Source organism: Lepidochelys kempii, chromosome 3 (assembly GCF_965140285.1).
Source record: "Lepidochelys kempii isolate rLepKem1 chromosome 3, rLepKem1.hap1, whole genome shotgun sequence".
NCBI classification, from domain to species: Eukaryota; Metazoa; Chordata; order Testudines; family Cheloniidae; genus Lepidochelys; species Lepidochelys kempii.
This window is the reverse complement of record NC_136382.1, coordinates 185,083,095-185,659,810: the sequence shown is the minus strand read 5'-3', so window position 1 is coordinate 185,659,810 and position 576,716 is coordinate 185,083,095. Positions and strand designations below refer to the sequence as shown.

The 576,716-nt window shown below is 45.6% G+C and overlaps 3 protein-coding genes across 15 annotated transcripts; 2 read left to right on the top strand and 1 right to left on the bottom strand.

Moving 5' to 3' along the window:
• Positions 1-315,988: 315,988 nt before the first annotated feature.
• On the top strand, positions 315,989-343,793 carry MSH6 (mutS homolog 6). Of its 2 annotated transcripts, XM_073339261.1 has the most exons (10): positions 315,990-316,273; positions 318,502-318,704; positions 322,319-322,488; positions 329,990-332,525; positions 335,184-335,455; positions 336,264-336,381; positions 338,655-338,744; positions 342,490-342,644; positions 342,851-343,050; positions 343,625-343,793. In XM_073339261.1, the coding sequence occupies exons 1-10, from the start codon at positions 316,059-316,061 to the stop codon at positions 343,701-343,703; spliced, it is 4,038 nt and encodes a 1,345-aa protein (XP_073195362.1). In that variant the 5' UTR covers positions 315,990-316,058; the 3' UTR covers positions 343,704-343,793. The 2 variants fall into 2 exon arrangements, with proteins under 2 accessions (XP_073195363.1, XP_073195362.1); XM_073339262.2 differs by lacking the exon at positions 342,851-343,050 and having other exon boundaries at positions 315,989-316,273.
• Positions 343,760-541,521, bottom strand: FBXO11 (F-box protein 11). 7 transcript variants are annotated; one of them, XM_073339263.2, is made up of 23 exons: positions 541,079-541,520; positions 461,489-461,616; positions 461,298-461,379; positions 438,984-439,128; positions 430,214-430,343; positions 428,404-428,487; positions 428,175-428,307; positions 423,927-424,033; positions 423,730-423,841; positions 422,661-422,767; positions 422,438-422,575; positions 353,088-353,305; positions 352,683-352,768; positions 352,502-352,596; positions 351,317-351,439; positions 351,148-351,233; positions 350,625-350,701; positions 350,391-350,534; positions 348,907-349,017; positions 347,686-347,793; positions 345,586-345,694; positions 345,196-345,294; positions 343,760-345,098 (listed from the first exon to the last, which is right to left on the bottom strand). In XM_073339263.2, exons 1-23 carry the CDS (start codon positions 541,182-541,184, stop codon positions 344,969-344,971), a joined length of 2,658 nt encoding a protein of 885 aa, XP_073195364.1. In that variant the 5' UTR covers positions 541,185-541,520; the 3' UTR covers positions 343,760-344,968. The 7 variants fall into 7 exon arrangements, with proteins under 7 accessions (XP_073195364.1, XP_073195365.1, XP_073195366.1 ...); XM_073339264.2 differs by having other exon boundaries at positions 438,984-439,125; XM_073339265.2 differs by lacking the exon at positions 541,079-541,520 and adding an exon at positions 540,718-540,825.
• A 313-nt stretch (positions 541,522-541,834) lies between these two features.
• On the top strand, positions 541,835-567,996 carry LOC140909598 (uncharacterized). Of its 6 annotated transcripts, none has more exons than XM_073339256.2 (5): positions 541,835-542,369; positions 555,932-556,006; positions 556,529-556,661; positions 566,189-566,785; positions 567,367-567,996. In XM_073339256.2, the coding sequence occupies exons 4-5, from the start codon at positions 566,227-566,229 to the stop codon at positions 567,876-567,878; spliced, it is 1,071 nt and encodes a 356-aa protein (XP_073195357.1). In that variant the 5' UTR covers positions 541,835-542,369; positions 555,932-556,006; positions 556,529-556,661; positions 566,189-566,226; the 3' UTR covers positions 567,879-567,996. The 6 variants fall into 6 exon arrangements, with proteins under 6 accessions (XP_073195357.1, XP_073195358.1, XP_078708445.1 ...); XM_078852319.1 differs by having other exon boundaries at positions 541,838-542,369; positions 566,401-566,785; XM_073339257.2 differs by lacking the exon at positions 556,529-556,661.
• Positions 567,997-576,716: the final 8,720 nt, after the last annotated feature.

Sequence of the window (576,716 nt, the reverse complement as noted above, 5' to 3'; positions counted from 1 at the left end):
CAGGAAGGGTCTCTGCCAGATACCAGCAATGCCTCCGATTTGCACTTGGAGGTCGATTGTAGGACAAAGCCGTCCCTAGCAGGGACATGGACTGCTTTTCTACATGAATAATATTGTTCAGGAATGGATAGCTGCCAAATGCCCAGCAGCGTATCCGACTGGCTCTTGGAGGACGATGCCAGGGCATATTCGTGTCTAGCTGTGACCTGGACTGAATATTTCATTTTTAGGAATTGTCCTGGCTGGATCTCTGGAAATGGTAAGCAGTGCATCGTAACGACATTTGGAGGACGATTCCATGAGAAATTCCTGCCAAGCAGTGATCTGGACTGAATAGCTCATGTTTAGCAACGTTCATGAAGGGTTCGCTGCCAACTTCCCAGCACTGCATCCGAACGGCATTTGGAGGACGATTCCAGGAGAAATTAGTCCTAGCTGAGATCCAGAACGATTGTCTCATCTTTAGCTATTTTCACGAACGGATCTCTGCCAAATGGCCCGTGGTGCACCCGAAAGCCATTTGGAGTACGATTCCAGAAGAAATATGTGCCAAGTAGGGATCTGGCGCGAATGGCTCATGTTTAGCAATTGTCATGAATGGATCTCTCCCAAATGCGCAGCAAGGCGTCCGAGTTGCCTTGGGCAAAGTCATCCCTAGCCAGGGACATGGAATGCTTTTCGACATGATATTTTCACGAACGGATCGCTGCCAAATGACCTGCAGGGCTTCCGAATGACGTTTGGGGGACGATTCCTGGAGACATTGGTGCCAAGCTTTGATCTGGAATGTTTCATCTTGAGCTATTTTCACGAACGGATCTCTGCCAAATGACCAGCAGAGCCTCCGAATGACATTTGGAGGATGATTGCAGGAGAAATTTGCACCTAGCTGTGATCTGGAATGCATTTTTCATTTGTAGCAATTTTCTAAAAAGGGCTCTCTGCCAGGTAGCCGGCAGTGCATCCCGATGACTTCTTGAGGAAGATTCCCGAGAATTTCGTCCCTAGCAGTAAGCTGGAAGGAATGTCAAATGAACAGCCTTTCTCAATAACGGTAATGCCAGGGGCTTTCATCCGAATGCATTTTGAAAGATGATTTGAGGAGCAATGAGTAGCTAGCTGTGGTCTGGAGTGAATGTCTCAAGCCTAGGACTTGTCATGAACGGATCTCTGCCAAATCACCAGCGGTGCATCGTGATAGCATTTAGAGAACGATCCCTGGAGACATTCGTGCCTTGCTGTTATCTGGAACTAATGTCTCATGGAGAGCATTTTTCAAGCAGGGATCTCTCCCAAATGGCCAGCAGTGCATCGGAATTACATTTGGAGGATGATTGCAGGAGAAATTTGCTAATTTTGGGGAGAGTTAGGCTTGCAAAAGGTAGGGCTCCCCGCCAATTGGGTTAAAGTTCCTCTGAGTAGGTCAGTTGGAGTTAGGGATAGGCGTTAGGGCTCCTTAGCCCACTTGGCGTCAGCGTTAGGGTTTCCCTAGCTAGGCCCTTTGGACTAAGGGGTAGGGTTCCCATTGCTAGACCAAGGGGAGTTGGGTTATGGTTCCTATGGGTTAGCCACGCTGAAATAGGCTTGCTCTGGGAAGGGATTCCCACCCTAGCATTGGGATTCTTACGGGTAGGCCACTTGGCGTTAGGGTTAGGGTTCTATGCATAGGCCAGTTGAAGTAAGGGTTCCAATGGTTAGGCCAGCTCAGTTTAGGCATAGAGGTCCTGCAGATGGGTGGATTGCCTTAGGGTGGCTATGGGTAAGGCCCGAACCCTAGGATTAGGGTTCCCACGGGAAGGCCACTTGCACGGAGGCTTACGTTTCCTGTGGTCGAGGAAACACTAGGATCGGGATTCCTACCCGTATGAACCCTAACCCTAGCGCTGAGCACACTAACCTAGGGCTGGGAGCTCTGCCCTTCCCTAACTCTAACTGCATGTGGCCTGCACACAGGAACCACACTTGGTCAGGAATAACCCTGAGGACGTGGCGTCCTACCCACAGCTTAACTCCAACTGTCTTGTGCCACTAGACGACGTGGGCTCGTAAAAAGTACAAAGAAAGGACAACTCAGCCCTAATCAAGGCTGGGCACAAACTTCTCATGGAATCTTCATTTTCAAGCTGTTCGGATCCTGTCCTGAGCTTTTGGGCTTGATCGGTTGGAGAAAATTAGAAACAAAGGGAAGGGAATTATTAATGAATGCTTATGACACATTTCTCATGGAATCGTCATCTTACGGCCCTTGTGAGTCTGTCCTCATCGTTAAGAAGAGATCGGCTGGTGAGAATTACAAAGAAAGCAAAACTCTTTTCTCATGCTCAAATGTGTCATGCAGCCTTCATCTTAAAGCCATCATACTACTATCCTGATTCTTCGGCATAGAAAGCTGCAAAGAAAGAGAACCTGATTACTCATCATTGCTGGAGGAAAAGTTATCTGTGACTATTCATTTAAAAGGCGTTACGAGAGGGTCCTGAAGAGATGGGCTTTATCGGGCAGTGAAAGTGCTAAAGCAAGAGAAAGCCAGTAGTGATCAGTGCTTTGTGAAATTTCTCACGGAATCCAAGTCTTCAAGCCATTATGAGTCTATCCAGATCATCTGGAAGGGAGCGCACGGTGACATTGAAAAGAAAGCGAAACTCATTACTGATCGGTGCTTGTGACACATTTCTTATGGAATCGTCCATTTCAGACAGTTTGGAGTCTGGCCTCATTTGGAAGGCTCGCTCCGTGCAGATGAATAACAAAGCAAAACGCTTCGCTCACCATAGCGGGGGATAAATTTGTCGCGGAATGTTGCGGTTCAGTGATGAGACAGAACACAGCTTTATGCAAGCAAACAGGCTGGTCAGCGGAGATGGGCTGTTCTGCCCCCCCTGCCTTCCACCTTCTCCTTTTATTATATTTCTCCCCCTAAGCATTACACACTGCTACACAAAGGAATGTATGACGTTGATTCATATGCTTAGTTACCATCCTCTATCTACTACAATCCTGGTTCTCAGGCCTTGAGCCCAGGCTAAAGAAACCTCCCACAGTTGCTGTCCAAACAATCAAGTTCTCAGGGTTCATATCTAGCCCTTGTCCTTGGATAGAGCAATGTGTGCATTGCTCCTAGGAAACAGTCAGGGTGTGCCCCGCCTGCTTCCAGGTGGAATAGCTAGACATTAACCCTTCAGCGGAATCTTCACATTACAGCTTTTAGGATCCTGTCCTAAAGAAAGGTTAAACTCATTCTTGACCACTAGGGGTTTGGCAAATACTTCTGAAAGCCTCCCTTTTTAAAGCATTTAGGAGTCTGTCCTTACTGTCATTTGCAGTAGAGCGGTTAGGGAAAATTAGAACTAGAGAGAAAGTCATTAACGAACAGCACTTGAGACAAACGTTGTCACGGACTCGTCATCTAAAAGCCACTAGGTTTCCCTTGGTCATTTGGAAGAGAGGGCATCATGAACGTTACAAACAAAACAAAACTCGTTAGTGATCCCCGCGGGTGACTCGTTTCTCGGAGCATTTTCATTTTAAAAGAGTTAGGATACGGTCCTGAGCATTAGGGAAAGATCGGTTCCGTGGAACTTACACAGAAAGAGAAAATCATTAGTGACCCGTGCTTGTGACAAATTGTCATGGACTCTTCCTATGAGCGCCATTGGGCTACTAGCCTGATTATTTAGAAGTGGTCGGTCCTCGAACTAGATGAAGCAAGCAAAACTCTTTACTGCTCTGCCAATTGGCAAGCAGTGCATCCGAACGGCATTTGGAGAATGATTCCAGGAGAAATTGGTGGCTAGCAGTGATGTGAAGTGAATGTCTCATGTTTAGCAATTTTCAGGAAGGGTCTCTGCCAGATACCAGCAATGCCTCCGATTTGCACTTGGAGGTCGATTGTAGGACAAAGCCGTCCCTAGCAGGGACATGGACTGCTTTTCTACATGAATAATATTGTTCAGGAATGGATAGCTGCCAAATGCCCAGCAGCGTATCCGACTGGCTCTTGGAGGACGATGCCAGGGCATATTCGTGTCTAGCTGTGACCTGGACTGAATATTTCATTTTTAGGAATTGTCCTGGCTGGATCTCTGGAAATGGTAAGCAGTGCATCGTAACGACATTTGGAGGACGATTCCATGAGAAATTCCTGCCAAGCAGTGATCTGGACTGAATAGCTCATGTTTAGCAACGTTCATGAAGGGTTCGCTGCCAACTTCCCAGCACTGCATCCGAACGGCATTTGGAGGACGATTCCAGGAGAAATTAGTCCTAGCTGAGATCCAGAACGATTGTCTCATCTTTAGCTATTTTCACGAACGGATCTCTGCCAAATGGCCCGTGGTGCACCCGAAAGCCATTTGGAGTACGATTCCAGAAGAAATATGTGCCAAGTAGGGATCTGGCGCGAATGGCTCATGTTTAGCAATTGTCATGAATGGATCTCTCCCAAATGCGCAGCAAGGCGTCCGAGTTGCCTTGGGCAAAGTCATCCCTAGCCAGGGACATGGAATGCTTTTCGACATGATATTTTCACGAACGGATCGCTGCCAAATGACCTGCAGGGCTTCCGAATGACGTTTGGGGGACGATTCCTGGAGACATTGGTGCCAAGCTTTGATCTGGAATGTTTCATCTTGAGCTATTTTCACGAACGGATCTCTGCCAAATGACCAGCAGAGCCTCCGAATGACATTTGGAGGATGATTGCAGGAGAAATTTGCACCTAGCTGTGATCTGGAATGCATTTTTCATTTGTAGCAATTTTCTAAAAAGGGCTCTCTGCCAGGTAGCCGGCAGTGCATCCCGATGACTTCTTGAGGAAGATTCCCGAGAATTTCGTCCCTAGCAGTAAGCTGGAAGGAATGTCAAATGAACAGCCTTTCTCAATAACGGTAATGCCAGGGGCTTTCATCCGAATGCATTTTGAAAGATGATTTGAGGAGCAATGAGTAGCTAGCTGTGGTCTGGAGTGAATGTCTCAAGCCTAGGACTTGTCATGAACGGATCTCTGCCAAATCACCAGCGGTGCATCGTGATAGCATTTAGAGAACGATCCCTGGAGACATTCGTGCCTTGCTGTTATCTGGAACTAATGTCTCATGGAGAGCATTTTTCAAGCAGGGATCTCTCCCAAATGGCCAGCAGTGCATCGGAATTACATTTGGAGGCTGATTGCAGGAGAAATTTGCTAATTTTGGGGAGAGTTAGGCTTGCAAAAGGTAGGGCTCCCCGCCAATTGGGTTAAAGTTCCTCTGAGTAGGTCAGTTGGAGTTAGGGATAGGCGTTAGGGCTCCTTAGCCCACTTGGCGTCAGCGTTAGGGTTTCCCTAGCTAGGCCCTTTGGACTAAGGGGTAGGGTTCCCATTGCTAGACCAAGGGGAGTTGGGTTATGGTTCCTATGGGTTAGCCACGCTGAAATAGGCTTGCTCTGGGAAGGGATTCCCACCCTAGCATTGGGATTCTTACGGGTAGGCCACTTGGCGTTAGGGTTAGGGTTCTATGCATAGGCCAGTTGAAGTAAGGGTTCCAATGGTTAGGCCAGCTCAGTTTAGGCATAGAGGTCCTGCAGATGGGTGGATTGCCTTAGGGTGGCTATGGGTAAGGCCCGAACCCTAGGATTAGGGTTCCCACGGGAAGGCCACTTGCACGGAGGCTTACGTTTCCTGTGGTCGAGGAAACACTAGGATCGGGATTCCTACCCGTATGAACCCTAACCCTAGCGCTGAGCACACTAACCTAGGGCTGGGAGCTCTGCCCTTCCCTAACTCTAACTGCATGTGGCCTGCACACAGGAACCACACTTGGTCAGGAATAACCCTGAGGACGTGGCGTCCTACCCACAGCTTAACTCCAACTGTCTTGTGCCACTAGACGACGTGGGCTCGTAAAAAGTACAAAGAAAGGACAACTCAGCCCTAATCAAGGCTGGGCACAAACTTCTCATGGAATCTTCATTTTCAAGCTGTTCGGATCCTGTCCTGAGCTTTTGGGCTTGATCGGTTGGAGAAAATTAGAAACAAAGGGAAGGGAATTATTAATGAATGCTTATGACACATTTCTCATGGAATCGTCATCTTACGGCCCTTGTGAGTCTGTCCTCATCGTTAAGAAGAGATCGGCTGGTGAGAATTACAAAGAAAGCAAAACTCTTTTCTCATGCTCAAATGTGTCATGCAGCCTTCATCTTAAAGCCATCATACTACTATCCTGATTCTTCGGCATAGAAAGCTGCAAAGAAAGAGAACCTGATTACTCATCATTGCTGGAGGAAAAGTTATCTGTGACTATTCATTTAAAAGGCGTTACGAGAGGGTCCTGAAGAGATGGGCTTTATCGGGCAGTGAAAGTGCTAAAGCAAGAGAAAGCCAGTAGTGATCAGTGCTTTGTGAAATTTCTCACGGAATCCAAGTCTTCAAGCCATTATGAGTCTATCCAGATCATCTGGAAGGGAGCGCACGGTGACATTGAAAAGAAAGCGAAACTCATTACTGATCGGTGCTTGTGACACATTTCTTATGGAATCTTCCACTTCAGACAGTTTGGAGTCTGGCCTCATTTGGAAGGCTCGCTCCGTGCAGATGAATAACAAAGCAAAACGCTTCGCTCACCATAGCGGGGGATAAATTTGTCGCGGAATCTTCACATTACAGCTTTTAGGATCCTGTCCTAAAGAAAGGTTAAACTCATTCTTGACCACTAGGGGTTTGGCAAATACTTCTGAAAGCCTCCCTTTTTAAAGCATTTAGGAGTCTGTCCTTACTGTCATTTGCAGTAGAGCGGTTAGGGAAAATTAGAACTAGAGAGAAAGTCATTAACGAACAGCACTTGAGACAAACGTTGTCACGGACTCGTCATCTAAAAGCCACTAGGTTTCCCTTGGTCATTTGGAAGAGAGGGCATCATGAACGTTACAAACAAAACAAAACTCGTTAGTGATCCCCGCGGGTGACTCGTTTCTCGGAGCATTTTCATTTTAAAAGAGTTAGGATACGGTCCTGAGCATTAGGGAAAGATCGGTTCCGTGGAACTTACACAGAAAGAGAAAATCATTAGTGACCCGTGCTTGTGACAAATTGTCATGGACTCTTCCTATGAGCGCCATTGGGCTACTAGCCTGATTATTTAGAAGTGGTCGGTCCTCGAACTAGATGAAGCAAGCAAAACTCTTTACTGCTCTGCCAATTGGCAAGCAGTGCATCCGAACGGCATTTGGAGAATGATTCCAGGAGAAATTGGTGGCTAGCAGTGATGTGAAGTGAATGTCTCATGTTTAGCAATTTTCAGGAAGGGTCTCTGCCAGATACCAGCAATGCCTCCGATTTGCACTTGGAGGTCGATTGTAGGACAAAGCCGTCCCTAGCAGGGACATGGACTGCTTTTCTACATGAATAATATTGTTCAGGAATGGATAGCTGCCAAATGCCCAGCAGCGTATCCGACTGGCTCTTGGAGGACGATGCCAGGGCATATTCGTGTCTAGCTGTGACCTGGACTGAATATTTCATTTTTAGGAATTGTCCTGGCTGGATCTCTGGAAATGGTAAGCAGTGCATCGTAACGACATTTGGAGGACGATTCCATGAGAAATTAGTCCTAGCTGAGATCCAGAACGATTGTCTCATCTTTAGCTATTTTCACGAACGGATCTCTGCCAAATGGCCCGTGGTGCACCCGAAAGCCATTTGGAGTACGATTCCAGAAGAAATATGTGCCAAGTAGGGATCTGGCGCGAATGGCTCATGTTTAGCAATTGTCATGAATGGATCTCTCCCAAATGCGCAGCAAGGCGTCCGAGTTGCCTTGGGCAAAGTCATCCCTAGCCAGGGACATGGAATGCTTTTCGACATGATATTTTCACGAACGGATCGCTGCCAAATGACCTGCAGGGCTTCCGAATGACGTTTGGGGGACGATTCCTGGAGACATTGGTGCCAAGCTTTGATCTGGAATGTTTCATCTTGAGCTATTTTCACGAACGGATCTCTGCCAAATGACCAGCAGAGCCTCCGAATGACATTTGGAGGATGATTGCAGGAGAAATTTGCACCTAGCTGTGATCTGGAATGCATTTTTCATTTGTAGCAATTTTCTAAAAAGGGCTCTCTGCCAGGTAGCCGGCAGTGCATCCCGATGACTTCTTGAGGAAGATTCCCGAGAATTTCGTCCCTAGCAGTAAGCTGGAAGGAATGTCAAATGAACAGCCTTTCTCAATAACGGTAATGCCAGGGGCTTTCATCCGAATGCATTTTGAAAGATGATTTGAGGAGCAATGAGTAGCTAGCTGTGGTCTGGAGTGAATGTCTCAAGCCTAGGACTTGTCATGAACGGATCTCTGCCAAATCACCAGCGGTGCATCGTGATAGCATTTAGAGAACGATCCCTGGAGACATTCGTGCCTTGCTGTTATCTGGAACTAATGTCTCATGGAGAGCATTTTTCAAGCAGGGATCTCTCCCAAATGGCCAGCAGTGCATCGGAATTACATTTGGAGGATGATTGCAGGAGAAATTTGCTAATTTTGGGGAGAGTTAGGCTTGCAAAAGGTAGGGCTCCCCGCCAATTGGGTTAAAGTTCCTCTGAGTAGGTCAGTTGGAGTTAGGGATAGGCGTTAGGGCTCCTTAGCCCACTTGGCGTCAGCGTTAGGGTTTCCCTAGCTAGGCCCTTTGGACTAAGGGGTAGGGTTCCCATTGCTAGACCAAGGGGAGTTGGGTTATGGTTCCTATGGGTTAGCCACGCTGAAATAGGCTTGCTCTGGGAAGGGATTCCCACCCTAGCATTGGGATTCTTACGGGTAGGCCACTTGGCGTTAGGGTTAGGGTTCTATGCATAGGCCAGTTGAAGTAAGGGTTCCAATGGTTAGGCCAGCTCAGTTTAGGCATAGAGGTCCTGCAGATGGGTGGATTGCCTTAGGGTGGCTATGGGTAAGGCCCGAACCCTAGGATTAGGGTTCCCACGGGAAGGCCACTTGCACGGAGGCTTACGTTTCCTGTGGTCGAGGAAACACTAGGATCGGGATTCCTACCCGTATGAACCCTAACCCTAGCGCTGAGCACACTAACCTAGGGCTGGGAGCTCTGCCCTTCCCTAACTCTAACTGCATGTGGCCTGCACACAGGAACCACACTTGGTCAGGAATAACCCTGAGGACGTGGCGTCCTACCCACAGCTTAACTCCAACTGTCTTGTGCCACTAGACGACGTGGGCTCGTAAAAAGTACAAAGAAAGGACAACTCAGCCCTAATCAAGGCTGGGCACAAACTTCTCATGGAATCTTCATTTTCAAGCTGTTCGGATCCTGTCCTGAGCTTTTGGGCTTGATCGGTTGGAGAAAATTAGAAACAAAGGGAAGGGAATTATTAATGAATGCTTATGACACATTTCTCATGGAATCGTCATCTTACGGCCCTTGTGAGTCTGTCCTCATCGTTAAGAAGAGATCGGCTGGTGAGAATTACAAAGAAAGCAAAACTCTTTTCTCATGCTCAAATGTGTCATGCAGCCTTCATCTTAAAGCCATCATACTACTATCCTGATTCTTCGGCATAGAAAGCTGCAAAGAAAGAGAACCTGATTACTCATCATTGCTGGAGGAAAAGTTATCTGTGACTATTCATTTAAAAGGCGTTACGAGAGGGTCCTGAAGAGATGGGCTTTATCGGGCAGTGAAAGTGCTAAAGCAAGAGAAAGCCAGTAGTGATCAGTGCTTTGTGAAATTTCTCACGGAATCCAAGTCTTCAAGCCATTATGAGTCTATCCAGATCATCTGGAAGGGAGCGCACGGTGACATTGAAAAGAAAGCGAAACTCATTACTGATCGGTGCTTGTGACACATTTCTTATGGAATCTTCCACTTCAGACAGTTTGGAGTCTGGCCTCATTTGGAAGGCTCGCTCCGTGCAGATGAATAACAAAGCAAAACGCTTCGCTCACCATAGCGGGGGATAAATTTGTCGCGGAATCTTCACATTACAGCTTTTAGGATCCTGTCCTAAAGAAAGGTTAAACTCATTCTTGACCACTAGGGGTTTGGCAAATACTTCTGAAAGCCTCCCTTTTTAAAGCATTTAGGAGTCTGTCCTTACTGTCATTTGCAGTAGAGCGGTTAGGGAAAATTAGAACTAGAGAGAAAGTCATTAACGAACAGCACTTGAGACAAACGTTGTCACGGACTCGTCATCTAAAAGCCACTAGGTTTCCCTTGGTCATTTGGAAGAGAGGGCATCATGAACGTTACAAACAAAACAAAACTCGTTAGTGATCCCCGCGGGTGACTCGTTTCTCGGAGCATTTTCATTTTAAAAGAGTTAGGATACGGTCCTGAGCATTAGGGAAAGATCGGTTCCGTGGAACTTACACAGAAAGAGAAAATCATTAGTGACCCGTGCTTGTGACAAATTGTCATGGACTCTTCCTATGAGCGCCATTGGGCTACTAGCCTGATTATTTAGAAGTGGTCGGTCCTCGAACTAGATGAAGCAAGCAAAACTCTTTACTGCTCTGCCAATTGGCAAGCAGTGCATCCGAACGGCATTTGGAGAATGATTCCAGGAGAAATTGGTGGCTAGCAGTGATGTGAAGTGAATGTCTCATGTTTAGCAATTTTCAGGAAGGGTCTCTGCCAGATACCAGCAATGCCTCCGATTTGCACTTGGAGGTCGATTGTAGGACAAAGCCGTCCCTAGCAGGGACATGGACTGCTTTTCTACATGAATAATATTGTTCAGGAATGGATAGCTGCCAAATGCCCAGCAGCGTATCCGACTGGCTCTTGGAGGACGATGCCAGGGCATATTCGTGTCTAGCTGTGACCTGGACTGAATATTTCATTTTTAGGAATTGTCCTGGCTGGATCTCTGGAAATGGTAAGCAGTGCATCGTAACGACATTTGGAGGACGATTCCATGAGAAATTCCTGCCAAGCAGTGATCTGGACTGAATAGCTCATGTTTAGCAACGTTCATGAAGGGTTCGCTGCCAACTTCCCAGCACTGCATCCGAACGGCATTTGGAGGACGATTCCAGGAGAAATTAGTCCTAGCTGAGATCCAGAACGATTGTCTCATCTTTAGCTATTTTCACGAACGGATCTCTGCCAAATGGCCCGTGGTGCACCCGAAAGCCATTTGGAGTACGATTCCAGAAGAAATATGTGCCAAGTAGGGATCTGGCGCGAATGGCTCATGTTTAGCAATTGTCATGAATGGATCTCTCCCAAATGCGCAGCAAGGCGTCCGAGTTGCCTTGGGCAAAGTCATCCCTAGCCAGGGACATGGAATGCTTTTCGACATGATATTTTCACGAACGGATCGCTGCCAAATGACCTGCAGGGCTTCCGAATGACGTTTGGGGGACGATTCCTGGAGACATTGGTGCCAAGCTTTGATCTGGAATGTTTCATCTTGAGCTATTTTCACGAACGGATCTCTGCCAAATGACCAGCAGAGCCTCCGAATGACATTTGGAGGATGATTGCAGGAGAAATTTGCACCTAGCTGTGATCTGGAATGCATTTTTCATTTGTAGCAATTTTCTAAAAAGGGCTCTCTGCCAGGTAGCCGGCAGTGCATCCCGATGACTTCTTGAGGAAGATTCCCGAGAATTTCGTCCCTAGCAGTAAGCTGGAAGGAATGTCAAATGAACAGCCTTTCTCAATAACGGTAATGCCAGGGGCTTTCATCCGAATGCATTTTGAAAGATGATTTGAGGAGCAATGAGTAGCTAGCTGTGGTCTGGAGTGAATGTCTCAAGCCTAGGACTTGTCATGAACGGATCTCTGCCAAATCACCAGCGGTGCATCGTGATAGCATTTAGAGAACGATCCCTGGAGACATTCGTGCCTTGCTGTTATCTGGAACTAATGTCTCATGGAGAGCATTTTTCAAGCAGGGATCTCTCCCAAATGGCCAGCAGTGCATCGGAATTACATTTGGAGGATGATTGCAGGAGAAATTTGCTAATTTTGGGGAGAGTTAGGCTTGCAAAAGGTAGGGCTCCCCGCCAATTGGGTTAAAGTTCCTCTGAGTAGGTCAGTTGGAGTTAGGGATAGGCGTTAGGGCTCCTTAGCCCACTTGGCGTCAGCGTTAGGGTTTCCCTAGCTAGGCCCTTTGGACTAAGGGGTAGGGTTCCCATTGCTAGACCAAGGGGAGTTGGGTTATGGTTCCTATGGGTTAGCCACGCTGAAATAGGCTTGCTCTGGGAAGGGATTCCCACCCTAGCATTGGGATTCTTACGGGTAGGCCACTTGGCGTTAGGGTTAGGGTTCTATGCATAGGCCAGTTGAAGTAAGGGTTCCAATGGTTAGGCCAGCTCAGTTTAGGCATAGAGGTCCTGCAGATGGGTGGATTGCCTTAGGGTGGCTATGGGTAAGGCCCGAACCCTAGGATTAGGGTTCCCACGGGAAGGCCACTTGCACGGAGGCTTACGTTTCCTGTGGTCGAGGAAACACTAGGATCGGGATTCCTACCCGTATGAACCCTAACCCTAGCGCTGAGCACACTAACCTAGGGCTGGGAGCTCTGCCCTTCCCTAACTCTAACTGCATGTGGCCTGCACACAGGAACCACACTTGGTCAGGAATAACCCTGAGGACGTGGCGTCCTACCCACAGCTTAACTCCAACTGTCTTGTGCCACTAGACGACGTGGGCTCGTAAAAAGTACAAAGAAAGGACAACTCAGCCCTAATCAAGGCTGGGCACAAACTTCTCATGGAATCTTCATTTTCAAGCTGTTCGGATCCTGTCCTGAGCTTTTGGGCTTGATCGGTTGGAGAAAATTAGAAACAAAGGGAAGGGAATTATTAATGAATGCTTATGACACATTTCTCATGGAATCGTCATCTTACGGCCCTTGTGAGTCTGTCCTCATCGTTAAGAAGAGATCGGCTGGTGAGAATTACAAAGAAAGCAAAACTCTTTTCTCATGCTCAAATGTGTCATGCAGCCTTCATCTTAAAGCCATCATACTACTATCCTGATTCTTCGGCATAGAAAGCTGCAAAGAAAGAGAACCTGATTACTCATCATTGCTGGAGGAAAAGTTATCTGTGACTATTCATTTAAAAGGCGTTACGAGAGGGTCCTGAAGAGATGGGCTTTATCGGGCAGTGAAAGTGCTAAAGCAAGAGAAAGCCAGTAGTGATCAGTGCTTTGTGAAATTTCTCACGGAATCCAAGTCTTCAAGCCATTATGAGTCTATCCAGATCATCTGGAAGGGAGCGCACGGTGACATTGAAAAGAAAGCGAAACTCATTACTGATCGGTGCTTGTGACACATTTCTTATGGAATCTTCCACTTCAGACAGTTTGGAGTCTGGCCTCATTTGGAAGGCTCGCTCCGTGCAGATGAATAACAAAGCAAAACGCTTCGCTCACCATAGCGGGGGATAAATTTGTCGCGGAATCTTCACATTACAGCTTTTAGGATCCTGTCCTAAAGAAAGGTTAAACTCATTCTTGACCACTAGGGGTTTGGCAAATACTTCTGAAAGCCTCCCTTTTTAAAGCATTTAGGAGTCTGTCCTTACTGTCATTTGCAGTAGAGCGGTTAGGGAAAATTAGAACTAGAGAGAAAGTCATTAACGAACAGCACTTGAGACAAACGTTGTCACGGACTCGTCATCTAAAAGCCACTAGGTTTCCCTTGGTCATTTGGAAGAGAGGGCATCATGAACGTTACAAACAAAACAAAACTCGTTAGTGATCCCCGCGGGTGACTCGTTTCTCGGAGCATTTTCATTTTAAAAGAGTTAGGATACGGTCCTGAGCATTAGGGAAAGATCGGTTCCGTGGAACTTACACAGAAAGAGAAAATCATTAGTGACCCGTGCTTGTGACAAATTGTCATGGACTCTTCCTATGAGCGCCATTGGGCTACTAGCCTGATTATTTAGAAGTGGTCGGTCCTCGAACTAGATGAAGCAAGCAAAACTCTTTACTGCTCTGCCAATTGGCAAGCAGTGCATCCGAACGGCATTTGGAGAATGATTCCAGGAGAAATTGGTGGCTAGCAGTGATGTGAAGTGAATGTCTCATGTTTAGCAATTTTCAGGAAGGGTCTCTGCCAGATACCAGCAATGCCTCCGATTTGCACTTGGAGGTCGATTGTAGGACAAAGCCGTCCCTAGCAGGGACATGGACTGCTTTTCTACATGAATAATATTGTTCAGGAATGGATAGCTGCCAAATGCCCAGCAGCGTATCCGACTGGCTCTTGGAGGACGATGCCAGGGCATATTCGTGTCTAGCTGTGACCTGGACTGAATATTTCATTTTTAGGAATTGTCCTGGCTGGATCTCTGGAAATGGTAAGCAGTGCATCGTAACGACATTTGGAGGACGATTCCATGGGAAATTAGTCCTAGCTGAGATCCAGAACGATTGTCTCATCTTTAGCTATTTTCACGAACGGATCTCTGCCAAATGGCCCGTGGTGCACCCGAAAGCCATTTGGAGTACGATTCCAGAAGAAATATGTGCCAAGTAGGGATCTGGCGCGAATGGCTCATGTTTAGCAATTGTCATGAATGGATCTCTCCCAAATGCGCAGCAAGGCGTCCGAGTTGCCTTGGGCAAAGTCATCCCTAGCCAGGGACATGGAATGCTTTTCGACATGATATTTTCACGAACGGATCGCTGCCAAATGACCTGCAGGGCTTCCGAATGACGTTTGGGGGACGATTCCTGGAGACATTGGTGCCAAGCTTTGATCTGGAATGTTTCATCTTGAGCTATTTTCACGAACGGATCTCTGCCAAATGACCAGCAGAGCCTCCGAATGACATTTGGAGGATGATTGCAGGAGAAATTTGCACCTAGCTGTGATCTGGAATGCATTTTTCATTTGTAGCAATTTTCTAAAAAGGGCTCTCTGCCAGGTAGCCGGCAGTGCATCCCGATGACTTCTTGAGGAAGATTCCCGAGAATTTCGTCCCTAGCAGTAAGCTGGAAGGAATGTCAAATGAACAGCCTTTCTCAATAACGGTAATGCCAGGGGCTTTCATCCGAATGCATTTTGAAAGATGATTTGAGGAGCAATGAGTAGCTAGCTGTGGTCTGGAGTGAATGTCTCAAGCCTAGGACTTGTCATGAACGGATCTCTGCCAAATCACCAGCGGTGCATCGTGATAGCATTTAGAGAACGATCCCTGGAGACATTCGTGCCTTGCTGTTATCTGGAACTAATGTCTCATGGAGAGCATTTTTCAAGCAGGGATCTCTCCCAAATGGCCAGCAGTGCATCGGAATTACATTTGGAGGATGATTGCAGGAGAAATTTGCTAATTTTGGGGAGAGTTAGGCTTGCAAAAGGTAGGGCTCCCCGCCAATTGGGTTAAAGTTCCTCTGAGTAGGTCAGTTGGAGTTAGGGATAGGCGTTAGGGCTCCTTAGCCCACTTGGCGTCAGCGTTAGGGTTTCCCTAGCTAGGCCCTTTGGACTAAGGGGTAGGGTTCCCATTGCTAGACCAAGGGGAGTTGGGTTATGGTTCCTATGGGTTAGCCACGCTGAAATAGGCTTGCTCTGGGAAGGGATTCCCACCCTAGCATTGGGATTCTTACGGGTAGGCCACTTGGCGTTAGGGTTAGGGTTCTATGCATAGGCCAGTTGAAGTAAGGGTTCCAATGGTTAGGCCAGCTCAGTTTAGGCATAGAGGTCCTGCAGATGGGTGGATTGCCTTAGGGTGGCTATGGGTAAGGCCCGAACCCTAGGATTAGGGTTCCCACGGGAAGGCCACTTGCACGGAGGCTTACGTTTCCTGTGGTCGAGGAAACACTAGGATCGGGATTCCTACCCGTATGAACCCTAACCCTAGCGCTGAGCACACTAACCTAGGGCTGGGAGCTCTGCCCTTCCCTAACTCTAACTGCATGTGGCCTGCACACAGGAACCACACTTGGTCAGGAATAACCCTGAGGACGTGGCGTCCTACCCACAGCTTAACTCCAACTGTCTTGTGCCACTAGACGACGTGGGCTCGTAAAAAGTACAAAGAAAGGACAACTCAGCCCTAATCAAGGCTGGGCACAAACTTCTCATGGAATCTTCATTTTCAAGCTGTTCGGATCCTGTCCTGAGCTTTTGGGCTTGATCGGTTGGAGAAAATTAGAAACAAAGGGAAGGGAATTATTAATGAATGCTTATGACACATTTCTCATGGAATCGTCATCTTACGGCCCTTGTGAGTCTGTCCTCATCGTTAAGAAGAGATCGGCTGGTGAGAATTACAAAGAAAGCAAAACTCTTTTCTCATGCTCAAATGTGTCATGCAGCCTTCATCTTAAAGCCATCATACTACTATCCTGATTCTTCGGCATAGAAAGCTGCAAAGAAAGAGAACCTGATTACTCATCATTGCTGGAGGAAAAGTTATCTGTGACTATTCATTTAAAAGGCGTTACGAGAGGGTCCTGAAGAGATGGGCTTTATCGGGCAGTGAAAGTGCTAAAGCAAGAGAAAGCCAGTAGTGATCAGTGCTTTGTGAAATTTCTCACGGAATCCAAGTCTTCAAGCCATTATGAGTCTATCCAGATCATCTGGAAGGGAGCGCACGGTGACATTGAAAAGAAAGCGAAACTCATTACTGATCGGTGCTTGTGACACATTTCTTATGGAATCTTCCACTTCAGACAGTTTGGAGTCTGGCCTCATTTGGAAGGCTCGCTCCGTGCAGATGAATAACAAAGCAAAACGCTTCGCTCACCATAGCGGGGGATAAATTTGTCGCGGAATCTTCACATTACAGCTTTTAGGATCCTGTCCTAAAGAAAGGTTAAACTCATTCTTGACCACTAGGGGTTTGGCAAATACTTCTGAAAGCCTCCCTTTTTAAAGCATTTAGGAGTCTGTCCTTACTGTCATTTGCAGTAGAGCGGTTAGGGAAAATTAGAACTAGAGAGAAAGTCATTAACGAACAGCACTTGAGACAAACGTTGTCACGGACTCGTCATCTAAAAGCCACTAGGTTTCCCTTGGTCATTTGGAAGAGAGGGCATCATGAACGTTACAAACAAAACAAAACTCGTTAGTGATCCCCGCGGGTGACTCGTTTCTCGGAGCATTTTCATTTTAAAAGAGTTAGGATACGGTCCTGAGCATTAGGGAAAGATCGGTTCCGTGGAACTTACACAGAAAGAGAAAATCATTAGTGACCCGTGCTTGTGACAAATTGTCATGGACTCTTCCTATGAGCGCCATTGGGCTACTAGCCTGATTATTTAGAAGTGGTCGGTCCTCGAACTAGATGAAGCAAGCAAAACTCTTTACTGCTCTGCCAATTGGCAAGCAGTGCATCCGAACGGCATTTGGAGAATGATTCCAGGAGAAATTGGTGGCTAGCAGTGATGTGAAGTGAATGTCTCATGTTTAGCAATTTTCAGGAAGGGTCTCTGCCAGATACCAGCAATGCCTCCGATTTGCACTTGGAGGTCGATTGTAGGACAAAGCCGTCCCTAGCAGGGACATGGACTGCTTTTCTACATGAATAATATTGTTCAGGAATGGATAGCTGCCAAATGCCCAGCAGCGTATCCGACTGGCTCTTGGAGGACGATGCCAGGGCATATTCGTGTCTAGCTGTGACCTGGACTGAATATTTCATTTTTAGGAATTGTCCTGGCTGGATCTCTGGAAATGGTAAGCAGTGCATCGTAACGACATTTGGAGGACGATTCCATGAGAAATTCCTGCCAAGCAGTGATCTGGACTGAATAGCTCATGTTTAGCAACGTTCATGAAGGGTTCGCTGCCAACTTCCCAGCACTGCATCCGAACGGCATTTGGAGGACGATTCCAGGAGAAATTAGTCCTAGCTGAGATCCAGAACGATTGTCTCATCTTTAGCTATTTTCACGAACGGATCCATGCCAAATGGCCCGTGGTGCACCCGAAAGCCATTTGGAGTACGATTCCAGAAGAAATATGTGCCAAGTAGGGATCTGGCGCGAATGGCTCATGTTTAGCAATTGTCATGAATGGATCTCTCCCAAATGCGCAGCAAGGCGTCCGAGTTGCCTTGGGCAAAGTCATCCCTAGCCAGGGACATGGAATGCTTTTCGACATGATATTTTCACGAACGGATCGCTGCCAAATGACCTGCAGGGCTTCCGAATGACGTTTGGGGGACGATTCCTGGAGACATTGGTGCCAAGCTTTGATCTGGAATGTTTCATCTTGAGCTATTTTCACGAACGGATCTCTGCCAAATGACCAGCAGAGCCTCCGAATGACATTTGGAGGATGATTGCAGGAGAAATTTGCACCTAGCTGTGATCTGGAATGCATTTTTCATTTGTAGCAATTTTCTAAAAAGGGCTCTCTGCCAGGTAGCCGGCAGTGCATCCCGATGACTTCTTGAGGAAGATTCCCGAGAATTTCGTCCCTAGCAGTAAGCTGGAAGGAATGTCAAATGAACAGCCTTTCTCAATAACGGTAATGCCAGGGGCTTTCATCCGAATGCATTTTGAAAGATGATTTGAGGAGCAATGAGTAGCTAGCTGTGGTCTGGAGTGAATGTCTCAAGCCTAGGACTTGTCATGAACGGATCTCTGCCAAATCACCAGCGGTGCATCGTGATAGCATTTAGAGAACGATCCCTGGAGACATTCGTGCCTTGCTGTTATCTGGAACTAATGTCTCATGGAGAGCATTTTTCAAGCAGGGATCTCTCCCAAATGGCCAGCAGTGCATCGGAATTACATTTGGAGGATGATTGCAGGAGAAATTTGCTAATTTTGGGGAGAGTTAGGCTTGCAAAAGGTAGGGCTCCCCGCCAATTGGGTTAAAGTTCCTCTGAGTAGGTCAGTTGGAGTTAGGGATAGGCGTTAGGGCTCCTTAGCCCACTTGGCGTCAGCGTTAGGGTTTCCCTAGCTAGGCCCTTTGGACTAAGGGGTAGGGTTCCCATTGCTAGACCAAGGGGAGTTGGGTTATGGTTCCTATGGGTTAGCCACGCTGAAATAGGCTTGCTCTGGGAAGGGATTCCCACCCTAGCATTGGGATTCTTACGGGTAGGCCACTTGGCGTTAGGGTTAGGGTTCTATGCATAGGCCAGTTGAAGTAAGGGTTCCAATGGTTAGGCCAGCTCAGTTTAGGCATAGAGGTCCTGCAGATGGGTGGATTGCCTTAGGGTGGCTATGGGTAAGGCCCGAACCCTAGGATTAGGGTTCCCACGGGAAGGCCACTTGCACGGAGGCTTACGTTTCCTGTGGTCGAGGAAACACTAGGATCGGGATTCCTACCCGTATGAACCCTAACCCTAGCGCTGAGCACACTAACCTAGGGCTGGGAGCTCTGCCCTTCCCTAACTCTAACTGCATGTGGCCTGCACACAGGAACCACACTTGGTCAGGAATAACCCTGAGGACGTGGCGTCCTACCCACAGCTTAACTCCAACTGTCTTGTGCCACTAGACGACGTGGGCTCGTAAAAAGTACAAAGAAAGGACAACTCAGCCCTAATCAAGGCTGGGCACAAACTTCTCATGGAATCTTCATTTTCAAGCTGTTCGGATCCTGTCCTGAGCTTTTGGGCTTGATCGGTTGGAGAAAATTAGAAACAAAGGGAAGGGAATTATTAATGAATGCTTATGACACATTTCTCATGGAATCGTCATCTTACGGCCCTTGTGAGTCTGTCCTCATCGTTAAGAAGAGATCGGCTGGTGAGAATTACAAAGAAAGCAAAACTCTTTTCTCATGCTCAAATGTGTCATGCAGCCTTCATCTTAAAGCCATCATACTACTATCCTGATTCTTCGGCATAGAAAGCTGCAAAGAAAGAGAACCTGATTACTCATCATTGCTGGAGGAAAAGTTATCTGTGACTATTCATTTAAAAGGCGTTACGAGAGGGTCCTGAAGAGATGGGCTTTATCGGGCAGTGAAAGTGCTAAAGCAAGAGAAAGCCAGTAGTGATCAGTGCTTTGTGAAATTTCTCACGGAATCCAAGTCTTCAAGCCATTATGAGTCTATCCAGATCATCTGGAAGGGAGCGCACGGTGACATTGAAAAGAAAGCGAAACTCATTACTGATCGGTGCTTGTGACACATTTCTTATGGAATCTTCCACTTCAGACAGTTTGGAGTCTGGCCTCATTTGGAAGGCTCGCTCCGTGCAGATGAATAACAAAGCAAAACGCTTCGCTCACCATAGCGGGGGATAAATTTGTCGCGGAATCTTCACATTACAGCTTTTAGGATCCTGTCCTAAAGAAAGGTTAAACTCATTCTTGACCACTAGGGGTTTGGCAAATACTTCTGAAAGCCTCCCTTTTTAAAGCATTTAGGAGTCTGTCCTTACTGTCATTTGCAGTAGAGCGGTTAGGGAAAATTAGAACTAGAGAGAAAGTCATTAACGAACAGCACTTGAGACAAACGTTGTCACGGACTCGTCATCTAAAAGCCACTAGGTTTCCCTTGGTCATTTGGAAGAGAGGGCATCATGAACGTTACAAACAAAACAAAACTCGTTAGTGATCCCCGCGGGTGACTCGTTTCTCGGAGCATTTTCATTTTAAAAGAGTTAGGATACGGTCCTGAGCATTAGGGAAAGATCGGTTCCGTGGAACTTACACAGAAAGAGAAAATCATTAGTGACCCGTGCTTGTGACAAATTGTCATGGACTCTTCCTATGAGCGCCATTGGGCTACTAGCCTGATTATTTAGAAGTGGTCGGTCCTCGAACTAGATGAAGCAAGCAAAACTCTTTACTGCTCTGCCAATTGGCAAGCAGTGCATCCGAACGGCATTTGGAGAATGATTCCAGGAGAAATTGGTGGCTAGCAGTGATGTGAAGTGAATGTCTCATGTTTAGCAATTTTCAGGAAGGGTCTCTGCCAGATACCAGCAATGCCTCCGATTTGCACTTGGAGGTCGATTGTAGGACAAAGCCGTCCCTAGCAGGGACATGGACTGCTTTTCTACATGAATAATATTGTTCAGGAATGGATAGCTGCCAAATGCCCAGCAGCGTATCCGACTGGCTCTTGGAGGACGATGCCAGGGCATATTCGTGTCTAGCTGTGACCTGGACTGAATATTTCATTTTTAGGAATTGTCCTGGCTGGATCTCTGGAAATGGTAAGCAGTGCATCGTAACGACATTTGGAGGACGATTCCATGAGAAATTCCTGCCAAGCAGTGATCTGGACTGAATAGCTCATGTTTAGCAACGTTCATGAAGGGTTCGCTGCCAACTTCCCAGCACTGCATCCGAACGGCATTTGGAGGACGATTCCAGGAGAAATTAGTCCTAGCTGAGATCCAGAACGATTGTCTCATCTTTAGCTATTTTCACGAACGGATCCATGCCAAATGGCCCGTGGTGCACCCGAAAGCCATTTGGAGTACGATTCCAGAAGAAATATGTGCCAAGTAGGGATCTGGCGCGAATGGCTCATGTTTAGCAATTGTCATGAATGGATCTCTCCCAAATGCGCAGCAAGGCGTCCGAGTTGCCTTGGGCAAAGTCATCCCTAGCCAGGGACATGGAATGCTTTTCGACATGATATTTTCACGAACGGATCGCTGCCAAATGACCTGCAGGGCTTCCGAATGACGTTTGGGGGACGATTCCTGGAGACATTGGTGCCAAGCTTTGATCTGGAATGTTTCATCTTGAGCTATTTTCACGAACGGATCTCTGCCAAATGACCAGCAGAGCCTCCGAATGACATTTGGAGGATGATTGCAGGAGAAATTTGCACCTAGCTGTGATCTGGAATGCATTTTTCATTTGTAGCAATTTTCTAAAAAGGGCTCTCTGCCAGGTAGCCGGCAGTGCATCCCGATGACTTCTTGAGGAAGATTCCCGAGAATTTCGTCCCTAGCAGTAAGCTGGAAGGAATGTCAAATGAACAGCCTTTCTCAATAACGGTAATGCCAGGGGCTTTCATCCGAATGCATTTTGAAAGATGATTTGAGGAGCAATGAGTAGCTAGCTGTGGTCTGGAGTGAATGTCTCAAGCCTAGGACTTGTCATGAACGGATCTCTGCCAAATCACCAGCGGTGCATCGTGATAGCATTTAGAGAACGATCCCTGGAGACATTCGTGCCTTGCTGTTATCTGGAACTAATGTCTCATGGAGAGCATTTTTCAAGCAGGGATCTCTCCCAAATGGCCAGCAGTGCATCGGAATTACATTTGGAGGATGATTGCAGGAGAAATTTGCTAATTTTGGGGAGAGTTAGGCTTGCAAAAGGTAGGGCTCCCCGCCAATTGGGTTAAAGTTCCTCTGAGTAGGTCAGTTGGAGTTAGGGATAGGCGTTAGGGCTCCTTAGCCCACTTGGCGTCAGCGTTAGGGTTTCCCTAGCTAGGCCCTTTGGACTAAGGGGTAGGGTTCCCATTGCTAGACCAAGGGGAGTTGGGTTATGGTTCCTATGGGTTAGCCACGCTGAAATAGGCTTGCTCTGGGAAGGGATTCCCACCCTAGCATTGGGATTCTTACGGGTAGGCCACTTGGCGTTAGGGTTAGGGTTCTATGCATAGGCCAGTTGAAGTAAGGGTTCCAATGGTTAGGCCAGCTCAGTTTAGGCATAGAGGTCCTGCAGATGGGTGGATTGCCTTAGGGTGGCTATGGGTAAGGCCCGAACCCTAGGATTAGGGTTCCCACGGGAAGGCCACTTGCACGGAGGCTTACGTTTCCTGTGGTCGAGGAAACACTAGGATCGGGATTCCTACCCGTATGAACCCTAACCCTAGCGCTGAGCACACTAACCTAGGGCTGGGAGCTCTGCCCTTCCCTAACTCTAACTGCATGTGGCCTGCACACAGGAACCACACTTGGTCAGGAATAACCCTGAGGACGTGGCGTCCTACCCACAGCTTAACTCCAACTGTCTTGTGCCACTAGACGACGTGGGCTCGTAAAAAGTACAAAGAAAGGACAACTCAGCCCTAATCAAGGCTGGGCACAAACTTCTCATGGAATCTTCATTTTCAAGCTGTTCGGATCCTGTCCTGAGCTTTTGGGCTTGATCGGTTGGAGAAAATTAGAAACAAAGGGAAGGGAATTATTAATGAATGCTTATGACACATTTCTCATGGAATCGTCATCTTACGGCCCTTGTGAGTCTGTCCTCATCGTTAAGAAGAGATCGGCTGGTGAGAATTACAAAGAAAGCAAAACTCTTTTCTCATGCTCAAATGTGTCATGCAGCCTTCATCTTAAAGCCATCATACTACTATCCTGATTCTTCGGCATAGAAAGCTGCAAAGAAAGAGAACCTGATTACTCATCATTGCTGGAGGAAAAGTTATCTGTGACTATTCATTTAAAAGGCGTTACGAGAGGGTCCTGAAGAGATGGGCTTTATCGGGCAGTGAAAGTGCTAAAGCAAGAGAAAGCCAGTAGTGATCAGTGCTTTGTGAAATTTCTCACGGAATCCAAGTCTTCAAGCCATTATGAGTCTATCCAGATCATCTGGAAGGGAGCGCACGGTGACATTGAAAAGAAAGCGAAACTCATTACTGATCGGTGCTTGTGACACATTTCTTATGGAATCTTCCACTTCAGACAGTTTGGAGTCTGGCCTCATTTGGAAGGCTCGCTCCGTGCAGATGAATAACAAAGCAAAACGCTTCGCTCACCATAGCGGGGGATAAATTTGTCGCGGAATCTTCACATTACAGCTTTTAGGATCCTGTCCTAAAGAAAGGTTAAACTCATTCTTGACCACTAGGGGTTTGGCAAATACTTCTGAAAGCCTCCCTTTTTAAAGCATTTAGGAGTCTGTCCTTACTGTCATTTGCAGTAGAGCGGTTAGGGAAAATTAGAACTAGAGAGAAAGTCATTAACGAACAGCACTTGAGACAAACGTTGTCACGGACTCGTCATCTAAAAGCCACTAGGTTTCCCTTGGTCATTTGGAAGAGAGGGCATCATGAACGTTACAAACAAAACAAAACTCGTTAGTGATCCCCGCGGGTGACTCGTTTCTCGGAGCATTTTCATTTTAAAAGAGTTAGGATACGGTCCTGAGCATTAGGGAAAGATCGGTTCCGTGGAACTTACACAGAAAGAGAAAATCATTAGTGACCCGTGCTTGTGACAAATTGTCATGGACTCTTCCTATGAGCGCCATTGGGCTACTAGCCTGATTATTTAGAAGTGGTCGGTCCTCGAACTAGATGAAGCAAGCAAAACTCTTTACTGCTCTGCCAATTGGCAAGCAGTGCATCCGAACGGCATTTGGAGAATGATTCCAGGAGAAATTGGTGGCTAGCAGTGATGTGAAGTGAATGTCTCATGTTTAGCAATTTTCAGGAAGGGTCTCTGCCAGATACCAGCAATGCCTCCGATTTGCACTTGGAGGTCGATTGTAGGACAAAGCCGTCCCTAGCAGGGACATGGACTGCTTTTCTACATGAATAATATTGTTCAGGAATGGATAGCTGCCAAATGCCCAGCAGCGTATCCGACTGGCTCTTGGAGGACGATGCCAGGGCATATTCGTGTCTAGCTGTGACCTGGACTGAATATTTCATTTTTAGGAATTGTCCTGGCTGGATCTCTGGAAATGGTAAGCAGTGCATCGTAACGACATTTGGAGGACGATTCCATGAGAAATTCCTGCCAAGCAGTGATCTGGACTGAATAGCTCATGTTTAGCAACGTTCATGAAGGGTTCGCTGCCAACTTCCCAGCACTGCATCCGAACGGCATTTGGAGGACGATTCCAGGAGAAATTAGTCCTAGCTGAGATCCAGAACGATTGTCTCATCTTTAGCTATTTTCACGAACGGATCTCTGCCAAATGGCCCGTGGTGCACCCGAAAGCCATTTGGAGTACGATTCCAGAAGAAATATGTGCCAAGTAGGGATCTGGCGCGAATGGCTCATGTTTAGCAATTGTCATGAATGGATCTCTCCCAAATGCGCAGCAAGGCGTCCGAGTTGCCTTGGGCAAAGTCATCCCTAGCCAGGGACATGGAATGCTTTTCGACATGATATTTTCACGAACGGATCGCTGCCAAATGACCTGCAGGGCTTCCGAATGACGTTTGGGGGACGATTCCTGGAGACATTGGTGCCAAGCTTTGATCTGGAATGTTTCATCTTGAGCTATTTTCACGAACGGATCTCTGCCAAATGACCAGCAGAGCCTCCGAATGACATTTGGAGGATGATTGCAGGAGAAATTTGCACCTAGCTGTGATCTGGAATGCATTTTTCATTTGTAGCAATTTTCTAAAAAGGGCTCTCTGCCAGGTAGCCGGCAGTGCATCCCGATGACTTCTTGAGGAAGATTCCCGAGAATTTCGTCCCTAGCAGTAAGCTGGAAGGAATGTCAAATGAACAGCCTTTCTCAATAACGGTAATGCCAGGGGCTTTCATCCGAATGCATTTTGAAAGATGATTTGAGGAGCAATGAGTAGCTAGCTGTGGTCTGGAGTGAATGTCTCAAGCCTAGGACTTGTCATGAACGGATCTCTGCCAAATCACCAGCGGTGCATCGTGATAGCATTTAGAGAACGATCCCTGGAGACATTCGTGCCTTGCTGTTATCTGGAACTAATGTCTCATGGAGAGCATTTTTCAAGCAGGGATCTCTCCCAAATGGCCAGCAGTGCATCGGAATTACATTTGGAGGATGATTGCAGGAGAAATTTGCTAATTTTGGGGAGAGTTAGGCTTGCAAAAGGTAGGGCTCCCCGCCAATTGGGTTAAAGTTCCTCTGAGTAGGTCAGTTGGAGTTAGGGATAGGCGTTAGGGCTCCTTAGCCCACTTGGCGTCAGCGTTAGGGTTTCCCTAGCTAGGCCCTTTGGACTAAGGGGTAGGGTTCCCATTGCTAGACCAAGGGGAGTTGGGTTATGGTTCCTATGGGTTAGCCACGCTGAAATAGGCTTGCTCTGGGAAGGGATTCCCACCCTAGCATTGGGATTCTTACGGGTAGGCCACTTGGCGTTAGGGTTAGGGTTCTATGCATAGGCCAGTTGAAGTAAGGGTTCCAATGGTTAGGCCAGCTCAGTTTAGGCATAGAGGTCCTGCAGATGGGTGGATTGCCTTAGGGTGGCTATGGGTAAGGCCCGAACCCTAGGATTAGGGTTCCCACGGGAAGGCCACTTGCACGGAGGCTTACGTTTCCTGTGGTCGAGGAAACACTAGGATCGGGATTCCTACCCGTATGAACCCTAACCCTAGCGCTGAGCACACTAACCTAGGGCTGGGAGCTCTGCCCTTCCCTAACTCTAACTGCATGTGGCCTGCACACAGGAACCACACTTGGTCAGGAATAACCCTGAGGACGTGGCGTCCTACCCACAGCTTAACTCCAACTGTCTTGTGCCACTAGACGACGTGGGCTCGTAAAAAGTACAAAGAAAGGACAACTCAGCCCTAATCAAGGCTGGGCACAAACTTCTCATGGAATCTTCATTTTCAAGCTGTTCGGATCCTGTCCTGAGCTTTTGGGCTTGATCGGTTGGAGAAAATTAGAAACAAAGGGAAGGGAATTATTAATGAATGCTTATGACACATTTCTCATGGAATCGTCATCTTACGGCCCTTGTGAGTCTGTCCTCATCGTTAAGAAGAGATCGGCTGGTGAGAATTACAAAGAAAGCAAAACTCTTTTCTCATGCTCAAATGTGTCATGCAGCCTTCATCTTAAAGCCATCATACTACTATCCTGATTCTTCGGCATAGAAAGCTGCAAAGAAAGAGAACCTGATTACTCATCATTGCTGGAGGAAAAGTTATCTGTGACTATTCATTTAAAAGGCGTTACGAGAGGGTCCTGAAGAGATGGGCTTTATCGGGCAGTGAAAGTGCTAAAGCAAGAGAAAGCCAGTAGTGATCAGTGCTTTGTGAAATTTCTCACGGAATCCAAGTCTTCAAGCCATTATGAGTCTATCCAGATCATCTGGAAGGGAGCGCACGGTGACATTGAAAAGAAAGCGAAACTCATTACTGATCGGTGCTTGTGACACATTTCTTATGGAATCGTCCATTTCAGACAGTTTGGAGTCTGGCCTCATTTGGAAGGCTCGCTCCGTGCAGATGAATAACAAAGCAAAACGCTTCGCTCACCATAGCGGGGGATAAATTTGTCGCGGAATGTTGCGGTTCAGTGATGAGACAGAACACAGCTTTATGCAAGCAAACAGGCTGGTCAGCGGAGATGGGCTGTTCTGCCCCCCCTGCCTTCCACCTTCTCCTTTTATTATATTTCTCCCCCTAAGCATTACACACTGCTACACAAAGGAATGTATGACGTTGATTCATATGCTTAGTTACCATCCTCTATCTACTACAATCCTGGTTCTCAGGCCTTGAGCCCAGGCTAAAGAAACCTCCCACAGTTGCTGTCCAAACAATCAAGTTCTCAGGGTTCATATCTAGCCCTTGTCCTTGGATAGAGCAATGTGTGCATTGCTCCTAGGAAACAGTCAGGGTGTGCCCCGCCTGCTTCCAGGTGGAATAGCTAGACATTAACCCTTCAGCGGAATCTTCACATTACAGCTTTTAGGATCCTGTCCTAAAGAAAGGTTAAACTCATTCTTGACCACTAGGGGTTTGGCAAATACTTCTGAAAGCCTCCCTTTTTAAAGCATTTAGGAGTCTGTCCTTACTGTCATTTGCAGTAGAGCGGTTAGGGAAAATTAGAACTAGAGAGAAAGTCATTAACGAACAGCACTTGAGACAAACGTTGTCACGGACTCGTCATCTAAAAGCCACTAGGTTTCCCTTGGTCATTTGGAAGAGAGGGCATCATGAACGTTACAAACAAAACAAAACTCGTTAGTGATCCCCGCGGGTGACTCGTTTCTCGGAGCATTTTCATTTTAAAAGAGTTAGGATACGGTCCTGAGCATTAGGGAAAGATCGGTTCCGTGGAACTTACAAAGAAAGAGAAAATCATTAGTGACCCGTGCTTGTGACAAATTGTCATGGACTCTTCCTATGAGCGCTATTGGGCTACTAGCCTGATTATTTAGAAGTGGTCGGTCCTCGAACTAGATGAAGCAAGCAAAACTCTTTACTGCTCTGCCAATTGGCAAGCAGTGCATCCGAACGGCATTTGGAGAATGATTCCAGGAGAAATTGGTGGCTAGCAGTGATGTGAAGTGAATGTCTCATGTTTAGCAATTTTCAGGAAGGGTCTCTGCCAGATACCAGCAATGCCTCCGATTTGCACTTGGAGGTCGATTGTAGGACAAAGCCGTCCCTAGCAGGGACATGGACTGCTTTTCTACATGAATAATATTGTTCAGGAATGGATAGCTGCCAAATGCCCAGCAGCGTATCCGACTGGCTCTTGGAGGACGATGCCAGGGCATATTCGTGTCTAGCTGTGACCTGGACTGAATATTTCATTTTTAGGAATTGTCCTGGCTGGATCTCTGGAAATGGTAAGCAGTGCATCGTAACGACATTTGGAGGACGATTCCATGAGAAATTCCTGCCAAGCAGTGATCTGGACTGAATAGCTCATGTTTAGCAACGTTCATGAAGGGTTCGCTGCCAACTTCCCAGCACTGCATCCGAACGGCATTTGGAGGACGATTCCAGGAGAAATTAGTCCTAGCTGAGATCCAGAACGATTGTCTCATCTTTAGCTATTTTCACGAACGGATCTCTGCCAAATGGCCCGTGGTGCACCCGAAAGCCATTTGGAGTACGATTCCAGAAGAAATATGTGCCAAGTAGGGATCTGGCGCGAATGGCTCATGTTTAGCAATTGTCATGAATGGATCTCTCCCAAATGCGCAGCAAGGCGTCCGAGTTGCCTTGGGCAAAGTCATCCCTAGCCAGGGACATGGAATGCTTTTCGACATGATATTTTCACGAACGGATCGCTGCCAAATGACCTGCAGGGCTTCCGAATGACGTTTGGGGGACGATTCCTGGAGACATTGGTGCCAAGCTTTGATCTGGAATGTTTCATCTTGAGCTATTTTCACGAACGGATCTCTGCCAAATGACCAGCAGAGCCTCCGAATGACATTTGGAGGATGATTGCAGGAGAAATTTGCACCTAGCTGTGATCTGGAATGCATTTTTCATTTGTAGCAATTTTCTAAAAAGGGCTCTCTGCCAGGTAGCCGGCAGTGCATCCCGATGACTTCTTGAGGAAGATTCCCGAGAATTTCGTCCCTAGCAGTAAGCTGGAAGGAATGTCAAATGAACAGCCTTTCTCAATAACGGTAATGCCAGGGGCTTTCATCCGAATGCATTTTGAAAGATGATTTGAGGAGCAATGAGTAGCTAGCTGTGGTCTGGAGTGAATGTCTCAAGCCTAGGACTTGTCATGAACGGATCTCTGCCAAATCACCAGCGGTGCATCGTGATAGCATTTAGAGAACGATCCCTGGAGACATTCGTGCCTTGCTGTTATCTGGAACTAATGTCTCATGGAGAGCATTTTTCAAGCAGGGATCTCTCCCAAATGGCCAGCAGTGCATCGGAATTACATTTGGAGGATGATTGCAGGAGAAATTTGCTAATTTTGGGGAGAGTTAGGCTTGCAAAAGGTAGGGCTCCCCGCCAATTGGGTTAAAGTTCCTCTGAGTAGGTCAGTTGGAGTTAGGGATAGGCGTTAGGGCTCCTTAGCCCACTTGGCGTCAGCGTTAGGGTTTCCCTAGCTAGGCCCTTTGGACTAAGGGGTAGGGTTCCCATTGCTAGACCAAGGGGAGTTGGGTTATGGTTCCTATGGGTTAGCCACGCTGAAATAGGCTTGCTCTGGGAAGGGATTCCCACCCTAGCGTTGGGATTCTTACGGGTAGGCCACTTGGCGTTAGGGTTAGGGTTCTATGCATAGGCCAGTTGAAGTAAGGGTTCCAATGGTTAGGCCAGCTCAGTTTAGGCATAGAGGTCCTGCAGATGGGTGGATTGCCTTAGGGTGGCTATGGGTAAGGCCCGAACCCTAGGATTAGGGTTCCCACGGGAAGGCCACTTGCACGGAGGCTTACGTTTCCTGTGGTCGAGGAAACACTAGGATCGGGATTCCTACCCGTATGAACCCTAACCCTAGCGCTGAGCACACTAACCTAGGGCTGGGAGCTCTGCCCTTCCCTAACTCTAACTGCATGTGGCCTGCACACAGGAACCACACTTGGTCAGGAATAACCCTGAGGACGTGGCGTCCTACCCACAGCTTAACTCCAACTGTCTTGTGCCACTAGACGACGTGGGCTCGTAAAAAGTACAAAGAAAGGACAACTCAGCCCTAATCAAGGCTGGGCACAAACTTCTCATGGAATCTTCATTTTCAAGCTGTTCGGATCCTGTCCTGAGCTTTTGGGCTTGATCGGTTGGAGAAAATTAGAAACAAAGGGAAGGGAATTATTAATGAATGCTTATGACACATTTCTCATGGAATCGTCATCTTACGGCCCTTGTGAGTCTGTCCTCATCGTTAAGAAGAGATCGGCTGGTGAGAATTACAAAGAAAGCAAAACTCTTTTCTCATGCTCAAATGTGTCATGCAGCCTTCATCTTAAAGCCATCATACTACTATCCTGATTCTTCGGCATAGAAAGCTGCAAAGAAAGAGAACCTGATTACTCATCATTGCTGGAGGAAAAGTTATCTGTGACTATTCATTTAAAAGGCGTTACGAGAGGGTCCTGAAGAGATGGGCTTTATCGGGCAGTGAAAGTGCTAAAGCAAGAGAAAGCCAGTAGTGATCAGTGCTTTGTGAAATTTCTCACGGAATCCAAGTCTTCAAGCCATTATGAGTCTATCCAGATCATCTGGAAGGGAGCGCACGGTGACATTGAAAAGAAAGCGAAACTCATTACTGATCGGTGCTTGTGACACATTTCTTATGGAATCTTCCACTTCAGACAGTTTGGAGTCTGGCCTCATTTGGAAGGCTCGCTCCGTGCAGATGAATAACAAAGCAAAACGCTTCGCTCACCATAGCGGGGGATAAATTTGTCGCGGAATCTTCACATTACAGCTTTTAGGATCCTGTCCTAAAGAAAGGTTAAACTCATTCTTGACCACTAGGGGTTTGGCAAATACTTCTGAAAGCCTCCCTTTTTAAAGCATTTAGGAGTCTGTCCTTACTGTCATTTGCAGTAGAGCGGTTAGGGAAAATTAGAACTAGAGAGAAAGTCATTAACGAACAGCACTTGAGACAAACGTTGTCACGGACTCGTCATCTAAAAGCCACTAGGTTTCCCTTGGTCATTTGGAAGAGAGGGCATCATGAACGTTACAAACAAAACAAAACTCGTTAGTGATCCCCGCGGGTGACTCGTTTCTCGGAGCATTTTCATTTTAAAAGAGTTAGGATACGGTCCTGAGCATTAGGGAAAGATCGGTTCCGTGGAACTTACACAGAAAGAGAAAATCATTAGTGACCCGTGCTTGTGACAAATTGTCATGGACTCTTCCTATGAGCGCCATTGGGCTACTAGCCTGATTATTTAGAAGTGGTCGGTCCTCGAACTAGATGAAGCAAGCAAAACTCTTTACTGCTCTGCCAATTGGCAAGCAGTGCATCCGAACGGCATTTGGAGAATGATTCCAGGAGAAATTGGTGGCTAGCAGTGATGTGAAGTGAATGTCTCATGTTTAGCAATTTTCAGGAAGGGTCTCTGCCAGATACCAGCAATGCCTCCGATTTGCACTTGGAGGTCGATTGTAGGACAAAGCCGTCCCTAGCAGGGACATGGACTGCTTTTCTACATGAATAATATTGTTCAGGAATGGATAGCTGCCAAATGCCCAGCAGCGTATCCGACTGGCTCTTGGAGGACGATGCCAGGGCATATTCGTGTCTAGCTGTGACCTGGACTGAATATTTCATTTTTAGGAATTGTCCTGGCTGGATCTCTGGAAATGGTAAGCAGTGCATCGTAACGACATTTGGAGGACGATTCCATGAGAAATTAGTCCTAGCTGAGATCCAGAACGATTGTCTCATCTTTAGCTATTTTCACGAACGGATCTCTGCCAAATGGCCCGTGGTGCACCCGAAAGCCATTTGGAGTACGATTCCAGAAGAAATATGTGCCAAGTAGGGATCTGGCGCGAATGGCTCATGTTTAGCAATTGTCATGAATGGATCTCTCCCAAATGCGCAGCAAGGCGTCCGAGTTGCCTTGGGCAAAGTCATCCCTAGCCAGGGACATGGAATGCTTTTCGACATGATATTTTCACGAACGGATCGCTGCCAAATGACCTGCAGGGCTTCCGAATGACGTTTGGGGGACGATTCCTGGAGACATTGGTGCCAAGCTTTGATCTGGAATGTTTCATCTTGAGCTATTTTCACGAACGGATCTCTGCCAAATGACCAGCAGAGCCTCCGAATGACATTTGGAGGATGATTGCAGGAGAAATTTGCACCTAGCTGTGATCTGGAATGCATTTTTCATTTGTAGCAATTTTCTAAAAAGGGCTCTCTGCCAGGTAGCCGGCAGTGCATCCCGATGACTTCTTGAGGAAGATTCCCGAGAATTTCGTCCCTAGCAGTAAGCTGGAAGGAATGTCAAATGAACAGCCTTTCTCAATAACGGTAATGCCAGGGGCTTTCATCCGAATGCATTTTGAAAGATGATTTGAGGAGCAATGAGTAGCTAGCTGTGGTCTGGAGTGAATGTCTCAAGCCTAGGACTTGTCATGAACGGATCTCTGCCAAATCACCAGCGGTGCATCGTGATAGCATTTAGAGAACGATCCCTGGAGACATTCGTGCCTTGCTGTTATCTGGAACTAATGTCTCATGGAGAGCATTTTTCAAGCAGGGATCTCTCCCAAATGGCCAGCAGTGCATCGGAATTACATTTGGAGGATGATTGCAGGAGAAATTTGCTAATTTTGGGGAGAGTTAGGCTTGCAAAAGGTAGGGCTCCCCGCCAATTGGGTTAAAGTTCCTCTGAGTAGGTCAGTTGGAGTTAGGGATAGGCGTTAGGGCTCCTTAGCCCACTTGGCGTCAGCGTTAGGGTTTCCCTAGCTAGGCCCTTTGGACTAAGGGGTAGGGTTCCCATTGCTAGACCAAGGGGAGTTGGGTTATGGTTCCTATGGGTTAGCCACGCTGAAATAGGCTTGCTCTGGGAAGGGATTCCCACCCTAGCATTGGGATTCTTACGGGTAGGCCACTTGGCGTTAGGGTTAGGGTTCTATGCATAGGCCAGTTGAAGTAAGGGTTCCAATGGTTAGGCCAGCTCAGTTTAGGCATAGAGGTCCTGCAGATGGGTGGATTGCCTTAGGGTGGCTATGGGTAAGGCCCGAACCCTAGGATTAGGGTTCCCACGGGAAGGCCACTTGCACGGAGGCTTACGTTTCCTGTGGTCGAGGAAACACTAGGATCGGGATTCCTACCCGTATGAACCCTAACCCTAGCGCTGAGCACACTAACCTAGGGCTGGGAGCTCTGCCCTTCCCTAACTCTAACTGCATGTGGCCTGCACACAGGAACCACACTTGGTCAGGAATAACCCTGAGGACGTGGCGTCCTACCCACAGCTTAACTCCAACTGTCTTGTGCCACTAGACGACGTGGGCTCGTAAAAAGTACAAAGAAAGGACAACTCAGCCCTAATCAAGGCTGGGCACAAACTTCTCATGGAATCTTCATTTTCAAGCTGTTCGGATCCTGTCCTGAGCTTTTGGGCTTGATCGGTTGGAGAAAATTAGAAACAAAGGGAAGGGAATTATTAATGAATGCTTATGACACATTTCTCATGGAATCGTCATCTTACGGCCCTTGTGAGTCTGTCCTCATCGTTAAGAAGAGATCGGCTGGTGAGAATTACAAAGAAAGCAAAACTCTTTTCTCATGCTCAAATGTGTCATGCAGCCTTCATCTTAAAGCCATCATACTACTATCCTGATTCTTCGGCATAGAAAGCTGCAAAGAAAGAGAACCTGATTACTCATCATTGCTGGAGGAAAAGTTATCTGTGACTATTCATTTAAAAGGCGTTACGAGAGGGTCCTGAAGAGATGGGCTTTATCGGGCAGTGAAAGTGCTAAAGCAAGAGAAAGCCAGTAGTGATCAGTGCTTTGTGAAATTTCTCACGGAATCCAAGTCTTCAAGCCATTATGAGTCTATCCAGATCATCTGGAAGGGAGCGCACGGTGACATTGAAAAGAAAGCGAAACTCATTACTGATCGGTGCTTGTGACACATTTCTTATGGAATCGTCCATTTCAGACAGTTTGGAGTCTGGCCTCATTTGGAAGGCTCGCTCCGTGCAGATGAATAACAAAGCAAAACGCTTCGCTCACCATAGCGGGGGATAAATTTGTCGCGGAATGTTGCGGTTCAGTGATGAGACAGAACACAGCTTTATGCAAGCAAACAGGCTGGTCAGCGGAGATGGGCTGTTCTGCCCCCCCTGCCTTCCACCTTCTCCTTTTATTATATTTCTCCCCCTAAGCATTACACACTGCTACACAAAGGAATGTATGACGTTGATTCATATGCTTAGTTACCATCCTCTATCTACTACAATCCTGGTTCTCAGGCCTTGAGCCCAGGCTAAAGAAACCTCCCACAGTTGCTGTCCAAACAATCAAGTTCTCAGGGTTCATATCTAGCCCTTGTCCTTGGATAGAGCAATGTGTGCATTGCTCCTAGGAAACAGTCAGGGTGTGCCCCGCCTGCTTCCAGGTGGAATAGCTAGACATTAACCCTTCAGCGGAATCTTCACATTACAGCTTTTAGGATCCTGTCCTAAAGAAAGGTTAAACTCATTCTTGACCACTAGGGGTTTGGCAAATACTTCTGAAAGCCTCCCTTTTTAAAGCATTTAGGAGTCTGTCCTTACTGTCATTTGCAGTAGAGCGGTTAGGGAAAATTAGAACTAGAGAGAAAGTCATTAACGAACAGCACTTGAGACAAACGTTGTCACGGACTCGTCATCTAAAAGCCACTAGGTTTCCCTTGGTCATTTGGAAGAGAGGGCATCATGAACGTTACAAACAAAACAAAACTCGTTAGTGATCCCCGCGGGTGACTCGTTTCTCGGAGCATTTTCATTTTAAAAGAGTTAGGATACGGTCCTGAGCATTAGGGAAAGATCGGTTCCGTGGAACTTACAAAGAAAGAGAAAATCATTAGTGACCCGTGCTTGTGACAAATTGTCATGGACTCTTCCTATGAGCGCTATTGGGCTACTAGCCTGATTATTTAGAAGTGGTCGGTCCTCGAACTAGATGAAGCAAGCAAAACTCTTTACTGCTCTGCCAATTGGCAAGCAGTGCATCCGAACGGCATTTGGAGAATGATTCCAGGAGAAATTGGTGGCTAGCAGTGATGTGAAGTGAATGTCTCATGTTTAGCAATTTTCAGGAAGGGTCTCTGCCAGATACCAGCAATGCCTCCGATTTGCACTTGGAGGTCGATTGTAGGACAAAGCCGTCCCTAGCAGGGACATGGACTGCTTTTCTACATGAATAATATTGTTCAGGAATGGATAGCTGCCAAATGCCCAGCAGCGTATCCGACTGGCTCTTGGAGGACGATGCCAGGGCATATTCGTGTCTAGCTGTGACCTGGACTGAATATTTCATTTTTAGGAATTGTCCTGGCTGGATCTCTGGAAATGGTAAGCAGTGCATCGTAACGACATTTGGAGGACGATTCCATGAGAAATTCCTGCCAAGCAGTGATCTGGACTGAATAGCTCATGTTTAGCAACGTTCATGAAGGGTTCGCTGCCAACTTCCCAGCACTGCATCCGAACGGCATTTGGAGGACGATTCCAGGAGAAATTAGTCCTAGCTGAGATCCAGAACGATTGTCTCATCTTTAGCTATTTTCACGAACGGATCTCTGCCAAATGGCCCGTGGTGCACCCGAAAGCCATTTGGAGTACGATTCCAGAAGAAATATGTGCCAAGTAGGGATCTGGCGCGAATGGCTCATGTTTAGCAATTGTCATGAATGGATCTCTCCCAAATGCGCAGCAAGGCGTCCGAGTTGCCTTGGGCAAAGTCATCCCTAGCCAGGGACATGGAATGCTTTTCGACATGATATTTTCACGAACGGATCGCTGCCAAATGACCTGCAGGGCTTCCGAATGACGTTTGGGGGACGATTCCTGGAGACATTGGTGCCAAGCTTTGATCTGGAATGTTTCATCTTGAGCTATTTTCACGAACGGATCTCTGCCAAATGACCAGCAGAGCCTCCGAATGACATTTGGAGGATGATTGCAGGAGAAATTTGCACCTAGCTGTGATCTGGAATGCATTTTTCATTTGTAGCAATTTTCTAAAAAGGGCTCTCTGCCAGGTAGCCGGCAGTGCATCCCGATGACTTCTTGAGGAAGATTCCCGAGAATTTCGTCCCTAGCAGTAAGCTGGAAGGAATGTCAAATGAACAGCCTTTCTCAATAACGGTAATGCCAGGGGCTTTCATCCGAATGCATTTTGAAAGATGATTTGAGGAGCAATGAGTAGCTAGCTGTGGTCTGGAGTGAATGTCTCAAGCCTAGGACTTGTCATGAACGGATCTCTGCCAAATCACCAGCGGTGCATCGTGATAGCATTTAGAGAACGATCCCTGGAGACATTCGTGCCTTGCTGTTATCTGGAACTAATGTCTCATGGAGAGCATTTTTCAAGCAGGGATCTCTCCCAAATGGCCAGCAGTGCATCGGAATTACATTTGGAGGATGATTGCAGGAGAAATTTGCTAATTTTGGGGAGAGTTAGGCTTGCAAAAGGTAGGGCTCCCCGCCAATTGGGTTAAAGTTCCTCTGAGTAGGTCAGTTGGAGTTAGGGATAGGCGTTAGGGCTCCTTAGCCCACTTGGCGTCAGCGTTAGGGTTTCCCTAGCTAGGCCCTTTGGACTAAGGGGTAGGGTTCCCATTGCTAGACCAAGGGGAGTTGGGTTATGGTTCCTATGGGTTAGCCACGCTGAAATAGGCTTGCTCTGGGAAGGGATTCCCACCCTAGCATTGGGATTCTTACGGGTAGGCCACTTGGCGTTAGGGTTAGGGTTCTATGCATAGGCCAGTTGAAGTAAGGGTTCCAATGGTTAGGCCAGCTCAGTTTAGGCATAGAGGTCCTGCAGATGGGTGGATTGCCTTAGGGTGGCTATGGGTAAGGCCCGAACCCTAGGATTAGGGTTCCCACGGGAAGGCCACTTGCACGGAGGCTTACGTTTCCTGTGGTCGAGGAAACACTAGGATCGGGATTCCTACCCGTATGAACCCTAACCCTAGCGCTGAGCACACTAACCTAGGGCTGGGAGCTCTGCCCTTCCCTAACTCTAACTGCATGTGGCCTGCACACAGGAACCACACTTGGTCAGGAATAACCCTGAGGACGTGGCGTCCTACCCACAGCTTAACTCCAACTGTCTTGTGCCACTAGACGACGTGGGCTCGTAAAAAGTACAAAGAAAGGACAACTCAGCCCTAATCAAGGCTGGGCACAAACTTCTCATGGAATCTTCATTTTCAAGCTGTTCGGATCCTGTCCTGAGCTTTTGGGCTTGATCGGTTGGAGAAAATTAGAAACAAAGGGAAGGGAATTATTAATGAATGCTTATGACACATTTCTCATGGAATCGTCATCTTACGGCCCTTGTGAGTCTGTCCTCATCGTTAAGAAGAGATCGGCTGGTGAGAATTACAAAGAAAGCAAAACTCTTTTCTCATGCTCAAATGTGTCATGCAGCCTTCATCTTAAAGCCATCATACTACTATCCTGATTCTTCGGCATAGAAAGCTGCAAAGAAAGAGAACCTGATTACTCATCATTGCTGGAGGAAAAGTTATCTGTGACTATTCATTTAAAAGGCGTTACGAGAGGGTCCTGAAGAGATGGGCTTTATCGGGCAGTGAAAGTGCTAAAGCAAGAGAAAGCCAGTAGTGATCAGTGCTTTGTGAAATTTCTCACGGAATCCAAGTCTTCAAGCCATTATGAGTCTATCCAGATCATCTGGAAGGGAGCGCACGGTGACATTGAAAAGAAAGCGAAACTCATTACTGATCGGTGCTTGTGACACATTTCTTATGGAATCTTCCACTTCAGACAGTTTGGAGTCTGGCCTCATTTGGAAGGCTCGCTCCGTGCAGATGAATAACAAAGCAAAACGCTTCGCTCACCATAGCGGGGGATAAATTTGTCGCGGAATCTTCACATTACAGCTTTTAGGATCCTGTCCTAAAGAAAGGTTAAACTCATTCTTGACCACTAGGGGTTTGGCAAATACTTCTGAAAGCCTCCCTTTTTAAAGCATTTAGGAGTCTGTCCTTACTGTCATTTGCAGTAGAGCGGTTAGGGAAAATTAGAACTAGAGAGAAAGTCATTAACGAACAGCACTTGAGACAAACGTTGTCACGGACTCGTCATCTAAAAGCCACTAGGTTTCCCTTGGTCATTTGGAAGAGAGGGCATCATGAACGTTACAAACAAAACAAAACTCGTTAGTGATCCCCGCGGGTGACTCGTTTCTCGGAGCATTTTCATTTTAAAAGAGTTAGGATACGGTCCTGAGCATTAGGGAAAGATCGGTTCCGTGGAACTTACACAGAAAGAGAAAATCATTAGTGACCCGTGCTTGTGACAAATTGTCATGGACTCTTCCTATGAGCGCCATTGGGCTACTAGCCTGATTATTTAGAAGTGGTCGGTCCTCGAACTAGATGAAGCAAGCAAAACTCTTTACTGCTCTGCCAATTGGCAAGCAGTGCATCCGAACGGCATTTGGAGAATGATTCCAGGAGAAATTGGTGGCTAGCAGTGATGTGAAGTGAATGTCTCATGTTTAGCAATTTTCAGGAAGGGTCTCTGCCAGATACCAGCAATGCCTCCGATTTGCACTTGGAGGTCGATTGTAGGACAAAGCCGTCCCTAGCAGGGACATGGACTGCTTTTCTACATGAATAATATTGTTCAGGAATGGATAGCTGCCAAATGCCCAGCAGCGTATCCGACTGGCTCTTGGAGGACGATGCCAGGGCATATTCGTGTCTAGCTGTGACCTGGACTGAATATTTCATTTTTAGGAATTGTCCTGGCTGGATCTCTGGAAATGGTAAGCAGTGCATCGTAACGACATTTGGAGGACGATTCCATGAGAAATTCCTGCCAAGCAGTGATCTGGACTGAATAGCTCATGTTTAGCAACGTTCATGAAGGGTTCGCTGCCAACTTCCCAGCACTGCATCCGAACGGCATTTGGAGGACGATTCCAGGAGAAATTAGTCCTAGCTGAGATCCAGAACGATTGTCTCATCTTTAGCTATTTTCACGAACGGATCTCTGCCAAATGGCCCGTGGTGCACCCGAAAGCCATTTGGAGTACGATTCCAGAAGAAATATGTGCCAAGTAGGGATCTGGCGCGAATGGCTCATGTTTAGCAATTGTCATGAATGGATCTCTCCCAAATGCGCAGCAAGGCGTCCGAGTTGCCTTGGGCAAAGTCATCCCTAGCCAGGGACATGGAATGCTTTTCGACATGATATTTTCACGAACGGATCGCTGCCAAATGACCTGCAGGGCTTCCGAATGACGTTTGGGGGACGATTCCTGGAGACATTGGTGCCAAGCTTTGATCTGGAATGTTTCATCTTGAGCTATTTTCACGAACGGATCTCTGCCAAATGACCAGCAGAGCCTCCGAATGACATTTGGAGGATGATTGCAGGAGAAATTTGCACCTAGCTGTGATCTGGAATGCATTTTTCATTTGTAGCAATTTTCTAAAAAGGGCTCTCTGCCAGGTAGCCGGCAGTGCATCCCGATGACTTCTTGAGGAAGATTCCCGAGAATTTCGTCCCTAGCAGTAAGCTGGAAGGAATGTCAAATGAACAGCCTTTCTCAATAACGGTAATGCCAGGGGCTTTCATCCGAATGCATTTTGAAAGATGATTTGAGGAGCAATGAGTAGCTAGCTGTGGTCTGGAGTGAATGTCTCAAGCCTAGGACTTGTCATGAACGGATCTCTGCCAAATCACCAGCGGTGCATCGTGATAGCATTTAGAGAACGATCCCTGGAGACATTCGTGCCTTGCTGTTATCTGGAACTAATGTCTCATGGAGAGCATTTTTCAAGCAGGGATCTCTCCCAAATGGCCAGCAGTGCATCGGAATTACATTTGGAGGATGATTGCAGGAGAAATTTGCTAATTTTGGGGAGAGTTAGGCTTGCAAAAGGTAGGGCTCCCCGCCAATTGGGTTAAAGTTCCTCTGAGTAGGTCAGTTGGAGTTAGGGATAGGCGTTAGGGCTCCTTAGCCCACTTGGCGTCAGCGTTAGGGTTTCCCTAGCTAGGCCCTTTGGACTAAGGGGTAGGGTTCCCATTGCTAGACCAAGGGGAGTTGGGTTATGGTTCCTATGGGTTAGCCACGCTGAAATAGGCTTGCTCTGGGAAGGGATTCCCACCCTAGCATTGGGATTCTTACGGGTAGGCCACTTGGCGTTAGGGTTAGGGTTCTATGCATAGGCCAGTTGAAGTAAGGGTTCCAATGGTTAGGCCAGCTCAGTTTAGGCATAGAGGTCCTGCAGATGGGTGGATTGCCTTAGGGTGGCTATGGGTAAGGCCCGAACCCTAGGATTAGGGTTCCCACGGGAAGGCCACTTGCACGGAGGCTTACGTTTCCTGTGGTCGAGGAAACACTAGGATCGGGATTCCTACCCGTATGAACCCTAACCCTAGCGCTGAGCACACTAACCTAGGGCTGGGAGCTCTGCCCTTCCCTAACTCTAACTGCATGTGGCCTGCACACAGGAACCACACTTGGTCAGGAATAACCCTGAGGACGTGGCGTCCTACCCACAGCTTAACTCCAACTGTCTTGTGCCACTAGACGACGTGGGCTCGTAAAAAGTACAAAGAAAGGACAACTCAGCCCTAATCAAGGCTGGGCACAAACTTCTCATGGAATCTTCATTTTCAAGCTGTTCGGATCCTGTCCTGAGCTTTTGGGCTTGATCGGTTGGAGAAAATTAGAAACAAAGGGAAGGGAATTATTAATGAATGCTTATGACACATTTCTCATGGAATCGTCATCTTACGGCCCTTGTGAGTCTGTCCTCATCGTTAAGAAGAGATCGGCTGGTGAGAATTACAAAGAAAGCAAAACTCTTTTCTCATGCTCAAATGTGTCATGCAGCCTTCATCTTAAAGCCATCATACTACTATCCTGATTCTTCGGCATAGAAAGCTGCAAAGAAAGAGAACCTGATTACTCATCATTGCTGGAGGAAAAGTTATCTGTGACTATTCATTTAAAAGGCGTTACGAGAGGGTCCTGAAGAGATGGGCTTTATCGGGCAGTGAAAGTGCTAAAGCAAGAGAAAGCCAGTAGTGATCAGTGCTTTGTGAAATTTCTCACGGAATCCAAGTCTTCAAGCCATTATGAGTCTATCCAGATCATCTGGAAGGGAGCGCACGGTGACATTGAAAAGAAAGCGAAACTCATTACTGATCGGTGCTTGTGACACATTTCTTATGGAATCTTCCACTTCAGACAGTTTGGAGTCTGGCCTCATTTGGAAGGCTCGCTCCGTGCAGATGAATAACAAAGCAAAACGCTTCGCTCACCATAGCGGGGGATAAATTTGTCGCGGAATCTTCACATTACAGCTTTTAGGATCCTGTCCTAAAGAAAGGTTAAACTCATTCTTGACCACTAGGGGTTTGGCAAATACTTCTGAAAGCCTCCCTTTTTAAAGCATTTAGGAGTCTGTCCTTACTGTCATTTGCAGTAGAGCGGTTAGGGAAAATTAGAACTAGAGAGAAAGTCATTAACGAACAGCACTTGAGACAAACGTTGTCACGGACTCGTCATCTAAAAGCCACTAGGTTTCCCTTGGTCATTTGGAAGAGAGGGCATCATGAACGTTACAAACAAAACAAAACTCGTTAGTGATCCCCGCGGGTGACTCGTTTCTCGGAGCATTTTCATTTTAAAAGAGTTAGGATACGGTCCTGAGCATTAGGGAAAGATCGGTTCCGTGGAACTTACACAGAAAGAGAAAATCATTAGTGACCCGTGCTTGTGACAAATTGTCATGGACTCTTCCTATGAGCGCCATTGGGCTACTAGCCTGATTATTTAGAAGTGGTCGGTCCTCGAACTAGATGAAGCAAGCAAAACTCTTTACTGCTCTGCCAATTGGCAAGCAGTGCATCCGAACGGCATTTGGAGAATGATTCCAGGAGAAATTGGTGGCTAGCAGTGATGTGAAGTGAATGTCTCATGTTTAGCAATTTTCAGGAAGGGTCTCTGCCAGATACCAGCAATGCCTCCGATTTGCACTTGGAGGTCGATTGTAGGACAAAGCCGTCCCTAGCAGGGACATGGACTGCTTTTCTACATGAATAATATTGTTCAGGAATGGATAGCTGCCAAATGCCCAGCAGCGTATCCGACTGGCTCTTGGAGGACGATGCCAGGGCATATTCGTGTCTAGCTGTGACCTGGACTGAATATTTCATTTTTAGGAATTGTCCTGGCTGGATCTCTGGAAATGGTAAGCAGTGCATCGTAACGACATTTGGAGGACGATTCCATGAGAAATTCCTGCCAAGCAGTGATCTGGACTGAATAGCTCATGTTTAGCAACGTTCATGAAGGGTTCGCTGCCAACTTCCCAGCACTGCATCCGAACGGCATTTGGAGGACGATTCCAGGAGAAATTAGTCCTAGCTGAGATCCAGAACGATTGTCTCATCTTTAGCTATTTTCACGAACGGATCTCTGCCAAATGGCCCGTGGTGCACCCGAAAGCCATTTGGAGTACGATTCCAGAAGAAATATGTGCCAAGTAGGGATCTGGCGCGAATGGCTCATGTTTAGCAATTGTCATGAATGGATCTCTCCCAAATGCGCAGCAAGGCGTCCGAGTTGCCTTGGGCAAAGTCATCCCTAGCCAGGGACATGGAATGCTTTTCGACATGATATTTTCACGAACGGATCGCTGCCAAATGACCTGCAGGGCTTCCGAATGACGTTTGGGGGACGATTCCTGGAGACATTGGTGCCAAGCTTTGATCTGGAATGTTTCATCTTGAGCTATTTTCACGAACGGATCTCTGCCAAATGACCAGCAGAGCCTCCGAATGACATTTGGAGGATGATTGCAGGAGAAATTTGCACCTAGCTGTGATCTGGAATGCATTTTTCATTTGTAGCAATTTTCTAAAAAGGGCTCTCTGCCAGGTAGCCGGCAGTGCATCCCGATGACTTCTTGAGGAAGATTCCCGAGAATTTCGTCCCTAGCAGTAAGCTGGAAGGAATGTCAAATGAACAGCCTTTCTCAATAACGGTAATGCCAGGGGCTTTCATCCGAATGCATTTTGAAAGATGATTTGAGGAGCAATGAGTAGCTAGCTGTGGTCTGGAGTGAATGTCTCAAGCCTAGGACTTGTCATGAACGGATCTCTGCCAAATCACCAGCGGTGCATCGTGATAGCATTTAGAGAACGATCCCTGGAGACATTCGTGCCTTGCTGTTATCTGGAACTAATGTCTCATGGAGAGCATTTTTCAAGCAGGGATCTCTCCCAAATGGCCAGCAGTGCATCGGAATTACATTTGGAGGATGATTGCAGGAGAAATTTGCTAATTTTGGGGAGAGTTAGGCTTGCAAAAGGTAGGGCTCCCCGCCAATTGGGTTAAAGTTCCTCTGAGTAGGTCAGTTGGAGTTAGGGATAGGCGTTAGGGCTCCTTAGCCCACTTGGCGTCAGCGTTAGGGTTTCCCTAGCTAGGCCCTTTGGACTAAGGGGTAGGGTTCCCATTGCTAGACCAAGGGGAGTTGGGTTATGGTTCCTATGGGTTAGCCACGCTGAAATAGGCTTGCTCTGGGAAGGGATTCCCACCCTAGCATTGGGATTCTTACGGGTAGGCCACTTGGCGTTAGGGTTAGGGTTCTATGCATAGGCCAGTTGAAGTAAGGGTTCCAATGGTTAGGCCAGCTCAGTTTAGGCATAGAGGTCCTGCAGATGGGTGGATTGCCTTAGGGTGGCTATGGGTAAGGCCCGAACCCTAGGATTAGGGTTCCCACGGGAAGGCCACTTGCACGGAGGCTTACGTTTCCTGTGGTCGAGGAAACACTAGGATCGGGATTCCTACCCGTATGAACCCTAACCCTAGCGCTGAGCACACTAACCTAGGGCTGGGAGCTCTGCCCTTCCCTAACTCTAACTGCATGTGGCCTGCACACAGGAACCACACTTGGTCAGGAATAACCCTGAGGACGTGGCGTCCTACCCACAGCTTAACTCCAACTGTCTTGTGCCACTAGACGACGTGGGCTCGTAAAAAGTACAAAGAAAGGACAACTCAGCCCTAATCAAGGCTGGGCACAAACTTCTCATGGAATCTTCATTTTCAAGCTGTTCGGATCCTGTCCTGAGCTTTTGGGCTTGATCGGTTGGAGAAAATTAGAAACAAAGGGAAGGGAATTATTAATGAATGCTTATGACACATTTCTCATGGAATCGTCATCTTACGGCCCTTGTGAGTCTGTCCTCATCGTTAAGAAGAGATCGGCTGGTGAGAATTACAAAGAAAGCAAAACTCTTTTCTCATGCTCAAATGTGTCATGCAGCCTTCATCTTAAAGCCATCATACTACTATCCTGATTCTTCGGCATAGAAAGCTGCAAAGAAAGAGAACCTGATTACTCATCATTGCTGGAGGAAAAGTTATCTGTGACTATTCATTTAAAAGGCGTTACGAGAGGGTCCTGAAGAGATGGGCTTTATCGGGCAGTGAAAGTGCTAAAGCAAGAGAAAGCCAGTAGTGATCAGTGCTTTGTGAAATTTCTCACGGAATCCAAGTCTTCAAGCCATTATGAGTCTATCCAGATCATCTGGAAGGGAGCGCACGGTGACATTGAAAAGAAAGCGAAACTCATTACTGATCGGTGCTTGTGACACATTTCTTATGGAATCGTCCATTTCAGACAGTTTGGAGTCTGGCCTCATTTGGAAGGCTCGCTCCGTGCAGATGAATAACAAAGCAAAACGCTTCGCTCACCATAGCGGGGGATAAATTTGTCGCGGAATGTTGCGGTTCAGTGATGAGACAGAACACAGCTTTATGCAAGCAAACAGGCTGGTCAGCGGAGATGGGCTGTTCTGCCCCCCCTGCCTTCCACCTTCTCCTTTTATTATATTTCTCCCCCTAAGCATTACACACTGCTACACAAAGGAATGTATGACGTTGATTCATATGCTTAGTTACCATCCTCTATCTACTACAATCCTGGTTCTCAGGCCTTGAGCCCAGGCTAAAGAAACCTCCCACAGTTGCTGTCCAAACAATCAAGTTCTCAGGGTTCATATCTAGCCCTTGTCCTTGGATAGAGCAATGTGTGCATTGCTCCTAGGAAACAGTCAGGGTGTGCCCCGCCTGCTTCCAGGTGGAATAGCTAGACATTAACCCTTCAGCGGAATCTTCACATTACAGCTTTTAGGATCCTGTCCTAAAGAAAGGTTAAACTCATTCTTGACCACTAGGGGTTTGGCAAATACTTCTGAAAGCCTCCCTTTTTAAAGCATTTAGGAGTCTGTCCTTACTGTCATTTGCAGTAGAGCGGTTAGGGAAAATTAGAACTAGAGAGAAAGTCATTAACGAACAGCACTTGAGACAAACGTTGTCACGGACTCGTCATCTAAAAGCCACTAGGTTTCCCTTGGTCATTTGGAAGAGAGGGCATCATGAACGTTACAAACAAAACAAAACTCGTTAGTGATCCCCGCGGGTGACTCGTTTCTCGGAGCATTTTCATTTTAAAAGAGTTAGGATACGGTCCTGAGCATTAGGGAAAGATCGGTTCCGTGGAACTTACAAAGAAAGAGAAAATCATTAGTGACCCGTGCTTGTGACAAATTGTCATGGACTCTTCCTATGAGCGCTATTGGGCTACTAGCCTGATTATTTAGAAGTGGTCGGTCCTCGAACTAGATGAAGCAAGCAAAACTCTTTACTGCTCTGCCAATTGGCAAGCAGTGCATCCGAACGGCATTTGGAGAATGATTCCAGGAGAAATTGGTGGCTAGCAGTGATGTGAAGTGAATGTCTCATGTTTAGCAATTTTCAGGAAGGGTCTCTGCCAGATACCAGCAATGCCTCCGATTTGCACTTGGAGGTCGATTGTAGGACAAAGCCGTCCCTAGCAGGGACATGGACTGCTTTTCTACATGAATAATATTGTTCAGGAATGGATAGCTGCCAAATGCCCAGCAGCGTATCCGACTGGCTCTTGGAGGACGATGCCAGGGCATATTCGTGTCTAGCTGTGACCTGGACTGAATATTTCATTTTTAGGAATTGTCCTGGCTGGATCTCTGGAAATGGTAAGCAGTGCATCGTAACGACATTTGGAGGACGATTCCATGAGAAATTCCTGCCAAGCAGTGATCTGGACTGAATAGCTCATGTTTAGCAACGTTCATGAAGGGTTCGCTGCCAACTTCCCAGCACTGCATCCGAACGGCATTTGGAGGACGATTCCAGGAGAAATTAGTCCTAGCTGAGATCCAGAACGATTGTCTCATCTTTAGCTATTTTCACGAACGGATCTCTGCCAAATGGCCCGTGGTGCACCCGAAAGCCATTTGGAGTACGATTCCAGAAGAAATATGTGCCAAGTAGGGATCTGGCGCGAATGGCTCATGTTTAGCAATTGTCATGAATGGATCTCTCCCAAATGCGCAGCAAGGCGTCCGAGTTGCCTTGGGCAAAGTCATCCCTAGCCAGGGACATGGAATGCTTTTCGACATGATATTTTCACGAACGGATCGCTGCCAAATGACCTGCAGGGCTTCCGAATGACGTTTGGGGGACGATTCCTGGAGACATTGGTGCCAAGCTTTGATCTGGAATGTTTCATCTTGAGCTATTTTCACGAACGGATCTCTGCCAAATGACCAGCAGAGCCTCCGAATGACATTTGGAGGATGATTGCAGGAGAAATTTGCACCTAGCTGTGATCTGGAATGCATTTTTCATTTGTAGCAATTTTCTAAAAAGGGCTCTCTGCCAGGTAGCCGGCAGTGCATCCCGATGACTTCTTGAGGAAGATTCCCGAGAATTTCGTCCCTAGCAGTAAGCTGGAAGGAATGTCAAATGAACAGCCTTTCTCAATAACGGTAATGCCAGGGGCTTTCATCCGAATGCATTTTGAAAGATGATTTGAGGAGCAATGAGTAGCTAGCTGTGGTCTGGAGTGAATGTCTCAAGCCTAGGACTTGTCATGAACGGATCTCTGCCAAATCACCAGCGGTGCATCGTGATAGCATTTAGAGAACGATCCCTGGAGACATTCGTGCCTTGCTGTTATCTGGAACTAATGTCTCATGGAGAGCATTTTTCAAGCAGGGATCTCTCCCAAATGGCCAGCAGTGCATCGGAATTACATTTGGAGGATGATTGCAGGAGAAATTTGCTAATTTTGGGGAGAGTTAGGCTTGCAAAAGGTAGGGCTCCCCGCCAATTGGGTTAAAGTTCCTCTGAGTAGGTCAGTTGGAGTTAGGGATAGGCGTTAGGGCTCCTTAGCCCACTTGGCGTCAGCGTTAGGGTTTCCCTAGCTAGGCCCTTTGGACTAAGGGGTAGGGTTCCCATTGCTAGACCAAGGGGAGTTGGGTTATGGTTCCTATGGGTTAGCCACGCTGAAATAGGCTTGCTCTGGGAAGGGATTCCCACCCTAGCATTGGGATTCTTACGGGTAGGCCACTTGGCGTTAGGGTTAGGGTTCTATGCATAGGCCAGTTGAAGTAAGGGTTCCAATGGTTAGGCCAGCTCAGTTTAGGCATAGAGGTCCTGCAGATGGGTGGATTGCCTTAGGGTGGCTATGGGTAAGGCCCGAACCCTAGGATTAGGGTTCCCACGGGAAGGCCACTTGCACGGAGGCTTACGTTTCCTGTGGTCGAGGAAACACTAGGATCGGGATTCCTACCCGTATGAACCCTAACCCTAGCGCTGAGCACACTAACCTAGGGCTGGGAGCTCTGCCCTTCCCTAACTCTAACTGCATGTGGCCTGCACACAGGAACCACACTTGGTCAGGAATAACCCTGAGGACGTGGCGTCCTACCCACAGCTTAACTCCAACTGTCTTGTGCCACTAGACGACGTGGGCTCGTAAAAAGTACAAAGAAAGGACAACTCAGCCCTAATCAAGGCTGGGCACAAACTTCTCATGGAATCTTCATTTTCAAGCTGTTCGGATCCTGTCCTGAGCTTTTGGGCTTGATCGGTTGGAGAAAATTAGAAACAAAGGGAAGGGAATTATTAATGAATGCTTATGACACATTTCTCATGGAATCGTCATCTTACGGCCCTTGTGAGTCTGTCCTCATCGTTAAGAAGAGATCGGCTGGTGAGAATTACAAAGAAAGCAAAACTCTTTTCTCATGCTCAAATGTGTCATGCAGCCTTCATCTTAAAGCCATCATACTACTATCCTGATTCTTCGGCATAGAAAGCTGCAAAGAAAGAGAACCTGATTACTCATCATTGCTGGAGGAAAAGTTATCTGTGACTATTCATTTAAAAGGCGTTACGAGAGGGTCCTGAAGAGATGGGCTTTATCGGGCAGTGAAAGTGCTAAAGCAAGAGAAAGCCAGTAGTGATCAGTGCTTTGTGAAATTTCTCACGGAATCCAAGTCTTCAAGCCATTATGAGTCTATCCAGATCATCTGGAAGGGAGCGCACGGTGACATTGAAAAGAAAGCGAAACTCATTACTGATCGGTGCTTGTGACACATTTCTTATGGAATCGTCCATTTCAGACAGTTTGGAGTCTGGCCTCATTTGGAAGGCTCGCTCCGTGCAGATGAATAACAAAGCAAAACGCTTCGCTCACCATAGCGGGGGATAAATTTGTCGCGGAATGTTGCGGTTCAGTGATGAGACAGAACACAGCTTTATGCAAGCAAACAGGCTGGTCAGCGGAGATGGGCTGTTCTGCCCCCCCTGCCTTCCACCTTCTCCTTTTATTATATTTCTCCCCCTAAGCATTACACACTGCTACACAAAGGAATGTATGACGTTGATTCATATGCTTAGTTACCATCCTCTATCTACTACAATCCTGGTTCTCAGGCCTTGAGCCCAGGCTAAAGAAACCTCCCACAGTTGCTGTCCAAACAATCAAGTTCTCAGGGTTCATATCTAGCCCTTGTCCTTGGATAGAGCAATGTGTGCATTGCTCCTAGGAAACAGTCAGGGTGTGCCCCGCCTGCTTCCAGGTGGAATAGCTAGACATTAACCCTTCAGCGGAATCTTCACATTACAGCTTTTAGGATCCTGTCCTAAAGAAAGGTTAAACTCATTCTTGACCACTAGGGGTTTGGCAAATACTTCTGAAAGCCTCCCTTTTTAAAGCATTTAGGAGTCTGTCCTTACTGTCATTTGCAGTAGAGCGGTTAGGGAAAATTAGAACTAGAGAGAAAGTCATTAACGAACAGCACTTGAGACAAACGTTGTCACGGACTCGTCATCTAAAAGCCACTAGGTTTCCCTTGGTCATTTGGAAGAGAGGGCATCATGAACGTTACAAACAAAACAAAACTCGTTAGTGATCCCCGCGGGTGACTCGTTTCTCGGAGCATTTTCATTTTAAAAGAGTTAGGATACGGTCCTGAGCATTAGGGAAAGATCGGTTCCGTGGAACTTACACAGAAAGAGAAAATCATTAGTGACCCGTGCTTGTGACAAATTGTCATGGACTCTTCCTATGAGCGCCATTGGGCTACTAGCCTGATTATTTAGAAGTGGTCGGTCCTCGAACTAGATGAAGCAAGCAAAACTCTTTACTGCTCTGCCAATTGGCAAGCAGTGCATCCGAACGGCATTTGGAGAATGATTCCAGGAGAAATTGGTGGCTAGCAGTGATGTGAAGTGAATGTCTCATGTTTAGCAATTTTCAGGAAGGGTCTCTGCCAGATACCAGCAATGCCTCCGATTTGCACTTGGAGGTCGATTGTAGGACAAAGCCGTCCCTAGCAGGGACATGGACTGCTTTTCTACATGAATAATATTGTTCAGGAATGGATAGCTGCCAAATGCCCAGCAGCGTATCCGACTGGCTCTTGGAGGACGATGCCAGGGCATATTCGTGTCTAGCTGTGACCTGGACTGAATATTTCATTTTTAGGAATTGTCCTGGCTGGATCTCTGGAAATGGTAAGCAGTGCATCGTAACGACATTTGGAGGACGATTCCATGAGAAATTCCTGCCAAGCAGTGATCTGGACTGAATAGCTCATGTTTAGCAACGTTCATGAAGGGTTCGCTGCCAACTTCCCAGCACTGCATCCGAACGGCATTTGGAGGACGATTCCAGGAGAAATTAGTCCTAGCTGAGATCCAGAACGATTGTCTCATCTTTAGCTATTTTCACGAACGGATCTCTGCCAAATGGCCCGTGGTGCACCCGAAAGCCATTTGGAGTACGATTCCAGAAGAAATATGTGCCAAGTAGGGATCTGGCGCGAATGGCTCATGTTTAGCAATTGTCATGAATGGATCTCTCCCAAATGCGCAGCAAGGCGTCCGAGTTGCCTTGGGCAAAGTCATCCCTAGCCAGGGACATGGAATGCTTTTCGACATGATATTTTCACGAACGGATCGCTGCCAAATGACCTGCAGGGCTTCCGAATGACGTTTGGGGGACGATTCCTGGAGACATTGGTGCCAAGCTTTGATCTGGAATGTTTCATCTTGAGCTATTTTCACGAACGGATCTCTGCCAAATGACCAGCAGAGCCTCCGAATGACATTTGGAGGATGATTGCAGGAGAAATTTGCACCTAGCTGTGATCTGGAATGCATTTTTCATTTGTAGCAATTTTCTAAAAAGGGCTCTCTGCCAGGTAGCCGGCAGTGCATCCCGATGACTTCTTGAGGAAGATTCCCGAGAATTTCGTCCCTAGCAGTAAGCTGGAAGGAATGTCAAATGAACAGCCTTTCTCAATAACGGTAATGCCAGGGGCTTTCATCCGAATGCATTTTGAAAGATGATTTGAGGAGCAATGAGTAGCTAGCTGTGGTCTGGAGTGAATGTCTCAAGCCTAGGACTTGTCATGAACGGATCTCTGCCAAATCACCAGCGGTGCATCGTGATAGCATTTAGAGAACGATCCCTGGAGACATTCGTGCCTTGCTGTTATCTGGAACTAATGTCTCATGGAGAGCATTTTTCAAGCAGGGATCTCTCCCAAATGGCCAGCAGTGCATCGGAATTACATTTGGAGGATGATTGCAGGAGAAATTTGCTAATTTTGGGGAGAGTTAGGCTTGCAAAAGGTAGGGCTCCCCGCCAATTGGGTTAAAGTTCCTCTGAGTAGGTCAGTTGGAGTTAGGGATAGGCGTTAGGGCTCCTTAGCCCACTTGGCGTCAGCGTTAGGGTTTCCCTAGCTAGGCCCTTTGGACTAAGGGGTAGGGTTCCCATTGCTAGACCAAGGGGAGTTGGGTTATGGTTCCTATGGGTTAGCCACGCTGAAATAGGCTTGCTCTGGGAAGGGATTCCCACCCTAGCATTGGGATTCTTACGGGTAGGCCACTTGGCGTTAGGGTTAGGGTTCTATGCATAGGCCAGTTGAAGTAAGGGTTCCAATGGTTAGGCCAGCTCAGTTTAGGCATAGAGGTCCTGCAGATGGGTGGATTGCCTTAGGGTGGCTATGGGTAAGGCCCGAACCCTAGGATTAGGGTTCCCACGGGAAGGCCACTTGCACGGAGGCTTACGTTTCCTGTGGTCGAGGAAACACTAGGATCGGGATTCCTACCCGTATGAACCCTAACCCTAGCGCTGAGCACACTAACCTAGGGCTGGGAGCTCTGCCCTTCCCTAACTCTAACTGCATGTGGCCTGCACACAGGAACCACACTTGGTCAGGAATAACCCTGAGGACGTGGCGTCCTACCCACAGCTTAACTCCAACTGTCTTGTGCCACTAGACGACGTGGGCTCGTAAAAAGTACAAAGAAAGGACAACTCAGCCCTAATCAAGGCTGGGCACAAACTTCTCATGGAATCTTCATTTTCAAGCTGTTCGGATCCTGTCCTGAGCTTTTGGGCTTGATCGGTTGGAGAAAATTAGAAACAAAGGGAAGGGAATTATTAATGAATGCTTATGACACATTTCTCATGGAATCGTCATCTTACGGCCCTTGTGAGTCTGTCCTCATCGTTAAGAAGAGATCGGCTGGTGAGAATTACAAAGAAAGCAAAACTCTTTTCTCATGCTCAAATGTGTCATGCAGCCTTCATCTTAAAGCCATCATACTACTATCCTGATTCTTCGGCATAGAAAGCTGCAAAGAAAGAGAACCTGATTACTCATCATTGCTGGAGGAAAAGTTATCTGTGACTATTCATTTAAAAGGCGTTACGAGAGGGTCCTGAAGAGATGGGCTTTATCGGGCAGTGAAAGTGCTAAAGCAAGAGAAAGCCAGTAGTGATCAGTGCTTTGTGAAATTTCTCACGGAATCCAAGTCTTCAAGCCATTATGAGTCTATCCAGATCATCTGGAAGGGAGCGCACGGTGACATTGAAAAGAAAGCGAAACTCATTACTGATCGGTGCTTGTGACACATTTCTTATGGAATCTTCCACTTCAGACAGTTTGGAGTCTGGCCTCATTTGGAAGGCTCGCTCCGTGCAGATGAATAACAAAGCAAAACGCTTCGCTCACCATAGCGGGGGATAAATTTGTCGCGGAATCTTCACATTACAGCTTTTAGGATCCTGTCCTAAAGAAAGGTTAAACTCATTCTTGACCACTAGGGGTTTGGCAAATACTTCTGAAAGCCTCCCTTTTTAAAGCATTTAGGAGTCTGTCCTTACTGTCATTTGCAGTAGAGCGGTTAGGGAAAATTAGAACTAGAGAGAAAGTCATTAACGAACAGCACTTGAGACAAACGTTGTCACGGACTCGTCATCTAAAAGCCACTAGGTTTCCCTTGGTCATTTGGAAGAGAGGGCATCATGAACGTTACAAACAAAACAAAACTCGTTAGTGATCCCCGCGGGTGACTCGTTTCTCGGAGCATTTTCATTTTAAAAGAGTTAGGATACGGTCCTGAGCATTAGGGAAAGATCGGTTCCGTGGAACTTACACAGAAAGAGAAAATCATTAGTGACCCGTGCTTGTGACAAATTGTCATGGACTCTTCCTATGAGCGCCATTGGGCTACTAGCCTGATTATTTAGAAGTGGTCGGTCCTCGAACTAGATGAAGCAAGCAAAACTCTTTACTGCTCTGCCAATTGGCAAGCAGTGCATCCGAACGGCATTTGGAGAATGATTCCAGGAGAAATTGGTGGCTAGCAGTGATGTGAAGTGAATGTCTCATGTTTAGCAATTTTCAGGAAGGGTCTCTGCCAGATACCAGCAATGCCTCCGATTTGCACTTGGAGGTCGATTGTAGGACAAAGCCGTCCCTAGCAGGGACATGGACTGCTTTTCTACATGAATAATATTGTTCAGGAATGGATAGCTGCCAAATGCCCAGCAGCGTATCCGACTGGCTCTTGGAGGACGATGCCAGGGCATATTCGTGTCTAGCTGTGACCTGGACTGAATATTTCATTTTTAGGAATTGTCCTGGCTGGATCTCTGGAAATGGTAAGCAGTGCATCGTAACGACATTTGGAGGACGATTCCATGAGAAATTAGTCCTAGCTGAGATCCAGAACGATTGTCTCATCTTTAGCTATTTTCACGAACGGATCTCTGCCAAATGGCCCGTGGTGCACCCGAAAGCCATTTGGAGTACGATTCCAGAAGAAATATGTGCCAAGTAGGGATCTGGCGCGAATGGCTCATGTTTAGCAATTGTCATGAATGGATCTCTCCCAAATGCGCAGCAAGGCGTCCGAGTTGCCTTGGGCAAAGTCATCCCTAGCCAGGGACATGGAATGCTTTTCGACATGATATTTTCACGAACGGATCGCTGCCAAATGACCTGCAGGGCTTCCGAATGACGTTTGGGGGACGATTCCTGGAGACATTGGTGCCAAGCTTTGATCTGGAATGTTTCATCTTGAGCTATTTTCACGAACGGATCTCTGCCAAATGACCAGCAGAGCCTCCGAATGACATTTGGAGGATGATTGCAGGAGAAATTTGCACCTAGCTGTGATCTGGAATGCATTTTTCATTTGTAGCAATTTTCTAAAAAGGGCTCTCTGCCAGGTAGCCGGCAGTGCATCCCGATGACTTCTTGAGGAAGATTCCCGAGAATTTCGTCCCTAGCAGTAAGCTGGAAGGAATGTCAAATGAACAGCCTTTCTCAATAACGGTAATGCCAGGGGCTTTCATCCGAATGCATTTTGAAAGATGATTTGAGGAGCAATGAGTAGCTAGCTGTGGTCTGGAGTGAATGTCTCAAGCCTAGGACTTGTCATGAACGGATCTCTGCCAAATCACCAGCGGTGCATCGTGATAGCATTTAGAGAACGATCCCTGGAGACATTCGTGCCTTGCTGTTATCTGGAACTAATGTCTCATGGAGAGCATTTTTCAAGCAGGGATCTCTCCCAAATGGCCAGCAGTGCATCGGAATTACATTTGGAGGATGATTGCAGGAGAAATTTGCTAATTTTGGGGAGAGTTAGGCTTGCAAAAGGTAGGGCTCCCCGCCAATTGGGTTAAAGTTCCTCTGAGTAGGTCAGTTGGAGTTAGGGATAGGCGTTAGGGCTCCTTAGCCCACTTGGCGTCAGCGTTAGGGTTTCCCTAGCTAGGCCCTTTGGACTAAGGGGTAGGGTTCCCATTGCTAGACCAAGGGGAGTTGGGTTATGGTTCCTATGGGTTAGCCACGCTGAAATAGGCTTGCTCTGGGAAGGGATTCCCACCCTAGCATTGGGATTCTTACGGGTAGGCCACTTGGCGTTAGGGTTAGGGTTCTATGCATAGGCCAGTTGAAGTAAGGGTTCCAATGGTTAGGCCAGCTCAGTTTAGGCATAGAGGTCCTGCAGATGGGTGGATTGCCTTAGGGTGGCTATGGGTAAGGCCCGAACCCTAGGATTAGGGTTCCCACGGGAAGGCCACTTGCACGGAGGCTTACGTTTCCTGTGGTCGAGGAAACACTAGGATCGGGATTCCTACCCGTATGAACCCTAACCCTAGCGCTGAGCACACTAACCTAGGGCTGGGAGCTCTGCCCTTCCCTAACTCTAACTGCATGTGGCCTGCACACAGGAACCACACTTGGTCAGGAATAACCCTGAGGACGTGGCGTCCTACCCACAGCTTAACTCCAACTGTCTTGTGCCACTAGACGACGTGGGCTCGTAAAAAGTACAAAGAAAGGACAACTCAGCCCTAATCAAGGCTGGGCACAAACTTCTCATGGAATCTTCATTTTCAAGCTGTTCGGATCCTGTCCTGAGCTTTTGGGCTTGATCGGTTGGAGAAAATTAGAAACAAAGGGAAGGGAATTATTAATGAATGCTTATGACACATTTCTCATGGAATCGTCATCTTACGGCCCTTGTGAGTCTGTCCTCATCGTTAAGAAGAGATCGGCTGGTGAGAATTACAAAGAAAGCAAAACTCTTTTCTCATGCTCAAATGTGTCATGCAGCCTTCATCTTAAAGCCATCATACTACTATCCTGATTCTTCGGCATAGAAAGCTGCAAAGAAAGAGAACCTGATTACTCATCATTGCTGGAGGAAAAGTTATCTGTGACTATTCATTTAAAAGGCGTTACGAGAGGGTCCTGAAGAGATGGGCTTTATCGGGCAGTGAAAGTGCTAAAGCAAGAGAAAGCCAGTAGTGATCAGTGCTTTGTGAAATTTCTCACGGAATCCAAGTCTTCAAGCCATTATGAGTCTATCCAGATCATCTGGAAGGGAGCGCACGGTGACATTGAAAAGAAAGCGAAACTCATTACTGATCGGTGCTTGTGACACATTTCTTATGGAATCTTCCACTTCAGACAGTTTGGAGTCTGGCCTCATTTGGAAGGCTCGCTCCGTGCAGATGAATAACAAAGCAAAACGCTTCGCTCACCATAGCGGGGGATAAATTTGTCGCGGAATCTTCACATTACAGCTTTTAGGATCCTGTCCTAAAGAAAGGTTAAACTCATTCTTGACCACTAGGGGTTTGGCAAATACTTCTGAAAGCCTCCCTTTTTAAAGCATTTAGGAGTCTGTCCTTACTGTCATTTGCAGTAGAGCGGTTAGGGAAAATTAGAACTAGAGAGAAAGTCATTAACGAACAGCACTTGAGACAAACGTTGTCACGGACTCGTCATCTAAAAGCCACTAGGTTTCCCTTGGTCATTTGGAAGAGAGGGCATCATGAACGTTACAAACAAAACAAAACTCGTTAGTGATCCCCGCGGGTGACTCGTTTCTCGGAGCATTTTCATTTTAAAAGAGTTAGGATACGGTCCTGAGCATTAGGGAAAGATCGGTTCCGTGGAACTTACACAGAAAGAGAAAATCATTAGTGACCCGTGCTTGTGACAAATTGTCATGGACTCTTCCTATGAGCGCCATTGGGCTACTAGCCTGATTATTTAGAAGTGGTCGGTCCTCGAACTAGATGAAGCAAGCAAAACTCTTTACTGCTCTGCCAATTGGCAAGCAGTGCATCCGAACGGCATTTGGAGAATGATTCCAGGAGAAATTGGTGGCTAGCAGTGATGTGAAGTGAATGTCTCATGTTTAGCAATTTTCAGGAAGGGTCTCTGCCAGATACCAGCAATGCCTCCGATTTGCACTTGGAGGTCGATTGTAGGACAAAGCCGTCCCTAGCAGGGACATGGACTGCTTTTCTACATGAATAATATTGTTCAGGAATGGATAGCTGCCAAATGCCCAGCAGCGTATCCGACTGGCTCTTGGAGGACGATGCCAGGGCATATTCGTGTCTAGCTGTGACCTGGACTGAATATTTCATTTTTAGGAATTGTCCTGGCTGGATCTCTGGAAATGGTAAGCAGTGCATCGTAACGACATTTGGAGGACGATTCCATGAGAAATTCCTGCCAAGCAGTGATCTGGACTGAATAGCTCATGTTTAGCAACGTTCATGAAGGGTTCGCTGCCAACTTCCCAGCACTGCATCCGAACGGCATTTGGAGGACGATTCCAGGAGAAATTAGTCCTAGCTGAGATCCAGAACGATTGTCTCATCTTTAGCTATTTTCACGAACGGATCTCTGCCAAATGGCCCGTGGTGCACCCGAAAGCCATTTGGAGTACGATTCCAGAAGAAATATGTGCCAAGTAGGGATCTGGCGCGAATGGCTCATGTTTAGCAATTGTCATGAATGGATCTCTCCCAAATGCGCAGCAAGGCGTCCGAGTTGCCTTGGGCAAAGTCATCCCTAGCCAGGGACATGGAATGCTTTTCGACATGATATTTTCACGAACGGATCGCTGCCAAATGACCTGCAGGGCTTCCGAATGACGTTTGGGGGACGATTCCTGGAGACATTGGTGCCAAGCTTTGATCTGGAATGTTTCATCTTGAGCTATTTTCACGAACGGATCTCTGCCAAATGACCAGCAGAGCCTCCGAATGACATTTGGAGGATGATTGCAGGAGAAATTTGCACCTAGCTGTGATCTGGAATGCATTTTTCATTTGTAGCAATTTTCTAAAAAGGGCTCTCTGCCAGGTAGCCGGCAGTGCATCCCGATGACTTCTTGAGGAAGATTCCCGAGAATTTCGTCCCTAGCAGTAAGCTGGAAGGAATGTCAAATGAACAGCCTTTCTCAATAACGGTAATGCCAGGGGCTTTCATCCGAATGCATTTTGAAAGATGATTTGAGGAGCAATGAGTAGCTAGCTGTGGTCTGGAGTGAATGTCTCAAGCCTAGGACTTGTCATGAACGGATCTCTGCCAAATCACCAGCGGTGCATCGTGATAGCATTTAGAGAACGATCCCTGGAGACATTCGTGCCTTGCTGTTATCTGGAACTAATGTCTCATGGAGAGCATTTTTCAAGCAGGGATCTCTCCCAAATGGCCAGCAGTGCATCGGAATTACATTTGGAGGATGATTGCAGGAGAAATTTGCTAATTTTGGGGAGAGTTAGGCTTGCAAAAGGTAGGGCTCCCCGCCAATTGGGTTAAAGTTCCTCTGAGTAGGTCAGTTGGAGTTAGGGATAGGCGTTAGGGCTCCTTAGCCCACTTGGCGTCAGCGTTAGGGTTTCCCTAGCTAGGCCCTTTGGACTAAGGGGTAGGGTTCCCATTGCTAGACCAAGGGGAGTTGGGTTATGGTTCCTATGGGTTAGCCACGCTGAAATAGGCTTGCTCTGGGAAGGGATTCCCACCCTAGCATTGGGATTCTTACGGGTAGGCCACTTGGCGTTAGGGTTAGGGTTCTATGCATAGGCCAGTTGAAGTAAGGGTTCCAATGGTTAGGCCAGCTCAGTTTAGGCATAGAGGTCCTGCAGATGGGTGGATTGCCTTAGGGTGGCTATGGGTAAGGCCCGAACCCTAGGATTAGGGTTCCCACGGGAAGGCCACTTGCACGGAGGCTTACGTTTCCTGTGGTCGAGGAAACACTAGGATCGGGATTCCTACCCGTATGAACCCTAACCCTAGCGCTGAGCACACTAACCTAGGGCTGGGAGCTCTGCCCTTCCCTAACTCTAACTGCATGTGGCCTGCACACAGGAACCACACTTGGTCAGGAATAACCCTGAGGACGTGGCGTCCTACCCACAGCTTAACTCCAACTGTCTTGTGCCACTAGACGACGTGGGCTCGTAAAAAGTACAAAGAAAGGACAACTCAGCCCTAATCAAGGCTGGGCACAAACTTCTCATGGAATCTTCATTTTCAAGCTGTTCGGATCCTGTCCTGAGCTTTTGGGCTTGATCGGTTGGAGAAAATTAGAAACAAAGGGAAGGGAATTATTAATGAATGCTTATGACACATTTCTCATGGAATCGTCATCTTACGGCCCTTGTGAGTCTGTCCTCATCGTTAAGAAGAGATCGGCTGGTGAGAATTACAAAGAAAGCAAAACTCTTTTCTCATGCTCAAATGTGTCATGCAGCCTTCATCTTAAAGCCATCATACTACTATCCTGATTCTTCGGCATAGAAAGCTGCAAAGAAAGAGAACCTGATTACTCATCATTGCTGGAGGAAAAGTTATCTGTGACTATTCATTTAAAAGGCGTTACGAGAGGGTCCTGAAGAGATGGGCTTTATCGGGCAGTGAAAGTGCTAAAGCAAGAGAAAGCCAGTAGTGATCAGTGCTTTGTGAAATTTCTCACGGAATCCAAGTCTTCAAGCCATTATGAGTCTATCCAGATCATCTGGAAGGGAGCGCACGGTGACATTGAAAAGAAAGCGAAACTCATTACTGATCGGTGCTTGTGACACATTTCTTATGGAATCTTCCACTTCAGACAGTTTGGAGTCTGGCCTCATTTGGAAGGCTCGCTCCGTGCAGATGAATAACAAAGCAAAACGCTTCGCTCACCATAGCGGGGGATAAATTTGTCGCGGAATCTTCACATTACAGCTTTTAGGATCCTGTCCTAAAGAAAGGTTAAACTCATTCTTGACCACTAGGGGTTTGGCAAATACTTCTGAAAGCCTCCCTTTTTAAAGCATTTAGGAGTCTGTCCTTACTGTCATTTGCAGTAGAGCGGTTAGGGAAAATTAGAACTAGAGAGAAAGTCATTAACGAACAGCACTTGAGACAAACGTTGTCACGGACTCGTCATCTAAAAGCCACTAGGTTTCCCTTGGTCATTTGGAAGAGAGGGCATCATGAACGTTACAAACAAAACAAAACTCGTTAGTGATCCCCGCGGGTGACTCGTTTCTCGGAGCATTTTCATTTTAAAAGAGTTAGGATACGGTCCTGAGCATTAGGGAAAGATCGGTTCCGTGGAACTTACACAGAAAGAGAAAATCATTAGTGACCCGTGCTTGTGACAAATTGTCATGGACTCTTCCTATGAGCGCCATTGGGCTACTAGCCTGATTATTTAGAAGTGGTCGGTCCTCGAACTAGATGAAGCAAGCAAAACTCTTTACTGCTCTGCCAATTGGCAAGCAGTGCATCCGAACGGCATTTGGAGAATGATTCCAGGAGAAATTGGTGGCTAGCAGTGATGTGAAGTGAATGTCTCATGTTTAGCAATTTTCAGGAAGGGTCTCTGCCAGATACCAGCAATGCCTCCGATTTGCACTTGGAGGTCGATTGTAGGACAAAGCCGTCCCTAGCAGGGACATGGACTGCTTTTCTACATGAATAATATTGTTCAGGAATGGATAGCTGCCAAATGCCCAGCAGCGTATCCGACTGGCTCTTGGAGGACGATGCCAGGGCATATTCGTGTCTAGCTGTGACCTGGACTGAATATTTCATTTTTAGGAATTGTCCTGGCTGGATCTCTGGAAATGGTAAGCAGTGCATCGTAACGACATTTGGAGGACGATTCCATGGGAAATTAGTCCTAGCTGAGATCCAGAACGATTGTCTCATCTTTAGCTATTTTCACGAACGGATCTCTGCCAAATGGCCCGTGGTGCACCCGAAAGCCATTTGGAGTACGATTCCAGAAGAAATATGTGCCAAGTAGGGATCTGGCGCGAATGGCTCATGTTTAGCAATTGTCATGAATGGATCTCTCCCAAATGCGCAGCAAGGCGTCCGAGTTGCCTTGGGCAAAGTCATCCCTAGCCAGGGACATGGAATGCTTTTCGACATGATATTTTCACGAACGGATCGCTGCCAAATGACCTGCAGGGCTTCCGAATGACGTTTGGGGGACGATTCCTGGAGACATTGGTGCCAAGCTTTGATCTGGAATGTTTCATCTTGAGCTATTTTCACGAACGGATCTCTGCCAAATGACCAGCAGAGCCTCCGAATGACATTTGGAGGATGATTGCAGGAGAAATTTGCACCTAGCTGTGATCTGGAATGCATTTTTCATTTGTAGCAATTTTCTAAAAAGGGCTCTCTGCCAGGTAGCCGGCAGTGCATCCCGATGACTTCTTGAGGAAGATTCCCGAGAATTTCGTCCCTAGCAGTAAGCTGGAAGGAATGTCAAATGAACAGCCTTTCTCAATAACGGTAATGCCAGGGGCTTTCATCCGAATGCATTTTGAAAGATGATTTGAGGAGCAATGAGTAGCTAGCTGTGGTCTGGAGTGAATGTCTCAAGCCTAGGACTTGTCATGAACGGATCTCTGCCAAATCACCAGCGGTGCATCGTGATAGCATTTAGAGAACGATCCCTGGAGACATTCGTGCCTTGCTGTTATCTGGAACTAATGTCTCATGGAGAGCATTTTTCAAGCAGGGATCTCTCCCAAATGGCCAGCAGTGCATCGGAATTACATTTGGAGGATGATTGCAGGAGAAATTTGCTAATTTTGGGGAGAGTTAGGCTTGCAAAAGGTAGGGCTCCCCGCCAATTGGGTTAAAGTTCCTCTGAGTAGGTCAGTTGGAGTTAGGGATAGGCGTTAGGGCTCCTTAGCCCACTTGGCGTCAGCGTTAGGGTTTCCCTAGCTAGGCCCTTTGGACTAAGGGGTAGGGTTCCCATTGCTAGACCAAGGGGAGTTGGGTTATGGTTCCTATGGGTTAGCCACGCTGAAATAGGCTTGCTCTGGGAAGGGATTCCCACCCTAGCATTGGGATTCTTACGGGTAGGCCACTTGGCGTTAGGGTTAGGGTTCTATGCATAGGCCAGTTGAAGTAAGGGTTCCAATGGTTAGGCCAGCTCAGTTTAGGCATAGAGGTCCTGCAGATGGGTGGATTGCCTTAGGGTGGCTATGGGTAAGGCCCGAACCCTAGGATTAGGGTTCCCACGGGAAGGCCACTTGCACGGAGGCTTACGTTTCCTGTGGTCGAGGAAACACTAGGATCGGGATTCCTACCCGTATGAACCCTAACCCTAGCGCTGAGCACACTAACCTAGGGCTGGGAGCTCTGCCCTTCCCTAACTCTAACTGCATGTGGCCTGCACACAGGAACCACACTTGGTCAGGAATAACCCTGAGGACGTGGCGTCCTACCCACAGCTTAACTCCAACTGTCTTGTGCCACTAGACGACGTGGGCTCGTAAAAAGTACAAAGAAAGGACAACTCAGCCCTAATCAAGGCTGGGCACAAACTTCTCATGGAATCTTCATTTTCAAGCTGTTCGGATCCTGTCCTGAGCTTTTGGGCTTGATCGGTTGGAGAAAATTAGAAACAAAGGGAAGGGAATTATTAATGAATGCTTATGACACATTTCTCATGGAATCGTCATCTTACGGCCCTTGTGAGTCTGTCCTCATCGTTAAGAAGAGATCGGCTGGTGAGAATTACAAAGAAAGCAAAACTCTTTTCTCATGCTCAAATGTGTCATGCAGCCTTCATCTTAAAGCCATCATACTACTATCCTGATTCTTCGGCATAGAAAGCTGCAAAGAAAGAGAACCTGATTACTCATCATTGCTGGAGGAAAAGTTATCTGTGACTATTCATTTAAAAGGCGTTACGAGAGGGTCCTGAAGAGATGGGCTTTATCGGGCAGTGAAAGTGCTAAAGCAAGAGAAAGCCAGTAGTGATCAGTGCTTTGTGAAATTTCTCACGGAATCCAAGTCTTCAAGCCATTATGAGTCTATCCAGATCATCTGGAAGGGAGCGCACGGTGACATTGAAAAGAAAGCGAAACTCATTACTGATCGGTGCTTGTGACACATTTCTTATGGAATCTTCCACTTCAGACAGTTTGGAGTCTGGCCTCATTTGGAAGGCTCGCTCCGTGCAGATGAATAACAAAGCAAAACGCTTCGCTCACCATAGCGGGGGATAAATTTGTCGCGGAATCTTCACATTACAGCTTTTAGGATCCTGTCCTAAAGAAAGGTTAAACTCATTCTTGACCACTAGGGGTTTGGCAAATACTTCTGAAAGCCTCCCTTTTTAAAGCATTTAGGAGTCTGTCCTTACTGTCATTTGCAGTAGAGCGGTTAGGGAAAATTAGAACTAGAGAGAAAGTCATTAACAAACAGCACTTGAGACAAACGTTGTCACGGACTCGTCATCTAAAAGCCACTAGGTTTCCCTTGGTCATTTGGAAGAGAGGGCATCATGAACGTTACAAACAAAACAAAACTCGTTAGTGATCCCCGCGGGTGACTCGTTTCTCGGAGCATTTTCATTTTAAAAGAGTTAGGATACGGTCCTGAGCATTAGGGAAAGATCGGTTCCGTGGAACTTACACAGAAAGAGAAAATCATTAGTGACCCGTGCTTGTGACAAATTGTCATGGACTCTTCCTATGAGCGCCATTGGGCTACTAGCCTGATTATTTAGAAGTGGTCGGTCCTCGAACTAGATGAAGCAAGCAAAACTCTTTACTGCTCTGCCAATTGGCAAGCAGTGCATCCGAACGGCATTTGGAGAATGATTCCAGGAGAAATTGGTGGCTAGCAGTGATGTGAAGTGAATGTCTCATGTTTAGCAATTTTCAGGAAGGGTCTCTGCCAGATACCAGCAATGCCTCCGATTTGCACTTGGAGGTCGATTGTAGGACAAAGCCGTCCCTAGCAGGGACATGGACTGCTTTTCTACATGAATAATATTGTTCAGGAATGGATAGCTGCCAAATGCCCAGCAGCGTATCCGACTGGCTCTTGGAGGACGATGCCAGGGCATATTCGTGTCTAGCTGTGACCTGGACTGAATATTTCATTTTTAGGAATTGTCCTGGCTGGATCTCTGGAAATGGTAAGCAGTGCATCGTAACGACATTTGGAGGACGATTCCATGAGAAATTCCTGCCAAGCAGTGATCTGGACTGAATAGCTCATGTTTAGCAACGTTCATGAAGGGTTCGCTGCCAACTTCCCAGCACTGCATCCGAACGGCATTTGGAGGACGATTCCAGGAGAAATTAGTCCTAGCTGAGATCCAGAACGATTGTCTCATCTTTAGCTATTTTCACGAACGGATCCATGCCAAATGGCCCGTGGTGCACCCGAAAGCCATTTGGAGTACGATTCCAGAAGAAATATGTGCCAAGTAGGGATCTGGCGCGAATGGCTCATGTTTAGCAATTGTCATGAATGGATCTCTCCCAAATGCGCAGCAAGGCGTCCGAGTTGCCTTGGGCAAAGTCATCCCTAGCCAGGGACATGGAATGCTTTTCGACATGATATTTTCACGAACGGATCGCTGCCAAATGACCTGCAGGGCTTCCGAATGACGTTTGGGGGACGATTCCTGGAGACATTGGTGCCAAGCTTTGATCTGGAATGTTTCATCTTGAGCTATTTTCACGAACGGATCTCTGCCAAATGACCAGCAGAGCCTCCGAATGACATTTGGAGGATGATTGCAGGAGAAATTTGCACCTAGCTGTGATCTGGAATGCATTTTTCATTTGTAGCAATTTTCTAAAAAGGGCTCTCTGCCAGGTAGCCGGCAGTGCATCCCGATGACTTCTTGAGGAAGATTCCCGAGAATTTCGTCCCTAGCAGTAAGCTGGAAGGAATGTCAAATGAACAGCCTTTCTCAATAACGGTAATGCCAGGGGCTTTCATCCGAATGCATTTTGAAAGATGATTTGAGGAGCAATGAGTAGCTAGCTGTGGTCTGGAGTGAATGTCTCAAGCCTAGGACTTGTCATGAACGGATCTCTGCCAAATCACCAGCGGTGCATCGTGATAGCATTTAGAGAACGATCCCTGGAGACATTCGTGCCTTGCTGTTATCTGGAACTAATGTCTCATGGAGAGCATTTTTCAAGCAGGGATCTCTCCCAAATGGCCAGCAGTGCATCGGAATTACATTTGGAGGATGATTGCAGGAGAAATTTGCTAATTTTGGGGAGAGTTAGGCTTGCAAAAGGTAGGGCTCCCCGCCAATTGGGTTAAAGTTCCTCTGAGTAGGTCAGTTGGAGTTAGGGATAGGCGTTAGGGCTCCTTAGCCCACTTGGCGTCAGCGTTAGGGTTTCCCTAGCTAGGCCCTTTGGACTAAGGGGTAGGGTTCCCATTGCTAGACCAAGGGGAGTTGGGTTATGGTTCCTATGGGTTAGCCACGCTGAAATAGGCTTGCTCTGGGAAGGGATTCCCACCCTAGCATTGGGATTCTTACGGGTAGGCCACTTGGCGTTAGGGTTAGGGTTCTATGCATAGGCCAGTTGAAGTAAGGGTTCCAATGGTTAGGCCAGCTCAGTTTAGGCATAGAGGTCCTGCAGATGGGTGGATTGCCTTAGGGTGGCTATGGGTAAGGCCCGAACCCTAGGATTAGGGTTCCCACGGGAAGGCCACTTGCACGGAGGCTTACGTTTCCTGTGGTCGAGGAAACACTAGGATCGGGATTCCTACCCGTATGAACCCTAACCCTAGCGCTGAGCACACTAACCTAGGGCTGGGAGCTCTGCCCTTCCCTAACTCTAACTGCATGTGGCCTGCACACAGGAACCACACTTGGTCAGGAATAACCCTGAGGACGTGGCGTCCTACCCACAGCTTAACTCCAACTGTCTTGTGCCACTAGACGACGTGGGCTCGTAAAAAGTACAAAGAAAGGACAACTCAGCCCTAATCAAGGCTGGGCACAAACTTCTCATGGAATCTTCATTTTCAAGCTGTTCGGATCCTGTCCTGAGCTTTTGGGCTTGATCGGTTGGAGAAAATTAGAAACAAAGGGAAGGGAATTATTAATGAATGCTTATGACACATTTCTCATGGAATCGTCATCTTACGGCCCTTGTGAGTCTGTCCTCATCGTTAAGAAGAGATCGGCTGGTGAGAATTACAAAGAAAGCAAAACTCTTTTCTCATGCTCAAATGTGTCATGCAGCCTTCATCTTAAAGCCATCATACTACTATCCTGATTCTTCGGCATAGAAAGCTGCAAAGAAAGAGAACCTGATTACTCATCATTGCTGGAGGAAAAGTTATCTGTGACTATTCATTTAAAAGGCGTTACGAGAGGGTCCTGAAGAGATGGGCTTTATCGGGCAGTGAAAGTGCTAAAGCAAGAGAAAGCCAGTAGTGATCAGTGCTTTGTGAAATTTCTCACGGAATCCAAGTCTTCAAGCCATTATGAGTCTATCCAGATCATCTGGAAGGGAGCGCACGGTGACATTGAAAAGAAAGCGAAACTCATTACTGATCGGTGCTTGTGACACATTTCTTATGGAATCTTCCACTTCAGACAGTTTGGAGTCTGGCCTCATTTGGAAGGCTCGCTCCGTGCAGATGAATAACAAAGCAAAACGCTTCGCTCACCATAGCGGGGGATAAATTTGTCGCGGAATCTTCACATTACAGCTTTTAGGATCCTGTCCTAAAGAAAGGTTAAACTCATTCTTGACCACTAGGGGTTTGGCAAATACTTCTGAAAGCCTCCCTTTTTAAAGCATTTAGGAGTCTGTCCTTACTGTCATTTGCAGTAGAGCGGTTAGGGAAAATTAGAACTAGAGAGAAAGTCATTAACGAACAGCACTTGAGACAAACGTTGTCACGGACTCGTCATCTAAAAGCCACTAGGTTTCCCTTGGTCATTTGGAAGAGAGGGCATCATGAACGTTACAAACAAAACAAAACTCGTTAGTGATCCCCGCGGGTGACTCGTTTCTCGGAGCATTTTCATTTTAAAAGAGTTAGGATACGGTCCTGAGCATTAGGGAAAGATCGGTTCCGTGGAACTTACACAGAAAGAGAAAATCATTAGTGACCCGTGCTTGTGACAAATTGTCATGGACTCTTCCTATGAGCGCCATTGGGCTACTAGCCTGATTATTTAGAAGTGGTCGGTCCTCGAACTAGATGAAGCAAGCAAAACTCTTTACTGCTCTGCCAATTGGCAAGCAGTGCATCCGAACGGCATTTGGAGAATGATTCCAGGAGAAATTGGTGGCTAGCAGTGATGTGAAGTGAATGTCTCATGTTTAGCAATTTTCAGGAAGGGTCTCTGCCAGATACCAGCAATGCCTCCGATTTGCACTTGGAGGTCGATTGTAGGACAAAGCCGTCCCTAGCAGGGACATGGACTGCTTTTCTACATGAATAATATTGTTCAGGAATGGATAGCTGCCAAATGCCCAGCAGCGTATCCGACTGGCTCTTGGAGGACGATGCCAGGGCATATTCGTGTCTAGCTGTGACCTGGACTGAATATTTCATTTTTAGGAATTGTCCTGGCTGGATCTCTGGAAATGGTAAGCAGTGCATCGTAACGACATTTGGAGGACGATTCCATGAGAAATTCCTGCCAAGCAGTGATCTGGACTGAATAGCTCATGTTTAGCAACGTTCATGAAGGGTTCGCTGCCAACTTCCCAGCACTGCATCCGAACGGCATTTGGAGGACGATTCCAGGAGAAATTAGTCCTAGCTGAGATCCAGAACGATTGTCTCATCTTTAGCTATTTTCACGAACGGATCCATGCCAAATGGCCCGTGGTGCACCCGAAAGCCATTTGGAGTACGATTCCAGAAGAAATATGTGCCAAGTAGGGATCTGGCGCGAATGGCTCATGTTTAGCAATTGTCATGAATGGATCTCTCCCAAATGCGCAGCAAGGCGTCCGAGTTGCCTTGGGCAAAGTCATCCCTAGCCAGGGACATGGAATGCTTTTCGACATGATATTTTCACGAACGGATCGCTGCCAAATGACCTGCAGGGCTTCCGAATGACGTTTGGGGGACGATTCCTGGAGACATTGGTGCCAAGCTTTGATCTGGAATGTTTCATCTTGAGCTATTTTCACGAACGGATCTCTGCCAAATGACCAGCAGAGCCTCCGAATGACATTTGGAGGATGATTGCAGGAGAAATTTGCACCTAGCTGTGATCTGGAATGCATTTTTCATTTGTAGCAATTTTCTAAAAAGGGCTCTCTGCCAGGTAGCCGGCAGTGCATCCCGATGACTTCTTGAGGAAGATTCCCGAGAATTTCGTCCCTAGCAGTAAGCTGGAAGGAATGTCAAATGAACAGCCTTTCTCAATAACGGTAATGCCAGGGGCTTTCATCCGAATGCATTTTGAAAGATGATTTGAGGAGCAATGAGTAGCTAGCTGTGGTCTGGAGTGAATGTCTCAAGCCTAGGACTTGTCATGAACGGATCTCTGCCAAATCACCAGCGGTGCATCGTGATAGCATTTAGAGAACGATCCCTGGAGACATTCGTGCCTTGCTGTTATCTGGAACTAATGTCTCATGGAGAGCATTTTTCAAGCAGGGATCTCTCCCAAATGGCCAGCAGTGCATCGGAATTACATTTGGAGGATGATTGCAGGAGAAATTTGCTAATTTTGGGGAGAGTTAGGCTTGCAAAAGGTAGGGCTCCCCGCCAATTGGGTTAAAGTTCCTCTGAGTAGGTCAGTTGGAGTTAGGGATAGGCGTTAGGGCTCCTTAGCCCACTTGGCGTCAGCGTTAGGGTTTCCCTAGCTAGGCCCTTTGGACTAAGGGGTAGGGTTCCCATTGCTAGACCAAGGGGAGTTGGGTTATGGTTCCTATGGGTTAGCCACGCTGAAATAGGCTTGCTCTGGGAAGGGATTCCCACCCTAGCATTGGGATTCTTACGGGTAGGCCACTTGGCGTTAGGGTTAGGGTTCTATGCATAGGCCAGTTGAAGTAAGGGTTCCAATGGTTAGGCCAGCTCAGTTTAGGCATAGAGGTCCTGCAGATGGGTGGATTGCCTTAGGGTGGCTATGGGTAAGGCCCGAACCCTAGGATTAGGGTTCCCACGGGAAGGCCACTTGCACGGAGGCTTACGTTTCCTGTGGTCGAGGAAACACTAGGATCGGGATTCCTACCCGTATGAACCCTAACCCTAGCGCTGAGCACACTAACCTAGGGCTGGGAGCTCTGCCCTTCCCTAACTCTAACTGCATGTGGCCTGCACACAGGAACCACACTTGGTCAGGAATAACCCTGAGGACGTGGCGTCCTACCCACAGCTTAACTCCAACTGTCTTGTGCCACTAGACGACGTGGGCTCGTAAAAAGTACAAAGAAAGGACAACTCAGCCCTAATCAAGGCTGGGCACAAACTTCTCATGGAATCTTCATTTTCAAGCTGTTCGGATCCTGTCCTGAGCTTTTGGGCTTGATCGGTTGGAGAAAATTAGAAACAAAGGGAAGGGAATTATTAATGAATGCTTATGACACATTTCTCATGGAATCGTCATCTTACGGCCCTTGTGAGTCTGTCCTCATCGTTAAGAAGAGATCGGCTGGTGAGAATTACAAAGAAAGCAAAACTCTTTTCTCATGCTCAAATGTGTCATGCAGCCTTCATCTTAAAGCCATCATACTACTATCCTGATTCTTCGGCATAGAAAGCTGCAAAGAAAGAGAACCTGATTACTCATCATTGCTGGAGGAAAAGTTATCTGTGACTATTCATTTAAAAGGCGTTACGAGAGGGTCCTGAAGAGATGGGCTTTATCGGGCAGTGAAAGTGCTAAAGCAAGAGAAAGCCAGTAGTGATCAGTGCTTTGTGAAATTTCTCACGGAATCCAAGTCTTCAAGCCATTATGAGTCTATCCAGATCATCTGGAAGGGAGCGCACGGTGACATTGAAAAGAAAGCGAAACTCATTACTGATCGGTGCTTGTGACACATTTCTTATGGAATCTTCCACTTCAGACAGTTTGGAGTCTGGCCTCATTTGGAAGGCTCGCTCCGTGCAGATGAATAACAAAGCAAAACGCTTCGCTCACCATAGCGGGGGATAAATTTGTCGCGGAATCTTCACATTACAGCTTTTAGGATCCTGTCCTAAAGAAAGGTTAAACTCATTCTTGACCACTAGGGGTTTGGCAAATACTTCTGAAAGCCTCCCTTTTTAAAGCATTTAGGAGTCTGTCCTTACTGTCATTTGCAGTAGAGCGGTTAGGGAAAATTAGAACTAGAGAGAAAGTCATTAACGAACAGCACTTGAGACAAACGTTGTCACGGACTCGTCATCTAAAAGCCACTAGGTTTCCCTTGGTCATTTGGAAGAGAGGGCATCATGAACGTTACAAACAAAACAAAACTCGTTAGTGATCCCCGCGGGTGACTCGTTTCTCGGAGCATTTTCATTTTAAAAGAGTTAGGATACGGTCCTGAGCATTAGGGAAAGATCGGTTCCGTGGAACTTACACAGAAAGAGAAAATCATTAGTGACCCGTGCTTGTGACAAATTGTCATGGACTCTTCCTATGAGCGCCATTGGGCTACTAGCCTGATTATTTAGAAGTGGTCGGTCCTCGAACTAGATGAAGCAAGCAAAACTCTTTACTGCTCTGCCAATTGGCAAGCAGTGCATCCGAACGGCATTTGGAGAATGATTCCAGGAGAAATTGGTGGCTAGCAGTGATGTGAAGTGAATGTCTCATGTTTAGCAATTTTCAGGAAGGGTCTCTGCCAGATACCAGCAATGCCTCCGATTTGCACTTGGAGGTCGATTGTAGGACAAAGCCGTCCCTAGCAGGGACATGGACTGCTTTTCTACATGAATAATATTGTTCAGGAATGGATAGCTGCCAAATGCCCAGCAGCGTATCCGACTGGCTCTTGGAGGACGATGCCAGGGCATATTCGTGTCTAGCTGTGACCTGGACTGAATATTTCATTTTTAGGAATTGTCCTGGCTGGATCTCTGGAAATGGTAAGCAGTGCATCGTAACGACATTTGGAGGACGATTCCATGAGAAATTCCTGCCAAGCAGTGATCTGGACTGAATAGCTCATGTTTAGCAACGTTCATGAAGGGTTCGCTGCCAACTTCCCAGCACTGCATCCGAACGGCATTTGGAGGACGATTCCAGGAGAAATTAGTCCTAGCTGAGATCCAGAACGATTGTCTCATCTTTAGCTATTTTCACGAACGGATCCATGCCAAATGGCCCGTGGTGCACCCGAAAGCCATTTGGAGTACGATTCCAGAAGAAATATGTGCCAAGTAGGGATCTGGCGCGAATGGCTCATGTTTAGCAATTGTCATGAATGGATCTCTCCCAAATGCGCAGCAAGGCGTCCGAGTTGCCTTGGGCAAAGTCATCCCTAGCCAGGGACATGGAATGCTTTTCGACATGATATTTTCACGAACGGATCGCTGCCAAATGACCTGCAGGGCTTCCGAATGACGTTTGGGGGACGATTCCTGGAGACATTGGTGCCAAGCTTTGATCTGGAATGTTTCATCTTGAGCTATTTTCACGAACGGATCTCTGCCAAATGACCAGCAGAGCCTCCGAATGACATTTGGAGGATGATTGCAGGAGAAATTTGCACCTAGCTGTGATCTGGAATGCATTTTTCATTTGTAGCAATTTTCTAAAAAGGGCTCTCTGCCAGGTAGCCGGCAGTGCATCCCGATGACTTCTTGAGGAAGATTCCCGAGAATTTCGTCCCTAGCAGTAAGCTGGAAGGAATGTCAAATGAACAGCCTTTCTCAATAACGGTAATGCCAGGGGCTTTCATCCGAATGCATTTTGAAAGATGATTTGAGGAGCAATGAGTAGCTAGCTGTGGTCTGGAGTGAATGTCTCAAGCCTAGGACTTGTCATGAACGGATCTCTGCCAAATCACCAGCGGTGCATCGTGATAGCATTTAGAGAACGATCCCTGGAGACATTCGTGCCTTGCTGTTATCTGGAACTAATGTCTCATGGAGAGCATTTTTCAAGCAGGGATCTCTCCCAAATGGCCAGCAGTGCATCGGAATTACATTTGGAGGATGATTGCAGGAGAAATTTGCTAATTTTGGGGAGAGTTAGGCTTGCAAAAGGTAGGGCTCCCCGCCAATTGGGTTAAAGTTCCTCTGAGTAGGTCAGTTGGAGTTAGGGATAGGCGTTAGGGCTCCTTAGCCCACTTGGCGTCAGCGTTAGGGTTTCCCTAGCTAGGCCCTTTGGACTAAGGGGTAGGGTTCCCATTGCTAGACCAAGGGGAGTTGGGTTATGGTTCCTATGGGTTAGCCACGCTGAAATAGGCTTGCTCTGGGAAGGGATTCCCACCCTAGCATTGGGATTCTTACGGGTAGGCCACTTGGCGTTAGGGTTAGGGTTCTATGCATAGGCCAGTTGAAGTAAGGGTTCCAATGGTTAGGCCAGCTCAGTTTAGGCATAGAGGTCCTGCAGATGGGTGGATTGCCTTAGGGTGGCTATGGGTAAGGCCCGAACCCTAGGATTAGGGTTCCCACGGGAAGGCCACTTGCACGGAGGCTTACGTTTCCTGTGGTCGAGGAAACACTAGGATCGGGATTCCTACCCGTATGAACCCTAACCCTAGCGCTGAGCACACTAACCTAGGGCTGGGAGCTCTGCCCTTCCCTAACTCTAACTGCATGTGGCCTGCACACAGGAACCACACTTGGTCAGGAATAACCCTGAGGACGTGGCGTCCTACCCACAGCTTAACTCCAACTGTCTTGTGCCACTAGACGACGTGGGCTCGTAAAAAGTACAAAGAAAGGACAACTCAGCCCTAATCAAGGCTGGGCACAAACTTCTCATGGAATCTTCATTTTCAAGCTGTTCGGATCCTGTCCTGAGCTTTTGGGCTTGATCGGTTGGAGAAAATTAGAAACAAAGGGAAGGGAATTATTAATGAATGCTTATGACACATTTCTCATGGAATCGTCATCTTACGGCCCTTGTGAGTCTGTCCTCATCGTTAAGAAGAGATCGGCTGGTGAGAATTACAAAGAAAGCAAAACTCTTTTCTCATGCTCAAATGTGTCATGCAGCCTTCATCTTAAAGCCATCATACTACTATCCTGATTCTTCGGCATAGAAAGCTGCAAAGAAAGAGAACCTGATTACTCATCATTGCTGGAGGAAAAGTTATCTGTGACTATTCATTTAAAAGGCGTTACGAGAGGGTCCTGAAGAGATGGGCTTTATCGGGCAGTGAAAGTGCTAAAGCAAGAGAAAGCCAGTAGTGATCAGTGCTTTGTGAAATTTCTCACGGAATCCAAGTCTTCAAGCCATTATGAGTCTATCCAGATCATCTGGAAGGGAGCGCACGGTGACATTGAAAAGAAAGCGAAACTCATTACTGATCGGTGCTTGTGACACATTTCTTATGGAATCTTCCACTTCAGACAGTTTGGAGTCTGGCCTCATTTGGAAGGCTCGCTCCGTGCAGATGAATAACAAAGCAAAACGCTTCGCTCACCATAGCGGGGGATAAATTTGTCGCGGAATCTTCACATTACAGCTTTTAGGATCCTGTCCTAAAGAAAGGTTAAACTCATTCTTGACCACTAGGGGTTTGGCAAATACTTCTGAAAGCCTCCCTTTTTAAAGCATTTAGGAGTCTGTCCTTACTGTCATTTGCAGTAGAGCGGTTAGGGAAAATTAGAACTAGAGAGAAAGTCATTAACGAACAGCACTTGAGACAAACGTTGTCACGGACTCGTCATCTAAAAGCCACTAGGTTTCCCTTGGTCATTTGGAAGAGAGGGCATCATGAACGTTACAAACAAAACAAAACTCGTTAGTGATCCCCGCGGGTGACTCGTTTCTCGGAGCATTTTCATTTTAAAAGAGTTAGGATACGGTCCTGAGCATTAGGGAAAGATCGGTTCCGTGGAACTTACACAGAAAGAGAAAATCATTAGTGACCCGTGCTTGTGACAAATTGTCATGGACTCTTCCTATGAGCGCCATTGGGCTACTAGCCTGATTATTTAGAAGTGGTCGGTCCTCGAACTAGATGAAGCAAGCAAAACTCTTTACTGCTCTGCCAATTGGCAAGCAGTGCATCCGAACGGCATTTGGAGAATGATTCCAGGAGAAATTGGTGGCTAGCAGTGATGTGAAGTGAATGTCTCATGTTTAGCAATTTTCAGGAAGGGTCTCTGCCAGATACCAGCAATGCCTCCGATTTGCACTTGGAGGTCGATTGTAGGACAAAGCCGTCCCTAGCAGGGACATGGACTGCTTTTCTACATGAATAATATTGTTCAGGAATGGATAGCTGCCAAATGCCCAGCAGCGTATCCGACTGGCTCTTGGAGGACGATGCCAGGGCATATTCGTGTCTAGCTGTGACCTGGACTGAATATTTCATTTTTAGGAATTGTCCTGGCTGGATCTCTGGAAATGGTAAGCAGTGCATCGTAACGACATTTGGAGGACGATTCCATGAGAAATTCCTGCCAAGCAGTGATCTGGACTGAATAGCTCATGTTTAGCAACGTTCATGAAGGGTTCGCTGCCAACTTCCCAGCACTGCATCCGAACGGCATTTGGAGGACGATTCCAGGAGAAATTAGTCCTAGCTGAGATCCAGAACGATTGTCTCATCTTTAGCTATTTTCACGAACGGATCCATGCCAAATGGCCCGTGGTGCACCCGAAAGCCATTTGGAGTACGATTCCAGAAGAAATATGTGCCAAGTAGGGATCTGGCGCGAATGGCTCATGTTTAGCAATTGTCATGAATGGATCTCTCCCAAATGCGCAGCAAGGCGTCCGAGTTGCCTTGGGCAAAGTCATCCCTAGCCAGGGACATGGAATGCTTTTCGACATGATATTTTCACGAACGGATCGCTGCCAAATGACCTGCAGGGCTTCCGAATGACGTTTGGGGGACGATTCCTGGAGACATTGGTGCCAAGCTTTGATCTGGAATGTTTCATCTTGAGCTATTTTCACGAACGGATCTCTGCCAAATGACCAGCAGAGCCTCCGAATGACATTTGGAGGATGATTGCAGGAGAAATTTGCACCTAGCTGTGATCTGGAATGCATTTTTCATTTGTAGCAATTTTCTAAAAAGGGCTCTCTGCCAGGTAGCCGGCAGTGCATCCCGATGACTTCTTGAGGAAGATTCCCGAGAATTTCGTCCCTAGCAGTAAGCTGGAAGGAATGTCAAATGAACAGCCTTTCTCAATAACGGTAATGCCAGGGGCTTTCATCCGAATGCATTTTGAAAGATGATTTGAGGAGCAATGAGTAGCTAGCTGTGGTCTGGAGTGAATGTCTCAAGCCTAGGACTTGTCATGAACGGATCTCTGCCAAATCACCAGCGGTGCATCGTGATAGCATTTAGAGAACGATCCCTGGAGACATTCGTGCCTTGCTGTTATCTGGAACTAATGTCTCATGGAGAGCATTTTTCAAGCAGGGATCTCTCCCAAATGGCCAGCAGTGCATCGGAATTACATTTGGAGGATGATTGCAGGAGAAATTTGCTAATTTTGGGGAGAGTTAGGCTTGCAAAAGGTAGGGCTCCCCGCCAATTGGGTTAAAGTTCCTCTGAGTAGGTCAGTTGGAGTTAGGGATAGGCGTTAGGGCTCCTTAGCCCACTTGGCGTCAGCGTTAGGGTTTCCCTAGCTAGGCCCTTTGGACTAAGGGGTAGGGTTCCCATTGCTAGACCAAGGGGAGTTGGGTTATGGTTCCTATGGGTTAGCCACGCTGAAATAGGCTTGCTCTGGGAAGGGATTCCCACCCTAGCATTGGGATTCTTACGGGTAGGCCACTTGGCGTTAGGGTTAGGGTTCTATGCATAGGCCAGTTGAAGTAAGGGTTCCAATGGTTAGGCCAGCTCAGTTTAGGCATAGAGGTCCTGCAGATGGGTGGATTGCCTTAGGGTGGCTATGGGTAAGGCCCGAACCCTAGGATTAGGGTTCCCACGGGAAGGCCACTTGCACGGAGGCTTACGTTTCCTGTGGTCGAGGAAACACTAGGATCGGGATTCCTACCCGTATGAACCCTAACCCTAGCGCTGAGCACACTAACCTAGGGCTGGGAGCTCTGCCCTTCCCTAACTCTAACTGCATGTGGCCTGCACACAGGAACCACACTTGGTCAGGAATAACCCTGAGGACGTGGCGTCCTACCCACAGCTTAACTCCAACTGTCTTGTGCCACTAGACGACGTGGGCTCGTAAAAAGTACAAAGAAAGGACAACTCAGCCCTAATCAAGGCTGGGCACAAACTTCTCATGGAATCTTCATTTTCAAGCTGTTCGGATCCTGTCCTGAGCTTTTGGGCTTGATCGGTTGGAGAAAATTAGAAACAAAGGGAAGGGAATTATTAATGAATGCTTATGACACATTTCTCATGGAATCGTCATCTTACGGCCCTTGTGAGTCTGTCCTCATCGTTAAGAAGAGATCGGCTGGTGAGAATTACAAAGAAAGCAAAACTCTTTTCTCATGCTCAAATGTGTCATGCAGCCTTCATCTTAAAGCCATCATACTACTATCCTGATTCTTCGGCATAGAAAGCTGCAAAGAAAGAGAACCTGATTACTCATCATTGCTGGAGGAAAAGTTATCTGTGACTATTCATTTAAAAGGCGTTACGAGAGGGTCCTGAAGAGATGGGCTTTATCGGGCAGTGAAAGTGCTAAAGCAAGAGAAAGCCAGTAGTGATCAGTGCTTTGTGAAATTTCTCACGGAATCCAAGTCTTCAAGCCATTATGAGTCTATCCAGATCATCTGGAAGGGAGCGCACGGTGACATTGAAAAGAAAGCGAAACTCATTACTGATCGGTGCTTGTGACACATTTCTTATGGAATCTTCCACTTCAGACAGTTTGGAGTCTGGCCTCATTTGGAAGGCTCGCTCCGTGCAGATGAATAACAAAGCAAAACGCTTCGCTCACCATAGCGGGGGATAAATTTGTCGCGGAATCTTCACATTACAGCTTTTAGGATCCTGTCCTAAAGAAAGGTTAAACTCATTCTTGACCACTAGGGGTTTGGCAAATACTTCTGAAAGCCTCCCTTTTTAAAGCATTTAGGAGTCTGTCCTTACTGTCATTTGCAGTAGAGCGGTTAGGGAAAATTAGAACTAGAGAGAAAGTCATTAACGAACAGCACTTGAGACAAACGTTGTCACGGACTCGTCATCTAAAAGCCACTAGGTTTCCCTTGGTCATTTGGAAGAGAGGGCATCATGAACGTTACAAACAAAACAAAACTCGTTAGTGATCCCCGCGGGTGACTCGTTTCTCGGAGCATTTTCATTTTAAAAGAGTTAGGATACGGTCCTGAGCATTAGGGAAAGATCGGTTCCGTGGAACTTACACAGAAAGAGAAAATCATTAGTGACCCGTGCTTGTGACAAATTGTCATGGACTCTTCCTATGAGCGCCATTGGGCTACTAGCCTGATTATTTAGAAGTGGTCGGTCCTCGAACTAGATGAAGCAAGCAAAACTCTTTACTGCTCTGCCAATTGGCAAGCAGTGCATCCGAACGGCATTTGGAGAATGATTCCAGGAGAAATTGGTGGCTAGCAGTGATGTGAAGTGAATGTCTCATGTTTAGCAATTTTCAGGAAGGGTCTCTGCCAGATACCAGCAATGCCTCCGATTTGCACTTGGAGGTCGATTGTAGGACAAAGCCGTCCCTAGCAGGGACATGGACTGCTTTTCTACATGAATAATATTGTTCAGGAATGGATAGCTGCCAAATGCCCAGCAGCGTATCCGACTGGCTCTTGGAGGACGATGCCAGGGCATATTCGTGTCTAGCTGTGACCTGGACTGAATATTTCATTTTTAGGAATTGTCCTGGCTGGATCTCTGGAAATGGTAAGCAGTGCATCGTAACGACATTTGGAGGACGATTCCATGAGAAATTCCTGCCAAGCAGTGATCTGGACTGAATAGCTCATGTTTAGCAACGTTCATGAAGGGTTCGCTGCCAACTTCCCAGCACTGCATCCGAACGGCATTTGGAGGACGATTCCAGGAGAAATTAGTCCTAGCTGAGATCCAGAACGATTGTCTCATCTTTAGCTATTTTCACGAACGGATCTCTGCCAAATGGCCCGTGGTGCACCCGAAAGCCATTTGGAGTACGATTCCAGAAGAAATATGTGCCAAGTAGGGATCTGGCGCGAATGGCTCATGTTTAGCAATTGTCATGAATGGATCTCTCCCAAATGCGCAGCAAGGCGTCCGAGTTGCCTTGGGCAAAGTCATCCCTAGCCAGGGACATGGAATGCTTTTCGACATGATATTTTCACGAACGGATCGCTGCCAAATGACCTGCAGGGCTTCCGAATGACGTTTGGGGGACGATTCCTGGAGACATTGGTGCCAAGCTTTGATCTGGAATGTTTCATCTTGAGCTATTTTCACGAACGGATCTCTGCCAAATGACCAGCAGAGCCTCCGAATGACATTTGGAGGATGATTGCAGGAGAAATTTGCACCTAGCTGTGATCTGGAATGCATTTTTCATTTGTAGCAATTTTCTAAAAAGGGCTCTCTGCCAGGTAGCCGGCAGTGCATCCCGATGACTTCTTGAGGAAGATTCCCGAGAATTTCGTCCCTAGCAGTAAGCTGGAAGGAATGTCAAATGAACAGCCTTTCTCAATAACGGTAATGCCAGGGGCTTTCATCCGAATGCATTTTGAAAGATGATTTGAGGAGCAATGAGTAGCTAGCTGTGGTCTGGAGTGAATGTCTCAAGCCTAGGACTTGTCATGAACGGATCTCTGCCAAATCACCAGCGGTGCATCGTGATAGCATTTAGAGAACGATCCCTGGAGACATTCGTGCCTTGCTGTTATCTGGAACTAATGTCTCATGGAGAGCATTTTTCAAGCAGGGATCTCTCCCAAATGGCCAGCAGTGCATCGGAATTACATTTGGAGGATGATTGCAGGAGAAATTTGCTAATTTTGGGGAGAGTTAGGCTTGCAAAAGGTAGGGCTCCCCGCCAATTGGGTTAAAGTTCCTCTGAGTAGGTCAGTTGGAGTTAGGGATAGGCGTTAGGGCTCCTTAGCCCACTTGGCGTCAGCGTTAGGGTTTCCCTAGCTAGGCCCTTTGGACTAAGGGGTAGGGTTCCCATTGCTAGACCAAGGGGAGTTGGGTTATGGTTCCTATGGGTTAGCCACGCTGAAATAGGCTTGCTCTGGGAAGGGATTCCCACCCTAGCATTGGGATTCTTACGGGTAGGCCACTTGGCGTTAGGGTTAGGGTTCTATGCATAGGCCAGTTGAAGTAAGGGTTCCAATGGTTAGGCCAGCTCAGTTTAGGCATAGAGGTCCTGCAGATGGGTGGATTGCCTTAGGGTGGCTATGGGTAAGGCCCGAACCCTAGGATTAGGGTTCCCACGGGAAGGCCACTTGCACGGAGGCTTACGTTTCCTGTGGTCGAGGAAACACTAGGATCGGGATTCCTACCCGTATGAACCCTAACCCTAGCGCTGAGCACACTAACCTAGGGCTGGGAGCTCTGCCCTTCCCTAACTCTAACTGCATGTGGCCTGCACACAGGAACCACACTTGGTCAGGAATAACCCTGAGGACGTGGCGTCCTACCCACAGCTTAACTCCAACTGTCTTGTGCCACTAGACGACGTGGGCTCGTAAAAAGTACAAAGAAAGGACAACTCAGCCCTAATCAAGGCTGGGCACAAACTTCTCATGGAATCTTCATTTTCAAGCTGTTCGGATCCTGTCCTGAGCTTTTGGGCTTGATCGGTTGGAGAAAATTAGAAACAAAGGGAAGGGAATTATTAATGAATGCTTATGACACATTTCTCATGGAATCGTCATCTTACGGCCCTTGTGAGTCTGTCCTCATCGTTAAGAAGAGATCGGCTGGTGAGAATTACAAAGAAAGCAAAACTCTTTTCTCATGCTCAAATGTGTCATGCAGCCTTCATCTTAAAGCCATCATACTACTATCCTGATTCTTCGGCATAGAAAGCTGCAAAGAAAGAGAACCTGATTACTCATCATTGCTGGAGGAAAAGTTATCTGTGACTATTCATTTAAAAGGCGTTACGAGAGGGTCCTGAAGAGATGGGCTTTATCGGGCAGTGAAAGTGCTAAAGCAAGAGAAAGCCAGTAGTGATCAGTGCTTTGTGAAATTTCTCACGGAATCCAAGTCTTCAAGCCATTATGAGTCTATCCAGATCATCTGGAAGGGAGCGCACGGTGACATTGAAAAGAAAGCGAAACTCATTACTGATCGGTGCTTGTGACACATTTCTTATGGAATCTTCCACTTCAGACAGTTTGGAGTCTGGCCTCATTTGGAAGGCTCGCTCCGTGCAGATGAATAACAAAGCAAAACGCTTCGCTCACCATAGCGGGGGATAAATTTGTCGCGGAATCTTCACATTACAGCTTTTAGGATCCTGTCCTAAAGAAAGGTTAAACTCATTCTTGACCACTAGGGGTTTGGCAAATACTTCTGAAAGCCTCCCTTTTTAAAGCATTTAGGAGTCTGTCCTTACTGTCATTTGCAGTAGAGCGGTTAGGGAAAATTAGAACTAGAGAGAAAGTCATTAACGAACAGCACTTGAGACAAACGTTGTCACGGACTCGTCATCTAAAAGCCACTAGGTTTCCCTTGGTCATTTGGAAGAGAGGGCATCATGAACGTTACAAACAAAACAAAACTCGTTAGTGATCCCCGCGGGTGACTCGTTTCTCGGAGCATTTTCATTTTAAAAGAGTTAGGATACGGTCCTGAGCATTAGGGAAAGATCGGTTCCGTGGAACTTACACAGAAAGAGAAAATCATTAGTGACCCGTGCTTGTGACAAATTGTCATGGACTCTTCCTATGAGCGCCATTGGGCTACTAGCCTGATTATTTAGAAGTGGTCGGTCCTCGAACTAGATGAAGCAAGCAAAACTCTTTACTGCTCTGCCAATTGGCAAGCAGTGCATCCGAACGGCATTTGGAGAATGATTCCAGGAGAAATTGGTGGCTAGCAGTGATGTGAAGTGAATGTCTCATGTTTAGCAATTTTCAGGAAGGGTCTCTGCCAGATACCAGCAATGCCTCCGATTTGCACTTGGAGGTCGATTGTAGGACAAAGCCGTCCCTAGCAGGGACATGGACTGCTTTTCTACATGAATAATATTGTTCAGGAATGGATAGCTGCCAAATGCCCAGCAGCGTATCCGACTGGCTCTTGGAGGACGATGCCAGGGCATATTCGTGTCTAGCTGTGACCTGGACTGAATATTTCATTTTTAGGAATTGTCCTGGCTGGATCTCTGGAAATGGTAAGCAGTGCATCGTAACGACATTTGGAGGACGATTCCATGAGAAATTAGTCCTAGCTGAGATCCAGAACGATTGTCTCATCTTTAGCTATTTTCACGAACGGATCTCTGCCAAATGGCCCGTGGTGCACCCGAAAGCCATTTGGAGTACGATTCCAGAAGAAATATGTGCCAAGTAGGGATCTGGCGCGAATGGCTCATGTTTAGCAATTGTCATGAATGGATCTCTCCCAAATGCGCAGCAAGGCGTCCGAGTTGCCTTGGGCAAAGTCATCCCTAGCCAGGGACATGGAATGCTTTTCGACATGATATTTTCACGAACGGATCGCTGCCAAATGACCTGCAGGGCTTCCGAATGACGTTTGGGGGACGATTCCTGGAGACATTGGTGCCAAGCTTTGATCTGGAATGTTTCATCTTGAGCTATTTTCACGAACGGATCTCTGCCAAATGACCAGCAGAGCCTCCGAATGACATTTGGAGGATGATTGCAGGAGAAATTTGCACCTAGCTGTGATCTGGAATGCATTTTTCATTTGTAGCAATTTTCTAAAAAGGGCTCTCTGCCAGGTAGCCGGCAGTGCATCCCGATGACTTCTTGAGGAAGATTCCCGAGAATTTCGTCCCTAGCAGTAAGCTGGAAGGAATGTCAAATGAACAGCCTTTCTCAATAACGGTAATGCCAGGGGCTTTCATCCGAATGCATTTTGAAAGATGATTTGAGGAGCAATGAGTAGCTAGCTGTGGTCTGGAGTGAATGTCTCAAGCCTAGGACTTGTCATGAACGGATCTCTGCCAAATCACCAGCGGTGCATCGTGATAGCATTTAGAGAACGATCCCTGGAGACATTCGTGCCTTGCTGTTATCTGGAACTAATGTCTCATGGAGAGCATTTTTCAAGCAGGGATCTCTCCCAAATGGCCAGCAGTGCATCGGAATTACATTTGGAGGATGATTGCAGGAGAAATTTGCTAATTTTGGGGAGAGTTAGGCTTGCAAAAGGTAGGGCTCCCCGCCAATTGGGTTAAAGTTCCTCTGAGTAGGTCAGTTGGAGTTAGGGATAGGCGTTAGGGCTCCTTAGCCCACTTGGCGTCAGCGTTAGGGTTTCCCTAGCTAGGCCCTTTGGACTAAGGGGTAGGGTTCCCATTGCTAGACCAAGGGGAGTTGGGTTATGGTTCCTATGGGTTAGCCACGCTGAAATAGGCTTGCTCTGGGAAGGGATTCCCACCCTAGCATTGGGATTCTTACGGGTAGGCCACTTGGCGTTAGGGTTAGGGTTCTATGCATAGGCCAGTTGAAGTAAGGGTTCCAATGGTTAGGCCAGCTCAGTTTAGGCATAGAGGTCCTGCAGATGGGTGGATTGCCTTAGGGTGGCTATGGGTAAGGCCCGAACCCTAGGATTAGGGTTCCCACGGGAAGGCCACTTGCACGGAGGCTTACGTTTCCTGTGGTCGAGGAAACACTAGGATCGGGATTCCTACCCGTATGAACCCTAACCCTAGCGCTGAGCACACTAACCTAGGGCTGGGAGCTCTGCCCTTCCCTAACTCTAACTGCATGTGGCCTGCACACAGGAACCACACTTGGTCAGGAATAACCCTGAGGACGTGGCGTCCTACCCACAGCTTAACTCCAACTGTCTTGTGCCACTAGACGACGTGGGCTCGTAAAAAGTACAAAGAAAGGACAACTCAGCCCTAATCAAGGCTGGGCACAAACTTCTCATGGAATCTTCATTTTCAAGCTGTTCGGATCCTGTCCTGAGCTTTTGGGCTTGATCGGTTGGAGAAAATTAGAAACAAAGGGAAGGGAATTATTAATGAATGCTTATGACACATTTCTCATGGAATCGTCATCTTACGGCCCTTGTGAGTCTGTCCTCATCGTTAAGAAGAGATCGGCTGGTGAGAATTACAAAGAAAGCAAAACTCTTTTCTCATGCTCAAATGTGTCATGCAGCCTTCATCTTAAAGCCATCATACTACTATCCTGATTCTTCGGCATAGAAAGCTGCAAAGAAAGAGAACCTGATTACTCATCATTGCTGGAGGAAAAGTTATCTGTGACTATTCATTTAAAAGGCGTTACGAGAGGGTCCTGAAGAGATGGGCTTTATCGGGCAGTGAAAGTGCTAAAGCAAGAGAAAGCCAGTAGTGATCAGTGCTTTGTGAAATTTCTCACGGAATCCAAGTCTTCAAGCCATTATGAGTCTATCCAGATCATCTGGAAGGGAGCGCACGGTGACATTGAAAAGAAAGCGAAACTCATTACTGATCGGTGCTTGTGACACATTTCTTATGGAATCTTCCACTTCAGACAGTTTGGAGTCTGGCCTCATTTGGAAGGCTCGCTCCGTGCAGATGAATAACAAAGCAAAACGCTTCGCTCACCATAGCGGGGGATAAATTTGTCGCGGAATCTTCACATTACAGCTTTTAGGATCCTGTCCTAAAGAAAGGTTAAACTCATTCTTGACCACTAGGGGTTTGGCAAATACTTCTGAAAGCCTCCCTTTTTAAAGCATTTAGGAGTCTGTCCTTACTGTCATTTGCAGTAGAGCGGTTAGGGAAAATTAGAACTAGAGAGAAAGTCATTAACGAACAGCACTTGAGACAAACGTTGTCACGGACTCGTCATCTAAAAGCCACTAGGTTTCCCTTGGTCATTTGGAAGAGAGGGCATCATGAACGTTACAAACAAAACAAAACTCGTTAGTGATCCCCGCGGGTGACTCGTTTCTCGGAGCATTTTCATTTTAAAAGAGTTAGGATACGGTCCTGAGCATTAGGGAAAGATCGGTTCCGTGGAACTTACACAGAAAGAGAAAATCATTAGTGACCCGTGCTTGTGACAAATTGTCATGGACTCTTCCTATGAGCGCCATTGGGCTACTAGCCTGATTATTTAGAAGTGGTCGGTCCTCGAACTAGATGAAGCAAGCAAAACTCTTTACTGCTCTGCCAATTGGCAAGCAGTGCATCCGAACGGCATTTGGAGAATGATTCCAGGAGAAATTGGTGGCTAGCAGTGATGTGAAGTGAATGTCTCATGTTTAGCAATTTTCAGGAAGGGTCTCTGCCAGATACCAGCAATGCCTCCGATTTGCACTTGGAGGTCGATTGTAGGACAAAGCCGTCCCTAGCAGGGACATGGACTGCTTTTCTACATGAATAATATTGTTCAGGAATGGATAGCTGCCAAATGCCCAGCAGCGTATCCGACTGGCTCTTGGAGGACGATGCCAGGGCATATTCGTGTCTAGCTGTGACCTGGACTGAATATTTCATTTTTAGGAATTGTCCTGGCTGGATCTCTGGAAATGGTAAGCAGTGCATCGTAACGACATTTGGAGGACGATTCCATGAGAAATTCCTGCCAAGCAGTGATCTGGACTGAATAGCTCATGTTTAGCAACGTTCATGAAGGGTTCGCTGCCAACTTCCCAGCACTGCATCCGAACGGCATTTGGAGGACGATTCCAGGAGAAATTAGTCCTAGCTGAGATCCAGAACGATTGTCTCATCTTTAGCTATTTTCACGAACGGATCTCTGCCAAATGGCCCGTGGTGCACCCGAAAGCCATTTGGAGTACGATTCCAGAAGAAATATGTGCCAAGTAGGGATCTGGCGCGAATGGCTCATGTTTAGCAATTGTCATGAATGGATCTCTCCCAAATGCGCAGCAAGGCGTCCGAGTTGCCTTGGGCAAAGTCATCCCTAGCCAGGGACATGGAATGCTTTTCGACATGATATTTTCACGAACGGATCGCTGCCAAATGACCTGCAGGGCTTCCGAATGACGTTTGGGGGACGATTCCTGGAGACATTGGTGCCAAGCTTTGATCTGGAATGTTTCATCTTGAGCTATTTTCACGAACGGATCTCTGCCAAATGACCAGCAGAGCCTCCGAATGACATTTGGAGGATGATTGCAGGAGAAATTTGCACCTAGCTGTGATCTGGAATGCATTTTTCATTTGTAGCAATTTTCTAAAAAGGGCTCTCTGCCAGGTAGCCGGCAGTGCATCCCGATGACTTCTTGAGGAAGATTCCCGAGAATTTCGTCCCTAGCAGTAAGCTGGAAGGAATGTCAAATGAACAGCCTTTCTCAATAACGGTAATGCCAGGGGCTTTCATCCGAATGCATTTTGAAAGATGATTTGAGGAGCAATGAGTAGCTAGCTGTGGTCTGGAGTGAATGTCTCAAGCCTAGGACTTGTCATGAACGGATCTCTGCCAAATCACCAGCGGTGCATCGTGATAGCATTTAGAGAACGATCCCTGGAGACATTCGTGCCTTGCTGTTATCTGGAACTAATGTCTCATGGAGAGCATTTTTCAAGCAGGGATCTCTCCCAAATGGCCAGCAGTGCATCGGAATTACATTTGGAGGATGATTGCAGGAGAAATTTGCTAATTTTGGGGAGAGTTAGGCTTGCAAAAGGTAGGGCTCCCCGCCAATTGGGTTAAAGTTCCTCTGAGTAGGTCAGTTGGAGTTAGGGATAGGCGTTAGGGCTCCTTAGCCCACTTGGCGTCAGCGTTAGGGTTTCCCTAGCTAGGCCCTTTGGACTAAGGGGTAGGGTTCCCATTGCTAGACCAAGGGGAGTTGGGTTATGGTTCCTATGGGTTAGCCACGCTGAAATAGGCTTGCTCTGGGAAGGGATTCCCACCCTAGCATTGGGATTCTTACGGGTAGGCCACTTGGCGTTAGGGTTAGGGTTCTATGCATAGGCCAGTTGAAGTAAGGGTTCCAATGGTTAGGCCAGCTCAGTTTAGGCATAGAGGTCCTGCAGATGGGTGGATTGCCTTAGGGTGGCTATGGGTAAGGCCCGAACCCTAGGATTAGGGTTCCCACGGGAAGGCCACTTGCACGGAGGCTTACGTTTCCTGTGGTCGAGGAAACACTAGGATCGGGATTCCTACCCGTATGAACCCTAACCCTAGCGCTGAGCACACTAACCTAGGGCTGGGAGCTCTGCCCTTCCCTAACTCTAACTGCATGTGGCCTGCACACAGGAACCACACTTGGTCAGGAATAACCCTGAGGACGTGGCGTCCTACCCACAGCTTAACTCCAACTGTCTTGTGCCACTAGACGACGTGGGCTCGTAAAAAGTACAAAGAAAGGACAACTCAGCCCTAATCAAGGCTGGGCACAAACTTCTCATGGAATCTTCATTTTCAAGCTGTTCGGATCCTGTCCTGAGCTTTTGGGCTTGATCGGTTGGAGAAAATTAGAAACAAAGGGAAGGGAATTATTAATGAATGCTTATGACACATTTCTCATGGAATCGTCATCTTACGGCCCTTGTGAGTCTGTCCTCATCGTTAAGAAGAGATCGGCTGGTGAGAATTACAAAGAAAGCAAAACTCTTTTCTCATGCTCAAATGTGTCATGCAGCCTTCATCTTAAAGCCATCATACTACTATCCTGATTCTTCGGCATAGAAAGCTGCAAAGAAAGAGAACCTGATTACTCATCATTGCTGGAGGAAAAGTTATCTGTGACTATTCATTTAAAAGGCGTTACGAGAGGGTCCTGAAGAGATGGGCTTTATCGGGCAGTGAAAGTGCTAAAGCAAGAGAAAGCCAGTAGTGATCAGTGCTTTGTGAAATTTCTCACGGAATCCAAGTCTTCAAGCCATTATGAGTCTATCCAGATCATCTGGAAGGGAGCGCACGGTGACATTGAAAAGAAAGCGAAACTCATTACTGATCGGTGCTTGTGACACATTTCTTATGGAATCTTCCACTTCAGACAGTTTGGAGTCTGGCCTCATTTGGAAGGCTCGCTCCGTGCAGATGAATAACAAAGCAAAACGCTTCGCTCACCATAGCGGGGGATAAATTTGTCGCGGAATCTTCACATTACAGCTTTTAGGATCCTGTCCTAAAGAAAGGTTAAACTCATTCTTGACCACTAGGGGTTTGGCAAATACTTCTGAAAGCCTCCCTTTTTAAAGCATTTAGGAGTCTGTCCTTACTGTCATTTGCAGTAGAGCGGTTAGGGAAAATTAGAACTAGAGAGAAAGTCATTAACGAACAGCACTTGAGACAAACGTTGTCACGGACTCGTCATCTAAAAGCCACTAGGTTTCCCTTGGTCATTTGGAAGAGAGGGCATCATGAACGTTACAAACAAAACAAAACTCGTTAGTGATCCCCGCGGGTGACTCGTTTCTCGGAGCATTTTCATTTTAAAAGAGTTAGGATACGGTCCTGAGCATTAGGGAAAGATCGGTTCCGTGGAACTTACACAGAAAGAGAAAATCATTAGTGACCCGTGCTTGTGACAAATTGTCATGGACTCTTCCTATGAGCGCCATTGGGCTACTAGCCTGATTATTTAGAAGTGGTCGGTCCTCGAACTAGATGAAGCAAGCAAAACTCTTTACTGCTCTGCCAATTGGCAAGCAGTGCATCCGAACGGCATTTGGAGAATGATTCCAGGAGAAATTGGTGGCTAGCAGTGATGTGAAGTGAATGTCTCATGTTTAGCAATTTTCAGGAAGGGTCTCTGCCAGATACCAGCAATGCCTCCGATTTGCACTTGGAGGTCGATTGTAGGACAAAGCCGTCCCTAGCAGGGACATGGACTGCTTTTCTACATGAATAATATTGTTCAGGAATGGATAGCTGCCAAATGCCCAGCAGCGTATCCGACTGGCTCTTGGAGGACGATGCCAGGGCATATTCGTGTCTAGCTGTGACCTGGACTGAATATTTCATTTTTAGGAATTGTCCTGGCTGGATCTCTGGAAATGGTAAGCAGTGCATCGTAACGACATTTGGAGGACGATTCCATGGGAAATTAGTCCTAGCTGAGATCCAGAACGATTGTCTCATCTTTAGCTATTTTCACGAACGGATCTCTGCCAAATGGCCCGTGGTGCACCCGAAAGCCATTTGGAGTACGATTCCAGAAGAAATATGTGCCAAGTAGGGATCTGGCGCGAATGGCTCATGTTTAGCAATTGTCATGAATGGATCTCTCCCAAATGCGCAGCAAGGCGTCCGAGTTGCCTTGGGCAAAGTCATCCCTAGCCAGGGACATGGAATGCTTTTCGACATGATATTTTCACGAACGGATCGCTGCCAAATGACCTGCAGGGCTTCCGAATGACGTTTGGGGGACGATTCCTGGAGACATTGGTGCCAAGCTTTGATCTGGAATGTTTCATCTTGAGCTATTTTCACGAACGGATCTCTGCCAAATGACCAGCAGAGCCTCCGAATGACATTTGGAGGATGATTGCAGGAGAAATTTGCACCTAGCTGTGATCTGGAATGCATTTTTCATTTGTAGCAATTTTCTAAAAAGGGCTCTCTGCCAGGTAGCCGGCAGTGCATCCCGATGACTTCTTGAGGAAGATTCCCGAGAATTTCGTCCCTAGCAGTAAGCTGGAAGGAATGTCAAATGAACAGCCTTTCTCAATAACGGTAATGCCAGGGGCTTTCATCCGAATGCATTTTGAAAGATGATTTGAGGAGCAATGAGTAGCTAGCTGTGGTCTGGAGTGAATGTCTCAAGCCTAGGACTTGTCATGAACGGATCTCTGCCAAATCACCAGCGGTGCATCGTGATAGCATTTAGAGAACGATCCCTGGAGACATTCGTGCCTTGCTGTTATCTGGAACTAATGTCTCATGGAGAGCATTTTTCAAGCAGGGATCTCTCCCAAATGGCCAGCAGTGCATCGGAATTACATTTGGAGGATGATTGCAGGAGAAATTTGCTAATTTTGGGGAGAGTTAGGCTTGCAAAAGGTAGGGCTCCCCGCCAATTGGGTTAAAGTTCCTCTGAGTAGGTCAGTTGGAGTTAGGGATAGGCGTTAGGGCTCCTTAGCCCACTTGGCGTCAGCGTTAGGGTTTCCCTAGCTAGGCCCTTTGGACTAAGGGGTAGGGTTCCCATTGCTAGACCAAGGGGAGTTGGGTTATGGTTCCTATGGGTTAGCCACGCTGAAATAGGCTTGCTCTGGGAAGGGATTCCCACCCTAGCATTGGGATTCTTACGGGTAGGCCACTTGGCGTTAGGGTTAGGGTTCTATGCATAGGCCAGTTGAAGTAAGGGTTCCAATGGTTAGGCCAGCTCAGTTTAGGCATAGAGGTCCTGCAGATGGGTGGATTGCCTTAGGGTGGCTATGGGTAAGGCCCGAACCCTAGGATTAGGGTTCCCACGGGAAGGCCACTTGCACGGAGGCTTACGTTTCCTGTGGTCGAGGAAACACTAGGATCGGGATTCCTACCCGTATGAACCCTAACCCTAGCGCTGAGCACACTAACCTAGGGCTGGGAGCTCTGCCCTTCCCTAACTCTAACTGCATGTGGCCTGCACACAGGAACCACACTTGGTCAGGAATAACCCTGAGGACGTGGCGTCCTACCCACAGCTTAACTCCAACTGTCTTGTGCCACTAGACGACGTGGGCTCGTAAAAAGTACAAAGAAAGGACAACTCAGCCCTAATCAAGGCTGGGCACAAACTTCTCATGGAATCTTCATTTTCAAGCTGTTCGGATCCTGTCCTGAGCTTTTGGGCTTGATCGGTTGGAGAAAATTAGAAACAAAGGGAAGGGAATTATTAATGAATGCTTATGACACATTTCTCATGGAATCGTCATCTTACGGCCCTTGTGAGTCTGTCCTCATCGTTAAGAAGAGATCGGCTGGTGAGAATTACAAAGAAAGCAAAACTCTTTTCTCATGCTCAAATGTGTCATGCAGCCTTCATCTTAAAGCCATCATACTACTATCCTGATTCTTCGGCATAGAAAGCTGCAAAGAAAGAGAACCTGATTACTCATCATTGCTGGAGGAAAAGTTATCTGTGACTATTCATTTAAAAGGCGTTACGAGAGGGTCCTGAAGAGATGGGCTTTATCGGGCAGTGAAAGTGCTAAAGCAAGAGAAAGCCAGTAGTGATCAGTGCTTTGTGAAATTTCTCACGGAATCCAAGTCTTCAAGCCATTATGAGTCTATCCAGATCATCTGGAAGGGAGCGCACGGTGACATTGAAAAGAAAGCGAAACTCATTACTGATCGGTGCTTGTGACACATTTCTTATGGAATCTTCCACTTCAGACAGTTTGGAGTCTGGCCTCATTTGGAAGGCTCGCTCCGTGCAGATGAATAACAAAGCAAAACGCTTCGCTCACCATAGCGGGGGATAAATTTGTCGCGGAATCTTCACATTACAGCTTTTAGGATCCTGTCCTAAAGAAAGGTTAAACTCATTCTTGACCACTAGGGGTTTGGCAAATACTTCTGAAAGCCTCCCTTTTTAAAGCATTTAGGAGTCTGTCCTTACTGTCATTTGCAGTAGAGCGGTTAGGGAAAATTAGAACTAGAGAGAAAGTCATTAACGAACAGCACTTGAGACAAACGTTGTCACGGACTCGTCATCTAAAAGCCACTAGGTTTCCCTTGGTCATTTGGAAGAGAGGGCATCATGAACGTTACAAACAAAACAAAACTCGTTAGTGATCCCCGCGGGTGACTCGTTTCTCGGAGCATTTTCATTTTAAAAGAGTTAGGATACGGTCCTGAGCATTAGGGAAAGATCGGTTCCGTGGAACTTACACAGAAAGAGAAAATCATTAGTGACCCGTGCTTGTGACAAATTGTCATGGACTCTTCCTATGAGCGCCATTGGGCTACTAGCCTGATTATTTAGAAGTGGTCGGTCCTCGAACTAGATGAAGCAAGCAAAACTCTTTACTGCTCTGCCAATTGGCAAGCAGTGCATCCGAACGGCATTTGGAGAATGATTCCAGGAGAAATTGGTGGCTAGCAGTGATGTGAAGTGAATGTCTCATGTTTAGCAATTTTCAGGAAGGGTCTCTGCCAGATACCAGCAATGCCTCCGATTTGCACTTGGAGGTCGATTGTAGGACAAAGCCGTCCCTAGCAGGGACATGGACTGCTTTTCTACATGAATAATATTGTTCAGGAATGGATAGCTGCCAAATGCCCAGCAGCGTATCCGACTGGCTCTTGGAGGACGATGCCAGGGCATATTCGTGTCTAGCTGTGACCTGGACTGAATATTTCATTTTTAGGAATTGTCCTGGCTGGATCTCTGGAAATGGTAAGCAGTGCATCGTAACGACATTTGGAGGACGATTCCATGAGAAATTCCTGCCAAGCAGTGATCTGGACTGAATAGCTCATGTTTAGCAACGTTCATGAAGGGTTCGCTGCCAACTTCCCAGCACTGCATCCGAACGGCATTTGGAGGACGATTCCAGGAGAAATTAGTCCTAGCTGAGATCCAGAACGATTGTCTCATCTTTAGCTATTTTCACGAACGGATCCATGCCAAATGGCCCGTGGTGCACCCGAAAGCCATTTGGAGTACGATTCCAGAAGAAATATGTGCCAAGTAGGGATCTGGCGCGAATGGCTCATGTTTAGCAATTGTCATGAATGGATCTCTCCCAAATGCGCAGCAAGGCGTCCGAGTTGCCTTGGGCAAAGTCATCCCTAGCCAGGGACATGGAATGCTTTTCGACATGATATTTTCACGAACGGATCGCTGCCAAATGACCTGCAGGGCTTCCGAATGACGTTTGGGGGACGATTCCTGGAGACATTGGTGCCAAGCTTTGATCTGGAATGTTTCATCTTGAGCTATTTTCACGAACGGATCTCTGCCAAATGACCAGCAGAGCCTCCGAATGACATTTGGAGGATGATTGCAGGAGAAATTTGCACCTAGCTGTGATCTGGAATGCATTTTTCATTTGTAGCAATTTTCTAAAAAGGGCTCTCTGCCAGGTAGCCGGCAGTGCATCCCGATGACTTCTTGAGGAAGATTCCCGAGAATTTCGTCCCTAGCAGTAAGCTGGAAGGAATGTCAAATGAACAGCCTTTCTCAATAACGGTAATGCCAGGGGCTTTCATCCGAATGCATTTTGAAAGATGATTTGAGGAGCAATGAGTAGCTAGCTGTGGTCTGGAGTGAATGTCTCAAGCCTAGGACTTGTCATGAACGGATCTCTGCCAAATCACCAGCGGTGCATCGTGATAGCATTTAGAGAACGATCCCTGGAGACATTCGTGCCTTGCTGTTATCTGGAACTAATGTCTCATGGAGAGCATTTTTCAAGCAGGGATCTCTCCCAAATGGCCAGCAGTGCATCGGAATTACATTTGGAGGATGATTGCAGGAGAAATTTGCTAATTTTGGGGAGAGTTAGGCTTGCAAAAGGTAGGGCTCCCCGCCAATTGGGTTAAAGTTCCTCTGAGTAGGTCAGTTGGAGTTAGGGATAGGCGTTAGGGCTCCTTAGCCCACTTGGCGTCAGCGTTAGGGTTTCCCTAGCTAGGCCCTTTGGACTAAGGGGTAGGGTTCCCATTGCTAGACCAAGGGGAGTTGGGTTATGGTTCCTATGGGTTAGCCACGCTGAAATAGGCTTGCTCTGGGAAGGGATTCCCACCCTAGCATTGGGATTCTTACGGGTAGGCCACTTGGCGTTAGGGTTAGGGTTCTATGCATAGGCCAGTTGAAGTAAGGGTTCCAATGGTTAGGCCAGCTCAGTTTAGGCATAGAGGTCCTGCAGATGGGTGGATTGCCTTAGGGTGGCTATGGGTAAGGCCCGAACCCTAGGATTAGGGTTCCCACGGGAAGGCCACTTGCACGGAGGCTTACGTTTCCTGTGGTCGAGGAAACACTAGGATCGGGATTCCTACCCGTATGAACCCTAACCCTAGCGCTGAGCACACTAACCTAGGGCTGGGAGCTCTGCCCTTCCCTAACTCTAACTGCATGTGGCCTGCACACAGGAACCACACTTGGTCAGGAATAACCCTGAGGACGTGGCGTCCTACCCACAGCTTAACTCCAACTGTCTTGTGCCACTAGACGACGTGGGCTCGTAAAAAGTACAAAGAAAGGACAACTCAGCCCTAATCAAGGCTGGGCACAAACTTCTCATGGAATCTTCATTTTCAAGCTGTTCGGATCCTGTCCTGAGCTTTTGGGCTTGATCGGTTGGAGAAAATTAGAAACAAAGGGAAGGGAATTATTAATGAATGCTTATGACACATTTCTCATGGAATCGTCATCTTACGGCCCTTGTGAGTCTGTCCTCATCGTTAAGAAGAGATCGGCTGGTGAGAATTACAAAGAAAGCAAAACTCTTTTCTCATGCTCAAATGTGTCATGCAGCCTTCATCTTAAAGCCATCATACTACTATCCTGATTCTTCGGCATAGAAAGCTGCAAAGAAAGAGAACCTGATTACTCATCATTGCTGGAGGAAAAGTTATCTGTGACTATTCATTTAAAAGGCGTTACGAGAGGGTCCTGAAGAGATGGGCTTTATCGGGCAGTGAAAGTGCTAAAGCAAGAGAAAGCCAGTAGTGATCAGTGCTTTGTGAAATTTCTCACGGAATCCAAGTCTTCAAGCCATTATGAGTCTATCCAGATCATCTGGAAGGGAGCGCACGGTGACATTGAAAAGAAAGCGAAACTCATTACTGATCGGTGCTTGTGACACATTTCTTATGGAATCTTCCACTTCAGACAGTTTGGAGTCTGGCCTCATTTGGAAGGCTCGCTCCGTGCAGATGAATAACAAAGCAAAACGCTTCGCTCACCATAGCGGGGGATAAATTTGTCGCGGAATCTTCACATTACAGCTTTTAGGATCCTGTCCTAAAGAAAGGTTAAACTCATTCTTGACCACTAGGGGTTTGGCAAATACTTCTGAAAGCCTCCCTTTTTAAAGCATTTAGGAGTCTGTCCTTACTGTCATTTGCAGTAGAGCGGTTAGGGAAAATTAGAACTAGAGAGAAAGTCATTAACGAACAGCACTTGAGACAAACGTTGTCACGGACTCGTCATCTAAAAGCCACTAGGTTTCCCTTGGTCATTTGGAAGAGAGGGCATCATGAACGTTACAAACAAAACAAAACTCGTTAGTGATCCCCGCGGGTGACTCGTTTCTCGGAGCATTTTCATTTTAAAAGAGTTAGGATACGGTCCTGAGCATTAGGGAAAGATCGGTTCCGTGGAACTTACACAGAAAGAGAAAATCATTAGTGACCCGTGCTTGTGACAAATTGTCATGGACTCTTCCTATGAGCGCCATTGGGCTACTAGCCTGATTATTTAGAAGTGGTCGGTCCTCGAACTAGATGAAGCAAGCAAAACTCTTTACTGCTCTGCCAATTGGCAAGCAGTGCATCCGAACGGCATTTGGAGAATGATTCCAGGAGAAATTGGTGGCTAGCAGTGATGTGAAGTGAATGTCTCATGTTTAGCAATTTTCAGGAAGGGTCTCTGCCAGATACCAGCAATGCCTCCGATTTGCACTTGGAGGTCGATTGTAGGACAAAGCCGTCCCTAGCAGGGACATGGACTGCTTTTCTACATGAATAATATTGTTCAGGAATGGATAGCTGCCAAATGCCCAGCAGCGTATCCGACTGGCTCTTGGAGGACGATGCCAGGGCATATTCGTGTCTAGCTGTGACCTGGACTGAATATTTCATTTTTAGGAATTGTCCTGGCTGGATCTCTGGAAATGGTAAGCAGTGCATCGTAACGACATTTGGAGGACGATTCCATGAGAAATTCCTGCCAAGCAGTGATCTGGACTGAATAGCTCATGTTTAGCAACGTTCATGAAGGGTTCGCTGCCAACTTCCCAGCACTGCATCCGAACGGCATTTGGAGGACGATTCCAGGAGAAATTAGTCCTAGCTGAGATCCAGAACGATTGTCTCATCTTTAGCTATTTTCACGAACGGATCCATGCCAAATGGCCCGTGGTGCACCCGAAAGCCATTTGGAGTACGATTCCAGAAGAAATATGTGCCAAGTAGGGATCTGGCGCGAATGGCTCATGTTTAGCAATTGTCATGAATGGATCTCTCCCAAATGCGCAGCAAGGCGTCCGAGTTGCCTTGGGCAAAGTCATCCCTAGCCAGGGACATGGAATGCTTTTCGACATGATATTTTCACGAACGGATCGCTGCCAAATGACCTGCAGGGCTTCCGAATGACGTTTGGGGGACGATTCCTGGAGACATTGGTGCCAAGCTTTGATCTGGAATGTTTCATCTTGAGCTATTTTCACGAACGGATCTCTGCCAAATGACCAGCAGAGCCTCCGAATGACATTTGGAGGATGATTGCAGGAGAAATTTGCACCTAGCTGTGATCTGGAATGCATTTTTCATTTGTAGCAATTTTCTAAAAAGGGCTCTCTGCCAGGTAGCCGGCAGTGCATCCCGATGACTTCTTGAGGAAGATTCCCGAGAATTTCGTCCCTAGCAGTAAGCTGGAAGGAATGTCAAATGAACAGCCTTTCTCAATAACGGTAATGCCAGGGGCTTTCATCCGAATGCATTTTGAAAGATGATTTGAGGAGCAATGAGTAGCTAGCTGTGGTCTGGAGTGAATGTCTCAAGCCTAGGACTTGTCATGAACGGATCTCTGCCAAATCACCAGCGGTGCATCGTGATAGCATTTAGAGAACGATCCCTGGAGACATTCGTGCCTTGCTGTTATCTGGAACTAATGTCTCATGGAGAGCATTTTTCAAGCAGGGATCTCTCCCAAATGGCCAGCAGTGCATCGGAATTACATTTGGAGGATGATTGCAGGAGAAATTTGCTAATTTTGGGGAGAGTTAGGCTTGCAAAAGGTAGGGCTCCCCGCCAATTGGGTTAAAGTTCCTCTGAGTAGGTCAGTTGGAGTTAGGGATAGGCGTTAGGGCTCCTTAGCCCACTTGGCGTCAGCGTTAGGGTTTCCCTAGCTAGGCCCTTTGGACTAAGGGGTAGGGTTCCCATTGCTAGACCAAGGGGAGTTGGGTTATGGTTCCTATGGGTTAGCCACGCTGAAATAGGCTTGCTCTGGGAAGGGATTCCCACCCTAGCATTGGGATTCTTACGGGTAGGCCACTTGGCGTTAGGGTTAGGGTTCTATGCATAGGCCAGTTGAAGTAAGGGTTCCAATGGTTAGGCCAGCTCAGTTTAGGCATAGAGGTCCTGCAGATGGGTGGATTGCCTTAGGGTGGCTATGGGTAAGGCCCGAACCCTAGGATTAGGGTTCCCACGGGAAGGCCACTTGCACGGAGGCTTACGTTTCCTGTGGTCGAGGAAACACTAGGATCGGGATTCCTACCCGTATGAACCCTAACCCTAGCGCTGAGCACACTAACCTAGGGCTGGGAGCTCTGCCCTTCCCTAACTCTAACTGCATGTGGCCTGCACACAGGAACCACACTTGGTCAGGAATAACCCTGAGGACGTGGCGTCCTACCCACAGCTTAACTCCAACTGTCTTGTGCCACTAGACGACGTGGGCTCGTAAAAAGTACAAAGAAAGGACAACTCAGCCCTAATCAAGGCTGGGCACAAACTTCTCATGGAATCTTCATTTTCAAGCTGTTCGGATCCTGTCCTGAGCTTTTGGGCTTGATCGGTTGGAGAAAATTAGAAACAAAGGGAAGGGAATTATTAATGAATGCTTATGACACATTTCTCATGGAATCGTCATCTTACGGCCCTTGTGAGTCTGTCCTCATCGTTAAGAAGAGATCGGCTGGTGAGAATTACAAAGAAAGCAAAACTCTTTTCTCATGCTCAAATGTGTCATGCAGCCTTCATCTTAAAGCCATCATACTACTATCCTGATTCTTCGGCATAGAAAGCTGCAAAGAAAGAGAACCTGATTACTCATCATTGCTGGAGGAAAAGTTATCTGTGACTATTCATTTAAAAGGCGTTACGAGAGGGTCCTGAAGAGATGGGCTTTATCGGGCAGTGAAAGTGCTAAAGCAAGAGAAAGCCAGTAGTGATCAGTGCTTTGTGAAATTTCTCACGGAATCCAAGTCTTCAAGCCATTATGAGTCTATCCAGATCATCTGGAAGGGAGCGCACGGTGACATTGAAAAGAAAGCGAAACTCATTACTGATCGGTGCTTGTGACACATTTCTTATGGAATCTTCCACTTCAGACAGTTTGGAGTCTGGCCTCATTTGGAAGGCTCGCTCCGTGCAGATGAATAACAAAGCAAAACGCTTCGCTCACCATAGCGGGGGATAAATTTGTCGCGGAATCTTCACATTACAGCTTTTAGGATCCTGTCCTAAAGAAAGGTTAAACTCATTCTTGACCACTAGGGGTTTGGCAAATACTTCTGAAAGCCTCCCTTTTTAAAGCATTTAGGAGTCTGTCCTTACTGTCATTTGCAGTAGAGCGGTTAGGGAAAATTAGAACTAGAGAGAAAGTCATTAACGAACAGCACTTGAGACAAACGTTGTCACGGACTCGTCATCTAAAAGCCACTAGGTTTCCCTTGGTCATTTGGAAGAGAGGGCATCATGAACGTTACAAACAAAACAAAACTCGTTAGTGATCCCCGCGGGTGACTCGTTTCTCGGAGCATTTTCATTTTAAAAGAGTTAGGATACGGTCCTGAGCATTAGGGAAAGATCGGTTCCGTGGAACTTACACAGAAAGAGAAAATCATTAGTGACCCGTGCTTGTGACAAATTGTCATGGACTCTTCCTATGAGCGCCATTGGGCTACTAGCCTGATTATTTAGAAGTGGTCGGTCCTCGAACTAGATGAAGCAAGCAAAACTCTTTACTGCTCTGCCAATTGGCAAGCAGTGCATCCGAACGGCATTTGGAGAATGATTCCAGGAGAAATTGGTGGCTAGCAGTGATGTGAAGTGAATGTCTCATGTTTAGCAATTTTCAGGAAGGGTCTCTGCCAGATACCAGCAATGCCTCCGATTTGCACTTGGAGGTCGATTGTAGGACAAAGCCGTCCCTAGCAGGGACATGGACTGCTTTTCTACATGAATAATATTGTTCAGGAATGGATAGCTGCCAAATGCCCAGCAGCGTATCCGACTGGCTCTTGGAGGACGATGCCAGGGCATATTCGTGTCTAGCTGTGACCTGGACTGAATATTTCATTTTTAGGAATTGTCCTGGCTGGATCTCTGGAAATGGTAAGCAGTGCATCGTAACGACATTTGGAGGACGATTCCATGAGAAATTCCTGCCAAGCAGTGATCTGGACTGAATAGCTCATGTTTAGCAACGTTCATGAAGGGTTCGCTGCCAACTTCCCAGCACTGCATCCGAACGGCATTTGGAGGATGATTCCAGGAGAAATTAGTCCTAGCTGAGATCCAGAACGATTGTCTCATCTTTAGCTATTTTCACGAACGGATCCATGCCAAATGGCCCGTGGTGCACCCGAAAGCCATTTGGAGTACGATTCCAGAAGAAATATGTGCCAAGTAGGGATCTGGCGCGAATGGCTCATGTTTAGCAATTGTCATGAATGGATCTCTCCCAAATGCGCAGCAAGGCGTCCGAGTTGCCTTGGGCAAAGTCATCCCTAGCCAGGGACATGGAATGCTTTTCGACATGATATTTTCACGAACGGATCGCTGCCAAATGACCTGCAGGGCTTCCGAATGACGTTTGGGGGACGATTCCTGGAGACATTGGTGCCAAGCTTTGATCTGGAATGTTTCATCTTGAGCTATTTTCACGAACGGATCTCTGCCAAATGACCAGCAGAGCCTCCGAATGACATTTGGAGGATGATTGCAGGAGAAATTTGCACCTAGCTGTGATCTGGAATGCATTTTTCATTTGTAGCAATTTTCTAAAAAGGGCTCTCTGCCAGGTAGCCGGCAGTGCATCCCGATGACTTCTTGAGGAAGATTCCCGAGAATTTCGTCCCTAGCAGTAAGCTGGAAGGAATGTCAAATGAACAGCCTTTCTCAATAACGGTAATGCCAGGGGCTTTCATCCGAATGCATTTTGAAAGATGATTTGAGGAGCAATGAGTAGCTAGCTGTGGTCTGGAGTGAATGTCTCAAGCCTAGGACTTGTCATGAACGGATCTCTGCCAAATCACCAGCGGTGCATCGTGATAGCATTTAGAGAACGATCCCTGGAGACATTCGTGCCTTGCTGTTATCTGGAACTAATGTCTCATGGAGAGCATTTTTCAAGCAGGGATCTCTCCCAAATGGCCAGCAGTGCATCGGAATTACATTTGGAGGATGATTGCAGGAGAAATTTGCTAATTTTGGGGAGAGTTAGGCTTGCAAAAGGTAGGGCTCCCCGCCAATTGGGTTAAAGTTCCTCTGAGTAGGTCAGTTGGAGTTAGGGATAGGCGTTAGGGCTCCTTAGCCCACTTGGCGTCAGCGTTAGGGTTTCCCTAGCTAGGCCCTTTGGACTAAGGGGTAGGGTTCCCATTGCTAGACCAAGGGGAGTTGGGTTATGGTTCCTATGGGTTAGCCACGCTGAAATAGGCTTGCTCTGGGAAGGGATTCCCACCCTAGCATTGGGATTCTTACGGGTAGGCCACTTGGCGTTAGGGTTAGGGTTCTATGCATAGGCCAGTTGAAGTAAGGGTTCCAATGGTTAGGCCAGCTCAGTTTAGGCATAGAGGTCCTGCAGATGGGTGGATTGCCTTAGGGTGGCTATGGGTAAGGCCCGAACCCTAGGATTAGGGTTCCCACGGGAAGGCCACTTGCACGGAGGCTTACGTTTCCTGTGGTCGAGGAAACACTAGGATCGGGATTCCTACCCGTATGAACCCTAACCCTAGCGCTGAGCACACTAACCTAGGGCTGGGAGCTCTGCCCTTCCCTAACTCTAACTGCATGTGGCCTGCACACAGGAACCACGCTTGGTCAGGAATAACCCTGAGGACGTGGCGTCCTACCCACAGCTTAACTCCAACTGTCTTGTGCCACTAGACGACGTGGGCTCGTAAAAAGTACAAAGAAAGGACAACTCAGCCCTAATCAAGGCTGGGCACAAACTTCTCATGGAATCTTCATTTTCAAGCTGTTCGGATCCTGTCCTGAGCTTTTGGGCTTGATCGGTTGGAGAAAATTAGAAACAAAGGGAAGGGAATTATTAATGAATGCTTATGACACATTTCTCATGGAATCGTCATCTTACGGCCCTTGTGAGTCTGTCCTCATCGTTAAGAAGAGATCGGCTGGTGAGAATTACAAAGAAAGCAAAACTCTTTTCTCATGCTCAAATGTGTCATGCAGCCTTCATCTTAAAGCCATCATACTACTATCCTGATTCTTCGGCATAGAAAGCTGCAAAGAAAGAGAACCTGATTACTCATCATTGCTGGAGGAAAAGTTATCTGTGACTATTCATTTAAAAGGCGTTACGAGAGGGTCCTGAAGAGATGGGCTTTATCGGGCAGTGAAAGTGCTAAAGCAAGAGAAAGCCAGTAGTGATCAGTGCTTTGTGAAATTTCTCACGGAATCCAAGTCTTCAAGCCATTATGAGTCTATCCAGATCATCTGGAAGGGAGCGCACGGTGACATTGAAAAGAAAGCGAAACTCATTACTGATCGGTGCTTGTGACACATTTCTTATGGAATCTTCCACTTCAGACAGTTTGGAGTCTGGCCTCATTTGGAAGGCTCGCTCCGTGCAGATGAATAACAAAGCAAAACGCTTCGCTCACCATAGCGGGGGATAAATTTGTCGCGGAATCTTCACATTACAGCTTTTAGGATCCTGTCCTAAAGAAAGGTTAAACTCATTCTTGACCACTAGGGGTTTGGCAAATACTTCTGAAAGCCTCCCTTTTTAAAGCATTTAGGAGTCTGTCCTTACTGTCATTTGCAGTAGAGCGGTTAGGGAAAATTAGAACTAGAGAGAAAGTCATTAACGAACAGCACTTGAGACAAACGTTGTCACGGACTCGTCATCTAAAAGCCACTAGGTTTCCCTTGGTCATTTGGAAGAGAGGGCATCATGAACGTTACAAACAAAACAAAACTCGTTAGTGATCCCCGCGGGTGACTCGTTTCTCGGAGCATTTTCATTTTAAAAGAGTTAGGATACGGTCCTGAGCATTAGGGAAAGATCGGTTCCGTGGAACTTACACAGAAAGAGAAAATCATTAGTGACCCGTGCTTGTGACAAATTGTCATGGACTCTTCCTATGAGCGCCATTGGGCTACTAGCCTGATTATTTAGAAGTGGTCGGTCCTCGAACTAGATGAAGCAAGCAAAACTCTTTACTGCTCTGCCAATTGGCAAGCAGTGCATCCGAACGGCATTTGGAGAATGATTCCAGGAGAAATTGGTGGCTAGCAGTGATGTGAAGTGAATGTCTCATGTTTAGCAATTTTCAGGAAGGGTCTCTGCCAGATACCAGCAATGCCTCCGATTTGCACTTGGAGGTCGATTGTAGGACAAAGCCGTCCCTAGCAGGGACATGGACTGCTTTTCTACATGAATAATATTGTTCAGGAATGGATAGCTGCCAAATGCCCAGCAGCGTATCCGACTGGCTCTTGGAGGACGATGCCAGGGCATATTCGTGTCTAGCTGTGACCTGGACTGAATATTTCATTTTTAGGAATTGTCCTGGCTGGATCTCTGGAAATGGTAAGCAGTGCATCGTAACGACATTTGGAGGACGATTCCATGAGAAATTCCTGCCAAGCAGTGATCTGGACTGAATAGCTCATGTTTAGCAACGTTCATGAAGGGTTCGCTGCCAACTTCCCAGCACTGCATCCGAACGGCATTTGGAGGACGATTCCAGGAGAAATTAGTCCTAGCTGAGATCCAGAACGATTGTCTCATCTTTAGCTATTTTCACGAACGGATCCATGCCAAATGGCCCGTGGTGCACCCGAAAGCCATTTGGAGTACGATTCCAGAAGAAATATGTGCCAAGTAGGGATCTGGCGCGAATGGCTCATGTTTAGCAATTGTCATGAATGGATCTCTCCCAAATGCGCAGCAAGGCGTCCGAGTTGCCTTGGGCAAAGTCATCCCTAGCCAGGGACATGGAATGCTTTTCGACATGATATTTTCACGAACGGATCGCTGCCAAATGACCTGCAGGGCTTCCGAATGACGTTTGGGGGACGATTCCTGGAGACATTGGTGCCAAGCTTTGATCTGGAATGTTTCATCTTGAGCTATTTTCACGAACGGATCTCTGCCAAATGACCAGCAGAGCCTCCGAATGACATTTGGAGGATGATTGCAGGAGAAATTTGCACCTAGCTGTGATCTGGAATGCATTTTTCATTTGTAGCAATTTTCTAAAAAGGGCTCTCTGCCAGGTAGCCGGCAGTGCATCCCGATGACTTCTTGAGGAAGATTCCCGAGAATTTCGTCCCTAGCAGTAAGCTGGAAGGAATGTCAAATGAACAGCCTTTCTCAATAACGGTAATGCCAGGGGCTTTCATCCGAATGCATTTTGAAAGATGATTTGAGGAGCAATGAGTAGCTAGCTGTGGTCTGGAGTGAATGTCTCAAGCCTAGGACTTGTCATGAACGGATCTCTGCCAAATCACCAGCGGTGCATCGTGATAGCATTTAGAGAACGATCCCTGGAGACATTCGTGCCTTGCTGTTATCTGGAACTAATGTCTCATGGAGAGCATTTTTCAAGCAGGGATCTCTCCCAAATGGCCAGCAGTGCATCGGAATTACATTTGGAGGATGATTGCAGGAGAAATTTGCTAATTTTGGGGAGAGTTAGGCTTGCAAAAGGTAGGGCTCCCCGCCAATTGGGTTAAAGTTCCTCTGAGTAGGTCAGTTGGAGTTAGGGATAGGCGTTAGGGCTCCTTAGCCCACTTGGCGTCAGCGTTAGGGTTTCCCTAGCTAGGCCCTTTGGACTAAGGGGTAGGGTTCCCATTGCTAGACCAAGGGGAGTTGGGTTATGGTTCCTATGGGTTAGCCACGCTGAAATAGGCTTGCTCTGGGAAGGGATTCCCACCCTAGCATTGGGATTCTTACGGGTAGGCCACTTGGCGTTAGGGTTAGGGTTCTATGCATAGGCCAGTTGAAGTAAGGGTTCCAATGGTTAGGCCAGCTCAGTTTAGGCATAGAGGTCCTGCAGATGGGTGGATTGCCTTAGGGTGGCTATGGGTAAGGCCCGAACCCTAGGATTAGGGTTCCCACGGGAAGGCCACTTGCACGGAGGCTTACGTTTCCTGTGGTCGAGGAAACACTAGGATCGGGATTCCTACCCGTATGAACCCTAACCCTAGCGCTGAGCACACTAACCTAGGGCTGGGAGCTCTGCCCTTCCCTAACTCTAACTGCATGTGGCCTGCACACAGGAACCACACTTGGTCAGGAATAACCCTGAGGACGTGGCGTCCTACCCACAGCTTAACTCCAACTGTCTTGTGCCACTAGACGACGTGGGCTCGTAAAAAGTACAAAGAAAGGACAACTCAGCCCTAATCAAGGCTGGGCACAAACTTCTCATGGAATCTTCATTTTCAAGCTGTTCGGATCCTGTCCTGAGCTTTTGGGCTTGATCGGTTGGAGAAAATTAGAAACAAAGGGAAGGGAATTATTAATGAATGCTTATGACACATTTCTCATGGAATCGTCATCTTACGGCCCTTGTGAGTCTGTCCTCATCGTTAAGAAGAGATCGGCTGGTGAGAATTACAAAGAAAGCAAAACTCTTTTCTCATGCTCAAATGTGTCATGCAGCCTTCATCTTAAAGCCATCATACTACTATCCTGATTCTTCGGCATAGAAAGCTGCAAAGAAAGAGAACCTGATTACTCATCATTGCTGGAGGAAAAGTTATCTGTGACTATTCATTTAAAAGGCGTTACGAGAGGGTCCTGAAGAGATGGGCTTTATCGGGCAGTGAAAGTGCTAAAGCAAGAGAAAGCCAGTAGTGATCAGTGCTTTGTGAAATTTCTCACGGAATCCAAGTCTTCAAGCCATTATGAGTCTATCCAGATCATCTGGAAGGGAGCGCACGGTGACATTGAAAAGAAAGCGAAACTCATTACTGATCGGTGCTTGTGACACATTTCTTATGGAATCTTCCACTTCAGACAGTTTGGAGTCTGGCCTCATTTGGAAGGCTCGCTCCGTGCAGATGAATAACAAAGCAAAACGCTTCGCTCACCATAGCGGGGGATAAATTTGTCGCGGAATCTTCACATTACAGCTTTTAGGATCCTGTCCTAAAGAAAGGTTAAACTCATTCTTGACCACTAGGGGTTTGGCAAATACTTCTGAAAGCCTCCCTTTTTAAAGCATTTAGGAGTCTGTCCTTACTGTCATTTGCAGTAGAGCGGTTAGGGAAAATTAGAACTAGAGAGAAAGTCATTAACGAACAGCACTTGAGACAAACGTTGTCACGGACTCGTCATCTAAAAGCCACTAGGTTTCCCTTGGTCATTTGGAAGAGAGGGCATCATGAACGTTACAAACAAAACAAAACTCGTTAGTGATCCCCGCGGGTGACTCGTTTCTCGGAGCATTTTCATTTTAAAAGAGTTAGGATACGGTCCTGAGCATTAGGGAAAGATCGGTTCCGTGGAACTTACACAGAAAGAGAAAATCATTAGTGACCCGTGCTTGTGACAAATTGTCATGGACTCTTCCTATGAGCGCCATTGGGCTACTAGCCTGATTATTTAGAAGTGGTCGGTCCTCGAACTAGATGAAGCAAGCAAAACTCTTTACTGCTCTGCCAATTGGCAAGCAGTGCATCCGAACGGCATTTGGAGAATGATTCCAGGAGAAATTGGTGGCTAGCAGTGATGTGAAGTGAATGTCTCATGTTTAGCAATTTTCAGGAAGGGTCTCTGCCAGATACCAGCAATGCCTCCGATTTGCACTTGGAGGTCGATTGTAGGACAAAGCCGTCCCTAGCAGGGACATGGACTGCTTTTCTACATGAATAATATTGTTCAGGAATGGATAGCTGCCAAATGCCCAGCAGCGTATCCGACTGGCTCTTGGAGGACGATGCCAGGGCATATTCGTGTCTAGCTGTGACCTGGACTGAATATTTCATTTTTAGGAATTGTCCTGGCTGGATCTCTGGAAATGGTAAGCAGTGCATCGTAACGACATTTGGAGGACGATTCCATGAGAAATTCCTGCCAAGCAGTGATCTGGACTGAATAGCTCATGTTTAGCAACGTTCATGAAGGGTTCGCTGCCAACTTCCCAGCACTGCATCCGAACGGCATTTGGAGGACGATTCCAGGAGAAATTAGTCCTAGCTGAGATCCAGAACGATTGTCTCATCTTTAGCTATTTTCACGAACGGATCCATGCCAAATGGCCCGTGGTGCACCCGAAAGCCATTTGGAGTACGATTCCAGAAGAAATATGTGCCAAGTAGGGATCTGGCGCGAATGGCTCATGTTTAGCAATTGTCATGAATGGATCTCTCCCAAATGCGCAGCAAGGCGTCCGAGTTGCCTTGGGCAAAGTCATCCCTAGCCAGGGACATGGAATGCTTTTCGACATGATATTTTCACGAACGGATCGCTGCCAAATGACCTGCAGGGCTTCCGAATGACGTTTGGGGGACGATTCCTGGAGACATTGGTGCCAAGCTTTGATCTGGAATGTTTCATCTTGAGCTATTTTCACGAACGGATCTCTGCCAAATGACCAGCAGAGCCTCCGAATGACATTTGGAGGATGATTGCAGGAGAAATTTGCACCTAGCTGTGATCTGGAATGCATTTTTCATTTGTAGCAATTTTCTAAAAAGGGCTCTCTGCCAGGTAGCCGGCAGTGCATCCCGATGACTTCTTGAGGAAGATTCCCGAGAATTTCGTCCCTAGCAGTAAGCTGGAAGGAATGTCAAATGAACAGCCTTTCTCAATAACGGTAATGCCAGGGGCTTTCATCCGAATGCATTTTGAAAGATGATTTGAGGAGCAATGAGTAGCTAGCTGTGGTCTGGAGTGAATGTCTCAAGCCTAGGACTTGTCATGAACGGATCTCTGCCAAATCACCAGCGGTGCATCGTGATAGCATTTAGAGAACGATCCCTGGAGACATTCGTGCCTTGCTGTTATCTGGAACTAATGTCTCATGGAGAGCATTTTTCAAGCAGGGATCTCTCCCAAATGGCCAGCAGTGCATCGGAATTACATTTGGAGGATGATTGCAGGAGAAATTTGCTAATTTTGGGGAGAGTTAGGCTTGCAAAAGGTAGGGCTCCCCGCCAATTGGGTTAAAGTTCCTCTGAGTAGGTCAGTTGGAGTTAGGGATAGGCGTTAGGGCTCCTTAGCCCACTTGGCGTCAGCGTTAGGGTTTCCCTAGCTAGGCCCTTTGGACTAAGGGGTAGGGTTCCCATTGCTAGACCAAGGGGAGTTGGGTTATGGTTCCTATGGGTTAGCCACGCTGAAATAGGCTTGCTCTGGGAAGGGATTCCCACCCTAGCATTGGGATTCTTACGGGTAGGCCACTTGGCGTTAGGGTTAGGGTTCTATGCATAGGCCAGTTGAAGTAAGGGTTCCAATGGTTAGGCCAGCTCAGTTTAGGCATAGAGGTCCTGCAGATGGGTGGATTGCCTTAGGGTGGCTATGGGTAAGGCCCGAACCCTAGGATTAGGGTTCCCACGGGAAGGCCACTTGCACGGAGGCTTACGTTTCCTGTGGTCGAGGAAACACTAGGATCGGGATTCCTACCCGTATGAACCCTAACCCTAGCGCTGAGCACACTAACCTAGGGCTGGGAGCTCTGCCCTTCCCTAACTCTAACTGCATGTGGCCTGCACACAGGAACCACACTTGGTCAGGAATAACCCTGAGGACGTGGCGTCCTACCCACAGCTTAACTCCAACTGTCTTGTGCCACTAGACGACGTGGGCTCGTAAAAAGTACAAAGAAAGGACAACTCAGCCCTAATCAAGGCTGGGCACAAACTTCTCATGGAATCTTCATTTTCAAGCTGTTCGGATCCTGTCCTGAGCTTTTGGGCTTGATCGGTTGGAGAAAATTAGAAACAAAGGGAAGGGAATTATTAATGAATGCTTATGACACATTTCTCATGGAATCGTCATCTTACGGCCCTTGTGAGTCTGTCCTCATCGTTAAGAAGAGATCGGCTGGTGAGAATTACAAAGAAAGCAAAACTCTTTTCTCATGCTCAAATGTGTCATGCAGCCTTCATCTTAAAGCCATCATACTACTATCCTGATTCTTCGGCATAGAAAGCTGCAAAGAAAGAGAACCTGATTACTCATCATTGCTGGAGGAAAAGTTATCTGTGACTATTCATTTAAAAGGCGTTACGAGAGGGTCCTGAAGAGATGGGCTTTATCGGGCAGTGAAAGTGCTAAAGCAAGAGAAAGCCAGTAGTGATCAGTGCTTTGTGAAATTTCTCACGGAATCCAAGTCTTCAAGCCATTATGAGTCTATCCAGATCATCTGGAAGGGAGCGCACGGTGACATTGAAAAGAAAGCGAAACTCATTACTGATCGGTGCTTGTGACACATTTCTTATGGAATCTTCCACTTCAGACAGTTTGGAGTCTGGCCTCATTTGGAAGGCTCGCTCCGTGCAGATGAATAACAAAGCAAAACGCTTCGCTCACCATAGCGGGGGATAAATTTGTCGCGGAATCTTCACATTACAGCTTTTAGGATCCTGTCCTAAAGAAAGGTTAAACTCATTCTTGACCACTAGGGGTTTGGCAAATACTTCTGAAAGCCTCCCTTTTTAAAGCATTTAGGAGTCTGTCCTTACTGTCATTTGCAGTAGAGCGGTTAGGGAAAATTAGAACTAGAGAGAAAGTCATTAACGAACAGCACTTGAGACAAACGTTGTCACGGACTCGTCATCTAAAAGCCACTAGGTTTCCCTTGGTCATTTGGAAGAGAGGGCATCATGAACGTTACAAACAAAACAAAACTCGTTAGTGATCCCCGCGGGTGACTCGTTTCTCGGAGCATTTTCATTTTAAAAGAGTTAGGATACGGTCCTGAGCATTAGGGAAAGATCGGTTCCGTGGAACTTACACAGAAAGAGAAAATCATTAGTGACCCGTGCTTGTGACAAATTGTCATGGACTCTTCCTATGAGCGCCATTGGGCTACTAGCCTGATTATTTAGAAGTGGTCGGTCCTCGAACTAGATGAAGCAAGCAAAACTCTTTACTGCTCTGCCAATTGGCAAGCAGTGCATCCGAACGGCATTTGGAGAATGATTCCAGGAGAAATTGGTGGCTAGCAGTGATGTGAAGTGAATGTCTCATGTTTAGCAATTTTCAGGAAGGGTCTCTGCCAGATACCAGCAATGCCTCCGATTTGCACTTGGAGGTCGATTGTAGGACAAAGCCGTCCCTAGCAGGGACATGGACTGCTTTTCTACATGAATAATATTGTTCAGGAATGGATAGCTGCCAAATGCCCAGCAGCGTATCCGACTGGCTCTTGGAGGACGATGCCAGGGCATATTCGTGTCTAGCTGTGACCTGGACTGAATATTTCATTTTTAGGAATTGTCCTGGCTGGATCTCTGGAAATGGTAAGCAGTGCATCGTAACGACATTTGGAGGACGATTCCATGAGAAATTCCTGCCAAGCAGTGATCTGGACTGAATAGCTCATGTTTAGCAACGTTCATGAAGGGTTCGCTGCCAACTTCCCAGCACTGCATCCGAACGGCATTTGGAGGACGATTCCAGGAGAAATTAGTCCTAGCTGAGATCCAGAACGATTGTCTCATCTTTAGCTATTTTCACGAACGGATCCATGCCAAATGGCCCGTGGTGCACCCGAAAGCCATTTGGAGTACGATTCCAGAAGAAATATGTGCCAAGTAGGGATCTGGCGCGAATGGCTCATGTTTAGCAATTGTCATGAATGGATCTCTCCCAAATGCGCAGCAAGGCGTCCGAGTTGCCTTGGGCAAAGTCATCCCTAGCCAGGGACATGGAATGCTTTTCGACATGATATTTTCACGAACGGATCGCTGCCAAATGACCTGCAGGGCTTCCGAATGACGTTTGGGGGACGATTCCTGGAGACATTGGTGCCAAGCTTTGATCTGGAATGTTTCATCTTGAGCTATTTTCACGAACGGATCTCTGCCAAATGACCAGCAGAGCCTCCGAATGACATTTGGAGGATGATTGCAGGAGAAATTTGCACCTAGCTGTGATCTGGAATGCATTTTTCATTTGTAGCAATTTTCTAAAAAGGGCTCTCTGCCAGGTAGCCGGCAGTGCATCCCGATGACTTCTTGAGGAAGATTCCCGAGAATTTCGTCCCTAGCAGTAAGCTGGAAGGAATGTCAAATGAACAGCCTTTCTCAATAACGGTAATGCCAGGGGCTTTCATCCGAATGCATTTTGAAAGATGATTTGAGGAGCAATGAGTAGCTAGCTGTGGTCTGGAGTGAATGTCTCAAGCCTAGGACTTGTCATGAACGGATCTCTGCCAAATCACCAGCGGTGCATCGTGATAGCATTTAGAGAACGATCCCTGGAGACATTCGTGCCTTGCTGTTATCTGGAACTAATGTCTCATGGAGAGCATTTTTCAAGCAGGGATCTCTCCCAAATGGCCAGCAGTGCATCGGAATTACATTTGGAGGATGATTGCAGGAGAAATTTGCTAATTTTGGGGAGAGTTAGGCTTGCAAAAGGTAGGGCTCCCCGCCAATTGGGTTAAAGTTCCTCTGAGTAGGTCAGTTGGAGTTAGGGATAGGCGTTAGGGCTCCTTAGCCCACTTGGCGTCAGCGTTAGGGTTTCCCTAGCTAGGCCCTTTGGACTAAGGGGTAGGGTTCCCATTGCTAGACCAAGGGGAGTTGGGTTATGGTTCCTATGGGTTAGCCACGCTGAAATAGGCTTGCTCTGGGAAGGGATTCCCACCCTAGCATTGGGATTCTTACGGGTAGGCCACTTGGCGTTAGGGTTAGGGTTCTATGCATAGGCCAGTTGAAGTAAGGGTTCCAATGGTTAGGCCAGCTCAGTTTAGGCATAGAGGTCCTGCAGATGGGTGGATTGCCTTAGGGTGGCTATGGGTAAGGCCCGAACCCTAGGATTAGGGTTCCCACGGGAAGGCCACTTGCACGGAGGCTTACGTTTCCTGTGGTCGAGGAAACACTAGGATCGGGATTCCTACCCGTATGAACCCTAACCCTAGCGCTGAGCACACTAACCTAGGGCTGGGAGCTCTGCCCTTCCCTAACTCTAACTGCATGTGGCCTGCACACAGGAACCACACTTGGTCAGGAATAACCCTGAGGACGTGGCGTCCTACCCACAGCTTAACTCCAACTGTCTTGTGCCACTAGACGACGTGGGCTCGTAAAAAGTACAAAGAAAGGACAACTCAGCCCTAATCAAGGCTGGGCACAAACTTCTCATGGAATCTTCATTTTCAAGCTGTTCGGATCCTGTCCTGAGCTTTTGGGCTTGATCGGTTGGAGAAAATTAGAAACAAAGGGAAGGGAATTATTAATGAATGCTTATGACACATTTCTCATGGAATCGTCATCTTACGGCCCTTGTGAGTCTGTCCTCATCGTTAAGAAGAGATCGGCTGGTGAGAATTACAAAGAAAGCAAAACTCTTTTCTCATGCTCAAATGTGTCATGCAGCCTTCATCTTAAAGCCATCATACTACTATCCTGATTCTTCGGCATAGAAAGCTGCAAAGAAAGAGAACCTGATTACTCATCATTGCTGGAGGAAAAGTTATCTGTGACTATTCATTTAAAAGGCGTTACGAGAGGGTCCTGAAGAGATGGGCTTTATCGGGCAGTGAAAGTGCTAAAGCAAGAGAAAGCCAGTAGTGATCAGTGCTTTGTGAAATTTCTCACGGAATCCAAGTCTTCAAGCCATTATGAGTCTATCCAGATCATCTGGAAGGGAGCGCACGGTGACATTGAAAAGAAAGCGAAACTCATTACTGATCGGTGCTTGTGACACATTTCTTATGGAATCTTCCACTTCAGACAGTTTGGAGTCTGGCCTCATTTGGAAGGCTCGCTCCGTGCAGATGAATAACAAAGCAAAACGCTTCGCTCACCATAGCGGGGGATAAATTTGTCGCGGAATCTTCACATTACAGCTTTTAGGATCCTGTCCTAAAGAAAGGTTAAACTCATTCTTGACCACTAGGGGTTTGGCAAATACTTCTGAAAGCCTCCCTTTTTAAAGCATTTAGGAGTCTGTCCTTACTGTCATTTGCAGTAGAGCGGTTAGGGAAAATTAGAACTAGAGAGAAAGTCATTAACGAACAGCACTTGAGACAAACGTTGTCACGGACTCGTCATCTAAAAGCCACTAGGTTTCCCTTGGTCATTTGGAAGAGAGGGCATCATGAACGTTACAAACAAAACAAAACTCGTTAGTGATCCCCGCGGGTGACTCGTTTCTCGGAGCATTTTCATTTTAAAAGAGTTAGGATACGGTCCTGAGCATTAGGGAAAGATCGGTTCCGTGGAACTTACACAGAAAGAGAAAATCATTAGTGACCCGTGCTTGTGACAAATTGTCATGGACTCTTCCTATGAGCGCCATTGGGCTACTAGCCTGATTATTTAGAAGTGGTCGGTCCTCGAACTAGATGAAGCAAGCAAAACTCTTTACTGCTCTGCCAATTGGCAAGCAGTGCATCCGAACGGCATTTGGAGAATGATTCCAGGAGAAATTGGTGGCTAGCAGTGATGTGAAGTGAATGTCTCATGTTTAGCAATTTTCAGGAAGGGTCTCTGCCAGATACCAGCAATGCCTCCGATTTGCACTTGGAGGTCGATTGTAGGACAAAGCCGTCCCTAGCAGGGACATGGACTGCTTTTCTACATGAATAATATTGTTCAGGAATGGATAGCTGCCAAATGCCCAGCAGCGTATCCGACTGGCTCTTGGAGGACGATGCCAGGGCATATTCGTGTCTAGCTGTGACCTGGACTGAATATTTCATTTTTAGGAATTGTCCTGGCTGGATCTCTGGAAATGGTAAGCAGTGCATCGTAACGACATTTGGAGGACGATTCCATGAGAAATTCCTGCCAAGCAGTGATCTGGACTGAATAGCTCATGTTTAGCAACGTTCATGAAGGGTTCGCTGCCAACTTCCCAGCACTGCATCCGAACGGCATTTGGAGGACGATTCCAGGAGAAATTAGTCCTAGCTGAGATCCAGAACAATTGTCTCATCTTTAGCTATTTTCACGAACGGATCCATGCCAAATGGCCCGTGGTGCACCCGAAAGCCATTTGGAGTACGATTCCAGAAGAAATATGTGCCAAGTAGGGATCTGGCGCGAATGGCTCATGTTTAGCAATTGTCATGAATGGATCTCTCCCAAATGCGCAGCAAGGCGTCCGAGTTGCCTTGGGCAAAGTCATCCCTAGCCAGGGACATGGAATGCTTTTCGACATGATATTTTCACGAACGGATCGCTGCCAAATGACCTGCAGGGCTTCCGAATGACGTTTGGGGGACGATTCCTGGAGACATTGGTGCCAAGCTTTGATCTGGAATGTTTCATCTTGAGCTATTTTCACGAACGGATCTCTGCCAAATGACCAGCAGAGCCTCCGAATGACATTTGGAGGATGATTGCAGGAGAAATTTGCACCTAGCTGTGATCTGGAATGCATTTTTCATTTGTAGCAATTTTCTAAAAAGGGCTCTCTGCCAGGTAGCCGGCAGTGCATCCCGATGACTTCTTGAGGAAGATTCCCGAGAATTTCGTCCCTAGCAGTAAGCTGGAAGGAATGTCAAATGAACAGCCTTTCTCAATAACGGTAATGCCAGGGGCTTTCATCCGAATGCATTTTGAAAGATGATTTGAGGAGCAATGAGTAGCTAGCTGTGGTCTGGAGTGAATGTCTCAAGCCTAGGACTTGTCATGAACGGATCTCTGCCAAATCACCAGCGGTGCATCGTGATAGCATTTAGAGAACGATCCCTGGAGACATTCGTGCCTTGCTGTTATCTGGAACTAATGTCTCATGGAGAGCATTTTTCAAGCAGGGATCTCTCCCAAATGGCCAGCAGTGCATCGGAATTACATTTGGAGGATGATTGCAGGAGAAATTTGCTAATTTTGGGGAGAGTTAGGCTTGCAAAAGGTAGGGCTCCCCGCCAATTGGGTTAAAGTTCCTCTGAGTAGGTCAGTTGGAGTTAGGGATAGGCGTTAGGGCTCCTTAGCCCACTTGGCGTCAGCGTTAGGGTTTCCCTAGCTAGGCCCTTTGGACTAAGGGGTAGGGTTCCCATTGCTAGACCAAGGGGAGTTGGGTTATGGTTCCTATGGGTTAGCCACGCTGAAATAGGCTTGCTCTGGGAAGGGATTCCCACCCTAGCATTGGGATTCTTACGGGTAGGCCACTTGGCGTTAGGGTTAGGGTTCTATGCATAGGCCAGTTGAAGTAAGGGTTCCAATGGTTAGGCCAGCTCAGTTTAGGCATAGAGGTCCTGCAGATGGGTGGATTGCCTTAGGGTGGCTATGGGTAAGGCCCGAACCCTAGGATTAGGGTTCCCACGGGAAGGCCACTTGCACGGAGGCTTACGTTTCCTGTGGTCGAGGAAACACTAGGATCGGGATTCCTACCCGTATGAACCCTAACCCTAGCGCTGAGCACACTAACCTAGGGCTGGGAGCTCTGCCCTTCCCTAACTCTAACTGCATGTGGCCTGCACACAGGAACCACACTTGGTCAGGAATAACCCTGAGGACGTGGCGTCCTACCCACAGCTTAACTCCAACTGTCTTGTGCCACTAGACGACGTGGGCTCGTAAAAAGTACAAAGAAAGGACAACTCAGCCCTAATCAAGGCTGGGCACAAACTTCTCATGGAATCTTCATTTTCAAGCTGTTCGGATCCTGTCCTGAGCTTTTGGGCTTGATCGGTTGGAGAAAATTAGAAACAAAGGGAAGGGAATTATTAATGAATGCTTATGACACATTTCTCATGGAATCGTCATCTTACGGCCCTTGTGAGTCTGTCCTCATCGTTAAGAAGAGATCGGCTGGTGAGAATTACAAAGAAAGCAAAACTCTTTTCTCATGCTCAAATGTGTCATGCAGCCTTCATCTTAAAGCCATCATACTACTATCCTGATTCTTCGGCATAGAAAGCTGCAAAGAAAGAGAACCTGATTACTCATCATTGCTGGAGGAAAAGTTATCTGTGACTATTCATTTAAAAGGCGTTACGAGAGGGTCCTGAAGAGATGGGCTTTATCGGGCAGTGAAAGTGCTAAAGCAAGAGAAAGCCAGTAGTGATCAGTGCTTTGTGAAATTTCTCACGGAATCCAAGTCTTCAAGCCATTATGAGTCTATCCAGATCATCTGGAAGGGAGCGCACGGTGACATTGAAAAGAAAGCGAAACTCATTACTGATCGGTGCTTGTGACACATTTCTTATGGAATCTTCCACTTCAGACAGTTTGGAGTCTGGCCTCATTTGGAAGGCTCGCTCCGTGCAGATGAATAACAAAGCAAAACGCTTCGCTCACCATAGCGGGGGATAAATTTGTCGCGGAATCTTCACATTACAGCTTTTAGGATCCTGTCCTAAAGAAAGGTTAAACTCATTCTTGACCACTAGGGGTTTGGCAAATACTTCTGAAAGCCTCCCTTTTTAAAGCATTTAGGAGTCTGTCCTTACTGTCATTTGCAGTAGAGCGGTTAGGGAAAATTAGAACTAGAGAGAAAGTCATTAACGAACAGCACTTGAGACAAACGTTGTCACGGACTCGTCATCTAAAAGCCACTAGGTTTCCCTTGGTCATTTGGAAGAGAGGGCATCATGAACGTTACAAACAAAACAAAACTCGTTAGTGATCCCCGCGGGTGACTCGTTTCTCGGAGCATTTTCATTTTAAAAGAGTTAGGATACGGTCCTGAGCATTAGGGAAAGATCGGTTCCGTGGAACTTACACAGAAAGAGAAAATCATTAGTGACCCGTGCTTGTGACAAATTGTCATGGACTCTTCCTATGAGCGCCATTGGGCTACTAGCCTGATTATTTAGAAGTGGTCGGTCCTCGAACTAGATGAAGCAAGCAAAACTCTTTACTGCTCTGCCAATTGGCAAGCAGTGCATCCGAACGGCATTTGGAGAATGATTCCAGGAGAAATTGGTGGCTAGCAGTGATGTGAAGTGAATGTCTCATGTTTAGCAATTTTCAGGAAGGGTCTCTGCCAGATACCAGCAATGCCTCCGATTTGCACTTGGAGGTCGATTGTAGGACAAAGCCGTCCCTAGCAGGGACATGGACTGCTTTTCTACATGAATAATATTGTTCAGGAATGGATAGCTGCCAAATGCCCAGCAGCGTATCCGACTGGCTCTTGGAGGACGATGCCAGGGCATATTCGTGTCTAGCTGTGACCTGGACTGAATATTTCATTTTTAGGAATTGTCCTGGCTGGATCTCTGGAAATGGTAAGCAGTGCATCGTAACGACATTTGGAGGACGATTCCATGAGAAATTCCTGCCAAGCAGTGATCTGGACTGAATAGCTCATGTTTAGCAACGTTCATGAAGGGTTCGCTGCCAACTTCCCAGCACTGCATCCGAACGGCATTTGGAGGACGATTCCAGGAGAAATTAGTCCTAGCTGAGATCCAGAACGATTGTCTCATCTTTAGCTATTTTCACGAACGGATCCATGCCAAATGGCCCGTGGTGCACCCGAAAGCCATTTGGAGTACGATTCCAGAAGAAATATGTGCCAAGTAGGGATCTGGCGCGAATGGCTCATGTTTAGCAATTGTCATGAATGGATCTCTCCCAAATGCGCAGCAAGGCGTCCGAGTTGCCTTGGGCAAAGTCATCCCTAGCCAGGGACATGGAATGCTTTTCGACATGATATTTTCACGAACGGATCGCTGCCAAATGACCTGCAGGGCTTCCGAATGACGTTTGGGGGACGATTCCTGGAGACATTGGTGCCAAGCTTTGATCTGGAATGTTTCATCTTGAGCTATTTTCACGAACGGATCTCTGCCAAATGACCAGCAGAGCCTCCGAATGACATTTGGAGGATGATTGCAGGAGAAATTTGCACCTAGCTGTGATCTGGAATGCATTTTTCATTTGTAGCAATTTTCTAAAAAGGGCTCTCTGCCAGGTAGCCGGCAGTGCATCCCGATGACTTCTTGAGGAAGATTCCCGAGAATTTCGTCCCTAGCAGTAAGCTGGAAGGAATGTCAAATGAACAGCCTTTCTCAATAACGGTAATGCCAGGGGCTTTCATCCGAATGCATTTTGAAAGATGATTTGAGGAGCAATGAGTAGCTAGCTGTGGTCTGGAGTGAATGTCTCAAGCCTAGGACTTGTCATGAACGGATCTCTGCCAAATCACCAGCGGTGCATCGTGATAGCATTTAGAGAACGATCCCTGGAGACATTCGTGCCTTGCTGTTATCTGGAACTAATGTCTCATGGAGAGCATTTTTCAAGCAGGGATCTCTCCCAAATGGCCAGCAGTGCATCGGAATTACATTTGGAGGATGATTGCAGGAGAAATTTGCTAATTTTGGGGAGAGTTAGGCTTGCAAAAGGTAGGGCTCCCCGCCAATTGGGTTAAAGTTCCTCTGAGTAGGTCAGTTGGAGTTAGGGATAGGCGTTAGGGCTCCTTAGCCCACTTGGCGTCAGCGTTAGGGTTTCCCTAGCTAGGCCCTTTGGACTAAGGGGTAGGGTTCCCATTGCTAGACCAAGGGGAGTTGGGTTATGGTTCCTATGGGTTAGCCACGCTGAAATAGGCTTGCTCTGGGAAGGGATTCCCACCCTAGCATTGGGATTCTTACGGGTAGGCCACTTGGCGTTAGGGTTAGGGTTCTATGCATAGGCCAGTTGAAGTAAGGGTTCCAATGGTTAGGCCAGCTCAGTTTAGGCATAGAGGTCCTGCAGATGGGTGGATTGCCTTAGGGTGGCTATGGGTAAGGCCCGAACCCTAGGATTAGGGTTCCCACGGGAAGGCCACTTGCACGGAGGCTTACGTTTCCTGTGGTCGAGGAAACACTAGGATCGGGATTCCTACCCGTATGAACCCTAACCCTAGCGCTGAGCACACTAACCTAGGGCTGGGAGCTCTGCCCTTCCCTAACTCTAACTGCATGTGGCCTGCACACAGGAACCACACTTGGTCAGGAATAACCCTGAGGACGTGGCGTCCTACCCACAGCTTAACTCCAACTGTCTTGTGCCACTAGACGACGTGGGCTCGTAAAAAGTACAAAGAAAGGACAACTCAGCCCTAATCAAGGCTGGGCACAAACTTCTCATGGAATCTTCATTTTCAAGCTGTTCGGATCCTGTCCTGAGCTTTTGGGCTTGATCGGTTGGAGAAAATTAGAAACAAAGGGAAGGGAATTATTAATGAATGCTTATGACACATTTCTCATGGAATCGTCATCTTACGGCCCTTGTGAGTCTGTCCTCATCGTTAAGAAGAGATCGGCTGGTGAGAATTACAAAGAAAGCAAAACTCTTTTCTCATGCTCAAATGTGTCATGCAGCCTTCATCTTAAAGCCATCATACTACTATCCTGATTCTTCGGCATAGAAAGCTGCAAAGAAAGAGAACCTGATTACTCATCATTGCTGGAGGAAAAGTTATCTGTGACTATTCATTTAAAAGGCGTTACGAGAGGGTCCTGAAGAGATGGGCTTTATCGGGCAGTGAAAGTGCTAAAGCAAGAGAAAGCCAGTAGTGATCAGTGCTTTGTGAAATTTCTCACGGAATCCAAGTCTTCAAGCCATTATGAGTCTATCCAGATCATCTGGAAGGGAGCGCACGGTGACATTGAAAAGAAAGCGAAACTCATTACTGATCGGTGCTTGTGACACATTTCTTATGGAATCTTCCACTTCAGACAGTTTGGAGTCTGGCCTCATTTGGAAGGCTCGCTCCGTGCAGATGAATAACAAAGCAAAACGCTTCGCTCACCATAGCGGGGGATAAATTTGTCGCGGAATCTTCACATTACAGCTTTTAGGATCCTGTCCTAAAGAAAGGTTAAACTCATTCTTGACCACTAGGGGTTTGGCAAATACTTCTGAAAGCCTCCCTTTTTAAAGCATTTAGGAGTCTGTCCTTACTGTCATTTGCAGTAGAGCGGTTAGGGAAAATTAGAACTAGAGAGAAAGTCATTAACGAACAGCACTTGAGACAAACGTTGTCACGGACTCGTCATCTAAAAGCCACTAGGTTTCCCTTGGTCATTTGGAAGAGAGGGCATCATGAACGTTACAAACAAAACAAAACTCGTTAGTGATCCCCGCGGGTGACTCGTTTCTCGGAGCATTTTCATTTTAAAAGAGTTAGGATACGGTCCTGAGCATTAGGGAAAGATCGGTTCCGTGGAACTTACACAGAAAGAGAAAATCATTAGTGACCCGTGCTTGTGACAAATTGTCATGGACTCTTCCTATGAGCGCCATTGGGCTACTAGCCTGATTATTTAGAAGTGGTCGGTCCTCGAACTAGATGAAGCAAGCAAAACTCTTTACTGCTCTGCCAATTGGCAAGCAGTGCATCCGAACGGCATTTGGAGAATGATTCCAGGAGAAATTGGTGGCTAGCAGTGATGTGAAGTGAATGTCTCATGTTTAGCAATTTTCAGGAAGGGTCTCTGCCAGATACCAGCAATGCCTCCGATTTGCACTTGGAGGTCGATTGTAGGACAAAGCCGTCCCTAGCAGGGACATGGACTGCTTTTCTACATGAATAATATTGTTCAGGAATGGATAGCTGCCAAATGCCCAGCAGCGTATCCGACTGGCTCTTGGAGGACGATGCCAGGGCATATTCGTGTCTAGCTGTGACCTGGACTGAATATTTCATTTTTAGGAATTGTCCTGGCTGGATCTCTGGAAATGGTAAGCAGTGCATCGTAACGACATTTGGAGGACGATTCCATGAGAAATTCCTGCCAAGCAGTGATCTGGACTGAATAGCTCATGTTTAGCAACGTTCATGAAGGGTTCGCTGCCAACTTCCCAGCACTGCATCCGAACGGCATTTGGAGGACGATTCCAGGAGAAATTAGTCCTAGCTGAGATCCAGAACGATTGTCTCATCTTTAGCTATTTTCACGAACGGATCTCTGCCAAATGGCCCGTGGTGCACCCGAAAGCCATTTGGAGTACGATTCCAGAAGAAATATGTGCCAAGTAGGGATCTGGCGCGAATGGCTCATGTTTAGCAATTGTCATGAATGGATCTCTCCCAAATGCGCAGCAAGGCGTCCGAGTTGCCTTGGGCAAAGTCATCCCTAGCCAGGGACATGGAATGCTTTTCGACATGATATTTTCACGAACGGATCGCTGCCAAATGACCTGCAGGGCTTCCGAATGACGTTTGGGGGACGATTCCTGGAGACATTGGTGCCAAGCTTTGATCTGGAATGTTTCATCTTGAGCTATTTTCACGAACGGATCTCTGCCAAATGACCAGCAGAGCCTCCGAATGACATTTGGAGGATGATTGCAGGAGAAATTTGCACCTAGCTGTGATCTGGAATGCATTTTTCATTTGTAGCAATTTTCTAAAAAGGGCTCTCTGCCAGGTAGCCGGCAGTGCATCCCGATGACTTCTTGAGGAAGATTCCCGAGAATTTCGTCCCTAGCAGTAAGCTGGAAGGAATGTCAAATGAACAGCCTTTCTCAATAACGGTAATGCCAGGGGCTTTCATCCGAATGCATTTTGAAAGATGATTTGAGGAGCAATGAGTAGCTAGCTGTGGTCTGGAGTGAATGTCTCAAGCCTAGGACTTGTCATGAACGGATCTCTGCCAAATCACCAGCGGTGCATCGTGATAGCATTTAGAGAACGATCCCTGGAGACATTCGTGCCTTGCTGTTATCTGGAACTAATGTCTCATGGAGAGCATTTTTCAAGCAGGGATCTCTCCCAAATGGCCAGCAGTGCATCGGAATTACATTTGGAGGATGATTGCAGGAGAAATTTGCTAATTTTGGGGAGAGTTAGGCTTGCAAAAGGTAGGGCTCCCCGCCAATTGGGTTAAAGTTCCTCTGAGTAGGTCAGTTGGAGTTAGGGATAGGCGTTAGGGCTCCTTAGCCCACTTGGCGTCAGCGTTAGGGTTTCCCTAGCTAGGCCCTTTGGACTAAGGGGTAGGGTTCCCATTGCTAGACCAAGGGGAGTTGGGTTATGGTTCCTATGGGTTAGCCACGCTGAAATAGGCTTGCTCTGGGAAGGGATTCCCACCCTAGCATTGGGATTCTTACGGGTAGGCCACTTGGCGTTAGGGTTAGGGTTCTATGCATAGGCCAGTTGAAGTAAGGGTTCCAATGGTTAGGCCAGCTCAGTTTAGGCATAGAGGTCCTGCAGATGGGTGGATTGCCTTAGGGTGGCTATGGGTAAGGCCCGAACCCTAGGATTAGGGTTCCCACGGGAAGGCCACTTGCACGGAGGCTTACGTTTCCTGTGGTCGAGGAAACACTAGGATCGGGATTCCTACCCGTATGAACCCTAACCCTAGCGCTGAGCACACTAACCTAGGGCTGGGAGCTCTGCCCTTCCCTAACTCTAACTGCATGTGGCCTGCACACAGGAACCACACTTGGTCAGGAATAACCCTGAGGACGTGGCGTCCTACCCACAGCTTAACTCCAACTGTCTTGTGCCACTAGACGACGTGGGCTCGTAAAAAGTACAAAGAAAGGACAACTCAGCCCTAATCAAGGCTGGGCACAAACTTCTCATGGAATCTTCATTTTCAAGCTGTTCGGATCCTGTCCTGAGCTTTTGGGCTTGATCGGTTGGAGAAAATTAGAAACAAAGGGAAGGGAATTATTAATGAATGCTTATGACACATTTCTCATGGAATCGTCATCTTACGGCCCTTGTGAGTCTGTCCTCATCGTTAAGAAGAGATCGGCTGGTGAGAATTACAAAGAAAGCAAAACTCTTTTCTCATGCTCAAATGTGTCATGCAGCCTTCATCTTAAAGCCATCATACTACTATCCTGATTCTTCGGCATAGAAAGCTGCAAAGAAAGAGAACCTGATTACTCATCATTGCTGGAGGAAAAGTTATCTGTGACTATTCATTTAAAAGGCGTTACGAGAGGGTCCTGAAGAGATGGGCTTTATCGGGCAGTGAAAGTGCTAAAGCAAGAGAAAGCCAGTAGTGATCAGTGCTTTGTGAAATTTCTCACGGAATCCAAGTCTTCAAGCCATTATGAGTCTATCCAGATCATCTGGAAGGGAGCGCACGGTGACATTGAAAAGAAAGCGAAACTCATTACTGATCGGTGCTTGTGACACATTTCTTATGGAATCTTCCACTTCAGACAGTTTGGAGTCTGGCCTCATTTGGAAGGCTCGCTCCGTGCAGATGAATAACAAAGCAAAACGCTTCGCTCACCATAGCGGGGGATAAATTTGTCGCGGAATCTTCACATTACAGCTTTTAGGATCCTGTCCTAAAGAAAGGTTAAACTCATTCTTGACCACTAGGGGTTTGGCAAATACTTCTGAAAGCCTCCCTTTTTAAAGCATTTAGGAGTCTGTCCTTACTGTCATTTGCAGTAGAGCGGTTAGGGAAAATTAGAACTAGAGAGAAAGTCATTAACGAACAGCACTTGAGACAAACGTTGTCACGGACTCGTCATCTAAAAGCCACTAGGTTTCCCTTGGTCATTTGGAAGAGAGGGCATCATGAACGTTACAAACAAAACAAAACTCGTTAGTGATCCCCGCGGGTGACTCGTTTCTCGGAGCATTTTCATTTTAAAAGAGTTAGGATACGGTCCTGAGCATTAGGGAAAGATCGGTTCCGTGGAACTTACACAGAAAGAGAAAATCATTAGTGACCCGTGCTTGTGACAAATTGTCATGGACTCTTCCTATGAGCGCCATTGGGCTACTAGCCTGATTATTTAGAAGTGGTCGGTCCTCGAACTAGATGAAGCAAGCAAAACTCTTTACTGCTCTGCCAATTGGCAAGCAGTGCATCCGAACGGCATTTGGAGAATGATTCCAGGAGAAATTGGTGGCTAGCAGTGATGTGAAGTGAATGTCTCATGTTTAGCAATTTTCAGGAAGGGTCTCTGCCAGATACCAGCAATGCCTCCGATTTGCACTTGGAGGTCGATTGTAGGACAAAGCCGTCCCTAGCAGGGACATGGACTGCTTTTCTACATGAATAATATTGTTCAGGAATGGATAGCTGCCAAATGCCCAGCAGCGTATCCGACTGGCTCTTGGAGGACGATGCCAGGGCATATTCGTGTCTAGCTGTGACCTGGACTGAATATTTCATTTTTAGGAATTGTCCTGGCTGGATCTCTGGAAATGGTAAGCAGTGCATCGTAACGACATTTGGAGGACGATTCCATGAGAAATTCCTGCCAAGCAGTGATCTGGACTGAATAGCTCATGTTTAGCAACGTTCATGAAGGGTTCGCTGCCAACTTCCCAGCACTGCATCCGAACGGCATTTGGAGGACGATTCCAGGAGAAATTAGTCCTAGCTGAGATCCAGAACGATTGTCTCATCTTTAGCTATTTTCACGAACGGATCCATGCCAAATGGCCCGTGGTGCACCCGAAAGCCATTTGGAGTACGATTCCAGAAGAAATATGTGCCAAGTAGGGATCTGGCGCGAATGGCTCATGTTTAGCAATTGTCATGAATGGATCTCTCCCAAATGCGCAGCAAGGCGTCCGAGTTGCCTTGGGCAAAGTCATCCCTAGCCAGGGACATGGAATGCTTTTCGACATGATATTTTCACGAACGGATCGCTGCCAAATGACCTGCAGGGCTTCCGAATGACGTTTGGGGGACGATTCCTGGAGACATTGGTGCCAAGCTTTGATCTGGAATGTTTCATCTTGAGCTATTTTCACGAACGGATCTCTGCCAAATGACCAGCAGAGCCTCCGAATGACATTTGGAGGATGATTGCAGGAGAAATTTGCACCTAGCTGTGATCTGGAATGCATTTTTCATTTGTAGCAATTTTCTAAAAAGGGCTCTCTGCCAGGTAGCCGGCAGTGCATCCCGATGACTTCTTGAGGAAGATTCCCGAGAATTTCGTCCCTAGCAGTAAGCTGGAAGGAATGTCAAATGAACAGCCTTTCTCAATAACGGTAATGCCAGGGGCTTTCATCCGAATGCATTTTGAAAGATGATTTGAGGAGCAATGAGTAGCTAGCTGTGGTCTGGAGTGAATGTCTCAAGCCTAGGACTTGTCATGAACGGATCTCTGCCAAATCACCAGCGGTGCATCGTGATAGCATTTAGAGAACGATCCCTGGAGACATTCGTGCCTTGCTGTTATCTGGAACTAATGTCTCATGGAGAGCATTTTTCAAGCAGGGATCTCTCCCAAATGGCCAGCAGTGCATCGGAATTACATTTGGAGGATGATTGCAGGAGAAATTTGCTAATTTTGGGGAGAGTTAGGCTTGCAAAAGGTAGGGCTCCCCGCCAATTGGGTTAAAGTTCCTCTGAGTAGGTCAGTTGGAGTTAGGGATAGGCGTTAGGGCTCCTTAGCCCACTTGGCGTCAGCGTTAGGGTTTCCCTAGCTAGGCCCTTTGGACTAAGGGGTAGGGTTCCCATTGCTAGACCAAGGGGAGTTGGGTTATGGTTCCTATGGGTTAGCCACGCTGAAATAGGCTTGCTCTGGGAAGGGATTCCCACCCTAGCATTGGGATTCTTACGGGTAGGCCACTTGGCGTTAGGGTTAGGGTTCTATGCATAGGCCAGTTGAAGTAAGGGTTCCAATGGTTAGGCCAGCTCAGTTTAGGCATAGAGGTCCTGCAGATGGGTGGATTGCCTTAGGGTGGCTATGGGTAAGGCCCGAACCCTAGGATTAGGGTTCCCACGGGAAGGCCACTTGCACGGAGGCTTACGTTTCCTGTGGTCGAGGAAACACTAGGATCGGGATTCCTACCCGTATGAACCCTAACCCTAGCGCTGAGCACACTAACCTAGGGCTGGGAGCTCTGCCCTTCCCTAACTCTAACTGCATGTGGCCTGCACACAGGAACCACACTTGGTCAGGAATAACCCTGAGGACGTGGCGTCCTACCCACAGCTTAACTCCAACTGTCTTGTGCCACTAGACGACGTGGGCTCGTAAAAAGTACAAAGAAAGGACAACTCAGCCCTAATCAAGGCTGGGCACAAACTTCTCATGGAATCTTCATTTTCAAGCTGTTCGGATCCTGTCCTGAGCTTTTGGGCTTGATCGGTTGGAGAAAATTAGAAACAAAGGGAAGGGAATTATTAATGAATGCTTATGACACATTTCTCATGGAATCGTCATCTTACGGCCCTTGTGAGTCTGTCCTCATCGTTAAGAAGAGATCGGCTGGTGAGAATTACAAAGAAAGCAAAACTCTTTTCTCATGCTCAAATGTGTCATGCAGCCTTCATCTTAAAGCCATCATACTACTATCCTGATTCTTCGGCATAGAAAGCTGCAAAGAAAGAGAACCTGATTACTCATCATTGCTGGAGGAAAAGTTATCTGTGACTATTCATTTAAAAGGCGTTACGAGAGGGTCCTGAAGAGATGGGCTTTATCGGGCAGTGAAAGTGCTAAAGCAAGAGAAAGCCAGTAGTGATCAGTGCTTTGTGAAATTTCTCACGGAATCCAAGTCTTCAAGCCATTATGAGTCTATCCAGATCATCTGGAAGGGAGCGCACGGTGACATTGAAAAGAAAGCGAAACTCATTACTGATCGGTGCTTGTGACACATTTCTTATGGAATCTTCCACTTCAGACAGTTTGGAGTCTGGCCTCATTTGGAAGGCTCGCTCCGTGCAGATGAATAACAAAGCAAAACGCTTCGCTCACCATAGCGGGGGATAAATTTGTCGCGGAATCTTCACATTACAGCTTTTAGGATCCTGTCCTAAAGAAAGGTTAAACTCATTCTTGACCACTAGGGGTTTGGCAAATACTTCTGAAAGCCTCCCTTTTTAAAGCATTTAGGAGTCTGTCCTTACTGTCATTTGCAGTAGAGCGGTTAGGGAAAATTAGAACTAGAGAGAAAGTCATTAACGAACAGCACTTGAGACAAACGTTGTCACGGACTCGTCATCTAAAAGCCACTAGGTTTCCCTTGGTCATTTGGAAGAGAGGGCATCATGAACGTTACAAACAAAACAAAACTCGTTAGTGATCCCCGCGGGTGACTCGTTTCTCGGAGCATTTTCATTTTAAAAGAGTTAGGATACGGTCCTGAGCATTAGGGAAAGATCGGTTCCGTGGAACTTACACAGAAAGAGAAAATCATTAGTGACCCGTGCTTGTGACAAATTGTCATGGACTCTTCCTATGAGCGCCATTGGGCTACTAGCCTGATTATTTAGAAGTGGTCGGTCCTCGAACTAGATGAAGCAAGCAAAACTCTTTACTGCTCTGCCAATTGGCAAGCAGTGCATCCGAACGGCATTTGGAGAATGATTCCAGGAGAAATTGGTGGCTAGCAGTGATGTGAAGTGAATGTCTCATGTTTAGCAATTTTCAGGAAGGGTCTCTGCCAGATACCAGCAATGCCTCCGATTTGCACTTGGAGGTCGATTGTAGGACAAAGCCGTCCCTAGCAGGGACATGGACTGCTTTTCTACATGAATAATATTGTTCAGGAATGGATAGCTGCCAAATGCCCAGCAGCGTATCCGACTGGCTCTTGGAGGACGATGCCAGGGCATATTCGTGTCTAGCTGTGACCTGGACTGAATATTTCATTTTTAGGAATTGTCCTGGCTGGATCTCTGGAAATGGTAAGCAGTGCATCGTAACGACATTTGGAGGACGATTCCATGAGAAATTCCTGCCAAGCAGTGATCTGGACTGAATAGCTCATGTTTAGCAACGTTCATGAAGGGTTCGCTGCCAACTTCCCAGCACTGCATCCGAACGGCATTTGGAGGACGATTCCAGGAGAAATTAGTCCTAGCTGAGATCCAGAACGATTGTCTCATCTTTAGCTATTTTCACGAACGGATCTCTGCCAAATGGCCCGTGGTGCACCCGAAAGCCATTTGGAGTACGATTCCAGAAGAAATATGTGCCAAGTAGGGATCTGGCGCGAATGGCTCATGTTTAGCAATTGTCATGAATGGATCTCTCCCAAATGCGCAGCAAGGCGTCCGAGTTGCCTTGGGCAAAGTCATCCCTAGCCAGGGACATGGAATGCTTTTCGACATGATATTTTCACGAACGGATCGCTGCCAAATGACCTGCAGGGCTTCCGAATGACGTTTGGGGGACGATTCCTGGAGACATTGGTGCCAAGCTTTGATCTGGAATGTTTCATCTTGAGCTATTTTCACGAACGGATCTCTGCCAAATGACCAGCAGAGCCTCCGAATGACATTTGGAGGATGATTGCAGGAGAAATTTGCACCTAGCTGTGATCTGGAATGCATTTTTCATTTGTAGCAATTTTCTAAAAAGGGCTCTCTGCCAGGTAGCCGGCAGTGCATCCCGATGACTTCTTGAGGAAGATTCCCGAGAATTTCGTCCCTAGCAGTAAGCTGGAAGGAATGTCAAATGAACAGCCTTTCTCAATAACGGTAATGCCAGGGGCTTTCATCCGAATGCATTTTGAAAGATGATTTGAGGAGCAATGAGTAGCTAGCTGTGGTCTGGAGTGAATGTCTCAAGCCTAGGACTTGTCATGAACGGATCTCTGCCAAATCACCAGCGGTGCATCGTGATAGCATTTAGAGAACGATCCCTGGAGACATTCGTGCCTTGCTGTTATCTGGAACTAATGTCTCATGGAGAGCATTTTTCAAGCAGGGATCTCTCCCAAATGGCCAGCAGTGCATCGGAATTACATTTGGAGGATGATTGCAGGAGAAATTTGCTAATTTTGGGGAGAGTTAGGCTTGCAAAAGGTAGGGCTCCCCGCCAATTGGGTTAAAGTTCCTCTGAGTAGGTCAGTTGGAGTTAGGGATAGGCGTTAGGGCTCCTTAGCCCACTTGGCGTCAGCGTTAGGGTTTCCCTAGCTAGGCCCTTTGGACTAAGGGGTAGGGTTCCCATTGCTAGACCAAGGGGAGTTGGGTTATGGTTCCTATGGGTTAGCCACGCTGAAATAGGCTTGCTCTGGGAAGGGATTCCCACCCTAGCATTGGGATTCTTACGGGTAGGCCACTTGGCGTTAGGGTTAGGGTTCTATGCATAGGCCAGTTGAAGTAAGGGTTCCAATGGTTAGGCCAGCTCAGTTTAGGCATAGAGGTCCTGCAGATGGGTGGATTGCCTTAGGGTGGCTATGGGTAAGGCCCGAACCCTAGGATTAGGGTTCCCACGGGAAGGCCACTTGCACGGAGGCTTACGTTTCCTGTGGTCGAGGAAACACTAGGATCGGGATTCCTACCCGTATGAACCCTAACCCTAGCGCTGAGCACACTAACCTAGGGCTGGGAGCTCTGCCCTTCCCTAACTCTAACTGCATGTGGCCTGCACACAGGAACCACACTTGGTCAGGAATAACCCTGAGGACGTGGCGTCCTACCCACAGCTTAACTCCAACTGTCTTGTGCCACTAGACGACGTGGGCTCGTAAAAAGTACAAAGAAAGGACAACTCAGCCCTAATCAAGGCTGGGCACAAACTTCTCATGGAATCTTCATTTTCAAGCTGTTCGGATCCTGTCCTGAGCTTTTGGGCTTGATCGGTTGGAGAAAATTAGAAACAAAGGGAAGGGAATTATTAATGAATGCTTATGACACATTTCTCATGGAATCGTCATCTTACGGCCCTTGTGAGTCTGTCCTCATCGTTAAGAAGAGATCGGCTGGTGAGAATTACAAAGAAAGCAAAACTCTTTTCTCATGCTCAAATGTGTCATGCAGCCTTCATCTTAAAGCCATCATACTACTATCCTGATTCTTCGGCATAGAAAGCTGCAAAGAAAGAGAACCTGATTACTCATCATTGCTGGAGGAAAAGTTATCTGTGACTATTCATTTAAAAGGCGTTACGAGAGGGTCCTGAAGAGATGGGCTTTATCGGGCAGTGAAAGTGCTAAAGCAAGAGAAAGCCAGTAGTGATCAGTGCTTTGTGAAATTTCTCACGGAATCCAAGTCTTCAAGCCATTATGAGTCTATCCAGATCATCTGGAAGGGAGCGCACGGTGACATTGAAAAGAAAGCGAAACTCATTACTGATCGGTGCTTGTGACACATTTCTTATGGAATCTTCCACTTCAGACAGTTTGGAGTCTGGCCTCATTTGGAAGGCTCGCTCCGTGCAGATGAATAACAAAGCAAAACGCTTCGCTCACCATAGCGGGGGATAAATTTGTCGCGGAATCTTCACATTACAGCTTTTAGGATCCTGTCCTAAAGAAAGGTTAAACTCATTCTTGACCACTAGGGGTTTGGCAAATACTTCTGAAAGCCTCCCTTTTTAAAGCATTTAGGAGTCTGTCCTTACTGTCATTTGCAGTAGAGCGGTTAGGGAAAATTAGAACTAGAGAGAAAGTCATTAACGAACAGCACTTGAGACAAACGTTGTCACGGACTCGTCATCTAAAAGCCACTAGGTTTCCCTTGGTCATTTGGAAGAGAGGGCATCATGAACGTTACAAACAAAACAAAACTCGTTAGTGATCCCCGCGGGTGACTCGTTTCTCGGAGCATTTTCATTTTAAAAGAGTTAGGATACGGTCCTGAGCATTAGGGAAAGATCGGTTCCGTGGAACTTACACAGAAAGAGAAAATCATTAGTGACCCGTGCTTGTGACAAATTGTCATGGACTCTTCCTATGAGCGCCATTGGGCTACTAGCCTGATTATTTAGAAGTGGTCGGTCCTCGAACTAGATGAAGCAAGCAAAACTCTTTACTGCTCTGCCAATTGGCAAGCAGTGCATCCGAACGGCATTTGGAGAATGATTCCAGGAGAAATTGGTGGCTAGCAGTGATGTGAAGTGAATGTCTCATGTTTAGCAATTTTCAGGAAGGGTCTCTGCCAGATACCAGCAATGCCTCCGATTTGCACTTGGAGGTCGATTGTAGGACAAAGCCGTCCCTAGCAGGGACATGGACTGCTTTTCTACATGAATAATATTGTTCAGGAATGGATAGCTGCCAAATGCCCAGCAGCGTATCCGACTGGCTCTTGGAGGACGATGCCAGGGCATATTCGTGTCTAGCTGTGACCTGGACTGAATATTTCATTTTTAGGAATTGTCCTGGCTGGATCTCTGGAAATGGTAAGCAGTGCATCGTAACGACATTTGGAGGACGATTCCATGAGAAATTCCTGCCAAGCAGTGATCTGGACTGAATAGCTCATGTTTAGCAACGTTCATGAAGGGTTCGCTGCCAACTTCCCAGCACTGCATCCGAACGGCATTTGGAGGACGATTCCAGGAGAAATTAGTCCTAGCTGAGATCCAGAACGATTGTCTCATCTTTAGCTATTTTCACGAACGGATCCATGCCAAATGGCCCGTGGTGCACCCGAAAGCCATTTGGAGTACGATTCCAGAAGAAATATGTGCCAAGTAGGGATCTGGCGCGAATGGCTCATGTTTAGCAATTGTCATGAATGGATCTCTCCCAAATGCGCAGCAAGGCGTCCGAGTTGCCTTGGGCAAAGTCATCCCTAGCCAGGGACATGGAATGCTTTTCGACATGATATTTTCACGAACGGATCGCTGCCAAATGACCTGCAGGGCTTCCGAATGACGTTTGGGGGACGATTCCTGGAGACATTGGTGCCAAGCTTTGATCTGGAATGTTTCATCTTGAGCTATTTTCACGAACGGATCTCTGCCAAATGACCAGCAGAGCCTCCGAATGACATTTGGAGGATGATTGCAGGAGAAATTTGCACCTAGCTGTGATCTGGAATGCATTTTTCATTTGTAGCAATTTTCTAAAAAGGGCTCTCTGCCAGGTAGCCGGCAGTGCATCCCGATGACTTCTTGAGGAAGATTCCCGAGAATTTCGTCCCTAGCAGTAAGCTGGAAGGAATGTCAAATGAACAGCCTTTCTCAATAACGGTAATGCCAGGGGCTTTCATCCGAATGCATTTTGAAAGATGATTTGAGGAGCAATGAGTAGCTAGCTGTGGTCTGGAGTGAATGTCTCAAGCCTAGGACTTGTCATGAACGGATCTCTGCCAAATCACCAGCGGTGCATCGTGATAGCATTTAGAGAACGATCCCTGGAGACATTCGTGCCTTGCTGTTATCTGGAACTAATGTCTCATGGAGAGCATTTTTCAAGCAGGGATCTCTCCCAAATGGCCAGCAGTGCATCGGAATTACATTTGGAGGATGATTGCAGGAGAAATTTGCTAATTTTGGGGAGAGTTAGGCTTGCAAAAGGTAGGGCTCCCCGCCAATTGGGTTAAAGTTCCTCTGAGTAGGTCAGTTGGAGTTAGGGATAGGCGTTAGGGCTCCTTAGCCCACTTGGCGTCAGCGTTAGGGTTTCCCTAGCTAGGCCCTTTGGACTAAGGGGTAGGGTTCCCATTGCTAGACCAAGGGGAGTTGGGTTATGGTTCCTATGGGTTAGCCACGCTGAAATAGGCTTGCTCTGGGAAGGGATTCCCACCCTAGCATTGGGATTCTTACGGGTAGGCCACTTGGCGTTAGGGTTAGGGTTCTATGCATAGGCCAGTTGAAGTAAGGGTTCCAATGGTTAGGCCAGCTCAGTTTAGGCATAGAGGTCCTGCAGATGGGTGGATTGCCTTAGGGTGGCTATGGGTAAGGCCCGAACCCTAGGATTAGGGTTCCCACGGGAAGGCCACTTGCACGGAGGCTTACGTTTCCTGTGGTCGAGGAAACACTAGGATCGGGATTCCTACCCGTATGAACCCTAACCCTAGCGCTGAGCACACTAACCTAGGGCTGGGAGCTCTGCCCTTCCCTAACTCTAACTGCATGTGGCCTGCACACAGGAACCACACTTGGTCAGGAATAACCCTGAGGACGTGGCGTCCTACCCACAGCTTAACTCCAACTGTCTTGTGCCACTAGACGACGTGGGCTCGTAAAAAGTACAAAGAAAGGACAACTCAGCCCTAATCAAGGCTGGGCACAAACTTCTCATGGAATCTTCATTTTCAAGCTGTTCGGATCCTGTCCTGAGCTTTTGGGCTTGATCGGTTGGAGAAAATTAGAAACAAAGGGAAGGGAATTATTAATGAATGCTTATGACACATTTCTCATGGAATCGTCATCTTACGGCCCTTGTGAGTCTGTCCTCATCGTTAAGAAGAGATCGGCTGGTGAGAATTACAAAGAAAGCAAAACTCTTTTCTCATGCTCAAATGTGTCATGCAGCCTTCATCTTAAAGCCATCATACTACTATCCTGATTCTTCGGCATAGAAAGCTGCAAAGAAAGAGAACCTGATTACTCATCATTGCTGGAGGAAAAGTTATCTGTGACTATTCATTTAAAAGGCGTTACGAGAGGGTCCTGAAGAGATGGGCTTTATCGGGCAGTGAAAGTGCTAAAGCAAGAGAAAGCCAGTAGTGATCAGTGCTTTGTGAAATTTCTCACGGAATCCAAGTCTTCAAGCCATTATGAGTCTATCCAGATCATCTGGAAGGGAGCGCACGGTGACATTGAAAAGAAAGCGAAACTCATTACTGATCGGTGCTTGTGACACATTTCTTATGGAATCTTCCACTTCAGACAGTTTGGAGTCTGGCCTCATTTGGAAGGCTCGCTCCGTGCAGATGAATAACAAAGCAAAACGCTTCGCTCACCATAGCGGGGGATAAATTTGTCGCGGAATCTTCACATTACAGCTTTTAGGATCCTGTCCTAAAGAAAGGTTAAACTCATTCTTGACCACTAGGGGTTTGGCAAATACTTCTGAAAGCCTCCCTTTTTAAAGCATTTAGGAGTCTGTCCTTACTGTCATTTGCAGTAGAGCGGTTAGGGAAAATTAGAACTAGAGAGAAAGTCATTAACGAACAGCACTTGAGACAAACGTTGTCACGGACTCGTCATCTAAAAGCCACTAGGTTTCCCTTGGTCATTTGGAAGAGAGGGCATCATGAACGTTACAAACAAAACAAAACTCGTTAGTGATCCCCGCGGGTGACTCGTTTCTCGGAGCATTTTCATTTTAAAAGAGTTAGGATACGGTCCTGAGCATTAGGGAAAGATCGGTTCCGTGGAACTTACACAGAAAGAGAAAATCATTAGTGACCCGTGCTTGTGACAAATTGTCATGGACTCTTCCTATGAGCGCCATTGGGCTACTAGCCTGATTATTTAGAAGTGGTCGGTCCTCGAACTAGATGAAGCAAGCAAAACTCTTTACTGCTCTGCCAATTGGCAAGCAGTGCATCCGAACGGCATTTGGAGAATGATTCCAGGAGAAATTGGTGGCTAGCAGTGATGTGAAGTGAATGTCTCATGTTTAGCAATTTTCAGGAAGGGTCTCTGCCAGATACCAGCAATGCCTCCGATTTGCACTTGGAGGTCGATTGTAGGACAAAGCCGTCCCTAGCAGGGACATGGACTGCTTTTCTACATGAATAATATTGTTCAGGAATGGATAGCTGCCAAATGCCCAGCAGCGTATCCGACTGGCTCTTGGAGGACGATGCCAGGGCATATTCGTGTCTAGCTGTGACCTGGACTGAATATTTCATTTTTAGGAATTGTCCTGGCTGGATCTCTGGAAATGGTAAGCAGTGCATCGTAACGACATTTGGAGGACGATTCCATGAGAAATTAGTCCTAGCTGAGATCCAGAACGATTGTCTCATCTTTAGCTATTTTCACGAACGGATCTCTGCCAAATGGCCCGTGGTGCACCCGAAAGCCATTTGGAGTACGATTCCAGAAGAAATATGTGCCAAGTAGGGATCTGGCGCGAATGGCTCATGTTTAGCAATTGTCATGAATGGATCTCTCCCAAATGCGCAGCAAGGCGTCCGAGTTGCCTTGGGCAAAGTCATCCCTAGCCAGGGACATGGAATGCTTTTCGACATGATATTTTCACGAACGGATCGCTGCCAAATGACCTGCAGGGCTTCCGAATGACGTTTGGGGGACGATTCCTGGAGACATTGGTGCCAAGCTTTGATCTGGAATGTTTCATCTTGAGCTATTTTCACGAACGGATCTCTGCCAAATGACCAGCAGAGCCTCCGAATGACATTTGGAGGATGATTGCAGGAGAAATTTGCACCTAGCTGTGATCTGGAATGCATTTTTCATTTGTAGCAATTTTCTAAAAAGGGCTCTCTGCCAGGTAGCCGGCAGTGCATCCCGATGACTTCTTGAGGAAGATTCCCGAGAATTTCGTCCCTAGCAGTAAGCTGGAAGGAATGTCAAATGAACAGCCTTTCTCAATAACGGTAATGCCAGGGGCTTTCATCCGAATGCATTTTGAAAGATGATTTGAGGAGCAATGAGTAGCTAGCTGTGGTCTGGAGTGAATGTCTCAAGCCTAGGACTTGTCATGAACGGATCTCTGCCAAATCACCAGCGGTGCATCGTGATAGCATTTAGAGAACGATCCCTGGAGACATTCGTGCCTTGCTGTTATCTGGAACTAATGTCTCATGGAGAGCATTTTTCAAGCAGGGATCTCTCCCAAATGGCCAGCAGTGCATCGGAATTACATTTGGAGGATGATTGCAGGAGAAATTTGCTAATTTTGGGGAGAGTTAGGCTTGCAAAAGGTAGGGCTCCCCGCCAATTGGGTTAAAGTTCCTCTGAGTAGGTCAGTTGGAGTTAGGGATAGGCGTTAGGGCTCCTTAGCCCACTTGGCGTCAGCGTTAGGGTTTCCCTAGCTAGGCCCTTTGGACTAAGGGGTAGGGTTCCCATTGCTAGACCAAGGGGAGTTGGGTTATGGTTCCTATGGGTTAGCCACGCTGAAATAGGCTTGCTCTGGGAAGGGATTCCCACCCTAGCATTGGGATTCTTACGGGTAGGCCACTTGGCGTTAGGGTTAGGGTTCTATGCATAGGCCAGTTGAAGTAAGGGTTCCAATGGTTAGGCCAGCTCAGTTTAGGCATAGAGGTCCTGCAGATGGGTGGATTGCCTTAGGGTGGCTATGGGTAAGGCCCGAACCCTAGGATTAGGGTTCCCACGGGAAGGCCACTTGCACGGAGGCTTACGTTTCCTGTGGTCGAGGAAACACTAGGATCGGGATTCCTACCCGTATGAACCCTAACCCTAGCGCTGAGCACACTAACCTAGGGCTGGGAGCTCTGCCCTTCCCTAACTCTAACTGCATGTGGCCTGCACACAGGAACCACACTTGGTCAGGAATAACCCTGAGGACGTGGCGTCCTACCCACAGCTTAACTCCAACTGTCTTGTGCCACTAGACGACGTGGGCTCGTAAAAAGTACAAAGAAAGGACAACTCAGCCCTAATCAAGGCTGGGCACAAACTTCTCATGGAATCTTCATTTTCAAGCTGTTCGGATCCTGTCCTGAGCTTTTGGGCTTGATCGGTTGGAGAAAATTAGAAACAAAGGGAAGGGAATTATTAATGAATGCTTATGACACATTTCTCATGGAATCGTCATCTTACGGCCCTTGTGAGTCTGTCCTCATCGTTAAGAAGAGATCGGCTGGTGAGAATTACAAAGAAAGCAAAACTCTTTTCTCATGCTCAAATGTGTCATGCAGCCTTCATCTTAAAGCCATCATACTACTATCCTGATTCTTCGGCATAGAAAGCTGCAAAGAAAGAGAACCTGATTACTCATCATTGCTGGAGGAAAAGTTATCTGTGACTATTCATTTAAAAGGCGTTACGAGAGGGTCCTGAAGAGATGGGCTTTATCGGGCAGTGAAAGTGCTAAAGCAAGAGAAAGCCAGTAGTGATCAGTGCTTTGTGAAATTTCTCACGGAATCCAAGTCTTCAAGCCATTATGAGTCTATCCAGATCATCTGGAAGGGAGCGCACGGTGACATTGAAAAGAAAGCGAAACTCATTACTGATCGGTGCTTGTGACACATTTCTTATGGAATCGTCCACTTCAGACAGTTTGGAGTCTGGCCTCATTTGGAAGGCTCGCTCCGTGCAGATGAATAACAAAGCAAAACGCTTCGCTCACCATAGCGGGGGATAAATTTGTCGCGGAATGTTGCGGTTCAGTGATGAGACAGAACACAGCTTTATGCAAGCAAACAGGCTGGTCAGCGGAGATGGGCTGTTCTGCCCCCCCTGCCTTCCACCTTCTCCTTTTATTATATTTCTCCCCCTAAGCATTACACACTGCTACACAAAGGAATGTATGACGTTGATTCATATGCTTAGTTACCATCCTCTATCTACTACAATCCTGGTTCTCAGGCCTTGAGCCCAGGCTAAAGAAACCTCCCACAGTTGCTGTCCAAACAATCAAGTTCTCAGGGTTCATATCTAGCCCTTGTCCTTGGATAGAGCAATGTGTGCATTGCTCCTAGGAAACAGTCAGGGTGTGCCCCGCCTGCTTCCAGGTGGAATAGCTAGACATTAACCCTTCAGCGGAATCTTCACATTACAGCTTTTAGGATCCTGTCCTAAAGAAAGGTTAAACTCATTCTTGACCACTAGGGGTTTGGCAAATACTTCTGAAAGCCTCCCTTTTTAAAGCATTTAGGAGTCTGTCCTTACTGTCATTTGCAGTAGAGCGGTTAGGGAAAATTAGAACTAGAGAGAAAGTCATTAACGAACAGCACTTGAGACAAACGTTGTCACGGACTCGTCATCTAAAAGCCACTAGGTTTCCCTTGGTCATTTGGAAGAGAGGGCATCATGAACGTTACAAACAAAACAAAACTCGTTAGTGATCCCCGCGGGTGACTCGTTTCTCGGAGCATTTTCATTTTAAAAGAGTTAGGATACGGTCCTGAGCATTAGGGAAAGATCGGTTCCGTGGAACTTACACAGAAAGAGAAAATCATTAGTGACCCGTGCTTGTGACAAATTGTCATGGACTCTTCCTATGAGCGCCATTGGGCTACTAGCCTGATTATTTAGAAGTGGTCGGTCCTCGAACTAGATGAAGCAAGCAAAACTCTTTACTGCTCTGCCAATTGGCAAGCAGTGCATCCGAACGGCATTTGGAGAATGATTCCAGGAGAAATTGGTGGCTAGCAGTGATGTGAAGTGAATGTCTCATGTTTAGCAATTTTCAGGAAGGGTCTCTGCCAGATACCAGCAATGCCTCCGATTTGCACTTGGAGGTCGATTGTAGGACAAAGCCGTCCCTAGCAGGGACATGGACTGCTTTTCTACATGAATAATATTGTTCAGGAATGGATAGCTGCCAAATGCCCAGCAGCGTATCCGACTGGCTCTTGGAGGACGATGCCAGGGCATATTCGTGTCTAGCTGTGACCTGGACTGAATATTTCATTTTTAGGAATTGTCCTGGCTGGATCTCTGGAAATGGTAAGCAGTGCATCGTAACGACATTTGGAGGACGATTCCATGAGAAATTCCTGCCAAGCAGTGATCTGGACTGAATAGCTCATGTTTAGCAACGTTCATGAAGGGTTCGCTGCCAACTTCCCAGCACTGCATCCGAACGGCATTTGGAGGACGATTCCAGGAGAAATTAGTCCTAGCTGAGATCCAGAACGATTGTCTCATCTTTAGCTATTTTCACGAACGGATCTCTGCCAAATGGCCCGTGGTGCACCCGAAAGCCATTTGGAGTACGATTCCAGAAGAAATATGTGCCAAGTAGGGATCTGGCGCGAATGGCTCATGTTTAGCAATTGTCATGAATGGATCTCTCCCAAATGCGCAGCAAGGCGTCCGAGTTGCCTTGGGCAAAGTCATCCCTAGCCAGGGACATGGAATGCTTTTCGACATGATATTTTCACGAACGGATCGCTGCCAAATGACCTGCAGGGCTTCCGAATGACGTTTGGGGGACGATTCCTGGAGACATTGGTGCCAAGCTTTGATCTGGAATGTTTCATCTTGAGCTATTTTCACGAACGGATCTCTGCCAAATGACCAGCAGAGCCTCCGAATGACATTTGGAGGATGATTGCAGGAGAAATTTGCACCTAGCTGTGATCTGGAATGCATTTTTCATTTGTAGCAATTTTCTAAAAAGGGCTCTCTGCCAGGTAGCCGGCAGTGCATCCCGATGACTTCTTGAGGAAGATTCCCGAGAATTTCGTCCCTAGCAGTAAGCTGGAAGGAATGTCAAATGAACAGCCTTTCTCAATAACGGTAATGCCAGGGGCTTTCATCCGAATGCATTTTGAAAGATGATTTGAGGAGCAATGAGTAGCTAGCTGTGGTCTGGAGTGAATGTCTCAAGCCTAGGACTTGTCATGAACGGATCTCTGCCAAATCACCAGCGGTGCATCGTGATAGCATTTAGAGAACGATCCCTGGAGACATTCGTGCCTTGCTGTTATCTGGAACTAATGTCTCATGGAGAGCATTTTTCAAGCAGGGATCTCTCCCAAATGGCCAGCAGTGCATCGGAATTACATTTGGAGGATGATTGCAGGAGAAATTTGCTAATTTTGGGGAGAGTTAGGCTTGCAAAAGGTAGGGCTCCCCGCCAATTGGGTTAAAGTTCCTCTGAGTAGGTCAGTTGGAGTTAGGGATAGGCGTTAGGGCTCCTTAGCCCACTTGGCGTCAGCGTTAGGGTTTCCCTAGCTAGGCCCTTTGGACTAAGGGGTAGGGTTCCCATTGCTAGACCAAGGGGAGTTGGGTTATGGTTCCTATGGGTTAGCCACGCTGAAATAGGCTTGCTCTGGGAAGGGATTCCCACCCTAGCATTGGGATTCTTACGGGTAGGCCACTTGGCGTTAGGGTTAGGGTTCTATGCATAGGCCAGTTGAAGTAAGGGTTCCAATGGTTAGGCCAGCTCAGTTTAGGCATAGAGGTCCTGCAGATGGGTGGATTGCCTTAGGGTGGCTATGGGTAAGGCCCGAACCCTAGGATTAGGGTTCCCACGGGAAGGCCACTTGCACGGAGGCTTACGTTTCCTGTGGTCGAGGAAACACTAGGATCGGGATTCCTACCCGTATGAACCCTAACCCTAGCGCTGAGCACACTAACCTAGGGCTGGGAGCTCTGCCCTTCCCTAACTCTAACTGCATGTGGCCTGCACACAGGAACCACACTTGGTCAGGAATAACCCTGAGGACGTGGCGTCCTACCCACAGCTTAACTCCAACTGTCTTGTGCCACTAGACGACGTGGGCTCGTAAAAAGTACAAAGAAAGGACAACTCAGCCCTAATCAAGGCTGGGCACAAACTTCTCATGGAATCTTCATTTTCAAGCTGTTCGGATCCTGTCCTGAGCTTTTGGGCTTGATCGGTTGGAGAAAATTAGAAACAAAGGGAAGGGAATTATTAATGAATGCTTATGACACATTTCTCATGGAATCGTCATCTTACGGCCCTTGTGAGTCTGTCCTCATCGTTAAGAAGAGATCGGCTGGTGAGAATTACAAAGAAAGCAAAACTCTTTTCTCATGCTCAAATGTGTCATGCAGCCTTCATCTTAAAGCCATCATACTACTATCCTGATTCTTCGGCATAGAAAGCTGCAAAGAAAGAGAACCTGATTACTCATCATTGCTGGAGGAAAAGTTATCTGTGACTATTCATTTAAAAGGCGTTACGAGAGGGTCCTGAAGAGATGGGCTTTATCGGGCAGTGAAAGTGCTAAAGCAAGAGAAAGCCAGTAGTGATCAGTGCTTTGTGAAATTTCTCACGGAATCCAAGTCTTCAAGCCATTATGAGTCTATCCAGATCATCTGGAAGGGAGCGCACGGTGACATTGAAAAGAAAGCGAAACTCATTACTGATCGGTGCTTGTGACACATTTCTTATGGAATCTTCCACTTCAGACAGTTTGGAGTCTGGCCTCATTTGGAAGGCTCGCTCCGTGCAGATGAATAACAAAGCAAAACGCTTCGCTCACCATAGCGGGGGATAAATTTGTCGCGGAATCTTCACATTACAGCTTTTAGGATCCTGTCCTAAAGAAAGGTTAAACTCATTCTTGACCACTAGGGGTTTGGCAAATACTTCTGAAAGCCTCCCTTTTTAAAGCATTTAGGAGTCTGTCCTTACTGTCATTTGCAGTAGAGCGGTTAGGGAAAATTAGAACTAGAGAGAAAGTCATTAACGAACAGCACTTGAGACAAACGTTGTCACGGACTCGTCATCTAAAAGCCACTAGGTTTCCCTTGGTCATTTGGAAGAGAGGGCATCATGAACGTTACAAACAAAACAAAACTCGTTAGTGATCCCCGCGGGTGACTCGTTTCTCGGAGCATTTTCATTTTAAAAGAGTTAGGATACGGTCCTGAGCATTAGGGAAAGATCGGTTCCGTGGAACTTACACAGAAAGAGAAAATCATTAGTGACCCGTGCTTGTGACAAATTGTCATGGACTCTTCCTATGAGCGCCATTGGGCTACTAGCCTGATTATTTAGAAGTGGTCGGTCCTCGAACTAGATGAAGCAAGCAAAACTCTTTACTGCTCTGCCAATTGGCAAGCAGTGCATCCGAACGGCATTTGGAGAATGATTCCAGGAGAAATTGGTGGCTAGCAGTGATGTGAAGTGAATGTCTCATGTTTAGCAATTTTCAGGAAGGGTCTCTGCCAGATACCAGCAATGCCTCCGATTTGCACTTGGAGGTCGATTGTAGGACAAAGCCGTCCCTAGCAGGGACATGGACTGCTTTTCTACATGAATAATATTGTTCAGGAATGGATAGCTGCCAAATGCCCAGCAGCGTATCCGACTGGCTCTTGGAGGACGATGCCAGGGCATATTCGTGTCTAGCTGTGACCTGGACTGAATATTTCATTTTTAGGAATTGTCCTGGCTGGATCTCTGGAAATGGTAAGCAGTGCATCGTAACGACATTTGGAGGACGATTCCATGAGAAATTAGTCCTAGCTGAGATCCAGAACGATTGTCTCATCTTTAGCTATTTTCACGAACGGATCTCTGCCAAATGGCCCGTGGTGCACCCGAAAGCCATTTGGAGTACGATTCCAGAAGAAATATGTGCCAAGTAGGGATCTGGCGCGAATGGCTCATGTTTAGCAATTGTCATGAATGGATCTCTCCCAAATGCGCAGCAAGGCGTCCGAGTTGCCTTGGGCAAAGTCATCCCTAGCCAGGGACATGGAATGCTTTTCGACATGATATTTTCACGAACGGATCGCTGCCAAATGACCTGCAGGGCTTCCGAATGACGTTTGGGGGACGATTCCTGGAGACATTGGTGCCAAGCTTTGATCTGGAATGTTTCATCTTGAGCTATTTTCACGAACGGATCTCTGCCAAATGACCAGCAGAGCCTCCGAATGACATTTGGAGGATGATTGCAGGAGAAATTTGCACCTAGCTGTGATCTGGAATGCATTTTTCATTTGTAGCAATTTTCTAAAAAGGGCTCTCTGCCAGGTAGCCGGCAGTGCATCCCGATGACTTCTTGAGGAAGATTCCCGAGAATTTCGTCCCTAGCAGTAAGCTGGAAGGAATGTCAAATGAACAGCCTTTCTCAATAACGGTAATGCCAGGGGCTTTCATCCGAATGCATTTTGAAAGATGATTTGAGGAGCAATGAGTAGCTAGCTGTGGTCTGGAGTGAATGTCTCAAGCCTAGGACTTGTCATGAACGGATCTCTGCCAAATCACCAGCGGTGCATCGTGATAGCATTTAGAGAACGATCCCTGGAGACATTCGTGCCTTGCTGTTATCTGGAACTAATGTCTCATGGAGAGCATTTTTCAAGCAGGGATCTCTCCCAAATGGCCAGCAGTGCATCGGAATTACATTTGGAGGATGATTGCAGGAGAAATTTGCTAATTTTGGGGAGAGTTAGGCTTGCAAAAGGTAGGGCTCCCCGCCAATTGGGTTAAAGTTCCTCTGAGTAGGTCAGTTGGAGTTAGGGATAGGCGTTAGGGCTCCTTAGCCCACTTGGCGTCAGCGTTAGGGTTTCCCTAGCTAGGCCCTTTGGACTAAGGGGTAGGGTTCCCATTGCTAGACCAAGGGGAGTTGGGTTATGGTTCCTATGGGTTAGCCACGCTGAAATAGGCTTGCTCTGGGAAGGGATTCCCACCCTAGCATTGGGATTCTTACGGGTAGGCCACTTGGCGTTAGGGTTAGGGTTCTATGCATAGGCCAGTTGAAGTAAGGGTTCCAATGGTTAGGCCAGCTCAGTTTAGGCATAGAGGTCCTGCAGATGGGTGGATTGCCTTAGGGTGGCTATGGGTAAGGCCCGAACCCTAGGATTAGGGTTCCCACGGGAAGGCCACTTGCACGGAGGCTTACGTTTCCTGTGGTCGAGGAAACACTAGGATCGGGATTCCTACCCGTATGAACCCTAACCCTAGCGCTGAGCACACTAACCTAGGGCTGGGAGCTCTGCCCTTCCCTAACTCTAACTGCATGTGGCCTGCACACAGGAACCACACTTGGTCAGGAATAACCCTGAGGACGTGGCGTCCTACCCACAGCTTAACTCCAACTGTCTTGTGCCACTAGACGACGTGGGCTCGTAAAAAGTACAAAGAAAGGACAACTCAGCCCTAATCAAGGCTGGGCACAAACTTCTCATGGAATCTTCATTTTCAAGCTGTTCGGATCCTGTCCTGAGCTTTTGGGCTTGATCGGTTGGAGAAAATTAGAAACAAAGGGAAGGGAATTATTAATGAATGCTTATGACACATTTCTCATGGAATCGTCATCTTACGGCCCTTGTGAGTCTGTCCTCATCGTTAAGAAGAGATCGGCTGGTGAGAATTACAAAGAAAGCAAAACTCTTTTCTCATGCTCAAATGTGTCATGCAGCCTTCATCTTAAAGCCATCATACTACTATCCTGATTCTTCGGCATAGAAAGCTGCAAAGAAAGAGAACCTGATTACTCATCATTGCTGGAGGAAAAGTTATCTGTGACTATTCATTTAAAAGGCGTTACGAGAGGGTCCTGAAGAGATGGGCTTTATCGGGCAGTGAAAGTGCTAAAGCAAGAGAAAGCCAGTAGTGATCAGTGCTTTGTGAAATTTCTCACGGAATCCAAGTCTTCAAGCCATTATGAGTCTATCCAGATCATCTGGAAGGGAGCGCACGGTGACATTGAAAAGAAAGCGAAACTCATTACTGATCGGTGCTTGTGACACATTTCTTATGGAATCGTCCACTTCAGACAGTTTGGAGTCTGGCCTCATTTGGAAGGCTCGCTCCGTGCAGATGAATAACAAAGCAAAACGCTTCGCTCACCATAGCGGGGGATAAATTTGTCGCGGAATGTTGCGGTTCAGTGATGAGACAGAACACAGCTTTATGCAAGCAAACAGGCTGGTCAGCGGAGATGGGCTGTTCTGCCCCCCCTGCCTTCCACCTTCTCCTTTTATTATATTTCTCCCCCTAAGCATTACACACTGCTACACAAAGGAATGTATGACGTTGATTCATATGCTTAGTTACCATCCTCTATCTACTACAATCCTGGTTCTCAGGCCTTGAGCCCAGGCTAAAGAAACCTCCCACAGTTGCTGTCCAAACAATCAAGTTCTCAGGGTTCATATCTAGCCCTTGTCCTTGGATAGAGCAATGTGTGCATTGCTCCTAGGAAACAGTCAGGGTGTGCCCCGCCTGCTTCCAGGTGGAATAGCTAGACATTAACCCTTCAGCGGAATCTTCACATTACAGCTTTTAGGATCCTGTCCTAAAGAAAGGTTAAACTCATTCTTGACCACTAGGGGTTTGGCAAATACTTCTGAAAGCCTCCCTTTTTAAAGCATTTAGGAGTCTGTCCTTACTGTCATTTGCAGTAGAGCGGTTAGGGAAAATTAGAACTAGAGAGAAAGTCATTAACGAACAGCACTTGAGACAAACGTTGTCACGGACTCGTCATCTAAAAGCCACTAGGTTTCCCTTGGTCATTTGGAAGAGAGGGCATCATGAACGTTACAAACAAAACAAAACTCGTTAGTGATCCCCGCGGGTGACTCGTTTCTCGGAGCATTTTCATTTTAAAAGAGTTAGGATACGGTCCTGAGCATTAGGGAAAGATCGGTTCCGTGGAACTTACACAGAAAGAGAAAATCATTAGTGACCCGTGCTTGTGACAAATTGTCATGGACTCTTCCTATGAGCGCTATTGGGCTACTAGCCTGATTATTTAGAAGTGGTCGGTCCTCGAACTAGATGAAGCAAGCAAAACTCTTTACTGCTCTGCCAATTGGCAAGCAGTGCATCCGAACGGCATTTGGAGAATGATTCCAGGAGAAATTGGTGGCTAGCAGTGATGTGAAGTGAATGTCTCATGTTTAGCAATTTTCAGGAAGGGTCTCTGCCAGATACCAGCAATGCCTCCGATTTGCACTTGGAGGTCGATTGTAGGACAAAGCCGTCCCTAGCAGGGACATGGACTGCTTTTCTACATGAATAATATTGTTCAGGAATGGATAGCTGCCAAATGCCCAGCAGCGTATCCGACTGGCTCTTGGAGGACGATGCCAGGGCATATTCGTGTCTAGCTGTGACCTGGACTGAATATTTCATTTTTAGGAATTGTCCTGGCTGGATCTCTGGAAATGGTAAGCAGTGCATCGTAACGACATTTGGAGGACGATTCCATGAGAAATTAGTCCTAGCTGAGATCCAGAACGATTGTCTCATCTTTAGCTATTTTCACGAACGGATCTCTGCCAAATGGCCCGTGGTGCACCCGAAAGCCATTTGGAGTACGATTCCAGAAGAAATATGTGCCAAGTAGGGATCTGGCGCGAATGGCTCATGTTTAGCAATTGTCATGAATGGATCTCTCCCAAATGCGCAGCAAGGCGTCCGAGTTGCCTTGGGCAAAGTCATCCCTAGCCAGGGACATGGAATGCTTTTCGACATGATATTTTCACGAACGGATCGCTGCCAAATGACCTGCAGGGCTTCCGAATGACGTTTGGGGGACGATTCCTGGAGACATTGGTGCCAAGCTTTGATCTGGAATGTTTCATCTTGAGCTATTTTCACGAACGGATCTCTGCCAAATGACCAGCAGAGCCTCCGAATGACATTTGGAGGATGATTGCAGGAGAAATTTGCACCTAGCTGTGATCTGGAATGCATTTTTCATTTGTAGCAATTTTCTAAAAAGGGCTCTCTGCCAGGTAGCCGGCAGTGCATCCCGATGACTTCTTGAGGAAGATTCCCGAGAATTTCGTCCCTAGCAGTAAGCTGGAAGGAATGTCAAATGAACAGCCTTTCTCAATAACGGTAATGCCAGGGGCTTTCATCCGAATGCATTTTGAAAGATGATTTGAGGAGCAATGAGTAGCTAGCTGTGGTCTGGAGTGAATGTCTCAAGCCTAGGACTTGTCATGAACGGATCTCTGCCAAATCACCAGCGGTGCATCGTGATAGCATTTAGAGAACGATCCCTGGAGACATTCGTGCCTTGCTGTTATCTGGAACTAATGTCTCATGGAGAGCATTTTTCAAGCAGGGATCTCTCCCAAATGGCCAGCAGTGCATCGGAATTACATTTGGAGGATGATTGCAGGAGAAATTTGCTAATTTTGGGGAGAGTTAGGCTTGCAAAAGGTAGGGCTCCCCGCCAATTGGGTTAAAGTTCCTCTGAGTAGGTCAGTTGGAGTTAGGGATAGGCGTTAGGGCTCCTTAGCCCACTTGGCGTCAGCGTTAGGGTTTCCCTAGCTAGGCCCTTTGGACTAAGGGGTAGGGTTCCCATTGCTAGACCAAGGGGAGTTGGGTTATGGTTCCTATGGGTTAGCCACGCTGAAATAGGCTTGCTCTGGGAAGGGATTCCCACCCTAGCATTGGGATTCTTACGGGTAGGCCACTTGGCGTTAGGGTTAGGGTTCTATGCATAGGCCAGTTGAAGTAAGGGTTCCAATGGTTAGGCCAGCTCAGTTTAGGCATAGAGGTCCTGCAGATGGGTGGATTGCCTTAGGGTGGCTATGGGTAAGGCCCGAACCCTAGGATTAGGGTTCCCACGGGAAGGCCACTTGCACGGAGGCTTACGTTTCCTGTGGTCGAGGAAACACTAGGATCGGGATTCCTACCCGTATGAACCCTAACCCTAGCGCTGAGCACACTAACCTAGGGCTGGGAGCTCTGCCCTTCCCTAACTCTAACTGCATGTGGCCTGCACACAGGAACCACACTTGGTCAGGAATAACCCTGAGGACGTGGCGTCCTACCCACAGCTTAACTCCAACTGTCTTGTGCCACTAGACGACGTGGGCTCGTAAAAAGTACAAAGAAAGGACAACTCAGCCCTAATCAAGGCTGGGCACAAACTTCTCATGGAATCTTCATTTTCAAGCTGTTCGGATCCTGTCCTGAGCTTTTGGGCTTGATCGGTTGGAGAAAATTAGAAACAAAGGGAAGGGAATTATTAATGAATGCTTATGACACATTTCTCATGGAATCGTCATCTTACGGCCCTTGTGAGTCTGTCCTCATCGTTAAGAAGAGATCGGCTGGTGAGAATTACAAAGAAAGCAAAACTCTTTTCTCATGCTCAAATGTGTCATGCAGCCTTCATCTTAAAGCCATCATACTACTATCCTGATTCTTCGGCATAGAAAGCTGCAAAGAAAGAGAACCTGATTACTCATCATTGCTGGAGGAAAAGTTATCTGTGACTATTCATTTAAAAGGCGTTACGAGAGGGTCCTGAAGAGATGGGCTTTATCGGGCAGTGAAAGTGCTAAAGCAAGAGAAAGCCAGTAGTGATCAGTGCTTTGTGAAATTTCTCACGGAATCCAAGTCTTCAAGCCATTATGAGTCTATCCAGATCATCTGGAAGGGAGCGCACGGTGACATTGAAAAGAAAGCGAAACTCATTACTGATCGGTGCTTGTGACACATTTCTTATGGAATCGTCCACTTCAGACAGTTTGGAGTCTGGCCTCATTTGGAAGGCTCGCTCCGTGCAGATGAATAACAAAGCAAAACGCTTCGCTCACCATAGCGGGGGATAAATTTGTCGCGGAATGTTGCGGTTCAGTGATGAGACAGAACACAGCTTTATGCAAGCAAACAGGCTGGTCAGCGGAGATGGGCTGTTCTGCCCCCCCTGCCTTCCACCTTCTCCTTTTATTATATTTCTCCCCCTAAGCATTACACACTGCTACACAAAGGAATGTATGACGTTGATTCATATGCTTAGTTACCATCCTCTATCTACTACAATCCTGGTTCTCAGGCCTTGAGCCCAGGCTAAAGAAACCTCCCACAGTTGCTGTCCAAACAATCAAGTTCTCAGGGTTCATATCTAGCCCTTGTCCTTGGATAGAGCAATGTGTGCATTGCTCCTAGGAAACAGTCAGGGTGTGCCCCGCCTGCTTCCAGGTGGAATAGCTAGACATTAACCCTTCAGCGGAATCTTCACATTACAGCTTTTAGGATCCTGTCCTAAAGAAAGGTTAAACTCATTCTTGACCACTAGGGGTTTGGCAAATACTTCTGAAAGCCTCCCTTTTTAAAGCATTTAGGAGTCTGTCCTTACTGTCATTTGCAGTAGAGCGGTTAGGGAAAATTAGAACTAGAGAGAAAGTCATTAACGAACAGCACTTGAGACAAACGTTGTCACGGACTCGTCATCTAAAAGCCACTAGGTTTCCCTTGGTCATTTGGAAGAGAGGGCATCATGAACGTTACAAACAAAACAAAACTCGTTAGTGATCCCCGCGGGTGACTCGTTTCTCGGAGCATTTTCATTTTAAAAGAGTTAGGATACGGTCCTGAGCATTAGGGAAAGATCGGTTCCGTGGAACTTACACAGAAAGAGAAAATCATTAGTGACCCGTGCTTGTGACAAATTGTCATGGACTCTTCCTATGAGCGCCATTGGGCTACTAGCCTGATTATTTAGAAGTGGTCGGTCCTCGAACTAGATGAAGCAAGCAAAACTCTTTACTGCTCTGCCAATTGGCAAGCAGTGCATCCGAACGGCATTTGGAGAATGATTCCAGGAGAAATTGGTGGCTAGCAGTGATGTGAAGTGAATGTCTCATGTTTAGCAATTTTCAGGAAGGGTCTCTGCCAGATACCAGCAATGCCTCCGATTTGCACTTGGAGGTCGATTGTAGGACAAAGCCGTCCCTAGCAGGGACATGGACTGCTTTTCTACATGAATAATATTGTTCAGGAATGGATAGCTGCCAAATGCCCAGCAGCGTATCCGACTGGCTCTTGGAGGACGATGCCAGGGCATATTCGTGTCTAGCTGTGACCTGGACTGAATATTTCATTTTTAGGAATTGTCCTGGCTGGATCTCTGGAAATGGTAAGCAGTGCATCGTAACGACATTTGGAGGACGATTCCATGAGAAATTCCTGCCAAGCAGTGATCTGGACTGAATAGCTCATGTTTAGCAACGTTCATGAAGGGTTCGCTGCCAACTTCCCAGCACTGCATCCGAACGGCATTTGGAGGACGATTCCAGGAGAAATTAGTCCTAGCTGAGATCCAGAACGATTGTCTCATCTTTAGCTATTTTCACGAACGGATCTCTGCCAAATGGCCCGTGGTGCACCCGAAAGCCATTTGGAGTACGATTCCAGAAGAAATATGTGCCAAGTAGGGATCTGGCGCGAATGGCTCATGTTTAGCAATTGTCATGAATGGATCTCTCCCAAATGCGCAGCAAGGCGTCCGAGTTGCCTTGGGCAAAGTCATCCCTAGCCAGGGACATGGAATGCTTTTCGACATGATATTTTCACGAACGGATCGCTGCCAAATGACCTGCAGGGCTTCCGAATGACGTTTGGGGGACGATTCCTGGAGACATTGGTGCCAAGCTTTGATCTGGAATGTTTCATCTTGAGCTATTTTCACGAACGGATCTCTGCCAAATGACCAGCAGAGCCTCCGAATGACATTTGGAGGATGATTGCAGGAGAAATTTGCACCTAGCTGTGATCTGGAATGCATTTTTCATTTGTAGCAATTTTCTAAAAAGGGCTCTCTGCCAGGTAGCCGGCAGTGCATCCCGATGACTTCTTGAGGAAGATTCCCGAGAATTTCGTCCCTAGCAGTAAGCTGGAAGGAATGTCAAATGAACAGCCTTTCTCAATAACGGTAATGCCAGGGGCTTTCATCCGAATGCATTTTGAAAGATGATTTGAGGAGCAATGAGTAGCTAGCTGTGGTCTGGAGTGAATGTCTCAAGCCTAGGACTTGTCATGAACGGATCTCTGCCAAATCACCAGCGGTGCATCGTGATAGCATTTAGAGAACGATCCCTGGAGACATTCGTGCCTTGCTGTTATCTGGAACTAATGTCTCATGGAGAGCATTTTTCAAGCAGGGATCTCTCCCAAATGGCCAGCAGTGCATCGGAATTACATTTGGAGGATGATTGCAGGAGAAATTTGCTAATTTTGGGGAGAGTTAGGCTTGCAAAAGGTAGGGCTCCCCGCCAATTGGGTTAAAGTTCCTCTGAGTAGGTCAGTTGGAGTTAGGGATAGGCGTTAGGGCTCCTTAGCCCACTTGGCGTCAGCGTTAGGGTTTCCCTAGCTAGGCCCTTTGGACTAAGGGGTAGGGTTCCCATTGCTAGACCAAGGGGAGTTGGGTTATGGTTCCTATGGGTTAGCCACGCTGAAATAGGCTTGCTCTGGGAAGGGATTCCCACCCTAGCATTGGGATTCTTACGGGTAGGCCACTTGGCGTTAGGGTTAGGGTTCTATGCATAGGCCAGTTGAAGTAAGGGTTCCAATGGTTAGGCCAGCTCAGTTTAGGCATAGAGGTCCTGCAGATGGGTGGATTGCCTTAGGGTGGCTATGGGTAAGGCCCGAACCCTAGGATTAGGGTTCCCACGGGAAGGCCACTTGCACGGAGGCTTACGTTTCCTGTGGTCGAGGAAACACTAGGATCGGGATTCCTACCCGTATGAACCCTAACCCTAGCGCTGAGCACACTAACCTAGGGCTGGGAGCTCTGCCCTTCCCTAACTCTAACTGCATGTGGCCTGCACACAGGAACCACACTTGGTCAGGAATAACCCTGAGGACGTGGCGTCCTACCCACAGCTTAACTCCAACTGTCTTGTGCCACTAGACGACGTGGGCTCGTAAAAAGTACAAAGAAAGGACAACTCAGCCCTAATCAAGGCTGGGCACAAACTTCTCATGGAATCTTCATTTTCAAGCTGTTCGGATCCTGTCCTGAGCTTTTGGGCTTGATCGGTTGGAGAAAATTAGAAACAAAGGGAAGGGAATTATTAATGAATGCTTATGACACATTTCTCATGGAATCGTCATCTTACGGCCCTTGTGAGTCTGTCCTCATCGTTAAGAAGAGATCGGCTGGTGAGAATTACAAAGAAAGCAAAACTCTTTTCTCATGCTCAAATGTGTCATGCAGCCTTCATCTTAAAGCCATCATACTACTATCCTGATTCTTCGGCATAGAAAGCTGCAAAGAAAGAGAACCTGATTACTCATCATTGCTGGAGGAAAAGTTATCTGTGACTATTCATTTAAAAGGCGTTACGAGAGGGTCCTGAAGAGATGGGCTTTATCGGGCAGTGAAAGTGCTAAAGCAAGAGAAAGCCAGTAGTGATCAGTGCTTTGTGAAATTTCTCACGGAATCCAAGTCTTCAAGCCATTATGAGTCTATCCAGATCATCTGGAAGGGAGCGCACGGTGACATTGAAAAGAAAGCGAAACTCATTACTGATCGGTGCTTGTGACACATTTCTTATGGAATCTTCCACTTCAGACAGTTTGGAGTCTGGCCTCATTTGGAAGGCTCGCTCCGTGCAGATGAATAACAAAGCAAAACGCTTCGCTCACCATAGCGGGGGATAAATTTGTCGCGGAATCTTCACATTACAGCTTTTAGGATCCTGTCCTAAAGAAAGGTTAAACTCATTCTTGACCACTAGGGGTTTGGCAAATACTTCTGAAAGCCTCCCTTTTTAAAGCATTTAGGAGTCTGTCCTTACTGTCATTTGCAGTAGAGCGGTTAGGGAAAATTAGAACTAGAGAGAAAGTCATTAACGAACAGCACTTGAGACAAACGTTGTCACGGACTCGTCATCTAAAAGCCACTAGGTTTCCCTTGGTCATTTGGAAGAGAGGGCATCATGAACGTTACAAACAAAACAAAACTCGTTAGTGATCCCCGCGGGTGACTCGTTTCTCGGAGCATTTTCATTTTAAAAGAGTTAGGATACGGTCCTGAGCATTAGGGAAAGATCGGTTCCGTGGAACTTACACAGAAAGAGAAAATCATTAGTGACCCGTGCTTGTGACAAATTGTCATGGACTCTTCCTATGAGCGCCATTGGGCTACTAGCCTGATTATTTAGAAGTGGTCGGTCCTCGAACTAGATGAAGCAAGCAAAACTCTTTACTGCTCTGCCAATTGGCAAGCAGTGCATCCGAACGGCATTTGGAGAATGATTCCAGGAGAAATTGGTGGCTAGCAGTGATGTGAAGTGAATGTCTCATGTTTAGCAATTTTCAGGAAGGGTCTCTGCCAGATACCAGCAATGCCTCCGATTTGCACTTGGAGGTCGATTGTAGGACAAAGCCGTCCCTAGCAGGGACATGGACTGCTTTTCTACATGAATAATATTGTTCAGGAATGGATAGCTGCCAAATGCCCAGCAGCGTATCCGACTGGCTCTTGGAGGACGATGCCAGGGCATATTCGTGTCTAGCTGTGACCTGGACTGAATATTTCATTTTTAGGAATTGTCCTGGCTGGATCTCTGGAAATGGTAAGCAGTGCATCGTAACGACATTTGGAGGACGATTCCATGAGAAATTAGTCCTAGCTGAGATCCAGAACGATTGTCTCATCTTTAGCTATTTTCACGAACGGATCTCTGCCAAATGGCCCGTGGTGCACCCGAAAGCCATTTGGAGTACGATTCCAGAAGAAATATGTGCCAAGTAGGGATCTGGCGCGAATGGCTCATGTTTAGCAATTGTCATGAATGGATCTCTCCCAAATGCGCAGCAAGGCGTCCGAGTTGCCTTGGGCAAAGTCATCCCTAGCCAGGGACATGGAATGCTTTTCGACATGATATTTTCACGAACGGATCGCTGCCAAATGACCTGCAGGGCTTCCGAATGACGTTTGGGGGACGATTCCTGGAGACATTGGTGCCAAGCTTTGATCTGGAATGTTTCATCTTGAGCTATTTTCACGAACGGATCTCTGCCAAATGACCAGCAGAGCCTCCGAATGACATTTGGAGGATGATTGCAGGAGAAATTTGCACCTAGCTGTGATCTGGAATGCATTTTTCATTTGTAGCAATTTTCTAAAAAGGGCTCTCTGCCAGGTAGCCGGCAGTGCATCCCGATGACTTCTTGAGGAAGATTCCCGAGAATTTCGTCCCTAGCAGTAAGCTGGAAGGAATGTCAAATGAACAGCCTTTCTCAATAACGGTAATGCCAGGGGCTTTCATCCGAATGCATTTTGAAAGATGATTTGAGGAGCAATGAGTAGCTAGCTGTGGTCTGGAGTGAATGTCTCAAGCCTAGGACTTGTCATGAACGGATCTCTGCCAAATCACCAGCGGTGCATCGTGATAGCATTTAGAGAACGATCCCTGGAGACATTCGTGCCTTGCTGTTATCTGGAACTAATGTCTCATGGAGAGCATTTTTCAAGCAGGGATCTCTCCCAAATGGCCAGCAGTGCATCGGAATTACATTTGGAGGATGATTGCAGGAGAAATTTGCTAATTTTGGGGAGAGTTAGGCTTGCAAAAGGTAGGGCTCCCCGCCAATTGGGTTAAAGTTCCTCTGAGTAGGTCAGTTGGAGTTAGGGATAGGCGTTAGGGCTCCTTAGCCCACTTGGCGTCAGCGTTAGGGTTTCCCTAGCTAGGCCCTTTGGACTAAGGGGTAGGGTTCCCATTGCTAGACCAAGGGGAGTTGGGTTATGGTTCCTATGGGTTAGCCACGCTGAAATAGGCTTGCTCTGGGAAGGGATTCCCACCCTAGCATTGGGATTCTTACGGGTAGGCCACTTGGCGTTAGGGTTAGGGTTCTATGCATAGGCCAGTTGAAGTAAGGGTTCCAATGGTTAGGCCAGCTCAGTTTAGGCATAGAGGTCCTGCAGATGGGTGGATTGCCTTAGGGTGGCTATGGGTAAGGCCCGAACCCTAGGATTAGGGTTCCCACGGGAAGGCCACTTGCACGGAGGCTTACGTTTCCTGTGGTCGAGGAAACACTAGGATCGGGATTCCTACCCGTATGAACCCTAACCCTAGCGCTGAGCACACTAACCTAGGGCTGGGAGCTCTGCCCTTCCCTAACTCTAACTGCATGTGGCCTGCACACAGGAACCACACTTGGTCAGGAATAACCCTGAGGACGTGGCGTCCTACCCACAGCTTAACTCCAACTGTCTTGTGCCACTAGACGACGTGGGCTCGTAAAAAGTACAAAGAAAGGACAACTCAGCCCTAATCAAGGCTGGGCACAAACTTCTCATGGAATCTTCATTTTCAAGCTGTTCGGATCCTGTCCTGAGCTTTTGGGCTTGATCGGTTGGAGAAAATTAGAAACAAAGGGAAGGGAATTATTAATGAATGCTTATGACACATTTCTCATGGAATCGTCATCTTACGGCCCTTGTGAGTCTGTCCTCATCGTTAAGAAGAGATCGGCTGGTGAGAATTACAAAGAAAGCAAAACTCTTTTCTCATGCTCAAATGTGTCATGCAGCCTTCATCTTAAAGCCATCATACTACTATCCTGATTCTTCGGCATAGAAAGCTGCAAAGAAAGAGAACCTGATTACTCATCATTGCTGGAGGAAAAGTTATCTGTGACTATTCATTTAAAAGGCGTTACGAGAGGGTCCTGAAGAGATGGGCTTTATCGGGCAGTGAAAGTGCTAAAGCAAGAGAAAGCCAGTAGTGATCAGTGCTTTGTGAAATTTCTCACGGAATCCAAGTCTTCAAGCCATTATGAGTCTATCCAGATCATCTGGAAGGGAGCGCACGGTGACATTGAAAAGAAAGCGAAACTCATTACTGATCGGTGCTTGTGACACATTTCTTATGGAATCGTCCACTTCAGACAGTTTGGAGTCTGGCCTCATTTGGAAGGCTCGCTCCGTGCAGATGAATAACAAAGCAAAACGCTTCGCTCACCATAGCGGGGGATAAATTTGTCGCGGAATGTTGCGGTTCAGTGATGAGACAGAACACAGCTTTATGCAAGCAAACAGGCTGGTCAGCGGAGATGGGCTGTTCTGCCCCCCCTGCCTTCCACCTTCTCCTTTTATTATATTTCTCCCCCTAAGCATTACACACTGCTACACAAAGGAATGTATGACGTTGATTCATATGCTTAGTTACCATCCTCTATCTACTACAATCCTGGTTCTCAGGCCTTGAGCCCAGGCTAAAGAAACCTCCCACAGTTGCTGTCCAAACAATCAAGTTCTCAGGGTTCATATCTAGCCCTTGTCCTTGGATAGAGCAATGTGTGCATTGCTCCTAGGAAACAGTCAGGGTGTGCCCCGCCTGCTTCCAGGTGGAATAGCTAGACATTAACCCTTCAGCGGAATCTTCACATTACAGCTTTTAGGATCCTGTCCTAAAGAAAGGTTAAACTCATTCTTGACCACTAGGGGTTTGGCAAATACTTCTGAAAGCCTCCCTTTTTAAAGCATTTAGGAGTCTGTCCTTACTGTCATTTGCAGTAGAGCGGTTAGGGAAAATTAGAACTAGAGAGAAAGTCATTAACGAACAGCACTTGAGACAAACGTTGTCACGGACTCGTCATCTAAAAGCCACTAGGTTTCCCTTGGTCATTTGGAAGAGAGGGCATCATGAACGTTACAAACAAAACAAAACTCGTTAGTGATCCCCGCGGGTGACTCGTTTCTCGGAGCATTTTCATTTTAAAAGAGTTAGGATACGGTCCTGAGCATTAGGGAAAGATCGGTTCCGTGGAACTTACACAGAAAGAGAAAATCATTAGTGACCCGTGCTTGTGACAAATTGTCATGGACTCTTCCTATGAGCGCTATTGGGCTACTAGCCTGATTATTTAGAAGTGGTCGGTCCTCGAACTAGATGAAGCAAGCAAAACTCTTTACTGCTCTGCCAATTGGCAAGCAGTGCATCCGAACGGCATTTGGAGAATGATTCCAGGAGAAATTGGTGGCTAGCAGTGATGTGAAGTGAATGTCTCATGTTTAGCAATTTTCAGGAAGGGTCTCTGCCAGATACCAGCAATGCCTCCGATTTGCACTTGGAGGTCGATTGTAGGACAAAGCCGTCCCTAGCAGGGACATGGACTGCTTTTCTACATGAATAATATTGTTCAGGAATGGATAGCTGCCAAATGCCCAGCAGCGTATCCGACTGGCTCTTGGAGGACGATGCCAGGGCATATTCGTGTCTAGCTGTGACCTGGACTGAATATTTCATTTTTAGGAATTGTCCTGGCTGGATCTCTGGAAATGGTAAGCAGTGCATCGTAACGACATTTGGAGGACGATTCCATGAGAAATTAGTCCTAGCTGAGATCCAGAACGATTGTCTCATCTTTAGCTATTTTCACGAACGGATCTCTGCCAAATGGCCCGTGGTGCACCCGAAAGCCATTTGGAGTACGATTCCAGAAGAAATATGTGCCAAGTAGGGATCTGGCGCGAATGGCTCATGTTTAGCAATTGTCATGAATGGATCTCTCCCAAATGCGCAGCAAGGCGTCCGAGTTGCCTTGGGCAAAGTCATCCCTAGCCAGGGACATGGAATGCTTTTCGACATGATATTTTCACGAACGGATCGCTGCCAAATGACCTGCAGGGCTTCCGAATGACGTTTGGGGGACGATTCCTGGAGACATTGGTGCCAAGCTTTGATCTGGAATGTTTCATCTTGAGCTATTTTCACGAACGGATCTCTGCCAAATGACCAGCAGAGCCTCCGAATGACATTTGGAGGATGATTGCAGGAGAAATTTGCACCTAGCTGTGATCTGGAATGCATTTTTCATTTGTAGCAATTTTCTAAAAAGGGCTCTCTGCCAGGTAGCCGGCAGTGCATCCCGATGACTTCTTGAGGAAGATTCCCGAGAATTTCGTCCCTAGCAGTAAGCTGGAAGGAATGTCAAATGAACAGCCTTTCTCAATAACGGTAATGCCAGGGGCTTTCATCCGAATGCATTTTGAAAGATGATTTGAGGAGCAATGAGTAGCTAGCTGTGGTCTGGAGTGAATGTCTCAAGCCTAGGACTTGTCATGAACGGATCTCTGCCAAATCACCAGCGGTGCATCGTGATAGCATTTAGAGAACGATCCCTGGAGACATTCGTGCCTTGCTGTTATCTGGAACTAATGTCTCATGGAGAGCATTTTTCAAGCAGGGATCTCTCCCAAATGGCCAGCAGTGCATCGGAATTACATTTGGAGGATGATTGCAGGAGAAATTTGCTAATTTTGGGGAGAGTTAGGCTTGCAAAAGGTAGGGCTCCCCGCCAATTGGGTTAAAGTTCCTCTGAGTAGGTCAGTTGGAGTTAGGGATAGGCGTTAGGGCTCCTTAGCCCACTTGGCGTCAGCGTTAGGGTTTCCCTAGCTAGGCCCTTTGGACTAAGGGGTAGGGTTCCCATTGCTAGACGAAGGGGAGTTGGGTTATGGTTCCTATGGGTTAGCCACGCTGAAATAGGCTTGCTCTGGGAAGGGATTCCCACCCTAGCATTGGGATTCTTACGGGTAGGCCACTTGGCGTTAGGGTTAGGGTTCTATGCATAGGCCAGTTGAAGTAAGGGTTCCAATGGTTAGGCCAGCTCAGTTTAGGCATAGAGGTCCTGCAGATGGGTGGATTGCCTTAGGGTGGCTATGGGTAAGGCCCGAACCCTAGGATTAGGGTTCCCACGGGAAGGCCACTTGCACGGAGGCTTACGTTTCCTGTGGTCGAGGAAACACTAGGATCGGGATTCCTACCCGTATGAACCCTAACCCTAGCGCTGAGCACACTAACCTAGGGCTGGGAGCTCTGCCCTTCCCTAACTCTAACTGCATGTGGCCTGCACACAGGAACCACACTTGGTCAGGAATAACCCTGAGGACGTGGCGTCCTACCCACAGCTTAACTCCAACTGTCTTGTGCCACTAGACGACGTGGGCTCGTAAAAAGTACAAAGAAAGGACAACTCAGCCCTAATCAAGGCTGGGCACAAACTTCTCATGGAATCTTCATTTTCAAGCTGTTCGGATCCTGTCCTGAGCTTTTGGGCTTGATCGGTTGGAGAAAATTAGAAACAAAGGGAAGGGAATTATTAATGAATGCTTATGACACATTTCTCATGGAATCGTCATCTTACGGCCCTTGTGAGTCTGTCCTCATCGTTAAGAAGAGATCGGCTGGTGAGAATTACAAAGAAAGCAAAACTCTTTTCTCATGCTCAAATGTGTCATGCAGCCTTCATCTTAAAGCCATCATACTACTATCCTGATTCTTCGGCATAGAAAGCTGCAAAGAAAGAGAACCTGATTACTCATCATTGCTGGAGGAAAAGTTATCTGTGACTATTCATTTAAAAGGCGTTACGAGAGGGTCCTGAAGAGATGGGCTTTATCGGGCAGTGAAAGTGCTAAAGCAAGAGAAAGCCAGTAGTGATCAGTGCTTTGTGAAATTTCTCACGGAATCCAAGTCTTCAAGCCATTATGAGTCTATCCAGATCATCTGGAAGGGAGCGCACGGTGACATTGAAAAGAAAGCGAAACTCATTACTGATCGGTGCTTGTGACACATTTCTTATGGAATCGTCCACTTCAGACAGTTTGGAGTCTGGCCTCATTTGGAAGGCTCGCTCCGTGCAGATGAATAACAAAGCAAAACGCTTCGCTCACCATAGCGGGGGATAAATTTGTCGCGGAATGTTGCGGTTCAGTGATGAGACAGAACACAGCTTTATGCAAGCAAACAGGCTGGTCAGCGGAGATGGGCTGTTCTGCCCCCCCTGCCTTCCACCTTCTCCTTTTATTATATTTCTCCCCCTAAGCATTACACACTGCTACACAAAGGAATGTATGACGTTGATTCATATGCTTAGTTACCATCCTCTATCTACTACAATCCTGGTTCTCAGGCCTTGAGCCCAGGCTAAAGAAACCTCCCACAGTTGCTGTCCAAACAATCAAGTTCTCAGGGTTCATATCTAGCCCTTGTCCTTGGATAGAGCAATGTGTGCATTGCTCCTAGGAAACAGTCAGGGTGTGCCCCGCCTGCTTCCAGGTGGAATAGCTAGACATTAACCCTTCAGCGGAATCTTCACATTACAGCTTTTAGGATCCTGTCCTAAAGAAAGGTTAAACTCATTCTTGACCACTAGGGGTTTGGCAAATACTTCTGAAAGCCTCCCTTTTTAAAGCATTTAGGAGTCTGTCCTTACTGTCATTTGCAGTAGAGCGGTTAGGGAAAATTAGAACTAGAGAGAAAGTCATTAACGAACAGCACTTGAGACAAACGTTGTCACGGACTCGTCATCTAAAAGCCACTAGGTTTCCCTTGGTCATTTGGAAGAGAGGGCATCATGAACGTTACAAACAAAACAAAACTCGTTAGTGATCCCCGCGGGTGACTCGTTTCTCGGAGCATTTTCATTTTAAAAGAGTTAGGATACGGTCCTGAGCATTAGGGAAAGATCGGTTCCGTGGAACTTACAAAGAAAGAGAAAATCATTAGTGACCCGTGCTTGTGACAAATTGTCATGGACTCTTCCTATGAGCGCTATTGGGCTACTAGCCTGATTATTTAGAAGTGGTCGGTCCTCGAACTAGATGAAGCAAGCAAAACTCTTTACTGCTCTGCCAATTGGCAAGCAGTGCATCCGAACGGCATTTGGAGAATGATTCCAGGAGAAATTGGTGGCTAGCAGTGATGTGAAGTGAATGTCTCATGTTTAGCAATTTTCAGGAAGGGTCTCTGCCAGATACCAGCAATGCCTCCGATTTGCACTTGGAGGTCGATTGTAGGACAAAGCCGTCCCTAGCAGGGACATGGACTGCTTTTCTACATGAATAATATTGTTCAGGAATGGATAGCTGCCAAATGCCCAGCAGCGTATCCGACTGGCTCTTGGAGGACGATGCCAGGGCATATTCGTGTCTAGCTGTGACCTGGACTGAATATTTCATTTTTAGGAATTGTCCTGGCTGGATCTCTGGAAATGGTAAGCAGTGCATCGTAACGACATTTGGAGGACGATTCCATGAGAAATTCCTGCCAAGCAGTGATCTGGACTGAATAGCTCATGTTTAGCAACGTTCATGAAGGGTTCGCTGCCAACTTCCCAGCACTGCATCCGAACGGCATTTGGAGGACGATTCCAGGAGAAATTAGTCCTAGCTGAGATCCAGAACGATTGTCTCATCTTTAGCTATTTTCACGAACGGATCTCTGCCAAATGGCCCGTGGTGCACCCGAAAGCCATTTGGAGTACGATTCCAGAAGAAATATGTGCCAAGTAGGGATCTGGCGCGAATGGCTCATGTTTAGCAATTGTCATGAATGGATCTCTCCCAAATGCGCAGCAAGGCGTCCGAGTTGCCTTGGGCAAAGTCATCCCTAGCCAGGGACATGGAATGCTTTTCGACATGATATTTTCACGAACGGATCGCTGCCAAATGACCTGCAGGGCTTCCGAATGACGTTTGGGGGACGATTCCTGGAGACATTGGTGCCAAGCTTTGATCTGGAATGTTTCATCTTGAGCTATTTTCACGAACGGATCTCTGCCAAATGACCAGCAGAGCCTCCGAATGACATTTGGAGGATGATTGCAGGAGAAATTTGCACCTAGCTGTGATCTGGAATGCATTTTTCATTTGTAGCAATTTTCTAAAAAGGGCTCTCTGCCAGGTAGCCGGCAGTGCATCCCGATGACTTCTTGAGGAAGATTCCCGAGAATTTCGTCCCTAGCAGTAAGCTGGAAGGAATGTCAAATGAACAGCCTTTCTCAATAACGGTAATGCCAGGGGCTTTCATCCGAATGCATTTTGAAAGATGATTTGAGGAGCAATGAGTAGCTAGCTGTGGTCTGGAGTGAATGTCTCAAGCCTAGGACTTGTCATGAACGGATCTCTGCCAAATCACCAGCGGTGCATCGTGATAGCATTTAGAGAACGATCCCTGGAGACATTCGTGCCTTGCTGTTATCTGGAACTAATGTCTCATGGAGAGCATTTTTCAAGCAGGGATCTCTCCCAAATGGCCAGCAGTGCATCGGAATTACATTTGGAGGATGATTGCAGGAGAAATTTGCTAATTTTGGGGAGAGTTAGGCTTGCAAAAGGTAGGGCTCCCCGCCAATTGGGTTAAAGTTCCTCTGAGTAGGTCAGTTGGAGTTAGGGATAGGCGTTAGGGCTCCTTAGCCCACTTGGCGTCAGCGTTAGGGTTTCCCTAGCTAGGCCCTTTGGACTAAGGGGTAGGGTTCCCATTGCTAGACCAAGGGGAGTTGGGTTATGGTTCCTATGGGTTAGCCACGCTGAAATAGGCTTGCTCTGGGAAGGGATTCCCACCCTAGCATTGGGATTCTTACGGGTAGGCCACTTGGCGTTAGGGTTAGGGTTCTATGCATAGGCCAGTTGAAGTAAGGGTTCCAATGGTTAGGCCAGCTCAGTTTAGGCATAGAGGTCCTGCAGATGGGTGGATTGCCTTAGGGTGGCTATGGGTAAGGCCCGAACCCTAGGATTAGGGTTCCCACGGGAAGGCCACTTGCACGGAGGCTTACGTTTCCTGTGGTCGAGGAAACACTAGGATCGGGATTCCTACCCGTATGAACCCTAACCCTAGCGCTGAGCACACTAACCTAGGGCTGGGAGCTCTGCCCTTCCCTAACTCTAACTGCATGTGGCCTGCACACAGGAACCACACTTGGTCAGGAATAACCCTGAGGACGTGGCGTCCTACCCACAGCTTAACTCCAACTGTCTTGTGCCACTAGACGACGTGGGCTCGTAAAAAGTACAAAGAAAGGACAACTCAGCCCTAATCAAGGCTGGGCACAAACTTCTCATGGAATCTTCATTTTCAAGCTGTTCGGATCCTGTCCTGAGCTTTTGGGCTTGATCGGTTGGAGAAAATTAGAAACAAAGGGAAGGGAATTATTAATGAATGCTTATGACACATTTCTCATGGAATCGTCATCTTACGGCCCTTGTGAGTCTGTCCTCATCGTTAAGAAGAGATCGGCTGGTGAGAATTACAAAGAAAGCAAAACTCTTTTCTCATGCTCAAATGTGTCATGCAGCCTTCATCTTAAAGCCATCATACTACTATCCTGATTCTTCGGCATAGAAAGCTGCAAAGAAAGAGAACCTGATTACTCATCATTGCTGGAGGAAAAGTTATCTGTGACTATTCATTTAAAAGGCGTTACGAGAGGGTCCTGAAGAGATGGGCTTTATCGGGCAGTGAAAGTGCTAAAGCAAGAGAAAGCCAGTAGTGATCAGTGCTTTGTGAAATTTCTCACGGAATCCAAGTCTTCAAGCCATTATGAGTCTATCCAGATCATCTGGAAGGGAGCGCACGGTGACATTGAAAAGAAAGCGAAACTCATTACTGATCGGTGCTTGTGACACATTTCTTATGGAATCTTCCACTTCAGACAGTTTGGAGTCTGGCCTCATTTGGAAGGCTCGCTCCGTGCAGATGAATAACAAAGCAAAACGCTTCGCTCACCATAGCGGGGGATAAATTTGTCGCGGAATCTTCACATTACAGCTTTTAGGATCCTGTCCTAAAGAAAGGTTAAACTCATTCTTGACCACTAGGGGTTTGGCAAATACTTCTGAAAGCCTCCCTTTTTAAAGCATTTAGGAGTCTGTCCTTACTGTCATTTGCAGTAGAGCGGTTAGGGAAAATTAGAACTAGAGAGAAAGTCATTAACGAACAGCACTTGAGACAAACGTTGTCACGGACTCGTCATCTAAAAGCCACTAGGTTTCCCTTGGTCATTTGGAAGAGAGGGCATCATGAACGTTACAAACAAAACAAAACTCGTTAGTGATCCCCGCGGGTGACTCGTTTCTCGGAGCATTTTCATTTTAAAAGAGTTAGGATACGGTCCTGAGCATTAGGGAAAGATCGGTTCCGTGGAACTTACACAGAAAGAGAAAATCATTAGTGACCCGTGCTTGTGACAAATTGTCATGGACTCTTCCTATGAGCGCCATTGGGCTACTAGCCTGATTATTTAGAAGTGGTCGGTCCTCGAACTAGATGAAGCAAGCAAAACTCTTTACTGCTCTGCCAATTGGCAAGCAGTGCATCCGAACGGCATTTGGAGAATGATTCCAGGAGAAATTGGTGGCTAGCAGTGATGTGAAGTGAATGTCTCATGTTTAGCAATTTTCAGGAAGGGTCTCTGCCAGATACCAGCAATGCCTCCGATTTGCACTTGGAGGTCGATTGTAGGACAAAGCCGTCCCTAGCAGGGACATGGACTGCTTTTCTACATGAATAATATTGTTCAGGAATGGATAGCTGCCAAATGCCCAGCAGCGTATCCGACTGGCTCTTGGAGGACGATGCCAGGGCATATTCGTGTCTAGCTGTGACCTGGACTGAATATTTCATTTTTAGGAATTGTCCTGGCTGGATCTCTGGAAATGGTAAGCAGTGCATCGTAACGACATTTGGAGGACGATTCCATGAGAAATTAGTCCTAGCTGAGATCCAGAACGATTGTCTCATCTTTAGCTATTTTCACGAACGGATCTCTGCCAAATGGCCCGTGGTGCACCCGAAAGCCATTTGGAGTACGATTCCAGAAGAAATATGTGCCAAGTAGGGATCTGGCGCGAATGGCTCATGTTTAGCAATTGTCATGAATGGATCTCTCCCAAATGCGCAGCAAGGCGTCCGAGTTGCCTTGGGCAAAGTCATCCCTAGCCAGGGACATGGAATGCTTTTCGACATGATATTTTCACGAACGGATCGCTGCCAAATGACCTGCAGGGCTTCCGAATGACGTTTGGGGGACGATTCCTGGAGACATTGGTGCCAAGCTTTGATCTGGAATGTTTCATCTTGAGCTATTTTCACGAACGGATCTCTGCCAAATGACCAGCAGAGCCTCCGAATGACATTTGGAGGATGATTGCAGGAGAAATTTGCACCTAGCTGTGATCTGGAATGCATTTTTCATTTGTAGCAATTTTCTAAAAAGGGCTCTCTGCCAGGTAGCCGGCAGTGCATCCCGATGACTTCTTGAGGAAGATTCCCGAGAATTTCGTCCCTAGCAGTAAGCTGGAAGGAATGTCAAATGAACAGCCTTTCTCAATAACGGTAATGCCAGGGGCTTTCATCCGAATGCATTTTGAAAGATGATTTGAGGAGCAATGAGTAGCTAGCTGTGGTCTGGAGTGAATGTCTCAAGCCTAGGACTTGTCATGAACGGATCTCTGCCAAATCACCAGCGGTGCATCGTGATAGCATTTAGAGAACGATCCCTGGAGACATTCGTGCCTTGCTGTTATCTGGAACTAATGTCTCATGGAGAGCATTTTTCAAGCAGGGATCTCTCCCAAATGGCCAGCAGTGCATCGGAATTACATTTGGAGGATGATTGCAGGAGAAATTTGCTAATTTTGGGGAGAGTTAGGCTTGCAAAAGGTAGGGCTCCCCGCCAATTGGGTTAAAGTTCCTCTGAGTAGGTCAGTTGGAGTTAGGGATAGGCGTTAGGGCTCCTTAGCCCACTTGGCGTCAGCGTTAGGGTTTCCCTAGCTAGGCCCTTTGGACTAAGGGGTAGGGTTCCCATTGCTAGACCAAGGGGAGTTGGGTTATGGTTCCTATGGGTTAGCCACGCTGAAATAGGCTTGCTCTGGGAAGGGATTCCCACCCTAGCATTGGGATTCTTACGGGTAGGCCACTTGGCGTTAGGGTTAGGGTTCTATGCATAGGCCAGTTGAAGTAAGGGTTCCAATGGTTAGGCCAGCTCAGTTTAGGCATAGAGGTCCTGCAGATGGGTGGATTGCCTTAGGGTGGCTATGGGTAAGGCCCGAACCCTAGGATTAGGGTTCCCACGGGAAGGCCACTTGCACGGAGGCTTACGTTTCCTGTGGTCGAGGAAACACTAGGATCGGGATTCCTACCCGTATGAACCCTAACCCTAGCGCTGAGCACACTAACCTAGGGCTGGGAGCTCTGCCCTTCCCTAACTCTAACTGCATGTGGCCTGCACACAGGAACCACACTTGGTCAGGAATAACCCTGAGGACGTGGCGTCCTACCCACAGCTTAACTCCAACTGTCTTGTGCCACTAGACGACGTGGGCTCGTAAAAAGTACAAAGAAAGGACAACTCAGCCCTAATCAAGGCTGGGCACAAACTTCTCATGGAATCTTCATTTTCAAGCTGTTCGGATCCTGTCCTGAGCTTTTGGGCTTGATCGGTTGGAGAAAATTAGAAACAAAGGGAAGGGAATTATTAATGAATGCTTATGACACATTTCTCATGGAATCGTCATCTTACGGCCCTTGTGAGTCTGTCCTCATCGTTAAGAAGAGATCGGCTGGTGAGAATTACAAAGAAAGCAAAACTCTTTTCTCATGCTCAAATGTGTCATGCAGCCTTCATCTTAAAGCCATCATACTACTATCCTGATTCTTCGGCATAGAAAGCTGCAAAGAAAGAGAACCTGATTACTCATCATTGCTGGAGGAAAAGTTATCTGTGACTATTCATTTAAAAGGCGTTACGAGAGGGTCCTGAAGAGATGGGCTTTATCGGGCAGTGAAAGTGCTAAAGCAAGAGAAAGCCAGTAGTGATCAGTGCTTTGTGAAATTTCTCACGGAATCCAAGTCTTCAAGCCATTATGAGTCTATCCAGATCATCTGGAAGGGAGCGCACGGTGACATTGAAAAGAAAGCGAAACTCATTACTGATCGGTGCTTGTGACACATTTCTTATGGAATCGTCCACTTCAGACAGTTTGGAGTCTGGCCTCATTTGGAAGGCTCGCTCCGTGCAGATGAATAACAAAGCAAAACGCTTCGCTCACCATAGCGGGGGATAAATTTGTCGCGGAATGTTGCGGTTCAGTGATGAGACAGAACACAGCTTTATGCAAGCAAACAGGCTGGTCAGCGGAGATGGGCTGTTCTGCCCCCCCTGCCTTCCACCTTCTCCTTTTATTATATTTCTCCCCCTAAGCATTACACACTGCTACACAAAGGAATGTATGACGTTGATTCATATGCTTAGTTACCATCCTCTATCTACTACAATCCTGGTTCTCAGGCCTTGAGCCCAGGCTAAAGAAACCTCCCACAGTTGCTGTCCAAACAATCAAGTTCTCAGGGTTCATATCTAGCCCTTGTCCTTGGATAGAGCAATGTGTGCATTGCTCCTAGGAAACAGTCAGGGTGTGCCCCGCCTGCTTCCAGGTGGAATAGCTAGACATTAACCCTTCAGCGGAATCTTCACATTACAGCTTTTAGGATCCTGTCCTAAAGAAAGGTTAAACTCATTCTTGACCACTAGGGGTTTGGCAAATACTTCTGAAAGCCTCCCTTTTTAAAGCATTTAGGAGTCTGTCCTTACTGTCATTTGCAGTAGAGCGGTTAGGGAAAATTAGAACTAGAGAGAAAGTCATTAACGAACAGCACTTGAGACAAACGTTGTCACGGACTCGTCATCTAAAAGCCACTAGGTTTCCCTTGGTCATTTGGAAGAGAGGGCATCATGAACGTTACAAACAAAACAAAACTCGTTAGTGATCCCCGCGGGTGACTCGTTTCTCGGAGCATTTTCATTTTAAAAGAGTTAGGATACGGTCCTGAGCATTAGGGAAAGATCGGTTCCGTGGAACTTACAAAGAAAGAGAAAATCATTAGTGACCCGTGCTTGTGACAAATTGTCATGGACTCTTCCTATGAGCGCTATTGGGCTACTAGCCTGATTATTTAGAAGTGGTCGGTCCTCGAACTAGATGAAGCAAGCAAAACTCTTTACTGCTCTGCCAATTGGCAAGCAGTGCATCCGAACGGCATTTGGAGAATGATTCCAGGAGAAATTGGTGGCTAGCAGTGATGTGAAGTGAATGTCTCATGTTTAGCAATTTTCAGGAAGGGTCTCTGCCAGATACCAGCAATGCCTCCGATTTGCACTTGGAGGTCGATTGTAGGACAAAGCCGTCCCTAGCAGGGACATGGACTGCTTTTCTACATGAATAATATTGTTCAGGAATGGATAGCTGCCAAATGCCCAGCAGCGTATCCGACTGGCTCTTGGAGGACGATGCCAGGGCATATTCGTGTCTAGCTGTGACCTGGACTGAATATTTCATTTTTAGGAATTGTCCTGGCTGGATCTCTGGAAATGGTAAGCAGTGCATCGTAACGACATTTGGAGGACGATTCCATGAGAAATTCCTGCCAAGCAGTGATCTGGACTGAATAGCTCATGTTTAGCAACGTTCATGAAGGGTTCGCTGCCAACTTCCCAGCACTGCATCCGAACGGCATTTGGAGGACGATTCCAGGAGAAATTAGTCCTAGCTGAGATCCAGAACGATTGTCTCATCTTTAGCTATTTTCACGAACGGATCTCTGCCAAATGGCCCGTGGTGCACCCGAAAGCCATTTGGAGTACGATTCCAGAAGAAATATGTGCCAAGTAGGGATCTGGCGCGAATGGCTCATGTTTAGCAATTGTCATGAATGGATCTCTCCCAAATGCGCAGCAAGGCGTCCGAGTTGCCTTGGGCAAAGTCATCCCTAGCCAGGGACATGGAATGCTTTTCGACATGATATTTTCACGAACGGATCGCTGCCAAATGACCTGCAGGGCTTCCGAATGACGTTTGGGGGACGATTCCTGGAGACATTGGTGCCAAGCTTTGATCTGGAATGTTTCATCTTGAGCTATTTTCACGAACGGATCTCTGCCAAATGACCAGCAGAGCCTCCGAATGACATTTGGAGGATGATTGCAGGAGAAATTTGCACCTAGCTGTGATCTGGAATGCATTTTTCATTTGTAGCAATTTTCTAAAAAGGGCTCTCTGCCAGGTAGCCGGCAGTGCATCCCGATGACTTCTTGAGGAAGATTCCCGAGAATTTCGTCCCTAGCAGTAAGCTGGAAGGAATGTCAAATGAACAGCCTTTCTCAATAACGGTAATGCCAGGGGCTTTCATCCGAATGCATTTTGAAAGATGATTTGAGGAGCAATGAGTAGCTAGCTGTGGTCTGGAGTGAATGTCTCAAGCCTAGGACTTGTCATGAACGGATCTCTGCCAAATCACCAGCGGTGCATCGTGATAGCATTTAGAGAACGATCCCTGGAGACATTCGTGCCTTGCTGTTATCTGGAACTAATGTCTCATGGAGAGCATTTTTCAAGCAGGGATCTCTCCCAAATGGCCAGCAGTGCATCGGAATTACATTTGGAGGATGATTGCAGGAGAAATTTGCTAATTTTGGGGAGAGTTAGGCTTGCAAAAGGTAGGGCTCCCCGCCAATTGGGTTAAAGTTCCTCTGAGTAGGTCAGTTGGAGTTAGGGATAGGCGTTAGGGCTCCTTAGCCCACTTGGCGTCAGCGTTAGGGTTTCCCTAGCTAGGCCCTTTGGACTAAGGGGTAGGGTTCCCATTGCTAGACCAAGGGGAGTTGGGTTATGGTTCCTATGGGTTAGCCACGCTGAAATAGGCTTGCTCTGGGAAGGGATTCCCACCCTAGCATTGGGATTCTTACGGGTAGGCCACTTGGCGTTAGGGTTAGGGTTCTATGCATAGGCCAGTTGAAGTAAGGGTTCCAATGGTTAGGCCAGCTCAGTTTAGGCATAGAGGTCCTGCAGATGGGTGGATTGCCTTAGGGTGGCTATGGGTAAGGCCCGAACCCTAGGATTAGGGTTCCCACGGGAAGGCCACTTGCACGGAGGCTTACGTTTCCTGTGGTCGAGGAAACACTAGGATCGGGATTCCTACCCGTATGAACCCTAACCCTAGCGCTGAGCACACTAACCTAGGGCTGGGAGCTCTGCCCTTCCCTAACTCTAACTGCATGTGGCCTGCACACAGGAACCACACTTGGTCAGGAATAACCCTGAGGACGTGGCGTCCTACCCACAGCTTAACTCCAACTGTCTTGTGCCACTAGACGACGTGGGCTCGTAAAAAGTACAAAGAAAGGACAACTCAGCCCTAATCAAGGCTGGGCACAAACTTCTCATGGAATCTTCATTTTCAAGCTGTTCGGATCCTGTCCTGAGCTTTTGGGCTTGATCGGTTGGAGAAAATTAGAAACAAAGGGAAGGGAATTATTAATGAATGCTTATGACACATTTCTCATGGAATCGTCATCTTACGGCCCTTGTGAGTCTGTCCTCATCGTTAAGAAGAGATCGGCTGGTGAGAATTACAAAGAAAGCAAAACTCTTTTCTCATGCTCAAATGTGTCATGCAGCCTTCATCTTAAAGCCATCATACTACTATCCTGATTCTTCGGCATAGAAAGCTGCAAAGAAAGAGAACCTGATTACTCATCATTGCTGGAGGAAAAGTTATCTGTGACTATTCATTTAAAAGGCGTTACGAGAGGGTCCTGAAGAGATGGGCTTTATCGGGCAGTGAAAGTGCTAAAGCAAGAGAAAGCCAGTAGTGATCAGTGCTTTGTGAAATTTCTCACGGAATCCAAGTCTTCAAGCCATTATGAGTCTATCCAGATCATCTGGAAGGGAGCGCACGGTGACATTGAAAAGAAAGCGAAACTCATTACTGATCGGTGCTTGTGACACATTTCTTATGGAATCTTCCACTTCAGACAGTTTGGAGTCTGGCCTCATTTGGAAGGCTCGCTCCGTGCAGATGAATAACAAAGCAAAACGCTTCGCTCACCATAGCGGGGGATAAATTTGTCGCGGAATCTTCACATTACAGCTTTTAGGATCCTGTCCTAAAGAAAGGTTAAACTCATTCTTGACCACTAGGGGTTTGGCAAATACTTCTGAAAGCCTCCCTTTTTAAAGCATTTAGGAGTCTGTCCTTACTGTCATTTGCAGTAGAGCGGTTAGGGAAAATTAGAACTAGAGAGAAAGTCATTAACGAACAGCACTTGAGACAAACGTTGTCACGGACTCGTCATCTAAAAGCCACTAGGTTTCCCTTGGTCATTTGGAAGAGAGGGCATCATGAACGTTACAAACAAAACAAAACTCGTTAGTGATCCCCGCGGGTGACTCGTTTCTCGGAGCATTTTCATTTTAAAAGAGTTAGGATACGGTCCTGAGCATTAGGGAAAGATCGGTTCCGTGGAACTTACACAGAAAGAGAAAATCATTAGTGACCCGTGCTTGTGACAAATTGTCATGGACTCTTCCTATGAGCGCCATTGGGCTACTAGCCTGATTATTTAGAAGTGGTCGGTCCTCGAACTAGATGAAGCAAGCAAAACTCTTTACTGCTCTGCCAATTGGCAAGCAGTGCATCCGAACGGCATTTGGAGAATGATTCCAGGAGAAATTGGTGGCTAGCAGTGATGTGAAGTGAATGTCTCATGTTTAGCAATTTTCAGGAAGGGTCTCTGCCAGATACCAGCAATGCCTCCGATTTGCACTTGGAGGTCGATTGTAGGACAAAGCCGTCCCTAGCAGGGACATGGACTGCTTTTCTACATGAATAATATTGTTCAGGAATGGATAGCTGCCAAATGCCCAGCAGCGTATCCGACTGGCTCTTGGAGGACGATGCCAGGGCATATTCGTGTCTAGCTGTGACCTGGACTGAATATTTCATTTTTAGGAATTGTCCTGGCTGGATCTCTGGAAATGGTAAGCAGTGCATCGTAACGACATTTGGAGGACGATTCCATGAGAAATTCCTGCCAAGCAGTGATCTGGACTGAATAGCTCATGTTTAGCAACGTTCATGAAGGGTTCGCTGCCAACTTCCCAGCACTGCATCCGAACGGCATTTGGAGGACGATTCCAGGAGAAATTAGTCCTAGCTGAGATCCAGAACGATTGTCTCATCTTTAGCTATTTTCACGAACGGATCTCTGCCAAATGGCCCGTGGTGCACCCGAAAGCCATTTGGAGTACGATTCCAGAAGAAATATGTGCCAAGTAGGGATCTGGCGCGAATGGCTCATGTTTAGCAATTGTCATGAATGGATCTCTCCCAAATGCGCAGCAAGGCGTCCGAGTTGCCTTGGGCAAAGTCATCCCTAGCCAGGGACATGGAATGCTTTTCGACATGATATTTTCACGAACGGATCGCTGCCAAATGACCTGCAGGGCTTCCGAATGACGTTTGGGGGACGATTCCTGGAGACATTGGTGCCAAGCTTTGATCTGGAATGTTTCATCTTGAGCTATTTTCACGAACGGATCTCTGCCAAATGACCAGCAGAGCCTCCGAATGACATTTGGAGGATGATTGCAGGAGAAATTTGCACCTAGCTGTGATCTGGAATGCATTTTTCATTTGTAGCAATTTTCTAAAAAGGGCTCTCTGCCAGGTAGCCGGCAGTGCATCCCGATGACTTCTTGAGGAAGATTCCCGAGAATTTCGTCCCTAGCAGTAAGCTGGAAGGAATGTCAAATGAACAGCCTTTCTCAATAACGGTAATGCCAGGGGCTTTCATCCGAATGCATTTTGAAAGATGATTTGAGGAGCAATGAGTAGCTAGCTGTGGTCTGGAGTGAATGTCTCAAGCCTAGGACTTGTCATGAACGGATCTCTGCCAAATCACCAGCGGTGCATCGTGATAGCATTTAGAGAACGATCCCTGGAGACATTCGTGCCTTGCTGTTATCTGGAACTAATGTCTCATGGAGAGCATTTTTCAAGCAGGGATCTCTCCCAAATGGCCAGCAGTGCATCGGAATTACATTTGGAGGATGATTGCAGGAGAAATTTGCTAATTTTGGGGAGAGTTAGGCTTGCAAAAGGTAGGGCTCCCCGCCAATTGGGTTAAAGTTCCTCTGAGTAGGTCAGTTGGAGTTAGGGATAGGCGTTAGGGCTCCTTAGCCCACTTGGCGTCAGCGTTAGGGTTTCCCTAGCTAGGCCCTTTGGACTAAGGGGTAGGGTTCCCATTGCTAGACCAAGGGGAGTTGGGTTATGGTTCCTATGGGTTAGCCACGCTGAAATAGGCTTGCTCTGGGAAGGGATTCCCACCCTAGCATTGGGATTCTTACGGGTAGGCCACTTGGCGTTAGGGTTAGGGTTCTATGCATAGGCCAGTTGAAGTAAGGGTTCCAATGGTTAGGCCAGCTCAGTTTAGGCATAGAGGTCCTGCAGATGGGTGGATTGCCTTAGGGTGGCTATGGGTAAGGCCCGAACCCTAGGATTAGGGTTCCCACGGGAAGGCCACTTGCACGGAGGCTTACGTTTCCTGTGGTCGAGGAAACACTAGGATCGGGATTCCTACCCGTATGAACCCTAACCCTAGCGCTGAGCACACTAACCTAGGGCTGGGAGCTCTGCCCTTCCCTAACTCTAACTGCATGTGGCCTGCACACAGGAACCACACTTGGTCAGGAATAACCCTGAGGACGTGGCGTCCTACCCACAGCTTAACTCCAACTGTCTTGTGCCACTAGACGACGTGGGCTCGTAAAAAGTACAAAGAAAGGACAACTCAGCCCTAATCAAGGCTGGGCACAAACTTCTCATGGAATCTTCATTTTCAAGCTGTTCGGATCCTGTCCTGAGCTTTTGGGCTTGATCGGTTGGAGAAAATTAGAAACAAAGGGAAGGGAATTATTAATGAATGCTTATGACACATTTCTCATGGAATCGTCATCTTACGGCCCTTGTGAGTCTGTCCTCATCGTTAAGAAGAGATCGGCTGGTGAGAATTACAAAGAAAGCAAAACTCTTTTCTCATGCTCAAATGTGTCATGCAGCCTTCATCTTAAAGCCATCATACTACTATCCTGATTCTTCGGCATAGAAAGCTGCAAAGAAAGAGAACCTGATTACTCATCATTGCTGGAGGAAAAGTTATCTGTGACTATTCATTTAAAAGGCGTTACGAGAGGGTCCTGAAGAGATGGGCTTTATCGGGCAGTGAAAGTGCTAAAGCAAGAGAAAGCCAGTAGTGATCAGTGCTTTGTGAAATTTCTCACGGAATCCAAGTCTTCAAGCCATTATGAGTCTATCCAGATCATCTGGAAGGGAGCGCACGGTGACATTGAAAAGAAAGCGAAACTCATTACTGATCGGTGCTTGTGACACATTTCTTATGGAATCTTCCACTTCAGACAGTTTGGAGTCTGGCCTCATTTGGAAGGCTCGCTCCGTGCAGATGAATAACAAAGCAAAACGCTTCGCTCACCATAGCGGGGGATAAATTTGTCGCGGAATCTTCACATTACAGCTTTTAGGATCCTGTCCTAAAGAAAGGTTAAACTCATTCTTGACCACTAGGGGTTTGGCAAATACTTCTGAAAGCCTCCCTTTTTAAAGCATTTAGGAGTCTGTCCTTACTGTCATTTGCAGTAGAGCGGTTAGGGAAAATTAGAACTAGAGAGAAAGTCATTAACGAACAGCACTTGAGACAAACGTTGTCACGGACTCGTCATCTAAAAGCCACTAGGTTTCCCTTGGTCATTTGGAAGAGAGGGCATCATGAACGTTACAAACAAAACAAAACTCGTTAGTGATCCCCGCGGGTGACTCGTTTCTCGGAGCATTTTCATTTTAAAAGAGTTAGGATACGGTCCTGAGCATTAGGGAAAGATCGGTTCCGTGGAACTTACACAGAAAGAGAAAATCATTAGTGACCCGTGCTTGTGACAAATTGTCATGGACTCTTCCTATGAGCGCCATTGGGCTACTAGCCTGATTATTTAGAAGTGGTCGGTCCTCGAACTAGATGAAGCAAGCAAAACTCTTTACTGCTCTGCCAATTGGCAAGCAGTGCATCCGAACGGCATTTGGAGAATGATTCCAGGAGAAATTGGTGGCTAGCAGTGATGTGAAGTGAATGTCTCATGTTTAGCAATTTTCAGGAAGGGTCTCTGCCAGATACCAGCAATGCCTCCGATTTGCACTTGGAGGTCGATTGTAGGACAAAGCCGTCCCTAGCAGGGACATGGACTGCTTTTCTACATGAATAATATTGTTCAGGAATGGATAGCTGCCAAATGCCCAGCAGCGTATCCGACTGGCTCTTGGAGGACGATGCCAGGGCATATTCGTGTCTAGCTGTGACCTGGACTGAATATTTCATTTTTAGGAATTGTCCTGGCTGGATCTCTGGAAATGGTAAGCAGTGCATCGTAACGACATTTGGAGGACGATTCCATGAGAAATTCCTGCCAAGCAGTGATCTGGACTGAATAGCTCATGTTTAGCAACGTTCATGAAGGGTTCGCTGCCAACTTCCCAGCACTGCATCCGAACGGCATTTGGAGGACGATTCCAGGAGAAATTAGTCCTAGCTGAGATCCAGAACGATTGTCTCATCTTTAGCTATTTTCACGAACGGATCTCTGCCAAATGGCCCGTGGTGCACCCGAAAGCCATTTGGAGTACGATTCCAGAAGAAATATGTGCCAAGTAGGGATCTGGCGCGAATGGCTCATGTTTAGCAATTGTCATGAATGGATCTCTCCCAAATGCGCAGCAAGGCGTCCGAGTTGCCTTGGGCAAAGTCATCCCTAGCCAGGGACATGGAATGCTTTTCGACATGATATTTTCACGAACGGATCGCTGCCAAATGACCTGCAGGGCTTCCGAATGACGTTTGGGGGACGATTCCTGGAGACATTGGTGCCAAGCTTTGATCTGGAATGTTTCATCTTGAGCTATTTTCACGAACGGATCTCTGCCAAATGACCAGCAGAGCCTCCGAATGACATTTGGAGGATGATTGCAGGAGAAATTTGCACCTAGCTGTGATCTGGAATGCATTTTTCATTTGTAGCAATTTTCTAAAAAGGGCTCTCTGCCAGGTAGCCGGCAGTGCATCCCGATGACTTCTTGAGGAAGATTCCCGAGAATTTCGTCCCTAGCAGTAAGCTGGAAGGAATGTCAAATGAACAGCCTTTCTCAATAACGGTAATGCCAGGGGCTTTCATCCGAATGCATTTTGAAAGATGATTTGAGGAGCAATGAGTAGCTAGCTGTGGTCTGGAGTGAATGTCTCAAGCCTAGGACTTGTCATGAACGGATCTCTGCCAAATCACCAGCGGTGCATCGTGATAGCATTTAGAGAACGATCCCTGGAGACATTCGTGCCTTGCTGTTATCTGGAACTAATGTCTCATGGAGAGCATTTTTCAAGCAGGGATCTCTCCCAAATGGCCAGCAGTGCATCGGAATTACATTTGGAGGATGATTGCAGGAGAAATTTGCTAATTTTGGGGAGAGTTAGGCTTGCAAAAGGTAGGGCTCCCCGCCAATTGGGTTAAAGTTCCTCTGAGTAGGTCAGTTGGAGTTAGGGATAGGCGTTAGGGCTCCTTAGCCCACTTGGCGTCAGCGTTAGGGTTTCCCTAGCTAGGCCCTTTGGACTAAGGGGTAGGGTTCCCATTGCTAGACCAAGGGGAGTTGGGTTATGGTTCCTATGGGTTAGCCACGCTGAAATAGGCTTGCTCTGGGAAGGGATTCCCACCCTAGCATTGGGATTCTTACGGGTAGGCCACTTGGCGTTAGGGTTAGGGTTCTATGCATAGGCCAGTTGAAGTAAGGGTTCCAATGGTTAGGCCAGCTCAGTTTAGGCATAGAGGTCCTGCAGATGGGTGGATTGCCTTAGGGTGGCTATGGGTAAGGCCCGAACCCTAGGATTAGGGTTCCCACGGGAAGGCCACTTGCACGGAGGCTTACGTTTCCTGTGGTCGAGGAAACACTAGGATCGGGATTCCTACCCGTATGAACCCTAACCCTAGCGCTGAGCACACTAACCTAGGGCTGGGAGCTCTGCCCTTCCCTAACTCTAACTGCATGTGGCCTGCACACAGGAACCACACTTGGTCAGGAATAACCCTGAGGACGTGGCGTCCTACCCACAGCTTAACTCCAACTGTCTTGTGCCACTAGACGACGTGGGCTCGTAAAAAGTACAAAGAAAGGACAACTCAGCCCTAATCAAGGCTGGGCACAAACTTCTCATGGAATCTTCATTTTCAAGCTGTTCGGATCCTGTCCTGAGCTTTTGGGCTTGATCGGTTGGAGAAAATTAGAAACAAAGGGAAGGGAATTATTAATGAATGCTTATGACACATTTCTCATGGAATCGTCATCTTACGGCCCTTGTGAGTCTGTCCTCATCGTTAAGAAGAGATCGGCTGGTGAGAATTACAAAGAAAGCAAAACTCTTTTCTCATGCTCAAATGTGTCATGCAGCCTTCATCTTAAAGCCATCATACTACTATCCTGATTCTTCGGCATAGAAAGCTGCAAAGAAAGAGAACCTGATTACTCATCATTGCTGGAGGAAAAGTTATCTGTGACTATTCATTTAAAAGGCGTTACGAGAGGGTCCTGAAGAGATGGGCTTTATCGGGCAGTGAAAGTGCTAAAGCAAGAGAAAGCCAGTAGTGATCAGTGCTTTGTGAAATTTCTCACGGAATCCAAGTCTTCAAGCCATTATGAGTCTATCCAGATCATCTGGAAGGGAGCGCACGGTGACATTGAAAAGAAAGCGAAACTCATTACTGATCGGTGCTTGTGACACATTTCTTATGGAATCTTCCACTTCAGACAGTTTGGAGTCTGGCCTCATTTGGAAGGCTCGCTCCGTGCAGATGAATAACAAAGCAAAACGCTTCGCTCACCATAGCGGGGGATAAATTTGTCGCGGAATCTTCACATTACAGCTTTTAGGATCCTGTCCTAAAGAAAGGTTAAACTCATTCTTGACCACTAGGGGTTTGGCAAATACTTCTGAAAGCCTCCCTTTTTAAAGCATTTAGGAGTCTGTCCTTACTGTCATTTGCAGTAGAGCGGTTAGGGAAAATTAGAACTAGAGAGAAAGTCATTAACGAACAGCACTTGAGACAAACGTTGTCACGGACTCGTCATCTAAAAGCCACTAGGTTTCCCTTGGTCATTTGGAAGAGAGGGCATCATGAACGTTACAAACAAAACAAAACTCGTTAGTGATCCCCGCGGGTGACTCGTTTCTCGGAGCATTTTCATTTTAAAAGAGTTAGGATACGGTCCTGAGCATTAGGGAAAGATCGGTTCCGTGGAACTTACACAGAAAGAGAAAATCATTAGTGACCCGTGCTTGTGACAAATTGTCATGGACTCTTCCTATGAGCGCCATTGGGCTACTAGCCTGATTATTTAGAAGTGGTCGGTCCTCGAACTAGATGAAGCAAGCAAAACTCTTTACTGCTCTGCCAATTGGCAAGCAGTGCATCCGAACGGCATTTGGAGAATGATTCCAGGAGAAATTGGTGGCTAGCAGTGATGTGAAGTGAATGTCTCATGTTTAGCAATTTTCAGGAAGGGTCTCTGCCAGATACCAGCAATGCCTCCGATTTGCACTTGGAGGTCGATTGTAGGACAAAGCCGTCCCTAGCAGGGACATGGACTGCTTTTCTACATGAATAATATTGTTCAGGAATGGATAGCTGCCAAATGCCCAGCAGCGTATCCGACTGGCTCTTGGAGGACGATGCCAGGGCATATTCGTGTCTAGCTGTGACCTGGACTGAATATTTCATTTTTAGGAATTGTCCTGGCTGGATCTCTGGAAATGGTAAGCAGTGCATCGTAACGACATTTGGAGGACGATTCCATGAGAAATTCCTGCCAAGCAGTGATCTGGACTGAATAGCTCATGTTTAGCAACGTTCATGAAGGGTTCGCTGCCAACTTCCCAGCACTGCATCCGAACGGCATTTGGAGGACGATTCCAGGAGAAATTAGTCCTAGCTGAGATCCAGAACGATTGTCTCATCTTTAGCTATTTTCACGAACGGATCTCTGCCAAATGGCCCGTGGTGCACCCGAAAGCCATTTGGAGTACGATTCCAGAAGAAATATGTGCCAAGTAGGGATCTGGCGCGAATGGCTCATGTTTAGCAATTGTCATGAATGGATCTCTCCCAAATGCGCAGCAAGGCGTCCGAGTTGCCTTGGGCAAAGTCATCCCTAGCCAGGGACATGGAATGCTTTTCGACATGATATTTTCACGAACGGATCGCTGCCAAATGACCTGCAGGGCTTCCGAATGACGTTTGGGGGACGATTCCTGGAGACATTGGTGCCAAGCTTTGATCTGGAATGTTTCATCTTGAGCTATTTTCACGAACGGATCTCTGCCAAATGACCAGCAGAGCCTCCGAATGACATTTGGAGGATGATTGCAGGAGAAATTTGCACCTAGCTGTGATCTGGAATGCATTTTTCATTTGTAGCAATTTTCTAAAAAGGGCTCTCTGCCAGGTAGCCGGCAGTGCATCCCGATGACTTCTTGAGGAAGATTCCCGAGAATTTCGTCCCTAGCAGTAAGCTGGAAGGAATGTCAAATGAACAGCCTTTCTCAATAACGGTAATGCCAGGGGCTTTCATCCGAATGCATTTTGAAAGATGATTTGAGGAGCAATGAGTAGCTAGCTGTGGTCTGGAGTGAATGTCTCAAGCCTAGGACTTGTCATGAACGGATCTCTGCCAAATCACCAGCGGTGCATCGTGATAGCATTTAGAGAACGATCCCTGGAGACATTCGTGCCTTGCTGTTATCTGGAACTAATGTCTCATGGAGAGCATTTTTCAAGCAGGGATCTCTCCCAAATGGCCAGCAGTGCATCGGAATTACATTTGGAGGATGATTGCAGGAGAAATTTGCTAATTTTGGGGAGAGTTAGGCTTGCAAAAGGTAGGGCTCCCCGCCAATTGGGTTAAAGTTCCTCTGAGTAGGTCAGTTGGAGTTAGGGATAGGCGTTAGGGCTCCTTAGCCCACTTGGCGTCAGCGTTAGGGTTTCCCTAGCTAGGCCCTTTGGACTAAGGGGTAGGGTTCCCATTGCTAGACCAAGGGGAGTTGGGTTATGGTTCCTATGGGTTAGCCACGCTGAAATAGGCTTGCTCTGGGAAGGGATTCCCACCCTAGCATTGGGATTCTTACGGGTAGGCCACTTGGCGTTAGGGTTAGGGTTCTATGCATAGGCCAGTTGAAGTAAGGGTTCCAATGGTTAGGCCAGCTCAGTTTAGGCATAGAGGTCCTGCAGATGGGTGGATTGCCTTAGGGTGGCTATGGGTAAGGCCCGAACCCTAGGATTAGGGTTCCCACGGGAAGGCCACTTGCACGGAGGCTTACGTTTCCTGTGGTCGAGGAAACACTAGGATCGGGATTCCTACCCGTATGAACCCTAACCCTAGCGCTGAGCACACTAACCTAGGGCTGGGAGCTCTGCCCTTCCCTAACTCTAACTGCATGTGGCCTGCACACAGGAACCACACTTGGTCAGGAATAACCCTGAGGACGTGGCGTCCTACCCACAGCTTAACTCCAACTGTCTTGTGCCACTAGACGACGTGGGCTCGTAAAAAGTACAAAGAAAGGACAACTCAGCCCTAATCAAGGCTGGGCACAAACTTCTCATGGAATCTTCATTTTCAAGCTGTTCGGATCCTGTCCTGAGCTTTTGGGCTTGATCGGTTGGAGAAAATTAGAAACAAAGGGAAGGGAATTATTAATGAATGCTTATGACACATTTCTCATGGAATCGTCATCTTACGGCCCTTGTGAGTCTGTCCTCATCGTTAAGAAGAGATCGGCTGGTGAGAATTACAAAGAAAGCAAAACTCTTTTCTCATGCTCAAATGTGTCATGCAGCCTTCATCTTAAAGCCATCATACTACTATCCTGATTCTTCGGCATAGAAAGCTGCAAAGAAAGAGAACCTGATTACTCATCATTGCTGGAGGAAAAGTTATCTGTGACTATTCATTTAAAAGGCGTTACGAGAGGGTCCTGAAGAGATGGGCTTTATCGGGCAGTGAAAGTGCTAAAGCAAGAGAAAGCCAGTAGTGATCAGTGCTTTGTGAAATTTCTCACGGAATCCAAGTCTTCAAGCCATTATGAGTCTATCCAGATCATCTGGAAGGGAGCGCACGGTGACATTGAAAAGAAAGCGAAACTCATTACTGATCGGTGCTTGTGACACATTTCTTATGGAATCTTCCACTTCAGACAGTTTGGAGTCTGGCCTCATTTGGAAGGCTCGCTCCGTGCAGATGAATAACAAAGCAAAACGCTTCGCTCACCATAGCGGGGGATAAATTTGTCGCGGAATCTTCACATTACAGCTTTTAGGATCCTGTCCTAAAGAAAGGTTAAACTCATTCTTGACCACTAGGGGTTTGGCAAATACTTCTGAAAGCCTCCCTTTTTAAAGCATTTAGGAGTCTGTCCTTACTGTCATTTGCAGTAGAGCGGTTAGGGAAAATTAGAACTAGAGAGAAAGTCATTAACGAACAGCACTTGAGACAAACGTTGTCACGGACTCGTCATCTAAAAGCCACTAGGTTTCCCTTGGTCATTTGGAAGAGAGGGCATCATGAACGTTACAAACAAAACAAAACTCGTTAGTGATCCCCGCGGGTGACTCGTTTCTCGGAGCATTTTCATTTTAAAAGAGTTAGGATACGGTCCTGAGCATTAGGGAAAGATCGGTTCCGTGGAACTTACACAGAAAGAGAAAATCATTAGTGACCCGTGCTTGTGACAAATTGTCATGGACTCTTCCTATGAGCGCCATTGGGCTACTAGCCTGATTATTTAGAAGTGGTCGGTCCTCGAACTAGATGAAGCAAGCAAAACTCTTTACTGCTCTGCCAATTGGCAAGCAGTGCATCCGAACGGCATTTGGAGAATGATTCCAGGAGAAATTGGTGGCTAGCAGTGATGTGAAGTGAATGTCTCATGTTTAGCAATTTTCAGGAAGGGTCTCTGCCAGATACCAGCAATGCCTCCGATTTGCACTTGGAGGTCGATTGTAGGACAAAGCCGTCCCTAGCAGGGACATGGACTGCTTTTCTACATGAATAATATTGTTCAGGAATGGATAGCTGCCAAATGCCCAGCAGCGTATCCGACTGGCTCTTGGAGGACGATGCCAGGGCATATTCGTGTCTAGCTGTGACCTGGACTGAATATTTCATTTTTAGGAATTGTCCTGGCTGGATCTCTGGAAATGGTAAGCAGTGCATCGTAACGACATTTGGAGGACGATTCCATGAGAAATTCCTGCCAAGCAGTGATCTGGACTGAATAGCTCATGTTTAGCAACGTTCATGAAGGGTTCGCTGCCAACTTCCCAGCACTGCATCCGAACGGCATTTGGAGGACGATTCCAGGAGAAATTAGTCCTAGCTGAGATCCAGAACGATTGTCTCATCTTTAGCTATTTTCACGAACGGATCTCTGCCAAATGGCCCGTGGTGCACCCGAAAGCCATTTGGAGTACGATTCCAGAAGAAATATGTGCCAAGTAGGGATCTGGCGCGAATGGCTCATGTTTAGCAATTGTCATGAATGGATCTCTCCCAAATGCGCAGCAAGGCGTCCGAGTTGCCTTGGGCAAAGTCATCCCTAGCCAGGGACATGGAATGCTTTTCGACATGATATTTTCACGAACGGATCGCTGCCAAATGACCTGCAGGGCTTCCGAATGACGTTTGGGGGACGATTCCTGGAGACATTGGTGCCAAGCTTTGATCTGGAATGTTTCATCTTGAGCTATTTTCACGAACGGATCTCTGCCAAATGACCAGCAGAGCCTCCGAATGACATTTGGAGGATGATTGCAGGAGAAATTTGCACCTAGCTGTGATCTGGAATGCATTTTTCATTTGTAGCAATTTTCTAAAAAGGGCTCTCTGCCAGGTAGCCGGCAGTGCATCCCGATGACTTCTTGAGGAAGATTCCCGAGAATTTCGTCCCTAGCAGTAAGCTGGAAGGAATGTCAAATGAACAGCCTTTCTCAATAACGGTAATGCCAGGGGCTTTCATCCGAATGCATTTTGAAAGATGATTTGAGGAGCAATGAGTAGCTAGCTGTGGTCTGGAGTGAATGTCTCAAGCCTAGGACTTGTCATGAACGGATCTCTGCCAAATCACCAGCGGTGCATCGTGATAGCATTTAGAGAACGATCCCTGGAGACATTCGTGCCTTGCTGTTATCTGGAACTAATGTCTCATGGAGAGCATTTTTCAAGCAGGGATCTCTCCCAAATGGCCAGCAGTGCATCGGAATTACATTTGGAGGATGATTGCAGGAGAAATTTGCTAATTTTGGGGAGAGTTAGGCTTGCAAAAGGTAGGGCTCCCCGCCAATTGGGTTAAAGTTCCTCTGAGTAGGTCAGTTGGAGTTAGGGATAGGCGTTAGGGCTCCTTAGCCCACTTGGCGTCAGCGTTAGGGTTTCCCTAGCTAGGCCCTTTGGACTAAGGGGTAGGGTTCCCATTGCTAGACCAAGGGGAGTTGGGTTATGGTTCCTATGGGTTAGCCACGCTGAAATAGGCTTGCTCTGGGAAGGGATTCCCACCCTAGCATTGGGATTCTTACGGGTAGGCCACTTGGCGTTAGGGTTAGGGTTCTATGCATAGGCCAGTTGAAGTAAGGGTTCCAATGGTTAGGCCAGCTCAGTTTAGGCATAGAGGTCCTGCAGATGGGTGGATTGCCTTAGGGTGGCTATGGGTAAGGCCCGAACCCTAGGATTAGGGTTCCCACGGGAAGGCCACTTGCACGGAGGCTTACGTTTCCTGTGGTCGAGGAAACACTAGGATCGGGATTCCTACCCGTATGAACCCTAACCCTAGCGCTGAGCACACTAACCTAGGGCTGGGAGCTCTGCCCTTCCCTAACTCTAACTGCATGTGGCCTGCACACAGGAACCACACTTGGTCAGGAATAACCCTGAGGACGTGGCGTCCTACCCACAGCTTAACTCCAACTGTCTTGTGCCACTAGACGACGTGGGCTCGTAAAAAGTACAAAGAAAGGACAACTCAGCCCTAATCAAGGCTGGGCACAAACTTCTCATGGAATCTTCATTTTCAAGCTGTTCGGATCCTGTCCTGAGCTTTTGGGCTTGATCGGTTGGAGAAAATTAGAAACAAAGGGAAGGGAATTATTAATGAATGCTTATGACACATTTCTCATGGAATCGTCATCTTACGGCCCTTGTGAGTCTGTCCTCATCGTTAAGAAGAGATCGGCTGGTGAGAATTACAAAGAAAGCAAAACTCTTTTCTCATGCTCAAATGTGTCATGCAGCCTTCATCTTAAAGCCATCATACTACTATCCTGATTCTTCGGCATAGAAAGCTGCAAAGAAAGAGAACCTGATTACTCATCATTGCTGGAGGAAAAGTTATCTGTGACTATTCATTTAAAAGGCGTTACGAGAGGGTCCTGAAGAGATGGGCTTTATCGGGCAGTGAAAGTGCTAAAGCAAGAGAAAGCCAGTAGTGATCAGTGCTTTGTGAAATTTCTCACGGAATCCAAGTCTTCAAGCCATTATGAGTCTATCCAGATCATCTGGAAGGGAGCGCACGGTGACATTGAAAAGAAAGCGAAACTCATTACTGATCGGTGCTTGTGACACATTTCTTATGGAATCTTCCACTTCAGACAGTTTGGAGTCTGGCCTCATTTGGAAGGCTCGCTCCGTGCAGATGAATAACAAAGCAAAACGCTTCGCTCACCATAGCGGGGGATAAATTTGTCGCGGAATCTTCACATTACAGCTTTTAGGATCCTGTCCTAAAGAAAGGTTAAACTCATTCTTGACCACTAGGGGTTTGGCAAATACTTCTGAAAGCCTCCCTTTTTAAAGCATTTAGGAGTCTGTCCTTACTGTCATTTGCAGTAGAGCGGTTAGGGAAAATTAGAACTAGAGAGAAAGTCATTAACGAACAGCACTTGAGACAAACGTTGTCACGGACTCGTCATCTAAAAGCCACTAGGTTTCCCTTGGTCATTTGGAAGAGAGGGCATCATGAACGTTACAAACAAAACAAAACTCGTTAGTGATCCCCGCGGGTGACTCGTTTCTCGGAGCATTTTCATTTTAAAAGAGTTAGGATACGGTCCTGAGCATTAGGGAAAGATCGGTTCCGTGGAACTTACACAGAAAGAGAAAATCATTAGTGACCCGTGCTTGTGACAAATTGTCATGGACTCTTCCTATGAGCGCCATTGGGCTACTAGCCTGATTATTTAGAAGTGGTCGGTCCTCGAACTAAATGAAGCAAGCAAAACTCTTTACTGCTCTGCCAATTGGCAAGCAGTGCATCCGAACGGCATTTGGAGAATGATTCCAGGAGAAATTGGTGGCTAGCAGTGATGTGAAGTGAATGTCTCATGTTTAGCAATTTTCAGGAAGGGTCTCTGCCAGATACCAGCAATGCCTCCGATTTGCACTTGGAGGTCGATTGTAGGACAAAGCCGTCCCTAGCAGGGACATGGACTGCTTTTCTACATGAATAATATTGTTCAGGAATGGATAGCTGCCAAATGCCCAGCAGCGTATCCGACTGGCTCTTGGAGGACGATGCCAGGGCATATTCGTGTCTAGCTGTGACCTGGACTGAATATTTCATTTTTAGGAATTGTCCTGGCTGGATCTCTGGAAATGGTAAGCAGTGCATCGTAACGACATTTGGAGGACGATTCCATGAGAAATTCCTGCCAAGCAGTGATCTGGACTGAATAGCTCATGTTTAGCAACGTTCATGAAGGGTTCGCTGCCAACTTCCCAGCACTGCATCCGAACGGCATTTGGAGGACGATTCCAGGAGAAATTAGTCCTAGCTGAGATCCAGAACGATTGTCTCATCTTTAGCTATTTTCACGAACGGATCTCTGCCAAATGGCCCGTGGTGCACCCGAAAGCCATTTGGAGTACGATTCCAGAAGAAATATGTGCCAAGTAGGGATCTGGCGCGAATGGCTCATGTTTAGCAATTGTCATGAATGGATCTCTCCCAAATGCGCAGCAAGGCGTCCGAGTTGCCTTGGGCAAAGTCATCCCTAGCCAGGGACATGGAATGCTTTTCGACATGATATTTTCACGAACGGATCGCTGCCAAATGACCTGCAGGGCTTCCGAATGACGTTTGGGGGACGATTCCTGGAGACATTGGTGCCAAGCTTTGATCTGGAATGTTTCATCTTGAGCTATTTTCACGAACGGATCTCTGCCAAATGACCAGCAGAGCCTCCGAATGACATTTGGAGGATGATTGCAGGAGAAATTTGCACCTAGCTGTGATCTGGAATGCATTTTTCATTTGTAGCAATTTTCTAAAAAGGGCTCTCTGCCAGGTAGCCGGCAGTGCATCCCGATGACTTCTTGAGGAAGATTCCCGAGAATTTCGTCCCTAGCAGTAAGCTGGAAGGAATGTCAAATGAACAGCCTTTCTCAATAACGGTAATGCCAGGGGCTTTCATCCGAATGCATTTTGAAAGATGATTTGAGGAGCAATGAGTAGCTAGCTGTGGTCTGGAGTGAATGTCTCAAGCCTAGGACTTGTCATGAACGGATCTCTGCCAAATCACCAGCGGTGCATCGTGATAGCATTTAGAGAACGATCCCTGGAGACATTCGTGCCTTGCTGTTATCTGGAACTAATGTCTCATGGAGAGCATTTTTCAAGCAGGGATCTCTCCCAAATGGCCAGCAGTGCATCGGAATTACATTTGGAGGATGATTGCAGGAGAAATTTGCTAATTTTGGGGAGAGTTAGGCTTGCAAAAGGTAGGGCTCCCCGCCAATTGGGTTAAAGTTCCTCTGAGTAGGTCAGTTGGAGTTAGGGATAGGCGTTAGGGCTCCTTAGCCCACTTGGCGTCAGCGTTAGGGTTTCCCTAGCTAGGCCCTTTGGACTAAGGGGTAGGGTTCCCATTGCTAGACCAAGGGGAGTTGGGTTATGGTTCCTATGGGTTAGCCACGCTGAAATAGGCTTGCTCTGGGAAGGGATTCCCACCCTAGCATTGGGATTCTTACGGGTAGGCCACTTGGCGTTAGGGTTAGGGTTCTATGCATAGGCCAGTTGAAGTAAGGGTTCCAATGGTTAGGCCAGCTCAGTTTAGGCATAGAGGTCCTGCAGATGGGTGGATTGCCTTAGGGTGGCTATGGGTAAGGCCCGAACCCTAGGATTAGGGTTCCCACGGGAAGGCCACTTGCACGGAGGCTTACGTTTCCTGTGGTCGAGGAAACACTAGGATCGGGATTCCTACCCGTATGAACCCTAACCCTAGCGCTGAGCACACTAACCTAGGGCTGGGAGCTCTGCCCTTCCCTAACTCTAACTGCATGTGGCCTGCACACAGGAACCACACTTGGTCAGGAATAACCCTGAGGACGTGGCGTCCTACCCACAGCTTAACTCCAACTGTCTTGTGCCACTAGACGACGTGGGCTCGTAAAAAGTACAAAGAAAGGACAACTCAGCCCTAATCAAGGCTGGGCACAAACTTCTCATGGAATCTTCATTTTCAAGCTGTTCGGATCCTGTCCTGAGCTTTTGGGCTTGATCGGTTGGAGAAAATTAGAAACAAAGGGAAGGGAATTATTAATGAATGCTTATGACACATTTCTCATGGAATCGTCATCTTACGGCCCTTGTGAGTCTGTCCTCATCGTTAAGAAGAGATCGGCTGGTGAGAATTACAAAGAAAGCAAAACTCTTTTCTCATGCTCAAATGTGTCATGCAGCCTTCATCTTAAAGCCATCATACTACTATCCTGATTCTTCGGCATAGAAAGCTGCAAAGAAAGAGAACCTGATTACTCATCATTGCTGGAGGAAAAGTTATCTGTGACTATTCATTTAAAAGGCGTTACGAGAGGGTCCTGAAGAGATGGGCTTTATCGGGCAGTGAAAGTGCTAAAGCAAGAGAAAGCCAGTAGTGATCAGTGCTTTGTGAAATTTCTCACGGAATCCAAGTCTTCAAGCCATTATGAGTCTATCCAGATCATCTGGAAGGGAGCGCACGGTGACATTGAAAAGAAAGCGAAACTCATTACTGATCGGTGCTTGTGACACATTTCTTATGGAATCTTCCACTTCAGACAGTTTGGAGTCTGGCCTCATTTGGAAGGCTCGCTCCGTGCAGATGAATAACAAAGCAAAACGCTTCGCTCACCATAGCGGGGGATAAATTTGTCGCGGAATCTTCACATTACAGCTTTTAGGATCCTGTCCTAAAGAAAGGTTAAACTCATTCTTGACCACTAGGGGTTTGGCAAATACTTCTGAAAGCCTCCCTTTTTAAAGCATTTAGGAGTCTGTCCTTACTGTCATTTGCAGTAGAGCGGTTAGGGAAAATTAGAACTAGAGAGAAAGTCATTAACGAACAGCACTTGAGACAAACGTTGTCACGGACTCGTCATCTAAAAGCCACTAGGTTTCCCTTGGTCATTTGGAAGAGAGGGCATCATGAACGTTACAAACAAAACAAAACTCGTTAGTGATCCCCGCGGGTGACTCGTTTCTCGGAGCATTTTCATTTTAAAAGAGTTAGGATACGGTCCTGAGCATTAGGGAAAGATCGGTTCCGTGGAACTTACACAGAAAGAGAAAATCATTAGTGACCCGTGCTTGTGACAAATTGTCATGGACTCTTCCTATGAGCGCCATTGGGCTACTAGCCTGATTATTTAGAAGTGGTCGGTCCTCGAACTAGATGAAGCAAGCAAAACTCTTTACTGCTCTGCCAATTGGCAAGCAGTGCATCCGAACGGCATTTGGAGAATGATTCCAGGAGAAATTGGTGGCTAGCAGTGATGTGAAGTGAATGTCTCATGTTTAGCAATTTTCAGGAAGGGTCTCTGCCAGATACCAGCAATGCCTCCGATTTGCACTTGGAGGTCGATTGTAGGACAAAGCCGTCCCTAGCAGGGACATGGACTGCTTTTCTACATGAATAATATTGTTCAGGAATGGATAGCTGCCAAATGCCCAGCAGCGTATCCGACTGGCTCTTGGAGGACGATGCCAGGGCATATTCGTGTCTAGCTGTGACCTGGACTGAATATTTCATTTTTAGGAATTGTCCTGGCTGGATCTCTGGAAATGGTAAGCAGTGCATCGTAACGACATTTGGAGGACGATTCCATGAGAAATTCCTGCCAAGCAGTGATCTGGACTGAATAGCTCATGTTTAGCAACGTTCATGAAGGGTTCGCTGCCAACTTCCCAGCACTGCATCCGAACGGCATTTGGAGGACGATTCCAGGAGAAATTAGTCCTAGCTGAGATCCAGAACGATTGTCTCATCTTTAGCTATTTTCACGAACGGATCCATGCCAAATGGCCCGTGGTGCACCCGAAAGCCATTTGGAGTACGATTCCAGAAGAAATATGTGCCAAGTAGGGATCTGGCGCGAATGGCTCATGTTTAGCAATTGTCATGAATGGATCTCTCCCAAATGCGCAGCAAGGCGTCCGAGTTGCCTTGGGCAAAGTCATCCCTAGCCAGGGACATGGAATGCTTTTCGACATGATATTTTCACGAACGGATCGCTGCCAAATGACCTGCAGGGCTTCCGAATGACGTTTGGGGGACGATTCCTGGAGACATTGGTGCCAAGCTTTGATCTGGAATGTTTCATCTTGAGCTATTTTCACGAACGGATCTCTGCCAAATGACCAGCAGAGCCTCCGAATGACATTTGGAGGATGATTGCAGGAGAAATTTGCACCTAGCTGTGATCTGGAATGCATTTTTCATTTGTAGCAATTTTCTAAAAAGGGCTCTCTGCCAGGTAGCCGGCAGTGCATCCCGATGACTTCTTGAGGAAGATTCCCGAGAATTTCGTCCCTAGCAGTAAGCTGGAAGGAATGTCAAATGAACAGCCTTTCTCAATAACGGTAATGCCAGGGGCTTTCATCCGAATGCATTTTGAAAGATGATTTGAGGAGCAATGAGTAGCTAGCTGTGGTCTGGAGTGAATGTCTCAAGCCTAGGACTTGTCATGAACGGATCTCTGCCAAATCACCAGCGGTGCATCGTGATAGCATTTAGAGAACGATCCCTGGAGACATTCGTGCCTTGCTGTTAGCTGGAACTAATGTCTCATGGAGAGCATTTTTCAAGCAGGGATCTCTCCCAAATGGCCAGCAGTGCATCGGAATTACATTTGGAGGATGATTGCAGGAGAAATTTGCTAATTTTGGGGAGAGTTAGGCTTGCAAAAGGTAGGGCTCCCCGCCAATTGGGTTAAAGTTCCTCTGAGTAGGTCAGTTGGAGTTAGGGATAGGCGTTAGGGCTCCTTAGCCCACTTGGCGTCAGCGTTAGGGTTTCCCTAGCTAGGCCCTTTGGACTAAGGGGTAGGGTTCCCATTGCTAGACCAAGGGGAGTTGGGTTATGGTTCCTATGGGTTAGCCACGCTGAAATAGGCTTGCTCTGGGAAGGGATTCCCACCCTAGCATTGGGATTCTTACGGGTAGGCCACTTGGCGTTAGGGTTAGGGTTCTATGCATAGGCCAGTTGAAGTAAGGGTTCCAATGGTTAGGCCAGCTCAGTTTAGGCATAGAGGTCCTGCAGATGGGTGGATTGCCTTAGGGTGGCTATGGGTAAGGCCCGAACCCTAGGATTAGGGTTCCCACGGGAAGGCCACTTGCACGGAGGCTTACGTTTCCTGTGGTCGAGGAAACACTAGGATCGGGATTCCTACCCGTATGAACCCTAACCCTAGCGCTGAGCACACTAACCTAGGGCTGGGAGCTCTGCCCTTCCCTAACTCTAACTGCATGTGGCCTGCACACAGGAACCACACTTGGTCAGGAATAACCCTGAGGACGTGGCGTCCTACCCACAGCTTAACTCCAACTGTCTTGTGCCACTAGACGACGTGGGCTCGTAAAAAGTACAAAGAAAGGACAACTCAGCCCTAATCAAGGCTGGGCACAAACTTCTCATGGAATCTTCATTTTCAAGCTGTTCGGATCCTGTCCTGAGCTTTTGGGCTTGATCGGTTGGAGAAAATTAGAAACAAAGGGAAGGGAATTATTAATGAATGCTTATGACACATTTCTCATGGAATCGTCATCTTACGGCCCTTGTGAGTCTGTCCTCATCGTTAAGAAGAGATCGGCTGGTGAGAATTACAAAGAAAGCAAAACTCTTTTCTCATGCTCAAATGTGTCATGCAGCCTTCATCTTAAAGCCATCATACTACTATCCTGATTCTTCGGCATAGAAAGCTGCAAAGAAAGAGAACCTGATTACTCATCATTGCTGGAGGAAAAGTTATCTGTGACTATTCATTTAAAAGGCGTTACGAGAGGGTCCTGAAGAGATGGGCTTTATCGGGCAGTGAAAGTGCTAAAGCAAGAGAAAGCCAGTAGTGATCAGTGCTTTGTGAAATTTCTCACGGAATCCAAGTCTTCAAGCCATTATGAGTCTATCCAGATCATCTGGAAGGGAGCGCACGGTGACATTGAAAAGAAAGCGAAACTCATTACTGATCGGTGCTTGTGACACATTTCTTATGGAATCTTCCACTTCAGACAGTTTGGAGTCTGGCCTCATTTGGAAGGCTCGCTCCGTGCAGATGAATAACAAAGCAAAACGCTTCGCTCACCATAGCGGGGGATAAATTTGTCGCGGAATCTTCACATTACAGCTTTTAGGATCCTGTCCTAAAGAAAGGTTAAACTCATTCTTGACCACTAGGGGTTTGGCAAATACTTCTGAAAGCCTCCCTTTTTAAAGCATTTAGGAGTCTGTCCTTACTGTCATTTGCAGTAGAGCGGTTAGGGAAAATTAGAACTAGAGAGAAAGTCATTAACGAACAGCACTTGAGACAAACGTTGTCACGGACTCGTCATCTAAAAGCCACTAGGTTTCCCTTGGTCATTTGGAAGAGAGGGCATCATGAACGTTACAAACAAAACAAAACTCGTTAGTGATCCCCGCGGGTGACTCGTTTCTCGGAGCATTTTCATTTTAAAAGAGTTAGGATACGGTCCTGAGCATTAGGGAAAGATCGGTTCCGTGGAACTTACACAGAAAGAGAAAATCATTAGTGACCCGTGCTTGTGACAAATTGTCATGGACTCTTCCTATGAGCGCCATTGGGCTACTAGCCTGATTATTTAGAAGTGGTCGGTCCTCGAACTAGATGAAGCAAGCAAAACTCTTTACTGCTCTGCCAATTGGCAAGCAGTGCATCCGAACGGCATTTGGAGAATGATTCCAGGAGAAATTGGTGGCTAGCAGTGATGTGAAGTGAATGTCTCATGTTTAGCAATTTTCAGGAAGGGTCTCTGCCAGATACCAGCAATGCCTCCGATTTGCACTTGGAGGTCGATTGTAGGACAAAGCCGTCCCTAGCAGGGACATGGACTGCTTTTCTACATGAATAATATTGTTCAGGAATGGATAGCTGCCAAATGCCCAGCAGCGTATCCGACTGGCTCTTGGAGGACGATGCCAGGGCATATTCGTGTCTAGCTGTGACCTGGACTGAATATTTCATTTTTAGGAATTGTCCTGGCTGGATCTCTGGAAATGGTAAGCAGTGCATCGTAACGACATTTGGAGGACGATTCCATGAGAAATTCCTGCCAAGCAGTGATCTGGACTGAATAGCTCATGTTTAGCAACGTTCATGAAGGGTTCGCTGCCAACTTCCCAGCACTGCATCCGAACGGCATTTGGAGGACGATTCCAGGAGAAATTAGTCCTAGCTGAGATCCAGAACGATTGTCTCATCTTTAGCTATTTTCACGAACGGATCTCTGCCAAATGGCCCGTGGTGCACCCGAAAGCCATTTGGAGTACGATTCCAGAAGAAATATGTGCCAAGTAGGGATCTGGCGCGAATGGCTCATGTTTAGCAATTGTCATGAATGGATCTCTCCCAAATGCGCAGCAAGGCGTCCGAGTTGCCTTGGGCAAAGTCATCCCTAGCCAGGGACATGGAATGCTTTTCGACATGATATTTTCACGAACGGATCGCTGCCAAATGACCTGCAGGGCTTCCGAATGACGTTTGGGGGACGATTCCTGGAGACATTGGTGCCAAGCTTTGATCTGGAATGTTTCATCTTGAGCTATTTTCACGAACGGATCTCTGCCAAATGACCAGCAGAGCCTCCGAATGACATTTGGAGGATGATTGCAGGAGAAATTTGCACCTAGCTGTGATCTGGAATGCATTTTTCATTTGTAGCAATTTTCTAAAAAGGGCTCTCTGCCAGGTAGCCGGCAGTGCATCCCGATGACTTCTTGAGGAAGATTCCCGAGAATTTCGTCCCTAGCAGTAAGCTGGAAGGAATGTCAAATGAACAGCCTTTCTCAATAACGGTAATGCCAGGGGCTTTCATCCGAATGCATTTTGAAAGATGATTTGAGGAGCAATGAGTAGCTAGCTGTGGTCTGGAGTGAATGTCTCAAGCCTAGGACTTGTCATGAACGGATCTCTGCCAAATCACCAGCGGTGCATCGTGATAGCATTTAGAGAACGATCCCTGGAGACATTCGTGCCTTGCTGTTATCTGGAACTAATGTCTCATGGAGAGCATTTTTCAAGCAGGGATCTCTCCCAAATGGCCAGCAGTGCATCGGAATTACATTTGGAGGATGATTGCAGGAGAAATTTGCTAATTTTGGGGAGAGTTAGGCTTGCAAAAGGTAGGGCTCCCCGCCAATTGGGTTAAAGTTCCTCTGAGTAGGTCAGTTGGAGTTAGGGATAGGCGTTAGGGCTCCTTAGCCCACTTGGCGTCAGCGTTAGGGTTTCCCTAGCTAGGCCCTTTGGACTAAGGGGTAGGGTTCCCATTGCTAGACCAAGGGGAGTTGGGTTATGGTTCCTATGGGTTAGCCACGCTGAAATAGGCTTGCTCTGGGAAGGGATTCCCACCCTAGCATTGGGATTCTTACGGGTAGGCCACTTGGCGTTAGGGTTAGGGTTCTATGCATAGGCCAGTTGAAGTAAGGGTTCCAATGGTTAGGCCAGCTCAGTTTAGGCATAGAGGTCCTGCAGATGGGTGGATTGCCTTAGGGTGGCTATGGGTAAGGCCCGAACCCTAGGATTAGGGTTCCCACGGGAAGGCCACTTGCACGGAGGCTTACGTTTCCTGTGGTCGAGGAAACACTAGGATCGGGATTCCTACCCGTATGAACCCTAACCCTAGCGCTGAGCACACTAACCTAGGGCTGGGAGCTCTGCCCTTCCCTAACTCTAACTGCATGTGGCCTGCACACAGGAACCACACTTGGTCAGGAATAACCCTGAGGACGTGGCGTCCTACCCACAGCTTAACTCCAACTGTCTTGTGCCACTAGACGACGTGGGCTCGTAAAAAGTACAAAGAAAGGACAACTCAGCCCTAATCAAGGCTGGGCACAAACTTCTCATGGAATCTTCATTTTCAAGCTGTTCGGATCCTGTCCTGAGCTTTTGGGCTTGATCGGTTGGAGAAAATTAGAAACAAAGGGAAGGGAATTATTAATGAATGCTTATGACACATTTCTCATGGAATCGTCATCTTACGGCCCTTGTGAGTCTGTCCTCATCGTTAAGAAGAGATCGGCTGGTGAGAATTACAAAGAAAGCAAAACTCTTTTCTCATGCTCAAATGTGTCATGCAGCCTTCATCTTAAAGCCATCATACTACTATCCTGATTCTTCGGCATAGAAAGCTGCAAAGAAAGAGAACCTGATTACTCATCATTGCTGGAGGAAAAGTTATCTGTGACTATTCATTTAAAAGGCGTTACGAGAGGGTCCTGAAGAGATGGGCTTTATCGGGCAGTGAAAGTGCTAAAGCAAGAGAAAGCCAGTAGTGATCAGTGCTTTGTGAAATTTCTCACGGAATCCAAGTCTTCAAGCCATTATGAGTCTATCCAGATCATCTGGAAGGGAGCGCACGGTGACATTGAAAAGAAAGCGAAACTCATTACTGATCGGTGCTTGTGACACATTTCTTATGGAATCTTCCACTTCAGACAGTTTGGAGTCTGGCCTCATTTGGAAGGCTCGCTCCGTGCAGATGAATAACAAAGCAAAACGCTTCGCTCACCATAGCGGGGGATAAATTTGTCGCGGAATCTTCACATTACAGCTTTTAGGATCCTGTCCTAAAGAAAGGTTAAACTCATTCTTGACCACTAGGGGTTTGGCAAATACTTCTGAAAGCCTCCCTTTTTAAAGCATTTAGGAGTCTGTCCTTACTGTCATTTGCAGTAGAGCGGTTAGGGAAAATTAGAACTAGAGAGAAAGTCATTAACGAACAGCACTTGAGACAAACGTTGTCACGGACTCGTCATCTAAAAGCCACTAGGTTTCCCTTGGTCATTTGGAAGAGAGGGCATCATGAACGTTACAAACAAAACAAAACTCGTTAGTGATCCCCGCGGGTGACTCGTTTCTCGGAGCATTTTCATTTTAAAAGAGTTAGGATACGGTCCTGAGCATTAGGGAAAGATCGGTTCCGTGGAACTTACACAGAAAGAGAAAATCATTAGTGACCCGTGCTTGTGACAAATTGTCATGGACTCTTCCTATGAGCGCCATTGGGCTACTAGCCTGATTATTTAGAAGTGGTCGGTCCTCGAACTAGATGAAGCAAGCAAAACTCTTTACTGCTCTGCCAATTGGCAAGCAGTGCATCCGAACGGCATTTGGAGAATGATTCCAGGAGAAATTGGTGGCTAGCAGTGATGTGAAGTGAATGTCTCATGTTTAGCAATTTTCAGGAAGGGTCTCTGCCAGATACCAGCAATGCCTCCGATTTGCACTTGGAGGTCGATTGTAGGACAAAGCCGTCCCTAGCAGGGACATGGACTGCTTTTCTACATGAATAATATTGTTCAGGAATGGATAGCTGCCAAATGCCCAGCAGCGTATCCGACTGGCTCTTGGAGGACGATGCCAGGGCATATTCGTGTCTAGCTGTGACCTGGACTGAATATTTCATTTTTAGGAATTGTCCTGGCTGGATCTCTGGAAATGGTAAGCAGTGCATCGTAACGACATTTGGAGGACGATTCCATGAGAAATTCCTGCCAAGCAGTGATCTGGACTGAATAGCTCATGTTTAGCAACGTTCATGAAGGGTTCGCTGCCAACTTCCCAGCACTGCATCCGAACGGCATTTGGAGGACGATTCCAGGAGAAATTAGTCCTAGCTGAGATCCAGAACGATTGTCTCATCTTTAGCTATTTTCACGAACGGATCCATGCCAAATGGCCCGTGGTGCACCCGAAAGCCATTTGGAGTACGATTCCAGAAGAAATATGTGCCAAGTAGGGATCTGGCGCGAATGGCTCATGTTTAGCAATTGTCATGAATGGATCTCTCCCAAATGCGCAGCAAGGCGTCCGAGTTGCCTTGGGCAAAGTCATCCCTAGCCAGGGACATGGAATGCTTTTCGACATGATATTTTCACGAACGGATCGCTGCCAAATGACCTGCAGGGCTTCCGAATGACGTTTGGGGGACGATTCCTGGAGACATTGGTGCCAAGCTTTGATCTGGAATGTTTCATCTTGAGCTATTTTCACGAACGGATCTCTGCCAAATGACCAGCAGAGCCTCCGAATGACATTTGGAGGATGATTGCAGGAGAAATTTGCACCTAGCTGTGATCTGGAATGCATTTTTCATTTGTAGCAATTTTCTAAAAAGGGCTCTCTGCCAGGTAGCCGGCAGTGCATCCCGATGACTTCTTGAGGAAGATTCCCGAGAATTTCGTCCCTAGCAGTAAGCTGGAAGGAATGTCAAATGAACAGCCTTTCTCAATAACGGTAATGCCAGGGGCTTTCATCCGAATGCATTTTGAAAGATGATTTGAGGAGCAATGAGTAGCTAGCTGTGGTCTGGAGTGAATGTCTCAAGCCTAGGACTTGTCATGAACGGATCTCTGCCAAATCACCAGCGGTGCATCGTGATAGCATTTAGAGAACGATCCCTGGAGACATTCGTGCCTTGCTGTTATCTGGAACTAATGTCTCATGGAGAGCATTTTTCAAGCAGGGATCTCTCCCAAATGGCCAGCAGTGCATCGGAATTACATTTGGAGGATGATTGCAGGAGAAATTTGCTAATTTTGGGGAGAGTTAGGCTTGCAAAAGGTAGGGCTCCCCGCCAATTGGGTTAAAGTTCCTCTGAGTAGGTCAGTTGGAGTTAGGGATAGGCGTTAGGGCTCCTTAGCCCACTTGGCGTCAGCGTTAGGGTTTCCCTAGCTAGGCCCTTTGGACTAAGGGGTAGGGTTCCCATTGCTAGACCAAGGGGAGTTGGGTTATGGTTCCTATGGGTTAGCCACGCTGAAATAGGCTTGCTCTGGGAAGGGATTCCCACCCTAGCATTGGGATTCTTACGGGTAGGCCACTTGGCGTTAGGGTTAGGGTTCTATGCATAGGCCAGTTGAAGTAAGGGTTCCAATGGTTAGGCCAGCTCAGTTTAGGCATAGAGGTCCTGCAGATGGGTGGATTGCCTTAGGGTGGCTATGGGTAAGGCCCGAACCCTAGGATTAGGGTTCCCACGGGAAGGCCACTTGCACGGAGGCTTACGTTTCCTGTGGTCGAGGAAACACTAGGATCGGGATTCCTACCCGTATGAACCCTAACCCTAGCGCTGAGCACACTAACCTAGGGCTGGGAGCTCTGCCCTTCCCTAACTCTAACTGCATGTGGCCTGCACACAGGAACCACACTTGGTCAGGAATAACCCTGAGGACGTGGCGTCCTACCCACAGCTTAACTCCAACTGTCTTGTGCCACTAGACGACGTGGGCTCGTAAAAAGTACAAAGAAAGGACAACTCAGCCCTAATCAAGGCTGGGCACAAACTTCTCATGGAATCTTCATTTTCAAGCTGTTCGGATCCTGTCCTGAGCTTTTGGGCTTGATCGGTTGGAGAAAATTAGAAACAAAGGGAAGGGAATTATTAATGAATGCTTATGACACATTTCTCATGGAATCGTCATCTTACGGCCCTTGTGAGTCTGTCCTCATCGTTAAGAAGAGATCGGCTGGTGAGAATTACAAAGAAAGCAAAACTCTTTTCTCATGCTCAAATGTGTCATGCAGCCTTCATCTTAAAGCCATCATACTACTATCCTGATTCTTCGGCATAGAAAGCTGCAAAGAAAGAGAACCTGATTACTCATCATTGCTGGAGGAAAAGTTATCTGTGACTATTCATTTAAAAGGCGTTACGAGAGGGTCCTGAAGAGATGGGCTTTATCGGGCAGTGAAAGTGCTAAAGCAAGAGAAAGCCAGTAGTGATCAGTGCTTTGTGAAATTTCTCACGGAATCCAAGTCTTCAAGCCATTATGAGTCTATCCAGATCATCTGGAAGGGAGCGCACGGTGACATTGAAAAGAAAGCGAAACTCATTACTGATCGGTGCTTGTGACACATTTCTTATGGAATCTTCCACTTCAGACAGTTTGGAGTCTGGCCTCATTTGGAAGGCTCGCTCCGTGCAGATGAATAACAAAGCAAAACGCTTCGCTCACCATAGCGGGGGATAAATTTGTCGCGGAATCTTCACATTACAGCTTTTAGGATCCTGTCCTAAAGAAAGGTTAAACTCATTCTTGACCACTAGGGGTTTGGCAAATACTTCTGAAAGCCTCCCTTTTTAAAGCATTTAGGAGTCTGTCCTTACTGTCATTTGCAGTAGAGCGGTTAGGGAAAATTAGAACTAGAGAGAAAGTCATTAACGAACAGCACTTGAGACAAACGTTGTCACGGACTCGTCATCTAAAAGCCACTAGGTTTCCCTTGGTCATTTGGAAGAGAGGGCATCATGAACGTTACAAACAAAACAAAACTCGTTAGTGATCCCCGCGGGTGACTCGTTTCTCGGAGCATTTTCATTTTAAAAGAGTTAGGATACGGTCCTGAGCATTAGGGAAAGATCGGTTCCGTGGAACTTACACAGAAAGAGAAAATCATTAGTGACCCGTGCTTGTGACAAATTGTCATGGACTCTTCCTATGAGCGCCATTGGGCTACTAGCCTGATTATTTAGAAGTGGTCGGTCCTCGAACTAGATGAAGCAAGCAAAACTCTTTACTGCTCTGCCAATTGGCAAGCAGTGCATCCGAACGGCATTTGGAGAATGATTCCAGGAGAAATTGGTGGCTAGCAGTGATGTGAAGTGAATGTCTCATGTTTAGCAATTTTCAGGAAGGGTCTCTGCCAGATACCAGCAATGCCTCCGATTTGCACTTGGAGGTCGATTGTAGGACAAAGCCGTCCCTAGCAGGGACATGGACTGCTTTTCTACATGAATAATATTGTTCAGGAATGGATAGCTGCCAAATGCCCAGCAGCGTATCCGACTGGCTCTTGGAGGACGATGCCAGGGCATATTCGTGTCTAGCTGTGACCTGGACTGAATATTTCATTTTTAGGAATTGTCCTGGCTGGATCTCTGGAAATGGTAAGCAGTGCATCGTAACGACATTTGGAGGACGATTCCATGAGAAATTCCTGCCAAGCAGTGATCTGGACTGAATAGCTCATGTTTAGCAACGTTCATGAAGGGTTCGCTGCCAACTTCCCAGCACTGCATCCGAACGGCATTTGGAGGACGATTCCAGGAGAAATTAGTCCTAGCTGAGATCCAGAACGATTGTCTCATCTTTAGCTATTTTCACGAACGGATCTCTGCCAAATGGCCCGTGGTGCACCCGAAAGCCATTTGGAGTACGATTCCAGAAGAAATATGTGCCAAGTAGGGATCTGGCGCGAATGGCTCATGTTTAGCAATTGTCATGAATGGATCTCTCCCAAATGCGCAGCAAGGCGTCCGAGTTGCCTTGGGCAAAGTCATCCCTAGCCAGGGACATGGAATGCTTTTCGACATGATATTTTCACGAACGGATCGCTGCCAAATGACCTGCAGGGCTTCCGAATGACGTTTGGGGGACGATTCCTGGAGACATTGGTGCCAAGCTTTGATCTGGAATGTTTCATCTTGAGCTATTTTCACGAACGGATCTCTGCCAAATGACCAGCAGAGCCTCCGAATGACATTTGGAGGATGATTGCAGGAGAAATTTGCACCTAGCTGTGATCTGGAATGCATTTTTCATTTGTAGCAATTTTCTAAAAAGGGCTCTCTGCCAGGTAGCCGGCAGTGCATCCCGATGACTTCTTGAGGAAGATTCCCGAGAATTTCGTCCCTAGCAGTAAGCTGGAAGGAATGTCAAATGAACAGCCTTTCTCAATAACGGTAATGCCAGGGGCTTTCATCCGAATGCATTTTGAAAGATGATTTGAGGAGCAATGAGTAGCTAGCTGTGGTCTGGAGTGAATGTCTCAAGCCTAGGACTTGTCATGAACGGATCTCTGCCAAATCACCAGCGGTGCATCGTGATAGCATTTAGAGAACGATCCCTGGAGACATTCGTGCCTTGCTGTTATCTGGAACTAATGTCTCATGGAGAGCATTTTTCAAGCAGGGATCTCTCCCAAATGGCCAGCAGTGCATCGGAATTACATTTGGAGGATGATTGCAGGAGAAATTTGCTAATTTTGGGGAGAGTTAGGCTTGCAAAAGGTAGGGCTCCCCGCCAATTGGGTTAAAGTTCCTCTGAGTAGGTCAGTTGGAGTTAGGGATAGGCGTTAGGGCTCCTTAGCCCACTTGGCGTCAGCGTTAGGGTTTCCCTAGCTAGGCCCTTTGGACTAAGGGGTAGGGTTCCCATTGCTAGACCAAGGGGAGTTGGGTTATGGTTCCTATGGGTTAGCCACGCTGAAATAGGCTTGCTCTGGGAAGGGATTCCCACCCTAGCATTGGGATTCTTACGGGTAGGCCACTTGGCGTTAGGGTTAGGGTTCTATGCATAGGCCAGTTGAAGTAAGGGTTCCAATGGTTAGGCCAGCTCAGTTTAGGCATAGAGGTCCTGCAGATGGGTGGATTGCCTTAGGGTGGCTATGGGTAAGGCCCGAACCCTAGGATTAGGGTTCCCACGGGAAGGCCACTTGCACGGAGGCTTACGTTTCCTGTGGTCGAGGAAACACTAGGATCGGGATTCCTACCCGTATGAACCCTAACCCTAGCGCTGAGCACACTAACCTAGGGCTGGGAGCTCTGCCCTTCCCTAACTCTAACTGCATGTGGCCTGCACACAGGAACCACACTTGGTCAGGAATAACCCTGAGGACGTGGCGTCCTACCCACAGCTTAACTCCAACTGTCTTGTGCCACTAGACGACGTGGGCTCGTAAAAAGTACAAAGAAAGGACAACTCAGCCCTAATCAAGGCTGGGCACAAACTTCTCATGGAATCTTCATTTTCAAGCTGTTCGGATCCTGTCCTGAGCTTTTGGGCTTGATCGGTTGGAGAAAATTAGAAACAAAGGGAAGGGAATTATTAATGAATGCTTATGACACATTTCTCATGGAATCGTCATCTTACGGCCCTTGTGAGTCTGTCCTCATCGTTAAGAAGAGATCGGCTGGTGAGAATTACAAAGAAAGCAAAACTCTTTTCTCATGCTCAAATGTGTCATGCAGCCTTCATCTTAAAGCCATCATACTACTATCCTGATTCTTCGGCATAGAAAGCTGCAAAGAAAGAGAACCTGATTACTCATCATTGCTGGAGGAAAAGTTATCTGTGACTATTCATTTAAAAGGCGTTACGAGAGGGTCCTGAAGAGATGGGCTTTATCGGGCAGTGAAAGTGCTAAAGCAAGAGAAAGCCAGTAGTGATCAGTGCTTTGTGAAATTTCTCACGGAATCCAAGTCTTCAAGCCATTATGAGTCTATCCAGATCATCTGGAAGGGAGCGCACGGTGACATTGAAAAGAAAGCGAAACTCATTACTGATCGGTGCTTGTGACACATTTCTTATGGAATCTTCCACTTCAGACAGTTTGGAGTCTGGCCTCATTTGGAAGGCTCGCTCCGTGCAGATGAATAACAAAGCAAAACGCTTCGCTCACCATAGCGGGGGATAAATTTGTCGCGGAATCTTCACATTACAGCTTTTAGGATCCTGTCCTAAAGAAAGGTTAAACTCATTCTTGACCACTAGGGGTTTGGCAAATACTTCTGAAAGCCTCCCTTTTTAAAGCATTTAGGAGTCTGTCCTTACTGTCATTTGCAGTAGAGCGGTTAGGGAAAATTAGAACTAGAGAGAAAGTCATTAACGAACAGCACTTGAGACAAACGTTGTCACGGACTCGTCATCTAAAAGCCACTAGGTTTCCCTTGGTCATTTGGAAGAGAGGGCATCATGAACGTTACAAACAAAACAAAACTCGTTAGTGATCCCCGCGGGTGACTCGTTTCTCGGAGCATTTTCATTTTAAAAGAGTTAGGATACGGTCCTGAGCATTAGGGAAAGATCGGTTCCGTGGAACTTACACAGAAAGAGAAAATCATTAGTGACCCGTGCTTGTGACAAATTGTCATGGACTCTTCCTATGAGCGCCATTGGGCTACTAGCCTGATTATTTAGAAGTGGTCGGTCCTCGAACTAGATGAAGCAAGCAAAACTCTTTACTGCTCTGCCAATTGGCAAGCAGTGCATCCGAACGGCATTTGGAGAATGATTCCAGGAGAAATTGGTGGCTAGCAGTGATGTGAAGTGAATGTCTCATGTTTAGCAATTTTCAGGAAGGGTCTCTGCCAGATACCAGCAATGCCTCCGATTTGCACTTGGAGGTCGATTGTAGGACAAAGCCGTCCCTAGCAGGGACATGGACTGCTTTTCTACATGAATAATATTGTTCAGGAATGGATAGCTGCCAAATGCCCAGCAGCGTATCCGACTGGCTCTTGGAGGACGATGCCAGGGCATATTCGTGTCTAGCTGTGACCTGGACTGAATATTTCATTTTTAGGAATTGTCCTGGCTGGATCTCTGGAAATGGTAAGCAGTGCATCGTAACGACATTTGGAGGACGATTCCATGAGAAATTCCTGCCAAGCAGTGATCTGGACTGAATAGCTCATGTTTAGCAACGTTCATGAAGGGTTCGCTGCCAACTTCCCAGCACTGCATCCGAACGGCATTTGGAGGACGATTCCAGGAGAAATTAGTCCTAGCTGAGATCCAGAACGATTGTCTCATCTTTAGCTATTTTCACGAACGGATCCATGCCAAATGGCCCGTGGTGCACCCGAAAGCCATTTGGAGTACGATTCCAGAAGAAATATGTGCCAAGTAGGGATCTGGCGCGAATGGCTCATGTTTAGCAATTGTCATGAATGGATCTCTCCCAAATGCGCAGCAAGGCGTCCGAGTTGCCTTGGGCAAAGTCATCCCTAGCCAGGGACATGGAATGCTTTTCGACATGATATTTTCACGAACGGATCGCTGCCAAATGACCTGCAGGGCTTCCGAATGACGTTTGGGGGACGATTCCTGGAGACATTGGTGCCAAGCTTTGATCTGGAATGTTTCATCTTGAGCTATTTTCACGAACGGATCTCTGCCAAATGACCAGCAGAGCCTCCGAATGACATTTGGAGGATGATTGCAGGAGAAATTTGCACCTAGCTGTGATCTGGAATGCATTTTTCATTTGTAGCAATTTTCTAAAAAGGGCTCTCTGCCAGGTAGCCGGCAGTGCATCCCGATGACTTCTTGAGGAAGATTCCCGAGAATTTCGTCCCTAGCAGTAAGCTGGAAGGAATGTCAAATGAACAGCCTTTCTCAATAACGGTAATGCCAGGGGCTTTCATCCGAATGCATTTTGAAAGATGATTTGAGGAGCAATGAGTAGCTAGCTGTGGTCTGGAGTGAATGTCTCAAGCCTAGGACTTGTCATGAACGGATCTCTGCCAAATCACCAGCGGTGCATCGTGATAGCATTTAGAGAACGATCCCTGGAGACATTCGTGCCTTGCTGTTATCTGGAACTAATGTCTCATGGAGAGCATTTTTCAAGCAGGGATCTCTCCCAAATGGCCAGCAGTGCATCGGAATTACATTTGGAGGATGATTGCAGGAGAAATTTGCTAATTTTGGGGAGAGTTAGGCTTGCAAAAGGTAGGGCTCCCCGCCAATTGGGTTAAAGTTCCTCTGAGTAGGTCAGTTGGAGTTAGGGATAGGCGTTAGGGCTCCTTAGCCCACTTGGCGTCAGCGTTAGGGTTTCCCTAGCTAGGCCCTTTGGACTAAGGGGTAGGGTTCCCATTGCTAGACCAAGGGGAGTTGGGTTATGGTTCCTATGGGTTAGCCACGCTGAAATAGGCTTGCTCTGGGAAGGGATTCCCACCCTAGCATTGGGATTCTTACGGGTAGGCCACTTGGCGTTAGGGTTAGGGTTCTATGCATAGGCCAGTTGAAGTAAGGGTTCCAATGGTTAGGCCAGCTCAGTTTAGGCATAGAGGTCCTGCAGATGGGTGGATTGCCTTAGGGTGGCTATGGGTAAGGCCCGAACCCTAGGATTAGGGTTCCCACGGGAAGGCCACTTGCACGGAGGCTTACGTTTCCTGTGGTCGAGGAAACACTAGGATCGGGATTCCTACCCGTATGAACCCTAACCCTAGCGCTGAGCACACTAACCTAGGGCTGGGAGCTCTGCCCTTCCCTAACTCTAACTGCATGTGGCCTGCACACAGGAACCACACTTGGTCAGGAATAACCCTGAGGACGTGGCGTCCTACCCACAGCTTAACTCCAACTGTCTTGTGCCACTAGACGACGTGGGCTCGTAAAAAGTACAAAGAAAGGACAACTCAGCCCTAATCAAGGCTGGGCACAAACTTCTCATGGAATCTTCATTTTCAAGCTGTTCGGATCCTGTCCTGAGCTTTTGGGCTTGATCGGTTGGAGAAAATTAGAAACAAAGGGAAGGGAATTATTAATGAATGCTTATGACACATTTCTCATGGAATCGTCATCTTACGGCCCTTGTGAGTCTGTCCTCATCGTTAAGAAGAGATCGGCTGGTGAGAATTACAAAGAAAGCAAAACTCTTTTCTCATGCTCAAATGTGTCATGCAGCCTTCATCTTAAAGCCATCATACTACTATCCTGATTCTTCGGCATAGAAAGCTGCAAAGAAAGAGAACCTGATTACTCATCATTGCTGGAGGAAAAGTTATCTGTGACTATTCATTTAAAAGGCGTTACGAGAGGGTCCTGAAGAGATGGGCTTTATCGGGCAGTGAAAGTGCTAAAGCAAGAGAAAGCCAGTAGTGATCAGTGCTTTGTGAAATTTCTCACGGAATCCAAGTCTTCAAGCCATTATGAGTCTATCCAGATCATCTGGAAGGGAGCGCACGGTGACATTGAAAAGAAAGCGAAACTCATTACTGATCGGTGCTTGTGACACATTTCTTATGGAATCTTCCACTTCAGACAGTTTGGAGTCTGGCCTCATTTGGAAGGCTCGCTCCGTGCAGATGAATAACAAAGCAAAACGCTTCGCTCACCATAGCGGGGGATAAATTTGTCGCGGAATCTTCACATTACAGCTTTTAGGATCCTGTCCTAAAGAAAGGTTAAACTCATTCTTGACCACTAGGGGTTTGGCAAATACTTCTGAAAGCCTCCCTTTTTAAAGCATTTAGGAGTCTGTCCTTACTGTCATTTGCAGTAGAGCGGTTAGGGAAAATTAGAACTAGAGAGAAAGTCATTAACGAACAGCACTTGAGACAAACGTTGTCACGGACTCGTCATCTAAAAGCCACTAGGTTTCCCTTGGTCATTTGGAAGAGAGGGCATCATGAACGTTACAAACAAAACAAAACTCGTTAGTGATCCCCGCGGGTGACTCGTTTCTCGGAGCATTTTCATTTTAAAAGAGTTAGGATACGGTCCTGAGCATTAGGGAAAGATCGGTTCCGTGGAACTTACACAGAAAGAGAAAATCATTAGTGACCCGTGCTTGTGACAAATTGTCATGGACTCTTCCTATGAGCGCCATTGGGCTACTAGCCTGATTATTTAGAAGTGGTCGGTCCTCGAACTAGATGAAGCAAGCAAAACTCTTTACTGCTCTGCCAATTGGCAAGCAGTGCATCCGAACGGCATTTGGAGAATGATTCCAGGAGAAATTGGTGGCTAGCAGTGATGTGAAGTGAATGTCTCATGTTTAGCAATTTTCAGGAAGGGTCTCTGCCAGATACCAGCAATGCCTCCGATTTGCACTTGGAGGTCGATTGTAGGACAAAGCCGTCCCTAGCAGGGACATGGACTGCTTTTCTACATGAATAATATTGTTCAGGAATGGATAGCTGCCAAATGCCCAGCAGCGTATCCGACTGGCTCTTGGAGGACGATGCCAGGGCATATTCGTGTCTAGCTGTGACCTGGACTGAATATTTCATTTTTAGGAATTGTCCTGGCTGGATCTCTGGAAATGGTAAGCAGTGCATCGTAACGACATTTGGAGGACGATTCCATGAGAAATTCCTGCCAAGCAGTGATCTGGACTGAATAGCTCATGTTTAGCAACGTTCATGAAGGGTTCGCTGCCAACTTCCCAGCACTGCATCCGAACGGCATTTGGAGGACGATTCCAGGAGAAATTAGTCCTAGCTGAGATCCAGAACGATTGTCTCATCTTTAGCTATTTTCACGAACGGATCCATGCCAAATGGCCCGTGGTGCACCCGAAAGCCATTTGGAGTACGATTCCAGAAGAAATATGTGCCAAGTAGGGATCTGGCGCGAATGGCTCATGTTTAGCAATTGTCATGAATGGATCTCTCCCAAATGCGCAGCAAGGCGTCCGAGTTGCCTTGGGCAAAGTCATCCCTAGCCAGGGACATGGAATGCTTTTCGACATGATATTTTCACGAACGGATCGCTGCCAAATGACCTGCAGGGCTTCCGAATGACGTTTGGGGGACGATTCCTGGAGACATTGGTGCCAAGCTTTGATCTGGAATGTTTCATCTTGAGCTATTTTCACGAACGGATCTCTGCCAAATGACCAGCAGAGCCTCCGAATGACATTTGGAGGATGATTGCAGGAGAAATTTGCACCTAGCTGTGATCTGGAATGCATTTTTCATTTGTAGCAATTTTCTAAAAAGGGCTCTCTGCCAGGTAGCCGGCAGTGCATCCCGATGACTTCTTGAGGAAGATTCCCGAGAATTTCGTCCCTAGCAGTAAGCTGGAAGGAATGTCAAATGAACAGCCTTTCTCAATAACGGTAATGCCAGGGGCTTTCATCCGAATGCATTTTGAAAGATGATTTGAGGAGCAATGAGTAGCTAGCTGTGGTCTGGAGTGAATGTCTCAAGCCTAGGACTTGTCATGAACGGATCTCTGCCAAATCACCAGCGGTGCATCGTGATAGCATTTAGAGAACGATCCCTGGAGACATTCGTGCCTTGCTGTTATCTGGAACTAATGTCTCATGGAGAGCATTTTTCAAGCAGGGATCTCTCCCAAATGGCCAGCAGTGCATCGGAATTACATTTGGAGGATGATTGCAGGAGAAATTTGCTAATTTTGGGGAGAGTTAGGCTTGCAAAAGGTAGGGCTCCCCGCCAATTGGGTTAAAGTTCCTCTGAGTAGGTCAGTTGGAGTTAGGGATAGGCGTTAGGGCTCCTTAGCCCACTTGGCGTCAGCGTTAGGGTTTCCCTAGCTAGGCCCTTTGGACTAAGGGGTAGGGTTCCCATTGCTAGACCAAGGGGAGTTGGGTTATGGTTCCTATGGGTTAGCCACGCTGAAATAGGCTTGCTCTGGGAAGGGATTCCCACCCTAGCATTGGGATTCTTACGGGTAGGCCACTTGGCGTTAGGGTTAGGGTTCTATGCATAGGCCAGTTGAAGTAAGGGTTCCAATGGTTAGGCCAGCTCAGTTTAGGCATAGAGGTCCTGCAGATGGGTGGATTGCCTTAGGGTGGCTATGGGTAAGGCCCGAACCCTAGGATTAGGGTTCCCACGGGAAGGCCACTTGCACGGAGGCTTACGTTTCCTGTGGTCGAGGAAACACTAGGATCGGGATTCCTACCCGTATGAACCCTAACCCTAGCGCTGAGCACACTAACCTAGGGCTGGGAGCTCTGCCCTTCCCTAACTCTAACTGCATGTGGCCTGCACACAGGAACCACACTTGGTCAGGAATAACCCTGAGGACGTGGCGTCCTACCCACAGCTTAACTCCAACTGTCTTGTGCCACTAGACGACGTGGGCTCGTAAAAAGTACAAAGAAAGGACAACTCAGCCCTAATCAAGGCTGGGCACAAACTTCTCATGGAATCTTCATTTTCAAGCTGTTCGGATCCTGTCCTGAGCTTTTGGGCTTGATCGGTTGGAGAAAATTAGAAACAAAGGGAAGGGAATTATTAATGAATGCTTATGACACATTTCTCATGGAATCGTCATCTTACGGCCCTTGTGAGTCTGTCCTCATCGTTAAGAAGAGATCGGCTGGTGAGAATTACAAAGAAAGCAAAACTCTTTTCTCATGCTCAAATGTGTCATGCAGCCTTCATCTTAAAGCCATCATACTACTATCCTGATTCTTCGGCATAGAAAGCTGCAAAGAAAGAGAACCTGATTACTCATCATTGCTGGAGGAAAAGTTATCTGTGACTATTCATTTAAAAGGCGTTACGAGAGGGTCCTGAAGAGATGGGCTTTATCGGGCAGTGAAAGTGCTAAAGCAAGAGAAAGCCAGTAGTGATCAGTGCTTTGTGAAATTTCTCACGGAATCCAAGTCTTCAAGCCATTATGAGTCTATCCAGATCATCTGGAAGGGAGCGCACGGTGACATTGAAAAGAAAGCGAAACTCATTACTGATCGGTGCTTGTGACACATTTCTTATGGAATCTTCCACTTCAGACAGTTTGGAGTCTGGCCTCATTTGGAAGGCTCGCTCCGTGCAGATGAATAACAAAGCAAAACGCTTCGCTCACCATAGCGGGGGATAAATTTGTCGCGGAATCTTCACATTACAGCTTTTAGGATCCTGTCCTAAAGAAAGGTTAAACTCATTCTTGACCACTAGGGGTTTGGCAAATACTTCTGAAAGCCTCCCTTTTTAAAGCATTTAGGAGTCTGTCCTTACTGTCATTTGCAGTAGAGCGGTTAGGGAAAATTAGAACTAGAGAGAAAGTCATTAACGAACAGCACTTGAGACAAACGTTGTCACGGACTCGTCATCTAAAAGCCACTAGGTTTCCCTTGGTCATTTGGAAGAGAGGGCATCATGAACGTTACAAACAAAACAAAACTCGTTAGTGATCCCCGCGGGTGACTCGTTTCTCGGAGCATTTTCATTTTAAAAGAGTTAGGATACGGTCCTGAGCATTAGGGAAAGATCGGTTCCGTGGAACTTACACAGAAAGAGAAAATCATTAGTGACCCGTGCTTGTGACAAATTGTCATGGACTCTTCCTATGAGCGCCATTGGGCTACTAGCCTGATTATTTAGAAGTGGTCGGTCCTCGAACTAGATGAAGCAAGCAAAACTCTTTACTGCTCTGCCAATTGGCAAGCAGTGCATCCGAACGGCATTTGGAGAATGATTCCAGGAGAAATTGGTGGCTAGCAGTGATGTGAAGTGAATGTCTCATGTTTAGCAATTTTCAGGAAGGGTCTCTGCCAGATACCAGCAATGCCTCCGATTTGCACTTGGAGGTCGATTGTAGGACAAAGCCGTCCCTAGCAGGGACATGGACTGCTTTTCTACATGAATAATATTGTTCAGGAATGGATAGCTGCCAAATGCCCAGCAGCGTATCCGACTGGCTCTTGGAGGACGATGCCAGGGCATATTCGTGTCTAGCTGTGACCTGGACTGAATATTTCATTTTTAGGAATTGTCCTGGCTGGATCTCTGGAAATGGTAAGCAGTGCATCGTAACGACATTTGGAGGACGATTCCATGAGAAATTCCTGCCAAGCAGTGATCTGGACTGAATAGCTCATGTTTAGCAACGTTCATGAAGGGTTCGCTGCCAACTTCCCAGCACTGCATCCGAACGGCATTTGGAGGACGATTCCAGGAGAAATTAGTCCTAGCTGAGATCCAGAACGATTGTCTCATCTTTAGCTATTTTCACGAACGGATCCATGCCAAATGGCCCGTGGTGCACCCGAAAGCCATTTGGAGTACGATTCCAGAAGAAATATGTGCCAAGTAGGGATCTGGCGCGAATGGCTCATGTTTAGCAATTGTCATGAATGGATCTCTCCCAAATGCGCAGCAAGGCGTCCGAGTTGCCTTGGGCAAAGTCATCCCTAGCCAGGGACATGGAATGCTTTTCGACATGATATTTTCACGAACGGATCGCTGCCAAATGACCTGCAGGGCTTCCGAATGACGTTTGGGGGACGATTCCTGGAGACATTGGTGCCAAGCTTTGATCTGGAATGTTTCATCTTGAGCTATTTTCACGAACGGATCTCTGCCAAATGACCAGCAGAGCCTCCGAATGACATTTGGAGGATGATTGCAGGAGAAATTTGCACCTAGCTGTGATCTGGAATGCATTTTTCATTTGTAGCAATTTTCTAAAAAGGGCTCTCTGCCAGGTAGCCGGCAGTGCATCCCGATGACTTCTTGAGGAAGATTCCCGAGAATTTCGTCCCTAGCAGTAAGCTGGAAGGAATGTCAAATGAACAGCCTTTCTCAATAACGGTAATGCCAGGGGCTTTCATCCGAATGCATTTTGAAAGATGATTTGAGGAGCAATGAGTAGCTAGCTGTGGTCTGGAGTGAATGTCTCAAGCCTAGGACTTGTCATGAACGGATCTCTGCCAAATCACCAGCGGTGCATCGTGATAGCATTTAGAGAACGATCCCTGGAGACATTCGTGCCTTGCTGTTATCTGGAACTAATGTCTCATGGAGAGCATTTTTCAAGCAGGGATCTCTCCCAAATGGCCAGCAGTGCATCGGAATTACATTTGGAGGATGATTGCAGGAGAAATTTGCTAATTTTGGGGAGAGTTAGGCTTGCAAAAGGTAGGGCTCCCCGCCAATTGGGTTAAAGTTCCTCTGAGTAGGTCAGTTGGAGTTAGGGATAGGCGTTAGGGCTCCTTAGCCCACTTGGCGTCAGCGTTAGGGTTTCCCTAGCTAGGCCCTTTGGACTAAGGGGTAGGGTTCCCATTGCTAGACCAAGGGGAGTTGGGTTATGGTTCCTATGGGTTAGCCACGCTGAAATAGGCTTGCTCTGGGAAGGGATTCCCACCCTAGCATTGGGATTCTTACGGGTAGGCCACTTGGCGTTAGGGTTAGGGTTCTATGCATAGGCCAGTTGAAGTAAGGGTTCCAATGGTTAGGCCAGCTCAGTTTAGGCATAGAGGTCCTGCAGATGGGTGGATTGCCTTAGGGTGGCTATGGGTAAGGCCCGAACCCTAGGATTAGGGTTCCCACGGGAAGGCCACTTGCACGGAGGCTTACGTTTCCTGTGGTCGAGGAAACACTAGGATCGGGATTCCTACCCGTATGAACCCTAACCCTAGCACTGAGCACACTAACCTAGGGCTGGGAGCTCTGCCCTTCCCTAACTCTAACTGCATGTGGCCTGCACACAGGAACCACACTTGGTCAGGAATAACCCTGAGGACGTGGCGTCCTACCCACAGCTTAACTCCAACTGTCTTGTGCCACTAGACGACGTGGGCTCGTAAAAAGTACAAAGAAAGGACAACTCAGCCCTAATCAAGGCTGGGCACAAACTTCTCATGGAATCTTCATTTTCAAGCTGTTCGGATCCTGTCCTGAGCTTTTGGGCTTGATCGGTTGGAGAAAATTAGAAACAAAGGGAAGGGAATTATTAATGAATGCTTATGACACATTTCTCATGGAATCGTCATCTTACGGCCCTTGTGAGTCTGTCCTCATCGTTAAGAAGAGATCGGCTGGTGAGAATTACAAAGAAAGCAAAACTCTTTTCTCATGCTCAAATGTGTCATGCAGCCTTCATCTTAAAGCCATCATACTACTATCCTGATTCTTCGGCATAGAAAGCTGCAAAGAAAGAGAACCTGATTACTCATCATTGCTGGAGGAAAAGTTATCTGTGACTATTCATTTAAAAGGCGTTACGAGAGGGTCCTGAAGAGATGGGCTTTATCGGGCAGTGAAAGTGCTAAAGCAAGAGAAAGCCAGTAGTGATCAGTGCTTTGTGAAATTTCTCACGGAATCCAAGTCTTCAAGCCATTATGAGTCTATCCAGATCATCTGGAAGGGAGCGCACGGTGACATTGAAAAGAAAGCGAAACTCATTACTGATCGGTGCTTGTGACACATTTCTTATGGAATCTTCCACTTCAGACAGTTTGGAGTCTGGCCTCATTTGGAAGGCTCGCTCCGTGCAGATGAATAACAAAGCAAAACGCTTCGCTCACCATAGCGGGGGATAAATTTGTCGCGGAATCTTCACATTACAGCTTTTAGGATCCTGTCCTAAAGAAAGGTTAAACTCATTCTTGACCACTAGGGGTTTGGCAAATACTTCTGAAAGCCTCCCTTTTTAAAGCATTTAGGAGTCTGTCCTTACTGTCATTTGCAGTAGAGCGGTTAGGGAAAATTAGAACTAGAGAGAAAGTCATTAACGAACAGCACTTGAGACAAACGTTGTCACGGACTCGTCATCTAAAAGCCACTAGGTTTCCCTTGGTCATTTGGAAGAGAGGGCATCATGAACGTTACAAACAAAACAAAACTCGTTAGTGATCCCCGCGGGTGACTCGTTTCTCGGAGCATTTTCATTTTAAAAGAGTTAGGATACGGTCCTGAGCATTAGGGAAAGATCGGTTCCGTGGAACTTACACAGAAAGAGAAAATCATTAGTGACCCGTGCTTGTGACAAATTGTCATGGACTCTTCCTATGAGCGCCATTGGGCTACTAGCCTGATTATTTAGAAGTGGTCGGTCCTCGAACTAGATGAAGCAAGCAAAACTCTTTACTGCTCTGCCAATTGGCAAGCAGTGCATCCGAACGGCATTTGGAGAATGATTCCAGGAGAAATTGGTGGCTAGCAGTGATGTGAAGTGAATGTCTCATGTTTAGCAATTTTCAGGAAGGGTCTCTGCCAGATACCAGCAATGCCTCCGATTTGCACTTGGAGGTCGATTGTAGGACAAAGCCGTCCCTAGCAGGGACATGGACTGCTTTTCTACATGAATAATATTGTTCAGGAATGGATAGCTGCCAAATGCCCAGCAGCGTATCCGACTGGCTCTTGGAGGACGATGCCAGGGCATATTCGTGTCTAGCTGTGACCTGGACTGAATATTTCATTTTTAGGAATTGTCCTGGCTGGATCTCTGGAAATGGTAAGCAGTGCATCGTAACGACATTTGGAGGACGATTCCATGAGAAATTCCTGCCAAGCAGTGATCTGGACTGAATAGCTCATGTTTAGCAACGTTCATGAAGGGTTCGCTGCCAACTTCCCAGCACTGCATCCGAACGGCATTTGGAGGACGATTCCAGGAGAAATTAGTCCTAGCTGAGATCCAGAACGATTGTCTCATCTTTAGCTATTTTCACGAACGGATCTCTGCCAAATGGCCCGTGGTGCACCCGAAAGCCATTTGGAGTACGATTCCAGAAGAAATATGTGCCAAGTAGGGATCTGGCGCGAATGGCTCATGTTTAGCAATTGTCATGAATGGATCTCTCCCAAATGCGCAGCAAGGCGTCCGAGTTGCCTTGGGCAAAGTCATCCCTAGCCAGGGACATGGAATGCTTTTCGACATGATATTTTCACGAACGGATCGCTGCCAAATGACCAGCAGAGCCTCCGAATGACATTTGGAGGATGATTGCAGGAGAAATTTGCACCTAGCTGTGATCTGGAATGCATTTTTCATTTGTAGCAATTTTCTAAAAAGGGCTCTCTGCCAGGTAGCCGGCAGTGCATCCCGATGACTTCTTGAGGAAGATTCCCGAGAATTTCGTCCCTAGCAGTAAGCTGGAAGGAATGTCAAATGAACAGCCTTTCTCAATAACGGTAATGCCAGGGGCTTTCATCCGAATGCATTTTGAAAGATGATTTGAGGAGCAATGAGTAGCTAGCTGTGGTCTGGAGTGAATGTCTCAAGCCTAGGACTTGTCATGAACGGATCTCTGCCAAATCACCAGCGGTGCATCGTGATAGCATTTAGAGAACGATCCCTGGAGACATTCGTGCCTTGCTGTTATCTGGAACTAATGTCTCATGGAGAGCATTTTTCAAGCAGGGATCTCTCCCAAATGGCCAGCAGTGCATCGGAATTACATTTGGAGGATGATTGCAGGAGAAATTTGCTAATTTTGGGGAGAGTTAGGCTTGCAAAAGGTAGGGCTCCCCGCCAATTGGGTTAAAGTTCCTCTGAGTAGGTCAGTTGGAGTTAGGGATAGGCGTTAGGGCTCCTTAGCCCACTTGGCGTCAGCGTTAGGGTTTCCCTAGCTAGGCCCTTTGGACTAAGGGGTAGGGTTCCCATTGCTAGACCAAGGGGAGTTGGGTTATGGTTCCTATGGGTTAGCCACGCTGAAATAGGCTTGCTCTGGGAAGGGATTCCCACCCTAGCATTGGGATTCTTACGGGTAGGCCACTTGGCGTTAGGGTTAGGGTTCTATGCATAGGCCAGTTGAAGTAAGGGTTCCAATGGTTAGGCCAGCTCAGTTTAGGCATAGAGGTCCTGCAGATGGGTGGATTGCCTTAGGGTGGCTATGGGTAAGGCCCGAACCCTAGGATTAGGGTTCCCACGGGAAGGCCACTTGCACGGAGGCTTACGTTTCCTGTGGTCGAGGAAACACTAGGATCGGGATTCCTACCCGTATGAACCCTAACCCTAGCGCTGAGCACACTAACCTAGGGCTGGGAGCTCTGCCCTTCCCTAACTCTAACTGCATGTGGCCTGCACACAGGAACCACACTTGGTCAGGAATAACCCTGAGGACGTGGCGTCCTACCCACAGCTTAACTCCAACTGTCTTGTGCCACTAGACGACGTGGGCTCGTAAAAAGTACAAAGAAAGGACAACTCAGCCCTAATCAAGGCTGGGCACAAACTTCTCATGGAATCTTCATTTTCAAGCTGTTCGGATCCTGTCCTGAGCTTTTGGGCTTGATCGGTTGGAGAAAATTAGAAACAAAGGGAAGGGAATTATTAATGAATGCTTATGACACATTTCTCATGGAATCGTCATCTTACGGCCCTTGTGAGTCTGTCCTCATCGTTAAGAAGAGATCGGCTGGTGAGAATTACAAAGAAAGCAAAACTCTTTTCTCATGCTCAAATGTGTCATGCAGCCTTCATCTTAAAGCCATCATACTACTATCCTGATTCTTCGGCATAGAAAGCTGCAAAGAAAGAGAACCTGATTACTCATCATTGCTGGAGGAAAAGTTATCTGTGACTATTCATTTAAAAGGCGTTACGAGAGGGTCCTGAAGAGATGGGCTTTATCGGGCAGTGAAAGTGCTAAAGCAAGAGAAAGCCAGTAGTGATCAGTGCTTTGTGAAATTTCTCACGGAATCCAAGTCTTCAAGCCATTATGAGTCTATCCAGATCATCTGGAAGGGAGCGCACGGTGACATTGAAAAGAAAGCGAAACTCATTACTGATCGGTGCTTGTGACACATTTCTTATGGAATCTTCCACTTCAGACAGTTTGGAGTCTGGCCTCATTTGGAAGGCTCGCTCCGTGCAGATGAATAACAAAGCAAAACGCTTCGCTCACCATAGCGGGGGATAAATTTGTCGCGGAATCTTCACATTACAGCTTTTAGGATCCTGTCCTAAAGAAAGGTTAAACTCATTCTTGACCACTAGGGGTTTGGCAAATACTTCTGAAAGCCTCCCTTTTTAAAGCATTTAGGAGTCTGTCCTTACTGTCATTTGCAGTAGAGCGGTTAGGGAAAATTAGAACTAGAGAGAAAGTCATTAACGAACAGCACTTGAGACAAACGTTGTCACGGACTCGTCATCTAAAAGCCACTAGGTTTCCCTTGGTCATTTGGAAGAGAGGGCATCATGAACGTTACAAACAAAACAAAACTCGTTAGTGATCCCCGCGGGTGACTCGTTTCTCGGAGCATTTTCATTTTAAAAGAGTTAGGATACGGTCCTGAGCATTAGGGAAAGATCGGTTCCGTGGAACTTACACAGAAAGAGAAAATCATTAGTGACCCGTGCTTGTGACAAATTGTCATGGACTCTTCCTATGAGCGCCATTGGGCTACTAGCCTGATTATTTAGAAGTGGTCGGTCCTCGAACTAGATGAAGCAAGCAAAACTCTTTACTGCTCTGCCAATTGGCAAGCAGTGCATCCGAACGGCATTTGGAGAATGATTCCAGGAGAAATTGGTGGCTAGCAGTGATGTGAAGTGAATGTCTCATGTTTAGCAATTTTCAGGAAGGGTCTCTGCCAGATACCAGCAATGCCTCCGATTTGCACTTGGAGGTCGATTGTAGGACAAAGCCGTCCCTAGCAGGGACATGGACTGCTTTTCTACATGAATAATATTGTTCAGGAATGGATAGCTGCCAAATGCCCAGCAGCGTATCCGACTGGCTCTTGGAGGACGATGCCAGGGCATATTCGTGTCTAGCTGTGACCTGGACTGAATATTTCATTTTTAGGAATTGTCCTGGCTGGATCTCTGGAAATGGTAAGCAGTGCATCGTAACGACATTTGGAGGACGATTCCATGAGAAATTCCTGCCAAGCAGTGATCTGGACTGAATAGCTCATGTTTAGCAACGTTCATGAAGGGTTCGCTGCCAACTTCCCAGCACTGCATCCGAACGGCATTTGGAGGACGATTCCAGGAGAAATTAGTCCTAGCTGAGATCCAGAACGATTGTCTCATCTTTAGCTATTTTCACGAACGGATCCATGCCAAATGGCCCGTGGTGCACCCGAAAGCCATTTGGAGTACGATTCCAGAAGAAATATGTGCCAAGTAGGGATCTGGCGCGAATGGCTCATGTTTAGCAATTGTCATGAATGGATCTCTCCCAAATGCGCAGCAAGGCGTCCGAGTTGCCTTGGGCAAAGTCATCCCTAGCCAGGGACATGGAATGCTTTTCGACATGATATTTTCACGAACGGATCGCTGCCAAATGACCTGCAGGGCTTCCGAATGACGTTTGGGGGACGATTCCTGGAGACATTGGTGCCAAGCTTTGATCTGGAATGTTTCATCTTGAGCTATTTTCACGAACGGATCTCTGCCAAATGACCAGCAGAGCCTCCGAATGACATTTGGAGGATGATTGCAGGAGAAATTTGCACCTAGCTGTGATCTGGAATGCATTTTTCATTTGTAGCAATTTTCTAAAAAGGGCTCTCTGCCAGGTAGCCGGCAGTGCATCCCGATGACTTCTTGAGGAAGATTCCCGAGAATTTCGTCCCTAGCAGTAAGCTGGAAGGAATGTCAAATGAACAGCCTTTCTCAATAACGGTAATGCCAGGGGCTTTCATCCGAATGCATTTTGAAAGATGATTTGAGGAGCAATGAGTAGCTAGCTGTGGTCTGGAGTGAATGTCTCAAGCCTAGGACTTGTCATGAACGGATCTCTGCCAAATCACCAGCGGTGCATCGTGATAGCATTTAGAGAACGATCCCTGGAGACATTCGTGCCTTGCTGTTATCTGGAACTAATGTCTCATGGAGAGCATTTTTCAAGCAGGGATCTCTCCCAAATGGCCAGCAGTGCATCGGAATTACATTTGGAGGATGATTGCAGGAGAAATTTGCTAATTTTGGGGAGAGTTAGGCTTGCAAAAGGTAGGGCTCCCCGCCAATTGGGTTAAAGTTCCTCTGAGTAGGTCAGTTGGAGTTAGGGATAGGCGTTAGGGCTCCTTAGCCCACTTGGCGTCAGCGTTAGGGTTTCCCTAGCTAGGCCCTTTGGACTAAGGGGTAGGGTTCCCATTGCTAGACCAAGGGGAGTTGGGTTATGGTTCCTATGGGTTAGCCACGCTGAAATAGGCTTGCTCTGGGAAGGGATTCCCACCCTAGCATTGGGATTCTTACGGGTAGGCCACTTGGCGTTAGGGTTAGGGTTCTATGCATAGGCCAGTTGAAGTAAGGGTTCCAATGGTTAGGCCAGCTCAGTTTAGGCATAGAGGTCCTGCAGATGGGTGGATTGCCTTAGGGTGGCTATGGGTAAGGCCCGAACCCTAGGATTAGGGTTCCCACGGGAAGGCCACTTGCACGGAGGCTTACGTTTCCTGTGGTCGAGGAAACACTAGGATCGGGATTCCTACCCGTATGAACCCTAACCCTAGCGCTGAGCACACTAACCTAGGGCTGGGAGCTCTGCCCTTCCCTAACTCTAACTGCATGTGGCCTGCACACAGGAACCACACTTGGTCAGGAATAACCCTGAGGACGTGGCGTCCTACCCACAGCTTAACTCCAACTGTCTTGTGCCACTAGACGACGTGGGCTCGTAAAAAGTACAAAGAAAGGACAACTCAGCCCTAATCAAGGCTGGGCACAAACTTCTCATGGAATCTTCATTTTCAAGCTGTTCGGATCCTGTCCTGAGCTTTTGGGCTTGATCGGTTGGAGAAAATTAGAAACAAAGGGAAGGGAATTATTAATGAATGCTTATGACACATTTCTCATGGAATCGTCATCTTACGGCCCTTGTGAGTCTGTCCTCATCGTTAAGAAGAGATCGGCTGGTGAGAATTACAAAGAAAGCAAAACTCTTTTCTCATGCTCAAATGTGTCATGCAGCCTTCATCTTAAAGCCATCATACTACTATCCTGATTCTTCGGCATAGAAAGCTGCAAAGAAAGAGAACCTGATTACTCATCATTGCTGGAGGAAAAGTTATCTGTGACTATTCATTTAAAAGGCGTTACGAGAGGGTCCTGAAGAGATGGGCTTTATCGGGCAGTGAAAGTGCTAAAGCAAGAGAAAGCCAGTAGTGATCAGTGCTTTGTGAAATTTCTCACGGAATCCAAGTCTTCAAGCCATTATGAGTCTATCCAGATCATCTGGAAGGGAGCGCACGGTGACATTGAAAAGAAAGCGAAACTCATTACTGATCGGTGCTTGTGACACATTTCTTATGGAATCTTCCACTTCAGACAGTTTGGAGTCTGGCCTCATTTGGAAGGCTCGCTCCGTGCAGATGAATAACAAAGCAAAACGCTTCGCTCACCATAGCGGGGGATAAATTTGTCGCGGAATCTTCACATTACAGCTTTTAGGATCCTGTCCTAAAGAAAGGTTAAACTCATTCTTGACCACTAGGGGTTTGGCAAATACTTCTGAAAGCCTCCCTTTTTAAAGCATTTAGGAGTCTGTCCTTACTGTCATTTGCAGTAGAGCGGTTAGGGAAAATTAGAACTAGAGAGAAAGTCATTAACGAACAGCACTTGAGACAAACGTTGTCACGGACTCGTCATCTAAAAGCCACTAGGTTTCCCTTGGTCATTTGGAAGAGAGGGCATCATGAACGTTACAAACAAAACAAAACTCGTTAGTGATCCCCGCGGGTGACTCGTTTCTCGGAGCATTTTCATTTTAAAAGAGTTAGGATACGGTCCTGAGCATTAGGGAAAGATCGGTTCCGTGGAACTTACACAGAAAGAGAAAATCATTAGTGACCCGTGCTTGTGACAAATTGTCATGGACTCTTCCTATGAGCGCCATTGGGCTACTAGCCTGATTATTTAGAAGTGGTCGGTCCTCGAACTAGATGAAGCAAGCAAAACTCTTTACTGCTCTGCCAATTGGCAAGCAGTGCATCCGAACGGCATTTGGAGAATGATTCCAGGAGAAATTGGTGGCTAGCAGTGATGTGAAGTGAATGTCTCATGTTTAGCAATTTTCAGGAAGGGTCTCTGCCAGATACCAGCAATGCCTCCGATTTGCACTTGGAGGTCGATTGTAGGACAAAGCCGTCCCTAGCAGGGACATGGACTGCTTTTCTACATGAATAATATTGTTCAGGAATGGATAGCTGCCAAATGCCCAGCAGCGTATCCGACTGGCTCTTGGAGGACGATGCCAGGGCATATTCGTGTCTAGCTGTGACCTGGACTGAATATTTCATTTTTAGGAATTGTCCTGGCTGGATCTCTGGAAATGGTAAGCAGTGCATCGTAACGACATTTGGAGGACGATTCCATGAGAAATTCCTGCCAAGCAGTGATCTGGACTGAATAGCTCATGTTTAGCAACGTTCATGAAGGGTTCGCTGCCAACTTCCCAGCACTGCATCCGAACGGCATTTGGAGGACGATTCCAGGAGAAATTAGTCCTAGCTGAGATCCAGAACGATTGTCTCATCTTTAGCTATTTTCACGAACGGATCCATGCCAAATGGCCCGTGGTGCACCCGAAAGCCATTTGGAGTACGATTCCAGAAGAAATATGTGCCAAGTAGGGATCTGGCGCGAATGGCTCATGTTTAGCAATTGTCATGAATGGATCTCTCCCAAATGCGCAGCAAGGCGTCCGAGTTGCCTTGGGCAAAGTCATCCCTAGCCAGGGACATGGAATGCTTTTCGACATGATATTTTCACGAACGGATCGCTGCCAAATGACCTGCAGGGCTTCCGAATGACGTTTGGGGGACGATTCCTGGAGACATTGGTGCCAAGCTTTGATCTGGAATGTTTCATCTTGAGCTATTTTCACGAACGGATCTCTGCCAAATGACCAGCAGAGCCTCCGAATGACATTTGGAGGATGATTGCAGGAGAAATTTGCACCTAGCTGTGATCTGGAATGCATTTTTCATTTGTAGCAATTTTCTAAAAAGGGCTCTCTGCCAGGTAGCCGGCAGTGCATCCCGATGACTTCTTGAGGAAGATTCCCGAGAATTTCGTCCCTAGCAGTAAGCTGGAAGGAATGTCAAATGAACAGCCTTTCTCAATAACGGTAATGCCAGGGGCTTTCATCCGAATGCATTTTGAAAGATGATTTGAGGAGCAATGAGTAGCTAGCTGTGGTCTGGAGTGAATGTCTCAAGCCTAGGACTTGTCATGAACGGATCTCTGCCAAATCACCAGCGGTGCATCGTGATAGCATTTAGAGAACGATCCCTGGAGACATTCGTGCCTTGCTGTTATCTGGAACTAATGTCTCATGGAGAGCATTTTTCAAGCAGGGATCTCTCCCAAATGGCCAGCAGTGCATCGGAATTACATTTGGAGGATGATTGCAGGAGAAATTTGCTAATTTTGGGGAGAGTTAGGCTTGCAAAAGGTAGGGCTCCCCGCCAATTGGGTTAAAGTTCCTCTGAGTAGGTCAGTTGGAGTTAGGGATAGGCGTTAGGGCTCCTTAGCCCACTTGGCGTCAGCGTTAGGGTTTCCCTAGCTAGGCCCTTTGGACTAAGGGGTAGGGTTCCCATTGCTAGACCAAGGGGAGTTGGGTTATGGTTCCTATGGGTTAGCCACGCTGAAATAGGCTTGCTCTGGGAAGGGATTCCCACCCTAGCATTGGGATTCTTACGGGTAGGCCACTTGGCGTTAGGGTTAGGGTTCTATGCATAGGCCAGTTGAAGTAAGGGTTCCAATGGTTAGGCCAGCTCAGTTTAGGCATAGAGGTCCTGCAGATGGGTGGATTGCCTTAGGGTGGCTATGGGTAAGGCCCGAACCCTAGGATTAGGGTTCCCACGGGAAGGCCACTTGCACGGAGGCTTACGTTTCCTGTGGTCGAGGAAACACTAGGATCGGGATTCCTACCCGTATGAACCCTAACCCTAGCGCTGAGCACACTAACCTAGGGCTGGGAGCTCTGCCCTTCCCTAACTCTAACTGCATGTGGCCTGCACACAGGAACCACACTTGGTCAGGAATAACCCTGAGGACGTGGCGTCCTACCCACAGCTTAACTCCAACTGTCTTGTGCCACTAGACGACGTGGGCTCGTAAAAAGTACAAAGAAAGGACAACTCAGCCCTAATCAAGGCTGGGCACAAACTTCTCATGGAATCTTCATTTTCAAGCTGTTCGGATCCTGTCCTGAGCTTTTGGGCTTGATCGGTTGGAGAAAATTAGAAACAAAGGGAAGGGAATTATTAATGAATGCTTATGACACATTTCTCATGGAATCGTCATCTTACGGCCCTTGTGAGTCTGTCCTCATCGTTAAGAAGAGATCGGCTGGTGAGAATTACAAAGAAAGCAAAACTCTTTTCTCATGCTCAAATGTGTCATGCAGCCTTCATCTTAAAGCCATCATACTACTATCCTGATTCTTCGGCATAGAAAGCTGCAAAGAAAGAGAACCTGATTACTCATCATTGCTGGAGGAAAAGTTATCTGTGACTATTCATTTAAAAGGCGTTACGAGAGGGTCCTGAAGAGATGGGCTTTATCGGGCAGTGAAAGTGCTAAAGCAAGAGAAAGCCAGTAGTGATCAGTGCTTTGTGAAATTTCTCACGGAATCCAAGTCTTCAAGCCATTATGAGTCTATCCAGATCATCTGGAAGGGAGCGCACGGTGACATTGAAAAGAAAGCGAAACTCATTACTGATCGGTGCTTGTGACACATTTCTTATGGAATCTTCCACTTCAGACAGTTTGGAGTCTGGCCTCATTTGGAAGGCTCGCTCCGTGCAGATGAATAACAAAGCAAAACGCTTCGCTCACCATAGCGGGGGATAAATTTGTCGCGGAATCTTCACATTACAGCTTTTAGGATCCTGTCCTAAAGAAAGGTTAAACTCATTCTTGACCACTAGGGGTTTGGCAAATACTTCTGAAAGCCTCCCTTTTTAAAGCATTTAGGAGTCTGTCCTTACTGTCATTTGCAGTAGAGCGGTTAGGGAAAATTAGAACTAGAGAGAAAGTCATTAACGAACAGCACTTGAGACAAACGTTGTCACGGACTCGTCATCTAAAAGCCACTAGGTTTCCCTTGGTCATTTGGAAGAGAGGGCATCATGAACGTTACAAACAAAACAAAACTCGTTAGTGATCCCCGCGGGTGACTCGTTTCTCGGAGCATTTTCATTTTAAAAGAGTTAGGATACGGTCCTGAGCATTAGGGAAAGATCGGTTCCGTGGAACTTACACAGAAAGAGAAAATCATTAGTGACCCGTGCTTGTGACAAATTGTCATGGACTCTTCCTATGAGCGCCATTGGGCTACTAGCCTGATTATTTAGAAGTGGTCGGTCCTCGAACTAGATGAAGCAAGCAAAACTCTTTACTGCTCTGCCAATTGGCAAGCAGTGCATCCGAACGGCATTTGGAGAATGATTCCAGGAGAAATTGGTGGCTAGCAGTGATGTGAAGTGAATGTCTCATGTTTAGCAATTTTCAGGAAGGGTCTCTGCCAGATACCAGCAATGCCTCCGATTTGCACTTGGAGGTCGATTGTAGGACAAAGCCGTCCCTAGCAGGGACATGGACTGCTTTTCTACATGAATAATATTGTTCAGGAATGGATAGCTGCCAAATGCCCAGCAGCGTATCCGACTGGCTCTTGGAGGACGATGCCAGGGCATATTCGTGTCTAGCTGTGACCTGGACTGAATATTTCATTTTTAGGAATTGTCCTGGCTGGATCTCTGGAAATGGTAAGCAGTGCATCGTAACGACATTTGGAGGACGATTCCATGAGAAATTCCTGCCAAGCAGTGATCTGGACTGAATAGCTCATGTTTAGCAACGTTCATGAAGGGTTCGCTGCCAACTTCCCAGCACTGCATCCGAACGGCATTTGGAGGACGATTCCAGGAGAAATTAGTCCTAGCTGAGATCCAGAACGATTGTCTCATCTTTAGCTATTTTCACGAACGGATCCATGCCAAATGGCCCGTGGTGCACCCGAAAGCCATTTGGAGTACGATTCCAGAAGAAATATGTGCCAAGTAGGGATCTGGCGCGAATGGCTCATGTTTAGCAATTGTCATGAATGGATCTCTCCCAAATGCGCAGCAAGGCGTCCGAGTTGCCTTGGGCAAAGTCATCCCTAGCCAGGGACATGGAATGCTTTTCGACATGATATTTTCACGAACGGATCGCTGCCAAATGACCTGCAGGGCTTCCGAATGACGTTTGGGGGACGATTCCTGGAGACATTGGTGCCAAGCTTTGATCTGGAATGTTTCATCTTGAGCTATTTTCACGAACGGATCTCTGCCAAATGACCAGCAGAGCCTCCGAATGACATTTGGAGGATGATTGCAGGAGAAATTTGCACCTAGCTGTGATCTGGAATGCATTTTTCATTTGTAGCAATTTTCTAAAAAGGGCTCTCTGCCAGGTAGCCGGCAGTGCATCCCGATGACTTCTTGAGGAAGATTCCCGAGAATTTCGTCCCTAGCAGTAAGCTGGAAGGAATGTCAAATGAACAGCCTTTCTCAATAACGGTAATGCCAGGGGCTTTCATCCGAATGCATTTTGAAAGATGATTTGAGGAGCAATGAGTAGCTAGCTGTGGTCTGGAGTGAATGTCTCAAGCCTAGGACTTGTCATGAACGGATCTCTGCCAAATCACCAGCGGTGCATCGTGATAGCATTTAGAGAACGATCCCTGGAGACATTCGTGCCTTGCTGTTATCTGGAACTAATGTCTCATGGAGAGCATTTTTCAAGCAGGGATCTCTCCCAAATGGCCAGCAGTGCATCGGAATTACATTTGGAGGATGATTGCAGGAGAAATTTGCTAATTTTGGGGAGAGTTAGGCTTGCAAAAGGTAGGGCTCCCCGCCAATTGGGTTAAAGTTCCTCTGAGTAGGTCAGTTGGAGTTAGGGATAGGCGTTAGGGCTCCTTAGCCCACTTGGCGTCAGCGTTAGGGTTTCCCTAGCTAGGCCCTTTGGACTAAGGGGTAGGGTTCCCATTGCTAGACCAAGGGGAGTTGGGTTATGGTTCCTATGGGTTAGCCACGCTGAAATAGGCTTGCTCTGGGAAGGGATTCCCACCCTAGCATTGGGATTCTTACGGGTAGGCCACTTGGCGTTAGGGTTAGGGTTCTATGCATAGGCCAGTTGAAGTAAGGGTTCCAATGGTTAGGCCAGCTCAGTTTAGGCATAGAGGTCCTGCAGATGGGTGGATTGCCTTAGGGTGGCTATGGGTAAGGCCCGAACCCTAGGATTAGGGTTCCCACGGGAAGGCCACTTGCACGGAGGCTTACGTTTCCTGTGGTCGAGGAAACACTAGGATCGGGATTCCTACCCGTATGAACCCTAACCCTAGCGCTGAGCACACTAACCTAGGGCTGGGAGCTCTGCCCTTCCCTAACTCTAACTGCATGTGGCCTGCACACAGGAACCACACTTGGTCAGGAATAACCCTGAGGACGTGGCGTCCTACCCACAGCTTAACTCCAACTGTCTTGTGCCACTAGACGACGTGGGCTCGTAAAAAGTACAAAGAAAGGACAACTCAGCCCTAATCAAGGCTGGGCACAAACTTCTCATGGAATCTTCATTTTCAAGCTGTTCGGATCCTGTCCTGAGCTTTTGGGCTTGATCGGTTGGAGAAAATTAGAAACAAAGGGAAGGGAATTATTAATGAATGCTTATGACACATTTCTCATGGAATCGTCATCTTACGGCCCTTGTGAGTCTGTCCTCATCGTTAAGAAGAGATCGGCTGGTGAGAATTACAAAGAAAGCAAAACTCTTTTCTCATGCTCAAATGTGTCATGCAGCCTTCATCTTAAAGCCATCATACTACTATCCTGATTCTTCGGCATAGAAAGCTGCAAAGAAAGAGAACCTGATTACTCATCATTGCTGGAGGAAAAGTTATCTGTGACTATTCATTTAAAAGGCGTTACGAGAGGGTCCTGAAGAGATGGGCTTTATCGGGCAGTGAAAGTGCTAAAGCAAGAGAAAGCCAGTAGTGATCAGTGCTTTGTGAAATTTCTCACGGAATCCAAGTCTTCAAGCCATTATGAGTCTATCCAGATCATCTGGAAGGGAGCGCACGGTGACATTGAAAAGAAAGCGAAACTCATTACTGATCGGTGCTTGTGACACATTTCTTATGGAATCTTCCACTTCAGACAGTTTGGAGTCTGGCCTCATTTGGAAGGCTCGCTCCGTGCAGATGAATAACAAAGCAAAACGCTTCGCTCACCATAGCGGGGGATAAATTTGTCGCGGAATCTTCACATTACAGCTTTTAGGATCCTGTCCTAAAGAAAGGTTAAACTCATTCTTGACCACTAGGGGTTTGGCAAATACTTCTGAAAGCCTCCCTTTTTAAAGCATTTAGGAGTCTGTCCTTACTGTCATTTGCAGTAGAGCGGTTAGGGAAAATTAGAACTAGAGAGAAAGTCATTAACGAACAGCACTTGAGACAAACGTTGTCACGGACTCGTCATCTAAAAGCCACTAGGTTTCCCTTGGTCATTTGGAAGAGAGGGCATCATGAACGTTACAAACAAAACAAAACTCGTTAGTGATCCCCGCGGGTGACTCGTTTCTCGGAGCATTTTCATTTTAAAAGAGTTAGGATACGGTCCTGAGCATTAGGGAAAGATCGGTTCCGTGGAACTTACACAGAAAGAGAAAATCATTAGTGACCCGTGCTTGTGACAAATTGTCATGGACTCTTCCTATGAGCGCCATTGGGCTACTAGCCTGATTATTTAGAAGTGGTCGGTCCTCGAACTAGATGAAGCAAGCAAAACTCTTTACTGCTCTGCCAATTGGCAAGCAGTGCATCCGAACGGCATTTGGAGAATGATTCCAGGAGAAATTGGTGGCTAGCAGTGATGTGAAGTGAATGTCTCATGTTTAGCAATTTTCAGGAAGGGTCTCTGCCAGATACCAGCAATGCCTCCGATTTGCACTTGGAGGTCGATTGTAGGACAAAGCCGTCCCTAGCAGGGACATGGACTGCTTTTCTACATGAATAATATTGTTCAGGAATGGATAGCTGCCAAATGCCCAGCAGCGTATCCGACTGGCTCTTGGAGGACGATGCCAGGGCATATTCGTGTCTAGCTGTGACCTGGACTGAATATTTCATTTTTAGGAATTGTCCTGGCTGGATCTCTGGAAATGGTAAGCAGTGCATCGTAACGACATTTGGAGGACGATTCCATGAGAAATTCCTGCCAAGCAGTGATCTGGACTGAATAGCTCATGTTTAGCAACGTTCATGAAGGGTTCGCTGCCAACTTCCCAGCACTGCATCCGAACGGCATTTGGAGGACGATTCCAGGAGAAATTAGTCCTAGCTGAGATCCAGAACGATTGTCTCATCTTTAGCTATTTTCACGAACGGATCCATGCCAAATGGCCCGTGGTGCACCCGAAAGCCATTTGGAGTACGATTCCAGAAGAAATATGTGCCAAGTAGGGATCTGGCGCGAATGGCTCATGTTTAGCAATTGTCATGAATGGATCTCTCCCAAATGCGCAGCAAGGCGTCCGAGTTGCCTTGGGCAAAGTCATCCCTAGCCAGGGACATGGAATGCTTTTCGACATGATATTTTCACGAACGGATCGCTGCCAAATGACCTGCAGGGCTTCCGAATGACGTTTGGGGGACGATTCCTGGAGACATTGGTGCCAAGCTTTGATCTGGAATGTTTCATCTTGAGCTATTTTCACGAACGGATCTCTGCCAAATGACCAGCAGAGCCTCCGAATGACATTTGGAGGATGATTGCAGGAGAAATTTGCACCTAGCTGTGATCTGGAATGCATTTTTCATTTGTAGCAATTTTCTAAAAAGGGCTCTCTGCCAGGTAGCCGGCAGTGCATCCCGATGACTTCTTGAGGAAGATTCCCGAGAATTTCGTCCCTAGCAGTAAGCTGGAAGGAATGTCAAATGAACAGCCTTTCTCAATAACGGTAATGCCAGGGGCTTTCATCCGAATGCATTTTGAAAGATGATTTGAGGAGCAATGAGTAGCTAGCTGTGGTCTGGAGTGAATGTCTCAAGCCTAGGACTTGTCATGAACGGATCTCTGCCAAATCACCAGCGGTGCATCGTGATAGCATTTAGAGAACGATCCCTGGAGACATTCGTGCCTTGCTGTTATCTGGAACTAATGTCTCATGGAGAGCATTTTTCAAGCAGGGATCTCTCCCAAATGGCCAGCAGTGCATCGGAATTACATTTGGAGGATGATTGCAGGAGAAATTTGCTAATTTTGGGGAGAGTTAGGCTTGCAAAAGGTAGGGCTCCCCGCCAATTGGGTTAAAGTTCCTCTGAGTAGGTCAGTTGGAGTTAGGGATAGGCGTTAGGGCTCCTTAGCCCACTTGGCGTCAGCGTTAGGGTTTCCCTAGCTAGGCCCTTTGGACTAAGGGGTAGGGTTCCCATTGCTAGACCAAGGGGAGTTGGGTTATGGTTCCTATGGGTTAGCCACGCTGAAATAGGCTTGCTCTGGGAAGGGATTCCCACCCTAGCATTGGGATTCTTACGGGTAGGCCACTTGGCGTTAGGGTTAGGGTTCTATGCATAGGCCAGTTGAAGTAAGGGTTCCAATGGTTAGGCCAGCTCAGTTTAGGCATAGAGGTCCTGCAGATGGGTGGATTGCCTTAGGGTGGCTATGGGTAAGGCCCGAACCCTAGGATTAGGGTTCCCACGGGAAGGCCACTTGCACGGAGGCTTACGTTTCCTGTGGTCGAGGAAACACTAGGATCGGGATTCCTACCCGTATGAACCCTAACCCTAGCGCTGAGCACACTAACCTAGGGCTGGGAGCTCTGCCCTTCCCTAACTCTAACTGCATGTGGCCTGCACACAGGAACCACACTTGGTCAGGAATAACCCTGAGGACGTGGCGTCCTACCCACAGCTTAACTCCAACTGTCTTGTGCCACTAGACGACGTGGGCTCGTAAAAAGTACAAAGAAAGGACAACTCAGCCCTAATCAAGGCTGGGCACAAACTTCTCATGGAATCTTCATTTTCAAGCTGTTCGGATCCTGTCCTGAGCTTTTGGGCTTGATCGGTTGGAGAAAATTAGAAACAAAGGGAAGGGAATTATTAATGAATGCTTATGACACATTTCTCATGGAATCGTCATCTTACGGCCCTTGTGAGTCTGTCCTCATCGTTAAGAAGAGATCGGCTGGTGAGAATTACAAAGAAAGCAAAACTCTTTTCTCATGCTCAAATGTGTCATGCAGCCTTCATCTTAAAGCCATCATACTACTATCCTGATTCTTCGGCATAGAAAGCTGCAAAGAAAGAGAACCTGATTACTCATCATTGCTGGAGGAAAAGTTATCTGTGACTATTCATTTAAAAGGCGTTACGAGAGGGTCCTGAAGAGATGGGCTTTATCGGGCAGTGAAAGTGCTAAAGCAAGAGAAAGCCAGTAGTGATCAGTGCTTTGTGAAATTTCTCACGGAATCCAAGTCTTCAAGCCATTATGAGTCTATCCAGATCATCTGGAAGGGAGCGCACGGTGACATTGAAAAGAAAGCGAAACTCATTACTGATCGGTGCTTGTGACACATTTCTTATGGAATCTTCCACTTCAGACAGTTTGGAGTCTGGCCTCATTTGGAAGGCTCGCTCCGTGCAGATGAATAACAAAGCAAAACGCTTCGCTCACCATAGCGGGGGATAAATTTGTCGCGGAATCTTCACATTACAGCTTTTAGGATCCTGTCCTAAAGAAAGGTTAAACTCATTCTTGACCACTAGGGGTTTGGCAAATACTTCTGAAAGCCTCCCTTTTTAAAGCATTTAGGAGTCTGTCCTTACTGTCATTTGCAGTAGAGCGGTTAGGGAAAATTAGAACTAGAGAGAAAGTCATTAACGAACAGCACTTGAGACAAACGTTGTCACGGACTCGTCATCTAAAAGCCACTAGGTTTCCCTTGGTCATTTGGAAGAGAGGGCATCATGAACGTTACAAACAAAACAAAACTCGTTAGTGATCCCCGCGGGTGACTCGTTTCTCGGAGCATTTTCATTTTAAAAGAGTTAGGATACGGTCCTGAGCATTAGGGAAAGATCGGTTCCGTGGAACTTACACAGAAAGAGAAAATCATTAGTGACCCGTGCTTGTGACAAATTGTCATGGACTCTTCCTATGAGCGCCATTGGGCTACTAGCCTGATTATTTAGAAGTGGTCGGTCCTCGAACTAGATGAAGCAAGCAAAACTCTTTACTGCTCTGCCAATTGGCAAGCAGTGCATCCGAACGGCATTTGGAGAATGATTCCAGGAGAAATTGGTGGCTAGCAGTGATGTGAAGTGAATGTCTCATGTTTAGCAATTTTCAGGAAGGGTCTCTGCCAGATACCAGCAATGCCTCCGATTTGCACTTGGAGGTCGATTGTAGGACAAAGCCGTCCCTAGCAGGGACATGGACTGCTTTTCTACATGAATAATATTGTTCAGGAATGGATAGCTGCCAAATGCCCAGCAGCGTATCCGACTGGCTCTTGGAGGACGATGCCAGGGCATATTCGTGTCTAGCTGTGACCTGGACTGAATATTTCATTTTTAGGAATTGTCCTGGCTGGATCTCTGGAAATGGTAAGCAGTGCATCGTAACGACATTTGGAGGACGATTCCATGAGAAATTCCTGCCAAGCAGTGATCTGGACTGAATAGCTCATGTTTAGCAACGTTCATGAAGGGTTCGCTGCCAACTTCCCAGCACTGCATCCGAACGGCATTTGGAGGACGATTCCAGGAGAAATTAGTCCTAGCTGAGATCCAGAACGATTGTCTCATCTTTAGCTATTTTCACGAACGGATCTCTGCCAAATGGCCCGTGGTGCACCCGAAAGCCATTTGGAGTACGATTCCAGAAGAAATATGTGCCAAGTAGGGATCTGGCGCGAATGGCTCATGTTTAGCAATTGTCATGAATGGATCTCTCCCAAATGCGCAGCAAGGCGTCCGAGTTGCCTTGGGCAAAGTCATCCCTAGCCAGGGACATGGAATGCTTTTCGACATGATATTTTCACGAACGGATCGCTGCCAAATGACCTGCAGGGCTTCCGAATGACGTTTGGGGGACGATTCCTGGAGACATTGGTGCCAAGCTTTGATCTGGAATGTTTCATCTTGAGCTATTTTCACGAACGGATCTCTGCCAAATGACCAGCAGAGCCTCCGAATGACATTTGGAGGATGATTGCAGGAGAAATTTGCACCTAGCTGTGATCTGGAATGCATTTTTCATTTGTAGCAATTTTCTAAAAAGGGCTCTCTGCCAGGTAGCCGGCAGTGCATCCCGATGACTTCTTGAGGAAGATTCCCGAGAATTTCGTCCCTAGCAGTAAGCTGGAAGGAATGTCAAATGAACAGCCTTTCTCAATAACGGTAATGCCAGGGGCTTTCATCCGAATGCATTTTGAAAGATGATTTGAGGAGCAATGAGTAGCTAGCTGTGGTCTGGAGTGAATGTCTCAAGCCTAGGACTTGTCATGAACGGATCTCTGCCAAATCACCAGCGGTGCATCGTGATAGCATTTAGAGAACGATCCCTGGAGACATTCGTGCCTTGCTGTTATCTGGAACTAATGTCTCATGGAGAGCATTTTTCAAGCAGGGATCTCTCCCAAATGGCCAGCAGTGCATCGGAATTACATTTGGAGGATGATTGCAGGAGAAATTTGCTAATTTTGGGGAGAGTTAGGCTTGCAAAAGGTAGGGCTCCCCGCCAATTGGGTTAAAGTTCCTCTGAGTAGGTCAGTTGGAGTTAGGGATAGGCGTTAGGGCTCCTTAGCCCACTTGGCGTCAGCGTTAGGGTTTCCCTAGCTAGGCCCTTTGGACTAAGGGGTAGGGTTCCCATTGCTAGACCAAGGGGAGTTGGGTTATGGTTCCTATGGGTTAGCCACGCTGAAATAGGCTTGCTCTGGGAAGGGATTCCCACCCTAGCATTGGGATTCTTACGGGTAGGCCACTTGGCGTTAGGGTTAGGGTTCTATGCATAGGCCAGTTGAAGTAAGGGTTCCAATGGTTAGGCCAGCTCAGTTTAGGCATAGAGGTCCTGCAGATGGGTGGATTGCCTTAGGGTGGCTATGGGTAAGGCCCGAACCCTAGGATTAGGGTTCCCACGGGAAGGCCACTTGCACGGAGGCTTACGTTTCCTGTGGTCGAGGAAACACTAGGATCGGGATTCCTACCCGTATGAACCCTAACCCTAGCGCTGAGCACACTAACCTAGGGCTGGGAGCTCTGCCCTTCCCTAACTCTAACTGCATGTGGCCTGCACACAGGAACCACACTTGGTCAGGAATAACCCTGAGGACGTGGCGTCCTACCCACAGCTTAACTCCAACTGTCTTGTGCCACTAGACGACGTGGGCTCGTAAAAAGTACAAAGAAAGGACAACTCAGCCCTAATCAAGGCTGGGCACAAACTTCTCATGGAATCTTCATTTTCAAGCTGTTCGGATCCTGTCCTGAGCTTTTGGGCTTGATCGGTTGGAGAAAATTAGAAACAAAGGGAAGGGAATTATTAATGAATGCTTATGACACATTTCTCATGGAATCGTCATCTTACGGCCCTTGTGAGTCTGTCCTCATCGTTAAGAAGAGATCGGCTGGTGAGAATTACAAAGAAAGCAAAACTCTTTTCTCATGCTCAAATGTGTCATGCAGCCTTCATCTTAAAGCCATCATACTACTATCCTGATTCTTCGGCATAGAAAGCTGCAAAGAAAGAGAACCTGATTACTCATCATTGCTGGAGGAAAAGTTATCTGTGACTATTCATTTAAAAGGCGTTACGAGAGGGTCCTGAAGAGATGGGCTTTATCGGGCAGTGAAAGTGCTAAAGCAAGAGAAAGCCAGTAGTGATCAGTGCTTTGTGAAATTTCTCACGGAATCCAAGTCTTCAAGCCATTATGAGTCTATCCAGATCATCTGGAAGGGAGCGCACGGTGACATTGAAAAGAAAGCGAAACTCATTACTGATCGGTGCTTGTGACACATTTCTTATGGAATCTTCCACTTCAGACAGTTTGGAGTCTGGCCTCATTTGGAAGGCTCGCTCCGTGCAGATGAATAACAAAGCAAAACGCTTCGCTCACCATAGCGGGGGATAAATTTGTCGCGGAATCTTCACATTACAGCTTTTAGGATCCTGTCCTAAAGAAAGGTTAAACTCATTCTTGACCACTAGGGGTTTGGCAAATACTTCTGAAAGCCTCCCTTTTTAAAGCATTTAGGAGTCTGTCCTTACTGTCATTTGCAGTAGAGCGGTTAGGGAAAATTAGAACTAGAGAGAAAGTCATTAACGAACAGCACTTGAGACAAACGTTGTCACGGACTCGTCATCTAAAAGCCACTAGGTTTCCCTTGGTCATTTGGAAGAGAGGGCATCATGAACGTTACAAACAAAACAAAACTCGTTAGTGATCCCCGCGGGTGACTCGTTTCTCGGAGCATTTTCATTTTAAAAGAGTTAGGATACGGTCCTGAGCATTAGGGAAAGATCGGTTCCGTGGAACTTACACAGAAAGAGAAAATCATTAGTGACCCGTGCTTGTGACAAATTGTCATGGACTCTTCCTATGAGCGCTATTGGGCTACTAGCCTGATTATTTAGAAGTGGTCGGTCCTCGAACTAGATGAAGCAAGCAAAACTCTTTACTGCTCTGCCAATTGGCAAGCAGTGCATCCGAACGGCATTTGGAGAATGATTCCAGGAGAAATTGGTGGCTAGCAGTGATGTGAAGTGAATGTCTCATGTTTAGCAATTTTCAGGAAGGGTCTCTGCCAGATACCAGCAATGCCTCCGATTTGCACTTGGAGGTCGATTGTAGGACAAAGCCGTCCCTAGCAGGGACATGGACTGCTTTTCTACATGAATAATATTGTTCAGGAATGGATAGCTGCCAAATGCCCAGCAGCGTATCCGACTGGCTCTTGGAGGACGATGCCAGGGCATATTCGTGTCTAGCTGTGACCTGGACTGAATATTTCATTTTTAGGAATTGTCCTGGCTGGATCTCTGGAAATGGTAAGCAGTGCATCGTAACGACATTTGGAGGACGATTCCATGAGAAATTCCTGCCAAGCAGTGATCTGGACTGAATAGCTCATGTTTAGCAACGTTCATGAAGGGTTCGCTGCCAACTTCCCAGCACTGCATCCGAACGGCATTTGGAGGACGATTCCAGGAGAAATTAGTCCTAGCTGAGATCCAGAACGATTGTCTCATCTTTAGCTATTTTCACGAACGGATCTCTGCCAAATGGCCCGTGGTGCACCCGAAAGCCATTTGGAGTACGATTCCAGAAGAAATATGTGCCAAGTAGGGATCTGGCGCGAATGGCTCATGTTTAGCAATTGTCATGAATGGATCTCTCCCAAATGCGCAGCAAGGCGTCCGAGTTGCCTTGGGCAAAGTCATCCCTAGCCAGGGACATGGAATGCTTTTCGACATGATATTTTCACGAACGGATCGCTGCCAAATGACCTGCAGGGCTTCCGAATGACGTTTGGGGGACGATTCCTGGAGACATTGGTGCCAAGCTTTGATCTGGAATGTTTCATCTTGAGCTATTTTCACGAACGGATCTCTGCCAAATGACCAGCAGAGCCTCCGAATGACATTTGGAGGATGATTGCAGGAGAAATTTGCACCTAGCTGTGATCTGGAATGCATTTTTCATTTGTAGCAATTTTCTAAAAAGGGCTCTCTGCCAGGTAGCCGGCAGTGCATCCCGATGACTTCTTGAGGAAGATTCCCGAGAATTTCGTCCCTAGCAGTAAGCTGGAAGGAATGTCAAATGAACAGCCTTTCTCAATAACGGTAATGCCAGGGGCTTTCATCCGAATGCATTTTGAAAGATGATTTGAGGAGCAATGAGTAGCTAGCTGTGGTCTGGAGTGAATGTCTCAAGCCTAGGACTTGTCATGAACGGATCTCTGCCAAATCACCAGCGGTGCATCGTGATAGCATTTAGAGAACGATCCCTGGAGACATTCGTGCCTTGCTGTTATCTGGAACTAATGTCTCATGGAGAGCATTTTTCAAGCAGGGATCTCTCCCAAATGGCCAGCAGTGCATCGGAATTACATTTGGAGGATGATTGCAGGAGAAATTTGCTAATTTTGGGGAGAGTTAGGCTTGCAAAAGGTAGGGCTCCCCGCCAATTGGGTTAAAGTTCCTCTGAGTAGGTCAGTTGGAGTTAGGGATAGGCGTTAGGGCTCCTTAGCCCACTTGGCGTCAGCGTTAGGGTTTCCCTAGCTAGGCCCTTTGGACTAAGGGGTAGGGTTCCCATTGCTAGACCAAGGGGAGTTGGGTTATGGTTCCTATGGGTTAGCCACGCTGAAATAGGCTTGCTCTGGGAAGGGATTCCCACCCTAGCATTGGGATTCTTACGGGTAGGCCACTTGGCGTTAGGGTTAGGGTTCTATGCATAGGCCAGTTGAAGTAAGGGTTCCAATGGTTAGGCCAGCTCAGTTTAGGCATAGAGGTCCTGCAGATGGGTGGATTGCCTTAGGGTGGCTATGGGTAAGGCCCGAACCCTAGGATTAGGGTTCCCACGGGAAGGCCACTTGCACGGAGGCTTACGTTTCCTGTGGTCGAGGAAACACTAGGATCGGGATTCCTACCCGTATGAACCCTAACCCTAGCGCTGAGCACACTAACCTAGGGCTGGGAGCTCTGCCCTTCCCTAACTCTAACTGCATGTGGCCTGCACACAGGAACCACACTTGGTCAGGAATAACCCTGAGGACGTGGCGTCCTACCCACAGCTTAACTCCAACTGTCTTGTGCCACTAGACGACGTGGGCTCGTAAAAAGTACAAAGAAAGGACAACTCAGCCCTAATCAAGGCTGGGCACAAACTTCTCATGGAATCTTCATTTTCAAGCTGTTCGGATCCTGTCCTGAGCTTTTGGGCTTGATCGGTTGGAGAAAATTAGAAACAAAGGGAAGGGAATTATTAATGAATGCTTATGACACATTTCTCATGGAATCGTCATCTTACGGCCCTTGTGAGTCTGTCCTCATCGTTAAGAAGAGATCGGCTGGTGAGAATTACAAAGAAAGCAAAACTCTTTTCTCATGCTCAAATGTGTCATGCAGCCTTCATCTTAAAGCCATCATACTACTATCCTGATTCTTCGGCATAGAAAGCTGCAAAGAAAGAGAACCTGATTACTCATCATTGCTGGAGGAAAAGTTATCTGTGACTATTCATTTAAAAGGCGTTACGAGAGGGTCCTGAAGAGATGGGCTTTATCGGGCAGTGAAAGTGCTAAAGCAAGAGAAAGCCAGTAGTGATCAGTGCTTTGTGAAATTTCTCACGGAATCCAAGTCTTCAAGCCATTATGAGTCTATCCAGATCATCTGGAAGGGAGCGCACGGTGACATTGAAAAGAAAGCGAAACTCATTACTGATCGGTGCTTGTGACACATTTCTTATGGAATCTTCCACTTCAGACAGTTTGGAGTCTGGCCTCATTTGGAAGGCTCGCTCCGTGCAGATGAATAACAAAGCAAAACGCTTCGCTCACCATAGCGGGGGATAAATTTGTCGCGGAATCTTCACATTACAGCTTTTAGGATCCTGTCCTAAAGAAAGGTTAAACTCATTCTTGACCACTAGGGGTTTGGCAAATACTTCTGAAAGCCTCCCTTTTTAAAGCATTTAGGAGTCTGTCCTTACTGTCATTTGCAGTAGAGCGGTTAGGGAAAATTAGAACTAGAGAGAAAGTCATTAACGAACAGCACTTGAGACAAACGTTGTCACGGACTCGTCATCTAAAAGCCACTAGGTTTCCCTTGGTCATTTGGAAGAGAGGGCATCATGAACGTTACAAACAAAACAAAACTCGTTAGTGATCCCCGCGGGTGACTCGTTTCTCGGAGCATTTTCATTTTAAAAGAGTTAGGATACGGTCCTGAGCATTAGGGAAAGATCGGTTCCGTGGAACTTACACAGAAAGAGAAAATCATTAGTGACCCGTGCTTGTGACAAATTGTCATGGACTCTTCCTATGAGCGCCATTGGGCTACTAGCCTGATTATTTAGAAGTGGTCGGTCCTCGAACTAGATGAAGCAAGCAAAACTCTTTACTGCTCTGCCAATTGGCAAGCAGTGCATCCGAACGGCATTTGGAGAATGATTCCAGGAGAAATTGGTGGCTAGCAGTGATGTGAAGTGAATGTCTCATGTTTAGCAATTTTCAGGAAGGGTCTCTGCCAGATACCAGCAATGCCTCCGATTTGCACTTGGAGGTCGATTGTAGGACAAAGCCGTCCCTAGCAGGGACATGGACTGCTTTTCTACATGAATAATATTGTTCAGGAATGGATAGCTGCCAAATGCCCAGCAGCGTATCCGACTGGCTCTTGGAGGACGATGCCAGGGCATATTCGTGTCTAGCTGTGACCTGGACTGAATATTTCATTTTTAGGAATTGTCCTGGCTGGATCTCTGGAAATGGTAAGCAGTGCATCGTAACGACATTTGGAGGACGATTCCATGAGAAATTCCTGCCAAGCAGTGATCTGGACTGAATAGCTCATGTTTAGCAACGTTCATGAAGGGTTCGCTGCCAACTTCCCAGCACTGCATCCGAACGGCATTTGGAGGACGATTCCAGGAGAAATTAGTCCTAGCTGAGATCCAGAACGATTGTCTCATCTTTAGCTATTTTCACGAACGGATCTCTGCCAAATGGCCCGTGGTGCACCCGAAAGCCATTTGGAGTACGATTCCAGAAGAAATATGTGCCAAGTAGGGATCTGGCGCGAATGGCTCATGTTTAGCAATTGTCATGAATGGATCTCTCCCAAATGCGCAGCAAGGCGTCCGAGTTGCCTTGGGCAAAGTCATCCCTAGCCAGGGACATGGAATGCTTTTCGACATGATATTTTCACGAACGGATCGCTGCCAAATGACCTGCAGGGCTTCCGAATGACGTTTGGGGGACGATTCCTGGAGACATTGGTGCCAAGCTTTGATCTGGAATGTTTCATCTTGAGCTATTTTCACGAACGGATCTCTGCCAAATGACCAGCAGAGCCTCCGAATGACATTTGGAGGATGATTGCAGGAGAAATTTGCACCTAGCTGTGATCTGGAATGCATTTTTCATTTGTAGCAATTTTCTAAAAAGGGCTCTCTGCCAGGTAGCCGGCAGTGCATCCCGATGACTTCTTGAGGAAGATTCCCGAGAATTTCGTCCCTAGCAGTAAGCTGGAAGGAATGTCAAATGAACAGCCTTTCTCAATAACGGTAATGCCAGGGGCTTTCATCCGAATGCATTTTGAAAGATGATTTGAGGAGCAATGAGTAGCTAGCTGTGGTCTGGAGTGAATGTCTCAAGCCTAGGACTTGTCATGAACGGATCTCTGCCAAATCACCAGCGGTGCATCGTGATAGCATTTAGAGAACGATCCCTGGAGACATTCGTGCCTTGCTGTTAGCTGGAACTAATGTCTCATGGAGAGCATTTTTCAAGCAGGGATCTCTCCCAAATGGCCAGCAGTGCATCGGAATTACATTTGGAGGATGATTGCAGGAGAAATTTGCTAATTTTGGGGAGAGTTAGGCTTGCAAAAGGTAGGGCTCCCCGCCAATTGGGTTAAAGTTCCTCTGAGTAGGTCAGTTGGAGTTAGGGATAGGCGTTAGGGCTCCTTAGCCCACTTGGCGTCAGCGTTAGGGTTTCCCTAGCTAGGCCCTTTGGACTAAGGGGTAGGGTTCCCATTGCTAGACCAAGGGGAGTTGGGTTATGGTTCCTATGGGTTAGCCACGCTGAAATAGGCTTGCTCTGGGAAGGGATTCCCACCCTAGCATTGGGATTCTTACGGGTAGGCCACTTGGCGTTAGGGTTAGGGTTCTATGCATAGGCCAGTTGAAGTAAGGGTTCCAATGGTTAGGCCAGCTCAGTTTAGGCATAGAGGTCCTGCAGATGGGTGGATTGCCTTAGGGTGGCTATGGGTAAGGCCCGAACCCTAGGATTAGGGTTCCCACGGGAAGGCCACTTGCACGGAGGCTTACGTTTCCTGTGGTCGAGGAAACACTAGGATCGGGATTCCTACCCGTATGAACCCTAACCCTAGCGCTGAGCACACTAACCTAGGGCTGGGAGCTCTGCCCTTCCCTAACTCTAACTGCATGTGGCCTGCACACAGGAACCACACTTGGTCAGGAATAACCCTGAGGACGTGGCGTCCTACCCACAGCTTAACTCCAACTGTCTTGTGCCACTAGACGACGTGGGCTCGTAAAAAGTACAAAGAAAGGACAACTCAGCCCTAATCAAGGCTGGGCACAAACTTCTCATGGAATCTTCATTTTCAAGCTGTTCGGATCCTGTCCTGAGCTTTTGGGCTTGATCGGTTGGAGAAAATTAGAAACAAAGGGAAGGGAATTATTAATGAATGCTTATGACACATTTCTCATGGAATCGTCATCTTACGGCCCTTGTGAGTCTGTCCTCATCGTTAAGAAGAGATCGGCTGGTGAGAATTACAAAGAAAGCAAAACTCTTTTCTCATGCTCAAATGTGTCATGCAGCCTTCATCTTAAAGCCATCATACTACTATCCTGATTCTTCGGCATAGAAAGCTGCAAAGAAAGAGAACCTGATTACTCATCATTGCTGGAGGAAAAGTTATCTGTGACTATTCATTTAAAAGGCGTTACGAGAGGGTCCTGAAGAGATGGGCTTTATCGGGCAGTGAAAGTGCTAAAGCAAGAGAAAGCCAGTAGTGATCAGTGCTTTGTGAAATTTCTCACGGAATCCAAGTCTTCAAGCCATTATGAGTCTATCCAGATCATCTGGAAGGGAGCGCACGGTGACATTGAAAAGAAAGCGAAACTCATTACTGATCGGTGCTTGTGACACATTTCTTATGGAATCTTCCACTTCAGACAGTTTGGAGTCTGGCCTCATTTGGAAGGCTCGCTCCGTGCAGATGAATAACAAAGCAAAACGCTTCGCTCACCATAGCGGGGGATAAATTTGTCGCGGAATCTTCACATTACAGCTTTTAGGATCCTGTCCTAAAGAAAGGTTAAACTCATTCTTGACCACTAGGGGTTTGGCAAATACTTCTGAAAGCCTCCCTTTTTAAAGCATTTAGGAGTCTGTCCTTACTGTCATTTGCAGTAGAGCGGTTAGGGAAAATTAGAACTAGAGAGAAAGTCATTAACGAACAGCACTTGAGACAAACGTTGTCACGGACTCGTCATCTAAAAGCCACTAGGTTTCCCTTGGTCATTTGGAAGAGAGGGCATCATGAACGTTACAAACAAAACAAAACTCGTTAGTGATCCCCGCGGGTGACTCGTTTCTCGGAGCATTTTCATTTTAAAAGAGTTAGGATACGGTCCTGAGCATTAGGGAAAGATCGGTTCCGTGGAACTTACACAGAAAGAGAAAATCATTAGTGACCCGTGCTTGTGACAAATTGTCATGGACTCTTCCTATGAGCGCCATTGGGCTACTAGCCTGATTATTTAGAAGTGGTCGGTCCTCGAACTAGATGAAGCAAGCAAAACTCTTTACTGCTCTGCCAATTGGCAAGCAGTGCATCCGAACGGCATTTGGAGAATGATTCCAGGAGAAATTGGTGGCTAGCAGTGATGTGAAGTGAATGTCTCATGTTTAGCAATTTTCAGGAAGGGTCTCTGCCAGATACCAGCAATGCCTCCGATTTGCACTTGGAGGTCGATTGTAGGACAAAGCCGTCCCTAGCAGGGACATGGACTGCTTTTCTACATGAATAATATTGTTCAGGAATGGATAGCTGCCAAATGCCCAGCAGCGTATCCGACTGGCTCTTGGAGGACGATGCCAGGGCATATTCGTGTCTAGCTGTGACCTGGACTGAATATTTCATTTTTAGGAATTGTCCTGGCTGGATCTCTGGAAATGGTAAGCAGTGCATCGTAACGACATTTGGAGGACGATTCCATGAGAAATTCCTGCCAAGCAGTGATCTGGACTGAATAGCTCATGTTTAGCAACGTTCATGAAGGGTTCGCTGCCAACTTCCCAGCACTGCATCCGAACGGCATTTGGAGGACGATTCCAGGAGAAATTAGTCCTAGCTGAGATCCAGAACGATTGTCTCATCTTTAGCTATTTTCACGAACGGATCTCTGCCAAATGGCCCGTGGTGCACCCGAAAGCCATTTGGAGTACGATTCCAGAAGAAATATGTGCCAAGTAGGGATCTGGCGCGAATGGCTCATGTTTAGCAATTGTCATGAATGGATCTCTCCCAAATGCGCAGCAAGGCGTCCGAGTTGCCTTGGGCAAAGTCATCCCTAGCCAGGGACATGGAATGCTTTTCGACATGATATTTTCACGAACGGATCGCTGCCAAATGACCTGCAGGGCTTCCGAATGACGTTTGGGGGACGATTCCTGGAGACATTGGTGCCAAGCTTTGATCTGGAATGTTTCATCTTGAGCTATTTTCACGAACGGATCTCTGCCAAATGACCAGCAGAGCCTCCGAATGACATTTGGAGGATGATTGCAGGAGAAATTTGCACCTAGCTGTGATCTGGAATGCATTTTTCATTTGTAGCAATTTTCTAAAAAGGGCTCTCTGCCAGGTAGCCGGCAGTGCATCCCGATGACTTCTTGAGGAAGATTCCCGAGAATTTCGTCCCTAGCAGTAAGCTGGAAGGAATGTCAAATGAACAGCCTTTCTCAATAACGGTAATGCCAGGGGCTTTCATCCGAATGCATTTTGAAAGATGATTTGAGGAGCAATGAGTAGCTAGCTGTGGTCTGGAGTGAATGTCTCAAGCCTAGGACTTGTCATGAACGGATCTCTGCCAAATCACCAGCGGTGCATCGTGATAGCATTTAGAGAACGATCCCTGGAGACATTCGTGCCTTGCTGTTAGCTGGAACTAATGTCTCATGGAGAGCATTTTTCAAGCAGGGATCTCTCCCAAATGGCCAGCAGTGCATCGGAATTACATTTGGAGGATGATTGCAGGAGAAATTTGCTAATTTTGGGGAGAGTTAGGCTTGCAAAAGGTAGGGCTCCCCGCCAATTGGGTTAAAGTTCCTCTGAGTAGGTCAGTTGGAGTTAGGGATAGGCGTTAGGGCTCCTTAGCCCACTTGGCGTCAGCGTTAGGGTTTCCCTAGCTAGGCCCTTTGGACTAAGGGGTAGGGTTCCCATTGCTAGACCAAGGGGAGTTGGGTTATGGTTCCTATGGGTTAGCCACGCTGAAATAGGCTTGCTCTGGGAAGGGATTCCCACCCTAGCATTGGGATTCTTACGGGTAGGCCACTTGGCGTTAGGGTTAGGGTTCTATGCATAGGCCAGTTGAAGTAAGGGTTCCAATGGTTAGGCCAGCTCAGTTTAGGCATAGAGGTCCTGCAGATGGGTGGATTGCCTTAGGGTGGCTATGGGTAAGGCCCGAACCCTAGGATTAGGGTTCCCACGGGAAGGCCACTTGCACGGAGGCTTACGTTTCCTGTGGTCGAGGAAACACTAGGATCGGGATTCCTACCCGTATGAACCCTAACCCTAGCGCTGAGCACACTAACCTAGGGCTGGGAGCTCTGCCCTTCCCTAACTCTAACTGCATGTGGCCTGCACACAGGAACCACACTTGGTCAGGAATAACCCTGAGGACGTGGCGTCCTACCCACAGCTTAACTCCAACTGTCTTGTGCCACTAGACGACGTGGGCTCGTAAAAAGTACAAAGAAAGGACAACTCAGCCCTAATCAAGGCTGGGCACAAACTTCTCATGGAATCTTCATTTTCAAGCTGTTCGGATCCTGTCCTGAGCTTTTGGGCTTGATCGGTTGGAGAAAATTAGAAACAAAGGGAAGGGAATTATTAATGAATGCTTATGACACATTTCTCATGGAATCGTCATCTTACGGCCCTTGTGAGTCTGTCCTCATCGTTAAGAAGAGATCGGCTGGTGAGAATTACAAAGAAAGCAAAACTCTTTTCTCATGCTCAAATGTGTCATGCAGCCTTCATCTTAAAGCCATCATACTACTATCCTGATTCTTCGGCATAGAAAGCTGCAAAGAAAGAGAACCTGATTACTCATCATTGCTGGAGGAAAAGTTATCTGTGACTATTCATTTAAAAGGCGTTACGAGAGGGTCCTGAAGAGATGGGCTTTATCGGGCAGTGAAAGTGCTAAAGCAAGAGAAAGCCAGTAGTGATCAGTGCTTTGTGAAATTTCTCACGGAATCCAAGTCTTCAAGCCATTATGAGTCTATCCAGATCATCTGGAAGGGAGCGCACGGTGACATTGAAAAGAAAGCGAAACTCATTACTGATCGGTGCTTGTGACACATTTCTTATGGAATCTTCCACTTCAGACAGTTTGGAGTCTGGCCTCATTTGGAAGGCTCGCTCCGTGCAGATGAATAACAAAGCAAAACGCTTCGCTCACCATAGCGGGGGATAAATTTGTCGCGGAATCTTCACATTACAGCTTTTAGGATCCTGTCCTAAAGAAAGGTTAAACTCATTCTTGACCACTAGGGGTTTGGCAAATACTTCTGAAAGCCTCCCTTTTTAAAGCATTTAGGAGTCTGTCCTTACTGTCATTTGCAGTAGAGCGGTTAGGGAAAATTAGAACTAGAGAGAAAGTCATTAACGAACAGCACTTGAGACAAACGTTGTCACGGACTCGTCATCTAAAAGCCACTAGGTTTCCCTTGGTCATTTGGAAGAGAGGGCATCATGAACGTTACAAACAAAACAAAACTCGTTAGTGATCCCCGCGGGTGACTCGTTTCTCGGAGCATTTTCATTTTAAAAGAGTTAGGATACGGTCCTGAGCATTAGGGAAAGATCGGTTCCGTGGAACTTACACAGAAAGAGAAAATCATTAGTGACCCGTGCTTGTGACAAATTGTCATGGACTCTTCCTATGAGCGCCATTGGGCTACTAGCCTGATTATTTAGAAGTGGTCGGTCCTCGAACTAGATGAAGCAAGCAAAACTCTTTACTGCTCTGCCAATTGGCAAGCAGTGCATCCGAACGGCATTTGGAGAATGATTCCAGGAGAAATTGGTGGCTAGCAGTGATGTGAAGTGAATGTCTCATGTTTAGCAATTTTCAGGAAGGGTCTCTGCCAGATACCAGCAATGCCTCCGATTTGCACTTGGAGGTCGATTGTAGGACAAAGCCGTCCCTAGCAGGGACATGGACTGCTTTTCTACATGAATAATATTGTTCAGGAATGGATAGCTGCCAAATGCCCAGCAGCGTATCCGACTGGCTCTTGGAGGACGATGCCAGGGCATATTCGTGTCTAGCTGTGACCTGGACTGAATATTTCATTTTTAGGAATTGTCCTGGCTGGATCTCTGGAAATGGTAAGCAGTGCATCGTAACGACATTTGGAGGACGATTCCATGAGAAATTCCTGCCAAGCAGTGATCTGGACTGAATAGCTCATGTTTAGCAACGTTCATGAAGGGTTCGCTGCCAACTTCCCAGCACTGCATCCGAACGGCATTTGGAGGACGATTCCAGGAGAAATTAGTCCTAGCTGAGATCCAGAACGATTGTCTCATCTTTAGCTATTTTCACGAACGGATCTCTGCCAAATGGCCCGTGGTGCACCCGAAAGCCATTTGGAGTACGATTCCAGAAGAAATATGTGCCAAGTAGGGATCTGGCGCGAATGGCTCATGTTTAGCAATTGTCATGAATGGATCTCTCCCAAATGCGCAGCAAGGCGTCCGAGTTGCCTTGGGCAAAGTCATCCCTAGCCAGGGACATGGAATGCTTTTCGACATGATATTTTCACGAACGGATCGCTGCCAAATGACCTGCAGGGCTTCCGAATGACGTTTGGGGGACGATTCCTGGAGACATTGGTGCCAAGCTTTGATCTGGAATGTTTCATCTTGAGCTATTTTCACGAACGGATCTCTGCCAAATGACCAGCAGAGCCTCCGAATGACATTTGGAGGATGATTGCAGGAGAAATTTGCACCTAGCTGTGATCTGGAATGCATTTTTCATTTGTAGCAATTTTCTAAAAAGGGCTCTCTGCCAGGTAGCCGGCAGTGCATCCCGATGACTTCTTGAGGAAGATTCCCGAGAATTTCGTCCCTAGCAGTAAGCTGGAAGGAATGTCAAATGAACAGCCTTTCTCAATAACGGTAATGCCAGGGGCTTTCATCCGAATGCATTTTGAAAGATGATTTGAGGAGCAATGAGTAGCTAGCTGTGGTCTGGAGTGAATGTCTCAAGCCTAGGACTTGTCATGAACGGATCTCTGCCAAATCACCAGCGGTGCATCGTGATAGCATTTAGAGAACGATCCCTGGAGACATTCGTGCCTTGCTGTTAGCTGGAACTAATGTCTCATGGAGAGCATTTTTCAAGCAGGGATCTCTCCCAAATGGCCAGCAGTGCATCGGAATTACATTTGGAGGATGATTGCAGGAGAAATTTGCTAATTTTGGGGAGAGTTAGGCTTGCAAAAGGTAGGGCTCCCCGCCAATTGGGTTAAAGTTCCTCTGAGTAGGTCAGTTGGAGTTAGGGATAGGCGTTAGGGCTCCTTAGCCCACTTGGCGTCAGCGTTAGGGTTTCCCTAGCTAGGCCCTTTGGACTAAGGGGTAGGGTTCCCATTGCTAGACCAAGGGGAGTTGGGTTATGGTTCCTATGGGTTAGCCACGCTGAAATAGGCTTGCTCTGGGAAGGGATTCCCACCCTAGCATTGGGATTCTTACGGGTAGGCCACTTGGCGTTAGGGTTAGGGTTCTATGCATAGGCCAGTTGAAGTAAGGGTTCCAATGGTTAGGCCAGCTCAGTTTAGGCATAGAGGTCCTGCAGATGGGTGGATTGCCTTAGGGTGGCTATGGGTAAGGCCCGAACCCTAGGATTAGGGTTCCCACGGGAAGGCCACTTGCACGGAGGCTTACGTTTCCTGTGGTCGAGGAAACACTAGGATCGGGATTCCTACCCGTATGAACCCTAACCCTAGCGCTGAGCACACTAACCTAGGGCTGGGAGCTCTGCCCTTCCCTAACTCTAACTGCATGTGGCCTGCACACAGGAACCACACTTGGTCAGGAATAACCCTGAGGACGTGGCGTCCTACCCACAGCTTAACTCCAACTGTCTTGTGCCACTAGACGACGTGGGCTCGTAAAAAGTACAAAGAAAGGACAACTCAGCCCTAATCAAGGCTGGGCACAAACTTCTCATGGAATCTTCATTTTCAAGCTGTTCGGATCCTGTCCTGAGCTTTTGGGCTTGATCGGTTGGAGAAAATTAGAAACAAAGGGAAGGGAATTATTAATGAATGCTTATGACACATTTCTCATGGAATCGTCATCTTACGGCCCTTGTGAGTCTGTCCTCATCGTTAAGAAGAGATCGGCTGGTGAGAATTACAAAGAAAGCAAAACTCTTTTCTCATGCTCAAATGTGTCATGCAGCCTTCATCTTAAAGCCATCATACTACTATCCTGATTCTTCGGCATAGAAAGCTGCAAAGAAAGAGAACCTGATTACTCATCATTGCTGGAGGAAAAGTTATCTGTGACTATTCATTTAAAAGGCGTTACGAGAGGGTCCTGAAGAGATGGGCTTTATCGGGCAGTGAAAGTGCTAAAGCAAGAGAAAGCCAGTAGTGATCAGTGCTTTGTGAAATTTCTCACGGAATCCAAGTCTTCAAGCCATTATGAGTCTATCCAGATCATCTGGAAGGGAGCGCACGGTGACATTGAAAAGAAAGCGAAACTCATTACTGATCGGTGCTTGTGACACATTTCTTATGGAATCTTCCACTTCAGACAGTTTGGAGTCTGGCCTCATTTGGAAGGCTCGCTCCGTGCAGATGAATAACAAAGCAAAACGCTTCGCTCACCATAGCGGGGGATAAATTTGTCGCGGAATGTTGCGGTTCAGTGATGAGACAGAACACAGCTTTATGCAAGCAAACAGGCTGGTCAGCGGAGATGGGCTGTTCTGCCCCCCCTGCCTTCCACCTTCTCCTTTTATTATATTTCTCCCCCTAAGCATTACACACTGCTACACAAAGGAATGTATGACGTTGATTCATATGCTTAGTTACCATCCTCTATCTACTACAATCCTGGTTCTCAGGCCTTGAGCCCAGGCTAAAGAAACCTCCCACAGTTGCTGTCCAAACAATCAAGTTCTCAGGGTTCATATCTAGCCCTTGTCCTTGGATAGAGCAATGTGTGCATTGCTCCTAGGAAACAGTCAGGGTGTGCCCCGCCTGCTTCCAGGTGGAATAGCTAGACATTAACCCTTCATCTCCCCTTTTTTTGTTTATTGAAGTTGGCCATCTCATGGTAGCCGCCAATTTGTTTTGTCATGCTATTTAACTCCCAGACAGACAAGGACATAACCTGGGGAGCTTTCCAGGGCAAAATTTTACAAAGTCTTAACAAGGAAGGAATACATTGTACACAGCAACAACAAAAAATAAGCCCAATGATTACAAACACAAAATAACCAAAAACTTAACATCTGCAATATAATCATCTAAAAGGGGTACACTTCTTTTACTACAATTGTAACCAGCAAAAGGCAATATAAGTATCATTCTACTAAGACAGCAAAGGGTGCCATCACTTAAATTTGCAGGAATATTATTAAGGGTACATGAACCACAAGTAAAAACCCATCCTGATGGTAGGATGATATGGCCATAATTATATGAAACATTAACAGCATGGGAACAATTTAAAAGGGATTGAGAAATTTTTTGACAGCCCAATGGCACCTTTGTACTAGTGCAGTTAACTACACGCGCACAGGTGACATTGTGAGCCCCGGCCGGGTACGGTGTGTGAAGGAATATAGCCGTGCGAGGCAGAATATAGTTGGCCGGGCCCCAATTAGCCATGCTAGAGTACTGGGAGAAAAGATTAGCATAAGCAAAGAGCAGTATCTTATTCTCCTTCGGACTTGTAACGGGGGAGGCGCTTCTGAGCCAACCCCTACAGAAAATAACAGGCACAAAAGGCACACAATCATCACAGAATTAGCAGTGATTTGGGCGAGAATCGCCACAAACAAAGTCTTAGGAGTTTCTGGCTGCTGAATCTGCTGCCAGTTTTCGTTGAGCCGTGGCAACCAATGCTTTTACTGCTCCCCATGTCACGGGCTGGCTTGGGACGCTACGCCTCCTCCGTTTCCGTCCCGCCGTTGTCGACTCGGGGGGCAATGCGGTCTCCTCCAAGGTCAGCTGAAACTCTGGTATGGGATTCGACAGCCCCTGGTGCCATGCCATGTTGTTTAAGTGCTGGTCGCACGCACCGGGCTGGAACCCACAACGGTCCTGCAGGGAGAGAAACAGCAGCATATCCCCGACCCCAAGTGATTAGAGGTGCTGGGCCCAGCCACTGTGGATCGGGCAGCTGACGGTAAAAGACACGCGGTCTTTCCAGTACCTCAGATTTGTGAAAATGCCGATCCGCAGGGGTCTGCTGATCTGCATTCAGTGTTAAATTATTTAAAGTAAACAAGAGGATATGCATTTGTTGTTGAATGTCTCCTAAGGTTCGGAGACGCAGCTCCCCTTGTTTTAATTGTTTATCTAGCAAGGTTTTGAGTGTGCGATTGGCACGTTCAACAATGGCTTGGCCCGTGGAATTATAAGGGATTCCGTGTTTAAGACGGACGTCCCAGCGGGCACAAAAGGTGGAGAGGAATGCAGAGCAGTAGGCTGGGGCATTATCTGTTTTAATTTGGCAAGGGCGACCCATAACAGAAAAGCAGGCCAGCAAATGGTGAATAACTTTGTTAGTGGCTTCCCCACGCTGTGGGGTTGCCCAAAGGAAGCCTGAATAAGTATCAACGGAAACATGTAAAAATGAATAGGGGCGGAATTGTGGTACATGAGTAACATCCATTTGCCACAGCTGATTTGCTGCGGTACCTCGGGGGTTAACGGCATAAGAAAAAGTAGGAGCAGCAGCAGCACAGTGGGGGCAGGAACGAACAATGGAACGTGCATGATCAGCAGGAATGTGAAACTGCCGGGCCAAAACAGAGGCAGACTGATGAAAAAAGGCATGGCTTTCAATGGGGTCAGAAAAAAGGGAATTTACCTGACCACGCAACGTGCGATCGGCGCGTGCATTGCCCTCAGTGAGTGGCCCAGGCAGAGGGGTATGACTGCGAATATGAGCAACAAAGTAAGGGAAATGACGAGTGGCAAGAAGATGCTGTAAAGACAAAAACAGGTGAAGGAGGTCTGCATCAACCTGAGGGGTAATGAGGGCAAGGGGTAAATGATCAATTACCTGATAAACATAATGGGTATCCACAATTAAATTAAAGGGACAATCAGCAAAAAGTTGAAAAGCCAAAATAACAGCAGCCAATTCTGAACGCTGTGCAGAACGCTGAGGCAGTGTAAAACGAAAATGCCAACGAGGGGGGTCACCCAACTGGTAAGTGACTACACCTCGGTGGGGAGAGCCATCAGATGTTAATATCGAGGGTGGTGTCTAACTTTGTAAGTAAATCACGGCCCCAAATATTGAGGTGGACAGGGAGCACAAAAGGGCGGATTGTAGCAAGGGCACGGCCTCCTGGTTTAGAGACCGTGACCCAAGACAAACTTTGGCGCCCGGGTTTGCTACCCCCAATCCCCCACAACTCTTTAGAAGGAACCGTAGGCCAACTAACCGGCCACTCCAGATCACGAATCACTGTAACATCAGCTCCAGTGTCCACCAGCCCTGTAAAAGGAACATCATTTAAGAGAAGTGTTAAATGAGGTTTCGAGGGGCGGACTGACATTGTCAGAGCAACAAGTGGAGAAGACGCGCTGTGAGACGGCGAGTGAGACAACGTAGATCCAAAGCCTCCTCCGCCCCGAGTTCGATCCTCGGCAGCTGGCACCTGATAGGGGACTAAAATCAATTGTGCAATTGACCGTCCACGCGGGAGCGACTGTGGAAGATGAGTCCACACCTGAACCTTAATAATGCCAGTGTAATCAGCATCAATGACCCCTGGAATGACAAAAAAGCCCTGTTTCCCAGCATGTGGGCGAGGGAGAACAAGACCTACAAAGCCGGCAGGGAGAGGTCCCATCACCTGTGTAGGTATGGCACAGACCTCCCCTGGCAGCCGAAAGTCAGTGTCCTCCTGCAATCTGTTGGTAAAATCCAAAAAGGACTCTAAGGCACCCTGACGGATACTGACAAAGCTTTTGGTAGGCTTGCCTGAATCCGGGACCTTCTTGAAAGCATGCTGGGCACAGGTGGAAATAATGGGGAAGACGGCCTGAGGGAGTTGAGACTGTATCTCAATAGTAGCAAACTGGCCCTCCCCTGCCAAATGCTCATAAATGATACCTTGCTCTCTATATACCTGGGCTTGGCGTTCTGCCATCTGCCGATACTCACTAAGCCAAATAACATACTGACTGGGTGACAACATCATGCGCAGCAGCGTTTTCCAATCCTCAGGGATTAGGGAGTACCCAGCACCCATCCCTTCAATAAGACCACGCACAAAGGTGCTAGTCAGGCCAAATTCACGAATTGCTTTCTTTACCTCTCTAACCACCGAGTATGGCAGAGTGGTCCAGGTGCCCACGGGGTTGCCCTGGTCATCATTCTGCCAGGTCACCGGGCAAACGGAGACCAGATCAGCCAGCTCCTCTGCTGTAAGATCTGATCGAGCTTTCGCTGCGTGAACCATTTGTTGCACCAGCGAAAGCTTCTGAGCAGATGCAGATGACTCTCCGGGGGGCCCTATGGGGGGAGGGTGATCACACACCGGCTCCGGTGGGGAAGGCCAGGGAGGCGGTGGTAATAGAGGCACTGGGGGCGAAGCAGGGGGAGGGATGGCTGCAGGAGCGGACGGGGGTGGCAGGATCGGCAGCTCCTCTGTTGGTGCTGGAGAGGGCCTTTTCAAGGCGACACGCTGTGTCGCATCGCCAGGAGGGGGGATGGCTGCAGGGGCGGACGGGGGCAGCGAGAGCACCAGCCTCGCGAGGGAGGGTCTGTCCGAGGCGACACGCTGTACCACGTCGCGGCAGAGGTGCCAGGCATGTAAAGCCTGCACGGGTGCCCGAGGCTCTTTGTGCAATGTCTGGCCCAATCGCTCCCAGTCCGCTAGCTTAAAGCTTCCAGCTTCAGGATACCACGGGCACTTGGCACGCACCTCCTGTAGCAGGAGAGTGAGTTCTCGAGCCGGGCAGTTATGCTGAGCCTTACAATACTGCAGCTCATTGCGGTGTTGCACTTGCAAAGCAGAGAGGGAGCTTCCCATACTTACCACAATGAAAAATACTCACCGGGATCCACGTAGTGGATGAGTGACGCGTCTGAAACCCTTGCCGGGCGAGGTGAGTGCTGAGGGCCCCACGTTTGGGCGCCAGTTGTTGCGGTTCAGTGATGAGACAGAACACAGCTTTATGCAAGCAAACAGGCTGGTCAGCGGAGATGGGCTGTTCTGCCCCCCCTGCCTTCCACCTTCTCCTTTTATTATATTTCTCCCCCTAAGCATTACACACTGCTACACAAAGGAATGTATGACGTTGATTCATATGCTTAGTTACCATCCTCTATCTACTACAATCCTGGTTCTCAGGCCTTGAGCCCAGGCTAAAGAAACCTCCCACAGTTGCTGTCCAAACAATCAAGTTCTCAGGGTTCATATCTAGCCCTTGTCCTTGGATAGAGCAATGTGTGCATTGCTCCTAGGAAACAGTCAGGGTGTGCCCCGCCTGCTTCCAGGTGGAATAGCTAGACATTAACCCTTCAGCGGAATCTTCACATTACAGCTTTTAGGATCCTGTCCTAAAGAAAGGTTAAACTCATTCTTGACCACTAGGGGTTTGGCAAATACTTCTGAAAGCCTCCCTTTTTAAAGCATTTAGGAGTCTGTCCTTACTGTCATTTGCAGTAGAGCGGTTAGGGAAAATTAGAACTAGAGAGAAAGTCATTAACGAACAGCACTTGAGACAAACGTTGTCACGGACTCGTCATCTAAAAGCCACTAGGTTTCCCTTGGTCATTTGGAAGAGAGGGCATCATGAACGTTACAAACAAAACAAAACTCGTTAGTGATCCCCGCGGGTGACTCGTTTCTCGGAGCATTTTCATTTTAAAAGAGTTAGGATACGGTCCTGAGCATTAGGGAAAGATCGGTTCCGTGGAACTTACAAAGAAAGAGAAAATCATTAGTGACCCGTGCTTGTGACAAATTGTCATGGACTCTTCCTATGAGCGCTATTGGGCTACTAGCCTGATTATTTAGAAGTGGTCGGTCCTCGAACTAGATGAAGCAAGCAAAACTCTTTACTGCTCTGCCAATTGGCAAGCAGTGCATCCGAACGGCATTTGGAGAATGATTCCAGGAGAAATTGGTGGCTAGCAGTGATGTGAAGTGAATGTCTCATGTTTAGCAATTTTCAGGAAGGGTCTCTGCCAGATACCAGCAATGCCTCCGATTTGCACTTGGAGGTCGATTGTAGGACAAAGCCGTCCCTAGCAGGGACATGGACTGCTTTTCTACATGAATAATATTGTTCAGGAATGGATAGCTGCCAAATGCCCAGCAGCGTATCCGACTGGCTCTTGGAGGACGATGCCAGGGCATATTCGTGTCTAGCTGTGACCTGGACTGAATATTTCATTTTTAGGAATTGTCCTGGCTGGATCTCTGGAAATGGTAAGCAGTGCATCGTAACGACATTTGGAGGACGATTCCATGAGAAATTCCTGCCAAGCAGTGATCTGGACTGAATAGCTCATGTTTAGCAACGTTCATGAAGGGTTCGCTGCCAACTTCCCAGCACTGCATCCGAACGGCATTTGGAGGACGATTCCAGGAGAAATTAGTCCTAGCTGAGATCCAGAACGATTGTCTCATCTTTAGCTATTTTCACGAACGGATCTCTGCCAAATGGCCCGTGGTGCACCCGAAAGCCATTTGGAGTACGATTCCAGAAGAAATATGTGCCAAGTAGGGATCTGGCGCGAATGGCTCATGTTTAGCAATTGTCATGAATGGATCTCTCCCAAATGCGCAGCAAGGCGTCCGAGTTGCCTTGGGCAAAGTCATCCCTAGCCAGGGACATGGAATGCTTTTCGACATGATATTTTCACGAACGGATCGCTGCCAAATGACCTGCAGGGCTTCCGAATGACGTTTGGGGGACGATTCCTGGAGACATTGGTGCCAAGCTTTGATCTGGAATGTTTCATCTTGAGCTATTTTCACGAACGGATCTCTGCCAAATGACCAGCAGAGCCTCCGAATGACATTTGGAGGATGATTGCAGGAGAAATTTGCACCTAGCTGTGATCTGGAATGCATTTTTCATTTGTAGCAATTTTCTAAAAAGGGCTCTCTGCCAGGTAGCCGGCAGTGCATCCCGATGACTTCTTGAGGAAGATTCCCGAGAATTTCGTCCCTAGCAGTAAGCTGGAAGGAATGTCAAATGAACAGCCTTTCTCAATAACGGTAATGCCAGGGGCTTTCATCCGAATGCATTTTGAAAGATGATTTGAGGAGCAATGAGTAGCTAGCTGTGGTCTGGAGTGAATGTCTCAAGCCTAGGACTTGTCATGAACGGATCTCTGCCAAATCACCAGCGGTGCATCGTGATAGCATTTAGAGAACGATCCCTGGAGACATTCGTGCCTTGCTGTTATCTGGAACTAATGTCTCATGGAGAGCATTTTTCAAGCAGGGATCTCTCCCAAATGGCCAGCAGTGCATCGGAATTACATTTGGAGGATGATTGCAGGAGAAATTTGCTAATTTTGGGGAGAGTTAGGCTTGCAAAAGGTAGGGCTCCCCGCCAATTGGGTTAAAGTTCCTCTGAGTAGGTCAGTTGGAGTTAGGGATAGGCGTTAGGGCTCCTTAGCCCACTTGGCGTCAGCGTTAGGGTTTCCCTAGCTAGGCCCTTTGGACTAAGGGGTAGGGTTCCCATTGCTAGACCAAGGGGAGTTGGGTTATGGTTCCTATGGGTTAGCCACGCTGAAATAGGCTTGCTCTGGGAAGGGATTCCCACCCTAGCATTGGGATTCTTACGGGTAGGCCACTTGGCGTTAGGGTTAGGGTTCTATGCATAGGCCAGTTGAAGTAAGGGTTCCAATGGTTAGGCCAGCTCAGTTTAGGCATAGAGGTCCTGCAGATGGGTGGATTGCCTTAGGGTGGCTATGGGTAAGGCCCGAACCCTAGGATTAGGGTTCCCACGGGAAGGCCACTTGCACGGAGGCTTACGTTTCCTGTGGTCGAGGAAACACTAGGATCGGGATTCCTACCCGTATGAACCCTAACCCTAGCGCTGAGCACACTAACCTAGGGCTGGGAGCTCTGCCCTTCCCTAACTCTAACTGCATGTGGCCTGCACACAGGAACCACACTTGGTCAGGAATAACCCTGAGGACGTGGCGTCCTACCCACAGCTTAACTCCAACTGTCTTGTGCCACTAGACGACGTGGGCTCGTAAAAAGTACAAAGAAAGGACAACTCAGCCCTAATCAAGGCTGGGCACAAACTTCTCATGGAATCTTCATTTTCAAGCTGTTCGGATCCTGTCCTGAGCTTTTGGGCTTGATCGGTTGGAGAAAATTAGAAACAAAGGGAAGGGAATTATTAATGAATGCTTATGACACATTTCTCATGGAATCGTCATCTTACGGCCCTTGTGAGTCTGTCCTCATCGTTAAGAAGAGATCGGCTGGTGAGAATTACAAAGAAAGCAAAACTCTTTTCTCATGCTCAAATGTGTCATGCAGCCTTCATCTTAAAGCCATCATACTACTATCCTGATTCTTCGGCATAGAAAGCTGCAAAGAAAGAGAACCTGATTACTCATCATTGCTGGAGGAAAAGTTATCTGTGACTATTCATTTAAAAGGCGTTACGAGAGGGTCCTGAAGAGATGGGCTTTATCGGGCAGTGAAAGTGCTAAAGCAAGAGAAAGCCAGTAGTGATCAGTGCTTTGTGAAATTTCTCACGGAATCCAAGTCTTCAAGCCATTATGAGTCTATCCAGATCATCTGGAAGGGAGCGCACGGTGACATTGAAAAGAAAGCGAAACTCATTACTGATCGGTGCTTGTGACACATTTCTTATGGAATCTTCCACTTCAGACAGTTTGGAGTCTGGCCTCATTTGGAAGGCTCGCTCCGTGCAGATGAATAACAAAGCAAAACGCTTCGCTCACCATAGCGGGGGATAAATTTGTCGCGGAATCTTCACATTACAGCTTTTAGGATCCTGTCCTAAAGAAAGGTTAAACTCATTCTTGACCACTAGGGGTTTGGCAAATACTTCTGAAAGCCTCCCTTTTTAAAGCATTTAGGAGTCTGTCCTTACTGTCATTTGCAGTAGAGCGGTTAGGGAAAATTAGAACTAGAGAGAAAGTCATTAACGAACAGCACTTGAGACAAACGTTGTCACGGACTCGTCATCTAAAAGCCACTAGGTTTCCCTTGGTCATTTGGAAGAGAGGGCATCATGAACGTTACAAACAAAACAAAACTCGTTAGTGATCCCCGCGGGTGACTCGTTTCTCGGAGCATTTTCATTTTAAAAGAGTTAGGATACGGTCCTGAGCATTAGGGAAAGATCGGTTCCGTGGAACTTACACAGAAAGAGAAAATCATTAGTGACCCGTGCTTGTGACAAATTGTCATGGACTCTTCCTATGAGCGCCATTGGGCTACTAGCCTGATTATTTAGAAGTGGTCGGTCCTCGAACTAGATGAAGCAAGCAAAACTCTTTACTGCTCTGCCAATTGGCAAGCAGTGCATCCGAACGGCATTTGGAGAATGATTCCAGGAGAAATTGGTGGCTAGCAGTGATGTGAAGTGAATGTCTCATGTTTAGCAATTTTCAGGAAGGGTCTCTGCCAGATACCAGCAATGCCTCCGATTTGCACTTGGAGGTCGATTGTAGGACAAAGCCGTCCCTAGCAGGGACATGGACTGCTTTTCTACATGAATAATATTGTTCAGGAATGGATAGCTGCCAAATGCCCAGCAGCGTATCCGACTGGCTCTTGGAGGACGATGCCAGGGCATATTCGTGTCTAGCTGTGACCTGGACTGAATATTTCATTTTTAGGAATTGTCCTGGCTGGATCTCTGGAAATGGTAAGCAGTGCATCGTAACGACATTTGGAGGACGATTCCATGAGAAATTCCTGCCAAGCAGTGATCTGGACTGAATAGCTCATGTTTAGCAACGTTCATGAAGGGTTCGCTGCCAACTTCCCAGCACTGCATCCGAACGGCATTTGGAGGACGATTCCAGGAGAAATTAGTCCTAGCTGAGATCCAGAACGATTGTCTCATCTTTAGCTATTTTCACGAACGGATCTCTGCCAAATGGCCCGTGGTGCACCCGAAAGCCATTTGGAGTACGATTCCAGAAGAAATATGTGCCAAGTAGGGATCTGGCGCGAATGGCTCATGTTTAGCAATTGTCATGAATGGATCTCTCCCAAATGCGCAGCAAGGCGTCCGAGTTGCCTTGGGCAAAGTCATCCCTAGCCAGGGACATGGAATGCTTTTCGACATGATATTTTCACGAACGGATCGCTGCCAAATGACCTGCAGGGCTTCCGAATGACGTTTGGGGGACGATTCCTGGAGACATTGGTGCCAAGCTTTGATCTGGAATGTTTCATCTTGAGCTATTTTCACGAACGGATCTCTGCCAAATGACCAGCAGAGCCTCCGAATGACATTTGGAGGATGATTGCAGGAGAAATTTGCACCTAGCTGTGATCTGGAATGCATTTTTCATTTGTAGCAATTTTCTAAAAAGGGCTCTCTGCCAGGTAGCCGGCAGTGCATCCCGATGACTTCTTGAGGAAGATTCCCGAGAATTTCGTCCCTAGCAGTAAGCTGGAAGGAATGTCAAATGAACAGCCTTTCTCAATAACGGTAATGCCAGGGGCTTTCATCCGAATGCATTTTGAAAGATGATTTGAGGAGCAATGAGTAGCTAGCTGTGGTCTGGAGTGAATGTCTCAAGCCTAGGACTTGTCATGAACGGATCTCTGCCAAATCACCAGCGGTGCATCGTGATAGCATTTAGAGAACGATCCCTGGAGACATTCGTGCCTTGCTGTTATCTGGAACTAATGTCTCATGGAGAGCATTTTTCAAGCAGGGATCTCTCCCAAATGGCCAGCAGTGCATCGGAATTACATTTGGAGGATGATTGCAGGAGAAATTTGCTAATTTTGGGGAGAGTTAGGCTTGCAAAAGGTAGGGCTCCCCGCCAATTGGGTTAAAGTTCCTCTGAGTAGGTCAGTTGGAGTTAGGGATAGGCGTTAGGGCTCCTTAGCCCACTTGGCGTCAGCGTTAGGGTTTCCCTAGCTAGGCCCTTTGGACTAAGGGGTAGGGTTCCCATTGCTAGACCAAGGGGAGTTGGGTTATGGTTCCTATGGGTTAGCCACGCTGAAATAGGCTTGCTCTGGGAAGGGATTCCCACCCTAGCATTGGGATTCTTACGGGTAGGCCACTTGGCGTTAGGGTTAGGGTTCTATGCATAGGCCAGTTGAAGTAAGGGTTCCAATGGTTAGGCCAGCTCAGTTTAGGCATAGAGGTCCTGCAGATGGGTGGATTGCCTTAGGGTGGCTATGGGTAAGGCCCGAACCCTAGGATTAGGGTTCCCACGGGAAGGCCACTTGCACGGAGGCTTACGTTTCCTGTGGTCGAGGAAACACTAGGATCGGGATTCCTACCCGTATGAACCCTAACCCTAGCGCTGAGCACACTAACCTAGGGCTGGGAGCTCTGCCCTTCCCTAACTCTAACTGCATGTGGCCTGCACACAGGAACCACACTTGGTCAGGAATAACCCTGAGGACGTGGCGTCCTACCCACAGCTTAACTCCAACTGTCTTGTGCCACTAGACGACGTGGGCTCGTAAAAAGTACAAAGAAAGGACAACTCAGCCCTAATCAAGGCTGGGCACAAACTTCTCATGGAATCTTCATTTTCAAGCTGTTCGGATCCTGTCCTGAGCTTTTGGGCTTGATCGGTTGGAGAAAATTAGAAACAAAGGGAAGGGAATTATTAATGAATGCTTATGACACATTTCTCATGGAATCGTCATCTTACGGCCCTTGTGAGTCTGTCCTCATCGTTAAGAAGAGATCGGCTGGTGAGAATTACAAAGAAAGCAAAACTCTTTTCTCATGCTCAAATGTGTCATGCAGCCTTCATCTTAAAGCCATCATACTACTATCCTGATTCTTCGGCATAGAAAGCTGCAAAGAAAGAGAACCTGATTACTCATCATTGCTGGAGGAAAAGTTATCTGTGACTATTCATTTAAAAGGCGTTACGAGAGGGTCCTGAAGAGATGGGCTTTATCGGGCAGTGAAAGTGCTAAAGCAAGAGAAAGCCAGTAGTGATCAGTGCTTTGTGAAATTTCTCACGGAATCCAAGTCTTCAAGCCATTATGAGTCTATCCAGATCATCTGGAAGGGAGCGCACGGTGACATTGAAAAGAAAGCGAAACTCATTACTGATCGGTGCTTGTGACACATTTCTTATGGAATCTTCCACTTCAGACAGTTTGGAGTCTGGCCTCATTTGGAAGGCTCGCTCCGTGCAGATGAATAACAAAGCAAAACGCTTCGCTCACCATAGCGGGGGATAAATTTGTCGCGGAATCTTCACATTACAGCTTTTAGGATCCTGTCCTAAAGAAAGGTTAAACTCATTCTTGACCACTAGGGGTTTGGCAAATACTTCTGAAAGCCTCCCTTTTTAAAGCATTTAGGAGTCTGTCCTTACTGTCATTTGCAGTAGAGCGGTTAGGGAAAATTAGAACTAGAGAGAAAGTCATTAACGAACAGCACTTGAGACAAACGTTGTCACGGACTCGTCATCTAAAAGCCACTAGGTTTCCCTTGGTCATTTGGAAGAGAGGGCATCATGAACGTTACAAACAAAACAAAACTCGTTAGTGATCCCCGCGGGTGACTCGTTTCTCGGAGCATTTTCATTTTAAAAGAGTTAGGATACGGTCCTGAGCATTAGGGAAAGATCGGTTCCGTGGAACTTACACAGAAAGAGAAAATCATTAGTGACCCGTGCTTGTGACAAATTGTCATGGACTCTTCCTATGAGCGCCATTGGGCTACTAGCCTGATTATTTAGAAGTGGTCGGTCCTCGAACTAGATGAAGCAAGCAAAACTCTTTACTGCTCTGCCAATTGGCAAGCAGTGCATCCGAACGGCATTTGGAGAATGATTCCAGGAGAAATTGGTGGCTAGCAGTGATGTGAAGTGAATGTCTCATGTTTAGCAATTTTCAGGAAGGGTCTCTGCCAGATACCAGCAATGCCTCCGATTTGCACTTGGAGGTCGATTGTAGGACAAAGCCGTCCCTAGCAGGGACATGGACTGCTTTTCTACATGAATAATATTGTTCAGGAATGGATAGCTGCCAAATGCCCAGCAGCGTATCCGACTGGCTCTTGGAGGACGATGCCAGGGCATATTCGTGTCTAGCTGTGACCTGGACTGAATATTTCATTTTTAGGAATTGTCCTGGCTGGATCTCTGGAAATGGTAAGCAGTGCATCGTAACGACATTTGGAGGACGATTCCATGAGAAATTCCTGCCAAGCAGTGATCTGGACTGAATAGCTCATGTTTAGCAACGTTCATGAAGGGTTCGCTGCCAACTTCCCAGCACTGCATCCGAACGGCATTTGGAGGACGATTCCAGGAGAAATTAGTCCTAGCTGAGATCCAGAACGATTGTCTCATCTTTAGCTATTTTCACGAACGGATCTCTGCCAAATGGCCCGTGGTGCACCCGAAAGCCATTTGGAGTACGATTCCAGAAGAAATATGTGCCAAGTAGGGATCTGGCGCGAATGGCTCATGTTTAGCAATTGTCATGAATGGATCTCTCCCAAATGCGCAGCAAGGCGTCCGAGTTGCCTTGGGCAAAGTCATCCCTAGCCAGGGACATGGAATGCTTTTCGACATGATATTTTCACGAACGGATCGCTGCCAAATGACCTGCAGGGCTTCCGAATGACGTTTGGGGGACGATTCCTGGAGACATTGGTGCCAAGCTTTGATCTGGAATGTTTCATCTTGAGCTATTTTCACGAACGGATCTCTGCCAAATGACCAGCAGAGCCTCCGAATGACATTTGGAGGATGATTGCAGGAGAAATTTGCACCTAGCTGTGATCTGGAATGCATTTTTCATTTGTAGCAATTTTCTAAAAAGGGCTCTCTGCCAGGTAGCCGGCAGTGCATCCCGATGACTTCTTGAGGAAGATTCCCGAGAATTTCGTCCCTAGCAGTAAGCTGGAAGGAATGTCAAATGAACAGCCTTTCTCAATAACGGTAATGCCAGGGGCTTTCATCCGAATGCATTTTGAAAGATGATTTGAGGAGCAATGAGTAGCTAGCTGTGGTCTGGAGTGAATGTCTCAAGCCTAGGACTTGTCATGAACGGATCTCTGCCAAATCACCAGCGGTGCATCGTGATAGCATTTAGAGAACGATCCCTGGAGACATTCGTGCCTTGCTGTTAGCTGGAACTAATGTCTCATGGAGAGCATTTTTCAAGCAGGGATCTCTCCCAAATGGCCAGCAGTGCATCGGAATTACATTTGGAGGATGATTGCAGGAGAAATTTGCTAATTTTGGGGAGAGTTAGGCTTGCAAAAGGTAGGGCTCCCCGCCAATTGGGTTAAAGTTCCTCTGAGTAGGTCAGTTGGAGTTAGGGATAGGCGTTAGGGCTCCTTAGCCCACTTGGCGTCAGCGTTAGGGTTTCCCTAGCTAGGCCCTTTGGACTAAGGGGTAGGGTTCCCATTGCTAGACCAAGGGGAGTTGGGTTATGGTTCCTATGGGTTAGCCACGCTGAAATAGGCTTGCTCTGGGAAGGGATTCCCACCCTAGCATTGGGATTCTTACGGGTAGGCCACTTGGCGTTAGGGTTAGGGTTCTATGCATAGGCCAGTTGAAGTAAGGGTTCCAATGGTTAGGCCAGCTCAGTTTAGGCATAGAGGTCCTGCAGATGGGTGGATTGCCTTAGGGTGGCTATGGGTAAGGCCCGAACCCTAGGATTAGGGTTCCCACGGGAAGGCCACTTGCACGGAGGCTTACGTTTCCTGTGGTCGAGGAAACACTAGGATCGGGATTCCTACCCGTATGAACCCTAACCCTAGCGCTGAGCACACTAACCTAGGGCTGGGAGCTCTGCCCTTCCCTAACTCTAACTGCATGTGGCCTGCACACAGGAACCACACTTGGTCAGGAATAACCCTGAGGACGTGGCGTCCTACCCACAGCTTAACTCCAACTGTCTTGTGCCACTAGACGACGTGGGCTCGTAAAAAGTACAAAGAAAGGACAACTCAGCCCTAATCAAGGCTGGGCACAAACTTCTCATGGAATCTTCATTTTCAAGCTGTTCGGATCCTGTCCTGAGCTTTTGGGCTTGATCGGTTGGAGAAAATTAGAAACAAAGGGAAGGGAATTATTAATGAATGCTTATGACACATTTCTCATGGAATCGTCATCTTACGGCCCTTGTGAGTCTGTCCTCATCGTTAAGAAGAGATCGGCTGGTGAGAATTACAAAGAAAGCAAAACTCTTTTCTCATGCTCAAATGTGTCATGCAGCCTTCATCTTAAAGCCATCATACTACTATCCTGATTCTTCGGCATAGAAAGCTGCAAAGAAAGAGAACCTGATTACTCATCATTGCTGGAGGAAAAGTTATCTGTGACTATTCATTTAAAAGGCGTTACGAGAGGGTCCTGAAGAGATGGGCTTTATCGGGCAGTGAAAGTGCTAAAGCAAGAGAAAGCCAGTAGTGATCAGTGCTTTGTGAAATTTCTCACGGAATCCAAGTCTTCAAGCCATTATGAGTCTATCCAGATCATCTGGAAGGGAGCGCACGGTGACATTGAAAAGAAAGCGAAACTCATTACTGATCGGTGCTTGTGACACATTTCTTATGGAATCTTCCACTTCAGACAGTTTGGAGTCTGGCCTCATTTGGAAGGCTCGCTCCGTGCAGATGAATAACAAAGCAAAACGCTTCGCTCACCATAGCGGGGGATAAATTTGTCGCGGAATCTTCACATTACAGCTTTTAGGATCCTGTCCTAAAGAAAGGTTAAACTCATTCTTGACCACTAGGGGTTTGGCAAATACTTCTGAAAGCCTCCCTTTTTAAAGCATTTAGGAGTCTGTCCTTACTGTCATTTGCAGTAGAGCGGTTAGGGAAAATTAGAACTAGAGAGAAAGTCATTAACGAACAGCACTTGAGACAAACGTTGTCACGGACTCGTCATCTAAAAGCCACTAGGTTTCCCTTGGTCATTTGGAAGAGAGGGCATCATGAACGTTACAAACAAAACAAAACTCGTTAGTGATCCCCGCGGGTGACTCGTTTCTCGGAGCATTTTCATTTTAAAAGAGTTAGGATACGGTCCTGAGCATTAGGGAAAGATCGGTTCCGTGGAACTTACACAGAAAGAGAAAATCATTAGTGACCCGTGCTTGTGACAAATTGTCATGGACTCTTCCTATGAGCGCCATTGGGCTACTAGCCTGATTATTTAGAAGTGGTCGGTCCTCGAACTAGATGAAGCAAGCAAAACTCTTTACTGCTCTGCCAATTGGCAAGCAGTGCATCCGAACGGCATTTGGAGAATGATTCCAGGAGAAATTGGTGGCTAGCAGTGATGTGAAGTGAATGTCTCATGTTTAGCAATTTTCAGGAAGGGTCTCTGCCAGATACCAGCAATGCCTCCGATTTGCACTTGGAGGTCGATTGTAGGACAAAGCCGTCCCTAGCAGGGACATGGACTGCTTTTCTACATGAATAATATTGTTCAGGAATGGATAGCTGCCAAATGCCCAGCAGCGTATCCGACTGGCTCTTGGAGGACGATGCCAGGGCATATTCGTGTCTAGCTGTGACCTGGACTGAATATTTCATTTTTAGGAATTGTCCTGGCTGGATCTCTGGAAATGGTAAGCAGTGCATCGTAACGACATTTGGAGGACGATTCCATGAGAAATTCCTGCCAAGCAGTGATCTGGACTGAATAGCTCATGTTTAGCAACGTTCATGAAGGGTTCGCTGCCAACTTCCCAGCACTGCATCCGAACGGCATTTGGAGGACGATTCCAGGAGAAATTAGTCCTAGCTGAGATCCAGAACGATTGTCTCATCTTTAGCTATTTTCACGAACGGATCTCTGCCAAATGGCCCGTGGTGCACCCGAAAGCCATTTGGAGTACGATTCCAGAAGAAATATGTGCCAAGTAGGGATCTGGCGCGAATGGCTCATGTTTAGCAATTGTCATGAATGGATCTCTCCCAAATGCGCAGCAAGGCGTCCGAGTTGCCTTGGGCAAAGTCATCCCTAGCCAGGGACATGGAATGCTTTTCGACATGATATTTTCACGAACGGATCGCTGCCAAATGACCTGCAGGGCTTCCGAATGACGTTTGGGGGACGATTCCTGGAGACATTGGTGCCAAGCTTTGATCTGGAATGTTTCATCTTGAGCTATTTTCACGAACGGATCTCTGCCAAATGACCAGCAGAGCCTCCGAATGACATTTGGAGGATGATTGCAGGAGAAATTTGCACCTAGCTGTGATCTGGAATGCATTTTTCATTTGTAGCAATTTTCTAAAAAGGGCTCTCTGCCAGGTAGCCGGCAGTGCATCCCGATGACTTCTTGAGGAAGATTCCCGAGAATTTCGTCCCTAGCAGTAAGCTGGAAGGAATGTCAAATGAACAGCCTTTCTCAATAACGGTAATGCCAGGGGCTTTCATCCGAATGCATTTTGAAAGATGATTTGAGGAGCAATGAGTAGCTAGCTGTGGTCTGGAGTGAATGTCTCAAGCCTAGGACTTGTCATGAACGGATCTCTGCCAAATCACCAGCGGTGCATCGTGATAGCATTTAGAGAACGATCCCTGGAGACATTCGTGCCTTGCTGTTAGCTGGAACTAATGTCTCATGGAGAGCATTTTTCAAGCAGGGATCTCTCCCAAATGGCCAGCAGTGCATCGGAATTACATTTGGAGGATGATTGCAGGAGAAATTTGCTAATTTTGGGGAGAGTTAGGCTTGCAAAAGGTAGGGCTCCCCGCCAATTGGGTTAAAGTTCCTCTGAGTAGGTCAGTTGGAGTTAGGGATAGGCGTTAGGGCTCCTTAGCCCACTTGGCGTCAGCGTTAGGGTTTCCCTAGCTAGGCCCTTTGGACTAAGGGGTAGGGTTCCCATTGCTAGACCAAGGGGAGTTGGGTTATGGTTCCTATGGGTTAGCCACGCTGAAATAGGCTTGCTCTGGGAAGGGATTCCCACCCTAGCATTGGGATTCTTACGGGTAGGCCACTTGGCGTTAGGGTTAGGGTTCTATGCATAGGCCAGTTGAAGTAAGGGTTCCAATGGTTAGGCCAGCTCAGTTTAGGCATAGAGGTCCTGCAGATGGGTGGATTGCCTTAGGGTGGCTATGGGTAAGGCCCGAACCCTAGGATTAGGGTTCCCACGGGAAGGCCACTTGCACGGAGGCTTACGTTTCCTGTGGTCGAGGAAACACTAGGATCGGGATTCCTACCCGTATGAACCCTAACCCTAGCGCTGAGCACACTAACCTAGGGCTGGGAGCTCTGCCCTTCCCTAACTCTAACTGCATGTGGCCTGCACACAGGAACCACACTTGGTCAGGAATAACCCTGAGGACGTGGCGTCCTACCCACAGCTTAACTCCAACTGTCTTGTGCCACTAGACGACGTGGGCTCGTAAAAAGTACAAAGAAAGGACAACTCAGCCCTAATCAAGGCTGGGCACAAACTTCTCATGGAATCTTCATTTTCAAGCTGTTCGGATCCTGTCCTGAGCTTTTGGGCTTGATCGGTTGGAGAAAATTAGAAACAAAGGGAAGGGAATTATTAATGAATGCTTATGACACATTTCTCATGGAATCGTCATCTTACGGCCCTTGTGAGTCTGTCCTCATCGTTAAGAAGAGATCGGCTGGTGAGAATTACAAAGAAAGCAAAACTCTTTTCTCATGCTCAAATGTGTCATGCAGCCTTCATCTTAAAGCCATCATACTACTATCCTGATTCTTCGGCATAGAAAGCTGCAAAGAAAGAGAACCTGATTACTCATCATTGCTGGAGGAAAAGTTATCTGTGACTATTCATTTAAAAGGCGTTACGAGAGGGTCCTGAAGAGATGGGCTTTATCGGGCAGTGAAAGTGCTAAAGCAAGAGAAAGCCAGTAGTGATCAGTGCTTTGTGAAATTTCTCACGGAATCCAAGTCTTCAAGCCATTATGAGTCTATCCAGATCATCTGGAAGGGAGCGCACGGTGACATTGAAAAGAAAGCGAAACTCATTACTGATCGGTGCTTGTGACACATTTCTTATGGAATCTTCCACTTCAGACAGTTTGGAGTCTGGCCTCATTTGGAAGGCTCGCTCCGTGCAGATGAATAACAAAGCAAAACGCTTCGCTCACCATAGCGGGGGATAAATTTGTCGCGGAATCTTCACATTACAGCTTTTAGGATCCTGTCCTAAAGAAAGGTTAAACTCATTCTTGACCACTAGGGGTTTGGCAAATACTTCTGAAAGCCTCCCTTTTTAAAGCATTTAGGAGTCTGTCCTTACTGTCATTTGCAGTAGAGCGGTTAGGGAAAATTAGAACTAGAGAGAAAGTCATTAACGAACAGCACTTGAGACAAACGTTGTCACGGACTCGTCATCTAAAAGCCACTAGGTTTCCCTTGGTCATTTGGAAGAGAGGGCATCATGAACGTTACAAACAAAACAAAACTCGTTAGTGATCCCCGCGGGTGACTCGTTTCTCGGAGCATTTTCATTTTAAAAGAGTTAGGATACGGTCCCGAGCATTAGGGAAAGATCGGTTCCGTGGAACTTACAAAGAAAGAGAAAATCATTAGTGACCCGTGCTTGTGACAAATTGTCATGGACTCTTCCTATGAGCGCCATTGGGCTACTAGCCTGATTATTTAGAAGTGGTCGGTCCTCGAACTAGATGAAGCAAGCAAAACTCTTTACTGCTCTGCCAATTGGCAAGCAGTGCATCTGAACGGCATTTGGAGAATGATTCCAGGAGAAATTGGTGGCTAGCAGTGATGTGAAGTGAATGTCTCATGTTTAGCAATTTTCAGGAAGGGTCTCTGCCAAATACCAGCAATGCCTCCGATTTGCACTTGGAGGTCGATTGTAGGACAAAGCCGTCCCTAGCAGGGACATGGAATGCTTTTCTACATGAATAATATTGTTCAGGAATGGATAGCTGCCAAATGCCCAGCAGCGTATCCGACTGGCTCTTGGAGGATGATACCAGGGCATATTCGTGTCTAGCTGTGACCTGGACTGAATATTTCATTTTTAGGAATTGTCCTGGCTGGATCTCTGGAAATGGTAAGCAGTGCATCGTAACGACATTTGGAGGACGATTCCATGAGAAATTCCTGCCAAGCAGTGATCTGGACTGAATAGCTCATGTTTAGCAACGTTCATGAAGGGTTCGCTGCCAACTTCCCAGCACTGCATCCGAACGGCATTTGGAGGACGATTCCAGGAGAAATTAGTCCTAGCTGAGATCCAGAACGATTGTCTCATCTTTAGCTATTTTCACGAACGGATCTCTGCCAAATGGCCCGTGGTGCACCCGAAAGCCATTTGGAGTACGATTCCAGAAGAAATATGTGCCAAGTAGGGATCTGGCGTGAATGGCTCATGTTTAGCAATTGTCATGAATGGATCTCTCCCAAATGCGCAGCAAGGCGTCCGAGTTGCCTTGGGCAAAGTCATCCCTAGCCAGGGACATGGAATGCTTTTCGACATGATATTTTCACGAACGGATCGCTGCCAAATGACCTGCAGGGCTTCCGAATGACATTTGGAGGATGATTGCAGGAGAAATTTGCACCTAGCTGTGATCTGGAATGCATTTTTCATTTGTAGCAATTTTCTAAAAAGGGCTCTCTGCCAGGTAGCCGGCAGTGCATCCCGATGACTTCTTGAGGAAGATTCCCGAGAATTTCGTCCCTAGCAGTAAGCTGGAAGGAATGTCAAATGAACAGCCTTTCTCAATAACGGTAATGCCAGGGGCTTTCATCCGAATGCATTTTGAAAGATGATTTGAGGAGCAATGAGTAGCTAGCTGTGGTCTGGAGTGAATGTCTCAAGCCTAGGACTTGTCATGAACGGATCTCTGCCAAATCACCAGCGGTGCATCGTGATAGCATTTAGAGAACGATCCCTGGAGACATTCGTGCCTTGCTGTTATCTGGAACTAATGTCTCATGGAGAGCATTTTTCAAGCAGGGATCTCTCCCAAATGGCCAGCAGTGCATCGGAATTACATTTGGAGGCTGATTGCAGGAGAAATTTGCTAATTTTGGGGAGAGTTAGGCTTGCAAAAGGTAGGGCTCCCCGCCAATTGGGTTAAAGTTCCTCTGAGTAGGTCAGTTGGAGTTAGGGATAGGCGTTAGGGCTCCTTAGCCCACTTGGCGTCAGCGTTAGGGTTTCCCTAGCTAGGCCCTTTGGACTAAGGGGTAGGGTTCCCATTGCTAGACCAAGGGGAGTTGGGTTATGGTTCCTATGGGTTAGCCACGCTGAAATAGGCTTGCTCTGGGAAGGGATTCCCACCCTAGCATTGGGATTCTTACGGGTAGGCCACTTGGCGTTAGGGTTAGGGTTCTATGCATAGGCCAGTTGAAGTAAGGGTTCCAATGGTTAGGCCAGCTCAGTTTAGGCATAGAGGTCCTGCAGATGGGTGGATTGCCTTAGGGTGGCTATGGGTAAGGCCCGAACCCTAGGATTAGGGTTCCCACGGGAAGGCCACTTGCACGGAGGCTTACGTTTCCTGTGGTCGAGGAAACACTAGGATCGGGATTCCTACCCGTATGAACCCTAGCCCTAGCGCTGAGAACACTAACCTAGGGCTGGGAGCTCTGCCCTTCCCTAACTCTAACTGCATGTGGCCTGCACACAGGAACCACACTTGGTCAGGAATAACCCTGAGGACGTGGCGTCCTACCCACAGCTTAACTCCAACTGTCTTGTGCCACTAGACGACGTGGGCTCGTAAAAAGTACAAAGAAAGGACATCTCAGCCCTAATCAAGGCTGGGCACAAACTTCTCATGGAATCTTCATTTTCAAGCTGGTCGGATCCTGTCCTGAGCTTTTGGGCTTGATCGGTTGGAGAAAATTAGAAACAAAGGGAAGGGAATTATTAATGAATGCTTATGACAAATTTCTCATGGAATCGTCATCTTACAGCCCTTGAGAGTCTGTCCTCATCGTTAAGAAGAGATCGGCTGGTGAGAATTACAAAGAAAGCAAAACTCTTTTCTCATGCTCAAATGTGTCATGCAGCCTTCATCTTAAAGCCATCATACTACTATCCTGATTCTTCGGCATAGAAAGCTGCAAAGAAAGAGAACCTGATTACTCATCATTGCTGGAGGAAAAGTTATCTGTGACTATTCATTTAAAAGGCGTTACGAGAGGGTCCTGAAGAGATGGGCTTTATCGGGCAGTGAAAGTGCTAAAGCAAGAGAAAGTCAGTAGTGATCAGTGCTTTGTGAAATTTCTCACGGAATCCAAGTCTTCAAGCCATTATGAGTCTATCCAGATTATCTGGAAGGGAGCGCATGGTGACATTGAAAAGAAAGCGAAACTCATTACTGATCGGTGCTTGTGACACATTTCTTATGGAATCTTCCACTTCAGACAGTTTGGAGTCTGGCCTCATTTGGAAGGCTCGCTCCGTGCAGATGAATAACAAAGCAAAACGCTTCGCTCACCATAGCGGGGGATAAATTTGTCGCGGAATGTTGCGGTTCAGTGATGAGACAGAACACAGCTTTATGCAAGCAAACAGGCTGGTCAGCGGAGATGGGCTGTTCTGCCCCCCCTGCCTTCCACCTTCTCCTTTTATTATATTTCTCCCCCTAAGCATTACACACTGCTACACAAAGGAATGTATGACGTTGATTCATATGCTTAGTTACCATCCTCTATCTACTACAATCCTGGTTCTCAGGCCTTGAGCCCAGGCTAAAGAAACCTCCCACAGTTGCTGTCCAAACAATCAAGTTCTCAGGGTTCATATCTAGCCCTTGTCCTTGGATAGAGCAATGTGTGCATTGCTCCTAGGAAACAGTCAGGGTGTGCCCCGCCTGCTTCCAGGTGGAATGGCTAGACATTAACCCTTCAGCGGAATCTTCACATTACAGCTTTTAGGATCCTGTCCTAAAGAAAGGTTAAACTCATTCTTGACCACTAGGGGTTTGGCAAATACTTCTGAAAGCCTCCCTTTTTAAAGCATTTAGGAGTCTGTCCTTACTGTCATTTGCAGTAGAGCGGTTAGGGAAAATTAGAACTAGAGAGAAAGTCATTAACGAACAGCACTTGAGACAAACGTTGTCACGGACTCGTCATCTAAAAGCCACTAGGTTTCCCTTGGTCATTTGGAAGAGAGGGCATCATGAACGTTACAAACAAAACAAAACTCGTTAGTGATCCCCGCGGGTGACTCGTTTCTCGGAGCATTTTCATTTTAAAAGAGTTAGGATACGGTCCCGAGCATTAGGGAAAGATCGGTTCCGTGGAACTTACAAAGAAAGAGAAAATCATTAGTGACCCGTGCTTGTGACAAATTGTCATGGACTCTTCCTATGAGCGCCATTGGGCTACTAGCCTGATTATTTAGAAGTGGTCGGTCCTCGAACTAGATGAAGCAAGCAAAACTCTTTACTGCTCTGCCAATTGGCAAGCAGTGCATCCGAACGGCATTTGGAGAATGATTCCAGGAGAAATTGGTGGCTAGCAGTGATGTGAAGTGAATGTCTCATGTTTAGCAATTTTCAGGAAGGGTCTCTGCCAAATACCAGCAATGCCTCCAATTTGCACTTGGAGGTCGATTGTAGGACAAAGCCGTCCCTAGCAGGGACATGGAATGCTTTTCTACATGAATAATATTGTTCAGGAATGGATAGCTGCCAAATGCCCAGCAGCGTATCCGACTGGCTCTTGGAGGACGATGCCAGGGCATATTCGTGTCTAGCTGTGACCTGGACTGAATATTTCATTTTTAGGAATTGTCCTGGCTGGATCTCTGGAAATGGTAAGCAGTGCATCGTAATGACATTTGGAGGACGATTCCATGAGAAATTCCTGCCAAGCAGTGATCTGGACTGAATAGCTCATGTTTAGCAACGTTCATGAAGGGTTCGCTGCCAACTTCCCAGCACTGCATCCGAACGGCATTTGGAGGACGATTCCAGGAGAAATTAGTCCTAGCTGAGATCCAGAACGATTGTCTCATCTTTAGCTATTTTCACGAACGGATCTCTGCCAAATGGCCCGTGGTGCACCCGAAAGCCATTTGGAGTACGATTCCAGAAGAAATATGTGCCAAGTAGGGATCTGGCGTGAATGGCTCATGTTTAGCAATTGTCATGAATGGATCTCTCCCAAATGCGCAGCAAGGCGTCCGAGTTGCCTTGGGCAAAGTCATCCCTAGCCAGGGACATGGAATGCTTTTCGACATGATATTTTCACGAACGGATCGCTGCCAAATGACCTGCAGGGCTTCCGAATGACATTTGGAGGATGATTGCAGGAGAAATTTGCACCTAGCTGTGATCTGGAATGCATTTTTCATTTGTAGCAATTTTCTAAAAAGGGCTCTCTGCCAGGTAGCCGGCAGTGCATCCCGATGACTTCTTGAGGAAGATTCCCGAGAATTTCGTCCCTAGCAGTAAGCTGGAAGGAATGTCAAATGAACAGCCTTTCTCAATAACGGTAATGCCAGGGGCTTTCATCCGAATGCATTTTGAAAGATGATTTGAGGAGCAATGAGTAGCTAGCTGTGGTCTGGAGTGAATGTCTCAAGCCTAGGACTTGTCATGAACGGATCTCTGCCAAATCACCAGCGGTGCATCGTGATAGCATTTAGAGAACGATCCCTGGAGACATTCGTGCCTTGCTGTTATCTGGAACTAATGTCTCATGGAGAGCATTTTTCAAGCAGGGATCTCTCCCAAATGGCCAGCAGTGCATCGGAATTACATTTGGAGGCTGATTGCAGGAGAAATTTGCTAATTTTGGGGAGAGTTAGGCTTGCAAAAGGTAGGGCTCCCCGCCAATTGGGTTAAAGTTCCTCTGAGTAGGTCAGTTGGAGTTAGGGATAGGCGTTAGGGCTCCTTAGCCCACTTGGCGTCAGCGTTAGGGTTTCCCTAGCTAGGCCCTTTGGACTAAGGGGTAGGGTTCCCATTGCTAGACCAAGGGGAGTTGGGTTATGGTTCCTATGGGTTAGCCACGCTGAAATAGGCTTGCTCTGGGAAGGGATTCCCACCCTAGCATTGGGATTCTTACGGGTAGGCCACTTGGCGTTAGGGTTAGGGTTCTATGCATAGGCCAGTTGAAGTAAGGGTTCCAATGGTTAGGCCAGCTCAGTTTAGGCATAGAGGTCCTGCAGATGGGTGGATTGCCTTAGGGTGGCTATGGGTAAGGCCCGAACCCTAGGATTAGGGTTCCCACGGGAAGGCCACTTGCACGGAGGCTTACGTTTCCTGTGGTCGAGGAAACACTAGGATCGGGATTCCTACCCGTATGAACCCTAGCCCTAGCGCTGAGAACACTAACCTAGGGCTGGGAGCTCTGCCCTTCCCTAACTCTAACTGCATGTGGCCTGCACACAGGAACCACACTTGGTCAGGAATAACCCTGAGGACGTGGCGTCCTACCCACAGCTTAACTCCAACTGTCTTGTGCCACTAGACGACGTGGGCTCGTAAAAAGTACAAAGAAAGGACATCTCAGCCCTAATCAAGGCTGGGCACAAACTTCTCATGGAATCTTCATTTTCAAGCTGGTCGGATCCTGTCCTGAGCTTTTGGGCTTGATCGGTTGGAGAAAATTAGAAACAAAGGGAAGGGAATTATTAATGAATGCTTATGACAAATTTCTCATGGAATCGTCATCTTACAGCCCTTGAGAGTCTGTCCTCATCGTTAAGAAGAGATCGGCTGGTGAGAATTACAAAGAAAGCAAAACTCTTTTCTCATGCTCAAATGTGTCATGCAGCCTTCATCTTAAAGCCATCATACTACTATCCTGATTCTTCGGCATAGAAAGCTGCAAAGAAAGAGAACCTGATTACTCATCATTGCTGGAGGAAAAGTTATCTGTGACTATTCATTTAAAAGGCGTTACGAGAGGGTCCTGAAGAGATGGGCTTTATCGGGCAGTGAAAGTGCTAAAGCAAGAGAAAGTCAGTAGTGATCAGTGCTTTGTGAAATTTCTCACGGAATCCAAGTCTTCAAGCCATTATGAGTCTATCCAGATTATCTGGAAGGGAGCGCATGGTGACATTGAAAAGAAAGCGAAACTCATTACTGATCGGTGCTTGTGACACATTTCTTATGGAATCTTCCACTTCAGACAGTTTGGAGTCTGGCCTCATTTGGAAGGCTCGCTCCGTGCAGATGAATAACAAAGCAAAACGCTTCGCTCACCATAGCGGGGGATAAATTTGTCGCGGAATGTTGCGGTTCAGTGATGAGACAGAACACAGCTTTATGCAAGCAAACAGGCTGGTCAGCGGAGATGGGCTGTTCTGCCCCCCCTGCCTTCCACCTTCTCCTTTTATTATATTTCTCCCCCTAAGCATTACACACTGCTACACAAAGGAATGTATGACGTTGATTCATATGCTTAGTTACCATCCTCTATCTACTACAATCCTGGTTCTCAGGCCTTGAGCCCAGGCTAAAGAAACCTCCCACAGTTGCTGTCCAAACAATCAAGTTCTCAGGGTTCATATCTAGCCCTTGTCCTTGGATAGAGCAATGTGTGCATTGCTCCTAGGAAACAGTCAGGGTGTGCCCCGCCTGCTTCCAGGTGGAATGGCTAGACATTAACCCTTCAGCGGAATCTTCACATTACAGCTTTTAGGATCCTGTCCTAAAGAAAGGTTAAACTCATTCTTGACCACTAGGGGTTTGGCAAATACTTCTGAAAGCCTCCCTTTTTAAAGCATTTAGGAGTCTGTCCTTACTGTCATTTGCAGTAGAGCGGTTAGGGAAAATTAGAACTAGAGAGAAAGTCATTAACGAACAGCACTTGAGACAAACGTTGTCACGGACTCGTCATCTAAAAGCCACTAGGTTTCCCTTGGTCATTTGGAAGAGAGGGCATCATGAACGTTACAAACAAAACAAAACTCGTTAGTGATCCCCGCGGGTGACTCGTTTCTCGGAGCATTTTCATTTTAAAAGAGTTAGGATACGGTCCCGAGCATTAGGGAAAGATCGGTTCCGTGGAACTTACAAAGAAAGAGAAAATCATTAGTGACCCGTGCTTGTGACAAATTGTCATGGACTCTTCCTATGAGCGCCATTGGGCTACTAGCCTGATTATTTAGAAGTGGTCGGTCCTCGAACTAGATGAAGCAAGCAAAACTCTTTACTGCTCTGCCAATTGGCAAGCAGTGCATCCGAACGGCATTTGGAGAATGATTCCAGGAGAAATTGGTGGCTAGCAGTGATGTGAAGTGAATGTCTCATGTTTAGCAATTTTCAGGAAGGGTCTCTGCCAAATACCAGCAATGCCTCCAATTTGCACTTGGAGGTCGATTGTAGGACAAAGCCGTCCCTAGCAGGGACATGGAATGCTTTTCTACATGAATAATATTGTTCAGGAATGGATAGCTGCCAAATGCCCAGCAGCGTATCCGACTGGCTCTTGGAGGACGATGCCAGGGCATATTCGTGTCTAGCTGTGACCTGGACTGAATATTTCATTTTTAGGAATTGTCCTGGCTGGATCTCTGGAAATGGTAAGCAGTGCATCGTAACGACATTTGGAGGACGATTCCATGAGAAATTCCTGCCAAGCAGTGATCTGGACTGAATAGCTCATGTTTAGCAACGTTCATGAAGGGTTCGCTGCCAACTTCCCAGCACTGCATCCGAACGGCATTTGGAGGACGATTCCAGGAGAAATTAGTCCTAGCTGAGATCCAGAACGATTGTCTCATCTTTAGCTATTTTCACGAACGGATCTCTGCCAAATGGCCCGTGGTGCACCCGAAAGCCATTTGGAGTACGATTCCAGAAGAAATATGTGCCAAGTAGGGATCTGGCGTGAATGGCTCATGTTTAGCAATTGTCATGAATGGATCTCTCCCAAATGCGCAGCAAGGCGTCCGAGTTGCCTTGGGCAAAGTCATCCCTAGCCAGGGACATGGAATGCTTTTCGACATGATATTTTCACGAACGGATCTCTGCCAAATGACCTGCAGGGCTTCCGAATGACATTTGGAGGATGATTGCAGGAGAAATTTGCACCTAGCTGTGATCTGGAATGCATTTTTCATTTGTAGCAATTTTCTAAAAAGGGCTCTCTGCCAGGTAGCCGGCAGTGCATCCCGATGACTTCTTGAGGAAGATTCCCGAGAATTTCGTCCCTAGCAGTAAGCTGGAAGGAATGTCAAATGAACAGCCTTTCTCAATAACGGTAATGCCAGGGGCTTTCATCCGAATGCATTTTGAAAGATGATTTGAGGAGCAATGAGTAGCTAGCTGTGGTCTGGAGTGAATGTCTCAAGCCTAGGACTTGTCATGAACGGATCTCTGCCAAATCACCAGCGGTGCATCGTGATAGCATTTAGAGAACGATCCCTGGAGACATTCGTGCCTTGCTGTTATCTGGAACTAATGTCTCATGGAGAGCATTTTTCAAGCAGGGATCTCTCCCAAATGGCCAGCAGTGCATCGGAATTACATTTGGAGGCTGATTGCAGGAGAAATTTGCTAATTTTGGGGAGAGTTAGGCTTGCAAAAGGTAGGGCTCCCCGCCAATTGGGTTAAAGTTCCTCTGAGTAGGTCAGTTGGAGTTAGGGATAGGCGTTAGGGCTCCTTAGCCCACTTGGCGTCAGCGTTAGGGTTTCCCTAGCTAGGCCCTTTGGACTAAGGGGTAGGGTTCCCATTGCTAGACCAAGGGGAGTTGGGTTATGGTTCCTATGGGTTAGCCACGCTGAAATAGGCTTGCTCTGGGAAGGGATTCCCACCCTAGCATTGGGATTCTTACGGGTAGGCCACTTGGCGTTAGGGTTAGGGTTCTATGCATAGGCCAGTTGAAGTAAGGGTTCCAATGGTTAGGCCAGCTCAGTTTAGGCATAGAGGTCCTGCAGATGGGTGGATTGCCTTAGGGTGGCTATGGGTAAGGCCCGAACCCTAGGATTAGGGTTCCCACGGGAAGGCCACTTGCACGGAGGCTTACGTTTCCTGTGGTCGAGGAAACACTAGGATCGGGATTCCTACCCGTATGAACCCTAGCCCTAGCGCTGAGAACACTAACCTAGGGCTGGGAGCTCTGCCCTTCCCTAACTCTAACTGCATGTGGCCTGCACACAGGAACCACACATGGTCAGGAATAACCCTGAGGACGTGGCGTCCTACCCACAGCTTAACTCCAACTGTCTTGTGCCACTAGACGACGTGGGCTCGTAAAAAGTACAAAGAAAGGACAACTCAGCCCTAATCAAGGCTGGGCACAAACTTCTCATGGAATCTTCATTTTCAAGCTGTTCGGATCCTGTCCTGAGCTTTTGGGCTTGATCGGTTGGAGAAAATTAGAAACAAAGGGAAGGGAATTATTAATGAATGCTTATGACAAATTTCTCATGGAATCGTCATCTTACAGCCCTTGAGAGTCTGTCCTCATCGTTAAGAAGAGATCGGCTGGTGAGAATTACAAAGAAAGCAAAACTCTTTTCTCATGCTCAAATGTGTCATGCAGCCTTCATCTTAAAGCCATCATACTACTATCCTGATTCTTCGGCATAGAAAGCTGCAAAGAAAGAGAACCTGATTACTCATCATTGCTGGAGGAAAAGTTATCTGTGACTATTCATTTAAAAGGCGTTACGAGAGGGTCCTGAAGAGATGGGCTTTATCGGGCAGTGAAAGTGCTAAAGCAAGAGAAAGTCAGTAGTGATCAGTGCTTTGTGAAATTTCTCACGGAATCCAAGTCTTCAAGCCATTATGAGTCTATCCAGATCATCTGGAAGGGAGCGCATGGTGACATTGAAAAGAAAGCGAAACTCATTACTGATCGGTGCTTGTGACACATTTCTTATGGAATCTTCCACTTCAGACAGTTTGGAGTCTGGCCTCATTTGGAAGGCTCGCTCCGTGCAGATGAATAACAAAGCAAAACGCTTCGCTCACCATAGCGGGGGATAAATTTGTCGCGGAATGTTGCGGTTCAGTGATGAGACAGAACACAGCTTTATGCAAGCAAACAGGCTGGTCAGCGGAGATGGGCTGTTCTGCCCCCCCTGCCTTCCACCTTCTCCTTTTATTATATTTCTCCCCCTAAGCATTACACACTGCTACACAAAGGAATGTATGACGTTGATTCATATGCTTAGTTACCATCCTCTATCTACTACAATCCTGGTTCTCAGGCCTTGAGCCCAGGCTAAAGAAACCTCCCACAGTTGCTGTCCAAACAATCAAGTTCTCAGGGTTCATATCTAGCCCTTGTCCTTGGATAGAGCAATGTGTGCATTGCTCCTAGGAAACAGTCAGGGTGTGCCCCGCCTGCTTCCAGGTGGAATGGCTAGACATTAACCCTTCAGCGGAATCTTCACATTACAGCTTTTAGGATCCTGTCCTAAAGAAAGGTTAAACTCATTCTTGACCACTAGGGGTTTGGCAAATACTTCTGAAAGCCTCCCTTTTTAAAGCATTTAGGAGTCTGTCCTTACTGTCATTTGCAGTAGAGCGGTTAGGGAAAATTAGAACTAGAGAGAAAGTCATTAACGAACAGCACTTGAGACAAACGTTGTCACGGACTCGTCATCTAAAAGCCACTAGGTTTCCCTTGGTCATTTGGAAGAGAGGGCATCATGAACGTTACAAACAAAACAAAACTCGTTAGTGATCCCCGCGGGTGACTCGTTTCTCGGAGCATTTTCATTTTAAAAGAGTTAGGATACGGTCCCGAGCATTAGGGAAAGATCGGTTCCGTGGAACTTACAAAGAAAGAGAAAATCATTAGTGACCCGTGCTTGTGACAAATTGTCATGGACTCTTCCTATGAGCGCCATTGGGCTACTAGCCTGATTATTTAGAAGTGGTCGGTCCTCGAACTAGATGAAGCAAGCAAAACTCTTTACTGCTCTGCCAATTGGCAAGCAGTGCATCCGAACGGCATTTGGAGAATGATTCCAGGAGAAATTGGTGGCTAGCAGTGATGTGAAGTGAATGTCTCATGTTTAGCAATTTTCAGGAAGGGTCTCTGCCAAATACCAGCAATGCCTCCAATTTGCACTTGGAGGTCGATTGTAGGACAAAGCCGTCCCTAGCAGGGACATGGAATGCTTTTCTACATGAATAATATTGTTCAGGAATGGATAGCTGCCAAATGCCCAGCAGCGTATCCGACTGGCTCTTGGAGGACGATGCCAGGGCATATTCGTGTCTAGCTGTGACCTGGACTGAATATTTCATTTTTAGGAATTGTCCTGGCTGGATCTCTGGAAATGGTAAGCAGTGCATCGTAATGACATTTGGAGGACGATTCCATGAGAAATTCCTGCCAAGCAGTGATCTGGACTGAATAGCTCATGTTTAGCAACGTTCATGAAGGGTTCGCTGCCAACTTCCCAGCACTGCATCCGAACGGCATTTGGAGGACGATTCCAGGAGAAATTAGTCCTAGCTGAGATCCAGAACGATTGTCTCATCTTTAGCTATTTTCACGAACGGATCTCTGCCAAATGGCCCGTGGTGCACCCGAAAGCCATTTGGAGTACGATTCCAGAAGAAATATGTGCCAAGTAGGGATCTGGCGTGAATGGCTCATGTTTAGCAATTGTCATGAATGGATCTCTCCCAAATGCGCAGCAAGGCGTCCGAGTTGCCTTGGGCAAAGTCATCCCTAGCCAGGGACATGGAATGCTTTTCGACATGATATTTTCACGAACGGATCTCTGCCAAATGACCTGCAGGGCTTCCGAATGACATTTGGAGGATGATTGCAGGAGAAATTTGCACCTAGCTGTGATCTGGAATGCATTTTTCATTTGTAGCAATTTTCTAAAAAGGGCTCTCTGCCAGGTAGCCGGCAGTGCATCCCGATGACTTCTTGAGGAAGATTCCCGAGAATTTCGTCCCTAGCAGTAAGCTGGAAGGAATGTCAAATGAACAGCCTTTCTCAATAACGGTAATGCCAGGGGCTTTCATCCGAATGCATTTTGAAAGATGATTTGAGGAGCAATGAGTAGCTAGCTGTGGTCTGGAGTGAATGTCTCAAGCCTAGGACTTGTCATGAACGGATCTCTGCCAAATCACCAGCGGTGCATCGTGATAGCATTTAGAGAACGATCCCTGGAGACATTCGTGCCTTGCTGTTATCTGGAACTAATGTCTCATGGAGAGCATTTTTCAAGCAGGGATCTCTCCCAAATGGCCAGCAGTGCATCGGAATTACATTTGGAGGCTGATTGCAGGAGAAATTTGCTAATTTTGGGGAGAGTTAGGCTTGCAAAAGGTAGGGCTCCCCGCCAATTGGGTTAAAGTTCCTCTGAGTAGGTCAGTTGGAGTTAGGGATAGGCGTTAGGGCTCCTTAGCCCACTTGGCGTCAGCGTTAGGGTTTCCCTAGCTAGGCCCTTTGGACTAAGGGGTAGGGTTCCCATTGCTAGACCAAGGGGAGTTGGGTTATGGTTCCTATGGGTTAGCCACGCTGAAATAGGCTTGCTCTGGGAAGGGATTCCCACCCTAGCATTGGGATTCTTACGGGTAGGCCACTTGGCGTTAGGGTTAGGGTTCTATGCATAGGCCAGTTGAAGTAAGGGTTCCAATGGTTAGGCCAGCTCAGTTTAGGCATAGAGGTCCTGCAGATGGGTGGATTGCCTTAGGGTGGCTATGGGTAAGGCCCGAACCCTAGGATTAGGGTTCCCACGGGAAGGCCACTTGCACGGAGGCTTACGTTTCCTGTGGTCGAGGAAACACTAGGATCGGGATTCCTACCCGTATGAACCCTAGCCCTAGCGCTGAGAACACTAACCTAGGGCTGGGAGCTCTGCCCTTCCCTAACTCTAACTGCATGTGGCCTGCACACAGGAACCACACATGGTCAGGAATAACCCTGAGGACGTGGCGTCCTACCCACAGCTTAACTCCAACTGTCTTGTGCCACTAGACGACGTGGGCTCGTAAAAAGTACAAAGAAAGGACAACTCAGCCCTAATCAAGGCTGGGCACAAACTTCTCATGGAATCTTCATTTTCAAGCTGTTCGGATCCTGTCCTGAGCTTTTGGGCTTGATCGGTTGGAGAAAATTAGAAACAAAGGGAAGGGAATTATTAATGAATGCTTATGACAAATTTCTCATGGAATCGTCATCTTACAGCCCTTGAGAGTCTGTCCTCATCGTTAAGAAGAGATCGGCTGGTGAGAATTACAAAGAAAGCAAAACTCTTTTCTCATGCTCAAATGTGTCATGCAGCCTTCATCTTAAAGCCATCATACTACTATCCTGATTCTTCGGCATAGAAAGCTGCAAAGAAAGAGAACCTGATTACTCATCATTGCTGGAGGAAAAGTTATCTGTGACTATTCATTTAAAAGGCGTTACGAGAGGGTCCTGAAGAGATGGGCTTTATCGGGCAGTGAAAGTGCTAAAGCAAGAGAAAGTCAGTAGTGATCAGTGCTTTGTGAAATTTCTCACGGAATCCAAGTCTTCAAGCCATTATGAGTCTATCCAGATCATCTGGAAGGGAGCGCATGGTGACATTGAAAAGAAAGCGAAACTCATTACTGATCGGTGCTTGTGACACATTTCTTATGGAATCTTCCACTTCAGACAGTTTGGAGTCTGGCCTCATTTGGAAGGCTCGCTCCGTGCAGATGAATAACAAAGCAAAACGCTTCGCTCACCATAGCGGGGGATAAATTTGTCGCGGAATGTTGCGGTTCAGTGATGAGACAGAACACAGCTTTATGCAAGCAAACAGGCTGGTCAGCGGAGATGGGCTGTTCTGCCCCCCCTGCCTTCCACCTTCTCCTTTTATTATATTTCTCCCCCTAAGCATTACACACTGCTACACAAAGGAATGTATGACGTTGATTCATATGCTTAGTTACCATCCTCTATCTACTACAATCCTGGTTCTCAGGCCTTGAGCCCAGGCTAAAGAAACCTCCCACAGTTGCTGTCCAAACAATCAAGTTCTCAGGGTTCATATCTAGCCCTTGTCCTTGGATAGAGCAATGTGTGCATTGCTCCTAGGAAACAGTCAGGGTGTGCCCCGCCTGCTTCCAGGTGGAATGGCTAGACATTAACCCTTCAGCGGAATCTTCACATTACAGCTTTTAGGATCCTGTCCTAAAGAAAGGTTAATCTCATTCTTGACCACTAGGGGTTTGGCAAATACTTCTGAAAGCCTCCCTTTTTAAAGCATTTAGGAGTCTGTCCTTACTGTCATTTGCAGTAGAGCGGTTAGGGAAAATTAGAACTAGAGAGAAAGTCATTAACGAACAGCACTTGAGACAAACGTTGTCACGGACTCGTCATCTAAAAGCCACTAGGTTTCCCTTGGTCATTTGGAAGAGAGGGCATCATGAACGTTACAAACAAAACAAAACTCGTTAGTGATCCCCGCGGGTGACTCGTTTCTCGGAGCATTTTCATTTTAAAAGAGTTAGGATACGGTCCCGAGCATTAGGGAAAGATCGGTTCCGTGGAACTTACAAAGAAAGAGAAAATCATTAGTGACCCGTGCTTGTGACAAATTGTCATGGACTCTTCCTATGAGCGCCATTGGGCTACTAGCCTGATTATTTAGAAGTGGTCGGTCCTCGAACTAGATGAAGCAAGCAAAACTCTTTACTGCTCTGCCAATTGGCAAGCAGTGCATCCGAACGGCATTTGGAGAATGATTCCAGGAGAAATTGGTGGCTAGCAGTGATGTGAAGTGAATGTCTCATGTTTAGCAATTTTCAGGAAGGGTCTCTGCCAAATACCAGCAATGCCTCCAATTTGCACTTGGAGGTCGATTGTAGGACAAAGCCGTCCCTAGCAGGGACATGGAATGCTTTTCTACATGAATAATATTGTTCAGGAATGGATAGCTGCCAAATGCCCAGCAGCGTATCCGACTGGCTCTTGGAGGACGATGCCAGGGCATATTCGTGTCTAGCTGTGACCTGGACTGAATATTTCATTTTTAGGAATTGTCCTGGCTGGATCTCTGGAAATGGTAAGCAGTGCATCGTAACGACATTTGGAGGACGATTCCATGAGAAATTCCTGCCAAGCAGTGATCTGGACTGAATAGCTCATGTTTAGCAACGTTCATGAAGGGTTCGCTGCCAACTTCCCAGCACTGCATCTGAACGGCATTTGGAGGACGATTCCAGGAGAAATTAGTCCTAGCTGAGATCCAGAACGATTGTCTCATCTTTAGCTATTTTCACGAACGGATCTCTGCCAAATGGCCCGTGGTGCACCCGAAAGCCATTTGGAGTACGATTCCAGAAGAAATATGTGCCAAGTAGGGATCTGGCGTGAATGGCTCATGTTTAGCAATTGTCATGAATGGATCTCTCCCAAATGCGCAGCAAGGCGTCCGAGTTGCCTTGGGCAAAGTCATCCCTAGCCAGGGACATGGAATGCTTTTCGACATGATATTTTCACGAACGGATCTCTGCCAAATGACCTGCAGGGCTTCCGAATGACATTTGGAGGATGATTGCAGGAGAAATTTGCACCTAGCTGTGATCTGGAATGCATTTTTCATTTGTAGCAATTTTCTAAAAAGGGCTCTCTGCCAGGTAGCCGGCAGTGCATCCCGATGACTTCTTGAGGAAGATTCCCGAGAATTTCGTCCCTAGCAGTAAGCTGGAAGGAATGTCAAATGAACAGCCTTTCTCAATAACGGTAATGCCAGGGGCTTTCATCCGAATGCATTTTGAAAGATGATTTGAGGAGCAATGAGTAGCTAGCTGTGGTCTGGAGTGAATGTCTCAAGCCTAGGACTTGTCATGAACGGATCTCTGCCAAATCACCAGCGGTGCATCGTGATAGCATTTAGAGAACGATCCCTGGAGACATTCGTGCCTTGCTGTTATCTGGAACTAATGTCTCATGGAGAGCATTTTTCAAGCAGGGATCTCTCCCAAATGGCCAGCAGTGCATCGGAATTACATTTGGAGGCTGATTGCAGGAGAAATTTGCTAATTTTGGGGAGAGTTAGGCTTGCAAAAGGTAGGGCTCCCCGCCAATTGGGTTAAAGTTCCTCTGAGTAGGTCAGTTGGAGTTAGGGATAGGCGTTAGGGCTCCTTAGCCCACTTGGCGTCAGCGTTAGGGTTTCCCTAGCTAGGCCCTTTGGACTAAGGGGTAGGGTTCCCATTGCTAGACCAAGGGGAGTTGGGTTATGGTTCCTATGGGTTAGCCACGCTGAAATAGGCTTGCTCTGGGAAGGGATTCCCACCCTAGCATTGGGATTCTTACGGGTAGGCCACTTGGCGTTAGGGTTAGGGTTCTATGCATAGGCCAGTTGAAGTAAGGGTTCCAATGGTTAGGCCAGCTCAGTTTAGGCATAGAGGTCCTGCAGATGGGTGGATTGCCTTAGGGTGGCTATGGGTAAGGCCCGAACCCTAGGATTAGGGTTCCCACGGGAAGGCCACTTGCACGGAGGCTTACGTTTCCTGTGGTCGAGGAAACACTAGGATCGGGATTCCTACCCGTATGAACCCTAGCCCTAGCGCTGAGAACACTAACCTAGGGCTGGGAGCTCTGCCCTTCCCTAACTCTAACTGCATGTGGCCTGCACACAGGAACCACACATGGTCAGGAATAACCCTGAGGACGTGGCGTCCTACCCACAGCTTAACTCCAACTGTCTTGTGCCACTAGACGACGTGGGCTCGTAAAAAGTACAAAGAAAGGACAACTCAGCCCTAATCAAGGCTGGGCACAAACTTCTCATGGAATCTTCATTTTCAAGCTGTTCGGATCCTGTCCTGAGCTTTTGGGCTTGATCGGTTGGAGAAAATTAGAAACAAAGGGAAGGGAATTATTAATGAATGCTTATGACAAATTTCTCATGGAATCGTCATCTTACAGCCCTTGAGAGTCTGTCCTCATCGTTAAGAAGAGATCGGCTGGTGAGAATTACAAAGAAAGCAAAACTCTTTTCTCATGCTCAAATGTGTCATGCAGCCTTCATCTTAAAGCCATCATACTACTATCCTGATTCTTCGGCATAGAAAGCTGCAAAGAAAGAGAACCTGATTACTCATCATTGCTGGAGGAAAAGTTATCTGTGACTATTCATTTAAAAGGCGTTACGAGAGGGTCCTGAAGAGATGGGCTTTATCGGGCAGTGAAAGTGCTAAAGCAAGAGAAAGTCAGTAGTGATCAGTGCTTTGTGAAATTTCTCACGGAATCCAAGTCTTCAAGCCATTATGAGTCTATCCAGATCATCTGGAAGGGAGCGCATGGTGACATTGAAAAGAAAGCGAAACTCATTACTGATCGGTGCTTGTGACACATTTCTTATGGAATCTTCCACTTCAGACAGTTTGGAGTCTGGCCTCATTTGGAAGGCTCGCTCCGTGCAGATGAATAACAAAGCAAAACGCTTCGCTCACCATAGCGGGGGATAAATTTGTCGCGGAATGTTGCGGTTCAGTGATGAGACAGAACACAGCTTTATGCAAGCAAACAGGCTGGTCAGCGGAGATGGGCTGTTCTGCCCCCCCTGCCTTCCACCTTCTCCTTTTATTATATTTCTCCCCCTAAGCATTACACACTGCTACACAAAGGAATGTATGACGTTGATTCATATGCTTAGTTACCATCCTCTATCTACTACAATCCTGGTTCTCAGGCCTTGAGCCCAGGCTAAAGAAACCTCCCACAGTTGCTGTCCAAACAATCAAGTTCTCAGGGTTCATATCTAGCCCTTGTCCTTGGATAGAGCAATGTGTGCATTGCTCCTAGGAAACAGTCAGGGTGTGCCCCGCCTGCTTCCAGGTGGAATGGCTAGACATTAACCCTTCAGCGGAATCTTCACATTACAGCTTTTAGGATCCTGTCCTAAAGAAAGGTTAATCTCATTCTTGACCACTAGGGGTTTGGCAAATACTTCTGAAAGCCTCCCTTTTTAAAGCATTTAGGAGTCTGTCCTTACTGTCATTTGCAGTAGAGCGGTTAGGGAAAATTAGAACTAGAGAGAAAGTCATTAACGAACAGCACTTGAGACAAACGTTGTCACGGACTCGTCATCTAAAAGCCACTAGGTTTCCCTTGGTCATTTGGAAGAGAGGGCATCATGAACGTTACAAACAAAACAAAACTCGTTAGTGATCCCCGCGGGTGACTCGTTTCTCGGAGCATTTTCATTTTAAAAGAGTTAGGATACGGTCCCGAGCATTAGGGAAAGATCGGTTCCGTGGAACTTACAAAGAAAGAGAAAATCATTAGTGACCCGTGCTTGTGACAAATTGTCATGGACTCTTCCTATGAGCGCCATTGGGCTACTAGCCTGATTATTTAGAAGTGGTCGGTCCTCGAACTAGATGAAGCAAGCAAAACTCTTTACTGCTCTGCCAATTGGCAAGCAGTGCATCCGAACGGCATTTGGAGAATGATTCCAGGAGAAATTGGTGGCTAGCAGTGATGTGAAGTGAATGTCTCATGTTTAGCAATTTTCAGGAAGGGTCTCTGCCAAATACCAGCAATGCCTCCGATTTGCACTTGGAGGTCGATTGTAGGACAAAGCCGTCCCTAGCAGGGACATGGACTGCTTTTCTACATGAATAATATTGTTCAGGAATGGATAGCTGCCAAATGCCCAGCAGCGTATCCGACTGGCTCTTGGAGGATGATGCCAGGGCATATTCGTGTCTAGCTGTGACCTGGACTGAATATTTCATTTTTAGGAATTGTCCTGGCTGGATCTCTGGAAATGGTAAGCAGTGCATCGTAACGACATTTGGAGGACGATTCCATGAGAAATTCCTGCCAAGCAGTGATCTGGACTGAATAGCTCATGTTTAGCAACGTTCATGAAGGGTTCGCTGCCAACTTCCCAGCACTGCATCCGAACGGCATTTGGAGGACGATTCCAGGAGAAATTAGTCCTAGCTGAGATCCAGAACGATTGTCTCATCTTTAGCTATTTTCACGAACGGATCTCTGCCAAATGGCCCGTGGTGCACCCGAAAGCCATTTGGAGTACGATTCCAGAAGAAATATGTGCCAAGTAGGGATCTGGCGCGAATGGCTCATGTTTAGCAATTGTCATGAATGGATCTCTCCCAAATGCGCAGCAAGGCGTCCGAGTTGCCTTGGGCAAAGTCATCCCTAGCCAGGGACATGGAATGCTTTTCGACATGATATTTTCACGAACGGATCGCTGCCAAATGACCTGCAGGGCTTCCGAATGACATTTGGAGGATGATTGCAGGAGAAATTTGCACCTAGCTGTGATCTGGAATGCATTTTTCATTTGTAGCAATTTTCTAAAAAGGGCTCTCTGCCAGGTAGCCGGCAGTGCATCCCGATGACTTCTTGAGGAAGATTCCCGAGAATTTCGTCCCTAGCAGTAACCTGGAAGGAATGTCAAATGAACAGCCTTTTTCAATAACGGTAATGCCAGGGGCTTTCATCCGAATGCATTTTGAAAGATGATTTGAGGAGCAATGAGTAGCTAGCTGTGGTCTGGAGTGAATGTCTAAAGCCTAGGACTTTTCATGAACGGATCTCTGCCAAATCACCAGCGGTGCATCGTGATAGCATTTAGAGAACGATCCCTGGAGACATTCGTGCCTTGCTGTTATCTGGAACTAATGTCTCATGGAGAGCATTTTTCAAGCAGGGATCTCTCCCAAATGGCCAGCAGTGCATCGGAATTACATTTGGAGGCTGATTGCAGGAGAAATTTGCTAATTTTGGGGAGAGTTAGGCTTGCAAAAGGTAGGGCTCCCCGCCAATTGGGTTAAAGTTCCTCTGAGTAGGTCAGTTGGAGTTAGGGATAGGCGTTAGGGCTCCTTAGCCCACTTGGCGTCAGCGTTAGGGTTTCCCTAGCTAGGCCCTTTGGACTAAGGGGTAGGGTTCCCATTGCTAGACCAAGGGGAGTTGGGTTATGGTTCCTATGGGTTAGCCACGCTGAAATAGGCTTGCTCTGGGAAGGGATTCCCACCCTAGCATTGGGATTCTTACGGGTAGGCCACTTGGCGTTAGGGTTAGGGTTCTATGCATAGGCCAGTTGAAGTAAGGGTTCCAATGGTTAGGCCAGCTCAGTTTAGGCATAGAGGTCCTGCAGATGGGTGGATTGCCTTAGGGTGGCTATGGGTAAGGCCCGAACCCTAGGATTAGGGTTCCCACGGGAAGGCCACTTGCACGGAGGCTTACGTTTCCTGTGGTCGAGGAAACACTAGGATCGGGATTCCTACCCGTATGAACCCTAGCCCTAGCGCTGAGAACACTAACCTAGGGCTGGGAGCTCTGCCCTTCCCTAACTCTAACTGCATGTGGCCTGCACACAGGAACCACACTTGGTCAGGAATAACCCTGAGGACGTGGCGTCCTACCCACAGCTTTACTCCAACTGTCTTGTGCCACTAGACGACGTGGGCTCGTAAAAAGTACAAAGAAAGGACAACTCAGCCCTAATCAAGGCTGGGCACAAACTTCTCATGGAATCTTCATTTTCAAGCTGGTCGGATCCTGTCCTGAGCTTTTGGGCTTGATCGGTTGGAGAAAATTAGAAACAAAGGGAAGGGAATTATTAATGAATGCTTATGACAAATTTCTCATGGAATCATCATCTTACAGCCCTTGAGAGTCTGTCCTCATCGTTAAGAAGAGATCGGCTGGTGAGAATTACAAAGAAAGCAAAACTCTTTTCTCATGCTCAAATGTGTCATGCAGCCTTCATCTTAAAGCCATCATACTACTATCCTGATTCTTCGGCATAGAAAGCTGCAAAGAAAGAGAACCTGATTACTCATCATTGCTGGAGGAAAAGTTATCTGTGACTATTCATTTAAAAGGCGTTACGAGAGGGTCCTGAAGAGATGGGCTTTATCGGGCAGTGAACGTGCTAAAGCAAGAGAAAGTCAGTAGTGATCAGTGCTTTGTGAAATTTCTCACGGAATCCAAGTCTTCAAGCCATTATGAGTCTATCCAGATCATCTGGAAGGGAGCGCATGGTGACATTGAAAAGAAAGCGAAACTCATTACTGATCGGTGCTTGTGACACATTTCTTATGGAATCTTCCACTTCAGACAGTTTGGAGTCTGGCCTCATTTGGAAGGCTCGCTCCGTGCAGATGAATAACAAAGCAAAACGCTTCGCTCACCATAGCGGGGGATAAATTTGTCGCGGAATGTTGCGGTTCAGTGATGAGACAGAACACAGCTTTATGCAAGCAAACAGGCTGGTCAGCGGAGATGGGCTGTTCTGCCCCCCCTGCCTTCCACCTTCTCCTTTTATTATATTTCTCCCCCTAAGCATTACACACTGCTACACAAAGGAATGTATGACGTTGATTCATATGCTTAGTTACCATCCTCTATCTACTACAATCCTGGTTCTCAGGCCTTGAGCCCAGGCTAAAGAAACCTCCCACAGTTGCTGTCCAAACAATCAAGTTCTCAGGGTTCATATCTAGCCCTTGTCCTTGGATAGAGCAATGTGTGCATTGCTCCTAGGAAACAGTCAGGGTGTGCCCCGCCTGCTTCCAGGTGGAATGGCTAGACATTAACCCTTCAGCGGAATCTTCACATTACAGCTTTTAGGATCCTGTCCTAAAGAAAGGTTAATCTCATTCTTGACCACTAGGGGTTTGGCAAATACTTCTGAAAGCCTCCCTTTTTAAAGCATTTAGGAGTCTGTCCTTACTGTCATTTGCAGTAGAGCGGTTAGGGAAAATTAGAACTAGAGAGAAAGTCATTAACGAACAGCACTTGAGACAAACGTTGTCACGGACTCGTCATCTAAAAGCCACTAGGTTTCCCTTGGTCATTTGGAAGAGAGGGCATCATGAACGTTACAAACAAAACAAAACTCGTTAGTGATCCCCGCGGGTGACTCGTTTCTCGGAGCATTTTCATTTTAAAAGAGTTAGGATACGGTCCCGAGCATTAGGGAAAGATCGGTTCCGTGGAACTTACAAAGAAAGAGAAAATCATTAGTGACCCGTGCTTGTGACAAATTGTCATGGACTCTTCCTATGAGCGCCATTGGGCTACTAGCCTGATTATTTAGAAGTGGTCGGTCCTCGAACTAGATGAAGCAAGCAAAACTCTTTACTGCTCTGCCAATTGGCAAGCAGTGCATCCGAACGGCATTTGGAGAATGATTCCAGGAGAAATTGGTGGCTAGCAGTGATGTGAAGTGAATGTCTCATGTTTAGCAATTTTCAGGAAGGGTCTCTGCCAAATACCAGCAATGCCTCCAATTTGCACTTGGAGGTCGATTGTAGGACAAAGCCGTCCCTAGCAGGGACATGGAATGCTTTTCTACATGAATAATATTGTTCAGGAATGGATAGCTGCCAAATGCCCAGCAGCGTATCCGACTGGCTCTTGGAGGACGATGCCAGGGCATATTCGTGTCTAGCTGTGACCTGGACTGAATATTTCATTTTTAGGAATTGTCCTGGCTGGATCTCTGGAAATGGTAAGCAGTGCATCGTAATGACATTTGGAGGACGATTCCATGAGAAATTCCTGCCAAGCAGTGATCTGGACTGAATAGCTCATGTTTAGCAACGTTCATGAAGGGTTCGCTGCCAACTTCCCAGCACTGCATCCGAACGGCATTTGGAGGACGATTCCAGGAGAAATTAGTCCTAGCTGAGATCCAGAACGATTGTCTCATCTTTAGCTATTTTCACGAACGGATCTCTGCCAAATGGCCCGTGGTGCACCCGAAAGCCATTTGGAGTACGATTCCAGAAGAAATATGTGCCAAGTAGGGATCTGGCGTGAATGGCTCATGTTTAGCAATTGTCATGAATGGATCTCTCCCAAATGCGCAGCAAGGCGTCCGAGTTGCCTTGGGCAAAGTCATCCCTAGCCAGGGACATGGAATGCTTTTCGACATGATATTTTCACGAACGGATCTCTGCCAAATGACCTGCAGGGCTTCCGAATGACATTTGGAGGATGATTGCAGGAGAAATTTGCACCTAGCTGTGATCTGGAATGCATTTTTCATTTGTAGCAATTTTCTAAAAAGGGCTCTCTGCCAGGTAGCCGGCAGTGCATCCCGATGACTTCTTGAGGAAGATTCCCGAGAATTTCGTCCCTAGCAGTAAGCTGGAAGGAATGTCAAATGAACAGCCTTTCTCAATAACGGTAATGCCAGGGGCTTTCATCCGAATGCATTTTGAAAGATGATTTGAGGAGCAATGAGTAGCTAGCTGTGGTCTGGAGTGAATGTCTCAAGCCTAGGACTTGTCATGAACGGATCTCTGCCAAATCACCAGCGGTGCATCGTGATAGCATTTAGAGAACGATCCCTGGAGACATTCGTGCCTTGCTGTTATCTGGAACTAATGTCTCATGGAGAGCATTTTTCAAGCAGGGATCTCTCCCAAATGGCCAGCAGTGCATCGGAATTACATTTGGAGGCTGATTGCAGGAGAAATTTGCTAATTTTGGGGAGAGTTAGGCTTGCAAAAGGTAGGGCTCCCCGCCAATTGGGTTAAAGTTCCTCTGAGTAGGTCAGTTGGAGTTAGGGATAGGCGTTAGGGCTCCTTAGCCCACTTGGCGTCAGCGTTAGGGTTTCCCTAGCTAGGCCCTTTGGACTAAGGGGTAGGGTTCCCATTGCTAGACCAAGGGGAGTTGGGTTATGGTTCCTATGGGTTAGCCACGCTGAAATAGGCTTGCTCTGGGAAGGGATTCCCACCCTAGCATTGGGATTCTTACGGGTAGGCCACTTGGCGTTAGGGTTAGGGTTCTATGCATAGGCCAGTTGAAGTAAGGGTTCCAATGGTTAGGCCAGCTCAGTTTAGGCATAGAGGTCCTGCAGATGGGTGGATTGCCTTAGGGTGGCTATGGGTAAGGCCCGAACCCTAGGATTAGGGTTCCCACGGGAAGGCCACTTGCACGGAGGCTTACGTTTCCTGTGGTCGAGGAAACACTAGGATCGGGATTCCTACCCGTATGAACCCTAGCCCTAGCGCTGAGAACACTAACCTAGGGCTGGGAGCTCTGCCCTTCCCTAACTCTAACTGCATGTGGCCTGCACACAGGAACCACACATGGTCAGGAATAACCCTGAGGACGTGGCGTCCTACCCACAGCTTAACTCCAACTGTCTTGTGCCACTAGACGACGTGGGCTCGTAAAAAGTACAAAGAAAGGACAACTCAGCCCTAATCAAGGCTGGGCACAAACTTCTCATGGAATCTTCATTTTCAAGCTGTTCGGATCCTGTCCTGAGCTTTTGGGCTTGATCGGTTGGAGAAAATTAGAAACAAAGGGAAGGGAATTATTAATGAATGCTTATGACAAATTTCTCATGGAATCGTCATCTTACAGCCCTTGAGAGTCTGTCCTCATCGTTAAGAAGAGATCGGCTGGTGAGAATTACAAAGAAAGCAAAACTCTTTTCTCATGCTCAAATGTGTCATGCAGCCTTCATCTTAAAGCCATCATACTACTATCCTGATTCTTCGGCATAGAAAGCTGCAAAGAAAGAGAACCTGATTACTCATCATTGCTGGAGGAAAAGTTATCTGTGACTATTCATTTAAAAGGCGTTACGAGAGGGTCCTGAAGAGATGGGCTTTATCGGGCAGTGAAAGTGCTAAAGCAAGAGAAAGTCAGTAGTGATCAGTGCTTTGTGAAATTTCTCACGGAATCCAAGTCTTCAAGCCATTATGAGTCTATCCAGATCATCTGGAAGGGAGCGCATGGTGACATTGAAAAGAAAGCGAAACTCATTACTGATCGGTGCTTGTGACACATTTCTTATGGAATCTTCCACTTCAGACAGTTTGGAGTCTGGCCTCATTTGGAAGGCTCGCTCCGTGCAGATGAATAACAAAGCAAAACGCTTCGCTCACCATAGCGGGGGATAAATTTGTCGCGGAATGTTGCGGTTCAGTGATGAGACAGAACACAGCTTTATGCAAGCAAACAGGCTGGTCAGCGGAGATGGGCTGTTCTGCCCCCCCTGCCTTCCACCTTCTCCTTTTATTATATTTCTCCCCCTAAGCATTACACACTGCTACACAAAGGAATGTATGACGTTGATTCATATGCTTAGTTACCATCCTCTATCTACTACAATCCTGGTTCTCAGGCCTTGAGCCCAGGCTAAAGAAACCTCCCACAGTTGCTGTCCAAACAATCAAGTTCTCAGGGTTCATATCTAGCCCTTGTCCTTGGATAGAGCAATGTGTGCATTGCTCCTAGGAAACAGTCAGGGTGTGCCCCGCCTGCTTCCAGGTGGAATGGCTAGACATTAACCCTTCAGCGGAATCTTCACATTACAGCTTTTAGGATCCTGTCCTAAAGAAAGGTTAATCTCATTCTTGACCACTAGGGGTTTGGCAAATACTTCTGAAAGCCTCCCTTTTTAAAGCATTTAGGAGTCTGTCCTTACTGTCATTTGCAGTAGAGCGGTTAGGGAAAATTAGAACTAGAGAGAAAGTCATTAACGAACAGCACTTGAGACAAACGTTGTCACGGACTCGTCATCTAAAAGCCACTAGGTTTCCCTTGGTCATTTGGAAGAGAGGGCATCATGAACGTTACAAACAAAACAAAACTCGTTAGTGATCCCCGCGGGTGACTCGTTTCTTGGAGCATTTTCATTTTAAAAGAGTTAGGATACGGTCCCGAGCATTAGGGAAAGATCGGTTCCGTGGAACTTACAAAGAAAGAGAAAATCATTAGTGACCCGTGCTTGTGACAAATTGTCATGGACTCTTCCTATGAGCGCCATTGGGCTACTAGCCTGATTATTTAGAAGTGGTCGGTCCTCGAACTAGATGAAGCAAGCAAAACTCTTTACTGCTCTGCCAATTGGCAAGCAGTGCATCCGAACGGCATTTGGAGAATGATTCCAGGAGAAATTGGTGGCTAGCAGTGATGTGAAGTGAATGTCTCATGTTTAGCAATTTTCAGGAAGGGTCTCTGCCAAATACCAGCAATGCCTCCAATTTGCACTTGGAGGTCGATTGTAGGACAAAGCCGTCCCTAGCAGGGACATGGAATGCTTTTCTACATGAATAATATTGTTCAGGAATGGATAGCTGCCAAATGCCCAGCAGCGTATCCGACTGGCTCTTGGAGGACGATGCCAGGGCATATTCGTGTCTAGCTGTGACCTGGACTGAATATTTCATTTTTAGGAATTGTCCTGGCTGGATCTCTGGAAATGGTAAGCAGTGCATCGTAACGACATTTGGAGGACGATTCCATGAGAAATTCCTGCCAAGCAGTGATCTGGACTGAATAGCTCATGTTTAGCAACGTTCATGAAGGGTTCGCTGCCAACTTCCCAGCACTGCATCTGAACGGCATTTGGAGGACGATTCCAGGAGAAATTAGTCCTAGCTGAGATCCAGAACGATTGTCTCATCTTTAGCTATTTTCACGAACGGATCTCTGCCAAATGGCCCGTGGTGCACCCGAAAGCCATTTGGAGTACGATTCCAGAAGAAATATGTGCCAAGTAGGGATCTGGCGTGAATGGCTCATGTTTAGCAATTGTCATGAATGGATCTCTCCCAAATGCGCAGCAAGGCGTCCGAGTTGCCTTGGGCAAAGTCATCCCTAGCCAGGGACATGGAATGCTTTTCGACATGATATTTTCACGAACGGATCTCTGCCAAATGACCTGCAGGGCTTCCGAATGACATTTGGAGGATGATTGCAGGAGAAATTTGCACCTAGCTGTGATCTGGAATGCATTTTTCATTTGTAGCAATTTTCTAAAAAGGGCTCTCTGCCAGGTAGCCGGCAGTGCATCCCGATGACTTCTTGAGGAAGATTCCCGAGAATTTCGTCCCTAGCAGTAAGCTGGAAGGAATGTCAAATGAACAGCCTTTCTCAATAACGGTAATGCCAGGGGCTTTCATCCGAATGCATTTTGAAAGATGATTTGAGGAGCAATGAGTAGCTAGCTGTGGTCTGGAGTGAATGTCTCAAGCCTAGGACTTGTCATGAACGGATCTCTGCCAAATCACCAGCGGTGCATCGTGATAGCATTTAGAGAACGATCCCTGGAGACATTCGTGCCTTGCTGTTATCTGGAACTAATGTCTCATGGAGAGCATTTTTCAAGCAGGGATCTCTCCCAAATGGCCAGCAGTGCATCGGAATTACATTTGGAGGCTGATTGCAGGAGAAATTTGCTAATTTTGGGGAGAGTTAGGCTTGCAAAAGGTAGGGCTCCCCGCCAATTGGGTTAAAGTTCCTCTGAGTAGGTCAGTTGGAGTTAGGGATAGGCGTTAGGGCTCCTTAGCCCACTTGGCGTCAGCGTTAGGGTTTCCCTAGCTAGGCCCTTTGGACTAAGGGGTAGGGTTCCCATTGCTAGACCAAGGGGAGTTGGGTTATGGTTCCTATGGGTTAGCCACGCTGAAATAGGCTTGCTCTGGGAAGGGATTCCCACCCTAGCATTGGGATTCTTACGGGTAGGCCACTTGGCGTTAGGGTTAGGGTTCTATGCATAGGCCAGTTGAAGTAAGGGTTCCAATGGTTAGGCCAGCTCAGTTTAGGCATAGAGGTCCTGCAGATGGGTGGATTGCCTTAGGGTGGCTATGGGTAAGGCCCGAACCCTAGGATTAGGGTTCCCACGGGAAGGCCACTTGCACGGAGGCTTACGTTTCCTGTGGTCGAGGAAACACTAGGATCGGGATTCCTACCCGTATGAACCCTAGCCCTAGCGCTGAGAACACTAACCTAGGGCTGGGAGCTCTGCCCTTCCCTAACTCTAACTGCATGTGGCCTGCACACAGGAACCACACATGGTCAGGAATAACCCTGAGGACGTGGCGTCCTACCCACAGCTTAACTCCAACTGTCTTGTGCCACTAGACGACGTGGGCTCGTAAAAAGTACAAAGAAAGGACAACTCAGCCCTAATCAAGGCTGGGCACAAACTTCTCATGGAATCTTCATTTTCAAGCTGTTCGGATCCTGTCCTGAGCTTTTGGGCTTGATCGGTTGGAGAAAATTAGAAACAAAGGGAAGGGAATTATTAATGAATGCTTATGACAAATTTCTCATGGAATCGTCATCTTACAGCCCTTGAGAGTCTGTCCTCATCGTTAAGAAGAGATCGGCTGGTGAGAATTACAAAGAAAGCAAAACTCTTTTCTCATGCTCAAATGTGTCATGCAGCCTTCATCTTAAAGCCATCATACTACTATCCTGATTCTTCGGCATAGAAAGCTGCAAAGAAAGAGAACCTGATTACTCATCATTGCTGGAGGAAAAGTTATCTGTGACTATTCATTTAAAAGGCGTTACGAGAGGGTCCTGAAGAGATGGGCTTTATCGGGCAGTGAACGTGCTAAAGCAAGAGAAAGTCAGTAGTGATCAGTGCTTTGTGAAATTTCTCACGGAATCCAAGTCTTCAAGCCATTATGAGTCTATCCAGATCATCTGGAAGGGAGCGCATGGTGACATTGAAAAGAAAGCGAAACTCATTACTGATCGGTGCTTGTGACACATTTCTTATGGAATCTTCCACTTCAGACAGTTTGGAGTCTGGCCTCATTTGGAAGGCTCGCTCCGTGCAGATGAATAACAAAGCAAAACGCTTCGCTCACCATAGCGGGGGATAAATTTGTCGCGGAATGTTGCGGTTCAGTGATGAGACAGAACACAGCTTTATGCAAGCAAACAGGCTGGTCAGCGGAGATGGGCTGTTCTGCCCCCCCTGCCTTCCACCTTCTCCTTTTATTATATTTCTCCCCCTAAGCATTACACACTGCTACACAAAGGAATGTATGACGTTGATTCATATGCTTAGTTACCATCCTCTATCTACTACAATCCTGGTTCTCAGGCCTTGAGCCCAGGCTAAAGAAACCTCCCACAGTTGCTGTCCAAACAATCAAGTTCTCAGGGTTCATATCTAGCCCTTGTCCTTGGATAGAGCAATGTGTGCATTGCTCCTAGGAAACAGTCAGGGTGTGCCCCGCCTGCTTCCAGGTGGAATGGCTAGACATTAACCCTTCAGCGGAATCTTCACATTACAGCTTTTAGGATCCTGTCCTAAAGAAAGGTTAATCTCATTCTTGACCACTAGGGGTTTGGCAAATACTTCTGAAAGCCTCCCTTTTTAAAGCATTTAGGAGTCTGTCCTTACTGTCATTTGCAGTAGAGCGGTTAGGGAAAATTAGAACTAGAGAGAAAGTCATTAACGAACAGCACTTGAGACAAACGTTGTCACGGACTCGTCATCTAAAAGCCACTAGGTTTCCCTTGGTCATTTGGAAGAGAGGGCATCATGAACGTTACAAACAAAACAAAACTCGTTAGTGATCCCCGCGGGTGACTCGTTTCTCGGAGCATTTTCATTTTAAAAGAGTTAGGATACGGTCCCGAGCATTAGGGAAAGATCGGTTCCGTGGAACTTACAAAGAAAGAGAAAATCATTAGTGACCCGTGCTTGTGACAAATTGTCATGGACTCTTCCTATGAGCGCCATTGGGCTACTAGCCTGATTATTTAGAAGTGGTCGGTCCTCGAACTAGATGAAGCAAGCAAAACTCTTTACTGCTCTGCCAATTGGCAAGCAGTGCATCCGAACGGCATTTGGAGAATGATTCCAGGAGAAATTGGTGGCTAGCAGTGATGTGAAGTGAATGTCTCATGTTTAGCAATTTTCAGGAAGGGTCTCTGCCAAATACCAGCAATGCCTCCGATTTGCACTTGGAGGTCGATTGTAGGACAAAGCCGTCCCTAGCAGGGACATGGACTGCTTTTCTACATGAATAATATTGTTCAGGAATGGATAGCTGCCAAATGCCCAGCAGCGTATCCGACTGGCTCTTGGAGGATGATGCCAGGGCATATTCGTGTCTAGCTGTGACCTGGACTGAATATTTCATTTTTAGGAATTGTCCTGGCTGGATCTCTGGAAATGGTAAGCAGTGCATCGTAACGACATTTGGAGGACGATTCCATGAGAAATTCCTGCCAAGCAGTGATCTGGACTGAATAGCTCATGTTTAGCAACGTTCATGAAGGGTTCGCTGCCAACTTCCCAGCACTGCATCCGAACGGCATTTGGAGGACGATTCCAGGAGAAATTAGTCCTAGCTGAGATCCAGAACGATTGTCTCATCTTTAGCTATTTTCACGAACGGATCTCTGCCAAATGGCCCGTGGTGCACCCGAAAGCCATTTGGAGTACGATTCCAGAAGAAATATGTGCCAAGTAGGGATCTGGCGTGAATGGCTCATGTTTAGCAATTGTCATGAATGGATCTCTCCCAAATGCGCAGCAAGGCGTCCGAGTTGCCTTGGGCAAAGTCATCCCTAGCCAGGGACATGGAATGCTTTTCGACATGATATTTTCACGAACGGATCGCTGCCAAATGACCTGCAGGGCTTCCGAATGACATTTGGAGGATGATTGCAGGAGAAATTTGCACCTAGCTGTGATCTGGAATGCATTTTTCATTTGTAGCAATTTTCTAAAAAGGGCTCTCTGCCAGGTAGCCGGCAGTGCATCCCGATGACTTCTTGAGGAAGATTCCCGAGAATTTCGTCCCTAGCAGTAACCTGGAAGGAATGTCAAATGAACAGCCTTTTTCAATAACGGTAATGCCAGGGGCTTTCATCCGAATGCATTTTGAAAGATGATTTGAGGAGCAATGAGTAGCTAGCTGTGGTCTGGAGTGAATGTCTAAAGCCTAGGACTTTTCATGAACGGATCTCTGCCAAATCACCAGCGGTGCATCGTGATAGCATTTAGAGAACGATCCCTGGAGACATTCGTGCCTTGCTGTTATCTGGAACTAATGTCTCATGGAGAGCATTTTTCAAGCAGGGATCTCTCCCAAATGGCCAGCAGTGCATCGGAATTACATTTGGAGGCTGATTGCAGGAGAAATTTGCTAATTTTGGGGAGAGTTAGGCTTGCAAAAGGTAGGGCTCCCCGCCAATTGGGTTAAAGTTCCTCTGAGTAGGTCAGTTGGAGTTAGGGATAGGCGTTAGGGCTCCTTAGCCCACTTGGCGTCAGCGTTAGGGTTTCCCTAGCTAGGCCCTTTGGACTAAGGGGTAGGGTTCCCATTGCTAGACCAAGGGGAGTTGGGTTATGGTTCCTATGGGTTAGCCACGCTGAAATAGGCTTGCTCTGGGAAGGGATTCCCACCCTAGCATTGGGATTCTTACGGGTAGGCCACTTGGCGTTAGGGTTAGGGTTCTATGCATAGGCCAGTTGAAGTAAGGGTTCCAATGGTTAGGCCAGCTCAGTTTAGGCATAGAGGTCCTGCAGATGGGTGGATTGCCTTAGGGTGGCTATGGGTAAGGCCCGAACCCTAGGATTAGGGTTCCCACGGGAAGGCCACTTGCACGGAGGCTTACGTTTCCTGTGGTCGAGGAAACACTAGGATCGGGATTCCTACCCGTATGAACCCTAGCCCTAGCGCTGAGAACACTAACCTAGGGCTGGGAGCTCTGCCCTTCCCTAACTCTAACTGCATGTGGCCTGCACACAGGAACCACACTTGGTCAGGAATAACCCTGAGGACGTGGCGTCCTACCCACAGCTTTACTCCAACTGTCTTGTGCCACTAGACGACGTGGGCTCGTAAAAAGTACAAAGAAAGGACAACTCAGCCCTAATCAAGGCTGGGCACAAACTTCTCATGGAATCTTCATTTTCAAGCTGGTCGGATCCTGTCCTGAGCTTTTGGGCTTGATCGGTTGGAGAAAATTAGAAACAAAGGGAAGGGAATTATTAATGAATGCTTATGACAAATTTCTCATGGAATCATCATCTTACAGCCCTTGAGAGTCTGTCCTCATCGTTAAGAAGAGATCGGCTGGTGAGAATTACAAAGAAAGCAAAACTCTTTTCTCATGCTCAAATGTGTCATGCAGCCTTCATCTTAAAGCCATCATACTACTATCCTGATTCTTCGGCATAGAAAGCTGCAAAGAAAGAGAACCTGATTACTCATCATTGCTGGAGGAAAAGTTATCTGTGACTATTCATTTAAAAGGCGTTACGAGAGGGTCCTGAAGAGATGGGCTTTATCGGGCAGTGAACGTGCTAAAGCAAGAGAAAGTCAGTAGTGATCAGTGCTTTGTGAAATTTCTCACGGAATCCAAGTCTTCAAGCCATTATGAGTCTATCCAGATCATCTGGAAGGGAGCGCATGGTGACATTGAAAAGAAAGCGAAACTCATTACTGATCGGTGCTTGTGACACATTTCTTATGGAATCTTCCACTTCAGACAGTTTGGAGTCTGGCCTCATTTGGAAGGCTCGCTCCGTGCAGATGAATAACAAAGCAAAACGCTTCGCTCACCATAGCGGGGGATAAATTTGTCGCGGAATCTTCACATTACAGCTTTTAGGATCCTGTCCTAAAGAAAGGTTAAACTCATTCTTGACCACTAGGGGTTTGGCAAATACTTCTGAAAGCCTCCCTTTTTAAAGCATTTAGGAGTCTGTCCTTACTGTCATTTGCAGTAGAGCGGTTAGGGAAAATTAGAACTAGAGAGAAAGTCATTAACGAACAGCACTTGAGACAAACGTTGTCACGGACTCGTCATCTAAAAGCCACTAGGTTTCCCGTGGTCATTTGGAAGAGAGGGCATCATGAACGTTACAAACAAAACAAAACTCGTTAGTGATCCCCGCGGGTGACTCGTTTCTCGGAGCATTTTCATTTTAAAAGAGTTAGGATACGGTCCCGAGCATTAGGGAAAGATCGGTTCCGTGGAACTTACAAAGAAAGAGAAAATCATTAGTGACCCGTGCTTGTGACAAATTGTCATGGACTCTTCCTATGAGCGCCATTGGGCTACTAGCCTGATTATTTAGAAGTGGTCGGTCCTCGAACTAGATGAAGCAAGCAAAACTCTTTACTGCTCTGCCAATTGGCAAGCAGTGCATCCGAACGGCATTTGGAGAATGATTCCAGGAGAAATTGGTGGCTAGCAGTGATGTGAAGTGAATGTCTCATGTTTAGCAATTTTCAGGAAGGGTCTCTGCCAAATACCAGCAATGCCTCCAATTTGCACTTGGAGGTCGATTGTAGGACAAAGCCGTCCCTAGCAGGGACATGGAATGCTTTTCTACATGAATAATATTGTTCAGGAATGGATAGCTGCCAAATGCCCAGCAGCGTATCCGACTGGCTCTTGGAGGACGATGCCAGGGCATATTCGTGTCTAGCTGTGACCTGGACTGAATATTTCATTTTTAGGAATTGTCCTGGCTGGATCTCTGGAAATGGTAAGCAGTGCATCGTAACGACATTTGGAGGACGATTCCATGAGAAATTCCTGCCAAGCAGTGATCTGGACTGAATAGCTCATGTTTAGCAACGTTCATGAAGGGTTCGCTGCCAACTTCCCAGCACTGCATCTGAACGGCATTTGGAGGACGATTCCAGGAGAAATTAGTCCTAGCTGAGATCCAGAACGATTGTCTCATCTTTAGCTATTTTCACGAACGGATCTCTGCCAAATGGCCCGTGGTGCACCCGAAAGCCATTTGGAGTACGATTCCAGAAGAAATATGTGCCAAGTAGGGATCTGGCGTGAATGGCTCATGTTTAGCAATTGTCATGAATGGATCTCTCCCAAATGCGCAGCAAGGCGTCCGAGTTGCCTTGGGCAAAGTCATCCCTAGCCAGGGACATGGAATGCTTTTCGACATGATATTTTCACGAACGGATCTCTGCCAAATGACCTGCAGGGCTTCCGAATGACATTTGGAGGATGATTGCAGGAGAAATTTGCACCTAGCTGTGATCTGGAATGCATTTTTCATTTGTAGCAATTTTCTAAAAAGGGCTCTCTGCCAGGTAGCCGGCAGTGCATCCCGATGACTTCTTGAGGAAGATTCCCGAGAATTTCGTCCCTAGCAGTAAGCTGGAAGGAATGTCAAATGAACAGCCTTTCTCAATAACGGTAATGCCAGGGGCTTTCATCCGAATGCATTTTGAAAGATGATTTGAGGAGCAATGAGTAGCTAGCTGTGGTCTGGAGTGAATGTCTCAAGCCTAGGACTTGTCATGAACGGATCTCTGCCAAATCACCAGCGGTGCATCGTGATAGCATTTAGAGAACGATCCCTGGAGACATTCGTGCCTTGCTGTTATCTGGAACTAATGTCTCATGGAGAGCATTTTTCAAGCAGGGATCTCTCCCAAATGGCCAGCAGTGCATCGGAATTACATTTGGAGGCTGATTGCAGGAGAAATTTGCTAATTTTGGGGAGAGTTAGGCTTGCAAAAGGTAGGGCTCCCCGCCAATTGGGTTAAAGTTCCTCTGAGTAGGTCAGTTGGAGTTAGGGATAGGCGTTAGGGCTCCTTAGCCCACTTGGCGTCAGCGTTAGGGTTTCCCTAGCTAGGCCCTTTGGACTAAGGGGTAGGGTTCCCATTGCGAGGAAACACTAGGATCGGGATTCCTACCCGTATGAACCCTAACCCTAGCGCTGAGAACACTAACCTAGGGCTGGGAGCTCTGCCCTTCCCTAACTCTAACTGCATGTGGCCTGCACACAGGAACCACACTTGGTCAGGAATAACCCTGAGGACGTGGCGTCCTACCCACAGCTTAACTCCAACTGTCTTGTGCCACTAGACGACGTGGGCTCGTAAAAAGTACAAAGAAAGGACAACTCAGCCCTAATCAAGGCTGGGCACAAACTTCTCATGGAATCTTCATTTTCAAGCTGTTCGGATCCTGTCCTGAGCTTTTGGGCTTGATCGGTTGGAGAAAATTAGAAACAAAGGGAAGGGAATTATTAATGAATGCTTATGACAAATTTCTCATGGAATCGTCATCTTACAGCCCTTGAGAGTCTGTCCTCATCGTTAAGAAGAGATCGGCTGGTGAGAATTACAAAGAAAGCAAAACTCTTTTCTCATGCTCAAATGTGTCATGCAGCCTTCATCTTAAAGCCATCATACTACTATCCTGATTCTTCGGCATAGAAAGCTGCAAAGAAAGAGAACCTGATTACTCATCATTGCTGGAGGAAAAGTTATCTGTGACTATTCATTTAAAAGGCGTTACGAGAGGGTCCTGAAGAGATGGGCTTTATCGGGCAGTGAAAGTGCTAAAGCAAGAGAAAGTCAGTAGTGATCAGTGCTTTGTGAAATTTCTCACGGAATCCAAGTCTTCAAGCCATTATGAGTCTATCCAGATCATCTGGAAGGGAGCGCACGGTGACATTGAAAAGAAAGCGAAACTCATTACTGATCGGTGCTTGTGACACATTTCTTATGGAATCTTCCACTTCAGACAGTTTGGAGTCTGGCCTCATTTGGAAGGCTCGCTCCGTGCAGATGAATAACAAAGCAAAACGCTTCGCTCACCATAGCGGGGGATAAATTTGTCGCGGAATCTTCACATTACAGCTTTTAGGATCCTGTCCTAAAGAAAGGTTAAACTCATTCTTGACCACTAGGGGTTTGGCAAATACTTCTGAAAGCCTCCCTTTTTAAAGCAGTTAGGAGTCTGTCCTTACTGTCATTTGCAGTAGAGCGGTTAGGGAAAATTAGAACTAGAGAGAAAGTCATTAACGAACAGCACTTGAGACAAACGTTGTCACGGACTCGTCATCTAAAAGCCACTAGGTTTCCCTTGGTCATTTGGAAGAGAGGGCATCATGAACGTTACAAACAAAACAAAACTCGTTAGTGATCCCCGCGGGTGACTCGTTTCTCGGAGCATTTTCATTTTAAAAGAGTTAGGATACGGTCCTGAGCATTAGGGAAAGATCGGTTCCGTGGAACTTACAAAGAAAGAGAAAATCATTAGTGACCCGTGCTTGTGACAAATTGTCATGGACTCTTCCTATGAGCGCCATTGGGCTACTAGCCTGATTATTTAGAAGTGGTCGGTCCTCGAACTAGATGAAGCAAGCAAAACTCTTTACTGCTCTGCCAATTGGCAAGCAGTGCATCCGAACGGCATTTGGAGAATGATTCCAGGAGAAATTGGTGGCTAGCAGTGATGTGAAGTGAATGTCTCATGTTTAGCAATTTTCAGGAAGGGTCTCTGCCAAATACCAGCAATGCCTCCGATTTGCACTTGGAGGTCGATTGTAGGACAAAGCCGTCCCTAGCAGGGACATGGAATGCTTTTCTACATGAATAATATTGTTCAGGAATGGATAGCTGCCAAATGCCCAGCAGCGTATCCGACTGGCTCTTGGAGGACGATGCCAGGGCATATTCGTGTCTAGCTGTGACCTGGACTGAATATTTCATTTTTAGGAATTGTCCTGGCTGGATCTCTGGAAATGGTAAGCAGTGCATCGTAACGACATTTGGAGGACGATTCCATGAGAAATTCCTGCCAAGCAGTGATCTGGACTGAATAGCTCATGTTTAGCAACGTTCATGAAGGGTTCGCTGCCAACTTCCCAGCACTGCATCCGAACGGCATTTGGAGGACGATTCCAGGAGAAATTAGTCCTAGCTGAGATCCAGAACGATTGTCTCATCTTTAGCTATTTTCACGAACGGATCTCTGCCAAATGGCCCGTGGTGCACCCGAAAGCCATTTGGAGTACGATTCCAGAAGAAATATGTGCCAAGTAGGGATCTGGCGCGAATGGCTCATGTTTAGCAATTGTCATGAATGGATCTCTCCCAAATGCGCAGCAAGGCGTCCGAGTTGCCTTTTGCAAAGTCATCCCTAGCATGGAATGCTTTTCGACATGATATTTTCACGAACGGATCGCTGCCAAATGACCTGCAGGGCTTCCGAATGACATTTGGGGGACGATTCCTGGAGACATTGGTGCCAAGCTTTGATCTGGAATGTTTCATCTTGAGCTATTTTCACGAACGGATCTCTGCCAAATGACCAGCAGAGCCTCCGAATGACATTTGGAGTATGATTCCAGGAGAAATTTGCTCTTTTTTGGGAGAGTTAGGATTGCCAAATGTAGGGCTAAAGATCATAGAATCATTAGGGAAAGATCGGTTCCGTGGAACTTACAAAGAAAGAGAAAATCATTAGTGACCCGTGCTTGTGAGAAATTGTCATGGACTCTTCATATTAGCGCCATTTGGCTACTATCCTGATTATTTAGAAGTGATCGGTCCTCGAAATATAATAAGAAAGCAAAACTCTTTACTCTTTATTGCTTTGCCCAATTTCTCATTGACGCTTCATATTTGAGGAGCTAGGATTCTTTCGTCATGATTTGGAAGAGATCGGTTCGTGAAAGGAAAACAGATTTCAGATAAATCTATAGTTTCAGTGAAGAAGTTGAACAAACTTTCTGGGCACAGAAAATCAGCTTCTGAAACAACAAAGATATTTTTCCAGCAAAAGTTGGTCTTTTCCTAGTAAAGCCCTTTCAATGATATAATTTCTCATTGAAAAAGCCTTTTCAACTAAAAGTCCTCTGCATTGCTAATGATCCTCATCAAAAAAGTGATTGATAGCTTTTGTCCCAAAAATTGATTTCCCAAGTAAATAGCGTTTAAACAAATTCCCTTTTCTTTGGAAAAACACCAAAATGATCAGTTTTTGATTGAATGCTAACAAAAAATTGCTTGAGAAACCACTTCCTTTTTTCACAGACAGTTCTCTTCGCGAATTTGTTCCTGCACCTAAAAATCTCTTTAAAATGACACTTTCATTCCATGGAACGAAAATCTAATTTTCACCCCAGAAAATCCTATTGCTTAAAAGAAAAGGAAATAGAAAGAATTGTCAGGAACAATTTCTCACCAAAAATGGATATTTTTTCTTTCATAAAATTCTTGTACAGCTTGAAAGCTTGGGGAAAAGATGTTTCTCTCGAAGGAAAAGAAGATTTCAGCCAAATCCTAGGATCAGGGTTATTATAGTGAGGCTACTTGAGCTATGGTTAGAGGGTCCTTTGGGTGGGCCACTTAGAGTTAGGATGAGGGTGTAGGACGCTGGTTACGTCTAGGCCACACAGCCCTAGGGTGAGGGTTCAGATTGGTATAGCACCCCACCCTAGTGTTAGGGTTCCTGTGGATATGCCTGTTGGAATTAGGGTTGGGGTTCCTATGGGTGGGACACTTGGAAGTTAGAGTTTTGATTGCTATGGCTAGGCCACTTGGAGTTTGGGTTAGGAGTTCTATGGGTATCACTCCCGGGCCTAGGTTTAGGCTTCGGATGGGTAGCACTTCCCGCCCTACGGTTAGGGTTCCTGTAGGGAAGCCACTTATATTTACGGTTAGGGATCCTATGGGTAGGGTTCCCCCCAGTGTAAGGTTTCCTATATATAGGCAACTTGGTTTTAGGCTAGGGTTATGCTCGCTGCAATTCGGCTTAGAGTGCTTTTTCGGGAGGGCAATAATCAGAGGGCGGAGAGCCATGCACATAGGTATCCTAACCCTAGGCTGTGCAATTTATTTTCCAAGAAAATTCTCTTTTCCTTGGAAAAGACTAAAATGATCAGTTTTAATCTAATAGAGACAAAACATTGCTTGAGAAACCAATTCCCTTTTTCACCAACAGTTCTCTTTGCGAATTTGTTCATGCACCTAAAACTAGCTTAAAAATGACTTTCATTCTATGGAACCAAACCAAATTTTCATCCCAAAAATCCTATCGCTTAAAAGGAAATATAATTCAAATGCTATCAAGGGCAATTTTCCTCAAACGTTTCAAGAGAAAATTAATTTTTCAACTAAATTGATATTTTTTCTTACAAGAACTTATTGTGCAGTAGAAAGCTTGGTGAAAAGAGGTTTCTCTCGAAGGAAAACAGATTTCAGCCCAATCTAAAGTTTTTGTGATAAAAGACATGAACAAACTCTTTGGGCACAGAAAATCAGCTTTTCAGACAAAAAAGATATTTTGCATACAAAGTTTGGTTCTTTCCTAGTAAAACCCAAAATGTGTCTTCAATGGGCCTGAGGTGGGCAGTTCCAAAAACTTTAGAGTTTCCCTAGAGTCCTTCAAGCTGTGTAATTTGAAATCCGTTTGTGTGGAGAGAAGTGCCGTGTCTTCACGTGGCAGGTCTTGAATTGTTTGCTGCACCTCATGAGGGAGGCCTGAGGCTTGCAGCTATGAGCACCATTTCTTCACTACCGCCAGCATCATGGTCCATGCAGCTGTCAGTCATTTCCAGAGCCACCTGCAGAGACACTTTTGCCACTGCCCTGGCCTCCTTGACCAAAGCTGAGAATGTGGCCATGGATTCCCAGGGCAAAATTTTTTTAAATTTAGCCATCACACCCCAGGAATTAAAATCATATCAGCTAAGGAGCGCCTGCTGATTAGCAATACAAAACTGGAGTCTTCCTGTGTCATATATCTTCCTACTAAATATGTCCAGCTTTTTGGCATCCGGTGCTAGATCGTGCTTGGTTGGCAATGGTGGTACTGGTAGGGATGACAAGTCCCTTACTGCCTGGAATGCCTCGGGCCTGCACTCCCTATGGCACTGGACTCAGCGTCTCCCTCCCTGGGGCTTGAGTCAATGGTGTGCCTGAGCAGAGCTGCCCTGCATTGGTGTTGTTCTGCCAGTGTCCTTGTGTCCACAGGCTTCGGGATAGGGGAACGCCCCAATCTGTATTGTGTTGTTTCTTTCGTGGTACTGGTGAACGAGAATGGTGCGTTGTGTCCCCATTTGCAGATCTCTTCTGCTCAGGTGGACTCTGGCAGTGCTGTGAGTCCCTGGACACTGATGAGGATTCCCTCATTGGTGTTGGAAAGGTAGGGCAGTGGTGTCGGTCCCTCGCAGAGGCCAGCACACTCCTGAAAGAAGCAGAGGTGCTCAGTGCTGAGTTGGTCTGCCCCTGCTCTGAGGCAGAGCAAAGAGCTACCCTACCCCCATTAGAGCTACCCCCATTTAAGTCTCTGGTGCCTTTCTTTCTGGGTCTGAAAGAAACTTTTGAAACTTTTACAGATTTTGCACCGGTCAAACATGTGGGCTTCACCCTGACACTTGAGGCATAGCCTCACACAGCTTGAATCTCGGAGACTGAGGCATGCCTCGGTGCCAGGGTGGGGATGAACCCCATTAGGCAGGGTCCTGTTTTATGACTAACAACTATTACTTGAAGAACAGCTTCCATCTGAGGAGAGATTAATAAGACTGGGACTTTTCCTCTTGGAAAAGAAACAACTAAGGGGGGACATGATAAAGGTCTATAAAATCATGATTGGTGTGGAGAAAATAAATATGGAAGTAAATAAGCCAGGATGGGCAGGGTTGGTGTGCTTAGCCTCTGTTTGGTAGAAGCTGGGAATAGGACACAGGGTATGGATCACTTGATGATTACTTGTTCTGTTCATGCCCTCTGAAGCACTTGGCATTGGCCACTGTCGGAAGACAAGATACTGGGCTATATGTACCTGTGACACTCTGTGCCCCAAAGCAACACCCTGGCACCCTCCCATAGTCGGTTATGCCTTGTGAGGTTTCATTTTAAAAGTCTTGATCTTCTAAACATTAATATTTCTTTTCATTGTATGTACTATCATTGCATGTGACGTTATGAATGTTAACTATGTATCAGCTAGTGATCAACATCGCAACGTCTAGTTGGCAGCTGGTATCAAGCAGAGTGTCCCGGGGGTCAGTCCTGGGGCCGGTTCTGTTCAACATCTTCATTTATGATCTGGAGGATGGGATGGACTGCACCCTCAGTAAGTTCGCAGATAACACTAAGCTGGGGGGGGGTAAGTAGATATGATGGTGGGTAGAGATAGTGTTCAGACTGACCTAGAGAAATTGGAGGATTCGGCCAAAAGAAATCTGATGAGGTTCAACGAGGACAAGTGCAGAGTCCAGCACTTAGGACGGAAGAATCCCATGCACCCTCATAATGATATACATGAAATTACAACCTATAACATAGCATTACTATAACAAGAATGCTCAGTACACCACAAGCCTTCCGAAGACATCTGACATGACAAATTTTGCATTGGATACCACACAATTGTATTACAAGGATGAACATGGGAGTGCAGGCTGTTCCCCTGAGATACAGCGTGTCTCACACACACACACATCCCCTGCATGTTTCTCCCTGCCCTGCTATGATCAGTTGGCAAGAGCAAATGGAACAAATGCCCAGTTTTGCCAAAAAAAGTCATAATGGCCAGGACAGGGCTCAAAAAAGGGATTGTCCTGGCCAAAACAGGATATATGATCTCCCTACATATGACCCACTTACTTTTTGCAGACTCCAGTGGGCACCCACCAGTGCGAAGTGCCAGGCTTTGCACACAGCAATGTCTGGGTGCTGGCATGGCTCCATATGTGCTCTGTTGACGGGGTAGGTTGCAGTGACTGTCCCAGTGACAGAGACCAGACCAGCCCCCGTGCACTGCTCCTGGATGCACTCACAGAGACACACCCAAAACCACACTAACTTACATGCAGGACCAGCTCTAGGCACCAGCAAAGCAAGCACGTGCTTGAGGCAGCACAATTCCAAGGGCGGTATTCCGGCCATCCTTTTTTTGTTTGTTTGGGGTGGCAAAAAACCTAGAGCCGGCCCTGCTTACATGCTCCTCATGCAGGGACCGACTGGCCTGCACAGCTACCTAGACTAGCAGCTGCTATGTCCTCTTACTGGGAGGGGATGTTGGGGGGGGTGTCCATACAGCAATTAAAGCAGGCTGCCCCCTGTCTGCTGATTGGGGCTCACTGTGGAGCTGTGTTTGTGCTAGCTGAACTTCAAGCTCTGAGACCACGGAAGGCTCGGAGAGCCCAAAAGTTTATACAGCAGCTGGCTGCTTGTGGGGAGCAGGGTCACCTAGTTGGGGCAGCTGCTAGGAAGAGCTGGAGGGTGTTGGGCCGGGAAGGGATTAGGGGGTGTGGGAATGAGGTGCAGGCTGCAGGACAGGGGGTTCAGGTGCAGGATAGGGTACAGGCTCCAGGTGTGGGCTCTGGGGTGGGGTCAGAAATGAGGGGTTGAGGGTGAGGGAGGGGACTCCAGGCTGGGGTAGGGGGTTGGGGTGTGGGAGGGGGTGAGGGCGGGGATGAGGGATGCAAGCCGGGGCTCTGGGCTGGGGCCAAGGGGTTGGCCGGGGTGTGAGGTCTGAGCTCCAGGAGGGAATTTGGGTGTGGGAGGGGGTTTGGAGCTGGGGCAGGGGGTTGGGACATAGGAGGGAGTTCAGGATGTGGGCTCTGGCAGCTCTGGCTCGTGTGGTTCATGGGGACTCTGAGAGGTGCTGACCTCAGGTGGCACGTTACATAGCTGCACCAGCGTTGCCCCAGTATTTCCCAGGGATGGCTGTGGCTGCGGCTTCCCAGATTCATGTCCGCCATGGATTCCTGGCCAATGAGAGCTGCAGAGCCAGCACTTGGGGTGGCACCTGTAGGCAGGGGCAGTGTGTGGAGCCTTCCTGGCCATCCCTCTGCCTAGGAGCCAGACATTGCACCACTTCCCAGGAGCCGTGCAGAATCAGGGACAGAGCCTGCCTTAGCCCTACTGCCCCTCTTCCCCCTCCCCCCCCGCCCAGTCTGGCTCCAGTCTAATGTGGCCAATTAGACTTTTGGCATCCCAGTCAGCTGTGCTGACCAGACACTGCCAGGGTCCCTTTTCGACCAGATGTTCTGATCGAAAACTGGATGTGACAGGTTGCCCCCTGGGTGCCACCTTATGTACTGGGGTACCACTGAACCCACCTGTTCCACCAGCCTGGACTCCCTTACACTGTCCTACTGACCCAGGCTCTCAAGCCTCCTCCAGAACACACTCAGGTAGGGACACACCCAGCTTCAGGATGACACAGACACTGAAATCAGCTATGCATGGAAAGACTCCGCTAGGGAAGACTCGCAGTCAAGTACAAACCCCCTCTGATGTGTAAACCAAAAATTGTAGTCTTGCACTGCACAGAGAACTGTACAGTGTAAGCTCATAAAATTCCCTCCCTCCCTCAATGTGAAGGAAGATATGCACAGCTTTTTGCCCCTCAGTTACGAATTTCACAAACAAGTTTATTAACAACAAAAGATAGATTTTAAATGATTATATAGTATAGCAAACAGATCAAAGCAGGTTACTGAGGAAATAAAACAAACATGCAAACTAAGCTTAATCCATTAAAGAAACTGGTTACAAGTAGTAATTTCTCAACCTAAATTTTGTTTTTGGCAGATTGCAGAGGTTCTTGAAGGCAAACAGTTCTTGCTTGCAGCTTAAAACTCCACATATTTCTCTCACAGGCCAGACACCTTTTCCAGCCTGGGTTCAGTCCTTTCCCCTTCTTTGTCTCTTAGATGTTTTCAGCAGTCATCCTGGGTGGGGATTCAGTGAAGAGTGAACCCTGATTAACTCATTTCCCTGCCTTAAATAGGATTTACATATGGTGAAAATCCTTTGCTTGCCAGTTTGATCCCCACCCCACAATTAGTGGAAAAATACTAGTAGTCCAAGATGGAGTCCAGTACCAGGTGACATGATCATATGACCCTGCAGTTTCAAAGCAGCCATGAGTCAAAGGCTATTTGAAGCATCGGAGGAAGCTTCTCAGGAAGGTGGGAGATTAGCATCTTCAAAGACCTGTTGTTCTTCCTAATGGTTCATTGACTTGTCCCTAGCTAACCAGCCAAACTGTTTGCATTTTTTCTGGTGGGCATTTCTCAGGTACAAACACTTTTGTAGTCAATATTCCTATCTTTAGATACAAAAATGACACATGCATACAAATAGGATAATCATATTCAGTAAATCATAACCTTTCCAATGATATCTCACATGACCCATCTTGCATAAAATACATCTTAGATATGCTATAATCATATTATAACAATATTTCTATGAAGAATATGAGGTGTAGTGTCACACTGGACACCTGGCAACCCTACACACAATGCCTCTGGCATGGGAGGGAGGGTGGGAATGGGGACACAATTCCTGATGGGGTGGAAGGTGGAGAAGCGAGGCACACAGCCTCTGCCATGGTGGAGTATAGAATAGTAGATTCACTCCTGGCTTGTGGCTGGACACAGAGTAGCAGATCTCATCTTTAACACCCCCTGCCAATGATTTCTCTGGTCCTGTGATCTTTTCTCACAACTCAGCTGTCCAAGTCAAATTTCAGCTGCACTCCTCTGAGGTAATAGGAAGTCCAAGAAATAATTCCAAGATCTTGTGTCAGGTCTCTGGCCCCTGACTCTGGGCCCAGTGGTCCTTATACCCACAGCCAGTTCTAGGGGTTCTGCTGACTGGACAGCCTTTTTGCTCTCTGCCACTCAGGGGATGGAGGGGTACTCTGAGAACATTTTCTACCCTGATCAAATGGCCAGGGCTGCTCCTCTTACACCCTTCTCTTAGGGTTTTAAGTAGTTCTTATCTCCTTATGTCAGGGGGTTTCACACTGCCTTCTTAGTGGCTGTAGGGGAACCCAGGCCCACCCTTCACTGGGCTCCAGTCCAGGGAATGAAGGACAAGCGGCCAAGGTCTGCTCTGTTAGATACCTTGCTGCTGTCTCTCTGAACTACTTTTTACCATTAGCCTTTCTTCAGGCTTTTTCCTCAGCTCTGTCCTGGACTCTTATCAGCAATACCACCCAGGGCTTCTCCCCAGAGGTCTGGTTCCTAGCCTTATGTCAAGCACAGGCCCTTGTGCCAACCCTTTGTCTTCCAGGTTCCTCAACTGATAGGCTTCCTCCTCACCCAGCAGTGCCTTCCTGTTCCACACAGGCAGTACTGGATTTACCATGGCACCACTGGTGCCATGTCACCAGGTTCACGCTCCAAAGGGGCCCCAGCCCAGTCCGCTCTTCTCCACCCCCCACTCTCTCCTGCGGGGGCAGAAGCTTGGTGCTGCCTGCTCCTGGGGCTCCTGCTGCAGCAGGGCAGGCTCTGCCAGCAGCCAAGCTCCTTCCCCACCTCTTCCCCCAGTGTGCTGTGTTCCCGTCCCACCCCCTCTCCCTCCCTTTCCCTGCTGCCAAACAGCTGTTTGCTGGCGTGAGGGAAGGGGAGGAGTGGAGCCGCAGCATGCTTGCCACTTGGGGGAGGAGCTGGAGAAGAGGCCAAGATGGGGTCTTGGGGAAGGGGGTGGAATCAGGGCATACCCCCTGCTGTGAACCGCTCAGGGCAGGGGGCTGGGAGTACCCCCATGACCCCATCTTCCCTGACTCCTGCACCCCCCCACACTCGCAGAACTCCAGCCCTGACTCCTGCACCCCCCACATCCGCAGCACCCCCCACATCCCCACCCTGAGCACCAAATGGTAGCTCCTGCACCCCACCCCCCCACATTCCCACCTGCACCCCTCGCACCAAATGGGACCTGCCTCAGGTAAGTGCTCCACACCCCAACCTCCTGCCCCAACCCTGAGCCCCCTCTCTCACCCTAGCTCCTGGCCAGACCCTGCACCCCAACCCCCAGCCTGCTCCTGCATCCCAACTCCCTCCCAGATCCTGCACCCCCAGCCCTGTGCTCAGTGCACCTCTGCCCTCAGCTCAGTGCAGAGAGAGACGCCCATGTGTTTACCCACTCCCCAGCCTGGCTGCACTTGCAGTTTACCCCCAGCACCTCCCTTGCTCCAGGGACCAATCCTAGCTCCCACCTTGCTGTGCTTTTGCTCCTGGCCCCTGCCTTGCTCCAGTCATCAGGGACTAATCCTCCCCCCCACCCTGCTGTGCTCATCTTGCCCCTGGCCCCTGCCTTGCTCCAGCTGGGGACCAATCCTTCCCCTCACCATGCCCCACTGTCAGGGTGGATAAAAATCAATTACTTTAAAAAAATTAAAAAATCAGATTTTTTTAAAATTTAAATTGGATTTTTGAGGAAAAAACTATCTAAAGATAGTTTTAATTAAGATACATTATATCTCATCATGGAATAGGGATTATAAATTCTAATTCTATAGTATGAGACAATATATTCCTGTAATGTTTAAGGAAAGTTTTGTAAATGAGTTCTAATAGTTCATGGATTAGGGACCCAGTTTTATGGGGTTCCACAGGCTTCTGTATAGATTATTTAGGTTAATCTATCTACCCAATGGGACTCAGTGCTCAGTCTAGAAGATACGATCAGAGATGCTTAGTTTTGCAGTTCTCAAACTGTGGATTTGTGTCTCCAGAGGTAACATGCTTGTTAACAGCAAAAATGTTTTAAAATAAATAAATAATATATAGAGGTGAGAAATAACAGACCTCAACTCTATTGTCCCTTTGCAAATTTGTGTACACAGAGTCAATCCCTTACCTCTCTTTAAAAGTGCAAAGTTTCAAAAAGTTCAGTGAATAGAAGATTGTTGAGACAAGGAGAAGAACAAGATCTGGACAAGGAGAAGAAGTCAGGAGATAAATGTGAGAAGTGAGGGACGGATGCTTTTTTGTTAAAATATTATGTTTCCTGTTGAAGAAAAAAAATCCAGAATACTTAACATTGTTGTTTTAGTTAAATAAAACAATTTAAATGGCTGTCTGGTGATGTTCTCCTCCTAATACAGCCTGGCAAGAAAATCCTCCAAATATTAATGATTAACCTGTTGATTTGAATCATAGAATCATAGAATATCGGGGTTGGAAGGGACCTCAGGAGGTCATCTAGTCCAACCCCCTGCTCAAAGCAGGACCAATCCCCAACTAAATCATCTCAGCCAGGGCTTTGTCAAGCCTGACCTTAAAAACTTCTAAGGAAGGAGATTCCACCACCTCCCTAGGTAACACATTCCAGTGCTTCACCATCCTCCTAGTGAAAAAGTTTTTCCTGATATCCAACCTAAACCTCCCCCACTGCAACTTGAGACCCTTGCTCCTTGTTCTGTCATCAGCTACCACTGAGAAAAGTCTAGAGCCATCCTCTTTGGAACCCCCTTTCAGGTAGTTGAAAGCAGCTATCAAATCCCCCCTCATTCTTCTCTTCCGCAGACTAAACAATCCCAGTTCCCTCAGCCTCTCCTCATAAGTCATGTGTTTCAGTCCCCTAATCATTTTTGTGGCCCTCCGCTGGACTCTTTCCAATTTTTCCACATCCTTCTTGTAGTGTGGGGCCCAAAACTGGACACAGTACTCCAGATGAGGCCTCACCAATGTCGAATAGAGGGGAACAATCACGTCCCTCGATCTGCTGGCAATGCCCCAACATATACATCCCAAAATGCCATTGGCCCTCTTGGCAACAAGGGCACACCGTTGACTCATATCCAGCTTCTCATCCACTGTCACCCCTAGGTCCTTTTCTGCAGAACTGCTGCCGAGCCATTCGGTCTCTAGTCTGTAGCGGTGCATGGGATTCTTCTGTCCTAAGTGCAGGACTCTGCACTTGTCCTTGTTGAACCTCATCAGATTTCTTTTGGCCCAATCCTCTAATTTGTCTAGGGCCCCCTGTATCCTATCCCTACCCTCCAGCGTATCTACCTCTCCTCCCAGTTTAGTGTCATCTGCAAACTTGCTGAGGGTGCAATCCACACCATCCTCCAGATCATTTATGAAGATACTGAACAAAACCAGCCCCAGGACCGACCCTTGGGGCACTCCCCTTGATACCGGCTGCGAACTAGACATGGAGCCATTGATCACTACCCGTTGAGCCCGAAAATCTAGCCAACTTTCTATCCACCTTATAGTCCATTCATCCAGCCCATACTTCTTTAACTTGCTGGCAAGAATACTGTGGGAGACCGTGTCAAAAGCTTTGCCAAAGTCAAGGAAAAACACGTCCACTGCTTTCCCCTCATCCACAGAGCCAGTTATCTAGTCATAGAAGGCAATTAGATTAGTCAGGCATGACTTGCCCTTGGTGAATCCATGCTGACTGTTCCTGATCACTTTCCTCTCCTCTAAGTGCTTCAGAATTGATTCCTTGAGGACCTGCTCCATGATTTTTCCAGGGACTGAGGTGAGGCTGACTGGCCTGTAGTTCCCAGGATCCTCCTTCTTCTCTTTTTTAAAGATGGGCACTACATTAACCTTTTACCAGTTGTCCGGGACTTCCCCTGATCTCCATGAGTTTTCAAAGATAATGGCCAATGGCTCTGCAATCACATCCGCCAACTCCTTTAGCACTCTCGGATGCAGCGCATCTGGCCCCATGGACTTGTGCTCGTCCAGCTTTTCTAAATAGTCCCTGTCATAAACATAAAGGGAAGGGTAAACCCCTTTAAAATCCCTCCTGGCCAGAGGAAAAATCCTCTCACCTGTAAAGGGTTAAGAAGCTAAAGGTAACCTCGCTGGCACCTGACGAAAATGACCAATGAGGAGACAAGATACTTTTAAAAGCTGGGAGGAGGGAGAAAAACAAAGGGTCTGGGTCTGTCTGTGTGATGCTTTTGCCGGGGACAGAACAGGAATGGAGTCTTAGAACTTAGTAAGTAATCTAGCTAGATACGTGTTAGATTATGATTTCTTTAAATGGCTGATAAAATAGCTTGTGCTGAATAGAATGAATATTCCTGTCTGTGTGTCTTTTTGTAACTTAAGGTTTTGCCTAGAGGGATTCTCTATGTTTTGAATCTAATTACCCTGTAAGATTTTACAGAAATTTTACATCCTGATTTTACAGAAGTGATTCCTTTTTACTTCTATTAAAAGTCTTCTTGTAAGAAAACGGAATGCTTTTTCATTGTTCTAAGATCCAAGGATTTAGGTCTGTGGTCACCTATGCAAATTGGTGAGGATTTTTACCAAACCTTCCCCAGGAAGTGGGGTGCAAGGGTTGGGAGGATTTTGGGGGGAAAGACGTGTCCAAACTACATTTTTTCAGGAACCCAGATAAAGTTTGTGGTGGCAGTGGAAGTCCAGGGGCAAAAGGGTAAAATAGTTTGTACCTTGGGGAAGTTTTAACCCTGGTAAAAGTAAGCTTAGGAGGTTTTCATGCAGGTCCCCACATCTGTACCCTAGAGTTCAGAGTGGGGAAGGAACCTTGACAGTCCCAAACCACTTGTTTCTCCACAGAGGGCTGGTCACCTCCTCCCCATGCTGTGCTGCCCAGTGCAGTAGTCTGGGAGCTGACTTTGTTCGTGAAGACAGAGGCAAAAAAAGCATTGAGTACATTAGCTTTTTCCACATCCTCTGTCACTAGGTTGCCCCCCTCATTCAGTAAGGGGTCCACACTTTCCTTGACTTTCTTCTTGTTGCTAACATACCTGAAGAAACCCTTCTTCTTACTCTTAACATCTCTTGCTAGCTGCAACTCCAGGTGTGATTTGGCCTTCCTGATTTCACTCCTGCATGCCCGAGCAATATTTTTATAATCTTCCCTGGTCATTTGTCCAATCTTCCACTTCTTGTAAGCTTCTTTTTTGTGTTTAAGATCAGGAAGGATTTCACTGTTAAGCCAAGCTGGTCGCCTGCCATATCTACTATTCTTTCTACACATCGGGACGGTTTGTCCCTGTAACCTCAATAAGGATTCTTTAAAATACAGCCAGCTCTCCTGGAATCCTTTCCCCCTCATAAAGAAAAGGAGTACTTGTGGCACCTTAGAGACTAACCAATTTATTTGAGCATAAGCTTTCGTGAGCTACAGCTCACTTCTGAAGTGATGACTTGATGAGTCTTTATCCTTCTTCCCAGAGCCACGTAGTCTGCCGTGATCCGCTCAAGGTCATTCTTGGCACTATCATTGGTGCCCATGTGGAGAAGCAGGAAGGGGTAGCGATCCGAGGGCTTCATGAGTCTCGGCAGTCTTTCCGTCACATCGTGAATCCTAGCTCCTGGCAAGCAGCAGACGTCTCGGTTTTCCCGGTCGGGGCGGCAGATAGATGACTCAGTCCCCCTGAGGAGAGAGTCCCTGACCACCACCACCCGCCTCCTTCTCTTGGGAGCGGTGGTCGTGGAACCCCCAACCCTAGGACTGTGCATCTCATGCCTTCCAATAGGAGGAATCTCCTTCTGTTCCCTTCCCTCAGATGTATCATCTAGTCCATTCTTCGCATTAGTTCCTGTGGAGAGAACATGAAAATGGTTACTTACCTGTATCTGCGTTGCTGGTACAAGGACGCTCCCCTTTCTTCTTCTGGAGGTCACATGCTGCCAAATTTCTTCACCGTCCTCCTGTCTCCGCAGTGCAGCCTGCTCTGAATCTTCAGAATATTGTTTCTATAGAAGCATAACCTGACGTCTGTCCAGGAAATCTTCAGTTTCTCTTATGCAACGCAGAGTCAATACCTGTTGCTCCAGACCTTGAACTTTCTCTTCCAATATGGAGACCAGCTTTTCACCAGACTGGGCCAAGGACTTGGGGTGCGGGATGGCGTGAGGGCTCTGGCAGGGGGTGAGGGCTCTGGAGTGGGGCTGGGGATGAGGGCTTTGGGGTGCAGAAGGGAGCTCCGGGCTGCAGTTGTGGGGTTTGGAATGCTGGAGGGAGCTCAGGGCTCAGGCAGGGGGCTGGGGTGCGGTAGGGGGTGAAGGCTCCAGCTGGGGGTGTGGGCTCTGGGGTGGGGCTAGGGATGAGGGGTTTGGAATGCAGGAGGGGGTTCTGGGTTGGGGCAGAGGGGTTTGGAGTGCAGGAGAGGGCTCGGGACTGGAGCAGGGGGTTGAGGTGCAGGGTGCAGACTCTGTGAGGGAGTTTGGGTGCGGGAGGAGACTCCAGGCTGGGATGTGGCACTGACCTCAGGCGGCTCCCGAGAAGCAACAACATGTCCCTCTGACTTCTAGGAGGAGAGGTAGCCAGGTGGCTCCGTGTGCTGCCTGCATGTGCAGGCACTGCCCCTGCAGCTTCCATGGTCACGGTTCCTGGCCAATGGGAGCTGCGGAGCCAGTGCTTGGGGCGGCGCCTGTGGGAGGGGGCAGTGCATGGAGCCTCCCAGCCACTCCTTCGCCTAGGAGCCAGATTTGCCGGCTGCTTCTCAGGAGCCACTGCTTCTTGGGAGCCTGCCAGTCCCACTCTGCCACTAACCAGACTTTTAATGGCCCAGTCAGCGGTGTTGACCGGAGCTGCCAGGGTCCCTTTTTGACCAGGTGTTCTTGGCAACCCTACATCCACTATAAAGTTAACATTTGAATAATGTAGCTTGAAGTCAAATGTCAACGTACTGAAATATTTGGTTGAAAAAAGGTCTATTTTTAGGAGTAAATGTAATGTTATTTCCCCCCCTTATTATAACAAGAGGTTAGTTGCATTATTGAGAGTCACCAGGTGCTGCTACTTTAGATAATAACGTTGGGCAGGGACCAGCTTTTTGTTCTGTGTTTGTACAGCACCTAGCACAATGGGTTCCTGGTTTATGACTAGGGCTCATTGGTGCTTCAGCAATACAAATAAATAAATAAAATAATAAAAATATATGTTCGGATTAACAGAATGCAGACAAGTTAGATCGTGGGTGAAATGCTGTTTCTCGGCTTGATGCAATTTGTTTTACATGCTCAGCATTTCATCAATAAATTCTGTTGTTTCAACATCAGTCTTTCTCTGAATGATTTCCAACATGTAACTGACCAATTGTAGCTGGCAATGCTATTATATCCAATGAACAAAACAGTATAACGTGGGATTTGCTGGTGTCTCCTTGTGTATAGTGCATAAGAGATTGTGAGAGCCTGCATGTAACTTTGGGTGTGCCTTTACATGCTAGTTGCTATGTGAGAGCGAAGCCAGAAGGGGCTGCTTGTCGCTAGCAGAGCAGTGTGAGATGTATCCTGATCCAGAGAGTAAAAGGGGACACAGCAGTTCCGCAGTCCAGGTTATACCCTGAGGGGTGTCACAATAGGGGCCACAAAAATTACAGTACTGAGGCCCTAATTCAGCATGTGCTTAAATGTCTAGTTGAACAAGGATGGATTTAAGCATCTGAAATGCTCTGCCAAACTGGAGTCTGTCTATCTCTTGGAAGGTGCTGAGTACCCTCAGTATCCACTAGCTTCAATGGGTTTGAGGCTCCATAGTCTCACAGAATTGTAGAATCATGGAAATATCATGCTGGAAGGGTCTTCAAGAGGTCATCTATTTCAGCCCCTTGCACTGAGGCATGATCAAATATACCTAGACCACCCATGACAAGTGTTTGCCTAACCCATTCTTAAAAACCTCCAATGTCGGGGACTTCATTACCTCCCTTAAAAGCCTATTCCAGTGCTTCACTATCCTCATAGTTAGACAGTTTTCCCTAGTATCTAACCTAAATCTCCCTTGCTGCAGATTAAGCTCTTTACTTCTTGTCCTACCATCAGTGGACATGGACATCAATTGATCATCATCTTTTTTATAATAGCCCTTAACATAATTGAAGACTGATATCAGATCCCTCACAGTTTTCTTCTCTCAAGACTAAACATATCCAACTTTTTGAACCTTTCCTCATAGGTCAGGTTTTCTAAAATTTTCATTTTTGTTGCTCTCCACTTGACTGTATCCAATTTGTCCGTATATTTCTTAAAGTGTAGTGCCCAGAACTGAACACAGTACTCCAGCTGAGGTCTCACCAGTGCTGAGTACAGCAGTACAATTACCTCACGTGTCTCTACGTACATCTACATTGCACACTCCTTTTGGCAGCATATAAATATACTACATGCCCCCCTAGATCAGGTATAAATAGCAGCATAGATGGTGAGGCACTGCTTAGGCAAGTAGAGTAAAGACACACCTGAACCCTGTGGGGATGAATCCTGCATGGTTTTCTACTCACCCAAGCTTCTCGTCTACACTGCTATATGATGGATGGGCCAGGAGTCCTGGGGAGGCCACCAGGGGGCGAGAAGCATGGGTGGTCTGATAGGGGGCAGGGGCTGGGCCACGCCATACAATTTTGGAAACCTGATGTGGCCCTCAGGCCAAAAAGTTTGCCTGCCCCTGCTCTATGTGCTCACAAATTGTTTAATGATTTCTCCCAGTATCTCACTGAATACCACCCAAAATGGGTATCAATAGCCAAAATCTATAACATTTCCTGGCATACAATGATCAAGTCAGCATTGTTAGCTATAAGATAATGAATATTCTTTACCAGATCAAGCCTCAGGAAATTACAAAAAAAAAAAAAGTGAATTAAGAAATATAAAATATAAAAAATATAATCACTCTTCAGTCTCTTTTTATTAATGGGCAGCTTTCTATACCTATGCTTTGTCGTTTTACTACATCATTTGTCTTTCAGAAAGTGTATCTCACTTATAGTATCTATTGCTATCTGATGACTCTTGAGCTTATCTCTTGGGAAGAGACTATTTAAATGAAGCTATTTTCTCTAGAAATCGAGGCTATTTTAGGAGCCATGTTGTAGAGTAGATCCATATTTCAAAATCCCAGCTTCTCAAGCTCAGCAAATACCTGAAAACAAATCCTGGGTGCCAAGACTGGACATTTGTGCAAATCGTGTTGTCATTGCAGTCCAGGTTTATGGGAAGACAGCATAAAATAAATTTGAATTTACTAAAAAAATTAATAGCACAGGGAACACTGTAGTATCCACTATCATATTTAATGCAATAAAAGCCTTATTTTTTTTAATTTACGTGAAACTGCTGCAGGATCTCCACTCTACTGCACCCAGCCTACTCCAATCTATTGTGCTGCAGAAATCTAGAGAACCATAATTTAGACCCACCTTGCTGCACCGTTGGTGCAATTGATTAGCAGATAATAGAGCTACAGGGAAGTGGGTGGCATGTGAAGGGTGCACGTCAGGATGCCACAGTGCAGTGGGTACAAGGCTGTACAGTGACTTGGGGGGCTACGCAGTGAAAAATTGGCCAGATTATTAATATGGCACATAATACCAGTTTATATGGGGCGGGCCGGGGCCGGCGCTCGGTGGGAGGCAGGCACGGCTCTGGGCAAGCGCTGCCTGAGGCCCGCCTCCTCCGGGTCCCTCCACCCCCAGCAGAGGCGGGGCTGACGAAGTGGGTTTCGCGCTCTGGCCGGATTGGGCGGTAGGTCGTTGGTTCCCGCCGCAGCCATGTCTCGGCAAAGCACCCTGCTCCGCTTCTTCCCCAAGGCCCAGGCCCCTTCTCCTCCGGCCGCAGACAGGCGGAAGGCCTGGGCCTCCAGCGAGGCAGCCGGGGATGAGGCAGCCCTGGCTCCCGGAGGCGGCGCGGCGGAGATGGGACAATCCGGCGGAGTCGAGGCCCATGGGGCGAGGAAGGGGAGAACCAAGGCGGCCCGGGCCCCCAGGTAGGCGGGTGTGTGGGAGTTCCTGGGGCTGTTGTTGGTGGTGCCGGGGGCATTGGTAGGCGGGAATTGCTATGGGCCGGGTGCGCTCGGCCGGTTGGCGTTGGGAGGGTGGCGCGAAAGGGGGTCGGTTTCTTTGCTTTTTCTCAGCACTCCCACCAGATGGAGCCAGTCGTGTGGCCTCTCCTCATCTCATCTCATCACCCCCTCATCTCACAGCGGTATTGTGAAGATGAATACCGTAGTGATAAGCGCCATAGAAAAACCCATGAAAAAATTAATAATAATACGGTGTTTAGAGCAGGGCCAGTAATAGACTCACGGGGGCCCAGGGTAGAAAGGTTGCGCTGAAGCCCAGGTCCCTGAGCCATGCCACCTGGGGCTGAAGCTGAAGCCTGAGCAGTGTAGCTTTGTGGAGGCCCCTGTGGCATGGGCCCCAGGCAGTTGCTCTGCTTGCTACCCTCTAACGATGGCTCTGGCTTTTATATGCAGAAAACCAGTTATTGTGGCACAGGTGGGCCGTGGAGTTTTTATAGCATGTGGGGGGGGGGGGGGGGGGGCTCAGAAAGAAAAAGGTTGAGAATCTCTTATCTACACTACAGCACTGCAGGACCTTAGTGAAGACTCTATTACACGTACAGGAGAGCTTCTATCAGCTGTAATTCATCCACGTCCTTGAGAGGCAATAGTCATGTTGGCAGGAGAAGCTCTCCTGTTGACATAGCACTGTCTGCACTGGGGGTTAGGTGGATTTTTCACAGCCCCAAGCAATGTAATTTCACCAATGTAAGTTAGTAGTGTAGACCTGTCCTATAGTCACACACTGAATAAGGAGAAAACAAAATATTGAATCACTGCTTATTCAGTGAGCACCATCCATCCTGTATGTTAAATGAGACGAAGGTGCTGTGGAAATAAAGTGTGATCATTTTAATTACTGTATTATAATGCGTGCATACAAGGGGCTGATTTCTGATGAAGTGAGCTGTAGCTCACGAAAGCTCATGCTCAAATAAATTGGTTAGTCTCTAAGGTGCCACAAGTACTCCTTTTCTTTTTGCGAATACAGACTAACACGGCTGTTCCTCTGAAACCGTAATTCTGGCATTTCCTAATTTTTGAGTGCTTAATGTTGCAATCTTAGTGTTTTAAGCTTTTTTTATGTGTAATTATTATAAAGTTGCTGTTAAAGAAAATTTTCCAGATTCTTAATAACGTACAAATGTACAGTGGGGTACGCAAACCTTTATATAATCTTACAACTTTCAGATAAAGTATGTGTCTTTTTTTTTAAATACAGGAAGTCCGTTTTCACTGAAACTGGCTTGTTCATAGAATATCAGGGTTGGACGGGAACCTCATGAGGTCATCTAGTCCAACACTCTGCTCAAAGCAGGACCAATCCCCAATTTTTGCCTCAGATCCCTAAATGGCCCCCTCAAGGATTGAACTCACAACCCTTGTTGCTAGGAATGAGCCAGTACTGGAAATAAACTGCTAGTGTAGATTAAATAAAACTGTCTTTTGGGGCGGTGAAAGGACTTAAAACAGCTTTGAAATAATTTCTTTCAGCGCTTAGTGAAAATCATGTTCAAAGAAACATTGAATAGCCATTTGTGAAGAAACAGTTTTTCTTCTAGCTTAAAGAAACCATGGTGAATCAATTAGCATTTAGTTAATCTTTCCTGAATATTATTGCTTGTTTGACGTCTTAATATGTGCTATAAAATCTGTGCTAATCAGCACTGGATTCCAGCTCTTGCTGATTTGAAAAACAGGCCATTGTTTTCCAATTTTTTTTAAAGTTCTCAGCATTCAACAGTCCTATTTCTGTTAGCTGCTGAGGTTTTTCGAAAGTTTTAGGCACTTCCCTTAGTGAGAAGTGAGTTCTGTTAAAAATCTGTTCTTAATTGCGGCTGCTAATTGCTCTTGAAAATCTGTTCCTGAAGATTTTTCCCTTTTAGCTAAATTATGTCCAGTATTTTTACACCCCCATGTATAATCTACTGGGTTTGCTAGAGGTCTTTGGGAGTGTAAGAACCAGGTTCTATTTGGTAAAAGTGTTTGCATGTAGAATATAACTGTTAACCCAAGAGCAACCAAGACCTGCTGAGACCAACCCCTCTCTCTAGGAGCGTCTGATAAATAGTTTGACTTAGAGGTAGTGCTATAACTTTTATGAAGAGACTGACTTTGCACCTGTTAATCAAGTTCTGTGTCTGTCTTTGCAGTGTCTCCTGTGATTATTCACCTGGTGATTTGGTTTGGGCCAAGATGGAAGGGTACCCTTGGTGGCCGTGTCTTGTATACAACCACCCAACTGAAGAAACAGTAGTCAGAGCGAAAGGAAAATCCTCTCGTGTACATGTACAATTTTTTGATGACAGCCCAACAAGGGGCTGGGTTAGCATTAAATACTTAAAGCCATATAAAGGTAAGAGATGTAACTTAAATATTTGAAAAGGGAAATGGAGAGAGGCAGTTTGGTCTAAAGGAATAAACACTTCTGCTGACTTCCTGTGTGGGGAAAATTCCGTTTCCTATTGAATGGAAACTCACTGCTCTAAAGGGTTTTAAACAAAAAAATTGGTTTGTCCTTTTTTTTGCTTCTTCTGGATATAGAAAGTACATATTTTGTAAAGATTTTCAGTTTGTTTTTATTACCCTAGAACAGAGGTGGGCAAACTATGGCCCGCGGGACCCTCCTGCCTGACTCCTGGCCCAGGAGGCTGGTCCCCAGCCCCTCCCCCGCTGTTCCCCCTCTCCCGCAGCCTCAGTGCGCTGCGTCGCTGGCGCAATGCTCTGGGCAGCGCAGTTGCAGAGCTGCAGCCTGACCCGGTGCTCTGGGCTGTGTGGCTGTAGTGCCGCCAGCCACTGGCGCACCAGGCAGTGCGGTAAGGGGGCAGGGGGGGTTGGATAGAGAGCCGGGGGAGGTCGGGGGTGTGGGCAGGGGGTTGGATGGGGCAGGGGTCCCGGGGGGCAGTCAGGAGTGGGGGGGTCTTGGGGGTGGTCAGGGGACAGGGAGCGGTGGATAGGGCAGGAGTCCCGGGGGAGCAATCGGGATGAGAAGTTGGGGGATCGGATAGGAGATGGGGGCTGGGCCATGCCTGGCTGTCTGGGGAGACACAGCCTGCCTGAACCAGCCCTCCATACAATTTTGGAAACCCAATGTGGCCCTCAGGCCGAAAAATTTGCCTGCCCCTGCCCTAGAAATATCAGGAATGTCAAGCCTGGTCTTTCCTGATTTTGCTGGGGGACCTTGGGAGGTCTCAAGGATTGACATTTGTCTGAGAACAAAAGACTAGACGTAGGATTAGACACATTGATTACATAATTTAAGTTAACCATATCAGTTCTGGTGATTCTTAAGATTTTAGCTGGTTTATCTAAGTACAGCTTTAATTACTTCTAAATTCATACATTATATTAAAGTTTTATGGTAATATTAGAAGTTACAGAACAGATTAAATTATATTGTTTCAAAGAATGAATATAACTAGGGCTGTCGATTAATCGCAGTTAACTCATGATTAACTCAAATTAACCACGATTAATTTTTTTAATCGTGATTAATCACCGTTTTAATCGCACTGTTAATAAATTTATATTGGTATTCTATTGTTTAAGTATTTTGGATGTTTGTCTACATTTTCATATGTACTGTATTCTATGTTGTAATAAAAATATACACTTTGATTTCAATTACAAATATTTGCACTTTAAAAAGATAAAAGAGATAATATTTTTCAATTCACCTCATAAGTACAGGCAGTCCTCGACTTTACAACGTTTGATTTAGGACGAACAGCACTTATGATGTTTTTGAATTGACACCCTGATTCGACTTACGACCATTTGTTTTGACTTTACGACACTCTGTCCCGCAATGGAGTGGATTGCGGTTCCTATTATGTTTCAACTTAGATGCAATTTTCAGGAACCAATTGTGTCGTAAGTCTGAGGATTGCCTGTACTGTTGTGCAATCTTTGTTGTGAACTTGCAACTTACAAATGTAGATTTTTGTTGTTGTTACATAACTGCACTCAAAAACAAAACAATGTAAAACTTCAGAGCCTACAAGTCCACTCAGTCCTATTTCTTGTTCAGCCAATCACTAACACAAAAAGTTTGTTTACATTTACAGGAGATAATGCTGCCCTCTTCTTATTTACAGTGTCACCAGAAAGTGAGAACAGGCCTGCATGGCACTTTTGTAGCTGGTATTGCAAGGTATTAGAGTGACCAGATAGAAAGTGTGAAAAATCGGGATGGGGGTGGGTGGTAATAGGTGCCTATATAAGAAAAAGCTCTGAATATTGGGACTGTCCCTATAAAATCGGGAGATCTGGTCACCCTACAAGGTATCTAAACAGTTATGCTAAACGTTCATATGCACCTTCATGCTTTGGCCACCATTCCAGAGGACATGCTTCCATGCTGATGACACTCATTTAAAAAAATGTGTTAATTAAATTGTGACTGAACTCCTTGTGGGAGAATTGTATGTCTCCTGCTCTGTTTTACCCACATTCAGCCATATATTTCATGTTATAGCAGTCTCAGATGATGTCCAGCACAGCTTGTTCATTTTAAGAACACTTTCACTGCAGATTTGATAAAATGCAAAGAAGGTACCAATGTGAGTTTTCTAAAGTTAGCTACAACACTCGACCCAAGGTTTAAGAATCTGAAGTGCCTTCCAAAATCTGAGAGGGATGAGGTGTGGAGCATGCTTTCGGAAGTCAGAAAAGAGAAACACTCCGCTGCAGAAACTACAGAACCCGAACCACCAAAAAAGAAAATCAACCTTCTGCTGGTGGCATCTGACTCTGATGATGAAAATGAACATGCATCGGTCCACACTGCTTTGGATTGTTATCGAGCAGAACCTGTCATCTGCATGGAATATGAATCTTTAGTATGAAACATATAAATCTTTAGCACATCTGGCATGTAAATATCTTCCAACGCCGGCTACAACAGTGTCATAAGAACACCTGTTCTCACTTTCAGGTGACTTTGTGAACAAGAAGCAGGCAGCATTATCTCCTGCAAATGTAAATGTAAACAAACAAAAGCATTTACCCCATCTGTGCTCTCCCAGAGCTGGGAGTGGGGCTGTGGCTTGCGGAGGGGAAGAGAGATTAGGGGTGGGTATGGGGCCGGGAGGCTGGGGGCAGGGGCAGAGCTGCAGCCAGGCTGTGGTGGGGGCTGGCAGCTGGGACCGTGGCCAGGTGCGGCTCTGCTCCCTGCCCTGCCACCAGCCTTGGCCCTGGGCTGGGAACTAGAGCTGCAGCTGAGGATGGGGGCAGGGGTAGGGCCAGGAGCAGAGTCGTGCTGGGGACGGGGCATGCAGCTGGGTGGTGCTCCCTCCCTACCCCCCTATGGAGGCTGGCCCGGGCCATGCTTCCCCGGATGTTCCTCTATGCCCCTCTAGGGGGGTATGCCCCACAGTTTGGGGACCTCTGTTCTAACTGAAAAGCCAGTGGGTAGAAGCTGGATTACTAACTTCAACCCCAGTTCCTTAAAGTGATCCACAGAAAGGGCATAAGGTTCTATTTGAGTAGGTCCCATTCCCAGATCATGGTCTCAATTTGAGCTCTCATGCTGCCAGTGTAAAATGTTGTTTTTCCAACCATGACAGGTACTGTCAGATACAGCATTTGCAATTAAATTCTAAATCCAGAAAATAGTTCTCTTATAATTGGATAAATGTTCAGACCAATCAGCTGTAGAAATGTGAGACTCATCCAGTGTTCTTGCACTAAGTACACATTTTACTGGACAGATATACAAACTTATTCTCTTAGGCATGTCTTGCCCCCACTTCTTCATGCTGAACAAATAAGTTTACATGTTTAAAATCAGTAAGATGGAATAATTTCACGTTGGACTTGTCATATTGGACTTGTGATTGAAAAATGCTGGATGATACTAGTGGTCTGAACATAATTTATTTAAATGCGGAGAGTGAGCATCTACAGTGATGACTGGCCTCAGGCTGGACTTTGCTTCAGGTTCTGACATATTATTTGCATGTTTTGTAGGCTCAGCGGTTAGGGAAACGCAGAGGGGAGGTATGTTTTACAGTTCAAAGCCTGAAATTAAAAGAGCAATGGAAATGGCAGATGAGGCTATGCGCAAAGATAAAACTAAGCGGCTTGAGCTGGCAGTGTGCAATGAACCTTCAGATACTGAAGATGAGGAAGAGATGGAGGTAATTCTTTTCTGTTTTTTGTGATCTCATTGCAGAGGTGGTGTTAGAACTGGGAAAAAGAGCCCACATTTGCTATGTTGTCATCTTATCCTTTCCTTTCTCAATAACCCCTTTTGTTGTCTGAATCAGGAGTAATCCAGAAAACATTTGGGTTCTAATGAAACCTGTTAATAGCGAAAGAATAGCATTCCTGCATATTGTTACTGTTGCAGAATGTAGAAGTGTAGGAAAGAAATGAATTTCCGTATTGATCAGATCAGTGTCTCATCTTATACTTCAGAGTAGTGTACAAGAAACAGCATAGTGAGTGAGCAGATATGGAACAAACTATCCATATGAAACATGGGTCTTAATTGTAGAAATGGGGGGCACCCTCACTGACAAACTTGTCATGTGGAAAATTGGGTTCATATTCCTGTCTCCTGGCCAGTTTGTAATCCATGAAAATACTTTACATCTCACCCCATATCCGCTTTGGTTTCCTTAACAGACTTTGAAGATTTTCTTTTACATTCAGTCCCAGCTTTCATTTTTCTTCAAGAAAAACACCAAACACAAAACCTTCTAGATGTGTTCTTCACAAAAATAACCTTTGGCAGGAATTTGGGGTACCTAGCCCCTTTCTCTTGGAGACAGGTAGAGACACAGACATTTATATAAAATAAGTTAGGGATGTGGTCTTTTAAAAAAAATCCAAAAAACTCTGAACTTTCCCAGCCCTATGAATAATAATGCTGTGGTTATGGTGGATGGTTGTGGTGAGGAGACAGTAAAAAGGTTGTCTTGCAGGCCTTCCCATATTTAATAATACCTAGTTTTATATGGAATTTTTCATCAGTTGATCTCAGTGCTTTACAAAGGAGGTCAATATCATTATGCCTATTTTACAGATGGGGAAACTGGGCAAGTTATTTCACCTCTCTCTTCCTCAAACTCACTCAGTAGGCCAGTGGCTGAGCAAGGACTAGAATCCAGGACTCCTGAGCCCTACTCCAGTGCTCTATCCACTACACCACACTGCTAAGGCTGGCTCTATTGAGAGCAGGTGTGGTGGATAGGGCACTAGACTGGAAGTCTTAAGACTTGGGTATGATTCCCGTGTAACTTGCAGTCTCACTTATCCAGTCTGTGCTTCCATTTCCTTATCTGTAAAAGGGGGATAATATTTACCCACCTCTAAAGCTTTTTGCAAATGATGGAATGCTATATAAGTACTATCTGGCCATGATAAATTTGTTACATTTAGTGTGGAAGTGGTTATGTTGGAGAAATTAGTGGAATCTAAGATCTTTATGTTGAAGAGATCTATAATCATGGCCCATGCAGTGCCTGCATTTGAAAAACTGAAAAGGGATCTAGCCCAGAAGTTCTCAAACTGTGGTCCGCAAGCTCCATTCAGGTGGTCTATGGATAGTTCCCTCTAAGGTGCATGCCTGGATGGCCACACACAAGAGAATGAAGGGTCACCCACCTAATTAATGGAGCCGTGCAGGCATGGCTCCACTACTTAAGTGCCTGGACCCTGGAGAAGACGCACGTGTAAGGTGAGGTGTCAGCCTTGGGGGGGAATAGGGGGTAGATGGGCGGGGGAAGTGGGGTGATAAGAGGGGATGGGGGGAATTTGGCAGGTGCAGGGCTGCGATGGCCAGAGAAAGAGGCGACTTTCCCCAGCTCCAGGGAGGTGGCTGCCGGGGCGAGACGGCCCTCCTTCCCAGCCTCAGCTCTGTGATTGCTGTGGTGGAGGAGAGAAGGCACATCCATCACATTAGAAAGCTAAGACTACTGATATTAAAATGAGTTGTGTGCTTTTATTTGTAGAACAAAAAAACCTAATTATTATTAGGTTTTTTTTTATATAGTGCTTTTATCCAAAGCACTTTACAATAGCTAGCTAAGTACAAACAACATTTGGAAAGATCATTAAGTGGTCCGCCGAGACTCTCAGCAATCTTCAAGTGGTCCACAGGAAAAAAGTTTGAGAACCACTGATCTAGCCTAACATTACAGTTAATTGGCTATTTTAGCTGTTGAAATGTAATTTATTAGTGACGTCCACTTGTAGCATATCAGGTGGCTTTAATAGTAAAGACAAATGAGCAGTCAGAAGTAAATCAAAATTCCACTACAAGATGCACCTTGTAAGGGATAGTTACTTATAACATATTCTAGTGGTTTTGATTAAGCTCTGAATTTTCAGTAACTGAAAACTTGGCAAGAAAGAAAATGGGTTTAATGTTCAATGTTTGTGGGGGAGTGGGCAGACAAAAGTACATCTGACCACAAAGTAGGGCCAAGCTTTAAAAATAGAAGGGGGGGTGGGGAAGATGTTTAAAATCAGGCACTTAAGTAGGTGTTTAAACATGAATTTCAGAAGCAAACTACAAGCATGCATTTTTTTGCAAATTTTGGCTAAGACTTCCTATACCAGGGGTCGGCAACTTTTTAGAAGTGGTGTACTGAGTCTTCATTTATTCACATTAATTTAAGGTTTCGCGTGCCAATAATACATTTTAACATTTTTTAGAAAGTCTCTCTATAAGTCTATATATTATATAACTAAACTATTGTCATATGTAAACAAGGTTTTCAAAATGTTTAAGAAGCTTCATTTAAAATTAAATTGCTGCCGGCCTGGAGTTCCGTTCACCTAGGCTGGCAGCAGGCTGAGCGGGGCCTGTGGCCGGGACTCAGCCCGCTACCGGTGTGGGGTTCCGTCCACTGGCTCCTGCCAGCCAGGGTCCCGGGTGCCGGCCCCGCTCAGCCCGCTGCCGGTCTGGGATCCCGGCCCTGTCCACATAGAGTAGACCTTCTCCCTGGTTCTAGCCATTCTCTTCCTCTCTGTGCACTGAGATGAGGGTGGGAGTGCGCTGAGAACAGGGCTGGGGGTTGGGGTGCAGAATCTGGCCAGGAGCTAGAATGAGGGAGGGGGCTCAGGGTTGGGGCAGGAGGTTTGGGTGTGGAGTGCTTACCTGGGAAGCTCCCATTTGGTGTGAGGGGTGCAAGTGGGAATGTGTGTGTGTGCGCAGGAGCTCCCATTTGGTGCTCAGGGTGGGGGTGGGGATGTGGAGGGTGCAAGAGTCAGGGTATGGGTGTGGGGGCGTTGGAGGGGATATGCCCTGATTCCACCCCCTTCCCCAAGGTCCCCGGAGCAGAGAGCGCGCTGCGGCTCTGCTTTTCCCTCTCCCCCTGGTAGCAAGGGCCATCAGCTGATTGGCCGCAGAGAGGGAGAGGAGGGGCAGGAACCCAGCATGTTGAGGGAAGAGGTGGGGGGAGGGGGAAGCTTGCCTGTCCTGCAAGGAGAGAGCAGTGGGTGAAAAAGAGTGGGCCAGGCAGGATTTTTAATGGCACGCTGTTGTCTGCCGGGGTCCCCACGCATCACTAGATTGTTAAAGGGACAGCATCAAGATAGTTTCACTTACATTACAGTTAACTGGAAAGAACAAAGGAAATGGGTTACCTAGGGAGGTTATGGGATCTCTGGCACTGGAGGCTTTTAAGAACTAAAAGCTTTTAAGGTTAGATAAACTTACATCAAGGAGGGTCCAAGTATACTTATACCCACCCTGCCATGCTGAGGCAGGATTATGTACACTGCAGCGGAGAAGTGTAATTTCCAGCTTGAGTAAGACAGACCTGTGATAGCTCAACTTGAGCTAGTATGCTTACAATAGCAGTGTTGGATGTTGCTCATGCCACCATCAGTGCTGCTAGTTGCCTGGGGCCAGGGGTCAGGTGGTTTTGGAATCTGGAAGCTAGCTGAAGCTGCTGTCAGTGCTGCAACAGCCATACTATTTTTAGCATACTAGCTCAACCTGAGCTAGCATGACCCTGTTTACTTTTGCTGGAAATCTCACCTCCTAGCTGCAGTGTGGACATAACTTTGAGGTCACTTTCAGCTCTATGTTTCTGTGATTTTTAAAAAGAAGTCTTACTTCAGTTTGTGTTTTGACAGCACTTTGATCTGTTTCACATTTCTCTTGCTATGTGTGATTCAGACAGCAACAAGGAAGAAAGTCTTAAAATGTAGTAAAAAACCAAAAAACAAAAACAGCAGTACTTGTGGCACCTTAGAGACTAACAAATTCATTAGAGCATAAGCTTTCGTGGGCTACAGCCAACTTCATCGGATGCACTGAATGGAACATATGGTAAGAAGATACATATACATACAGAGAAGGTGGAACTTGTAGTGTAAATCAAAATTGGCAAGGGAACTACTGAGCAGGTGATGTTCCTGAAACTACTTCTATTTCAATGTTTTGAAATTGAGTAGGTTTTTAAGAGATTTTTAACACTTAATGTTGTTTTTGCCCAGGCTTCTAGGAAATGGGATTTACCATCTTAAACTTGTCATAGCTATCATTAATTGATGTGTGACCTTGTCTAAATTTGCTGATTGACTAAGCTCCAGAGTGCTATTTGGTTTGCTGACTGGTGAGTTTCATAGTCTTAAACTTCAGTTGGATTGCACAGCTTCAAGCAGCCTCCATGTGTGGGAAGATCCCACCTTGCAGCTGGACTGCTAAAATGAAAGCCAAGAAGGGGGTCTCAATTTTGTCCCTGCTCAGCCCCCTGGCCAGTTGGGGCTGTGGGGGAAGGGAACTGGTTCAGATCTTTACTCCTCCAGCACTATTTCTGTGTAACTGTTAAGCAGTAGCTGAATGTGCTAAGCAGGGTTATGTTTCTTTCCCTGCTTAGCCCAGTTACAGTGAGTCAGGTACAGCTGAATGGCTTCAGACCAAATAATGTAATTGTAGCCATTGAAAGTAGGTCCAGTCTGATGACTCAGCTATGCCCTTTCCCTCTGTCTTTTCAGTGTCATAAGTCTACCAGTTCTGTGTATCTTATGTATTTGTATAGCCCCCATCATAGGATCTGATTGTCTCACAGTCCTTTATGTATTTATCTTTACAACACCTCTGTGAGGTAGGGAAGTGCTGTAACCCCAATTTACAGATGGGAAAACAGGCACTGAGAGATATTGACTTGCCCAAAATCACAAGTCTGTAGCGGAGCAGGGAATCGAACCAGAGGCCTGGGCTGGCACCCTAACCACTGAACTGGATCATTTTTCTTCTTTCTGCATAGTTGATTTTGAAAAATGGGATAAACAAGAACTAGATTTCTAATTGTGTTTGATCCTTAAATATATAGACAGGAGGAAGGCAAGGTCTTGGAGAGATCAAATTCATCAGTGTTTGTTAGTTCTGCCTGGATTTATGCAGGGCTTTGCCTAAGGCCCTTCAGAGATCATTGTATAATTTTGGTTATATAATCTGGGATTGAAGCATGGAACTTCATTAATTTGTTGCTGATGCAAAAGTGCAAGAGTCCAGTACACTCCATAGAAAATCAGATTGCATCAGTTTAGTTTGGCATCTCTTAACACTATAAAAAGGTTCATTTAAAGAAATTATTGAATTCCATCTTCTCCTATTAATACCAAAAAGATGGTCAAAATGGAAAATTAGTTTGTCAAATGAGGACCAAAAAATGCCGCCACGGCTAAAAGACAGAGTGAAAAAGGGGTTAGAGGCTAAAAGGCATCCTTTAAAAACTGGACATCAGCTTCTACTGAGGAGAATAGAAAGATACACAAACTCTGGCAAATCAAGTGTAAAAGTTTAATTAGGCAGGCCAAAAAGAATTTGAAGAGCAACTAGCAAAAGACTTGAAAAAAAATTTGGTGTTAGTTTTCAAGTACATCAGAAGCAGGGAGCTTGCCAAACAGTCAGTGCAGCCACTGGATGATCAAGATATGAAAGGAGCACTCACAGAAGACAAGGGTCGTTGCAGAGAAGTTAAATTAATTCTTTGCATCGGTGTTCACTACAGAAGATGAAGGGGAGATCCCCTACACCCAAGGCTTCTTTTAGGTGACAAATCTGAGGAACTGTCCCAGATTGTCACTAGAGGTGGTTTGGAACATGTCTGATAAAGTAAACAGTAATAAGTTACCAGGATCAGACGGTATTCACCCAAGAGTTCTGAAGGAACTCGGATATGAAATCGCAGAACTACTAACTGTGGTATGTAACCTAGCACTTAAATCAGACTCTCTGTACCACGTGACTGGATGATAGCTAGTATAACACCCATTTTAAAAAATGGCTCCAGAGGCGATTCTGGCAATTACAAGCCGATAAGCCTAAGTTCAGTACTAAGCAAATTGGTTGGAAGTATAGTAAAGAACAGAATTATCAGAGATACAGATAAACCTGATATGTGGGGGAAGAGTCAACACTGCTATTGTAAAGGGAAATCATGCCTCACCTGTCTATTAGTATTCTTTGAGGGTGTCAGCAAGCATATGGACAAACGTGATCCAGTTGATATAGGGTGTTTGGATTTTCAGAAAGCCTTTGAGAAGGTCCCATACCAAAGGCTCTTAAGCAAAGTAAGCAGCATGGGATATGAGGGAAGGTCCTCTTGTGGTTCAGTAACTGGTTAGAAGACCGGAAACAAAGGTAGGAATAAATGGTCAGTTTTCAGAATGGAGAGAGGTAAATAGCGGAGGTCCCCCAAAGATCTGTACTGGGACCAGTGCTGTTCACCATATTCATAAATGATCTGGAAAAGGGAGTAAACAGGGAGGTGGCAAAATTTGCATACTATACAAAATTACTTAAGATAGTTAAGTCCAAAGCTGACTGCTCAGAGTTACAAAGGGCTCCCATAAAACGGAGTGAACAAAATGGCAGACGAAATTCAGTGTTGATAAATGCAAAGCAATGCCCTTTGGAAAACATAATCCCAACTATACAAACAAAATGCTGGGGGTCTAAATTAGCTGTTACCACTCAATAAAGATCTTGGAGTCATCATGGATAGTTCTCTGAAAACATCTACTCAGTGTGCAGTAGCAGGCTTTTTTGACTAACAGAACCATTAGGAAAAGGCTAGATAATAAAACAGACAGTAAATATAATGCCGCTATATAAATCCATGATACACCCACACCTTGAGTAGTGCGTGTGTTGCTGGTTGCCCCATCTCAAAAAGATATATTAGAATTGGAAAAAATAGAGAAGGGCAACAAAAATGATTAATGGTATGGTACAGCTTCCATATGAGGAAAAATTAAAAAGACTGGGACTGTTCAGCATGGAAATGAGATAGGTTTATAAAATCATGAATGGTGTGGATGAAGAAAGTGACTAGAGGTGGTGTTTACCCTTTCACATAACACAAGAAACAAGAGTCACCTAATGAAATTAACAGGCAGCAGGTGTAAAACAAAAGGAAGTACTTCATACAATGCATGATCAATCTGTTGAACTCCTTGCCAGGGGATGTTGTGAAGGTCAAAAGCATAAGCAAATTCATGGTGGGTAGGTCCATCAATGGCTATTAGCCAAGATGGTCAGGGATGCAGCCCTATGCAGTGGGTGTCCCCAAGCCAAATGCTGGGACTGGACGACAGAATGGATCACTTGATAATTGCCCTCTTCTGTTTTATCTTTGTAGGTGATTAAGCAATTTGCCTTTTGCTTTTCAACAGGTTAGTGAAAGTGCTTCGGGCAACAGTGAAGATTATGATAGTGAGGAGGAGGAGAAAAAAAAAAAGCTGCCGGCAAGCAGGTGGAGAAGTGGTGGGAAAGCCAAAAAACGAAGAGTGGTAGACTCTGACAGTAACAATGAAGGTTCAGATGAAGAGTTTAAACCAGATGCTAAAGATGAAGCAAGCAGCGATGAAGCAAGCAGCGGAATGGGCGAAGGTGAATCTGCCAGCTCTGAGACAGACACGAAGATGGATGCAGATAGTCCTGTGAAAGTCCCTTCTAAACGAAAGAGAGAAACTGACCGCAAACCTGCTAAAAGGAATAGGTTGGAAAATGACCATCCTGAAACACCCAAAAGAGCAATAACTGTTTTATTAGAAACCAAGTCAAGGCTGACCTCTTTTGCAGCGCCTGAAAACTTTGAGTCTCAGCCAAATGTTAGCAGTTCTACTATATGGGAACATGATAAACTTGAATGGCTTCAGGAAGGGAAAAAGAGAGATGGATGTAGAAGACGACAAAGTGATCCTCATTACGACCCATGTACCCTTCATGTGCCAGAGGACTACCTTAACAAGTGTACCCCAGGAATGCGGAAGTGGTGGCAGCTAAAGTCTCAGAACTTTGATGCTGTAATCTTCTACAAAGTTGGGAAGTTCTATGAGTTGTATCATATGGATGCAGTCACTGGTGTAAATGAGCTGGGACTGATATTTATGAAAGGTATTTGGGCCCATTCAGGTTTTCCAGAAATTGCATTTGGCAGATTCTCTGATGTTCTAGTACAGAAGGGGTACAAAGTAGTCCGGGTTGAGCAGACAGAGACTCCTGAGATGATGGAAGCACGCTGCAGATCCCTGGCCCACCCAACAAAGTTTGATAGGGTTGTACGCAGAGAAATATGCAGGATAATTACCAAAGGGACACAGACCTACAGTGTTCTGGATGGAGACCCTTCTGAAAAACTTAATAAATACCTTCTCAGTGTAAAAGAAAAAGTTGAAGACACTTCTGGCCACCACCGTGCATATGGTGTCTGTTTTGTTGACACATCAGTGGGAAAATTTTATGTGGGCCAGTTTCCAGATGACCGCCACTGCTCCAGGTTTAGAACTTTGGTGGCACACTACACTCCGGTGCAGATCCTGTTTGAGAAGGGAAATCTGTCTGCAGACACACACAAGATATTAAAAGGCTCACTCTCTTCTTCCATGCAAGAAGGCTTGATCTCTGGCTCCCAGTTCTGGAATGCATCTAAAACACTGAAAACTCTAATTGAAGAAAGCTACTTTGAGGATAAGCAAAATGTTGATGATAGGTTTATTCTGCCTCCTGTGATCAAATCCATGACATCAGAAATTGACTCTCTGGGTCTTACTCCTGGTGAAAACTCTGAGTTAGCTTTGTCAGCTCTCGGTGGATGTGTCTTCTACCTCAAGAAATGCCTTATTGACCAGGAGCTCTTATCTCTGGCAAACTTTGAGGAGTATGTTCCTGTGGACATTGATGTTGTAAAAGCTAAAGGATCAAGCAGTTTCTTTGCTAAAACTAATCAGCGGATGGTGCTGGATGGGGTGACACTAACAAACTTGGAAATCCTGCAGAATGGAACTACTGGCACCACAGAAGGCACATTACTGGAAAGGATTGACATTTGTTGTACCCCTTTTGGAAAGCGACTCCTGAAACAGTGGATATGTGCACCCCTCTGTAATCCCCACTCCATCAATGATCGTTTGGATGCAGTTGAAGATCTTCTGGCAGTTCCTGATAAAATGTTTGAAGTTAGTGAACTTCTGAAGAAACTTCCAGATCTTGAAAGGCTCCTAAGCAAAATTCACAGTATTGGATCACCACTTAAAAGTGAGACTCATCCAGACAACAGGGCTATCTTTTATGAAGAAACCAGATACAGTAAAAAAAAAATCACTGACTTCTTGTCTACATTGGAAGGATTTAAAGTAATGCTTGAGACCATAGGGATCATGGAAGAAATTGCTGCTGATTTCAAATCTAAAATACTTAAGCAGTTAGTCACTCTGAAGTCGAAAAATCCAGAGGGCTGTTTTCCAGACCTGAGTACAGAACTTAAAAGATGGGATACTGCTTTTGACCACAATGAGGCTCGAAAGACTGGAGTGATTACTCCGAAGGCTGGGTTTGACCCTGATTATGATAAAGCACTAAAGGATATTACAGACATTGAAGAGAATCTTCGGGAGTATTTGGATAAACAACGCAAACGGCTTGGATTCAAAGCCATGCTTTATTGGGGAGCAGGCAAAAACCGCTACCAAATGGAAATTCCAGAAAATGCAATATCTCACAATTTGCCTGAGGAATATGAATTGAAGTCCACCAGAAAGGGTTATAAACGTTACTGGACCAAGGAGATAGAGAAGATGCTGACGGAGATGGTCAATGCTGAAGAACGGAGAGATGCAGCGCTGAAAGACTGTATGAGGAGACTGTTCCACAATTTTGATAAAAATAGCAAAGACTGGCAAACAGCAGTAGACTGCTTTGCTGTATTAGGTAAGATTTTTTTAAATTGCTTATCAAGCTAATAAAAATATCCTATTATCTGATAGTACTGAAAACCCAGAAATCTGGTGTGGACAAGCTAAAACACTGCTGAGAGGCAGCTGCTAACCTGCTCTTAAAATCCTGAGTGCAGTGTTAGACCAGTGCATTTGACCTTGGCATGAAAATGAGAAGTAGCCACCTGAATTTTTCTAAATTCAATTAAACAGCAGCAGCAATGAATCACCGGGCCCTGCTGTTTTACAAGTTCCTTCTTTGCATATTGCACTTGGAGGTTTGCATTGCCTGTTATGTCCTCCCACAAGTTCAGTATAAATGGTCAGTTAGCACATTTAGGAATCTTAAGTGCAGATCAGCTGCTTGTTCTCAAGGAGTGATAAAACATACAAACACTACTGTGCAAAAAAGTCCTAATGAAAGTACATAGACCTTTTAATGGCTTCAGATTTTATTGTGGAAGTAAAGCTCGAGCCAGGAAAGGCCGAACAATCCTTTTCCTTCCCCCTTAGCTGTTTTATAGTAGGAAGCCAACTACCTTTTACTCCTGAATCACTTAAACAACCACCTACCTTCTCTCTTGAAGAGGAGTGTTGGGGGTTGGAAGATAGGCCAGTAAGATAGCTTCCTCAAATCTGCTGTTAACTCTTCTCCCAGAAATTATCTTCTGTGTTCACCTGCCACTCTGCAGAACTAGAAGTACTACTATGCATGTTGAGAGTGCTCTGTTAGCATGGAGCACTCTGGGATATCTCTGCTCTGGAGAGAAATAAAGCATAGTGTTTCTGGTCCCATTGCTGTGGGAATGGGAGGGCAGGCAGGCCTGTAATATCTTCTGGGACGGGTGGTTTGGAAGAAGCGTCCAGCCAGCCACACCCTGAACATGAAACAGTTGGTCTCTTCCCAGAAGATGCTGAGGCAGATAAAGCTGCAAGGCAGTTGGGTCTAAATGTTTAAAATGTGGGTGCTTAGTCACCAAAATCCATTTTTAGGACACCTAAAATAGGTGGCTTGATGCATACAGATACTGGGGACCAATAATTCTTTTTGGGATGTGGTACCTGCACAGCTGGCCCTTGCTAAAAAGTAGGATTCTCTCATGTGGGGCAATGGAAAGCTTAGGACAGGTTTACGTTTAAGAAGTACACAGTTGTTGTGACCATGCATTGAAGTTAGAGCCATGTCAACTCCAGCTGTGAGATGCATTAGACTGAAATAACATTGATTTGATTGCTCTATCAGAGATGGACACAGACTTTTAATATTTTAAAACTCTATTCTAATACATTTCAAGCAATATAACTGAATCTTGTGGTGAGTCCCTTTTTGCCATGAAGTAATTCATTGTTGTGGAAGCCATTTTTCTTCCTAGTTTTCTTTCGGAATCCAGGGGAAAGCTAGTGCAGGATGCACTAAATACAAATATATATTGGCTGTATACTTGAGTTTTTGTCTTATAACCAAAGCACAAGGCAGATGTTGAAGGCTTATATTTAAAGTTATGTCCAGAAGAGGAAATTACTTCTGACCAAACACCAATAAAATCAGAGTGGGAAATATAAAATCTTTACATATAGTAAAGATTGCTCGCTCCTCTACTTGACATGGAAGGTGGCCTTCCTCATTGCCATTACCTCAGTGAGGAGGGTATTGGTGCTAAACGCCCTCACCTCTGACCCTCCCTACATGGTTTTCTTTAGGGACAAGGTGCAACTTAGGCCTCATCCAGCCTTCCTTCCAAAGATTGTATCCCAATTCCACTCTAACCAGGACATCTTTCTACCTGTCTTTTTATCCTAAACCTCAAGTGAGTAGCCGAGAACGGAGGGTTCACTCACTGGACGTTCGCTGAGCGCTGTCCTTTTACATTGAATGCACTAAGCTGTTTTGTAAGTCAAACCAGCTGTTTGTGGCAGTAGCAGACCAGATAAAAGGACTCCTGGTCTCGTGGATCACATCCTGCATCTGGATGTGTTATGAGCTAGCCAAAGTTCCAGCTCAGGCACTAATCGCTCATTGCACAAGGGCACAGGCCTCCTCGGCGGCACTCCTGGCCCAGGTCTCAATACAAGAAATCTGCAGGGTGGTGACGTGGTCCCCGGTTCACAGTTTTGCCTATCATTATGCCATTACCTGGCACGCCAGAGACGATGCAGCATTTGGCAGAGTGGTGCTCCAGTCAGTGATTCCACCGCCTCAGTAAGGCTTGGGAGTCACCTAATTGGAATCAATATGAGCAAGCAGTCAAAGAAAAAAGTTACCTTCTTGTAATGGTTGTTCTTCGAGTTGTGTTGCTCATATCCATTCCAAACCCACCCACCTTCCCCTCTGTCAGAATAGCCGGCAAGAAGGAACTGAGGAGGTGCCAGGTCAGCAGGGTCATATATTCACCGCTGTGGAGGCGCCACGCCAGGGGGCTCCACAGCCGACCTGACGGGCGCTAATAGGGGAAAAACTTTCCGATGACTGTGCACACACACACACACACACCTAATTGGAATTGATCTGAGCAACACATCTCAAAGAACAACAGTTAAAAGAAACTGTTTTTGTTTTTTTGAAAGAAACTCCACCCAACTGGTATGTGTACAATGAGAAATACAGGAAATGAGGGATAATTACAATTAATTGGAATTTTTCTAACTTTTGTAGATGTCTTGATGTGCCTCGCTAACTATAGTCAAGAGGGTGATGGACCATTCTGCCGACCTGTAATTCTACTGCCAGAACAGAATACTCCACCCTTCTTGGAGCTTAAAGGTTCACGCCATCCATGCATTACAAAAACGTTTTTTGGGGATGATTTTATTCCTAATGATATTGTGATAGGTTCCAAGAATGAAGATGAAGACAGCAATAGTGAAGCCTACTGTGTTTTAGTAACTGGCCCAAACATGGGTGGCAAATCTACACTAATGAGACAGGTGACTATGAAATATGGTTACTTAAAACATCTTTTGTTCCAGGGCACTAAAGAACATCAAAGAATTATTAAATGCACTATTGAAATCTCAAGGTTGGAATGTAGTCACAGCTTGACAGCACCCAGCAACACGTCCGCAGTTTGGGCTGTAAAGTGAAAAATACTCTGGTTGAAAATGCAGCAAGTATTTATTTACCTAAGAAGGATGCAAGTTGCAGTGGGGGAGGTTTAGATTGGATATTAGGAAAAACTTTTTCACTAAGAGGGTGGTGAAACACTGGAATGCGTTACCTAGGGAGGTGGTAGAATCTCCTTCCTTAGAGGTTTTTAAGGTCAGGCTTGACAAAGCCCTGGCTGGGATGATTTAACTGGGAATTGGTCCTGCTTTGAGCAGGGGATTGGACTAGATGACCTTCTGGGGTCCCTTCCAACCCTGATATTCTATGATTCTATGATTCTATGATGAAACCTACCATAAGAATTTAGCCAAAGAAACAAGACTAATACCCTTGTTCTCAGGAAAAGTGGCAGAGGTTCTTTAATAAATGCAGGTGGGCTCAGGACTTCATTTCATTGGATAGAGGGTGCTTCTCATAACACACTACCTCTGTTGGCATAATGGGATATTGATTCAATACTAACTTTGAAGTTATGTGGGGAGAGAGTACTGAATTGCCAACACCAATTCCTGCAGTCTCTTGTTTCTTCAAAGATACCTGTCTAATTATTAGCTAGGTTCAGTCCTACTTAGCTTGAGGTCTGACACTTGGGAGGAGAAAAGTTGGACAGTTTTTTCTTTTGTTTTGCAGGCTGGCCTTTTGGCAATAATGGCTCAGTTGGGATGCTTTGTACCTGCTGAAGCTTGCAGGCTTACTCCTATTGACAGAGTATTTACAAGACTAGGTGCCTCGGACAGAATTATGTCAGGTGAGTTCCTAAAATTGTACAAATATAGAACTGAGTAGGTGGTAAAAGTACTTGAGTAGATTCAAATCATTCACTTGGTGGTTCTTTAGACATTTGGGTACAATTCTAATCCCTTGCTAGTGGATCAAGTCTGAGGCGTGAAGCTGTGTATGCCATCCTGTATTAAAGGGGCTAGCCAGTTGCAGTTCTTCACTTACCTGTCTTCTGGTGGAGAGTAAACCCTGAGGTGTGACTTTCAGGGCAGAAACAGGACCTTAGTTGTGTCTGGGTATTCCACATGCTTGTCCATTATGTCTGATGGGAGATCAAGCTAACCCAGGATTACCCTTGAAATTGGAGTCCACATTGGGAGACAAATTTTGAGGTAGCTCTCAGGAAGTTAAACAGCTGATGGCAGGTCTCCTTAGAATACCCTTTTCCAAGTACTTTGGAAAAGAGAAAGTCAGCTACTACTTAGACTTTTGTGGTGTAAGGCTCTGTTATAGGAACATCATCTGCCTCACAAATATCCAAAACAGTGTGGCTTGTGTCAAGGCTGCTGTCCAGGTTCTTGATGTCAAAATACATCAAGAACCCTGAGTCCAGCTCACTCAGAGAATGGAGAAAAGTTGAGCTCATAGATTTCTTGGAATATTTTATCTTGGCCATCTATTTAGGGAAAGAGAAGGAAGCCAACGTGGCAGAGATTGATTGCCCAGCAGCAATTTAAGAGGTGGCATGGTAGCTGACTGTAGGGCAGAGGTGTAAGTGTTAGTGAGGTGGAGACATGAGGACTTACGGATTCATAAGCATATACAGTATGCTTAATGACCTAGTTAGTTTCACTTAAAGTTGCATTTTTCAAGAACGTATGTTAAGTAAATTCAGTTTCCCCATAAGAATTAATGTAAATAGGGGGGCTTAGGGCGCAGAGGAATTTTTTTTTCACCAGACGACATTATATACATATACAGTATAAGTTTTAAATAATTTAAAAAAATTTAATACTAGACTCACCAATGATGATCGTGAAACTTGGTTGAGGCAGGGGGCTCCGCTCCATCCTGCTGGGGGTCAGGGGCTTGCTATATTGTGTGTGTGTGCACGCGCACACAAATATCTTGGGCTGCATTTTTAGCTCAGTGTTCCATTTTTATTTTTGTTAATGAAAAGTTCTTGCAAAAATGTCCTTTCATCTATATAAAGATGTGGTCTAGGGAAATCCATGGCATTTAACACTGGTCCCTCCTTAATCAGCCACATACATGGAATTAATGCATACAGTAGTCATCTGAGAAGCAATACTGAATACTGCATGAGAGCTGGTTTTGGAAATGTGACTGTCAACATCAGCATCATTTAAACATTTCAGTGGGAGAGAGAGAACAGCTTCATGGCAGTCAGTGAAAGGAGAATTGATAGCAAGCCTGAAGAGTTACTTGAAATAAGCAGCAGGTGTTCAATATTCCTCAGTATAATTCTGCTCTGTCTCCAAAAAAAACTTCCTCCTTGTTGAAGAGTTACTGGTTAAATTAAATACATCTATGGGATTTTCCCCCAGCTGGGGAAAGTTAAGTTCATATCTGGTTTAATTTGACCATTTAAAAATAACTGCTGCATAGTCTGCTGTCTTGCATGTATGGAACTTTGTGTTTTGTCATTTCAGAATTCTCCTCAGGTGAGTCCCATTGAGTAAAGGGTCTTGCATTTTGTGATATGTAAAGATCTGAAATATGTTACTTCTGCTTGTATTGTGTTTGTAGAAATAGCAGAAATGTCAAGCCTAGTTTTCTCTTACTTTGTTGGAGAATCTCTGGGATGTTTGAATTTTATCTTAAATTGAAATCTGTAACAAAGGCTTTCTTTTCCCAAAACGTTAGTAAATGGAGTTAAATGGGTGTTTGTAACAACATTCAACAGTCTAATATTCCCTTCCCCATCAGTTGCTCTGCTTTCATTGGTTCTTGTCACCATTTCACTAGTTCACCAGTTATTCTTCTACCAGAGAAAGGACTTCATGTTTTTTCTTGCTTGCTTTTTTACATTAGGACTAGTGTACAAACAGGGTTGTTTTTTAGTATTACCAGTTTTCACTCAGTTATACTTGTTCTCCTACCTGATAGTCTGAATGTCTTTTTTTTTTTAAAGCTCAGCTTTTTCCTAGTTCTGGTCACAGCTGGCTGGAAGTTTGTTTAGTCTAATAAATGTTGTATTGTTGAACTGTATGCTGTACATGCCTGCCTTTGCAAAACTTTTATACACTTTGAATGAAGTTTTGTTTTTGTCCTTTTTAGGAGAGAGTACCTTTTTTGTTGAGCTGAGTGAGACTTCCAGCATACTCCGGCATGCAACAGAGCATTCCCTTGTGCTTGTGGATGAACTAGGTATTCAGGCTCTTTTAATAAGTACGGGGAATAAACAGGAAAAACGGGAAGTATTAGTACATAAGCTAAATTATGACTTAGTTGACATCAGACTTTGTGGATAAATCTCATGACTGGAATATTGGTATAGAGGGGTATAGCTTGTTCCAGATGGGGGAAAAAAGAGAGGTGGTGGTGCATTATTTATCAAGAATACATATCACTTTTTTTGAGGTCCAGAAGGAGGTGACAGCAGACCAGTTGAAAGTCTGACTAGGGGTTAAAAAAATATGAATGATATCATGGTAGCGGTCTACTGTAGACAATCAAATCAAGACTAGGAGGAAGAGGCATTTCTAGAAAAAATATCCAAAACACAAGACTTGGTATTAATGGGGGACTTTATCTACACAGACATCTGTTGCAAAATTAATACAGCAGCACACAATTTCCAAAAAGTTCTTGGAATGTATTGGGGACATTTTGTTCCAGAAAGTGGAGGAAATAACTGGGGGGATAGCCATTTTAGACTTGATTCAGACCAAAAAGGGAAGAATTGGGTTGCAAATCTGAGGATGGAAGGCAATTTTGATGAAAGTGATCATGAAATAAGAGTTTATGATTCTAAGGAAAGAAAGGAGTGAGCAGCAGACTAAGGACTTCAAAATAGCAGACTAACAAATTCAGAGAACTTCAGGTGCTGGGAAAGAAAATCTAAGAGATGAAAGAGTTCAGGAGAGCTGGTAGCTCCTCAAGGAGACAATATTAAATGCACAACTGCTAACTATCCTGATGTGAAGGAAAAAGAGGAAGAATAGTAAGAAGTCAATATAACTATCAGTGATCTGAAAATCAAAGAGGGAATCCTACAAAAAATGGAAACATGAATAAATTGCTAAGGAAGAAAATATAGAATAAGTATGTAGTAACAAAATCAGAAAAGCTATGGCAGAAAATGCATATGTATCTGTAACCATAAAAGATGGTAATAAATACATCAGGAGTAAGAGAAAGATGAAGGAAAACTTAGGTCCTCTCCTTAGAGGGGAAGAGCTAATAATTGTTGACATAAAAAAGACTGAGGTGTTTAATAAGTCTATTTTGTCTTCACTAAAATGGTTAATGGTGACCACATACTCAACACAATTAGTATTAACAGTGGGGAAGAAACACAAGCCAAAATATATAGAGAATTTAGATAAATTAGATGTATTCAAGTCAGGAGAGCCCGGTGAAATTCATCGTAGGTGGTACTTTGAGGAACTAGCTGAAGTAATCTTGGAACCATTAGCGCTTTTCTTTAAGAACTCATGGAAGACAAGTGAAGTCCCAGAGACTGGAAAAGAGCAAAAATCTTTATCTTTAAAAAAGGGAACAGAGGACCTGGGAAATTACAGACCAGTCAGACTAACTTTTGATACCTGGAAAGCTACTGGAACTAAGTATAAAATAATTTTGTAAGCACCTAGAGAATAGGTTAAGGAATAGCCAGCATTGATTTGTCAAGAACAAAGTATGCCAAACCAATCTAATTTCCTTTGACAGCATTACCAGGTGCGGAAGCTGTAGACATATCTTGACTGATTATAGTAAGAACACTTGGGAAATGTGACTAGATTGAAGAATTATTATAGAGGTTACACTTTTGGTTGGGAGGATGTGTTTAGTGAAGACCCACGGGGGTCAGTCCTGGGTTGAGTATTAATTCAGTATTTTCATTAATGACTTTTGAGAGAAGAGTATGCTTATGAAATTTGCAAATGACACCAAGTTGGGAGGGGTTGCTAACACTTTGGATGATAGTTAATTGACCTTGACAATTTAGAGAATTGGTATGAAATCAACAAGGTAAAATTCATTAAGGACACATGCAAAGCACTATACTTAGGAAGGAAAACTCAAATGTCCAATTACAAAATGGGAAATAACTTGCTATGTGGTGGTACAGCTGAAAAGGATTTGGGGAGTTATAGTGGATCACAAACTGAATGAGTCAACAGTGGGATACAATGGGGAAAAAAGGCTAATATTCTGGAGTTCATTAATAGGATTGTTTATATTGAAGACATGTGAGGTAATTCTCCCACTGTACTCCATACTGGTGAGGCTTCAGCTGGAGTCCAGAAGAGAGAAACAAAAATGATGAAAAGTTTAGAAAACTTGGCCTATGAAAACTCTGCTTGCTTAGTCTTGAGAAAATACAACTGAGGGACCTGATAAGTCTTCAGCTATGTTAAGAGGACAGTGATCAATTGTTCTACATGTCCACTGAAGGTAGGACTAATAGTTGTGGGCTTAATCTGCAGCAAAAGAGATTTAGAAAGATTTTTCTGAGTATCTAACATAAGTATACGGATAGATAAATTCTAGAATAAGCTTCCAAGAGAGGTTGTAGAACCCCTGTCATTTGGAGGTTTTTAAGAACAAACACCTGTCGGGAATGGTCTAACTTCAGATGACCTCTCGAGCTCCTTTCCAACTGTACATTTCTATGACTCTCTTATAGGTGAAGAAATCAAACCTAAGATTAAAGGCTAGGCCATAAAGCTATTTAGTGTACACATGACAGTAGCAGTTTGAATGTTTAAAGTGTATTAAACATTAGCAGCATTCCAGTTAGCCTTTTCATATTAACCATGGATGTCCCCTGAAAACAGACTACTTTCCAGTGGCCATTGGGAATTACTGCAGGAAAGGTCATAATCTTACCCTCGGAGCCCCTATTAAACTGTTTTATGTTGTACCTTAGAGACCAACAAATTTATCTGCATCTGATGAATTGAGCTGTAGCTCACGAAAGCTTATGCTCAAATAAATTTGTTAGTCTCTAAGGTGCCACAAGTACTCCTTTTCTTTTTGCGAATACAGACTAACACGGCTGCTACTCTGAAACCTGTTGTATGTTGGTTTTTTTTCCCCCCATCAACCACTTCCTGCCCTGTTTGCCACTGCTGCTGACACTTGACTGCTGTCAGGCATGGAACTAGGGTGTGGGAGAGGAGATTGCTGAGGAATGAATATCCAAAGCAGCTGCTACCTTAGATTGTCCATGCCAGTTTGTGATTTTATAATCCGTTATTTTTTAGATGCATCTCTTCCCTATTGCTGTGTGAAAGACCTATGCAAACATTTGACATCTTGTGTAATCAACATAATTGCAGACACTTTCCCTCCAATCAAATAACTACTATGCTTTAAATTCACACCCTACTTTAGTTTGAATTGGCTTGTCAGCCCTTGTAAATTCTTAGTGCAGAATAAACATCCACAGGGAGAGTTAAGCTACATCTACGCTACAGCAGTCCATGTGGTGGCGATGCTCTAAGCTGATGGCAGAGCGCTCACGCATAAGCTTAACTCCTGCCTCTCTGAGAGGCAGTAGCTATGTCAGTGGGAGAAGCTCTCCTGCCAAAATAGCGGTGCTTACGCACATGCTTAGATTGGTATGATTTATGTCACTCAGGAGTGCAGATTATTCACACCCTTCAGCAATGTAAATTAAACTGAAGTAACTCGTACCATACACAGTGTCTTAATGTGGAATAGCTATTGTGCTATAAATTCCACCATAGTTTTGCACTAACTTCCCTGGGTAGACAAGCTGTTAGTAATTTAGTGGGCTCTATTTCAGTAACACGTAAAATAACTTGAATCTGGCTTAAGTTCTCTCTTTAAATACTGGGTTGAAGTCATATTTTGCTTAGTGTCTAGAAATGCAAGTTTGTTCCACATTGGATGTGTGAAGGTTTTTCTTCTTCTCTTGCAGGTAGAGGCACAGCTACTTTTGATGGCACAGCTATAGCAAGTGCAGTTGTTAAAGAACTTGCAGAAAATATAAAGTGTCGCACACTTTTTTCTACACATTATTATTCATTAGTAGAGGACTATTCACACAGTGCTGCTGTGCAACTGGGCCATATGGTATGTACCAACTGTTGAACTTCAAGGAAGGGTATTTGCATCACTTTGGGAAGTGGGGTTTTTATTGGTAGGCCATGTTCCACAATGTGCATAGAGCCTCAGTTTTCTACCTGTAATCAAAAAGGGGTGTCCTGAAAGAAGGAAATGTTCTATGTACACTAATGTAAAAGTACTGGATAAACTGCTTTTATGGTGACTTTTTTTAGGCATGTATGGTTGAAAATGAGAGTGAAGATCCAAGCCAGGAAACTATTACATTCCTCTATAAATTCATTAGAGGAGCTTGTCCTAAAAGCTATGGCTTCAATGCAGCAAGGCTTGCTAATATTCCAGAGGAAGTTATTCAGAAAGGTCACAGAAAAGCACGAGACTTTGAGAAAGTTACACTTTCACTGAGACTGTTTAAGTAAGTTCTTTCCTGAATTTATTTTAAAAAAACAAACACAAAAACTCAGGTGCTGTGCCACATAAAGAGGGGCTAAGTAGCTATGCTAGAGCACAACAGAATGGGGGTGGGGAGAAGAGAAGGTTTCCTCTTGGCTCCTAGGGGAAGCTAGACATTTTCTCAGTACAGTGGTGCTAAGGGTTCACCTATGTTGTAACTTTTAGAAGTTAGCCTTGGCAATTGTTAGGTGCTACATGACTTCAGAGAAACAATAATACATTTAAAATCTTAAGACTATCCTTTAAAAATTAGTATTTTTAGAGTTTTTTCATATTTCCTTTGACATTAAAAAAACACTCCTTCAAAAATAGACTAATGAAGTTAAGTGGTAAAACTGAAGGCAAAGGAGGGTTAGCCCCTTATTTTGATTAATTGCCTGCCAGAAAAACTCATGATCAGTCCTTCAAAAGGTGGAGACTGATTTACCTAGAGAACATATTACTTAGTGAAGAACTTACTAGACCTCTTTTACTAAACATAAATGTTACTTAGCAATGTGGTCTAATTTCTCTCTCTCCCCTCCCACCCCCTTTAGGCACCTTTGCCTGGTGGCAGAGAATGCAGCAGGAGATAAAGCTGTTCCTAAACTGATGACTGTGATCAATAATCTGTAAGATACAGTAACAAGTGTTAGTGGTGGTTTTCTCACAAAGATGGTATGCAGACAACATTATGATCTAATAAACTTTATTTTTTAAAAATGACCATTTTTCCATTTTCTTTCCTAGGAAATTAAACCCTTTTAATTCTTATCTACCCTCTACATAATGGTTATTGAATACTCCACAATATATTAAGTCTAGATGTTATGGTACATGCATACACTTTCAGGCTGTTGATTACCCACTGTCACCAATACACATAAATGGAAAAAAGCTATGAAACTGTATAGAGCTGTATATATACTTGTCTCAGCTTCATTATAGCAGGAAATTGCTGTGATTTCCAGCTGTTGATACAGGTAATTTCCAGACTGTTCAAAAAAAAACTATGAACAGAGTAAAATACAAGACTGTTTTGAGGAGACTTTCTAATGTGTACTTTAAAACATAGTAAAACTTTCATTCACAAAACTTAGTTACATGGGTACTTTGTTTTATAGTGCATTGTATATGCTAGGAAGTCTCATTAAAACACATTTTTTGTTAGGGTGATTTGAGTACAGACTATTGCTGGGGCAGGGAAGGAGATTATTTTAACTTTTTCAAAGGATACCAGAAAAATTGCTGGATATAATTTAAGGTTAGTGTTTTCTCTTTCATAGAAAGAACGTACATACTGGGACATGAGTACAGTTACAGCAAGTCTAGGTGTGCTAACAAAACAGGACACATTCAAGTACAATAAGATTTTTTTTTGCTTGAAATTAAAAACAAACTACATGAGAGTAAAGCATTTAAAATCATATTTTTCAATCTGAATAAATGTTAAAAAAAATCAAAAGAAATGCAGAAGTGCTAGCTCACATTTTACCATGTTACAAAAGCAATTGGTACCCATGTCCATAACAGCAGCAACAAAGAATGCTGCTTGTCTACAGAATAGTACTACTGCAAATTGGACTGCGTTTCAATGCTACTTGTAAAAACACCAGCTTTTCAGAAGTTGGTATCTGTACAAAATTGCAGCTTATTTTCTTCACTTCTGTCCCTTCAAGAGTCTTTGTTTACACAGTAATGCTAAAACGCCCAGTTCTGTTATCCTGAGTCAACATATTGCCACTTTCTTTTTGGTAGGTTGAGCTCCATAGTGTCAACACCTTACACATCCATTTTTTAATACAGTCTCTTTCTGCAGAAATGGGCAAGTATAATTTCCTCCAAAAAAAAGTTTAACAGTTATGATATTAGAATGGCAGGACTTCTTTTCTGAAAGGAATTCAGTTGTGCTGCAATGTATTAGATTCTATAGGTGGAGCAGAGTCATATAGTGTATCTGTATCATGTGTAGGCTCTCCAGCTAGTGTACAGGGATTAGAGAGTGTTCCAGCACCACAGTCACAGAAAAACCTAGAAGAAAAAAATTATCTTCAGTAGGAGAATTAAACTTGCTTTAAGTTTGAATAGTAAAGCTGCTCAGCCAAAGTATTCATTCTTGTTAACATACCTATCATGTCTAATAAATTCTACATCATGTCCTTGATGGCACTTCTTAATGCAGTTCACACATATGGCATTACGATCTGTGGTGTTACAAGTGTGACATCTAAAGTAAAATGTAGCACATTAGGCATGATTTGAAAATGGACAGGTGGTTACAGGCACATCTGTAATTGGCAATGTGTTAAGCACAGAAAAATGCCAATTTCCTTGTAGAAGTAATGTTAACCAAAAACCAATCAAACTTGCAGACTCTAGACAATAGATCTAAGCTGGTTCATCATTTACACTAGACAGCTTTCTATTTAATCACTTATATGCTAGAGGGATGCTGGGTGAGGGAGATTACTATTTTTTCTTACCTTTCATGACCTATAACTGTTTATAAATTTGTTACCTGTAGAAGTCATGCATTGGGTAGCTGGTGTAACTTGATATTTTATATAGACACTGGCCTCTACTGACAGCCTTTTCTATGGCATCTTGATTGTTCATTATTTTGTTATCTGTAATAAAAGGATAAACTATCAGATAATTAGAACATTCCTTTTAGGTCTGATCCCCAAACCCCCACACAGTAAACTGCATGGAATATTCCTAGGGGAATTCTGCGCCAAAAAGTTTAAAATTCTGCATACAGTATTTTCAAATTCTGCATATTTTATTTGTCAAAATAACACAATATAATCACAACAGTTTCAATTACGTTTATTTTAAAAATACTGTCAGCAAGTATGTCTGTAACAGTACAGACAAAAGATTCAAGAAATGTTTTTTGACAAATAGATTCCTTACCAGGCATATTAATACAGAACTCTGAGTAATAATTCATTTAAACTACAGTACAGAACAGTATTTCCCACACTCCTCAGAAGCAGTGCAAAGGTTTGGGGGAATCACTGGTAACTGAGGAGATGAGGGAGAGGGAAGTAATTGCTGGGAAGGAGCCTGGGGTTTTTTGGGGGCAGGGAGGGAGTGTTAGGGAGCTTCCCCCATGCAGACTCTGGCTGATCCCTAGCCTCTCCAATTCAGACAGGCACATCTGCCCCTGTCTCCAGGTGTCCCTGCACCCCCATGTTTTCTTCTGGCCCTCCTGTCTACATGTGTCCCACCCCCATCCCTATATGTGTGTCTGCCCCCAACTCAGTCGCCCCCCAGTCCCCATGTGGCCCTGCACCTCCACTCCCATTCAGTCCCTACCCCAATCCTCCCCCACTAGCCCTTGTGAACCCCTGTCTGACCCCCAAGCAGCCCCATGCTGTCTGTCTCCCCATCTCCTGCCCTGGCCTGACAGGCGCTGTGAAGAAGGCAGGCTCTTTTTCTGTCCTAGCTAGCCAGGTGCTACTGCTCTGGTCTAGCACCATAGCGCTCTCTGATGGGCAAAAGGTGGAATTGCAGTAACTTTCTTGCAGAAGCTTTTTACTGCGCAAAAAATTAAAAGTATGTGTAGCTCATTAATTATGTGCATGTGCAGTGGTGCAGAATTCTCCTGGGAGTAATGGAACTACAGTAACAGGTTGAGTTTTCCATGTCAGAATTTTAGGCTATAGTTCCAGAGTTTAGGTATTCCTGATATGTAAACAACTAAGCCATCCCTTCTAGATTCCAGGTCAGGGTTGCTGACAGATTAGTAGGCCAGCTGATAGGGCTGCTTCTGCATTCCTCAGAGAATGCACAGCAGAACTCCTTATTGAAAGAGAAAAACATCAAGCAGCTCTGGTCTTACTTCTTTCAGTAGACAGCCTTTATTGACCAAGGTTTCACACCTATATTCTAGGAAGCAGGACAGTATTTCCCCTAATTTTTCAAATAAGGTAACAAGTTGCAAAAGGTTACTTCCAGCAGAGCTGGGAATAGAAGACCGGTCTCATCCACTCAGTCTATCTATACGTACTGTTCTTAGCAGTAAGCCATACATGCCTCTTAGATCCAAGCGCAGACCCCAGGAACCTTAGTGCCCAAGTCTGCGTCTCACAACTAGCTTTATAATTCACTTGCAAAATGCTGCCTCGCTAGTGTGTGGTTCATAGCTACTTACTTTAACAGACTTGTAAAGTAAGTTTCTGAACCATACTGGATACTTGTTTTCACTCACATAGCAAGGAGTTCTGATTAGAGGAATTCAGTATGGTCTTTCAAATTCCCAACCAGAAAGAATTAACCAATATCAAAACAGTCTAAAGAAGGATTAACTGATGAAGTGGTCAGTGGAAAAGGCTACATTCTGCCAGGGAAAATTAGATACAAACAATTTTCATTTTATTCCCTTGGACTCTGCAGTGCTTTAAAGGTGTTCCAGCTATTGGCTTAACTCTGAACAAAGCTCAACTTATTTCTTTTAGATGAAGTTCTTAGGTTCAGGGCAATTTAAAGTGTAATACTGCCAAAAATGAGACATTGGGATATGCAATATTGTAGAATTTGTAAGTCTCCAGTATGCCATTCATCTTTAAGAAATGCCATATGTAAACAAATATGCAATGTAAAATCCACACACCTTTCATTGTTACATTGACACCAGATGCTAGAAATAAGCCTCCAAAACGGTTGTTGAAAATCTGATTGCCTTCTAATGTTGCAGTTGCATGATTTGTTATTTCAATACCTGTATTTGGGGGAGGTGAGGCAGAGAATCAAAGCCTTAGTGTGCATTTTATATCTCTTTCAGCAGCCAGATTTACAGTTAAAGCACTTAATATTTCCTATGATCGGTCAGACAGTCATTGGCAAAATGACTAATATCTAGAAATTGTGCTGTGACTGACCGAGCTAAAGTCCAAACATTCCCACTGCATCTCTTCACAGAAGTGAAGCCAATTTCATGTTTTCCAATTAGCAACTAATAATCAAACCACTAGTTTCTCGGATAACAGGGCAGTACAATTGACCAAGATTTTCAAAAGTGATGCCATTTTTTTAGGTGCCCATCTTGACGTGATTTTCAGGAACTGTACGCTATCTGAAAAGATATGCTCTTTTAAAAGGTGTCAAGGTGGGCACCCAAAAAGTCTGTTGATTAAGCCCAAGATTTTCAGAAATCAGACTCCTTCAGGTCACTTGGCCAGAACTCATTTTGGCAGCTCCCCAGCACTACACAGAAGCAAGACCTTTTAAAGGTCTTCACAGAAGCTTGCTTTTTCTGAAAGACAAATGGAGAAAACTCAAGCATGCAATTTCAATTGATTAGGATTAAAGAACTATTATAGCACAATGTCTAACAAACAGCAGTGTACGAAAGTCACCATTATTACAATAAGACTTAGTATTCCTATTCAACTGATTCCATAAAAAACACAGATTTCAATACTTTTGAAGCCTTCCACGCAAAGTGATTCCAGAATCTCAGAAGTATGTTGCTAAAATTTCCATTGCTCTAAAACAGGATTAGTGATAGAAAATTCAAGTAAACTCTCACCAAGTCAGTAACATATACATCCTGATTGACTTTCAAAAGAAAATTGTGAACAGTTACTAGGAAATCTGCTATGTGATGAGATAGAAACTGCATTATTTCCTGATAATTTCAGAGAATGCTGCAAACTGGCATTTTGGCAATTCTAAAATCCCAAATGATTTCTAGAACATAACTGTAGAATATCTCAGATTGTTCAAATGAATAATAATCCTAGCTGTAGAAAAGGGACCCTTGCCTGTCATAATACTGAACTAAAATCTGTAAGCTCTAACCCTTCAAATATATGATTTAAAGAATACAAACCTGCAGCAAATCCATCAAATATTCGATTTTTCCTTAACACAGGGTGACTGTTGGTGCTGATGAGAACACCAGCTTGAGCATTCCTAAAAATATCATTCTCTTCAAGGAGTCCTACAACAGAACCAACAACAAACACCAGATTTAAGGCTAAGCATCTTTGTGTTTCTCTTTATAAGCAATTTGTTTGATATTTTACTCATAGTACCAATGATTTCAATGCCAGTGATGGGTATTCCCAGGACGTAAGGATTAACAGGATGTTGGTGATAATACGTCATCTTTTGAAAGTTATTCTCAATTTATATGTTTCTAAGGTTATTTAATATAACTAGGATTTTCAGTACAGATGGGGAAAACATGGGGACTTATGACCCATTACAGTAAGCTCATAAGTAATACACCTAGACTAGTGGTTCTCAGCCAGGTGTACACGTACCCATGGGGGTACACAGAGGTCTTCCGGGAGTACATCAACACATCTAGATTTTTGTGTAGCTTTACAACAAGCTACATAAAAAGCTGTAGCCAAGTCAGTACAAACTAAAATTTCATAAAATGACTTCTTTATACGGCTCTATATACTAATACACTGAAGTGTAAGTACAATATTTATATTCCAATTGATTTATTTTATAATTATATGGTAAAAATGAGAAAGCAAGCAATTTTTCAGTAATAGTGTGCTATGACACTTGTATTTTTTATGTCTATTTTGTAAGCAAGTAATTTTTTAAATTAGGTGAAACTTGGGGGTACGCAAGACAAAGACTCCTGAAAGGGGTACAGTAGTCTGGAAAGGTTGAGAGCCACTGACCTAGAGGCTACTCTGTATTTAAGAAAACCAAATCTGTCAGACTTTGTGCTCTGCTCTTTCTTCTACAGCAGCATTTGGTAGTCTCAAAGAAGAGCATAATTTTTTGACTGGTACTTTTCTGCTGCAGTGCAGCACAACTCAAAACTTCATAACCTAAAACTAAAGTTAATAATCCACAATGAAGGACTAACTACCTAATTTCTTAATAAGATATTTTCCTTTTAATAGGTAGTAGGGGAAGTTTGGCTCTTTCCAGATCTTTGGTATTGACAAAAACTATACATTTATAAACAAAACCAACCCCCTCACAAATCCAAGATCTGAAATCTTCAATTTGATGGTTACATCAGACCTTTTGTCCTTGAATTAAATGGCAAAAAAGTGACAAATGTAGATCGCAGGTAATAAGGAAGAAGTCTAGCCTTATAGAAGTAGTCTGGAATAGGCTTCCTGGTTGAGGTGAATTTCTTCTTTGCCTATTACAGTTTAGTATTACAGATTTAACTGATGACACTAAAAAGCATTAGTATGTTTTAAATAAATATTTTACTACTTCATAAAGAAAAATAATCAAATTTCTAAAGAGCAATTTAAAAGAACAATATCTTAATCTGAAATTAGATTATAAATCCAATATATTTAACATATTCTAACGAGGAAAGAATGCTACCTCTGCCCCCATTAAATATACAGATGCCCCCATCTCTTCCATCATGGATTTTATTTCTTCTTAGCGTAGGATTACTGTCTGTCTTAATCCATACTCCAGCCATTGCATTATCAAAAATTTCATTGTCTTCTATAAATCCAAGCCCTATAAAAAAAAATATTCAACATAACTGTCTTTCTAATAACCATGTTGCAAAGCATCTTAAGGTCTGAAAAAATGAAAGAATGGACCTACCAGAATTATAAACAAGAATACCACCATTCTGACCTCCCCAGATTTTGTTGCGCCTAATTTTGGGGTTGCTTCCAGTTCTATAGATAATCACAAGCAAATAAGTCATTAAAAAAGGTTTCCTAAAACGGAACATTTAAAATACATCTGAAGATGGGGCAAAAAATAGTACATTAATCACATCAGCATTCTGTAGGTTTACACATCAGACCCCATGCAAAAATATAGAAGACATTGCTTGCAAGCCTTTAGAAATCCTTGATTGTTTCCAAGTAAGCTAATAGACTTAAGACTTCACACCATTATCAACAGAGAGAGAAACTGGGAATAAAAGTCAGCATCCAGGTTCTCCTGACAAGAATTCCTCCCCTTGAGTTGAAATTGAGGACACTAGATTTAATAGGACGCGCCTCTCCCCTCCTCCCGGGGTAAATTTTAGGAACCGAAAGATAAGGAGGAGTAAAGAGAGAAATGAGGATAATACAATAAAATCCCTTTTTAGATGTAAAATGAAAACACATATTACCTTATTTGAACCCCTGAGTACATGTGATTATAGATGTCATTGTCCTCCAACACTCCATGTCCATTGTCATAAAAATAAACACCAACCTGACATTAAAAATAAAATAATTAAATTAGAAGTAAGGAAGAAGTGTGAAAACAGTATTTCTATCATGCAAAAAAACCCCCACCTGTTTCCCACTATGTATTCTATTTCTTCTCAGTACTGGAGTACTTCCGGTTGTCACCCAGACTCCAGCCAAAGTATTACTGTAAACTTCATTTTCTTCAATCACACCTTGTCCTTTTTCATGCTAAATACAAGCAAGATAAGTCAAAGATTAAATAAAGTAGCCTCTTGCAAATATTGGCTTTATAGCCTTTTTCTTTTTGTGGGGAAAAAAATCTCTTTGTCCAGGTGTGATGTCCTTTCCTATGTTAGACGTCTCCCAGAGTTCTCAAGTTACTACCATTTAAAAAATCATTTTGTACTATTCATGAGACTTTATATTTCTGAACATTTTAAGTGTAAAAACAGGTTAAGAATTTCTCTTTTTACATCTGATTTACTACTTGAGATTTCAAGGGTTTGTACTGAAGTTTAGAAATCTCTGCTGGGTTTTGCTAGTGGAGCTCTGCACTCAACTGTGTGCTAGGAAACCAGGTTCTAATCTTACATCCAGCATTGTCTATTAAAAATAAAATAAGTTATGTTTCTTACTTAAGGCATATAACAATCTTTACTGGTGCATTTGTGTTTAAACTTAAAGCTACATTAGACTTGCAGGGTCAGATACTAAGGCAAATATTTATACAATTCTAGTCTGAGAGCTTCAGTTCATTTTATATAACCCTTGGTTTCACATGCGAGAGACTTACGACTCTAGTCTTGACTTCTAACTTCTCTGTGTACTTTTAGTGACACATACCAGCTTGTGGGTGGGAAGATATGAATTTAGTCAGTCTAGCGGTAAATGTGAAATGCTCCAGGTTTCTAGATTTAAGTGTACATGATGTAAAATTATTACCAAAAATGGATGTAAGATAAAACCTTATTATTTTTTTTTTAAATCTGATGATAGTTTGCTAGCTAGCCCTTTTAAAATTACACTGTAGGGCAATGTCTTGAATTTAAAAGAAATATTCTAGTTATATTTGCCAAAATTAAAACAAGATTAATTGTAATTAGGTCAACCTATCTGTAGAACATAAGAAACTACTTCATTCAAAGTATAACAAAACAGAAAACGAAACTTTAAATGTTTACTTTAAAGTTTAAGTCTGTATACAAGGCATTACATTTCCATAACACGCACAGAAAACACTACCTAGCAGAATCTACATGCCTAGACTCGCTATATGTAGTTAGTACTCACCACATAAATTCCACCGTGTTGGCCATCATGAATCTTGTTGTGTCGAACAATGGGACAACTATTTGTTCGAATCTGAATTCCTGCTAATGCATTACCTGTTGAAAGGGGTGATACTTTAAGAAAATTTGGCACACAAAATATAAAAAGTCCAAGATGCAATAAGGTAAATGTATACATTTACCATAAATGTCATTTCCTTCAATAAGGCCTCTCCCATCACCAAAGATGTAAACTCCACCTTGATTCCCATTAAAAATTGCATTGCCCCTAAGGAACAAAACCACATGTTACAAAACTATGAAAGTAAGTTACACTGTACCATATAATCTAAACATATATAAAATGTACAAATGTATGGAAAATTTACCATGTTTTGAAATCTACAATAGTGTCAGGATTGCAGAATTTTAAGAAACTATATACTTCTAAAAATGTATTGTATGCATGCAAATTAAAGATATAATTCCATTGCACCCTGACACATCCATTTCATTTTGATATATGTAGGAATGTTAATGTTATTCCCTAAAACATTCCTACAAACGAGCACCAACTAAACACCCAACCACCAAAGAAACAAACCAACCTTATTGTTGGGTCACTGTTTGAGGTAATCCAAACACCTGCAAAATTGTTTGCATAGATTTTATTCTCTATGAATTGTCCTCTTCCTTTTTCATGAACATAGATTCCTCCAGTCTGACCGTGATGGATTTCACACCGAACTACAGTAGGGTTGGCATAAGCTTTGACCTCAAAGCCTGCTATCCTGTTTCTATGTATGTTGCAGCTTTCAAAATAACCCTACACAAAACAACACAACGTTTTCTATAAGAAAATCTTTTTAAAATATGAGAAAAGACTGTAGTTATAAAATGGGAATCTAAAAAGGAAAAAAAAAGATAGCCATGTCTACAAAAAGTACCATTATTGCTATAGATTTAGGTAATTACATAGCCATCATCACTGTAGCATAAGCATCTTCCAAGTAACAATGAAACAAATACAGAAAACCTTATTAATTAAGTGACAAAAGATTTCTTTGCATTGCTATCTATTAACAGGAATTTGTGTGTCTATTTTCAGTAGTCTAGTGCTACTAGTCTTACACTAATATTGTTGAGAGTCAAGTTTAAAAAACACGTTACCAAAATTGCTATTTTAAGAAATTGCTCTATTGAGTCTGTATTTTTAGTTTATCAAATTGAACAACATAAAAAATAACTTAAGAATTTACTTGTGTTTCCCAAATACATTGCAATCAAAACCAAAATAAGAACTAGTTTAGGTGTTGATTCTGAAAAGTGATTAATTTTACTGGACTCCACTGTGACTGCTCATCAAAGTTACTGCTTAAAAAGTCTTTTTAAAATTGTACCTGAAAGTCCTAATCCAGCAAAGCATCAAAGGGAGTTAATCAAAGAGAACTGGGTGCTTAACAAATAAATAAATAAATAAAATTCACAATCTAAAAGAGCAATTATTCCACATGGAAAACTGGGGGAGGGAGAGAGGAGAAGAGGTACGGTGTCAAGCAGCATTCCGTTTCCAAAATAAAAGTCTGTTTATATGTCTTCTTTTCAGGCCTTTTTTTGGTCCTTACTTATTACTAGTGATCTGTGAAGAAACAGGATCTGCTCCTACTGTTTTTGTTCGGTTTTGGTCGGTTTTGTTCAATATCTTCATAAATGATCTGGAGGATGGTGTGGATTGCACTCTCAGCAAATTTGCGGATGATACTAAACTGGGAGGAGTGGTAGATAAGCTGGAGGGGAGGGATAGGATACAGAAGGACCTAGACAAATTGGAGGATTGGGCCAAAAGAAATCTGATGAGGTTCAATAAGGATAAGTGCAGGGTCCTGCACTTAGGACGGAAGAACCCAATGCACAGCTACAGACTAGGGACGGAATGGCTAGGCAGCAGTTCTGCGGAAAAGGACCTAGGGGTGACAGTGGACGAGAAGCTGGATATGAGTCAGCAGTGTGCCCTTGTTGCCAAGAAGGCCAATGGCATTTTGGGATGTATAAGTAGGGGCATAGCGAGCAGATCGAGGGACGTGATCGTTCCCCTCTATTCGACGTTGGTGAGGCCTCATCTGGAGTACTGTGTCCAGTTTTGGGCCCCACACTTCAAGAAGGATGTGGATAAATTGGAGAGAGTCCAGCGAAGGGCAACAAAAATGATTAGGGGACTGGAACACATGACTTATGAGGAGAGGCTGAGGGAGCTGGGATTGTTTAGCCTGCAGAAGAGAAGAATGAGGGGGGATTTGATAGCTGCTTTCAACTACCTGAAAGGGGGTTCCAAAGCGGATGGCTCTAGACTGTTCTCAATGGTAGCAGATGACAGAACGAGGAGTAATGGTCTCAAGTTGCAGTGGGGGAGGTTTAGATTGGATATTAGGAAAAACTTTTTCACTAAGAGGGTGGTGAAACACTGGAATGCGTTACCTAGGGAGGTGGTAGAATCTCCTTCCTTAGAGGCTTTTAAGGTCAGGCTTGACAAAGCCCTGGCTGGGATGATTTAACTGGGAATTGGTCCTGCTTCGAGCAGGGGGTTGGACTAGATGACCTTCTGGGGTCCCTTCCAACCCTGATATTCTATGATTCTATGATACTGCTTATTCCCTAAAGTCGTATTTTTGTTTGTGGTATCAATAATTTCCAGAGCAAGTAATTGTGATGTTAAACTGGCACATTATTACTTCATGTGAGAAAAATGCAACAAACATCTTTTTAAGAAAAGGATTTTTTTTCATGCAAACATCCCTAGTAATAATAATAAAAAAATTAACACATCATAAGTGTTTTTCAAATGATTCTCCATGAGATGCCTTCAGATCTTGAAATGAAATTTGAGTACGAATGAGAAACAATTTAAGAATAGGCTACTCAAGTTAGTAGAGAAAAATCCTCAGAATCTAGCTTCATGGATAGCTGTAATTATAAAAACAATCCAACCAACCCACTAAAATGGCATAAGCAAAGGGAAAGAATATTTGTATTATTTGCCCTACTGTCATCCTCCAATTACTAGTATTTTCTTACTGCATTTTAATGGAGAAAAGAGTATCTGAATTACTCATTTACTTCATTTCCTTTTTAGATTGGCTTTCAGAATCCCCCCAGTTTGTAAACTGCCTTGATCAGTGTTTTCAATATAAACTGAAAAAACCCCACACGTCTTTAATCTTCTTTCACAATTTTGGGTAATCAAGGTAATGTGTGAAGACCTAAATGACACCCTTCCCAAGAAAATGGACAACATTTCCAAGAGTGACTAATGACTTGGGATGTCCAACTTCAGACACCCTAAAAAGGACTGGCTTTCAACAGCAAGTACTGACTGAAACACAGTCCCTTTACAGGGTGTGCTGTTTTGGGGCTCAACGAGGCCCATAAGGCAGGGGTTCTCAACCTTTTTCTTTCTGAGGCCCCCCTCAACATGCTACAAAAACTCCAGGGCCCAGCAGAGGGCGGGGGGACTCTGGGCTCCGGGCTGGGGTGAGCCCTCAGGCATAGGCGCAGTTTGACTTCTATTTTTGGAGGGCATGGACACAGCAGGGTCCAGGAAGGCAGCACCACCTCCAACCCCTGACTCACCTCAGCCTGTCTGGATTGTGCGTGGTGGGGGTTCAGCTCAAAAAGTTTGAAAACTGCTCAGGGTACAGGGAGGGGGTATCTAGGGGCTGTGTGCGGGCAGCTCAGGGTGCAAGGAGAAGGTAGCTAGGGGCTGTGAGGTGTAACTCAGGGTGCAGGAAGGAGGTAACTAGGGGCTTTGTGCAGGCAGTAGGGTAGCTCAGGATGCAGGGAGGGGACAGCTAGGGGCTGTGTGCCAGGAGGGCTCTCCTGTCATCACTGCTCCCCAAGGGCACTGCCAGCCACAGAGCGGGGTCCCCCTGCCTGGGCAGCTCTTACCCCTGCGTGAGCTGAGGAGCAGCCACAATCCCAGGCACCAGCTGAAGATGGGGGAATGCCATAGCTGCCTGCTCCATGACACAAGCCAGAGCAGCAGCTGCCCACACTGACTTCAGTTTCCCACCTCCGACCTGGCCAGGGGATGTGGCCTCGGAGAGGGGAGGGGGGGTGGATCTGCCCCTGGGCCTGCCCCACTCTGGCACTGCAACTAATTCTTGGGGTTTCAGCCCTGTGACGAGGGGCGCTGGGGCTTGGGCTCAGTGTTTCAGCTGCAGGGTCCTGCGGACCCCTGGTTGAGAACTGCTGCAGTAAGGGGTTCAATCAATGTATGTCTGGCAACCCTGGGTGTCTTATGGCTTTGCAGCTTTCGTTCAGAGTACTGACCCCAAAAGCCTGCCAGCAGCCCACAAGCCTCAACCTGGCTTTGCCCAACTTGGATACTCCTTGCCATCTGACCTTAGTACTCTTCCAGACCTAAATTCATACCAAAATCGTCCTCCTGCAAGGTCCAATCCCTATCACCCTCACAGAAAAAGTATTAGGTTCACATATGTTCTCAACACTGCTTTCAATGTTCCTTGAACTTCTCCACCAAGCCATTTGTCTCTGGCTGAGCTGAGGCAGCCTTTAGTTGTTTCACGCCACATAATTTCCGTAATTTACTGAATAGGTGGGACATGAAATCTGACTGATTATCTGATAAAATCTCTTCACTATGCTGCAAACAGTGAAAAGGGCTTTTGCCACAGTATCAGCCTCTACGTTAGTTAGTGTAACTGCTTTAGGGTATCTAGTGGCAAAATCCACTACTACCAAGGTATGTTTTTTTCCTGTTTGAGTAAGACACAGCATAGAGCCCACAATGTCCATTTCTACCCTATACAACGCCTCTGTATCACAGGCAAGGGGAACAGGGGACTTTTTGTGGTCCTACAGGTCTCCCCTTCTGACATAAATCAAAAGGTCTGCAATAGTTGCCCACATCATTCTGTATCCCTGGCCAGTAAAATTTTTTCTTTAACCTCTCATTGGTTCTATATGCCTACAAGAGATGAGCAAAAGGACAATTATATGCTAGCAACATTAACACCCCACAGTGCTGGGCAGGGACAACTACAGTAACTCCTCACTTTAACATTGTAGTTATGTTCCTGAAAAATGTGACTTTAAGCGAAACGATGTTAAGCGAATTCAATTTCTCCATAAGAATTAATGTAATTAATTAGGGTTTAGGTTCCAGGGAAATTTTTTTGCCAGACAAAAGACTATACATACACACACAGATACACACACATAGTATAAGTTTTAAACAAACAATTTAATACTGTACACAGTGATGATAATTGTGAAGCTTGGTTGAGGTGGTGGAGTCAGAGGGTAGGATATTTCCCAGGGAATGCCTTACTGCTAAATGAACTAGCAATTGGCTGAGCCCTCAAGGGTTAACTCGTTGTTAATGTAGCCTCACACTCTACAAGGCAGCACGAATGGAGGGAGGGGAGACAGCATGGCAGAGAGAGACAGAGACACACACGATGTGTGTAAGTGAGAGAGATGCCCATTTCCCATTTTAAGTAGGCTGACACCACTGTTAAGTACACTACCTTGTTAAGTGAGACCGCAGCTGCCAGGAAGCTCCCTCCGTCCCGACCCCTGTCGTGTGTGTCCCCTGCTCTATGGAGATAGGGTAAGTGGGGTGCAGGAGCCGGGGGGGGGGGGACGACACCCTGACATTAGCCCCCTTCTCCTTCCTCCCTCCCCCTCCCAGCAAGCAGGAGGCTCTGGAGAGCAGCTCCAAGGCAGAGGACAGAAGCAGCACATGGCAGTGGGGGGAGGAAGAGCTGAACTGCTGGCAACTGATAGCCTGCTGGGCGGCTGCTGCACAGGGAACTTAGGGGAGCGGGGAGCTGATCGGGGGCTGACGGTCAACCCTGGTTCCAAGCCCCCACCAGCTAGCTGCAACGGGATGCTCTTCCTGCAAGCAGTGGACAAAGCAGGTGCCAAACGACGTTATAAGGGAGCAATGCAAAACTTTAAACGAGTATGTTCCCTAATTGATCAGCAACGTAACAACAAAACAATGTTAACCAGGAGTTACTGTAGTTGCTTGTGTCAAGGTACCTTCCCCACTCTGAACTTTAGGGTACAGATGTGGGGACCTGCATGAAAGACCCCTAAGCTTATTCTTACCAGCTCAGGTTAAAAACTTCCCCAAGGTACAAACTTTCCCTTGTTCTTGAACCCACCACCAAGCGTGTTAAACAAAGAACAGGGAAAGAGCCCACTTGGAGACGTCTTCCCCCAAAATATGCCCCCAAGCCCTACACCCCCTTTCTTGGGGAAGGCTTGATAAGAATCCTCACCAATTTGTACAGGTGAACACAGACCCAAACCCTTGGATCTTAAGAACAATGAAAAATCAATCAGGTTCTTCGAAGAAAAATTTTAATTAAAGAAAAGGTAAAAGAATCACCTCTGTCAAATCAGGATGTTAAATACCTTACAGGGTAATCAGATTCAAAACATAGAGAATCCCTCTAGGCAAAACCTTCAGTTACAAAAAGACATGTTCTAGCTAGATTACTTACTAACTTAACAGGAGTTGTAAGGCTGCATTCCTGACCTGTTCCTGGCAAAAGCATCACACAAACAGACGAACCCTTTGTTCCCCCGCTTCCAGATTTGAAAGTATCTTGTCCCCTCATTGGTCATTTTGGGTCAGGTGCCAGCGAGGTTATCTTAGCTTCTTAACTCTTTACAGGTGAAAGGGTTTTGCCTCTGGCCAGGAGGGATTTTACAGTACTGTATACAGAAAGGTGGTTACCCTTCCCTTTATTATTACGACATGCCCCCCAAACAGATAGGGTGAAACACTGGCTGTGATTTCTTCCTGGAGCTCTAGGAGAAAACAGAGTTAATAAGACACATGCACCTCTAAATATACTACTAACTGTATAAAGACTAATAATATTTTCCACATCTCAAGGACAATTTTAACCAGTTGATTCTGGGAAACTTTCACGGGAGAGTGCATCAGCCACTTTGTTAGAAGCTCCTGAGATGTGTTGTATGTCGAAATCAAAATCTTGGAGAGCTAAACTCCACTGAATAAGTTTTTTGTTATTTCCCTTGGCGGTATGAAGCCACTGTAGCGCAGCATGGTTGGTTTGCAGGTGGAAACGCTGTCCCCAAACTTATGGACGTAGCTTTTCCAGAGTGTAGACAATAGCGTAACATTCCTTTTCACTGACTGACCAGTGGCTTTCCCTCTCAGACAGCTTCTTGCTGAGAAACACGACAGGATGGAACTCTTGATTCGGTCCTTCCTGCATTAAGACTGCTCCCACACCATGCCTGGACGCATCTGTGGTTACTAGGAACTGTTTGTCAAAGTCTGGGGCCTTAGCACAGGGTCAGACAGGAGTGTCACTTTAAGCTGGTTAAAGGCCTTCTGACACTCTTCAGTCCTCTGAACTGCATTTGGCTGTTTCTTTTTGGTTAGGTCTGTCAGGGGGGCGGCGACCTGGCTGTAGTGTGGTACAAATCGCCTGTAATATCCGGCCAAGCCTGAGAAGGATTGGACCTGTTTCTTTGATTTTGGGACAGGCCACTTTTGGATAGCATCCACTTTGGCCTGTAGTTCCTTGACCCACCTGGTGTCCAAGGTAAGTCACTCTGTTTAGGCCTATTTGACACTTCTTAGTCTTAACAGTTAGTCTTGCCTCCCTTACGCGCTCAAAGACTTTTTGTAGATGTTCCAGGTGTTCTGCCTAGGAATCCGAAAATATTGCCACATCGTCAAGGTAGGCCACCATCTACAGCTCCCAGGCGCTCTTCGACTGTGAATAACCCTTCCCACGACGCTTCCATTTTATGGGTCTGGAGAACCTTTAAGACCATGACCTGGTCCCCTACTTTGAAGGAACGCTCTCTGGCATGTTTATCATACCAGGCTTTTTGCTCTTTTTGAGCAACCTTTAGGTTTCCTTTAGCAAGGGCTAGAGGTTTGCAGTGTGTTTTGTAGGTTGGTTACAAAGTCCAGAATGTTAGTTCCTAGAGAAGATATAAACCCCTCCCATTGCTGTTTTACCAACTGTAATAGCCCCTTAACCTCGTGGCCATATACAAGTTCAAATGGTGAAAACCCTAACCTGGGATGGGGTACAGCTCTGTAGGCAAAGAGCAACTGCTGCAACACTAGGTCCCAATCATTGGAGTGCTCATTTACGAATTCATGTATCATGGCCCCCAAAGTTCCATTAAACTTCTCCACCAGGCCATTTGTTTGATGATGGTAAGGGGTGGCAACCAAATGGTTCACCCCATGAGCTTCCCAAAGGCTTTCCATAGTTCCTGCCGGGAAATTAGTTCCTGCATCTGTAAGGATGTCGGAGGGGCAAAGATGTCCGTTAGTGCTTGACACACACTTTTAGCCCTAGCATTGCTTAGAGTTACGGCTTCCGGACATCGGGTGGCAAAATTCATGAAAGTCAGTATGTACAGCTTTCCTCTGGGTGTCTTTTTTGGAAAAGGGCCCAGAATATCCACAGCTACTTGCTGAAATGGAACCTCAATGATGGGGAGTGGCTGGAGAGGGGCTCTGACCTGGTCTTGGGGTTTTCCCACTCTTTGACATACTTCACAAGACCAGACATAGGTAGAAACATCCTTGCCCATTCCCTCCCAGTGGAACAACTTTCCCAAATGGTCTTTGGTTCTGTTCACCCCAGCATGGCCACTAGGATGATCGTGGGCTAAGCTTAATAGCTTTACCTGGAACTTAGATGGAACTACCAACTGTCTCTGAGGATGCCAGTCTTCCTGGTGTCCACCAGAAAGCGTTTCCTTGTACAAAAGTCCTCTTTCTACAACAAACCTGGATCGATTAGAAGAGCTGAGAGGCGGTGGGTTGCTCCATGCCGCCGTCCAAGCTCTCTGAAGGCTTTCATCTGCTTCTTGTTCGGTCTGGAACTGTTCCCTTGGAACCAGTTCCTCATTGGATTGTGGACCTGGGCTTCGTCCCTCTGGAAGCGGTGCAGGTGATGGGGCTGTTTCCGTTGACTGCGAACTGCTCTACGCTGGTACACTATGTTGGGATTCAGGCTCTGGCTGAGCCTCTTGTGTAGGATTATCTGCTGCTGCCAGTGCAGGTTCGGTGGGGCCCTCTGGTGTTGGGGCTGCAAGTACTGGATTCAGTGCTGGCAATGGTTCTGGTGCTGGTTGTTGGTGCCAGTTCTGAGATTGGCTCTGTCTGGGTCTCTGTGACTGGATCCACTACTGCTGTTGCAGATGTTGGCATGGGGTCTGGTTCCATCACCTCTGACCGGGTCCTGGTAGAAGTTTCCGGAATAGAGCTAGGTGTGACAGCTTGCTTAGCCTGGCTGTGGGTGACCATTCCCACCCTATTGGCTAGCTTCACATGATTGGCCAAGTCTTCCCCCAACAACATGGGGATGGGATAATCATCATCGGCTGCAAAAGTCCATATTCCTTACCAGCCCTTGTACTGGACTGGCAACTTGGCTGTAGGCAAGTCAAAGGAGTTTGACTTGAAGTCTTGAATAGTCACTTGGACCTCTAGGTTGATTAAATGGGGGTCCACTAAGGAAACATAGATAGCCGACACTTGTCCTCCGGTGTCCCTCCACAAGGTGACCTTCCCACCCACACTCACAGTTTCCCTCTGCTCTGAGGGTATCTGGGAGGTATCTGGGCCTGAGGACCTGTGGTATGATTCCGGTGCAATGAACTATAATCTGTTGGGTTTCTTGGGCTGTTGGCCTTTACATGCCCTGGCTCGTTACATTTAAAACATCGTCCAGCTGACGGGTGATTGGGGCGAGGTGGGTTGCTGGAGAACGGTGTGGCAGAACAATAAGGTGTCCGGAGTGTACCTTGGGGTGTAGTTGGGGCCTTAGGCTGCCCCTGGTAGTAGGGTGTGGTCTGAGGGTGTCCCTTCTGGAATCTGCTCTAACTGCGACCAGGGTTGTTCCTCTCTCCTCCCTCCACCCATTTTGTTCCGGCTTGCCCCGCCACTCTGGTGGTCTGGGACTGCTCGTATCGATCAGCATAAGAAGCAAGACTTTCTGCTGAGTCCATTTTCTTATCCCATAAACACTGTTTTATATCCTCCTTGGACATATTCAGGAATTGCTCCTGTATCATCAAATCTCGCATTCCTCCAAAGTTAGTTACAGCCCGTCTGTTGAGCCATTTATCAAACAGATCTGTCATCTGGTTTACATAAGCCACATTACTTAGTCCAGGTCCTCTCTTAAGGGCTCTAAATTTTACTCTGTAAGTTTCAGGTGTAACTTAAAATTGTTTTAAAACAAAATCCTTGAACTTATTATAGTCAGAAGCCTCATCAATGGGCATCTTATTGAATATGTCCAGAACCCTTCCAGTCAATTTTGCGACCAATGTGCTCATCTTGTGAGCTTCAGGAATTTGATGGAGTGTGCACAGTCTCGCAAAGGTGAGAAAATATTCAGCAATATCACTGGATTCATCATACTGTGGACATAGTTACTCCCATTTGTGGATTGTTGGGGAAGGATTGTTAAGGTTATTCGGTATATTCTGCTGAGCCTTTGCCTTTTTCATCTCCAGAGCATGCTTCCTCTCTTTTTCCTTCTTCTCCATTTCTTTAGCCTGTGCCTCCTCAGCATGCTTCCTCTCTTTTTCCTTTGCCTCCATTTCTCTCCTGTGGGCAGTCTCCCTTTCTTTTTCTTTGGCTGCCATTTCTTTTGCGTCCATTTCCATCTGTCTGAGTTCTACCTGTCTTTCATGTTCCTTTTGTTTTTCCTCAACCTCAAATCTGGCTAATTTCAGCTTCTGTTGAACAGTGCAGTCTGTCATCCTAAGCTCTGTTTTTAACTGACTTTACACCTGAGAGTTTGAAAGAAAACAAAACAAAACAAAAAACTGGCTTGTAAACTTTTGCTGTGCTGTAACCGGATACCTTTTTCTCTGTTAGCTGTTCTCAGCCTACAGAAAAATCCTTTTGTTATGCCTGCTGCTCTGTCCCCCAGGCAGACACACAGAATATACAGATGCAATCACCTTTTACAAAACCTTTTAAAATTCTGCTGTGCTTCTGGTTCAAAATAATCTCTGGTTCAAAATGATCCCACCGCTCTGCCACCATGTCAAGGTTCCTTCCCCACTCTGAACTCTAGGGTACAGATGTGGGGACCCGCATGAAAGACCCCTAAGCTTATTCTTACCAGCTTAGGTTAAAAACTTCCCCAAGGTACAAACTTTGCCTTGTCCTTGAACCGTATGCTGCCACCACCAAGCGTTTTAAACAAAGAACAGGGAAAGAGCCCACTTGGAGACGTCTTTCCCCAAAATATGCCCCCAAGCCCTACACCCCCTTTCTTGGGGAAGGCTTGATAAGAATCCTCACCAATTTGTACAGGTGAACACAGACCCAAACCCTTGGATCTTAAGAACAATGAAAAATCAATCAGGTTCTTAGAAGAAGAATTTTAATTAAAGAAAAGGTAAAAGAATCACCTCTGTCAAATCAAGATGTTAAATACCTTACAGGGTAATCAGATTCAAAACATAGAGAATCCCTATAGGCAAAACCTTAAGTTACAAAAAGACACAAAAACAGGAATATATATTCCATCCAGCACAGCTTATTTTACCAGCCATTAAACAAAAGGAAATCTAATGCATGTTCTAGCTAGATTACTGACTAACTTAACAGGAGTTGTGAGGCTGCATTCCTGATCTGTTCCCGGCAAAAGCATCACACAGAGAGACAAACCCTTTGTTCCCCCCCTCCAGATTTCAAAGTATCTTGTCCCCTCATTGGTCATTTTGGGTCAGGTGCCAGCAAGGTTATCTTAGCTTCTGAACTCTTTACAGGTGAAAGGGTTCTACCTCTGGCCAGGAGGGATTTTATAGCACTGTATACAGAAAGGTGGTTACCCTTCCCTTTATTTTTATGACAACTTGTAAGGTTTCCCAGGGCTCCTATTTTTCCCCAGGAGAGCTTCCTGTACAATCTCCCTTCCTCAAAAAAATCTTTCCCCATTTTTTCTCTTCACTGGTGTCCCCTTAAGGATGTAACCACAGATGCTGTCTAGCATGGGGTTTGCTTTGTGCTAGGGTGACCAGATAGCAACTGTGAAAAAATGGAACAGGGGGTGGAGGGTAATAGGCGCCTATATAAGTAAGTGTCCCAAAAAACGGGACTGTCCCTTTAAAAACGGGACATCTGGTCACCCTACTTTGTGCTCACTGCAAAACCCTGGCTGCAGACAACCAGAACAGCCTCTCCAGTTACAGGGGGCAACTTCTCCCTTTTCAGCTTTGTATGCTCGCTACTCTCCTCTGCTATGCAGGAGTGACCTGGACCTCCCACCATACCTGAAAGCACATTGCTTTCTCCTGCTGAGCTGGGGCTGTCACCCTCTCCCCCACACTGCCACTTCTTTGTCTGCACAATTCTCTTCTGAGATTACAGAACAACATTATTTTTTGCTGCACGTTACTATATTAACTATGTTAGACAGACAAAAAATCATTTCCTACAAAAATTGCTGTTGGAATACAGTCAAGCAGACCAACTTTCAAAAGTTTCCACCAGATCTTCCCACCTCACATGTGCTTTAGACAAAGGTACAGAGAATTTGTGTGGTCTCAGTTCTAGAAATTCTGAATTCTCCCCAGGGAGCATGTCTGATTGTCTAACTTTCCCTGACCAAAGAAATCTGTGCACCAGTCTCTCTTCTCCGAATGCATTCTTTGTCATTTACCTGAGTAGCTTTAACAAATTCCATGTCCACCTCCAAAGGGTCAGACCTCACAAAATAATCAGGTGACCTGCAGGTACCTCTTGGACTCCTGTGTTAAGGACAGCTGCATTAACCTGGTTGGATGGTGCACGGGCGTGGCTTTTTTCAGTTTAGGGTAATTATTCCTCAAGTATTCAGTGGAATTACACATAAAATATCTTCTTGGACCATTCTCCTCTACAGTGGCCTGCACGTGAGATCCTAATGGGGAGTTCCTGGGCTCCCAGCCACCCTCTCTCTTCCCAGAGACAAAATGCAGCACCCCCCACAAAAGCCTGGGCTTCTGTTCCTTCCCTCTGCAGCTTGCACTCACTGGACATTCTGGCTTATATATATTTTTGAGATTTACCCCAAATAGCATGTCTGATTTCTTCAGAACATATGCTCAGGAACAGGTCCTGTGCAAAAAGAACAAACAATTATTCATATTTCTCTGCCCACCCCCTTCCTGAGGATGCATGTTTTTAATCAAATCAAACGCTTTATACACATTCTCTAGGACTCATCTTGTCATTCATTTTGAGGCTTCTAAATTTTGTTCTATGCACCTCAGGTATAGGAATAATCTGGAACCTTTGCAATACAGCCTTTTAAAATTCATCATATATAAAATTCATGTATATGTTTGTCTTTCTCCCAGAGGATAGAAGCAACTTCATCTGTACGAAGTGCAAGCTGGTCTCCATATTGGAAGAGAAGATTAAAGGACTAGAGAACCAAGTATCAACCCTGCGCTGCATCAGAGAAAATGAAGACTTTCTGGATAGAAGTCAGCATTTGGTACTGCAGGCACAGCATGCTGAAGAATCAGAGAGGGCAGTACAGAATGGGGAAGAAAACTCGCAGCATGTGACTGGAGAACCCATGTACTCCCAATGCAGATAGAGGTAAGAAACCATTTTCAGGTTCTCTACACAAGTACTATGATGGAAAATAGTTTGGAAGAGTCAGCTGAGGAAAGGGATCAGAAGGAGACCCCATCGATCAGAAGGCAGGGGATGCATTGTCCTAGGGGTGGGGGTTCTAGGACCACCACTCCCAAGAGGAAGAAATGGGGGATGGAGTCATCCCCTAAGGGGGATGGAGTAATCTATCTGCCATCCAGACTGGGAAACTCGAGAAGTGTGCTGCTTGCCTAGAGCTAGAATTCAGGATGTGACGGACAGTCTGCCGAGACTAATCAAGCCCTTAGATCGCTACCCCTTCCTACTTCTCCACGTGGACACCAATGATACTGCCAAGAATGAGGTTCACTGCAGACTATGTGGCTCTGGGAAGAAGGATAAAGGAGTCTGAGGCACAAGTCGTGTTCCCATCCATCCTCCCTGTTGAAGGAAGAGGCCCAGGTAGGGACCATCAAATTGTGGAAGTAAATGCGTGGTTATGCAGGTGGTGTTGGAGAAAGGGCTTTGGATTCTTTGACCATGGGATGATGTTCCAGGAAGAAGGATTGCCAGGAAGAGATGGGATCCACCTAACGAAGAGAGGGAACAGCATCTTCATTACCCTCTGATCCCACTGAGAGTTACCAAAAGAAACTACAGCATTTGCTCAAGAAAGTCCCTGAAAAAGCACAAGATCAAATCCGCACAGACACACCCCTGGAACCCCGACCTGGGATATTCTATCTACTACCCAAGATCCATAAACCTGGAAATCCTGGGCGCCCCATCATCTCAGGCATTGGCACCCTGACAGCAGGATTGTCTGGCTATGTAGACTCCCTCCTCAGGCCCTACGCTACCAGCACTCCCAGCTACCTTCGAGACACCACTGACTTCCTGAGGAAACTACAATCCGTCGATGATCTTCCTGATAACACCATCCTGGCCACTATGGATGTAGAAGCTCTCTACACCAACGTTCCACACAAAGATGGACTGCAAGCTGTCAAGAACACTATCCCCGATAATGTCACAGCTAACCTGGTGGCTGAACTTTGTGACTTTGTCCTTACCCATAACTATTTTACATTTGGGGACAATGTATACCTTCAAATCAGCGGCACTGCTAGGGGTACCCGCATGGCCCCACAGTATGCCAACATTTTTATGGCTGACTTAGAACAACGCTTCCTCAGCTCTCGTCCCCTAACGCCCCTACTCTACTTGCGCTATATTGATGACATCTTCACCATCTGGACCCAGGGAAAAGAAGCCCTTGAGGAACTCCACCATGATTTCAACAATTTCCATCCCACCATCAACCTCAGCCAGGTCCAGTCCACACAAGAGATCCACTTCCTGGACACTACAGTGCTAATAAACGATGGTCACATAAACACCACCCTATACCGGAAACTACTGACCGCTATTCCTACCTACATGGCTCCAGCTTTCACCCTAACCACACCACACGATCCATTATCTACAGCCAAGCTCTATGATACAACCGCATTTGCTCCAACCCCTCAGACAGAGACAAACACTTACAAGATCTCTATCAAGCATTCTTACAGCTACAATACCCACCTGCAGAAGTGAAGAAACAGATTGACAGAGCCAGAAGAGTTCCCAAAAGTCACCTACTACAGGACAGGCCTAACAAGAAAATAACAGAACGCCACTAGCCGTCACCTTCAGCCCCCAACTAAAACCCCTCCAACGCATTATCAAGGATCTACAACCTATCCTGAAGGATGACCCAACACTCTCACAAATCTTGGGAGACAGGCCAGTCCTTGCCTACAGACAGCCCCCCAACCTGAAGCGAATACTCACCAGCAACCACATAACACACCACAGAACCACTAACCCAGCAACCTATCCTTGCAATAAAGCCCGTTGCCACTTGTGCCCACATATCTATTCAGGGGACACCATCACAGAGCCTAATAACATCAGCCACACTATCAGAGGCTCGTTCACCTGCACATCCACCAATGTGATATATGCTATCATGTGCCAGCAATGCCCTTCTGACATGTACATTGGTCAAACTGGACAGTCTCTACATAAAAGAATAAATGGACCCAAATCAGATGTCAAGAATTATAACATTCATAAACCAGTTGGAGAACACTTCAATCTCTCTGGTCACGCGATTACAGACATGAAAGTTGCGATATTACAACAGAAAAACTTCAAATCCAGACTCCAGCGAGAGACTGCTGAATTGGAATTCATTTGCAAATTGGATACAATTAACTTAGGCTTGAATAGAGACTGGGAGTGGCTAAGTCATTATGCAAGGTAACCTATTTCCCCTTGTTTTTTCCTAGCCCCCCCCTCAGATGTTCTTGTTAAACCCTGGATTTGTGCTGGAAATGGCCCACCTTGATTATCATACACATTGTAAGGAGAGTGATCACTTTACATAAGCTATTACCAGCAGGAGAGTGGGGTGGGGGGAGAGAAAACCTTTTGTCATGATAATCACCCATTTTTTCATAGTTTGTGTGTATAAAAACGTCTTCCGTATTTTCTACAGTATGCATCCAATGAAGTGAGCTGTAGCTCACGAAAGCTTATGCTCAAATAAATTGGTTAGTCTCTAAGGTGCCACAAGTACTCCTTTTCTTTTAGCATCTTCACAGGTAGGCTTGCTAACCTAATGAGGAAGGCTTAAATTAGGTTTCCCAGGAGATGGAGTCCTAAGCTCTGAGGTAAGTGGGATACTGGGAGGAAACACAAGGCAGAGGGTGCAAAAGGGGAGGCCTCCTGATTTATACTGAGAAATCAGGGCAATTGGCTAGTTATCTTAGGTGCCTGTACACGAATGCAAGAAGCCTGGGAAACAAGCAGGAAGAACTGGAAGTCCTGGCACAGTCAAGGAACTATGATGTGATTGGAATAACAAAGACTTGGTGGGGTAACTCACACGGAGCACTGTCATGGATGCGTATAAACTGTTCAGGAAGGACAGGCGGGGGAGAAAAGAGGGAGGAGTTGCACTGTATGTAAGAGAGCAGTATGATTGCTCAAAGCTCCAGTACTGGAGAAAAGCCTGTTGAGAGTCTGGGTTAAGTTTAGAGGTGAGAGCAACAAGGGTGGTGTCACGGTGGGCTTCTGTTATAGACCACCAGACTAGGCGGATGAGGTAGACGAGGCTTTCTTCAGACAACTACCGGAAGTTTCCAAATCACAGGCTCTGGTTCTCATGGGGGACTTCAATCACGCTGACATTTGCTGGGAGAGCAATACAGCACTGCACAGACAATCCAGGAAGTTTTTGGAGAGTGTTGGGGACAACTTCTTAGTGCAAGTGCTGGAGGAACCAACTAGGGGCCGTGCTCCTCTTGACTTGCTGCTCACAAACAGGGAAGAATTGGTAGGGGAAGTAGAAGTGGGTGGCAACCTGAGCAGCAGTGACCATGAGGTGGTTGAGTTCAGGATCTTGACAAAAGGAAGAAAGGAGAGCAGCAGAATACTCCAGAATACCCTAGACTTCAGAAAAGCAGACTTTGACTCCCTCACGGAACTGATGGGCAGGATCCCCTGGAAGGCTAATATGAGAGGGAAAGGAGTCCAAGAGAGCTGGCTGTATTTTAAAGAAGCCTTATTGAGGGTGCAGGAACAACCATCCTGATATGCAGAAAGAATAGCAAATATGGAAGGAGACCAGCTTGGCTTAACAGTGAAATCTCTGGTGAAGCTTACAAGAAGTGGAAACTTGGACAGATGAGTAGGGAGTATAAAAATATTGTAAGAGCATGCAGGGATGTAATCATGAAGGCCAAAGCACAATTGGAGTTGCAGCTAGCAAGGGATGTGAAGGGTAATGAAAAGGGTTTCTACAGGTATGTTAGCAACAAGAAGGTGGTCAGGGAAAGTGTGCAACCCTTACTGAATGGGGGAGGCAACCTAGTAACAGATGATGTGGAAAAAGTTGAAGTACTCAATGCTTTTTTTGCCTCGGTCTTCACAGACAAGGTCAGCTCCCAAACTGCTACACTGGGCACCAGAGTATGGAGAGGAGGTGAGCAGCCCTCAGTAGTGAAAAAACAGGTTAAGGACTATTTAGAAAAGCTGGACGTGCAAAAGTCCATGGAGCCAGATGTAATGCATCCGAGGGTGCTGAGGGAGTTGGCTGATGTGATTGCAGAGCCATAGGCCATTATCTTTGAAAACGCGTGGAGATCGGGGGAGGTCCATACAACTGGAAGAAGGCAATTATAGTGCCCATCTTTAAAAAAGGGAAGAAGGAGAATCTGCGCAACTACCTGCTCACCTCCTGGAAAAATCATGGAGCAGGTCCTCAAGGAATCCATTTTGAAGCACTTGGAGGAGAGGAAGGTGATCACGAACAGTGAACATGGATTCAGCAAGGGCAAGACATGCCTGACCAACCTGATTGTTTCTTGTGATGAGATAACTGGCTCTGCGGATACGGGGAAAGGGGTGGATGTGATATACCTTGACTTTAGCAAAGCTTTTGATATGGACTCCCACAGTATTCTTGCCAGCAAGTTGAAGTATGGATTGGATGAATGGATTATAAGGTGGATAGAAGGCTGGTTAGATCATAGGGCTCAATGGGTAGTGATCAACAGCTCGATGTCTAGTTGGCAGCCGGTATCAAGCGGAGCGACCCAGGGCCGGTTTTGTTCGACATCTTCATTAATGATCTCGATGATGGGATGGATTGCACGCTCAGCAAGTTCCTGGGTGACACTAAGCTGGGGCGAGAGGTAGATATGCTGAAGGGTAGGGATATGGTCCAGAGTGACCTAGACAAATTGGAGGATTGGGCCAAAAGAAATCTGATGAGGTTCAACAAGGACAAGTGCAGAGTTCTGCACTTAGGATGGAAGAATCCCATGCACTGCTACAGGCTGGGGACCAACTGGGTAAGTGCAGTTCTGCAGAAAAGGACCTGGGGATTACAGTGGATGAGAAGTTGGATATGAGTCAACAGTGTGCCCTTGTTGCCAAGAAGGCTAACAGCATTTTGGGCTGCAGTAATAGGAGCATTGCCAGCAGATCAAGGGAAGTGATTATTCCCCTCTGTTCGACACTGGTGAGGCCACATCTGGAGTATTGAGTCCAGTTTTGGGCCCCATACTACAGAAAGGATGCGGATAAATTGGAGAGAGTCCAGCGGAGGGCAACGAAAATGTTTAGGGGGTTGGGGCACATGACTTATCAGGAGAGGCTGAGGGAACTGGGGTTATTTAGTCTGCAGAAAAGACGAGTGAGGGGGGATTTGAAAGCAGCCTTCAACTGCCTGAAGAGGATTGAGCTAGGCTGTTCTCAGTGGTGACAGATGACAGAAAAAGGAGCAATGGTCTCAAGTTGCAGTGGGGGAGGTCTAGGTTGGATATTAGGAAACACTATTTCACCAGGAGGGTGATGAAGCACTGGAATGGGTTACCTAGGGAGGTGGTGGAATCTCCATCCTTAGAGGTTTTTAAGCCCTGGCTGGGATGATTTAGTTGGGGTTGGTCCTGCTTTGAGCATGGGATTGTACTAGATGGCCTCCTGAGGTCTCTTCCAACTCTAATCTTCTATGTTATATCAAAGCCTGAGCAATTGGCATTTTATTAAATATAGTTAATGCTTTAGCTGAGAGCTTAGTAATCAAAGTTGGACTTGTCCTCTAGAACTTTATGACCTCACATAACCTTTGAAAATTGGTGAAGTATTCTTCAATGCAGTCTGCTTCTATGTATGCAGGGCACAGCTTGTCCCAGCTGTGTGTTCCTTGGAGAGGGAATGTACCTGTGGGCTGTGGAATCTGCCCCTGCCTGTCCTTTATGCTTTAGCCTTTCTTTCTCTTTTTGGGCTTCTCTCTCTTTCACCTCCAGTTTGTTGGTGTGCAGCTCCTTCTTTCTCTCTCTCTCATTTACCATGGACTGCTGGTATGCTTCTTCTTGGTGCCGCTTTTCTGCCTTCCTCTCCTTGGCTCTCAGGTCAGCCTCCCATTTTTGGTGTTCAAACTCCTTTTATTCTGTCACTCTCCAGCCTAGACAGCTTTAACTTTGTAGTGTCTTTCCTGATGCTTATGTTTATGCTTTAATTTTGTTCTATTTCCCTTACGCAAGACAAAACAGAAAATAATGAAACTGTAACCTCTTTTTAACCTGTCTCCAACCTTTTCACTTATGAATCACTTAAAACCAGTTTATCAGTGCTGGAAGTGTGAATCTCAGTTAATCATCAAACTGTGTTCCTTGTTCACCTATATCACCATGACATTTTGAGGTTCACCCAGGGCAGTAAGGAGTTCAAACATGCAATCCTGGATGTCTTGTGGCTGTGCAGCTTTGATTCAGAGCCCTGACCCCAATAGCCTGCCAGCAACCCACAAGCCTCACTTTATCTTTGGCCATCTTGAATATTCCTTGCAGGTTGAACTGAGTACCCTTCCATCTCTGAATTCACCCCCAAATCATCCTCCTGCAGGGGTAGTCCCTCTCAGTGGAACCTTACAGAAAAAATGTTAGGTTCACTGCCACAACAGAGACAGTGTAACATTTCAACCTTGTTATCTTACTAGAAACACACACTTCACTGAACTTACCCAGCACTGATGATATATAATGAAAGAAAATCAAGTTTATTAACAAAAGAGCACAGATTAAGTGATATCAAGTAAAAGAGATAAAGGCAGAGATGGTTACAAGCAACTGAAAGTGAAAGCACGCATTTAAAAGTCAAACTTAGGCTAGCAAGGTACAGTCTTTGTTAAAGATGGTTTCTCTCAGCTCAAGTCTTCTTTCTAGCTTTTTACTGGCTGGCCTGGCCAGGACCCAGGACAGAGATCAAATCACTTTGTTTCATCTCCTTAAAGTGAAGGACAGTTAAGGGGTTCGATCCCCCTCTCTTTATAGTCCAGTGAACCTTTGAAACATATTCTTCTGAAGGGTACCCCCAGCTAAAGTTCATTAGTTCATGCAGAGTAAAGAAGCCAGGAAGTCTGGAAGATAAGGCTCCATGCTGGTTCTTCCCTTCTGATGGTTGCTATTATGCAAAATTATCTCTTCCTACTGCAGCCTCCAATACAAATGAATATCGCACACCCAGTTTGATGTGTCAGCCTTTTTCCTTTGACTGGAGAAAACCTGTTTATCAACTCTCCCTGACATGTCTGGTTTAAACACCTTTTAGTCTCAGATTTTAAAGCATAATTATTCATAAGTATCTATAATTTCATATATATCACTGATACATATGTTTTACAATGATATTATTGACCAGTATGTTATTAGTTTTCAAATGATACCTCAACAAGGCATATTCTGTACAAAAATCATTGCCGTAGTGTGTGTGTCTGTGCGTGTGAATACAGGGGTGCATATGATCACAAGGGGTCTAAAGTTGGATACCCAAAAATGGAGGTATTAACAATCACTATTCACTTTTTAATAATTTTCCTCCTATAATTTAACTAGATTGAACTTCAACCAAAGATGAAGTCTAACCAATGATTTATAAAATCATTATCACACCAAAACATTTATTTTTGTAGCTCAAAGGAGGAGGAAAGAACACTAGTTAAAGCAAAATATGTAGCCTGATTTTAATCCAACTCAAGAAATGTACTGGGTCAAATGATGCCTCCTGTTTCTAAAGTTCCTTATTTGAAATAAGTGGTTATAAAAAGCCACTTTCCTTTTCCATTAGTGATCTTCCAGAAAACACCATCCTGGCCACTATAGATGTAGAAGCCCTCTACACCAACATTCCACACAAAGATGGACTATAAGCCATCAGGAATCGTATCCCCGATAATGTCACAGCAAACCTGGTGGCTGAACTTTGTGACTTTGTCCTCACGCATAACTATTTCATATTTGGGGACAATGTATACCTTCAAGTCAGCAGCACTTCTATGGGTACCCGCATGGTCCCACAGTATGCCAACATTTTTATGGCTGACTTGGGGACGAGAGCTGAGGAAGCCTTGTTCTAATGCCCCTACTCTACTTGCGTTACATTGATGACATCTTCATCATCTGGACCCATGGAATAGAAGGCCTTGAGGAATTCCACCATGATCTCAATAATTTCCATCCCACCATCAACCTCAGCGTGGACCAGTCCACACAAGAGATCCACTTCCTGGACACTACAGTGCTAATAAGCGATGGTCACATAAACACCACCCTATACTGGAAACCTACTGACCGCTATACTTACCTACATGCCTCCAGCTTTCATCCAGACCACACCACACGATCTATAGCCAAGCTCTACGATACAACCACATGTGCTCCAACCCCTCAGACAGAGACAAACACCTACAAGATATCTATCAAGTGTTCTTACAATGACAGTACCCACCTGCTGAAGTGAAGAAACAAATTGACAGAGCCAGAAGAGTACCCAGAAGTCACCTACTACAGGACAGGCACAAAGAAGAAAGTAGCAGAACGCCACTAGCTGTCACCTTCAGCCCCCAACTAAAATCTCTCCAGCGCATCATCAAGGATCTACAACCTATGCTGAAGGACGATCCCTCACTCTCAGATCCCTCAGATCTTGGGAGACAGGCCAGTCCTTGCTTACAGACAGCCCCCCAACCTGAAGCAAATACTCACCAGCAACCACACACCACACAACAAAAATGCTAACCTAGGAACCTATCCTTGCAAGAAAACCCATTGCCAACTCTATCCACATATCTATTCAGGGGACATCCTCATAGGACCTAATCACATCAGCCACACTATCAGAGGCTTGTTCATCTGCACATCTACCAATGTGATATATGCCATCATGTGCCAGCAATGCCTCTCTGCCATGTAGATTGGCCAAACCGGACAGTCTCTACATAAAAGAATAAATGGACACAAATCAGACATCAAGAATTATAACATTCAAAAACCAGTCGGAGAACACTTCAATCTCCCTGGTCACTCGATTACAAACCTAAAAGTCTCAATATTACAACAAAAAAGGGTAAAAACAGACTCCAATGAGATATTGCTGAATTGGAATTAATTTACAAACTGGACACCATTAAATTAGGCTTGAATAAAGACTGGGAGTGGACGGGTCATTACACAAAGTAAAACTATTTCCCCATGCTTATTTCCCGCTCCACCCCACTATTACTCTCACCTTCTTGTCAACTGTTGGAAATAGGCCATCCTGATTATCGCTACAAAAGGTTTTTTCCTCCTGCTGATAACAGCTCACCTTAATTGATCACTCTCATTATAGTGTGTATGGCAACACCCATTTTTTCATGTTCTGTGTGTATCTTCCTACTGTATTTTCCACTGCATGCATCCGATGAAGTGGGTTTTAGCCCACGAAAGCTTATGCTCAAAGAAATTTGTTAGTCTCTAACGTGCCACAAGTACTCTTCGTTCTTTTTGCTGATACAGACCTACACGGCTACCACTCTGTTTCCTTTTTCTGTCATACCTATTCAGGAGAGTATTATAGTAAACAGTTTTTGCATTTACTTCATCCACATCTCTCAAACATGAACTTTCTGAAAATCGTTTTATTTTCCAGATTGTTTATTGGCTTCTTGGGTACTAAATTTTAATGGAGGTAGATTTAGCACAGCTGATAAAAGAGTGCGTACATCCTCAATTGCTGGCAGTTTTAATATTCTCACTGATTCATATCAGGTAGTTCTGCAACTGTCAACCTACTAATCTAGCAGTGGATGTCTCTGTGATGACATAAAGGATTTATCTAGACTGGGTTTAGCAAAGACCTGGCACCTTCGCTGCTGCTTAAGCTTATCAAAGAAATTAGAAACAGAAGATACATATCTAGATCATCTAGCTAATCCACCTCCCCCTCAGTACAGAATTGTCTAAGAATTAACAAATAAATCCATTAGTTTATGAGATGAATTAAAATTCTTTTAGTTCTTTAAGAAAAGTAGCATCCCGTGTCAGACTTTTTTTTATTCCAAATAATATCATTTAGATATTGTGTATCTATACTTCAACTAATAGAAAGGTGCATCATGATTACATCAGGTGCAACGAGAAGGGTTTTTTTTTTTTGGGGAAAAAATAAATATATATTTCTCCATTATTCTTCATAACTGTTCTCTTTCAGCAGAGGCTTAAGAAAAAACGGTTACCTACCTTTCTGTACCTGTTGTTCTTCGAGATGTGTTGCACATGTCCATTCCAATTTAGGTGTGTGCATGCCCTGAGCACAGCTGTTGGTAATTTTTCCCCTAGTGGTATCTGTCTGCTCGGCTCTGATGCTCCCTCATGCACATGTTCACAGCGCCGGTATAAGGGGCCCCGCCAAAGAACAATAGTTACAGAAAGGTAGGTAACTGTTTTTTCTTCTTCAAGTGCTTGCACATGTCCATTCTGATTTGTGTGATTCGCAAGCAGTAGACTTGTTGGTGGATTCAGAGTTCAAGGACAAGCCAACTGAGGTGGGTGTTGCTGGCCAAGGTGGGTGTTGTATCTGGCCTCCTGGGTGATAGCATAGTGCATTGAGAACCAGGTCGCTGCTCTACGTATCTCCTGCATCGGAACCTGCGCTAGGGAGGCTGCCACAGCGGCCGGAGACCTCATGCAGTAGCGTTGCCGGGGGGGAGCGGGGGGGGTGGAGTGGCTACTCCCCCTCTGAGCACAAGTGGCGCCTTTTTAATTTATAGGCGCCTTTTTTAATTTTTACTCAACCAGCGGCGCCCCGGGTCTTCGGTGGCGGGGGCCTTCACGCACTCCAGCTCCTCGGTGGCACTTCGGCAGCACGGGCTTTCATGTGCTCTGGCTTGGCGGGGGCCTTCATTCGCTCCGGGTCCTTGGTGGCATTTCGGCGGTGGGGGCCTCCAGTGCTGCTGAGGACCCGGAGTGCCACCCGGTGAGTACAAGCGGGTGGCACCTTTTTTTTATGTCCGCTGCCCCTGTTTGCTCCACCTAGCTACGCCGCTGACCTGATGGAGTAGACAGTCAAGTTCAACAGAGGGGGAACGCCCGGGAGGTTGTAGCATGTTCGCATCCAAGATGTGATCCAAGATGAGATCCTTTGGGCAGAGATGGGAAGCTGTTTCATTCTGTCAGCTATTGCTATGAAGAGCTGTGGTGATCTATAGAACGATTTGGTCCTTGGAATATAAAATGCAAGAGCACGTCTGATGTCCAAGGAATGTAGGCGTTGTTCTTCCCTACTTGCATGAGGTTCAGGGAAAAAGACTATCAGAAAAATTAGTTGTAGTGAAATTGGGACACGACCTTCGGGAGGAATTTCGGGTGTGGCAAAAGCTGTTCCTTGTCCTTAAAGAAGACTATATAGGGGAGATCTGCCATGAGGCCACCAGAAAGGTGGTCTTCCATGAAAGATGTAGCAGAGAACATGTCGCCAGTGGCTTGAAGGGTGGCCCCATGAGTTTCGAGAGAACAAGGTTCAAGTCACATGAGAGGAGAGGTTCCCTCATCTGAGGGAATGTCATCTCCAGACCTTTGAGGAAGCGGAGTACCATTTCATGAGACAATACTGACCTACTGTCGACCTTTGGGTGGAATGCAGAAATGGCCGCCAGGTGGACCTTTATAGAGGAAAGGGCCAGGCCCTGCTGTTTCAAAGATAGGAAGTAATCCAAGATAAGATGGAGCGAAGATTGCATTGGCAGGACTCCATATTTGGATGAGCAGAGGGAGAACTGCTTCCACTTTGCACGATAAGCCCCTCATGGAATGCTTCCTGCTGCCCAGAAGAATTTTGTGGACCTACTCCAAACAAGCCTGTTCGCTGAGGTTCAGCCATGCAGATTCCAGCCCATCAGATGTAGAGCGCTGAGGTTCGGGTGGAGCAGCCGACCATGGTCTTGTGAGATTGGGTCTGGGTACAGAAGGAGCTTGATTGGGGTCTTGAGAGAGAGAGATGAATGAATGAGGTGTACAAGTGTTGCCTGGGCCAAGCTGGAGCTATTAGTATGACCCAAGCCTGGTCCTGCTTAATCTTTGTCAGCACCTTGTGCATCAGCAGGATGGGCGGAAAGGCGTAGAACAGGTAATGTGACCACTTCTTCAGAAAGGCATCCGTCATGGAGCCTGGGCTTGACCCCTCAGGGAGCAGAGCTACTGGCTCTTCCTGTTGGAACATGTGGCGAACAGATCTATGTGGGGAAAACCCCACTTGCGGAAGGTGCTCATTGCAACATCTGGGCATAGGGACCACTCGAGATGAGTGGAGAAGGACCTGCTGAGGCAGTCCGCAAGCTGGTTCTGCACCCCTGGCAGGTATGAAGCCTTGATCTTGATTGAGTGCGCAATGCAAGATTCCCATAGACAGACTGCCTCCTGACATAGTGGGGGAAGAACGGGACCTGTTGATGTAATACATGGCTGTTGTATTGCCCATGAGAATTGAGACTGTCATGTTCCCAGTGTGGGGCAAAAACGCCTGGCATGCTAGTCGGACGGCTCTGAGCTCTCTGACACTGACGTGGAGAGATAGCTCTTCTGCGGATGAGCGACCTTGGGTCCTGAATGTCCCCAGGGAGGCTCCCCAGTGCTGAGGTGTCAGAGACCAGGTATGCCGATGGCTGGGGTTTGTGAAGGGAATCCCCTTGCAAACTACTCGGTGATCCAACCCCCATGACAGGGAGCCAAAGATACGAGGAAGCACTGTGATAGCCCTATCCTGGAGGGGGAATACACTGTGGCCAGTCAGGCTTGGAGAGGTTTGAGTCTCAGCCTCGCATGATGAACCACATACATGCACAAAGCCATGTGGCAAAGAACACTCAAGCAGAGTTTGACCATTGTTGTCGGGTGATCGGGTGCATGCAGTGTATTAACTCCAAGACTGCCTGAAAGCGATCTTCTGGAAGAAGATCCTTTGCAAGATAGGAGTTGAGGACCGCCCTGATGAATTCTATTCTCTGAATAGGTATTAGGGTCAACTTTTGTACATTGATTGGAAGGCCCAATGCCCGGAAAGTTGACTGGATGAGGGTGATGTCCGACTCCTAGGTGACCAGAGGAGCTAGCGAACAGGAGCGGCTCACTTGGGAGTTTTGCGAAGGAGTTCTCCAGGTGAAGGAGGAGCAATTACATGACCCTGGGGGTAGTTTGTTGTCTGTGTTGTGTGTGTTTGTGGTGTGTTTGCTGCTTGACTGAAATATACAATATGGTCTGTTTGATTGGGGGACCGTGTGCTGACCGTCTGTGTGCTGAGACTAGCGGCCTGCTAGGCAAGGCTGAGAGCTTCTTAATGAGGCTTTAATCCCTAAGCCCTTTAGCACTCGTCAACCCATAGCCAGGGGGAGGGGCTACTCAGGAAGATCAATTAAGTCCATAGCAAACTGCGAAGAGCTACAGAAGGATCTCTCAAAACTAGGTGACTGGGCAACAAAATGGCAGATGAAATTCAGTGTTGATAAATGCAAAGTAATGCACGCTGAAAAACAATCCCAACTATACATATAAAATGATGGGGTCTACATTAGCTATTACCACTCAAGAAAGAGATCTTGGAGTCATTGTGGATAGTTCTCTGAAAACATCCACTCAATGAGCAGCGACAATCAAAAAAGCAAACAGAATGTTGGAAATCATTAAGAAATGGATAGATAATAAGACAGAAAATATCATATTGCCTCTATATAAATCCATGGTACACCCAGATCTTGAATACTGCATGCAGAAGTGGTTGCTCCACCTCAAAAAAGACATATTGGACTTGAAAAAGGTTCAGAAAAGGGCAACAAAAATGATTAGGGGTATGGAACAGCTTCCATATGAGGAGCGATTAATATGACTGGGACTTTTCAGGTTGGAAGAAACAACTAAGGGGCATATGATTGAGGTCTATAAAATCATGACTGGTGCGGAGAAAGTAAATAAGGAAGGGCTATTTATTCCTCATAATACAAGAACTAGTGGTCACCAAATGAAAAATAGGCAGCAGGTTTAAAACAAACAAAAGGAAGTATTTCTTCACAAAACTCACAGTCAATCTCTTTGCCAGAGGATGTTGTGAAGGCCAAGACTATAACAGGGTTAAAAAAAGAACTAGATAAATTCATGGAGGATAGGTCAATGGCTATTAGCCAGGATGGGCAGGGATGGTGTCTCTAGCCTCTGTTTGCTGGAAGCTGGGAATGAGCAACAGGGAATGGATCACTTTATGATTACCTGTTCTGTTCATTCCCCTCTGGGGCACCTGGATTGGCCATTGTCAGAAGACAGGATACTGGGCTAGATGGACCTTTGGTCTGACCCATTATGGCCATTCTTATGTTCTTATAACTCCACTTGCACTTGAGACCTGCTCTTGATGAGCCAGTCATCGAGGTACAGGAATACTTGGACTCCTCTTCTCTCGAGAAAAGCTGCTACCACTGCCATGCATTTGTTGAAGATCCTCGGGGCCACCAAGAGGCCAAATGGCAGGGCTGTGAACTGGTAATGTCCTCTGTTTGGCACAAACCTCAGAAATCTTCTGTGGCCTTGGAAGATTGATATGTGGAAATATGCGTCTTTTAAGTCAAGGCTGACATACCAATCCGTCGGATCCAGTGACAGAATGATCAACCCCAAGGAGACCATGCGGAACTTCAACCTTTTGAGATAGCGGTTGAGTCGATGTTGGTCTAAGATAGGTCTTAGACCTCTTCTGGCCTTGGGTATCAAAATATAATGGGAGTAGAACCCCCCTTAGATGTAGTGGAACCTCCTCCATGGCTCCCATCCTGAGGAGGGATTGAACTTCTTGTTCTAGAAGAAGCTTGTGAGAAGGGTCCCTGAAGAGGGACTGGGAAGGTGGGGTGGAAATAAATTGGAGAGTATAAACAAACTCCACTGGGTTTAAAACCTAGCGGTCAGAGGTGACCCAATTCCAGGCCTCAAGGAAGTGGGAAAGGCGGTCGGAAAAAATAGGGGTAACTGAAGACTGATTGGGTGGGATTGGTATACCATCCTTGACAAACCTGTCAAAACAGGTGTTTTGAGGCACCCTAGTGAGGTGGGACCGATTGAGAAGGTCCCGCAGAGGAGGAGGAAGGCGGAGGTGACCTGCGCCAAGAGACTTTGTTTCTTCATCTCCTCTGGTCATAACAGATCTTGTGAGGGTAGAAGTGACCATACTGTTGCGGCCTGTACCGTCTCCTAGCTATACCTAGGATTGTAGACCCAGGGACTTTAGCATTGCCCTGCTGTCTGTAAAACTGTGGAGTCTGGCATCTGTTTGCTCCAAGAAGAGCAAGGGTCCCTCAAACAGCAGGTCTTGAATCGTTTGTTGGACTTCCTCCAGGAACCCTGATGCCTGCAACTATGAGCTCCTGCGCATGGTAACTATTGTGGCCATAGATCTGGCCACTGAGTCTGTGGCATCAAGGGCAGCCTGCAAGAAGGCTCTGGCCACTGTCTTGCCCTTTTCTACGAGGGCTGAGAACTCTTGCTGGTTTTTGTGGGGAAATCTGTCCTTAAATTTGCTCATTCCTTCCCACATGTTATAGTCATAGTGACCCAGCAACGCTTGCTGGTCTGCTATGCACTACTGGAGCTCCCCCCCTCCCCCACCATCAAACAGGCCTTCCTCCCCAGAAGATCCAGCTTTTTTGGCTCCTTTGCGGTAGACCTCGTATGACCTTGATGGTCCTTCTTGTTGCCAGCCGCTACAACCAGAGACCCCGGTGGAGAATGCGAGAACAGAAACTCGCTACCTTTGGCGGGTACAAAGTATTTTCTTTCTGTTCTCTTGGCCATGGGAGGGATGGAGGCTGGTTTCTGTCAAAGGGCCTTAATAGGTCCCATAATGGCGCTGTGCAAGGGAGAGCGAGAAGATGTCCAGGAACCCATCAGATGGCTCCTTGAAAACCTCAGATTGCAGACCTAGGTTAGAGGCCACCTGTTTCAATAAGTCCTGGTGGGCTCTTAGGTCATCTTGTGGAGAAGACCTCTTGAGCATCAGCTCATTCTCTGGTGAGGACAAGGCATGCACTGCCATAGCATCCAATATAATCTCCTCCTGAGGAGCTTGGGTCCTGGTGTCTGGTACTGGTCCCAGTGATGGCTTTGGTACTGGAGTGTTGCTGAGGGTCAGAGGCAGGTCTGGTGCTGGGACCGGCTCCAGCAATTGGTTCTGGAGTCTCTCAGTGTGCCACCAGTGCTGTTGTAGTCTCCGAACACACGAAGAAGGAGCGCCTCGAGCTGGTGGCTTGGCCTGGGGGAAACCCCGACGGGTTCCAAAAGGGCCACTGTAAAGGTGTCAGTCCACACGGGCCCGGTATTCTGGGGCATCATTGCTCCTGGTGCTCCCGAAGTTAAAGATGGGTGCGGGGATTGGCGCATAGCCCCCAGACGGTACATCAGAAGAAGGAAGCCTGCTAAACAACCAGTGGGGCCCCTTGATGATTGAGATACAAAAGGAGCACTTAAAGATGACAAAGTCATTGTGGAGAAACTAAATTAATTCTTTGCTTCAGTCTTCATGACTGAGGTTGTTAGGGAGATTCCCAAACCTGAGCCTTCCTTCCTAGGTGACAAATCTGAGGAATTGTCACAGATTGAAGTGTTATTAGAGGAGGTTTTGGAATTAATTGATATTCGTAACAGTAACAACTCACCGGGACCAGATGGCATTCACCCAAGAGTTCTGAAAGAACTCAACTGTGAAATTGCGGAACTATTAACTATGATTTGTAACCTGTCCTTTCAATCAGCTTCTGTACCCAGTGACTGGAAGATAGCTAATATAATGCAAATATTTAAAAAGAGCTCTAGAGATGATCCCGGGAATTACAGACGGTAAGTCTAACATCAGTACCAGGCAAATTAGTTGAAACAACAGTAAAGAATAAAATTCTCAGACACATAGAAGAACATAAATTGCTGGGCAAAAATCAACATGGTATCTGTAAAGGGAAACCATGTCTTACTAATCTATTAGAGTTCTTTGAAGGGGTCAACAAACATGTGGACAAGGGGGATCCAGTGGATATAGTGTACTCAGATTTCCAGAAAGCCTTTGACAAGATCCCTCACCAAAGGCTCTTACGTAAATTAAGTTGTCATGGGATAAGAGAATCATAGAATACCAGGGTTGGAAGGGACCTCAGGAGGTCATCTAGTCCAATGCCCTGCTCAAAGCAGGACCAATCCCCAATTAAATCATCCCAGGCAGGGCTTTGTCAAGCCTGACCTTAAAAACCTCAAAGGAAGGAGATTCCACCACCTCCCTAGGTAACGCATTCCAGTGCTTCACCACTCTCCTAGTGAAAAAGTTTTTCCTAATATCCAACCTAAATCTCCCCCACTGCAACTTGAGACCATTACTCCTTGTTCTGTCATCTGCTATCACTGAGAAAAGTCTAGATCCATCCTCTTTGGAACTCCCTTTCAGGTAGCTGAAAGCAGCTATCAAATCCCACCTCGTTCTTCTCTTCTGCAGACGAAACAATCCCAGCTCCCTCAGCCTCTCCTCATAAGTCATGTGTTCCAGTCCCCTAATAATTTTTGTTGCCCTCCGCAGGACACTTTCCAATTTTTCCACATCCTTCTTGTACTGTTGGGCCCAAAACTGGACACAGTACTCCAGATGAGGTCTCTACAATCTTGAAAAGAGGGGAATGATCATGTCCCTCGATCTGCTGGCAATGCTCCTACTTATACAGCCCAAAATGCCGTTAGCCTTCTTGGCAACAAGGGCACACTGTTGACTCATATCCAGCTTCTTGTCCATTGTAACCCCTAGGTCCTTTTCTGCAGAACTGCTGCCTAGCCGCTCGGTCCCTAGTCTGTAGTGGTGCATGGGATTCTTCCGTTCTAAGTGCAGGACTCCACACTTGTCCTTGTTGAACCTCATCAGATTTCTTTTGGTCCAATCCTCTAATTTGTCTAGGTCCCTCTGTATCCTATCCCTACCCTCCAGGGTATCTACCACTCCTCCCAGTTTAGTGTCATCTGTAAACTTGCTGAGAGTGCAGTCCACACCATCCTCCAGATCATTAATGAAGATACTGAACAAAACCATCCAGCCCATACTTCTTTAACTTGCTGGCACGAATACTGGGGAGACCGTATCAAAAGCTTGGCTAAAGTCAAGGAATAACATGTCCACTGCTTTCCTCTCATCCACAGAGCCAGTTATCTCGTCACAGAAGGCAATTAGATTAGTCAGGCATGACTTGCCCTTGGTGAATCCATGCTGACTGTTCCTGATCACTTTCCTCTCCTCTAAGAGCTTCAGAATTGATTCCTTGAGGACCTGCTCCATGATTTTCCCAGGGACTGAGGTGAGGCTGACTGGCCTGTAGTTCCCTGGATCCTCCTCCTTCCCTTTTTAAAAGATGGGCACTACATTGGCCTTTTTCCAATCATCCGGAAAGGTAAAAGATAATGACCAATAGCTCTGAAATCACATCCATCAACTCCTGTAGCACTCTCGGATGCAGCGCATCCGGCCCCATGGACTTGTACTTGTCCAGCTTTTCTAAATAGTCCCGAACCACTTCTTTCTCCACAGAGGGCTGGTCACCTTCTCCCCATGCTGTGCTGCCCAGTGCAGTAGTCTGGGAGCTGACCTTGTTCCTTTCATGGATTGAGAACTGGTTAAAAGACAGGGAACAAAAGATAGGAATAAATGGTAAATTTTCAGAATGGAGAGGGTAACTAGTAGTGTTCCCCAACAGTCAGTTCTAGGACCAATCCTGTTCAACTTATTCATAAATGATCTGGAGAATGGGGTAAACAGTGAGGTAGCACAGTTTGCAGATGATACTAAACTGCTCAAGAAAGTTAAGACCAAAGCAGACTGAGAAGAAGAAGAAGTTCAAAAAGATCTCACAAAACTAAGTTACTGGGCAACAGAATGGCAAATGAAATTTAATGCAAAGTAATGCACATTGGAAAAAATAACCCCAAGTATACATACAATATGATAGGGGCTAATTTAGCTACAACTAATCAGGGAAGAGATCTTGGAGTCATCGTGGATAGTTCTCTGAAGACGTCCACACAGTGTGCAGCGGCAGTCAAAAAAGCGAACAGGATGGTAGGAATCATTAAAAAAGGGATAGAGAATAAGACGGAGAATATCTTATTGCCCTTATATAAATCCATGGTACGCCCACATCTTGAATACTGCGTACAGATGTGGTCTCCTCATCTCAAAAAAGATATACTGGCATGAGAAAAGGTTCAGAGAAGGGCAACTAAAATGATTAGGGGTTTGGAACGGGTCCCATATGAGGAGAGATTAAAGAGACTAGAACTTTTCAGTTTGGAAAAGAGGAGACTAAGGGGGGGATATGATAGAGGTATATAAAATAATGAGTGGTGTGGAGAAAGTGAATCAGGAAACGTTATTTATTTGTTCCCATAATTTAAGAACTAGGGGCCACCAAATGAAATTAATGGGCAGCAGGTTTAAAACTAATAAAAGGAAGTTATTTTTCACACAGAGCACAGTCAACCTGTGGAACTCCTTGCCTGAGGAGGTTGTGAAGGCTAGGAGTATAACAGGGTTTAAAAGAGAACTAGATATATTCATGGAAGTTAAATCCATTAATGGCTATTAGCCGGGACGGGTAAGGAATGGTGTCCCTAGCCTCTGTTTGTCAGAGACTGGAGATGGATGGCAGGAGAGAGATCACTTGATCATTACCTTTTAGGTTCACTCCCTCTGGAGCACCTGGCATTGGCCACTGTCGGCAGACAGGATACTGGGCTGGATGGACCTTTGGTCTGACCCAGTATGGCCATTCTTATGTTCTTATGTATGGTGTCGGTGTCTTGAAAAGGCGGATCGGGAATCCGAGCTTGAAGACAAGGAGGAACGCGATGATTACAGTGGGGCCAACCCTCCCAGTGCTGGTGACCAGTGCTGCGGAAACATCTTAGGCGAGGCAATGAAAGGTCTTGGAGGCTGGTCTGAGACAGGTCTAAAACTGGTCGATGCCTCAGTGCCACTGGGTGGTGCCGCATGCTGTCTCCTGGGCGAGCTTGAAACCAGCAGAGTCATTAAGTCCTTTGCAGCTGTGTAGGCCTCCAGGGTTGATGGCATTGCGAACTGGTCTGCCCCCATTGTTGTATGGGGGGTTTCACATTGCCTTTCAGAGTCTGCGGTGCTGGTGCTGCCGCTGCTGGGGAGTGAGGGTGGCCCAGCACAGGTCATGGTCTATCCTGATCTGCCCGCTTCTCTCCCTTTGGTGCTGGGGAGCGGGTTTTCTCCTGATGCCCTCAATGTTTCTTCTTGGGCACTGGTGAGGAGGAATGGTGCTGAGAATTCTTAGCAGCAGGTGGCGTGCTTCGGTGCAGAGTCGGATCTTGGCTCAGAGGCCAGTCTCCAGTGCTGCCTTCATGAGGCGGACTCACTACTCTTATCTTTTTGGGTGCGTGGTTTAAAATCATGGTAGATCTGGCAGCGATCTTTTTTATGGCCCTCCCCCAAACACTTCAGCCCTTGTCATACTACACTAAAAAAACCTACTAAAAATTACACTCTTAAACTATTTGCAGGAAATCATAGAATCATAGAATATCAGGGTTGGAAGGGACCCCAGAAGGTCATCTAGTCCAACCCCCTGCTCGAAGCAGGACCAATTCCCAGTTAAATCATCCCAGCCAGGACTTTGTCAAGCCTGACCTTAAAAACCTCTAAGGAAGGAGATTCTACCACCTCCCTAGGTAACGCATTCCAGTGTTTCACCACCCTCTTAGTGAAAAAGTTTTTCCTAATATCCAACCTAAATCTCCCCCACTGCAACTTGAGACCATTACTCCTCGTTCTGTCATCTGCTACCATTGAGAACAGTCTAGAGCCATCCTCTTTGGAACCCCCTTTCAGGTAGTTGAAAGCAGCTATCAAATCCCCCCTCATTCTTCTCTTCTGCAGGCTAAACAATCCCAGCTCCCTCAGCCTCTCCTCATAAGTCATGTGTTCCAGACCCCTAATCATTTTTGTTGCCCTTCGCTGGACTCTCTCCAATTTATCCACATCCTTCTTGTAGTGTGGGGCCCAAAACTGGACACAGTACTCCAGATGAGGCCTCACCAATGTCGAATAGAGGGGAACGATCACGTCCCTCAATCTGCTCGCTATGCCCCTACTTCGTGGCAACAAGGGCACACTGTTGACTCATATCCAGCTTCTCGTCCACTGTCACCCCTAGGTCCTTTTCCGCAGAACTGCTGCCTAGCCATTTGGTCCCTAGTCTGTAGCGGTGCATTGGATTCTTCCATCCTAAGTGCAGGACCCTGCACTTATCCTTATTGAACCTCATCAGATTTCTTTTGGCCCAATCCTCCAATTTGTCTAGGTCCTTCTGTATCCTATCCCTCCCCTCCAGCGTATCTACCACTCCTCCCAGTTTAGTATCATCCGCAAATTTGCTGAGAGTGCAATCCACACCATCCTCCAGATCATTTATGAAGATATTGAACAAAACTGGCCCCAGGACCGACCCTTGGGGCACTCCACTTGATACCGGCTGCCAACTAGACATGGAGCCATTGATCACTACCCGTTGAGCCCGACAATCTAGCCAGCTTTCTACCCACCTTATAGTGCATTCATCCAGCCTATACTTCCTTAACTTGCTGACAAGAATACTGTGGGAGACCGTGTCAAAAGCTTTGCTAAAGTCAAGAAACAATACATCCACTGCTTTCTGTTCATCCACAGAACCAGTAATCTCATCATAAAAGGCGATTAGATTAGTCAGGCATGACCTTCCCTTGGTGAATCCATGCTGGCTGTTCCTGATCACTTTCCTCTCATGCAAGTGCATCAGGAAAGCTATAGAAAAAAACCATAGAGACACTTTGCAAAGGCAAAGGGGAGAGTTCAAACAGTTGTCACTCGCGGTAAGAAGGAACTGAGGAGCACAGGCTCGGCGGGTCCTCTCTTACCAACATTATGAGCGTGTGGCACCGGGAGTGCCAGAGCTGAGCCAACCGATACCACTAGAGGAAAAATTTCCGATAGCTCTGCTCGTGGCGCACACACACCTAAATTGGAGTGGACATGTGCAAGCACTCGAAGAAGAGTAATCTTTTCTTTCAGAAAAACCTCACAAAGAGCTGGTCTCTTGCAAAATGGCTGCCATGTCCTATTGTTCTCAGCTGGACTGAAGCAACAAGATGCCGTGAGCAAAGAGGGCCACTGTTTCTGTTCTCCACAGAGCTCCTCTCTGCTTAACATAATACGGAGCCACCATCTTTCCTGAGAGTAGCTTGGCCTCACTTCTATTGGAAACAATGGGAGCAGAGCAGCAGAAGCTGACTTTTTTTTCAGGTGAGGTAAGGAGGAAGGGAACAGAGCTGAAGGTGCTGCCTACTCATTTTCAGGAGACGCCCAAGAGCTATGGAGGGGACAGAATTTACTTAGGGAAGAGGAAGACCCCCAAATTGTTTACTTCACTGACTAATTCTATTTGGGAGATCAGAATAAAAGAAAGAGAAGTAATTTCTCTCAGGGCTGGGGTATCCAGCCTTTCCACCTATTCTGGGCACCTGCCATCACTGAATAAAGTTGTTTTCTTATAATGCAAGTTGAAAGCTGAATAATACACCATTAGGAGGCCCATGCTAATACACCATTAGGAGGCCCATCAATCAACTCAACAGACTTTAAGGTCAGAAGGGACTATTATGATCGTCTAGTCTGACCTGCACAACGTAGGCCACAGAATCTCACCCACCCACTCACTCCTGTAACAAACCCCTAATCTATGCCTGAGCTATTGAAGTCCTCAAATCGTGGTTTAAAGCCTTCAAGGTGCAGAGAATCCCCCAGCAAGTGACCCGTGCCCCACAGTGCAGAGGAAGGCGAAAAACCCCCAGGGCCTCTGCCAATCTGCCCTGGAGGAAAATTCCTTCCCGACCCCAAATATGGCGATCAGCTAAACCCTGAGCATGTGGGCAAGACTCACCAGCCAGACACCCAGGAAAGAATTCTCTGTAGTAACTCAGATCCCATCCCATCTAACATCCCATCACAGGCATATTTAGCTCTAATAGTCAAAGATCAATTAATTGCCAAAATTAGACTATCCCATCATACCATCCCCTCCATAAATTTATCAAGCTTAGTCTTGAAGCCAGATATGTCTTTTGCCCCCACTGCTCCCCTTGGAAGGCTTTTCCCAAACGTCACTCCTCTGATGGTTGGAAACCTTTGTCTAATCTCAAGTCTAAACTTCCTGATGGCCAGTTTATATTCATTTGTTCTTGTGTCCACATTGGTACTGAACTTAAATAATTCCTCTCCTCCCTGGTATTTATCCCTCTGATATATTTATAGAGAGCAATCATATCTCCCCATCGCCTTCTTTTGGTTAGGCTAAACAAGCCAAGCTCTTTGAGTCTCCTTTCATAAAACAGGTTTTCCATTCCTCGGATCATCCTAGTAGCCCTTCTCTGTACCTGTTCAAATTCATCCTTCTTAAACATGAGAGACCAGAACTGCACATAGTGTTCAGATGAGGTCTCACCAGTGCCTTGTATAACGGTACTAACACCTCCTTATCTCTACTGGAAATACCTCGCCTGATGCATCCCAAGACTGCATTAGCCTTTTTCGTGGTCATATAAATCAATCTCCACTTGCTGGTTTCATCACAAAGTTTTGTGGTATTTGCAGATGGTTTGAAAGTTGCTGCAAGATTTACAAGTACTATGTTTTCAGTATATAACTCACATTTTACAGTTTTATTTGTTCCATGTTAAGCAACATATTGACTAAGTGTTCCTCTTCTGTTTAACGACTATACCTTCCCCATCACAACACCACCCAACAGCTTTCTTAAGAACAGCAAATATACGTCTCTTAACTACCCAACTGAAGTCTCAGTTACTGGGTTTTTACTTCTTCTAGAGTGCCCTTCAAAGAAGAATGAAATGACTAAGACTTTTCAAAACTTCAGTTTTTATTCGATATGGTGTTAAGTACTAAGTTATCTTGGATGCTTTCATGCAGGGTTTTACAGAAATATAAGATTGTACAGTCTCTGAAAAAATAACTAATTTTTGTTATTCCTTTGAAAGGTTGTTAGCCTGAAAAAGGAGCATGCAACAACCAAATATAACAATATAGGAAGGGATTCTTCCAACCAGGTCAATGCCCATACTCTGTTGTGGCAGAAGAAAGAGCCTAGAGAAGCGCCATAGCTATCTGATGGAAAATTCCCACAGCACAGGCACTGTGTAAGGATGCCATACTGGCCTTATGCAGAGATCCTCACACGCCCCAACTGTAGGGAACATGCTGGGGGAGACAGGCCAGCTGGGAGGGATTTGCTGGGGCAGGGCTACTGCACATAGTACTATGGAGATTCTCTTACTGGTGCTGCTGGACTGCACCATCCCTCAACAGCCCAGCACCAAACACTAATGGTGGCTTGAAGCTACCTTAACCCCACCACCTCCTTGGCTGTGCCTGAATATAATGTCCAAGAAGTCCAACAGTACCTATAACCTGTATAACACAGATGTGGGCAAACTACGGCCCGCAGGCCCTGCTGCCCGGCCCCTGAGCTCCTGGCCATGGAGGCTAGCCCCCAGCCCCTACCGCGCAGCCTCAGCTCACTGCGCCGCCATCACAATGCTCTGGGTGGCATCACAGCTGCAGAGCCGCAGCCTGAGCCGGTGCTCTGTGCTGTGCAGGGTTTGGCTGGCTCCAGCCGGGTGGTGCAGCTGCCTGTCCTGGTGCTCTGGGCGGTGCAGCTATAGTGCCACCAGCCACTGGTGCTCCAGGCAGCGTGGTAAGGGGGCAAGGTGGGTTAGATAGAGGAGTTCAGGAGAGGGGAGTTCGGGGAGGTGGTCAGGGGTGTGGATAAGGGGCGGGGTGATCAGAGGGCAGGGAACAGGGGGGCAGTCAGGAATGAGAGGAGGGATTGGATGGGGCGGTGGGGGCAGTCAGGGGACAGGGAATGGGTGGGGCGAGATGGGGCAGGAGTCCTGGGGGGCCATCAGGGGGCGAGAAGCAGGGTGGGTCGGATGGGGGCAGGGGCTGGGCCACCTGGCTGCGTGGGGGGGCACAATTTCAGAAACCCAATGTGGCTCTCAGGCCAAAAAGTTTGCCCGCCCCTGGTATATGTGACCTAGTCTCAGCAGCTAATCACTAACTAATTACCAGTGAATCTTTACAATATGCAGCCCCTGCTAGCTGCCTAGGCTGGAATATGGTCATTCATGCAAGCCTTTAAGTACACTTCTTTTGCTAAATGGGTATCCCTAACCATGTCGCTATGCCCCAAAAAGCTATTCCTCTTTCTCTGCGCGGTTAGATATCCCACAGTGCACATCTACACATTATCATGGAACCACTACTTTGCATGCCTGAATCTCTGATGATTCTATCCTTGATAAGTTAGCTCTCCTATACTTGGAAATATCAAGATGTGGACTGGTTTTAAATTTCCAGTGCTTTTTTTTCCAGGGGTGGGGGGTGGGGGGAAGAGGAGACTTTTTAGGTACAGAACATCATTGCCCTGCTACCTGAACACTGTCAGCTATAGAAAAACTGCATTTACTACTTCTCTAGTATAGAAAATCATACCCAACATGCAAAGTCCAAGGAAGAAATCAAGACATGTGCATTACCTGAAGAAAGAAAACTGAACGGTTACCTACCTTTTTCTAACTGTTGTTCTTCGATGTGTTGCTCATGTCCATTCCATTTTAGGTATGTCCACGCCCACGTGCACAGCTGTCGGAGATTTCTGCCTTAGCGATATCCATAGGGCCAGCTGTGGTGCCCTCTGGAGTGGCGTTCCGATGCAGCAGTATATCAGAAGCCGCCAGCCTTGCGCCCTCTCAATTCCTTCTTGCTGGCAACTCCGACAGAGGGGGAAGAGGGTGGGAAATGGAATGGACATGAGCAACATATCTCAAAGAGCAACAGTTATGAAAAGGTAGGTAACCGTTTTTTCTTCTTCGAGTGCTTGCTCATGTCAATTCCATTTTAGGTGACTCACAAGCACTATCCATAGAGGTGGGCTTGGAGTTCACAGCTTAGCAGCTTCACTACCGAAGCCAGCATTGTCCGAGGCCTGCTGGGTCAGTGCATAGTGGGACATAAAGGTGAGGACAGATGACCAGGTGGCTGCTCTACAGACGTCCTGGATAGACACATGGGCCAGAAAGGCTGCCGAAGAAGCCTATGCCCTGGCAGGGTGAGCAGTGACAATCGCTGGGGGTGGCATCTTTGCTTGGTCATAGCAGAAGCAAATGCAGGCAGTGATCCAAGAAGAAATTCTTTGCGTGGATACAGAGCAACCTTTCACCCTGTTGGCCACAGCGATGAATAATTGCATTGACTTATGGAATAGTTTGGTCCTGTCAATGTAGAAGGCTAGAGCCCTCCTGACATCGAGGACATGTAGCCTGCGCTCTTCCTCTGACTTACAGGGCTTCGGAAAAAAGACTGGTAAGAAAATGTGCTGGCTCAAATGGAACTGAGAGATTACTTTAGGAAGAAAAGCCAGGTGTGGCCTTAGCTAGACCTTGTTCTTGTAGAACACTGTGTATGACGGCTCTGAGATGAGAGCCCGAATCTCGGATACCCAGCAGGCCGACATCACCGTGACCAGGAACATGACTGTCCAGGAGACGAGAAGGAGAGAGCAGGAAGCCAAAGGCTCGAAGGGAGGCCCCATGAGCTGCAATAGCACCAGATTCAAGTCCCACGGAAGGACGGGGTCCCTGACATGTGGGTAGAGGCTTTAGGCCCTTAAGGAATCTGGCCGTGATATCCTGAGCAAAAACAGACCTGCCCTCGAACCGTGGGTGGAAGGCTGAGATGGCCGCTAGATGGACCTTCGTTGATGAGAGGGACAAGCCCTGGAGCTTCAGATGCAGGAGGCAGTCCAGAATAAGCTGTAGTGAAGCCCGCTTGGGATGAACACCTTTGTCTGCAATCAAGCAGGTGAACCGTTTCCATTTGGCCAAGTAGGTCGCTCTGGTGGAGGGCTTCCTACTTCCCAAGAGGATGCGCTGTTCCTCAGCTGAGCACTTCTGCTCCTGCGTGTTTAGCCACATAGCAGCCAAGCCATCAGACGTAATGACTTCAGGTTGGGGTGCATAAGACTGCTGTGGTTTTGGGAAAACAGGTCCGACCTGAGTGGTAGCTGGAAAGGGGTTGCCATCGAGAGGTCCAGCACAGTGCTGAACTAGTGCTGGCACGGCCACGCTGGTGCTATGAGGATGACCCTTGCCCTGTCCTGTTTGATCTGCATAAGGACCCTGGGTAGCAACGGCACCGGAGGGAAGGCATACATCAGAGCCCACAGCCACAGGAGTAGAAAGACAGGGATCCTCTGTCCATGCCCCCAATCGAGCAGAAGACATGGCATTTCCTGTTCTGCCTGGACATGAACAGATCCACCTGGGGAGTTCCCCACCTGTGGAAGATGGAACTGACCACCTCCAGATGAAGGGACCACTTATAGAGAGACAAGAACGTCCTGCTGAGGTGATCTGCCAAAGCATTCTTGGTCCCTGGAAAGTGAGCGGCTATAAGATGCATGTTGTGCTGCAGACAAAAGTCGTAGAGTCAGAGGGCTTCCTGGCAGAGGGCAGATGACCTGGCTTTGCCCTGCCTGTTGATATAGAAAACCATAGCTGTGTTGTCTGTCAGGACCTGAACCACCCTGTCTTGTATATGAGGTAGAAACGCTTGGCAGGGTAGTCAAACCGCCCTGAGTTCCCTGACATTGATATGCAAGGAACGATCACGACTGGACCAACAACCTTGAGTTCTGAGAGCGCCCAGGTGGGCTCCCCAGCCCAGGTCCGAGGCTTCAGAGCCAACGGTCACTGACGAGGCCGGGGCTGTGAAGGGAACTCCTTCCAACACCGATGTGGAATCCTGCCACGAGATGAGGGACGACAGTATGCTGTCTGGAATCCTGACCATCTGGTCCATGCTGTGCCAGTTGGGGACACAGATCGATGCCAGTCATGCCTGAAGTGGTCTGAGGTGGAATTGTGCATGCCGGACCACATAACTACATGCTGCCATGTAGCCTAACAGCCTCAGGCATGTGGGGGTGGTGGTGAGCGGGTGGGCCCGCAGGCTCATGATGAGGTCCGCCATGGCCTGGAGCCCAGCATCAAGTTGCTTATGAGAAGAGTCCCTGAAGAGGTAGTGGATGGAGGGTCAGAGGGATGGTTGGCTATAAACTGCAGGGTGTAGCCTGAAGAAACTGTATCGAGCACCCAGTGATCTGAGGTGACACAGGACAAGGCCAATCAGAAAGGACAGAGGTGGTTGAGGAAAGGGAGGGTTGGATCCAGTACCTTGGCTGGGGCGCCATCCTCGAGCGCACCCTCAAAATGGCTGCTTCTGGCCTCCCTGACTTCTGGGAGGGTCACGTTGGGCGGGAAGAGGACAGGTAGCATCTCTTAGGCCCTTTATCCTTGTCCTTTCTCCTATAGAAGCCAGACCTGGGAGCCCCCCAGGATTTATACTGCGTTGGAGGAGGAGGAGGTGGAGGTTGGAATGGCTTCCTGGACTGCTGAGGAATGTGTAAGCCCAGGGAGCGGAGGATGGCTCAGGAGTCTTTGAGCCCATGGATCCTAGAGTCAGTCAGCTCAGAAAAGAGCCCCAAACCCTCAAATGGGAGGTCCTGAATCGTGGCCTGCATCTCCTAGGACAGCCCAGAAGCCTGTAACCAGGAGTTGCGTCTCATGGCCACTGCCGCCGCGATCACCCTGGCAGCTGAGTCTGTTGCATCTCAGGCCATCTGGAAGACTCTCCGGGCCACCGCTGTGCCTTCGCTCACCAACGTGGTGAACCCTTGGGCATTATCCTGTGGGAGGGCCTCAGTAAACTTATAAAATGAGTCCCACAGGTTAAAGTTATAACGTCCCAACAAGGCCTGGTGGTTAGAGACCCTAAACTGTAAGCTGGTTGTCAAATAAACTTTCCTGCCGAACGAGTCCAGTCTTTTGGCCTTTTTATTCTTTGGCGTTCCGCTGGGGTGGCCCTGTCTGTCCCTTTCATTCACCACAGACACAACCGTAGCTGTGCTGTCCGTCAGGACCTGAACCACCCTGTCTTGGGGGGTGGGAGGTGTGGGCGTGATGAGTATATAGATACTCTAAGCCCTTTGCAGGGACATAGTATTTCTTTTCCATTGAATTCGATGCCAGCGGAATAGAGGAGGGGATTTGCCACACCGATTTGGCTATTTTGAGCACCGCTGGGTGGACGGCCAATGCAATCTTTGCCTGTGTGGTGGTCAAGATGACACTGAAGAAGTCGTCTGCCTCCTCAGTGACCTCCTTGATCAGCAGGCCAAGGTTTTCAGCCACCTGTTTAGGGATGGCCTGATGTTCCTTAAAATTGTTGGGGGAACTGGTGGTATGGGAGGGTCCAGCCACTGCCTCATCCAAAAATGACGAGGATGATTGTATCACCTGAGGGATGGTGTCACCCCTTCCCTTGTCAGAGGAGGGTTCCCTCGGTGCTGGGGTATGGTGTGCGGGCTCAGCCTCTGCCTCGTTCCAATTGTGGTACTGGCGATGCCTTGGTCAGTTTGACTGATGCGGCCAGGGAGGGCTGGGAGTACTGGACAGGCATCACCAGCACTACCCATGGGTTCCAGTACGGCCACTGTGGGGGGCCACAGCCCCTGCTGCATCGGCACCGTGTCTGATGCCGCCTCAGTGTCCTGCGTTGGTGGGGAGTCGTCCCTTCTCGGTGATGGGCTGAAATCACGGTCTGACCCTGACCACTATCCCTCTGTCCCACTGGCACCTCTGTCCTTTGCCTACTGACCCGGGTAGGCGATCAACGGGGGGACAGGGAGTAGCGCTGCCTGCTAAAGGTACTGGGGCGAGTGTGAACGATGCCGAGATCCTGAATGAGCCCTCTGGGACGGAGACTGACAACAAAGAAACCTTCTGGGAGAGGGTGTTCGACGTCTAGGTGACCTGTCACCAGACGGTTGTCAATACCGGGGAGTAGCACCACGAGTCCAGAGTCCTTGCCTAGTAGGAGGGGATCTCGACAGAGATCTAGGCTTTCTGACTGGTGAGCTAGGCTGCAGTGCTGGGTCCTGAGCTTGCAGCGATGGGGACTTGCGTCTGCAGTCTGGCGACCTGGAGTGTTCCACAAGTCTATGCTGCAGCACCCTGGTGGCTTTCCCCTTTGGTGCCGTGAGCAGAGCCTTATCGGTCACCTGGTGTGGCACCTGTGGAGTTGATCGGCTTTGCTCCTTAGCCACTGGGACAGCTTCGGACACTGAAGTTCCCATCACTGGCTGGGAACCCCTGCCGCTGCCCGGGATGAGGGGTGGGTCCCTGGCCAGGCTGCGGCGTCTGACCTCCGTGGTACTGCCGCGAAGCCCCATAGCGGGTGCATGGCCTGACACAGGTCCTTTGCCCAAGACCCCTCTGTCCTTCGGTACTGAGGGGCTTCTTTTCTTTTGCCTCTTCTTCAGAAGTGTTGGCAGCGTACTGCACTCTGAGGCCAAAGTGCTGGGCATGGGTGCCGTGGTGGAGGGTTCCGAAGCTGGACAAAGAGCGGCCTCCATCAATAACACCCGCAAGCAGATATCCCGCTCCTTCTGAGTCCACGGGCGAAAGTTTTTACAGATGCGGCACCTGTCTTTCCTGTGGCTTTCTCCCAGACACTTAAGACAGCTGTTGTGCAGATTGCTAATCGGCAGGGCCTACTGCATGACGCACACTGCTTCAGCTGGGACTCCCCTAACTAACACTATCAACTAACTATGAAACTATGTACAACAACTACTAAACAAGTCAATGGATAAACCACTGCTGCTCTTGCAAAGCAAGACAAGGCGCTCCAACTAACCATCGCGAGCGGTAACAAGGAACTGAGAGGGTGCAGGGCTGGCAGTGCCTGATATACTGCCGCATGGGAGCGCCACTCTAGAGGGCGTTATAGCCAGCCCTACGGATACCGCTAAGGCAGAAATCTCTGACAACTGCACATGGCCGTACACACACCTAAAATAGAATCAACATGAGCAAGCACTCGAAGAAGAACATCTATACCTATCTGAACTGGGCAATACACAATTAGGTGTATCAGCATCTGTCTTGCAGAGTTTATCTGATCCAGTGGAGTACCGTGCACTTGCTGTGGAAAAATAAAGTCCAGGAAGCGTTAATACAATAGAGTGAAAAAATCTGAAACAAGGTCTTTGGTAATCAAGCCATCCATATTATGTGGTTTGCAAACATCCAGGCCATCGAGCTCATGAAATCTTCAAAAAAGATGCCTCCAGGCATGAGCGGTGTGGTCTCAGCCTTCCTTGGTGCCAAAGCCAGTGATAAAATCATAAACTGAAAAGACTGTCTCTTGTAAACATTTAAAATAGGTTTCAAGGACTAAGGATCAGAGGTCTTCAGAGTGAGTCAAGGAAACTCTCTTTTTCAGTACTCAGTGGCTCTAAGAAACTGGCAGATAAAATCAGGAGGGGATCTGAAAAGAATTGTCTTAGAAATTTATACTTCATACCAAATAGGTGAAGCCTTTTGGACTCCTTATCTCCAAAGTAGATACTACTGCTTTCCCAGTTTTAGATTTCTCAGGAAGCTAAAGTCACAAACGAGCCAGGGGTAGGGATGCTGAAAGAACTATATTCATTCTTCCTTGGCACAAAACAGATTTTTTCACACTTCATAGGGTAGATAACCTCAGTACAGATATTGTATTGTGGCCTACCACTTCTCTTTTTCATTATTGCATGGACTGTCTTCCCATTCAGTGGCAATCCTGTGGCAACTGTAGCAATTGCTTAGATGGAAAAGAAGTATTAGGAAAATTATTCATCATAGCCCTGTTTAAGAAGTGTAACATCTGTAAATAAGAGCCAGCACGATCAGACCAGCCAGGGCTTTGTAGACGTCAGCAAGCATTCTGTATACTATAGTTTGGGAAGCACTGATACAAAAGATCTGTTTTCCTAGAAAGAGAGGTTTTGCAGGCAGGGTAAATGTTCAGACCTCTTTCGGTGCTTTTAGTAGAACCTTGTTGATGAAGAGAGCTACCTTCCCTTTTCTTGGTGCTCTTAGATGTCTAATAATATACACCATGGACTAAATCAATAGAGGAATCTTCAAAGCTACAGTATTCTGTCCACCATGTCCTGGAAGCCTGTGGTGTCCCTCAGGTCAGAGGATGAAGCAGTTAAGCTACTCTGTTCAGGGAATGAGGTAGAAAGGGGCGTATCCAAAAACTGTTCCTCCTCTTCTGAGAGTTTCTGATGCCAAATAGAATTACTGATGCAGGAGAGGTTGAACATATTCTGCATGAGCCCCTGTCACTTGTAAAGAAGGAGACCTCTTAGAGAAGGAAAGGGGAAGAAAGGAAAACTCAGATCTCTTATAGCACTCCTGGAAGTGTGCAGACCTAGGAGGTGGAGACCTGCACAGGGTCAAAAACCCCAAAGGCACTCAGTAACCATAAAGATGAAATCCTCCATAAAACTAAGGCCTGGTTTACATATAAACTTGTATCAGTTTAACTAAATGTGTTATTTCTAACAGATTTAGTTAAATCAGTGCAAATCCTCTGTGAGGGCCTTCCACATATATCAAAACACCTGCCTGGCCTCTGGCCTTTGGAGGTAGAACTTTCCCACAGAAGTTCTTTACCCTTCAAAGGAACCAACTGCTTTAGTTTTAAGGAGGAGCCAGATCTCTAGGTTGCATCAGTGTCCCCTTCACAGAATGTCTACAAGGATAAATTTCAGCAGTATTCTGGACTTGCCTACCAGAAGAGACCAAGACAATAAGGAAAGTCTTTCCACTGCTGTCAAAAGAGGCAAAAATCAAACTCCTAAATGCCTTATCAACAGATAGTGTTACACATCCAGGGAGCAAGCTTGAGAATGTGCTAGTGGACCCCAAGCCAGTCATAGAAAATCCATCCTTCTACCCTGTCCATTAGGGCCATTTGTCCCAATGTTTTCAGGTTTGGCATACCATTTCTTTATATACTTTGATCCTGAAAATTATTAAAATGAGCATAACCTCTTTCGAGATCGAAGCCATTACAAACCCCAAGTCCCCTTTCTCTTTACAAGGATTTCTCTCAGAAGAAATGCTGCAAGAAAAGATCTTGGGTTCTGCTGCAGATGAGAGCCAGGGTGTAAGTCTATGTTTTAGGCCAATCGCCAGCCATTTATTGCAATTAACTTGTCCACAGTGACAATAGCACTCAAATGTAGTTTTACACTGTAAGGGTATGTGTCTACACTACGAAGTCAGCTATGACTGTACAGTGGGTAGGCATATCTTCACTAGCTTCAATCTAGCTAGCCTAGGTAACACTACCAATGAAGATATGGCAACAGAGGTATCTGTGCAGGCTAGCCGCTCCAGCAGAAGCCTACACGGGACTCTGAGTATTGTGACAGACTCAGACCAGAAGGATATAAGAGAGCAGTAGAAGGCAGGTAGATCAGCCTCAGAATGAGGCAGGTCTGTGTTCCCTGGATAGCCAAACAAAGGCTACTCCAGGCCAATCAAGACACCTGATGCCAGTTAACCAGTTAAGGTTGTTAGGCTAATGCTGGCACCTGACCCCAATTAACTGGCAAAGGGTCAGTTAAGGCTGTTAGGCTAATGGAGACAGCTGGAACCAATCAAGGTCCCACTCATGCTGCTTAAAAGCTCTCCTTTCCAGTTCCCTTGAGGGAAGCCCAGGTGAAAGGTGCTGTAGGAGAGGAAGCATTGCTGAATCCTGAGGTAAGGGTGAAGCGAGGAAAAGGGGACCACGGGAAGTGGCCCAGGGAATCAAAGCAGCATCAGTGGTGAAGGGAAAGCCACCAACAGCTGCTACCATTAGGGTCCCTGGGCTGGAACCCCTCCACCTCCTTTTCAGAACCCACCTCTGTGCACTCTGCACCGTTAGCATTTCTATTTCTGCCCTGCTCTGCTTATGTGCCATCAAGCACCAAATTCCAGAACCTGGAGGGTGGAGCAACTTGAAGAGAGAGGAGTCCATGACAGGAAATGGCCAACGGAACCATTACAATAGAAAATTATAGGGCATATGTAGGAAATGTTAGGTGGAAATGGGAGGAATGAACAGAGGCTCTTAAAAATATCCATAATGTTTAGAGCAGGCAGCTGCTGCTAAGGCACTACAAGATAGCTGCCCAGAGTGAATTCATAAAAACCATCACTAGGCAGAGTGCTAGGTGTGGACACAAAAATCACACAGGTAATGGCAAAAAAGCTGCTCTGAGGTCATAAATGGAACTATGTCACCTGTAATCAATTAAGCTAAGCGTTCCTGTGAACAGTTACAACAATCACTAATGTAGTTGTAATGTTGGTAGTTAGGGTCTATGGTGATGCAGTTTCTGTTTAAATTCTGCAGAATCAGACAAATTCAAGAGACTTTTCCCACATTTGCATGTTAGAAGTTATTCAACAGCTAAAGTTAAATGGTTTTCTTTTATTTTCTGCATTTCAATCATACTAACAAGTGCAATACAGTAATTCCTCGCTTAATGTTGTAGTTATGTTCCTGAAAATGCTACTTTAAGCAAAACAATGTTACACAAATCCAATTTCCCCATAAGAATTAATGTAAACGGAGAGGGTTAGGTTCCAGGGAAATCTTTTTCGCCAAAGGACTATATTTTTCTATATATACACAGACATATACACACAGTATAAGTTTTAAAACAAACAATTTAATGCTATGCACAGCAATGATGATTGAGGTGCAGTCAGAGGTTGGAATATTTCCCAGAGAATGCCTTACTGCGAAATGATGAACTAGCACTTGTCTGAGCCCTCAAGAGTTAACACATTGTTGTTAATGTAGACTCACACTGTACCAGGCAGCAGGAATAGAAGGAGGAGACACAGCATGGCAGACAGAGACACACACCGTGTGTGTGTGTGTGTGTGTGTGTGCGCGCGTGACAGAGAGAGAGAGAGAGAGAGAGAGAGACACTGTGTCAGATGCGCATTGCCCCTTTAAGTACACTGCCTTTTTAAATAGATCAGCAGGTTGAGATAGCAGCTGCTGCCAGAAAGCTCCCTCTGTCCTGAGCCCTGTCATGTCCCGTCCCTGCTCTGTGGAGAGGGGGTACAGGAGTGGCAGGAGGGGCCACACCCTGACATTAGCACCACTCTTCTCCCACCCTTCTGTACAGCAAGCAGGGGAGGCTCCTGGGAACAGCTCCAAGGCAGAGGGAAGGAGCAGCACATGGCAGTGAGGGGGGAGGGGCAGCTGAACTGCCTGGCAATTGATAGCCTGCTGGGCAGCTGCCTCACAGGGAACTTAGGGGAGCTGATGCGGGGCTGCCGGTCCACCCTGGTTCCAAGCCCCCACCAGCTAGAGGCAACGGGATGCTCTTCCTGCAAGCAGTGGACAAAGCAGGCGACTGCCAAACAATGTTATAAAGGAGCACTGAGCAACTTTAAATGAGCATATTCTCCAACTGATCAGCAACGTAACAAACAATAATTCTGCAGTATACAATCGTTCTATCAGTAATTAGATTAAATAATTTTTTTTTAATATAAAAAATTAATTCTTCGTCTCATGTTGAGATTTTTCTCATGCTCCTAAGTATAGAAGGAAGAGGGCCTGAAACATAAGCCTGTATTAAAGGCCAGGTATGAGGCCTGAGGCCTAAACTAAAGTAGTGGTCAAAACTTTGCTGCTATAAAGCAAAGTTAAGTTGTGAGCAAAAGACAGGGCCTGCTCACAGAATATGTTAAGAACAGCGCTGATATTGTAAAAACACATAATCCTAAGCAGTGCTAGGCACAAGAACACACACGCAAACACATTCCAGAAGGATGGTACCCCAATACCAGCATATTCCCCTGTCAAGGTTCCTCCCCCACTCTGAACTCTAGGGTACAGATGTGGGGACCTGCATGAAAAACCTCCTAAGCTTATCTTTACCAGCTTAGGTCAAAACTTCCCCAAGGTACAAAATATTCCACCCGTCATCCTTGGATTGGCCGCTACCACCACCAAACTAATACTGGTTACTGGGGAAGAGCTGTTTGGACGCGTCTTTCCCCCCAAAATACTTTACCAAACCTTGTCCAGGAAGTGGGGTGCAAGGTTTTGGGAAAAGCCTCACCAATTTGCCTAGGTGACTACAGACCCAGACCCTTGAATCTTAAGAACAATGAACAATCCTCCCAACACTTGCACCCCCCCCTTTCCTGGGAAATGTTGGATAAAAAGCCTCACCAATTTGCATAGGTGACCACAGACCCAAACCCTTGGATCTGAGAACAATGAAAAAGCATTCAGTTTTCTTACAAGAAGACTTTTAATAAAAATAGAAGTAAATAGAAATAAAGAAATCCCCCCTGTAAAATCAGGATGGTAGATATCTTACAGGGTAATTAGATTAAAAAACATAGAGAACCCCTCTAGGCAAAACCTTAAGTTACAAAAAAGATACACAGACAGAAATAGTTATTCTATTCAGCACAGTTCTTTTCTCAGCCATTTAAAGAAATCATAATCTAACACGTACCTAGCTAGATTACTTACTAAAAGTTCTAAGACTCCATTCCTGGTCTATCCCCGGCCAAGACAGAATACAGACAGACCCACAGACCCTTTGTTTCTCTCCCTCCTCCCAGCTTTTGAAAGTATCTTGTCTCCTCATTGGTCATTTTGGTCAGGTGCCAGCGAGGTTACCTTTAGCTTCTTAACCCTTTACAGGTGAGAGGAGCTTTCCCCTGGCCAGGAGGGATTTCAAAGGGGTTTACCCTTCCCTTTGTATTTATGACATCCCCAAAGATAACGGGAACATGCTGACCCATCTTAAAGGTAAGGTCAGAATGACAGCATGATGGATAGAGATGTTTTGATCAAACTAACAGGTACAAGGCAATGGGTGGCACCCAAATACCTCAGAGGGTGGCGCCCAAATACGTCAGAGAGGCGATATGTAACTTGTTTGTATCGGTGTATAAAGATGTATCACAGAAGGAGTGTCTTTGTCTGGCCTTCGGGAAAACGAAAAGTCCTGCCATTCACTGAGCTGGTCCACTGTAATGGGTGTTAGTGGTTTTGTAGAGTGTGCGGGATACTAGAACCGTGTCTTGTTAATAATAAACCTGGCTGGGTGCCTTTGCTAAAAACAGAGTCTTTAAATGTATTGGGCAGTTTAACTGAGGTCTGCTTTCTCTGCTATCTGCACAGAGCTGGAACAGCACACTGAATGAACACACATGCAGCCAACATCTGACCACACCAAGATTTTGCAATGAAGAAGTTACTCACCTTGTGCAGTAACGATGGTTCTTCGAGATGGGTGCTCCACTGTAGGTGTGTTTGCATCCCTGTACTGGTAATCAGAGAACTTTGGTAGCAGTGCCCGTTTGGCCCGCACATATGCTGTCTCTCCTTGTGCTGCGCTAGTCAGCGCGCGCAGGCTAACTCCCTTCAGTTTCTTCTCTACCGCAGTCATTGACAAGAACTCCAAAGTAGGGGGGAGGAGGGTGGGTTGCGGAGCACCCATAAGGGCACACATCTCAAAGAACCATCATTACTGCACAAGGTAAGTAACAACTTCTTCTTTGAGTAGTGTCCCTATGGGTGCTCCACTGTAGGTGACACCTGAGCAGTATCCCTTCTGGAGGGCTGGAACTTTGGAGTCGGTCAGTTACAGATGACAGCACTGTAGAGCTGAAGATGGCATCAGAGGCAGAGTCCCCAGTGATAGCACAGTGTTCTGCGAAAGCGTGGACTGACGCTTATATTGCAGCTCTACAGATCTCTGAGATAGGGACATTCTTGAAGAAGATGACAGATGAGGAGATCAATCTTGTGGAGTGTGTACAAATAGTATCTGGAGGGGTCATATGGAGAAGTTGGTAACAGTGTTTGATGCAGTTTGAGACCTACTTGGAGAGTGTTTGGGCTGATATTGCTGAGCCCCTGGACCTTTCCGTAGTGGAGAGGAAAAGCCTGGGCAACTTCCTGAAAACCTTCATCCTGTCCAGATCGAAGGCTTGGGTTCTCCTGACATGTAGTGTGTGTAATATTACCTTCCTGTTGTCTCAGTGAGGTTTGGGGTAGAAGGTTGAAAGATGAATCAACTGGTTCATGTGAAACAGAGAGGTTACTTTAGGAATGAATTTCGGATGTGGCCTGAGTGTAAATACCGTGTAGGGACAATGTGCCATCAGAGCTGCTATTTCTCCTATTCTCCTAGCCGACGTAGTGGTTACCAGGAAGGCCGTTTTCACTGAGAGGTAGGTAAGCAAACAGGTGGCCATGGGTTCAAAGGGAGGCCTAGTCAGTCCTTTCAGTAACTGGTTTAGGTCCCATGTGGGAATAGGAAGTCAAGGTTGTAGGAAGAGGTTTACTATACCCTTGAGGAACCTTTTAGTAGTCAGGTGTGACAGCACTGAGTATCCCTCTACTGGTTGATGGAAGGCGGTTATAGCAACTAGGTGAACTCAGAGAGCTTAGAGATAGCCATGATATTTTTAGGGCCAGATATGTGGAAAAAGGGGAAGATGTCGGGGAGATTTCTTGGGAAGTACACCCAAATCTGAAACTGGACCATTTTTGCAGTACGTCATGTTGAGGACTTTCTACTGTGTAATAATACCTCTTGCACCTCCTTCAAACAGGAGTCTTCTAGGTGTTTGAATCAAGAAGGAGACACCTTGAGGCAGAGAACCACCAAGTTGGGATGTAGGGTAAGTCCTCCGTCCTGGGAGAGGAGGTATGGAGTGACTGGGAGAGAGATCAGCAGGCACATTGCAAGCTGTGACAGGTAAGAGTACCAGGTCTGTCTCGGCCAAGTAGGAGGGATCAGATGATGTGTGCTCCATCTTTTTTTATTTTCAGCAGGACCTCTGATAGTAGGGGAAAAGAAAGAAAGGCGTAAAAGGAGGTCCCTGTCCTGGGGGGGGGGCGGGGGGGAGCATCACTCAGGAGTGTTGTCCTATCCCTCCTCTTGAGCAGTAGTGTGGACATTTCTTGTTCAGGTAAGTGGCAAACAAGTCTGTGGTTGGCGTCCCCCACTGCCTGAATAGATCATGAAGTGCTGTTGGGTCTAGCACCCATTCATGTTTGTGTGGGAATGTTTGACTGAGACTGTCTACTATGGAGTTTTGAGTGCCCTGGAGGTAGGCTGTTGGCAATGTGACGTCATAGGAGATACATCTGTTCCATAGTCTCATCGCTTCCATACAAAGGGAGGGTGACCTAGCTCCCCCTTGTTGATTTATGTAGTATATGCAGGTTATGTTGTCTGTTAGAACTCTCATGTGTGATCTTTTGAACAACGGTATGAAGTAGGTGAAGGCATTCCTGACTGCCCTGAGTTTCAGGAGATTGATTGATGGGACATCTCTGGGGGTGACTGCTTGCCTTTCCTGGTGAGATCGTTTCGATGTACCCCACACTCTGAGTGATGCATCGGTGGTGAGAAGCAAAGATGGATGAGGTTGCGAGAAGGGAATTCCTTTTCATACACTGGCTGGGCCTTTCCACCTGTGTAAGGAGCTTTCGATCCTGGATGGTAGTGACTGGAGTTTCTCTAACCTGTCCATGTTTGGGCTGTAAACTGAGCTGAACCACATCTGAAGGCATTGCATATGAAACCTGGCATGTGCTATTACCACTGTGCTTGCTGCCACATGCCCCAAGAGTTGGAGATAGGTGTCTGGCTGATATCTGCGGTCTCTTTGAGTGTGACTAGGGAGAGATGTCTGTGTTGAGGTAGAAGAACTCTGACCTATAGTGAGTCGAGGTCTGAGCCTATGAATTCCAGGCGCTGTACTGGAACAAGGGTTGAATTCTGGGCATTGAACTGTAGGCCCAATTCTGTAAACAGGCGTATTGTAGCTTTGGTGACTCAGTGGGCCTCTAGGAGAGATGGAGCTCTGAGAAGGCAATCATCCAGATAAAGTAAATCATAAGTGCACAACTACTACTGAGAAAACCTTGGATGATACTCCGAAGGGGAGCACTGAGTGTTGGTAAAATTGCCTGTGAGACAATAGGATTGAGACATGAAAGTAGGTGTCCTAATGGTTGAGGGCCGAAAACCAGTTTCCCTGTTTCTCAGTCTGCTGGTAATACTCCTACTTATACAGCCCAAAATGCCATTAGCCTTCTTGGCAACAAGGGCAGACTGTTGACTCATATCCAGCTTCTCATCCACTGTAATCCCTAGGTCCTTTTCTGCAGAACTGCTGCCGAGCCATTCGGTCCCTAGTCTGTAGCGGTGCATTGGATTCTTTCATCCTAAGTGCAGGACTCTGCACTTGTCCTTGTTGAACCTCATCAGATTTCTTCTGGCCCATTCCTCTAATTTGTCTAGGGCCCTCTGTATCCTATCCCTACCCTCCAGCGAATCTACCACTCCTCCTAGTTTAGCGTCATCTGAAAACTTGCAGAGGGTGCAGTCCACGCCATCCTCCAGATCATTAATGAAGATATTGAACAAAACCGACCCTTGGGACACTCCGCTTGATACTGGATGCCAACTAGACATGGAGCCATTGATCACTACCCACTGAGCCCAACGATCTAGCCAGCTTTCTATCCACCTTACAGTCCATTCATCCAGCCCATGCTTCTTTAACTTGCTGGCAAGAATACTGTGGGAGACCATATCAAAAGCTTTGCTAAAGTCAAGGAATAACATGTCCACTGCTTTCCCCTCATCCACAGAGCCAGTTACCTTATTATAGAAGACAATTAGATTAGTCAGGCATGACTTGCCCTTGGTGAATCCATGCTGGCTGTTCCTGATCACTTTCCTCTCCTCTCAGTGTTTCAGAATTGATTCCTTGAGGTCCTGCTCCATGATTTTTCCAGGGACTGAGGTGAGGCTGACTGGCCTGTAGTTCCCCAGATCCTCCTCCTTCCCTTTTTTAAAGATGGGCACTACATTAGCCTTTTTCCAGTCGTCCGGGACTTCCCCCGATCTCCGTGAGTTTTCAAAGATAATGGCCAATGGCTCTGCAATCACATCCGCCAACTCCTTTAGCATTCTTGGATGCAGCACATCCGGCCCCATGGACCTGTGCTCATCCAGTTTTTCTAAATAGTCCCGAACCATTTCTTTTTCCACAGAGGGCTGGTCACCTCCTCCATGCTGTGCTGCCCACTGCAGTAGTCTGGGAGCTGACCTTGTTCATGAAGACAGAAGCAAAAAAAGCATTGAGTACGTTAGCTTTTCCCACATTCTCTGTCACTAGGTTGCCTCCCTCATTCAGTATGGGGTCCACACTTTCCTTGACTTTCTTCTTGTTGCTAACATACCTGAAGAAACCCTTCTTCTTACTCTTAACATCTCTTGCTAGCTGCAACTCCAGGTGTGATTTGGCCTTCCTGATTTCACTCCTGCATGCCCGAGCAATATTTTTATACTCTTCCCTGGTCATTTGTCCAATCTTCCATTTCTTTTAAGCTTCTTTTTTGTGTTTAAGATCAGCAAGAATTTCACTGTTAAGCCAAGCTGGTCGCCTGCCATGTTTACTATTCTTTCCACACATTGGGATGGTTTGTTTCTGTAACCTCAATAAGGATTCTTTAAAGTACAGCCAGCTCTCCTAGACTCCTTTCCCCCTCATGTTATTCTTCCAGGGGATCCTCCCCATCAGTTCCCTAAGGGAGTCAAAGTCTGCTTTTCTGAAGTCCAGGGTCCATATTCTGCTGCTCTCCTTTCTTCCTTGTGTCAGGATCCTGAACTCGACCATCTCATGGTCACTGCCTTCCAGGTTCCCATCCACTTTTGCTTCCCCTACTAATTCTTCCCGGTTTGTGAGCAGCAGGTCAAGAAGAGCTCTGCCCCTAGTTGGTTCCTCCAGCACTTGCACCAGGAAATTGTCCCTTACACTTTCCAAAAACTTCTTGGATTGTCTGTGTACCGCTGTATTGCTCTCCCAGCAGATATCAGGGTGATTGAAGTCTCCCATGAGAACCAAGGCCTGCAATCTAGTAACTTCTGTTAGTTGCTGGAAGAAACCATCGTCTACCTCATCCCCCTGGTCTGGTGGTCTATAGCAGACTCCCACCGCAACATCACCCTTGTTGCTCACACTTCTAAAACTTAATCCAGAGACTCTCAGGTTTTTCTGCAGTTTCATACTGGAGCTCTGAGCAGTCATACTGTTCTTTTACATACAATGCAACTCCCCCACCTTTTCTGCCCTACCTGTCCTTCCTGAAAAGTTTATATCCATCCATGACCGTACTCCAGTCACGTGAGTTATCCCACCAAGTCTCTGTTGTTCCAATCACATCATAATTCCTTGACCGTGCCAGGACTTCCAGTTCTCCCTGCTTGTTTGCCAGGCTTCTTGCATTTGTGTATAGGCACTTAAGTTAATTCACTGATCACCCTGTTTTCTCAGTATGAGGCAGGAATCCCCCCCTGCACCCCTGCTTGCACTCTCCTGCTCGTGATTGGGATGATTGAGAACCCACACTTCATTAACATGGTTCAGTCATTAAGACCAGGATACAGTCCACCCAAGAGATGTCGCAGGCAAATTGCTGGATAAAGTATATGAAAGAGAAATTGAGCAGTGTGACAAAGCTCTAGAGGGTAAAATTGTTAATCTGAGTCTTGATGGGTGGAGCAATGTTCACAATGATCCTGTTGTATGTGCTTGTGTGACAACAGAATAAGGGAATGTCTTCCTTAGAGAAACAATTGATACATCAGGAAATGCACACACAGCAGAACACTTACAAGAAGTAGCAGTAAAAGCTATAACAAACTGTGAAAAAAACTCAATTGTCTAGTACGCAGCTTGGTCATAGAGAATGCTGCAAATGTATCCAAGATGAGAGGAAATTATTTGGAAGAGCGTGAAGGGAGTCCCAAGCTAATAACATATGGTCGCAGTGCTCATTTGATGCACCTCCTAGACAAAGACTTCAGTGTTCCAGAAATAAAGGCTAAGGTTGTTGAAACTGCAAAATACTTCCCTAACAACCACTTTGTAGCAGCTGCTCTGAAAAAAAGTGGGAGGAACCAAGCTAACTCTCCCACAAGATGTGCGATGGAACTCAGTAGTGGACTGTTTTGAGCACTATATCAAGAACTGGCCCAATCCGATGACAGTTTGTGAACAAAACTGTGAAAAAAATAGATGGCACCGTTACAGCCAAAGTTCTTCAACATTGGGCTTAAGAGAAATGTTGAACACATGCTGAGTACCCGAAGCCTATTTCTGTAGCCTTGAACAAAATGCAGGGAAATAGCTGTTTTATTGCTGACCCTGTTGAAAATTGGAAGGAACTGAGTGAGATCTTAAAAACAGAAATATGCAACGACAGACTTAAATTACAAGCATTAAAAAAACAAATGGGACAAGCACTATCTCCAGCTCATTTTCTTGCAAATATTCTCAATACTCAGTACCAGGGTCAAACCTTAACTGCTGAAGAAGAGGATCTGGCTATGACATGGATATCCAGCAATCATCCCTCCATAAAGCCAATTATAATAAACTTCAGAGCTAAGGGTGAACCATTCAAGAAATATATGTTTGCTGATGATGTTTTAAAGAAAGTCACACCAGTGAACTGGTGTTACTCACTTAAGCACTTGGATTCAGAGACTGCTGAAGTGATAATCTCACTTTTAACAGCAGTAGCTATATTTTCTTCCTTTGGACTAATTCATTCCAAATTGAGAAATTGTTTGGGACCTGAAAAAGCAGGAAAGCTTGTTTTTCTTTTCCAGATTATGAACAAACAAGAAAATGAAGGTGAAGGCGACTGAGTTAGCTGCAGAAGCCAATATTTTAAGTTTCTCATGTTGACCTGGCGGACATAGTGGATATATATATATATATTTTTTTAAATATTTCATTTAACTATTTGAGTTAAAAACAATTTTAACAAAAACAAACATGATTTTAAAAAACTTGAATGTTTAACTAAATTAAAAAATTCATATGCTTGTTTTGTTAAAATATTTTGTTTACTGTTGAAGAAAAAAATCCAGAATACATAACGTTGTTGTTTTAGTTAAATAAAACAATTTAAATGTCTGTCTAGTGATGTTCTCCTCCTAATACAGCATGGCAAGAATATCTTCCAAATGTTAACGATTAACCTGTTAAATTGGAGATAGTTCACCTCCCAATGACTAAATGAAATAACCAAACAATCATTCATTTTCTGATATAGCTCTAAAACTAATCTATACATTTTTAAAGTGATTTATTTTGAAAACTTTTCAGTGTGTACCTTCTAAAAATGAAACCTACATCTATCTCTGAGTTGTGACGAATATGTATTAAGGTTATAACAACCAACAAGAATGCACTTTTATGTAGAAATCCTGGATTAAATCGAGTCTTCCTAACTAGTGATTTAAATCAATTTGATTTAAATCAAATCCACCCTGAAAAAAGGTCCAGGAACTTCCATGTCCTATCGTAGGGAATGGACCTCATCTGGCGTTGATGGCCATGGGAGTTGATGGCATCCACTGCAATGGAGCTGGATGGAGCATGGGAGAAGAGAATTCAGATTCCGTAGCTGGGACATAGTATTTTTTGTCTGCCTGCTTGCAGATAGGCGCTACCGACACTGGGGTTTGCCAGACAGTTGTTGACGGGTCCAAGATGTCCTCATTAATAGGAAGGTAAATCTTTGAGGAAGAGGGTGAATGGAGCATGTCAAGGAGACGATGGTGGGTGTCCCTGACTTCTTCCAGTGGTATTTGGAGAGAGTGTCTGCAACTCTCTTTGCCAAATCCTAGAAGAGACAAAAGTCATCAGCTAGAGATGGTGGGGAAGGCATGGTGGCTTCATCCATGGAGAAGGAGGATATGGTTCTTGGGGTCACTTTTTCCTCAGCCCTGCCCTCATGTTCTTCAATGATGTTTTCTGGAAGCTCCGAAGCTCTGGGTCCTGCAAGCTGAGGGGGTGTCTCTCAAGACTTCTTGGGTGAGGCTCAAAGCTCGAGGGGCATGCTGACAATATGCTGCCCAAGCGTCCCAATACGGCCACTGGGGTGGTGGTGGCGGCACAGAGCCCGGCGGTGGTGTCCATGGGTGATGGTGATGGTGGGGCCATCTGCGGGTACATTCTAGGGCCCTGTTGATATTGGGCACCATATGGAACCTGGGAGGCGTACTGTGATGCCACCTCCTCTGGCTTCCTGTCTGAACCCTCGCTAGAGGGTGGGGGAGCGTGGTATGGCAGCTGGGATGATTCCCGTGCTAGGCGGAGATTTGGTCCAGAGGTCCTGGTACAGAGAAGTGAGGACTCTGATATGTCCAATATGGGGAGGTGTCTGGAGTGGCAGAATTCCGCTGGTACTGACCGGCTCAGTGCCAATGGCAGTGCCGGGATCTTGCCCATATCAGTCACTCTAATGCCGGATGAGGTGTCCATGATGGTACTGATACAGACCCGTGTATCAGGAGCTCCTTTTTAGTGGAGTGCTTACTCCTGTCTCTCAATGCCGACTGGGTCCCTGGGCATGTCGATGGTACCTGCTGCTGTCGGTTTCAGTGAGCTGAGGGTACCAGACTTGGAAGGTTTTGGTGCCAATGACATTGAGCATGATAAGGACTGCTTGGGGCTCACTATCAGGGCTTCCTACCTTCTTCAATGACATGTGAGAAGGGTCCGCAGTTTGCTTCTTTGACCCACAGCCTTTAGATGTAGAGGGCTGTGGGGAAGACTCACATCTGCCAGGTGACTCGTGGCATGGGTCCTGAGAGCCGCTTCCGTGAAGATAATCTACTGTCGGAGCTCTTTGTCCTTACGCGAGCGTGGTCTGAGTTGCTGGCAGAGACCACACTTCTGCTGGACGTGGCCTTCCCCGAGGCAGTGAATGTACTGGGAGCGCTTGTCTGCAACCAGAAATTGCCTCCTTGCAAGTGAGGCACTTCTTGAAGCCCGGTAAACCAGGCATACCTTGTAGGGGAAAGGGTCCCCAATGAGGAAGAAAAAGCGGGAGGGAAAGGAGGATAAGGTTTTTATTTATTTATTTTAAGAGAAAAATACAGGGTAAAGAAAAAACAACTATGCTAAGAGACTAACTAACTATAGAAATGAAAATAGCAAGTAATGATCCTAATGGACTGTGAATAGCTCCGTCTCTAGCGAGGCGTGGTTGAGAAGGAACTGAGAAGGGTTAGCCTTTATGTGTTGACTAGACTCGTGGTGCAGCACAAGGAGAGACAGCGTATGTGCGGGCCTAACGGGCACTGCTACCAAAGTTCTCCGATCAGCAGCACAGGGACACAAGCATACCTACAGTGGATCACCCATAGGGACACTACTCGAGGAACTTTAATTTGTAGGTATTTATAAAAAAGGAAGACAAATTTCCAGAAATCGAACAGTGGATTATGTAATAACTTCTAAAAAGAGACAAGTAAATTCAGAAAGATTAGATTAAATTAGAAATTGGTAATTCTGCATTTTAATCTAAGAGTTATGAGAGCTGAAGTTCACAACAGGATGCTCACATCCCTATCCCTCCTGCATCTCTCAAGTTACCCAAATAGGCATGAAGCAATGCTCTAAAAAAAAGTGTATTTTTGGAGTTGAATGTACCTATCCTTCATGCACCCATATCATATATAATTTCATAGAATATCAGGGTTGGAAGGGACCTCAGGAGGTTATCTAGTCCAACCGCCTGCTCAAAGCCGGACCATTCCCCAATTTTTGCCCCAGATCCCTAAATGGCCCCCTCAAGGATTGAACTCACAACCCTGGGTTTAGCAGGCCAATGTTCAAACCACTGAGCTATCCCTCCCCCCCATTACATAAAATTTGAAATTTTATTTTATGTACATTTAAATGAGATATGATACAGAACTGTCAAGTGGTGCCGTAAGCCTGTATGCGAGGCGAAACAATGATACACAAAATAAGAAAGTCTTGAAGAGGAGTATACCTCTTTAAGGGCAGGGGCACGAAGATTACTGCAGACGCAGAGCAAGGCAGCACCACCACATTGACCCGAAGAGGGTGGAGAGTACATAGTTGCAAGTCAGGCAAGAGAAGTTCTCTTTCAGCTAGACTAGGCAGATCACCACCCACCCTCCCCATGTTGAAAGTGGTGAAATACCAGGTTTGGTAACATTCCACGGTGGGTGCACTGCGCTATCTGCTCCTTTCTCGGGAGGCTGGGAAGGAATTTTTCCCTCACCGCCAGACTGGCCAAGGCAGAATGGCCTTCCCCACAGTGGGTTGGCAGGAGCGTGAAGGGGGCTTGGTTAGGCTATGACATCACAACTCATTCTTTAAGTGTGGAGTGGATGTCCAGTGCAGGTACTCCATAGGGAAGGGATACAGTGATCAGATAACTGGTTTTGTAAAGGATTTAAAGGAGATGTTTGTTAAAAGAGTGGAAATGGGTGGGAAAGGGTTTCGTGGCTCCTATGACTGGCAGGGGAGGGAGCCAACCCCCCCCCCCCATAGCCCGTCTTAACCCTCATTTGGCAGAGAGGAAAGGTAAGGTCCAGCAACGTGTTGGCCAAGGACCAGGATGAAGGGGCTGATGGAAGCCCTCTGGGTAGATACTGAAATGATCATAGAGTTACTTGCACTGTACACTTTTATCTCGGGTACTTCCAGACACTCGATAACAAAGTTGTGGCCTAATTAAACCACATTCAGGGTTTCCTGTCCTTCTTCCGGTATAGCCAGACAACACGGCAACATGACTGTGGCTATCGTTTTTACTATTTACATTAATTTCAACACCTTAATGTGGTGTTTACTAGCCAAAGCTACCAAAGAACAATCTATTAAAAGATTTTTATTGGATTTGCATAGACAAGTATTCCCCCTACCCCAGAGATGATGAAACTGTTAAGCATGAGGTGAATATCAAGATTTTGTAATATACTAACATGAAATGTTTTCAAAATTGCATATTCTTAATTGTCAAAGTATCTCACAAGTGATTATAATAGTTTTCTATATTTTCCAACTGAAATTTGCTGACTAGATCATAGAATCATAGACTATCAGGGTTGGAAGGGACCCCAGAAGGTCATCTAGTCCAACCCCCTGCTCAAAGCAGGACCAATTCCCAGTTAAATCATCCCAGCCAGGGCTTTGTCAAGCCTGACCTTAAAAACCTCTAAGGAAGGAGATTCTACCACCTCCCTAGGTAACTCATTCCAGTGTTTCACCACCCTCTTAGTGAAAAAGTTTTTCCTAATATCCAATCTAAACCTCCCCCACTGCAACTTGAGACCATTACTCCTCGTTCTGTCATCTGCTACCATTGAGAACAGTCTAGAGCCATCCTCTTTGGAACCCCTTTCAGGTAGTTGAAAGCAGCTATCAAATCCCCCCTCATTCTTCTCTTCTGCAGGCTAAACAATCCCAGCTCCCTCAGCCTCTCCTCATAACTCATGTGTTCCAGTCCCCTAATCATTTTTGTTGCCCTTCGCTGGACTCTCTCCAATTTATCCACATCCTTCTTGAAGTGTGGGGCCCAAAACTGGACACAGTACTCCAGATGAGGCCTCACCAATGTTGAATAGAGGGGAACGATCACGTCCCTCGATCTGCTCGCTATGCCCCTACTTATACATCCCAAAATGCCATTGGCCTTCTTGGCAACAAGGGCACACTGCTGACTCATATCCAGCTTCTCGTCCACTGTCACCCCTAGGTCCTTTTCCGCAGAACTGCTGCCTAGCCATTCGGTCCCTAGTCTGTAGCTGTGCATTGGGTTCTTCCGTCCTAAGTGCAGGACCCTGCACTTATCCTTATTGAACCTCATCAGTCTCTCTCTGAAGGCTGTGCGGCAGTAGCAGAAGATTGCATGACCATAATTTGTACTGCATTGTGGGCAGATACAAATGTATGTGAATTCCTAGTGCAATGCTTCTCAATTGGTAATTGTTTGTACACACAGTGTAGCAGCTAGTCTGCCTGGTAGAAAGTTTTGATTTGTAATTGTCTATGCACGTCAGTGCTAGCTTTTAAAATATTCTAGAAAGTAGCTTTCCGATTCAGTTACACTTATGCACCGGTCAATATGAGGTGTTGGAGATTACACAGTTTCATGTTATGAATAAGCAAAATCTACGAGAGAAAGAAGCTCTTGCCTCTGCACTGAAGAGGGATGAAGAGCACGTTAAAAAGAGCACTATGTCAACATTATACCAAACCCATCTGACCCGTAATCACATCCAGAAGTGCTTATCAACATGTCCACTGGACTGCATGTAACATCAGATGTACAAGAATCTCTACTGAAAACAGCAGATATTGGTGAAGAACAAATGGAGAGATTTGTGAGACGTGCACTTGATTCTGATGGGACACACAGCTTCTTCAGATATCTGGCATCAAAACATTTGCTGACATGGAATGGCTTGCCCCCTCAGCAAGTTCGCAGATGACACTAAGCTGGGGGGACAGGTAGATATGCTGGAGGGTAGGGATAGGATCCAGAGTGACCTAGACAAATTGGAGGATTGAGCTGAAAGAAATCTGATGAGGTTCAACAAGGACAAGTGCAGAGTCCTGCACTTAGAAGAGAAGAATCACATGCACTGCTACAGTCTAGGGACCCACTGGCAAGCGACAGTTCTGCAGAAAAAGACCTGGGGATTACAGTGGACGAGAAGCTGGATATGTGTCAACAGTATGCCCTTGTTGCCAAGAAAGCTAATGGGCATATTGGGTTGCATTAGCAGGAGCACTGTCAGCAGATCGAGGGAAGTGATTATTCCCTTCTATTCAGCACTGGTGAGGCCACATCTGGAGTATTGCATCCAGTTTTGGGCCCCCCATTACAGAAAGGATGAGGACAAATTGGAGAGAGTACAGCAGAGGGTTATGAAAATGATTAGGGAGCTGGTGCACATGACTTATGAGGAGAGGTTGAGGGAACTGGGGTTATTTAGTCTGCGGAAAAGAAGAGTGAGGGGGTTTTGATAGCAGCCTTCAACTACCTGAAGGGGGGTTCCAAAGAGGACGGAGCTAGGCTATTCTCAGTAGTGACAGATGACAGAACAAGGAACAATAGTCTCAAGTTGCAGTGGGGGAGGTCTAGGTTGGATATTAGGAAACACTATTTCACTAGGAGGAGGATGAAGCACTGGAATGGGTTACCTAGGGAGGTGCTGGAATCTCCATCCTTAGAGGTTTTTAAAGTCCGGCTTGACAAAGCCCTGGCTGGGATGATTTAGTTGGTGCTGGTCCTGTTTTGAGCAGGGGTTGGACTAGATGACCTCCTGAGGTCTCTTCTAACCCTAATCTTCTATGATTCTATGGTCAAGACCACCAAATTTAAGTCTGGCAAGGGAGGGACAATCACAGCAGCTATCAGCCCAGATATTGTCTTCTGTCCTTAGCAAGATACAGAGATGATGTTTCAGAGGCGATAGTTGTTAGTCACCCAACAGGATCTTTGCCTATTTCCCTCTTCCAGGCTGATGGAACAATGGGAAGAACAAACAAAGCTGATTTAGGACATGAGCTAGAAGCTGAAGCTGAATGAATCCATGAGCTAAGAGCATGCAACAAAGAAACCACAGTGTACATGAGAGATATCACAGCTGTCACACAAATGATGGCTGGAGACAAATTCCACACATTTGATAAAACTGGCTGCTGAGTACTTTAGGCAGGTCCTAAACGGTTTGACAAAGCTAATTGTGTAATCAAAGTCTTTGACAGATGACAACAGTAACTCTGTGAAAACTGCAGAAAGACAGCCCCAGACAGGATCTAAGGTTGGATATAAGAAATACCAGGGGGTTGTGGACGCCCTGTGCCTCCATGGAAAAAATTTCTAAATGTGGCATCCAAAAATCACTTATAAAAGTCCTCTGTGAATACATGGGTCAAAATGCACTTGAGACTGTAGAAGCGCACCCAACACAAATACTCCTTCTTCCTGGAGGCTTTTCCGACAGCTAAGTAGCAAAGTCTGTCACTAGTAGATGTGCTGAAGAAGCCCAAGACTTGTAAAGTACTCAAGAGGAAGTGACAAGAGGATGCTTCTGCATGAGCTAATATGGATTTTTGGGTCTCTTGGTATCAAAGGAACCACAGCGATTAGCTCACCTGATACACCTGTTTTTGTCCTTGCTGGTCACTTTCCAATAAATGTAGCATATAGTTAATGCATGGCTTGAAATTGACACCATTACCAGCACAACTGACAAGCGTTGCTTCATATCTGTACATGCAATTTGTTATGCCCTCATTCCTGACTTCTGAAACAAATTTTCTGCTGTACACGAATTAATAGGATGTGACTGTGTCATGCCTATTTGAAATTGGGGAAAAACTCTGTTTAATGTTGTCAAAACAAAGGGAGCTTACCATTTCAGAGATCTTGCCAAATCAGGAGAAAATGACAACTTCTGCAGCAAGAAAATTGGTAGTACTGATGCGTGACCAGAGGGAGAAGGAAAAAGGACTAAAGAGACCCGGATCGCTTGTGCCTCAATCTAGGCTAGTCTAGAAAGGACAAGTCACTGACCAAAACTGTCCCACATGGTGGAAGTTTGAAGACCATATCAAAAGAGCATCTTGGTAAACAAAGATTTGGATGTCTTTGCTCATAGGTAAACCATATATTAGATCACCATTGCAACATGGATGGAAAAATGTGGATGATGAAGCACTTCCTGTATTCTTCAAGGGCTCAATGGCATCTGAGCTTCTACAAGATCTTATTTGTGCCCATACCAGTAGGGTCACTGCATAATCAACTGTGTCTGTAGTCAGAACAATCCTCCCTGCACATAACAGGGTACATACCAAGGCAATGAAGACTGTGATAAGCCAGAAACTCTTGACAGACATCATAATGAAGAACAAGATGATGATAATGATGTTGACTAGAAATGTCACTGGCACGATTACATTTCAGTGATACCTGTACAAATTTATTATTAGATTTTGTTTTACTTTTTAGATTGTTCTTGCAATGCTTTGAGGTCACAAACAAATCCAGTTTTATGTCTTGAAATAATACATAGTCATTCAACTAACAAAAATGAATCAAAATATTTCAGTGGTCATCATTTTAACATGTTGATGTCATTGTTTATCCCCATTTCCATGGTAGTAGTACCATTTGTCAGCTCCATACCATACCTCATTGTAGCTGGGCAGTCACCCTGCTCTGGCCCTGAAGGGGTTAAAAGCAGCCATGGAGAGGGCTGCAGCAGCAAAAGGGATTAAGAACAGCTGGGGGAAACTGACCACAGGTGTGTCTGGCTTAATCGGGGCCCAGCTGGCCCTTATAAGAGGGCTGTGGGCCAGAAGCTGGAGGAGTCTTACTCTAGCCCTGGAGGGAGAAGGACTGCCTGCCTGCCTGGGAACTGAAGGTGCCTGAGCAGGGCAAGGGCAAGGGCAGCTGGGGAGTTCCCACCTGGGAAAACCCCAGGCTGCAGGTCTTGGTGAAGGCCCACACAGGTGCTGGGGTTGCAGAGGGGCAGCCAGAGATACGCAAAGGCAGCAGGTCCTAACCCCTTGCCAATGATGAGTGGCCTTTACAGGCTGCAGTCTGCCCCAATGAGCGGGGGCTAGATGATGACAGGCAGTAGCCACTGAGGCAAGGTGGGTTTAGAGGGTTGGAGGTTCCCCTGGGAGGGGAGACCCAGAGTGGGGGTACTGCTCGGGCAGAATGCCAAGGGAAAGGGGCACCGGGGTCCAAGAAGGACACGGGGCCAGCAGCAGGTGAGACACCAGCCTGCAGAGGGCACTCCACTGCTGGAGTTGAGCTAATTCCCTGGACAACGAGCAGGAGGTGCCGCACCGGTGAGTCGTCGCTTCGCTACACTCCTCATAGAGTAGACATAATTAACTTTTAAATAATGTATGATGTGCATGTGTGCAGAGACAGTACATTAAGTCAACCAAATTGGTGGTGTCTGTCACTCTCCTAAAAGGAGCACACCAAGTGCCCCAGCTGCTCACAACATTTACTCAGCAAATCAGAATGAACATGAACCTAATCAGTTTTACTCCTCTGACTCACCCAAATAGCTGCATGCAGACACACCCAAAAATCTGCTAATTTCTGTTGGGAATATATGATGAGAAGAGAGAAACAGGAATGACTCCTTTAGTTTATCAAGAGCCAGCTTCACTCTGCTGCTGCGGAAAGTGCTACAAGCAGCAGTAGAAGCACCAACATGAAGGGAACAGAATGAATGCAACAAACCAAACAGAACAACGATGTGGGAAGTACTATAAAGAAAGGACTAGAAGAGAGGAATGGATAAGAAACAAAATATCAGGGGTGCAAGAAGGAAAAAAAGTGAACTGGTTACAAACTGGTTAAATGAGTTGAAGATTATCTGAGTTCCTGATATCAATTAAATTAACAAACATAGTTAATCTGATTGGTAGCTTAAAATGAAATGCAGGTATAAAATCTGCCTCACAAAATTTTGGAATCCTCTGCACTTCAGTACAAGTGTCATTTGTTTTACAACATGATTTGAAGTCAATGGGACTAAACTCAATTTTGAGAGTTTACAAGATCAGACCTTTGATTTGACAGCCAAGATGAATTTTGATTACACTACTGAACACTGACAATGTGCAACACAACAAAAAGGCTTTTTATAGTTATTTTTAAATTTAAATAAGCTTTTTATTTTATTTTTAATTGTAAAAATGAGCTGCCAAATTCCTGATATCACCCAGTAAGTGCCATGCTACCACACTGTTTCTCAGTGTGAATATGCATACAGAACTTTCATCAGGGTGGGCAATATTACTATATATTGTATGCGGGGGGGCGAGGGGAGGAACAAACCAGACTGTCTGTTGCCAAAGCTTTTAAATTAGAGAATTATGAAAACTTATTCTCTTGGTAAATGAAAGTTTCTTTTCATGCACTGAGTAAATATATGATTTATGGTAGATGGCTGTGGCAATTCATGTCAGGCACCTAGTAACAGTGTACAATGCATGACATCTAAGACTGTCAACAACATACCGCATTTTTAAATGCTTCTTGTTAAACGTTTGGCACTGGCAGATCTGAAGCGATGCCATAGCACTTATACAAATGTTGAAAAATTGCCACACCAGTGACAAGAGATTAAAAAGCCCACGATTGCTGAAACAAAAAGAATGGCCTGAGAACAAGAAATCTGACAAAGCACTGTAGAATCTTTTGCAGCCAGGACTCAAGTGCAGAAATTCGGAAAAACTCAAAGGAACAGAGTATGTATAGGGTAGGAATTCAGTACTGAAACATACTATCTCTGGATTTTTAAAACGTAAAGAATGACAGAAGTTGAAGATGAAGGCTACACAGAAAATTTATTTATGTTTTGTTTGTGCTTAGACCCGCTTAGTTAAACAGTGTTACCAAAGAGATTTTGCCCAGTCATGTTACCCAGTTACCAGCACAAAAACACCCAAAGAGAATACTGTTAGCCAAAAAGAGCCCGTAAGATGCGGGAAGTGCTCTTTCAAAGGATTTTATGGTTAAGAACATTACAATACTAAAACCGGGACATTATGGTTCATCGGTCTCAGTTTGACCTATTTCTTCCTCCCACTTAGAGAGAATAGTTATATATGTCCTACTACATTATAAGCAAACAACAGAGACGGGGAGGTGCTTTACTTTTTTTTCCAACGTAAGAAATCAAAACAGTGCATCACCATGAGCATCTTTATAAAAGCTCTAAACCTTGCAGCAACACTGTGAGCACATTAAATAGATAAGAAAACTGCTATGGATGATGTTTTTTATATATTCATTTTTCAGATAAATATTCAGCACCCTAAATAAAACTTAGGTAAGGAGTCTTTTAATCATTTTTAAAGGCTTGAAGAGCAGTCCCTATATGACATCCACTGATACTCTCTGCTCATGATATCAAACACTCATCACTGAACAGCATTCCAGCACTGAAGTATGAAGCTGCCTTTCAGAAAAGATGGCAAATCCACTTTCTGCTCCAAATTACACAGGTTAGTAGACTTTTTTATTTATATTAAATACTAAAATTGAATAATACAATTAGTGAAGTAGCCCCCATGTTTAGTTTGATATTATATTAAATTCATCTTATTCTCTCGCCACAATTTCAATGTGCTGCACATATTTATATACATAACTGCGTGAGACAAGTGGTTGGAGGAAATTGCTGGTTTTGGCAACTGGGTAAAGTTGGCACTTTTGGCACTCAAGCATGCATGGGTTATGCTTTGGGAATGCTGCACTCCAGCAGGATATTTCTGCTAATATGATCAGCAATGAAACAATTAACAGTGTAGATATGTATAGTGTCATCTCTGTATTTCAGAGAACCCATTGGGATTACTCAGGGCAGTTTACACTCCAGTTATTGTTTCAGCGTCTGTGCAGAATCAAGACAACATCACTGCATCAGTTTTCATTCAGTTTGTATTTTTAAGGTTTTCTTTGCAACCACTAGGTGTAAGAAACTTTTTCTCCTAAGGGAAAGCTTCAATTCTGAAGCACAATTCTGTGATAATGGGTGGATTCCAACACCAATTCCACAACAGAAGAGCCAGCATCCTACATATGACTTACAAGGAGAGGCTGAGGGAACTGGGGTTATTTAGTCTACAGAAGAGAAAAGTGAGGGGAGATTTGACAGCAGCCTTCAACTACCTGAAGGGGGGTTCCAAAGAGGATGGAGCTAGGCTCTTCTCAGTGGTGCCAGATGACAGAACAAGAAGCAATGGTCTCAAGTTGCAGTGGGGGAGGATATCAGGAAACACTATTTCACTAGGAGGGTGGTGAAGCACTGGAATGGGTTATCTAGGGAGGCGGTGGAATCTCCATCCTTAGAGGTTTTTAAGGCCTGGCTTGACAAAGCCCTGGCTGGGGTGATTTAGTGGGTGTTGGTCCTGCCTAGAGCAGGGGTTTGGACGTGATGACCTCCTGAGGTCTCTTCCAACCTTAATATTCTATTATTCTAAGACATTACTCAGGACCTGGCATATTCTGTTGCAAAGATGCAACATTAAATCAGATTGATTGTTTTCATGCAATATTTTACTACACTCCTAAATCTTTCAGGTACTTTCATAAGGTACAGAATTAATGTAAAAACCTTATTTTATTTTTTTAAGAACCAATTGTGTAAGTGTGCACCTAAATATTTACAGCATTTTGTTACAGCAGTGATTTTTCATTATTTTGATTCCTGAATCTAATCCATTTGTGTTGCCAACCTACTGTGAAGTGGTCTATGCTATGCTTTGTTCTGATTGGCTTTCACTTTTCAACTAAGTTTGTTTTTAAAACTAAGGTAAACAATTTTGGACAATGAAGAAAGTTGAGGGAAGAAACATTAGAGATTTTAAAAGTATCTGGTCACAAATAAAAAAACATTTCTTCAAAACTATTGTGCAATGATATCTGAGAGCTATAGATGTACAGTAATGTATAATAATCTCTCTTCAAAACAAAAATGTACATTACCATGCCATGGTCAAATGTGAAAACACCAACATCACGTCCATGATGAATGTGATTCCGTCTGATAATGGGGTTTCCATGGTTTTTAACCCAAATTCCTGCTAATGCATTATTGGAGATCTCATTGTCCTCATATATTCCCTGGCAAAAAGTAAGTAAAAAACAAAAATCAACAGTAATAAATAGTTCTACAAAACTTAGGGGGAAAATTTGAAATAGAAAGTACCTGTGCATGATCGGTAATATAAAGTCCAACATTTTCACAGTCGCTGATGTTACAGTGTTTGATAGTGGGACAAGCTCCCTGGCCACTAACACATACTGCAGAGCCCACTGGAAGAAAAGTGTACAGTTATCAAAGATTCAAAGTATAGTGTATTTACAGATAGTTTGGCCCTACGTTTACAAGAAAACATACAGTATGCACTGGCATCTAAAATGTATATTTTAAACATGTAGCATTCATTTAATGCTTTTTATTAAAGCAATGAAAAACAGACAGGAAACTATTACCATCCCCATTTTGCAGATATGGAAGCTGAGGCAGAGAGATTTTAAGTCACATGTCAAAGGTTACACGAACAGCATGTCACTGGCAGAATGGGCAATATTTTGTGTATTTATTTAAGTTAATAAAAAATAGTTCATCCAACTTTTCACACCCTCACTGAAGAATATGCAAAAGAAAAACACAAGATACAACAAAACTCTCTACACTCTCTCAAGACTGCTAACTATTCCCCCACTTTAGTCTATTTACACCCTCAGCAATCTATCACCTTCAAGGGTCTGGGGCAATCAAATATTTTGTATCATGCCAAGATCATCAACAGAGTATGGCAATGTCTAACTAACGGGGAGGAAAAGCAGGCTCCAGAGTAAGGGGCCCCCTTCCAAAGACACCCTTCCACTAATCTTCAATAGGGCCAAGATCTCATCCATGATGTCTGGTAAGCAGACATCAATAACAACTGTTATGCACTTCCAACATAAAACATCACTATCCAAACAGACAAGGTCACTCTGTACCAGCTGTAGTTTCTAAATGATCTTCAGGAATAGCTTTACATATACTGCATGGTAATAATTTCAATCTCAAAGCGACTAAAGCATAGATAAACTAGAGCAAGGTCTGCATCCAAAAGGACAGGTTCTAGCCAAATATAATTGAGAAGGAAAAATGTTCATGACTAAGTTTTGTGTTGCATATGGACAGAAAAACATTATGTTCACTGCAATTATCCTATTTCAGTAACAGTGTTTAAAATTAATTTAACAGTGAAGAGGACACTAACCTGTACAGGTACTTCGAATGATACAGTGATCTATTATTGGGCTGCAATTCACGGTAATCTCTAAGCAGTGGTGTGCATTGTGGTGCTGAGCAGATTTGTCATCAGGATTGAACTAAGAGAATAAAATGTAATGTTTTGATATTTTTTAAAAAAGCATAATTTTGGAAATTATTAAAAGTTCTACTCAGGTTGCTTACCCTGATTGTCATATACCCAACGTACGCATCTTCAGAACCCTCCATAAAAACGAAGGTGGAATCTCTAGTGTTTTCTATTATGACTTTATCTGCTACTTTTCCAGGTGCTGTAAACCAGAAGTTATTATAAAAGCTTACTCTTTTCCTATGAAAACTGAAAAACAAACATTTCAAGTTCTACAAGTGAAAAAACAAACGCAGATTCTCAGGCATATTTACATTAGGAGCACTTTTAGTATATCAATATTCCTATATGGTAAAGTGCTCCTAATGTGCACACAGCAACACAAGTAAAGCTGTGCTTTCCACTGGCACAGTGAAACCACTCCCCATGAGCAAAACAAGATATTCTAGTAACAGTGCAGTTTTGCCAGTATAGTTGTTTACCACCTTCTGCCAGTACAGCTGTGTCAGCCATGGGTGCAAAGAGGATCCCTGACCGAGCTACACCAGCAGAATTCTGTTGCATAGATGTGGCCTTAGTTTAGATGCAGTTATACTGGCATAAAAGTGCCTTTGCTAGTATAGCTTATGTTGTTCAGGGAAGCACTTTTTACTGGTGTAAACCCCACACCTAATACTAGTATTAAATATATACCAGCAAACCTTTTCTAGTGCAGACTTGGCCCTGGTGTTCTGACTTCCAATTCCCTATTCTAACTATTAGGAAATTGTTCCCCATTAAAATAAACCAGAAATAGATAATTCAATATAGTGCATACGAAAATAAAACTGATTACAAAATACCATTTAAGTTTTAATAAAAAATTAGAGAGACAACTGTAACATATTTGGGCTCAAACTTGTACTATAGTAGAACAGTTACAACCTGGTGCTGTATATGGTCTGGATTCTAAATCTTTTTATTAAGACTAAATACACAAATTCAGTACACCATCACATAGTAGATCCTTGCTAATACATGCATGTTCTTTACAATTTTCACAAAACCAAAAAAGTGGTATCTCCTAATTTCTCAACATACATACAGAGTGCTGTAGGAAAGTCTATTTTTATACTTAATGTACTAAAAGTTTATTACAGTTTAAAACTGAACTACAGTTCAGAATAAATAAATGTTAAGCTTTTCAAAATAAGTGTTAAGAATGTTTTAAAATTGCTAATCTACAAGATGCAATAACTTGAAATATGAACAGCAAGCTTCTTCAGCATTCTTTATACTGAGTCTGACAAAAGTGTTTTGCATGCTACTGCTGAAGAGCCAGCAGAGGGAGCACAAGTTTAAAAAAATATTTTTATAGCTGAGTTGACCTCAGTGATGTTGGTGCTTAAGAACAGTAGTAAACAAGAGAGCCAATTTAATGTCACCACAAACCGAAACTGAAATAACTAAACCAGTTATAATTCACACTTTTAGTTATTTTGGTACAAGTCTGTATGGAACACTCTTATTCAGAAATAAGGGCTTGTCTACAGTGTTTATATTGCTATAACTATATCAGTTTAGAAACCTTTATGCGAATAAACTATACTGATAAGCACCTTTATAGCAGTAAAACTACATCCACTCAGGACGGTTGTACCACTAACTATATCAATCCAATATACTTACAGCAGTACAAAAATATGTTTAGACTAACCCTAAGAATGACCACTCAGATTTGCATCAAAACAATTAGCTTGACGGAATATTACAAACAACTGAAGAAAGAAAGAAATTAAGCACTTTAGTATTCTTTGTAGCTCTACAATACAATGGAATTGCTAAGTAAACAGGAGGAAGCTACTTCTTAATCTCTTCCCCTGAATCATGCCCATACAGCTGTGCTTGTACAGCTATAGGAGAAGGAATCCTCCCACTGTTCATGGAGAAGCAAGGACCACTATCCTTGAACCACGATCACAGTAGTGGTATTTCAGCTGCAGTAGTTCCTGCTGCTGTGCTCCCCTGAATAGAGTTGGTGAATTCACACAGCAGCAGATCAATCCATGCCAACTGCAAACCTTGCTGTATACACAGAGGTGAAGGAAGCCAGAGAGCTCCCCTCAGTTATACAGTACCCGGGACCTTCCATGGGCAAGGACAAGATTTTGCCCTTAAACCAGATTTGATCTTTTTCTGTTGCCTGATAACATGTTATGCTCCTGTTCTCTATCTATCAGGAAGAAAAGTCCCAATCAGAATGAAGCAATTTTCACATCCCACTCTGCAAACATGATTTCCATTTTGACTTCTCCAGAGCTGTGAATACATTAACATAGCCTGTCTCATTTCCCTAATGCTATCTGTTTACCCTAACCAAATGACCTTAGGTCGAGGATCTGTACTCATGTCATGGAAAAATATTTATGAACACACAATTCGTACTTCATATGTCACAAGTGCCAATGTTACAGGTATGTAGGTCAAACTAGCAAGTACCCTTATCCTGGGGAGGGGATCCAGAAACCTTACAGCTGAGCTGAAGACAGAAAAGGAATAGAATTGTGGGCAGGAGATGAAGCTAGAAAACCAATACCAGAACACTTGCTCCTCAGAGAAAAAAGGCAGCTCAAGAATGACTGCACTAAGCACTAGATGCTCAGACACAACATTGGCCAATTCAGACAGACTCAGGAAGCATGTGCCAGATGCAGGATCAGTATTTAGTTCATCTACAGATGCTTCTCTCCTCTTTCTACCAAGGAGGTGATTGTAGCTTAACCTTTTAATTATGGGATATTGGAAAAGGCTAAAAAGGGAATGGGACTTCCTCAACCCTTTGGTTTTAACCAAGTACATCAAAGGAATACCAGAAGATTTCTTACCAAGCCTTAGCAAGAGGGAAATTCAGGAGAGAAATTTCCTGGTAAAAGTGAAATGCTGAAACTACCTTAAAGGAGGGAAACAGATCAGATAGATAGTCCCACCCCCCTGCTCAAAGCAGGACCAACCCCAACTAAATAATCCCAGCCAGGGCTTTGTCAAGCCGGACCTTAAAAACCTCTAAGGATGGAGATTCCACCACTTCCCTAGGTAACCCATTCCTAGTGAAATAGTTTTTCCTGTAGTTCCAAAGAGGATGGAGCTGGGCTGTTCTCAGTGGTGGCATATGATAGAACAAGGAGCAATGGTCTCAAATTGCAGTGGGGGAGGTCTAGGTTGGATATTAGGAAAAACTATTTCACTAGGAGGGTGGTGAAGCACTGGAATGGGTTACCTAGAGAAGTGGTGGAATTTCCATTCTTAGAAGTTTTTAAGGCCCGGCAGGGGGTGGACTAGATGACCTCCTGAGGTCTCTTCCAACTCTAATCTTCTATGATTCTATGACTTCAGCTTTTTCCACATCATCTGTCACTAGGTTGCCTTCCCCATTCAGTAAGGGCCACACACTTACCCTGACCTCCTTCTTGTTACTAACATACCTGCAGAAACCCTTTTTGTTACCATACACATCCCTTGCTAGCTGCAACTCCAATTGTGCTTTGGCCTTCCTGATGACATCCCTGCATACTCAAGCAATATTTTTATACTCCCTAGTCATCTGTCCAAGTTTCCACTTCTTGTAAGCTTCCTTTTTGCGTTTAAGCTCACCAAAGATTTCACTGTTAAGCGAAGCTGGTCTCCTTCCATATTTGCTTTTCTTTCTGCACACTGGGATGGTTTGTTTCTGCGCCCTCAATAAGGCTTCTTTAAAATACAGCCAGCTCTCCTAGACTCCTTTCCCTCTAATGTGTTGCACAAATTGTTTGAGCTTCTTCCATTATGATCAACAGCTGATGACAAAAAAGCTGATGGAGTCTGCTCTACAGACACGGTGAAGCTCTTCACATAAACAGGTCCCATGAAAGAGGACTGAGCAGCTCAGTTGCTCAGTGAAGAGCAGGCCATATTTCCAAAGTGATTTTTTTTTTAAAAGTTTCTTTTGTTTTTTCTCCATTATAAACAAAACCAGCTACAGCAATAACTAACAGAGAGCACCTCTGTCAGAACCATTGGCTGCTTTTTGAAGTGAGGCAAGAAGAAAACTGCACAGTCTACTTGCAGAAAGTAGAAAAAGGCAGTGTTCCAAGAGTGTAAATTGCTTCATTCTGATCTGTTGCTTCTTGTCCGGTTGACAGAGGACAGGACATACCCCAGTTGTCTCTATTAGTGACACACTCTCTTGCCACAGAAGATACCTACATCTGGACTGATACAAAAAAGTCTTTATACATGCTACTTGATAGTCTAAGATATATTTGTAATATACCTGTTAAGAGCCAAGAAAGGTTATACATTGAGATAAAGATTTCAAAATTAAATACCTGCACCAATCATAGTGATTGGAGATTCGATATATATCCATTCATCAGTATATATACCAGAGTGAACAAAGATAAGTCCATCAAAATGAGCTTCCTGAACCCCACCGAGGGCATCCTCAATGGTGTCATAGTACTAAAAACAAACAAACAAAATACAAACATGAGTTTCGCAAAAAATAAAGATGAGAAAGGTATACAAATATTCATATGAAGTGATTCAGGAACATACCAACATATTTTCTCTTCCTTTATATCTTGCAGGGTTACTGTAGAAGTGTTCAGCAAAGCCTGGCTTTACATGTGCTCCTTTGTACTGAAATAGAGAGAATATCTCAAGATAAACCTATAGCTAAACAAGCTTGTTATATATGTATGTATATATAAACATTTTAGAAAGTAAATCAGCAAAAGGGTATAGTTGTAATAGTTGGATAGGTTCCGTAACATAATTTATATTTTGAAAATATGTTCACTATACATCTGGATTCCATGAGTTGCAATTTCCACCAAGTACGGATACAAAAATTTGCATCCCTTAGCTACATTTTAAAGTGTTAATTAGGACCAAGGAAGAAGTTGTAATGTTAATATTGATATCAACAAATAAGCAAGCAGTAAAAGATCCAGAATTTTTAAGATGAGAAAGGACCATCATGGCCATCTTATCTGACCTCCTGCATACCACAGACCATAGAAATTTAAGTCATTCCTGAATCAAACTCATAACTTCTGATTGAGCTGGAGTATATCTTTTACAAAACATTAAATCTTGATTTAAAGACTTCAAGTGATGGAGAATCCATAGATAAGTTGTTTCAATAGTTAATCTCCCTCTCTGTGAAAAATGTGTGCCTTATTTTAGGCCTGAATTTGTCGAGGTTCAGTTTCCAGCCACTGGATGTTATGACTTTGTTTGCTAGATTAAAGAGCCTTCTGATATCAGAAATATTTTTCCCCATGCAGGTACTTGCGCATTGCGATCAAGTAACTTCCTACTAAACTTCCCTAGGATAAATGAAATATACTGAGCTTTAATCCCTCAATGTACGGCACACTTTCACAGACCTCAGATTATTCTCATAACTCTTTTTCAAGCCCTTTCCGATTTTTCAACATCCTTTTTAAATTTCAGTAATGATCTGATCAGTCCTGTATACAATGGCAATATCACCTCCCCACTTATACGTGGTATTCCTAGGCCTATACATCCAACGATTGCATAAAAATAAAGGTAAAAACACACATGATCCTTTCTTTTAAAAAGCGCTTGATTGCATAAGGTGGAAGTCAGAAAAAGGGAGCAAAATTCTCATCTTATCAAAATTTGGCTAGACCATGGTAGCTTTTCCCACCCCCCATTTTCATTCTGTGGCCACCTGCCACATTACCAAAGTGGGGTGGAGATTTTATTTTAATAAATCTTTCAACTTCCTTGCAGCTTTGCACCTGATTTTTCTGGGCTAACCATTAGCCCCATACTTATAGCCAAACCAAGTGCCCTTATTCAACAATCTTAGAACATGAATACTATTATAAATATTAATAAACTAACTCAATATCCTACTTTATTACTCCTTTACACACATTTTGGAAAGCGTGGTGCTTGGATACAGGCACCTTTTTCAGACAGGTACAATGATTTTTTAAATCATGGTTTATTATAATATTGCACCATAAAGCTGAAAACCTTCTACATCACCATCAAAGCTTGACAGGAATATGGTGTTTTAAAAGGTGACTTGCAAATGTAAAATTCCCTCAACGTTTCAGTAACTTTGTCCGTGTGTTTACTGCCCAGCATAAACAAGCTAAGAGGAGCAATACAAAAAAGGGACCCACCCCACCCCCAAATCCCACAACTTTTTTTCCTTTTCAGATTTTAAGAAAATCAACATGCAACTAGTCTCTCTTAGTCTGGCTGTTGAGGGAATCCTACACGTATTGGCTTAGTTACTGAAATCTTGTACTTCACCTTTGCAAATTGTCTTTAAATTACAATATGGAATCTTTCTGGGGATGTGAAAAAACAACATTCATACCAGCTGCTGAAAGCTTTCTTTCCAGGGATTTGGGTGTTCATATTCTTCTGGATTAATCTGATAGAATTTACCAGATTCTGGATGCATCATTGGACGTGTATATTCAAATACTTCCATATACAGTCGTTTCCTAAACAAAAGTGTCAGTCAATCAGAACAGAAAATTGAGAATGTATTTAAATGGTACAAAGTTGTAAATCAGGTGTATCACAATTACAACAAACCTATTTAAAATCTTAAGGGAGGAATTTTCAAAAGCATTCATTGTTTACTCTACTCCCACTGAAGTCAATGGTAAAACACCATAGATTTCAGAGTTTGGCCAATATTGAGTATTTTCAAAGATCTCAACCCAAAGTTTTAAAACCAAAAATATTTTAATGGTGCTCATAAAATTAATGAGTAAAAGTGGCTTTAGGTTAAAACAATTCTAGTTGTTGAAGACTAAAGAGAAAAGACACTGCTGCATTTTGTAACATTCATTTGGTGCACATTTAAAGGCTCAAGTCAGCAAAGGACTTAAGTACATGCTTAATATTAAGCACATTACATGCTTTTCTAAATAGAGAGATTTAAGGATGTGGTTACATGCTCTGCTGAATCAGAGCTGAAGTGTGTGCTAACATAAGGACAGAAAGGTTATGCTGCTCTGTCCTTTCTTCAAATTTTGCTATTCTTCTTACTGATCATCACCACACCCCAAAAACAGCTACCAAATATCCTGCATGAGTAAATGACGCGCTGCATTTGGCAGTGCAAAGGGAAAGTTACTCACCTTGTGCAGTAACATAGGTTCTTTGAGATGTGTGTCCCTGTGAGTGCTCCACTTTAGGTGCTTGTGCGCCCCTGTGCTTGTAATCGGAGATTTGTGGTAGCAGTGCCCGGTTTGGTCGCACATGTGTCATCCCCGTCTTGCGCCGCTTCAAGCAGTTATCTGGCGCTGTGCAACCAACCCCGCCCTCTGTTCCTCCTCCACTGCAGAGCATTTAGTGTGCATCTCCAAAATAGCAGGGAGGATGGAGGGTAGTGGAGCACCCACAGGGACACACATCTAGAAGAACCTATGTTACTGCATAAGGTGTATGTATGCGCTGATGCCCAGGTTACAGCTCTACAGATGTCAGTAATGGAAACACTGTTTTGAAAAGCTATTGACGTTGATATTGCCCCGGTGGAGTATGTGCAAATCCCCATATGGGGGTGCAGGTTACATTGACAGTAATTGATGCAGTTGGAAATCCAGTTGGAGAGCCACTGTTTAGATACGGCGTCTCCTTTCAATCGTACAGTGACTGAGACAAACAGTTTCATGACCTCCTTATGTCTATGTAAAACGCCAGGGCCCTGCGTAAATCGAGGGTATGGAGTATGGCTTCCCGCCTGTCCCTATGTGGTTTTGGGTAGAATGTTCGCAGGTGAATGGGTTGGTTGAGGTGAAATGATGAGATGACCTTAGGTAAGAACTTAAAATTACCCTTGGGCCGCATCCTATCTTTGGAGAATATTGTGTAGGATGGATCAGCCATGAGGGCCCCAAGTATTACTATCCGCGACAATAATGGCGACAAGGAAGGCCACCTTCATTGAAAGGTGAAGGAGAGAACATATAGCGAATGGCTCGAAGGGTGTCTGGTAATTTCCCAGAGAACTAAATTGAGGTCCAATGGTAGGGTAGATGATGTTGAGGTCCTTGAGAAAGCACTTGTGGCGGAATGCTGTGATAGTGAAGAGGTGTACCTTGATTGAACTCATTGAAAGTCCTGATTCCTTGAGTTGAAGTAATAGTCCAGAATCACAGGTAAGTGAGATCGATATGATCTGCCTCTTTTGACACCATGAATTTGTGTAGATGTGTGTGACAGATAGTTGCTCTGTGACTATTCAGTAAAAGGTTCTGCACGTCTTTGGAGCAGGTCATTTCGGATCCTTGGAACCAGGGAGCAACCAAGCTTTGAGCCATAGTCTTTTCAGATTCGGGTGAATGGTTTGGCCTGTGTCCTGGGAAAAGAGACGAGGCAGGCGAGGAACAGTGCCACGTTTCCACACTAACATTTGGAGCAGGTAAGGGAACTATTTTGACAGGGCTATGTGGGAGCAATTAGTATCACTGTGGACTAGTCCTGTTTGATCTTGTGGAGTACCCGTGCTAGAAGGGGGGTGGGAGGAAATGCGTATAGGAAAGGAGCATCTCATTTGATAAGAAAGGCATCTCCCAAGGACTGGAGGTCCAGTCTGGCCCTGGAGCAAAACTGTGGACATCTGGCATTGTGCGTGGTAGCAAAGAGGTCTACTGTGGGAAATCTTCATTGTTTGAATATGTTGTGCAGTATCCAGATACCCAGTTCCCACTCGTGGTCTTGAGAGAAATGCCTGCTGAATGCATCTGCTGCGGTGTTTTGATGTCTGGGGAGATATGATGCTGTGACGTGGCTATTGTCAGTGATGCACCAATTCCAGAGCCGCATGGCTTCCACACACAGGGAATGTGAGCATCCGCGGGGGCCTTGTCTGTTCATGTAAAACATGCATGCTACATTGTCTGTAAGAATTTGTATAGTTTTCTGCTTGATCATGGGTAAAAATTGGGTGCACATGTTGTGAACAGCTTGTAATTCTAGGAGATTTATGGTGGGCTTCGGTTGCGGACCAGCTGTCCTGGGTAAAATGAGAAGTCAATGTGCTCCCCAGCCTAGGAATGATGCATCCATCACATTTGTCATTGTAGGGGAATTTTGCACAAAGGAGCGACCCAAGGCATACATTGTCAGGTTATGTCCACCAGAGGAGAGAGTCTTTTACTGTGCTTGCAATTGTGAGGTGTTTGTTTATGCTATGCCTTCTTGGGGAGTATTGTGTGCAGAGCCATGCCTGCAAGGTCCGCATATGGACTCTTGCATCCTGGACAATGAAAGTTGTTGCAGCCATGTGGCCTAATAATTGTAGACAAGTCCTGGCTTTTGTCTAAGGATTGTTTAGTATTGTGGAAATTAGATTTGTTAGAGTTAGGAACCATTGCCTTGGTAGAGAGGCCGTTGCCTCAGGTGAGCTGAGATAGGCTCCAGTGAATTCCAGTTCTCTTACTGGTGTGAGGGTTGATTTTTGAGTGTTTATCTGGAGACCTAATTGTGTAAAGAGAGCTACCATTTGTTGGGTGGCCTTTATTGCCGCTGCTCAATTTGGCGCTTTCAGTAGGTAATCATCCTGATAAGGAAATATGATTCCTTTCCTGCATAGGTACGCTGCAATTACTGCGAGTACCTTTGAGAAGACTTGGGAAGCAGTGGACAGTGTGAAGGGTAGGACCTTGTATTGGAAGTGATCTGGTCCTAGAGTGAATTGAAGAAACCTCTGATGTGATGGGTGAATTGTTATATGGAAGTAGACGTCCTGGAGGTTGAGGGCCCCCCTTTCTAGAGATGGAATTATGGTGGCCACTGTGACCATCTTGAAGTGCTGGTTTCTCACAAATTTGTTGAGCCATCAGAGATCGAGAATGGGTCTCCACCCTCCTGTTTTTTTTGAGAGAGTAAGTAATTTGAATAGAAACCCTTCCCTCTGTGTTTTGTTGGTACTGGTTCTACTAGTCCTAGATGGATGGAGATGGGTTACCTCTTGTCGCAGTAGGTCTTTGTGAGAGGAGTCCCTGAAGAGGGAGAGGAAGGGAGAGTGGAAGTAAATGGGATGGAGTATCCAACCTCGATTATCTCCAGTACCCATCTGTCTGTAGTGATGGATTGCCAAACTGGGTAGTATGGAGTCAGACGATCTCCGAATGGACTTTCAAGCAACGTCTCAAACTTGCTGTCTGGAGGAAGGTTGGTGAGATGTGGTAGATTGAGGTGGAGGCTGTTGTCTCTTTGTGGGCCCCTGTTTTCAGCCTTGTGGCTCGTATTGCCTGTGTGTTTGTGAATATGGCATGAGCCAGAATTTCTGTGGGTTGTAATACTTTCCTTGTCATCTCTTTGTCCTAGGAGTATAGATGACCAAGGACTTCAGTGTTGCCCTTGAGTCCTTGAGCCTGTGCAGATACTCATCTGTCTCAGCCGCAAAGAGTTTAGGCCTGTCAAATGACAGATCGTCCACAATCGATCGCACCTCGCTCAGGAAACAAAAGAGAGGCAACCAAGAAGCTCATCTCATAACTATTGCAGTATCTGTAGATTGCGCAGCAATATCTGCTGAGTCCAGAGCAGCATGTAATGCCATCCTAGAGATCAGTTGTCCCTCGGAGATGAGCGCTCTGAACTGTTCTTTTTTCTCCTCCAGGAGGAATTCAATAAATTTGGAGAACTTCCCATAGTTTGTGTGGACTTATTTTGCCAGCGTTGCTTTGTAATTGCTGATCCGAAGGTGGTGTGTCATGGAGGAGTAGGCCTTTCAGCCAAAGAGGTAGAACCTCTTCCAATCTTTGTTGTACGGGCTGTTTTGGGGGTAAGATTGTCTGTCCCTCTTGTTAACAGTGTCCACCACCACAGAATTGGGCGTGGGGTGAAAAGAGAAATTCTGTTCCCTTTGCCGGGATATAATATTTTCTGTCAGACCTCTTGCAGGAGGGAGGGATCATTGCTGGAGTCTGCCAAATGAACATAATGGGTTCCATGATTGCATTATTCATGGGCAAAGCTATTTTGGGAGATGTCGATGTATGTAAGATGTCAAGGAACTTTTGTTGTCACTCCTGGACTTCCTCCAGTATGATGTCCAGGGACTCTGCGACCCTCCTGTAGAGGTCCTGAAAATGTTTAAAATCACTGGCTGCCCACATTGGGTGGTTGGCGGGGAGGGAGGAGGAGGAAACGGGACAGGACGGGACGGACGGACAGTGATGATGGTGTCATCAAGGGAAGATGAGGACAGGTGGGTTGCTGGTTCCATCTCTAAGTCAGAAGTCTCCAGTTCTCTAGGTATCTCCTCCGGAGTTTCAGATGGTCCTGGTATTGACAGTATGGGATACTGTCATGTGCTCTCCCTGGATGGGCTGGGAGGCTTGCGATGGTGTGCGGGATATGCCATCCAAGGGTTCCTCGAGAATGGAGGAGCGGAGCGGCAAGGTGAGTAGGTACTGACTATGTTAGAGTGACGCTGGTGCAAAGAATGGGGGAGTCTGGTGTCGAGGAGACCAGGAGGTCCTTTTGCAGTAACTTCTGTAGTACCGAAAGGGTCACTGCTGATGTCTGCAAGGTCACTGCTGGTATGTGTGACTGTGTCAATTGTGTTGTGCCGATGGTAGGTGACGGCATAGTCATTAGTTGTTTTGATGTGCTCGGTGCTGGGTATCTAGTTCGCTCCGACGGTGCCAGGGCATGGATTTTCAGTTTCCCCTCATTGTCTATGTCAAAGCTAGCTCTCTTGGAATCTTTAGCTCTTGTGGTACCATGGTACTGGAGGGTACAGGAACCTTGACTGCAGAGACTGCTGGTGCAGTCGGTACCGACGGTGTCTCTCTGTTTGGGGACTGCCATTTCTTGGTTGGTTCCCAAGCCAGTGAGGACAGAGCACACTTTTTAGCCACCTTTTTAGGTCTGTAGTGTGAGCCACAGAGGAAGAAGAGCCTCCTGTTGGTGTCCTGTCCAGGAGGGGGTCCAAACTTCTGGATCAGATGCTGGACAGAGAGACTTCTCCATCAGGAGCAGTTTGAGCAGCAAGTCTCTGGCCTTTCTGATCCAGGCATTTTAACTTCTGGCAGCGCAAGCACTTTTGGGGTGCTTGCCTAAGTTGCGAACGCACTGCGAGTGCCCATCTGACACAGGTATTGAGAGCCTGCAGGTTAGGCAGCTTTTGAAACCCAGTGAACCGGGCATGCCCCTGAAGGGAATGTTCCCCCTCCTTATCAGGGGTCCTACACTAACCGTTAACGGAAACCTGAACTTCTAAATAAAGGAAGAGAAACACGTTCTTTTTTGGAAGAAAAACAGGGAGAGAACTAAACGGGGAAAGAAAGTTAATTATCTATAAAACTAGGAGTAAAGGAGAAGGGCTATGCTAGGAAGACTAAGCTCTGAGGCTGTCAGGGTTCCCTCCCCACTCTGAACTCTGGGGTACAGATGTGGGGACCCACATGAAAGACCCCCTAAGCTTATTTTTACCAGCTTAGGTTAAAAACTTCTCCAAGGCACAAATCCTTTCCTTGTCCTTGGATGGTATTGCTGCCACCACGAAGTGATTTAGACAAAAATTCAGGAAAAGGGCCGCTTGGAGTCCCTTGTTCCCCAAAATATTCCCCCAAGCCCTTTCACTCCTTTTCCAGGGGAGGCTTGAGAATAATGTGAGTACCGACGAGACCCTTTGTCCCTAGGACACTGAAAATCAAACAAGTTCTTAAAGGAAGAACTTTATTTCAAGAAAAAAGTAAAAGAATCACACCTGCAAAATCAGGATGGAAGGTAACTTTACAGGGTAATAAAAAGATTTAAATAGAGGATTCCCCTCTAGGCTCAACTTCAAAGCTACAAAAAACAGGAATAAAACTCCCTCTTAGCATAGGGAAAATTCACAAGCTAAAATAGAAGATAATCTAATGCATTTCCTTGCCTTTACTTACAATTTCTGTAATTTTAGATGTATCATTTCAGGTATGTTTTCAGGAGATGTTTTACCTGCTTAGTCTCTCTCTCTCCATCCAGAGAGGGAACAACAAAGAGAGCACAAACAAAACCTCTTTCCCCACCTGCCCCCCCAAATTTGAAAGTATCTTCTTTTCCTATTGGTCCTTTTGGTCAGGTGCCAACCAGGTTATTTGAGCTTCTTAACCCCTTACAGGTAAAGTGATTCTGTACCTCTGGCCAGGAGGGATTTTATGTTACTGCATACGTAAAGGTTGTTATCCTTCCCTTTATATTTATGACAGAGGTGCTGCTAAATGCTCTGACTCAAGCCAAAGGCAGCAAAGAAGGAACTGGGGGAGGGGGGTGTTGGTCACATAGTGCCAATTAACCGCCTGAAGTGGCATGAGATGGGGACAGTGCACGTGCAACCCAACCGGGCACTGGTACCACAAGTCTCAGATTACAAGCCCAGAGACGCACAAGCACCTAAAGTGGAGCACCCACAGGGACATCATTTGAAGAATTAAAATTGCATCTGTCAAGGCTGATTCCCCACTCTGGCACTTTGAGTGCAGAAGGTGGGGGCTCACAAGGATTTTAAAAACAAATACTGGCCACTCCAGGCTTGTATTAAACTCCCAAGGTTACCACTTCTCTCTGATCTTGGATGGGTAGATGCTGCTACCACCCAAGTGCAAAATACCCCTTCAGAACCCAGGAAGGTGCACTTGGGAATTCCTTCCTGTGGGGTACCCTCAAGCCCCTTCACCCCGCCTCCGGGGAAGAGTGGAGAAAGAAAACAAAGGAAATCTACTGTTGCCACCAGCTAATTAACCAACGTGTGCACAAACCTCTTAGGACACAAAATCCAATCCTGTTCTTAAAAAAAGATAAATTTTATTAAAAACAAAAAGAAAGGAAATACACTTGAAAACTCAGGCTATTGCTAGATTTTAAAACCCACTTACAAAAACTAAGCATCAAGAATAACCTTCTTGAGGTCCAGCTTAAAGGTTACAAGCAAAACAAAAGCATTTGGGGTTAGCACAGAGGAGTCTACAAGCCAGAAAGAAATAAACAGAGATAAACCTAATCGCGTCTTCCTAGACATTTCCTGATCTACTTACATATCTGGGGTTTCTAATGAGTAGTTTCTAGGTATAATTTGATGATTTTTCATACCTGGCCCAAGCTGTTACAGCACAGCTGCAGTCCTCTCTTTGCTTCTCCCGAGAACAACAATAGACAGACAAAGGAGAAGTTTTTTCCCATTTTTAAAAAGTTCTAGCCTTTCCATTGGCTCTTTTGGTCAGGTGTCCACTCCATTTCTTTTACCTATGCAGGGAGACTTTTTAACCTTTTAAAGGTAAGCAAGTAAAGAACCACTACTAAGAGGGATTTTATAGGTAACTGGCTGGCTCGGTGTCCATAAAAGGGAGTTTACCCCCGCCCCCACTTTCATTTATCACAGCATCAATCAATATATTAAAATAAAATAGTTTTAAACAACTTGTGCACAATTGGATGGATCCGTGACTGGTCCTAAAATGTGGAGACTTTCACATAGTCATATCCTTTCGATAGTATAAGATGGAGCCTTGTTTTACAGGTATACTGTCACATTTCCATTTGAAAATGTATCTGCTGCTGTTACAAGTAACCCTGAAATTATTTGAACAGAAAGATATTCAAGTTCAATTTTTTTCTAATCTGGCATATTGGTTCTCAATTAAATAAGATTTTTTCAGGATCTCAATAACCCTAAAAAGAGAAAAAGTCCACATACCCAACACCAATGAATTCTTTTTAAAAATCCAAACAAATAAAAATCCTAGTGCACTTGTAGGCAAGATCTTCCTTAACACTTATAGGAAGAGTTTGCTATCTTGGACCAAGGTATACAATTCCCACACAAACTTTGGGTGGGGGGGGGGAAGGTACTAAAAGAATAGGTAATTGAACTTTCAGATAACATTATTAAACAGGTATAATTCTAGGGGGGAAAGTTTTACTGTTTTTAACTGTATGTAACTGATATGCTTATGCATATCTGCTTGTAACAGATAAAGCTTACATAAAAGTAAGCATATTAAAACACAAGCATTTGTTTTAATTTAAGCTAATTACAATGCCTAACCAGCATTTTAAATTTTTCTATTGTACTTGGCATTTTGTGCAGCACATACAATATATCTCAAAATAATGAGGAATAGCTTTTCACTTACCACAAAATTGGATCATTAGCCAACTCACTGAAGCGTTTACACACACAAGCTGCTCTACAAAGATCTTGCTCCAGCAAGTAGGAAAAGATCTTTAGAACCACTTCATCTGGCAGTTTCTCCTGAAGATATTGTTCTGCAGGTGCTGCTATTAAAATATTAATGTACATCAGATTATTGATGCATTTAACCTACCCAGTTTCTGATTTAAAGCAATCCTTGACTTTCCCTACTATTCTAATGATTAGAGTGTTTTTTACACGATTAGTACTACAAATTGAAGGAGAAAAGCTATTAAACCTCACACAATACTAAACATTACACCCTCTGCAGCCTGAATCTGGCAGTATATTTAAACAGTAAATTTCATTGACTACATGCAATCTACATGCAGAGGAAAGCATGAACATTCAGCATAATATGGAGGCACTGCATGTGACTCAATAGTTAAGATTAATTTAGACCGGGGTTCTCAAACTGGGGGCCGTGACCTCTCCGGGGGTCACAAGGTTATTACATGGGGGGGTCATGAGCTGTCAGCCTCCACCCCCAAATTCCGCTTTGCCTCCAGCATTTATAATAGTGTTAAATATAAAAAAAGTGTTTTTAATTTATAAGGGGGGGGGTCACACTCATAGGTTTGCTATGTGAAAGGGGTCACCAATACAAAAGTTTGAGAAACACTAATTTAGACTTCCTTCAAATCCTACTTTTAAACTTCTCCCCTCAACCTTTTGATCAGAGCACACAATTTATTTGCGTATTATTATGCTTAAGTTATTATACATGCCTTTACATAGAAAAATTCAATAAAAGTCTTAAATGCTGTTTTAAATTTATTCTCTATCATTAATTTTTGGTGCATATCTCAGTATAGAAAGGAATCAAGAACTCCAAACCCTGGAGACAAAATACTATCAATCACCCAAGCACAGGACAGTTTTCTCAGAAGGGTCAATTGCCAGAAAACACCATAATAAAATGTCCTTGTTCTTCCACATTGACACTAGAAAAGGTATGTGAAGGGTGCTGGGGATGTGGGAGATTGCTATCCAGCAATGACCCCAATGTGCTCTGCCCCCTATTCCCTTCAATGTCCTTGCTCCGATCTCTATTTTAATGTGGGGGAAATGTAATTAAGAATTAAAGTTGATCATTTCAAAATGTTACCTTTAAAAAACATACCAGGGATTAAGCTAGGACATCAAGGTGGAAAAACGGGGACTATGGCTAGTACTGTACTCCACCCCTCATACTTTGCATTTTCTTTCTCCATACATTTTAGAATGGAAAAATTTTCCATTAGTGCATTTTCCTTGACAGACACTCTTCACAGCAGGGATATTCCCCATCTCTTTAGTCACTGAAGTCAGACCAGTACTTTGGCTCAGATTGTGTTCAGGACTGCTCCTCAGGAAGAACTGTACAGACCAGCAGCTTCCAGAGCTTAAATAAATAAACCTATACACAAGTTAAATAATATTATTCAACTCAAATCATTTGCTGCAGAGCCTCTACAACAAATTTAAGAATTGAGAAATTTAGGAAGGTTCTTAGAGGAACACACGTCCCTTTCAAATTATTTAACAAGCCAGCAAAAGCCAGAAAGATTCTGGACATAACTCAATCCTCTCAGAGAGGGTCAGGCTGGCTGACGTGTAAAATTCTAGAAAGCAAATTAATGGTGAGACAGACTTTCTTCTTCTCTGTCCCCTCCATATCAGGCACTTTGTTGTGTGATTTACAAAGGTGATATCACCTATATGGAGGCAGGGAGGAGTCAATACAGTAACTCCCTGCTTATGGTTGAGGTGGTGGAGTCAGAGGGTAGAAGAGAGTGGGGTATTTCCCAGGGAATACACTCCGTTGAGCCCTCAGGGGTTAACACATTGTTGTTAATGCAGCCTCACACTCTACAAGGCAGCACGAATGGAGGGAGAAGACAAAATATGCATTGCTGCAAACATTCCCTGCGGAAACTGAACGTGATGATGAGCCCACGCTATCCCAGTGGAGCACACCACTCCCTCCCCTTTCCAAAGTGCTGGGGGGTGCATGTGTGTGTGAGACACACACACAAGCACATTGTCCCTTTAAGTACGCTGACCCCACTCTAAGTACACTGCCTTTTAAAGTATATTAGCAAATTGAGACAGCAGCTGTTGCCAGCAAGTTCCCTTCCTCCGGAGTCTTGTCCTGTCCTCTTCCCCCCCCCCCCCCTGCTCTGTGGAGATGGGGTACAGGAGCCGGGGGCAGGAGTGGGGAGATGGGGACACCCTGACATCAGCACTCCTCTCCCCCCACCCATCCGCTGCACAGCAAGCAGGAGGCTCCTGGGAGCAGCTCCAAGGCAGAGGGCAGGAGCAGCACATGGCAGTGGGGGGAGGCACACCTGAATTTCCCAGCACTTGATAGCCTGCTGGGCGGCTACTGCACAGGGAACTTAGGGGAGCGGATGGGGGGCTGCCAGCCCACCCTGGTTCCAAGCCCCCACCAGCTAGCTCCAACAGGCTGCTCTTCCTGCAAGCAGTGGAAAAAGAAGGCAGCTGCCAAACAACATTATAAGGGAGCACTGTGTAACTTTGAACAAGCATGTTCTCGAATAGATCACCGATGTAACAACAAAACAACATTAACCAAGATGACATTAAGTGAGGAGTTACTGTATCTCCAGAGGTGGTGGTCTACTCCATTGTGTTTTGAGAAGGCATGCATGGAATATGACACAGTGAACTTTCATTTCTCATTGCAAGATGTGTGTGATGTCTCCACCCACAATGATCATCACTCCTTTAAAAGAGTGAGCAGTAATACACTTGGCAAGAGCTGTACTTAAGGCTTTGAATGCCTTTGCTACGTACGCATCCTTTTGATGGTCCTATTCACATAAACTTATATTATACTTCAGTATGATGTTTAGTCTTAGCCAGAATGACAACAGTACCACTTCCTCTTATAGCAGGAAGATTACGGTGACATTGATAAAAAAAGGCCTGGTAAGTTTGAAGAATTACCATACTTTGATAAATATACAACTGAGGTTTCATAGAGAGTGTGCCAAGCTCCAAAATCCCTCTGGTTAAAGATGTAGTAAGCAGGTAAGTTACTTTCATTGAGAAGAGGCACAGACCAGAGTGGATTGATTTAAATCAAAATTATATAAATCACTGATTTTTATCATGATTTAAATCAGCAAGGAGGAAGCCTTGATTTAAATAATCTATTTTAATCTTGTTTCACATTTGTACTTTTTAATTATTTTCTTAAAGAAAGCTGATTCTCATGAAACCATGTAGTTTGCAACTAAATAGAGCCTTTACATTACATTTGGTTCTTTTTGCTATTTGTTAGAAAACGGTGAATGACATGCTTCTTATTTACTGGAGGATTAATTTTTATTTGTGATTTGTGTGATATTCTACTTTGATGGAAACGAATTCAATAAAAATGCATAAAAACACTATTTACAAACTTTTATTAAATATAATTACCTAAAATGTGCTGGATTCGTAAGGAAAAAAATGTTTCATAAACACATTTTGCATTGAAAACTGATTTATTAAAGGAAGTATTATCTGCAGTTAGTGAATTAAAGTGATTATTTCTGATCACCGTGTCCAAGATTTTGTAAGTAGTAGATCTCATCCTCTCACATTTCATTTTTGTTCAGAGATTGAAAGAGGAAAACAAGCTTTCCTGTTTTTTCAACTTCCAATCAATTACTTTACTTTTAATGAACTAGTCATTGAACTGCACTGGCTGAATAAAAGGAATTTAAAGTATTCTCTCTATACCTGCAGAAGAGGCAACTGCTGTTAAAAATCTGATGTAGCACTTCTACAAACTGGTGCTTACCCAGTTACTTCCACCTGTTCAGTGGTTTGACTTTTTGAAAAACCTTTGGCAAACAAACAAATACTGCTTAACATTAATTTTATTTAATTTGAATAATTGTAATAAATTTCTAGATTGTAAGTATAACAGATCACAAGTTTAGGCCTTAACATATGTAGTCCTAATTTCAAATTTAATTTTAAATAATTAAAAAACAATTTAAATAAACTCTAATTTAAAAAAAAATAATTCATTTTTATCCATGCTGGTATGAACATACTGACTGTTAAAGTTAGGAAGGTGGTTTAGGGAGGCTTGTAGCACACAAGTCAAGATCTCAACGAAAACCTGTGTATTACTGAGGGACTGAATGAGAATGGTGGTCTGGAGGGACCTTACTGTGGCAATGATCAGAGACGTTCCTTGATTTCTTACAACTGCAAATTTGTCTTTCCTAAGTATTAGCCTTGAGCAGAAAGACTAGAATGTTCTTTACTTTGGCTGACTTTGTCCTGATGCGCCCCTTTTAACACCAATACGTTATCCTCATTCAAGCGAGTCACAGACATCAACAAGTCTCCACTGAGATGCTAGGAGGATGTTTATTACCTACTCATTAAAAATGAATTACCAGTTCCTTCTTAGTACCCTAGCCGACAATTTTAACAGCATGTGATTTTGATGTAGAATACACCCGTTACTTTATGTTCTTTCATGTTGGTATCCTGAGCAAAGATCCAGTTATGTCTGAATCAGGTCTAAGTACCAATATGAAGGTCCAGCAGAAGGTAAACAGAATCATTCTGGTCTGTTCTTTTGAAATCATTTTTACTAATCTCACCTTCAATGGCTGAAGGGGAGAGATGGGCATATAGGAGACCACTTTTGAGATAAGATGACCTGAGCTGCAACTTCTCGGTGTGTCTTCCTCTCGTAGTAAGAGAAGGTTACTTACTGTAACTGGATGTTCTTCAAGATGTGTGGTCCCTATCTGGATTCCAATTGTGGGTGCGCATGTGCGTCATGTGTCCACCACGTGGCACGTCCAAGGCTTTAAGAAGCCATGCGGGTTGACAATGTTCCAGTTCCCTCTTACACAGCAGCACGTCATGGAGGTGATTGAGGATGGGTATTGGAATCCAGATAGGGATGACACATCTCAAAAAACCTCCAGTTACAGTAAGTAACATTTTCTTCTTCAAGTGATGGGCCTTAGGGGGATTCCAATCACGATAGAGTAGCGAGCAGTGTTCGGAGTGGAGGTGGGCACAAGAGCTCGACAGCAGTCACTGTGTGTAAAACAGCCTGTCCAATGACAGCGTCTGCCATTGTAGCCGGGGCAATGGCATAATGTGTGGCAAAGATATGGACAGATGATCAAGTGGCCACACGACAAATGTCCTGTCATGGAACGTCCGCAAGAAAGGCTAACGTGGTGGCATGAGCCTGCGTGGAATGAGCTGTGACCCCGGGTGGCAGAGAAACGTGACAAAGTAAAGCAGTCAGTAATACAGCGACAGATCCAGAGGGATATATATTGTGAGGAGAGCACACACCCTTGACAGCAGTCAGCAATGGCGACAAAGAGGTGGGGGAAAGTGAGAAAGGGGTGGGTGCATTGAAGGTAGAATGCAAGCGCCCTACATATGTCCAGGGAGTGGATTTCGCGGTGCCTTGGGGAGGTGTGTGGCCTGGGGTAAAAGGTGGGGAGATATACGCATTGATTGAGGTGTAACCGGGATGCCACCTTGGGGAAATATTTGGGGTGGAGGCGGAAAGAGACCTTACCTTTGTGAAAGACAGTAAAGGGAGGCTCTGCCATCATGGCTGCCAGTTCACTGACGTGACATACAGAGGTAACGGCCACTAACAAGATGAAATTCATGGAAAGGTGAGTGACTGAGCATGTGGCGAGGGGTTCAAAGGGCGGCTTAATGAGGGCAGAGAGGACCAAGTTAAGGTCTGAGGGAGGGGATGGGCTTGCGGACTGAGGGAAAGACATTGAGAAGGCCATGATGGAAGCCGGCAGTGAAAGCAGAGGGAGGAAGGCACTGAGTGCCGCCAGTGGACATAGAATCATAGAATATTAGGGTTGGAAGAGACCTCAGGAGGTCATCTAGTCCAATCCCCTGCTCAAAGCAGGACCAACACCAACTAAATCATCCCAGCCAGGGCTTTGTCAAACCGGGCCTTAAAGACCTCTAAGGATGGAGATTCCACCACTTCCTTAAGTAACCCATTCCAGTGCTTCACCACCCTCCTAATGAAACAGTGTTTCCTAATATTCAACCTAGACCTCCCCCACTGCAACTTGAGACCATTGCTTCTTGTTCTGTCATCTGACACCACTGAGAAGAGCCTAGCTCCATCCTCTTCGGAACACCCCATCAGGTTGTTGAAGGCTGCTATCAAATCTCCCGTCACTTTTCTCTTCTGTAGACTAAATAACCCCAGTTCCCTCAGCCTCACTTTGTAAGTCATGTGCCCCAGCCCCCTGATCATTTTTGTTGCTCTCCTCTGGACTCGCTCCAATTTGTCCACATCCCTTCTGTAGTGGGGGGACCAAAACTGGATGCAATACTTCAGGTGTGGCCTCACCAGTGCTGAATAGAGGGGAATAATCACTTCCCTCAATCTGCTGGCAATGCTCCTACTAATACACCCCAATATGCCATTGGCCTTCTTAGCAACGAGGGCACACTGCTAACTCATATCCAGCTTCTTGTCCACTGTAATCCCCAGGTCCTTTTCTGAAGAGCTGCTGCTTAGCCAGTCAGTCCCCAGCCAGTAGCAGTGCATGGGATTCTTCCGTCCTAAGTGCAGGACTCTGCACTTGTCCTTGTTGAACCTCATCAGATTTCTTTTGGCCCAATCCTCCAATTTGTCTGGCTCACTCTGGACCCTATCCCTACCCTCCCTCCAGTATATCTACCTCTCCCCCCAGCTTAGTGTCATCTGCGAACTTGCTGAAGGTGCAATTCACACCATCATCCAGATCATTAATAAAGATGTTGAACAAAACTGGACCCAGGGGCACTCTGATACCGGCTGCCAATTAGACATCGAGCTGTTGATCACTACCTGTTAAACCCGACAATCTAGCCAGCTTTCTATCCACCCTATAGTCCATTCATCCAATCCATACTTTTTTAACTTGTTGGCAAGAATACTGTGGGAGACCGTATCTAAAGCTTTGCTAAAGTCAAGGTATATAACATCCACTGCTTTCCCCATATCCACAGAGCCAGTTATCTCATCATAGAAGGCAATCAGGTTCGTCAGGCATGACTTGCCTTTCGTGAATTCATGTTGATTGTTCCTGATCACCTTCCTCTTCTCCAAATGCTTCAAAATGCTTCAAAATGGATTCCTTGAGGACCTGCTCCATGATTTTGCCAGTGTCATGATTTGCCAGTGTCATGATTTTGTCACACTGCTTGTTGACATATACAACTGTCACAATGGTGTTGGAGAGCAGCTGGACATGGCGGGACTGGAGGAGTGGCAGGAGTGCTCAGCAGGCCAGACAAACAGCGCGGAGTTCAAGGACACTAATGTGCATTCTTGTTTCCCTGGGTGACTAGAGGCCCTGGGCCATGTGGCCTTTCACATGCGCTCCCCAGCCCGCCATGGAGGCATCGTGGTGATGGTGGTGTGTGGCACTGGAGGCATCAAAGGGATGCCTGCTAGGAGGGAGGACGGGTTGCACCACCAAGTGAGGGAGGTGAGGATGGAAAGGAGGAGAAAGACCGGTTTGGTGAGAGGGTCTGTCTGCTGGTTGCAAGTCAAGCAGAGCCATCGTTGGAGGCAGTGTATATGAATGTGGGTGAAGGGTGTCACTGAGGTTCAGGCTGCCATATGGCCAAGGAGCGAGTGTCACTGTGAGATGAGCATGCATGGTTGACGGTGAAGCCTCACAATGAGAGCAATGAGGGGGGCAAAATGGTCTGACGGTAGGAAGGCACGAGCCATGACAGAGTCAAGGCGTGCCCCTATAAAGATGAGGTTGTGAGTAGGGTTAAGTACTGATTTTTCTTTGTTGCTGCAAATGCCGAGTTCGCCAAGCAAGGCTTGGATAGTGGTGAGGAGACGAGTTCGGGAAGGTGCAACAAGGAGCCACTCCTCGAGGTAGGGAAAGCGGGACTGCCCCAGGTGGCAAATATAGGCTGCCACGATGGCAAACATCTTGATAAAGACCCGGAAGGCAGTGGCGATAGCAAAGGGAAGGACTTGGAACTGGTAGTGAGACTTGCCTACCACAAAGCAAGGAATATGCAGTGGGCGGGATGAATGTTCATATGAAAATAGGCACACTTCGTATCGAGAGCCACAAACCATGCTCCATCAGGAAGACACGTGAGTATCAGAGGGAGCATGACCATCCGGAAGTGAAACTTGTGGATAATTCTGTTGAGCAAGCGGAAGTCCAGGATAGGGTGGATACTACCTCCTTTCTTCGGTGTGAGGAAATATGGGGAGTAAAAGTCACAGCAGTGATAGTGCTACGGCATGGGTGCTATAGCACCCTTTCAAAGGAGGGCATCCACGTCCTGTTGAAGGAGGGCGTATGGGGGTCTGAGGGACAAAAACCTCAGGGGGAGGGAGGTGAAGAGGGAAAGAAAAATAACTAACAGGTAGTACTTGCAGATGACATCCAGCACCCATCAGTTGGTGGTAATCTTGCCCCAGCTGCAGGAGAAGAGCGCAAGGCAGCTGTCAAAGATTACGTGGGGCGTAACTGGTGGAGTGGAGGAAGGTTTGCGGTTCTCTGCAAAGGAGTGAAAGGTTTTGTCTAGAGGAATGGTGGGTGAACGTGGTAGACTGCCGCAGGCATTGAGAGCGAGGGTGGCATTGGGGTTGCTCAAGCTGGTACTGGGGGTAAGGTAGGTAAGTTGGGCAGAGGCAGAAGGAGGATCGGTTTTGTCTATGATTGGGGGCCAGGGTATAGAGGCCCAGGGATCGGAGGGTGGCTTGGGAGTCTTTTAAGGAATGAAGGGACTTGTCGGTCTTGTCACTGAAAAGTCTGCAGTTATCAAGGCTTTGGAGCTGTGCTCCGGCTCCGCTCCAGCTCCAGGCAAAAACCTGCAGCTCCACTGCTCCGGAGCTGCTCTGCAGGCTCCGCTCCAAAGCCCTGGTAGTTATTGAAGGGAAGGTCTTCCACGGTAGTCTGGACCTCTTTTGGGAAGCCACTGGATTGTAGCCATGAGTCACAGCAGAACACCACTCCGCGATTGGGAGGCTGTATTGGCAGTGTCTACTGCAGCTTGAAGCGTGACTTAGGTGACAAATGTGCATTTGTCTATGAGCAACTGAAAGTCCTGTTATGTATCCGGGAGAAGGAAGTCAAGGAACGCTGCCAGTTTGGTATGTGAATGGGAATCATACTTGCCCAGGATGGCTTGGTAACTGGCGATATGGAATTGGTGGCCCGGAGAGGAGTAAACCTTATGTCCGATAAGGTTGAGTTTTTTGGCTGCCTGGGTGGGGGGTAGGGGTGGAGTGAAGGTGTTCTTGGCGACTGTGCTCTGTGGCCACCTGGACCACCAGGGAATTTGGAGGTGGGTGTTGGAAGAGAAAGTCTATATCCTGGGCTGGCACAAAGTAGCAGTGTTCAGCCCACTTTAGAGTAGGTGCACAGGAAGCCAGTGTGTGCCAAACTGCCTGTGCAGGCTGAAGGATGGCATTAGGGATGGGTAAGGCAGTATGAGCAGGACTTGGAGACTGAAGAAAACCTAGGAATTGGTCCTGAGGGTCCTGGATGTCCTCCACGGGAAGGTTGAGGAGAGTGGGTATATGACCAAGGAAGGCTTGATATTGAGCATGGTTATCCAGTGGCGAGAGAGAGGGAGGGATGAGTGTGTTGTCAGGTGAGGAACAGGCATCAGTGGGGACCTGTGGGGCTAGCGGTTATGACACTGCCAGTGGCACGGACAGATTTGGAGGAGCAGGGGCGTCCGAATGAGCTCCGTAGGCGGTGGTGAAAGATGGAGAGTGTTGATGGTGCACATGCTGGTACAGGCCACAAGCTGCCCAATAGAGCCAGGCATAGCGGTTGCTCAGAACCGGTGGTCCCCTCGGGTAGGCGAATTGCTCATAAGCTGGATAGGTGGATAGGGCTGATGTCTGGGCTGTAAGAATGGGCTGGCAAGAAGGCAGGATCCGCATCAGAGCACCAGTCCAAGTCTAAGGATGGGCCCAGCTGAGGCGGAGCCATCAGAAGCAATGGGACCAACTGAAAGTGGGAGGCAATGGAAGAGGGTCCATCAATAGGAGAGGCCCTTCAAGCGGGAACAGAGGGCCAACGGTAGCCGGCGGTGTGGTTTACGGAAGGGAGCCAGCTAAAGGCAACATCAGCATCATAGGAGTCAAGGGGGACAGGCATCCTAACATGCACGGAACCAAGTGGAAGAGACCAGACGGTCCCAGCATAATGGACGGTGGCAGAGGCGAGGACTGCGGAGCCGTCACCGGGGCAGAGGTCAATGACGCTGGAGCACGGTGCCCAGACTTATGCTCTGAGTGAGAGTTCTTCGCAGGGGGAGCTTCATTGTCGGCGCGCGACTTCTCACCCAAACTGGCACGGCTTGGAGAGGAAACGTGGTTAAAGGCCTATACTCTTAAGAATTTAGGTGTATTCTTATCACTTGGCTAATTATAGAGGTATAAAAGAAAGAATCAAAATCACTATCTGCTGGTGTAAGGGCCTTCTCTTACTGTGACAGTCTGAGTCCCTGTTCTTAGGCTAAGGCCTTTGGCTAAGCAACAGAGGCAGCCATAAGCTGGGAAGCGAACAGTCACATCCTCACATTCCAAACTAGTCACATTGAAATAAGGTGCTATTGGGCTGTTAGGCACTATCAGGACAGGACTGTATTCCTATCACCTCCAGAGAAAGGGAAGTGCCTAGAAAATGTAAAAGGAAACTTAGTTTGATAGCATCCTGTCTGGCAAGAACTCACTTATCAATAGCTGGGATGTGAAATCCTCACTTCTGTGTTGTCTTGTCATTGTAGTTCCCACTTTGCTATTGTTTGTCTGTATAATCTCTGTCTGGTTCTGTGATTGTTCCTGTCTGCTGTATAATTAATTTTGCTGGGTGTAAACTAATTAAGGTGGTGGGATATAATTGGTTACATAATCATGTTACAATATGTTAGGATTGGTTAGTTAAATTTCAGGAAAATGATTGGTTAAGGTATAGCTAAGCAGAACTCAAGTTTTACTATATAATCTGTAGTCAATGAGGAAGTGAGTGGGTGTGGGTGGGGGTGGGCATGGGCATGTGGGTGTGGGAAATGGGAGCAGGGAATGGGGGTAAGAAAATTGGAATCATGTTTTGCTAAAGGGGGAAATGGGAACAGGGAATGGGAGTAAGGAAGTTGGAATCATGTTTGGCTAAGGGTAGGAATGGGAATAGGGACACAGGTGTAAGGCTCTGTGGTGTCAGAGCTGGGAAGGAGGATACTAAGGAAGGAAACTGGAATCATGCTTGCTGGAAGTTCACCCCAATAAACATTGAATTGTTTGCACCTTTGGACTTCGGGTATTGTTGCTCTCTGTTCATGCGAGAAGGACCAGGGAAGTAAGTGGGTGAAGGAATAAGCCCCCTAACACTCTTGTGCCTGTGTGTGCTTCTTATGCACACAATGCTGCTTAGGCAGATTCGGTGGTGCCACCAGTGCCAGGTGGGATGGACTAGGAGTGGGGCTGGACACTGGTGCGGATCCTGTGGCGCATGAGGATACATTGCTGCATCCATCAGGAACTTACGGAAGCAAAGTTCATGAGCCTCTTGGGTTCGGGGCAAGAAGTAGTGGCAGATAGAGCACCACGCAGCGATGTGAACTTCGCTGAGGCAACAGAGGCAGCATTGATGCTCGTCGCTCACAGAGAACTAGCGAGGACAAGAAGCACAGTACTTAAACCTGGCTTGCCTGGGCAAAGTGCCCTAGCCGGGGAAGAGTGCCACCAAGAGGAAAGTCTTTGATTCCCATTCCTAATCTAGCAAACTGATTACTAACAAACTAATGGATTGGGAAAAACAAGGATGGACAACTATACTACAAAGAACTATATCCAGCAATAACAGTGCAAGCTAAGAGCACGGAGGAATGGGGGTTAGGACTTTGGCCATGTGGCAGTAAGGGGGAACTGGAGAGGGGTTGACCTGCATGGCTTTTTAAAACCTTGGAGGTGCCACACCGTCACCACGTCAACGCACGATGCACGTGCAGGTCAACAGACACTACTGTGAACAATTCCGGCTCAGATGCATGTGCACCTATGATTGGAATCCACATAGGGACCATCACTCGAAGAAAAACGTTTGGTTTTCCAACTAGACCTGGACTCAAGTAGGTTCCTCAATGGGCTTTCTACTTAAAATGCAATGATCTGGAAGTTGATTGGGTCTCCAAAAAGGATATACTCCTCCATTATGCCTCCTCTTTGGGCCACATCCCATGAGTCCAGATGTGTTGCATTTACATGGAATCTGGTATCTGTACTGATGGCCAGCCTCTCTGAACCCAAGATCAGGTAGCTGCTGCTAAATCTTTAAGAGCAACTTCTCAAGAGATGGAAGTCCCGGCTCCAGACCAAGATCTTTATATATCAATTTACTGCAATTGCAGGCTGGATGTGTAGCAGAAATTGCGGAGAGTATCTGTGCAGGAGAGTACAAGCTCAGGAGCAGAGTCAATAATTTAATAATTGAGAAAGATGTACAAATGCTGGACAAATCATAAATACTATATTCTGAAATAATTTATTCTGGAATGGCAACCAGAACCCATAGATGCTGGCATTTTGTGAGGACTACAAACCTGGCTCTTCCACTCATTCACTTAAAGCTGAAGGCAGAGGGCACTGGCTACTACGTCCTGCGTAGCACTGACTGTGAAATGGTCCTGATGAACTCATCAGGACAAGAGTAGACATATATCCCCTTTCTTTGAAAGGGGAAGGATGTATAGAGTCTTTATGAATACCCATGTGGAAGTTATGGGTCAAAGGGCTTAGCTACACAGGAAACTTCTACCAATTATAACACTATAATTAAACAGATATAAACCCCTGAGTTGACATACTTATTCCACCATACAAATGGCTTTTGGGGATTTTAGTTAAACCCCTTCCCAACAAATATGCTAAATCAAATAAAGAGACCTTCTCATACTGCAATAAGAGTGTTCACAAAGGAGATTATACCAGTATAAACATAGTGGTATAAATCACACGTTAGCTTATATTTGAATCTTGCACCAGTATAACTTTCCTATGTAAAAAAGCCCAAAGAAGGGGAGTATTGAAAAAGTTTCCTGTTGTATTAGAAACTAAGGTATCTTCAGTAACTCTTCCTATCAGTGTCAAGAGAAACCTCTTGGCCATCTATTAAAGATGTGCAGTCTTGGGAGGACAATGCCATAATGATAGATTTCGTGAAGCACTGGAATGCGTTACCTAGGGAGGTGGCGGAATCTCCTTCCTTTGAAGTTTTTAAGGTCAGGCTTGACAAAGCCCTGGCTGGGATGATTTAGTTGGGGATTGGTCCTGCTTTGAGCAGGGGGTTGGACTAGATGACCTCCTGAGGTCCCTTCCAACCTGATATTCTATCATTCTATGATTTCAGTATTTCCATTCAGAATATCTGTTTGGCTATGCTACTTCCTCAATGCCCTTTATTAAGGAGGTAGTAAGCAAGTTCAACCGTAGACAGGGTGATGAAGTCCTTATAGTATTTTGGGTGCATATAACATTTCTTCATTTGTCTGTTGGGGAATTCCCACGCCTCCTTAATTACTCCTCAACTGCTTTGTGAGGACATGATTACAGATCTCTTCTCCAAATGAGCAAGAATTTTATTTTTTCCTCCCATTGCTTGCTTGTTTTTCTATGAACACAGGAGATTGTAAAGTTAGATCTCTTTTTGTGCTTAACTCTACAAAATTATAGAATCATAGAATATCAGGGTTGGAAGGGACCTCAGGAGGTCATCTAGTCCAACCCCTTGCTCAAAGCAGGACAAATCCCCAACCAATTCCCAACTAAAACCTAGCTGAAAGTCTGAGATATCTTGTTCCAAACAGCAGCTTCAGAAGTTTTCCTTTAACTTTAGAGGATCTTTGAGGGGAGAATATTTCCATAGGTTTTTAAGACTTCAACAGAAGTTTTGAGGCCAATGGGATAGCCTATTTTACAGGATGACTAAAAAATTTGCTGCCCCTTTAAGAGCCCACTGTGAGCAACATCTTTTGCTGTCCCCTGGATCAAACTCCTGAGTGAAGGGAGAACCCCTGTGAGAGAAAGGGCGCATTATCAGGGTAACTATAAGGACAGAGGGTGGAGATGTGTGTTCCCAACATGTCTCCCAAAAAAGAGTAGCCAATTTATAACCTCTTGTGGGACTCATGGAGGTGGGGAGAGGAGAGAGGATCATCTCCAGTGGAAGGGGATTTGAACTGTTCAACTCCCTGCTTTCTACTACTAACTCTTAGCTGAGTGTGAACCAAACACAGAGAACAAGTGAACCAGAGCAACTCAAGACAGACAAGTGACCAATATCTATGGGGCTGCCAGAGGTGCTGAGGTACCTTAGTACCATAAAACATAGAAGGTAAACAGCTTCCATGGTGTAGGGTCACCACTGCAGACCTCTCCACCACCTCAGCATGAACCTCACCTATGTGGTGGCTAGTAGTAGGGATTTCTTCCCTCTTGAATGCTATGGAGTCAGGGAGCTCCATTGAAGTTTTCTTGGCTGTGCAAACTGTGGAAATGGGACTCCCATGCTTGAGGGGAGGGAGGCAGCCTTTTCAGGGGACATGCAAACAAATGAAACCTAATCCTTGATTCCATGCTACTACTTCTTGACCTGGTCCTCAGATAAGAGAGCTTCCCTGCAGCCTCCTCCATAGCAACATGGACCTTTGCCTATACACTGGCCAAGACCTGAGTTTCCTTGCAGCATGACCAAACACCTCACTGTGGATAATGCCAATGCGCAGGCTGGGAGCTTCACCTTTGCCTCCAGGAACCTACCAACTAAGAGCAGGGGGAGCTGCTTACCCGAGCCATCTGTCTGACATTTTGGATGTGGGGAGGGAAGTTACTGACCTTCTCAGAAAACCAACTGAAAGTTTTAAGAAAAACCTAGAAGCCAATGAAGAAACAGACATATTTAGTTAACACTCTTTTTGAAAACCTGGGAAAAGCTGCTAAAAAGGAAGACCTGAAATCTGCCATCTGTCCAGATCTGGATGCAAAGACATTTGGGAAATTATTCCTGAGAGCCAGTCCTAAACCCATTTTCAGAGCCAAAGATACAGTCTGTCTTCAGTTGCTGTCATAAATATAAAGGGAAGGGTAAACCCCTTTAAAATCCCTCCTGGCTAGAAGAAAAATCCTCTCACCTGTAAAGGGTTAAGAAGCTAAAGGTAACCTCGCTGGCACCTGACCAAAATGACCAATGAGGAGACAAGATACTTTCAAAAGCTGGGAGGAGGGAGAAAAACAAAGGGTCTGGGTCTGTCTGTGTGATGCTTTTGCCGGGGACAGAACAGGAATGGAGCCTTTAGAACTTAGTAAGTAATCTAGCTAGGTATGTGTTAGATTATGATTTCTTTAAATGGCTGAGAAAATAGCTGTGCTGAATAGAATGAATATTCCTGTCTGTGTGGTTTTTTTTTTTTGTAACTTAAGGTTTTGCGTAGAGGGATTCTCTATGTTTTGAATCTAATTACCCTGTAAGGTATTTACCATCCTGATTTTACAGAGATGATTCTTTTTTACATCTATTAAAAGTCTTCTTGTAAGGAAACTGAATGCTTTTTCATTGTTCTAAGATCCCAGGGTTTGGGTCTGTGGTCACCTATGCAAATTGGTGAGGATTTTTACCCAACCTTCCCCAGGGAAGGGTTGGGAGGATTTTGGGGGGAAAGACGTGTCCAAACTACGTTTTCTCAGGAACCCAGATAAAGTTTTGTGGTGGCAGTGGAAGTCCAGGGGCAAAGGGTAAAATAATTTGTACCTTGGGGAAGTTTTAACCTAAACTGGCAAAAGTAAGCTTAGGAGGTTTTAATGCAGGGCTCCACATCTGTACCCTAGAGTTCAGAGTGGGGAATGAACTTTGACAGTTGCTATGGAGACCGGAAAGGCCCCACTATGGAGACTGACACTGAGCAAGATTACCAACTGTCATACATCTTGTGTGACACTCATGTATTAGGAAGCCCAGTCTGCACTCCCACACCTCAACCTAAATGTCACATATTTGGCTGAGCTGCAGGCAGGATCTACAATTCCACCAGAGGCCACTACAGGCACCTGTGGAACCTGGATTCAGGCAAACAGGCCACATGTCTGTCTGCCTTTTAGGTGCTGCTCCTGCAGGATTCAAGTGGAAAAGGAGCAGCAGCAAGACAGACAGAGAGGTGGCAGCAGCAGGTAGGTAACTGGAGAATACAAAAGATAAGGGGGGCTCAATACTAGCCCTCAGCTCACCCTGACCCTGAACCAGACCCCAGAGTCCCAGCATCCCAGCCAGACCTCAGACTCCCAGAGAGACCCCAGGCTCCCTGCCAAAACCTAAACCAACAGCCAGAACCCTAAAGAGAACTCAGAGCCCTGCCCCCCAAAGAGACCCTACCCCAGCAGCAGACAGCATCCACCCACCTACCTTAGCACTCCCAGATATACCAGCACCCTACCTACTCTAAGAGCATCCCACACCCAGGCACAATCCATCCACCCAGACACTCAAACAGTACTCATGAACCTACCTCCAACAATCCAACAACCCCAGACACCAAAATAATACCCAGTTTCTCAACTACCCCCAAACACTCTCCAGGACCCACCGATCCAAGCATCCCACACACCCTAGCAACCACCTATTTAGTTTAGCAATCCCAATCACACACAAGCACTCCCCACTACTACCACTGAACCCTTAGATACCCTCCAACCCAATTGCCAGTTTTTTTGCAGTTCCATGTCTTACCCTCACCACTGCTCAGGGAAGGGTGTATACAAAAACGTTTATGGTCATATGCAACTTTTTGCACATAGGTAAATCAGCTCATTAAATAATTTATATAAAATGTCACATGGAGCCACACAAACATGGCAACTATGAGAGAATGATCACAGTCTGTTTGTCTGTCACGGGTGGGGGGTTGAGCAACACGCACACTATTCTTTACTCTCATACCTCTCACACCTCTCCACCCAGTTCACTAACTCCTCACTATCTTCTTCTGCCCGCACCCTGCCCACCGCTGACACACCCTTATTCTCATTTACAAAGGAAAGAATGTATGTATTTTTATTATTATGTATAAAATTGACAGCTTTTCAAGTAAATGGTATGACCATAAGGGACAGTGAGAAAAATGTGGGGGACTGGAGGAGAAAACCACTCTATCATTCCCACTCTTCATTCTCCTTCTCTTTGTTTTAACACAGTAAATGATAAAATTTGTAATATTTTAAAAGTATGGCTAATTGACTGGATCACAGCAGACATGATAAAGACTTAACTAATGGTAAAGTCTTTGCTGTGTTTTAAAGTTCTCTCTCTCTCTCTACTTGTGTATTATGTGTACAGAGGTGATTCATATTTATTGTTAGTTTAACAGTTGACTGAGAACAGGAATTAGTATGACCAAAAATGGGGGATGAGGGATTGAAAAAATTTAGAGTCCTCATATATATATATATAGCTCAAAAGTGTAATGGTCTCTCAATCCTGATGTGTAGCACTATGTCTTGTATTGAAGTCCTTTTGTCAGCTATAAGGAAAAGCTGGAGACTACACAACTGAGGAAAGCAAAAGATCAGTATAGACCCAAGTGGAAATTACTAAAAATAAGTGGGAGGGAGAAGAGGATTAGATGCAGATATATGACAAACATATTTTCTAAACCCATCACTATACTGTAAAAAAGTCAACAAAAATAGGAGGCTGAAAACACAGTTTTGGAACAGAAAGAAAGGCAAGTTACTGTGTTAATTATTTTTTGAGTCTGCATATTTATCTGAGTACATATACATTCAAGTAATGGATCAGTAGTAACCAATACTATGTGATGCACTAGTCTGTAGCATATTCTAGCATCTTCACCAGTTCCAGAGCCTTTTGAGCAGGAAGAGTTGGCTCGGGAAGCGCAAGATCAAAGGCAGTCATCTAATGTTCCAAAAGCAGTTAAAATGGGGTAGGAGGGTACATCATGGGAGAGGTACAAACATTTAATGACATCAAAGTGGAAGATGAAAAAGGTGACATGGCAAGCAAGGAGAGAAGTGGAAGTCAGATGACTTAAGCAGCGGATTTAAGGTGACAAGGAGGAGCAAGTGACAGAAGAGAGCAATGGATCATGGTAGAAGTGGTGTGTATCTGCCTGCAGATTGTTCCAGGTTAAGTAAGTAAGTTAAGTCAGAATATAGTGAAAGGAAATCTTTCTATTTTTATTTGGAAATTAAATGTCATTTGAGTATTTCAAACAAGCACTATACAAGACTGTCATTTTGTAAACTGAATTATTTTATGTGGGTGTTTCCATATACATTGAACTTTTATTTTAGTAAAGCAATTAGGAATTCATTTGGAATGTTAATATAAACATTACATTTTTCATCAAGGTTTTCATATGTTAATAACATATTTTCTTTCACAGAGTGGAAATAGTGTTGTCCAAATAAAGACAACTAAATGAGAGGGTTATAGAGATTAGAAAACTAACTCAAATTGTCAAAATAAGATTGACACACAATTAGATACTGTACAGAGACAGCTGTTAAAATTTTGAAATGGTGAACTCATTTTTTCACAGGAGTAACAACTCTGAGATAGATGTTAAAATTAAGAACCAGTTCATGGGCTATGTGTTTTTTTCAGATACTGTATGTGGTTGCCATTAATGCTGAAGACTTTATAATTGATCAGTACTATATTTTTGCTGTCTCTCTAGTTGGAAAATCCATGTAATGACAATGATTATCCTCGGAGATACATTCTCAAGGTTCCCTACGCTCTTCTCCCCCATGCCTTTACCCACACCACCACTATTTGCACCAGTGGTCCTGAGGCCTCACTCCATCTCTTGGTTCCCTATGATAACTGGTCCTCAGTGACACTGCACTGTCTCCACCAAAGGCAACCCAGAAACACCTTTACTAGCCCCCTCCACTAATATCTTCGATTATTTTTACTCTTTTAAAACAAAATAAAAACCCACTACACACACAGACACACACACCGCTACTACTCCTACAAAATTAGAATATGGAACAAAAAATTGAACAAGGAAGAGAATGAGAGCATCTGGGCTGGCAGACTGAGTGGGTTCAGAGACAGGCCTTTTTAGCCACAGTTTGGAAAGTGATCTGTAGCTGGCGTGTATTTGTCTACTAAGAATACTGCTATATAACAGTCTGCGGGCCCATAAACCATGGTTTGCAAGTCTTACAGTGAGCATCTGTGAAGCAATTCCATGCCGGAGCTGTCTGCATAATCTCAATGCTTTTTCCAAAGATGCACAGCACTGTGATCAGCAGTGGTTAAAAAATGGGGGACAGAATCAAGCTTGGGGATTAAAGGGATAGATATGGTGTAGAGTACAACAGAGGAAATCAGCAGAAAAAAATGTAACCAGAAGTAAAGCTTACAGCATGGAACAAGGAGCTGTCTAGGAGCAGTAGAGATGTCAGAAAGGTTGGTGTAATGAATATTATAAAAGCTGTGCAGAAGAGCAAACAAGGTTGAAGAATAAATAAGAGTTGGTGAGAGACAGTGACATACAGAGACAGACACAAAAGCCAAGTCAAAAGAGAGTAGAGGAATTGGTATAAAGTTAGAGATCAAACAAAGTTAAAAGAAATTGCAGAAGTAGAACCACACTGGTAGTTGTGGAAGTTGTTCTAGACAACTTCAAGGGTAGAAGATGGGGGAGGAAGGATTTATTAATAATAATTATTATTATTATAAAGCTACACATCGAAGTCAGAACTGGGGGTCGGCAGATAAAACTCACTCAGAGAGAAGAACCAAATAGAGTGGCCTCCCCCCGCAAAACAAAAACAAAACAAAAAGAGCTAGAAGTTACAGAACGGGTGGAGGAGCAGCCTAGTGCCAACTCCATGAGCTTCAGATTTGGAGAGTAAGGATAAAGAGAACCATAGGGGAGAAAAACAACAGATGCTGAGTTAGTGAAAAAGAACCAAGTTTTGATAAGAAGTGGAAGGACTCAGAGATAAATGGTCAGATCTTGCTGACAAAACAGGAGAAGGGGAAGTTAATGAGAGATAGCAAGTAGGTAAGAAGATGGTGGTAAGGGTAATAGGAAACGGAAGATGCTGAGAAAGAATGAAGAGGAACACAGATGACAGACTACATGCATGGGAGAGTGGAAACGGATGGGGTAAGAGAGATACACAAGCATTGTTGTGTTCCTCTGTTTTGAGGCACTGCCCACAAAGGAGAAACGGCACCCTCCAATTCTTAATGCAAAATGAGCACCACAAAAAGCTGTGACATGATGGGTGGATCCAACAGTGTGAAAAGCAGGGCATATGGTCACACTGAAGTGCAGGGAAGATCCACCAAAAGAGAATGATGTTAGAGAATCCAGTATCTCGAGAAGCCATGAGAGATGGGGAGAGAGGCCATGGTGGGTGTGTGGAAGGATATCGCTCCAACTGCAAGAAAGGAAACCCACTTGGCAGCATTTGATTCTTCTCCTGTCTTTGTCAACATTCTGTTTCTTACACAAGGTGTTGAATTCTTGACCCTATTCTACACCAGCAGAACCACCATTTAACATCAATTGAGTGAGGAGTATGGAGAGCCATATTTATCACTGTGATGAGGTGTATAAACCCAACACTAGGACAGAAGGGGTTAAGGAGCAGTTCTGGGCTCAGATGATTTGGTTCTGCTGTACCTGCAGAGCCTGCTCCAGCTGGAAAAGGAGCTTAAAAGGGAGCTAGGCATCTCAAGCATGAGGGAGACAGGGCATGACAGTAAAGGAGGAGAGACTTATATTGGGGGCTCCTGAATAAGGGTACAGCAGAGGTCCTGGCTGCAAGGAACGTGCCTACAATGGCAGCTACTCCAGCCCCTAGAGAAGGGGCCAGGGAAAAGACCCAGGAGAAAGGTAGCTGGAAGCTTTGTCTCTTGGGCTGAGGGAAGCCTGACTGGAGATGGAGGCTGATCAAGGACTGCAGCCTGCCTGAAACCGTAGGTAGACAGAGAGTGCAATGTTAGACAGGTAGTGGGAGTGAAACGCAGGAACTTAGGCCAGTTTGAAACTGGGGCTAGGCTGTAAAGAAGGCGGCTACGAGCTGAGCCCAGATGTACTGAAGATTCAGTTGTTTTTGTTATTTTCTGTTGGATTTCTAAGTGAAGGATTTTGAGGCTTTGTGGGGAAGCAAGTATTAAGAAGTGGCACAGGAAGGCAGCCCGAAGCACTCCAGGGTGTTTGCTATCACTGCCTCTCATAGGGCCTTGGTTGGTGCCTGGTGGAGATGGAGGTCCAGGATATCCTAACAACTACCCTTTTTGGGTAGGGGGCATAAACTTGGAGGAAAGGAGAGGGTAGTGACATTATAAGTCTCAAATCAAGGGTGTACCAATCCAGAGGTCTGGAGGTGAGCTGAAGATCCTTTCTGTTGTGGGGTTGTTGAACTCTATGTGTTTTATTGGATTTTTTAGTCTGGAAGGGGGAGATAGCGATGTGGGCCAGAAGGCCAAGTTACAACCTAGCGGAAGATGAACCACCACAGTGTTGGACTGATGGCTGGCGAGGGATGCCAGTGATTGAGGAGAACTGGGAACTAATGACCTAACAACTAGGTAGCACCACCAATAAAGCCAAGCCCTCGCCACAGGCACCTGTTCTCAGGCAGCAAGGTTTTCTAGTGTAGACATACTTTTTAACCAGTGTGCCTTTACACGTTTAAAAGCCGAATCTGAACACCTATAAGCTTCCAAAAGTTAAGTTCAAACAATCAGAAACTTGTTTTTTCCTCTCACGTCATTTTCTTTTATTTATCTATCTGAGGAAAAAAAAAAACGTTCTTTGCAACACTGTAGTCCAGCGGTTCTCAAAGTATGGGTGGGGACCCCAAAGTGGGTCGTGAACCTGTTTTATTATTGGGGTCACCATGGCTGCTGTTAGACTTGGTTGGGCCTGGGGCCAAAGCCCACGCCCAAGCCCCACCACCCGCGGCCAAAGGTGGAGCCCGAGGGCTTCAACCCTGGGTGGCAGGGCTCAGGTTACAGGCTCCCTGTCTGGGGCTGAAGCCCTTGGGCTTCGGCTTCAGCCCCCACACCTGCAGCGGTGGGGCTCAGGCTTTGGCCCACCTCCTGGGACTGTGTAGTAATTTTTGTTGTCCAAAGGGGGTTGCAGTGCAATGAAATTTGAGAATCCCTGTTGTAGTCAAAACGTTTCTTCTCCAATCTTCCCCCTCCCCCAAAAATATTACCTGATAAATCCTGGGATTTTCCAGATACTCTAGCACGTTTAGCTCGATGACCAAAGTTCTCGGTAGCTGAAGTGGAGGCACCCTTTAACCATATAAATAAGAATTAGTTAAGACATTATGGCACTTGTAAAAGTGTTAGAGTTAGCCACCTATTCCTGAAAACAAAATATACTTTATAAAAAAAATATTACCTCCATACTGCTCTTTGTAGGGCAAGCTGTTCTTTTAGGTAGAAGAGTTTTTCTGCGAAGTTGGTATGGACTATTTTGTGCACCAGGACCTGATTCTTCTGCAACCATATCTGCAGGTACATCATCATCTATCAAAAGGAAATTCAGTAATTTGAATTATACAGCTTCCACAAACTCATTAAAAAAGTGTGCAGGAAGTTTTGATTAGTATTTTCCTGGTACAAAAGAAACATCTACCAGCATCAACGACTTGCTTTTCTAAGCACATGCAGCCAGAAAGATGCCACAATAATCCACTTGCTAGACGTGCATGCACAAGTTCATCTTCATGTATACTCTATATATTTTTATTTTCAATTGTTTTCTACACATTAACCCATTTCTTTCTTTGTATTTACATAATATTTATGCTATAATTTTATGAAGTGTCCTTTATTCTAGGGTTTACTTTAACTTTATCGACAAATAAATTATTCACTGTGCTAATGAAGAGTTCACTTTTAAGTTTCAGTGCTTTTTACTTCTGCATACCATTACCTTTACAGTAAAAGATATAAAAGTTGTAAGTTAACCATAAGCTATCAAGAAGGCATCTACTTTATCATCATATTTACCACAAAATTTAAGGCTGGGTTCCCTAAGCATTTCAGGTATGGTGCATTTCAATGTGCTAGCTCTTTACTACAGAAGGGGAAAACCAGCATAGCATTACCTAAAGAGGGAAAAAAGTTGCTTTGTTTTTTGTTTATTTGGCTAAAGACACAAAGAAGATGATAGTAATAAGTGTGTGCTCCCTCCAACCCCTTAATAAAACCAAGAACAATAGTATGATAAATTTCATTTATAGGGCTTTTGTTTTATTGCTGTTTTATTTCATGCTAGTACCTCATGAAAATGTTCTGACAGGAATACACTTAATGCAATGAGAAAGGAATTGTTTTAATACTTCAGTAATTAAATCATTTATTCACGACATTGTACCACACACATTAAACAAATCTACAAGAACAAATACATGTGGAAGTCAAAATATAAACTTGGTGCTTCTTTCTTAATTAGTAAAGAAACCTGGATTTCTTACATAGGCCTCCTCAGAAAACACACTTTTTGCTTAACTGAGGAAAGGATTTTTGGACTCACCTTATTATATCTGTTCTCGCTCATTCTAAACCATTTTGAACTTGAAATATGGAATAAAAGTGAGAGATGGAGGCTGTGCAGGAAGAGATCTACTGAGGAAACCCCAATTTTTTTGTTCAAGTGTAAGATATGCTAAATAGTCTGTGGTCAATGCACTTAATCTAAGAGTAAAAATAATACAAAACAAAAGCCATCCTTCACAGTTCAAGATTTTAATATTATTATTTCAAAAACATTAAAAATTGTCAAATATGTGCATAATATAGAGAGGGTAATGCATACTTTTGTAAGCAAAGCTATTTCAAACTAACGTGAAAGAAAATTCTCAAAAAAAATATATACTTCTGACGTTCTCTCCCCATTATTATTTCTCTATCCATTATGTAAACCATCACTTTTCACCCAAAAGCCTTAGTGAAAAACTGTCAGGTCACAGAGATGCTGGAAGGAGATGGACTGAGCCCTGTAAGAAAACAGGATTTAACACACACACCCCCCCCAAAACAGCAAACTTCATAGCCATAATTAAACTACTCATCTTAGCTACTTATATGGCACTTATTACCATAGTATATGAGCACCTCACAATCTTCACCATATTTATCTTCACAACACCCCTGTGAGGTGAGGAAGTGCTAATATCTTAATTTTACAGATAGGGAACTGATGTGCAAAGAGACTAAGGACGAGATTCATGAATGAAGTTGAGCACTGCCAAACCTAACTTATAGGCGTCTAGAATATCACTGCAATTCACAAAGACCGAGTGAGACGTTCAGGCTTCCTGTACAATGAACTGTGCATCAAAATAGGATCACAAAATCCAGCACACTGGGTCAGGTCCCCACCTAAACTAGCCAATGGGAGATTCCAAGGTGAGGAGTGTGTGCTAAGTCTTGCCCCTCTCACAAAGATAGGTGCCTCAGTCCAGGCTGCAGTGGAGACACCTCCCTCTGCCTGGGATTCTCAGCTGCAAACTCTCTCTTGACATGAGTAGCCTATGCTGTTTTTGCAAGAAGCCCAGGCGGGGGAAGCTCCCTCATAATATTTAGCCCAGTGACAAGAGTTCTTGGGATATTCTGCTGGTTGTGGGGGGCAGAGAAGGTTCCATCAACCTCTTCTGCTGAAGATATTCCACTGTGGGTAAATAATGTTTAAAAGTTATTGAAGCAGAGGACTGGATCCTGGCTTTCTACTCCCAGGTGAGTGCTCTAACCAGGCTAGAGAGTCATTCTGATGCTTGCTCTCTCTTTGGCCCAATGATTCTTTCATTATTTATCCACACTGAACAGCTTCAGACTGGAGAGACTAAGGGAGACCCACATCAGAATATCCTATAGCCCAGTGGCTAGGGCACTCACATGAGAAGTGGAAAATCCCTGTTTAAATGCCTTCTCTGCCTCAGTTGAAGGGGAAATGGAACTGGGGGTCTAATCACTGAACTAAAAGTTATGAGGGAAGTCCTCCTCATACTCCTCAGGCTGTTTTGTGTAAGCTCATCTTCATATGCTCCATATGCTCCATATGCTAGGCAAGCTCTGAGTACACTTACCTGATCAGGGCCCAAAAGCAAGTTAGGAAGAGGAACACCTATCTTCCCCCAGTTTATGCACTGCCTTGGGCCTGCACACTGGGATTGCAGTGCACATGCACACAGGCAGAAACATAAGTGCCTAGAAAACTTCTACTGCAAAAATGTAGGCATCAAATGACTTTAGGTGCCTACAGGATTTGGTGGCAGCTAAACAGGGGATTTATGAATCCCAGTAGGGTCCGATTCCGAGACTTAGGCTTTACCAGCCTCCTCTAGCCTAGAATCCAGTTTATGTTACCACCAATGGTGAATTACAGCCACAAAATTTATTAGTGTAGATGCAGCCTTAATATTTTAATTTCTCCCTTCATCTGTCACCATCTTCTGGTAATAGAATTAACCCATGGAGTAGCCAAAGGGGACTCAACAACCAGCCCTGTAATAATGCCCATGTCTCAAACTATAGAGTAGATCCCTTGGTTCTTCATAAATAAAAGCTGTAATCCCACTTAAGCCTAGAACTTTACAGTCTCAAAAAGTTTTGTTCTGCAGGATATGCAAAGGTCGGAAGTAATCTGGGATCACTGTTATGTCACTTGAAATTTCTGAGCATCCCTCCACCAGCACCAGATGATGTTAATTGTTTCACCTATAAAATGCCACGAATGGTGAGAAACGTAGACACACAGGCAACATACATAAATAAAATGAAACTAGGTGTGGCTCTCTAAAGAATGAGGCTGTAACTACTGCAGAATTTGTGTCACTGATTAATGCAGTACTTCCAAACTACTATAAGAAACAGAAAAAAGAATCAGGGAGACAGAAAGAAAAAACTGAAAAACTCCCAACTCAGCAGTTTCATCTTCCTACAGCTGGAGAGAGGGGGAAGATTTTCATGGATAATCCCACTCTGGTTCTTAAAGTAAACCAGTAATAATCACTTAGGATAAAAAGATGCTGTCATTGCTGCAAGAAAAAACAAAAGTTTAAGCAAAATAAAAATTAAAATATTAGGATGACACTATTAAAAAAAAAGTGTCTAGCGTGAAGACAGAGGAAAGGACCTCTATTCCTTCTCTTTATAAGTAACTATTTTCCTCTACCATGATTATCTGGAGGAAGAGAGCATGTCTCAGAATACTTCTCTAGAATTAGAAGATGTATATACATCTCCAAAAGTGAGATTCATAAGAGTCAATGGAAGACTTTAAAAACCTTCTATATGATCAAATAATCTACATTATATAAGTATGGAAAAAGAGGTGGCTATGATATACAAAGGAATGACATCTTGGATTTTTGGGTTAAAACTTTCAAAAAAAAGATCTTAAGTGCAAAGTAAGATTCACGTGTACATACACTATACTTTTATCAGAGCAATTTAAGATCTAAATACAGTTAGAAAGAGGAGAGTTGAATGAGAGGATACGGGTAAAAGGAATAGCAAGATTTGTGTAGGCCTGGAGGAACTGTAGGTCTTTGGGAAAGGGGCCTTGTTAGGGAGTCTGGCGCTACATGAAGGGGAGAGCTAGGTTGCAGGGAAGGACCCCAATCCCCTGGGTCCGAACATCACTGTTTTTAAGGGCCCTTTCTGTGACCTTTACTAAGCTTCCCCTCTGCCTCCCCACTTGTAATACTGCCTGACTGTGCTCTGGAGCAAAGTCAGCAGAGCCATATGGAACCTTTCAAGCACTGATGGCCAAGCAAATCTGTGGCCTAGGAACTTTTGAGGAGCCAATGCAATTGGGACTATAGTAACCTACTAATGAGAACTCTTCAAACAAGTCAAGTGTCTCCTGCTATGGACTCATTATAATCAATAGGATTGAAACAAGCCAAAGTAGCCACAGAAGAAGGTTAACGATTGGTTGAGTTAATTCTGATGTCAAAGTTAAGAGTGACCTCAACTGCTGACCGCTATAGTCTATATGTCTAATAAATTACGCACAATCAGTAACTTAACAGTATTACAACCTAATTTCTTCAAATATAACCTAGGCATGTGATTTCAATGAATTTTAACTATATGGGAAGTTTGAAATGTCTGAGTTATTCCATTACTGAAATTTGGGACCAAAAATAAGCATTACAATACTAATTTTATTTATTTATTTTTAAGAACTCATTTAAAATTTGAGTTCATATTAGCTTTAACTTATTTACTTGTAAATTTTCACAAACTAATTCTATAATCAAAGAGTATAAATGCTGAACTTTTGCGGGGGGGATACACCTTATTCTTCATCCACACAACATTGTAGTAGTATTTATTATATTTGTATTACATTAGTGCCTAGACACCAGTGAAACTAGGAATCCATTGTGCTAAGTGTTATACACACAAAAAATAAGAGACAGTCTCTACCCAAAAGAGCTTAAACAGAGGATGAATTCCTGCTTTAAGTGCAAAACGCAACTCAGATTTAACAAGAGATGCAAAACTGGTGTCTATAATACATTGACTAGAGATATTCTGTGAGAGCCTCTATTTCAAGTTAAGTAGTTATCAATAAGTATTAATTATTAGGATCAGACAACAAGAATAAGGTGCATTATAATAAAACTGTTGACTCCAATTTAGATTATCCTATGAAGATTACCACATATACACTTGTTTCAACAGAATATCATTTATGCTCTGAAGCACACCTCTTGAAGCATATGCCATTTTTAATCATCAGTTTTATCCTGTGACCACAAGAGCAGATTTCTGAAAATTATAAACACAGAGCATTTCTCTGCCTCAGATTATTTGTACAAGATGTCTTTGTATTTCTTACATTAAGTATATTATGTAATAAGAAAAAAAATCAATATAATCTCACAAAACAAATTGCTATTGTTCGGTTATTAAAAAGAAAGAAAAAGTTAAAAACATATATTGATCTATGAGAGTATAACATTATTTTATTACTACTTCTAATAATGGCAGCTCTTATCAGACATCTCAAAAGCAGTTACAAAAGGTAAGCCATAAGACTGCATAGGTACAATTCCAATGTAAGTCAAAGAGGTGTTTAACACCCCGAAAGAAAAAAAAATTAGGCCACTACTCTGACTGCTAGTCTTGTACACCAACCACAAGACCAGCAAATATCACAATCAACTGTGGATACTTATAGAAACTTGTCCAGGTAATAGATCAATATGTACCTTAGTTTTCCCGCATAAACTGTAAAGTCTAGGGAAAAGGTCTAGACAATTATTGGACTGGTTAAAGAGGTATTTGGGGACCACCTTAGCGAAAAATTTGGAAAGTAGGCACATCATTATTTTATCAGTGAAAGGAGGATCAGCCATAAGCCCTTGGTTCTCAGCTTCACCCTGAATTCAGTCTCTTTCTCCACAAGTCTTGTTAAGTACTAATAATTTTCATGACAATAGAGTAGGGCTAGCCAAAGCTATTCATTCAAAACTTTCTTTTTGACAAAAAGGCCTCTTTTCCAAACAGAAAAACTTCTCCAAAAAAAAAAAAAATAATTTTTTTTTCATTTTTTTCAAATCAAAACCAAAGATTCCTAAACTTCGAATATTTGTTTTGTTTCCCCCCTATTAATTTTTTGCCATTGAATTCATTAGAATGAATGACTGACTAGGGTTTTCACTTCACATTTTTATCTTTCATTTTGTCACTCTAACTTTTCAAAAAAATTGGAGTTTTGAAAAGTTACAAAGTAGCAAAAGAAAAAATGAAAAAAACTGGATGTCATCATTCATTTTATTCCACTCAGTATGAAAAGGAAAAAACAAGGAAGAAACAAGGAAAATCATTTGAATTAAAAATAACTGTGAAATATGCTGAAATAATGAAAAATTTTCCATTCTGAATCCTGCAAAATGGACACAACTTTGAAGTTTTCCCAAAATTGTTTCCCCATTTTTCAACCAGCTCTAATGGACAACCCTGCACTAGGGAACATACTTGGACTAGACCCAACACTAGAACATCTTTACAATCTGTGTGGCCAAGACAGAGGCTACTTGAACTTATCTTTGAAGCTTTTGACACGGTCTCCCACAGTATTCTTGTCAGCAAGTTAAAGAAGTATGGGCTGGATGAATGCACTATAAGGTGGGTAGAAAGTTGGCTAGATTGTCGGGCTCAACAGGTAGTGATCAATGGCTCCATGTCTAGTTGGCAGCCGGTGTCAAGTGGAGTGCCCCAGGGGTTGGTCCTGGGACCGGTTTTGTTCAATATCTTCATAAATGATCTGGAGGATGGTGTGGATTGCATTCTCAGCAAATTTGCGGATGATACTAAACTGGGAGGAGTGGTAGATACGCTGGACGGCAGGGATAGGATACAGAGGGACCTAGACAAATTGGAGGATTGGGCCAAAAGAAATCTGATGAGGTTCAATAAGGATAAGTGCAGGGTCCTACACTTAGGACGGAAGAACCCAATGCATAGCTACAGACTAGGGACCGAATGGCTAGGCAGCAGTTCTGCGGAAAAAGACCTAGGGGTGACAGTGGATGAGAAGCTGGATATGAGTCAGCAGTGTGCCCTTGTTGCCAAGAAGGCCAATGGCATTTTGGGATGTATAAGTAGGGGCATAGCGAGCAGATCGAGGGACGTGATCGTCCCCCTCTATTCAACATTGGTGAGGCCTCATCTGGAGTACTGTGTCCAGTTTTGGGCCCCACACTACAAGAAGGATGTGGATAAATTGGAAAGAGTCCAGCGAAGGGCAACAAAAATGATTAGGGGTCTGGAACACATGACTTATGAGGAGAAGCTGAGGGAACTGGGATTGTTTAGTCTGCGGAAGAGAAAAATGAGGGGGGATTTGATAGCTGCTTTCAACTACCTGAGAGGTGGTTCCAGAGAGGATGGTTCTAGACTATTCTCAGTGGTGGAAGAGGACAGAACAGGGAGTAATGGTCTCAAGTTGCAGTGGGGGAGGTTTAGGTTGGATATTAGGAAAAACTTTTTCACTAGGATGGGCTATCACCAGCAGGAGAGTGAATTTGTGTGGGGGGGTGGAGGGTGAGAAAACCTGGATTTGTGCTGGAAATGGCCCACCTGATGATCACTTTAGATAAGCTATTACCAGCAGGACAGTGGGGTGGGAATAGGTATTGTTTCATATTCTCTGTGTATATATAAAGCCTGCTGCAGTTTCCACAATATGCATCTGAGGAAGTGAGCTGTAGCTCACGAAAGCTTATGCTCTAATAAATTGATTAGTCTCTAAGGTGCCACAAGTACTCCTTTTCTTTTTGCGAATACAGACTAACACGGCTGTTACTCTGAAACCTTTCACTAGGAGGGTGGTGAAACACTGGAATGCGTTGCCTAGGGAGGTGGTGGAATCTCCTTCCTTAGAAGTTTTTAAGGTCAGGCTTGACAAAGCCCTGGCTGGGATGATTTAACTGGGGATGGGTCCTGCTTTTGAGCAGGGGGTTGGACTAGATGACCTACTGAGGTCCCTTCCAACCCTGATATTCTATGATTCTATGACTACCTGTCAGATACACTTTATCCGTTGTTAAAGGACAATCCTGTAAAATAGCCCAAAATGTTTGGAACAGAGCAAGTTAAAGTATCTATAATGCTGTTTTGGAGTCAAATAATAAACCATTACCTTTTTTTAAAGTGAATTTCTAGTCCTCATAGTTGTAAAAACAAACAAACCAGGAAATATGAAAAGTACGAATGAATGCAGTATGTTCCTCCCAACTCTGCAGAGTTTGAAACAATGCATCTAAAAAAAAGACAGTTACCTTTTCCGTAACTGTTTGTTCTTTGAAATGTGTTCATGTCCATTCCATATTAGGTGTGTGCGCGCGCCACATGCAGAGGTGCTGGAAGTTTTTCCCTCTGTGGAATCTGTAGGGGACTGGCTCTGGCGCCCCCTGGAGCAGCGCGCACATGCTGTGGTATAAGGGGCGCCACCGGCACCCCCCACCCTCAGTTCCTTCTTGCCAGAAACTCCGACAGCAGGGAAGGAGGGCGGGTTATGGAATGGACATGAGCAACACATCTAGAAAAACCCCAGTTACGGAAAAGGTAACTGTCTTTTCTTCTTCATGTGCTTGCTCATGTCCATTCCATATTAGGTGACTCCCAAGCAGTAGCCCTGGAAGTGGGTAGGAGTTCACGGACATGTAGATTGCAACACATCTCTGATGAACGCAGCACCATCTCTGGCCTGCTGAGTGATGGCATAGTGCGCCGTAAATGTGTGAACTGAAGACCACAGCACGGCTCTGCATATGTCCTGAATGGGAACATGTGCCAGGAAGACAGACGAGGATGCCTGAGCTCTGGTCGAGTGGGCGCTCACAATTAGCAGTGGAGGAACCTATGCCAGCTCGTAACAGATCCAGATGCAGGAGGTGATCCAGTTGAAAATCCTCTCTGAGAACACTGGAAGACCCTTCATCCTGTCCGCTGTCGCGATGAAGTGCTTGGTACACTCCAGATAAAACGCCAGAGCATGTCTGACATCCAGGGCGTGCAGCTTCCTTTCCTCACTAGTGGTGTGCGGCTTGGGACAAAACACCATGAGGAAGCCGTCCTGATTAACATGGGAGGAAGACACCACCTTTGGCAGAAAGGCTGGATGGGGTCGCAGTTGAACTTTGTCCCTGTAGAACACCGTATACGGCGGCTTTGATGTCAGGGCTTTAAGGTCCAACAGTCGTCTTGTAGATGTTATGGCCACAAGGAAAGCAGCCTTCCATAACAGGTAGGAGAGGGAACAGGAGCCCTAGGCTCAAAGGGCGGGTCCATGAGACTAGAAGAGCCAAGTTAAGGTCCCACTGTGGGGCAGGGGCTCAGGCCAGTGGGAAGAGTTTCTCGAGGTCTCTGAGGAATCGGACCGACATGTCATGCGAGAACACCGCCTGACCTTGAATTGGTGAGTGGAAAGCGGAGATAGCCGCAAGGTGCACTCTGATGGAAGACTGGGCCAGCCCCTGGTTCTTAAGACGGAGCAAGTAATCTACAATAGATTATCAGGAGAACCTCCTCCACTAGATCAACCTAACTGGCAAAGTGGACGTTTTCTTGCTTTCCAGGAGGATTTGCTGGACCTCGTTGCAGCAGACCCACTCATCCAAATTCAACCACACAGCATCCACGCCGTGAGATAGAGGGGGGTGAGATGGGGTGTAAGAGAGCAGATCCCGTTGGTTGGGAAAGAGCCAGAGAGCGGTCACTGTCAGGTCCATCAGTGTGCTGAACCAATGTTGGTGCGGCCATGCCGAGGTGATCATGAAGACTTGGGCCTTGTCTCTTTTGATCTTTGACAGGACTCTGCTGATGAGCAGGACTGGCAGGAACACGTACATCAGCCCCCCTGACCATGACAGGAGGAGGGTGTTGGAGAGGGAGTCCTTGCCCAGACCCTGTAGGGAACAGAAGAGATGGTATTTCCTGTTCTCTCTGGTGGCGAACAGGTCCCCTGGGGGAGTTCCCCACCTCTGGAAGAGCATCCCGGCTATTTCCGGATGGAGTGACCGCTCGTGGTGAGAGAAAAAGGATCTGCTGAGGCGATCTGCCAGCATTTTCATGACACTGGGGAGGTGACAGATGGATCACGTACTCGATGCAGAAATCCCACAGAGAGCCAACGAGCGTGCTCCCCCTTGCCTGTTGATGTAGAACACTGAGGCCATTTTGTCCGTCAACACTCTCACCACCTTGCCCGCCAGGTGTGGTAGAAAGACCCCACAGGCCAAACGTACCGTTCTGAGTTTTTTTGACGTTTATGTGCAACATCATCTCCTCCGGGGACCATGTGCCCTGGGTCTGGAGTTCGCAGAGATGCACTTCCCAGCCTAGGTCCAAGGCGTCTGCTATCAACTTAATGGAGGGACAAGAGCTGTCAAATGGAACTCCTTTCAGGACCGCCCTGGTATTGGTCCACCATTGCAGCAAGGTAAGTGTCATCAGTGGGTGGTAACAACCTTTTCCAGCTGATCTCTGGACTGGAAATAGACTGTCACCAGCCACTGCTGTAAGTGCCGCATCCGGAGCTTGGCATGGCAGACGACATACATACATGCTGCCATGTGTCCCAGCAGGCGCAGACAAACCATGGCCATGGTCAGGGGGAATGCGGAGACTCCTGCGATGAGGTCCACCAATGCTTGGAACCTTTCCTGTGACGCAGGTGGCATCACGCACCACTCCGATGAACTCTATCCTCTGCACCAGACCTAACATCAACCTTTTGTCATTTAGCAGAGGGCCCAGGGACCGGCATGTGGCCTGCAACACCGCAACATCCCTTTGGACTTGGGACCAGGACTGATCTTTGACCAGCCAATTGTCGAGGTACAAGTAGATCTGGATACCCTGACGACTGAGGTAAGCCGCTACTACCGACATGCACTTGGTAAACACCCTCGGTGCTGGAGCTAGGCCGAAAGGGAGGACTGAAAACTGGTAATGGCCCAATCCTACCGTGAAACGTACGAAGCCCCTGTGTCCTTGGAAAACTGGTATATGAAAGTACTCGTCCTTCAAGTAGAGGGCAGCATACAGTATCCCAGATCCAGGGAGGGGATGGAGGCGACCAGGGAGATCATGTGGAACTTCAACTTCTGTACGTATTTGTTGAGTTCTCATAGGTCCAGGATGGGCCTTTGACCGCCCTTGGCTTTTGGGATTAAGTAGCACTGAGAACAGAACCCCTTGTTTCTGTACTCGTGAGGAACCTCTTGCACCACACCCAGTTACAGCAACCTTCTACCTCCTGCGTGAGGAGACTCTCATGAGAGGTGTCCCTGAAGAGGGACGGGGAAGGGGGGGTGGGAGCAAGGTGTAGAAAGAAACTGGAGGGTCTAACCCTGCGCCACTGTACTGAGGACCCAGCAGGAAAGATAGATCCGGGGTATAGTCTAGTAGGTCACCCTCGGTGCACCCTAAAAAAAGCCTGCTTCCTCTCCTGCTGAGTACAGGTTGAGCGCACTTGGGCAGATGGGGTGGCTCGGGAGCTGCTTGAAGCCCCTGCTCTTTTTGTGGGGCAATTCCTGCCAGGGTTGGCTCCCTTGGCCCTGAGATGGCTGCAGTTTGAACTGCTTATGGACTGGACCAGGGGTACACAGTCCTAGAGTTTTAAGGGTAGTGTGGGAGTCTTTTAGCCCATGCAGCTTGCTGTCCTTCTGCTCCGAAAACAGGACCTGGCCGTCAAAGGGGAGGTCCTGCATAGACTGCTGATCCTCAGTTGACAGACCAGAGAGGAGCAGCCAGGATACCCGCCACACAGAGATGGCTGAGGCCCTGGTACGAGCTGCAGAGTCCGCAGTGTCTTAAGCTGCCTGGAGGGCATGACTAACTAGGCTGAAACCCATCCGCGACCAACTAAATTAGAACTAACACTGAGGGTACTATTAACTATTTTACAAGAAATGTTCAGCAGAAACAATGCTAGCCAAAGCAGCAGACGTTCCAGTATCGTCAGGGGCGTCAAGAAGGAACTGAGGGTGGGAGGAGCCAACGGCGCTCCTTATACTGCGGCATGTGTACACTGCTCCAGGGGGCACCAGAGCCTGTCCCCTTCAGATACCACTGAGGAAAAAACTTCCAGCACCAGTGCATGTGGTGAGCACATACATATAATATGGAATGGATATGAGCAAGCACTCAAAGAAGAAGAACAAACTTCCCTACCATCATTAAATGTGTTAGCTGTAAAGATTAATGGCAACACTTTAAATGCTAGCTTTAGCTATTTAATTTTAATTTTCCCTGTTCTATCCGTTCCCTGGATAGAACAGGGAACGGAGCAGGACTGGAGCCCCTAGGAACAGGAATTGAGAATGAGAGTAGAGAAGGAAATCTGGGGCAAGGGAAAAGACAAAAGTAAGGATGGAAAAGAGGGAGAAAGACAGAGAATGAAATATGGGGAAGAGAAACAAAGGGTAAAAATAGCAGTGGTCCTAAAGGGGAGCATATTTTTCCCCACTTAGTGGTAGTGACTGACAACGAAGTACAACTAAATAACTAAAACTTTACTTGCTATACAAATGCCACATTCCACCAGAAAATTTCTACTGGTATCAGTGGAAACTTTGCTGTAGACTGAGGAGGACATTTAGTTGTAAACTTATTTGAGGCCCACAAACACTATAATTAAATATGGAATTTGGCCCTCTCCATAGAATGAGTTTCAAATAAGAAAGATACTGACAACAGGAATAGAACTTCTAATATCATGATGAGGATATTCAAGTACAAAGCTTGTGGAGCCCAGACCACATCATGAGGATGTGACTATTGTCATGCTTTGCTTTCCTGAAGACAACAACTTGTGGAAGAAAAGGGAACAGTGAGCACGCATGCAGAAGGCTCCAACTCCAGTCTATGCATCGATTATGACAACTCAGTGGAATACATAGAGCTATTTGTTATTCACTACTACTGCACCACTGAAAAGCAAAGAGCATGAAGAATGCTATATCGGTTTTAACTAAAATTGTGTTTTCCAACCAACTCAAAAGCAAAACAAACCCTTAGTTTCCTTTGGCAATTTCACGTTTTAGGCTGAGAATTTTTTATTCCTCCAAAAATTCTAACTCAGAAAGATTTTTTTTTACACTTGTTTCTTCTTTACTTTTTTTTTTTTTTTAAATAAAGAGGAGCATATGAAGATAAAATCTGACATAAAACATAGCACAAGTCTTCTAAAGAACAGTGACAGGATGCAATACATATTGCTAGAATATATTCTGAACAGTAAATATTCACTGCAACAAAAAAACATTTCATTAACATACACAATACTCCTGAATACAACCCTACCTCCATTCTACAAAAGCACAATTTAAATATTGTTTTTACAACCAACATAATCTTAGAGCATATGGAAAATTGTTACTGTAGTGTAAGAAATCAATATTTCCCAAATGGAGGGAAGAAAAGTAGAAAGGTATGTTTCAAGTTAAAAAAAAAAAAATTTTAAAGTCAGCATATTACATGCACTGAAAAGCAAAAGAAAAAAAAACACTCCATGGTATCTTGTTAGAGCAGTTTAGGTTTTTAAACTTGAGACTCAAAACATACAGCAAGTTAATTCCTGAAAATAGCTTACACAATTGATAACAAAATGACCTAAAAAGATCATTGCTGTTAATCAGTTACTGCAAGTCTATCTTTTTAATTAATAACATACAGAGGAAGTTACAGTACATTGTTTACTTTGTGGTTTTTTATATCTGTGTAAGGATTTCTTAACACTAAGTTTGTCTTGTTTTGATGATAAAGTAGAAATATATTTCTAAATTAATGTTTTATTACCTTCAAGCCAGACTGTTCGTAGCCCTAAAGAAGTGGTTCTCAACTAGGGGTACGTGTACCCCTGGGGGCACATCAACTCATCTAGATATTTGCGTAGCTTTACAACAGGCTACATAAAAAGTACTAGCAAAGTCAGTACCAACTAAAATTTCATACAGACAATGACTTCTTTATACTGCTCTATACACCATACACTGAAATGTAAGTACAATATTTATATTCCAATTGATTTATTTTATAATTATGTGGTAAAAATGAGAAAGTAAGCAATTTTTCAGTAATAGTGTTCTGTAACACCTTTGTACTTTTGTGTCTGATTTTGTAAGCAAGTAGTTTTTACGTGAGGTGAAACTTGGGGGGTATGCAAGACAAATCAGACTCCTGAAAGGGGTACAGTAGTCTTGAAAGCCACTGCCTTAGAGTGGGTGCCTGAAAGGAGAAGACATAAGAATCTCCATTTCTCCTTTGCTCCCACCATCTCCAGGTAAGAACCAGACAATAGCAATCCCTGCACAACTCATTGAAATGGAATGAGAAGGAGACGACATTCACACGAAGGAAAACCAAACTGCACCATCCAAAAATATTCCCTAGCACAGTGTTTCTCAAATGCGGCCACTGTGGCTGCATGAGGGCACTAGGGGCTTTTCTTGTGGCCACCGCCTCTTGGGCTGTTGGGGGTGGGGGAGGGAAGGAGGCCAATATAGCAGCCCCTCCGACTCCCTGTTGCTCCCAGATACACTGCCTTGGTGTTGAATGCTGGAACCGCTAGCAGCAGTGGGGCCCTGCCCCCCTCTGGAGACATGTTGGGTACAATGCTGAAGGAGAAGGCAGACAGTGAATTCCCCACCTTCCCGGGGCAGTGGGGCTCAGGCTTTGGGCTTCAGTCCTGCTGCCTCCACCTTAGGGAGATCAGTCCCCAGTAATCTCTGGAAAAAAAAATATATATAGGGAGTCCTTCTCACCAGGATCTAGTAAAGCTTACATTAAAAAGTGACTGTCAGAAAGAAATTGATAAATATGAACCAAGAAATCCCACAGGCGAGATACTAGGAAGAAATATTTTACTTTTCATGACCCGAAAGTGTGTACACTGAAAATTTCTGATATTCAGAAGAGGTATCAAATTCCAAAAGTGACCAATCCAGTTTTATAGGCAAAGGGAGGAAAGGGATGAAACAGAGCTTTAGGAAAGCGTGCAAGTATAACTATGATTTCACACACATACAAAACACTCACTAAGATACTCCAACACGTCCTCATCCCCCATCAAATTCTGCACACTTAAGGTCTGACTATTAATAGATGTAATTGGAAAAATAGGTCTTGTTAATTTAAGTCTGCCCCCATTTACATAGTTCTTACAGAACTAACCCTTAGATACCAAAAAGACTGATGAAACAGATGATTTACTTTACCTATACAATGGTTTTCTGTTAGAGCAGCTGCAATAATCCATACTAATGGGTCTTCACTTTCAACAGGTGATTGTCAGACAGACAGACAAATCCAAGTCTTCATCATATAAGGTCATTGCTACTAGCGCACACAGTAACCAAGAAAGCTTAATTCTATTGAAATTCTGACAGAACCGCCTTACATGAAGAATACAAAATAACTGTGTGGGTATATGAATACTGGAGCTATTCTCAAACCCATTTTACAGATAGGGAAAAGTTCCCTTTTCTAAAGCATGCAACTCCACTAATCCATACTAGTAGGCTTTAAACAACAGTGCCAATGAGCTAAAAAAGTGAGAGGAAAAAATATCCCCCTCAAATTATTTTAAAAAATGGATTCCTGAATTAAAGCCCTCAGAAATATTAGGCTAACATTTGGACTAGCTGAGACAATGAAGTACACCCTATAGTGCTTAGTAAATGAGTAGATTAACTTCCACGTGGCTGCTTTGCAAATCTCTTCTATTGAAAGTACTTCAACTTCCCTGACCCCTTTCTGCTGGGCTTTTACTGACTGGAGACAAGGGTCCTTTTTTTGGAGGTATGCTTCAACAATAGCTGATTTATTGATAAAGTGATACTTTGGAAGTGGCTTTGCCTTGCTGTGCTGATCCAAAACATATGGGGAACATTTTATCAAAATATTTTTGTCCTTTTCCAAACAAAGTTTAAAGATTTGGACCATTTACAAAGAGTGTAAGATCCTTTTTTTGTTACATTTCAAACTGAGATAGAAGGAAGGGAAAGATCATTTGATTACTTTAAAGCTGAAATTTACTTTGAGATGAAGACGGACAAAGTCCTCATGATCTCTCCTTCACTAAGAATTGTAATGAATGGATATTTATAAGAAAAGGCTGTGGTTTCCCCTTTTATTTCTGCCTGATGTAATTACAACCAAAATTGTCACACTGAACACAAACATCTAGAACAGTGGTTCTCAACCTATTCACCATTGTGGGCCACATATGCGGCTTGCTCTGTGTTATGTGGGCCACGTCTCCACAATATATATACTACCTTTATGGCCTGAGAATGTCGCATGGGCTGCAGCTCTGTGCGGGCCATGTGTTGAGAACCACTTATCTAGAGGAATAATAATTTTAAATTTTAAAGGAGAATGGAGCACAGTATTTTGAGCACCAGATTGAATTTCTAAATTGGAGCAACTTCATGGAGTTAAGGCTTCAGTTGCTTAACTGCTTTTAAAAATAAAAAAACAAACCTTACTAACAGAAAATAAAGAATCAATTGATGCTCCAATAACAATAAATGCAGAAGACTGAAACTTTTAAAAAGATAAAATCAATTTTTCTCTAGATCACATTGCAGAAAATTAAAAGATCCCTTAAAGGCAGCAAAAAGGGAGAATGATCCTAATAGCACAGAAAGTTCTCAAGACCAGGGGTTCTCAAACTGCGGGTCGGGACCCCTCAGGGGGTTGTGAGGTTATTACATGGGGGTCACGAGCTGTCAGCCTCCACCACTTTGCATCCAGCATTTATTATAGTGTTAAATATATAAAAAAGTGTTTTTAATTTATAAGTGCGGTCACACTCAGAGGCTTGCTATATAAAAGTACAAAAGTTTGAGAACCACTGCTCTAGACTGTCCACATCAGACTGAGCAATCTGAGATGTGGGGTCTGAAGTGCCAACGACTATCCAAATGCGACCTGCCGGGGGGGTATGATGCTTCCAGGGGTATCAAATGAGCTATGCAGAAGTCCCACAGCTTGAGGGATTTCTGGCAAAGGGGAGAAGAGCGTGCACCCCCATGTTTGTTTATATAAAACATCGTTGTGGTTTTGTCCATCATAAACGATACACATTTCCCTGTCAGCTGGACTCAGAAGGTCTGGCATGCTAGGCAGACCACTCTCAGCTCTCTGACATTGATGTGGAGAGCGAGCTCCACATGAGACCAGAGACCTCGCATCCTGAGGTCTCCCAGATGTGCACCCCACCCCAATGCTGAAGCGTCCGTCACCAACGAGAGGGATGGCTGCTGTCTATTGAATTCCCGCACACACCACCTGTGGGTCAAGCCATCACAAGAGGGAGTCGAGAACCGGAGGAGGCAGTCAAGGTTCCTTCCCACTCTGAACTCTAGGGTACAGATGTGGAGACCTGCATGAAAGACCCCCTAAGCTTATTTTTACCAGCTTAGGTTAAAACTTCCCCAATGTACAAACTATTTTACCTTTTGTCCCTGGACCTTATGCTGCCACCACCAAAGTGTCTAACAAAAATATCAGGGGAAGTGCCCACTTGTAAACATCTCCCCCCCAAAAAATCCCCCCAAGCACTACACCCCCTTTCCTGGGGAAGGCTTGATAAAAATCCTCACCAATTTGCATAGGTGAACACAGACCCAAACCCTTGGACCTTAAGAACAATGAAAAAGCAATCAGGTTCTTAAAAGAGAATTTTAATTAAATAAAAAGTAAAAGAAAAACCTCTGTAAAATCAGGAAGGGAAATACCTTACAGAGTAGTCAGATTCAAAACACAGAGAATCCCTCGAGGCAAAACCTTAAGTTACAAAAAGACACAAAAACAGGAATATACATCCCATTCAGCACAACCTATTTTATCAGCCATTTAAACAAAACAGAATCTAACACATATCTAACTAGATTGCTTACTAACTCTTTACAGGAGTTCTGACCTGCATTCCTGCTCTGGTCCTGGCAGAAGCATTACACAGACAGAGAGGACCCGTTGTTCTCCCCCCGCCCCCCCAGCTTTGAAAATATCTTGTCTCCTCATTGGTCATTTTGGTCAGGTGCCAACGAGGTTATCTTAGCTTCTTAACCCTCTACAGGTGAAAGGGTTTTTCCTCTGGCCAGGAGGGATTTAAAGGTGTTTATCCTTCCCTTTATATTTATGACAGAGGCAGAGTGACAACCTTGTCCAAATTGTCCCAAACCAGCTGATAAACCGAGGCCAGCCATGATTGAAGTGACTGGAGTCTGAACCTGGTGTGCTGCACCACATAGGTACGCTGCACCACATAGGTACAAGTGGCCATGTGACTGAGAAGCTTCAGGCAATTCCTTGATGTAGTGGTAGGGAACTGCTTGACTGTTCGAATAATGTCGCGCAGGACCCGGAACCACAATTCTGGGAGGTACGCCCTGGCCTGTGTGGAGTCCAATACCGCCCTATGAACTCTATCCGTTGAATGGGGGACAGAGTTGACTTTTACACGTTCAGGAGAAGGCCCAGTTTGTTGAAAGTCACTGTTATGAACCCGATTTGTGGTTCCTCTTGATCTCTGGAGCAGCCCTTGATCAGCCAGTCATTGAGGTACGGGAAACTGTCACAGTCACAATAAAATAGCCCCATGGGACTGTCCCAGTCACGGTAAAATTGCCCCCCTATGGGGTCCCCTGGGTAAGCACCAGCATTATATATCGCTGACGCCTATATAGGCATATGCATGGGAAAGGATTTTGGGAGGGGTTGAAGGTGTGAGTGTGGAGTGAAAGATTCCTTTGCGGGCTGCGAGAGGCCAAAAGGGGAGGAAGGGAGAAAGGAATGGGTTAGCTCGAAGATCCAGCTAGGTCCGAAGATAAGAAGCTGACTCCAGCCGCCCAAGGCCAACACACCCAAGCAGATTCTCTGATGCCAAGAAAAACAGGGGCCTGGATTCCAACCCTGACCAGCCATGAGAACAGAGCAGTAAACTGAACAAGACTGTAGGGGATTTCAAAAACTAGTGAGAATGCGAAGGTCAGTGAATGGGGACATAACAACCCTCAAGCCGATGTGTTCTGGGGAAGCCAAGGAAGCCTCAGAAGGCCAGTTTGGACTGGTACAGAGAGCACGGCGGACAAAGGTCCCTGGACAAAACACCCCCATAAGAACCCAGGGCTTAAAACCCTCCCAAGAGCTGAAGCAAGTCAGAGATCAACAGCAGACCCTGGACGATCTGTGCACAGGACAGAACTCTCATTTACCCTTCCCCCTCTTCTTCTCACGTTACACCCAGGCTTGGCCAGCCTCGGGTCGTGCATGTGTGAATATGAAAGTTGTTCGGGCCTGGGCACTAGCGCTTTCTTTCTTCCTCCGAGTGACATGGGAGCATTCCCAGCACTCACTGCTGTTATTTTATTAATAAAGCTTTCAAACTTACTCACTTCGTGTGCTCCTTCATCTCCTCCCCTAAAGATCCTGCGGCCTCAGCCTGATCACCTGATGCCCTAAGCAGATTGGTAACATAAATCTGTCACAAAACATCTGTACCGGTCGCCTGCGCAGGAACGCAGCCACAACTGCTATACACTTGGTAAACACTCGAGCTGCCGCTGAGAGGCCGAACAGGAGAACTGTGTACTCGGAGTGATTGTGGTTCATTACAAACCTGAGGAACCTTCTGTTGGACAGCATAATTGCAATGTGAAAGTAAGCATCCTTCAAGTTGAGGGTGGCATACCAGTCCCCTGAATCCAAGGAAAGGATGTTGGAGGCCAAAGAGACCATACGAAATTTCAGTTTCTTTATGAAACTGTTGAGTTCCTGCAGGTCTAGGATGGGCCTGAGGCTGTCTTTGACTTTTGGTATTAGGAAATACCGGGAATAGAAGTCCTTGCCCTTCAGCTCCCGAGAAACCTCTTCCACTGCCCCCAGTGATCGGAGTGAGTGCACCTCCTATATAAGGAGTTGCTCGTGAGTGGGGTCCCTAAAGAGAGATGGGGAAGGGGGTTGAAAGGGCGGGAGGGACGAAAATTGGAGGGAGTATCCCCTTTCTACTGTGTGGAGTACCCAGCAGTCCGACGTAGTATGGGCCCACGCAGCACAGAAAGGGGATAGTCTGCACGAGAAGGTATGGCAGGGTGGATCCAGTGTCTGTACTGGTGCGCTGTCCTCGAGCGCACCTTCAAAAGGTCTGCTTCTGGGCTGAAGACAGCTTTGACTGACCAGAGCCCTGACCTGAAGAAGGGTGTGTTATTTCTGTTCCTCCGCCGGGAACCATTCTGCCTGTTGGGTGACTGGTAAAACCATGGCAGAGGTTGTGGCCAATGTTCCCTCTAATTTTTTCCATCCATGTGCGGAATAAATTTTGAGTGCACCGAGCTAATATGCACCACCAGTACACAAAAAACCTAGATATATACTTTTAAAAAGTTACCATAGGGATAATTACTCCACCCAGGACAGGTTAGGCATTTTAGAACTCACTACTCAAAGAATTAAATTTAAATGTAAGAGAAATAAAAATTATGAAATGCACACACCAGTCAAAAAACTAAAATAACACACTTTGAAAGAATAAAATTACAGAGAATATATGTGCATTGCAGGAAGTACCAAGAAGTAACAACAAACAACAACAACAAAAGTATATGTTGGCAGATGTGTGTGTGTGAGATTGTGGGTGCTGCGGAAGTCTCTGAGAGACTGTGTGCTGTCTCTTTAAGGTAAAGGCACTTACCTCCCGGAACAGCAAGTCCTGAGAGAGGCTGTCCCGTCTCCCCTGCTGGGGTACAACCTCAATCCTACTTCTTGTTCAGCCAATCGCTAAGACAAACAAGTTTGTTTACATTTACAGGAGATAATGCTGCCCACTTCTTATTTACAATGTCACCTGAAAGTGAGAACAGGCATTCACATGGCACTTTTGTAGCTAGAGTTGCAAGGTATTTACATACCAGATATGCTAAACATTCGTATGCCTCTTCATACTTCAGCCACCATTCCAGAGGACATGCTTAAACACTGATGATGTTTGTTAAAAAAATAGTGCGTTAATTAAATTTGTGACTGAACTTCTTGGGGGAGAATTGTATGTCCCCTGCTCTGTTTAACCTGCATTCTGCCATATATTTCATGTTATAGCAGTCTCGGATGATGACCCAGCACATGTTGTTTGATTTACCAACACTGTCACTGCGATAAAATGCAAAGAAGGTACCAATGTGAGATTTCTAAAGACAGCTTCAGCACTCGACCCAAGGTTTAAGAGTCTGAAGTGCCGTCGAAAATCTGAGAGGGACGAGATGTGGAGCATGCTTTCAGAAGTTTTAAAAGAGCAATACTCAGATGTGGAAACTACAGAACCCGAACCACCAAAAAAGAAAATCAACCTTCTACTGGTGGCATCTGACTCAGATGATGAAAAAGAACATGCATCAGTCCTCTCCGCTTTGGATCATTATCAAACAGAACCCATGATCAGCATGGATGCATATCCTCTGGAACGGTGGTTGAAGCATGAAGGAACATATGAATCTTTAATGCATCTGGCACGTAAATTCCTGCGATGCTAGTTACAACCGTGTCATGTGAACCCCCGTTCTCACTTTCAGGTGACACTATAAACAAGCATCGGGCAGCATTATCTCCTGCAAATGTAACCAAACTTGTTTGTCTGAGCAACTGATTGATGTAGGACTGAGTGGACTTGTAGGCTCTAAAGTTTCACATTGTTTTATTTTTGAATGCTGTTTATTTTTTTGTACATAATTCTACATTTGTAAGTTCATCTTTCTTGATAAAGAGATTGCACTACAGTACTCAGGTGAATTGAAAATACTATTTCTTTTGTTTTTTTACAGTGCAAATATTTGTAATAAAAATAAATATAAAGTGTGCACTTTGTATTCTGTGTAATTGAAATCAATATTTGAATATGTAGAAAACATCCAAAAATATTTAAATAAATGGTATTCTATTATTAACAGTGTGATTAATCACAATTTTTTAATCTCTTGACAGCCCTAATTAGAATAATTTAGGATAGTCTTGAATTCCATGTAAATAACCTATCCCTTTTTTAATCTTGCTAAATTCTTTGTCTCCTGTGGCAACAATTTCGATTTAATCATACATAGTGTGTAAAAGTTTCTCACTGACCAAGCTTCACCTTCACTCTTCAGCTATGAGAAGCAGTTTATTTTATCATAAGAACGGCCATACTGGATCAGATCAATGGTCATCTAGCCCATTGGTCTTCCAATAGTGACCAATGCCAGATGCTTCAAAGGGAATGAACAGAACAGAGCGATCATCAAGTGATCCATCCACTGTCGTCAGTCACAGCATGAGGCAATCAGAGGCTTAGGGACACCCACAGCCAATAATGAATCGCCAGTGATGAATCTAGCCTCCATAAACTTATCCAATTCTTTTTTGAACCCAGATATAGTTTTGGCATTCACAACATCCCCTGGCAATGAGTTCCACAGGCTGACTGTGCATTGTGGGAAGAAGTACTTCCTTTTGTTGTTTTAAACCTGCTACCTATTAATTTCATTGGGTGATTCCTGGTTCTTGTGTTATGTGAAGGGGTAAATAATACTTCTTTATTCACATTCTCCACACCATTCAAGATTTTGCAGACCTCTATCATAACCCCTCTTAGTCATCTCTTTTCCAAGCTGAAAAGTCCCAATCTTTTTAATCTCTCCTTTTGTACATTCCTAAGATACAAGAAGATACAGACGTTGAGAAATACCTTCACATCTACAGACTAGAAATGAAAACAATTCACTGGCTGCTCTTACACTTCAAGACCCAAATTTTACAGAATACAACCCTCATATGTTTTCACCTGTGGTGCTTATCTCATCAATTAAGGGGAAATGTGTAACCTCATTCAGGGAGGCCTCACTCACTCTGAAATGGAAAGAAAAGATTCCATTAGCTATCAGAGCAATCCATATAGTTGGGAATCTCTTCATTACTAAAGACTGTCTCAGCTGTTCCAGTGTACTTTCCCCTGAAAGGGAATCTAAGTTCAAATATTTCACCAAATTTGTAGGAAATGGAGAACTCCAGCAACAGACTTCTTTGCCACAAACCACAACTGCAAAGCACTTCTAATTTTATGGCAGACACAGGAATCTACTAACACTAGGGAATACAAGAATTCTCTGTCTCTTGGGCCTGGTCTACACTACGAGTTTATGTCGGATTTAGCAGCGTTACATTGAATTAACCCTGCACCCTTACACACAACGAAGCCATTTTTTTCTACATAAAGGGCTCTTAAAACCGATTTCTGTACTCCTCCCCAAGGAGGGAATTAGTGCTGAAATCGACATCGCCGTTTCAAATTAGGGTTAATGTGGACACAATTTGAAGGTATTGGCCTCTGGGAGCTATCCCACAGTGCACCATTGTGACTGCTCTGGACAGAACTCTGAACTTGGATGCACTGGGCAGGCGTACAGGAAAAACTCTGGGAACTTTTGAATCTCATTTCCTGTTTGGCCAGGCGAGCTCATCAGCACAGGTGACCATGCAGTCCCAGAATCGAAAAAGAGCTCCACAATGGACCAAACGGGAGGTACTGGATCTGGTCGCTGTATGGGGAGACAAATCCGTGCTGTCAGAACTACATTCCAAAAGACGAAATGCCAAAACATTTCACAAAATCTCCAAGGCCATGCTGGACAGAGGCTACAGCAGGGACGCAACACAGTGCCGCATGAAACTTAAGGAGCTCAGAGAAGCGTACCAGAAAACCAAAGAATCAAACGGACGCTCTGGGACAGAGCCCCAGACATGCCGCTTCTACGCTGAGCTGCATGCAATTCTAGGGGGGGCCGCCACCACTACCCCACCCCTGTCCGTGGACTCTGATGATGGGGTACTCTCCACCATGCCTGAGGATTTTGTGGATGGGTAAGATGAGGAGGAGGAGGACAAGCTTGAGGAGAGCACACAGCACACTGTTCTCCCCGACAGCCAGGATCTTTTTATCACCCTGACTGAAATACCCTCCCAACCCAACGAAGCGGAAAAGGGACCTCTGGTGAGTGTACTTTTTTAATATAATACACGTTATAAAAGCAAGCATTTTTTAATGATTAAGTAGCCCTGAGGACTTGTGATGAATTTGTGGCCAGTTCAGCTACTGGAAAAGTCTGTTAACATGTCTGGGGATGGAGCGGAAATCCTCCAGGGACATCTCCATGAAGCTCTCCTGGAGATACTCTAAAAGCCTTTGCAGAAGGTTTCTGGGGAGAGCAGCCTTATTCCGTCCTCCATGGTAGGACACTTTAACACGCCATGCTCATAGCAAGTAATCTGGTATCATTGCATGACAAAGCCTGGCAGCGTATGATCCCGGTGTTTGCTGGCATTCAAGCAACATCCGTTTTTTCTCTCTCTGTGTTATCCTCAGGAGAGTGATATCGTTCATGGTAAACTGGTTGAAATAGGGGAATTTAATTAAGGGGACATTCAGAGGTGGCCGTTCCTATTGGGCTGTTTGCCTGTGGCTGAAAAGAAATCCTCCCCGCAGTTCACCACACGGTGGAGGGGGGCGGCCATTGGCACTGAGCTGTTCGCATTTGGCTAGCAGGGATCTTCCCTGACACCAGCCACACGGTGGGGGGAGGGGTAAAGCAATCATCCCAGAGAATTGGATGGGGGGGGAGGGTTAGTTTGGTTTCTGCTGCTGCATGTTAACAGGAAAACCGCAGCACTAAATGGCCGACTAAACGTGCTTTGCTTGGTATGGCAGAGAAGGGCGCTGCTGTTATGAAGGTTGCAGACGCCAAAAGACTATGGCTTACCATGGCCACCTGCAAGTCAAATTCTGTTGCCCAGCACTGTGTGTGCGATCTCTAACACCAAAGCCACATGTTTCAGAGTAACAGCCGTGTTAGTCTGTATTCGCAAAAAGAAAAGGAGTACTTGTGGCACCTTAGAGACTAACCAATTTATTAGAGCATAAGCTTTCGTGAGCTACAGCTCACTTCATCAGATGCATATCGTGGAAACTGCAGCAGACTTTATATATACAGAGAGTGCCACAGGCACTCAATACAAGATGCAAAATGCAACCTTGTACCAAAATCACATGTGCTATGTAATGTGAATAGTGTTGTTCACCGTGAAAGAGTATAGCCAATGTTCTGTAAAATGTATCTTTTAAAATACTTCACTCCCTTTTTTCCTCCAGCAGCTGCAAATGTTTCAAGCCTCCCTCCTTCGTCCCAAAGGCTCTCTCAGATAAGGCGGCGCAAAAAAAGGCACGCGCGATGAAATGTTCTCTGAGCTCATGCAGTCGTTCGGCACTGACAGAGCTCAGCAGAGTGCGTGGAGGGACACAATAGCAGAGTACAGGAAAGTGGCCGATGAACGTGAGGAGAGGTGGTGGCAGGAAGATCAGAGGAGGCATGAGGCAATGCTGGGGCTACTGCGGGATCAAACGGACATGCTCCGGCGTCTGGTGGAGGTTCATGAACGGGAGCAGGATCACAAGCTGCAGCCCCTGTTTAACTGTCCTCCCTCCTCCTCAATTCCATAGCCCCCTCACCCAGACACCCAAGAATGCGGGGGAGAAGGCTCCGGGCACCCAACCATTCCACCCCAGTGGACAGCCCAAGCAACAGAAAACTGTCATTCAAGAAGTTTTGACGTGGCCTTTTCCTTCCCTCCTACCCTCCTCCCACACCCCACCCGGCCTACCTTGTGAGTTATCTCCCTATTTTTATAATCAATTAATAAAGAATACAAGCTTTTTAAACGATAGTGACTTTATTTCCTTTGCAAGCAAGCTGTGATCGAAGGGAGGGTGGCTTACAGCGAATTTAGAGGCAACCAAGGGGGTGGGTTTTTATCAAGGAGAAACAAATAGAAGTGTCACACGGTACCCTGGCCAGTCATGAAACTGGTTTTGAAAACTTCTCTGATGCGCAGCGCTTCCTGCTGTGCTCTTCTAACCACCCTGGAATCTGGCTGCCTGTATTCAGCGGCCAGGTGATTTGCATCAACCTCCCACCCCACCATAAATGTCTTCCCCTTACTCCAAATGCACACTCTACCACCATTCTGCACTTGCTCAGCCTATAGTTGAACAGCTCCTTACTACTGTCCAGGGTGCCTGCGTACAGCTTCATGAGCCAGGGCATTAAGGGGTAGACTGGGTCCCCAGGGACAACTATAGGCATTATAGTTAACTATAGCATCTGGGAAGTAAATCCCTTCCTGCAGCCGTTTAAACAGACCAGATTTCCTGAAGACATGAGCATCATGAACCTTTCCCGGCCACCCCACGTTTACGTTGGTGAAACGTCCCTTGTGATCCACCAGTGCTTGCAGCACCACTGAAAAGTACCCCTTGCAGTTTATGTACGGGCTGCCCTGGTGGTCTGGTCCCAAGATAGGGATATGCTTTCCGTCTATAGCTCCACCACAGTTAGGGAATCCCATTGCAGCAAAGCCATCTAGTATGACCTGCACATCACTACCTTTGATAGCAGCAGCTCAATGACTGCACTGGCTACTTTAATCACAGCAACCCCCACAGTAGATTTGCCCACTCCAAATTGATTGCCGACTGAACGGTAGCTGTCTGGCGTTGCAAGCTTCCACAGGGCTATTGCCACTCGCTTGTGAACTGTGAGTGCTGCTCTCATCTTGGTATTCTTGCGCTTCAGGGCAGGGGAAAGCAAGTCACAAAGTTCCATAAAAGTGCCCTTATGCATGCGAAAGTTTTGGAGCCACTGGGAATCATCCCAAACCTGCAACACTATGCGGTCCCACCACTCTGTGCTTGTTTCCCGGTCCCAAAATTCGGCGTCCTTTGGCATGAGCTTGCCCCAGTAACACCATGATCTCCAAATTGCTGGGGACTGTGATTTTAGAGAAATCTGTGTTCATGTCCTCATCACAGTGCTGCCGTCGCCTCCTCGCCTGGTTTTTCAGGTGCTGGTTCTGCATAAACTACACGATAATGCGCGAGGTGTTTACAATAGTCATAACTGCTGCGGTGAGCTGAATGGGCTCCATGCTTGCTGTGTTATGGTGTCTGCTCGGGAAATGCAGGGAAAAGGGCGCAAAATGATTGTCTGCCATTGCTCTGACGGAGGGAGGGGCGACTGACAACATGGATTACAGGGTTGGCTTACAGGGAATTAAAATCAACAAAGGGGGTGGCTTTGCATCAAGGAGAAACAGAATGGCCCCCTCAAGGATAGAACTCAAAACCCTGGGTTTAGCAGGCCGTTGATTTCACGGAGGGAGGGAGGAAGGGAGGAGAAAATGAATACAAAACAAATCTGGTCTATTTCTTGTTTTGATCCACTTAATCTATTTTTATACATCTTGCTGGCAGCAGACAGTGCAGTAGGACTGCTGGCCATCGTCATCTCCTGGGTGCTAGGCAGAAGACGATTCAGTAGGACTGCTGACCATTGTCGTCTTCTGGATGCTCATTAGAAGACGGGTTTCAGAGTAACAGCCGTGTTAGTCTGTATTCGCAAAAAGAAAAGCAGTACTTGTGGCACCTTAGAGACTAACCAATTTATTTGAGCATGAGCTTTCGTGAGCTACAGCTCACTTCATCGGTGCAGTAGGACTGCCAGCAAGACTGAATCGCTATGAGACGAAACTTAAAAGGGAAATGACCTGGCTGAGTCACTCCCATGTTTGCCCAGGTGCCCCTGACCGACCTCACCGAGGTCTGCTAAAAGAGCACCCTGGAGTACGGCAACGATGGTTACCAGTCATACTGCACTGTCTGCTGCCAAAAGGCAATGAGCTGCTGCTGTGTAGCAATGCAGTACCATGTCTGCCAGCACCCAGAAGACATACGGTAACTGTGAGCTGAGCGAGCTCCATGCTTGCTGTGGTATGGCGTCTGCACGGGTAACCCAGGAAAAAAGGCGCAAAACAATTGTCTGCCATTGCTTTCACGGAGGGAGGGAAGGGAGGGAAGGGGGGTGGGGGGCCCTGATGATACATACCCAGAACCACCCATGACAATGTTTTTGCCGCATCAGGCATTGGAATTTCTACCCAGAATTCAAATGGGCAGCGGAGACTGCGGGAACTGTGGGATAGCTACCCAAAGTGCAACGCGCCGGAAGTCGACGGGTTGCCTCTGTACTGTGGATGGGTTGCCTCTGTACTGTGGATGCACTCCGACGACTAAATGCACTTAGAGCATTTGTGTGGGAACGCACACAATCGACTGTACAAAAATGCTTTCTACAAAACCGAATTCTATAAATTCGACCTAATTTCATAGTGTAGACATGGCCTTGGAACCACAAATCTCACTACTTGCCATGCAGAGACATCTGCTTCATATGGGCTCTATGTCAGAGGTTACTGGCATCTGTAATTACGGTGACCAAACTGGGATCTGAGTGTGGAATTGCATGGTTTGGGTCCACCAAACCAAAGATTTCCTGAGGTCCTCCAGAATCATAGAATATCAGGGTTGGAAGGGACCTCAGGAGGTCATCTAGTCCAACCCCCTGGTCAAAGCAGGACCAATCCCCAACTAAATCAACCCAGCCAGGGCTTTGTCAAGCCTGACCTTAAAAACTTCTACTGCTGAGTTTCTTCCCCAGGAAGTGAAGTTTTTGATGGCTGTAGTGAGGAAATCACAAATTTAATGGGTAGTGGGAAAAAAGTTAGTATCAAAGCATGACAGCCTTAATCCAAAGTTTTGATAATTGTCTGGCAGATGTTAAATGTCAGGCCTGCAGATTTCAATTACAACACAGAATATAAAGTGTTACTACTAGCCTACAAGTCCACTCAGTCCTACTTCTGGTTCAGCCAATCACTCAGACAGACAAGTTTGTTTACAATTGCAGGAGATAATGCTGCCCGATGCTTGTTTACGTCACCTGAAAGTGAGAACAGGCATGGCACTCTTGTAGCTGGCATCACAAGATATTTATGTGCCAGATGCGCTAAAGATTCATGCTTCAACCACCATTCTAGAAGACATGCATCTATGCTGATGACGGGTTCTGTTTGATGATAATTCAAAGCAGTGTGGACCAACGCACGTTCATTTTCATCATCATGAGTCAAATACCACCAGCAGAAGGTTGGTTTTCTTTTTTGGTGGTTTGAGTTCTGTACTTTCCACATCAGAGTGTTACTCTTTTAAGACTTCTGAAAGCATGCTCCACACCTCATCGCCCTGTAATTTTGGAAGGCCCTTCAGATTCTTAAACCTTGGGAAAAGTGCTGTAGCTATCTTTAGAAATCTCACATTGGTACCTTCTTTGCGTTTTGTCAAATCTGCACAGTAGCGAAAGTGTTCTTAAAATGAACAACATGTGCTGGGTCATCATCCGAGACTGCCATAACATGAAATATATGGCAGAATGCAGGTAAAACAGAGCAGGGGACATACAATTCTCCCTCAAGGAGTTCAGTCACACATTTAATTAACACTTTTTTTTTTTTTAAACAAGCGTCATCAGCATGAAAGCATGTCCTCTGGAATGTAGGCTGAAGCATGAAGAGGCATAAGAATGTTTGGCATATCTGGCACATAAATACCCTATATATATAAAGCTATAAAAGTGCCATGCGAACACCTGTTCTGACTTTCGGGTGCCATCGTAAATAAGAAGTGGGCAGCATTATCTTCTGTAAATGTAAACAAACTTGTTTGTTTTAGTGATAGGCTGAAAAAAGTTGGACTGAGTGGACTTGTAGGCTCTAAAGTTTTGCATTGTTTTTGAGTGCAGTTATGTAACAAAAAAAATTACATTTGTAAGTTGCACTTTCATAATAAAGAGACTGCACTATAGTTAGGGCCCTACCAAATTCACAGACCATTTTGGTCAATTTCACAGGCATGAGATTTTAAAGATCGTAAATTTCATGATTTCAGATATTTAAATCTGAAATTTCACAGCACTGTAATTGTAGGGGTCCTCACCCAAAAAGGAGTTGTGGGGGGTTGCAAGGTTATTGTAGGGGGGGTTGCGGTACTGCTACCCTTACTCTAAGCTGCCTTCAGAGCTGAGCAGCTGGAGACCGTCAGCTGCTGGCCAGGAGCCCAGCTCTGAAGGCAAAGCCACCACCAACAGTAGCACAGAAGTAAGGATGGCATGGTACAGTATTGCCAACCTTACTTCTGCGCCGCTGACTTCAGAGCTGGGCCCTCAGTCAGCAGCCTTCACTCTCCGGCCGCCCAGCTCTGAAGGCAGTGGCGCAGAAGTAAGGGTGGCATGATATGGTATTGCCACCCTTACTTCTGCGCTGCTGCTGGTGGGGTGCCGCCTTCAGAGCTGGGTACCCGGCCACCAGCCGCCGCTCTCCGGCCACCCAGCTCTGAAAGCAGTGCAGAAGAAAGGGTGGCAATACTGCGGCCACCGTAAAATAACTTTGTGACCCTCCTCCAACTCCCGTTTGGATCAGAACCCCCAATTTAAGAACACGGGTCTCCCCCATGAAATCTGTATAGTATAAGGTAAAAGAACACCAAAGACCAGATTTCACAGTCCGTGATGCGTTTTTCACGACAGTGAACTTGGTAGGGCCCTAACTATAGTCCTTATATGAGATGAATTGAAAAATATTTCTTTTATCATTTTTACAGTGCAAATATTACGGGGAAGCAAAAAAATATGCAGGAGACATGAATTCCGCGCATGCGCAGTGGCACAAACTAAACAATAATCATATATATAAATTATAAATATATATCATAACTATAAAAATAAAAAATAATAATATAAAGTGAACACTGTACTATTTTACTCCTGAGGGCATTCTGCACCAAAAAATTACAAATTCTGCAAAATTCTACACCTTTTATTTGTCAATAACCAAATGCAGAGGCTCTAGCGTGGCAGTGGGGCGCACAGACAACTGGCTGCACGAAGGTGGGAGATCATCCTGCAGCTCCACCGCCCCCGGAACACAGACTCAGTGGTGAGGCTGCACCCGTCCCTGACACAGCACAAGGCCTGGGCCTGCCCCAGAAACACCCTGGGGCCCTGCCCCTCTGCACCAGGTGTGGGGCAGACAGGCACAACCAGACAGGATCCAAGTGTGGAGGGGTTAAGTATAGAGGGATCCAGGTGTGGGGTGAGAGGATTCTGTGTGGGACAATCTGGGTGCAAGCAGTTCAGTAGGAGCTCTAGGTATGGAGGGATCTGGATGCACAGAGGCTCGTGGGTGGTGGTGGGGAGGTTCCAGGGGCAATAGGACTCTGCAGGGGCTTCCAGGTGAAGGTGGTTGGAGCTCAGCGGGTGGGGGAGGGGGGTCTGGGTGTGGAGGTCTCTCAGCAGTGGGGTCTGGGTGCTGGGGGAGTGGGGGTCCGGGTGTAGCTAGTTGGGGGTCAATGGCATGGGGGTCTTGATGTGGGGGCTCAGAGTGGTGCAGGGGGTGGGGCATCAGAGTGGGAGTTTGAGTGCAGGGAGCTCAGTGGAGAGTGATCTGCATGCAGGGGTGGGAGTCCGGAAGCAGGGGGTCTGGGTGCAGGGGGACTCCAGATGCAGGGGTTGAGGTTCAGTGGGGTGGGGTTCAGGTCTCAAGGGCTAGGGGAGTTCTGGATGTACCCGGTGAGGCTTGGCAGGGATGTCTGGGAGGTCCGGATGCACGGGCATTAGGTGGATGAGTGAGCAGCTCCCCCTACAGTGATTCTCACACACACAAAAAAACACACACACAACTGAGGAACGATGGGGGCAGGAAGCAGGGGAGAATGCTGAGCTTCCTGCAGCTGCGGGAGGTTGCTGGGGGTGGGTCTGAAACAGTCCCAGCAACTCCTTGCAGAGGAAGAGGAAGCCCAGTCCAGCTTCAGCTGGTTCCAGCTCAAGTAGGAGGACTGGCTGAGGTGTCCTCAGCCCCGCGGTGATTTCTCTCTCTTCTGGCTGCTCCGGGTGCCTGAAACGACGTACCTAGTGGTGCATGACTGTTCTTGCAGCTTTCCTTTGCTTCCCTGTCAAAGTCATTTTTTACAGGGAAGCAAAAAAAATCTGCAAGAGACATTAATTCTGCGTACACACAGTGGCACAAATTCCCGCAGGAGTAACACTTTATATTCTGTGTTGTAAATGAAATCTGTAGACCTGACATTTAACTCACCACATACTAAACCAGCCTTGGGTGAAGTTCAGGGTTTTCACCACTAAAATTAAGAGGAAAAAAATGCTCCACTGCTGCTAAGGTGCCCCCACCTCAGGAATGCCCCTAAGAAGAGTTAAAACATGAAGGGTTTTAAAGTAGACACACACAGGTGCTGGGAAGTTTAGGGAGGAAACAGAAAGAACCCAAGAATTGTTAAAATAGATAAGATAAGCTCTGACCAGTGAATTTATGCTGACTGTCTGCACAAACAAAGGTCATGAATAAGTAATAATTTGGGCATGAGAGATAAAATATAAGAAGAGTTGAACAGGGAGGAGAAAACATAGGCGCCAGTGTATGATTGGTTAAAGCTTCCTACCTAGGGGTACTGAATAATGTGACAGGTTTAGTTAAGTTAAAGGCAGTACCTAGTTTTACCTATATAACATAAAAAAACAACAGTGCTCTTTGGGAATCATTTCCGGACTGGAATTTAAGATCAAGCTGCAAGAACTCTGAACCCTCTGCACGACCGTGATGTGCAAAGGCATCGCCGGAACCCCCAGACGAGAGGATCCTGACTGGCCATAGGGTGAATTTTGTCTGTATATTGGGAGTGGTGACCAAAAGAGATTTGCTTGGTATATGTATTCTGTGTGTGGTGCTAATAAATAGATGTGTAGAGCACAGCTGTGTAAGGCTCTTTCACTGGGAAAAGGTTCCGCAGTCCTGTAGAGTCCTGAGCCCCGAGGGAAAGGGTGAGTACTTAAATTGACCAGGTTTCTTAGAATAACAGGGTTGGAAGGTACCTCAGGTCATCATTTAGTCCAACTCCCTGCTCAAAGCAGGACCAATCCCCAATTTTTGCCCCAGATCCCTAAATGGCCCCCTCAAGGATTGAACTCACAACCCTGGGTTTAGCAGGCCAATGGGCAAACCACTTAGCTATCCCTCCCCCCGTTAGCCTTCTTGGCAACAAGGGCACACTGTTGACTCATATCCAACTTCTCATCCACTGTAACCCCTCGGTCCTTTTCTGCAGAACTGCTGCCTAACCATTCGGTCCCTAGTCTGTAGCATGGGATTCTTCCATCCTAAGTGCAGTACTCTGCACTTGTCCTTGTTGAACCTCATCAGATTTCTTTTTGCCCAATCCTCCAATTTGTCTAGATTCCTCTGTATCCTATCCCTACCCTACAGTGTATCCACCACTCCTCCCAGTTTAGTGTTATCTGCAAACTTGCTGAGGGTGCAGTCCATGCCATCCTCCAGATCATTAATGAAGATATTGAACAAAACCAGCCCCAGGACCGACCCGTGGGGCACTCCACTTGATACTGGCTACCAACTAGACATCGAGCCATTGATCACTATCCGTTGAGTCTGACCATCTAGCCAGCTTTCTATCCACCTTATAGTCCATTCATCCAGCCCATACTCCTTTAACTTGCTGGCAAGAATACTGTGGGAGATCAAGTCAAAATCTTTGCTAAAGTCAAGGAATAACATGTCCACTGCTTTCCCCTCATCCACAGAGCCAGTTATCTCATCATAGAAGGCAATTAGGTTAGTCAGGTATGACTTGCCCTTGGTGACTGTTCCTGATCACTTTCCTCTCCTCTGAGTGCTTCAGAATGGATTCCTTGAGGACCTGTTTCATGATTTTTCCAGGGACTGAGGTGAGGCTGACTGGCTAGAGTTCCTCAGATCCTCCTTCTTCCCTTTTTTAAAGATGGGCATTACATTAGCCTTTTTCCAGTCATCCAGGACCGCCCCCAGTTGCCATGAGTTTTCAAAGATAATGGCCAATGGCTCTGCAATCCCATCCGCCAACTCCTTTAGCATTCTTGGATGCAGCACATCCGGCCCCATGGACCTGTGCTCATCCAGTTTTTCTAAATAGTCCCGAACCATTTCTTTTTCCACAGAGGGCTGGTCACCTCCTCCCCATGCTGTGCTGCCCACTGCAGTAGTCTGGGAGCTGACCTTGTTCGTGAAGACAGAGGCAAAAAAAGCATTGAGTACAATAGCTTTTTCCACATCCTGTCACTCAGTTGCCTCCCCCATTCAGTAAGAGGCCCACACTTTCCTTGAACTTTTTCTTCTTGGTAACATACCTGTAGAAACCCTTCTTGTTACCCTTCACATCCCTTGCTAGCTGCAACTCCAAGTGTGATTTGGCCTTCCTGATTTCACTCCTGCATGCCTGAGCAATATTTTTATACTCCTCCCTGGTCATTTGTCCAAGCTTCCACTTCTTGTAAACTTCCTTTGTGTGTTTAAAATCAACAAGAATTTCATTGTTAAGCCAAGCTGGTCACGTGCCATATTTACCTGCCATATTTACTATTCTTTCTACATATCAGGGTCATTTGTTCCTGCAACCTCAATAAGGATTCTTTAAATATAGCCAGCTTTCTGAGCCCCGGGGGGTAAGGCTAGGTGCCTTACACCTTGAGCCTTCGGAAGGGAAAGGGTGAGGGTGCCTGAAATTGACAAGGTCACGCCTTGAGCCCTTGATAGGGTATAGGCGGGATGCCCTGGATTTTTTGCAGGTAACAAATCAATATATTTGAAAATGTAGACACACATCCAAAAATATTGAATAAATTGCAATTGGCATTCTATTGTTTAACAGTGCAATTAGAACTGAGATTAATTGTGATCAGGGTGGATAAAAATCAAAGGTTTTTAAAACAAAAATTAAAAAAATCTGATTTTTTTTATTTAAATTGGATTTTTTTGATAAAATGCTTTTTGAGGAAAAAAACCTATCTAAAGATAGTTTTCATTAAGATACATTATAGCTCAAACATATCCCCTCATGCAATAGGGATTATAAATTCTAATTCTATAGTATGAGACAATATATTCAATGTTCAAGAAAAGTTTTCTGAATGAGTTCCAATAGTTCATGGATTAGGGATCCTCCTCCTTTTCCAGGGGCTTCTGTATAGATTATTTAGATTAATCTTTCTATCTACCCAATGGGATTCGGTGCTCAGTCTAGAAGATACCATCAGAGATGCTTAGTTTTACAGTTCTCAAACTATGGATGTGTGTCCCAGACAGGGGTGAAAGTAACTTAGAGGACTTACTGGTACTCCGGAGTCCTGAGCAGGGGGCATAGCCTCGACCGGAAGAGCCATGGACTTTAAATACCCGAGTCCTTTAAATCAAGCTTTTGTGCTTACAGAGAGCTCTTCTTTAAATAGAGGTGGAACAGATTTTTTAGCATAAGTAGTTCACACACATTTCAAGGGACCAATGAAGGGACCCATCATCTTTCCAGTCATGGGGTAGTTGGGGGTGGGAGAGGAAGGCAGTATGGGCAGGGGTTGTTTGTGGTTTATAGAGTGTTGTAATAAGCCATAAATCCAGTGTCTCTATTCAGTCCATGATTTTTAGTGTCTAGCAAAGTTATGAATTTAAGCTCCCAGGCTCATCTTTTGAAAGCATTGTGCAGGTTTCCTTTGAGGATAGATCAGATATATCTCAAATTGGGATATACACCTTAACATACTCAAGACCACCTTCACTAAACAAAGACATTCTACTAGAGAAATAGATCACATCATGGAACAGGCCACCCAGACACCCTTTGAAAATCTACTTCAATGCAGAAGTAAAATCTCCTCTGATCACACACCCCTAGTTGTCACCTACCACCACACATTAGAACCCATATAGGGCATCATCAAACAACTACAACCCATACTCAATGGCTGTGGTTCCGCAGAGCTGCCTGGCCACGCCTCCGCCTAGCAGCTGAGCGAGGGGGATGTCGCCGCTTCCAGCTAAGTGCTGCTCAGAGTCTGCCTCACCCCATTGCGTGTCCCAACCCCGTACCTCCCATACCTGAACTCTGCTTCTGGGAGGGAAGGCGGGGAGCGGTGGCCTGAGACTGCCCCAGCAGTGGCCAGTGCACCTGGCGCAGGGGCTGCCTGAGATGCCCCTGAGCCAGGAGCACCAGCTGCTTCAGAAGTCACAGAATCCTTGACTTCTGTGACAAACTCACAGCCTTATACATTAACCATACTGTGTAGCAACTAACATGCCTAATTTTTTGTAATAAGCAATGCTGTAGTATTTGCTAGTTTTAGAATACCATGGATCGGTTGACTAGGATATGATCAAACAACTTGTTATTTTCACCTGAGAGTATTATTTCTACCAGTTTTAGGTGGCAACCTACTTTGAGTGGGCAATGTAAATCAGATTGGTAGATAGTGAGTGAGTGGTGGATTACAAGACAAAGGTATCAGCTGGGTCTCAATTATTCATTTTCAGACATTCTAAAGTTTGGCCATCTTTTACCTAAATTGAAAACTAAATGCTTAAAATTTTATGCCAAGAAACCAGTGTAACATGGATAAAGACGATCTTTCTCTGTCCATCTCCTTTTCTCCTCCACCCTCACCATCTCACTCTTGGCTCCCTGTACTTCCCATCCCAGACCCTTGCATCCATCATTCGTACTTCTTCAAATCTACATGTACCTTAACCTTTATGCTCTCAGGTCCATACAACTCCCCTTCATTGTCCTCCCAAACACAACTGGGAAAATTTTCAGCCCAGTCAATAGGAAAATATTTTAAACTCCATCCATTACTATTAAACTCTTTCTCTGACTTTTTTCCCCCACACACAAAAAAATCCACCCCAAAATTAGATGTTGTGTGTTGGATTTTAGTGTTATTGGTTTCTTTTTAGAGAAATTGTGGGGAAAGAGTGTTTGGCTTTTTTTAAAGGCTTATCATGGAAAATCTTAACTATGGAGTGACTACTTCCATTCTATAATTAGTACTCACTTCCCCCTTGTTCTCAAACATTCCCAACTCTCTCCAAGTCCCTTTTCAATTTGGTTCTGTTGTCCTGTCCTATCAAATTATTTTTTATCTAAAAATACTAAGGGAGCCTGAGATTAAAAAAACAGATATAAAAATACACTTCTTTACGTATGCATGGTTGCTTAATGTGTGACTTTGTCTGCTGCTCCTTTGATATAAATTCAACCATGATCAAACATGCAGACACCATCAGATTTGGACATGAAACAAATGCACAGAAGGGCAGAATTAAACTTCAAAAGGGACCTGATGAAATTAAAACAGTGGGGATTGCAAACAAGAAGACTCAGCAGGAACAGAGAGTAATATATGCTGTATGTAAAAGACAGTAGAGTTTGAATCTTAACTTTTGCAATCTTCTTAATGCAAACTGTCCCACCTGCAGCCTGAGTGCAGCAATCCATGTTATTTCCTAACTTGACCAGTAGGCTCTGGTTCAGTAACATCAGAGAGTGAGGTTTCATTAGTCTTTGCTGGAATCTTAGATGCCCACTGCTCGTGCTCAGAAAATATGTTCAAAGTTTGGGTAGATTTTTCCTCTGTATTATACAGAAAAATTATTTGCCTGGTAATTCCATGTCTCTTGGGTTCTGTGCCTCCAGAACAAATTATGCAAAGAAGTTCCACTAGCTCTTCAGTTTTTTTATCCTCTGGGGCACCTTTCGATTGGTTCAAAGGTTCTGCACAATTGTGCATGTAATTCAGAGACCCTGGGACTTTCCAGCCACTTCCTGTTGTTGAAAGAAAATAAGAGCCCCCATTAAACTAATGGATGCTTGTAGATATTAGAAAGATTGTAGAAGAAAATAAAATTGAAGCATGTTAATATAAGTAAAATGGCTCCAGAGGAGACCCAAAACACTCACCTCAAAAAATCATATCACTAATGACACAAGGGAGGTGGGTAGGTGATAATCCTTTATAAAGACATCTTTAAAATTACAAGGCAAGTAATTTTCCCTTTTTAAAAAAAATGCCGCACACAGAGGCTTTCCACGCTTGGAGAATTATCTGCTCAAAAGGATATCCCAAATAACGGACAAGTACTGGAACAGGCAATAAATAATCAAACACTCCTGTAGCTTTAGCATTCCCAAGGTTCAAGGGTTGTAGAGCTCTAACCAATGTTCAGCTCCTCATTCCTGCAGAGCTCTGAGATGCCAACTTTACCAGTATTAAAAGGATGCTATAACAATTATCAGCAACCTAGTATTCCTTGGCCCCCTCCCTATGTACTTAAGCCATAACTGAAGTCACTTCATAATGACACCTTGATAGTACTGAGCTGGTTTTCTTTTTCAGGACAGAAGATAGGGAGGAGAAGGGGATGTAGGGAAGAGAATTAGTACATTTGGTGTGCTAATAATCTCTCACCACTCCCCAAAACCAACTGAATCTTTAGCAGCATCAAAATACGTGGTTCAGATTTTCATGAAGCTAGCTAACACACATGCTGTCAAGGATATTTCAGAAGCCTGTGCCTCACCATCTCATAGCACCACATGGAAGTGCCTATTCCTCATTATAAAAGCATGCTTATGTAGGGTATTGTAGATCCACGTCTGTAGGACCCAAGCTCCTAGACTCTGTGTTTCCATGCCTGTGCCCGAGAGTCCACAGTGCACTGTAAAACTGGGTTTGCAGCTGCTGGACCCAGGTCTCACAGCTGCATGAGCACATCCATTCTGCTCTACCCAGATGCTCTGACTCGAGTCTGCAGCTTTAGCTGCATCCATAAGGCAAAACTGACAGGCCCTGGACCCAAGTCACAGCAGGATTTAGATTCTGATGCACCCCTCCTAGCATGGTCCTAGGACACAGGTCTTGAGTGCTTGGTGACCAGAGTCAGACTGATTTATATGTGGATAGCTTGTGGCTTGAGCTCAAACCTGAGTCAGAGCCCAGGCTTACTGTGAAGTGTAGACATACCTACTTACGCTTTACAATTGCTTTAAAGCAGATACAAAATTTTCTAGAACAGACAAGGCCAATATATTTGTTAAATAACAACACAAGAATATCTATAGAACAAACCACTTTTTACCAGCAGGAAGTCGAATACAAGGTAATGTGAAGTGTTTGAGATTGCCGAGCTAAATGTATTTCTGGGGGCATTCTGCACCAAAAAATTAAAATTTTTGCATACGATATTATACAATTCTGCAGAATTCTGCAAATTTTGTCAAAACAACACTACATAATTACACCAGTTTCAATTACTTTGGAAATTTATTTTACAATACCTAACAAGTACGTCTGTAACAATATGGACACACACAAAAATTCTCCCAGAAGTAGAGAGTTAAAGAAACCCCTATGATAACCCAGTTCCTGTTTCTCCTCCTTCCCCCCGCTCAAGTGCCCACCTGCAGGGCCACTTCCCTAGCCAATGCACCCAAACCTCCTTCCCCCCAGAGCCCAGACACTCAACCCCCTCTGCTCCTCCCCCAAATTGAGCCCAGGGATCCAGAGGGAGAAACAGTCTAATGTTTGACCCCAGGCTTGCACAGAATTTCCTGCACTCTGTGCCCTTTCCTTCCCTCAAGGCATGCTGGGAATTGCAGCTGCCAGGAACCCTCTAGCTTCCTCTCCCTTCCCGCAGCAGTATCTTCTATGTGCAAGCTGGGCTCTGCCAAGTCCAGTGGCCCCTAGGGGCAGCTAGCAGCACTGCAGCCCATTTCTGTCAGGGAAAGGAAATTCTGCATGCACAATGTTAATTTCTGCAACATTCTGCATTGTTCAGTGGTGCAAAATTCCCTCAGGAGTAGCTAAATATTTTAGAGACAAGGTCGGCAAGATAACATCTTTTACTGGCCAACTTCTGTTGGTGAGAGAGACACACTTTTGAGCTTACACAGAGCTCTTCTTCAGGTCAGGGAAACATACTCGGTGTCCCAGAACAGAAGAGAAATTGGTCCAATAAAAGAAATTACCTTACCCACCTTGTATCGTTAACATCCTGGGACTAGCATGGCTAAAACAACACTACATACAACAATGCTAAATATTTTCAGCATTAATTTAAGTTATTGATAGGCAGTCATAAAAAAAAAACATAAAAATAAGTTTGGCACCTTGCCTCCTTATTTGCAAGACCCACTTCCCACAGCATCACTATTCTAGTCTAAAAGGGTGGACAGAGTCCTTTGTCCAGAATCCCTGCTGTCTGCCACTCCCAGATGCTGCTAGCCAGGGGAGTAAAGTGTTACAAAGCCAAGAACATACAGCATAGCAGTGCAACACTCTACTTCCACTACTAGGCTTACAGGCAATGAGCCTTTTATAACAAAGAAGAATTCAGTATAAGTAGCATTAAGACTTCCCTTAAAATTGAATTCTGAGGGATAAATTAATAATCATTCATTTTTAGCTGAAGTCAGAATGGACCCTTCACTTTTTCTTAATTATATTTTAAAAAAATTAAAGTCTATGTTAAAGGAGACCTGCAAAGTGATAAACTGTGGCCTTGTGCCTTTTTTTAACTTCTTTAAGATGAATAAAGGCATTCTGAAAGTTTTGTCCAAAGAGGAGAAGGGGACTGTTCTACTTGTTTTTTTACGTTAAAATTAGGCATTGTGACGGGGAAAGGCCAGATGGCTATAGTAAAATAAGGGGAGACAGATATATTAGCCACAGGCTAAACAAATCCCTGTTACCAGAATAAGCAAATGGCCGCTGATCAAGGTCAATTAAGACACCTGGGGCCAATTAAGATCTTTCCAGAAGGCAGAGAGGACAGCTAGGTTGATTGGGACACCTGAAGCCGATCAGGGGCTGGCTGAAACTAAGAGCCTCCCAGTTAGTCAGGTGGGTGTGCATGGCAGGAGCTGTAGGAAGAAGTTGTGCTGTTGGAGAGATTGAGCAGTACGCACCATATCAGGCACAAGGAAGGAGCCCCTGATGTAAGAGTGAAGTGGATGTTGAGGAAGTGGGGGCTGCTGTGGGGAAGTAGCTCAGGGAATTATACACGTCCTGTTTCTAAAAAGTCAGCTACCACAGCTGATACTATTAGGGTCCCTGGGCTGGAGCCCGGAGTAGAGGGCAGGCTTGGGCTCCCCCCTTTGCTCCCTGATTAATCACTGAGACTGAGAGACAACAGAGACTGTGCAAGGGAGGATAGCTTCTCCTCACCTCCCTCGCTGGCTTATGATGAAAATGGCTCAGTAGGCTGTGACCCTTGCCTCTAGAGAGAGAAGGGCTACGTGAAGGGTCACAGTGAGCCTCTGAGGCTAGCAAAATCCGCCCGGAAATGCGGGACCCACAGAGACAAGGACAGAGCTTTGTCACAGTGTGCAAACAGTATGGACAACTGTAGGATTGGAAGGATTCGATTTTAATAATTAAATGTTGGTTTCACTGTACACACACAAACCAACAAACATATTTCCATTGATAACAATTGAAATTTACAGATAGACAAAGAAAGAAAAATGTGCCTTGAAAACTTTGAGTTTGATTTAAGGATATTTACTTTGTATGTTTTGACATGTTGTATTGACTGACAGTTTGTGTTTTAACGGTCATAAAGCTTTAACTGGTTGAATCTCAACAGCTACTGTGACAGACCCAGGCCAGTTGGGTACAGCAAAGTAGCTCTATTGGGATCCAGGAAGGATCCCCACCCCCCCAGCCTAAGGGAGGGTCCACAGGACATGGGAAACCAAATAATTACGGGGGACAACTAATGAACAACAGGGACGGGAGTGCGGTCAAAGGGTCAAAAGAAGGGAACCGGACGGGGACACCGAGCAGAGAACCCCGGACAGCGCCCACCGCTCCTCAAAGGCGTCAAGGGAGTCAGTGGATGCCGCCCAGAGGAACTCTGCCCGGAGGCGTGAACGGACAGAGGATCGGAAATAGGCCCCGCAGTCGCAGGAGACTCCATTGGCCAACCTCCTCACCCTGGCTTTATAGATGGCCACTTTAGCCAGGGCCAGGAGGAGGTTGACCAGGAGGTCCCGCGACTTAGTGGGGCCACGGACAGGGAGTGCATAGATAAGGAGGTGAGGAGAAAAGCGCAACCCAAACCTTAACAAAATATTCGTGAGGAGCCGGAATAGAGGCTGCAACCTGGCGCACTCCAGATAGACGTGCGCCAGGGTTTCCCTCACGCCGCAAAAGGGGCAGGTGTCCGGGATTGGGGTGAACCGCGCCAAGTACACGCCCGTGCTCACGGCCCAGTGAAGGGGCCGCCAACTGATATCCCCGGTGGGCCTCGGGACTAAGGTGGAATAGAGGCTGGCCCACCGGGGCTCCTCACCCGCTAGAGGTGGTAGGAGGTCCCGCCACTTTGTGTCAGGGCGGGACGCGAGGGCAAGGACATGAAGGGTGTGGAGCACGAGCGTGTAGAGATGTTGTTTTGGCGTGGTCTGGAACCGGACCGGCTGCAGCTCGTGTAGCCGGCTCACAGTGAAGGGGCGGGGGGGTTGGTCGGGTCCACGAGGCAGGGGCCCGATGAAAAGGTCCGGAGGGCCTGGGGTGGAGGGTGGGCGGGGCGCACCCTCTCGCAGGACCCGGTCGAGGTAAACCCAAGCAGCGGGCGGCAAAGCGGCCTTCACCTCCTGAAGTATGCGCAGGGCAATACGAGGTCTGGAGAGCCCCATGCGCTGAGCGAGCGTCAGGGGATCCAGCCAGTCTCCCCGGTCGTAGTCCAGGAGGTCTCTGACTTTGGTGACTTCTGCCAGGACCAACCTCTGGCGCACCGAGGGGGACTCCACCACCTGCGCACGGAGCTGGTACAGCAAAGTAGCAGAAGGCAGATATACTGGCCACTGGATTAACAGTTTTCTGTTCCCTGAGTGACCAAAGCAGGGGCTGCTCCAGACGAATGAGAACACCTGACTCCAATTAACCTGCAAAGAGTCAGATGAGGCCATTAGCTAATGTGACCACCTGACTCTAATTAAGGCCCCTGTGATAATATAAAAGGGCTCACTCCAGTCAGCCAGAGGCGAGGAAGTGCGGCTGGAGGACTGGGTAATGAAGACACCCTCAGGTCATTGGTAAGGGAGCCCTAAGGTAAGGGTGAAGAAGGGAGAAGCAGGAGAGCTGTGGGGAAGTGGCCTGGGGAATTGTAGCAACTCTGGCAGTAAAAGGTTGGCTGCCAACAGCTGCTACCATTAGGGTCCCTGGGCTGGAACCTGGATTAGAGGGTGTGCCCGGGTTCCACCCAACCGGCCACTACAGAAACACTTCCTGGGAGGGGAAGACAGGCCCCTGTCAGGACAGGAGGCTAAACTGTTCTGGAATAAGCCCGTAGGGACAACAGAGACTGTGGGAGTTCTCTCACCAACCTCCTTGCTGGCTTATGATGAAAAGGGCTCTGGAGACTGTAACCCTGGCCCTAGAGAGAGAAGGGCTATGTGGAGGGTTCCAGTGAGCCTCTGAAACTAGCATAAACCGCCTGGAAGCACGGGACCCATGGGGACAAGGTCGGAGCTCTGCCACACTACGGTCATTATATAATTACTGTCTGACTCCCCCATAATATCCTGCAACTGTGAAGACTTAAATAGATACAAATTGAAAAAAATTAAAAATAGATCAATATTATATCAATTATAAAAATAATAAAAGTGAAATTATACTAAGCCTATTTAAGATTGTTCTCACAGCTAATTAATCTACATACTGTACTAAAATAGTTTTTAAATGGTGCCTGTGCTTCTTTAACCCTCTTTCTGGTCCTGCTGAAACATCTGTCTTTTTTCTCCATTAGCCTTTGTAGCCATCATCTTTATTTACGATCACCTCCATTGAGTGATCTTGTCACAATTTAACCTGCTTTTAGTTTTCTAAACTCCCAAGCATATCTGGGACTGCTTAATCATTCCAGTACTTTTTATAATATAGTAGCATCTATTGAGAGACTCAGTTGTGCCAACAATTCAAACATGTAGAAAAGAGACAATCCTTGCATTAAAGAGCTTATAGTCATGGCTTATGACAAGACACAATAGAGTAATGGAATTTGGGGGGTGGAAGATAGAATGCAAACTAACAATAATACAGGATTAGGTGCACATAATATGTATTGTGTGCTCTGGCTATGTTAAGAGTCTACATTTCTCTGCCCATACTATCCTATCAACAGCTAGTTTTCCTTGGCATATACTTTCTTCTAGTTTATTTATATTTAGGATGGTGGCTGCACTGTCCAACTATATCCTCAAAACAGGCATTTTTTAATTTGTGGTAGAAGCATAGAATGACTGACGGCTGTAATCTTCCTTTTCATAAGTGACTAAGGCGGATAGTCCCCGCATTCTTAGATGTGTTCCCCATCCCTAAAAACTGGGATCCTTGGAGAGGATTCCAAAGGACGGTGAGCCACTGGAAGGAAGACGTTCCAGCATGCTTGCTTTTAAATTGGTTATGTTTCGACCACCACCTCAGAGAAAGTAGAACAGACTAGGGCAGGACTAGCTTTTTCTTAAAGTGCCTGGAATTCAACTTCCACTGAGGAGGGGTACCTGATGACAACACAGAAGGATCTATTATACTTTTAGGTTGTCTGTCTTGAATTGGAACTACTCTGCCTAGCTTGGTGCTGAATTTGATTCCCAGATATGCAAAAGTTCTTCCTCGTGGTTAGTGTGCTTTTCTTGCTGTTGAACATTCAGGCAAACTACACCAGTAACAAGCACATGTTAGAGATGGCTGTCCATGCCAATAGTTAGCTAATTCTAACTACCCAAAATTAGTGGCTATTTTTGAAAAATTAGTCCTTCATCTTCCTAATACTCTGTTCTCCCTCTCTAAAATAGGGTTAAGGCTTCCCTATCTTATTAACGAATTTATCCTCTGGGCTCCTTTGTAATGATAAAGCACTCAGATACAATGATGAATGCCATAGAAAAGCCTCTGAAGAAACAAAGTGCTCATTTAGAGCAGGGTTAAGATATGCAGCAAATAAGGCATAGAGCCATATGATGAATGATATAGATAAAAAGAAATACTGAACACTGTCCACTTGGTACACTGAAGAAGGCAGTGGTTCAGAACACATAGTATGCAGTAATGTAATGGTTTCTCATCACATGCATATTTACATTGGAGCTGAATTAGGATTGCATGGGTAACCTTTATTCTGGCATTTCCTAACTCTGCAGTGCTTAACTTTGCAAACTTAATGATTTTTAATGTAGTTGTTTTGCATGGAATATCTCTCCCCCTGCCCCCTTAATCTATCCCACCCACCCCCTCTTATCCAACAACATCCCCATTCATTTGGAAATGTAAGTAGATACCTGCAAGTCTCTAAACCTGCTAGCTAAAGAATGATACTAAAGGGACGTGCCTCTGCCATAGGACCATGAACATGTGAGAAGCCAACTATGCCCCAAAAGCAGCTGGAGAAAGGGAGAATGCTGCCTCTAAATCCCATGTCATAGCTAAATACTCTTAGTACCTTTCCCAGACCTGAAGAATAGCTCTGTGTAGCTCAAAAGCTTCTCTCTCTCACCAATACAAGTTAGTCTAATAAAAGATATTACCTAACCTACCTTCTCTCTCTTAATACCAGACTCTCGCAAATAGTTACCCAATATCTGATGATCCACACATACCCCTCCGCCAGAAAATTAAGCCCTTCTCTGGCTCCTTGATGGAAGAAGTAGCATTCTCTCTCTCTTCCTCTCACCCACCCATTCCAGATTCTCCCAGCCTCTATGGGGATGGGTGGAAAGGGAGTTTGACACTGCTTCCTCAGCTTTTTGGCTGCTGAACGGAGGGCGGTAACACAGTGGCTTGCTCCACCGACTGGAGAAGTTGGAGCTAGCCAACCCTGATTACATAATGAGCTACACCTGACAGGAATCAAGTGATTCTCCAATGAAGAGCAGCTGGAAGCTGCACTGAGTGGGGAGATGCTCAGGGGAATAAGAAGCTGCTAGGAGTGAGCAGGCTCCAGCAGAGATGCAGGAAAGGCCCCCAAAACAGGATAAAATGGATGGATTTGGTTCAAGAGTTAAGTTTTACTTTTAAGTTTATTTTGTTTGAATAAACCCAGACCTGAAGAAGGGATGTGGCGATTGGATGAGCAAAAGGATATGGAGTCTGTGTAAAAAGACCTGGAAGATGGAGAATAAAGAGTAGGACAGCACAGAGGCACCCCTGGCCACGAGAGAGTCCGTGAGAGGCAATAAATGGATACATCGCTATAAGGGAACACTCTCCAATCACCTCAGTGAGTCCTCTTCCCTAGTGCACAGTTCCAATACATGCCTCTAGTGCCACACAAAGCTCTGCCAAAAGGCATCAGAGTGAACTGTTTCTAATTCTTCTCAGTTTCATTGCTGCCAATAAAGTTCTCAATAATAATGAAGCTAACCAGAATCTTGTCAATTTCACTCTGCTATACTTTGGCAAAGTTATAAGCAGAAGCAGTAACACCACAGTTGTCAGCCTGCAGACTTACTTTTTCTGAGGGCATGTCTACGCTACAAAGTTGAGTCAACTTAAGTCGACATCCAGCTGCCACAGTAATTAAATCAGTTGTGCACATCCACACCATGCTCATTGTGTCCATGGAGTGCGTCCTCACTAGCAGTGCTTGCATCGATGCAGAGGGCAGTGCACTGTTGGTAGATATCCCACAGTGCAACTAGCTGCAGGTGGTTTTGGGAAGGGCTTGCAATGCCTCATGGGACCAAAACATTGTTGCATTGGGAAATGGGAACATGGCTTTGACCTCCCATGACGCAGTTTCCTCCCTCCTTACCCTGATTTCAATAGCAAATACCCCATACTTTTTCGTGTCTTTTTTCAAAAGGCTGGCTTAGCCGGGCATACACCATAGTCCAAGAAGCACAGACCCCGCTCAGCTGTGCACTATTGTTGTGAGCATTAGAAACACCTTGAGTCTTATCTTGCAGCATTTCCAGAGCTAAGACAGAAGCCGCTGTGTGGAACATTGCAATATCATTCAAATAGCTGGTGTTGCAAGTGCTGGTGGACCACAGGTGGCGTTTCACTGACATCAACGTGGCATGGTCAGGAAAGGTGCATGATGGGCACATCTTTAGCAACATGGATCTGTTCAGAAAGCTGCAAGGAGGGACTTTCTTTCCAGATCACAAAATAACCACTGATGATGTTGAAATGCCAATTGTGATCCAAGGAGACCCAGCCTACCCCTTGCTCCCATTGCTCATGAAGCTGTACACTGGACAGCAGTAAGGAGCGGTTCAACAATAGGCTGAGCAAGTAAATGCAAGACAGTGGTGGAATGTGCCTTTGGATGTTTAAAGGGTCGCTGGCACAGTTTGCTTACTAGGTTAGACCTCAATGAAAGCAATATCACCATTGTTTTTGCTATGTGATGCGTGCTCCATAATATCTGTGAGGCAAAGGAAGAGAAGTTTCCACAGGAGTGGGGTGTGGAGGCAGAGAGGCTGTCTGCTAATTTTGAGCAGCAATAAGAAGAGCCCAGTGAGGAGCACTGCGTCTCCGGGATGCTTTGAAAACCCATTTCAGTAATGACCCTTATGCTTGGAATAAATAAAGAGTATTTCATTCTTGAAACATTTACTTTTACTGCACAAACTCAAAGAAACTGAAAGACCAGGAAAATAATTTAACCTTAGATGAACGGTGTGATAAAATTGGGAGGGGAGAAAACAAATCAGCTTAGCTGTAAAGGCACAGCAGTCTTGCGCATTGAAGGTCACTGAATGGTGCCTTTTCTTCTTCGTACCCGACCCCGGTGTTCTGTGAAAGGGATACTGCTCTTTCCCTCACCCCGCCTCCTGGAACGTTTCGGGGAAGGGAAGGGGGCATATGGCGATGTTTGCAGGTTGTTCTGCTGTCTCTTCGGAAGTTCAACTAGATATCTCAACATGTCTGATTGGTCCTTCATAATCTGCAGCACCTCATCCTGCGTGGCACACTGATGCTCCTGGGATGCTCTCCTGTTCTCCATGTCCAGTTTTTCAGAGAGTGAAATACTCCAGGCTCTTATTTCCATTCCCGCTGTCCAAGAGGCGTTCATTATCTCATTGAATATGTCGAGTTCTCTTTTTCCATCTTCTAATCTGCGAAAGCCTCTCCCCTGGTGTAAAGGATGAGCTGAAGACAAAGCTTTCCACTGTAAGGCATGCAAAGCACAAGGCAACCATTGTCAATGCATATCCTGGGTCTAGCATACAGTTACTATTTAAAAATCACTCCCCTTATTCCACTGAAGTGAAATCCAGAACATAATCTGTATTCCTAGCTATTTAATGAACCGGTTTGCTGTTCCAGCCATGGTGAGTATGGCCCAGGGATATGGGCAACAGGCATTGTGCTGTAACTTGTAGGCAACCCATATTGGGAGCACAGGTGGGCAATGGCCCCTCCCCTTAGCAACACTGATGGTGCACGGAGACCAGGGACCAGCATTGAGCCTCCCAAAGTGTGGTCTTTGTCCAAAGTGGCTCTGGGGGAGGGGAGGGAGAAGGGGGGTTGCGGCTGCAAGAGAACACAGGACACCCACCCCGCTTCTCTTAACGCTGCTGGTAGCAGTCATCCAGGGCTTGCAGATTCCTAGGTCAATGCCGATCCCTGCCACTCAAACCACTGGCATGTTAGAATCATAGAATATTAGGGTTGGAAGGGACCTCAGGAGGTCATCTAGTCCAACCCCCTGCTCCTGTTAGGGAAATCGTGTTTGAGAGGGACCCAAAAATCATGATGGGTGGAGGATCACATACTCTACAGTTTGCGGTATGAGCACTTGTAACGAAAACTACCACCATCTCCCTAGGTGACCCTATGTGATATCAGTCTCCTGAGGGTAACAGAGGCAGGAAGGGAGCAGATGCTACAAGCATCTGGATACAGACCTGGTCCTTATGCTGCTATGCTCTGTACCACAATGATGCCAGCTGAATTAATACTGGAGTGGCATGGGAAAATGTCCTACTGTGGTGGAAGAAATAAGGCAGCCCTCCCCAGAAACCTTCTGCAAAGGATTGCAGAGTACCTCCATGAAAGTTTCCTGGCGGATTCCCGTGCCATCCCTGTGCACATAAACAGTCTGCGTAGCTAGAGTGACCACTGGGAAGCAGATACCTACTGTATCTCACTTTTTCTTCAGCTATACATAAGAGCACATAACCCCTACAGTTTGATTGGAATTGCATACTCACCAGAGGTGCCTTCCCCAGCATCACGCTTGACCATGATGCTGTTGAGCGACTGGTTGGACTGGTCCAGGGTTAAAAATAGCACCTGGCTCTCGGGGAGAATGGATTCCCCGCACGCCAGTCTCCCATTTTCCTCCTCCTCTTCTTTGTCTAAAACTTCCTACTTTTGTTGTTGACTGAGATAGCCCGATACTCAGACTCCTGTGAGGTATCCACGCTGCTTTTGGGGGTAATGGTGGGGTCGCAGCTTAGAATCGCATGCAGCTCACTGTAGAAGCATCATGTCTGAAGTGCAGAACCAGTACAACCGTTTGCCTCCCTTGTTTTCTAGTGTGCCTGCCGAAGTTCTTTGATTTTCATGTGGCACAGCATGTCCCTGCTGTAGCCCTTTTCCTCAATGTCTCATGTGATCTTCTCGTGGATGCTAACTTTCCTCTGGCTGGTGCAGAGCTGTGCCAGCACAGACTCTAATCCCCACAGACCAGTAAGATCCACCACCTCCTGCATACTCCAGACTGGAGCATGTTTGGGGCGCTGAGTCACCATGATTAGCTGGGCTGGTGAGCTCTCCATGTTGATCAAACAGGAAATGAGAATTCACAAGTTCCTGGATCTTTAACAGGAGGGACTATTTCCTGTGTAACTGGCTGCTGTGCAGCAGAGTTGAAAACAATCACCAGAGCTGTCACAGCAGAGCACTGTGGGACGCTTCCTGGAGGCCAATTCAGTCGACTTAAACATCGCTGCATCTACTCTCCCTCTATGTCGACCCACCAACATCAAATTATGCCCTACACCTCTCGTGGAGATGGAGTAATTAAATACTCCAAGTTGCAGTGGGGGAGGTTTAGATTGGATATTCGGAAAAACTTTTTCACTAAGAGGGTGGTGAAACACTGGAATGCGTTACCTAGGGAGGTGGTAGAATCTCCTTCCTTAGAGGTTTTTAAGGTCAGGCTTGACAAAGCCCTGGCTGGGATGATTTAACTGGGAATTGGTCCTGCTTCGAGCAGGGGGTTGGACTAGATGACCTTCAGGGGTCCCTTCCAACCCTGATATTCTATGATTCTATGAAATAGACGTAGCAGGTGAATTAGGTCGGCAGAAGGGACCTGGTAGTATAGATACATAATTAGGTCGACGTTAAGGCAGCTTCTGTCAACCTCAGTTTATAGCGTAGACCAGGCCTAAGTGAAACTGAGTCTGCAGAAGTTGATGGCACTTACCAGGAACAGCAGGGTTTTCAGGCTCTGGTATAATAGCAGGTTTATCTTGGAAGACTCGTATACTTGAGCTGGAAGCAACAAGTCAGCTAGTGCAGGAGGGTCAAGAGCATTATATAGTGAAATCTGAAATATTGTCCATGAGTATGAATGTTATATTATATATTTTCCTCCAACCAAAATGGAACTCTCATTGATGTCAATGGGATTTTTGAATGAAGATCAAGAGAATATGGCCTTTATGCAGTAAGTAAACAATCACTAAAAAGTCTGGTACCTTAGTGCTACATTTAACATCTCTGAATAGGGAAATACTCTCACTTTTAGGACCATTACTATTTCCTTTTTCTTTCTAGCTTCTCCATCCTCCCTTCTCTCTGTCTCTTCCTTACTTCCCTGCAGAAACCCCCAATTCAATCCCACAGCCTGTTATCTTTCTTCCCTCTTCCATCCACTACAATTATCAGAAACTATTTAATGCTAACTATTCAACACTAGTGCCTAATGATGACTAACACCACAATAAAATGAATGAGGGGGAGAGAGAAAGTTCAAAGCCATTGTTTACACTGTCTCCAGACTCAGAAAAAATGGAAACTTTCTCTACAGTAACTGTAGTTCAATGAGATGTTGTAGTCAGTGTGGATTCAACTATAGGCATGCATGCACCTCTTGTGCTTGAGATCAGAGTCTTTTGAAAAGCAGTATCCTGGGTTCGCATTCACTCTGTGCCTCCTCCTGCTCTCATATGCAAGCATAAAGGGAGAAGCAGCTGTGACCCTCCCTCAGTTCTCTCACAATTCAAAACATGTGATAGCTGAGAACTCCAAAAAGCAGCAGTGGATTGGTAGATCTACACTGACATCATCATCTTGAAGAACCACAGTTACTACAGAATAAGTAATTGTTCTTAGAGTATATGTCAGTGTGGATTCCACTGTAGGTGACTGGCAAGCAGCATCCCTTCAGGATGGTGAGAATGAGTGTCAGCTACAACAATCAAAACAGCAGTTGAAGAACTGCTCTTCTGAACTTGGCATTGAATATGGCTGCTAAGTCCAAAAAGCAATGCTTAACAAAGGTTAGTGGGTTATTTCATGTCACTGCTTTGCTGTTTTCTGATATCCGCACCGGCCCGAAGCAGGCAGAGCATGCCACCTGAGCTCTGGTGGAGTGAGCTTAACATTCTGTGGGAAAGGTACACCAAACAGCTGGTAACAGAGCAAGATACATTCTGTTATCCATTTCGATATTCTCTGTGAAGAGATGGTCTGAACCTAAGAGTAGCCAGAAATAGATGAGAAACAGTTTGAATACATTAACAGGACTGAACTAAAGTCCCAGACACATCTAGCATGTGCAATTTCCTTTCCCCTGGTGCAGAGTGTGGCTTGTATTGGTTTGGATGAAATTCTTGGGGATGAATTTTTGGTGAAGTTTAGCCATAAGTAAACATATTTGATTATCCTATTCTCAAATGGCTGTTTTTTTATATTAGAAAAAACATGCATAGGCTGAGAAAAAGGAGCACAAAATTCTACCCCAGAATTGTTTTAGAAAGTTATGCTAAACCTATTTTTTCATTAGGTGCATCTTAACCATGAACTCAGTTAAAAATAGCCCATGATTCAGTGCATTCAAGAAAGACTGAATTTTAAAAATTCCAAAGCCTAGTGTGGACACATTTTAATATGAAATACTAATTTGAATAAACTACTGCCATTTCCCTACCCACCCTGCCTCCAAACAACTTTTTCCTTTTTAAATTTTACCATTTTAGAAAAAGAAAATAGCATACAAAAAGGTGCTTAAATATCAACCTAAACAATGCACTAACCTTGTAGAAATTAGGAAATCCAACATTAAGGTTTTCACATCAAACTTAACTCTTCCTTCTTGTGAATTACAATACATTCTTACTACCCACTATTGTGTAAGAGATGAAAGATTAGACAGCAACTTCAATATACAGTAATACAACACACTTTTTCTATATTACTTCAATGAGATTAAATATGATGAACTGTATATTCTTTCATAACAGACACCAATTGTATTTATTGTGTGTTCCATGACCATGTAGTAAAAGATCTTGCTGCAACACACACACACACACACAATGGGGTAAAGTTAAGATTCCCCCTGAGCTAAACGTTGAATTTCTGGACTTTTGTGCAATTAAAATCCTAAAATTTGCTTTAAACAAAGCATTGCAAAGCCAACACTCAAATCTATTAGCTCAAGCACACAAATTTGCTCTCTTACCCATGATGCTATAGAAAAACCAGTATTTTTACTCAGCCCAAACAAGTGATTGTATTTCGAATGACTGCAGAAAATCATTTTATTACAATTATGTTAATTATATTAAAGTTATATTTATTTTAAAGTAGTTTAAATCTTCAGTACTATGAAATAAAAATTTATCTTAAAGATAAGCTGTAAAGAATATTAAACAAAACTGATCTTGTGCTTTTTTGTTTAGTTGTTTCTTTATGATGTATAAATAAGATCTGAAGAGTTAAAAAAAACTTCTGCTTGTTTTTTAAATTATACATTTAGCCTAAAAGTCTCTGAGCACTAGAACTAATGAAATGGTGACATCACGAGAGTCAAGACAATGAAAGATGAACTATTCAAAGTGAAAAGGATTTAGAGGCCATGTCCTGATTACAAGTTGCAAAATCTAAATAAAAACTTGTTTTAAATTGATTTAAGTAAGTCAATGCAAACCCCTGTGTGGACATTTAAGTTGATTTAAACCTCAATATAAGACAGTTTTGCATCACTTTAAAGAAGACCATGTAGGGGGTTGTAACAGCTCACCCAAAACAGATTTTTAGTTAAACCAGTGCAACTTGTAATATAGCAAATAAAGCCTCAGTCAGACTACATATAAAAAAATTCCAGGGTTAACTTCAATGGCTAACCAATATTTTGGAGAAAGAAAGCCTGTGTTATAAGCCCTCCTGCTTCAATTAATGTGTGAGAGCTAACTATACACATCTTGTGAGAGCCCCCACTACCTCCATGCAAGGTTGGACGTGGCATTCCTAAGATTAAAAATAAACATAACAAACCTCCCTATTCTTCAGTTTCTCCTTATACATTATAATTAGGGCTGTCAAGCAATTAAAGAAATTAATCATGATTAAATGCACTGTTAAACAATAATAGAATACCATTCATTTAAATATTTTTGGATGTTTTCTACATTTTAAAATATATTGATTTCAATTACAAAATTGAATGCAAAATGTACAATGCTCACTTTATATTTATTTATTACCAATATTTGTACTGTAAAAAAAATAGTATTTTTCAATTCAACTAAAACAAATACTGTAGTGCAATCTCTTTATCACGAAAGTTGAACTTAGAAATGTAGAATTCCGTACCAAAAAAAAACTGCATTCAGAAATAAAACAAAGTCCACTCAGTCCTACTTCAGCCACCCACTCAGACAAACAAGTGTAGTTACATTTGCAGGAGATAATGCTGCCTGCTTCTTGTTTACAGTATCACCTGAAAGTGAGAACAGGAGTTCGCATGGTATTGTTGTAGCCAGCTTCACAAGATTTTTACGTGCCAGATGCGCTCAATATTTGTATGTCCCTTCATGCTTCAACCATCATTCCAGAGAACATGTGTCCATGCTGATGATGGATTTTGCTAGATAATGATCCAAAGCAGTGCAGACCGACATGTTCATTTTCATCATCTGAGTCAGATGCCACCAACTGAAGGATGATTTTCTTTTTTGGTGGTTCGGGTTCATAGAATCATAGAATATCAGGGTTGGAAGGGACCTCAGGAGGTCATCTAGTCCAACCCCCTGCTCAAAGCAGGACCAATCCCCAACTAAATCAACCCAGCCAGGGCTTTGTCAAGCCTGACCTTAAAAACTTCTAAGGAAGGAGATTCCACCACCTCCCTAGGCAACGCATTCCAGTGTTTCACCACCCTCCTAGTGAAAAAGTTTTTCCTAATATCCAACCTAAACCTCCCCCACTGCAACTTGAGACCATTACTCCTTGTCCTGTCCTCTTCCACCACTGAGAATAGTCTAGAACCATCCTCTCTGGAACTACCTCTCAGGTAGTTGAAAGCAACTATCAAATCCCCCCTCATTCTTCTCTTCCGCAGACTAAACAATCCCAGTTCCCTCAGCCTCTCCTCATAACTCATGTGTTCCAGACCCCTAATCATTTTTGTTGCCCTTCGCTGGACTCTCTCCAATTTATCCACATCCTTCTTGTAGTGTGGGGCCCAAAACTGGACACAGTACTCCAGATGAGGCCTCACCAATGTCGAATAGAGGGGGACGATCACGTCCCTCGATCAGCTCGCTATGCCCCTACTTATACATCCCAAAATGCCATTGGCCTTCTTGGCAACAAGGGCACACTGCTGGCTCATATCCAGCTTCTCGTCCACTGTCACCCCTAGGTCCTTTTCCGCAGAACTGCTGCCTAGCCATTCGGTCCCTAGTCTGTAGCTGTGCATTGGGTTCTTCCGTCCTTAGTGCAGGACCCTGCACTTATCCTTATTGAACCTCATCAGATTTCTTTTGGCCCAATCCTCCAATTTGTCTAGGTCCCTCTGTATCCTATCCCTGCCCTCCAGCGTATCTACCACTCCTCCCAGTTTAGTATCATCCGCAAATTTGCTGAGAGTGCAATCCACACCATCCTCCAGATCATTTATGAAGATATTGAACAAAACCGGCCCCAGGACCGACCCCTGGGGCACTCCACTTGACACCGGCTGCCAACTAGACATGGAGCCATTGATCACTACCCGTTGAGCCCGACAATCTAGCCAACTTTCTACCCACCTTATAGTGCATTCATACAGCCCATACTTCCTTAACTTCTGTAGTTTCTGCATCAGAACGTTGCTCTTTTAAGACTTCTGAAAGCATGCTCCACACCTCGTCCCTCTCAGATATTGGAAGGTACTTCAGATTCTTAAACCTTGGGTCAAGCGCTCTAGCTATCTTTAGAAATCTGATATTGGAACCTTCAGTGAAAGTGTTCTTAAATCAAACAACATATGCTGGGTCGTCATCCGAGACTCCCACAACACAAAATATATGGCAGAAAGTGGGTAAAACCATGGAGCAGGAGACATACAATTCTCCTCCAAGAAGTTCAGTCACAAATGTAATTAACAAACTTTTTTTAACGAGCATCATCAGCATATCCTCTGGAATGGTGGTGGAAGAGGCATATGAATGTTTAGTATATTTCACATGTAAATACCTTGCAATGCCGGCTACAAACATGCTGTGTGAACGCCGCCTGTTCTGACTTTCAGGTGACACTGTAAATAAGAAGCGGGTAGCATTATCTCCCATAAATGTAAACAAACTTGTTTCTCTTAGCGATTGACTGAACAAGAAGTTTTACATTGTTTTGTTATGGAGTGCAGTTATGTAACCAAAAAAAATAAATCTACATTTGTAAGTTGTACTTTCACGATAAAGGGTTTGCACTACAGTACTTGTATGAGGTGAACTGAAAAATACTATTTCTTTTGTCATTTTTACAGTGCAAATATTTGTAATCAAAAGTAATATAAAGTGAGCACTGTACACTTTGTATTCTGTGTTGTCATTTAAATAAATATTTGAAAATTTAGAAAAATATCCAAAATATTTAATAAATTTCAATTGGTATTCCATTGTTTAACAGTATGATTAAAACTGTGATTAATCACGATTAATTTTTTTGAGTTAATCACAAGTTAATTGCGATTAATCAACAGCCTGAATCATAATGAAGAAAAAAAGGCATAAGCCTAATTTTTAAAAATGTTTATTTTCAGATCTTTCTAAAATGACTCATTTACTAGTATAAATTTATAGTAATTAAATACAAAGAAGAGTTCAGGTATTCCTTGTAATTTAAGTAAGGCTCCTACGATGTCATGAACTTCTTCCGCTCACAGAAGTATGCAAAAGGCAGCAAAACAGGTTTCCACAACCTGCTAACCTATCCACATGAAACTGACATGGCCAGAGACGTTGGTTTTTCACTCATTTCAAGGGGCCCCTGAAGAGTATTCAGACACAAGAAAGTAGAAATTTCCTTGCATGTTTCTCCAATCTCCACAGCATACTACATGATTTTAAAGGTAATAAAAGTTTGCCTTATACAGCTAAGCATTTGGGAGGGAAGAAGGTGGGGGGTGGGAAGCTGAATTTTTAAAGTGTACCCAGTTTTACCCTAGCCAGATTGTAGGATGACGCTTATGTATCCACTGAAATGGAATCACAGGATAAACAGTTTCCTGTATTTTCCAGTTAAGTACATGTACACGTACACAGCTGTTGACGCTTATGTGCCAAACAGAACACACAACAAAGGGAAGGGAAAGATCACAGATATTAGTAGGCTCCAAAGGAGGTACATATTGCCATCAGGACACACAAAAAACCACTTAAGACGACTTTGGGTGTCAAATACTATGCAAACCCACAAGCACTGTGTAAAGGTAAGTCAATGCTATACAAAGCACAGAAGGACATTGCAGCAGAGTGAATCAAATATAACTGAAAACACAAGCTACAGTAAAAGCTGTATTATCTGGCATTTTACCAACTGGAAAGCTCTATAAACTGGCTTTCTGATCTTCATTGAAAGTCCGGTTTAAAGTCAGGTGGGTGTGGGGCTGGCAGGCGCCCTACCTGGCTCCGCGTGGCTCACCGGAAACAGTGACATGCCCCGCTGCTCATAGGCAGAGGAATGGCCACGAGGGTTTGGAGTGTGGGAGAGGGTGTGGGATGCAGGCTCTGGGAGGGAGTTTGGGTGAGGGAGGGGGCTCGGGGTTCCCGGTCAATGGGAGCTGCAGAGACAGTGCTTGGGGTGGGTTGGGGGCAGCGCACAGAGCTGCACCTCCACCTAGGAGAAGCGGGGACATGTTACCACTTGCGGGGAGCCGCCCAAGATGAGTGTTGCCCAGATCCAGCACCCCGCAGCCCTTCCTGTACCCCTGCCCTGAGCCCCCTCCTGCACCCAAACTCCCTCCCAGAGCCCACACCCCCGCCTGTGCCCCAACCCTGAGCCCCCTTCTGCAGCCAAACTCCCTCCCTCTTAGTTAACCAGAATTTTTTACTTACAGGCACCCCGATTCTCCCAACATGCTGGATAACAAAGCTTTTACTGTATGGGGCAAGTCAAACTGATCAACACTGTACGCTTTCCTTTCACAAAGGAAAAGAGACTTCTCCACATTGTGAGAGGTGTTTTCTTAAGCAAGACTATTTTATCAAAGTTGCACTGGTTTAATTAAGTTTATTTCAAATCAGTCTAGTTAAACAAATGTAAACCTCCAACAGATACAATTTTAAGCCAGGATAAAACTGCTTTAAGTGAGTCAGCTTTGGAGGTTTACACCAATTTGACTAGACTGGTTTTTATATAAAACTTATTTAAACTAGTTTGTTAATGCAGATCAGCTGGCTTGTAAGTTTGTCAGGGTATTTTTATTTTTTTAAGCTAAGTTACAGACCGAAACTAACCCATCAGCTCCTGAATCCCAAACCTTCAATTCTTACTCATGGAAGTTGATATTTTCATATTCACACCTACCTCCAATGCCCTACACCAGTGGTCCCCAACCTTTCTGTGGGAATACCACATTTCTATTCCCAACAGACTGTGGTGGGCGCCAAACACCCCGCCGCCGAAATGCCGCCAAGAAGTGGCAGCAAAAAGAAGCCTCCCTGCCGAAATGCTGCTGAGAAACGGCAACGCGGTTCTCAGGTGGTCATGCTTGGTGGCGGCATTTCGGTGGCGCAGTGTCCTGCGGACGCACACCACTGCACCCGCGGGCACTCCTGCACTACACCCACCCACTGCATGGGACATAACAGGCAAATGGCCAAATTTTCACTGTCACTTTCTGCTCATCCACAATGTTCCTTTAGATCTCTGCTCTCTGCTTTAACAGCACCTCTGGGAGAAACTGGCACGGCATCTCGTCCCTGAGCTACCTCCACTTATTGCGCAGAGTGAAAATCTCTTAGAGACAGGTAAGTGGGAATGTCATTTGCAGACATTTTTAGACACTGAGATGGAGGTTCCAGAACACCTACCCTCAGTTAGGATATTCAGTAAGCTTCACTTAACTCTCTTCTACGCCTGTGTCTTTGGATTTGAGACAGCAAGCTGCCTCCTTCCAACGGCAGGCTAGTCTGGATATGTCTCTCCCCTCAGAGGCTGCAGGAAATACATGCTACACATCTTTTCCAGCAGTATAATATTCAGCTTCAACTTCAGGGGAAGCATGCGGTAATAGATTATTCAACTCTTAAGTGGCTAGGCAGAATAACCTCCTACACTCCCCTTCCACGCAGCAGTGGCACTTCTTTGACACCATATATGGTAAAGAGGAAAAGCAGAGGGGCAAGCCAGGAGAGACAAAAGGCTACAAGTTTGGGGGGGACAGAGACAAAACATTATTAAAGTAATACTGAAAACACTATTGTATAACATAACAAGCCTTTAAAAATTCATTAATGGAATCTGACATACAAGGTTATCTCAAGTGGTTTTTTTTTTTTTTTTTTTTAAAGTTTAGCAAAAAATTTGACTATTCTGGCTGAGCCTTTCAAAGCTGCCAGAGAGGGACCTGGATACCCAATTCCTGTAGGACACAATTTTCATTAACATTCATGTGACTTGGTTAGACAGTCTCAAAATCTCAGTCTGTATCTTCACAGAAACAGAAAGGAAGGAGATACAAGTTTAGTGCTAACTTTCTAAATTGCGTGGCTGACATTTGAAAAATTTGACCCTGATGCTTAAGATGTCATTGATACACAGCTCAGCTTAATTTTATTTTTGTTAAGAAAAGTTTTTCACGAGTCTGTACGAAGATAAGACCGCTTGGTCATTTCAACAGGCTTTTGAAAACAGCAAAAACATTTATGCTAAATACAAGTTTCTATGCAAAAGTAGCAATTTATTTCACCAAGGAGAATGCGGTATGGTTACTCAAAACATATTATTTAAGCCATCATGACTGATCATGCCCATTTAATGCACAGGATAAAGTACACCATAGGCTTTAAAATTGCCACCCCTGCTTACTGCTCTGACATTCCCTTTCAAGGTTTATATCCCTGTATCTGGTTACCAAGAGGGAAAAAAAAACAAAAAAACACCCAAACATACAGACGAACCTAGGGCTAAAATGTATATAGCACTAAAGAGTTTAGTTCAAAATCGTAACTCTACCACCATCTAAAAATTGTACAGTTTTCTAGGGAGACTACAAGAAATTAAGACATCACTATTCTCCACCACCACTTTACACCAGTAAAGCCATCAGGAACTTCTGCATTAATACCCAATTTTGTAACAGACACAGACAACCAGATTAACTGAAGACAATTACCAGACCAGCCTGCAGAAGGTAGCATCCACCAATCTACCACTTCAAAAAGACAAGAAAAAGTATGTAAGGATGCCCAAGTGGCTGCCTTGCTCAGTTCAAGAAGGGAAGCATTCCCCTCTCTCATCTTAAGACAGGGATCCTTCTCACTGAATGATTCTTGTTTAAAAGGTAGTCCTTATCTAGGACATTGGCCTCCTTAATCCAGTTGTAACCTCAACAAGAAAGAAAAACCTCTAGAAACTATTAAGCTTTTCTTCCTAAAACTCTCACACATAAAAACAAACAAACAAAAAAACTAAAACAAAACACACACACTTCACAAACAAAAAAAGGCTTCATTTTCTAACTTTCAAAGTTGTCTTCAGACGTGTAGAATCATAGAAACGTAGAACTCAAAGGGACCTTCATAGATCATCTATTGCAGTCCCATGCACTGAGGCAGGATTAAGGATTATCTAAAACAGTGATGGGCAACGTGAGGCCTGTCACGGTAATCCGCTGGTGGGCCACAAAACAGTTTGTTTACATTTGCACAGCCGCCCACAGCTCCCAGTGGCCGTGGTTTGCCATTCCCGGCCAATGGGAGCAGCGGGAAGCCACGGCCAGCACATCCTCATGCTGCTTCCCACGGCCACTGGGAGCTGCAGGAGGCCACGCAAATGTAAACAAACTGTCTGGTGGCCCACAGGCCACAGGTTGCCCACCACTGATCTAAGACCATCCCAGACAGGTATTTGTCTAACAAGTTCCTAAAAACCTCCTATGACAGAGATTCGACAAATCTCCCTAGGTAATTTGTTCCAGTGCTTAACTACCCTTATTGTTAGGAATTTTTCCCTAACGTCTAACCTAAATCTTCATGCTGCAATTTAAGCCCTTTAGTTCTTCTCCTTATCCACTTGGGAAAGGACAACAATTTATCATGCTCCTCTTTATAACAGAAGACTTATGTCCCTTCTCCAGACCAAACCCAATTTTTTTCCACTCTTTCTTGTAGGTCATGTTTTTTAGACCTTTAATCATCTTTGTTGCTTTCCTCAGGACTTCCTCCAATTTTGTCCACATCTTTCCCGAACTGGACACAATACTCCAGTTGAGGCCATATCAGTGCTGAGTAGAGTGGAAGAACTACTTCTTTTGTCTTTCTTACAATGCTCCTGCTAATATATCCCAGAATGTTTACTTTTTTTGCAACAGTATTACATTGTTGACTCATATTTAGTTTGTGATCCACCAAAACCCCCAGATTCTTTTCTGCAGTAGTCCTTCTGAGGCAGTCAGTTCCCATTTTGTATTTGTGCAGTTGATTATTCCTTCCTAAATGAAGTACTCTGCATTTACTGGAGGAAGCTGGAGAAAGCTAATGGGGGGAAAAGTGGAAATAAACTTGAGTGAAAAGTTTAGGGGGGGAGGGATAGCTCAGTGGTTTGAGCATTGGCCTGCTAAACCCAGGGTTGTGAGTTCAATCCTTGAGGGGGCCATTTAGGGATCTAGGGCAAAAATTGGGGACTGGTCCTGCTTTGAGCAGGGGGTTGGACTAGATGACCTCCTGAGGTCCCTTCCAACCCTGATAGTCTATGATTCTATGATTTGTCCTTACAGAATTTCATCCTATTTATTTTAGACCATTTCTCCAGTTTGTTAAGATCATTTTTAATTTTAATCCTGTCTTCCAACACTTGCAACACCTCCTTGCTTGGAATCATCTGTAAACTTTTATAAATGTATTCTCTATGCCATTATCCATATGCAAAGTTTCCTTCATGCACAAAGGTATTTCCCATTTTATGGGAAATGCGAGAATGAGATAAACCTTATGATCAAGTGGAAACAGAAAACCACTTTGACAGGAACAAGCTTATTCACTATTTAACCTTTGGTGGGGTGCGATGGAGGGAGAAAACCAACATAACTATTCTGGTGTAAATTTTAAGTGAAGACCAAACCCCAGATAAAATGGCGGCAATTAGAAAGACAGTTTTAAGGAGGAGGCATCTCTCAAGACACTCTCTTCTCTTCAGAAGAAAGCATTTGTTAACAACATTTAACATCCAGTTGTGTCCCACTGAGTTAAGAGATTTGTGTACACCCAAAAGTTCTCAGCTTTAGCTTCTGAGCTTCTCTGAGGTCACCAGATGGGAACCCATGGAGCAACATATGTTGTTGTTTCTCAAGGCCCACCAATAGCTGACACTTAGCCATTCAAATCTTTATATATTTTACCTTGAAAAGTGGCAAAAATGTTAGAACACTGCATTTTAAAGATTTGGATTCTCCCCCTCCCATGCATCATTTAGGAGGGTGGTAAAGCACTGGACTGGGTTACCTAGGAAGGTGGTGGAATGTCCATCCTTAGAGGTTTTTAAAGCCTGACTTGACAAAGCCGTGGCTGGGATGATTTAGTTGGGATTGGTCCTGCTTTGAGCAGGGGGTTGGACAAGATGAATTCCTGAGGTCTCTTCCAACCCTCATCTTCTATGATCTGAAGTTACCTCAGATTACCAGATCATGCAGACATCACAGGTACACCAGTGTAGCAAGCATCCATTCTGAAAATTGCTGCTACTTCACACACAACTACCTAAAAACATGCCACCAGGTTGCCAAACAGATTATCAGATTTCCCATGGTGAACGGTCAGTCAAAGCCTTGCTTTTGGGGAATGCAGAGGGACTGATCAAGGAAGAAGTTAGGCAGCTCCCCAAACTAAGGATTCCTGGGCCACTCCACGACTAACAAGCTGACCTGGATTTTACAATCTTGTGAAGGACTGTGCCTGTCATGGACAGGGGAGGAAAGATGGACACTAGATCCAACTCTCAAGGATATGAGACATCTATGCCCAGTGTCATCAGAGATCAGAACCTGGAGAAGAATGTTGCTACCTTTCTGCTTGACTGACAGGCGATCAGGTCCTTCAGTCTTCCACTTGCCAATAAACACAAACACACACACACACACACACCCCACTTGCTGACTGGTGCAGTTCTCATTCCCCAAGGTAGATCTGACAAAGCCAGTCCAACCTAGAATTATTATAGCGATAAATGGCTTGTTTATTAAGATATTCAGTTTAATAAACAAAGACAAATAAAAACAAGAAATATTCAAAACAATTAAATATGTAGCTTCTACGCAAAGTTATTTCTGCTTTTTTTAAAAAGATCTAAGGATGACATGTATGATGTTATGCAAACACAGTTAAACTAGAGCAGTGATTTTCAATCTATAGTCTATATTGATGACATCTTCATCATCTGGACCCATGGAAAAGAAGCCCTTGAGGAATTCCACCATGATTTCAACAATTTCCATCCCACCACCAACCTCAGCCTGGTCCAGTCCACACAAGAGATCCACTTCCTGGACACTACAGTGCTAATAAACAACGGTCACATAAACACCACCCTATACCGGAAACCTACTGACCGCTATTCCTACCTGCATGCCTCCAGCTTTCACCCTGACCACACCACACGCTCCATCGTCTACAGCCAAGCTCTGCGAAACAACTGCATTTGCTCCAACCCCTCAGACAGAGACAAACACCTACAAGATCTCTGTCAAGCTTTCTTACAACTACAATACCCACCTGCGGAAGTAAAGAAACAGATTGATAGAGCCAGAAGAGTTCCCAGAAGTTACCTACTACAGGACAGGCCTAACAAAGAAAATAACAGAACGCCACTAGCCGTCACCTTCAGCCCCCAACTAAAACCCCTCCAACGCATTATTAAGGATCTACAACCTATCCTAAAGGATGACCCAACACTCTCACAAATCTTGGGAGACAGGCCAGTCCTTGCCTACAGACAGCCCCCCAACCCGAAGCAAATACTCACCAACAACCACATACCACACAACAGAACCACTAACCCAGGAACTTATCCTTGCAACAAAGCCCGTTGCCAATTGTGCCCACATATCTATTCAGGGGACACCATCACAGGGCCTAATAACATCAGCCACACTATCAGAGGCTCGTTCACCTGCACATCCACCAATGTGATATATGCCATCATGTGCCAGCAATGCCCCTCTGCCATTTACATTGGTCAAACTGGACAGTCTCTACGTAAAAGAATAAATGGACACAAATCAGATGTCAAGAATTATAACATTCATAAACCAGTCGGAGAACACTTCAATCTCTCTGGTCACGCAATCACAGACATGAAGGTCGCTATCTTAAAACAAAAAAACTTCAAATCCAGACTCCAGCGAGAAACTGCTGAATTGGAATTCATTTGCAAATTGGATACTATTAATTTAGGCTTAAATAGAGACTGGGAGTGGCTAAGTCATTATGCAAGGTAGCCTATCTCCCCTTGTTTTTTCCTACCCCGCTCCCCCGCAGATGTTCTGGTTTAACTTGGATTTAAACTTGGAGAGTGGTCAGTTTGGATGAGCTATTGCCAGCAGGAGAGTGAGTTTCTGTGTGTATGGGGGTGGGGTGTGTGTGAGAAAACCTGGATTTGTGCTGGAAATGGCCCACCTTGATTATCATGCACATTGTAGGGAGAGTGGTCACTTTGGATGAGCTATTACCAGCAGGATAGTGAGTTTGTGTGTGTGGTTTTTGGGAGGGGGGTGAGAGAACCTGGATTTGTGCAGGAAATGGCCCAACTTGATTATCATGCACATTGTGTAAAGAGTTGTCACTTTGGATGGGCTATCACCAGCAGGAGAGTGAATTTGTGTGGGGGGGGTGGAGGGTGAGAAAACCTGGATTTGTGCTGGAAATGGCCCAACCTGATGATCACTTTAGATAAGCTATTACCAGCAGGACAGTGGGGTGGGAGGAGGTATTGTTTCATATTCTCTGTGTGTATATAAAGTCTGCTGCAGTTTCCACGGTATGCATCCGATGAAGTGAGCTGTAGCTCACGAAAGCTCATGCTCAAATAAATTGGTTAGTCTCTAAGGTGCCACAAGTACTCCTTTTCTTTTTGCGAATACAGACTAACACGGCTGTTACTCTGAAACCAATCTATAGTCTGTGGACCCCTAGGGTCTTCAGACTATGTCTAAGGTTTCCAAAGGGGTTTGCACCGCCAGTCAAAATTTTTAGGCGTACACAAATAAAAAAAGGTGGAAAACCACTGAACTAGAGCAATGTAAACCAATAATCTTGATTATCATTTATATAGTTGGCTTGTTTAGATTCTTTTCTCTGGAAAAAGTGTTAAAGGTTGACAAGACTTTGGGGGACTGCTAGGGCCCCAAAAGCTAAAGGGTTGTGTGCTTTCTGATGAATTTTAGTATGTTTTTATGTTAATCTTTTATATAAGAGTTAGGTATTAATACTATTTATTAGTAGGGCATCAATAGACTCATATTAAGCCACTGGTGTGATAACTGTAAAGATAAATATCAGTGATGGAAAAACTTCAGGTGTTTCTCTAAGCCACTGGAGTAGACCAAGATATACTGTATGAGGAACTTAATAAAGTGAGGGCCTTCCGGGTAAAAGGTCATTCTTTAACTTTCTGCTAAAGCATTTGGAGTCTGGCATTTCTCAGCTCACGCTACGTGGTGTTAAAGTGACAAAATTCATCCTAAATGAAAGGAAGAAAAAGAGAATGTAAAAAAACTTTTCTGCTGTGAGAGACGAGAGTTCCTCACCCTCAAAGAAGCGGAGAAGACCCAGTGCAGGCTGGGGCTGAACACTCACAGAAAGAGGAGAGAGCACGAAAAAGATCCAGCCCAGAGACGCGACAAGGGGGAAAAAAAGCAGGTACAGCACAGAAAAATAAACTCCATTAAAAGCTGCAGTAAGGAGTCCTACAAACAGAAAGTGAGAGGTCATCTCCACAGGGACACAGAGAGAGCATGGGACAAAAGCACTCAAAAAAAGGGGGGGAAGGAACAAAGAGGATGGAGCCAATAATTATCCTAATACCTCCAACGATGGAGCCAGGATTCCTCTCATACAGTTTCTACCCTTCAGTTACAAGAATGCATCAGGACATGTTGTAAGAGGAACTTACTAAAAGTGAAGGACTTCCAGGGAAGTCATTCTTGAGCTGTCCTGTAAAGCATTCTAAGCCTACTGTGAGCTGAGAGATTGTAGTGTGACCAGAGAGGCACCAATAGGGGAAGAAGATGGCTCTGCTGAGCAGGTGGGAAGTGACTGTCTAGGGCTACACTGTGCTCTCTGTTCTGAGCTAGGAACAGCACAGAGGAAAGTTTGAGGCAGGAATGAGGAAGGGAGGTAGCGTTCTCACCAGCTAGCCTCCCACCCACACAGCACTGCTGTCCTTAAATGCAGGAGGCCAGTATCACTTTTTTTTAAAAGCTGCTGTCAGCATCCCAGGAAATTGGCTGTGACCAAATGTTTGTAAAAACTGGGCCAGCTACAAACAAAACAGGACTGTTGCCGGTATGTAGTCATTGCTAATTGATCCACAGGAAGCAGGGGCTCATGGTCAAACATGCAGTCTGGAGTCAGGAGATCCAAGTTTTATTCCTGAGTGCCCCAAATTCCATCTACGATCTTGGGCAAATGCTGTAACCAACGTAATTGAACAGAAGGGGATGAAAAGTGAAATCTTAAATTTCTGGACTGCTTGCCAATACACATGGAAGAAACCATTTATCAAAGATGTTTCTATCACACATTGTAGATTTTTAAAATATGCTTTTTAAAGCATTTTATCTGTTACAATTGTATTTGTTATGTATTTGTTATCAAAATATTGATAACCAAATACATGCTAAAAAGAAGCGTTCACATTTTGGCTGAAATAATATTTTCCTCTCCTGTCAAAGAGCTACTTGCAGCAGGCAAGTGACAAAATGGAATTTTGCACAGCAACTTCACACTAAGTTTTAATTCCAGTTATTTTCTAAATTATGTGGGATGGAAAGTGATGCTGGGTTGTTTAAAAATGCCATATTGTAGGGTCAGAGGGTCCAATCTTTTAAGCCTCAGGACCAAACTCTCGAGTTCAAAAAGACCACAATCAATACTTTGGGACAGATTCTTAGACAGGCCAAAAGGAAGGAAAAACCATCCACACCCTGTTGAGAATTCCCCCAGCAGGCATGGAGTCAGCATACTCCAGCTATCCTCAAATGGCATAAGGTCCTTAGGTGACCATTACCAGTGGGTACAAGCTAGAGCACCACCTGAACTGTTCTAACCTGGCTGCAGCAGGGAGTCCATTGCTTTACACAACTGCTGGACAGCAGTCACATACTGGAGATCAGGAAACTGAGTTCTATCCCTGGCTCTAATAAAAGAGTATACTGGACAGGGAAAGGATAATCAAAGCACATTTTATCTGAAAAGACTAAGGGTAAGTAGCTACAATTTAAGCCTACCATGGCTTAAATCTTGGAATCTATTCCCAGCATTGCTTGCAATGACCTTTAATTGGAACATTTCTTTTCAGTTATGGAGAAAGTGAAAACCACAACACTGACAAATACCATTTATTTATAACCAATATTGTATTAATCACCATAAAAGAGAAGAAAAGCACAGATCCTAGAGCATTTTAGATTTCTTGCAAAAGGTGTCTGAAACAAGGTGAGACAATCCAGTAAAAAAAAAACTTTAAAGGGGTCATTTATGAACACTTACTGTTTTTTCTAAATCTAACCCAATTTCTATCAAACTACCAAGAAAAATCCAAAAAGCATTCAAAGTTTACTTTCCATATTTAGGTTTCTTTTTTAAAAATAAAGGTTTAAAGCTCCTGTTAAAGTGAAAACTTCTTACTCAACCTTAACTATGGAAGAGACATAAGCAACTCCATAATAAGGTATGAAATGTAGAAAAGTTAAGACCGTCTACTGCAATATTAACTTAGGTAGCATATACAAATTTCCTATTAAATGTTCAATATATTTTCACTGGTCATTGTATATTTTGTGATATCCATTAACCTAATGGTGAACACTGGTATAGTATGACCAAGCTCACTTTACTGTAAAAAACTTGAGTGAAATCTCCCCCTTTCCCTTTTGTTTTTTCGCTTTAAAAAAATTAATTTAAGTGAGGAGAAGAGGCTGCAAGGTTAAAAAAAAATTACTTGTAGTTAATAATGTACTCCTGACAGAATTCTGCACCAGTGTGGGGACACAGAATTCATATGGCCCACATATTTCTGTGCCCCCACCCCCGTGCAGAAAAACGCAAAAAAAAAAAATCTGCTGGGAGGACATGTGTCTCTTCCCTGGCAGCACATCTGTTCCAGCACACCGGGAGCAGCTTCAGAGATGCAAATCCCTGCGGGGGTGGGAGGGGGAAGTGGCAGGAGGGACGTTGATCACCATCAGGGCACGGGCCAACAAGCATCTTGATACTGCGGCTTGAGGGGCGTGGAGGAGGGTAGATCTTTTTGTTATGCAGGAGGAAGACTCTGCCCCGAGGCAGAAGTGTAGTAGCCTGCCTGCCGGCCTAGTAAAATGTTACATCTTGAGAACTGAAAAAACACTTAATTAAATATTAGTAGCATATTACTGAAAATTCATTTTTTTAAAATTTAAGCAAATAGCTTTTGTAAAAAAAAAAATAAAAAAACATTTAAAAAAATCACATTTTGTCTTTGGTTAATTGATCTCATTCACAGAATCATAGAATATCAGGGTTGGAAGGGACCTCAGGAGGTCATCTAGTTCAACCCCCTGCTCAAGGCAGGACCAATCCCCAACTAAGTCATCCCAGCCAGGGCTGCAACTTGAGACCATTACTCCTTGTCCTGTCCTCTTCCACCACTGAGAACAGTCTAGAGCCATCCTCTTTGGAACCCCCTTTCAGGGACGATCACGTCCCTCGATCTGCTGGCAATGCCCCTACTTATACAGCCCAAAATGCCATTGGCCTTCTTGGCAACAAGGGCACACTGTTGACTCATATCCAGCTTTTCATCCACTGTAAACCCTAGGTCCTTTTCCGCAGAACTGCTGCCGAGCCATTCGGTCCCTAGTCTGTAGCGGTGCATTGGATTCGTCCGTCCTAAGTGCAGGACTCTGCACTGGTCCTTGCTGAACCTCATCAGATTTCTTTTGGCTCAATCCTCCAATTTGTCTAGGGCCCTCTGTATCCTATCCCTACCCTCCAGCGTATCTACCTCTCCTCCCAGTTTAGTGTCATCTGCAAACTTGCTGAGGGTGCAATCCACACCATCCTCCAAATCATTTATGAAGATATTGAACAAAACCGACCCAAGGACCGACCCTTGGGGCACTCTACTTGATACCGGCTGCCAACTAGGCATGGAGTCATTGATCACTACCCATTGAGCCCTATGGAGGCAGAAATGTAGCAACCTGTCTGCACAGTAACATTGTTAATTATTCTGTTGTTAGTTAACTATTCCCATTCTCAGTCATCTCCCCCAGCATCATAAAAACCTGTAGAAGTTTTAAGGCTCCTATATTGCCAGAGTGATGCAGAGCCTTATAAATGACTGTAAGGGAATGAGGTAGGGAGATTTATGCGCTCTCTCACTTTTTTCCTGTGCCAAAGTGGCACAATAGATTTTTACTTACCATTTTAAAAAAAAAAAAAAGCCCAAGACTTTTGAGGGCAAATAAAACATTTACCAAGCAGTCAATAAAATGTCAGGACAATCAGAAACAAGCACTTCCCAAAGTATCCAGCTAGGTCCAGGACAATGATTCGCAAAACTGTATGACTGTCACGTGTGAAAGTCTGAGCAATTTAAAATGACATTCTACTTTTTTTTTTTTTTCTGTTTGGTGTTCTGTAATGTAATTTAAATGAAAATACAGGATTATAACTGGAATGCAGGGTATTAGTTACCAAGTATTTGTAAGTTAACTTTCATGTATCTAGGAAATGCTGAATACTTATTGTGACTTTTTTCTGTATTGTAGTTTAAATAACTTACCAAAACAATTGAAACTGGTGTGATTATACTGCATTATTTTGACAAATAAAATTTGCAGAATTTTGCAGAATTTTTTGGCACAGAATCCCCCCAGGAGTAATAATGTTAATACTGTATTTAGTTCCAATTAAGCTTAGCTATTCAAACTTCATTTAGGAGACGGACTTGGATGGGATGAGTTCTCACCATTGCTGCTGCTACTAAATGGATGGATTAAACAGCATTTCTCAAATGCGGCCACCAGGGGCTTTTCTTGCAGCCACAGCCTCCTCTGCTGTGGGGGAGGGTGGAAGTAGCTGCCCCTCCTCCTCTCTGTTGGTCCAGGATACACTGCCTTGGTGTTGGGTTGCTGGGGCCCCCAGCAGGGGTTGGGCCCTGCCTCCCTCTGGAGACACCTGGGGCATAACACTGGAGGACTACATTCCTCAGAAGACTACAGTAAGAATGTGCAAAGCTTGATGGTTTTAATATGATGCTTAAATTGCAGACACAAAAACAATACTGGTCAACACTGAACTTTACCAAGCTTTCCAAAAGAAGTTACTGTTGAACTCAGAATAAACATGAAAAATTTGAGCAGAAAGTAAAATAAAATGAAGAGTCTGAAAAAAGTTCTTCTTCAGCCATAACTAGAAGACCACTATTATGGCACTCAACTAACCAGCCGTACTCACAAGACTAGTATGATAAGAAAAAAAAAAACAACATGGGAAGTTCCCCGCCTCAAGACTCTCACTGTTTAATCACTGATGTGTGGATATTTGGCTACATGAAGAGACATTTTCCATTATCTAGCTATTTAAGCAATGCATACTTTATCATTTAAAAAGCTGACCTGTTAGGACAGTTTGTTTCAACAGCTACTGAGATCTTTATGTAATTCAGATTTTACTTTCAAAAAAGCTTTAGCTAAATGTACAGTAAATGGATAAGCAATTGAAGAAATGGGAAATTGGCAATTGGCAATTTTGACCATGTGTGTCATTTAAGGGCTGATCCAAGTATCACTGTAATAATCATTGGAACTCTTTCACCTGACTGCAATGGGCTTTTGATTAGGCCATTAATGAATTATTTCCATTTTCATGACAACCATCTAAGTTTTCATACTTTGCTCATCACCCTTGAAAATATTTACATGTTGTCTTAGTCATAGCAGTTTTTTTAAATGCACATAAAACTGCTGACTTTTTATATTTTACTAGTAAGCACATTCTAAAAGAAATTGACATGAAAACAGTTTGTTCATATAGTTAAAAAGTCTTTCAAGATAACATGAAATAACCAACATTAACTAATGTATAGGAGTCAAAAAAATCTACTGATAAGCCCTTTCTAAGTACATGTACAAGAATTTATTAATGGAAAACAAAGAGTTGAAACTTCATTCCCATAGGATGCCACTCAATCAGAAGCCTGACAAAAAAAAAAAGACAGATTTTATTCCAAGTACTTTAAAACACACTATGTTTCTTTTGAATGAAAAGGGGAAGTGAATTTCTAACTCAAGGACTATCCACTAAGAATGTCCTAGTTCCAGCTTCCAGCCATTCAAAGCTACAGACCAGGGGTCGGCAACCTTTGGCATGCGGCCCATTGCAGTAATCTGCTGGCGGGCCTCGAGATGTTTTGTTTATGTTGACCGTCCACAGGCACCGGCTCCCGCAGCTCCCAATGGCTGAGGTTCACCGTTCCCAGCCAATGGGAGCTGCAGGAAGCAGAAGACAACACATGCCTGAGGCCCACGCTGCTTCCCACAGCTCCCATTGGCCGGGAACGGTGAACCTAGTCCACTTGGAGCTACTAGGGGCCGTGCTTGCAGACGGTCAATGTAAACAAAACATCTTGTGGCCTGCTAGCAGATTACCGTGATGGGCTGGGTGCCAAAGGTTGCTGACCCCTGCTATAGACTATGAGTAAACCAACTCAACAGTCATGACAGTACATACAAAGGCAGCTTCTAAGCAAAGACCCAAACCATTTATGACTTTATAGGTCAATAAATACCTGAGTTTCTTCCAGAAACAAACCTGAAATTAATAGACTTCAGCAAACAGGTGCAATAGGCTCCTTATGACTGGTACCTCTGAGGAAGTTTATGGATGCACACTGTACTAGCTAGGGCTTTTGAGCTGTTATCAAGAGTAGCCCCAGGTAGCATTCAGTGCCCACATCCAATCTGGAGGCAATTAAGACATGGGAAACTGTGGAGAGGTCCACATCTTAAAGAAAATATCATAAGCACCCAAACAGATCATTTAAGGTGAAAAGCTTCTTCACCACCATGATCTGAAAATCCAGGGCAACCCCCAATTGTGAACTGTCTGATCAACACAGAGAAGAGAACACATCCCTGGCAACCCTTTCCAGATGCTTTCCTCCCCAAACCAGAAACACTCCCATTTTGTTTGGATAGAGCTTCTGTCAGGATGTTCTGTTCTAGAACTTATCTCAACTAGACATTGGCTAGTGGGAGAATATGATGTCTGAGTCAGATGCAGAGCCACACATCACCCATACACTGAATGCTACACAACCTAGATTGTCCATCTATAACCCTTTTCTACCAAACGTACATGTTATAAAGGGGTGATAGAACAGAATTTGCAAAACAGAGCCCTTGAGACAGATGAGTCATTGATTAATGTTACAATGTGGGATCATCCCATGCTGAATAGACACTGAAATGTGATCCTGCCTATGCTAAACATGGTCAGCAAGCAAACCAACAAAACCTCATGTTCAGCAGTATCAAAGAATGCTGATAAGTGTAAAAGAATAAACAAAAACAATGGATCTCACTTGCATAGTCTCCAAACAATATTTAGTTAAAAGCTGATTTCCTTCACCTATCAGCTTGAAGACTTCAAATGAGGCCAAAGTTTCCTCCCAACAATCTTCTCAATAAACCTATCCAGAAAGAGAAAGATTAGAGATGGGCCATTAGTTGGCAAGAACACCAATGTCAAGAGATGGTTTCTTGAGCAAAAGTCGAGTCACTACACAAGAGAAGCTGGCACCTGGCTCTCTAGTACGGAGGTGCTAGTAATCTCAAAACAATGGTGAACCCAATCCCTCACTCTAGCTAGATCTTAATCAGCCATGAAATGGAGAAGTCCAGCTTATGAATTATAGGAAAAACCTAATTTATTTCTTTATTTTTTAAAAAAGAGTGTAGGCAGTACAGGTACCCAAACTTGCCAAAACTCACAGAAGACAAATAGTCTTCTCCAGGCCCCACACTTACTTCTGTTTATAATTAAAAACAGCTCAAAATCAGCAAGCTTTTGCCCACCTGAAAATAAATTCCATGGCTTGGGTCTTCACCAACAGTAAAGTGAAAGAAGAAAGATCTTCATTTCCATTATCCACTAGCACGATCATCGTAAAAATTAGCTTTTGCTACTTTGGGCACAACTGCCACATTTCATCTGTTGCAGGGCATGCACGAAGCACAGTGACATGTGAGGATTATATATTAAGAAGAAATTGAAGAGCCATTGTTTGAATGGTCAAGGACAAAATACAATCATTATAACCAACAGAAAGGAAAATATGCTGTATATAGTCTCCCACAGATAGCACTGAAATGCAAGTAGGCCCATTAATTCTATAGACAAGCCAATGAAATGCATTCTCTACCCCAATAGTAGTAAAAGTGGCCACATACTTCAAGTGAATGAAAGATTATGACAAAAGTGTAATCCTCGTCCCTACCCTCATATCCACCCCAAACTGAGAACCAGAAAACACGCACCTTAAAGAGCAGAGTGAATGAAACAGCCACTTGGAATACACAGACAACAGACACGATGACCATGAAATCCCTCTTCTTTTTTTGCCCTAGATGTTGAAGTCACCAAATATCTGACTCCAGTATCAGAAATGAGACCTCTCCTGGGCAGGAAATTTGAAGTGCAAGTTTGTATACTCCACCTACTCAAAATGTATTTCCATCCTGGGATTCTCACACAGTAGACCTTCAAAAGTGAGTCAGTTTTTGGAGCAAGGCATCTCTTGTGCAAGGAGCAAATACTGCCTCCCCTCCCTAACTTCAGCTCTATTTCTGCTGAACTAAATAGGCACCTAGAGAAAGCAGACCCAATAAAGCAGATGCAGAAAAATGAAGTTGGGAGCCTCTACGATAACAGCCTTATTAACTATCAACTTTGCAGTCAGTTATATGAATCAAAGCATAGATCATATGAGCTAATACTTCATAAGGCAGCAGTTGGACTTGATGGACAACAAATGCCAAACCTCAGGTCTACATCTGGAAAAAAGTGTGTCTTCTTTCCTAGTCTCCCCATTACGGATATAAAAGATTAAACAGTAAGCATTAGACCTACCGTTAACCGACCTTAACCATCCAGAGGGACCCCAGCCCCAGCAGCCAGGCCAGGCCGAAGCTGCGCCAGCCCCAGGCAGGCCAAAGAGGCCCCAGCCAGGCTACGCCAGCTGGCCGGAACAACCCCAGCCCAGGCAGCACCATGCTACAGAAAGAAGTACGATTTAGTAACAACTGGCTCCTACATATGACAAGTTTAAAATACTTATACTCAGAAAGCACACTTAGTATTTGTTTTGTTAGTTTGCTCTAATAAAACAAAATTTTAAAAGTCTCCTTTTAAAAATTTTTGTCAAAAAATGCTACCTTTTTAAAAACTATGGAAAGCAATGTTTCGGAGGATAGTTAACAAATTGTATTCTCCGCTATTCAAAGGCGACTAATTTAACTGATCAGTAAAGAACTAAAACAAAGATGTCTGAGCTATGTGCCGATCATATATGCAAGTAATAAACTCACCAGACATATTTACACCATTACACACACCACTCAAACTAACAATGGAGATTTTTAGCTAAGAACTAGCCAAAGTATAATTAAGAGAAACGTGTAACAAACAATGTCAAAAGATTAAGTAATGACAATATCAAACAGGTAATAAACATTACTTTTTCTTGATCACTTTTACTCTACAATAACTATTCCAAAACAAAATATTTCTCCTATTTACATGCATATCTTATTCTTTATCCTTACTGTGATGTGTAGTCTACATACATCATATGTTACTGAATTATTTTTCTTACATCAAATATATTTGGCTTTGGTTCTTATAAAAAAAAGTAAAATAAAAGGCAATCACATAACAAAATTTAGCAATGTTACAGAAATGCATTTGCTTGTCTCTGTATATATAACATAGATTTCTCTCTTTTAATCTATAAAAAAGGAAATTTAAGCAACTGTGAAAAATAAAAGCTTTTATAAGCCGGAACCAAAGTAAGTAAGGTTTGGGATTCCACACACACAAAATGAGAAAGACTGGGAACCATGTATGTTGGCATACAAGACCCAACTATTCTCAAAATCATGGAAAGTGTCTTTGGGGCCACCAGATGAGGTATATGTCTTGATATTAACAATGGACAAAGTTCCTTTGATTTTTCAACAATAGCGTGACAGCATTTTTACTAACAGGCCTCAAAACCTGCATCCCACAATTCACAACACAGAATTTGGGCCCAAAGCAGTACTGCAGAACTGAGTGTATAACTTCTACTAATTTTATTTCTTAAGATCCTTATTTTCCTAATGGAAAGTAAGGACCACAGATCCCTGTATAAACATATCACCTTTTCTTAGCCAGATGTGATTTTTAAGGAACATGAAAAACCAACATTAACTTTCTTTCTACCTCTAGTACTGCTCTCTGATTTCTCGCCATTTTAGAGCTGATCTATACACAAACTGAAACTGATTCAGTTATTTTGGTGCAAGTTTGTGGGTGGACACTCATTTCACAATAAAAATAACTGGACTGACTTTAGCCAATTTTATTCCAAAATAAGAGTGTCCACCCCCCAAAAGTAACTAAATCAATTTTAAACACACACCTTTTGTTATGCCAATGTAAATGTATGTATAGATGAGACCTAAGTAAGGTCTGCTCTACCAATTTTCTACTTTGTAAGATACAGGTAGAATCATAATCAAACTTGCAAGGTATAGTTGCAGTTTACAATATACTGCAGGGGTGGCCAACCTGAGCCTGAGAAGGAGCCAGAATTTATCAATGTACACCACCAAAGAGCCACAGTAATATGACAGCAGCCACCCATGAGCTCACTCTCCCTGCCCGCTGCCAGCGCCTCCCGCCCACTGACAGCCTATCGGCTCCTCCCCGCACCTCACAATCAGCTGTTTTGTGGCATGCAGGAGGCTCTGGGGAGGAGGGGAGGAGCGAGGGGATAGCAGGCTCAGAGGAGGGGGTGGGAAGGGGTGGAGTGGGGGCAGGCCTGTGGCAGAGCCAGGGGTTGAGCAGTGAGCACCCCCCAGCACATTGGGAAGTTGGCACCTGTAGCTCCAGCCCTGGAGTTGGTGTCTATACAAGGAGCCGCATATTGACTTCTGAAGAGCCGCATGTGGCTCCGGTTGAGCACCCCTCCAATAGAGGATCCTCAATTCCATTAAGAACTTGGTTCTGGACATAACCTCTGGGCTTAAACGGGATTACACCTAGTATCATACGCAGGACTAGGACACAAAATATACAGCTGCTTTTTGCAAACAAGGGGGAAAAAATACATATCTTCTGTGCCATTTCTCAAGCTAACAGTTTTAAGCTATGTACTGAGCACGAATTTTTAGATATAGTCTAACCTTGTTTTCTTCCACGAATTATAACCATTATTTCTATTAGTGAAAAATGGTACTACACAGGAAATGTGGAAATATTTAAGCATAGAATAAAGAGTTCATCTAGTCCAGAATCCTGTCTCTGAAAAGAGTCCGTCCCACATGTTTCAGAGAAAGATGAAAAGACCCAACTACACCATAGCCTTAACCACATCACAGCTATATGACAGAGTTATATATGCTGCAACAGGTTTATTTGATTTGATTTGCATGTGATTATGATGATGTCCTTTTCACTTTGCAAACAAAAGACCCAACAGGTTACCAGCTTCTCTGATTTAACAGTGTACAATGTGGAGACGTCATAACAATACTATACTCATTATGTCCTGTTCACACTGCAAATATGAAATATTAGAATACAAATGCCCATGTCTGTGTTCTGTCAAGTCACACAGCGAAGCACTGGCATGGTTATACTTGTAATTCAAACACCTATAATGAACCTATCCAAATGTACCATGGGCGAAAGATTTCTTTTTGATTCCACCTAGTGATCCATTCATTTCCTGTAGCAGGAGGTATAACCTTTAGTTATTACTCAAGTTCGTTTAAATGTTGTTGCTATTGTGGTTGTAAAGCATCATGTACACATATAGCATTCAGTAATATATAAAAGGTCTGACCTCTATATAAACAACACCATTATCTCAAGCAATAAAGGAGTTGTACAGATAAACAGTACAATGCATTAAAAACTTTATTTTTTATTTGCATCCTTAAGAGTCCCCTTGCTTCTATATTAGGGCATGAGACGAATAAATACCATTCATTATTTTATACATCATCACATTTGCTCCTCTTCTTTCTAAACTAGATCTCAGTATTATATATTTCTTTTCATATGAAAGCATTTTACTACTAATTTTACATTGCTCACTTCTCTATTACCTTCATTCAGATGGTGACCAAAACTCAAGGTAGTAATAAAAATGAAAATACACCTCTGATTTATATAATGCCATTCTCTAATCCCTTAATATTTTGTAATATTTTATTTACTTTATTGACTACCATCTGTATTTTGGTCCAGTCCAACTCCCTTGGAAGCCATTGGAAAAGCTCCTGTTACCTTCCATGAACATTGGTTCAGGCTCTTACACCTCTAGGAAAAAAACAAGCATGGCAGAGATGCTCTAAATGTTAGTATAAAACTGACACAACATCCAACAATTTATAATCAGATTGGGGTCAAGTCAAATTCAGAAAGTGGAAGAGGGGAAAAATCACTTGGGTTCAACAGACAGTGAAACTTGATGTTGTTATAGTTCCTTCATCATCAGTAGGTGGTAAACAACAGTAAATAAGTAGTCCACGGATTTTAGGGTACACAGACCTCCTCAAATATGTAATGTGATTAATTAATTTACAGCCTGGCATTCTAATTGAAAAAGTTTCTGCTCATATCATTAGCATATTAGTACAGTTTGAGATGATTAGCAAAACCCTAAGATTGAATAGTCATAATCTATAACTGTAATTTTTCTCTTTCACAAAATTATTCGGTTTTTAAAAAATCAACCCAGGAGAATTAAAAAAAAACAACTTACATTATACATAACATAGGAGATGAAACCCTTTAGTGCATGTGACACAAAAGGAGGAAATCAAAAATTTTAAAATATCAGTTTATCAGATAAGTTATTTTAATTATACAATTACTGAAGATTTGAAAAGTTTACACAAACTCCATAATTGGACATAAGACATCACATCCTCTAGTTATATACACAACAATCTCATCTGAGTAACATTCCTTGCTCTGACCAATGTGTGTGGTGGTGATGGGGACATAGAGAAGGAGGAAAGAAAAGAAGAGAAGGGAGAAATGGAGAATTTAAAATACTTCATTTTAAACTCTTTACTTCATTTGTTATACAGTTTAGCGTTTTTATGCAATCAAAACATAACGTATCTCTGTCGTGAATATATCTTGCCTCTAATGTAACATCCCAAATAGTCAGAAACAAAAGCCATTCAGCTGACAATGAAGCTTTTTTTTTAATTTTAAAAAGACATTTGTACATCTAAAACGGCATCACAGATCAGTTCCCTTTATCAGGCGAGAGGTGTGACAGCCAATGCATAAAAAATTAAAATCCAATCCACCAGAGAAGACGTGCAAAATGTCTCCTTCAATCCCACCCCCATCTCTCCTTTAAAAAATACCCCTACAAATACTGTACACACACAAACCCAGCTAATGAATATGGCAACAGTTACAGAGCTAAGTGATCAAGGAACCATTCTCCCTCCAAAAACAAACAAACAAAAAAAACCCCTCGGCTCCAGCGTTTCTGTTACAGTCTCCATTAAAGGCGGAATCCCACCTCGGTGAATTCTCAGCCCTTTTAGACAATGGTGCTGCCCTGATTAGGTCCAAATTGACAACATTTTTGCACTAGGCCCTGGACAAATGTATACACAAAAACCAGCCAGGATTCAGATACATTGGGTCGGCGCCTCCCGTTTCCCACCCCGGATCCTGACACTAGCTCAGGAGGGACAAACGTGGTGAGGGGATATCGGGTGAAGGGAGAGAAGAGTTGCGAGGTGGAGGTAAATAAATGGCCGATGTGTTACACTGAAATGCTTCGCTGTAATGGGTCCCCCTCCCCCTTCGGGGCTGTGTAACCAAAGCACTGAATCCAAACTGCGCAGCAAACATTGTGCGGCTCAGGAGACTGGGAAGAGGCAGAGAGAGAGGAGCCGCGGCTGCTGCCGCTGTCTCCCTGAGACACCATTTAAACGATGGGGGTAGAGAAGAGGCGACAGTGTCAACACAAGTTACTCGGTTACCATGTCCCCAGGCCCAGCGGATCCCCCTCGGCCCAAGGGGCTAGTCCCTCACCCTACACCACGGGGGTCGCCGTGCCTTACCTCCTCCCAGCACTAGCGGATCGCCCACGGACCTCAACGAGGAGGCTCCCCCAGGGAGAAGGGGGAGCTGCTGCCGCCCCCGCATCAGGGGGGCCGATCCCCTCCCTGCACCGGGGGAATAGCCGAGCCTCCCGCCGCTCGGCTGCAGGGCCCAGTAGCCCTAGCCGGGGCAGAGCCCAAGCCAAACAAAGCGCGGCCTGAGCAGGAGCCAAGGGTGAAGCAGCCTGGGCTTTTCCTGGCGGAACATGGCTAGGCGACGCGGGGAGGAGTGGGGAGCGGAGAGGGGCTGCACCGCCCCGGCCTCCCCCTTTCCCTTCCCCTCGGGCAGGGCCCCCTCCGCGCCGCGGCCAGGCTCGCTTACCCCGTTCCCCGGCGGCGGCTGCGTTGTTCCTCTCCTGCTGCTGCTGCACCGGGCGCGGCCTGGACACTCGCCTGGGTCTCCTGTTGGCGGCTCGGACCGAGTTCATTTGCCGGCTCGTGTGGGTGGCGGGAGAGGAGGGGGGGTTGATCCTCCGACAAACGGTGCCTCTTCGGGGGGGGTGGGGGTGGGAGGGGAGCCCCGGGGGTGGCCGCTTCACGGCGGCAGCGGGGGAGAGGGGGGTGTCCAGTTGCGGGTCCCGCCACTGCTGCCGTCTCCTCCCCGGCTCACTGTGGAGGAACAGGGGCCGCCTGGGTCTCCCGAGCGCTCGCTATGGGGGATGTTCGCTCCGCTCCCCCCCTCCCCAGCCCCCCCAAAAACCCTCTCTTAAAGGTGCCCCGCAATCCTCAAGACCGTCGCTGCTCCGTGGCAGGAGGAGCCATTGACACTGCCTGAGACACTCAGTGAGAGGCGGCCGCTCTCCGCCAATCAGCACCTCCCACACAGAGAAAGGCTGTCTCGCAGCCAATCACGTAGCAGTTTTCATCAAGGCCAAAGTGGGGAGGGGGTTCTGGGGTGAGCGGGGTGGGGTGGCTGGAGGAAGAAGCAGGATATAAACCAAGGGTTTGGGACACCCACCCTATAGGGGAGGTAGGAGGGATGGGGAGAGAGCAGAAGAGGGGGCTGGGTGGCAGCTGTTGGGGCTCAGTGTTTATGAGGGGAGTATTGTACAGACACTGTGAGAGAAGAGGCCTAGAAGTGTTTGGCGGAAGTGGGGTATAAGGGTTTGGGTTACAAAGGATGATGCTTTGGGGGAGAGGAGGGGGAAGAAGGAGGCTTTTGCCGGGGAGTTGAAAGCAGTAATGGTTTGTTCACAAGGGTTGCAAATGCCTTTCTTAGTGGAAGCAGAATGAATTATTGAATGACTGGTGGTAACAGCAGCAATATCTATGAAAGGAGTATAGATGTGTGTGCCTCTGGAAGAGGGTGGAGAGAGGGGTGAAGGTTTTGCATTTAAGAAGGGAGGCTAGATACATTTCCTTGTGGGAGGAGGAAAAATGTAGGGCGGAAATAATAATAGTGTAGGTATAGCTGGTGATCTCAGGGAGAGAAGTGATTAATCAATTCCTGGAGCAACAAAGTGAAGAGAGCAGCTATTTAGGCAGCTTGGGTTTATGTGAATCGTCAGAGAGCAGGTTAAGATTCCAGTTGCATCTGAGCTGAAGTCTCTACAGAGTCTGCTATTTTTGGTAGCAATGTGGAGCAGCAACAAAAGAGGAAGCCTGGTGGGAGAGTAAGTGTTCAGAACCTTCAGTTAATGTAATGTATAAAATGGTAGGTAGGGAGACATGAAATGATTGACTAAAATTCCTTGTGTGTATTGTGTGCCCTGGTAACTTTGTTAGATGTGTACATGGCCTCAATGGCTTGGGGTGGGGGTTTCCTTGGTTTCCACTCAATGCCTACCTATTGCCAGATCCTGTTTAGCAACTCTTCCATCCTGGCAATGTACATCTCCCTTTTCCAAATTCTCACTTGTATTATCTTTTGCTAAATATAGCAATATATTATCTGTCTTGTTCCAGTGTTTCAGACATACACTTTTTTAAATAATCACTACTTGTCATGGCTGGTATTCAACAGGGGACTTTAGACCAGAAACTGGTGAAATGAGTTACATTTATTTTTCTTTTTTATAAGATATGCATATCCTGTGGAAATGGTAGCAATAAGAGGAAAATCATTTGCTGTCTCCAAAGTTACTCCCTTAAGACTGTGGCCTCAATCCTGCAAGCACAAATGCTTTAGTATAAACACTTGAGTTGTTTCTGTTTACTCAGGTCCTGATCATGCAAAGCTTTCAACTATTTGTCTGAGCATCAGTAACAAACACTTGTTAACTATGCCAAGTGTAAGCAAATAGTGAAGACTAAAAACATGCTAGGCTGAAGGTAAACTTGTTCTACGTGAACAAATGGAGATCGCATAGGCTTTAGGAAACAACAGTTTTTCTAAAAAGCTCAAATCTGAATTCAAAGAATTTTCCTCTTGGTGTGTTTCGGGTTTAGCCTAATGGTAAAATTTAACTTAACATCTTTTTCTGACAACAAGATGCCATCTATTGAGTAGTATACTGTGGCCTGTACCATTTTGTTGCTTTGAGAAGTGGTCAACAAATCAGTATAGTTTTTCCTCTTGCCTAAAAAGAGCATTCTAACTCTGTCCCTTCCACTGAAAGCAGAGAGATGAGAAGTAAATGACGTTATTTTATTTGTAGAAAGATAACTTTATTTGTAGGAAGAGAAAATAACTTTCACTCAGAATTATTGCCAATATCTTATTTGGGTCTAGTCCACTTTGTCCATTCCAAAAAGGGTCTGAGTGCCTGCATGATTATAATTACACTGTTCTCAGAAGAAAAAATTCTTTGTGACAAAACTGCTTTCATTTAGACCTTGATCTAGTCTGCAGAATTTTACCAAATTTAAATCTTGGTTGTAAGGCTTCTGAGAAATTTTTTAAATGCTCTTATTTAAATCATTTGAATACTCTTGCTTTCATAATCACTTGGTTCTAAAACTCAAATGACACTAAGGTACAAACATGACTTCTGCAAACTTGCAAATCTTTAAATACAATATTGTAATTTTATATATGTACTTCTTATCTAACTGCTTTTTCCTTTAAACCTAGCTCTAATCTGTGAAATCTTAGTGTCCCAGGTTATTATTTAAAATTCTTCACTACCAGTATTCTCCTTTACTTTTAGTGCATTACTTTAAGTAGGCCCTACCATATTCTTGGCCATGAAAAACACATTACCAACTGTGAAATCTGGTCTCTCCCTGTGAAATCTAGTCTTTTTTGTGTGCTTTTACCCTATACTATGCTGATTTCACACAGGAGACCAGCGTTTCTCAAATTGGGGTTCTGACCCAAAAGGGAGTTGCAGGGGAGTTGCAAGGTTATTTTAAGGGGGTCACAGTATTGCCAACCTTACTTCTGCACTGCCTTCAGAGTTGGGCACCTGGAGAATGGCAGCTGCTGACCAAGGGCCTAGCCCTGCAGGCAGCAGCGCAGAAGTAAGGGTGGCAATATCATTCCATGCCATCGTTACTTCTGCGCTGCTGCTGGCGGCAGCTCTGCCTTCAGAGCTGGGCTCTCAGCCAGCAGCTGCAGCTCTCTGGCCTCCCAGCTCTGCTGGCAGTTCCGCTGCTAGCACCAGCGCAGAAGTAAGGGTAGCAGTACTGCAAACCCCCCTACAATAACCTTGCGTCATCCCACAACTCCTTTTTGAGGCAGGACCACTACAATTACAACAGCATGAAATTTCAGATTTAAATATCTGAAATCATATTTACATTTTTAAAAATCCTATATCCGTGAAATTGACCAGAATGGACTGTGAATTTGGTAGGGCCCTAGTTTTAACATATGGACATGAGCAGCTGAAAGGCAGTCTTCAGATCTATGATCTAATTTTGCCAGAATTAAATCAATTTGTCTGAAGCTTCAAATTCATAGGCTACCATAGAACTTTACTGAAAAAGCTTAGAGGCAAATCAGGGTGACCGGATACTTTTTTCAAATGAGGATCTCAAATATTGATGATGTGTTGGTTCAGGTTGAAACTGGAGCCTTTGACTAGTATTGGGGGTACCTGACAAAAATTAGTGATAAGCCATTTCAGTATACATTACGGCCTCTCTGAATTTTTGTTATAAGCAGTTTCCCTGTGTGTGTGTGTGTAGTTTGTGGAACCAAGTGGTTTGGTTTGGTGGTGAGGAGAATGAGAACTGAATGGGAGAGTGAATTGTGCTAGAGAATCACATTCTGGGAGGGGGATAAAACAAGCTTGTACAGAAACTCATGTTGCCAAGAAATTTTTACACTTTATAAGGTACCTAAATTAATTCCTGGCCAAAAAAAAAAAAACTTAACATCAAATTAAGATAGTAAACATTCATCAGTGACTTAAAGGAAAAAAGAATAAGAATACTGTAGTTTCTCCAGAATAACAGTAAAGCTTAGGCTGAATTTTTTGTTTAAAGATCACATTTTTAACACACCCAAACATTAGAAAGCTTGGAAAATTACAGTTAATTTAACCAAAATAACCTTAACTATAGCTGTATCTCTTCTAATAACAAAACCTGGAATCTACCCTGTCCTCCAGCAGTGGCCATCTTTATTGCATCTGTGGCTCTGAAAACTGAGATGTGATCTTAAACCAGTTTTGTTGAGAGATTGATCGTACCTATTGTAGCATTAAACCAAAGTGAACCTGTCTTTGCATGGGTTTAGTTACCTCCCGTGGCTTTCTTGCAGTCACTGGAAAAATACTTTTATTATTGTATTACAGTAACATCTAGAGACCCCCAACTGACTATACTAATTGCTGTAAAAACACATAGGCCATATCTATGCTAAAAGTGTTTCACCAGTATAAGTATATTAGTATATTTTATGGGCAAAGCATTTCTAGGCTATGTCTAAGCTATAGAGTTTGTGTTGGCGTAGCTATGCCAGCATAGCTCCCTAGTGTGGCCACTGACCCAAGGAGTTTTTCTGTTGGGGTAGGAGCACCACCTCCCCAAACGATAGTACTTTTCTGTCAGTGTACCTGCATTTATACTGGCGTTTTTATCAGAATAGCTATGTCAGTCAGGGGTGTGGCTTTTCCCCCCATGCCCTTGACTAGTGAAACTTGTATATCAGCATAGCTATAAGTGTGGCTGCAGCTATACCAGCAAACATATGCTTTTGATTGTATAGCTTATTCTGGCCCCCACTGCTCTCATGTGAAATTAGCTGTACTGGCAAAAGCATACTTTGTTAGCATAATTGTGTCTACGCTAGGAGCTTGTGACTGGCATAGCTGTACCAGCAAAAATTCTAACTCATTGCACCCCTGACTGACATAGCTATGCTGGAGAATGTTTGTTTGTAATGTAGACCTGTCCATAGTAAGATGGTCCTTGCCCCCAAACTGCTTAGTCCAAATAGGCAAGGCAGAAAAAGGGTGGGAAAGGAAATGTCCACCAAAGTGACCACAATCAAGGCAGTCATTTGAAACCACTGCCCCCAAAACGCAAAGGATTTCAAATGGAAATACATATTTTTTTAAACTTGTGATAGTGCTCAGAATGTGCTTGGTGCGATCTAAACACATAGTAAGCGATAGCGGCTGCTGCAAATTTCTTTATGCAGAAAGGGATACAGTAGACCAGCAGAGCATGAGGGTTCATGGCTGAAATGCTTGTTAATTCAATGTCTTTTTTTTTCTTTTGTTTATATTATCAACATTTAGTTATAGGGTACTGGGGTGACTTGTTTTACAAAAACCACCAAACAGCCTTCAAATAGTGGCTATTTTGCTACAACTATTGACTTTAGCTGGATTTGAACCAGTGATGTATCAATACCCAATCCTTGTGTAGCATTTTTCATCAGTAGCAGAGGGGCTGTCTTTCTAAGTTGCCGGGGGTGCTTGACCCCTGCCCCCACTCCACCCCCTTCCCCAAGCATGCCCCACCCTTGCTCCTCCTCCTCCTCCCCCTGGCACCTCCTGCACACCGCTGAACAGGTGATCTGAAGCCGGTGGGTGGTGCTGGGAGGGGGAGGAGCAGGAGCTTATGGGGAGGCTGCTGGCAGGAAGGAGGTGTTGGGGGGGGGGAGGGGGAGGAGCTGATGGGGGGAGGGGCTGCCAGTGGGTGCTAAGTACCCACTATTTTTTTTCCGTGGGTGCTCCAGCTGGGGAACACCCACAGAGTCAGCTCCTATGATCAGTAGCTCTCAAAGTGCTTTACAGAGGAAGTCAGTATCATCATCTCAATGTTACAACTGAGATCCAGAGAGGTGAAATGACTTTCCCAATATTCCTGTGGCAGAGTCAGGAATAGAATCCAGGTGTCCTGAGTCCCAATCCAGTCCTTTATCCATGAAGCCATACTGCCTAGTATGAAAGATTATCATTTCCAACATTGTTCTGAGCCATTCAGTCATCTTGACTAGAAATCTTCTATCAAGAGGATCTTTGGGCTGAGTGAACATGGGCTACTGAATTATTTTTTCACCCTCAAAGTGCATCTTCCAGGGACAGCTAAGATCATCCTTTCCTTTATATTGCGAGTTATATTTAGAATTAGCTGAATCCTGTGCCTCTGGAAAAGTAGTACTTCACTCTTTATATGCAGTTGTGTTGGTTTGTCTTTGCTTTGGCAACTCCTTTCCCCAGTTGCCTCTTATGTTCATGAAAGGAAAAGAACTTTTGATCTCAGGCAGTACATGTAAACCTTTCCACTCCTGCCAAACAAAATTTTTACAAAATATTATTTCTGTAGTTTACCTTAAAACCTATCTATTTTCCTAAAACTTTGCAAGTCAGTTTTTACCTGATGTTGGAGTGTAGTCTTTAGGGGAGTCTTCTGCTGTTACTGCGTGCTCTTGGCTTCTGAAATAAGAAAAAAAGAGGAAAAAACCCCTCAAACACATTGTTAAACAAATGGTATGTGTTCATATGAACATCATACAACAAAATCTGGTTTCGCTTCTTAGATTCTGCCCTAAGAAAAGATAAGTAGAAGTCTAAAGAATAATAATATTTTTTTAAAAAGTATATTTATAAAGGACTTCCTAGACCAACTGCAAAAAAGTAACAAATCTTGATGGAAATGATTGCTGAACTTAATTTGGAATCAAAACTACACTTTTAATCATTCTTTACAATCCCAATAGCATCACTGGGATTCAAAGCTGTTTTGGGAGTGAGTATTGTCTCTAACGAATCCATAAGAGGGGGATGGGGACAAGGACACAAGGTAGGATACTGAAGGCTCTTCCATCAGACTACTCCTAAAATAGATTCAAGAACTAACCAGACATTTTCTCTTGCCACTCTCACAACTGTCACAGAGCCTTCCAGTTCCAACGTTCCATCTTTCTTGCATAAAGAATCAAAGTAACACTTGAAAACGAAAGCATAAGAGAGGAACAAAATAAAACAGGTTGCTTGGGGAGGAACGCAATGTTTGGAAATACTCATATTTGTGCTGCTGGTCCTGTCTAACTCGGAAGAAATTTTGTACTGGAGCTATGCTGCCACAAGGCTATATGAGTCTGCAAGACAGTAGGGAGAGACAGAAGTCACTGTACAGACAATCCTGCAAAGCTACATCAAAACTACAGTAGCATTAGTGAATCTTATTATGTTCATGAGATTTGAGGGGTCTATCCCCCCTGCTTTTGTCAGGAGTGGGGGCAAACTCCACACTCCCTCACCAGAAGAAGCTAGCGAAAATCTGTAAGGGGAACACCATCTCCCCAGACCCCCTTCCACAGGCTTTCCTATGGCTAGGAATTATTTTTGACTTGTTTTCCCCCAACCTGTCAAGACTGGCTTGTATACCTCACTATAATATGAGGGGTAGAGTCTAATGTGTCTGCTGTTAGAGCACAGTACGTGTTACGAAGAAGAAGCTAGGCAAGTTATCTTTACGCTTGAATGGTCTAAACCACAAGTGAGCTTTGTAAACTAGTACACTGCTTATCATAACATGCAAGAGCAGAGGGATGATCTTGTGATTAACTGCAGAATCCACAGAGTGGCCTTTCATTTGATACCTCAAGTGGACAGAACCACTTTTTTAAAGATGTCTGACTTGTGTAAAATGTAGCTGGCGTATCTGTTTCTAGTCTCTGAAGACTGGAAGTCTCTGTAAAACATCTCACTCCAGAGAGGCTGATATAAGAAATCCATCATGAAACAGTTCCTGATCTCTTGATCAGTGGAATCGGCCCTTGATAAAAGCACCTGATCCCAAGTGTTGTGCCGTCTATGATCATAGCTTTCTTTCCTCAATCCTTACTATTTTCCCTACTTTATCTTTTTAAAACTAATCATGACAATCCGTATTTATGTGCTAACAATTGGGGGGATGGGTTGCATTTGTTGAACTAATGACAATTAGGTTTAACTGTGGTTTTATTTTTAAATCTCTGTGCCACCACACCACTATTTTCTCAACAAAGAACTAGCTTTGTATGGACACCATTCATTGCTTGTTGTTAATGTGTGTTCAGCAGTGGGACTCCAATTTGCAAGCTGATCTGTGCAGGCAGACTGTTTGTTTGCATAGATCACCTGAAGTATCATGGCCTAAGAGTATATTCTACTCCTGGGGAAATTCTACGCCATTGCACATGTGCATAATTCATGTGCCATGCATATTTTTAATTTTTTCTGCAGAAAACAGCTTCTGCTGGAAAGTTGTAGCAGTTCCACCTTTTGCCCACCAGAGGGCGGTGTGGTGCTAAACAGAGCAGCTGCCACAAGTTTTCAAAGATAATGTCCAATGGCTCTGCAATCACATCAGTCAACTCCCTCAGATGCATTAGATCCTGACCTATGGACTTGTGCATGTCCAGCTTTTCTAAATAGCCCTTAACCTGTTCTTTCACCATAGAGGGCTGCTCACCTCCTCCCCATACTGTGTTGTCCAGTGCAGCAGTCTGGGAGCTGATCTTGTCTGTGAAGACCGAGGCAAAAAAAGCATTGTGTACTTCAGCTTTTTCCACATCATCTGTCACTATGTTGCCTCCCCCATGCAGTCAGGGTCCCTTCTTGTTGCAAACATACCTGTAGAAACCCTTCTTGTTACCCTTCACATCCCTTGCTAGCTGCAACTCCAATCGTCCCTTGGCCTTTCTGATTACACCCCTGCATGGTCTAGCAATATTTTATACTCCTCCCTAGTCATCTGTCCAAATTTCCACTTCTTGTAAGATTCCTTTTTGAGTTTAAGCTCACCAGAGATTTCACTGTTAAGTCAAGCTGGTCACCTACCATATTTGCTATTTTTTCTGCACATCAGGATGGTTTGTTCCTGTGCCCTCAATAAGGCTTCTTTAAAATACAGCCAGCTCTCCTGGACTCCTTTGCTCCTCATATGAGCCTCCCAGGGGATCCTGCCCATCAGTTCCCTAAGGGAATCTAAGTCTGCTTTTCTGAAGTCCAGGGTCTGTATTTTGCTACTCTCCTTTCTTCCTTTTGTGAGGATCCTGAACTCAACCATCTCATGGTCACTGCTGTCTAGGTTGCCACCCACTTCTACTTCCCCTACCAATTCTTCCCTGTTTGTAAGCAGCAGGTCAAGAGGAGCATGGTCCCTAATTGATTCCTGCAGCACTTGTACCAGGAAGTTGTCCCCAACGCTTTCCAAAAACTTCCTGGATTGTCTGTGCATGGCTGTATTGCTCTCCCAATAGATTGAAGTCCCCCATTAAAACTAGGGCCTGTGATCTGGAAACTTCAGTTAGTTGTCCGAAGAAAGCCTTGTCTACCTCATCCTCCTGATCTGGTGGTCTATAGCACATGCCCACCATGACATTACCCTTATTGCTCTTGCCTCTAAACTTAACCCAAAGACTCTCAACAGGTTTTCTCCAGTTTCATACTGGAGCTCTGAGGAATCATACCACTCTTACATACAATGCAATTCTTCCACCTTTCCTCCTATACCTGTTCTTCCTGAACAGTTTATGCCCATCCATGACAGTGCTCCAGTCATGTGAACTGCCCCACCAAGTTTCTGTTTGTTCAATCTCATCATCATTCCTTGATTGTGCCAGGGCTTCTAATTCTTCCTGCTTGTTTCCCAGGCTTCTTGTGTTCGTGTACATGCACCTAAAATAACTAGCCGATTGCCCTACTTTCTCAGTATGAATCAGGAGGCTTCCCACCTTGTACCCTCCTCCTTGTGTTTCCTCACAGTATCCCACTTACCTCTGGGCTTATCCCCCGGTGAACCTAGTTTAAAGCCCTCATAAGGGCAAGTGGGGAAGGACACAATGGGGCAGGGGTTGAGTGGAAGTGGAGGCACAGGGCCACATGGGGATGGGGAGGGGTGCAAGGCCACAGGGGAGAAGTGGATGGCTGAGTGTGGGTACAGAGACACATGGGGAGAGGGGGTGCAGGGCTACATGGAGATGAGGGGAGGGGGCTGGCTGAGGGGATGCAAGGCCATATGGGGATGGGGAGAATGTGAGTCCAAGTGGGGGTGCAAGGACACATGGTGACAGGGGCAGATGTGCCTGACTGAATGGGAGAGGCTAGGGGTCAGCCAGAGTCTACATGGGGGAAGCTCCCCAAAAAACCCTATACTGTACTTTTTTCCCCACCCATACCCAACAACCAACCAAGTTCACATCCAGGTTCCTTCCCAGCAATTACTTCCCTCTCCCTCAGGTCTTCTGTTACCCCTGACTCCCCCAAGCCTTTACAGTGCTTCTGAAGGATGTAGGAAATACAGTTCTGTATTGTAGTTTAAATGAATTATTACTCAGTTCTGTATTAATATGCCTAGTAAGAAGTCTATTTGTCAAAAAAAAAATTGTCTATATTGTTTCAGGCATACTTGCTGACAGGTATTTTTAAACAAATGACCAAAAATAATTGCAACTGGTGTGATTATATTGTTGTTTTGACAAATAAAATATGCAGAATTTTGCAGAATTTTAAAATATTGTGTACAGAATTTTTAATTTTTTGGTGCAGAATTCCCCCAGGAGTAGTAATCTCAGATAATCTCAGCTGAGAAGGCAGTCCATTCCTCTGAGCTCAAGAAGCAAAATACCCTATTTGGAAAGAAAAGAAATGGGAAGGATATAAAATAAAGCGACTTATCAAGGATCCTTAGATTACTGTCTTATTTGTATTCCAATCTCATTGCTCTGGTGTAAGTCAACGCATGACTTTTACATTAGAAGATAATTCCTTATGCTTGCACTCATGAATTTGAGCTGTTCTCATTTTACAAAAAGAAGCTATAAGGAAAAAAAAGGCTATTAGTATAAGGAGGTTTGAATGAAGATTTTAATGCTATCAAGGGTGCAAACATGTCTATTAGAGAAGATTGTCTTTAATGTCCTGAGGTAGGAGAGAATACACTATCCATAATATGCTTTGCACGTCCGGAGAATTTATGAAAGCCATGTGATGACACCAGACAGCATTCTGTCATCAATCACCATTTTAATTAAAACTTATTTAATCCAAACTGTAAATTTGGGGCACAAAAAATCTGAAATCTAGGATGAATGGTGCAAGAGCTAGAGAATGTCATCTAATTTCATGCAACTGCAGGCACCTGTGTTATGAAACCAGCCTTCTTCTATCTTCTCAGGAAAAACAGTTGAAATTGAGGATAAAAGATAAGAATACAAAGCTAAAACTAGTTGTAAACTTAAAAAATGAAAAAGTGGTGATTTTTTTGTTTGTGCACGGTTGGTTTGTTTTTTAATGCACCACAATTAGTATTGTGAAGACTTTTTTCCTGGGTGTTTTCATCATCTTATTCTGATGGGATATGTCAAGGGGAGTCTTTTGGTTGATGTTAGTGAGAGTTGGATTAGGCCTATGGCCTCTGAAGTCAATGAAAATGCTCCTGTTAACTTGAAAGGGAGTTGGATCAGTCCTGCGTTAATTGCTGGTTTAAAAGGATGCAACTCCCTGGCCGTGCACATAGTCATGGATGCTGAAAAAAGAACCCTTTTATATTCAATGGCAAAACGACTACTTCACTGCAGAGTTAAGGTAGGGTGGTGGTACGTCGTCCCTTTGCAGAATGTTGAGTTGAGCAAGGTTCAAACTTCTGAATACTAAGAAATGCACAGTTATGGTTGCCCATGCAACCTTACCTCTGTCCTCTTTCAGCTATGCCCCCTTACTACCTTTACTCTGCCAGCTCCACAGCTTCTGAAATGTTCAAACTCTTCACCTCCTTTTACAACCCATTCAGTCTCATCCACAGCACTATTCATCTAACACTATTAAATGACAAAAAAGGGGGGGAGGGAGACTACCCATGCCAATGAGAATTATTTGCATACACTTCTATGGGTGTTAGTGTGCTAGGGTTCAGTGCTCCAGTTGTGCTAAAATGCTGTGGAATGTTGCTCTACTATTTTTGGCAGGAGTCAGAAAGGTGTTCCAGTAATTCTGATTGAGTTACCATTTCTTCTTCCAGAACAGGGAACGAGGTCAGGACCCTGACCTGACTCCCTACTTTATCAAGAGAGACAGTAGCTCAGTAACATGGGCAGCCCATACTGTGGGGCAGCAGCTGATCTCCTCATGCTAGCTCCTCCATCTCTTCCTTTCCAGACTGGGCAGCCAGAGTTGTGGGGAGTCTGGACTCAGCTCAGCTTCCATCTTTCATAAGAAGATAAGAATGGCCATACTGGGTCAGACTAAAGGTCCATCCAGCCCCATATCCTGTCTGCTGACAGTGGCCAATGCCAGGTGCCCCAGAGGGAGTGAACCAAACAGGTAATGATCAAGTGATCTCTCTCCTGCCATCCATTTCCACTCTTCTGATAAACAGAGGCTAGGGACACCACTCCTTACCCATCCTGGCTAATAACCATTAATGGACTTAACCTCCATGAATTTATCTAGTTCCCTTTTAAACACTGTTATAGTCCTAGCCTTCACAACCTCCTCAGACAAGGAGTTCCACAGGTTGACTGTGCACTGTGTGAAGAAGAACTTCCTTTTATTTGTTTTAAACCTGCTGCCCATTAATTTCATTTGGTGGCCCCAAGTTCTTATATTATGGTAACAAGTAAATAACTTTTCCTTATTCACTTTCTCCACACCACTCCTGATTTTATATACCTCTATTATATCCCCCCTTAGTCTCCTCTTTTCCAAGCTGAAAAATCCTAGTCTTTAATCTCTCACACCCTGCACCCTTTCCCTTCACACTGCACTCATACTAGGATCTGCACCTCCAAGTACAGATTGTCATTTGGTAGTAATGAGAAGACATTTAGGCAGTTGTACATATCACATCCTATGCTTTGCGTACAGAGCGAGCCAGTATGCAAACCAATTAGCTGGGTTCCACCAGCCTTGATTCAACCTATTCCCTGACCTCTTCACTGCATTCCCCACTACAACAAGCCCTCCTCCAACTCATGTCCCTAATGTCTTCACTCCTTGCTATACAAACATTTCTGTTGCTGTTACTTCCCCCTTTCCTCTAACCCCACTTGTGCAGTTTCTGGATTGTATTTCAGAAGGAGGGGATGGGGGAGTTTTTAGAAGGTCTGGTGAGAGAAATCACAGACAGCGTTTCTTCCAAAATACTCACCGTTTTATGACTGAGAGAAAGATCCTCTATCCAATAGATACCTCCTTACTCTGCCCATCTCCAAGGTGTCAGCATGGGAGTGTCAAACCTCTGTAGATGAGCAGGGGTCCTGATGCACATATCTGGGCAGAGAGCAGGGCTTAGATACTACTGGGGAGAAGGGAGCCCCTCCTAGCTCCTTTGCTCAGACCTTCCTCACAACTTGGCTCATGTGAGGGGGGCAGGGAGGAGCGGTCAGATCATTACAGATGACCAGAGAACCCATGGAGTCTGGTACACATGTGGGGGCAGGGAGTGGGCCTCAGGGACCCCCAGAGCCCAGCTTACATAGGGGAAATAGGAAGAAGGGCTCAGACACCCTCCCACACACCAATAGGCAAGCGCCCTCCAAAACTGGCTCACGGGGGGGGTAGGGATGGGGTCACACCTCTGTAGATGAGCTTGGATGGGGGCAGATTATGACACAAATGGAAGGGGAAAATGGGCCTGACAGGCACCCCTGCCTCTATTCTCCTCCAGGCCTCCATCATTGAGCCTCACATCCCTCTTCCTAGTGTCCCACCGCTGTAATACCCCTGTTTCCCATGCCTCCCTCATCTGAGCCCACAACCTCTTTCTCTGCTCCATAACTCCAGTCCCCTCATTGCAGCCCCAAACCCCTCTCTTCCTATTCCCCTACTTCTCTGCCTCCTAATGCCCCTCCCAGGAAGCATTCATGTATGTAAATTCCCCCCAAAATAAAATTGCCACCCAGAGCTCAGGAATTGCAGCAATCTCCAGCCACTCAGTCCAAAACTCCTTTTGTCTTAGGTAGGGGCCAGTGATTAGCTTATCCTTAGTTATGTTAATTGAATGGTGAGTTCACAGCCATCAATCCCAATGAAGTCTGTGATTCTGTGTGAAGTCTGTGAATCCTTGGTACCTCTCAACTTAATAATGAAATACAGTAGAAGAAAATTGGGTATGGGGAGGCTATAACTCATGAACCCCTTGGTCAAGTGACCCCAAATCAGGATCACTAACACCACCCTGTGCCTCCCCCATGAGGCACATCACATTTCAAAGCAATCTGAGTAACCATTCAGATTTTAGAGCACTGACGAGTCAAACTTTAAAGCATATAAAATACTGGGAATGGCATTTTTCTGTTTTGGTGCATGTACAGTGGAAAAGATATACATTTCTTAAATACTGTTCTCAATTTGGGTCTCCAAAAGTTTTAGTGGGTGCCATGCACTACCTTAGGTAAAATTTGACAGGTTGAAACCATTTTTACCTGCATCACCCACAGCAATAGTTTGGTATATAGCTCTATGCACAAAAACAAACCAACCACCTACAAACGTTTTGAAAAATGGCTGTGTTGTGGGGATTATATCTCCAGAACCTCTAGCTCAAATGATCTAAAATTTGGGTCACAAACCCTGTGTTGTACCCAGTTGAGGCACAGCAAATTTCAGAGGAATCCAACTGAGAATGTCCATTTTAGAGGACTTAGAAGAGTCAATCTGCCTGAATGCAGTACAAGGCTGTCATAAACATACAGCTAAGAGTATCATAAAATCCCTCCTTACTTGTAAAGAGTTAAGAAGCTCAGGTAACCTGGTTGGTATCTGACCAACAGGACCAATAAGGGGAGAAGATACTTTCAAATCTGTGGGGGAAGGTTTTTGCTTTGTTCTTTTTTGTTGGGTCTCTCCAGGTCAGCGAGGAATCAGGACGGGGAAAATACATCTCCCAAAGCCCTACTGGAACTAAGCACTAGATTACAAAAATTGTAAGTAAAGCAAGGAAATGCATTCGTTTATCTTTTGTTTTAGCTTGTGAATTTTCCGTGTGCTAGAGGGAGGTTTATCCCTGGTTTTTGTAACTTTTAAGTTTTGCCTAGAGGGAAATCCTCTGTGTTTTGAATCTGATTGTCCTGTAAAATTACCTTCCATCCTGATTTTACAGAGGTGCTTCTTTTACTTTTTTTTTCTTCTTCTTTATAATAAAGTTCTGTTTTTTAAGAATCTGATTGGGTTTTTAGTGTCCTACAAACCCAAGGGTCTGGTTTGTGCTCACCTTGTTTTTTTTTTTTCAAGCCTCCCCAGGAAAGGGGGTGTAGGCTTGGGGGGATATATTGTGGGAATAGGAACTCCAAGTGGTCCTTTCCCTGATTCTTTGTCTAAATCACTTGGTGGTGGCAGGATACCTCAGTCCAAGGACAAATAGAGATTTGTGCCTTGGGGAAATTTTTTACCTAAGCTGGTAGAAATAAGCTTAGGGAGTCTTTCATGTAACTTATCACCCCACACAGGAATCCATACAGGGCATCATCAAGCAATTACAACCTATACTTGATGGGGACCGCATCCTGAAAGAAATCTTTCCTGAACTCCCTCTCCTGGCCTTCAAACAATTCCCCAATCACACCAAGCTCATCATCAGAAGTAAGCCCTCCACAGACCAGGACACATCAATTCAAAGTGGCACCAGACCCTGCCATAACAGATGCAAGACCTGTAGGCGTATCTTCACTGCTACAATGATTAATACCCCTCACAATACTCATCCATGTGACATCCATGGGTCCACACATGCCTATCACAACATGATGAACCTAATTCCGTACACCAAATGCCCCCATAACAACTATGTGGGTGACACCAGACAAGCACTACACTCTTGAGTGAACTCACAGAAAAATGATAAAAGATAAAAACACCCTATCACCCAGCAGCAAACACTTTTCACAAAGGGGATCACTCCATCGCTGACTTCTCAGTCCTTATCCTCAAAGGAAACCTGCATGATGCTTTCAAAAGATGAGCCTGGGAACTTAAATTCATAACACTGCTATACAGTAAAAATCATAGACTCAACAAAGACGGTGGTTTTATGGCTCATTACAACAGTTTGCAACCTACTAACTTCCTTTGTCTTATTACTGAAGATGTAAATTGGCCACTTCATTTTAGGAGGTAGCCCACAACATATCTTAACCCCTTATGCTTAACAATCTGTCCCACCTTGTTTTTCGCTGGCAGTCTGGTTATCTTTTCCAGTCTTTCTAGACCTGAAGAAGAGCTCTCTGAAGATCAAAACTTCTCTTTTATTCCAACAGAAGTGGGTCCAGTAAAATATATTTTCCCATTTTGTCCCTCATATCTTGGGACCAACGGGCTACAATAACACTGCAAACACATAAGAAAAATGTGGGTTACCTAGTAGATCTCTTATAAATTAATTTGTTCTCTGTAACATCACTCAAGTAGGGTCTTTCATACCCTACAGTTATTCATGCAATTGGAATTTTGCCTGAGTAGGGAATGCAGTGACTGGGAATTGGTCCTGCTTTGAGCAGGGGGTTGGACTAGATGACCTTCTGGGGTCCCTTCCAACCCTGATATTCTATGATTCTATGATTCAGTGCAAGTCTATTATTTGTGGTTGTTGAAGGGGCTTCCATAACATTCTTGTGTGTAAATGAACCCAGGATCAAACAAAACTATTGTCCATAATAGGATTGTACTTCTAGTACAGGGATGGGCAAACTAAAGCCGGCGGGCCTGGTCTGACATGCCAGCGGTTTTAAGCCAGCCCTCAAGCTCCTACTGGGGAGCAGGATCTGGGGCTTGCTCCGCTCCGGCACTCCAGCAGGGGAGCAGGGTCAGGGGCCGCTCCATGTGGCTTGCGGAAGCAGCCGCATGGCCCCACTCCAGGGAGCAGGGTTGGGGGCCGCTCCACGTGGCCCCCCTCTGGCTCCTACGTACTCCAATGGCCCCCTCTGGCGCTCCAACATGCTGCTGCTTCCGGCAGCTGCTTGAGGTAAGTGTCGCACGGAGCCTGAAGCCCTGAACCTCTCCCCACACCCCAATCCCCTGCCTCAGCCCTGATCCCTCTCCTGCCCTCCGAACCCCTTGATCCCAGCCCGGAGCACCCTCCTGCACCCCAAACCCCCCATTCCCAGCCCCACCCCAGAGCCCACATCCCCCGCCGGAGCCTGCACCCCAACCCCCTGCCCCAGCCCTGAACCTCTTCCCACCCTCCGCACCCCTTGGTCCTAGCCCAGAGCACCCTCCTATATGCCAAACTCCTCATCCCTAGCCCGCACCTCTAGCCAGAGTCCTCACCCCCACCCCTGCACCCTACTCCCCCACCCCAACCTGAAAAACAGTGATCCCTTTGGAAAACTTCAGTTTCATCTCCAGAACAAATACAATGTCAGACTGCAAAAAAAAATTGATGTTTACCACAATACTGTCATCACTATACTCCTCTACCGCTGCAATATGTGGACTGCTTATCAGCACCACATAAAATGCTTGGACCAAGTCCAACTACAATGTCTAAGGTGGATACTTGGCATTAAATAGCAAGGTTTTGCTCTAAACACAGAGGTCCTTGATTTCTGCAACATCACAGGCATTGAAGATTTATATCTCGGATTGTGTGGTCATGTGGTCTGTATGTCTGACAGTAGAATATCAAAGTCTCTTCTCAGAGAATTGCAGGCTCGAACTTGTTTTAGAGGTAGATCAAGAAAACGTTACAAAGATACTCTCAAGGCCAACCTCCAGTCTTGCAGTGTTTCAGAGTAACAGCCGTGTTAGTCTGTATTCGCAAAAAGAAAAGGAGTACTTGTGGCACCTTAGAGACTAACCAATTTATTTGAGCATGAGCTTTCGTGAGCTACAGCTCACTTCATCGGATGCATACCGTGGAAACTGCAGCAGACTTTATATACACACAGAGAATATGAAACAATACCTCCTCCCACCCCACTGTCCTGCTGGTAATAGTCTTGCAGTGTTAACCTCAACACCTGGGAGCTCTTATCCCATCATAAGACTTAATGACAACAGCTCTGCCATCTCAGATTGAAAAACTTTGAGAGCTCTTGAGGATTGATGTAATCAAGTGGAAATGTGCAAGGCATAAAGCTAAAAGCAGTCCACATTCTGCTACAATTGCTTTCACCTGTCTGAAATTGGTCTTTGGTCTCATCTCAGGACCCACAATAAGTGACTGTAGCTCATCCATTAAATTCAACAGGAGACTCCATCACCATCAGTATGTGTGTATATTATAGGTGGAACTTGTAGCACTTCCTGTTATAAGGCCTTTTAACTTTAACCATCTAGGCTGAAATCTTCCATATTGCTTCAGCCTGAATTTATTTTGGAAACTTTCAGACAAAATGGTTCTGCCTTTTCTGAGACCAAAGCTAAGAAAAAGTCTATTGCTTTGCCCATTGTAAAAATTTCTGTTGATCTTTTGGAGAAGCTGTCATCAGGCCCAAAGCTTTGAAGACAGGGCTTGAAATTTGGCAGGGGGAGGTGGCATTTGTGTCAGGGATGTGCAAAAAGCCATCCCCAGGAAAATCCAAACAAATGTGACTAAGTTATAAGCTTTTGGAAAAAATGCAGTTTGCACATGCTCAGTAGAGCTGCCTCAGATTTTAGTAGCTAAATTCCCAAGATTCTCTCCATACCGGTCATGCGCCAACCTCGTGCTGAGCAGGTCTCCTCCTGTAACTGCATCTACATGTTGCTGTAGGCTGGGCTGGGGCCAGACTCTGGAACTGAGAGCAAAGAGACTCACTCCTGTGTTCTCAGTGCTGCCTCCCACCCCAGTGGGTCCAGGCAGTGTAGACTGGGAGTTCCCAGGCAAGAAGACTGGGAACTGGTGGGGGGAGGAGGGGGGAGACATCTAACAAGAGGAGCTGAGTATGAGGGAAGAATTGGGATTGGCTTGGTGAAGAGACTGGATGAGGATTCCAGACAGGGAGACTCAGACACTATGATTAGGTGTGCCCAGGAAGGGAGATTTGGATTGGGAACCAGTGGAGAAGGGGAATGTAGGTGTGGCAACAGAGCAACTGTAAGCCCTGTGGGCAGGGAGAGAGACCAACTGGACAAGGAACCAGGAAAGGTGGGGGGAAATGGAACTGGTTGGCTAGGAGACTGGGGACAAGGAGCTGATAAATTATTTAGAATCTGGCCTCCTTATATTGTAGGTTAATTTAATTTAATTTGTGGACAATATCTACTACTCCTGGGGGAATTCTGCACCACTGCGCAATGCAGAATTTTGCAGAAATTAACGTGCATACAGAATTTCCTTTCCCCTGTAGAAATGAGCTGCTGTGCTGCTGGCTGTCACTTGACCTGGCAGAGCCTATCTCACACAGAAGACACTGTCGGGAAGGGGAGGGAGCTAGAGGGTTCCTGGCAGCTGCAGTTCCCAGGATGCCCTGAGGGAAGGAGATGGCAGTGCGCAGGAAACTCCATGCAAGCCTGGGACCAAGCATCAGGCTGTTTCTCCCTCTGGATCCCTGGGCTCTGTGTGGGAGAGGGGTGGCTGTCTGGGCTGGGTCGGGTGACCAGATGTCCTGATTTTATAGGGACAGTCCTGATATTTGGGACTTTGTTTTATATAGGCACCTATTACTCTCCACCCCCGTCCCAATTTTTCACACTTGCAGTCTGGTCACTCTAGGGCTGGGGGTGGGTGGGGCAGCTGGGCTCAGGGTAGAGACGGTGCAGGTGTCTGGGCCAGGGGAGCTCCATGGCTGGACTCTGGGGGAGAGGAGGTATCTGGGCCGGGGCCCCCAAAACTAGGCTATGGGGGGGTTGGGTTTATTGCCTGGGGGGTGCACCATGGCTGGGCTCTGTGGGGAGGGGTTATGGGTGTCTGGCCCCCTTAGCTGGGCTCTGGGGTGATGAGGGGAAAGGGGCAAAGAAACAGGAATTGGGTTGTCATAAGCAATATTTATGTGGCTTTCCCCCTGATGAACAATCAATATATAGAAAATCTTAGCATATAAAAAAGCTGTCATTACATAAAGCATAAATAAGTTATTTAATGTTCAGGAACTTTGGGTTGATGAGTGAATAGTTTGCATTGAGCTACAATCATACTGTATTTTCCACTCCATGCATCTATTCACTCATCAACCCAAAGTTCCTGAACATTAAATAACTTATTTATGCTTTATGTAATGACAGCTTTTTTATATGCTAAGATTTTCTATATATTGATTGTTCATCAGGGGGAAAGCCACATAAATATTGCTATTACATAAAATAATTCAAAGCTAAGTCTCTAAAGCCAAAGAAGGACTGAAAGAGTATTCACCTAGATTGCATCTAGCCTGCAGTCTTCCAATCTGTTTATAAGAATCATCTCCCCTACTTACAGGTTCACAACCGTAAAATAGAGAATATGGAAATCTTGTTGCCTGATACAAGGACAGGATCAATATGTTCTAGTGACAGGTTTCAGAGTAACAGCCGTGTTAGTGTGTATTCGCAAAAAGGAAAGGAGTACTTGTGGCACCTTAGAGACTAACCAATTTATCTGAGCATAAGCTTCCTTGAGCTATAGCTCACTTCATCAGATGCATTGGATGCATGTTCTAGTGATATTGGATTGAAGGGAAGGAAATAAAGCTCTTGGCAAAGCACCTATACCTCTCATGGAAAAAGTTTCAGAGTTAGTCAAATCTCCCCTGCTGCAGTCTTATGCTAGATTCAGTCTTATGCTAGATATCAAGATAAATATTATTAATCACAGCAGGTATGACGTGTTTAAAGAATGAACTTAAAATAACAATAAAGAAAATAAGTGATCTGATCCATCAGATTGCATCTAGCCTGCAGTTTTTAAAACAAGTTGCCACATATTTCCTAATTGCAACCCACATGGGAGCTTTTCCAGGAGCACCAGAAGAGTGATGTGAAATCAGTACTGGCATTGGAAAATTCATCACAGCTTTACCATTGGCCATCTCACTGTCAGAGTATCTCTAATGTTATAGTCAAATGGGGGGAAAAAACAAAACTATAGCCTTGACTATGATGGAGATCAAGAGAAAATATTTGACTTTTGGGGTAAACAGAAAGCACAGAGAGGAAAGACCTATTTCATAGGAGCCAGGTACAGCTAAAGGGAGTGCCCTATTGCCTCACACCACATTGAACCTGCCAGAGGGATGCATCAGCTCATGATAGCCTGTCCACTCAGCTATGTAGACTAGTGCTCAACTAACTTTCTATTAGGAGCCCCAAACTGGTCCTAGTAAGCAGTCTAAAAAGTCACCAGGAGGTGGCAGCAGCACCTGCTGAAGCAGGTAAAAGAGCAGGTTCCCCAAGGAGGGTCATATTAGAGCCACATGGACTACTAGAGCCTCAGGGTGACAGAGAAGGTAGAATCATAGAATATCAGGGTTGGAAGGGGGTCATCTAGTCCAAGCCCCTGCTCAAAAGCAGGACCCATCCCCAATTAAATCATCCCAGCCAGGGCTTTGTCAAGCCTGACCTTAAAAACTTCTAAGGAAGGAGATTCCACCACCTCCCTAGGCAACGCATTCCAGTGTTTCACCACCCTCCTAGTGAAAAAGTTTTTCCTAATATCCAACCTAAACCTCCCCCACTGCAACTTGAGACCATTACTCCTTCTTCTGTCATCAGCTACCAGTGAGAACAGTCTAGATCCATCCTCTTTGGAACCCCCTTTCAGGTAGTTGAAAGCAGCTATCAAATCCCACCTCATTCTTCTCTTCCGCAGACTAAACAATCCCAGTTCTCTCAGCCTCTCCTCATAAGTCATGTGTTCCAGTCCCCTAATCATTTTTGTTGCCCTCCGCTGGACTCTTTCCAATTTTTCCACATCCTTCTTGTAGTGTGGGGCCCAAAACTGGACACAGTACTCCAGATGAGGCCTCACCATTGTCGAATAGAGGGGAACGATCACATCCCTCGATCTGCTGGCAATGCCCCTACTTATACATCCCAAAATGCCATTGGCCTTCTTGGCAACAAGGGCACACTGTTGACTCATATCCAGCTTCTCATCCACTGTAACCCTTAGGTCCTTTTCTGCAGAACTGCTGCCAAGCCATTCGGTCCCTAGTCTGTAGCGGTGCATGGGATTCTTTCATCCTAAGTGCAGGACTCTGCACTTGTCCTTGTTGAACCTCATCAGATTTCTTTTGGCCCAATCCTCTAATTTGTCTAGGGCCCTCTGTATCCTATCCCTACCCTCCAGCGTATCTACCTCTCCTCCCAGTTTAGTGTCATCTGCAAACTTGCTGAGAGTGCAGTCCACACCATCCTCCAGATCATTTATGAAGATATTGAAAAAACCAGCCCGAGGACCGACCCTTGGGGCACTCCACTTGATACTGGCTGCCAACTAGACATGGAGCCATTGATCACTACCCGTTGAGCCTGACAATCTAGCCAACTTTCTATCTGCCTTATAGTCCATTCATCCAGCCCATACTTCTTTAACTTGCTGGCAAGAATACTGTGGGAGACCGTGTCAAAAGCTTTGCTAAAGTCAAGGAACAACACGTCCACCGCTTTCCCCTCATCCACAGAGCCAGTTATCTCGTCATAGAAGGTAATTAAATTAGTCAGGCATGACTTGCCCTTGGTGAATCCATGCTGACTGTTCCTGATCACTTTCCTCTCCTCTAAGTGCTTCAGAATTGATTCCTTGAGGACCTGCTCCATGATTTTTCCAGGGACTGAGGTGAGTCTGACTGGCCTGTAGTTCCCAGGATCCTCCTTCTTATCTTTTTTAAAGATGGGCACTACATTTGCCTTTTTCCAGTCATCCAGGACTTCCCCGGATCGCCATGAGTTTTCAAAGATAATGGCCAATGGCTCTGCAATCACATCCGCCAACTCCTTTAGCACTCTTGGATGCAGCGCATCCGGCCCCATGGACTTGTGCTCGTCCAGCATTTCTAAATAGTCCCGAACCACTTCTTTCTCCATAGAGGGCTGGTCACCTCCTCCCCATGCTGTGCTGCCCAGTGCAGTAGTCTCGGAGCTGATCTTGTTCATGAAGACAGGAGCAAAAAAAGCATTGAGTACATTTAGCTTTTTCCACATCCTCTGTCACTAGGTTGCCTCCCTCATTCAGTAAGGGGTCCACACTTTCCTTGACTTTCTTCTTGTTGCTAACATACCTGAAGAATCCCTTCTTCTTACTCTTAACATCTCTTGCTAGCTGCAACTCCAGGTGTGATTTGGCCTTCCTGATTTCACTCCTGCATCCCCGAGCAATATTTTTATACTCATCCCTGGTCATTTGTCCAATCTTCCACTTCTTGTAAGCTTCTTTTTTGTGTTCAAGATCAGCAAGGATTTCACTGTTAAGCCAAGCTGGTCGCCTGCCGTATTTACTATTCTTTCTATACATCGGGATGGTTTGTCCCTGTAACCTCAATAAGGATTCTTTAATATACAGCCAGCTCTCCTGGACTTCTTTCCCCCTCATGTTATTCTCCCAGGGGATCCTGCCCATCAGTTCCCTGAGGGAGTCAAAGTCTGCTTTTCTGAAGTCCAGGGTCAGTATTCTGCTGCTCTCCTTTCTTCCCTGTGTCAGGATCCTGAACTCGACCATCTCATGGTCACTTCCTCCCAGGTTCCCATCCACTTTTGCTTCCCCTACTAATTCTTCCCGGTTTGTGAGCAGCAGGTCAAGAAGAGCTCTGCCGCTAGTTGGTTCCTCCAGCACTTGCACCAGGAAATTGTCCCCTACCCTTTCCAAAAACAGGTATTTTCACTGTTATAGATTGCTTCACTCTATTATGCCCAGATCTCAAAAATCTATGCAAAAACTCATTCATGTGAGGCTATAATTCATGTTCATTGGGGTGTACAACATGCACCCTTCCAAAAGAGCCTGATTCTGTATGGTACTGAGTGCCTTCAACTCCCATGAAATCAGTTTTCAAAATGATGAAATGCAGAAGAAGTGTGGAAGGTATATAAGTTGCATCATGCCTGGAAACAGAGAGGAATGAAGCCACATATCAGATTTATTTCTTATTTTATGTTTTTAATAAAAGCACAAGAAAGCAATACAACAGACATACACATAATAATACGTAGTACTCTCCTTGAGGCTGTATGTATGTTCAAAACTATTGATCTTCTGGAAATGAGATATTACAATTATAATTTATGAAAGAATAAAAATATAGTTACCAAAATTTGCTATATTTGGTCTAGGAGAATAAGTAAAGCAGAAGTTCACTGAGATTCCCTAAATAAAGGAGAAGACACGTCTAGTCCTCTATTTCCTTAAGAAACAGTAGGTGGCCGCAGCAGTGAAGCGAGACTATAAAAGCTGGGATGTGGTGGTCTTTCAAGAAAGTCAGATCCCATCATTATCATTATTTTATTATTTGCATCCAGAAGGCTCAGTCAGGTTTGAAGTCATATTACGGTACTGCCAACTCCAAGCATTCAAAAATCATGAGTCAGACCTAAAAAATCCTGAGATTGTCTTTTAAATCTTACTCTTCTTATAATGTTTAAAATGCAAGCAAGAAAAATAAACAAAAAAACCATGAAGATTTCCAGTTCTAAAACTCTTGCAAAGGGGATGTTTTTTTACCAAAAAGGGAAGATTATCTTTTAACTAACTTGTTCCTAAGTTACAGTGAAATTGGTTAAAACAGTGCAGTTCCATGGACAGAGAAACATCAAATAAATCAGACACTCACAATAAAAGAAATTGGGTGAAGGGGTTATATTTGTTTTTACTATTTATATTGTTATGGTTGGAGTCACCAAGTGGTGCTTTTACACACAGTTTTACAAGATCTTAGCCCTGGTCTACACTAGGAGTTGAGGTCGAATTTAGCAGCGTTAAATTGATTTAACCCTGCACCCGTCCACACGATGAAGCCCTTTTTTCCGACTTAAAGGGCTCTTAAAATCGATTTCCTTACTCCACCCCCAACAAGGGGATTAGCGCTTAAATCGGCCTTGCTGGATCGAATTTGGGGTACTGTGGACGCAATTAGACGGTATTGGCCTCTGGGAGCTATCCCAGAGTGCTCTATTGTGACCACTCTGGACAGCACTCACAACTCAGATGCACTGGCCAGGTAGACAGGAAAAGGCCCGCAAACTTTTGAATTTCAATTTCCTGTTTGCATGGTCACCTGCAGCTTGCCACGCTGGCCAGAGCTCATCAGCAGAGGTGACCATGCAGAGCTCATCAGCAGAGGTGACCATGATGGAGTCCCAGAATCGCAAAAGAGCTCCAGCATGGACCGAATGGGAGGTACGGGATCTGATCACTGTATGGGGAGAGGAATCCGTGCTATCAGAACTCCGTTCCAGTTTTCGAAATGCCAAAACGTTTGTCAAAATCTCCCAGGGCATGAAGGACAGAGGCCACAACAGGGATCTGAAGCAATGCTGCGTGAAACTTAAGGAGCTGAGGCAAGCCTACCGGAAAACTGGAGAGGCAAACGGCCGCTCCGGGTCAGAGCCCCAAACATGCCGCTTCTATGATGAGCTGCATGCCATTTTAGGGGGTTCAGCCACCACTATCCCAGCCATGTTGTTTGACTCCTTCAATGGAGATGGAGGCAACACAGAAGCAGGTTTTGGGGACGAGGAAGATAGCTCACAGCAAGCAAGCAGAGAAACCGGTTTTCCTGACAGCCAGGAACTGTTTCTCACCCTGGACCTGGAGCCAGTACCCCCCGAACCCACCCAAGGCTGCCTCCTGGACCCGCCAGGTGGAGAAGGGACCTCTGGTGAGTGTACCTTTTAAAATACTATACATGGTTTAAAAGCAAGCATGTTTAATGATTAATTTGCCCTGGCATTTTCGGCTCTCCTGGATGTACTCCCAAAGCCTTTGCAAAAGGTTTCTGGGGAGGGCAGCCTTATTCCGTCCACCAGAGTAGGACACTTTACCACACCAGGCCAGTAGCACGTACTCGGGAATCATTGTGGAATAAAGCATTGCAGTGTATGTTTGCTGGCGTTCAAACAACATCCATTCTTTATCTCTCTGTGTTATCCTCAGGAGAGTGATATCATTCATGGACACCTGGTTGAAAATAGGGTGCTTTTCTTAAGGGGACATTCAGAGGTGCCCATTCCTGCTGGGCTGTTTGCCTATGGCTGAACAGAAATGTTCCCCACTGTTAGCCACGGGGAGGATTGAGGGGCTAGCCACGTGGTGGGGGGAGGCAAAATGCGACCTTGGAACGAAAGCACATGTGCTGTGTATGTAATGTTAACAGCAAGGTTTACTGTGAAAGAGTCTAGCCATTGTTCTAGAAAATGTGTCTTTTTAAATACCACTGTCTCTTTATTTTTTCTCCACCAGCTGCATGTTTTTCAAGGATCACAGGATCTTCTCCTTCCCAGAGGCTAGTGAAGATTAGAAGGCGAAAAAAACACACTCGTGATGAAATGTTCTCTGAGCTCATGCTGTTCTCCCACACTGACAGAGCACAGATGAATGCGTGGAGGCAGACAATGCCAGAGTGCAGGAAAGCACAAAATGACCGGGCAGAGAGGTGGCGGGCTGAAGAGAGTAAGTGGCAGGCTGAAGAAAGGGCTGAAGCTGAAAGGTGGCGGCAGCGTGATGAGAGGAGGCAGGATTCAATGCTGAGGCCACTGGAGGATCAAACCAATATGCTCCAGCGTATGATTGAGCTGCAGGAAAGGCAGCAGGACCACAGACCGCCACTACAGCCCCTGTGTAACCAACCGCCCTCCTCCCCAAGTTCCATAGCCTCCTCACCCAGACGCTCAAAAACGCGGTGGGGGGCCTCCGGCCACTCCACCCCAGAGGATTGCCCAAGCAACAGAAGGCTGGCATTCAATAAGTTTTAAAGTTTTAAACTTTTAAAGTGCTATTCGGCCTTGTCCTTCCCTCCTCCACCACCCCTCCTGGTGCTTCTCTCCTCCACCACCCCTCCTGGTCTACCTTGGTAGTTATCCCCCTATTTGTGTGATGAATGAATAAAGAATTCATGAATGTGAAGCAACAATGACTTTATTGCCTCTGCAAGTGGTGATCGAAGGGAGGAGGGGGGGTGGTTAGCTTACAGGGAAGTAGAGTGAACCAAGGGGCGGGGGTTTCATCAAGGAGAAACAAACAGAACTTTCACACCGTAGCCTGTCCAGTCATGAAACTGGTTTTTAAAGCTTCTCTGATGCGCACCATGCCCTCCTGTGCTCTTCTAACTGCCCTGGTGTCTGGCTGTGCGAAACCAGCAGCCAGGTGATTTGCCTCAACCTCCCACCCCGCCATAAACGTCTCCCTCTTACTCTCACAGATGTTGTGGAGTGCACAGCAAGCAGTAATAACAGTGGGAATATTGGTTTTGCTGAGGTCTAACCGAGTCAGTAAACTGTGCCAGCGTGCTTTTAAACATCCAAATGCACATTCTACCACCATTCTGCACTTGCTCAGCCTGTAGTTGAACAGCTCCTGACTACTGTCCAGGCTGCCTGTGTACGGCTTCATGAGTCATGGCATTAAGGGGTAGGCTGGGTCCCCAAGGATAACTATAGGCATTTCAACATCCCCAACGGTTATTTTCTGGTCTGGGAATAAATTCCCTTCCTGCAGCTTTTGAAACAGACCAGAGTTCCTGAAGATGCGAGCGTCATGTACCTTTCCCGGCCATCCCACGTTGTTGTTGGTGAAACGTCCCTTGTGATCCACCAGAGCTTGCAGCACTATTGAAAAGTACCCCTGGCGGTTTATCTACTCACCTGCTTGGTGCTCCAGTGCCAAGATAGGGATATGGGTTCCGTCTATGGCCCCACCACAGTTAGGGAATTCCATTGCAGCAAAGCCATCCACTATGACCTGCACATTTCCCAGGGTCACTACCCTTGATATCAGCAGATCTTTGATTGCGTTGGCTTCTTGCATCACAGCAGCCCCCACAGTAGATTTGCCCACTCCAAATTGATTCCCGACTGACCGGTAGCTGTCTGGCGTTGCAAGCTTCCACAGGGCTATTGCCACTCGCTTCTCAACTGTGAGGGCTGCTCTCATCTTGGTATTCTTGCGCCTCAGGGCAGGGGAAAGCAAGTCACAAAGTTCCATGAAAGTGCCCTTACGCATGGGAAAGTTTCACAACCACTGGGAATTGTCCCAGACCTGCAATACTATGCGGTCCCACCAGTCTGTGCTTGTTTCCCGAGCCCAGAATCAGCGTTCCACCGCATGAACCTGCCCCATTAGCACCATGACGCCCACATTGCCAGGGCTTGTGCTTTGAGAGAAGTCTGTGCCCATGTCCTCATCACTCACGTCACTGCGCTGACGTTGCCTACTCGCCCGGTATCGCTTTGCCAGGTTCTGGTGCTGCATATACTGCTGGATAATGCGCGTGGTGTTTAATGTGCTCCTAATTGCCAAAGTGATCTGAGCGGGCTCCATGCTTGCCGTGGTATGGCGTCTGCACAGAAAAAAGGCGCGGAACGATTGGCTGCCGTTGTCCTGATGGAAGGAGGGGTGACTGACGACATGGCTTATAGGGTTGGCTTACAGGGAATTAAAATCAACAAAGGGGATGGCTTTGCAAGAAACTGAATGGCCCCCTCAAGGATAGAACTCAAAACTGGGTTTAGCAGGCCATTGATTTCACAGAGGGAGGCAGGGAGGAGAAAATGAATACAAAACAAATCTGGTCTATTTCTTGTTTTGAGCCACTTCATCTATCTTTATACATCTTGCTGGCAGCAGACTGTGCAGTACGACTGCTAGCCATCATCTCCTAGTTGCTCGGCAGAAGATGGTGCAGTATGACAACTAGCCATCATCTTCTGCTAGCTGGAGGTTAAAAGACAGTGCACTGCCGGTAGGACTCAATCGCCACGAGACGAAACAAGGGAAATGGCCTGGCTGAGACACTCCCATGTTTGCCCAGGCGCCCAGTTAAAAGAGCACCCAGGACTACGTCGATGATGGCTACCAGTCATACTGCACTGTCTGCTGCCAAAAGGCAATAAACTGCTGCTGTGTAGCAATGCAGTACCACGTCTGCCAGCACCCAGGAGACATACGGTGACGGTTAGCTGAGTGGGCTCCATGCTTGCCGTGGTATGGCGTCTGCACAGGTAACTCAAGAAAAAAGGCGCAAAACGATTGTCTGCCCTTGCTTTCATGGAGGAAGGGAGGGAACGGGGGCCTGATGATATGTACCCAGAACCACCCGCAACAATGTTTTAGCCCCATCAGGCACTGGGATTTCTACCCAGAATTCAAATGGGCGGCGGAGACTGCAGGAACTGTGGGATAGCCACCCACAGTGCAATGCTCCAGAAGTTGACGGTTGCATCGGTACTGTGGACACACTCTGCCGACTACATGCACTTAGAGCATTTGTGTGGGGATACACACAATCAACTGTATAAAAATGCTTTCTACAAAACCGACTTCTATAAATTCGACCTAATTTCGTAGTGTAGACATACCCTTTATCTTAGGTAGGGTGTTAGCAGTGTACAGCCTAGAAGAAAGGCTATATTACTGTCAGTTTTCAAAGGGAGTTTCTTTTACAGAATGGGGAAGCTGTGGGAAGTAGCAAATGAATTTGCTGTCTACCTTAATATCTCTAACTTGAGTCAATTTTTGGAGCAGAGTTGCTCCCTGGGAGCTAGGCATTAGAGTTTTGGTGGAGATTTCGGAAAGATATTGCCTGCATGCTGTTTGAGGTCACCTCTGTTCAAGGACTAGATATAGTTTAAGATAAATAAGTTGCACTAAGAATTTACTCACACTGCTTCACTGATTTTTCCTCCAATGGGAAGCTAATCTGCAGGGCCCTAACATCTAATACCACTCAGAAGAAGGGCAACATATATAGATAAATTAAATGTTATGTTTATTTTCTGTACACTTTTTAACTGTGCAGCAACTGAATTCTTATTACATTTATTTGTATAAATATAAAAATAGCAAAAGCTGGACTACATGAAAAAAGTTATTAATTAAAAAATAATTGGTAAAAATATTGTTGCCCTCTAATATTAAGCACTTTAAAATTTCATTGAAAGTTCAGTCTGCATTAGCTGGGCATATTAAAAAAAGAGGAAACAAGCCCTGTTTTGAAGTGATAACTTGTACAAAATCTCAGATATGTCCAAAAAAATAGATTTAAAAAATTATTAAATATTAGAGCAAGTTGGAAAATGGTAATATGTTTGTAATTTTTTTTCAAAAAAATCATTTCCTTTTTTTTCATTAAAATATACATTTTCTAATTTTAATCACCCACAAAATATTTCAGTTTTTTCTTTGTGTTCTCTGTCTTTGTTTTATCTTTTTCGCCATGAACCTTCTTTTCCTTTCTTTTTCCCTGCCTTTTACCTTTTTTCCATTTTGCCCCAAAAAAGGAATGAAAAAAGAATGGAGGGGGGGAAAAGAAAAGAAGGAGGGAAGGGAACTAAAATATCAAAAAGTGTAAAACTGTCATTTTTGGTTTTGAAAACCAGATTTTTTTGTTTTGTTTTAGTTTTCCTTGAAATCAAAAACTCAGTTGATCTTTTTTTCCATGAAAATTTTTCAGTTTTGTAAAAAGGCCATTTTTCATTAAAAGAAAAATTTTGAATGACAAATTTTAACCAGTTATATAAAATGCATTACATGAACTGTGTTTCCAACCAGATGTCTCTGTTAGCTGGTTTCTTACATAGACCTCTAATCTTGCAGTCCTTTCATTCAGCAGTCCTACTGAAGTCAGCTATTGCGTCCCTGGTCAGACCAATCCTCAGCCAATAATATCCACATTTTTTGGCCCTGCTAGCCTCTTGGTCACCCACCCCAGAACGAAATCTGCAGCCGCATTCCACTTCCATAAGCGCCCCACATTAAGAAAGAGTATCAGAGTTTTCTTAACTCCAGCTAAACTCAGTTTAATGACATGGCAAGACCTGAGGCCCTACTGCCTGTGTTTTAACATCTCTGTAAGTGCACATCCTTGTAGTACATGTGCTGTTATGTTCCAGACACAGAAGCTGAAAGAGCCAATATTTCATTTTGTCCAAGAATAAGGAATATAGAAAGCTGATAAGAAAAATCACTCTAGAATTTTCAGAAGGTCAGAATGCAAGAGACAAAGTCAGATGTAAACAAATCGCATGGAATCTACATTCAGAATTTCATGTGAAATGTTCCCTACTTTAACCTGAGAGGGATGATAACTGATTTTTTGGGTCTCAGATAAGCTGTCAGAAGGAAAGGATAATCTGTACATAGTTTTTCCTAAAAAATGATCCTACAGATCAGTTTACACAACTCCTGTGAGAATAACTGTAGACAAATAACTTGGGACAGTTAAGCATCTGACAGACATACTGTGAGAATATGGAAAATATTTTCACTGACTATACGAAAGAGAGCTCTCACAATGTTAGCCAGAACAAGTCAGTTAATTATTTTCCCTCTTCTATCTCTAAGCATATTCCATCCTTCATCCTACCTTCTCCCTTTTCCTTCTTTTCTCACATTCATTATCAGAACTAAGGCTACTTCCAGTGAGCCAACTAACCATGCCAGCGTTGAGGGTATGTCCACAATACGGCTGGGAGGGTGTTTCCCAGCTTGGGTAGACAGACACCTGCTAAATCTGCTCGAGCTACCACTCTAAAAATAGCAGTGTTGATGGGGGTAGCACGGGTGGCAGTTCAGGCTTGCCATCTGAGTAAAAATTCACCTAGATCCCCAGGGTACTTATTCAGATGACTAGCCCAAGCTGCTGCCCAAGCTACCCCCAGCTATGTGGCTATTTTTAGCATGCTAGCTTAAGCAGAGCTACCAAGTATCTATCTACCCAAGCTGAGATGTATGCTCCTGGCTGCAGAGTAGACATTCCCTATGTGGATTCACAATCAAGGGTCAGACACTTGGATATCAGTGATACATCCAGTATAAATACCTATAAATGTATAAATTAGGTGTGCAGTTTGACAACTCTCTATAGTTGAATAGGTTTTCATCACTTACCATGTTCAAAGAATTATAGAAGATTACGGTGGAAGAGACCTCAGGAGGTCATCTAGTCCAACCCTCTGCTCAAAGCAGGACCAACCCCAACTAAATCATCCCAGCCAGGGCTTTGTCAACCCAGGCCTTAAAAACCTCTAAAGATGGAGATTCCACCACCTCCCTAGGTAACCCATTCCAGTGCTTCACCACCCTCCTAGTGAAGTAGTGTTCCCTAATATCCAACCTAGACCTCCCCCACTGCAACTTGAGACCATTGCTCCTTGTTTTGTCATCTGGCACCACTGAGAACAGCCTAGCTCCATCCTCTTTGGAACCCCCCTTCAGGTAACTGAAGGCTGCTATCAAATCCCCCCTCACTTTCCTCTTCCGTAGACTAAACAATCCCAGTTCCCTCAGCCTCTCCTCATAAGTCATGTGCCCCAGCCCCCTGATCATTTTCATTGCCCTCCCCTGGACTCTCTCCAATTTGTCCACATCCTTTCTGTAGTGGGGGCCCAAAACTGGACGCAATACTCCAGGTGTGGCCTCACCAATGCCGAATAGAGGGGAACGATCACGTCCGTCGATCTGCTGGCAGTGCTCCTACTAATGCAGCCCAATATGCCGTTAGCCTTCTTGGCAACAAGGGCACACTGCTGACTCATATCCAGTTTCTCATCCACTGTAATCCCCAGGTCCTTTTCTACAGAACTGCTGCTTAGCCAGTCAGTCTGCAGCCTGTAGTGGTGCTTGGGATTCTTCCATCCTAAGTGCAGGACTCTGCACTTGTCCTTGTTGAACCTCATCAGATTTCTTTTCACCAATCCTCCTATTTGTCTAGGTCACCCCATCCCTACCCTCCCGTGTATCTAACTGTCCCCCAGCTTAGTGTCATCCATGAACTTGCTGAGGGTAGAATCTATCCCATCATCCAGATCATTAATAAAGATGTTGAACAAAACCAACCCCAGGACCGACCCTTGGGGCACTCCGCTTGATTCCGGCTGCCAACTAGACATCGAGCCATTGATCACTATCCGTTGAGTCTGACAATCTAGCCAGCTTTCTATCCACCTTATAGTCCATTCATCCAATCCATACTTTTTAAACTTGCTGGCAAGAATACTGTGGGAGACCGTATCAAATGCTTTGCTAAAGTCAAGATATATCACGTCCACCACTTTCCCTATATCCACAGAGCCAGTTATCTCATCGTAGAAGGCAATCAGGTTGATCAGGCATGACTTGCCCGTGGTGAATCCATGTTGACTATTCCTGATCACCTTCCTCTCCTCCAGGTGCTTCAAAATGGTTTCCTTGAGGACCTGTTCCATGATTTTTCCGGGGATGGAGGTGAGGCTGACTGGTCTGTAGTTCTCTGGGTTCTCCTTCTTCCCTTTTTTAAAGATGGGCACTATAGTTGCCTTTTTCCAATTGTCCGGGACCTCCCCCGATCGCCATGAGTTTTCAAAGATAATGGCCAATAGCTGTGCAATCACATCAGCCAATTCCCTCAGCACCCTCGGCTGTTGGCTGTTGTAGACTCAGCTTGGCACTATAGTTATGGCAGATTCCATACCTATGTCACTGTGCATGTGCATCAGGCTGATAAAGAGATATAGTTGAGTGAAACTTGAATTACAAGATCTGAATCTACAGGAATCTTGCCTGAGTTCTGTTTTTGTAATGAAAATGGAACTCAGTTCCAAATTTTTCTATAGGCTTAGGCATGATTGAGAGAATCCATACACAGTTTTAAGTGAATTTGGGAAGACTTACTGTTTCATCCCTAAGACATGGAATTCACTGTGAAATCGGAGTGATTTTTGATTGAGTTTCAATTTGAGCTGAAACTCAAAGTAAAATCTTAGGGAAAGTAAAGCCATTTGAATTGAAACAATAGAAGAGGCTCATATGAACTCCTGCTACCTATGTAGGGTATTTATAATGGTCCCCAATACTGTCATATATGAGAACTTCACAGTCTTTGGCTTTATCTTCGAAACACCCCTATGAAATATGGAAGTACTACTACACCCGTTTATTGAACCCAGGTGTCACGAGTCTAGTGTCCTAACCACTAGACAATCCTTCCTTTCTTACCAAGCCACACCCAGAAAGTTTCACAGAGCATGTCTGTTTGTTTAATATTTACATAATAGATTTTAAGATGAAGAAGGCCAATGGCATTTTGGGATGTATATGTAGGGGCATTGCCAGCAGATCGAGGGATGTGATCGTTCCCCTCTATTCGACATTGGTGAGGCCTCATCTGGAGTACTGTGTCCAGTTTTGGGCCCCACACTACAAGAAGGATGTGGAAAAATTGGAAAGAGTCCAGTGGAGGGCAACAAAAATGATTAGGGGACTGGAACACATGACTTATGAGGAGAGGCTGAGGGAATTGGGATTGTCTAGTCTGCGGAAGAGAAGAATGAGGTGGGATTTGATAGCTGCTTTCAACTACCTGAAAGGGGGTTCAAAGAGGATGGATCTAGACTGTTCTCAGTGGTAGCTGATGACAGAACAAGGAGTAATGGTCTCAAGTTGCAGTGGGGGAGGTTTAGGTTGGATATTAGGAAAAACTTTTTCACTAGGAGGGTGATAAAGCGCTGGAATGCGTTACCTAGGGAAGTGGTGGAATCTCCTTCCTTAGAATTTTTTAAGGTCAGGCTTGACAAATCCCTGGCTGGGATGATTTAGTTGGGGTTGGTCCTGCTTTGAGCAGGGGGTTGGACTAGATGACCTCCTGAGGTCCCTTCCAACCTGATATTCTATGATTCTATGTACCAGCGCAGGTTTCCAGGTGCCCTTCTATGTATAAAAAATGTACTCATACTAATACAAAAAAAATAAAAATAAAACCCGCAGCTGGCCCCAAGCCCTTAAGGGAACACAAACCCATTCCAGTCATAATTAACAGCCCTTGGCACATAAAACACCAGTCCTTCATCTTAACACACCCTTAGCACACCCTGCACCTTAACAGATGAGGGCTATTTTGGACCATGCTGGATGAATTAAATTACAAAGTTGAGGAACCCTAATGTAGAAGATCCAGCCAGTAACTCCTTTTCCTCCTAGCTAAGGGCAGCCCAGCTTCAGAGTTGCGACAGAATCAAACAGGAAAGATGGCTTCTAAAATAGGCCAGTCACAAGCCATTTAGGGCTTTATAAGTCAAAATCAGCACCTTAAAATCCACCCAGAAAGCACGAGACAGCCTGTTGTGCAGAGCAGTTATCCAGACATAATACATGCAGATATATTGCTATGTTTTATTTTTCCTAATTATTGATAGTATTTTAAAACAGGCCTCTCCCAGGTATATGAAGAGTACAAAAACAAATACAACAGTCACATAATAAACTGATAACAAGTAGAACTTCTTCCTCACCCCCACAGGGGCTGCAATTTCCACCCACTTACACTCTTCTCAACCAATACCCTTCTTGAAAACCTGAGAGAATAGAGGTTGTAGCATGCTCTGTAGGTTAACAGACTCAGTCTGTCAGATCAAGCGGGAAAAGCAAGTTTCAGAGTGAAAAGTCCAGTACTGAAAATGCCCTTGCTGTCAGCCCCATCCTGTATCTATTCTGTTCAGGTTTTTAAACAATTCTCATCATCATAGTATCTGAGCACCTTCCATTAGTGCATTAACATAAGTAGCATCTGGCACTAATGGTTCATTCTTTCTCACACATCCCCTCCCCAGGAGGAATATTTT

Bases quoted from the DNA above. Each gene is read 5' to 3' on its own strand.
- MSH6 (XM_073339261.1), top strand. From the start codon at position 316,059: ATGTCTCGGCAAAGCACCCTGCTCCGCTTCTTCCCCAAGGCCCAGGCC. The intron at 338,745-342,489 runs GTATTCAGGCTC...CTTCTCTTGCAG, and splicing joins TGTGCTTGTGGATGAACTAG to GTAGAGGCACAGCTACTTTT. The intron at 343,051-343,624 runs GTAAGTTCTTTC...CACCCCCTTTAG, and splicing joins CTTTCACTGAGACTGTTTAA to GCACCTTTGCCTGGTGGCAG.
- FBXO11 (XM_073339263.2), bottom strand. From the start codon at position 541,184: ATGAACTCGGTCCGAGCCGCCAACAGGAGACCCAGGCGAGTGTCCAGG. The intron at 351,440-352,501 runs GTGAGTACTAAC...GCTTGTATTTAG, and splicing joins AACACGGTGGAATTTATGTG to CATGAAAAAGGACAAGGTGT. The intron at 345,295-345,585 runs GTAACAAATTTA...ATTTTACTTTAG, and splicing joins CCAATGCATGACTTCTACAG to ATGTCACACTTGTAACACCA.
- LOC140909598 (XM_078852317.1), top strand. From the start codon at position 566,113: ATGCACTGGCCAGGTAGACAGGAAAAGGCCCGCAAACTTTTGAATTTC. The intron at 566,786-567,366 runs GTGAGTGTACCT...TTTCTCCACCAG, and splicing joins AGGTGGAGAAGGGACCTCTG to CTGCATGTTTTTCAAGGATC.